Source organism: Cyprinodon tularosa, unplaced genomic scaffold (assembly GCF_016077235.1).
Source record: "Cyprinodon tularosa strain WSP-4 unplaced genomic scaffold, ASM1607723v1 ctg279, whole genome shotgun sequence".
Taxonomy (NCBI): Eukaryota; Metazoa; Chordata; class Actinopteri; order Cyprinodontiformes; family Cyprinodontidae; genus Cyprinodon; species Cyprinodon tularosa.
Genome location: NW_024038984.1, coordinates 817496 through 1365122, shown reverse-complemented (window position 1 = coordinate 1365122; position 547627 = coordinate 817496). Strand labels below are relative to the sequence as shown.

The following is a 547627-nucleotide window of genomic DNA, read 5'->3' as shown; positions in this document are numbered from 1 at the left end:
CATTTAAACCTTACAGCTTACAGTTTAGCGTACAGCATTCACACTGCATTTTCGCAGGAAATGCAACTTTTTCTAGTTTAGAATTATATTCCACTTAGTATTTTAAAACATGTAAAAATCCCAATAAGAGACACTACAGTTTATGGTTACAAGGTGAGAAAATGTGGGAAAGTTCAAATACTTTTATAAATACTATAAAAATTCCTAATAAATATAACACCATGACCGTCCCAAGCTCTAGTATCCTCTAACTTTTACATAAAATTCCTTGAAGTCAATTTTTTTTTTTTTTACAGAGTAGACTATAATAAAATGCAATATCCTTCATTGGGGTATTAATGTATTTGAAAGGCGCTGCGTGCCAGAAGCTGACTTGCTGAAGAAAAAAGGGGCTAACTGGAGCTGCCGTGCAGACATGGTCATACATGCCAATTGCAACCTTTCAAAGATTGCATTCACCCAGGTCAAGATCTGAACAAGCAATCATTTTACAGGTGCTGGTCATAAAATTAGAATATCATGAAAAAGTAGATTGATTTCAGTAATTCCATTTAAAAAGTGAAACTTGTATATTATATTCATACATTACATACAAACTCATATATTTCAGATGTTTATTTTGTTTAATTTTGATGATTACAAATGACAACAAATGAAAATCTCAAATTCATCATATCAGAAAATTAGAATATTACTGAAGACCAATAAAAACAAAGGATTTATAGAAATGTTGGCCAACTGAAAAGTATGAACATGAAAAGTATGAGCATGTACAGCACTCAGTATTTAGTTGGGCCTCCTTTGGCCTGTATTACTGCAGCAATGCGGCGTGGCATGGAGTCGATCAGTCTGTGGCACTGCTCAGGTGTTATGATAGCCCAGGTTGCTCTAATAGTGGCTTTTAGCTCTTCTGAATTGTTGGGTCTGGTGTATTGCATCTTCTTCTTCACAATACCCCATAGATTTTCTATGGGGTTAAGGTCAGGAGAGTTTGCTGGCCAATTAAGAACAGGGATACCATGGTCCTTCAACCAGGTACTGGTAGCTTTGGCACTGTGTGCAGGTGCCAAGTCCTGTTGGAAAATGAAATCTGCATCTCCAAAAAGTTGGTCAGCTGCAGGAAGCATGAAGTGCTCTAAAACTTCCTGGTATGTGGCTGCGTTGACCCTGGACCTCAGAAAACACAATGGACCAACACCAGCAGATGACATGGCACCCCAAACCATCACTGACTGTGGAAACTTTACACTGGACTTCAAGCAACGTGGATGAAGTGCCTCTCTTCTTTTCCTCCAGACTCTGGGACCTTGATTTCCAAAGGAAATGCAAAATTTACTTTCATCAGAGAACATGACTTTGGACCACTCACCAGCAGTCCAGTCCTGTTTCTCTTTAGCCCAAGTAAGACGCTTCTGACGCTGTCTGTGGTTCAAGAGTGGCTTGACACAAGGAATGCGACAGCAGAAACCCATGTCTTTCATACGTCTGTGTGTGGTGGTTCTTGAAGCACTCACTCCAGCTGCAGTCCACTCTTTGTGAATCTCCCCCACATTTTTGAATGGGTTTTGTTTCACAATCCTCTCCAGGGTGCGGTTATCTCTCTTGCTTGTACACTTTTTTCGACCACATCTTTTCCTTCCCTTCGCCTCTCTATTAATGTGCTTGGACACTGAGCTCTGTGAACAGCCAGCCTCTTTAGCGATGACCTTTTGTGTCTTGCCCTCCTTGTGCAAGGTGTCGATGGTCGTCTTTTGGACAACTGTCAAGTCAGCAGTCTTCCTCATGATTGTGTAGCCTATAGAACTAGACTGAAAGACCATTTAAAGGCTTTTGCAGGTGGTTTGAGTTAATTAGCTGATTAGAGTGTGGCACCAGGGGCCATCAATTTTGAACCTTTTCACAATATTCTAATTTTCTGATATGATGAATTTGAGATTTTCATTTGTTGTCATTTGTAATCATCAAAATTAAACAAAATAAACATCTGAAATATATGAGTTTGTATGTAATGTATGAATATAATATACAAGTTTCACTTTTTAAATGGAATTACTGAAATCAATCTACTTTTTCATGATATTCTAATTTTATGACCAGCACCTGTATATCCTGCAGCACTGAATTCATGTCCACTAAGAGGAAGTCTCCACAAATCTTCATCTCAGTCCCCAGATTTGAATCAAATTGAAAAAAGCAGCTGGAATTTGAGGGGAAAAAAAGAAAAGGATCAAAACATAAATAAAGGGATCTTAGAGTGATAAAAGGTTTGCACGTGAGGAGGAGACATAAAAACCAAAAATAAAAAAAAGAAGTGGACATTTTTTATGACAAAAACTACTTTTAAACAAGCCAGTGTATTATTTTACAGTCTGATCATCTTTTTTTAGTGAATCCAATTCACAACCCTAACACATCCCTAGTTTGGTTTCAAAATAGGGATGAGCATAGTGAAAACACTTCGTGCCCTGATTTCAGGACGGTTAAGGATCCGTGACGCAGCGAGTCGGCCTTGTTACCAAAGAACATTGAGTTATCAGAAGATATCAACTAAAGATCTGCTGAAATTTACCATGAAATAATACGACTTGGTAGGAGATAGGTTCTTCTATAGTATATTATTTTAACCTTTGTCATCAGATTTGAAATGTTTCACATCTAAGAGTTGGAGAAAAGAGAGAACAATAGACCTTGACCTTGAGCTCTGGATGATAAGATGGATGCTCACAGATCCTTCTCTGTGTTCACTGCAGCCTTAGTAAATGTGTTAAGACCAGTGTGGTACATTCATGTTTCTTTGAAACTTGTGTTAACCGGCTTAAATAAAGCAGAGAAATACTTAATTGGAAGACAGAGAGAAAGTCATCCAATAGAATAAGCTTCAGCTGTTTATCCTATTATTTAAACCATAGAAATAAAACTGATCTGAACCAAGTGAAGCAGACAGTCAAAGCTCAGGGAATTAAATTAGATTCTCAGCAGTGCAGATATGCATTTGTTTGTTCTGACTTATACAGACCATGTATATCATTCATTCAGTCATTCCTACATATGTTCCCAACTTTTCCTCAGTGCTGTATCTTTCGTTATCAGATATGGTACATTTCTAACTCTAAAAGGAGTATTTACAACTATAATGAGGACAAAGTGTTGGAGTTAACAATTAGTGTAAAATTTACCAGTTTTGCAGTGTAGCTTTTACTCTGTATGGTGTTGATTATCTGCCAGTCTATGAGAGTTCATTTTGACACTAATATGAGTAAAATAACTGACAATCTGACACTTGCCATGGAGTAAATTTTACACTAATTTGGAGTGGGACCAAATGTTATCTGAAACAGAGTTAGAACTCTGTAGGTGTTAAAATAACACTCAGGCCAGGATCAGTTTAGCTTTTGGTTGATTAATCTATAGAATAAACCGTTTGAAGCATTTCTTTCATGTCTTTAATAAGGCCCTTTATATTTGAGCCTTTTATGAATGCTGCTGTATAAATAAACAACAGTGCTTTTGTTGCTATGCAGTTTTCTGTCAACACACTGTGCTGTCTTTATCTCCATTCTAAACCTGACCAGGTAAAGAAAATGGCTAATACAATGTTTTTGTGTATAAATATTCAGCTAAAACATTAAAAAAGGTGTGAAACCATCTTTTTCATTTACATTCTCCGTTTTTTTAAGTCTAAACATAATAAAGCAACTGGTAATTGTGGGTTATTTAAAGAAAAAAATAAGATTAAAAGTTAATTGTTTTCATGATAAGGAAATGGCCACAATACTTTAAAACCACCATCACCTTTCAGTGGGAAAAATACTCAGAGCATCAATATAGTGACATATATGAAAGACTATCAATGTGTTAGATTGGCCCAGTCAAAGCTCACACCTCTGAAAACGTTAGAAATATTAGAAAACTGATTTTCAATCATAGCTTAACCAATTCTCCACAAAAAATTGGGTCAAAACTTTAGTCTATAACTCTATTTGTGCAAAATTTATTATAGAGGTATGGCTTAAAGCAGGGGTCTTCAACGTTTTCCAGGCCAAGGACCCCCAAACCGATGGTGAGATGGAGCGGGGACCCCCTAATTATATAAATTGTATGAAACTGGTCCTATAGTCACTCTATTACAGATGGAGTAATGTTTTCGAAAGTAATTTGGCCCTGGGATTATTAAAGTATTTCTGATTGTGGTTGATGGGACAGGTGTTGTGAATGAAACAGTGTCCAGCTTGAAAGAGCTCCTGTGTGTCACTGCATGTGTGCATTGATAACTGAAAGACATCTTCTGCCTCCATTTATCTGTTTACTACAGTGTGTGGAATTCATGTTAATATGGATTTAAAGACATTTAGATTAGTGGACAAAATTGCAGGGGGGAATATAAAAAGAAGTCTAATCAACCAAAACTTTCGCGACCCCCCTGCAGTGGACCCCCTAGGGACCGCAGACCCCCTGTTGAAGACCTCTGGCTTAAAGGGCTTACAGCAGCAAATGCTACAAAAAGCAGTGGTGGTGAGGTGGGGGCAAGATAAAACCATGCATGTTACCTGGAACAATGTATTACTTCTTCTTCCATTTGACAAAAAAGCTTCAAATGTCTTAATAAAAGTCATTGAAGACTGGAGTGATAGGTGGGATTTCTACATTTTTATGATAAATTTTATGTTCAACAGAAATCCTAAACAAAGAAACTAGATTATGTTGCTTAGGATTTTGAAACTCATGGTCACTGTTTAGGGCAGCACCTTTGATCCGCAGTAAGTCCCCCCCGTTCTTTGATGCGCTGTATAGTCATTTCACCCTAATGGGGTGGTGATCCAGGCTTGGGGACAAAGTCAAATAAATAAAGTCTCATTGTTTGGTGGACCAGTTATACAGCCTGCTATCTGCAGGAAAATTTTATAATATGATAGTTTAGTTTGCAGGTTAATTAATGTGATGATGTAGAACAAAATAGTAGCTTCGGGATGCTTTAGGGCAGAGGTCACGGATTATCGGACCGTGGTCCGGACCCACCTGCTGGTTAATCCAGACCCAACCTGTATAAAAACATTAATAAATTACTGCATGTTGTCCGACGGCAGTGTCTAATTTCACTCGCGCTGCTTCTACTGTTTGTGCGGTAAAGCCCTCCAGAGCATCTGGGACCAGGCTACAAGTGATACAAATTAGTCAATGAGCTGCTGGCTAATTTTAGACACAGCAGGCAAACCTATTGAAAGCTGAGTGGTGGGAAAAAAGAAGACGATGAGAAAAAGTGAAGAGAATGTGGACTGCTGGATGAACTGCAGTGAACTGGTGACAGAAATGTGAAATGGCGTGCTCAAAGATGACCCTGCACATTTTGAGTATGTTTGGTTCAACCTGCTGCTGTGTTCCACCATGAACAGAATCAAAAATAAATATGGATCCAGGCTCAAAATGAGCACCTTGATATGTGCTTCAGAATGGCTTTGTCTCCATTCAAACCCAGGTTTAAAGCCTTGCAGGGCAGCCTAAAGCCCACTGCTCTCATTAAGCCATATACTGTAAAAGAAATAAAAAAATTACAAAAGGTTGGTTCAGGTGTTTTATAGCATATGTGAATCAGGAAATTGTCTGAACGATTGTTGATCTCTATAATAAAAAACACTTAAAATAGAAAAATGTTCTTTTATATATATATATATATATATATATATATATATATATATATATATATATATATATATATATATTTGTTATTTAAATATTCAATATATAACATGGATGCATAAACACCTCATTTAATTTCAGCGTTGAATTATGTTTAAAGTAACAGATTATAATTTAAAATGTCTCTGGACCATTACTGGTTTTTGATATTCTTTAACCAGACTCCCTGATTTTTAATTGGTTACCCCTGCTTTAGGGGAATGAGTGATGAAGGACAACTGACCATAATAATATTTAACTCAAATCCTAATGACCTCCTAGAGAAGAGGGGAAAGCATTTAATGCATTAAATAGCAGTGTTTGATTTGAAGGTGTTTGTATAATAAAACATTAATCCTACCCTGTCTTTTTCAGGCTGATCCCACTAAGGTAGAAACAGTTCAAGATGTGCTGGCAAGGGCAATAGCCAAGGGGCTCCTATGCGGCATAATATCTGAACCATCAAAAACTGGTAAGAAAGGCAAAAGCAAGAAGAAACAAGCTGCTTCCATCAAGCCTTCATCTCCCTCCAGCCAGGAGGAATCTGAAGGAGAGGAGGCTGTGGATGGAAGGGAGGGTGAAAAGAGTGAGGTTGGAAGGAAGGACGTTAAGACAGAAAAGAAGAAAAAACGAAAAACCAAAAGGAATCAAAAACAGACCAAAGGCGACAGTACAGGCCTGAAGCATCAAACTAAAGGGCAGAAGAAGAAAGCAAAGAGAAAAGTTAATCAATCCCAGCAGACAAACAGCAAACCAAAGCGAATACCACGTCTTACACTGGCGATGATGTCTGCTGAAAAACCCTCCAGACACTTGTCTCCAATCACAGCTCTAGCACACAGGATCAGCGGAAAACCACTGAAGAGGCTGCAGGAGGGCTCCTCTTCAGTCCCAGAAAAACATCTCTCACATATTAACACCCCTCCCTCTTCTCCTCAGACGGCCTCTGACAGGCAAAATATCCGACCTGAGGGTGCAGAGAAGACCCTCGAGGAGGAGGAGGGGGTCCTTCATGGTAATATTAGGAAACCACAGGCAAAGCTGAAGGCAGCAGATCGCATTCTGCCACCAATTTCTTCTTCTCCGATCTTAGAAGGCAGCGTTGGCGGACGCAGGGAGTCTCTAAACACCATCCCTCCCATAGGGTCATCATCCTCAGTTGCTCTGCATGAACGATAAAACATTCTCACTCACATTCATGCTCATATAATCCCCCATTCTGTTGCTGGAGGACTGTTTCTGGCTCTTCCAGAGGTCTCCTTCTGATCTGAACATCTTCCTATGACTGATGGAACCATAAGTTATGTTCTAGAAGAACGTCATCAAACAGAATGTTCATTCATTAGTTCTTGTTCATTTCTCTCCACTGTTGCCACATGCATGCTTAGGAGGAGCGACCTCTCTAGGATCAATGACTACATGTAAGCTTTTTAGATAGACCTGGCATCATAAGATCAGCAGGACTGTAGTACATGTGGATGTGACCCTTGGCAGGTTTCTTACCGATCGGCTTATTTGTGTATGGTTTTATGTTTTTGCTCAAGTGCTTTGAGTGGATTTCAGAATTGGTATTGTATAAATTCAATGCATTTACCATTTAATTGCCTTCAGGTTGTGCGACAATAAATAATTGAACCAAATTTAATTAAGATCATCTCTTTGGACATTCTTATTCTTTCTTTGAGGTTGGGTACAACCCAATCATGCAACAGGACACATGCAACTATTTTGACAGTGGGAGGCAGTAGGAGCACCCAGGGAGGACAAACCTGATGCAGAGGAACCCAGACTAGGAGTTGAACCCAACTAAGCAGTTGCTTAGTGCCCTCAGGCAAATAGAGGGCCCCAAGAGGATACTTTTATTTCATTTATTCTCATGTATACATGTATTAGGATTTTTTTTATAATACATATTCGATATATTGTTGGTCTTGTAGACATAATTAAATAAGAAGAAACATAATAAGGTCAATTGCATGGGTTTACTTTTTTTAAGTTGAGCTTTTTCATATAGTTTTATAAATACTTACCTGGTTTATAGACTTATTATACAAGTTATAGACTATTTATTAAATTTTAAACAACTTTACCTGGTTTCAGGTAACTTTTCATTCAAGTATGTGCTTATTGTTATTATTTATTTTACTAAAATATGCTTTTTGTGCATTCTTATTTTATTTATCTCTGTTATTGTATTAGCTCTTTATCATTTTTCTTGCACCACAGATACATTTTATACATTGTTGTTGCATCTTATTGGGGGAAAAATGCTATATTACCCTTTAACTATTGATATGTACTAGGTAATTTCATTACTTTTGGCAGCACTAAGTAATATACACTTTCAGGCTTAAATACATGTCGCAGAAATCAGTTAAAAAAGAGAGAAAGCAGCTGCCAAAATAAGAAACTAGAGAAATGACAGGACTACTTTCTCTCGACTGGAAAGACGTGTCATTCTGCATGCCTCAGACCAGCTGGTAAAAAAGGCCATCTCAGTGCGGGCCAGGTACAAAAAGAAAGAGTAATTGCAGCCGTTGCTGCATCTCCTTGCTCTGATTAACTGAGCGGATCAGAAGATTCATCCTCTCCATGGCACTGAGGTGCTCATCTCCTCTGCCTTACATGCAGTTACACATAAATGCACCTTCATTGTTGATGTGCTTTTATTCACATGCTTTCATATGTGATGCAAATGAACACACCTGCACATAGGAAGCTAAGTGTTTATGAAAATATAAGCCTGAGTCTTTTACTTTAAGAATTGTATTTTTCTTTGTGTCTTCTAAGTTATATTGTGGAGGACTGAGTTTCTATTTGAATTATCTGTTTTTATCTGTTTTCTCTGCTACTTCACAGCATAGTAGCTTCATCTGGCCTGGTTCTGTTAGCTGGTGGACATGAGCCCAGCTGGAGTTGAGCCGGTTTTTCAGTGCTTGGTCTTGTTTCTGTGATAGGGCTCACCTTTTACTGCAGTGCAAAAACAATCTTGAATTAAGTACAAATTTCTTAAATTACCTGTATTAACCCTTAATTTGATTAGGTAAATAAGATGATTTGCCAATGGAATTAATATTTTTACTCTTATAAGATAGAGAATATGCACTTGAAATAAGACAATGCAATTATTTTTTATTTTAAATATAAATTGTCTTCTTCCATTGACAAAGTGTCTCACTTATTTTGTGATAAATACTGAATCAGAGTTCATCGGCTTAACTGTTTCCTTCCTGGACAGAGCCACACAAGGAGCTGGTTTAACATTAGCTTTTCTAACAGAAAGTATTCAAGGATCAGAGCTTCTAAGTTCCTTTTTTTATGTCTGCTTCTATTTCCGTGGTTCAAAGATCAGCGTAAGCAAATGGCTGCTCACATTGAATCTGGTTCTGCTGGGGCTTTCTTCCTGTTAAAAGGGAGTTTTTCCTCTCCACTGTTGCATGCTCGCTGTAAGGGATTGCTGAAGAGTCAAGGACAAAATGTAAGGGGATGTCTACTGTCACAATCCAGGAGCAAATCCTCAAAAGTCAGTAACTCAACTAATCAGCTTTGCTAAGAAGAATTGTAAATTTCCTCCTGTTAGGTAAAGTTATATTCAATTCTAATTTAATCATCTAGAAATAAACCCAAATATTTTGAACTTAATTAGGGCTTTGATGAAAAGATCCAACTTTTATTTCCATTTTTTTTTTTTATCTATAACAACGATTCATAAGGGACATAGCTTTTTCTTCTGAGTTAAAATGTCCCTCTATCGACACTGCATAAACGATATAAAAGTTAGTAGAAATTTCTTAAATGAAGTGTATTTACCCTTCATTTGAGTAGGAAAATTCAATGATTTGCCAATGGAATTAGTATTGTTCTGTTCAAATAAAAATAAAATAAGATAATTAAATAGTATGCACTTGTAATAAAACAATACAATAGTTTTTTACTTATTTTAAATGCAATTTGTCTTGTTACACTGGCAAAATATCTCACTTACCTCCTAAATTCAAGAAGAAATGCGCTTATCTTAAGAAAAAAATGACTTATTTTGAATTTTTCCAGTACAATCTTTACATGCAGCTACTGAAATATTCAACTGGGATCTTCTGCCATCGGTGGAAACTATCAAAGTTTATGAAGAAATGCATTAAATGTGTAGGTAAGATGGAAGCAAACAGACCAGATGGTGTGTTTTATACCATTTATTCTCACAATTGGTTACATTGCTTAAGTGTACAAATCAGTGAGCAGCAAAAGGAAGCTAACACATCCATCTAACGGACTGTGTGTGTCTGTGTGGGTTCAACAGAAAGGCTGCGAGTCCACTCCGGCTCGCCGCTCCCTCCGCTGTGCGACGCTCTGAGCAGCAGTGGACCCTCAGCAGTGAGTGATCACTTTACAGGGTGAAGATATGTTCCTTTATCTGCTTTGTTTCTGCAAACCAGAGCTTTTTTGGGATTTTGAGGGTCTGAAATAATGACAGCATCGAGACTTTCTCCCCTAGCTAATAAAATCAGTATATATCTTTTATAAAATACAATAAATAAAATAAAAAATAGTTTTGTTCAATACACTCAAGTCTCTCTTTTGACCAGCTGAGGACATGCAACGCTCCTCACAACTTTCCTTTTTCTCCAGATCAAAAGAATGCATAGATAAAATTGCACAGTTAAATTCAGCATCAACTTAAGTGTAAAAATGTCTAATCGCCCGCTCGCTTTCTCATTATTTGCTTTCATATTTTCCTATCTACAACAATTTATATACGTATTTTACACTTTGGCCATTTGGTATGATTCAGAAAAGGCATTTTTCTATAATAACCTGTAAGAAAATATGAGGCATTCAAAAATAAAGACAAAGCTTATAACAACAATAAATGTTACACTGAGTGGATTATCTGTACAAACATGTCTTATTCACACGTCATCATCATTCTGTGAAAAAGGGGGGGAGAGGATTAACTTTCCAATCATTCTCTGATACAAAACAAGGTCCTTGAAGTTACGTGATTTTACTTGCTACATGCTACTGGCAAGAAAAAGATGGCACCGATGCTCATGTCTCCGTTAGCTCACCACATGGAAAACGTTGACTTCTTCCAGCATGTTTTAGTAAGCTGGGTATAGGCCTGCGCGGAAGCAGTGTTTGCTGTTAGCTTTTACCTTAAAAAAAAATCTGCATGATAGGCGGATGAAGTGATCAGAGAGGATAGAGAAGAAAAACTACAATACAAAATAAAAACAAGTGTGCTTATAAAAACAAGTAAGCTAAATAACAGCAAATACAGCAATAGTCTAGTGCACTATTAAGAATTTGACTTGACTATTTTAGTTCAGTTAAGTTTTTTTTTTTTTTTTGATTCACTCTAATGGCCTTAAAGCCACAAAATGCATAAAATATATATATTTTGTTGTAATTTCAAGACTGTTGACGGGCTGCATGGTCCTCCTGCTTTTATCAAACTCTCCAATAATGAAAATTCATTTTCAAAAAACGTTTAGTTTGTTTACTGAGGGGTCAAACTCTTATGCTGCTGTGTTAAATGTGTAGTAGCGCCATGTTGTTTTCCTATAGCATTAAGTCTGGTAAGAGCAAAACAAGAAATAACCTTGGATAGTAAACAGAACAGTGCAGGAATGAAATACAAGCCATCAGAATGACTAATGCATGATTTATTTAAGCTACTTTAACTGAATTGTATCTGCAAGGTCCTGGACTTCAGGTTTTAGCAGCAGGATTTCTTACTATAGGGGGCGCTGTTTGTCTGACCCCATGGAGAACTCCATGAGCCAGACTGGAAAGCTACAACAGATGTGCTTTGATTAAAAGGAACAACATTTGGCTGTTTTTAAACAGCTGCGACTCATTAATCCGAGGTATTTTATTTTCCTAGTTTCCAATTACAAATAAATTAAATTATTCAGAGATTCACTGATTAACTGAGCTAAAACATGGAAATAAAGAACAAGACTTTAGAAATAGGCCCAATAATCCTTTCAATATAAATAAAGAGTTTAGAATTACATCACATCTAAATGAAAAATACCTCAGGCCTTCAAGGCCATGTGATTTTATTTCTGCAGATTCTCTTTTGCTGATAAAGTATTTCATTGCTCTATATATTTGCAAAGATGTTTGAAAACAGGTAAAGTCAACAGTTTCCTTGGCGATAGACTAAAAGTATTTTAGAACGATCAAGATTAATAACTGATTCTTCTACTGTACATCAGAAGGGTCAGATTTGGGAGAGCACAGAGATAGCAAAGTGGAAAAAACATTTATGCTTTTTTGAAAACAGACCTAAAGCTAGCAAAATAATGGCACTGATGGAAACATTTTTCCTAAACAAAAGCACCCAGGAGATGGATAGCAGCCCGAGAAAGTTGCTCGGTTTGAGTCCCTCCAACCTACAGGTGGGTTTCCTTAAATAGGCGAATCACTTCCTTTCTTAGACATATTTAAACCCAAACAATCATAGAGACAGAAAAACATCCCTAAGGTCTATCAGACTCCCCCCAGCATGCTGATGTCTCCTTGTCTTCAAAGCAGCCAGTCTAGCACTGCTAACCAGAGAGAGAAAACTGTCTGCTGGCCTTCCTTCCCTTTATGGCTATTATCTGTTATTTCTTCAAAGATCACAAATACAATACTAAAAAAAAAAAAAACATTAGACGGAAAAGGTAGAGATATGAAGCATGATTCAGGTGACGAGTCACCACTCGTTCCAAGCTCAAATATATCTGCGGCCCTCCGATTTTCCTACTTGTGTCTCTGAAAGCAGCAGCACTTTTTCCACATTGTTTAAAACGGTTCAGATTTAGATAATAATAAAAAAAAACTTCATGCACACTCAGCTGAACAGGCTCCACTGGATTCTCTCTAGTCTATAGCAGCTTTCTTTGTTCATCCAGGAACAAGATGGCTTTATTTTCTCACTCGTTCCCTCTCATTGTTTTGTTCTGACGTTTAGATCTACTAAGGACGACGGGAGGCAGCGTCGGAGAGGGAGAGGAGCTACTGCGGGTTAACAGATGGCGGGGAGATGTGCCCGGTGTGGGGCATCATGCTGACAGGCGTAAACACAGATACACAGAAAAGCGTGGAGAGATGGGCGATTTGGTGAGTGATGAGCTCGGCCGTGGCACACGTGCTGTGCTTAAAGGAGCGCCTCCTGCTTCTCCGGGTTGTTCCCTCTTTTCCTCACGATGGTACTGAGAAAAATGGGAGGTAATCACTTGACTGTCTCAGACGCTCCTGTTTGATCTGGAATCGTAGTTTTGAACGGCTACTAAACTGATCTCTGAAGATTTGATTCCAAACAAACCCATCCACTGGAGATTCCATCAAACCTGTAGCTACTCTACTATGGAGCCTGTGATGGTGGCGAGGCTTTGGAAGCGAAGCGATGAAGTTTCCATGGTGACTAGGAGCTGTGTTAGGGAAAGCCTGTACTGGCTTGCTGCTGTTACTGTGGCAGCTCTGTGACGGGCTTCTTCTGCTTGAGGGTGTCGATGAGCGACAGGACGCCTCGCTTCACGCTGGTCGAGACCCGACGGGACACGGAGTCTCCGGGGGGCGATGAGCCACAGGCCTTCTGGGAGGGCGGCCGGGCCACCAGACATTTCTGATACCGCAGCTGAGAGAAAGGGAGAGAGAGCAGAACATAGAGGCAGAGTGTAAATCACAGAGCTACAGCTGCTGAGTAAACGACAGCAGAGGTATGTAAGTGAAAGACTGATGAGGAGGGAGCTGGACTGGTGCAGGCTGGGATCAATAGTAATGACTAACGGTTCTGGCCACCGTCGATCTGCTTCGGAGAGTGTGTGTTTGTGTCTGTCTGTGTGTGTGGCCATATATCCAAATATCAGATCGGTGATCAATGGCCCGGCCTGCAGTGGACTCTCATATGTCAGACAGCAGACGGAGAAGTTCAGTATATACACCACAGACTACAGATGGTGTTTGGTGTGGGAAAGGCTGCAAACGTACGGACAGAATAAAAACACTGAAGAGTTTAGAAAGAGATTAGGCTTCCACTGAAGTATTAAGCTATAATTATAATAAATGAGGATGATAAATTAAATAAAAACTACTGAACATCAGACACAGTGCTTCACTTCTTCAGCATTTTACTGGTAATAGACCAGTGCAGACCAGTACATTATTCGTTGGAGCATATCATCTGAAAATGATGTAGGACATGGCCATCTACCGCTAGGTAATCAGAGAAGCAGGCAAGAGGCTCATGGTAATTCTGAGGTGCACAAAGCCATAGCTTGGGTTGAAAAATTGGATTTAAGGCCTAATAAAATTTAGAAACCCGTCTTTTATGAATAAGTGTGGGAAAAATAGTAGTTTAAAGAAGGCAAAAGTAGAACCGTTTGGAGCTTTTTACAAGCCAAGTGGGAGACAAAGCTAAAGATGATGCTCTGGTCAGACTGTTTGGGCTTTGTGCAGAAACTCATCCACCACCATTTGGGGAGACATGGTGATGGCAGCATTATGCTGGGGAGTGGTGAAACGGTAATGGTTATGGGAAGTTAAATATGTTAAATATGAGATGATTTAGAAAGAAAACTGATTTGAATCTGCAAAATATTCAGGACTGTAGCAGGGGGCCACCTTCCAGAACAACAACCTACAAGGCTTTAATCTACATCATTTTAAATGGCTCAGCCAAAGATACTACTCTGCGCCTACATTTGGGTAGCTGATCACTATAAATTAGTGCTGTCAAAATTATCGCGTTAACGCGAGGCCATTTTAATGGCGATAATTTTTTTAACGTGAGATTAACGCTATGTGGTTTTATGGTACAATTTTCCAAGTACATCCCGCTGCAGCCTGCGGGAAGGCGGGGCTATTTTCCCCCAGTCTATGCATTTCTCATAGGCTTCGAGAGCGGAGATCCTCAAGGAAAAAAGACGCTCATACACTGGGTGGCGCTAGTGCCTTTTCTTTAAGCCCCACCACCAACAAACAAGTTGAGTGTCTGGTAACTAGTAGCAACCTGAAATACGCTGAGAAAACAGATTACTGAGGTGAAATGGAATCTGCTACGGCACTCTTGCTGTCTGTGTACGCCACAGGTCGGTATCGTGTGTGTGTGTGTGTGTGTGTATGTGTGTGTGGGTGGGTGGGTGTGTGTGTGTGTGTGTGTGTGTGTGTGTGGGTGGGTGGGTGGGTGGGTGTGTGTGTGTTCTCATTTTTGTTAAGAGGCTGAAAAGTAACTTTCTAGAGCATAGACTACCTCCATCTAGTGATGTCGGTCTATTGATTTTGATGTATTGATGGAAAATTGTTCATTATTACCTTGGTTAATTAACATCTAATGTTAACTGTACTAAATTTTATAGCAGTAGGGTAAAATGCTTGTCTTTGTTCAAAAGACTGTATTAACTGTAAAGACTGTCTTTTACATCAGCCTGTTTTCAGGGCCTTTTTTTTGGCTACATATTTGTTATTTTTTGCTACATGCCTCCCCATCTTCTTGCCATATGTTTCTATGGCATAAATCAGTATCTGTGACCTGTTTTCTTTTTAAAAAAAGAACATTGGCACAAACCTAGCCTGTATGTATTTTTTGTATGTCATCGAGAGTATTTAAATGATTTTCAATCAGAAAACAAATGTGTGATTAAAATGCGATTAATCGCGAGTTAACTTAGGCATTGATGCGATTAGTCGCGATTAAAAAAATTTAATCGATTGACAGCACTACTATAAATATATTCCAAAGACTTGCAGCTGTCACTGCAGTAAAATGTGGCGCTATGGACTCAGGAGAGCCAAAATACAAATAACGCCATTTCAAGATTATGATTACTAATAAAATTTAAAGGCCACTGATTATTTTCCTTACGCTTAACAGATAAGCACTCTATGTTGATCAATCTTAAGAGAAAAACTGTTAACTGATAAAATTGAAATTTGTCTAAAAGGGTCTGAATATTTCTCCCGTGTGAATAGTTCATTTGAACATGCATTCTCAGTGCATTGACAGAAAATCCCAACCTGCGTCTGAAATGCTGAAATATTTAGAGCTAAACCCTAAACTGTCAAAACAAATATCCTAAATGGCTTTCATTCATTTTTAATATGGATCTGTGCCTCCATGGCTTAAACCAGCTGCTACTGGGGAAAAAAGTGAGTTTTAAAAATGAGACATCATCTGCTTTTTTTAATTGCTTAAAGCTACAGTGTGTAATAATTACAGGGATATAAAGTCAGAAATTTAATATATTATACATAACTATGTTATTTATCATCACCTATGAGCTCAGCCTTTTAACCATAATATTTGCGTTGCCTTAGAATTCGTTATTTATAATTACATAGGAGCGGGTCTCGCAGCCATGGAGGCAGACATCTTTGCGCTACGGCAGCGCAGAGCCAAAAAACTAGCGATTGCGAGATCGCCCATTACGCTCGAAAATAACTACGGCAAGTTGAGAGAGATTAACTGAGACGGTACTGAACAGTAGATGGCAGTATTATGCCTGAGAAGCGTTTAGTCTGCCTGAAACCAAAGAAGAAGAAGAAGCAGGTATACTGCGCCTCAGTAACAAGAAAGGTGAACAAGGCGGCAGGCGTGAGTGACTTTGCAAACTGTTCAGACGAATGGAGGATCATGCCGACTCTGTATCACAACGAAAAGCGGCGGACACCGAACCCCCGTCATCTAAGAAGCGGAAACACAACGAGAATAAACGCAAGCGTGACAAGAAACGGCAAAAAACACGGATCAACATTGGCACGGCATTTACACGATGGAAGTCACTGATGGAGGAAAACGGTTTTCAAAGTGACGCTCAAGTTGCCAGTTTTCTCTTGGACAGGTAATTAATCCTACACACACAATTGTCTAATATCACTGCAGTTTTTGGAGTACAGGATGCTCAGACCTGTCTAAAACAATAACATGCTGCGTGATGATGCTGTTACTCTACAGTATACTTATTCAGCAACGTCCCTGACGTTTCACAGGTAAAGATTCAGTAATTTTCTGTAAAATAATTTTCTGGATATATACCTCGGTTACTTCTCTCCGGCTCCTTTGGAGATCTTCAAGCCTTTCCTCCTCTGCTCTCACCCCGCTGGCACCGCTGCACGCCAACCCCGCCCTCTCTGCCCTCACCCTCTGCCCTCTTCCTCGCCTTGTAACCCCCGTGCAACAAACAAGACTTGGACTCTGTAAACGGGGAATATATATTCTTCCAGCGAACACAATCTCGCTGTTAAACTAATGACTACAATTACTTCATCTGTTTATATCACCATGCAAAGCAGCTCACCAAAACGTCACAACGATGTAGAAAAAATAACGGGTATATTTATTATCTAAAGTCTACATGAAATCTATACCCTACACAGACTAATGAAATACTATCTGTAAAATTATCTATGTAAACAAACCTCATCACTTGAGAAGGTAGGTGATGCGGACGTCGTGGAAGACATTTTGTCCCGTAACGCTCGCCGTACTGTTGGGGGGGAGAAGGGGTGGGGGGGGAGACGTTCATGTTGCTGCAGTCTGCAGTCTGACCGCTAGATGTCGCTGAAAATTACACACTGTAGCTTTAAAGTACCAGAACTCAGATGTTGGTAGATTTGGAAACTGCAATTGTATTACAGGTTTACTCGGAAGGATTTTGTGTTTTTTTGGAATGGAAATGAAAACTGAAACACAAATTAGATTAACTGCAAAGCCCTAACTATAATTTAAAACATGTTTCTGCCTTTTTTATTTGGCAAAGGAGCTGAGATAATTTTCTACAGCTGTGGAACTAGGGGAAAAGTAACTCTGAATGATATTATTTATTTAATGCGCAACCCGAAATGCTGGTTTCCACAGTCTAATTAACCCTCTGTGTCAGTATGTCTGTGACTGCTGCAGATCAGACCTGACAGGAGCTTTAGTTATTTATCTCCCCGTCTCCTCTTTGCACATACGGCCTTTGTTTTAAAGGCCTCTTTCTATAACATCATTTATTTTTCATCACCTGAACCTTTTAAAGAGGTTAAGACTCACCATACAAGCTGCCTGCACAGCTTCAGAAACGCTTCCAGCATTGGGCTCACACCAGAAAACATGGCAGTCGAAGCGATGGCTGCCAGCGTCCATGATGAAGGCAAACGTGTGTATGTCACGGCCGACGCCCATGAAAGACAGGAAACGGACGCGGCATTCCACCAGCACTTCCTCTTCATCCTAGTCAGAGATACGGATGTGGGATTAATAAGAGCATTTATCTTCATGTAAAAGTTGATTTGAAATCTGAATAAGACCTGTCAACAACACAACGCTGTTCGTCTTTTTTGCACTAAAATTACGGGAACTGAGACGCTTACAGAATATAAGTATTTAAGAAACTTATAACAAAAGTCCTTTTATTTGTCTTGAAGTCTGAGCAGGAGAGATGAAGGAGCCATCACTCAAATGTCTGACCATTTTAATATTTAAAAATTGTGCTTTGCAACAAGATAAGGACGTAAATATAGTTAATGAGTCTGACGGGGACAAAGAGCGGGATAGGTTAGTCCAGGGGCAGATGTCTAACCTTGTCTTTGCTGATGGTCACAGTGGCATCTGCCACATTAAGGGCCACAGGAGTCCAGTCCTCTCTGTTGGAAGAGCCAATAAGACTGTCGATAGCACTGTTCAGTGTATCCATGCCTGCAAAACAGAATGTTTTTAAACAAGATCACAGCTCAAACTACATTTACGGTCATATTTAAAACCATTTGTATTTGCAGCCACGTCTCTGTTTAGTGGACCCACCTATTGGTCTGGCCACAGGCATCATTCCCAGGTAGAGCACCTGAAATTTCTGAACCAGTTCAGTCTTTGGTGTAGGGAACTCTGCTGGGAGAAAGTCATCAGGAAATGAACAACAGCTCAGAGCAACAGAAAATTTTTCACCAAGTAGTCCTTTAAATCACATTATTTTGCATCCCAACAAGGGGAACTAATGCGTGCTTTTCAGTGTAAACAAAAACACAGCAGAAATGAGACTAAATAATGGTACAATTCATAATCATAGTTGCACTGCAGTTTTGTTCTGTTTTATTCTCATCAATCTTTTGTCATTCAAATCCTAGGGATTCATAATTTTAAACAGATTACAAGACAATAAAGTGATCATTCACATTACTCCTGTATCTCAGCTATAGGAGGGATTGCGAAGACCCTCCTATAAAACCCTTTTGATACATTTTATCCCAGCACCCTAATTACATACAGAAATCATAATTTTTAAGACACAGGGTGCACAATTTTTCCAAACATTTTTTTTCTCACAACTCCTAGGGGGTGGAAGGCAAAGTTAAAAATCAAGGAAGAGGCTAATTTTTATTTAGCACAAGCACATGCTAGCAGCAGGCACTATAGAGAACAAATCCCCCGGATTATCATATTTTTACATTTATTTGCTGCATTAAAGCTGTTGAAACAACGAAGAGACGGTGTGCAACTCCTGCAGAGCTGAAATAAAAATCCGTTTCTCAATTTACAAGAACACAACTATGGACTTGTGTCCTCGCCAAGTATGTTCTTGAGAAGAACACAGGAAAGTCTGGACTCAGGGAGAACTGGAGCAAGCAGCATAAATATGGGTCAATTGGAACAGAAGCGTACTCGTGATGTCACCACACGCTTGGCTCCTGTCATTAATAGTTTCTAGATAATAATAAATTCTTACTTTTTTCATTTAGTAGGGGAATAATAATGAACAAAGTCAGATAAACACAAATCAAATTAACATTTTGCCAAATGAAACAAAAAATCACCATTAGAGCCAGCGGTCCTTCTCACACTGCTATGCTGACAGAGGGCCGCTGCAGACGGGCTGCAGTTAGCCCTGGCTGCCGTTACCCTGGGACGTCTGCTGGTTGCTGCGGTCCTCTCAACTTTAGATTTTTTCTTTTTTATTACGCATTAAATCGGTAAATGGGCCATATAGTGACGTATAATGTCACTAAATGAAGTATAATATTCTCGCCTCAAATTATCTTAAAACATACTTTTATTGAACAACAGCAACAGAAAGGGAACTTTAACTTAATACTCTGAGCTCTGTGAGCGCTCCATTGAAAGGTGCCGCAGTGCATGCTGGGACAGCTGTCAATCTCAAGAACGGACAAGTCTTCTCTGATGCATACTCAGTAAATAGGGAGGGGCGAGAACAACATCCGGGGACTTTGTCAGTTCTCGGTCAGCTGTTCTTGTGAACTGAAACACTACTAGGGCTGAGGTTGATGACGTTTCACGAGTACATGAGAACGCACAAGTACAAATATCAAGAAACGGCTAAAGAGCTGACGAAACCCCATCTTTCAGTAGAAGCTCTTATTGCTATGAGCCAACAAGCTACCTTACGGGTGATATGTAGAGCTCCCCCTACAGGCTTGGTGGAACAGTTCAGTAGATCTCAGTTGCCTATAATCCGGTGTGGCTTTTATATGTACATTTTTACACACATTTGTTTTGTTTTTAACTCTGTAGGTGCGGCTTATAGTGAGAAGATACTTAAAATCTCTTTTTCCCAAAGAGATCAGGCCAGCTCTCCTACATGTCACAGAGTAGCAGCTGATTGATGAATCTTTGTTTTTTCCCACAATCTATTTTAGATGATCTCCTATTCAATCGTTTCACAGGTTTTCTAAAGGGTTTGGGTCTACACACTGAAATGCCCATGGAAGACAGATGATTTAGTGTCTGGTTAATCTTTTTCTACATTAACTAGAGTTTGATCTAAAATCTCCACTAATGATGTTCTCCAAAACGTTTCCCAGGACCTCAGAAACAAGGGTTCACAGATCCTCCACAGTTATCTTCCCAATTAATTGAGCAGGTCTAGTTATCATGCATACTTGGTAAAAAAGGACACTGCAGCTCTCCAACTATAATAAAATAGTCAAATAAAGAATACTTTAACCAAAAAGAAATGAAATCCTAGAATATTGGATCAACATAAAATGTGTTGTGGGAAAAGGACTGTTTTAGGTACAAGTACTTTGGGAACTTTCATAAAACAACCAATTATTCCTTAACATTGAAGTTTGTCTGTTAAGGAAACAAAATAAAAGATTAGACTTTTCAGATTTTTTTAGACTAAGATTACACAACTAAATAAGCGATGAACTATTTTGAAGCTCTTTACATTATTATTATTTTTTTCAATCAGGGTTTTGTCACAGAGAGAGATGAAGTGACATGAAGGCGTCCCCATCTTCATCTCTTGGAAATGTAACAGTAAAAAGCGAGGAGGACAGAACGCTGAGGCATCATACGATTGCATTTCTTTATCTGTATCTATTATGCCACTTCAATGTACTTTTCTCTTCTTTTTTCTTTCCTATCACTTTCTTTTTCTGTACACAACTTGTGCAGCCTTACCACGCATTTCTCATTTGCTAGATCCTAACCTCCTTATATCTGCAAACCAACAAGTGTTTATGTGATAGGTTCTCATTGTTTAAAGTTTTATGAGCATAGCAACAGGATGTGAGCAAGGAAAGAAGCTACAGGATGCGCTCACAGACATAAATGTGTTTACTTAGTAATACATCAGTTGATTTTAACGCCTCCTACATGACTTCTACTTCAAACTGCCCTCATACTCCTGGTAATTCTTGGCAATAGTCACCCTAAAACATCCTGCTGTTAGAGATGGTGACTCTGCAGGCATGCTGGCATAAAGGTGACAACTTTTACTATTTGATGTCTGTTGTAGTATTTATTGTCTCCTGGGTCCCACAGAGTGGATGAATATATGGATGAGGCGCACCTTGTAAAGGGAGATCCAACCCCGCCTGCATCCTTTCATGGAGTGAACCCCCTGCCAGGGCTTTGGCATTCTTTCTCTCCGTCATTATCTGGAGAAAAGAATGGATTTTTTACACCACGGCAGAAAGAAACTGGGCATAACAAGAAGATGCATTTATAATATGTGTGAAAGTGGATGAGAGAAGCAGCTGGAGGGGGATGAAACAAATCAAACCAAAGAGCTCTAGAGCAGCTTCACAGCCGAACCTGGCGTCCGGCCATGCAAGAAAACAATCACAAAAACAAACAGGTCCCACCTTAAAACTACAAAGATAACAGAGTTCCTTCAACACTTTGAAGAAGGAAACAACAGCACCATAAAACTCACACAGATCTGTGGTCTTTAATCAGTTTATCAGATCAAAGAAGCCGCTTATCCGTTTTCTGTTTACTTCTTCTTCCAGTCTGATTTAAAAAGACCCAAACCTTACAAAATATGAACTTTAACTGTTACACACATAAAGTTTAACAACATTCCATTCTTTGACATGATTCAGGCTTATCCACAATACGTGCTGCCATTTTTAAGGGCTGATATTTCAGGCTGATATTGCTTGCTCTTTCTCAATTTACTTGATAGATGTGATGAAAGTATACCAAATGTGACAAAGTTCTCAATTTAAACTGAAAGAAAAAGCTATTAACAAATCCAAATAGCGCTCGTCAGGCAAGCGGGTCAGGAAATGACCGCTTAATGCATTAATTAATCGGCAAACACACATACATATCGGCAAATACTAATACAAGAAAAATATCGACCAAAAATATCAACAGCTCATATATTGTTCTGTCTTTGGGGTTGAATAAGCTTTTGTACCGGTTCTGGTGAGTTTGTTCATGTAAGCATCTGAAAAGTTTTCAAGCAAAGCATTTCTGAGGTCACACATTGTTACTGGACAAGAAAGGCTGCCTCTCAGTATCTGCTGTGGTTCAACCTAAGGGTGTTGGGTTAGGGTAAGGACTCTATGCAAAGTTCAAGTTCATCCTGGGCCAGATTTATTTAACAACGTCTTTATGGACCTTGCCTTGTTAATTGGTGCCCTGACCATTTCTCTACTGGTCTAGAAAGCATCATTTTACATTCCAGTTTGTGATTAAAGCCTTAAGTTGTGTGGATCAACTACTGAAACTTATTCAATTAAGCTTATTTAGCATTGTTTAGCTACTTTGAACGTCACTTTAAGTTTCGTGGTCTGAATCTAACAAGTCTACAGACGGTTGGTAGCCTCTGCTCATTGTGCAGCTTAGTATCTTTCCTCATTCAGGGTGTTTTTTTTCCTGTTTGCTTCCACACTGGTATGTCACCACCACTTTGAAATTACAATTCATAGATAGGAAATCTGACAACAGCATTTGTTGCAATGCTGGCAGCCTATCATAGTTACCATGAGCCAGAACAAGCCAGAACAACATGAGCCTTGGTACTGGAATTTATCCCCCAAGGCAAATAAACAGGCCTAATATGACCCCATTAAAAACAGTCTCTACAGTGAACTGAAGTCAGGGGCCAGTTAAGAGTCCATATAGAAAAGTTAAAATTATAAAGACCTTCATTTTAAAGACTGAATCAAAGGTTTACTGGGACAAAGAAAAACATGCATTAGTGCCATATCCATAGCAGGAACAGTGAAAATAAAGTGAAATTGAGTATCAGGAGCGTTAAAGGTAGCATGCTTAAGGTGTTTGGCAACAGGGAGCGAATTGTTCATGGATTTGGCTTTGATTGTGCAGCATCCTCTGGCTAGAACAACTCACCCTGGAGCAGATCTCATGCAGGCTTGTGGCGATGGCTTTGGCCGGCGTGTCACAGCGGAACACATGACATTTCAGGATCCTGGTGTTTTTGTCCCGTGCCACATATGCAAAGTCCCTAAAAAAGAAAGAAAAAAAGCCATAAGAACTATAAGTCAGGGTTAAAAAGCAACATGTCTAGGGCACAGATGAGGAATGAAGGGATGTTTATAGAGGTTATAAATGCCATACATTCACACCCATACAAGTTGATCGATCACCACAGATCAATAAAGCAGTGGGATGCAAGAAGGAGCTAAATACAGAGGGAGCAGGTAAAAGACTTTCTGAGATCAGTGGAGTGGAAAACAATTCAACTCTGCTGAACAGAGAGGATTGAGAGTGTATACAAGAAGAAAAGGTATTAAGCCTTATAGGAGTACTCATACAGCCTATAACAAACATTTATGTATATCACGAAGAGTAAGATAGTAGTGCATACTGCTAGTGTATTGGAAGGAGATGGATACATTCTTTTTTTTATTTATTTTTTTTTTTTTTATAAAAGCTACGAGATGTGGAATACTTTTACCACACTAATGCAGTGTCACAGTGTCACAATCGACCCTTATCTGTGAACTAGAGCAGTGATTCCAAACACTTAGTGGTCCGCGAGTGCACTGCAAGGGGTATATGAAAATTTTTTATTGCTTAGGTAGTAAAATAAAATAGGGCTGGGGACTATTATATTTTCTGAAGACCCAGTTGAAAAATTAAACAAGCTTTTATCAACCAAAAAGTAAGTTTTTATCATATGTTTGGTTTCGGCTTCAGCTTTGACACACATCAAAAATGAATGGGACGATACAAGAAAACACACATTAGAGGAGTGGTGGCCTAGTGGTTGGGGCATTGGGCTTGGATCCCAGAGGTTCTGAATTCAAGCCCCACTCCCACAGACTGCCACTCTGGGTCCCCAAGCAAGACCCTTAAACCCCACACTGCTGCTCGGGAGCTGCATAGTGGCAACCCACTGCTCCCCAAAGGAATGGGTTGAATGCAAAGAGGGAATTGTATTGCCTTGTACTTGTGACAATCTAATGACAGTTAAGTTGAAATATATTGTATTATTTAACCAAGCAGAGGAGAAGACTGGATGTAGATTAAATTAAAAGTAGTTTAAATATGATTATAAAGGAGTTACTAAGAGAAGCTCCTGTTTTATAAATACATGTTTATAATTTATTTTGTATTTATTTTGACTCCTCACTAACTTCCAGGCAACATATTTATTATATTTTTGGAATGAAAAGCATAAAATGCTTAAGAATTAAATGCTTAAGTTAAATGCTTTTCACTAAGAGGGTATGGGAAGACAAAATGCCCAAAGGGATACACAAGTCAGAAGAGACTAGGAAACACTGACATAGACCCAACACAGATTTAGAAGCAAATATGTTGCTTGGGAACCGCATCGCCGCCTGTTGGGTTATAGGTGCTGTTAATCCCACCATGCTAGTGACAGTTTGAATTTCTGGATAAATTACTGATCTAGCATCATTATTCTAATCTTTTTTCAAGTTATGCTTTATTAGCTGTGTCCATACTTTGACTCGGCCATTTTCTTTTTCTTCTTCCGCATTAGTCTAGTGTTTTGCAGTCTCGGGCAGGTTTTCAGCACTGCCCTATATTTAGGTTAACTCTGACCACATTCCCATATCATGATGCCACCACCTCTATGCAGTAGTTAGTTTTGCATAAATGGCATTTCTACATGTAGGTTAAAAAGTTCTTTTTTTTTATTTTTTTTTTTAACCAGAAAACCTTTTAACTTTGTACATTTCATGGCTCATTACAGACTAAATATGAGACTAAAAGATTCCCCTCATTAAGCCATGGATCTGTGCGGCTCCACAGTTTGCCTCTTAGCTACCTTTCTGTAATTAAAGTTTTTTAATTCAGTTGGACCTTCATGTTTGTTAACACATTTTATCTACAGCACACTCCTGAGACCTTCATAGAACAGCTGTAATCAGAGTAACATTAGATGGCAAACACTACATACTACTCATCAGGAGGATTTCTGATGGTCTAACTAGTTTCACTGGATTTAATCTAGAGTAGGGGGGCTGCAACCTGCGGCTTTGGAGCAAAAAATGGCTCTTAATAGTGGAATAAAATCATATAAAGAAGTAACCAATGTAGAAGAACAGCATAGTAGATTTTTGCCTTAGAAGATTTTGCAGGCTGATTTTTTATAGAATATTTGATAGAATTTTCATAACAGAATGATTTAAAAATAATCAAAAATATGCTTTACTCTACCTTTCTTGTCATTAGCTTGGAATTTTTTTTTTGTTGTTCTTTTTTTTTTGTTCTTTTTTCAATCAACTAATATTCTATGGATGAAAATCCATGCTTCATCTTTATGAAACGCAACATGTTTATCTTTACTTTAAAAGCATGAGATGGAAATAAACAGTTGGTTGTTTGAAATAGCAAAAGACTTCCCATATCAGTTATCTACCAAAAAATTATAAGATGTGTTTAAAAAAAAAGATTCAGTTATATTTATCGTTCAAAACAACTACTCAGAAGGACTCAAGGCAAAATGGCTCATTGGCTTTAAAAGGGTAAAGACCCCTAATCAAGAGACATAATCTCTGAATACAAATGTAAGCTTTACAGTTTAGATCAAATGTTAGCAACTTCAATTTAATATTAAAGCTTTAGTAAGAGTCTTCAAATGAAGATAATTCTGGACCAATCTTAGAAAGATCCTGTGAAACGGGACACAGGCCTCAGAGCTGACAGGATCTTTAAACATCCCGACACGCCTGCAAATGTTCCTGTCTGTCTGCACGTTGAATAAAAACACTTGTAGACCGTCAAGGACGCAGGAGGTAAACCACCTCTACTACCTTTCTTTTTATTTGTGCAGGGTGATACAGGAAATAAGAAAAAAAAAAACACATTGAACATCAGACAGAAAGGACATATAGAGGAAATTAAACAATAACAATGAGCTGACATTACAAAGATTGCTGATGGAAGGAAGGAATGTGTTTACCTCTCTCTGCATCCATGGAAGCATTGGGAGAAAGGAAGACAGTAAAGAAAAGCAAACAAGCTGCAGAAAGCCAAGCTCACACACATCTGGTCAGCCACTTCTTATGCTCTGAACAATGGAAAGAAATCTCAAAGAAATAAGAGTTTAGGGAGAGTTTGAAGAATTAAAAAAAAAAAATATGTATTGGTTGAAACAGAGGGAAGCAGATCATCTAACTAGGAGGGATGTTTAAAAAATAAATGCCTTTATAATATAATATGCAAAATATGATAAATAAACATAAAATACAGAATCAAATGTAGAAAAGAATCTAATTCAACCTGCAGAGACTCACACAGACAAAACTTTCAATTAGTTATTTATACAGGTAACACAATCATATTCTTAAAAATATTTCTAAGGAAATATCTAAGGAAAACCAGCTTATTGTGAGGACTGAGACTCTCTGCAATCCCTCACACCAACCATGCATGTAGCAACAGTGGAGAGGAGATTGAAGCAGATAAAGACATAACCTTAAGACATAAATGAAATAAGTTCTTTGGTGCTCAGGCCCCAACAGAAGACTTTGATGCTGTGAATCAACATATGCTTGAATCAGTAACCTGATCAGACACTGGTGGTGGAATAAGCCAGAGGATGAGAGGGACTGAGAATGAGGGAGGAGATGGGGTGGAGGTGGGGGAAAGTTTGCTTGTGTGGAGAAGAGAGAAGCTGGGCCGGGAGCTAAATGAAGGAGATCTTGCAAGGGGATTGGCTTTGGAGAAGGTGCGGCTCCCCGAGTTAATTGGCTGGACCTGAGCAAGCAACATCGCAGGTGGTTCAGGTGAAGCTGATAAGTCCTCCAGATTGAATTTAAGCTGAAGCTTCATTCCTTTCTTAAGCTTCATTCCTGGCATTTGCTAATTGACTACTGATGCTTATAGTTTCAGAGTTCACATAAGAATGGTTTACTACAGCTAAAGGAGAACATACTGCCAATCCCAACATCTACTCAGACCAGCTTCCCTGTGTCCAAGCAAGAGAAGCAATCCCACAACATAATGCTGTGGCCACCATGTTTGTTCATGAGAACTTTGCTTTTAGATGTGCAATACACCAGGACTGGGAAACTTGCCAAAAATCTAATTATAATTTTTCTACCAAAATTATGATTTTATATGGATTTTCCTTTGCACAAACAATGAGCATGTAGATGTTGCCCTGTAGGGTTTCATTGTTTTCGTGGCTTGGAAAGCTTGCTTGTCTATAGTCCATTGTTGCAGGACTTTTCTGTTACTATCGGTAGAATATCTGCTCCCTGTGATTCACATGCATGGATCTGCACTCTAACTGCAACTCTCTCTTCCCTTCTGTGTGGCGGATGAATTAAGAGCGCCAGTAGCTGCATTTCCACTAAAAATATAAGCTAAACTATGTCAATCTTCTGCTGGTTTTGAAAATCAATCTGTCATAATTGCAGTACTTCCATTAAATAACAAATAAAATTAAAATTGTTCATGTGATAGTTGTAAAAAAAAAAAAAAAAAACATGGCAGCGACGTGGAAGGTAAGGTCCAGCTGCAGACCATAACTCCTGTGATGAGAACAAAGTGTCTCCACTGTATTTTTGTGAAATATAAGAATACCAACCCACCTCAAAGCATAAAAAAATGTAGTCCATTTAGCAAATTAATGGAAACACACCTAATTTTTTACTCCTGTTAAGTTTAATGCGAGTTAATTGAGTGCCTCTGCAATTAGAAGATTACGCTATGTAGAATGCAATTATACTTTTTAGATTCTGTGAAAAAAAACATTCTAATCAAATAAAACGTCCACTTTCCCTTTAAAGCCACCCCCTACCTTATGCTGGTAGGGGTGATAGGGATGACGCTAAAACACCTTCAAACTATTCAAGGGTGTGATTATTTTTGTAAGGCGCTGTAGTAAACAATTCTACACAGTAAAGCAGACACTCCCAGACCAGATATTTGACTTCAGGTGTTTGAAATTATCTTGAAGGCAAGGTTGCAAATATCAAACTCATGTCCAGATAAAAAGGAAGTATAGAAGACAGATGTCCAAGAAAATAGAGGAGAGGAGACACAGGGTGAGCACCTGGGAGCAATGGCTCATCTCAAGTATGGCGTGATAATCGCATCAACACCTGGTTGCTGAGGGAATCTGTATTCGAGCAGTGATAACAGGATGATTGACAGCTCATGAAGAGATAAGCACTAACAGAGGTGCTGCTTGCACAATGAAAAAAACTGCTAAAGAACACCACAGCTGTAAGTCTGAGTGTGACAGAGAGGGAGAAATGAAAAGGAAGATTCCTGCAGCAGATTAAGTTTTATTAGAGATACAGTGAGAAACCAGTTTTCACCATAATAGGAGGATTTCCAGCTCAATCATAAGTAAAACCCCCCAAAATCATCTTTTTACTGTAAATAGCTTCAGCCCCCCACATGGTGGCCAGTTTCTACATACTTAAATGTGTCACAGCATCTTGAGCTGTAGTCATCTATAACAGCTTATCATAAACTCCTGTCACATCCCACCAGTAAAGAAGTTGAACTGATGATGAACTTTTGTAAGAAAGGTGTAAAAGATATTCAGTCTAACGATACAAGGACAGAAAGTCACAGCAGATAATGATCCTGTTACTGGAGGAGACAGAGAATAGATAAATTGGAGGAAAGGTGAACTATGCTTGGACAAAACGGGGAAATCATGTGCAGCGAGTCAAAGCAGCGGCTGCCCTGCATGACCTACCCAGAAACTTTACATTACCTTTAGATATTTGTCTTTAGTGGCCTTTTGTGACAGGAGCTTTAAATCGGTCTGTTATACTGAGAAACCACAGACCACTGAATTAATTTACAGCCAGAGATTTTCTTTATTGAGAGAATTTATATATATATATATATATATATATATATATATATATATATATATATATATATATATATATATATAATAAGGGTTCAGAAAGGAAGATGTTGGTTTCTCTTTATTTGGAAATGTAAATTTTACAGTAAGAATCTGTATTCCTCGTACACAGAGAGACTAGGGCTAGCCGAACTAAGTGCTAATTTAAGAAACTTAAGAAAGTTAAAAGTTTAGACTACTACTGACAAATGTGGTGCTACAGACAGAAACTGAATAGAATTAAATTAATTAATTAGTCCTTATATTAAAAAAAAGCAACCTAACTTTTACAGCAACTCCTTTTTCAAACATTAAAATCAACTCTGCTCCAAATTTTCAAAAAACAAGCCAACATTTTAATGCTTTTCTTATAAAAAAGTACTAAAGGAAGAAGAGAATGATGATTTTTCATAAAAAATTATTTTTTTATGTATATAAAGACTTGCCTTATTTGAGTTTAATCACATTGAACATCCGAGGCTCTTCATCCATTTAAACCAAGCTAAGTGATTTCTTATCTTAACAGGCATCCATCAGATTAATGATGGAAAAATAAACCAGAAGTATCTGCTCAGTAACACCTTCTACAGAGACCCTTTCATTCTGAGGTATTGTTTTACTTTTTGCTAAAACACAAATTTCAAAAATAAAGGAATCAGATATACTCACAGAGGTTTATTCTCCTATCTCAGTGTGATCGTGTGTCGATTCCCAGCGATGCTGCAGGCTCCCACACTCCCTTTAACCTGTCTGATCCACACCCTGGTAGGACTAACCATGCCTCCCCCTCTCTGACAGCTTTCCTCTCTCCCTCTAGTCCCATCACCATGCCCCCCCGCCCCCCCTTCTGCTGCAGCTGAGCTATTCTCAGTGCTCTGACACTCCTATCTGCCAATGTGCATTACACACACCTTCATTACGATAGAGGGATTTGAAGTCTCCTTGATTCTGCTTAAGGATTTTAGATCAAATGATTATGAAGTGGTTATAAAGGAATTCTCACTCAGCCCGGTTCACATCATCCTGCAGCATCTGTTAACTAGCATTAGGGGTTTGCTTTTGTTTAAGGCAGTGAACAGCTCCCTCTTGTGGTCACCAAGCTTCATTATCTTTAATCTAATGTTCACATCAGTTAAACATGCAGTATAGTGAAATCGCAGAGAGTCTAGATTATTATATTATCTTCCCTACTGAACAACGAGCCCACGTTATATGCACCTTTTGTTAAATAATCAGGCATTATCATCATTAATGAACTCCGCTGAGTTGCAATTTTTACACATGCCCTCATTGTTACCATGAACTTTTACTTTAAATGTTAATTGCATTTAAAGTAAAAAATATTACTGAAAGATGGAGCAGAGAGTAGATTTCGGTGAACGAGTGACTAACCTGCCATTGTCCCGGCCAACGCCCCACACACGGATACTGGCAATGGGCTGGGAATGAAGCACACTGCGATCCATAGGGTCTACAAGGTTCAGCATGTTATTCTCCAGCACCAGGTACATGTCCTTCCCCTGCACACAATAAGCACACAACCACAGATGATTTAAATATGCTCATAAGAACACAAAGTTCTAATTTCCTCTGCTCAATGTGTGGAAAAAACAAAATAGCTTTATGAGAAACTTAATTTGCCCGAATATTTCAAGTGTTTCCTGATTTTAATCCTAAAAAAAATACCAAATTAACTCTTGACATACAGTAATATATTAATAATTTTACGGAAACCGCGGCAGACCAAACCAGACGAAAGTGCGCATTCAGCTCGGCAAAGAACTCATGCTCTTCCTCAACACTGAAGTCCTCAGACATTTTTCTTTCGTTGTTTCTTTCTTTGCACATGTAAACAGCACATTTCTTCTTCTACGCTTGCATTATCGGCGGAGCAGACGCTGAATGCGCACTTTCATCTGGTTTGGTCTGCCGCGGTTTCAGTAGACTCGTGAACTCGCAGGCGCGCGCTTTTAGGAAATCCTATACACTACTGTTTATGCTCTAAAAACATTCTAAATGACTTTGTTTCGAGTAAATTCTGGATGCTACCCACTCAGGACACTTGGAATACATTGGACGAGCAGTATGGAGGAATATTGACACGTTTTTTGTGGACTTTTATGGACCTTTCTGTCTCGGGCGCCATAGACCACCATTATTTGAATGTCAGCAGACAGCAAGAAGCCTCCCAGATCTCCAGATGCATTTGAGATATCAAAAAAGTACTCCAGAGTGTTGTTCAGCATGGGGGTGAGTAGAAAATGAAGGCTAATCATGTTTTGGGTGTACTATTCCTTTAAGAGAGATTGTAGCTTATCTTATATAGAGAAGACAACTTTGTTCAACAGTTGGAAAGTTTGGTTTGGGTGGGGGTGGACTTGAAAAAGTTCTTGCAAACCAAAGTTGGGTTGACGCCTAGAAAAGTATTGCATCTTTCAACCTTGGTCCCCAAGACACACTGCCCTGCATGTTTTAGATGTTTCTCTGCTTTAAAACACCTGATTCAGATCACTGCAGTTCAAAAAAGCCTGTTAATCTGCTATCAATTGATATCAACCCTACTCTAAGCAATGTCCCTCACCTCTCCCCAGATGCCTACGGTGTCCCGAATGTCATTCTTGCAGTAGGACAGTTGTCGGATGCAGTTGTTGACGGCGACACTGCTCTTCCCAGGAGCAAGGTCCTCCTCAGCCATCTCTACCCAACCCAGAGAGCGCACTGCAAAACACTGCACACAAATTGGACAAAGAGTGAGTTAACATGTTGCTTTTATTTACAGCAGTGGTTTGCAGACTTCCTCAACTCTGATAGCCATCTTAAAATAGCAGTAAAGCACAAAAGGACTCAGACTTGTATGACTTGATGTGTGTCATCAAATCAAAGAAAGAAGCCACAGAGACACATCCTTAGTTTTGACTCCTTGTTTCAATATCCAGTCTGACTAAGTTAGGTATGCCCAACAGAATTAGGTTCCCCGTAATCAGTAGTGCAACATCCTGCAAGGAAGGTGGATCTTTTCGGTTAAATAATTTCCTCCTTTTACATTGTTATGCTACAATAGTTCCTGTTTCGTTTTCTACCTACTTCTCGATCAGATACAAATTTAATCCAGATCTTACAGAGTTAAGGATTACATTGGCAGTTGCTTTATTCATGACATCAGGGATCAGTTTTATATGGTAACTTCACTTACCATTAACTCAGCCTAGCCTTACACTAGAGTAAAAACAAGTAAATATAATAAAATATATAAAATAAAATACACAAAACAATAAAATACAGGCAGCTTGTTTTGCCAGCCAAACCAACCGTACACACCAATATTTACGTCCAGACTGGATCCCTGTCTTTGACTCCATAAAAGGCAGCCAGCAACTTGGGTCCTATGAATGACGACCAGCTGACATTTAAAGATCATGTTACCTCTGTTTCTCGACCTTATCGCTTCACACTACTAAACATAACAAAGATCCGGCCATACCCAACCAAACATGCTACCCAGCTCCTGGTACAGTCTATGGTTATCTTCTGCCTTGACTAATGTAACACACTCCTTACTGCTCTCCCAGCCTGTACAGTAAAACCGTTACAAATGATCCAGGACGCGGCGGCGTGTCTCGTCTTCAATCAGCCCAAAAAGTCTCATGTCACCGCTCTGTTCATTGAGCTTCACTGGTTACCCCTGGATGCCCACATCAAATTCAAATTGGGGGAGTGGTGTCCTAGGGGTTAGGGCATAGAGCTTGGAATCCTGAGGTTCTGAATTCGAGCCCCACTCCCACAGACTGCCACTCTGGGTCTCTGAGCAAGACCCTTAAGCCCAAACTGCTCCCCGGGTGCTGCACAATGGCAGCCCACTGCTCCCCAAGGGGATGGTTTAAATGCAGAGGGTTCATGTTGTTGATCTGTACTTGTGACAGTGTAATGACAATAAAAGCTTGAAAAGTCCCTGGTGCTAGCCCACAAAGTGCTTTAAGGCTCCCGTCTACTTGAACCATCTAGCAAAGGCTTTATATCATAACTCGGTCACTCCAGTCATAAATGGATTGTCGTCTTGCAGTGCCTAACCACACTTCAGACAATCCAGAGTGTTTTCATAGGTTGTTCCAAGCTGTTGGAATGACCTACCAAGCACTAAAAGGACAGCAGCATCCCAGTCTATCTTTAGGAAACTCCTAAAGAACATCCTCTTCCAACAGCATCTTCCATCCTAACTCTTAACCATAGCTCTGTACCCGCTATAGCAGGGGTCTTCAACAATTTCCTGGCCAAGGACCCCCAAACTGATGGCGAGACGGAGCAGGGACCCCCTAATTATATATAATGTGGTCCTATAGTCACTCTATTACAGATGGAGTAATGTAACTAAAGTAATCCCTCCCTGGGATTATTAAAGTATTTCTGATTCCTGGTTGATGGGACAGGTGTTGTGAATGAAACGGTGCCCAGCTTGAAAGAGCTCCTGTGTGTCCATTGATCATGGGCGGTTCTAGACAGGGGCCAACGGGGGCCAGTGTCTCTGTAGATCATGTCCTGGTCCCTGTACTGAAGACGTAGTACTTTACAAATTATGTTTTACTAATTATTTATAAAACATTAAGGTGATAGCTTCAGTTGAGATAGCATCCCAGTTTTCATCTGGTAGATGTTTTTTTTTTTTTTTCAAAACAAATTGCTCTAATTTTTACGGCTGAATTTATCCATTTTTCTTGAGTTCTAATTCAGATTTTATAGAAAAAGGTCATTCGAACTTAAATTAAATCAAAAATATGTAAAATTCCTAAATTCTGAATGTATATTAAGACATAGAATTTCAATTAAACCTAATTGAATAGAAATGTTACTTTATGCAGCTCTTTTAATATATATCTTGCTTTTTTTTTTATTTCATGCTTTTCTGTTACACCATGAAAACATGCTGGCCCCCTGCTGGCCCCCTGGTACATTTGGTCTAGAACCGCCCCTGGCATTGATGACTGAAAGACATCTTCTGCCTTCATTTATCTGTTTACTAAATTCATGTTAATGTGGATTTAAAGACATTTCAATGAGTGGAAAAAATTGCAGGGGAGAATATAATAAATAGTTTAATCAACCAAAACTTTCGTGACCCCTATGCAGTACCTCTGTGGACCCCCTAGGGGTCACGGACCCCCTGTTGAAGACCTCTGTTCTAAAGCCTTTCTGTACATTCCTCTATCTCTTTGCTGTCACCGATGATTCTGACTAGGGATTTTCCTCTATAGAACTTATTGTCATATAGATGATAACTGTAACATTGCGTCTGCTTTGTAAGTCGTTTTCGATAAAAACATTTGCTAAATGCATAAATGCTAAATGCTACATCTAGTAGGGCATAAGTACCTGCATTAGACCGTGAACAAGTCTAAATGTGGTTTAATGAGGAATCACAGCATTTATATATTTTAGTTCAGAGGTTGGATAGCTATACACTTGCGGAAAATAAAGTTTATTAAAAGTAGACGGTTGATATAATCAAAATTAACATCTACAAATACTCATTGAATTGCGTAGAAAAAACAAAGAAACACTGACTTTCACGTCTTTCATCCAGGCAGAAGTCTGTCCAGCTAGTTTGAACCTTCATCCTCTTTAAAATAATCAGAATCTAGGACTGGTGGTTGATTATCTTTACAGGAAATAGAGATGTCCAACCCCACTAAGCATTTTTTTACATTTCAATCTTTCCGACAAAGTACAGTAGAAATCCAGTAAACTTTTTTTTTAATCGCATTTTTTGTATTGTTTAAGCAATGGAATTGTGAAGGAACAATGAAGTAAGTTTGATTTAGAATATCCCACTGGTTTTTGAACTTGGATCTGGGACACTGGATAAAAAAAACATTATTCCCAGTTTCAATATCCACCTATTGAGCCAAATGGAACGCAGGGGTTAAAAGCCAGCAGAAATATTCCAGGTTCACCGTCATCCAGTTTGTCATCCTCCCATCACTGAAGTGACTTTTTTAAATATGTTTTTAAAAACAGGTTTTTAACATGTCTCATCACAAGGAAAGGATCATTTCATTGTAATTTAACACAAAAACACACGGCAATCATTTTACACTCATGCTTGTTTTATTGGGGACACCCTGCTAGAGATGGGTTGGACCCATTAAAAGATTTAACAAGATAAAAAATTCCTCAAAACTTTATTCACTGCTCCTAAAGATGTGAACACACTCAGGCTGGGTTTGGTGCAAATTATGTTCTTTTGGTACTAAAAGGAACGGAGCGGGACAAGAAAATATTAACCATACCGTTATACCGCCGCCGCCATGCTGAGCTGTTGATACAAGACAGAATAGGTCCATGCTTATATACTAAATCCTGACCCTGTAATCTCTATGTTGGAACTGAAATCAAGAATTATCATCTCAGGGAACAATTTCCCCAATCTGTTATTGTCCAATTTTGCTCACTTGTATCTTCTGTTTCCTGCTCGTAGCTTACATGATTGGGACTTGACTTGATGGGTTTTCCTTGGTGTCCCTTTTTATACCCTGTTTGTGATAAGCTCAGACCATAGTCTCTCACTGAATACTTTGTTATTTTCAGGCTGTTATCAATGAAAAGTTTTGATCTTTGCAAATAAAAATTCCAACAGCCACAGTATATTTAATGTCACTTAAATACCCTGAATTCCCTTTTTTATGCTCATCCTCAGCCTGTCTGTATACATAAAAACCCACAGAGAGGCTTCAGTGTAATAAGCTCATGAGTTTTACTGTCAACAACCTGATGATTTTAGACTATGACCATTGTGGCTCAATGTTGTCAGTTCTCCTGTCCTCCAAAACAGGTATCCAGCTTCACTTACATTTGCCCACTCTACAATAGAGCTAATTTAAACTGCTAATTCTGTCATCAGGTTCTGCAGAGGCCTGGGAATAAACCATTAATTTGATTAATGTAAGCTAAGCCAGTCAACATTTAAAATATGCAGGAGCCAGTCCTTTTGACTGACAACAGACAGTGTTACAGTAAAATTATATATTTAGCAGAGAAAATTATCCATATAGAAATTATCAAACACGTGTCCTGTAGGACTTGGCTTTATGGCCTTCTGCTCCTCTCCTCATCTTAAATGCAGCTAGATCCTTAAATAATCCCACCCTGGATTGTATGAAAAGATAATGAGGAGTAAAAACTTGAGGAAAAATAGGTTGTGTATTGGTTTACTCAAAAGCATTCTTAGAAAGTGTGGTGAAAACCATGACTTGGGAAGATAGGATGAAAGATAATGATTGGAAATGCAGATTCTAGTGATAGGATGTGGAGCTGCTTTCTTTGACTAACAAACAGAAGCAGCTGTTAAGTCGTTTAAATACAATATAAAATCCTGCATCTAATTTAGCTCAATGCATGCGGACTGAGCTCCGCTTTAAATCTTCAGAACATCCATCTATTAATCCAGCCACTTATTGAGTTTACTTTAACCTCACAATCCAGAAACAACATAAATCAATTGGCCAATGCTTTCATCAACCTAAAGGTAAAAAAGTTTTCATCTTTAAATCCAGGATTTGGATATTTTCAGCAGAAAAATCCAAAATGTTAAACAGGAGATTCACCACTTGGGGGCAATATTGTTTAGCAAGACAACTCCAAAAAAACCTTCTACATCCAGACAGTCTGAGGTCATCATGTGACAGCACATATGCTAGGCTCATCTTCATTAACCTTTCCTCTAATTTCAGTTCCATCTGTTTATAACAGCATGTGGGAAGCTGAGGATGGACACTGCTACCTGCCCCAGAGGTAGCAGAAAGTCCCTTTAAGGATCGTCTCAGTGATCCCAGGCTGCGTTGTGAGGTTTCTGCCTCCTTTAGCCATAGCCGCGGCGCCACACCAACCTCGTTTGGTTATGACAGGACAGTCATGGGTCTGTTCACAAGGTTTCCATAACTAGTTGTTCTACAGAGGTGCTGTGGAATAAGGCCTCTGCACAGCAGAAAGGGAATTTGATGTTGCAGAGATTTTATTTTTTTCCTCTCCAAAGGGAATTAAAAAATGAATGAGCTTGCAGGTGGCTTGATGTGGAACCACCATGATGTTTGGACTGGAAAAACATAATTGAGGCAAATTATGCTATGGATAGACTGATTTTTTCAGTAAGACTTGCAAATTATAAATACCATAAATACTGGAAGAAACTGAATATTCACAGGAGCTTGATATCAAATGTATAATAAATGTAATTGCCCCTTTTTTTATATTATTAAACTGCTCCTGTCAAACTATTTACTCTGTAATTTCTGTTAAAAGGGGGGTTTAACAGTTCAATGTATGTATGTGTATTTCTAAAACTATTAAATCAACAAAAATCAAGTATAAAAATATATATATATATATATATATATATATATATATATATATATATATATATATATATATATATATATATATATATATATGATTGAGCTGTGCCCCATCTCACAGCAATACACCCAAACTTCATAACATACATATTAAAACCTTTAAACTGCAGTCAGGCTGTGCCAAGTGTTTTTCATTTTAAACATACTATTGTTGTCTTTAAATTGGCATTAAAAACAATATTTCATCTATTTTCAACCACTTTTTACTGCTTCTGCACCCCATGCAGTCTAAATGCAATACGATTGCTATAGTAGTTGAGACAAAAAAAAAAACATGAATGCAAAGCTAAAGAGAAATTCTGAATTTTCATGAAGAAAACTAATTTTGAGAGCAATGAAAATACATGAAGCCACATAAACCGCTCACCTTAGCCTCTGGGCCACTGTTTACGCTGCGTGTCTCGTTTTCCTCTGTGGTCGGACGGTTCCTGAAATAAATAAATGAAGTTTAAAAAGGCATAATAGAGAAGATGGTTAATTAACATGGTTCCTACCTTTGGATTGAATTAACTATGTTAATCTAAAACCGTGGAAGTATTTAAAACACCTGAAACTGATTTGTTGGTTGACTGAATACAGCAGAATAGTAGATCAGCAGGGAAACACAGAGATACATTTGGATTGCAACTGCAGGCTACTGATTAATATTCAAAGGATAGGTCTGATCCCTCTGTCACTGTTTACTATCTCTTCACCTCAGCTTGAGAGAAGCGTAGCGAAGCGTGGCCCCCTCAAACTCCTTCAGACTGGGGTCAGGGTTCACCGTGGCCGCCTGCAGGTCCTGATGCACAGAAATAAAAATATCTTTAAGATAAGTTTTTGGTTTGACACATGCAATAATAAAGCTGCAACAATGTTCAGTTTCCCTTTGGTATAAATTAAGTATTTTTTATTAAATTCTGAAATGAAATGAAGTAGTAAGATGAGATCATAAGGGAATTCCAACGAAACCTAAAACAATTAAAAGCATTTCTCTCCTTTATGCCTCTAAATCTGATTCTACAAACTACTGATTTTTGCTTAAGCTTTAATAACAATTTGAATCTGTTATATATCATTTCTACAAGTTAGATTTCCATATTTTTTAAAAGCAATGAACCAGCCAATTTGATACTTATAACCCATGGTTTACTCTACATGTCATTAGTCTAGGGGTTCACTGAAAGCCCAGTGTGCTGGGGGGCTAATGGATACCAACAATGTACAAAACGAATGCAAACATCTTGATTTTTCTCAGTATGTCACAGCATGCATCCACATGTGGCCAGAGGGGCCTTGCTAGATGAGGAAATGGCAGCGGTCAGCAGGACATGCTACATTGAGAGACAAACGGTAACAGGCATCACACACACAAAAATTTTCTGTGTGTAAAACACATTCACAGCTATGTAATTAGGATGGAAACAAGCATTTTTATTAAGAAAAAAAAATAGTTAAAGGTGTTACTGCATCCAAATAAGACATTTTTATCAGTGCGGTGATATTTATGATGAAGCATCAGCCACACATGCTTCTGCTCAAGCAGTGACTCCGAGTGTATTAGATCCAAACATGGGAGGGGGGGTGAAATAAATGGGGAGCTAAGGCGCTGACATTTGAGTGCATAATACTTGCCTTCCACACTTCACTATCAATTTTTCCTCCAAATTCACTCCACATCTGCTTCTACATTCAACATTAAGACACAAACACAGATAAGGTTGGATCGACCAATAGAAGTCAAAGGAGCGGGTGGAGATCAGTTTACTGCAAGGTCTTATGATGCAGCAATAAGGAGCAACCTTTGAATATGACACATCCTACTTTATAGGAAATGGTTCACTTTAAAAAATCTAAAACTTTAAAATAAAATGTAACTTTTTTTATTAACTAGTTACACACTGAAAAATTTGGATTAAACATTTATTTCACATAAAAATTCAAATATCTCAACGTAATGTGTAGTGCTGAGATTTAGCCCATTAAGATTTCTGTAGTAAAAAAAAGAAAAAAAAAAAAGAAATACAACCGTTTTCAAAGCAGGATTCTATTTAATAAGGTAAAAATTCAAACCGATGTGGCCCTATGTAAAAGGAAGGAATTGGCAACAAATTCTGGCAGATCTGTAACATGAACAAATTCTTCAAAGTTTGACAATATAAAACGGGCTAACAGATCAGAAAAAGAAACACTTAAAGCTTGGTTTATGCTTGACGTGTCAGCGAGGTCTACACAAATTACATAATTTTGGACTTCCACGCCTCTTCACATGGAAATTCTGTCCAAACAGACCACCTGGAAAACTTGTAAATACTCGGACGGATTCGCATGGACGGCGAGGGTTTGCAAATGTAAACACCTAGAGACATCTCGTGATTTAGGTTCATTAATATCGTTACCAATCAACAGAATGTGGGAAATCTCCAGGAAGGAAATGACTGTGGCTCTCCGATGGCATGAAGAGGCTTTGATAAAATAAACGGCTGTTTTCTACTATCTCCTGTAGCGTGCTGCTGTAAAGCTTGATGTTTGTGCAGCAACTTTTAAACAGAGCGTGCACGACGAGAAATGGGCTTGTGCATGCTCTCACACACGTTTAACAGTCGTTCCCTCTCTGGGGCTGGTACAGGATTGTGCATGTGCATTTTTTTTTTTTAAAAGGGGGGCGGGTCTTTCAAAAATTCGTGAGAATCCTCTACTATACCTTTAAGTATAAATAAGTCATAAATGCATTCCTGTTCAAATCTAGGCAAAAAAAAAACAAAATACACAAAAGACCATCTAATGCATAGGCCCAATTATCAAACCTATTTCTCCACTGATTTTACATAAGGCATGAAATAAAGTGTATATTATTTGTTTTATGACTCTATTAGAGACAAATTGTGAAAAACAATGAATAACTCTCATGTACATTCTAAACGTTGCTTTATAGTTCATGAAATTTAACTTTTCCATAGTTGAGCTTAGTGTACTTGCAGTTTTTTCTTTAAACGTGAATGCTACTGCCTGTAGTACTGAAAGCCTCCTCCAGGGGGCACAAGAAAAGTATATGACTTATAGATAGAACCAACTTAGAAGTGCTTTAAGGAACACAACTATCAACTTGCTCTCATGGATAAAAAAAAAAAACTGAGAGACGACAAAAAAATATTTTCTTTCTGTTTAACACTATTTTTCTTCAGAAAATCTTAAAAATAATTTTAAAAAATTAAATAAATAAAGAATTCACCTCTGATAATTAATAAAGTTTAGACATTTTTAAAGCTGAATAAACATACAATCGATATTAAAAAGTTACATTGAGTTTCTTTGGTTACAACTGTCAGAATATCTACAGATATATTTCATGCTTTTATAAAAATTGAAAGAGGAAACTGATCCAATCCATTTTCCATTAAAGCAATAATTCAAATTCAGACAGCTGTAAAAGGAATGTACTGCATAATTTTCTCCCCAAATAATAGCAAGGAGAAAGGCCCTGGGGTCGAGTTTGAGTCTCCTACCTTATCTTCATCTTCATGATGTGGAGATTGACTTTCTTGATCTGAGGTCTCCTGAAGAGAAGTGGAACGAGGCTACAGAGGGAAAGAGAGAGTTCAATCAAACTGAAGAACAGGCTAAAAATGCATCACTGTTTGATCCAGCTTTTGTGTCAGCGCCAAAGACACCAGCAGTGTGGAGGACACATGGAGAAGATTGATAAGCAAGAATCTCATTTGGCCAGATCCATCCATCAACATCAGCCCATTCACGCTGGATCAATATTTTATCTAGACATTGCTGCTCTGCATCAGTCTCCTTTCCTCTCTTCACTTTATTCCATCATTCAGCATGACTGACCGACTGATTGTTGTAGCACAGCCTTGTTCTGCAGCTGGCCTGGAGAGAGGCTTATAGATTCTCTGTCCGTCTCAATAAAGAATAGAAAAAAAGCCAACATATACATACATAAATATATATGCATGTATGTTTGTGTGCGTAGATTGCCTCCCTTACTCTGATACCCCAAAACAATGTCTAGTGTGACCAACTGCCCCCAGGAGTCACCCAAATAGTGATAGGAGTACAGTAGGGATAAATGATAAAATTGACAACAAAAACACTCTTCATTAATTCTTTATAGCCGCGCTTAGGTAATTATAGGTCTGTGACTGCATGCCACAGAGGCCCACAATGCAAACACTGCTCTTGAAAAAATATATTAATTTTAAAAAGCTTTCATCAGGTTACATAAGAGAGATTCATATAACTTAACATTGCTTAGCAACCAGAATTAATCATATTCTTTCAATTTGAAAATGAAAGAAGAATGTTAAAAAATAAAATTCTAAATTACACATTAGTTTAGTTTATCATCACTAATTCTAACTTATTGTTAAATAAGACGATAAAGCGAAATTGTTATCATGACTAGAAACCAATCTTGATAACGATAAACCTCTAAAAAATTCCACTCCTAGAGTAAATTAGGGCTGAGAGATTTTGACAATAAAGAAAATTGCGATTATTTTAAACCAATAATGGGATTTTTTTTTTTTGCATGAAAATGTTTTTAATAAAGGGTTTAGGATTTTTCATTACCTTGGAAGCTTGCTTGTCCGAAGTCCAATTTTAGCAGGACTTTACTGTTACATTTGTGCAAAAAGGCGCAAACTTCTTCTTGCGGCATGAATCTGTGAGCTAGTTGCATCTCTCTCTTCTCTTCTGTGTGGTTGCAAACCTACTCTGAACATATTACCACCAACTAAAGCGCAGACATAAGAAATTTAGCTACTGAATTTAGTTTACTTACCGTTAAATGTAATATGACCAAAATTGAGTGCATCTAGGATTTCAAAATTGCATTTTGTTAAATTGCGACTTTATTGCAAATGCAATTAATTGCATCGCCCTAAGGTGAATGTACATTTAGTTTAATCTTAGTGCAAATAAAGCTATGATGAACAAAAACCCGAAAGAGCTAAAAAACTCAACAGGTATTAGTCATGCACTCCATAAACCAAACTCATAGGAACAATCATCAAGAGGAAAGCCACTGTTTTTACCACTTTGGGTTAATTCTTCAGCTTTTTTTATCTGACCACCCTGTGATTTATAATGAAAGTTAGCTAAAAGGCATAAATCGAGCACCAATGACCTGCGTTTTAAGACTTTTTTTTTTTTTTTGCCCCCCTTTTTAAATATCAAACTAAATCAGACCCGTTGACAGAGCCTTCAGGAAGTCCTGTTTGCATTTTTATTCCACCAGAAATGTGAGGCATGTGGAAGAAGTAACTTGAGTGAAGAAAGAAGAAAACAAAATGTTTTGTTCTACATACAAAACAGTGTTTGTTATAGTTGTTATATAATAAGTAGCTCTGCCCATAACCAACCCCAGAGTAAAACACGTTGGTGGAACCATTATAAAGAGGATGGGGGGCTTTTTATCTTTAAAGTCATTTATATTCAATTTTTTATGTTAAAACAAGTGTTCTAAATTCCTGAATGAGAGGAAGCAGAACTTTGAATAATCTCATGTTTTCTTCTCACTTTACTTAAATCAATACATTTAGACAAAAGCATCAAAATATACATAACAGAAAAAAATTATAAAATGAAACATCCTTTTCTACTGAGAACCTGAGGCAAAATATGATAAATAATGTTCTCCATCTAATCTGACTGATCTTAAGCTGTTTTGTATGCATCTATAATGTTTTGGCAAGGCGCTGTGTATAAACAGCAACATTCATTCAAATCACACACTGTGACTGTTATTTATGATAAGGAAACATTTGATCAAAGACCCAACCATGGTGAAAGAAATAGGAGAATATGTCAATACTCACAAAGTAGCAGCTGTTGACAAATCCGCATGAGGGGAGGGTGGAGTCTTGAGTGGACAGAGGCTCCACCGAGCTGTCAGAGGTGGTGCTTCCTGAACGAGTCGAACCCCTAAAGAAGATCTCAGCCTGGCACGACTACATCCATGCATGCACACAGAAAAAGAAAAAACTTAAAAAAAATAAATATATCACATCACAGGGATTTGTTACCGTATTTTCACGACTATAAGGCGCACTTAAACGTCTTTTTTTTCCCTCAAAATGTGCAGTGCGCCCTATGGTGCGGTGCGCCCTATGTGTGTTGTAACTGTGACTTTTGAGACCACCTCATTGAGGAGATGATGAAAGAGTGGCTGAATGTAAGGAGACCAGGTGTTTTTTTTTTCCACTCATCACCATCGCTGTTAATCTGTAACTCCATGCGTGCCCATCTCACAGCTGATGTGAAAAACATGGGGAAACAAATTAACCTTGTGCTCGCTGTTCAACCGCTTGACATTGGTGTGAACCGGACCCAGCAGGTGCAGCAGAAGCAGCGAGTTTACATGCAAAGTAAATGGTTGACGCGCGTATAGGTGCAGCAAAAGGTCCTGCAGCGCGTTTTGAGCAGCAGGAGCGTTTAAGCATCTGCCAACGCGCTGCTGCTGCTCGAGATGGAAAAATGGAAGTTTTGCTGCTGGACGCGCCGCATCAACCAATCAGAGAAGCTGATCTGGGAGCTGACAGCGAGACAGACACAGCGCTCTGATGACATATGATATTAACGCAAATGGAAAAGGCTGGATGGATGAGGAGATGATGAAAGCGTAGCTGAGGGAGGTGTGTGTGAGGAGACCAGGTGGTTTTTTCCACGCATCACCATCGCTGCGTGCCTATCTCACTGCCGATGTGAAAAAAAGGGTGAATCAAATGGATACTGTGCTCGCCGTTATCCCGGGGGGTCTGACAAAGGAGCTTCAACCGCTCGACATCGGTGTGAAGCGGCCGTTCAAAGTAAGGCTGCGAGCGGCGTGGGAACGATGGATGACAGACGGAGACCACAGTTTCAGGATAAGTGGAAGGCAGCGCCGGGCAAGTTACGCCACCTTTAGCGGATGGATTGTAGATGGACTAACGTGTCTGCTGGCTCTGTTGTTCAAGCTTTTGCAAAAGCAGGCATTATTTCTGAGGAGCCGCCCGGCACGGAAAGTGACTGACAGCGAAGAAGGGGAAATTGGCATGTCTGATTTAGTGCAGCTGTTTTATTCAGAAACAGAGGATGATGACTTTGATGGGTTTGATTAATACTTTGTAATAAATACATGAATAAAGCACAATCATACTCAGTTTTGCTCCCGCTCTATTTTTCTACCTGAAAACTTAATTCAACAGCAGCCTCTGGCCGGGTCTCCTCCTCTTCACCGCGGTGGCTGGCAGGTGTTTTTTCATCTAAATAATCTAAATCTTGCAGCTATATTTGCTGTGATCAGTGGGAATTAAGTAGTTTTATTATGTTTTTAAGTGAGAAAGTCCATCTGAAAACTTAATAATTGCAGTCAGTTCATCCAGATTATCTATTTCTGTCGGAGGCGCTCAGACCCCCACATACCAGCGGTGCGCCGACAGGAGAAATCCTTTCATCAGCAGCCTCTAGGCTGGGTAGCCTCCGGGTTCACGCGGTGGATGGCAGGTGTTTTTCATCTAAATAATTTAAACTGCAGGCACCCATAAAAGCGAACATATTCCGTCAGCAGGTTTCAGGATTTTAAGTTAATTTAGGAGTGATCACAGCGCTGTGTCATCTGCGATGTGTCTGTCTCACGGCCAGCTCCCAGGTTTGATTAATACTTTGTAATAAATACATGAATAAAGCACAGTCATACTCAGTTTTGCCCCCGCTGTATTTTTAAATACGCAGTAGAGCTATTTAAAGGTACTAGAGGACATGCACCTGTATATAAAAAACGCGCCCTATAGTCCGGTGCGCCTTATGTGTGTGTTAAATACAGAAATGGGACACATAACTGAGACTGCGCCTTTTAGTACGGTGCGCCTTATAGTCGTGAAAATACGGTACTCTTTCTGCATTAAAACATCTTGTTGTGTTTTGGTAAAATGTAAAAATGTATTTCTCTTCTTTAGAAAAGCAGCCGGTTTGTCATTGATATCGGAGCCTTTTTGGTCCCAAATTTGGAGAACTTTTTAAAAACATCCAAAATATGGATTCATTACCAGACTATGCACATTTTGTTTTGAAAAAAAATTCTCTTAAAACTGACTGGACTTGAACATCATACCTAATTGTCAAATGTTATTAATGGCGAAAAGCATAGCAACAAAACATCTAAGTTCAGCATTGAAGCTTTGGCTTATTGTCTCTCTCTAACCTCATTTTCTGGAGTGGGCAGCGGGCTCAGGGAGCCCAGCGAGTGTTTACGTGGAGCGGGGGCTGTGGGATCAGCCAGGGCCGGGGTCTCAGTCTGTCCAGGTGGAGGTGGATGGTTGGAGGGCCGCTCCCACTGGGTGGTGCCTGTAGGGATGTGCCAGTAGTAGATACCAGCCATGTCTGTGATCTTCTTCCATCCTGGTGGCAGGTCTGGATCAGTCTGGAATGACTGTTCACTCCAGACATCTATGTGGAAATGAAAACATAAAAACAAAATGTGGGGATTCTTTAAACGTTTTGAAATTAGGAAGGAAGGAAGGAAGGAAGGAAGGAAGGAAGGAAGGAAGGAAGGAAGGAAGGAAGGAAGGAAGGAAGGAAGGAAGGAAGGAAGGAAGGAAGGAAGGAAGGAAGGAAGGAAGGAAGGAAGGAAGGAAGGAAGGAAGGAAGGAACAATACCATAATAGAAAAAAAGAAGAAAGGAGATTTAAAAACACTTAGGAAGAAAAGGAAGGAAGAAAGAGGGGAACAAAGGACACAAGAAGAATAGAAGGAAAATAGAGGAAAGAATGAAGGGAACAAGGAAGAAGGAAAGAAAGGAAATACAGGAAAGCACGAAGTTAAGAACTTCATCTTTCAGTGTTATTTAGACTTAAAAACTACTGAGATGGAATTCCAGGCTGTGTTGGAATCCAGTAAATGATTTATTGTTATACAGGAAGAGCAAACACTGTTCTGCTCTGATTGTTGCTTCCCATGACTTCTTCCTCTGTAGCAACATGCCTCTCTTACTTTTGCAAACTAAATACACACTACTGGTAAACAACCTAAAACAAGTGAAAGAAATACAAGGAATAAACACAGGAATAAGGACACTGATATGCAATGAAAGTTATTGTTGTGTATGATCTCATTGGTCTTTGAGCAAAACCAACAGCTGTCCAGGATTATGAAAACTGCTGCCTGCAGCTGTCTTTTCAACAAGCCATATCTCCATTCCCTCAAGCAGCAAAGCAACAACTTGTTGATAGAAATATTCATATTATGTCTTACTATCTTTACGGGGACTCTTCACCGAATTTCATTTATATAAAATGCCCTAACCCAGTCCTTTACCCTAACCTTAAATCATTTCATACATTAGTCATAAACCCAAAAAAGTCTCCTCTTGGGCACCAGTTGTTGGTCCCCGGGATGTAGCAAAGTCCAGGAAAACTGTCCCCAAAAGGTATCAAAGACATACCCACAGACACACGCAATGTAGAAAAGCCGTGAAAGCAACGTGCTCAGGTTTAACACAATCATCTCACATATTCTGAATGCACTAATCCTGAGTATATGTATGACTGGTTTGCCTCAACATAACAGTAATAAACAGGGATGATTATTTTCTACATCAACTGTAATTAATTGATTCATTGCTTCCATCCTTTGCTTATTTCTTCTAATATCAGATTGTCAGTCAAAAGTTCCGCCCACAGTATCCATCCATCCATGGGGAAACAGGCGGACACTGAAAAATGAACTGGCAGTAATGATGCAATAAACTTGAATGTCTCTAATAATTCTTATTTGATTTGAGTTTCTGAGTTATAATGAATCAGAGACACTTTCAGGGAGGGGCGCTGAGTTACAGATGGGATCTAAAGCTAAAGTTACTAATGAAAGGAAACAACTACATAAGCCGGCTCAATGATTTCAATGATTTGCACGATTTCTCACTTTTTCACAAATGTTTTTTAATACATAAATATATATGCATCTAATCCATCTTTAATCCATCTTTACAACAAAACCCAAAAATAAAATCCAATATGTTACCTATAGCTGGTCAATGTACAGCACATGAAGGAATGTATTGTTTTAAAAACTCTTTATTTCTTCACATATATGCTTGGTTGAAGTTTATCAAAAGCACTGAGGATGATAATGTAAACTACGGCAAAAACAGCACAGAAAGGCAGAGAGATCATTACTTTAATACTACGACAAAAGTCTGAACATGATGTCCGTTTGTTTCTCCTCTGTGAGCGACAAAAACCAACTTCCTCCACAGGCAAGTTTCCACTTTGAGTTCCTGTTGGATATTTCTCTGGAAGTCACCTTCCAAAAAGCCTTTTTATGTCACTAAGCTTTTTTCTCTGTTTTTTTACTCGTTGCAAGGTCTACAAACTGCTGTCCAGCATGCAAAACAGTCAAATCAAACCAAGGTGCGATCTGTCACCCCAACGGTGAGGAAATGCAACTATTAAATGAATGGTGCTGATGAGAGAGACAAGAGGAGAATAAGTTTTATTAAGTTCTTATAGAGATGATTTAATTCTGTTTTAGAGCCTTGCTCTAAAACAGAATTCAAACTGGTTTTCTCAAAATAAGTTTGCAACAATCAACATATTCTTAATAAGTAAAGCCTGATGAATCCGGTAGAAAAATAAACAAAACTAACAAAGCAGTTGTTTCTCATTTGAAATTTTAGATGTGTACGATCAACAAAACAAAGAACTAAAATATTCTGACTTAACTAGGAAAAATCTCTTCAGAAAGCTTTTTTTGAACCAAGGTTGCAAATTTTGAAAGGATAATAATCAGCAAGGCTGGCTGGGTTTTAACAAAGCGTTTTCCCAGATAAAAACATACAACTCCAATCACCTCATCTAGAGTTCCACAAAAACTCCGTGCAGCTCTTCTAGAAGCTGAAGCTCATTTCTGTTAACAGAAAGCAACACCTGCTCATACAGCAGTTGCCTGGAGCCATAATTTATGGGGCAGTAAGACGGCTGGAAGAAGAGCGAGCTACATAGTTACTGAAAAACATATCGTTTACACACACTCACACTGATGGCATGTTGGTGTGCAGAGAGCAGAGGTTTTATCTGAAGGCAGTTAAGAAGATGCCAAGCTGCATCCCAGATTCTAGCAGCTCATAAAGTTGATATAAGCTCTGAGGAACTGGTCAGCTGCAGTAGCGTATGGGTGTGTTTGCAGGGCAAAGAGATCTCAAGTGTTGATGATGCTGATGAAGGATGTTGCCATGACGGCGAGCCATATGTTATCAAGACGACTGAGCCGGTCCTGATTGAGATGAAAGCTGCTAACGCACCATAAACACACTAAAACACACACATTCTTGTATGCTACATAATGAGGAGCAGGTGTTGACTTTGATTGAGTTTCATACTGTTTAACATCACTTTAAATATCATTATAATATTCAGCCCCTTCTATTCCCTAACCATAAAATAATCCTAAATATTACTGGTGCAAAACCAAACCTAACCCAACTCATTTCACATTTTGGTTCCTTAATACGACCAGATATAGATTCAAATTCAAGAACTGATTTGATTCTGATTCTCAATTTGATTCTCGATTCTGTTGGATCTGATCACAAAGTGGATTATTGTATAAAAAAAAAAAAACTGTTACCTGAATGACAAGGAAAGGTAGTCATGCAATATATTGATAGTAGTATTATATTAGCACTGTTGCCTTGCAGCAAGAAGGTTCTGGGTTTGATTCCTTGCTTGGGTCTTTCTGGATGAAGTATGCATGTTCTCCCCGTGTGTATGTCGGTTTTCTCCGGGTGCTCCAGTTACCCCCCACAATCCAAAACCATGACTGTTAACTAGCATGTCTAAGTTGTCCTTAGGTGTGAGTGTGTGCATGTGTGGTTGTATGTCTCTATGTCTCTGGCGACCTTTCCAGGGTGGACCCTGCCTCTCACCCATAGACGTCCGGAGATAGACCCACGGCCCACAGTGATGGAATCAGCAGGAAAAGATAGATGGGTATATATAAAATATATAATAAAAAAATATATAAATAGAGTAATGGTAGTTAATGACAGCTGTAAGAATAGTGGAAAATATATTTTTTAATCATTGGTTATGTGAATCAATCTTTAAGATTAGTATGGTTTTAGAATTGGAAAATCTATTTTTAACACATATCTGTTCCTAAACTTAATAATAGGCAAAAGAGGAAGTGAGAAAAATGCCCTCACTCTGATACCAAAAAGCAACCCCCCTATGGCCTTTGTCTAAAACACACAAAACACTGCAGATCACCCTTAATGCAATACTTTTACTGTGAAAACATAGGGGTGACAGCACCAAGCCAAGGGGATAGATTTCTTTATAAAAGATGGAGAACCTGGTTGGAGGGGATGGATTACAGATAAACACACTGGAAGGAGAAAGTTGCAAAGGACATAAAGACCAGAGCTGATGTTTAGCTTTGAGGCCATCTTTTACATAGATGCACTGCTTTGTGAATATAACACACCAAAGCATTTTTAAAACAGCTTGAATAGGTTCACGAGGTAGCAATACTTTTCTCAAGGCACAATACATTCATAACATAAGGGGCTTCTCTATACTCTAAGTCAGTCTTTCAGAGGTCGGAGCTATGAAGCAGTTTCTGCGGGGAGATGGAGTCTTATAAGGTGAGGAAAAAATAGGTCAGAGCAAAAAAATAAAAACGGTTTTAAAGGAGAAATTCTGACTGTTTGCTGTGATTAAGTGTACTCAGGCCAGCATGAGATGAGTGGAAATAGATTACACCATGTGCACACATGCAGGAGGAAACACTCTGAGAAGAGCTAAGGCTGTTTTGAAGGTTTCATCTGGGATCAACACCAGCAGTGACAATCTCTGCAAGCACTGTGGGAACCGAGGAATGACTTAGCATGCGAGCAATGATGCAAACGGCTGGCAAACTGCACTTAGGCTGCTGATTTAAATATGCCATACGTGAGAAACAGAGTCTATGATGGCCTCAGTTAGAATGTAGCCCCACGTAATAAAAACAGTTTAGCAGAGGGGGAAGGGAGCAAACGATCTAAACACATACACATGTTCTCACTGGTAATCACTGCCATGCATCCCATCTGTCACAGTCCCCTAAAAGTAGAACAATACAGCATTCCCAGATCAGACTTCCTGTTAGAGGAGACACACACGTCTATAAAGCTGCACATGCATGCTTAAACAGACCCACTCAGACTGCGCTAGAACTCTAACCCCACGGTGAAGCCGCTGGCAGACCCCGACAAATCCACCTACCCTCATAATTGACAATCACAATGGCCAGCATATAGTCTTTCCCCAGCATCATAGTTAGAAACTGGCTCCCTCTCACACAGCCAAGAAACCTGCTGCTGTAATCAAAGCAAAAACCCCAGACAGACTGAAAAAGAGATGCAGAGAGAGAGAGAGGAGGGGACACAGCAAGAGAGGGTTGAGAAAAATAAAGGAGAAAGAGCAGAGGAGGGTATTCAGATACATCCTATACAAAATCTAAAAAAAAGAAGATAAGAAGGTGGGGAGAAGATGAGAAGTACAAGCAAGACAGACAGAGAGATGGAGACTGAAATAGAAAGAACAGAGAGGTCGTGCATGCCCTGCAGTTAAGCAAGGTTTGCTGCTGTCGTTTCCTCTAAATGGAGCATCAAACAAACCCTTTTTCCTTCTTCTCCTTAAAATGAAGAGCACATGGTAATTCATTGACAAAGTGTGAGCATGGTTAATAACAAAGCAAGCTCTCCACCTTGCATTTGTTTACCTGAAAGCAGTCATTTAGTATCATGTCCAGCAGAAAGGCAAGGAAGGGGTGAAGGAGGACTGAGAAGGAGAAAGCTGAAGAAAAGTTTGAGACTGATTCTGAAAAACATCCTCCAAAGCAAAAACAATTGTCTCAAAAAACTCATCTTCCAGCACCCGTTGATGCTAACATTGTAACCTGTACATCCAGCAAGGCTGTGGGATAGGTCTATAAAACTATATTGACAATCAATGCATCTTTTGTGCAAACAGCTTGAAAAACTTACATAATTACCTGAAAATCTTTTTCAAAGGTGTTTCATTTCAAGTTCAAATAGAAAACACATACTTATAGTTTCTCATTTGATAGTATGTACAAAAATAAACACATCACGAGAGAAAAAAAATAATTCCAGCATTTTGTTGTTTATAATAGCAGACAATGCTAAATTGCTCTTTCAGTCATGTGACCCAATGAGGCGCTGTAGGATGCCGTGACATCAGTTTAGTGATTTTAGATAGCAAGTCAATATTTATTTACCTTTGTGATTGAGTTTTTAATTCTTTAACGAGGATGAACACCAAGCAATCAGTCTTGGTGGTTTTATTAATGCTCGCTGGTGTAATCGCCACTGCTAAATGTTCTTTGATCTTATGCAGCGCCGGTGGAAGTACGTTATCTTTCAGGGCATTTTCCAGGTGGTTCTGTGTTTTAATTAGTTTAAACCTGAGTCTAACCTCTTGTCTAAAGAGGTGATCACAGGATTTCAAATTTGTTCTGTGGTGACTGGGTTCAGTTCGGTTAGCAGCATGCTGCTGCAGCCGGGTGTGAAGGCTGGCGGTTAGAGTTGGAACCCTGCGAGCGGTGCTGGCAGTTCTGGATAGCAGGCTGTGCAGCGCTGCTGTGCCTGGATTGGAAAAGCTGCTCCTCAATAATCCGATCGCAGCGAGCGGTCCAAGCACCGGATCCTTTCTGCTGGCTGGGTGGGAAACATTGCCCTTCGAATTTGGTTTTTACCAAGTTCGACTCGTGACTCCGGGCTTGTGAGGTTCGAGCTGTGGGTCTCAGCCTGCGGTAACTGACTGTTATATGTTATACCATAATGATATGGAAATCGGTCTGGAGCTGCGGCTATACTAAACTGTGCAACTAGCTAGGGTTAGTTGTTTTATGAAATAAAATATTTCACAAAAAAATAAATAATGCTTTGAATCAGCTTTATCGCCATCAGGCACTTTATTAGAGCTATGCAAGAGAGAAAACAAGTCTTTGCAACTTTGGTATATTGAATCCAACTGATGCTGTGAGAGTAGGATTGATGATAAAAGATTCTGCCGTGAAGTGATCCGAACATAGTTTGCTGTATCGGTTTGGACGCCACAGATTGTCCGGTTGATTTTTGTCTAACCTATTTACTTTCCAGATCAAAGTTTGACACAAAACCGGGTCCTTCGAAAAAATAAAACATTCCTTTTCCTGATCGAAAGCCATTCCTACAATTGGCAGGAGTGCAATAGACCATTGTAATTTTGTTTTAATGATTCTTTCAGAGCGCTTAAAGGAATAGTACACCCAAAACATGATTAGCCTTCATTTTCTACTCACCCCCATGCTGAACAACACTCTGGAGTACTTTTTTGATATCTCAAATGCATCTGGAGATCTGGGAGGCTTCTTGCTGTCTGCTGACATTCAAATAATGGAGGTGCCCAGCGCCCGAGGCAGAAAGGTCCATAAAAGTCCACAAAAAACGTGTCAATATCCCTCGATACTGCTCGTCCAATGTATTCCAAGTGTCCTGAGTGGGTAGCATCCAGAATTTACTCGAAACAAAGTCATTTAGAATGTTTTTAGAGCATAAACAGTAGTGTATAGGATTTCCTGAAAGCGAGCGCCTGCGCTTTCACGACGCTACGGAAGCCGGCAGACCAAACCAGATGAAAGTGCGCATTCAGCGTCTGCTCTGCCAATAATGCAAGCGTAGAAGAAGAAATGTGCTGTTTACCTGTGCAAAGAAAGAAACAACGAAAGAAAAATGTCTGAGGACTTCAGTGTTGAGGAAGAGCATGAGTTCTTTGCCGAGCTGAATGCGCACTTTCATCCGGTTTGGTCTGCCGCGGTTTCCGTAGCGTCGTGAACGCGCTTTCAGGAAATCCTATACACTACTGTTTATGCTCTAAAAACATTCTAAATGACTTCGTTTCGAGTAAATTCTGGATGCTACCCACTCAGGACACTTGGAATACATTGGACGAGCAGTATGGAGGAATATTGAAACGTTTTTTGTGGACTTTTATGGACCTTTCTGCCTCGGGCGCCATAGACCTCCATTATTTGAATGTCAGCAGACAGCAAGAAGCCTCCCAGATCTCCAGATGCATTTGAGATATCAAAAAAGTACTCCAGAGTGTTGTTCAGCATGGGGGTGAGTAGAAAATGAAGGCTAATCATGTTTTGGGTGTACTATTCCTTTAACTATGCGTAAAGTAGTGGTTCTATACATCCACCCGGGGGGGTTGGACTACACTGACGTCACAGCTGGGTTTTATCACATGACAGCTCTAGAGGCCCCCAGCATACTGTAAAGCTCTCTACATTTTTATTACTTGGAGCATTTTTAGCGCGATTTAGATCAGCCACATAGAGAAAAGAAATGAAAATCTACCATCACAAATAATAAAACTGCTTTAGATGCACTCCTTTCTATTTGAAATTTAAAATATGAGTCTTTATTAACCCTTAAGTTCTTTTACCCCATGCCAGGAAAAAAAGCTACAAAATCAATAGAAGAATAATTATGTTTTGTTCACCCGAAAAAATTAAATTCTAACTGGAATAAGGAATCGGAATAATCCTGATTAATCTATTACACCCCCACCATGGACTGTTCTCCCTGCTGCCCTCTGGGAAGAGGCCTCGCAGCATTCAATGCAGGTCCTGCAGGTTCTGCAACAGCTTTTCCCCCACATGTTATCACTCCTGCACTTTATTAAATGGAAATGTTAATTTCACTGCTAAGCTGTTCATTCACTGTCTGAAAGCTGTACAAAATTAAATTTCGTTTTGAATACACTATGTGTATACAATAAAATGAAAATAAAAGTTGTCCAAATCTAAGTCTAATCGATTGATTGTCAGCTGGAGAGGATAGACTCTAAAACATGCCTTTAGCTGATAGAGCAACCCACCTAGAGCAGCACTTATACCAAGATTGTAAATAAATATATATAAATATTTTGCATTTAAGCTAAAAAAAAACATTTTCATCTGTCAGTATGTTCTATCCAGAACTCCTCAAGTGTAAAAGATTCAGTTTCACCTGGTTTCATTTAAAATAAAACCTATATCTGATGATCCCAAGGCCCTTAATTTAAAAGAAACTTCTTTAAGGAACCTTTGGCTATCTGATTATTAATCGAAAAAATAATCGACAGATTAATCGATTTGCAAAATAATCGTTTGTTGGAGCTCTAATTCAAACCTAATTCCTTTTATTATAGGAAGGATCATCAACACAGAGTAAACCTGCTAACATCAACCAGGCGTTTCAGCCAACTCCTAAGCCTGAAGACTTTTTGAGCTGGAAAATGAAGATATTTTACCCTGTTTCCAAAGAACACCATTCTGAGCTCTGTTTACATCCATCAGCCAGGTGTTGATCTTTTTGTCTGGGACTAGGAACTAGAAGAGTTACAGACGACCACTAGTCTTTTTGTGTGAGAGGAAGCAGACTTTCCTCCGTTTCCTTTATCTTCATTGCTAGATCTTCAGGACAAGTATGGATGCTAACTAACACAGCTGCACAGTAATCATGCATATTTCCATAAGAAATTAATTTAAATTTAAATACATATGTATGCAATTTAAAACAAAAAGCTTACAAGGTTACATCAAAGAAGAGTGCAGTGTATTTATATTAGTACTGGAAGGATCAGTTTCTGGCACCAAAAGGTGAAGAAATCTTCCCTTTAACATTTATTATTGTTCATTTCCATAGCCCTTATGTTTAGAGAGAGCCATCACCATCAATTTGCACAACCCCAGCTCAATATGAACATATAGAATCAACTATATACTACAACAGTGAAATTGAACCTCTAAGATCAGGTTGAAGAATAGTGAAACATGCATTATGAAAAATTCAAAGAGATCTGATGCAGGCAATCAAACTTACAGAGAAATGAAACAAGCAGATGCTCAGAGCCTTCAACTTGACAGGACAGTGAGTCATCAGGGAGCTAAAAGAGGAGAAGAATTGAACTATGGCTGCAGGAGACAAATTGGCTCTGAGCAGCGAACAGTGTCAGAGGTCATGGCTGAAGACGGTGGAAATATTTCATTTGTCTGACAGGCCTAAATTAAAACTTTAGATTCTTATTTTAACATAATGCTGAGAAGTGATGATGAGAACATGAATAGATCTGCTGCTGAGGTTAACAAGAAACAGGGACACAGACAGTCAGATGACTCTTTGGGAACTCTGTGGTTCATTGAAAGGATTTATAAGCAGGCAATCTACAGTTAATCTTCTGTATCTTAACCATAATGCTGACACTTAATTAGTGAACAATAAACAGAAATAGAAAAAAAATATTGAAAAGTTAAAATACCAGCTATTTTAATATTAGAAAGCTAACATGATAAAAACTTTTATCTATTTATTCCTAATTACTAATACATTTAGAACTTAATATAGATACTTTTTCCTTAAAATGCAATGCAAATACATTAGAAATGCACCATGCATTAGGTGGATGGATAGAAACATCCAAACCTTACCTAATGGTTACCAGGTCACACTGACACCATTTTGCAGAGGTGTGAGATGTTAGAGACTGGAGCAGATGAAAGGAAGGCTCAGCAGAAAACAACAAAGTTCCTGTTTCGTGCCTTTGAGCTTTAAACTTCTGCTGCAATGGATTTGGTAACATCTTAACCTTTAAAGTATATCAGAATACACTGAGTTTTTCTAGATCCAGGCTGCACGTTAGTTGGTTAATCCTGGAAATGTTCCTAAGGTGATAAAGGTGATGACTGCCGTTATGTGCCTCTGAAAGTTCAGGTCCGAGTACATCGGGACACCAAGATTTCGGCTATAATCAGTTGATTCTAGCTTTAGTAACTGAAGCTATGAGCCAACTCTGGATCTCGGCTCCTTGTATCCATAAATTATTACCTTAGTTTTGTTACTCAGTTTTAAAAAATTATGGCACATTCACATATTGATCTGTTCTAAACATTTAGCCAACAATGCGATGGATTTATGTCACCTAGTGACGTTGTGAAATAAAGCTGTGTGTTAGGTAGGAGGTAAAGCAGTCCAGTGCGGTACCAGAAAGCCCAACCCAGTTTTCCAGACGCTCTAATAAAATGTGTGATCAACAGTATCAAATACTACATTGTCAAATAATACCAGAACTGGGGTTCTCTCAGAGTCTGAATTAATTCGGATATCATTGAACAACTTAATCCGGGCAGTCTCTGTATGGTGGTTGGCATGGAAACCTGACTGGAAGACTCGAAAGCAGCATCACTTTTAAAAGGGCCTTGCTGAAACACAACTTTTTCAATATTCTTACTGATGAAAGGGAGGTTAGAGATGGGCCTGTAGTTCTGCAAGACCAATTCGTCAAATTATTAATATAGTATTGGGCTGCAACCAGAGCCAATCCCTTATCTCTGACCTTAAGACTAAACTCTGACCAAAGACATGTTAACATTAGCAGAGACTCCCTGCAGTCTTAGCCTATACCACAGCAAACACCTGCAGGTTTAGCGTAGGTGTGCTTTTTCTGCCAGATTGACCAACACAAACAAAGGTGACTAGTGACAGATGCTGTGATGACTATCGGTATCAGTTCCAAAAAATAGCATCGGCACAACACTAGTTAAAACAGTGGATGCCATTCAACAGCAATGTGCAACCAAACTGGTGACCAGCATTAGTAGGAGGTTCCAGGCTGTGGTGGTTTGGTTTAGCTCTCATGCAAACTAATGAGGCATCCGTTTGCTCAATGATTACATTTTTAAACAAACAAAATCTCTTCTTTTATGCAAATGTCAGCCACTAAAACCGCTTAACACCATGAAACAACACCTGCTTGCCATTGGCTGAACCCAGAAAATCAACTATGCTGCTGAACCCACCAACTTATAGAGACATCGCTTTACAGAAACTGTTAACTTAAGATTTTTTTTAAAGGGACCTCCATGACATGTAGGAAAACTATAACCACAGTCATGGGTTTTGTATTAATTCAGGACAGATGGACGGAGCTGAAATGCTTACTAACCACCCATGAGGTCACAAGGTCGGTTCCCATCCCAGGAGAGATTTACTGAGAGCTGCAGCGTTTGTTATTCTGTCCCAGCATTCAGCTCTGTAAACGCACAAGTGTTTACGTGCACAGACACAAACAGAGTTACCCGAAATGGAAACATGTCATCAGTGAGAGGATGGTGAAACCACAACAGAGCACACAAACACACACAAAAAGTCCAGTCCAGGTCACTCAGCCTCACAAAGAATCAGCTGGAAAACAAAATAAGCTATAAAAATCAGCAACAAACTCTTCACAGGATAAGTTTGTGTGAGTACCTGTCTCCTCCGGGGAGTTGCTGTCCTGAGACAAGGTAGTCCAGCTCAGCTCTTCATCACTGGGGTTCAGATTCTGGATCCGGTTCAAAGCACAGTCTGTCTTTGCTCCAGTCCTCCTGTCCTTCTTGGTCTCTGGAGATGAAGAGGAGGAGGAGGAGGGGCAGGAGGTAGCAGAGAGCAGGGGAGTGTCTTCTGGGCTGCCTTGCCTTGGCGGAGAGAGCAGGGGAGGAACCCTGGAGTTCTTTCCTGATTGGAGGAACGTGATGTTGGACTGGATTTCGGTGATGATTTCAGATGCTGGGGAAACTTTGCTCTCCTTCGAAGGAGAATCATTTTTCAGGCAGAGCAAAGGTTTCTTCTCCTCATCACTCGGGTCCTCAACCAAATCATCTTCCTCTATCTTCATCTTTGAAGGGATTTCCCTTTCAGACAAAATGCTAATGTCGTCAGGCTCCTCCACCTCAATGTTCAAGTCAAAGTCTAAATCTGCAGTGTTGCTTTTCAGTTTGGTCTCCACTGTCCTGTTAATGTTAGAGTCCACATGTGGCTCTGTTTTCGGCTCCAAATCGACATCACTGGGGGAACCTGGCTGCTGCTCCACCTCAAACATGTCTTCCTCTCGGTCATTGTTGGTGAGAGACTGACTGTCATGCTCTTCCTCTGTGTTAACATTGGGATCATCAGCTATAGGTTCAGGGTTATGCTCTGGGTCTGCTGAGTCAGGGTCGGTTGTGTTTTTATTGTGGTCCTGACCAGCTTTACGCAGCTGATTGGCCCCATTCTTGGCTAGTTTGGGATTGTTGGAGGCTGCTAGCTGTGGTGGGGACGACGGTGATGTCGCAGGTGGTGTGCTCTCTCCGAGGCCCATGGCAGCCTGGATACTTGTGAGCGCGTACTTCTTGCGACATTTTGGTGGCGTGGCCGAGCCTTGCTTGATCACGTCACCGCTGACAAGCTGATTGTGTGATGAGCGGAGGCTAAGAGAAGAGGGAGGCGTGGCAGCAGGGCCATTGCGATTGGTCATGTCCACTGACATCATAGTAACTCAAGACCTGCAGTAGAAAAGATACTGAGGATTAATACATAGAAATACATATAAGACATAATGTAAAAAAAAATCCATAATAAAGCTGAAATCTTTTATGTCGAGGTATAAAAATAGTAACAGTATTGTCTTCAATAACAGCTTTAAAAACAGAGAGTCAGCCATTTTTAAATAAGTGGTATAACTGTTCTTCTGGCCTTCAAAATGCCAAGAATGGGGTCTATAGTGAAGGTATACTCAGTGTATCTACTTTTCTAAATTGCGTCAACAACAACCTGGTCTGGCCTCTATGATAATGACCTAAATCTGTCAGTAATGAAAGAAAATCTGTAAATAATATGAGACAAATTCATCGATTTGCAAATACCGGTAATTGTTGGTTTCAGCCCTAGTAACAGGTACCCCCTCCCCCACCCATTGCCATGCACAAATGAGGTTGCTAGGAAATACTTGAAGTTGCTCTCCAGACCAAATATCCCAAGTCACATTTGACTCTATGTATTTAAGTGGGTTTAGTGATTGAACAAGAAGCCTGACATCAAGACTCAATGTTTACTTCATACCTGTAGGGCTTCAGCCACAGACTGGTGCTGCTCACACTTCAGAGTACAGGAGATTCAGATCTAAGAATGAGAGAGTGAAAAAAGACAGTAAAACTATGATCACTGAGGAACGAAAGGAATCCTTAGTACTTATTGGATGGCTCAGAGACCATATTCATCAATGTGGAACCAGACCACAGCTGGTTTCTGTGGAATCCACACAGCTGTCAGGCTGTGAGGATTATTTGGTGCATCACAGATATCAAAAAAGGGAGGAAAAAAAGAAAATATATCAGTGAGAACTTTCTAGGTCAGCAACTCAAAGAGTTTAATTGAATTTATCAAAAAAAAACAAAATGCAGGTTCTAAAAGGTATACTTTACTGGATATTGTTTACTTAAAAATGAAACATTGCACTTACCCAAAAACTATGAGTTTTGAGAAATGACAGGGTGCTGCAGGTCCATGCTGGTAGTCCACAGTGTGTTCCTCATCCAATCACTAAAGCAACGGTGCACTGTGGGAACGACACATAAAACAGGATTAATAACAGCGCATGAGGCAGGGTGAGCAGAGGGGGAATAAAAGGTACACAGGACATCAGAAGGACAAATACAAGGTATTAATTATTCACAAAAACAGTCAAACAATAAAATCAGGATGAGTGTTTGCATAACTACACCTTATGAATGTAGGAGCAAAAAACGTATTTAGTACAAAGCTCATATTTTATGAAGTATTGCCATTAACATGCTGCCTGAAAATATCATAAACCTTATGCCACATGAGACCAGTAAACTCCCATTCTTCTGCTTTCAAACACCATAAACACATGAACAAGCTTAAAAACACCCATTAAGAAGTTCAGGGCAGTTTTTTATAGAGGAGCTGGGGAACATGTCGGATATAGTGGAAACTAAGGTATAAGCAAAACAAAACCTTTTATATTAAGAACTTTCAAAAAACACAAAACTATATTATACTGCAAAAGTTGAGTTGTTTTTTTTTCTTTAACCACAAATTTGTATTTAAGAGGACATACCATCTCAAGTTAAAAGATGATTTTGAACTCAAATCTGCCGGAGGTATGAAATATTTTAAGCTTTACCATAGAGGGTGAATAAAAAAAAAATTGTTGTCAGCAGTGTCATATAGTAACGCAGTAAAGTTACTTCACTACTGTACTTTTGGAGTACATTTTGTATATTTTTAAGTACTCTACTCTTTCCTTGAGTATAAACGTTTACCAAAATATAGAAAATATCATTCAAAGTGAATTTGCCTTGTTTTACTTTTTACTTATACTTTTCTTTACATTGCATAATTTTCATACATAAGTAGAAGACATTTCAAATACTTTAAGACTTTAACTCAAGTAACATTTCAGTCAGTGATTTGGACTTTTACCAAAGTCATATTTTGGAGAGGTACCTATATTTTTATACTTTTAATTGACTCTGAGATTTCAGTACTTTAAACAACACTGGTTGTAAATATTGTGACAACATGACTTCTGAATTACAGGACTTTCCTCTTTGTGCAAAGAAAGCTGTGTTGGATTGAAGCCAACCAATGCCTCCCTCACAGCTTCAAACACAAAGTTGACCACTTGAGAGGAGGTAAAAGGGTCAAGAATCTTTTCTAACAGTGAGGTTCCACTGAATGCGTAACCCTCGTGCAGCATACGCGCTTTATGCCAAGTACTTTATTCCAAAAGAAGCACCTTGAAGCGGTCGGACTCAGATCACACCAAGATTTCACTATTGCCCTATAGTAGTACACGAGTAAGCTTTAAATAGAACAATAAAGTGGTTATTTGGCCAGTACAAGCTGTGTCTCACATGCCTGCACCTTATCTAGTCGTCTTGCCTTTCTTTCTCTCGATCCAGTATGGGTAAATGATTTCATTTATTTTTCAAACCAAGGGCGGTTGTGTTCATGCTCCTTCATTTCTGCCAATCTCAGTCCAAATGTTCATGTGACAAGTCTTCCCCATCAGAAAGAATCAATTTTTCCTCTCTCTGCGACAATGGAGACTGAGATGTTTTTAAACCATTACACTCTGGAACCCGTTCCCAAATGTTCGCCGTTGATATATAAGCAAACATTTCAAAATTTTCACCCAAAATAAACAAAAAAGCACACCAAGTAAGGAGAAGATAACTGTATATTTGAACATCGAAATATGTTCCATGGTTCAAAGAAACAAGAACTGAATTTGATGAACAGAACAAATTGTGAGGCAACAGAAATCAAATAATTTCACACTCAAAGCTGTTTACAAAAGAAAATAACACACATGTTAAAAGATCTACGGGTTTCATAGCTGTAGTTTCCCATCAGTAGGTAGCACTCTGACTATACCTGCCTCTGAAGTTACCATTAAACATCTGGTTTGATTTGCAAACAACAGTGAGAGGATATAAATGTGATTGGCAGCTGTGTAATTCTGACCACCTGTACAAAGTGTAATGCCTTTTTTCAGTAGTTTACATTTGGACAGGTCAGATCATGCTGAGGTTCACAATGGTAGATGTAAGCGTTTAAGAGACTGGGGTTGCGATAAACCTTAAAGAACCACTGATATTATCAAATAAAGAAAAGAATGGTGCTCAAATAAATGCAAAAAAGCATATGTAGCATTATAGGAATTATAGGAGTCCACATGTGACTGAGACAAGCACAGAGAAAGGGGAATGTTTCCTGGATTAGAATTACAAGGCACGCTCTGTTTCTTAAATCTTGCACTAACAAGTCTGCATACCAGAGAATATATTTAAGTTTGTGAGAGTGAAAACGTCTTGTTTAAAAAAAGGAGGGAGTACATTAAAACTGCTGACTCATTTCTCCGGAAGCACTGCAAATGACAGGCTATTGAAGATTGGATACAACACCTAAAAACATATATTTATCTCTTTATAAAGAGCTGTTTTGTTTTTGTTTTTAAGAAAACTACACAGAAAACATGTCAGATTCAGTATTCACTGCATTAAAGCAAAGCTCCACATGATTTTTATTTTTTAACTCTAGGGCGGTGTTCTTTCTAAGCATGACCTCTGCTCTCCAGCCCTGAATAGACATAAAGTTACATCCTTTGCAGCCAATTTACCTTTCCATTACTCTGCACGTACACAGAGGAAAACATTTCAGTTTATTTCCTGCAGCACCTGAACAAAGAGGCCTTCACCAATGTGTCATTATGTCCCTTTACTTGAACAAATGACAAGAAAGCCATAAAAATCATTCTAATTTGGATCACGATCATTTTATGAATGCTGATTGATTTGTTAACTGACTGTTATCCTGTAAAGATAAGGACTGGGATGCATCAGGAAATAAATGGGGAGAGTTTGAGTTGGACTGGGCCTGAACAGGAAACACACACAAAAACATTTAAAGAGTCCACACACATACACATTCTACATGAAACACGTTTTAACATCTTGTTTTATTGAAGATTCAAACCAGCCTATTCTTACAATTAGTGGGGTGTTGAAAAAAAAACAGGTCAAAAGAACCGCAGAAGTCATTGATTTATTTTGCAACAATACTGTATGTCAGTTGTTCATACAGTGTGCACAAACAGAGGGTAAGAGCAGATAACAGGAAGGCTTAATTCATTTTTTTCCTGCTATGCTGGGTTTGGAGATGTTGGCAAACCTCAGCAAATCTGAATTTACACTGCCTAAGAACAGAGGTTGAAGTCTTTAATTAAAAGGGTTTACATGCTGTTTGCTAATACAAGATGCTAGAGAAGATTTAAAAAGTCAACTACACATTCTTTTTGTATTGCCTCTGGGCCAGGACTCCTTTGAAGAAGGTTTTTAATCTCAGTGGGATTTACTAACGGTAAATCACATTAAAAAAATGTCATCCGAAATAACAACAATAACAAGCTGCTTCCACCAATCACTTTAGAAAAGCTAAAAAAATAAAAAAAAAAAATAAAATGTTCTAAAAAAAATGCTGTAAATTCTTATTCCCCAGTTAAAAAAAAAAAAAAAAGATTCAATCTTAGGTTTAGAAAATAAAGATTGAAAATTGACATCAAACTTAAGAGTGGTGCTTTTTAAGTAGAAAAATTAAAGCTGCTCCCCATGACTGCTAAACCATGACACTGTGAACCATCAAAGTGAAATAAATTATAGTAAAACTGTTAGCAGTTAGATGTACTGAACACCATGTGAAGTTTGGATCCACTTAGCAATGGTTAACTTTTATTTAGGAACATGTCAGCATCATGTCTCCAACATTAGACAGACAATAAATTGAATCCAATCAGTAACCTTTAGAGGTCAGGAGAGGCCTAATGATTACATGCTGTTAAATAAAGAGTATTATAGTATATGTTAAAATCTTAATCAGTCAAATAGAAGAAAACATGTCCACTGCTTTGTAGCCAGCTCAGTCAAGATGACATTACATGATAATTGTAAAATATGAAATTTCAATATTATTGCTGAATATTGTGATTAAGATAATAATATTAAACCCACTTTGTCCCTTTAATCAATAAGATCTACATTAGGAGTGGTAAAGGTTTATGTAAAATAGACAAATATTGCATTGTCAAATTTTAAAAACACAACATTTCTTTCTTGCATATCTATGCCTAAAGGCTGATTTACACTCAGTAACCAGGTTGTCTGCGTAGGTATCGCAGTTAACGCAGATATGCTCCCGCCCCTTCCGCAGACACTCTGCTGCACCTCTCCAGAACTGTAGGTGACCGCAGATAGTGCTGCAGACAGGAGGCCTCTGATTGGTCAAATCTACATCCGCTCTACACTATGCAGATTTCCTGTTTGGTAACTAACCGGCTTGTTTTGTTTGTGTGACCGCCATGGTGGAAAACGCCATGGACCAGCTAGAAGAGCGAGGTGTGTGAGAACGCTGGGATCCTTTTTCCACCTGGATCCCCGCTCTTTTTGGCCCTCATGTCCCTCCATTGTCGCACAAACTTGACCTCACTCCCTCACCGCCTCGTCCGTATCTAGACCCTCAGCTAGTTCGGGATTGTCCCTCTTGCGTTGTGGCATAATAGTTCAAATTTGGGCATAAATCAAAAATATCTGTGTCATACCTTTGACAAACTCACTGCGACTCACTGCTGGGGGAGTATAACCAGCCCCTAAGTTCACAGCAATTGTGGGAACTTTACAGATCTCCCTCTGGAACCCCAAAGAGGACTTTGTGTAAGCAGCAGTGCTTTCTCAAATGTGTAAACACACTTTGATGTGAAAAAAGTGGAGTTTCCCTTCAGAGTTACCACTTAAACCTCACGCTGCAAACCCCAAGCGATGCAGCAGCTAAAACAACAACAAAAAACTTAAGTATTACGGCCCAAAAGCTAAGTAGAGACTACATTTAAAGGTGGCGTGTCATTAAGTGCTCCAAACGCAGATGTCTGAGCTTCAGATATGGAGCAGCGCTGAAGGACTAATAAACATAAAAACTTAAACTTCCAATCCCACAATCCATCTGGTTGGGGATGAGTCTAAGAAAGCAACGCCTTTTATGAGCCTCAGTGCACTGAAAAGGCTCCCGGCCACCTTCTGCCGTACATGGGGGGTAATTACAGAGCTCCTCAGTGGGCGGGACAGCCGTGACATTAACACAGAAACAGACACACAGTGAACGTAAGAGCAAGCCTTCCACATGGACCTACTTGTAAAGTGGGTTTTTTTGTGTGTGTGCTGGAAAACAAACCCCTTTAACGACATACCTCCATAGAAAGGCTTTAGTTATGGACAGACTGGCAGCTGGAAGCTGGAAATAAGATCTCCATTGTTACACAGGGTAGGACAATGACCTTTGACTGTTCCTGTGTGCTCGTGTCAGACTAGCTTGGCAGTCTGGATAAAACAACAGAAAGGCGGCAGCTGCTAACACCCCACCTCTTCTCTCTCAGCATGTCTCCCTGTTTATGTTTCCTGCGTCACTGAAATCATTTACCAAAGTCTGGAATGAGAGAGAGAGGAAGAGAGAACTCCACAGGCTGGGACATTTGATGAGCCTCTCGTTAGTCCCGCCTCTTTTTCTCCCTCGCAGATTTTTCATCCTAATTCATCGTAGCTGCCACTATAATCCCACCTGGCTTAGACTTTCTTTTTCTTTAATTTCCCTGCACTCCTCTCTTCTTACAACCAGCAATAGAAAACCTGCCAAACTTCATACCCCTTTGGAACGTTTCTTCTTCCAGAGACATTGAGACTGCCAGGTATTTTACTAGGATTTTAATGAAAGACAGATGCAAAGTGGATAGTATAGTTTGGGGATTTAGAAGAGCGTTGTGTGTATATGCATTTGGTCCTCTTAACTCTGATACCCCTAAAAAAAAAAATCCAACAAACAGCATTCTTAAATTTTTTTTAATTGCCCAATGGAATCCTGTGCAAGAATGCATCGGCCATTTACAGAGTTTACTTCTGTGCAATGAGTAAACTGTAAATCCACCTCTTCTGTGAACTATTAGAGAAAAGCTGCATCATTTAGACCAGGAGTCTGCAATCCGCAGCTTCAGAGCTGCAAGTGGCTCTTTGGCCCCTCTTAAATCGCTCTTAATAGTGGCTAAAAATTATAAATAAGCCAACGTTTTGAATATAGTATAATAGCAAATACCAGAAAGAAAAAAAGGATTCAGTTCAAAGAAAATTATAATAATATTTTTATAGTATAATGATATTAAAATTAGGGCTGAAAACATTAAACTCGTAAACTAATTTAGTAATCGATTAATCTTTATCTGGAGTATAGAGACTGTAAAACATACATTTGGCTGACAGAGCAACCCACTTAGAGCAGTAATTATATCGAAATTGTAAAAAAAAAAATATTAATAAATGTGAAAACATTTTTCGTCTAAGAAAAAACTCTTTTTCATCCGTCAAAATGCTCTATCCAGCACTGAGCTTTATTTTCACTTGGTTTATTAAGCAAAAAGTCTTCTTTAAGAAACCTTTGGTTATCCGATTATAATCGATTAATCACGATGAATCCAATTAATTGTTTCAGCTCTAATCCTGACACTTCCCTATGCTCACCCTGTATAGCACCTCTGCAGGAGCTACGATGGTAGAAGGCCATGTCTGAAAAAAATAAAGACAGATTTATAGGGATCCCTCAGCATCTGCAAAAAGACACACAGCAATTGTTTGGAGGAAAAATTATGTCTTTCATGAATAAACATACTTGCAGAAAGTAGCAACAGATCGAACCAGACAGAGCATCTATGGGAGCTCAACCCATTTATAAACTCCTGGTAGAGTTAATACTGCCTTGTAATGAACGAGCTACCGTTTGCTCCAAGCGTCCACTTAGTGAAACAGATACTATCACTGTGATACTGTGGCAGACAGCTTAGCGATTGGGCTGGTCACAATTTGGCAAAAGTGTTGTTGGATTAAAGATTGGATTAGACAGATTTAGATGAATGAAAGGCTGCCATAGATTTAGATCAGGAGGTCTTTAACTTAAGGCCCATTACGCGTTTATACTTAGGATTTCTGTGCATCTACTGCCTTAAAATCCTCTTTATGTCAATTTCTTCACGTTATCAATAATAATTGCAGAAAATCTAATCCCAGCACGGGTCTAGTTGTAAAGTGACAAAATGTTAAAGTTCCAGAAGAAAATATCCCTCTGCCTTTGCTTTGTTTTAGAGGAGCCGTGCTGTCTCTTCTCATTAAAAGTAAAAAGGTTTGTAAACACTCATAAAACCACCCGTTTCTCCCCACTCTCTTGAATTACAGCCATCGTCCTTTTTTCTCCCCCGTCGCTCAAGAGAAAAAGCCCATCTGTTACAAAAGGAACAGGCAAGAGAGTCACTGCGCGGCGCGCTCAGATGCCGAAACGGATAAATAAACTGATGCATAGTTAGATATGGAAAAATAAAAATAAATAACTATAGCATCCATACGGGTGTTTGGTTTAGCTTTATTGTCTTTCTTTATGATACCTAATTAACCGCAATATCTTTATGCTTAATTCTTTATCCAAGCTGCAATTCAGCTAATTCAGCTGCTCGGCACCAACTTCTGCATTAATAGGAATTGATTTCAAGTCCTTCTGTTTTAATGTAAAGCATTAAAAAGCTTAGAGACTGTAACGCAGAGCCTTTCTGTTGATTTAAAAATTAAAAGTGGGCAGTTTTCACATTTAAACAGCAGGAGGAGGTGCAAAATCATTGGTCAGGACGTTTTCTTGTTTTGTTGTGTGTATTTTTTGTAGCTGCTCAGATATACCAGGAAACCAGGATGTTTTACAACAGAGAAACATACTTACAGATGGAAGGAAAAGGCAGAGAGGGAAGCAGAATGTCTGTTTACAGCAAACAGGAGGCAATAACTGATGGAGAAAAGTACACTGAGTAACTCTGTGTTTGTCTTTGCAGCAAGATGAGAACAGTTGAAGAGACCTGCTGATGTGTTGACAACATGGATCTGATCATATCCCGGATAAAGTAGGGAAGAGCAGAAAGCTCAGCAGATGATGTGAAAGATTCGGTGCAGCATTTGCACATTGAATCATCCACTGAACTTTCAGCCTGTTTGCTCTGGGGCTGGATGAAACCTTTTCACCAGACATCTAGAGTGAACACTGCTCGCCTCCGACTGTCCTCATCTTCCTTCCTCATTACAGCATGTAGGCTGGGCAGCTTAAAGACACCATTGCTTCTTGATTTACAACTCGTTCCAACAAAGAATATTGATTCTTAAGGGAGATGAAAAGAACAATACATGTTCCAAGTCATACGCTCAAACTTTCTGGACAATATTAATTACGATTAACCAACTATTTTGAGTACTTCTTTGATCTTTTTCATAATTCCAATTACTGTTGGTCAATCATGTTATTACAGTGTGATTACATGGCAATTAAAATGTGATACCCGCCCAAACATTCCATCCATTATGAAACTCAGTTAAACACAAAAATTCAAGAAGCATTTTAAATATTACCAAAGAGGTAAAGCTTTACAAACAAGCTGCAGAGAAATACAAATGGAAGGACAGATTGGTGAAGTGGTGAAAAATGGATGGGCGTGTGAAGCAGATCACTGACAGAAGTTAAATATAACCTATTGATGAAGGGATGCGGGAATCTGATTTTGTTGTAAAATAGAGCACATTTGGAAAAACCATTAGACCGTGTTTCTGTCTACATCAGAGGGTCGGCTACAAGGGGAGCTTAAATTAGCAATTTGAAGTTTTATTCCATACCTCCTGCTACTTCCAGACAAAAACAAAAAAAACTAAGGTAGCTTTGGTTAAGAGCAATAAAACAGTGGATTTAAAAAGATCATCAAACATGCTGTTGAATGCAGTCCTTACCAGGTAAATTAAGGTAAATAAAAGTTTGTCTTTCATTGGTATGGATTATGTTTGCTTAAATAACGTTACTCACCCAGCTGTGCAAGTGCAGTTTGCCATCAATATATAGCTGTTCCTCTTGTTTACAGTGACCCAAGCCAGCTACATGGTCAGTTTATGGCCTCTATGGCAGCTCAGCAGAACTTTAGACTGCCTTCTGTTTTTCAGTCAGCTAGGTGTAGATGTAACGCCACTTAGCCACAGGTAATCCATCAGATCATCCATCCATTGATTTGGTGTGTATAGGTTCTGCCCTTTAAACATTGTGTTTTTAGAGAAAAAAATCTTCAAAACAGGTTTTTGTATTTGACCTGGCTAAAATATCATTTGGTGAGCAGACGGACACCTCAGTAGGGCTGCAACTAATGATTATTTTGCAAATCAATTAATCTGATAATCAATAATCAGATATCCAAAGGTTCTTTAAAGAAGACTTGTTTTTTCTTTTTTTATTAAATTAAAATTAAAGGGGAATATAAAACTTTTCCACTTCTGGATATAGCATATTGACAGACAAAACAGATTTCTATCTTAAATGCAAAGTGTTTAAATATTTTTTTACAATTTTGGTACAATTGCTGCTCAAGGTGGGCAACTCTGTCAGCTATCGGCATGTTTTAGAGTCTCTATACTCAAGTTAACAATTAACTGATTACTAATGCATCCATCTATCCATTTTCCGCCACGCTTATCCCTGCTGGGGTGGTGAGGGGGGCTGGTGTCGGTCGCCAGTCCATCTCAAGGCAACACAGAGACAAACAACCATTCATGCACACACTCACACCTAAGGACAGGCATCCCCAAAGTTGGTCCTCGAGGGCCGCTGTCCTGCAGGTTTTAGAGGTTTCTCTGATTTAGCACAGCTGATTCTGATGATTGCAGTTCAGCAAAAGCCTGTTAATCAACTATCAATGTAAATCAGCTGTGCTGGAGCAGGGAAACCTCTAAAGCCTGCAGGACAGCGAGCCTCTAGGACCGACTTTGGGGATGCCTGCCTAAGGAGAACAGTCATGCTTTTGGACTATGGGAGAAAGCCGAGTATCCAGAGAGAACCAACACAGGCACAGGGAGAACATGCAAACTCAACGCAGAAAGAGCTCTGGCCAGGAATCAAACCCTGAACCTTCTTATTGCAAGGCAGCAGTGCTACCCACTGCTCCGCTGTGCAGCCGTGATTACTAAAATCAGTTGACGATTATAGCCACCTTGTTAACAACTTAAAATTCTATCTCTGTTATGAGAGGAAAATAAAAAAACGGACGAAGTCAGGGAAGCTGCATCCATCATGGAGCTGCTTCACAGCTAACGGCGGAAGTTTAGGGGGGGATGTAGGGAGTTTGGTCAATAGAGGGAAATAACAGAGACAAAGCAACACTCTGCTTGAGACCCTAGCCTAAACAAACCACCCTGTGTACAGACAAACACACACAGAGGCCCTACTTCCAAAGACAAACCCATGGTTTGAGTAGCTGTTCAGCCATCTAAAGTGATGGTGCAGGAGGGGGCAGAACTAGATGGACTGTAATTGCACTCATTGAGTAAAAGTTTAGAAGTACAGAGTGCCTCAATGTGCTGTAGTCACAGAGCTAAAGATATCATTTACTGGTGTTATGGTCCACAAATCGGGGAGTCAAAGAAAAAAAAAACCACAAATGAAAAGAAAGGCGTGAGGAATTTTAAGGGTGTGCCAAAGAATCCCAGGCATGTCTGAGTGGACGAGGGGCGACTGGGGGCAAAGAAAGTACAGAAAAGCCACATGGATACACACATGCACTATTGAAATCCCTTCAAGCATTGACCCTTGTGTATATAGACGCATAAACCATAGAGCAAATAGAAAAACTGTGAGCCGAAACAATGACAAGGTAAATTAAGAACAAAGAAAGGTAAGAATGAAAGGCTTATTTCTATGACATTAATTCATCAGTCGGACAAGAACAAACAGGCTCTTTACATTCAATAATATACACCAGTCAACAACTCATGGGGCTGGATTAACAGAATAAAGACCAATTTACACACTCCAAGAAAGTCAACATATTACATTCCTGTGATATATAGGAGGGAATATTGTTTTAAAAAGCCTCACAATAATAACCCTGGATGAGGAAAACGGATGACTGTGAGCATTTTAACCCTCCAACATTCTTGTTTCCCTGTTGCTCCAAGGTGTATGATAAATGGAAGCAATGCTGAGCCCGTTTACTTAATGAAATCACCGCTCTTTCCTGAACCTACAGTTAGAAGCAGCAATTGTCAGCAACAGTACAACTGATGCTCAAGTTAATTAGTGAAATTTATCCAACAGTGAGTTAAAACTTCTCAGTTCACTGTCCAGTACAAACACCTAAAGGCAGCAACTCCAATAAGCCTCAGTGTTGTATATATGAAGTTTATAAAGTTCAAATTCATAATAAAAGAATAACGGATACCAGGTAAGAGATAATAACATGGCTTTGCCATACAAGCTGTTTCACTGCCAGCAGACGGTTAAAAAACATTTTCCCCCAAAGCGGCACTCATCTACACAACCATCACATTTAAAGGAAGCTTTTGCTTAAGAAACACCTCCTGAGGCCAAAGAGACGTCGTTAAGGCCTTCTAATTACTGTGTTTCGGTTGCACCTGAAATAAACCTGCTTTTATCTCCTTTTACTTTGACATGGTGAGAGCATGTAATTGCTTTTTCCCCCCCTAATATTAGACAAACATAGCACAAATCCCTGATGTTATCCTTTTTCCTTATTTTGCAATAAACAACACAAGTAGCCATATTAAAATGTCTACCCGAAGTAAAAAGGCAGACAGACAGGCAGACATGCACAAAAAGGGCCTGTCAGATTCAACGCGAGCCCAGAGGGAGCACAGAGACCTATCCTATATATAGCTGTGATGTGGCAGGACATCCGAGAGGGCAGGGAGATCTAGACATAAAGAGACACCGCAGTTAAATCTATGAGTGTCACTGACTTCAAAATGTTTTTATCTCAAACAACATCAAATTATGATAACTATGCCACGAAACTTAAGGAGAGGAAAAGGGAACTGTTAGTGAATGTCCTTTAACATATAATACCAAATGTTATGATTATGTAAACATAACACAATACAAATGTAATCTATCTTACAGCTGCATTGCTATTTGTTGAATCCTTGTAAAGATTTTAAGAGAACGCTGGCACTTCTTTACATGCTTAACCAATGACTCAGTTGGGTCTAAATCTAATAAAGCAAATCTGGTCAGAAACCTAAATGACTGCAATGCCTGGAATTGTTATTTAAAATTCATGTAACCTGACATCCTGTGCATTCACCGAGCAGGAATGCGCTTCATACAATTCAGTCGCCGGCCTTCAGCATGAGGGTTAATTGTTCCTCCAGAAGTCCGGGCAGGAAGCTGCAGACTTATACGGAAGGGAAGGTGTCTCAATGTTTCATCCAGGATGTGGGTCACATCATCCACTTCAGACCACAAGATTTGAATATAAACCCCAGCAGTGTGCCAAGACTTGGAAGGAATGCAAGCACAGTTGGTGTTAGCATGTTAGATTAAGTCATCTTAACCTGAGACAACATGTATATAAAAAAGGGATCTATGAAAGCATCATTTTCAAGTTGATTCACGCAAACAACTGAGCTTCATTTAAAACAACACTTCAATCCATGTGAATCACAAAGTAAGCAAATCTGCCAAAAAGAACACAACTAAAGCTTATGAAACATATCAAGAGGTTTGAGCAGAGTAAAAGTTTAAAGGAGCCATATGTTTAGATTTAGCACATTTCCTAAACGATCCTTTGCAGAAACATTAATTTTCAGAATAATAGAAAACTAACATCGCAAGTCAGGCAGCGGACAAACATTAAACCTTTAATTACCTAAAAGAAACAACAAATGTAATGTTACAGGCTTATTTCAAATCAATTAACAAATGAAAACATTTCCAATTCCTATGTATACAATGTGAGCTCTCTGTAATATTTTCCAACAGAAATTTGTTCAATTCAGAGCTGCAACATTTATAAACGCCCCCTAAAGCGTCTTAATATGTGACCTACTAGAGCTTCGTTCACAAGCATGTTTCTTTTGCTTCTGGTGTGTTTCAAATTGCTCTTATCATGTCACATCATTAAACATAAAAGCAAATCTAAAAGTGCTCCTCTTTGAGTTAGTAAGTGCTGCACTGAGTTTTTGCTCATTTTTTTTACTGTATTGAATAAGAAAAGAGCAGATGAAGATAAAGCTTCACATTTTGGGCTCCCGCTTGAAACTGTTGTTTAAGAAACCTATGCAGTATACTAGTTTGACATTACATCTTAGGGAAAAATTACATCTTACCTGCATGTTATCTGACAAACAACACAGAGAGTGAGAAAATACACTTTAATCGACACAATTTAACCCTGACAAAACTCTTTATAACCTTGAATATAGTATGTAAGTTCAAATCTGAGGTGTTTTTATAAAGGCAATTAGTCATATATAAACTTTTAAATAACAGTTAGCTGAAACTTGTGCCCTGGCTTCAAGCTGATTTGAAGTGCACCAGAAATCTGGCTGCCTTGAAAAGTTAGCAAACTGTGGCCACATAAAACGTGTTACCATGCTGACTGCACGCCGACTGTGCACATGATGGAAAATGAGATTCTGGTCTCATGGAGTGGCAGTACTGAGAGATCTGCAGATACTATCTGTGAATAATTCAATCCAAATGGCCTGTGTGAATGGGGCTGACAGGAAGCAGACTCCGACAGCAGAGTCTTGGCACATCGCGAGAATAATCACTGACACAGCAACTGCAGACAAGCCTGGCTAATGGGGTATGCTACAGTTAGCTGAAGATAAAAAGTCTCAATAGGCTTTTAGGCTGAAAACAAACAAGGCTGGCCCTGAAATGCACATAAAATGTGACATAAAAAGATAAAAATAACTATAATTCATTCCTTTTTTACTGCACCACAGTGGCGTTTTGAGCAAAACATCTTTCTATCTATGTGATCTTCCTTGTTTGATTTCTGTTGCTCAAACCTAAAGCCACAAGAGTCCAGAGTAAATTTATTGAGTTATGTGAAGGCCTCTATGATCTCCATCTAGGAGAGAAGCTATTGGTGAGGATTTTAATTTGAATTAAAAGCTTATACCGTCCCTATTTAAAGTTTGCTTGAGTCAGACTGTTTTTCCCTTACTGTCCAATATCAAATCAGAATAAACTTGCTCTATTTTAAGTCAGTTTGGATAACTTTCTGTTTTGAGAAACATTATTTATTTTTTATGTATTTTTTACAGTCAGACATTTATGCAAACTGAGACAACTGAAACAACTGTGCCTTTAAACCATCTGCAGAACCCAGATGATGTTTGCAGAGCTTTGCAAGTTTCTGTTAGTGTTAAAGGAGAATTCCGGTTTTTAACACTTTTAGCCCATTTTCTGTAGTGTCCAGGATGAAATCGAATGATCGACACCAAAATTTTGACAATTGGTCCTGTCTCTGCTTTTTGGCTCATGTAGAATCAACCCCTGGCTGCTTTAGAATGGCTAGCATAGAGCATGTCCGATAATGTCCTTAAAACAACCTTAAACGTTCTTTTTTTTAAATATGCTACTCACCGGGTCGTCAGCGCTGTTCAATGACGTTCCAAAAAAATTTTCGTAAAGAAAAAACGTTCCTGTAGTGTTTTATTTACCATTTTGTAAATCCCATTGAGTTCTGTTGGAATAGTCAATATTCCCCTGCCACCGGAAACGGGGCCTGTTTACACAGTTGTAGTCTTTTCGCTTCACTCTGTGTACTCCGACGTCGAGAATCAAGAATCCACCTTTCGTATTCCATTTTCAGAGTTTTTTAAAGTGTTTAACAGAGACGTTAGCACCTCGACGTCGGAGTACACAGAGTGAAGCGAAAAGACTACAACTGTGTAAACAGGCAATGGGATTTACAAAATGCTAAATAAAACACTACAGGAACGTTTTTTCTTTACGAAACTTTTTTTGGAACGTCATTGAACAGCGCTGACGACCCGGTGAGTAGCATATTTAAAAAAAAGATCGTTTAAGGTTGTTTTAAGGATATTATCTGACATGCACTATGGAAGCCGTTCTGAAGCAGCCAGGGGTGGATTCTAAATGAGCCAAAAAGCAGAGACAGGAGCAATTGTCAAAATTTTGGTGTCGATCATTCGATTTCATCCTGGACACTACAGAAAATGGGCTAAAAGTGTTAAAAACCGGAATTCTCCTTTAAGTTAATGCACATCATCCGAGTTAAGTAGACCTTAAACACAATTCTTCCTTGTGTGACGCTTACAAAATTATAGGCAAAATCTATATAAATCACCCAAGATATTGCAGAGCTTTAAGATGTCATCCTTGAGTACATTTATAGATGCCTGAAGGTACTTATCTGTGTGCCTTCAGGAAATATGGGAGTCAACAGCAGAATGGAAAACGGATACCAAGTAAAGATGCTGGCATTAAGCAGGTTTTATGGGTGCAGTACAGCCATAGGCCCAAAAGCCACGCAGAGAGGAAGAAGCCATTACTCCAAAAACATAGTGACATGTGGGAATCCTTTATTTTCCTTACCATCATCACCATCACTTTCCTTCCTTTAAGAAACTAGAAATATCTCTTAACACCAGAATTGTAGATGGGTAAAAGTGTAGAAGCCTTCTTTCGGCCTGCTGACCAGCAGTGGGAAGTAAGCAATGTGTAATTTAATGCTCTGTGCACACAAGGGCAATCCTATTCTCTTTACCACTTTTCTTAGAAACACTTTAAAGAGCTATAGACAGTAAACACTTTAGAAACAAAACCATTAGTTTGAAAGTTTACATTTTACTGCAACAACTATATATATATATATATATATATATATATATATATATATATATATATATATATATATACACACACACACAAACTTAAAACATCTGTTTGAAAAAATAGCAGCAATAGACCAGAGGTTCTCCTCACTAGCCAATTTTAATGTTTAAAACACAATTAAAAGATACTTCTATAATAAGAGGAAGATCATATCAAATCTATATAAACATTTAAAGATGCATTTCTCTGATAGCTCTATAGACATAAAGCAAAAGTGGGAACTGGAAATGAATATTGTTATTGAAGATGAGGAGTGGGAGGAGATTTGTAAAAAAGATTTTAAGATCACCCACAGTCCAAATTGGAAGGAATTTGACTGGAAATTAAGAATGAGATTCTTCAAAAGACCTTTCAGTATTTCAAAATACGACAGAAATGCTACAAATGTGTGTTGGAGGAATTGTACACAGATTGGGGATCACACTCACATTTTTTGGGACTGCCCAGTACTGATTCCATTCTGGGAGGGGGTTCAGACAGAAATTAAAATCAAGTTCACGTTACCACTGAACCCACTGCATTATATACTGGGTTTGACCCCAGGAGATGATATTGGGAAAAAGGAAGTCCAGTTACTACAGATTCTGCTACTAGCAGCAAGAAAAATGATAACTTTGTCTTGGCTCAAGCTTTTGCCTCCCACCCTTCAACAGTGGCAAGAAAGATTGAAGAATGTGTATATAATGGAAAAGATAACAGTAAAACTTCATGTAAAAATTGACATTTTTCTGAGTGTTTGGACCCCAGCTATTTCCCACTTTCGATGGCCAGATGCTAAGTGTTATAAAAAGCTGCTAGTCCCTTGACATGTCTCTCTCTTTTAATGAAAGGCCCCGTCCACACGAAGTCAAAACGAACACGACACGCAATTTTTTTCCAGAACATTTGTCGTAAAGACGGAGACATAACATAAATGTGATCGACCACACGAATGCATGAAAACGCTGCAAAATGTATGCCAGGCCTGTAAGTGGCGATGTGGTGCCAAAGCAAAAATAGGCGAAAACAGGCAACGAAATGTTGGGCATGCGCACTAATATTTATACATAGTTGCCCTGCGGGTCCATTTTTCAGTCAAATTGAGGTGCTGAACTATGTCGTCGATATTGCTCTGTTCTGCCTGGAGATATTCCAGAAGAAGAAGATTCTGTTGTAAGCCCGACAGCAGGGTGAGTAGCATGAGCAGCAACCATTCAACACAGTACGGCGCCATTGTTGTTGTGATACTGTGTCGCGCATGCGTGTTTAGAGGCGACGCTATGACGCATGCGTGGAAGAAAAAAAATGCGGTTAGAGCTTAAAGATGGAAACGCGAGAACGGCGTTTCAAAATCTTCCCACTCTGAAGGCTTAATAAAAAAAAGATCGTTTACAGACCCCGATACGCCGGCTTCGTATGGATAAGAGGCTGGTTTGGTGAAAAATTGGTGCGTTTAGGCCAGGGTTTGACTTCGTGTGGACGGGGCCAAAGACACTGGGTATAAACATTTCTCTTTCATGTGAGCCAATGAGGACCTCTAAATGTCAATTGCCAAAATGGACTTACATGTTTGCTGAGACCCCCCCCCCCCCGTGCATGCAAAAATATACATATGTATGTGTGTTGGATTCCTAATAATCTTAAATAAAGAATGTTAAAAAAAAAAAAAAAAAGATACTTCGAAATTTACCGATCAGAATTTTGTGGGTTACCGCTAATGTCTTCTTTTTATATTGTTATGCAATTAAAGTTTTAAACTCCTTTTGTGATCTGTTAGCCAAGGCCAGTGAGACTAAACACCTGTCTCTAGGTAGGTCCTCTGTCATTACATGCTTGCTCAGAAGGAATTGCTGCATACACAAAAAAAATAAGGTTTGCTTCCTTTTAATACAGATTTCCATGATAAACTGATCTTTACTTAAGGGTTTTATCCCTAGGAGCCAATTGATGAGAGGCATGGAGAAAATACTTTCCTCTCGTCCTATCAGAACTGTTTTCACTAATGAGTAAAACATTATAATATTAATTTTAGAGAACACATGAAATATAACAGCCGTAATCCTCACATTTGCTGAAGCTGTCCTGTACACAAAACACACCGTGGCTGCGGTTTTCCAGCTTCTTTCACCACATTTGAGTTTTCACTTTTCATGACCACATGCGTGCATTCAAAAGTCAGAATAAGAGCATGACGGGAAGGTCAGACACCCCTTATGCACCTAAACTGCTGACAATGGGAGAAAATGTGAAAGTGCAGCGATGGAGAAAAGACAACATCAAAAACAAAAACATGTAAACAGAGTGTGGGTGAGAAAGTGTGAGCATGTGAATGTAAATCTGCCTCCGTGGGAGAGCTCCCATCATGTTTAGGAGTTCATCCTCACCCGCTTGCACAGGTGATTTGCAGGCAGAATAACATGCATAGTCATGAGCCAGTCTCCATGCAGATTTGACAGCAAGAAGACAGTCGCTCTATGAAGGCTTGTCATATCACACGCACACACAATAACAAAAACCAAAGATGCAAAAAAGAAGAGAAAATGTAGTGGGGGGGGGTCTGTTAAAAAGGGCAAAACAGACAGACAGACAGACAGATGGAAAGACTGGGAGGGAATAGGGGCCCTATCACTCATTTTCACAGCCTGCAGGATGAACAGGGCCTCTGTGCTCCTTCTCTGTTCAAACACACCTCACGGTTGTCTGCTCCCTGCAACAACAATGCACATACACACATATATATACACCAGCCTGCCTGACAGTGAGCACAATAACACTATTGAGAGGCATCGATAAGGGGTTAGAAAGAAAAAGTGAAGCGAAGGATTGATAACCCATGTCCCAGTCTCCAAATCTACAGCAGCTTAGGGTTCAGCAAAAAATACTGCACAGCAGCCATCTTGTCAATTTGACAGCCTGAGATGCACCTACACTCTTGTTCTCTATCCAACAATCATGCAAAAAAATTTAAAAATTAAAAAAATCAACACAAACATTTGCCTCTGCAAATACTAGTCTGGTCAGGGTAGATCAGCGTTGTTTCACAGGAGAAAGAGGGCGGCAATAACTGATCTCCATGCTCTTTATCTGATTACTCACACACCCAGAGAGAAACAAGCATGCACCCACATGCAAACCTCCGACGACCTTTCTCAATCTGTCTCATCTATGACCTCGGCCACACACCGACTCAAAGGCTGCTGCTGCGAGGCAAGAAAATCCCTACTCCAAACAGGGCAATAGCATTCCAAGCCCTCGAACTTTCTCAGGTTTTGACGAGTCACCAACACATACTTTAATGGATTTGTAGAACAACACAACGTAGCCTACAATTGAGATACCTATATAATAATTATTACACATGAAAATCTTAAAATGAAGTCCCCCTAGTGAATCAATAAGTTTCTAACTTTTTTGAAGTTACCAGCATAAGTCTTCTAGGGTCATCGCTGGAATGTCTGTACCCTCTTTATTCATCCACAGGCCTTAACTATTCTTTTTTTGTTTTTTTTTGCAAAACATCAAACTTAGTCAGGATGAAAAGCATTAAAAGCAAATAAAAGGGTTAAAAGAACATAATCCAGGAGAATTCTGTCTCTATATCATCTTCAGCAGCCTCATACAGGATTGTCCTGTGTTTAGATCTATCAACCAGCTCTGATCAGCTTTCCAGTCCCTGCTAAACAAAGGCATTCTGCGATATATAATGCAGCCATCACTGTGTTTCACCATGGGGGTAGTGTGTTCAGGTAACATGTGGCATTAGAAAAACACCAAACATCCCACCAAAGTAACCTTTTTAAGATTGCAATAATGAAGACATGATGGTGACCCTGACTCACTGTGCAGCTCCAGTTAAGCTTGATCTGCAGCGATAGCTTTTCACCCCACATAATACTTTGCAAGGCTAATTCGTTTAGCTTTAGTCTGACCTGACTGGGTGGCCTACTTCAATATGCTGTATTATCCACAAGCCCTGATGGAAAATGTGCAAATGAGCCTTCTTGTGGCCTTCCCTTCACCAGGTTTAGATTTTCAAGGCACAAAGATAGCATACAGCTTACATCCACCTGAGCCGTGCATCTCTGCATCTCTATCAGAGTTAGCACAAACCTAGTCAATGCTTCTGGGATTAATCCTTGTGGGTTTGTATTTTTGATTCATTTTGAGTCGGTGAACTGAAGGGGATAATGTAAGATGGTTTATAATGTTATTTCATAACATAAACGGGCTTTAAACTACCCCAAACCTTTCTCTCTGACTATCTGCTTTGCTCCTTAGTTTTTAATGATCCTGTTTGTTCATTTATGTTCTCTAAGAAACCAACCAAGGTCTTCACCAAATAACTGAGTGACTTCTGCGGGAAATTGGATGCACTGTGGTTTATTTAGGGGCATCAGAGTAAAGGGAGTGAAACACTTTCTGTAACTATTTTATATTCCCAAAGCCAAACTCATTAAGTACATTAGGGTTGAAACTATATATCGGATTAATCGGTTACTGAAATAATCATCAACCAATTTAGTAATCGATTAATCGTTAACTGGAGTATAGAGACTGAAAAACATGCCTTAAGCTGACAGAGGAACCCACTTAGAGGAGTAATTACATCAAAATTGTAAAAAAAAATATAGATAAATGTTAGTGTTGTGCCAATACCATCGGTGCCCTATTTGTTGGTGCTCGCCGATACCAATAACGCCATTTTAGTGCTGGATCGGGGCCCTGCCCAATACTAATATCAGTATGGGTGCAACACTAATAAATAATTTTTATTTTAAAAGTAAAAGATAAAAGAAATGTTTTCATCTGTTAATATGCTCTATCGAGAACTCAAGTGGAAATTATTTATTTTCAACTGGTTTAATTTCCTAAAAATCCTCTATAAAGAACCTTTGGCTATCAGATTATTAATCGATTAATTGAAAAAAAAATTCGATAGATTATGCGGTGAAGATTCTCAGTCATCCAGGTCAGAGTCATTCAAAAAAAGTTTTAAAAAGTTAAAAAAAACAAACCACTGGAAGCTTTTTCAATTCAAAATGTCTGGATTAGCGTTGAGTTCCAGGCTTTATAGAGTAGCTCAGGTTCCAGCTCTCAAAATCCTACAATGCAGCGAGTTGATTCCTTCGCACTATCATTTCAACCCCCATCGCTATGCAGGGTTCCAAAACATCTCACCTGGTCACCCAGGCCAACAATGACCCCAACGACATAGCCCATTATTGGGTTTTGCAAGCCAACAACAACCTCAACGACTCCCCATTACTGAGGGGTGGACCTGTTTTCTCAGTTTTCTAAGTCATAATAATGCTTTGTTGGGCTACTCTATAAAAGCCTGGAACTCTATTTTGAATAGAAAAAGCTTTCCGGGTGGGAAGTGAATAAAAAAAACTTGGGAAAAAATTCCCAGTGAATTTTAAACAACAAATCAGTCAATTTGCAAAATAATCATTAGTTGCAGCCCTAATATACGTTATATAATAAGCTTTATGGTTTATTCAGAAAAGATAGAATCAGTCTGTTAAGAGAAATTTTAGATTAGAGGTCTGCAGCCTTTATAATCCAAAAAGTCATTTTACCCCAAGCCCAGCTAAATAAAAGTGACAGTCCCAAATATTACAAGACCTTTACATAAAACACGTCTTATTACTTTTGTTAAATATCTGCAATAGGAAACTGATGCCGTTTTAAACAACAAACAATTTACTTGTATTTTTTTTTTTTTAATAAGGACAAAACATGAAAGCTTCATAAAAAGGAAGATTTGATTTTGGATTTGGTTCTATAGGATATGATTTTATATATATATAAAAAAAAAACAGTTTTAACAGTTAATGACAGCAAACTGAGATCTAAAAACATATTTCGGATGCTTTAACATCATTCTATGGTGAAATTTAAATCAAAATGTTTTTTAAAAAAAAGCTTGTAAGACTGGTATTTGCTAAAATATAAAAAAGGATTATTTGGCATTTATAATTAGGACCTATGGTAGAGGCTCCATAGAGGCTCTAGAGCCGCAGGTTGCATTCCCAGGCTTTATATCCTCCTATATCCTAACAGCCAGGAGTTTTAATTAAATTAACAGAGGAAGGGACGCTTTGAAAACTAAGGCACTTTCATAAGAGCAGGGCTAAACAAACAGGCAGACGGGGAACAGAATGCAGTGCTTGGCCCAAAACTCAGCCCATAAATGTCCAAGTCAGTTTTTCCACACTCAGCAACTCCTGATGTCGTACTGAAAAATGCTATAAGGAGAGGAGGGGGGGACATGAAGGGGAAAGAGGGATGAAGTCAGGAAAGAGAGGGAGAAAAAGGAGGGGCCAGGAAATAGAAAGAGGGGCAGAGTATAAACCAACTTAACAGCCCAGTAGTCTTGAGCAATCAGCAATGACATCATGCAGACTGAAGCCAGGTCTGAATGAAGAGAAAAAGACAAGAGCGAAGAGGCTGATAGGACGAAAAGGGAGGCGAGACAACAGGCAGGAAGAGGATGACAGTGCTGCATTTCCACCATGGTGGTGCAGGCGGTGACACGTTCAATTTTTGTGGTTCGCACAACTTAACCAAGCCAACCAAAGCCACAGCAAAAACATATGAAGAATGCAAGAAGATCACCACAACCACAGCCTGACGCGGAGGTTAGAAGATGCTTATCTTCACTGCACATACAATATAGTTGGAAAAAATGGCTTCAAATCTCGTTTAAATGCGTTTAGGCTATGGCGTTTCCTGAACTCCTAAATGTCGCCCTGGGAGGACATGAGTGAGAGCAAATGTGATGCAAAACAATCACATCAGAGCCAGTGTAACCAGGTGAGAGACAGGAAGAGGGAGAGAAACCTCAGAGGGAGTCCAAATAAAGCAGTCACAGGAACACACTCAGACCCTCGCACACTCGCCGACAACAAATCTAACCCTGCTAAAAACGCATCACTGCTTCTACAAGCTTTGGAACAAAAACTCACAACATACGATCCCCTTCAGCCCCTCCTATCCAACAGGAAAACAACAAACAGGATGGTTTCCCCACAATATTTAAATGAAAAAACATAAACAAGCAGATAAGTGGCTCCACATTTTTTTTTTTTTTGCATCCAACCCCCACGGCGTATTATCAGAAAGACCTGGCAGAAATGAGCAGAGGAAGTGTGGAAGCGATTAAGCGAGGCAGGTCCAGTCAGCACCAAGCACCGATGCAGAGCCCTCGCCTCGCTCTCAGGGGCCGCACGGCCTATATAGAAACAGACTTCTCCTGTACTATGAGCAAGTCAAGGGAATATACTACTACTGCACGCTTTTTTTCCAACAATAAGCTATTTGTGTTGCTAACAATGCAGCAAAGCAGAAAAACATGGGAGAAAACACAGCTAATGCTGCTACTAACGATTATTTTGCAAATCGATTAATACGTTGATTATTTTTTCGATGAATCGATTAATAATCAGATAGCCAACGGTTCCTTAAAGAAGACTTTTTTATTAAATTAAACCAGGTGAAACTAAAACTTTTAAACTTGGAGTTCTGCATAGAGCATATAGACAGATGAAAATGTTTTCTTTATCTTAAATGCAAAATGTTTCCATATTTTTGTAAAATTTTGGTATTGTGGGTTGCTCTGTCAGGCATGTACAGTCTCTATACTCCAGTTAACAATTAATCGATTACTAAATTAGTTGAAGATTATTTCAATAATCAATTAATCACGATTAATCCAATTGTTTCAGCCCTAAAAACAGCTCTCAGCCATTGAGACATTGCAAATAAAATAACTCAATATGACTAAAGCTCTGCTAACCGATTCAAAGCTGAGAAGCATGCTTTTCGGAAAACATGGCCCATCTCTAGTCTGCATGGTGACACTAATAGCTGACACTAGGGCATTTATTTGACATCCAAACCCAATTCCCAAAGAACTGTAACACATTGAGCCGAGTGGCAAAACCCACAGAGCCCAACTACCCATAAATAGCTCCATCAAAACAACACTGGTGGCATTTACTGCTTTGCTGAGAAGAGTTACAATGAAGCAATGGGAAGGTCTGATTTCAGACGCTCTAAAAGATGATTATGACACCTTTACAACATGTTAGCTAGCTGTTAGTATGAACAGTTTTCACTTTACTAAATCATAAAATCGTAGTATAATATATGCTAATTGAATGAAAACAGGTTTTATTTGTCCAATAATTCTGCAATCATTGAAATTTAAGGACTGCATACATGTAGGGCCCGGCATGTTAAGTTGATTAGATACATACTGGCTTTTATACAGAACTGGATTTGAATAGTTTTCATAGAGTTTTACTTTTAGCATCTATATTTTATATTCTTAGATTTAGACAGGCTTTGTCATTTTGTATACACACAGTGTATACAAAACAAAATTTCATACATACACCCTCCGACAGTGAATGAGCAGCAGCTTAAGAGGGAAATGAACAGTTCCATTTAAAAAGTGCAGCAGTGATCAAAATGTAAACAGTATAGGAGAGACATGGTGCAAAAGGCATTGATGTGGAAGGTTCAGAGCAGCGCTAAAATTGCAGTTTCTACTCTTTCTCTACACTTTCAAATCTGAATTATTAAAGAGTCCTATCAAAACAGAGAGGAAGATAGCTACTGTTTTCCAGCTACTTTAGAAGCTCCTTTCTCCTTCTTATTGCAAAGACGCCTGAATGAAGCAAGTCTATGAGCTTTTAAACCACTTTGTAGACAAATGTTTCAATATGCTGAGGGTCTTTTAAGTGAAACATTTTCTGAACAAGAGCAAGCGGAGGCTGAGCTCTGAGCAACATCTGAAAATCATTGGTGAGGGAATCATGTTTGGTGTAATTGACTTGGCAGAGAAATATTGCTGAAAATCTAAGAGGTCGATTTTTAACATTGTGTAAATATTTCTTGTGTTTCCATTATTATATCAGGGATATTAAGCTTTTGTTTTCTTTGAAGATGACATATAAACCTTGCAATTATATCCTTCTTGGATCCATTTAAAAATCAAATTACTAAACTGTAAAATATAGAACTCAGAAAAGTATTAGCATAATAAAGCATATGTTTGAGTCACAGTGACAAAATACTCAGGATTTCAATGTTTAGAAAATACTTGCAATTAGGATTATGTTCCCACTATTGCTTCAAAAATATATATATATATATATATATATATACACAAATGTAAGTGTGTTCTTTTATGGGTTGCAGATATGTATATTATAAATAAACATATTCTCAATGGGATTCATTGTGCATTTATGGTATTTTAGCTAACAATGTGGTTGGGGATTTATACTTATTAAAAAATTATGTATGCAAATTGCATTGCTTTAATATATAAGAAAAACATTTATAAAAACACTGCAAGCTTAATGTCTTATAGCTCTACTACTGACAATGATTATAAGTACTAATAAGGCAGAACAGTTATCTAAGGTTCATTTAAAAATTAAAAACATTTCATGAAAATGTCTAAAGAAAATTCAAACGAACTAATTTTCAAAGAAGGCTTTTAACCAGTTTCAAATACTATTTGGGGGTCACATCTTCCGCTGTCTATAATTAATTAAAATAACTATTTTATTGTTTCGGATAATTTATTAACTAGTTTTACAGTAAATTATAGAGTTATTACATTAAGATGTTTTGGTTTGATTTTCAGTTTTATTGGAAACACAATAACAAGGAGTCAGGCACACTTTTGAAACAAAACTTTCTTATGAAAAGTACCAATTATAATAAAGTTACACTACCAGTCAAAGGTTTTGACACGCCATGGTCATGCAAATGGAGCCCTTTAAAAAACTATGAAGGAAAAGTACATAAAATAAAGCATCTAACAAGGAATGTTTAAATAACTGCTTTATCATGTTTTGATTGCTGCTTTTCACCCTGTTTGCATTCATAGCTCTGCTTTATCAGGGGTCACCTCAAATGTCCTCAAAACATTCTGCCAAAGGCAGAATAACAAATAAATACACAAAAACAAACCAATGGCTCAAAATAAGCGTCCTAACTTTTCCCTGGTAGCTTAGATTGTTTAGAAGATAAACAAGACATGTGTTATAGATTGGCAGCAAACAGCAGTGTTTATATTAAACGGGCTGACATCCAGTTGTGTTGCTTTAAGCTTTAATGAATGCCTTTAGGCTAGAAAGTGTTACAGAAATGGGATTTTTCCTGCATGTCGCTCAGTGCGTGTCCAGGCGTCTCTGCGTCCTGACGGACCGTGGAGCGAAGCGCAGCCGCGGACGCGCTGAGGCGCAGCGGGGATCGCCTCGCCGGTGTCCGCTGCGTTTCTCTATCGCTTCCCCGCGTTTAAACCCAAATCACCAAAAAGGTATGAAAAGCGAAGCCGTCTGTGGAGCCGCTGCAGGTCCGACAGCCTCGGAGACCTTCCCTCTCCCCCAACCTTGTGTGCAACACAACGGGCCCCGCTCCCCGGATCTCTCCGCGTCGCATAGATGAACTAAAGTTATCCTCATTCCCTTATTTCCCTTTATCTCAGCATTTGTGTTCGGACTGAAAAGAAGCGACTCCAACTTTGCAGTGTTGGCGTGAAAAACAACACTTACCTCCTGATCTCCTCCAGCGGGTTCACCTCCTCCTCGATGGGCTCTATGCCGCTGCTCCTGCTGCTGTTGCCTTTCCTTTCTCCTCCCCTCCTCGGTTTTTTTCTCCTCCTGTCTTCTTTCCTTAACTCCTCCCCTCCCAGATACACAGCTGCTGCCATAGATATCTATGGCTGCTGCTCTCAGACAGGAGGGAGTGCTACTCCGGAAGTAAATCACATATTCTTTAAAAAGGGAAAATTGGAGATTTTTTTCTGATTTCAGCAGCCTAATTAATAAAATTTAAGTAAAACATCCATGTCTGGTTACGCCTCGAGGTTGGAATGATATCAAGGGTACACCAGAGGATTTCAATGGACAATAGAATAGAATAGAAACTCCCTTTATTGTACTACAGTTGGGAAATTGTGGTGTTACAGCAGCTGAAGGTTATAGCAGGAATGGCCAGACAATGCGGACCTTAGAAAGTGTATAAAAATAACAGAATAAGTGAGTTTAAAAAAATAAATAAATAACAAAAGTAATATAAAATGTAAATATATTTTATTATATAAAATATAATAAAAAAAAACAAATAATTACTGTACTGTACAGTGTTTACAATACAACATGTGTGTGTGAATATTTGATGAAACAAGTTTTCTGGCTGTATATGCTGACAGGTTTATTTGCTGGAGGGTTTGTTTTTCTATTAATGATTAGGTGAATTTAGTTAGTTTTGAAACTGGTTTTTGGTTTGGTTGATGTTAACTAGTCTTTTTTGTGTGTCTTTGGTTGATTCATTTATTGTTGTTTGTCAAAAATTGTCTAAAATAAATTTCTATTCATTCATTTATTGATTCATTCGATATAAATGCTTTCTCACCTTCGCCTAACTTTTTTTAAATACACAAGCATTCTGATAACACGCTAATAGGTCTTATCAGGCCAAAATGTCCAGTTAATGTCAACCAATGATGATTTGGTTGAAGGTAAGGCAAGGCAAGTTTATTTATACAGTATAGCACAATTTGTTGCAAAGTCAGTTCAAAGTGCTTTACATGAACTAAATAACTAAATAGAAGGAAAATAAAAGAAGTTTAAAAGCAAATAAAAATTTCGGACCACAACCTTAAACTAATAATACCTCAGTAAACACTTCAACAGTTAAAGGCAGATCTAAACAAATGAGCTTTTAACTGTGACTCAAAACAATGTTCTTGTTTTTTTTTTCAATCTTCAGGTTTACTTGTGGTTCCTAAAATTTCTAAAAGAAGAATGAGAGACATATATTTTAGTTATCAGGCTCCTCTCCTTTGGAAGCAACTACCAGGTTTAGCTTGTGAGGCAGACACCTGGTCTACTTTTAAGGCAAGGCTAAAATGTTCCCTTTTGATAAAACGTATAGTCAGTGTGGCTCAGGTTATCCTGAGCTATCTCTGTAGATATGCTGCTATAGGCTTAGACTGTTGGAGGACCCATTTTTAACCCTTGCTACTTAAATTATCTTCTACTCTCCAAATTTTGCTTTACTTGTTAGTTTAACCTTCATGTTCTGTCTGATTTTTTTTATTGTAGTTTCATCAGGCAAGTATGAAGTACAGTATATACAGACTGCATACAATTACCTCTAAAAATCTGCACTATACATAGACACAAAACTGGTATGTTCCTATGCATGAAGTAAAATTCATCAAAACAGTTTAAACTCAAAATCAACTATTTTCCAATGGCATGACTGAAAATAGAATAGGATAGAATTGAATATGCAAGTTTTAAATTTTTAAATTGTTCCAGTACATAGAATACAACTAATAGGCTGTACAAGAAGTTTTAATGTTTTTTGTCCCAAGTTGGGCGTAACGTAATTACATTAAACTTGTCAAATATCCACAAAACATTTAACTATACAAGGAGATATTGTAAAAAGCACAAGGCACTATTGCTTTCCAGAAAAAAGGTCCAGAATCCCATACATACAGTATATCAATATAAAAGTGACATAAAAGTGATGTATGTGGATTCACACAGAAAAGAGACTGGACATTAAGATAAAACTTTTATTAGAAAAAGATACAATGGAGTACAATTTATTTTTTTCTTAATGCGAAAAATGGTCATGTATATTTTTTAGTGTTGTGCCGATTCCATTTTTTAGCCCTGATACCGATACCTTTTCTGTGCAGTATCAGCTGATACCTTTGCCATACCAATACCATCTGTTTGAAATTGATGTGTGTGTGTATATATGAAGAACTGCATACTACTTGGATGCTAAATAATTGCCATCATGGCTTTGTCAAGCTGCTGCCTACCTTTGTGAAGCAGGAAAAGGACTAATACAAAGTGAATCAAGTAGAACTTATATTGCCTACCTGGAATGCATGACAATAGTTGAATAAACTTTTGGCTCTCAGAATGGCATCAGTGCCCTATTTGTTGGTACTCTCCGATAGTGATACCACCATTTTAGTGCAGTATCTGGGCCCTGATATACGCCAAATGCAATCATACAATACATAGAAAGTAAGATATTTTATTTATTTTATTTCTTTTTTAAACACCCAAATATGACACAGCAAAAGAAGGAGAGGGAATGTATTATTCCTTAAAAACAAAGCAGAGAATGTGTTTGTAAATTCAGTGGAAAGCAGGATGTAAAAACATCAAGAACAGGATACAGTTGGTTTCCTTTTTAACATTACAACCACATCATTAACTAATTTATTACTTAGCATAGCTTATTCATTTCACACACCCTCTCTCACAACACACATGCATGTCACCTAGAAGCTAAAACACTGAATAACGATAACGTAAAAGGAGGCTAGAATTGCAAAAACAACCTTTTACATGGTATATACCTGTTAACACAGACAACTAGGTTAATATGGACCTGTGCAAACTGGGACTTTATATATGTTTTTATATCAAAAGTTATTTCATTTTCACACAACACAGACAGTAAAATGATAATCTATCATTCATTTAAATGCAAGGGAACAGATAGAAACATGTCTGGTCCTCAGTGACCATGAAATTCTAAAAAAAAAATGCAGTTTAAAATTTGGTTATTTTACTTTTGGTTAATTTTTCAATAACAATACCTGTTGATACCTAACCTGTTGATTTAATTATAACAAAACTTATTTGTGGTTTAAAAGCAATGAGAGAAAATTACCGTATTATCTTTTTTTCTCTGATAATAATTCAGAAACTGAGAATAATTTATTTCTTTGTTTACTTTTTGCCAATTTAAAAAAATGTAAAAATATAAATCATAAATAAATTCGCGTTGGCAGAAATATTTTTAATAAATTAAATCTAAGGTAACAGCTTAAACGTTTGAATTTTTTTAATAGGGTAGGCAGAAAGAGTCTGAATATATGGCGACCTCTGGTGATTAATTTGACTCACTACACCAATGGCGGCACCACCAATATTTGCAATTTATAATCGAGTGGCCATTATTCTTAGCCTGACGTAGCCCGAACTCAAACCTTGTGGGCGGGACTAAGTTCTGACTGGCACCCAGGCTACATTATTCTGGGCAAATTAACGGGCTTTTTTCTATAGAAACTAAAAAGAAAATAATTTTTTTTCTGGATCAACAAAAAAATTATCTTTGCATTTTATTCATTCTGTTTTTAGACATCTGGCTGTGTTAAAACAACAGTTTTTTTTTTATTATTTATTTAATTCAGTAATAGAGTGAGAAAAAAAGCTGAAAAGTTTTACAGTGCAAAGTTTTTGTTGCATTTTTTTTATTAATAACAGAATAAAAAAATGTGAAGTTTATTCAAAATAGAAGGACTTTTATCCCTCTACAGACTGTCATTTTAAACCAAACTGCCTAATCAGGCTTAATCCCCTTTCCACAAAATAGACATGAAAAATTGTAAAAGTGTTGAAATGATAATGAAGATGTTAGTTGATATTTTCATCATTTTAGTTCAAACTCTACAGCAGGAGTTTCAGCTGGACGATAGTTTGTGAAAGCTTTTGCTAAATGTGTCAACTGTTCACATTTAGGTTTAAAAATCCTTATACACTTAAACTAGACTTGCAATACAAAGAGCAACACATGAAAAAGTAATACTTGTCTTCAGATGCAATTGTTTTCAATAATAAAAATGATAAAAAATAATAATAACCATTTGATTACTGTTTTCTTCACCTCTGTGTTTTGGAAGGGTAATGCTGGTCAAATGCTGCTGCTAGATCAAACAAAAAATTGTCATCTGCCGCCATGACCAAGTAATAAGTGAATCTGGTATGAGCTCTTTTAATGCTTTTTGCAGACTAAAACTTTTTAAACTAACGGTTAGAAAACATATGGTAATATGATAAAGACGAAGTGCTAATATGAAATAGAAGCTGTGCATTGTTCTTGTAATTAGAGAGGTTTTCGGAGTCACGGTTATTTCAGCAAAGTATTAATGGATTTCTGCACACAATAAAACTGTTCTGGCAATCTTTCATTTTTCATGTCCAAGTAAAAATCACATTTGTTGTATTTCACCTTGGCCTGTACAGATATTTATTATCCTCTCTTCCATCCATCTTCTCCCACTTATTCTGACAGGTCGCTGGTGCCTGGACAGTTCGGCGGCCTATTGCAGGGCAAAATGACTTTACACTAAATTGAGTCATTCACACATTCATGCCCACACTCACACACAAATAGTGGCTGCCCTGTGGTCACTGACAGAAGCAAGGCTGCCATACTCAGGCGGCACCAGGCCCTCTGACCACCATAAGTAGACAATGTGGGTGAAGTGTCTTGCCCAAGGACACAATGACGCTGAAAGCCCAAGTTTAAAGCCACAACCCTTTGGTTTCAGGGGAAATTCCTACATCCAATGCCACCATTGCCCCAATTATTATCTAAACAGTATTTGTAAATTTTCCCCTACATAATTTTAAAGCAGAGCATAACATAGTAATTAATTAAGAAAATAAAACAGTGAAAGAAACAAGCAAAGTTGTTTATAGTTTTATTCAGAAAGATTTCAGCTGCCTATTTCTGAGTTTCTAAGTCTGACTGGGCAATTATATAGCCTGTTCGGTTAACACTTCAATTAGTTCTTTGCTGAAATTTGCACCTCAGTTGAATAAATAAAAATGTCAAGCATATTACAATTGAAGTTATCACAATTGTGTAATTCATTTAACAATAACATCATCTTTTTTTCGAAAAGTTACTTTTTACAAAAATAATGAGGGGCTTAAAGAAAATCAGATAGTTAAATATTTCAATGGTTCTTTAATCTTTTTCACTGAGCATTGCCCCTGTCTCCAGATTGTAACCACTCCAATCCTGGAGGTGGCGCTGTGGTACCACTCACCCAGATTTTCTGACCAATCAGCGCGCTCCTGAAGTTTGAAGAAATAGCGGTTGTCTGACTATTTGATGGACGAAGTCAAATGGTTCTAAGTCGTTAATGTCCGTTTCTAGCTGATTTTCGCTTTATATCATGGCGTCATTTAAACCGCGAATTCTAAAGACCTATGGTAAACAGAAGCGGAAGGTTTCCGCTTGGCTTTCCCCCGAGGACCGAAGGAAATTTTTCGACAGCACCCCGTCGTCCGAAGACATATCCGTGTTTCAGGCCGCAGAGCCGAGCAAGCCACGGTGCGTTCAGGGCCTCACCTCTACTGTTTACGTTTGCTTGATTAATTTTATTTTCCAAACTGATATGGTTGTTTCTCACAAAGTACAGCAGAGCAGTGCTAAAGAGTTTGCATTGACTTTACTTAGATGTATCTTAGTTTATAATATGGTTGATGTAAATGTGAACTTCAGTCCGTTCGGTTCAGATGCTTCTTATAACGTTAATGTAAGGGTGCCCAAAATACCGTTTTATTTTTTTAAGCTCTTACTCAAAAGCTTTGTTGCATTCTCTTTTCTTTCATGATTATTAGGACCCCATCTTTCTGGTCGCTTTCCCTAAAAACAAACGTGTCTTCACCCAACTGTACTTTTGATTAATTTATTAAACTTTGCCAAATTCAGCGGCCTTTTTTTTTTATGAAAGACTGAGCCACATTATGTTTATATAATGAAGATAGACTAAATTGGTTATATTTTTTTCTGCATCAGATCATTTAGAATAGCACTGATTAATCAGATGGCTTGATTCGTCTAATTTTAATATCACATGCGTTGAACTGTTGAGCAGATTCAATGAAAAAAAAATGCTTTGTATTATGTAATATGAGTTTAAAAGTAGATGAAATTATTTTTTGTCCGCCTTTTTTATGATCTTGACTCATTGAAACATTTGAACTAGGAATGAAACAGTTTATAAGATTAATTGTGATTAATCATCCTGGAGAGAAATATGCCATCAACACCCTAGTTTCTAGATGTTGGAGATCGGTCTGTTTTTCAGTGTAGTCCTGTTTCTCTGACTGTAACTGGCTGGATGTGCTCTCCTCATCCTCTGACATGGGAGTTGCCTCGGAGCTCATCTGCCTGGCTGTGTGTTTCCTGGACGGGCCTGCCTTTTACAGCTGCTTTTTGTATCTCTGCTTCTGTCTCCTTGAACCCCAGTCAGCCTCAGCAGATGGCCGCTCACACTGAGCCTGGTTCTGCTTAAAGTTTCTTCCGGTTAAAAGGGAGTTTTTCCTCTCCACTGTCGCTACAAGCATGCTTAGTGTGAGGGACTGCATCTGAGTCAATGCAATCAACTGGTTTTCCTTAGATAGGAAACTTTGAATCAATTTGACTGTATGATCTGGTGAACTGTAAAGTGCCTTGAGATGACATGTGTTGTGAATTGGCGCTATAGAAATAAACTGAATTGAATTAAATGAATCGATTATTGAAATAATCTTCAACTAATTAAGTAATTGATAACTGGAATATAGAGACTGTAAAATATGCCTTTAGCTCACAGAAAAACACACTAGAAGCTGTAATTTTATCGAAATTGTAAAAGGATATATTTTGCATTTAAGATGGAAATAAAGTTTTCGTCTGTTAACGTGCTTTATCCAGAACCCCTCAAGTGGAAAACTTTTAGTTTCACTGGGTTGAATTTCGTAAAAAATCTTCTTTAAGGAACCCGTGGCTATCCGATAATTGAATTATTAACAGATTAATCGATTTGTAAAATGATCGTTAGTTGCAGCCTTAATTTGAACAACCCTGGTTTAGACCGTAAATATGTAACCTATAGTACGTTTCATGTTTCCTAAAATGATCCCAATATCAATTTTATCCAGGTTCCTTAAAGTGTTGCCTCTGAAGGCATTTTTGAACTTAGTATTCTATATTGTTTTGCTCTTTTGTCCCTCCAAATCCATCGCACTGCACCATGTTTATTGAATGTAAAAAGAGTTGTTTCAGCTTGTTAGATCAGAAGCGTCTGGCATGGTTTGCTGACATCTGTACGTTGCTCTTAAAGTCATCACGTAATTTAGCCCAGGTCTGGTGTTCCCACAGCATGCCGGTTAGAGCCGAGGCGACTTTAACACGGGTTGCTTGCCGGGGCATTTGACCCGGTTAGACACGCATCAGTGAGCTGTTCACACTGCCACTAAAAGCCGATTGTTCCTGGGTTTAATCAGATTTTTCAGCCAGTGGGAAAGGGGTAGAGTAGAGAGCTGTGGATTTTAACATTCAGAATCATTGTGGGCAGATATGAGATCTCGTGTGGATTCAGATTGCAATTTATTATTTTAAATGATTAATCGTGTAGCCCTAATGTGTATTCTACTTATTCAATCATTTAAAGCTTTTTTTCACTGACAAACGCCAACTTCTTCAAAACTTTCTGTGTTTTGCAACATTTCAGGGAAAAGTGCACAAAAGTTGGCAGGCGAAGACCACAAGGTTCCACCAGGAAAACAACAACCATGCAGAGTCTGATTGAGAAGATCTGTGATGAGGAATATCTGAGTGATGCCGAAAACTGTGTCCCCTCTCCTCTCGGCCCTCTGCAAAGCAAGAAAAAAGGGTGTGTGAGGAAAAAATTATCAAAATCATTTTAAACTGTCTCTTTGTTATCCTTTACTGTGTCCCAGAAAACTATTCAAACCCATGAAATACACCCTATTGTTTCCCCTTACATCTGCAAATGTCATTATAACTTATTTATATGTTTTTAAAAGTATTTGTTGACATTGCTGATATGTTTCCATCTTGTTCCATAGAGGAAAGAATAGAAGTTTGGCCAGAAGAAAGCAGAGAGCGGTTCTGTGTCCTGTAGAGACCCGCAGCAACGAGGATAACTGCATGAGACAGCTCTCATCAACAAAAAAGCGTAAAGCCAGGTGTGTGCTTAAACATAGACCTCTTCTTGTTTTTCAAACATTTTGTGCAAGCATTTTTTTTAACCAATTGGAGCATCTCCACCTCATTTTCATTGACCTCTAAAAAAATAAATCTAAAATAAATCTGCTCTTTATCAGGATAAGCCGTCAAGCGTCTGCATCTGTTTCCACAAGGCGGAGAGGTAACACCAGTGAGAGTGAGGAAGAAACTGCTACAACCAAATTACAAAAAGTACAAGAAAAATCTACAGTCGAATCCAAGTAAGGGCTCAGTCAGGTGATCCCTGACTAAGGTTATAAAGCCATGCAACAAATGCTATCTTTGCTTCTGATTTTACTTTCTTTTCTTTTTTTTAGTGTTTGCCTTCGCTCCGCTGGCCGCTATGTGACCCGCCGGAGACGTGGAGCTACCACCAAACCCCCTGATGCAATAGTCGGTTTACTCAACTCCTCAGATGACTTCACTTCTGGCCCGTTTGGTTCCAGCATGTATCAGAAGCCAACCAGGAGGAAGAGAGCCCCTCCAGTCTTCAAGTTGTCAAGTGATGAAAGCTCAGTAAACCCTGGGAGGACCAACAACCTTTTCAGGGAGATCTCCCTCAATGAGTTAGCTGAACACAGCCTGGGGCCAGTTCAAAGCAGACCTATCTTCTGCTCCACGCCCTCAGCGCCCACCTTCAACCAGCAAAGATGCCCAAAACTCCGCAGGCAGGTTGTGTCTCCTCTATCTGAACTGGGCAGCTCCATCAGGACACCGAGCGCTCTGCAGAAAGACCAGGATTCACTGCCAAAGCTAGAATCTCCTCACGTGGAGCAGAAAGAATCGAGTCTGCATCAAAATGAAGAGATGTCTTTGGACTTATTTGATGAGTCAGACAGAGGAGTTGGCAGCGCCTATGACAAACCCCGCAGCGTAGACACGGAGGGTCGGAAATCATCAGATTTAAATCTGCTCTGCACAGTTCAGATTAAGAGGGTAAACAGCTCTCATATGCCTCAGCTTAGCAGTCAGACAACCTACTTATCCTGTTTGGAGTCATCTGTTTCAGAGAATAAACAAGCGATCACACCCAGAGAATGGACTTCCGCCGTTGGATTTTATCCAGAACAATCTGCTGGTCGAGGTGTCATGGCTACGGAAAAAACTGGCAATTATGCGCCTTCTGTTAGAAATCTAGCTGCGTCTGCTTCAGCGAGCCACGGTCACATGACTCCTGAATCGCCAGAACTCTTCAGCAGGGAAGCAAACATGGAGCACTCTGAATCTTTGATTTATGTGGACGACACTCAAGACAGCGACGAGAAGATAGCGGAAAGGCAGTTATCAGCTAGTAGTGCAGTGGCAACGCAGTTAACTGATGGAGAGAGCGAAACAGAAAAGCGCTTAAAAAGCAAATGTATAAAGAAATGCTTGGTTCTGGTGAAGAGTCTTCGGTTGTCTGAATTGAAGCTCCAGCAGCAAGAGGATGGTGTGATCTGTTCTGCTAACCCACATGAACAAACAGAAGGGGCGGTTCTTCTCTCAGAGTCTGAAAACCTTCCAGAAGCTAAAGCGGAGTTGCATACTTTAGAGGAGGTTGCTGCACTGGCAACGGAGCTGAAGGAGAAAGCTTTGACCTCCAGAGCTGTTATTAAAGTAAAAAAACTAACCCGGTCAGAGTTGACAGATATTCTGCTGCCAAAAGGAGACGCAAATAAATCCTCAACCACTGTGTCGGACTCATCCAACGATAACCGCAGGAAGACCTGTTCTCCCTCTGACAGCAAGTGCAGTGAAGACACTGCATCTTTGAAAGTTGCCTCAGAAAGCAGCAGCTCTGACAAAGAAGTAGAAAAAGTCACCAAGTCTTTCCCCAAGAGAGATAAGAAGTGTCTGGTTCCCAAAGAGAAGAGGCGGAGGAGCCCGTCAGCGGACAGTAGTGGGACGACAAGGAAGGCGTGCGTGAGCGGACTGAGCGTGAGCCGCTGGAAGAACAAAGGAGGTGCCAGCACGCTGGCGTCCAGGAACAAGCAGGGGAGGGCGTTCAGTGCAGCCGTGGACAACAGCATCAACGAGCTGATCTCGAAGCATCGCAACCATTCCAATGTGAGACCCACACACACTCAGAGTCAGATTATTGGGACTTTATATGACAGAGCTATTTCAGTTGATAATGAACAGGAAGAAAACTATATTTTCTTTTTTTTTTCTTTTTTTTTTTTTTTTTTTTTTTTTCTTTTTTTCATGCCTGGAAGATGTCTATTGCTACTACCACAGATGATCTCGCTCTCGAAATGAATTTGAACGATTCAGATTAGCTAGCCGAATTAATAGAAGGGGTAGAGCGTAGCCGCCTGTTGTCCGGGCTGCGTGTCACAACTCCAGTCCGGCGTGCAGATGACGTCATACGTCGTAGGCGGTTATATAAAAAATATAATTGTTATGAATGCTGGCGTACCATAAAGAATACATTTTGAACAGTTTAGTTTGTGCCTTCAAGTCGTTGCCCATAGGAAGACTAGGAAGACGTTACTTGGTTATTACAAAACCGAATATCTGCAGAACAGCTCCAAATGACACGAAAATTATATGGGTGAGTAGAGCATGATGTAATAACGTAAAATCAAGGGGCCAATGTAAAAATAAAACTGTATTCCCCTTTAAGTTAGTGTTTTTCTGTTTTGTTTTGTTTTTTTCTCAGATTGTCCTTTACAGGCCACAGTTCTATCATTAAACCTCCACTGCACATTAGTTTGTGTTGTTCTGTCATAGAATCGTTGTATGTTAGCAGCATGAGAAAGTTCAAGAGGTGTGAATACTTTAGCTATTTAGTGTAGCTGTTGGATTGGATTTTTGAAATGTTTTAGATAAGAGCAAAAAGGTTATTTAAAAAATAGTTTATTTTGGTAAAAAACAAAGTTTAATGTCTTCCTTTTATGTTTTTGTCCTTCATTTAGCCATGTCCCATTGAGTTCTTGACATCAACAGGGCATTTAGTAATCGATAAATCGTTTATAGACTCTAAAACATGCCTTTATGTGACAGAACAACCCGCTTAGAGCAGGAATTGTAAGAGAACTGTAAAACTATATATTAATATTTTGTGTTTAAGATAAAAAAAAAAAAGAAAAGAAAAACAATTTCCTCTGTCAATTTGCGCTATCCAGAACTCCACAAGTGGAAAAGTTTTAGTTTGACCTTTTGATATTTGATTATTAATTGATTAGTCGAAAAAAATAATCAATAGATCAATTGATTAACAAAATAATCGTTAGTTGCAGCCTTAATCACCAAACAAGCAGGAGTGAGACCTTTATCAACACCCCAGATGTAGCAGGATTTCATCTGTTACCCACCGTGTGTGCAGGACTATCTTGGAGCTGCGATTAATTTCTCCACTCCACTGAGGACAAGTCGGCTCAACCTATCATCCCTGCTGGCTGATCTAACACCCAGAACGCACACCTGGAGCCGGCTCAAAGCTGCCCTCTCTGTGCATCGCAAGGGCATCTGTAATAATATTGCGTTAAGTTGTGTAAAGTCTGAATCCAGATTCCACTGAGATCTTCTGACCCAGTTTCTCTTCCTGTCTCTAGTACAACTCACTCCGAGTCATTTGGATAAGTCGGTGACTTGCACTCCCAGAAGATTTGGTTTATCAGACGTCAGACAGGGCCTGCTTTCCTCTCCAGGATGTTCTCCTCTCCTCAGATGCCTGAAGTCCCAGCTGGGGAGCCCACATTCCCTGGTAAGACATGCACTAAACACAGCTACACATGACGGGCTTGAATATTTTAACCCTTTACTTTCTGCTTTTTAAGGCTGTTGGTGAAGATTTTGATCTGACAGATGCACAAAAGGTGTACGCAGAGTGTGGCCAGTCAGGTCCTTTGCCATGGGAAGAGTGCATTCTCCCCAGTCGTATGAAACGGTGTGTGAAGATCGGAGAGGGAACTTTTGGGGAGGTGTTCTCTACCACCAATGCTGCAGGAGACATGGTGGCACTTAAAGTATGTGGATTCCTATCTATGCTTACCATGATTTCTGTGTGAAAATGTTATCTACAGCCTCCCTCAGACTCTTATTTCAATGTTTCCAGATCTACATTACTATCGATAAAACGGAATAGAAAAGTATCAGCTTTTCCAGACTTTATTCTCCCTGTTTAACGTGTTGTCCTTTCGTATGCTAGCAAAACTGTCCATCTGCTTCTCAATCTGTCATTACATATTTTATTTGTATACTCCATCCTTGTTTATTAGGACTGAAATATTTGGATTAATTGTGATTAATTGATTATTTAAATAATTGTCAACTAATTTAGTAATCAGTTAATCCTTAACTGGAGTATAGAGACTCTAAAACATGCTTTAGCTGACAGAGTGACACAATTAGAGCAGTAGCCATCTACCTAACATTCAATCTCTGCAAACATCTGTTTCTCCATCCCAACATCCACCTGTGTTTAGAAAAGCCCAGGCTTTGGACGGAAAAGTATGTAGGATTGCAGCATTTACAAAACCTACTTTGTTTGTTAAATCAGACGTTTGACCTTAAATGGCTGAATAATTTTAGGCATCAAACTGCAATGAGAAGTCAACCATCTGAATATCTGCATGTACTCTGATGCATGTTGGTGTCTGAATGAGGAAGAAATGCTTCAGAGAAATGATCAATGAACCCCATCGGTGCTGTTTTCAGATTATTCCAGTAGAGGGCAGTGAGAAGGTGAATGGAGAGGACCAGAAGACCTTTGGAGAAATTCTCCATGAGATCATTATCTCCAAGTGAGTGATGTTCCAGGCACACACTGTTAGGAGGTCTGAAATACTGATTAGAATCAGAAGAATTTGAAAGTGCTGCAGTGTTGTCCTGCTGAGCAGAGGAAATGTTTTGTTTTTGTTCTTTCAAAGGGAGCTTAGCAGCCTGAAAGAGAAGCAGCAGAACCAGACTCATGGCTTTATTGGACTTAATGAGTAGGTTTATTTCTTTGGTGTTGTTTTTTTCAGTTTCAAAGTTCTCTTCTGTGTTGATCTAACTCCATGTGTGTTTTATTAACAGTCTTCACTGCGTTCAAGGCTGCTATCCACTGGATTTCCTGAGAGCATGGGATGGATTTGACCAGCTAAAAGGATCTGAGAATGACCGACCCGGTATTTATAAATACTGATATACATATACACTGAAGAAAATAAGTATTTGAACACCTTGCTACTTTGGAAGTTCTTCCATTTCGAAATCATGGAGGGGTCCGAAATTGTTACCGTAGGTGCATGTCCACTGTGAGAGACAGAGACAGATATCACAATGTATGACTTTTTTTTTTACTATTTATTTGTTTGATACAGCAGCAAATAACAGGGTTTCCGCGGGTCATTAAAAATCATTACCGTATGCATTACGTCGTGCATGCATTGATGTATTGTGCATTAATGTATTGTGTATTTAAATTGTTTTTTTTTTTTTTTTGAGTTTTTTTAGTTCCTCTTTGGTCAAAATCTGGTCAAAACCCATCAATGAGATCGCACCAAACAGGAAGTTAAATGCACAAAGGATCCGGTAGATTTCCAAATAAAACACGTCCGAGCTTAACCCATGATCATTTTGTCAACATAAGTTTCTGCCGTATGCCACGACGTAATGCATTGATCTGAAAATCAACCTCAGACGCAACACACGCAGTGGCGAGGGTTTGATCCGTCAGATGGAGTTAAATCACAAAGAATTCAATGTTGAATCGGGGCGGCAGCTAAATGCTAGGCGATGGGTAGCAGCCAAAACGTTGCAATTTCACATAATCCTGATGAGATCCGAAAAACGCAGCAAAAACTAGCAAGCGGGTGATTATGTATGTTCACTAAGTAAATATTATGTAAATAAGCCCTACACTTCTCGCTATAAATGTGATCAAAACCCATTTAAATGCAGAAACTGATTGAAATTATTGATTTTCCCACTAAAAGTTAGAGAAATCTCGGCCATGTTTATACCAAAACGTTACAGTTTCACATTATCTTGAAAAATCTTTGCAAGAAACGAACAAGCAAGTGAATATGTACATTCCCTGAGTAAATATTCTGGCAACAAACTATACATTTCTCACTAGAAATGTAATCAAAACTCATTTTAATGCAAAAACAAACTCAAGTTATTAATCTTTCCACAAAAAAAATGAGCGAATGTTGGCCATATATATATATTTTTTCCGTCTCCCAGCTGGAATCTTGAAAGTCACGTGACTAGGATGTAAAACAATAGAAAGCGTATAGTCAGAAGAAATGTAACAGTACCACAAAAAAATGACCATTAATGTACCTCCACTACGTTTTGCAGTGTGGACCAACGTAGTGGGGGTACATTTTCCCATGAGACTGGTTTGCGCAAAGCTGTATGTTCAGAAAAGAAGCTTATGTCGGAGAAAAAGCTAGAGAATGGGGGGAAAAAACAAATTTCAACAAAAGTGGTTGGAAAACGAGGAATGCGGGACCTGGCTGCAGCCTGTCGACGGGTACCTGATGGTGGCATTAAAATTATTTCTAAGAGCATTAAAAAGCATTACATTTGAGTTATTCATTCCTGTATAAACCCTGAATAACCATTTGAACACCTGCCACACCAGAACCTTGGTTTGCTGCTTCCAGAGCCACTCCTTGGTTATCCTGGCTGTGTGCTTCGGGTCATTGTCATGTCATCCTCTCCCTAATACAGTGCAGTCACTCTGTCCCATGTGCAAAAAACACCCCCAAAGCATGTTACCACCCCTATGCTTCACAGTAGGGATGGTGTTCTTGGGATGGTACGCATCATCATTCTTCTTCCTCCAAACACAGTTAGTGGAATTATGACTAAAAAGTTCTGTTTTGGCCTCATCTGACCAAATGACTTTCTCCCATGACTCCTCTGGATTATCTAAATGGTTATTGGCAAACTTAAGACGGCATTGACATGTGATGGATTAAGCAGTGGAACCTTCTGTGCCATGCATGATTTCAAACCAAACGCCTTAGTGTATTACCAACAGTACCCATGGAAACTGTGGTCCCAGCTCCTTTCAGGTCATTGACCAGCTCCTCCCATGTAGTTCTGGGCTTATTTCTCGCTTTTCATAGGATCATTGAGACCCCACAAGGTGAGATCTTGCATGGAGGCACAGTCTGAGGGAGATCGACAGTCATGTTTAGCTTCTACCATTTTCCAGATTGCTCCAACAGTTGACCTTTTCTCACCGAGCTGCTTGGTAATTTCCGCATAACTCTCTCCAGCCTTATGGAGGTCTAGACTTTTGTCTCTAGTGTCTTTGGAAAGCTGTTTGGTCTTGTCCATGTTCTCAGTTAGTGTGTTCAGTTAGAATTCTGAGATTGGTGTCAGAATTCTGGCTTTTTTCTCATATTAAACTCAAAAATCTCTTAACTTGAAAAAAATTTTCAGTGGCCCTAATCCAATTTCAGACCCCTCCATCTAAGTGGGAGAACTTGCAAATTAGCTGGGTGTTCAAATACTTCTTTTCTTCACTCTATATTGAGATTTCAGATTGTGTTGTTGATGAACTGTGAGGTTAAATTTCCACCTACTTTGTTTCATTTTAAAGGACTTTGAAACAATTTTAAGACCACTATTTGTTTTCATGTTTGTTTCATAAAGTCTCTTTTCACTCTGCCCAGATTTCTTTGAGAAAGACCAGTTATTCATAATCCTTGAGTTCGAGTTTGGAGGAACTGACTTGGAGAACAGCAATGGAACAGTAAGTCCAGAAGATCCATTCAGATATTTGAAACAAACGTTTTCATATAGGGGTCCTGTATGTCTTTGATGGCTCTCTGCTCCATCAGAGAATAATAAAATCGCTGAATTAGTGAGTCGATATGAAATTAAGAGTCATTTGAGTTGGGTGGAAGAATCAGGGGAAATCCTGAAGGACAGTAACTGCTTTGCTTCCTCAAATGTGACATGATTGCTTGACATGGTTTAAAGACATCTCTTCTTGTGCTTAGTTGGCGTCCCTGGCGGTGGCGAAGAGCGTCCTACATCAGGTCACTGCTGCTTTGGCTGTTGCAGAGCAGGAGCTGCATTTCGAACACAGGTGCAGTAGAAACAGATTTATCTCTGAAGTTGCTCCAGAGCCTGAGCTGATCTGACTTTTCCTGACCCGTGTCTATTCTTCAGCACTGACCGACTTAATAATCTTTTTTTTTTTTTTTTTTTTTTTTGTAGAAAATGAAACAAAATATAGGGGCAGCAGTTTTAAATTAAGCATGTAATGGGGGAGTTTAATGATTATTCAATGTATAGATCAAGGTGAAGTGTCCTTGCTTTTTGTCTCATTATTTCAAAACAAATTAAGCCAAAGTACCTGGTTTGATGTCTTTGTTCTCAGATCTGATATATTAATTTCTTTGTCCCTCTGATCCCCTGCCAGTGTTGATCAAAGGAAAACTGTTAATTTCAAATTTCTAAACAAATCTCTAGTATTAACTTTTATTGTTAAACTGTTGATGTCGCATAACCTCAACATGTTGAATTGATAAACCAGTTCTAAATGTGTATTGTAGGGACCTCCACTGGGGAAATGTGCTGGTGAAAACAACCAGAGAGAAGATGGGGAGCTTTTTCCTCAATGGAACCTCCCACAGCTTGGAGACCAAAGGGGTGCTGGTCCGCATCATCGACTATTCCCTCTCTAGGCTAGAAATTGGCAAGTTCTAATATTTTCAAATCCCACTGCTGTTATATTGCATACAGGTCTTGTAACGCTCACCCTGCATGGCTTAGCATAACCAATAGAAGGTGTTTTTCCCCTCTAGATGATCTGACCGTGTCCTGTGACATCTCAGACGATGAGGAGCTCTTCATGGGGCAGGGGGACTACCAGTTCGAAATCTACAGGCTGATGAGAGCAGAAAATGGGTCAGTGGCACTTCAGTCATCACTGGGTTGTGTAAATGTTGTTTTGTAGAGACTATGGAGGCTCCATGAATCCCATCAGATGTGTGTGCGTGCTCAGCAATGCGTGGAAAACTGTTCACCCATCTTCATAGGTTTTTTTGCCATGTTTTGCCACAGTTTAGGGTTTTCAGAACATCAAAAAGATTAGAATGTTGATCAAAAAGACACAAGTAAGCCAAAAAATATCTAAATATCTATGGCTCTGTGTGATTGAGGGAAAATTCAGGGAAAAAAATGAGAAAGTAATTGAGTTCTGTCATTTTGTAGAGGGTTAGAAAAGCATTTCTAAAGCTTTGGGACTCCAGTGAAACAGTGTCCACAAAATGAGAAAACACTGGAGCTGTAGTGAGCCCACCCAGGAGGGGAGGCCAATTCGACTCCAAGGGCGCAGTGACAACTCATCCAAGGATTTCTGCTGCTTTTTCTAAAGAATTAGAGGATATAAATTATGCTCTCTATGTTAATTAATTAACATAGAGAGTCAATCTTCATTTCTGCATTGAAGTTACCAGCTTGTTGTTATGCTAGTCTGTGCTGAGAGTCAACAGTTGGAGACCATTTATCTGACTGTTTGCTATTGTTCTGTTTGAGTTATATCACTTGATAAAACTTTTAACATTCCACATTTTAAAACACCTAATGAAAGAATCTATTATCAATAGGGGTATTGATTATTACATTTATTTATTTGTCAGGGACAGTACAGATTTATGAACATTTCTGTAAGTGTCAGTATTAGCTATGAGGCTAGTTTTCAACTGTCGTCCCTGGGCAAGGTGTACAATGTCAAAGACAATTACACAAAAATATGATAAAACCCAAATAGACCATTTAAACATACTTACAAGGGAAGGTCATACAGTTCAGAGACATTAGCGTAAATATGTACAGATATTTACAACGTAATACTCAATCCTGAAATTTGGCTGAGTCATTCACCAGAAGATCGGTAAGGTCTAATGAACACATTGTTGATTTGATTTTAACCAGATTTTTAACTGAGTTCTGAATGTGTTAAAAGTGGAGGATTCTCTGATGGTGAGAGGGATGCTGTTACAAATGTTGCAGCCTAGGGCAGGACACCCCTAGTTAAAGTTGATGTCTCTACTGTTCGAATGAGACGGGGCTAAAATGACCTGCATGACTGCTGGTAGCATGAGGGGACACCCGGGTCCTACAGAGGTTAGACTGGCTGTCAGCTTCAGTATAATGCTGGGACTACAAATGCATTGAGCAGATTCCAGACAGGCAGCAGAAGGCAGAGGCCCCTAACGCACCAGCAGGACTGATATCTGGTCCTTTGTGCATCCATTGCACTGCCTCCACGTTTTTCAGTATGATTCGGTGGGTTCAGCGTTGGACTGGGAATTCACAGCAGAGTGGAGCTGATCCGACTCCCAGAATCTTCAACTTTACCGCTAATCCACAGCTGTATGTCTTGTGGAGATGATCCCAGACCTGCTTATCAGAACTGTTTAGAGAATTGAAAACTGAGGCTGACATTAAGCGTCTGTGACCCCTCTGAAACTTATGGGCCATGTTTTAATGACCAGAAACCTGCAAAACAAAAGAACAGTCAAAAAGAATCTTTAAAAGCAAAAGATCACTGATTTCTATACCTACATGTATAGAGAAACATAACTATGATTGTACTTGTTCCAGGTAGTTCAGTCAAACTTGTTTGTCACCTTTAAGGCACCATTTATGACCAAAACTAGGCCATCTCTAAGGACTCAACTCTAGATGGTACCTTGATGTGCAAAAGAAACAGGAACTTTTCATCTCAGTGATAATCTGAAGAGTTGCTTTATTGATCCTGATTTACTTTTTTTCTTTCTATAGAAACGAGTGGAGCAGCTACCACCCTCACACCAACGTGCTGTGGCTGCACTACCTGTGCTCCAAACTGCTTTCCATGAAGTACAAAACTGCAAGAGGGAAGGGCATCAAGACTGTACGAGAGGAACTGAAACATTTCTCTGAAAGCGTCCTGATGTACACCTCGGCCACAGACGTCCTGCAGAACTGTCCCATTTTTCAGTAGTGTTCCGATAATAACTCTTTATTGGAAAATCTTTTCACTAATTCCTACATTGTGTTAAATAAAAATAAGCCTGATCAGTTTTTACTCTGTGCTTTTAATGTTGAATTAATTTCCTGTCGCTTAGCAACAACTTTTTGATAGTTTCATTTGGTGCCTCCTTATTTGGCATCATTGGGCCTCTGCAGGTTTAATGCATCGCCTCAGGCTCTAGACTGGTGATTATTTTCCCAGATTTAATGAAGTAGCTCATATGATGCATAGATGAATCATTGGTTAATTACTTAGTGACAGCAAATAGTCACGAGGCGAGTAACTAATATTCATAGCAAATTAATCTGGGAGGGGCTGCTGTGAGTGACACGGTCTGGCGCTGATTTATAGAAGCATGGTCCCTGAGGGCAATGGGGGCAAAGCTTAATATCTTTAAACTTCTCTTTTGTCTGGTAGGAAACTGCACTTTCAAGATTTACTTTGATTTAAATGTCCATCCATCTAATAAAAATTGATATCGAAAAGGAGAAAGCTACCATTAGCTGTTCAAAGCCCCACAATGAATAAGGTGCACATCTGTTTTAGTTAGGATGTGGAGCAGCCTGGATTCTGAACTAAAGTGTATGTGTTTATAAATTTAATAAACTATAAGAAAAAAAAGTGTGAATGTTACAACAGAAATTAGGAAAAATCTGTCAACATATTTAAAAAACTGGTTATTTTTGTATAGTAAGTTAGTAATCAATCTGGCTAGGAACAGCAGCTGCTTTTTCTTTTAAAAAGAAAAAAACAGACGGTAAAAGATGTTTTTTTTTTTTTATTCCTTTTCCATTTATGTTCATTGGAAAAAAAAAATTGTTCTCAAAATAAACATATCGTGACAAACAAAACTTTAAAAATGCACTTCATTCTTTGACTTTAAACTGTCAGGCAGAACTTTTTTTTCTTTTATATATAGAAATCTACAAATCTATTCTTATGACAAGGGAAGATATCGGCAATCTTTTCCCAACTTTTAACCTTAAAGAAATACGTACAATTGCACTGACCAATCAGTTTAAGCTGTAAAGAGGTTTGAGCCTTTGTGCTAATATTCATTTCTATCTCACTATTTTTTTTCTTTTAAAAGTACAAATACATTTTTTTTATCTGGAGTTCATCTCCATTTTTCTCCATGGTATAGTGTTTTTTTAAAGTTTTTTTTTGTCTGTGTCAAATGTAATTTTAGTAATGAAAGACTTTTCAGAGTTTACTTTGGTGCCAACAGATCTGTCGCAACTTTTCTCCTTTTCAGAGCTTTCCAAGAATGCACAGATTATGTTATGACTTTTTGTTTAATGCAACCCAAATCATAAAGAAGTATCCTCTTTAACCATCTCTAACAGCTCGAGTTTTCATTTGTTAATAAAAAACTGTGACAATTATTGTGAAAACTGGCAAGAAAGAGACGCTTACAAAAACAAAATATGTTTATTCATATTTCATTAAGGGTATCATACATTTTTGCATCAAAACAAACATAGGTTTGCAATTTTATGTGGCTCTGGATTAAATATGATAACCGCTTCCACTCTTAACAAGGTTTGTTGGTTAGAAAACAAGAAAAAAAGCTCACTTGCCCAAAGTAACTGATGAGAAAATGGTGTTTTAAAAAAAAAAAAAAAAAAAAAAAAAAAGGAAGACTGCCTTAAATGAAAACCAAATATACAAAGTTTTATCTGGCAGACTTATGATCTGAGAAGAGGTCAGGCATGTGTTGAGAAGCACTTTTTGGTTGAGCTTTGAGGCAATGTTTGATGGCCTTGCTGGTGATGAGCCCATAAATATGTCTGTGTGAACGGCTGTGCTTTAAAGGTTTTGTCTGTGTGTTGGAAGCAGTCTGTCTCTGTAAAAGAAGCAATGAATCGTTTATATGAGATGTTTTTGCAGCTTCTGTGTGTGTTAATAGTGTTTAACATATATTTGTGCTCAGAAGGAGAAGTATTTGGTGAACCACTCCTGCTTCAGCCCTTCTGTCCCCCTCTGCTCCAGGTATGGGCCTCTGAAAGACACAAAAACTTTCATTGTGTTTTTCAATAAAAAAAAAATAGAAAAGTGCAAAGAAATGCAGCATGGAACCTTATAAATGAATATTTTCCTTATTTCTAAACACTTTATTTTAAAACCTTATGTGCATATTAATGGTGGACAAAAGTTTTCATAAGACCGCACATTAAAAAAGGTTTATAATAAAGTGGTTAGAGAAGGCTAGCAGTTCATAGTGTAATTTTGCAATAACTAATGTGCAACCACTACTTAATACCCTGTGCAAAAACCTGATTTATATTTTATATATAATACCCAGTGCAACAACTACATATTTAAAAACCCATTATTATCCTGTGCAATAACCCTGTATAACAATCCTGTTAAATAAGAGACTTCAGCTGTTATATACACGTATCTATATAGATATATATGGACACACTGTATATACCCCCCATGCACCTTTTCCTCCTTTTTTTCGCACCTTCTTCTTTTTGACTATTGAACCGATGTAACAAGTACATTTCTCCACTGTGAGATCAATAAAGTCAATCAATCATAGTGATACCAATAAGGCTCAAACAGGGCAGTCATGATGGAAAACCTCTGATTGACTTAGGAAAAATGAAGGGTTTAGAGTTGTTGTCAAAATAACAGACATGCAATCATTCTGGTCTATAGAAGAGCGAAAGGTAGCTCTCCACCCTACTGTTTTACAACTGAATAAAAATAAACTGCAGATTTTAAGAATTTTATTTATTTTCGATAAAAATAATGTTTAAACCATGTATCATTTCCCTTAAGCTTAACCGTGATGCTCTACTCGCTGCAACAGGGATTCCCATAGTTGGGTCCCAGACCCTCTAGGGGCGTTAGACATCATGTTGGGGCTTAAGCTTAAGAGGTTAGAGGTTAGGACCAAAAGGGACAGGATTATATAAATACATCATAAAAATAATTAAATGTACCATTCAATTTCCAATTAAATAATGAAACTTTTTACATCATTAAACTGAATTGGCAAATTCATGATTTCTGAAAAGAAAGTCATGTAAAAATACACAACTATTTTCACTTTTGTTAATATATTTTGTGAGAAATAATGTTAAATTATTTCACACAATCTGGCAGTAGCCAGATTGATATGTGTAGAACTGATTTCTACTTTATCAATCTGGGATGACAGCCTTTCAGTCTGTCCATGAAAAGGAGGGACGTTTATAGTACAATACTTTGAGCTGATTGGGTGACGTACCAGATAGTACCCGCCTTCCACAATACGCTTTCAGTCAATCGCAGCTTCTTGAGTGCTTTTGGCTTACTGAAGGTTTCATGGATACAAGAGACCAACTGATTGATCAGATTTTCTGTTTTAAGACATCATTTCAATTTTGTATTGACAGCATACTTCCAGAGCTTCCTCGCAGGATGCGAAGATATATATAGATAGATATATCTATATATATATATATATATATATATATATATATATATATATATATATATATATATATATATATATATATATATATATATATATATATATATATGAAGGTCAATTCTAAAGGGGCGGATGTCGAAAATGAGAATAAAATATAACATAGGTAACCTGCAGTAGGGTTTTAACTTCTTCTGTCTTGTAAGTTCCCACTGCTTCAACATAAAGCTCTGAAGTAATCCTTCACTTTCAGAGACAGGTTATTTTGGGCTTGTCAAGGGCAAAAGGAGTCATTGCACATCCCTGAATCCCAAATGCTGGGATTAAAATTGATGTTCTGCTTTTTGTGATTGGATCAGCTTTGCACACAAAGCTGTTTTCATCACTTCATTTTTAACTCTGATTTGTTAAGCTCAAAGTGTTTAGTGACTGTTTGTCACTAATGTCAAAGTCTATTTATAAATTATTGATCATTAAAAGAGCTTTAAAATAAAATAATTAATTATCTAGTGACCTTATATATAAACTAATATGTTGAAGCCAACCAAATTTGAATAATATTCAGAACTTTGAAACATACATAAAATATGATCTCTGAAGTCTCTTGGCTGCTTTTAAAGCCTGCTACTGGCTGGTTGATGGGAAATTAGTATTCCTTGTAGCTGCAGCAGTTTTGAGCTGTTAGATTTGTGTGCTAACAAGAACCTGAAAGAGGTTCTGGTTCCTCAGCCAGAGATCATCCTCACAAGATTCTGTTTTTGCTTTGCATTGTTTATCAATTTTCTGGGCAAAATCATGCAAATGTTTTTGGATTTTTTGTCTCCTCCGTACATGTCTAGTGTCACCTGATTCTGAATCCAAAGGGAAAAGAATAGCAAGACATAAAGCAGATCCTACAGCCCACTACAATTGTTTATCTATGCTATTTTATTCTTATTTCTCACCATCTTGGTGTTTTAGTTTTCTTCTGCAGTGTAAAATATTTCAAGATAACAAGTCAATCCAATAAGTGGAACACAAAATAGGTACCATTTTTTTCCTATTTTGCAGGGGTTACCCTAAAGCACTTTTCTTCATCCTCTGAGAGCGTCCTAACTTTTGATTAAAGTTAAGTTACAGTTCAGGTTCTAATTCGTATAACTTCTCCTTTAAAGGAAATTCAGTTTAACAATACATCCTTGAGATTAAAGATGGGGGATGATTTCGATCTTTAGTCCCACTGCAAGAAAAAATGTCAAAGAAAATGAAAAAATAATTGGTAATGATTAGTGATAGGATTTTATCTCTTTATTTCAGTGTAATTAAAAATAAATATAATCCTTAATGATTTCTGTTTTTTATCATATTTTTGATTGATACTAATTAAATTAGGGCTGAAACAATTAATCTGATTAATCGATTATTTAAATAATTGTCCACTAATTTGGTAATCAGTTAATCATTAACTGGAGTATAGTGACTCTAAACCAGGCCCTTAGCTGACAGAGCAACCCACTTAGAGCAGTAATTACACCAAAATTGTGAAAAAATATATAAACATTTTTCATTTAAGATAAAAAAAAATGTATTTGTCTGTCAATATGCTCTATCCAGACCTCCAAAAGTGGAAAAGTTTAAGTTCTTCTTTAAGGAATCTTTGTTTTTTCTATTATTAATCGAAAAAATAATGGACAGATTAATCGATTCCCAAAATACTCTTTAGCTGCAGCCCTAAATAAAATCTTAATGTAAAATATAGACAGAATCGTTTTGCTTCTTCAAATTAGTAATATAGATCTGTTCAGAGGGAGGAAAGAGGTCAGTGTTTATTCTATAACGTAATTAAAAGTGCAACAATCTTTGCCCTGTTACAGACTACTTGGTTTTACTCATTCCTGTCACTCCTCAAGATTTTAGGTGATCAAATTTTAGAGTTCTTCAAAGACAATCTAAATTACTACAAAAATAAGTCTTCAAACTTCTCATTTTTATAAATGAAGATAAAAAAGCTATTTAACTCCCTAACTTGGCCCTCTATGAGGAGGTAACTGTCTGAGTAATCTGACATTTCAGAAAGACAACCTTAAATTTATTGGTGGTACTGTGATGATCGTGACTGCTTTGCTGCTTCAGAACCATACATTCTGCTCTGGACCAGAAAAGTTACTCAGCAGGACAAACATCCAAAGAACAAGAGGAAGTCCTGCTCTGAATGGGTTAAAAAAGGGGATGGTTCTGTCAGTCAAATATTAGACTTAAAAGTGATGAAGGCGCTGTGGCATGACCATAAATTGTGAAAAAAATTAAACAATAGTTTACTTAAAAAGAGAGGGAAGTAATTCCTCCAAAGTTATTGCCATGGTTCATGACAGGTACACAACCAGTCATTAAAGGTGTAGTGGATAATGTTCTTTTTCTGGGTGGATCATCAAAATAAGTGGTCTTCCTAATCGTCAATCATTCTGGTCATATGTTTACATAAGCCCGTTCTATGCGCTCGTCCCTATTTTCACTTAGTGGTGGAGAGTCAGACATAGTGAAAAATTTGTAAAACCTTCTTTTGGAAAGTAAGCTTGTATAGCGATGCAAACAGCCACTTTTAAACAGAGCGTGCACGAGGAGAAATGGTTTCTTGCATGCGTTTAATAGACGTAGGAACAGAGTTGTGCATGTGCATTTTCATTTTAATTGTAGAGGGCGGGTCTTTTCTAAAATTTGTGGAAATCCTCCACTATACCTTTAACTTTAGGGCGCTATTACTTTTTGCATATGGGGACAGGTTGGTGTGTATAGCCTTTTTTAATAAGCGGCTTAAAAAATGTATTTTTTTGTGCTGGTGGACTATTTTCTGTTAATATGTTTAATTGAAAAAAAGAGTTAAATAGCTAGGCTACATTCCTTATCCTCACCAGACTGTTGCAACATTAATAAACTCTGTTAGAAGCTCTAGCTGCTCCATGAAAGTTCAAATAATATTCTGTATAGAAAATGCTAACATGTGATGAGAGGAGGGATTTTCATGCAGCACTAAGCTCTCACAGATGAGCTCATTCCTGTTGTTTACCTAGTCGAGGTTTTAATTTGAAGCAGCTCGTTTTTTTACATCTGAAGGCCTGAGGTTAAGAGAGAAAACTAGAGCAGCACCTCAGGGAAACCGCAAGAACCAGGGCAGAACTTCTCAGAACCTCTCTTGTTAACCTGTCATTATACTGCTGTGGTTATTACAATGTCAAAAGCCTTCAGAAGGAAATGATGCACATTTTAAAAAGGCGTCAAATAAAATTTCAAAGAGAAACTGCAGCATGTTTAGAGGGACACTTTATAGGAGACCACATTGTTTACATCAGTAAATATGGGGTAAATAATCGAAAACAAGTTTTTGTTCAGAACATTTTTTTGTGACTTTGATCGTAGAGAAACATCAAAGCTATGTGTGTTTAAATATCATACCTGATTGACTGGGTCTGCATGTGCCAGTGTGCCTCATGGCAGGAGGGGGACACGTATCGGATACCCGTCTGAGATGAGGGGCAGACGGGCAGAGGAGCGGTCGGCGCCGGGGTGGGAGGGATGCAGGATGTCCGGGATCTGGGGGAGCGAGGGAGGGACGGGGAGGAATGTTGGCCTAGGGAGAGGGAGGTGTGCTTGTGTGGAAGAGAGGAGGTGGAGTAGTGGGGAGAGACGTGAGAATGGGAGCTGGACTGGTGGGGAAGGGTTGAGGAAGAGTGTGGATTCGTGGAGGAGGAAGACGAGGAAGAGGAATGGGAAAGGAAGATGCTCCTGTCATAGGCAGCGTTGCTGGGGATGCTGGTGGTGCGAGGAGGAGACTCCACATCCTTTCTCTGTCAGAGAAACACAATTACAAACCGCAGAGGGATTTAATGCTCCCTGCTGACGATTATAAGAAAAAACACAAATACCCCGAAGCGAGGAAGTTGCTTTGATCTGTATCCTAGCAATTATTCTGCAATGCCAGACCCCTTAAAACATGTCATATTTATCTTGTTCTCCCATTATGTAACAAAGTTGTTCATGGTTGGGAAGTTAAATCGTTCCTTTGCAAAATATCGTAAGCTCAGATTGGAAATCGATAGAGTGATCATTGCTTTCATCTTACCTCAAGTTCTTAAAGAGATTTTAATCTGTACAGATTACTCCAACTGAGCGTAGGATTCGTTCAGCTCCTCCAGGGTCACCATGGGTGTCTGGGCTTTCTCCTGAATTAATGGTTTCCAATTCTGCCACACTCCTGTCATTTTCCATATTTCTCTCCCCCTCCTAAGTTAATTTTCCATATTTCCATATTATAGAGTACGCTACACACCTCTGATCTATACGATGCTGTTTATTTGCCAATATTTTTTAACAAACCTCCAAAGCCTTCACAGAGCAGCTGCATTTAGATTAAGATTAATAGACACACAGTAACACTCTTTACTAATCAGGAACTTCTCAAATCAGTCGTTTAAGTAAAAGAAGAGGATAAAATCAAATACATGTCAAGCCATTTTTTAATCTTGATATACTATATATACCTTGATATACTATATATATATATATATATATATATTGTTTATTCTTAATGCACCTTTTTCCTCCTTGTTTGCACCTTCTTTAATTACTATGCCAATATGTGACCAGTAAATTTCTCCGCTGTGAGATCAATAAAGCTAATCTAATCTAATCTAATCTTAAAATGACCTAAAATGTGTAAAAAAATTTTCCTCTGTTTCAAATGTATTAGTTATGTTGATATTTTGCATAAAAATGCCTTTAAAATGACATACGGGTTGTGACTTTTTAATTGTGAGGCTCAGTCAGCCTCAATATTAAAATGAATCCTTAGGAGGCTAAACCTCCCCTGTAAAATGTGTCTGATTTCATGTTTACATTGCGCATTATTCAGATGTTTATTCAGCTCTCAGACGCGATCTCCCCTCCACTCTGGATCAGTAAGACGCTGCCTGTCAGCCTCTATGAGAAAACCCCTGTTGAGGTTTGAGCCTCGGTCTATTGAGGTAAGCAGCGACAAAGTGGAGCCCTGATTGGATAACACGCCAAAAGACATCACTTCCAGTGAGGCTAAATCTCCTAGAGGTCTATGGAGCAGGGGCGGGTCATGAAGCTGGCTGCTTGATGCTGATTGGCCTACATACGTAAGGATTTTTGACCGACCGTGGCCAGACAGCGAGGAGGTTTTCCTCAGGTGTCGAGAGGGAAAGCGATCATTCAGTCAGAACAGTAATCCTGTGCTGTGGTTTTTGGGGTTTATTGTTTCAGAGCGCCTCACAGCAGCTATTTACACCATTTGTAGTGATGTGTTTTACGTGTTCCAACATTTGTTAATGCAATACGTGACGTTTGGATTTAATTAACATCATTGAGACTGAACTTTTCCAGAGAGCAGCAGGTTCTTAGATAGTATGTTTTTTCCATAGTAGCTTAGTAGTTATTCCAAGTGTATAGAGTAAATATTGTTTTTCACCTCATCAATAGAAATGCTCCATGCACAGAACTGTATTGATAGATTAAAGGCGATGTTAGTAAAATGAGCTTAATGGAGTCCTCAGACTGCATCACCATATCTTTACAGTGAGCAGTAAGCTGTTAACTCCACCATCTCAACAAAAAACACAATCTGGCCTCAGTTCAGAAAACCCTCCTCTGTGAAAGGAGGCTGTTTTCCAACGACTTTAAACACACATTTCAAACCGCCCGACTCACCCTCATGGTCGGCGTGACGCTCCCGGGGCGGGACTTGCTGTCACGGAGCCTGGGGCTGCTGTTGTCCCCGGCAACGGTAGGGTGGAGCTGCAGCTGATGCCTCTCTTCCTGCGGGGAAGGAGGATGAGGAAGGACTTTGACTGGCCTAATTCACCATCAGTCTGGTTTGATTTTTTATTTTGTGTTGTGTGTGGAGGGTGTGAGGCTCTGCCTCATGCCATACAGGAATCTCACACAGCACCATGTTAGAGGACACTTAGATGAAATGTCTCTTTCTCCACAAATGACCTCACAAAATGAACGACGATTAATATGCGAGCATTTGAGGGATTATTTAAACACATTGAAGTGGGAAAAGTTAATTCTGAAACATTATTATTTTGTGTATTAATGATCTTTGGTGTCCTTCGTTACCTAATAGTTACATAGGTATTTTTGTATTTTTAGTAAATTAAAGGAAAAAAAAAGGATCTGAAACAGGAAAATAATTTTGAAAGTAAAATAAATATATAGGAGAGAATACATTTTCATACTGATGAGAAAAACTGATGTTATTTTAGACTGAAGAAAAAGTTTTGAGAGAAAACTATTTTTTCATAGAATAATTATGAGATAAATTAACATTTTTATTTTTTTCTCTCCAATATATTCATTTTACTTTTAATATTATTTTCCCCTTTCAATTGATTATTCTTGAATTTAATAAAAACACAAAAATAACTTCATAAGATTTGACACAAAAACATGCCTAACTTTAAAAAAAAACAAAAAAAACAACCCAGTTTAGTCATGAAGCAACTGATGGGCAGAACATCTTCTTAGTGAGGTCTCTTTTATTAGGTGCTTTTATGTTGACTCATTATTAACCATAATGGAGATGTCCTTATTTGAGTGTGCTAAGTACCCATTGTGTCAGATGGGCCCATTTTACTTCTGTGTGAGAGGCTGGGAAAAACATAATATAAATGGTGCATCATTCTTTTTATATAACAAAGAAAAGCTGCTGTAATGACCGCACCAGTCACATGTCTGCTGGGCTGGTGAACAGCTGTTATTGAGAGAAATAGTAATGCTTCTCTTCTCGAAACTTGGAAACAAGAATTATCTGCACAAGATTAGCTAAAAGTGCATTAACATATGCAATGATATCAACAAGTCATATCAAAACAGTCAACATGCTAATATTAGCCTAGCGAACTACGGCTGCATCTGTCGAGAAAATAGCAATATCTTCTAAGATCAGTATAAAGCTGTATGCAGTTTAAGTGATAAAGGCACCTTAGGGCAGCTTTCTGATTGGACTGTGTAAAGGTGACCAGTGAGACTCCTACTGGGTCCTACTGGTATAATCAATGATTTCTATTTATTCACTGGAGTCACCTGCCGCCATCTTGGTACTCCCCACTCTCACGTAGTCGCGCCATAAAAATGCCTGTGATGTAATGTAATTACCATAACAATGTAATCAATACATGTATATTGCATGTACATCCTCAATTTAGCACTTATGGCACATCATTAGATAGTAAATGGTACATGAACTGTACTTATATAATACTTTTTCAAGTCAGAGGACTTCACCAAGGTGCTTTACACTACATTCAGTCCTTCAGTCATTCACACACACAATGATGGTGGCAAACTACATTGTAGCAACAGTTGCCCAGTGTCTTGCCCAAGGACACAACGACACTAAAAGCCGGAGCCGAGGCTTGAACCGACAGCCTTCTGATTGCAGGGCAAACGCCTGCACCCAACACCACCGTCACCAATATAGTGTCGCCAAAATAGTGTGCGTGTGTACTATTCTTAATATCTGGCTACAGTATTATTATGCACCATTAACACACTAATTTTGTTGTGGGGGATTTGTATAACATGTTATATTACACGATTTATTGACTCATTGACTTAACACAGAATATGGAATGTGATAACTTTATCTTTAAAGTCTTCAGCCCCGTGAAAATGAGAACATCATCGTTGTTTGATGCTGTGGTAGATGTACTGTTTACATTCCGACCGGTCTAACTAGGGAGTACTAATATGGCACCAACAGCCTATCAGCAATCCAGTGAATAAATAGAGATCAGTGGTCATAATATCTGATGCAGCCTTCATAAGGTCACCGATGAGGCAACCCAATCATAATAGTAACCTAGATTATTTTACAGCACTGCTCAGTTTTTATGCATAAACATTTACTGACTTTATTTGGGTCTGCATCTGCTAATGTTTCACATCGAATGGCTCAGACTGATTGGGACTTCTAAACCACTGCACTGCAAAAACAATCTAGAAATAACTCAACATTTCTTAAATTAAGTGTATTTACCCTTATTTTCAGTAGGTAAATAAAAATTATTTGTCAATAGAATGAGTATTTTTACTCCTAAAATAAGATAATAAGATAATATACAATGGAAATAAGACAATGCAATTGTTTTTCCCCATTCTAAATGTAAATTGTCTTGTTCCATTAGCAAAGTGTCTCACTTAGCTCCTCAATGCAAGAAGAACTGCACCTTTTTTAAGAAAAAAGTGACTTATTTAGATTTTGATTTTTTTTCCAGTATGATTTTTTTTTTAACATTATGATAGAACAGAGCATACTGGGTTTGCTCCTAAAGAACACAAACTGTAGCTTTAATATAGAGTGGAAAGAATGAATAGAAATAGAAGAAGATCAGAGGGTATATTTGTTTCTGTCTTGGTTAAAGAAACACTTTCCTAATTGAAAAGCAAAGCAATCCCTGTCTACAGAAATAATAAACATGATTTGAATTTATTTTCTAAAAAGTCTTGCAGTCTGCAGAACTTCATTAACTTCATTTAGCATAAGGATAACTTTTAAATAATTCATAAGACTATTTTTTGCAGCTGTTATTGCCAATGTCTGGTGTTTTCAATATAAAAATCAAGCAAAATAATTAAGGCTATTCTCAGCTTTATGGAATAAGTTCTGATTGAATCACTTTTTGGTGATATTGTACTACCGGTATTTTCTTTCCTGCAGAAAACTTGTTCCTCTAAAAGGTTTGTACAATCTCTGAATTGTGGGAGAAATTATTTTAGACTGGAATTCTATTCATGGCTGGTCTACATTAAGATCTATTTATGTGCATATTTCTGGACTTAAACTGATACAGATAAAAAACAGGATAGTATATAAAGAAGCTGCCTTGTAACGGAGCAAAGGTGGTTGTGTTCATGTTTATCTTCTCACCACTAATCTTTTAATGAGCTGATCTCTCTCCATCAGCCTCTCCTGGAGTCTCCCAAGTGACAGATCATCACATCGAGGCTCCCTCCTCCTGCAGCGCTCCTCCCGCTCTCGCAGTCTGCAGGTAAACAATAAAGAGAAAAAAAACCTTTTCTCCCCCTCCCGAACAAAATGTTCTCATTTCAAAAAGCTCTTTTTCTCTACTCACTCATTCTCCAATGCCACTATGCGAGCCTGCAGGTGGTTCTGTGCGCTGCTGTACTCAGAAACCAAACTCTGCATCTCCCTCTTGTGCTCCCTCCTGATCTCCTCCACCTCCTCTCTTCTCTTCTCCTCCTCTCTCTCTTTCTTCTTTTCCTCATCCACCTCTTCTTCTTTCAGGTCATCCTCTTTCTTATCCTCCCAGTGTTTTTGGGACTCCTCCAGTTTCTCCATTTCCACCCTCAGTTTCTCCACCTCCTCCTTCAGACGTTGTGCTTCATCCTCCAGTTGAGCGTCTCTGTTCTTCCCCACATCTGTGATCTCCTCTTCTTTCTCTTCAACCTCTGAATTCTTCTTAACAGACCTACGAAGAAGTGTAACATCCAGAATAAGAATTAAATTTGTTTGTTGCTTTCAAAAGTCACCTAAAAAGTAAAAATATTCAACTAGTGTGGATGTTAGGTTGTAAAAAAAAAAATCCCTTTTTTTGAGAATCTGCAAAAATGAAAACTGCCTAAATTAAGCTGTCCACCTAAACTGATCAGCCGGGTCAGAGAAGCAGCCAAGAGGCCCACAGTTACCCTGAAGAAGCTGCTGAGATTCAAACCTCAGGGAGGAGAATCTGTTTATATGAACACTAGCAGTCATTCCTTCCATATAGCTTTAAGATGGAAAAGCCGTTTCCAGTTGGCCATAACTCCTGTAGGCCGTGCAGAAAAGCAGTTCCTATGAGAGGTAGAAAACTGACCGCCACCATGTTCAAACATGGTACAGTATTGGAAGCATTATGCTGTAGTGATGGGAAAGTAGGTGAATCTCAACTAAGTTCTTATTCCAGATAAATTCTGTGGAAAACCTGAGACTAAGGGGGAGATTAACCTTCCAGCAGCACGGTGTCCCTCAACATGCAGCTCAAATTAAACAGATTTTGATCAAAGCATTTTTATGTCTTCTTTTAGATTTCCTATCAGTTTCCTGAGTTACGTCATTCTAAAATGCATTAGTTTCCTTTTACTTCACAGTTAAGCACATTTCTGTGTTGTCTGCTACATTAAATCCCAATAAAACTGAATAAAAATGAAGTTTGATTTAATCTGTCAGAACGTGAATTAGTTTAAGCGGGGGATTCGTTTATGAGGGACCACAGCAGCAAAGGGGTGAAATTTATAATGGTAACGCTCATTTTAAGCTGGAAGCAACATTGTTTGTTTTGTATACACTCTGTGTACACAAAATGACAATAAAGTTTGCCTAAATCTAAGTTTTGAGACCCAAAGGTAGGAGAAAAATTATTAGAAATATATCAACGAAATACGAAAATATTGCATGAGGCCGATTGTTCTACAAAAGTCCTTTTGATCATCGTACCGTTCCTGCAGTTGCTTTTTCAGCGCCCTGTTTTCTCTCTGAAGCTCAAGCATGGCACAGCGACTCTCGTCCAGCTGTCGTTCAAAGACTTGGTACTGGTTTTGCTGCTTCAGGTCCTTCACACATTCAGAGACAAAGCAGAAAAAAAGAGGAGGTAAAATAAACTTTCAGTGTTCGCATCAGATTCAGATTTCTGTTTTTAATACAGTCAGTTCTGCTGCACTGAGCAACGTGCTGTGATGGCTCAATCCCACAGCCCTGGAGGGTTTTATTGATGTGGAAAAACAAAAAGATAATGACATCAGGTGTGAGCTGCTGTGATTTGGCTCAGTGTGCACACAGAGGGAGAATAAATCGGCAGGGCGCAGCCACTGAATCATGGATAAAGAGAGCGCGCGTGTCTGCGCACACGGTGGGGTTAATATTTGCCGCTGCGTGCGACACCTGTTGGAGAGCCATCATCTGCGTGTGTGCTTGTAGTTGGGCCTGTAGGTCCTCTATCTGCTGCATATGTCTCTGGGTCATCTGTCGGCTCCATTCGGTGTGCTGCTGGTTTAGCTCTGCCCGCTGCTTGTCTGATTTTATGCAAGAACAAAAACACAGACAGAAAAAATAAATTTTCACCAACTTTCAACCACACCCCTTCCTCCTGCTGCTGCTGCTCTGATTCTTGCTGTGTAAACTCGTTTGCTTAGCTCGTTTGTGCAAAATTTCAGCCAAGGTTACCGAGCTCCAGGTGGTGCATCGTCTGAAGCCGGTTGATCTCAGACAGAAGATCTTCCTTCGCCTGCCTCTCCAGTGCCTGCAGCGCCATGGCGTGACTGTGTCTCTCCTCTGCCAAGGACTGGCTCTGAGGCTCCTTTGACAATAACACACATATTTGTCTTTTTATCTTACAATGGCTTCATTCTTCCAGTCTGCAAGACCAACTTGCTCTATTCATCTTGCTTTCCACTGCAACACTTGCATCAAAGCCGCTAAATTATTCATCACAGAGAAAATCTATGAAGCGGTGTGCACCTACAGTAGGACGTCTTAGTGTGCATGCACACTCTGTTTGTCTGTGTGCTCCTGCAAACCTGCAGCAGCTCCCTCAGTTTCTTGTTTATCTCCTTGGTGTCTTGGACCTCCTTCCTCAGCTTGTCAATTTCAGGGTTGGCATGGCTGTCATCTCCCTGTCCCGCCGTCTTTTTCTCCGCCTGCATCTGTGACAGAGCACAAGGTGAACTATTTTAAGGCTCTCAGCCTGCTGCCTGAGAGGAATTTGTAGCAAAAATGTGACCTATTGCTCTAGAATAGACTGACATGGTTGATCCAAAGGAAACACAAATCTGCTTGCAAAAAAGGTAGAATTTTGGTAACAGTTAAAGGTATAGTGGAGGATTTTCGCGAATTTTTAAAATACCTGCCGTCTCCACTTTAGAGAACAATTGTACATGCACAACCCTGTACCCGCTCCTGAGAGGGAATGCCTATTAAATGCCTACGAGAGCGTGCACAAGCCCATTTCTCCTGGTGCACGCTCTGTTTAAAAGTTGCTGTTTGCATCGCTTATACAAGCTTACTTTCCAAAAGCTGATTTGAATTTGTTCCACTGTCAGACTCACCACCGGTAAGAGAAAATGGGGATGAGTACATAGGACGGCCTTACGTAAACATATCACTAGAATGATTGACAATTAGGAGGACCACTTATTTAGATGATCCACCCGGAAAAAGAACATCCTCCACTGTACCTTTAAGATAAGTTTAACAAAAGTGTACATATGTGCAAATCAAATTCCATGTAACTTATAGCTTAGTAATAATAATTATGGGGGAAAGTGGGCTTACCTTTGCTTGCAGGTCTGCCAGCTGATCCTGCAGCTCAGTTACCTGGGTCTGCAGCTCCTGCTCTCTGCCCTGCCACCTCTGTTCACTCTCAGCAACCGCTGCGTTCATCTCTATCCTAAACTCTGCTCTGAGACGATCTTCGCACTCTGCCCTGTGTGAGCCAATCAGAACGAGGCAGATTTATAGGTAATGGAAAAACGGGAACTTTTTTCACTTTTCCACAAGTAACAAAAACACATTTCCCTTTATTTTATTTGCGTTTTATTTGATAGGATTTTTCCAACAACTCTTAAAAAGGTTATACTCCCTACTGAAGAAGAGCCTACCCACAGCCTCATGCTGCCATCACCATGGTTTGCTTTTTGTGCTTACTCAGCATATCTTTGTCTGATATGGAGATCGATTTAAATGAAACATTCAGTTATTCCAAAAGTAAAAAAAAAAGAAAAAGAAAAAACAGATTACTTTGAGGAGAATTTCTTTCCACAGGCTTGTGACAGAAATTATCTAGATTACAAATATCAGTTTAACATTATTACTACTTAATCACCTAATCACTGCTATAATAAAACACACACAAGCAGCAATAACATTCAGTTTATGACTTTAAATATGTACATAATTATTTTTATCATCTCTAAGAAAATATCATTTTTATTTATTATCTGAACTGGATTGAATGACTTTACACCTCAGGGGCCGCTATGCTAGACTGAGGTATATTGTATGTTACACACATCCCAAATTACTATATCCCTCCAATATCATCAAATCACTACTTGACAGCTTACTTTGATCCTTTTCTACCATTTTCCTATCGTTCATAATTTTCCCCTGAAAATTGTACATTTGTCAGGAGACAACAAATTAATGTTAATTCAAATAATGGATTCTGTGGAGGACATCATCACACTCCTATGCTTTGGTGAGAGGTTTGCCAGGATCTACCTGGAATATTTGACAAAGGGGGACAGCAGCGGAGAAGAAAGGCTGTTAAACAGTTAATCAAAAAACAATGAGGAATAAGATGCTAAAGATGCAGAAGCCATCTGTGTCACAGCTCAGGGAATGTTCATTTAAAATATAATATTGATTTATTCTTCACTTATGTAGCAACAGCACTTATTGACCAGCTTATATTTATTACTGCAGCGCTTCTCTTATACTCCTACAGCACACATTTAAACCTCATTGAGGTTGTGGGTTGGGCTTTAAAGGACAGTGAGGTCTTGGAGATGGCAGGTTTACTTTTGGGTCACTACCTGATGCGGTCCTCCATGTGCCGCTGGCTCTGCTCCAGAAGGCTCCTCTCTGTGTTCATCCGGCTCTGTTCCAGGGCCTTCTCCTCCAGCCTGTGCTTGTCAGCCCTCAGGGAGGCTATCTCTCTCTGCTGCCTGTCACGTTGCCTCTCTGCCTCCTCTTGAGCTCGAGCCAGCCGACTGCGAGCCTGACCGAGCTCCTCCTCCAGCCGGGAGCACCGAGGACCGCAAGACGCTGCAGCTTCACCTGCCACTTTTTCCTTCTCGCCGTTCTGTTGGATCGCAGCCTCCAACCTGTGAATCTGTAGCACAAGCAGGAAATCTCTGTCAGGTGCTGCATGTTCTTACACTTTCACTGCTGGTTAGTGACGTCTCACCTCCGCGTTGGTATCCTTCAGCTTTGTCCTCAGCTCATCTTTTTCTCTCTCCAGGCTTTTGCGTAGCTCTTCAGCAGCTTGTCTCTCCTCCTCCAAACGAGCACAAACCTTCAAGAATATTTGGCCACCATCAAAACCACTGCTACAACAATTACAGCCACAGTTTTTCATGTTAAGACCTAAAGATATTACTCCATGTCACTGGGATTTTAATCTGCTACGCTAAAAATAAAGAAATGAGAAAAGTTCGGAGAAATCAAAACATTAAAGCAACAAACCTTTGCAAATTTTGAGGTTAAGGGCTTTAATTTCAAAATAATATAAGTACGGGCCACTAAATTGATAAGGTTAAAGAAACTACCTTTGTTTTCTAAAATGACCTAAATTATTTTCCACATTATTCTCCACAACACTTAGTTTACCAACGTGAAACAATGGAATATGATTGTGACGCAATCAGCTCATAAAAACTTTTAATCAATCTGACAGTATTGCCTCTGTAAAGTCCCTTGCAATGACACATGTTGTGAATTGGCTCTATATAAATAAACTGAACTGAACTGATTTTAAAGATCAAGTAAAATAAAGGTCAGTGAAGGTGGTGGCAGCATCATGATGTGGGGAGAAAGCTGTTGAAAGCTAATAGGATGATGGATTCAGCTTAATGCGGGATAGCTGTAGTAAAAAATGAGAGGATGCAAAAGATTTTAAAATATCAAGAAAAGGGGGGAGGGGGTGTCTTAATTTTTTTTGCATAGAAAATTGGCTGAAGATAAAACCATATCTCTAGAGTCGCGAAGCTGGTAGGGAAACACCCCAAATAACTTTTACTGCAATGAAAGTTGTTTGAACAATTATTTCAGGGTCTGAATGCAAATTTATATTTGTAAAGACGTCTGAAAATCAAAATTTGATATTTTTCTAAATTGTTTCATGATGTAAACTGTCTTTCATACCACAATCATTTATCTAACCTTCTAAATTATAGGAGGAAATTAAAGAGCCATCATGTGAGTAAAAAAAAAAGAAAGCTCTTTTGCACAAATTTTGCACACATTTTGGAATATAAATACATATACCCTCAAAATAAAAAATGTATCTGTAAATCAAAGTTTCATCTGCCTCTTCACCTTCTGAGGCAGTGCTGTTCCTCAGAGTGCAGACAGCTGCACCATAGGATGAAAGGAGACATTAGTGCTCGTAGCATTTTGCTCCTTCATCCAAAATATTAACGTACCAAACCCGATCAGGCTGGAGCTAAAAAAAAAAACAGCCTTGAATATCTAGCCGAACTGCAGACTATTTTTAAAGTTTGGATTAAACTGCATAGAAAAATCATGCCCTCATTCTCAGCATAGCACAGTGGATGTCAAGAACATAACAGTCAGGATTACTAAAAGACTCAGGTGACGTTTTATGACTTTTAACCTGATTTATTCTGAAACACTGTAGGAGGTACTGTGCCTTTCTGAAGGATTCATTTTTCCTGCTCTGTCATTCAAAGATTAAACGAACGCATCAATGTTTGAGGTTAGAAGAAGACAAGATGTTACATAATGATTAATTACTAGAAATAAGCCTTTTCCTATGTGCGTGAAAGTAGGTGCTGACCTCTTGGTTGGTTCTCCTCTCTGAGCTCAGAGCTTCCTGGACGTTGTTCAGTTCCGCTGCATGCCTCCTCATCACCTCCTCTATCGCTTTCCGCACCTGCTCCTTCAGCCGCTTCCTGTCTTCCTCAGCCTTCTCCGCCAGTCTCTTCTTCTCTTCCTCCAGCTTCTGCTGCAGGTTGACTCTCTCCACCTCAACCTGCTCGATGGTCTTGTCCAGCTGAGAACGGACACGAACCCTCTCCACGTCTAGTTCTTTACGCAGTCTGTCCACCTCTTCATCTTTCTCTCTCCTCAGCCGTTCTGTGATCTCCTCCACTTGTTTTTGGAGCGCCTCCTTTTCCTCGTCTCTTTCTCTGCGGATTTTGCTTCGCTCCTTCTCAAACTGGTCTTTTTCTTGCTGACGCTCCTTCTGCAGGCTTGTCCTCTCCTTTTCCATCTCCTTCAGCAGTTTTTCCCTTTCATCGTCTGCGTGCTTCTGGATACGACGCAGCTCCTCAGTCTGGGCTCTCACCATCTCTGAGCGCAAACTGGACAGGGCTTCAGCATGCTGTAACAGTTTTATCATATCAGCATGTGACGGATGTATTCCAACTCAATGTTAGGAGCTGCTACATAACACAGCTTGCACTTTTCACAAGTTAAGAGGCTGTTTTCTAGAGAATGTTCTATAGTTAAAAAGGTGTTCTCCCAAACTATACCAGGTAATGAAATTTAAAGTTTTAAGTTAATGTAGTATCTGTTAAATTCTGTTAAGTACCTGATAGTTTCAAGACCTTACCAGGCTTTGCCTTCAAATAAAGGGGTTACTTTCTAGGAACTTACTGATCACTTCCATTAAAATTCCCCTTAAATTGATGTGGTTACCATAAATTAAACAAATCTAGGAAGTCAGAAATTGGTGAAAATTAAACAAATTCTAGTTGTTAATTTTTTGGGAGAAAAAAAAATCTGGTATTTTTCTTTAGGTTAATTCACCTGGTACTTTATCACTGTTCCATAGGATTGTGGTCATTCTGGAAAAGTAACCGGAAAAATGTGTAAAAGGAACGAGTTAATTCGTGGAAAAAGTCTGTGAATTGACTGGAAAAAATAATCTGTAAATCTATGGGCAAGTAACTGTTATGTTTATTCCTGGAACATAAAAGTTACTTGCCAATAATCAGCAAGTTTCTTGGCAAAAAATTGGTAAGTGAAAAGCAACTGGTAAGTATCTGAAAAAAGCATAGCTTTAAGGAGGGCATCTTGTAAGTTCTGTAACGTTCCAAGAAAGTTTTGAAAAGTGCCAGGAGAGCACAGACTGCGTTATGTAGAGCCACCAAACATGCCGTTTGTTTATAAGCGTATCACCTGGCGAATCTGACGGGCGTGGTCACTGTTTCTACCACTGCTCTGCAGCTCCAGCTCTCTGTTCCGGCTCTGCAGGCGGTTCACCTGGCTTCTCAGCTCCTCCAGCTCAGCACACACACACACCTCACAGCTCCCACGGTTCAGCAGCTCCTCTAACAGACACGCAAAAAAACACACAGTTAAACAACAGTATGCTCAGAATCATGGCAAATGAATTCAATTAAAGAGGCAAGGTGAACTGTTCAGCTTCCAGGAAGATGGCGAGAATTTGGAGCACTAGGTGGAGCACCTTCTACTAAATTAAAAAGAACATCCCAAATAAATCATATTTCAGAAAAACAAAAGCATTACAGCCTAGTAGATCTGAGTTATGAGAATGTATGAATTACTTGTTGAATAATTTTTTCCTCAAAGAGTAATGGATTTCCACATACTTTGTTACTTCTGCAAGAGGTCTGTCTTTGAACAGGATAGCTTGAAAAGTTATGGACTAATTTTAATGAAATTTGTACCAAAGGTGCAGCTCAATCCAAGGAACCATCTATTACATTTTGGTGACGATCCACATCATAATTCCGATGCAGGAATTTTTTAAATGACTATCTAACATAATTTGGTGCAGTCAATATTGGCAGCTTCAGCATCGGACTCAAATAGTCCAGAAGTATTATACTGAAGACAAAAATGCAGGAAAGGTGAGCCGTGCCTTAATCGAGGTCTCGGTCTACTGATCAAACAAGAAAGCCGAGTGAATATAGATGGTTAGGGCAGAACAGGCTTCAGACAAACACTGTGCATAATTTATAAACTTATGAATTTAAGGAAATTGTTACCAAAAGTGCACCTGATGCTAAGGAACAATTCATTAAAATTTGGTGATGATCCAAATCATGTGTGTTTTAGCTATAGGTGTAAGTCAGAATTTGCAGCTTGGCAGAGGTCTGCACTCTCTGAGAGCTTTACAGGTATTACTTTGAGTTAGGAATCAGTGTAGATAGTAAAAAAAATCAGAGCAACATACAAAAATCAAATATGTTACGGAGAGGCTTTAAAAAAAAAAAAGTGAAAAAGAAAGTAACTAAGTAGTGCAATTTGGACCTTTTCATGATATATTATTTGATGCCAATACTAGAAGGAGTTATACTAACAGAGAACCTCAACATCTAGGAGGCTGTCCTTGTTATTGCAGAGTGAATGATGGATGCCTTTATTGTGTTAGCCACATTATGACAGTATCTGCAGGAAGAGTTTAGATGCAGTTACATGTTCTTTAGGTTCCTTATATTTAATACTTAACTAACTGTATAGTATCACTTTACAAGAGATCTAGTGCTTATTTAGATGGTATAAAAAAATCTCACTTTCAGCTTAAGGGATGTAGTCAATAATGGCCTTGGATGCATTAACAACCTAAAAACACCAACAATTGTAAAATTTGGTGTTTTTAGGTTGTTAATGCATCCTAATTAATTCAAACTAATTTTAAAAAGCCTATTTTTACTAATAGCTTCTTAAGTTTGCTCTGGTAGGTCTTGGCCTCCACTTGCAGGCATAAGTCAACATGTATGAGGTTTGTAGACCCTGGAAAAATGAGATCTTCAACTAGAAAAATGGTCTCCAAAGAGACATGAAGAAAACAGCAAATGGATATCAACCCCAGAAACCCTGATCTCTACTCCACAGCCCACCATTAGCTCCGCCCCTTTTAGACAAGCAAACTGAACGACTACCTGCTCTGCTCTGCAGCTCGTCTTCCTGCAGCAGCAGCCTCTCCTTAGCGACGGCCAGCTCCTCCTCCGCCCGTTTAACCACTGCCTCCGCCTCCGACACCCGCTTCCGATCGAGCTCCAACTCCTCCTCCAGATCCTGGAGGGAGAGTTCAGAAGAGCAAGTGAAGATGGGGGAAAGAAAAGTAGCAGTTTTCAGAAGACAAACAAGATAGAAAAAGAGAAATGAGTAAAGAGAGGGAGTTTGAAAGCAAACATGACAAAGATGCAGAGTGGGTATTGGAAATGAGGGATAAAATGTGGTGAGTCAGGGAAGTGTCCTTCCCAGCAGTGAAGCTTTAATGGTCTGCTGTGAGCTTATGTCAGCTCCATGCCAGCTCTCCCTGGGCTTCTTAATGCTCGTGTGGGAGGTGGTAATGGTGGTGCTACAGCACATCTATCCTGCCCAAACTACTCATTAGCAGTTGGCATAGTGATTAGCATTAGGGGGGTTGGAAGTCCTCCATTTTAAACTTTCCTTTTTCACTCAGTCTAGTTCAGGATAACTGAGGGAAAGTTCCTGTTTCTGTGTGTACCTGTATCCTCTCCTGCAGCTTCACTGTGTTCCTTTTGCTTTCAGCCAGCCTCTCCAGATGGCCTTCCACCTCCGCTTCAGCCCGCTTCACTCTCTCCCGCAGAGCGCTGTGCATCCCCTTCTTCTCCTCCTCCTCCCTCTCCTCCCACCTCTGTCGTTCCTCTCTCCATTCTGACTCAATCGTCTTTCTCATCTGCTCTTTCTCCTCATTGAGGTCATACACTTTTTGCTCCCACTGCTCCCGCTCCTCTTTGACCGCTCGCCTCTTCTCCTCCTCTGCTCGCTCCTTCTCCTCCTTCAGGGCCTGCAGCTCCTCCAAAAGGGCTTTCATTCTTTCCAAGTCATCATGTTTCTCCGTTCTCCTCTCCTCTTCCAGTTTCTCTTTCTCCTCGTCCTGTCTTTCCCTCTCCTCTTGCTTTCTCCTTTTCTCCTCGTCAGCTGCTCTTTGGAGCTCCTCACATTTAGCAGTCAGTTCCACAATCTGCTCCCCGGCTTTCTCCAGCTCTTTGCTCAACCTCAGGCTCTCCTCCTGGGTGGCGCTGATCTCAGCCTTGGCCTCCAGGAGTCCTTCCTCTGCAGCCCGGAGCTTCATCTGAAACTCTTTCCTCAGCTCTGCCTCCGTTTCACGCTCCCTCTCCTCTGCCTGGATGCGGAAGAACTCGAAGTCTGCCTGAACCTGGAGAGTCAAAGGATGAAAGAGTAAAGAGAATGTTGCACACACATTTTGGGTGCTTCTAGCAAGAATGCATCAAAGCCTGAAAAATATCTTTGTATCTTTCATGGTGGAAGCATAATCTTACCTTGAACTTTTTTAAAAAGTCCAACCTTTAATCGAATAATATCACAAAACTAATCCCAGAAGGTCTCGGTGACAACCAGTATATATTATCTATGGGTTTAAATCCACTGAGACTTTAACTGGAACTGTTTCCTTTGTTCAGGTGGGACTGAAACCCATTGTTAAGTAAGGTGGAGGATCTGTGATGATGTGGGTCTGCTTTCCTTTCTAAAGCCCTGGAAACCTTGTTTGAATGCACAGCTAAATTAATTCTTTAAAATACCAGATTTTAGCAAATAAAAATCAGCAGCTCTAGGAGTTTTAGATTCAGCTTCTGCTTAAAATTGTGTGACTGAAATAAATAAAGTATTGGCTTTGCTCCTTCTCAAACTGGTCCTTCTAGTAATTCTCAAAAATGTTTTCAGCATGAAAAACTTGCCGACAAGAAAAAGTTGAATTTAGTGTGAGGATTTTTTCACATCTCTACCATCGTTTGTAAAACCAAACTGATATTATCTCACATAGAAACATTAAAGGGGAAACAGTTCTCCATTGAGAGAACTGGAAAAAAAAAACATGATACAAAGGAGGTACAGCTTAATCTTAAATGTTTACAATGTAAGAACTATAGAAACTGTGGATCAAGCAGCATGTGAACACTTTGAAACTGCCAGGCTGTTGCCATGAAGGCCAATTAGGAGCAATGTGGTGACATTCACGCTGTATTCATTATGTGGCAGAAGATCATTATCAGGAGGCACTGCTGAGACCAGGCAGGTTGCAGCCTCATTTTTCTTCCTTCCTTGGAAATCTAAATGTTCGAAAAATAGATAGTTTGGGGGGAAATGTAACTTTATACAAAATTATCTCAATTGGAATCAAAACAACTTAATTGATAATTACAGATAATACAGTGAATCAATAACATTAAATGTTTATACTCTATGTTTAAGTAAAAGTTCAAATGACTTAACAAGAGTGGGTGGTAATGGAGTGCCTGACAAAGTCAGAAACGTGTTCTATAATGAAATTCTATTTTAAGAAATCGAACAAGTTGTGCATTTTGTATGGAGACATTTTAAGTCAATATTTTACAGAACCATCGATCGCTTTGATTACAGCTTTGAGTATCTAGAGACTTTTCCTCATTCTTCTTAAAAGCAAGTAAAACTGGATAAGCCGTGTCTATGAAAATAAGCAATTAAATCTGGGCATGGAGTCATGGAGTCCCATCCATTTTCATGACTACTTTAAGACATGTAAATCAATTTATTATCCCACATTGTGGAAATTCACTCTCTGCATTTTGACCCATCCCCTTGGGGAGCAGTGGGCTGCCATTGTGTGGAAACGGGGAGCAGTGCGGGGTTAAGGGTCTTGCTCAGGGACCCAGAATGGAGACTTTGGGGATCAAACCAGGTACTTGAAACCTTTTAACAGCACAAGCGCACTGCTCTAACCACTAGGCCAACACTCCCCCACAAGAATGTGCTTTTATCCTCTCCAGTCTTCTAAAGGCTCAAACACTTTCCCTTTATTTAAACCAATAATTTCAGTCCTAACTTTGACCAGCTTCATTTTCCCTGCTGAAGAAAAGCTTTCTCACAGCATGATGCTGCCACCACCATTTATAATGATGATGATGATGTTGCAGCCAGGGTGAGGTACATTATTAGTTTTTCATCACACATGGGATTCTGCAAGTCCAGTGGCTCACCCGAGTGTGTGTACGTACTGTACCTAAAAGCATTTTTTTGTGATTTTGAAAATAAACCATGCAGACGATTTAATGACATGTTGTCCATAAATGACTTCAGTTCTGTATCTATACCATCAACCCAGACGTCCTCCACCAGAAGCAGGTGAAACTGTAAAGCAAAGCATCTTCAGCACTGGCGACTCCTGGAGTTGTGTTCTCCCTCCACTCATCTTTTCTCTTTACACAGGTTGCAGCACCTCAGCAGAGTCATCTGGGAAGTTTCTGAAGTTTGCACCATCACTGGCCAAAAATCTGCGTAAAAAAGTGGATCACCTGGTCCACTGGTGCAATCAGAAGCACCCAGAGTTTAAAGTGCCCAAGATAGTAGAGATGTAGAGTAGTAGACTAGAAGAATAGTAGACTCCCTGTGAGGACCTCTCTCAAGGCCTTCCCCAAACTATCCTCACAGTGCCTGCTGTGGATCCACAACGGCAGTGATTCCCAAGAGTCGGATTGTGTGTTGCAAAAAAAAAACCAAGTCAACTATTTTACACCTTAATTGCAATAACACTGTTATTTTAATCTTCCTTTGCATTAATCATAACCAGTTACGTGTTTGAATAAAGTGTCTCATTGTGTTCATGCCCTTGAACACTCTTTAGTCCATAGCCCTTTGCTGTGGGACTCTATTGTTGCATGGAAAAATGCTTAATTCCTGCAGACATACATGGATCTACATGCTAGTTGCAAGTCTTTCTTCCCTTCTATATGCTGGCAAACCAAATGTAAGCCATCTAAAGGGCTGGAGCGCGGAAATGTGTTGCTTACTCTGGTTAAATACAAGTTACAAGACTAAAAAAAATAAAAAATAGACTGTCTTTGCCATTTGGAAAATACAATTGTTCAAAGTGTGATTTATTGCAAATATATTTATTTTTTCACCTCTATGTAGGACTGTTGTTCAGACAAATGCCCATCAGAGACTTTACTTCCTGGAGCAGTTAAAAAAACAAAAAAACTCTTCCACAGGAGCAGCTGGTAATCTTTCATACAGTCATTAGAAGTCTGTTCCATGTGCAGACCCATTTTAGCACAAAGTTACTCTTGTTGGACAAATCATGGGAAAGTCATTCCACCACACACTTATGAAGTTTGGAAAAAAGATGGGAGAATAAAAATGACAGCATGACACACCTGAGCTCCAACTCGCTGCTGCTCATCCAAAGACTCCTGAAGCTCAAGGAGGCGGGTCCTTAATACCGAACCCTCCCCTTCGTGGCACGTCTCCATCAGTATACGGTGCAGCTCATCGTGGTGGGCGTGGCTTAAGGTCTGCAGGGCTGCTTCCTGCTCCTCGTTCCTCATGTTCAGAGAGTAAATCACCTGGAAAGAGTCAGAAAAAAAAAAAAAACACAAGAACAATTACACAACATAGACATATTTATACTAGGTTAGTTTAACAGCAATTAAGGGCAGGGATGGTCATGTATCAAAGATGTGGAAATATGTGGAACCTGGTATCGCTGAGGCCTGAGCAGGTCTGTAAGGGTAGCTATAGCCCAGTGCTCTGTGATAGCGCTTAAAAATAAAATCTTGATTTGTTTATACCAAATCTGGTTAATTGAATTTTTTCCTTCCTGGAGAAATATTTTTTTTTAAACTTGCTTTTATTTAAATCATCCCTTCTGAGATTTGACTTGAATCCAAAGTGCAACTCAGTCCAAGCTTTAAAACAGTCTTGTCAGACGGTTGGTAGACGCAGACAATATAAACACTTTAAAACAGAGAACACAAAATGTTTTCAGTTAGAAGAGTTACATAATGAGCTTATCTGTTTTCAACGTAGATCTAGGAACAAAAGAAACAAACTAATGTCAGACTGCGTTGTTGAAAAATTTCCAATTTTCAAAAGTTTAAATTGTTTTAAACAGCTTATTTGATTTAGATATAATCAATTTATCGCACAGCCTTGGTACACATCTTTAAGAAAAGTCACCTAATTTCCTTCTCATTATTGAAATTTTGGAATGACTCCATCTGCATATCACGGAGCCGTCTTCCTTGACCATTTTAAATCTATTTCAAGACTAATGGTTGGTTGATTTTATGTTTTCTATGATGAATGGTGTTTGGTCCTGTGGCTTTATTGCTATATAAATAAAGTTGGATTAGATTGGAAAATTACAATTACATGGCAGTTTTGGAAGCATTAATTTAACTCCCAGGAGTTAAAGTCAACACTTTTAAAGTGTCAATACTGGTCCCCAAAAGATCAAGTAAAATAAAAATGTTGAAAATGACAGTTAACACTGTGACAGAGTTGTATATCACTTTTATTAGTTGCAATACAACACTTATTAGACTGCATTTATCTAACACTTGTGTTTGGTCACAAAGCTGGCATTCAGACCAACAACTCTCTGGTTGCCAGGGAAACTTTTGCATCCTACACCACAAAGTGAGGTAGGGAATCTGGTAGAGACTCTGTTAAATATTGATTTTATATTTAATACTTAATAGAGTTGCTTGGATTTAACGTTGTAGATTAACACCAACTCTTTGGTTGGACCAAATTAGACTAAACTATTGTCGAATTGGCACTGTACTTTCAACATGCAACACAAACACTGGAAATGTAATAGATTTGATTTTGCTGTGAACTGTAGCATGTTAGCCCTCAGTTCTAAGAGCCGGTGAACTCAATCTATTTTTCTAAGAACACAGAAATACAATGGTTATAACCTCCATGTCAGCATAAAGGTAGGCTGGTGGTTTGGATCCTGCTGTGAATGCAGCTTTAGGCCTTCTTGTGAGCCTTGAGCTGATTTAGTATTTTTCAAAGCCCTTGAACAGCTTACTTTTTGATCAGTCCCGCACACCTATGACGAGACTTCTCTCCCAATATTAAAGCAGTGCTACAATTATGAAGTTTTCATCAATTAGTGGTGGAGGAAATTAGAGAATTCGAGTGCTAAATTTAATAGCACCAATGATTTCTTAAAACAATTCCACTAGCGTTGAACGATTTTGCCAAAAGTCAAATTTGAGATTATCGTTAACAAAAACTGGCACTTTCATTTGCAGTAAGCACAAGCATGTAGATGTTTCACTTAAGGGTTTAGCTTTTTTCATGGCCTTGAAAGCTTGCTTTTCCAGAGTCCTTTGTTGCAAGCCTTTACAACAACAATTGTTCGGATAAGTTCTTACTTCTTCATTAATGCATGGATCTGTGTGCTAGCTGCAACTCTCTCTTCTCATCTGTGTGGCAGCAAACCCACTTTCAGTGTCTAGAGGGAGAAATTTAGTGTCTTGCTCATGACAAATGTAACATGACTAAAATTGAATGCAATTTGAAAATTTAGTTTTTCTAAATTGCGATTATATTGCAAATGCAATTAATTTCCCTGTTTTAAACTCACCAATGGCTTTTGCCTTATAAGATGCTGTGTATAAAATACTTTGCTCTTCAACACCAGATGGAAGACTCTGGAAGACGCATCAAACTCAAGGCCTGTGGACCAAATCCGGAGGCTATGACAATTTATGGGCCTCATGAGTCTAAAAAAGCATTATCATGTCATCAGACAGACACTTAGATTACATAATACCAAACAGCTAAACTAAGTCATTCCAAGTTTGAAAATGATAAAATGTGTTTATGTCAGATACTACTATTTTTCAAATAATGTATTTTAATGTCTTTACAAATATATAGGTTCATCCATTCACACTTTCTTAGCAGCTCCAAACGATTTACTGCAACAAACGCTTCCTATTACCAGTACATAGCCCACAAACATAGATTATGAGATCAATGATTTTACTGGGGATCTTTAGAAAATAATAGACAGAATATTTTTATATTTCTCTTCAGAGGAAAACCAATAATAAAATAAGACAACTCAACATGGTTTAAGCAGTTTCCTTGACAAACTGCCTGTATCCATTGCTGACCTTGCCAGCCAGTACAGTTCAAGTTTACTTTGCATGCCTACATACTTATGCTGTCTCTCTCTCTTCCCTTAATAGAGTATCCATAGTGAATGAAATATACACTATTTTTCCCTATGATTCACTTTAACCTCTACGCAATGCCACCAGTGTCATCGTGTTCTCCCGGTGACCCTTACGTCTCACTTACCCACTCATAGAGGTGTGTGTGTGGACACATGGGTGTACGCAAGAGATACATGGGCTCATATTTTATCCAGACGCCTCTCTGTCTGCAGTGCACAGCTTGTGCAGCACTGCCAGACATTCTCCTGACTGTGTGGAAGAGTGGCATGTTTCCACGCTCTCTTGCACACACACAATCCCGCTTCCTCAACAGAGTCAAAAGCAATTATAATAATGTAATTTTCCTGTTATATGATGGTTTTATCACTCAGGCGGCTGCAGAGCATGTTGACTTATCTTTCTGTTGCTTTATTTGTGTGAAACTGTAGCTAAAAAATCATGCCTGTTGACACTCAGGAATAAAAGTAGGAACCCTCTCAAGGGGCAGGACATGGTCATCCTCAATGGATTAGATAAAGATAAACGCAATAATAATTATAATAAAAAGTTTTAAAAATGAAAGTTTGACAAAAGGTTTTACTAAAAAAAAAAAAATGTTTTCTCTTAATTAATATGTTGCTTAAATGGTCTGGAGTCTTCTGGGAGGGCTCTATTTTCAAAATATTCCTAATCCTGTTGCAGGGACTCTTTCTAATTGCGCCCCAAAAGGATCAGCTAGGTTACCCACTGATGCAGCCGCAGGGGTCACAGCTCTAAAAACCACTCAACCACTTGTTTAGCAGCAAACACTGAGGATCACTGCATGTATATTACATTTTCAAAAACGCCTTTCTCGCATCGCAGTTAAGTTGCTTGAAAACCAGATTTCCCACAGTGTCTACAGACATATTGACAGCAGTCTGTTAACTACACGCATACATTTCTTTTTAAGTTGTAATCATAGATCACAGCAGTAAACACCTCTTCTTAACATATAAGGTTTTTACAATGTTAAACGTTAAAACTAGGGCTGCAACTAATGATTATTTACAAATCGATAAATTCGTCGATTTTTTTTTTGATTAATCGACTAATAATCGAATAGCCAAAGGTTTCTTAAAGAAGACTATTTACGACAGTACACCAGGTAAAACTAAAACTTTTCCACACGAGGAATTCTGGATGGAGCATATTGGCAGACAAAAACATTTATCTCAAATGAAAAATGTGTATATATGTTTTTTTTTACAATTTTAATATAATTACTGCTCTAAGTGGAACCCATTTAGAGCAGTAATTATATCAGCTAAATGCACGTTTTAGAGTCGCTTTAGTTGTCAATTATTTCAATAATCGATTTATCACGATTAATCAGATTGTTTCAGACCTAGTTAAAACCATAATTAAACATTTTCAAAAATGTCCATGTTTAACGCTCTTTATTAACTAAAAAAATATATTTTAAGATTAGATGTTAACAGTTAGAAAGCTGACTGGGCTGTAAAAGCTTTACGTGTGTAAAGCTGATCAACTAACTATTGTAAACATAGATGTTATTATTATGATTTTTAGCTTTAACTCCATAGCTTCAAACCTTCATTCCTTTTAAAGAAAATAAAGACGGTAAGACAGAAAGTTGCAGGAATTATGTGGCGTTTTATAAGTGACAAGGCATCCTGTTCTCACCATGTCTGGACAAAGGAGGAAGGGGTGAACCATTGAAGTCCTTTATCTCAACTTAAACATCTTGACCTGATTAAAATATCCCTAAAGCAGAATGTGCAATATTGTGATAGAAAATGAGATATTTTGCCACATTTCTAAAAGGTTTAGATGATACTGACACAGTGCAGGAAATGATCCTAAAAACACATATCTCTATTGCTCCTGATGGAGCATGGTGGTAAAATAATCATGGTCAGGGTTCCTGTTCTTAAGTCAGAATCATTTTTGGGCTGTTTTTGTTGCAGAGATGAAAATATGAATAACTTATAATTTAAAACTTTATTATGATTTGACCCAAAATTTGAATGTTTCTGGGGAGAAACTGGAGTTTTACTTTTCAAGCATCAATTTTAATAAACAAAGAATGGCTTACTGAGAAAATCTTCAGAATTTTATCAGGAAATCTGGAGGGATGCGCATATAAATCAGAGTGGGAAAATATTGTCGCCTCAAAGGTTGGGATGTAAGTAGACTCTTTCAAAATAAGTCAACAGTTATTTTTTGCAAGTATTAGTTTCATTTTGCACACTTCAAACCAGTTTACTCCATAATTTCTGTTTGTTTTACAGTCCAATATATTTGTTAAGTTTAATTAAATTGGATAAATACTGCATTAAAAGTACATTGGCTTTTTCATAGCCGTGTGACGTCTTTTGAGAACCACTTTAAATATTAAAATGTGAGGCTATTAGGAAATCCGCTTTCCTGTCACAGAATTTCACTCTCTTTGGTTTCCTAACCTCTATATAGTGTGCTACATTTATCTTTATTTGTTTTATTTTCCAACAATTCTTTTGTATCATGAATGATTAGCTTGGTATCATTGTGTTAATGTATTTCCCAATTTTAGACTGAGTTTCGTTGCTATTTTTAATTGCCAAAAATGATGAATTTGTAGCTGGGAGTAACATTGTGAGCAATATGTTCTCTAGGTAGATATAAATTGCTCCCTGCTTGGTATGAAGAGGCTCTGCTTTGTATATTTAGGAGGGGGGTTTTTTTTGTTTTTTTTTTGTCCAAGAACATGTCACCCAACGTATTTTTTTTTTCCTTTCATAAACATTTGTCATGCTAAAGGATCCGTGACATGCCCTGTAGGCTTTAATCCAGCCTTTAGAACATCCACAGCTGGAAAGATTTGCAACTACGTTCAATGTCTTCAGATTAGGATTATTTCTTCTTTTTAAAAGAAAACCTCCCCATACCTGCCTCATCTTTTAACATGACAAATGTTTTTTTTTTTTTTCAACAAATGTCTTGTCTTGAGTGTTTTTCTTTTCAAGGCACATACTGCGGTACAAAAGTAGCTAATTACCCAGATCTCTGGAAAGTGATTTCTTTATATCACATATTTAACAGAAATATGTGATATAAATATATTTAGTCATTTTTAGGTCACTTATTTTGTGATATTTAGGTTACTTAATTGTAATTAAATATCAGTATTTAAAATAGAATAGAAAATCTCTTTATTGTCCTACAATGGGGAAATTGTGGAGTTACAGCAGCATTACAGCAAAAGTGGTCACATAAATGTGGACCTCGAACGTGTATAAAAATAACAAAATAAGTAGCATTGTTAAAAATATACAAAATACATTACTGTACAATGTTTTTACAAATATAAATACTGTGCAGTCACCTGCAGAATAAATAATCATTATACAGCTGTGAACATTTTTAAAAGTATTGGACATGGGAAAATAGCAGCAACACCAGAGATCTGCAAAATGTCAGCAGCGTGTTATTTAAGTGACCAAGACAGAAACTGTGCAAGAATCAGAATAAATGCAATAAGTTATTGAGGTTGTTGGGAACAGTAATGTTTATAAAGTCTCACAGCTGCTGGAGGGAAGGATCTGTGATAACATATGAAAAATAGATAAACAAACTTTTCATATAAATAACATCAAAGTAATAATTAAAATTTCAAACGAGGTGTAAGTTGACAGAAGAAAAGATCAAATTTTTTAGTTGTTGTTAATAAGGCAATAGACCTTTATTTATATTGTACATTTAAATAGAATGACAATTTTCCATTAGAAGAAACAAAAAGATTGATTACAGTGGCATGAATAAAATGCAAATAATTATGGGAAAATAAAATGAATAAAAAATGGATTATATAAAAAAGATGAAAATGATCGATAAATTTAAAAAAGCGAAACATGTATGAGGAAAGTTGGACTGAAAATGTAACCAATTGTGTTTAGATAGCACAGTAAAAGCCACCTCTAAACAAATAAGATTTTACTCTCTGTTTAAAGCAATTTAGGAATTTAGCACTATTACAATTTTGTGGGAGTTAATTCCAGTTTAGTGAAGCATACAAACTAAAACCTGCTTTACCATGTTTGATATTAGTTCTGGGTATATACAGGTGCTGGTCATAAAATTAGAATATCATGAAAAAGTAGATTGATTTCAGTAATTCCATTTAAAAAGTGAAACTTGTATATTATATTCATACATTACATACAAACTCATATATTTCAGATGTTTATTTTGTTTAATTTTGATGATTACAAATGACAACAAATGAAAATCTCAAATTCATCATATCAGAAACTTAGAATATTACTGAAGACCAATACCAACAAAGGATTTATAGAAATGTTGGCCAACTGAAAAGTATGAACATGAAAAGTATGAGCATGTACAGCACTCAGTATTTAGTTGGGCCTCCTTTGGCCTGTATTACTGCAGCAATGCGGCGTGGCATGGAGTCGATCAGTCTGTGGCACTGCTCAGGTGTTATGATAGCCCAGGTTGCTCTAATAGTGGCTTTTAGCTCTTCTGAATTGTTGGGTCTGGTGTATTGCATCTTCTTCTTCACAATACCCCATAGATTTTCTATGGGGTTAAGGTCAGGAGAGTTTGCTGGCCAATTAAGAACAGGGATACCATGGTCCTTCAACCAGGTACTGGTAGCTTTGGCACTGTGTGCAGGTGCCAAGTCCTGTTGGAAAATGAAATCTGCATCTCCAAAAAGTTGGTCAGCTGCAGGAAGCATGAAGTGCTCTAAAACTTCCTGGTATGTGGCTGCGTTGACCCTGGACCTCAGAAAACACAATGGACCAACACCAGCAGATGACATGGCACCCCAAACCATCACTGACTGTGGAAACTTTACACTGGACTTCAAGCAACGTGGATGAAGTGCCTCTCTTCTTTTCCTCCAGACTCTGGGACCTTGATTTCCAAAGGAAATGCAAAATTTACTTTCATCAGAGAACATGACTTTGGACCACTCACCAGCAGTCCAGTCCTGTTTCTCTTTAGCCCAGGCAAGACGCTTCTGACGCTGTCTGTGGTTCAAGAGTGGCTTGACACAAGGAATGCGACAGCAGAAACCCATGTCTTTCATACGTCTGTGTGTGGTGGTTCTTGAAGCACTCACTCCAGCTGCAGTCCACTCTTTGTGAATCTCCCCCACATTTTTGAATGGGTTTTGTTTCACAATCCTCTCCAGGGTGCGGTTATCTCTCTTGCTTGTACACTTTTTTCGACCACATCTTTTCCTTCCCTTCGCCTCTCTATTAATGTGCTTGGACACTGAGCTCTGTGAACAGCCAGCCTCTTTAGCGATGACCTTTTGTGTCTTGCCCTCCTTGTGCAAGGTGTCGATGGTCGTCTTTTGGACAACTGTCAAGTCAGCAGTCTTCCCCATGATTGTGTAGCCTATAGAACTAGACTGAAAGACCATTTAAAGGCTTTTGCAGGTGGTTTGAGTTAATTAGCTGATTAGAGTGTGGCACCAGGGGCCATCAATTTTGAACCTTTTCACAATATTCTAATTTTCTGATATGATGAATTTGAGATTTTCATTTGTTGTCATTTGTAATCATCAAAATTAAACAAAATAAACATCTGAAATATATGAGTTTGTATGTAATGTATGAATATAATATACAAGTTTCACTTTTTAAATGGAATTACTGAAATCAATCTACTTTTTCATGATATTCTAATTTTATGACCAGCACCTGTAGAGTAGGCTTGAACTAGAAGACCTGAGAGGTATGGGTCGTTGATCCACTGACAACAAATCAGCAATGGAATTTGGAGCTAAGCAATCAAGTGATTTATAGACTAGCAGAAGTATTTTGAAGTCTATAAGCTGAGATATGGAGAGCCAGTGTAAGGCCTTTAGCACTGAGGTGACCTCTCTTGTTTTAGTGAGGCAGCAGCATTCTGGTCTAACTGAAGCTGTCTCATTATCTTGTCTTATCTGTCTCAGAAATATATACAATTAAACTAAAGAGGAACACATGAGTTAGTTTTTCAATGTCCAGCTGAGAGAAGAGTCCTTTAACCCTGGAGATGTTCTTTATGTGATAGAAGGCTGACGAAGGTTCACATCTGAGTTCCTCACTAAGGGCCAGATTTCCAGGTTGATTGCTGGTTTCTAGTTGGATTCACTAAAGCAGTGTCCTAACTTTGTAAAACTCTCCATTCTGTCCAAAAATTTTTTACTAATTTTTGTTTTGAGACAGCTGAAGAGATTTTAGAACATGTTGATTTCCTTGACTCCTTACGCTCTAATGGGTTCATTAAGATCTGAGTTGGGGGGGCATGTAAATGTGGAATTAAAGGGACCCTAAGATGGACCCTTGGGGAATGCCACATGTGATCCATGTTTTCTCTGAGGTAAAGCTCCCTACTGACGCAAAAAATTCCCTGTCCTTCAAGTAGGATTTAAACTAGTTCACTGCTATACTAGAACAGCAGACCTATTTTGGTCAAGTGCCCTGATAAAATGAAGCGATCAACAGTGTCCAATGCTGCACTGAGGTCCAGTAATACCAACACTCTGGTTCTCCCAGTCTGCATTCATACAGATGTCATTGAACAGCTTGACAAAGGCTGTCTCTGCACTGTGGTGAGAACGGAAGCCTGACTGGAATATGCTGAAGCAGTTGGTTATAGTTAGGAAGGTGTTTAACTGTTGAAACACTGTTTTTTCAATAACCTGGTTGGAGCTAGGCCTGCAGTAGCAGCTTGTCCAAGGAGCTTGTCCTCTCCACCTTTAAAAAATGGGCACATGCACAACCCTGTACCTGCTCCCGAAAGAGAATGCCTATTAAATGTGTGCGAGAGCATGCACGAGCCCTTTTCTCCTTGTGCATGCTGTTTGCATCACTCATACAAGCTTAATTTCTATGTCAGACTCACCACCGGAAAGTGAAAATGGGGACGAGCACCTAGGACGGCCTTACGTGAACATGTCACTAGAATGATTGACAATTAGGAAGACCTCCTATTTTGATGATCCACCAGGGAAAAGAACATCGTCAACTTTACATTTAAGGAAAGCTGTGAGTAAAAGATTGAGACAGCAGGAGGAATAGCTTAGCAGTGGCGCAATTTCTGTAGTTTATTTGGTGAAATTTGATTTTTAAAGATTGGTTCTGGTTGGAGACTACTTTAGTACTTGACATGATATTGGTATAAAGACTGACCTTCTGATCTGTTGATTTTTTTCAGTGAAGTTAGCAAATTCATTGCAGGCCCTGGTAGAGTGGAGTTCAGATGCTACAGTTACAGGAGTGCTATTTAAATCTCTCGACTGTGGCAAATTAGGCAGGAGCATTGGTAATGTTTTTGCTCCGGGCAAGTCAGGTAAGCAGTGGACACGACACTAACACAATAAATAAGATTAGAAAACTCAAAAGACTCTGTAAAGCTGATTTTATGCGATAATCTAGATATTTTTATGATTTGTAAAAATGTTAAACCTTTTGCATAAATGCTGATATCTGTGCCAGTTTTCACATATCAACATACATAATCTGAAGCATATTTTCTAGGTGTTATTCTGTGAACACTGAGCATGGCAGCCTGGTTAGAGAGTGGCTTTCTCCTACTGTAAATCTACTCTCCAGATTCCCGTATTGATCCTGCCAGTCGATAGTGTTATTCATATAGCCTCACAAGCCAATGCCCTTGCTTATTCACTATAACTTCACAGTCAGCAAGGCGTGGAAAACAAATCTTTCTCCAGTGTGCGGGAGAGCTGAGAAGCAGCAGCTGAAGAAGAGGTGATCTGACTAGTAGGTGCACAGAGGAGAGGTTAGTAAGAGAGACAGCAGGACAGACACACACACATCTCCACACATCCCACACAAGGTACTGAGTGTGCTGGATTACAAAGCAGTGAGCTATGTGACAGTAGACACAGGCAATCCAAAGCTAGATTTAAGGCTGCCAGTCAAAAGAGGCCTGTATACATGCACATAAGCTAGTGTTTCAAAAAGTTGCTATTGATCTTCAAGCTATGTCAACTTCTGGAGTTTTTAGTCTATTTTGTCGTGTCATGATCGCAAATTAGTTGGAGAACCTTAATGCACAAACTGCATTAGGAGGACCAAGGGACACAGCAGACGTTTCAGGGTATGCAGTGGCAGTATCATGCTGTGGGGTTGGGTTTTCTTCTGAAGAAAGCATAGAATGTTCAATCCATCAAATGACAATAGAAAGGGTATGACACTGCTGCAAACCTGTCAATGCATGACTTGTACTAAACTGACAGGTCAGATGTGGAAACAGCAAACAGGAAGAGGGTGATCTGCTAATACATTCAGAATACCTTGGTAAATACTGGTTAAAGATCACCTTAAACCAACACATCCTTTTTTTATTATTATTATTTATATATATATTTTTTTATTATTTTTTTTTTCAGGGTTAAAAAAATAAAAAAAATAAACCAACACATCCATAGTTACCCAGGGTGGTAGTGGTGTTCAATTGTTAAGAGGAATTTTCTGAGATTTAGCAAAAGACAAGAGATTTCAGATTATTTATAGGCCACTTGTATGTATATATATATATATATATATATATATATATATATATATATATATATATATATATTGCATTTATATATGCATTTATATATAAATGCAAAAGATGAAATATAGAGAGATAACAGACACTATGTACACACCCACGCAACTCATGAGGTATGGAGACTATATACATATATATCATTTATCTATATATGTATATAAACATGAACAATATGCAGATCTACTGACCAGAAGATGGTGGTCTACAGACTGATAAAATATGATTAAATAATATTCATAAAAACACAGGGTTTCGGGGTCACATAGGAACATGTTTCACCAGAAAGAGGTAGCTTTGTACATGTATTGTTATTCAGCTGGACTGTAGCAGGGAAAAAGCTATTGAAGAAGCAGGTTGTGTGTGGTGAAACTGTCTGCTCTGCCGCTCTGCTGACAAAGACATATCTGATAAAAGCTGCAGCTGTTCTTGCAAAAAAAAAAACCTGCGTGTAAGATGCATTTTATAAAATTCTAGAAAGATGAATCATTTTAACTACTTAGTGTTGGTCTATCAATTCAAGCCCCTAAGAAGCATATTGAGGTATTCGGGTGTAACACGACTAAATATTGGAATTGTACAGGGAATTATTATTTTTGTATACTCTGCATGTGGGTGTGGGTGTCTGTTAAAAGTTGAATGAACATTCAGAACAGCTGGCTTGTAATGGTCAGCTGATGCATGCTTCCCACTGCCTTGCTCCGCCATGTAAACACACTCCAACTGGTTTATCTTTAGCAGCACCCGTTCAGGCGGGACGAAAATGGAGGGATTGGGGGGCATGGAAGATATTAAACATAAGGGGTGGACAGACAATATGTTGAGCAACATTGTGTGTACTTTCATGTTCCTACACGTATAGAATATTATATATAAAAAGTTACCAAGGCTACTTCTTTACAACTTCCTCTCCACTCGACACCCTGCCCCAAAACACACAAATAAACCATGTGTCACATTGCAGGCATCCCAGGGCTCCCCTGCACCAAATATCGGATTTGATGATTCTTATATTTCAGCTGCTCTCTTGGTTTCAGGTTTGTTCACCGGGGTCATCTGAGCTTAACTGACTTGGTGCATGGCGTGCCTGAAGTTTCAGGGCAGAGAAACAAGACCACCCTGAAGTGGTAAGGGGATGAGAGGTTTGAGGACAGTGCTAGGAAAGGCCTCTAACAAGCCTGGACATAAGTGCTGACCTCCTATATGTGCCATCTTTGCCATATGCAGCACGCGCACACATCTTTGCTTGTGCGTGTTTGTCCTGCTGGACCGGGGTGCACCCATGAGGAAAAGTACACAGTCATCAGTAATTGTGATCGTTCAACAAGCAGTGGGTCATGCCCTGCCTCTGTAAGCATTATTGTGAAGCACAGAGAGGGAGAATCCTCCAAACATAACAGGGATTAGTGTTTGAGAAGCTCAGCAGATACAGATGAGCCTGCTGTTCCACTTTCAACAGCCCACTGACACATGGAGAAATATACACAACAATAAAGCTACTAGTCAGACATTTTCTGTCAATCATCCTGACTTTAGAATTAGTTTCTTATCCTCAGAACAACATATCCAAACTGTTTGTTTTCTATTTTTTTTTTTTTGCAATTTTCTGGGATTCAGAATTTGTCAAGATCTCTTACAACCAAGAAGCAACTGCGTTGAGCTGTGTGGAGTATGTTTTTCTTATTTTATTCTTCCTTATCTACAAGTTTTTCTAAGCTAGTTCTGCAATATATTTTTATTTTTTACTTTCTATGGCTGACAAAATATTTCAGGTTTATAGAAAAACTGCATAGATTGTTTACCCTAATTTCCTGATCAGGTTAAAATATCTAAGGTTGAACTTCTGTGACTCATCTGCAACACTTTAATTTATACACTCGCTGACCAGTTTCTGAGGTTCTTTTCTAAGCTCTAAGAATCAACCAATCACATGCCAGCATCTAAATGCATTGTATTTAGCATCTTGGACTTTGAATGTAACAGTTGAGGATGGGCTTACAGCAGCTGAAGAACAGCCATGTGTCAGTTCTGTTAGCTAAAAGAAGGAGTCAAATCAAAGGCTAAAATTCCCGCACACTCACCAAGGAGAATAACGGATTGCAAAAATGTCGTCTCATCCAACGGATCTGAAGTTCAGCTGCAACATTTAGATGGTGGGGTCAGAAAGTGAGGAAAACAGCCAACGGTATGAATCTATCTTGCTTTGAATCAGTCGCTCAGGCTGGTAGTTGCAGTATAATGGTGTGGAAGATACTTTCTAGGCTCACTTTTGGCCCCTAATGCCAACACATCAGGAATAATCCTCCACAATCCAACTACATATTGTTGCCTTTTGTATCTCTGCTTCTGTCTCCTTGAACCCCAGTCGGCCTCGGCAGATGGCCGCTTACACTAAGCCTGTTTCTGCTGGAGGTTTCTTCCTGTTAAAAGGGAGTTTTTCCTCTCCACTGTCACTACAAGCATGCTTGGGGTGAGGGATTGAAGAGAATCAATGAGTCGATGCAATCACCTGGTTTTCCTTAGATAGAAAACTTTGAATCAATTTCACTGTATGATCTGGTGAATTGTAAAGTGCTTTGAGATGATATGCGTTGTGAATTGGTGCTATAGAAATAAACTGAATTGAATTGAATTACTAATCCCAATCTAAGCAGTCATCCAACACCTTACCTTCAGGATCTGATGCAACTGTGCATCACAGCAGGGACCAATCTGGAGCAAGACATTTAATTCTTAAATTATGGAGACCTTAAGGTAAAATGGGAAGTACAGTATAATTCTGCGTAGGAAAGTTTGAAGTTATTGGTTGGTGTTTTTTTCCAAATCCATCAGTAGTGGACCATCCACTAATAGTAGATCAACCCAAATAAACCCAAAGAAGGAAAAGCAGTTTGTCCCTTTCTTTGTAATTTATGAAACAATTAGAAGGAAATCCATATCACCTATTGTTTTTTTTTTGTTCATTTCTATCAAATGATAACGTGTTTTCACCAGGTATTTTCTTTCCTGTGGTAACTGATGTTGGTACTTGCATCTATTAGGGATTTTTTTTTCTTTTTGTTTTTTAGATGTGAAGGCTGCAGTATAAGTCACACAGCAAGAAGCATGGCGGATATAATCTATAGAATAACTGATCATCAGTCCATGCAGATCTGCAGCCTATTGCTCTCAGTCATGATGCCAGATTACTGTCGGTCACGAAGCCAGTTACACCAACTATCAGAGTGTTATTGTTACCGCCTTTCATGTTTGGAAAGGTGTGTTTGTATTTCAGTGCAACATCTGAAGGTGTGAGTCAGATGGACATCAGGCGGCGCGCCTGTCTCTGGCTGTCAGCTGCAGATCTTACCTTGGTGAGCTGGGCGATCTTCTTGCACATCTTGCTGTGCAGCTGGTTGTCGTAGAGCTCCTGCTCGATGGTGGCCAACTCTGCCGCAGTCCCGTTCACGGTGGAGCCCGGCCCGGGGGACTGTGCAGCCTTACCGGCGCCTGAAGCCATAGTGAACCCCCCACCACCACCACCTCCCCTCCCTCTCGCTCTCTCTCCCAGGGGAACTTCTCTAGACCGGAGGATTGTCAGAAATGATCCTTCCGCCGCGCGGATGAAAAATCCCACCTAAATCGTGTCAGCTCCCTACTCGTGCATCTCATCCCTCCGCGCGCTGACTCCTCTTGGGCATCTGGAGGAATCCGATCTGCGGGGCTCTCCCGGTGCGCTCCTCTCCTCCTGCTGGCCGCCCGGTGATCGCCGAGGTCACACGCTGGAAGTCCATCGGGGACGCGCCTGCGCCAGCCGAGCCTTCCCTTTTGACAGCAGATCTATATATTTCTCCTTATTCTAATAGGAAGGATGAGGGCGCACAGTCCGACCACCTGTCTGGGGGCCAGGGAGGAGAGGGGCGGGTGTATCTGTGGAACATTACCGGAGACAGCTGCTGGAGAGGCGCACTGCTGCAGTGCTGCCCCGCCCCTGATCGCTGCTCGGAGGGAGGAGGAGGAGGGTCTCCAGGGTGTGTGATCAGTTAGATAAACCAACACAGAGGGTAGGAACAAACAATTGGAGGCAGAGGCGTAGCCAGAACATTTTAATAAGGGTGGCCAAGCAATGACCAATGTACACTGAAAGCTGATATTCAATTCAGAACACAAGTCATCTCAAGGCACTTTACAGTTCAACCAGATCATACAGTCAAATTGATTCAAAGTTGTCTAAGGAAAACCAGTTGATTGCATTGACTCATTGACTCAAATGCAATCCCTCACACTAAGCATGCTTGTAGTGACAGTGGAGAGGAAAAACTCCCTTTTAACAGGAAGAAACCTCCAGCAGAACCAGGCTCAGTGTGAGCGGCCAACTGCTAAGGCCGACTGGGGTTCAAGGAGACGGAAGCAAAGATACAAAAAGCAGCTGTAAAACGCAGCCCCGTCCAGGAAACACACAGCCAGGCAGACCAGCTCCGAGCCAACTTCCATTATTGGTGGAACGGTTCACAAAATCCATGGTTCGGTTCGGTTCACGGTTTCGTGGTCACGGTTTTCGGTTCGGTTTGGTATATGTTGATTGTTACACCGAAAAATAAAAAAATTATTAAAATTAATGAAAAATAATAATTAATGAAAAGAATCCAAAATAATTAATGAATTGTAATTATTTTTAATGATCCGCGGAAACCCTGGATCATTTCCACATGTTTTACTGCTTTGAATTTAATCATCTCGCGCATGCCCTCTACGATCTCCAAGGAACTCAGAGCGGAGCGGACGGGAGCCTCAGTGGAGGCTGTATGCTTTGATTTGTGCAGGCGGTCTGGTGCGCAGCGGGACGAAGCGGAGCGGATCGCTGACGGAGTATGTGGGATTTCAGGGTTAGCATGACATGTTGGTCATGTTGCTGTTAGCATAAACAAAACGTGTTGCACAATGCTTGCACACTGTTGCACTTTTATCCACAACTATCTTTCCGCCGTCATCGTAGGTCACTCTAAATGCAAAGTGGTCCCATACAACAGACCTATAAACTGCTGCTGGCGCGTCTTCCAACTCCTGTTCTTTCCCACTCGCCATATCCACACAATTCTCCACAACAACTGATTTTTTTCTGCTACACCCGGCTAAGCTGCTTCGCTTCTTCTTCTTGTTTACTACTGGTGGTTGGCTTTGGTCGCAGTACCGCCACCTTCTGCTCTGGAGTGTAATCGCTTCCCCTATGAGAAAAAGGAGCAGCGCATGTACAGAACGAAACACACGCGAACCGAACCGAGACAGTCGAACCGAACGGTTCGGACGGTTTTCAAGAACCGTTCCATCCCTAACTTCCATGTCAGAGGATGAAGAGAGCACATCCAGTCACGGTCAGAGAAACAGGACAACACTGGAAAACAGGCCGATCTCCAGCATCTATAAACAAGGGTGTTGATGGAAGAGGAACAGGCACCAGAACCTCAGGTTCAATCTGCTCCAAAATGAAAATAAACAATTACAACATCCATTTTTTCTAAATAAAGACAAACTATACTTTTCTACAGCCTTTGCTAACAAATAGACACATATATTTAAACATCCATGCTGTCTAAATTAAAGGTGTAGTGGACAAATTTCTTTCAGTTTTTATGTCTGGGGTTCAATGGCGTAACAACACAATAATAGGCCTGTAAGCAGGGCCAGCGATTGCTACAGGCGAGCTAGGCAATTGCCTAGGGCGACAAATGTGTTGGGGGCGCCCTCTAGCGTCGCCCTTAGGCTTACTTCCCATTAATCATAGAATTAGAAAAAAAGGCGAATTAAACCGGTTATGAAGCGTCCGTCAGTTTGACTTAACCTTACGTATATATAAATAGCAAATTATGAACAAATAAATATACCACCGTTTTTTTATTTATTTTTTCACATTTAAGAGAAAATCGGAAAAGATTCTGATCACCTTTCAAGCGCCCTCCAACCCGGAAGTCGTGACGTCAATCACTGCAGCATGTCCACCAATATTTTGGAATGAAATTGTAAGCAAACAGATATTAAAAGTAAAACAAGTAAAGTCTGGCACTTAACTTTGCTTGCGACTCGAGGATGGCTGAACAGAAAAGACTCCCCTCTCCTCCTCCAGCTGCTGACGCTGCACCACGTCTTAATCATCCACTCAGAGTACCACTGATAAGCGCGCACACAGACTTTGTAGCTTGTCCGGTCAGTTAAAAATATTAATTGTGAAATCCGTCTTGTAATCGGCAGCATACAAGCTAGTTAGCTTGAAAAGTAAATAAAGTTTCAGACGTGCTGCGTGATGATGTGTTCAGATTGGCTCAGTAAAACGACAATTAGGTTATCATGATGCGTTCAAGTGTAACATAAAGAAAACGGGAAATTTTGTTTTTGGCGAGAAACGAGTAATACAGTTGTATATTGCTTTAATTATTTTAGAATATATAATTAAACTACTGATGCCAACATTTATTAAAAATTACATTTAATTTAAAATACAATTATTTATTTGTTAAATATTTTCCTAATCACTAAAAACATGATGAAAAGTGACAGTAGACAATACATTAACCAACAATTGTGAAAATATATTCTAGTTAGTTTTATGTCATTTCGAAGTGGCCTATTACATTAGCCATGTTTATTGAAGGCTAGAAACGTTTTTGTTATGCTCACTTGTTAAGCAATAGAAGCAATACCAGTTCTGTTAAAAAAATTTTTGTTGCATCGTCTTTCCACCAAATAACAGAAAAGTATCAATAGTGGTATCGATAAAGACTCGGATCGATAAGGAGTATCGATAAAGGTATCGATATCAATAAATATTAACGATCCCCATCCCTAATGTTGACATAATTTTTTTCTCAGTATATATGCAGCAGAATTATGTGCTATATTATTAGCTTGAGAATGGGTAGAAGATACTAATATAAATAAAATATTTTGTAGTGATTATCTGCATTGAGTATTCAAAAGGGATGTACAAATAATCATCAAAATATATGAAGTTATGGCTGTTCATCATAGAATATGTGAACAAAAAACAACAACAACAACTTCAAACTTTTAATTTTGTAATGGTATTAATAAAAGCACTTTTGTTTGTAGAGGGTTAATCCTTTCTTTAATCACTAATCAATGTCAGAAATCAGGGTAAATATACCTGATATATTTTAGTTAGAGGAAAATTTTGTTTATCTCATTTCTATTTATGTTCAAATGATTTAATTGAACTGGAACAGAAAATTTAATTTAATGTTTATCAATTACTTTTTTATGTAGTCCTTGGTTGAAGAATTTCTTAAATTTATTATTTTTTATTGTTATTTGGTAATTTCTGAAATTGATTTATTTAATATTTGTTTCATGTGTGTTAAATTTGTTAATTGTCTGAAATAAATTCATTCAATGATTCAATCCAGTTTTTTAGTTATACTTTACCTAAGTGTCCTTACAGATGGTTAAAAGTGTTTTTGCACAGTCCTAACTTTGAGTGTGTAATAAATTATTTAAAATAATAAAAAATAAGAGGTACTGAAACCTATTCTGGTATTTGTCTATGCATCACTCCATGCTAAGTTATAGTTTTTTCTGAATGCTTAAACACAACCTTGATTCTTATAGCACAATTTCTAAAACTATTAATACTTATAGCAAATCCACAAACTGAGTTCACAAAACTAAAAGAACAAACACTGCTTTGCACTCAATTTGCAATTTTGTAACACACACTTTGCACAACTGTAGGCACAATTCACCACACAGCACTCTTTGTGGAACTGTAAACACAACTCAATGAAGCACTAAACAGATGCTGAAAACAGTACTGGTATTTCGCACGGCAAAAGTGAGGGGGGGGTGGATGGGGGCGCAAAACTCAATCTCGCCTAGGGCAACCAAAGGGCTAGAACCGGCCCTGCCTGTAAGCAACATTATCTGGGTGGGCCCCATATAAAGTGCAACACTCTGGATTATCCACAATTCCAAGTCATAGTGTATAAAAAATAAAATACTAATTGTTTTAATATCTTTATTGTGGTTTGAAACATTATTGTTTTTGTGTTTTCTTTTTCCACCACTAGATGGTGCCCTGTCTTTGTTTGGGCCTCCTCGCACACCTGCGGCTCGTTGGGTCATTACCAGAGGAGTATTTGAGCAGCGGTCTGTCACTACCTCGACGCCAGAGTGTTTTTGCCAGTATTGGGTACTCTAGCCGAACTGAGATTAGCTGAGTCTAACCTTTCAGCCAGCCTTGTCTTTCTGAGTCTAAGCTTGCTTTGTCTTTGTTCTCTGGCAGGAAGCCTTCCTCATCCACTGGATAAGCCTTCTACTCCCCTGGAAGGATAAACTGAGTCTTAGTTGAGCAAGGGGAAACCTCCACATGATCCGTTCATGTCCTCTTCAGGAAAACCCGGTGACAGTCCGCTCCTTTGCTCCTCTGGACCCAACGTTAGTCTGCCCGTCCGCCCTCCAATGAGTTCTTCCATCTCTGGATAAGACCCCACAAACTGGATCCAAAGATTAACCAAGAGTTCCCCAAACGTGAGTGCCTCTCCTGCAAATTACAAGCCTCGGTCTTTTTTCTTACGGTCCCTGAACTAATCATTGTGATCTCCTCTTCAGAGTTTGGTTCCGGTACACCAGTCCACTGAGGTCCAACAGTGTTACCCAGCTGTATATCTCTCAGTCTGTGTTTTTGTAAACCACAATAAACCTGTTAACTTTTTCCCTTGGCTTCTGAGTGTGCTTCTGCATGTGGGTCAGATCCGTAAAGCCCATCATGACCATTATATGAGCGTATTTTTTTTACCAGCCGTCTAATAAACTATACACAGTTATTAACATAGTAATTAAAAGTATCACTGTCTGCTTTGCTATTGGTGTCATATTTATTAAAATCCAACATGTGTTGAGGTATAAATATGGTCCAGTCAGTCATCTTAAAATCAGGTGGGTTTCATGATTAATTATTTCCACAATTGCGAAGGGGGCCTACCAGGTTTCAGTGACGGGGCCCCTAAGTGGTCGGGGGCCCATAAGCAACTGCAGTCTCTGCTTACCAATATTTACATCTTTGCTGGGGGGAACATCTTACTCATTTTCATTACTAACCTACTTAATTCATAATCATTCACCATAAAATTAATATTTACATGTACTAATATCTACATTAAATGGAATACCTTTTATTAAAGTAGTTATTTATCTCATGATTTCAGTGAAGATTCCTAGATGACTTGCAGAGACATAATTTTCTCTTTACCCCATATAAGACAAAATCTAGTTCTGAAAAGAGCATGAATTCTGTATTTATCTTTAATGTTAGTATATTGATGTGCATAATTAACCACAGGGCTTTTGTTGTCAGGTAATTGTTAACATATAGATAATTAAAATGTTAAATAAGTTAGAATATTCCACTTAAGAGTATTACTGCTGCCACCATCTGTATTATAGGGGGAAAAAATGGTAGGGGTGGCCACAGGGGTGACCAATGATTGGGTAAGGGTGGCATGCCCACCCCTGGCCCCCTATCTAGCTGATGGAGGTCATGCACCATGGTATACAGGTAAAAGCCAGTAAATTAGAATATTTTGAAAAACTTCATTTATTTCAGTAATTACACTGAAAAGGTGTAACTTGTACATTATATTTATTCATTGCACACAGACTGATGCATTCAAATGTTTATTTCATTTAATTTTGATGATTTGAAGTGGCAACAAATGAAAATCCAAAATTCCGTGTGTCACAAAATTAGAATATTACTTAAGGCTAATACAAAAAAGGGATTTTTTTTAGAAATGTTGGCCAACTGAAAAGTATGAAAATGAAAAATATGAGCAAGTTCCAATACTTAATACTTGGTTGGAGCTCCTTTTGCCTCAATTACTGCATTAATGCGGCGTGGCATGGAGTCGATGAGTTTCTGGCACTGCTCAGGTGTTATGAGAGCCCAGGTTGCTCTGATAGTGGCCTTCAACTCTTCTGCGTTTTTGGGTCTGGCATTCTGTATCACAATACCCTACAGATTTTCTATGGGGCTAAAGTCAGGGGAGTTGGCTGGCCAATTTAGAACAGAAATACCATGGTCCGTAAACCAGGCACGGGTAGATTTTGCGCTGTGTGCAGGCGCCAAGTCCTGTTGGAACCTGAAATCTCCATCTGCATAGAGCAGGTCAGCAGCAGGAAGCATGAAGTGGTCTAAAACTTGCTGGTAGACGGCTGCATTGACCCTGGATCTCAGGAAACAGAGTGGACCGACACCAGCAGATGACATGGCACCCCAAAAAGACATGTGCCTCTCCTGTCTTCCTCCAGACTCTGGGACCTCGATTTCCAAAGGAAATGCAAAATTTGCTTTCGTCAGAAAACATGACTTTGGACCACTCAGCAGCAGTCCAGCTCTTTTTTTCCTTAGCCCAGGTGAGACCCTTTTCGCGCTGTTTCTTGGTCAACAGTGGCTTGACACGAGGTATGCGGCAGTTGAAACCCATGTCTTTCAAGCGTCTCTTGGTGGTGGATCTTGAAGCACTGACTCCAGCAGCTGTCCACTCCTTGTGAATCTCCCCCACATTTTTTAATGTTTTTTTTTTTTCACAATCTTGACTAGGGCGCGGTGATCCCTATCGCTTGTACACTTTTTCTGACCATATTTTCCTTCCCTTTGCCTCTCTATTAATGTGTTTGGACACAGAGCTCTGAGAACAGCCAGCCTCTTCAGCAATAACCTTTTGTCTTTCCCTCCTTGTGCAATGTGTCGATGGTCGCCTTTTGGACAGCTGTCTAATCTGAAGTCTTCCCTATGTTTGTGTAGGCTTCAGAACTGGACTGAGAGACCATTTAAAGCCCTTTGCAGGTGTTTTGAGTTAATCAGCTGATTAGTTTGTGGCACCAGGTGTCTTCAAAATTTAACCCTTACACAATATTCAAATTTTGTGAAACACACGGAACTTTGGATTTTCATTTGTTGCCACTTCAAATCATCAAAATTAAATGAAATAAACATTTGAATGCATCCGTCTGTGTGCAATGAATTAATATAATGTACAAGTTACACCTTTTGAATGCAATTACTGAAATAAATCAAGTTTTTCAAAATATTCTAATTTACTGGCTTTTACCTGTATTTCCACAGACACCCAGAGGAGTTTTATGGTGATGCTAAATGGCCGAAATAACGTAAAAATCCATTGGATGATTTCCGATTCTTTTATAGTAGGTATTGGGTTTTCTTGCTGTGGGAGACCCAATACCATGGGGCAGCTCAGAACAATTCTGCAAACGAAACAGCAAACCAGGGGCCAAAAACTAGAAAACCAGATGGCCTAACAGGTTTTGGGTGGTTCTTATTTTTTTATCTTATTTTTCTTAATTGGTGGGATCAGATATGATTTGATAGAGATTGGCACCGGTGGTTCTAGCAGAAAAAAACAACAGCAACAGGGCAATAGTTTATTAAGAGAGCCAAAAGATCTGGAGGCTCTGAGCTTGCAGTTGGGATTCTCTCAATATTTATGAAGCTTAAGATGCAATCCCTTTATTTTCAAATCATTGTTAAGAGAATTTAAAAGGTTTCTAAAGTTTCTATGCCAATGCATATCATCATACAATACAGATTTGGTATTATGTCTTCATTTGAGGGGCCATAACAAGTTCTATGGGGGTACAGGCCCCTGTTGGCCCCTCTCTACAACCGTCCATGCAGACTGGTGTCATATTTACCAAGATGGACCAGAAGTAAACAGTGAAAGACAAAAATGGAAAGCTTTCTGCTGAAATCCACTCTTTGCTTTTGATGCAGGGAAACAAAGCAGTGGCTGATAGAATAGAATAGAATAGAAAATCCCTTTATTTCCCACAAAGGGGAAATTCTGGTGTTTACGGCAGCAAAAATATTATAGAAAAAATGGTCACACAAATGTGGATCTTAGAAAAATTGATAAGAATAAAATAATAGTGAAGAGTTACAATATAGTATTTTGTTAATTTTTGTAAGTGTTTTTACAATTTAAATACTGTGCACCTGGAGAATAAATAACCAATATAGAGCTATGGACAGTAATTTACAATAATGGATATTTAAAAAGTAGCAGCAACATCAGAGATGTGCAAAATGACAGCAGCATGTTATTTAACTGACTAAGGTAGAAACTGTACAAAATCAGCATGAATATTACAACTTATTGAGGTTATTGAGGTTATCAGTCCAATAGGGGGCCTATAATAAATTAGCCTGTTATTTTTCTTTGCTTATAGTAATTAATAAATCGTAATTCTGCATAAAATGTTTGCTTTTTTTTGGGAGCTGGCAAATTTACTGAGCCTGGTAATGTCCCATCCAATGGTGGTTGTCTTTTAAAAAATAAATATTGTGTAATGTTATCAGTGCTATACTATACACTTGTTATGCTTATTGATTTTAACAACAAAAGGTGATACTCTAATATTAATTAACATTAATTGGTGTTATATTGGAGTACAATTATACTTGCTGTTAAATGTAAGAAATTTGTTTAAAGATATCTCCACTACAGTAGTTACCAGGAAGCCTGGGTGCAGCTACATCTTACTGTAAACTGCTTGTCAGCTGGCTGAAAGGTTACTGCACTTTTGCTATTCTTACACGAATGACAGTTGGCTGTTTAAAAGATGATTAAAATTGCTTAAAAGCAATTAAGAGTGGTGCCAATAATCAATATTATTAAACTAAAGCTCCTGTTTTATTCTCAGAACAGAATAAGAAAAGTGTAGAATTTTACACAGAATGAAGTTCACTTGAAAACTGAATTTAGATTCTTTCTCTCTGCTAGATGTATATATTTGCTATTATTTTGTATTTAAAATATAATATGTACTGGAAAATATTGCAAATTTTTATTTTTTTTTTGCCTATGGAATAATATGAATTATAATAGACATTAGTGTGGTACAGGAATTTTATTTTATACAGGAAGCTTTAGAATATGCACCTGAATATTATAATATATGTAAAACCACTGAATATTAAACACAAAAAGACTAATATTTTCATTTTGTTATTGACTACAAATAGCATATTTTTTCTGGAATGCAAGAATCAAAGCAAAGTAATAAGTGACCCTTCGAAATACACATGTGCATATATCATACATGTTTATAAACAATATTTTGTAAATACTGTAGATACAGATCGCATAATAAAACATTAGTGGCTGCTTTTATTCAAGATTTTAAAGTGTTTATGGTCAGAGATTTAAGTTTATCTGTACACTGCTATTCTTACTTTTCCTCTACATCTGACATTTATTGTATAAATACACTACAGATCTTGCATGTGTGGGTAGTATTTAAGCCCTGCAAGAGATAGTAAAGGGAGCCACATGTACTTCCAATTCATTTTCCACTTCAACTAAATTGCAGGCTTCAAATTTATAGTGCCCAAAGATGTTTTGTGAAAGCCTTGAAAATCAATGATACAGAGGGAAGATTTCCCAATAAAAACATTAAAATAGCCGATTCTAAACTGATGAGAAGGTGAAAGGACATAAAGACCAGAAACTAGTCTGCAAATAGTTAAATATGATGGAGGTAACTATGGTAAGAGGTAACTTATCTTGTTTTATTCCTATATGATATTTCATAGTTTTTATATGGGAAGGGTGTAATTTTACTATGTGTGTTGTAATTCCACAATTTTTTTTTATTTTATTCTTTCTTATTATATTATATTTTGTTCTATTGTACTTCTGTAAACGGTTGCACTACAAGAAAATAATTTCCCGCAAGGGATTAATAAAGTAATTGTGATTCTGATTCTGATTGACTACATATTGTTATTCTTCAGCTCAGTTTGTCTTGCTGTAATTCCCTCCCATCCAGCAGGTGGCGGTAAAGCCCCCAAAGGCTGCAGATAAAAAGGAAACTCGCCTCCTACGGTTAAATTTAAAAACAGGCGGTAGTTTTACGACTAGGAAGTTCAGAACAAGGTAAATTAAACATAAATTGTGTTTTTTCTCTGGTATATATGTATAATACCAATCACGTTTAAGCAAGTTTATAAATTGTATTTCATTATATTATGTTCCGCTTGTCCTGAAGGGCTTGTTTTGTTGTTCGTTTTGTTTTGAACGTATCTGCTGCTGTAAAGAAATAACCTAAAGAAGCGAGGGCTGCTGTTTTTTGTGTATATTTATATTTCTTGTTTTTTTTTCGGGCAAGATGACTGCGGACACTGAGATAGAGCTAAAGGAGGCGTTTCAGCGAGCTCAAAAGGGACACAACAACAAGGCGAAGCTGGTGGCTAGCCTGAAGAGCCGCTACAACAAGGTGAAGATGAAGCTAGCTGATGATCATCACTGTTAACAGACAGCAATATCATCAAAACTGTTCTTTATGATAGTTGCTCATCTGACAGGGCTGCTGTTCAGAGGCATTATCAGTGATGAAATGAAAGAAATCACGCTAACACTGGAGGAGCTTCAAAGCTCCTCTAAAATATTATGCGAACCTCGATATATGGTTTATTTAAAATTCAGATCCTTAATCTTAGGTCCTGTTTACTAAATGTTTTTTGTGGGGGAAACCAAAATTGCTTATCTCCATGAAATCACCTTCACCAACATGAAACGTTGCAGCAGAAGGCTGTAGGTGTTTTTTTTTTATGTAGGGACAGAAAAGCTGATCAAATGAGAAGATAAATGGAGCTACATAGAAGGAATCCCTAAATAGCTCCTATAAGAGGCTGAAAAACACCCCTCAAATATTTATTTTGCTGCAAAATCATTTTTTTTGTTCTTTATTATGTATTAATACTTTTTTTTTTAATTTGATAAAGAATTTAAAGTTTTAGGGATGTCATATTTTCAAATCATTCTGGCTTAAACATGCATATAAATGTACCCTTTATCAGATCGTATGGTACTAGAAGTTAGAAATTTTCTATTTAAAAAAAAAAACCTGTCTTAAAATCTGTTTTGTTTTTTCGTTTTTTATGCACGCCAGTTAGTAATACGTCAGCTTGTACACCTAAATTCAGCCAATCATATACAGAAGTATAGATACTGCAGTTTAAGAACACTCTGTTAAAAGTTGAAGTATCAACTTGACCTCTTTACTTAAGTAAAAGTGAAAAATTATGTGCTCCAAAAACTACCTAAAGTATACAGGTATAAAGTAACCTTAAAAACAAAAAACAGCCAGATGCCACTATATGAATTGAAAGCTTAATTTTTCAACTATTTTGAAAAATTCTTTGAGATAGGGCCAAGGATGAGGGAGGTTTTGTTGGTCTCTGACTCCATCTCCCGATACGCTCTCGCCTGTGTCCGACCTTTCAGACATTTCAACATCTTTCTCTAAATCCAACATTGTAGCATGGCATAGACAATTCATGTTTGCAATTTGAAGAACACCTGCTTGAGTGTTTGCATAATATGACTCATCCAATCACACTAGTTTTAATTAGGTGTGGATGGCACTAATGATCAGCATTGGATGGCACACATGACGTGAAATTAATATTTATTAAACCGAAGCCAAGAGTATTGTGTAAAGTTTGTTTAAAAAATTAAGGAATATAAAGTACAGATACTTGTGTGAAAATGAAATAAGTAGAAGTCAGAAGTAGGAGGAAAAATAAGTAATGGAGTAAAGTATAGATACCTAAAAAGTGTACTTAAGTACAGTAACTAAGTCTTTGTACTTTGTTACTTGACACCTTTGATCATATATCAATGGTCATCTGTCAATCAAATGTTTCCGGTCATAGCATCTTGATTCATGTGTCGCAGCTAATATCTGCAATGGTTGAAATAAGAAATTAGAATAATTTCCTTTACCATTGAGTTCCGTCCCAGTGTTCGCGGGGATGGACGTCTGTGTCTTCAGCAGGCGTAGAGCTAACAGAACTGGCAGCGCTGCAAGGCAAGGGCTCAAACATGTACGACTGTAAGCCTTCTACACCAAACCAAGCTTCTGCCGCCCTGGCGTCCTCTTCCACAACATCTTCGTCAGCGCTTTCATCCTCTAAATAAAAAATGTATGACGGAGGAGACTCATTCATGACCTCCAACACAAAACCCTCCCCCTCTTGCATGTTTCTGCTGTCTATAGCGTTCCTTGACAGTGTCGTTTCTAAGTGCTAGTAGGTTCCCAATGTAATTTCCCATTGGGAACCTACTAGCACTAAGATGCTAACTGGTTAGCTAGATACTTCAGAGGAAACAGCCACAACCAAATTTGCTTGTGAAACTTCCTCCACAACAAACCCACCCTCGTGTAAACTCGGGCACCACTTGGGAGAATTCAGAGATGCAACCGTTGGAACAGCCACTTCCCTACGACTTTTAAGTGTTTTTGTAGTTGTTTTTACTCTTGTTTTCCTCTCCCCCAGCTGTTACTAACACATTGTTTGCTCTTGTAGCTGGAGGACAAGACGCTGTTCCATGAGGAGTTTGTCCATTACCTAAAGTATGTCATGATAGTGTACAAACGGGAGCCTGCTGTTGAAAATGTGATCGAGTTTGTGGCCAAGTTTGCCACAAGTTTCCAGCCTCCACCCAATGCAGAAGATGAGCAGCAACAAGAAGAAGAAGAGGAAGAAGATGAGGACGATCATCCATTCCTCAGTTTCATCTTCAACTTTCTCTTAGAGGTATATAAATATTAGCTTCCATGTCATCTCCTGTGATATTTCACAATTTATGGTGGACTTTTGAGGGCTTGATTGTGTGGGGGGCAGGAGCTGGAATATGTATGGGGTCATATGGATTTCCTTGTCATAGGACGACCCTACCTGACTGGTTTTTTTGGGGGCAGGGCCCTGGAATGAAAGAGTTCGAGTGCAATCCACTACATCTTGCACCTTGTATAATGTCCCGATTCATGGATGGATCTGCATATCCGGCAGAGACAAACATGGAATATTTATTGACAGCGACAAAGAGAAGCATGTTATATTTGAGGCATTTGATGAAATATTTGACCAGATTTTCAAACCTTCAGACAAAGACAACAGGAAAGAAATGTATAAATCCATTCAGTAAAGGTTTTTTAAGGTAGTAATGAAAAAAAATGACCTTAAAGCCGACTTTAAAGCAGAATGAAAAGTATATAAACTGGGGTGAAAATCTTAAACTTGTTTTTAAATGAACTAGTCAATACAAACTATTTTTATTCAAGCTAAACACAGTAATTATGCCAAAAAAAAAACAACCAGGTACCTTCATACAGATGACCAACCCCATGGATTACTGTTGTGTTCATCTGCTCACAGCAAGCCTGTCCAACTATTTATTTATGGGAATATGTTTAACTCTGTTCCACCCCCAAATACTTAAGATGTATGCTTGCTGCCCAGGAGTACAATTTAGCCTCATCAGATGTTTTATTTAAATTCCCATTTCTACTATACCTTCCTGATTCAAGATCCTGATAAAGTTTCGGGGGGGGGGTCTATGGCTTCTCATGCCTACGTTTGAGCATTTCTATGTTGAAACATTACCTATATAGCGCACTTACATTTTAACCTACAGGTGTTCGGATCCAAGTGCTTATGGATGCAACTTCCAGACAGGATGTGAGGATTTTAAATTGCTTTTACATTTATGGATTTAATCCTTTTTGTACAAAAGCTCCTCCACCTGGATATCTAAATAAACCTTAATAGTTGAATCGCCTGTACTGCCAAACTGATGTGATGGGTGAAACCTATAGTATTGCCCTCTTTGTCACAAGCTGTTTTTACTTTTTCTCTTCTCTCTTCAGTCTCACAAAGCCAACAATCACGCGGTGCGTTTCAGGGCGTGCCAGTTGGTCAACAAGCTGCTCGGCAGCATGGCAGAAAATGCCCAGATCGACGACGATCTTTTTGATCGCATCCACCAAGCCATGTTGGTCCGTGTCACAGACAAGTTCCCCAATGTGAGGATCCAGGCTGCTTTAGCTATGACCCGCCTTCAGCAGCCAAGAGATCCTGACTGTCCCACCATCAATGGTTTGTTCATGTATATTTTTAACTGTTTACTTTAAAATCCTGTAAATATTAGAGGTCATATTTCTGTTTTTGTAAGAAATTTTGTAGCTAAATTAATAGTATGTTTTATAGTCATCTTAAACTTATGGTTTTTTGTTAAACAATCTTTAACATTCTCCTGTTTTGTTTTGTTGTTGTTTTTTTTTTTTTTTCAGCTTATATGTTAATTCTGGAAAACGATAGTAACGCAGAGGTGCGACGCGCCGTTCTTTCCTGCATTGCAATGTCTCCGCGGACCCTGCCTAAAGTTCTCAAACGCACTCGAGACATTAAAGAGAATGTCCGCAAGCTAGCCTATCAGGTAGCCCTTAAGGCGGTCAATTACAATATGCATACATGTGAGTCTTGCTTAAATACTAAGAAATTTAGGCTTCTCTTATTTCTATGTTGCTGTTTTCCTCATTTTGACTCAAGGTTCTTGCTGACAAGGTCCACATTAAAGCTCTCACCATCGCACAGAGAGTTCTTCTCCTGCAGCAAGGTCTCCACGACACCTCAGGTAATGTTTTAACTTTCCTGGTTTTAATATTTCAGTTACAGAAGAACACCTTCACTGAACACAACATGATTATGACTCAGGAAAAGTGTTAAAACGATGCATCAGTGCATATTAATGTTACACCCAATCTTGATTAGATACAGTGTCTTTTGATCCTTTTTACATTTATTAAAAATCTATCTGGCTGATGATAAATTCTCCAATCAAAAATGTATTTGTAATTACACTACTATGACTACTTGGTGCATAAAATACTTAAAAGTAGGGCTGCGCAACAAAACAATATTGAATAAATCATTATTAGACACATGATCATTATCAACAGAAAATGTGTAATTGATCAAATTAATTAATTTGTTGTTTTTTTTAGATCAAGATTTAATGTCTGGAAAGTCAGATTTTTTTTTTAACTAATCCTAATTTTTGGTTTGTTGCATTTTATTTTTTAATACTATGAAACTTTTTTGTTTCACTGCTTGAATTTTGTTGCCCCCTCAAATTAAAGTTGCCTCCCAGAGAGGTCCATCAAAAACAGCGCTAGTTTATGAAAGCACTAAATGTCATTTTTATTTAATTTTGAAACTTAAGTGATTAAAAAAAAAAAAAAATCGATTTGTTGAAATAATTGGAGATTAGATTTTTTATGTCATATCTTGGCCTGCAACTAATGATTATTTAGCAAATCAATTAATTTGTAAATTAGAATTTTGGTATAATTACTAATTAAGGCATCTTTTAAAGTCTCTATACACCAGTTATAGAGTTAACGGTTAATCGATTACTAAATTAGTTGGCGATTATTTCAATAGTTGATTAATCACAATTAATCCGATTAAATGTGTCAGCCCTTAGTTATATCGTCCTGCCTTGTAGAGTGCTTGGGAATGTTTGAAAACATGAATGGAATTGGGTCAAACTCTGGAAGGCCTTATTACAGGCCTGGGTGGAGTACCTGCAGGTGGATCAGACCCCGTTTACATTTCTTGAGCCAGTTTGTTCTAAGCTCGGTCCGTTTCTCTCAGCTTTGCCTCTCTTGGTTGATCAGCCGTGTCTTTATGAAAAATTCACTGGCAATTTGTTTGCAGTATGAGATACAAGATAATAATAATGCGACTAAATTTTATTGAAATTGTTTGTTGTATTTAATTGGGCTGAACTTCTTGGTTATGCATGGCCCTCCTTCTCGAAGCCTAGAAAAAAGAAGAGTTGGTTGAATACCACACTGATAACCATTAGAAAAAAAAACATCCTACTTAAAAGGAAAAAAAATATTTTGTTCAATCTCTCTAAAAGAGATGGCCCTTAAAAAAAAAAAAAAAAAAAAAAAAAAAAAAAAAAAAAAAAAAAAAAAAAAAAAAAGACAAGAGCCATCCTGGACCTTGGACTGAGTGCTCTGACATATTCCTGTTAAAGAAAAATACAAGGTTCAGTTCTTTTGACTGTTTTAACCTTCACAAAATAATATATTTATTATTTCAATGTGTTCACATGCATTGAATGCATAATTTACTTATAACCAACCAGTACCTTATTTGTAAAGCCTTTTTCTACATCAATAATGGTCACCATACGTCTTAATTCAAACTTGATAAACCAAAAAACAACAACAACTGACAGAGAGAGAGAGATAAAAGAAAACACCAAATAGCATGAATAGATTTTCATTTTTCAGGAGCCACTACTAGGAACAAATTACAATCTAATCTTCTCTTTAAAGCCATTGTGACGCTGAAAGGATTTAAAATCCTTGATAAATCCCTGCAATCAATTTTGTCAGTGTTTAAATGCTTTAGGTGAAAGTTTCTGCTGAGATAAAATTTTTTCATTAAGCAGCTAACTTCTGCTCCCCCACTCTCCTTATGTACCGTTCAGTTTCCAGGTCCACTGTTGCTAATGCAAACCAAAGCAAACTTTTAACTTGTCAATTCAGAAATAAAACAGAAACCTCAACATCGCTTTGAGCTCCTTCACCTCCTTAAATCAGGACCAATTCTCAAAAATCTGGCCGATGGTCAGCCGGGGTTTTGCATCTTTTTAAAGAAGCTCCAACCTACTTGTCCTACTGGACAGTGATCCTTTTGTCACTGTTTGCATAATAACATGAGGTTATTCTGTACCTCTCCAGATGTTTTGTGGATTACCAGTAGGTATTAACTTACAATCAATGTTTTGACACTGTGTGTTTTAAAGAGTCGGTCAGAGAAGTAGTTTGCAATCGGCTGCTGCCGGCCTGGCTTCTTCGCCTGGATGGAAACATGATCGAACTGCTCCATCGTCTGGATGTGGAAAACTGTGCAGAGACAGCTATGGAAACCCTGAAGGCCATTTTTAAAAACAAGCCAATGGAGGAGCTGCTACAGAACAAGGGACAGCTTGACAACAGGTAGGCTTCTCTTTCACATGTAGCTATATGAACATCTGATAATTGACGTAAAGTGTGTCTGCATTTCCCCTCAGGAAGGTGATCCCTCTGGACTCTATAACTTGTGAAACGATGCTGTACTGGAGAGCTCTGTGTGAGTTTCTGAAGGGCAAAGGAGATGAAGGGGAGGAGGCTCTTGAACAAGTGTTACCAGATGCTGCGACCTATGCAGACTACCTCAGTGGGTAAGTGCTTTAATTATTAGTTATCAACTGGTTATTAGCTAGTTGGTTACCCAATAACTTGTTTTTTTCCCCCATAAAAATAAATGTACCAGAGAAAAAGGGTTGCTGATATTAGGCTATTTACGAAGGTGCAAGCAATGATATATTTATTTATTATTGCATTTATTGAAAAGAAAAACTCAGTGTATTTCTTTATTAAAGGGACCAGTGCATTACCATTGCTTCATAAATATACAAGTTAAAAGCTGTAGCTAATTTGCAAATCCTTGCACCAGGTTGGATTCCCAGGATTATATAATAGGAAATGTATAGGCATTAGGCAAATGGAAGCATATCTACACATGTATGGAATAGGACTGGGGCCATAGTGGGGGGGCGAAAGCATTTTAAGGCCTTTTTATTTGGGGAAACTGTAACTATGTCCTGGCAGTAGAACATGAGTAGGCGTCGATATCACCTTAAAATCTTATCACAATATTGTGATAAGAATTGATAGTGTTTCAATTGTGATGACAATTAAATTGACAATAAAAAACTCTTCATCATTCTTTGAAATCGTTCTTAAGTAACTGCTGAGCGATCAGAGCCTCACAATCACAGACGCTACTCTGGGGGAAAAAAACAGAAAATACAAATCTTACAGGTAGCATAGGCTTCTTCAGGACACCGTTACATAGTAACCATATTTAATCATATTCTTCAAATTTATCAATGGGGGGGGTAAAAGTAAAGATGAGAAGTATAAAAAGTAAAATTCTCCAATTTTTTTTATTACCACTAACTGAAATTTATTGCTTAGACAAATAATCAAAATTGATATCATGACTAGAAATTTATCACAATGATAAAGGATATGATAAATACCCACCTGTAAACATGAGACAGATATTCTATAAAAAAAAAAATCAAGCTCCTCTGGCTTCTCAACCCAGCGCACCTATTCAGAAGCAGCCAATCAGAGCCTGGGGGAATTTCTCAGCAGTGTTAATCACGCTCGTTTACACACTGCTCACACTCCTCCTCTGCACAGCATGTTCTGTTGTTACAGCCCAATATTGCTGCTGTGCTGCAGCTGTGCGTCAGTTTTAATCATATTATTGATGTTTCACTGCTACCAGTGAATCTGCCAGAGCTGTTTATCGCTTGTCATCAGCAGCGCTGCTACTAGCCTGATGTTCAAGGCAGACGCTGCTGTAGGGAGGGGCCTATAAGGCGTACCTTTTTTAATCTTACGGTTAAGATCAGTAAAATCTACAATAATTTCAGGATTTTAACTTTTGAGAAAAAAAACTCAGAATCTTGGGAATACAGTAAGAATAAAAAAAAAGGTCAACATTTTTTTCTCTCTCTCACTATGACCACAATCCTCTTCCAGGAACTGATTTTAATGTAACTATTCTTGTGTCTTTAGCTTAACTTAATATTCTCTTATCCCAATTGTAAATGCAATATATTTTGCAAATATTAAAAACAGCTGATGTCCACCAGTGGAGAAATCAATAAATCCTAATCAAATTGATCTGATCAATACCTACATATTTTTCATTTGATTCAGATTTGGGTGCAGTTCCAGTTATCAAAGTAAAACCCAGGGGATTTTTCCATGGTTTATAACTTATTTTTCCCCACTGATATTTTCTATCTACTCTGTGGTAATGTGATTCCGAAAACCAGCATTGCCATAACAACGATGTTGTAACCACAGGTATCCGAAGGCAGTTTTTTCAGAGGGAACCGTTGTGTATGTAATTGTGTGGCTAACAGAAGCTTGAGTATTGTGTCTTACTTATCTCGTTTGGGCTTTACTTGCCTTATATTAAGTGTTTTTTTTATGTTTTTGCTGCCAAACAAGCGTTATATTTCAACTTGCATAATGCAACTTATTTTGGCTTGCTTACGGCTGATGTGTGTGTAGGCAGTAAGGGTAGGGCGCTACGCTACTGCTGGAGGGGACTGACTCTTTGTCTCATTTAGTTACCTGAAGGAAGTGCCGGTGCTCACAGAGGAGCAGAGGGCCGACTTCAGCCAGCTGGAGCTCGTCATGACCAAAGAGTTCATCTCCCAGCAGCTCATCCATCTCATTGGGTGTCTTGATACCAACGAGGAGGGCGGCAGGTAAATTAGCATCAGGAAGGTGTAGATGCATCTGCAATCTGCATGGTTCCTCTATCAATCTGTTCATTCAAATTACTGTGGAAACGGTGGAATATTGAGATCAAACTGTACAAATGTATAGAAACTCAATTCTTGTATGCAGACCTATATTTTATATCCAGACTTGACCTCCGTACCAACATATGTTGGACTAACGGATCCGTGTCTCTAGGAAGCGCGTGCTGGCTGTTCTGCAGGGGATGCTGGCTCTCCCACAGACCCCCTCCTCCCTGGTGTCTCTCCTCACTGAGAAACTCCTCGCTCTCATCCCAGACGACCAAAGACGCATCCAGGCTGTAAATCACGTTTTTTATTTTTTATTTTATACAGTGATGATTCTCAATAAGCCAGGATTCTTGTCAAGAAAAGAAGGTTCCTACTTCCATAACCAAAACAAAATCTTGTTTTGACAGAAACAAGAACCCAATCCTCAGTCTAGCTTTTGCTTAATCTCCTGCCTGACTCATTTTAATGCAGTTGGCTTTCTTTAACAGGTGGCAGAGATCATTTCAGATGTGAGAGAGCCCATCATGGAGGCCAGTCAGCCGGTGGATGAGAAGAAGAGCCGTCGGCAGCAGGTCAAGGTGGGAGAGTTTCTATAGTAAAGACAACCCAAATAACATATTTGAAACAAGATAAAAATTATTTAAGTTATAAAAATCATTCAGTGATTATAAATTTACTGTTATTTGTTTAATTCTTTAATACCATCTGATGCTGTGGTTTCCATATTTACTCTACTAGATGATGACAAGAGTTAGATCAGGTTTGCTAACCAAATATTTCCTGCAGTCTTTAGATGGTTTTTCCCTGATAGCGGAGGCCCTGTCAGTCTTCTACTGTGCACTCCAGCAAATGAATGACTCCTCTCTTTCTATTTTGTTTCCTCTCTCATGGTCCCCTCTAGCTTGCAGAGGTAAAGGTTTGCATCATGGAGGCCAAACAGGCTCTAGAGGATTGCATCGCTGCCCAGGACTTCAGCCGAGCAGCAGAGCTGAAGGATTCCATCGTGGCTCTAGAGGAACAAAGAAACCAGGTCCTTGAAGAGATCTCAGAAAGCAACCAGCCGGTCGACAAAGAAGTTCACGCTGAGAAGGTGCTAGAGGGCATGAGACGATTTAGTGGTTTATCAGTAGTTAATGCAAACACCTAATCTGATGTTTTGTGATAGAATGACCCAGAGACTCTCCTGAGGTGTCTGACAATGTGTGCTGAGCTTCTGAAGCAGATGAACATGAAAACCCGAACTGGTCCAACTATCAGCGCCCTGATGTCCTCACTGGTAACCAGATTGCTCTCTTTATGCCTTCATGCATGAATGGTGTTTAGAAACTCCTCTACAGTTTGACCTGGGTTTAGAAAGCACTATGTGACAGCCTGCGGTTTAACTAAATGATTCTCTATTTTTTTTAGAAGTATGGGGGGAAAAATAACAAAATTGAAAAAAGTTGTATTTCTAGGCTTCAATTTCCAATAATTATGTTCCGAATATTGTGTCCTTCTAGCCCATCTTTCCTGTGTCCTATCGTTTCCTCCGTCCTTTTCTGTCTTTTCTTCTTTCCATACCTCCATTGTCTTCATTTATTTCTTTGCTGTTCCTTTAACATCTTACCCTGCATCCTCCTTTCTCTTACAGTGTGTCATTCTTATCTCCACACGTGCCATTTTTCCCCCAGTTTTCTCTTTCATCTTCCCTCATTCCTTATTTTGTCTCTCCTTCTGTCTCTGCCTGTTTTCTTGTACCTCCTTACGTCCTTGGTGGTATCTTGCCTGTCCTTCCAAATCCTCCCTCCCTCTCTTGTCCCTGCAAGCTACAGAGGGTCTGACTCGGATCGCTTTAGGCAGCAGAGGGGCTATAAAAAGAAATCCCTGCAGAAAATGACTATTCAAACTGTAGAAGGCTTAAATGCATGTTAAGTTTCTAAACTTATTAATGATTAGGCTTTTGGATTTGGAAGAAGGTGTACGTTAAAGCTGGAAATGCTAATTGTCTGATGGGTTGTGAACAGATCTTAAAAATAGCATCTAAGACTGTTTTAAAAATATCTCATCTTCAAGGAAGACAGAACCTGAAATACATGGATCAAAAATAGAAAGAGATTTTTTTTTTTCTCCTTTGCATTAATATCTGTCAAAACAGAAGAATTAATTCAGACACATGTACTTGATTAATACTGTATTAATTCCTTGTGGATATAGAGAGATGTGCCTTGTGTCATGTTTCCTGTCTTTGTCCTGGTTAGATCCTCCCTTCAATAGCCAGCGCTCACCCTGCTGTTCGAAACATGGCCGTGGTGTGTCTGGGAACCTGCACGCTGCACAGCAGGGAGCTGGCCAAAACCCACATGGTGCTCCTGCTACAGGTGAACCAAAGCAGCTTTATTCTTTTATGACGTTTATATATCTTAGCGTAAGTCGTTGGTTCAGTTGCAGCTTAACTTAAGAAGATTAACAAGTAATGCATATTTTTCTAGAAGTAAACCATGATCCATACAATGAAAATTCTAACATTGTTTCACTGTAAACACAACTGCTTTTATTGGTGTTTATGCTATAGGTTATAGGTTAACCCAAAGTGGTTCTTCTTTTGTGTTGTTGCATTAACATGTCACTTTATATTTTGTTTTGAAGGGGAAAAAGAAAATCTAAAATTTAAGGGGTGTGAATACTTAAAGTTAAGAGCTAGCTTACATGCCGGGTTTTTTACTGGTAAAATAATAACAGTCATATTTTCTTTTTCCTCCAGATCGCCCAGCTGGATGAGGTGAAGATCCGCATCAGTGCTCTGCGAGCAATAATTGATCTGCTGCTGCTGTTCGGTTTCCAGCTGCTCTCCGAAACGGCTTCCACTCAGACCGTCCAACCCGCCCAGTCGCCTGACAAGCTGGAGGGTGACGCGGCGACGGCTGAAGACAGGGCAGACATTCCAGAAGACACCGCTCAGAGCATACTGGTGATGCTTTCAGAGTTCCTGGACAGTGAGGTGGGGAGGTTCATTAGTTCATACATCGGAGAAAGAAAAAAAAGTTTGTCTCACTTTCTAGAGGACTTGAATCTATTTTCCTCTCATATTGTTTCCAGGTGTCTGACCTGCGGACAGAGACGGCCGAGGGTCTGGCTAAACTGATGTACACCGGCCGGATCTCCAGCGCAAAGTTGCTTTCACGCCTGGTGCTGCTGTGGTACAATCCTGTTACTGAGGATGACGTTCGCTTACGTCACTGCCTTGGGGTTTTCTTCCAGCTCTACGCCCGCGAGAGCAGGTCTCCCAGACGCCGCATTCATAGTGATGATAACATGACTGCGACGTGATTAATCAGCAGCTGATGTCTGTGTCACAGAGCCCACCAAGAAATTGTGGAGGAGAGTTTCCTGCCAACAGTTAGAACTCTGCTGAATGCCCCGGTGACTTCTCCACTCGCTGAGGTGGATGTTAGCAATGTGGTCGAGCTCCTGGTTGAGCTGACCCGTCCCAGCGCCCTCATTAAACCGTCAGACAACACAGAGGTAAACAACAACAACAACACAGATTCTATTAAAGTGCCATATGGATTTCTTCTGTTTCCTTTTTATTTAGGTTTGGTGCAGCATAGCATGTCTAAAGAGAAAATGTAGTCTATAGTTCTCTTTATGCATCCCCTCATCATGATGCATCCAACACCATGTTTGTTTTCAATCTGTCTAGGGCTGCAACTAACGATTATTTTAAAAATCGATGAATCGGACGATTATTTTTTCGATTAATCGATGAATCGGACAAAAAATATTTTTTATATTAACCTCTTTATTCCAAAATAAACATTATAGACAGAACAAACAAGCACACAAGTACAGGTTGCTCATTAACTGTACTGGTGCAATATGAAAAATAAATGTTTGTGTTAAAACTACGCAAACTTACATGAGAAATGTAGATGTACATCCACAAAATATAGGCTACTTTGTTTCATAAAGCACAAAAAAAGACATTTTTGTTTTTAAAAGCCTCTAAGGGGTTCAAACAATAGGCCCCCCCATTTCAAAAAATGAGTTTTTTTTAGACTAGAAGAGTTCTGCCTTTTAAGACAGGAAAGTACAGCAGTTAAAGTTGCTACTTGAGAAAATACTGAACCATAGAGATAAAAATAGCCTGTGATTCAAATTATAAATTGTATTTGGAATAAAAATGAGAGAACTAGGGGTGCTAAAAAACACATCCTCCAAAGACAGATATTTACATGGGAATGTGGCAGATAATTAATTGACATATTACTGATCTTGCTGGATTTTATTCTGCTTTACTTCTATAAATTGCAGGATCATCTTTACTTTATCTTTGCCAGATTTAAACTTTAAAAGTCTTGCCCTCATAATTTGCAAGTTAATTTATTTATAAAGTAAATGTAAACGCTGCTTAAGCTAGTTCAAATGAAATTTAAAGTAAAATAAGTAGCCAACCTTATCACTGTCTGTAACCTACTAACAAGATAAGGAAAGCATCAGATGAGCTACCTGAGAAACTAACGTAACGTTTCCCCACTTTAAAACCAAACAAACATGGTGGTTCCGTGCCATGTTAATTTCTTTTGAAAAAAGTTGCATGTTATCACTTTTTTCACTTTACAAAGCACAGGCTATTTTAATTATTGTGATCAATTTGCGCCGTCAATCCCGGTGCATGCGCGCTTCATTTGCAGTCTGGACGCTGAGGCTCTGACTGAGAGGGACTCCTGCGGGAAAACGCGGTTGGGGTGGGGGAGGCGCCCCACGGCAGAGTAGGAATGATACATGCTTTCACGTAAGAGTCTCCAAAAGCCACCAGTGACACCGAAAAAAGTCGCCAGATTTGTCGCTAGTCGCTTTTTTGAAAAATAGTCACTGGAGGGGTCTGAAAAGTCGCGGAGTTGGCAACACTGCTCCTGCGGCGCTGACTCGCTCTGCCGTATTTTTTTTCCTTCCTCTTTCAGTCAAGAGGCAGTGATGACGGCGCAGCGGATGACGCAATAATCGCGCGACACAACTAATCGATGATGAAATTCGTTGCCAACGCTTTTAAAAGTCGACTTTTATCGATTTTATCGATTCGTTGTTGCAGCCCTAAATCTGTCCCACGTGGTGCTTTACATGTAGGTCAAACATTTCAAATGTTCTCTGATCAGAGCCACTTCTTCCACATATTGTTTCTTTATATTGTGGTGAACTGCTTTCAAGATTTCCCTCTTAAGGCTTCTTCTAGCACTGCTTTCTTTCTGCCCCTCTTTCATCACAGCCCGATTTGTGGCATGCATGACTACGCAGCTCTCCCAAAGATCCCCCGAGCCTGCTGGCTTCTTCTCTGGTCTTTTCTGGTTAGCAGCAGCCCGTCTGCCTGCTGTGTTCTCTTCACTAATAACCTCTTAAAAAAGAGAGACCCTCACAGAACAGCTAATTTTTTACTAAAATACGCCATAAATCTAAATTGCTATTTTTAATCAATATTATAATTTTCATTTTTCTTTGCTAACCACAAGCTTGTATATGTTTTAGTTATTTCCTAACCTTGACAGACTGTTTTCCAGAGTCCATTGTTGCAGGACTTTGCTGTAACCTTTGTGGGGAAAAATTCGTACTACTATTTGCATGCATACATCTGCTACTTGGCTGCAACTCTCTAACTTTCTGTGACGGTAAACCCACTTTAAATGTATTTCCGCCTAAAGGGCTGCAGTGTGAAATTTATTTTCTTACTCCTGTTAAATGTAATGAAATGGAATTAGATTAAATTACACACAGTTGGACTCTAATATTGTTTGTCCAATAAGTTTTCTTTAGTGGTTTCAGAGTAGAGGTGGTTGGTTTCAAGTACAAGCAACACTTTCCCTCTGAGTAACTTCAAAGGATGTAACCACTGTTGCAGGGCACATCTAACACTAACTGACGGTTAGCTAAGTCTGTTTGTCTATTCTTTTCAGGAGGTGTGCGTCCATGACTACCTGGCAGTGCGTATGTGTGGGGAGATGCTCAAAGATCCTACGGCCCCTGAAGTGCGCCTCTTTGCTAAAACTCTGAGCAACCTGGAGCTCAGTAGGGGGGAGACGGTGAGGGAGGACCTGACGACACTGCTGCAGAAGCTTGTACAGGTAGACCGATTAAAAACAGAATGGTGAAAATTCAACACCTGATGGAACTACAGTAAGATGCTATGGAGTAGTGCCTCATGTTTTATGGTTTCTCTTTTGGTCCTGATAGGTAGTAAAGGATCGGGTTTGCCTCCGTGCTCTGGAGAAGATGTTGCATCAGCTAGTGGACTCTAAAGAGCAGGCGGAGGTCCCCGATACCAGTGCCCTCCAACCACTAGACGTCAATGCAGATGGTACATTTTTAAGTTTCTATTTACCTTTTTTTCTATAAATGTACATCTGAAAGATGCTAAGGTAACTTTAAAAGCCAAAGTGTCAGTAAAGAACTGAGCTGTAAATGTATGAACACAAATCATCTCTCTGCAGAGGCTGCAACAGAAGATCCATCAAAATCTGTAAAGAGACCTAAGAGAGGTAACTGGGATCCTGTGTCTGTACATTCAGTTATTTACAGCACCGGAATATTTTTAGAGCTCCTGAGAGGAGGGGGTGACTCAGCATAGGGAGGTAACCTGAGCGTTTGTTTGCATAGGTCAAAGGAAAGCCTCCAGTGCCAAAGGGGGCAGAAGGCCAAGCAGAAGGGCCGAGTCATCAGAAGAGAGGTGAGGTTCCATTTATTCTAACAAGACAGAAACATGTCCGATTTTGCTCACTTTAAGAGATGCATACCGTTTAGTTCTAACACACCTGTGTTTGGCTACAGTGATGGAGAAAACGTCCCTGAGTCTGTTCCTGTGGTACGTCCATCACGGAGGGCAAAGACTGCAGCTCTGGAGAAAACCAAACTGGACTTGAACCCTCTCATCAACCAGGAGGCCAATGTGTCATAAAAGTCCTGTCTTAAATATCACTTAAATACTTTGCTTGTTATCTCCTAGAAGGGCCATTAAATTTACCATACAGGGGGAATAATTCATTTTTCTGTCTTAGTAAATATAACTAATCTCTTAACATTTATAACCAATATCTCCATCTTCTGTTTAACCTTGCACTCAACTTGGTTATCTTTTATAATGTGTTATATATGATGCATTTTAACCCTTTTAGTATGGTTTTAATCATTAAAATAAAATTTGACAGAAAAAAAATGTGTGTGTATATATTCTGCATCAATCAATCAACTGGTAACAAATTTTGTGATTTTCTTGTTGAGTTCTGATGGTATAACGGCCATGGTGTTGTTCTTGTTGGAATAACTTAACCATGATGCTTTGCCAACTTTCACAATGCAGTCTGGTATTTGATTTCAATCTTTGTAGGTAGATAAACATGGGCTAAATATGTGTATAAAATATATTTCCTTACTGTTATGTAGGTCCAGGAACGCAGATATGACCGATACAGGAGCCATTTTGAATTAACTGACTCACTAAACTGCTTAGAAGCGCATCTGTCAATGCAACGCATCTGCCCAAAATTCCCTCTCTTGTGGTTTATCATTTAATTAAGTAAATTCAGATTTTAAAAATATAAACTCTATATATAAATCAGTAGGAGTCCACCTACTAACATGGCCAAGACCAAAGAGCTGTCCAAAGACACTAGAGACAAAATTGTAGACCTCCACAAGGCTGGAAAGGGCTATGGGGAAATAGCCAAGCAGCTTGGTGAGAAAAGCTCCACTGTTGGAGCAATCATTAGAAAATGGTAGAAGCTAAACATGACAGTCAATATCCCACAGACTGGGGCTCCATGCAAGATCTCACCTTGTGGGGTCTCAATAATCCTAAGAAAGGGGAGAAATAAGCTGAGAAATACATGGGAGGAGCTGGTCAATGACCTGAAGAGAGCTGGGACCACCATTTCCAAGGGTACTGTTGGTAATACACTAAGACATCTTGGTTTGAAATCATGCATGGCACAAAAGGATCCACTGCTTAAACCATCACATGTCGAGGCCCATAAGTCATGTGGTCAGATGAGACAAAAATACAACTTTTTGGTCATAATTCCACTAACTGTGTTTGAAGGAAGAAGAAGAATAATGTATACCATCCCTACTGTGAAGCATGGGGGTGATAGCATTATGCTTTGGGGCTGTTTTTCCGCACATGGGGCAGGGCAACTGCACTGTATTAAGCCCCAGTCACACCTTGATGATTTAGCCAGCGTATGCCTGACAAACAAAGAAATCTGGCAAAAACACTGGCACATGTTGCATAAGGTATGGGTAAGTTTTGTATAAGTTATGAGCACGCTGAAACATGCTGGCACATGTCGACATCCGGCCAGTACGTTGAGAATTTCTTGACATATACCAGAGTATGCTCAAATGTGGTTCATAAGTTACAGGTAAGTTATTTGATTGTTGACATACTTTAAGTGAAAAATTACTCATAAGTAGCAGCGTCTGACTGATCCAAAACCTATGAGGAACTTCTGCATAACTTCTGCTTAATTTATCAAGAACTTATCTCCAACGTATATCAACGTATTTGATGTGTTAAAAGACGACCACTGAACTTATTTCTCTCTCTATATATATATATATACATATATATATATATATATATATATATATATATATATATATATATATATATATATATATTCTTTAAAAGGGGTAGAAAGAGGGAGAATCTTTTCTATTATGAATATCGCAAGCAACTATAAGGTGCATACCGCCACCTACTGTGCAAATTTCAAATTGTATTTTTTTATTTTGTATTCTGAAGATAAATAAAGAGTGCTTTCCTTAATCTATAAATATACTTTATATTTCCTTCTTTTTCCAATATTCCTTTAAGAATCCATTCTTTGCCTGTCCTCCAGCCATTCTTCTCAATTTCTCCCTTTCAGGTTCATAAGTTTACAGTTCATCAGTACATGTTCTAAATTTTCTTTTTCTCCACATCCTTCACATTTATCATTATTTTCCTCCCTATTTAAAATAAATTCTCATTTAAATAGGTATGACCCACTCCTAATCTGGTTGTTGTTAATTCTTCCTTTTTCTGTCATTAATATTTCTATTTAATACTGACTTTTGTACTTTACATAACCCTCCTTCTTTCTTATCTTCATTTCACCTTTTTAGCCATTTTTCCTATTCTTTACTCTAAGGGATTTTTCTTCCCCTTTCCAAAAAGGAATTGTAATCATTATTGTTCCATCTAAAGCCCTTTTTGCTAATATATCTGCATTTTAATAGCCTTTTACACCTTCATGTGCTGGATCTCAAAATAACCAAATATCAATGCCACCCCATATAATCTAAATAGACTGTGCTGAATCTCTAATATTAAATATTTTCTATAATTTCCTTCTCCCTGAATACTTTCTAAAACTGCTGTGGAATCTGTACAAACCACCACCCTGTCTGGTCTGACCTCTAACCATTGCTTGGTATAACTGCCATCATTTCTGCTGTGAAAACAGTTGATCTGATATTCTTTTAGAAATGTATATTTTAAACTCTGATATATTAGGGAGAATCTAGAGGTTGGTCAGATGGGAGGGAGGTTAGAGAGGAAAGAAATAAAAAGACAAAAACAAACACAAGTCCGAGAATACAAGCTCAGGGAGAGCGAGCAAATGGGAAAGAGGACTGGAAAGTTACAGTCGAGTTTAAACAAGAGGGAGGATACTTACATCATAAAACTAACTAAAGCAATTGAGAAGGAAATTGGACCAATCAAGTCAGCCAGGGTAATGAACAACCGTAAGATTTTAATTTCTGCTGTTAGCAAAAAACATCAAGAACAGATTCTCAAAATGACAACTCTTGTAGGTGGAAGAATCCAAACATACATCCCTGGCGCAGCTGCAAGATTAAGAGGAGTAATTTCAGGTGTTCCACTTGACATGACAGTTGATTAAATCAAACAAGAAATAAAAGGAGGAAAAATAAGTGAAGCAACAAGGATTAAATACAAAAGAGATGGAGTTTTTAAAGACACCATGGCAATTATATTGCAGTTTGAGAATGTGATTGCAGAATCTGTGCAGATTGGCTATATAAACTTCAGGGTGAGAGAGTACATTCCCAACCCAATAAAATGTTTTGTATGTCAAAGAATGGGTCATGTAGCTAAGGAGTGCAAAGGGAAAATTAGGTGTGCAAGGTGTGGAGGTTCACATGAATATGGAAAGTGTGATAAAGATGCCAAAGTTAAATGTTGTAACTGTGGGGGAGAACATAGTGCAACATATGGTGGATGCATAGTACAGAGGGAGGCAAGACAAGCACAAAGAATAAAAATAACAGGAATTTTCATATGCTGAGGCATTAAAAAAAAGTTAGAAAAGAAAGTACAAAGAACTTGGGGAATAAAGAAGTCAAGGAGAGAGAAATCAGGAAAATAATGACTCACAAAGAAAACAGAATCAAAACGTCAATTCCACAGGTGAACACCAGGCATGCAAGCATAAATGTAATGTAGATGCAAATACAATGTTGGTGCTATTTGTCACATTATTAATGTTAGAGTGCAAATGAAAAAGAAAAGTGATAAAATCAAAACGATTGTAGAAGCAGCAGGACGGTTCCTGGACATGAAAGAGGTCCAAGTGGATCAAGTTCAGCTATAAATGATCAAGAAAAGGATTAAAAAATAAAAAAAAAATGCTCATACAAATTCTTCAATGGAATGCTCGAAGTTTCATAGTTAATGGTCAAGAATTTAAAAAATATGCACATAATATGTACATGAAGTAGAAACAGCTCCAGATATTATATGTGTTCAGGAAAGTTGGTTAAAACCATCTTTAGATTTTAAAATTCCCGGTTACAGTTCAGTCAGAAGAGATAGGAGTAACAATTGGCATATAGAGAACATCAAGTACCAGGTCAATATGAATGTGTAAGTGTAGAATTGTTTAAATTAGAAAAATAATGGTAACATTAGGATTCTTAGTTATTATAATCCATGTAAAAAGTTAGAAAGTGAGATATTTAATAAAATTTCAGGATCAATTAAAAGAAGAAAAGTTTGGTGTGGTGAATTCAATGCATATAATAGTCTATGGGGAAGCAGACAGACAATAATGGTAGATAGTGGAAGAAATGATGGATGACTGGTGTCCCTTAATAATGGTCAGGGAACTAGAATTGACATACATAAAGGAACTGTCTCATGTCTTTATTTTAACATTAGTATCCAGTTTGATCGTTAGCTCTTGTGAATGGGGTGTGACGGGAGAGTCCACAATAGAAGGTGATCATTATCCTTTTAGCACAATCATTAAAGATAATTTATTAAGACAAGACAAACTCAAACAAGATGGTGCTTTAATAAATCTAAATGACAAATTTTTTTAAAACAGTATGTGAACAAACCAGTCATTTAGTGACATTAAAAGGAAATGTAAACGAGTGCACTAAACAGGTAACGGAACATATACTAAATGCTGCAGAACTTAGAATTCCAAAAAAAAAAAGTCATCAAAGGAAAGACAAAAATTGAGCCATGGTGGAATAAGGATTGTAGCGGAGCAATTAAAGAACGAAATAAAGCATTTAAAACGCTACAGAAAAATTTTACAGTGGAAAATCTTATTCAATATAAGAAGAAAAGTGTAGTTAAAAGCCTTCAGCTGATCCAAAATGCTGCAGCCAGAGTTCTGATGAGAATTAAAAAGAGAGATCATATCTCTCCTATTCTAGCTTCTCTTCATTGGCTTCCTGTTAAATCAAGAATAGAATTTAAAATCCTCCTTCTCACATATAAAACTATAAATGGCCAAGCTCCATCTTATATCAGAGATATGATTGTTCCTTATGTTCCTAACAGAGCACTTCACTCTCAATCTGCAGGTTTACTAGTGGTTCCTAGAATTTCTGAAAGTAGAATCTTTTAGTTATCAGGCTCCTTTCCTGTGGAACCAACTACCAGTTTTAGTCCGTGAGGCAGACACCCTGTCTACTTTTAAGGGTAAGCTTAAAACTTTCCTTTTTGATAAAGCTTACAGTTAGAGTGGCTCAGGTTATCCTGAGCTATCTCTATAGTTGTGCTGCTATAGGCTTAGACTTCTGGAAGACATAGGGACCCCTATTTTTATCATTTTGCTTCATTCTATCTCTATTATTCCAATCTGCAGAATCTGTTAGTTCAATCTCTAACGTTCTGCTCTCTCTGCTTTTTCTAGTAGCTTTGCCTCATCTGTCCCTGTTTGGCTGTGACTCCATCCTGGAGAGAAATATCAGCTGTGCTGCTGCCATCAACACCCTTGTTTATAGATGCTGGAGATATGCCTGTTTTCCAGTTTAGTCCTGTTTCTCTGACTGTGACTGGCTGGATGTACTTTCTTCATCCTCTGACATGGGAGCTGGCTCGGAGCTCGTCTGCCTGGCTGTGTGTTTCCTGAACGGGGCCGCCTTTTACAGTTGCTTTTTGTATCTCTGCTTCTGTCTCCTTGAACCCCAGTCGGCCTCGGCAGATGGCCGCTCACACTGAGCCTGGTTCTGCTGGAGGTTTCTTCCTGTTAAAAGGGAGTTTTTCCTTTCCACTGTCACTACAAGCATGCTTAGTGTGAGGGATTGTATTTGAGTCAATGAATCTATGCAATCAACTGGTTTTCCTTAGATAGAAAACTTTGAATCAATTTCACTGTATGATCTGGTTGAACTGTAAAGTGCCTTCAGATGACATGTGTTGTTAACATACAGCAGCTCACACGAGACACGGTAAGGTGGCACCGCTCGGCTGTGTTTGTGGCATCATCCAGTTCCAGTTTCAGCCTATTTATGGGAGGTGGGGGGGGGGGGGGGGGGGGGGCTCTTTCTAAAAGATACAGTTGGAGGAATAATGGAAGGCAATCAGTGAAGAGTCTAGAACTTAAATGAAACCACAGAAAAAAAATAAAATAAAGAAGGAAAGAACTAAGGAAGGATGTAGGGGATAAAAAAAAGGAAGGAGGAGAGGGAGGGAGGAAGGAAGGTAAGGAAGCAGGGGCAAGTAAATGAATGAAGGAAGGAATAAGGAACTGAGGAAGAGTGTAGAGGAGAAAGGAAGGTAGTAAATAGATGAAACAAAGGAGGACAGGGAGGAAGGAAGGTAAGGGAGAAGGGGCAAGTAAATGAAGGAAGGAACTAAGGAAGGGTGTAGAGGACAAAGGAAGGTTGTATGAAGTAGATGGAACAAAGGAAGGAGGACAGGGAGGAATTAAGGAAGGAAGGAAATGAAGAAGGGGTAAGTAAATAAATAAAGGAAGAAACCAAATGTCATTTTTACTGAGGCTGAAGCTTTTCCATGTTTTGTCACCAAGAACACCTGATATCAGCCAGGCTGCCCTCTGGTGGCCATAAGGAGAGATTGCAGATTCTACAGTTTGATTGGCTCCCAGTAACCATCTACAGTGTAGATTCTACACTTTTTTCTGCAGGATGCCTCACACTTCAAGCAGAAGTATCTTATGCCTCAGCCTTAACATTTCCTGGAACTTCTACAATAAACTCAGGGAGATGTGAGAGATGATCTAATAACACAAGACATGTAACAGCAGCAGATTTCTGGGGGTTTATTTTCTGAATTCCAACTTACTGATATCTAATTTGTCAGTGGTGTCAAAAAACACATTTGAATTTATGAACATTCACACAATATTTAAAAAGGATTTTGTAAGACAAGCTAAAACAATCTAAGGCTGCACCTGTTTTATTAAAGTTTGTGTTTGTCTTTGCTGTTGAATCATTCTTTCATTTATTATAGCCACACAAGAGCTTTAAGTGCAAACATACATTATGTGTATCCAAAAACAGGCAAACCATTTAGACCTGATAGAATAATGTAATATGCACCAAGCGTCCGTCATGATCATGTTTAGAGCGTCCTTTTCTGGGCCTTAATAAAACTCCACCACTGGGTGCAATGAGCAAACATAACAAATTTGGCCCCATCTGCTGGCAGAACTATCACAAAGCCACAGGGTGACAATGAAGACAACTACATAATAGAAGATGATGGTTCTGCAACACCCCTCCTTTACAAGCAAAGTCTGTGGTTGGGTCACGTCAAAAGGTCCCACAGTGTGTTATGAGCAGGAGGGACAGCGCATTATCAGCATTTATGCATCTGAGGCGCTTCACAAGAGTTGGAAAATCTGAACTTTTGCTGCTCAATGTGCCACAAACTGAACGCCTCTGAAGTATCTGGGGAATCCAGCCAATGGTGTTCTCTGGCTTTATTGAGGAAATAAAGTAAAGCCATTTTTTCTATTTCATCAATTTCCATTTTATCATCAAAGATGATGCTGCAGACGCTTCTTTGCTGTTCAATGTGGATCGCAAACAGATCAAGACACCATGGGCGGAGGTTTGCATAGGGACCATAGGGACATGTCACTACCAAAATTTTGGACCGGCCTACTTGTCCCTACCAAAAATAAGATGTGAATACCATGTTTATAATTTACAATACAACATTGTTGCAGCAGTAGAGGACTTCTGGATGGAGAATATTGACAGACAAAAACATGTTTTATCTAAAATGGAAAATGTTTATCAATTTTTTTTTTACAATTTTGGTATAATTCCTGCTCCAAGTGGGTAGCTCTGTCAGCTAAATTTGTTCACATTATTTCAATAACTGATTAATCCAATTAATTGTTTCAGCCCTAAATAAAATGCATGAAATGGGTTAAACAGAGTAACTACAGCCTAGATGTAGAACTTGTTGAGTGAAGTTAGTATATTAAATGTTCAGAGTCAGTTCCTCTTCTAGTTTCAGTGCATATGTTAATACAATACATTTATTTGACATCCCTTGAATCTATTATTTCGCTTTTTTTCATGATACAAAGAGAACATTTAAAAGATAAGAGTGGGTTTTACCTCTATTTACCTCTGCACAATTCTATATCTTCAAAATAAAAGAAAGTATAAATCCACATATAACAGACAAATTTAGACTATATTCAGTTAAATAGGCACAGATTTACCTACTATCTTAGTCGCTGGTAATTTCAAATGCAAACCTTTTCAAAGGGGAAAAAGTCCTTTTTCCTCATTCATCAGAGCCAGTTAAGCTTCAGTAATTGATAAACAGCATCTAGCGTGTGTAGTGCTTATAAAATTTGTATAAATTTAGCAAGAAACAACCTGATTTTCACGTCAAACATAAAAAAAACGAGCATGCATATTTTTGCATAGACAAGACACTAACAGAGTTTATGGATGGGAGGCTTTTGAGCGTCATGGTGAAGAAAGGTGGCTAAATTGGTCACTGATTTTTTTTTGTTGAATGTCACAAATGTTTATTTCTGAATTTTGAGTTGTTATATTGGTTTACCTGGTGAAAATAAACAAGTGAGATTACGTTGCCTAATAATTCTGCACAGTAATATTTACCTGCAGACACAGATATCCTCATAAAATGGCCAAATCTAAAAAAATAAAAAACACTTCCAAAAACATGAAACTTTGATATTAAAGGGGAACGCCGTTTTTTTTACATTTGGCCCTTGATTTTACGTTATTACATCATGTTCTACTCACCCATATGAGTTTTGTGTCATTTGGAGCTGTTCTGAAGATATTCTGTTTATATCCAGGTAACGTCTTCCTATGGGCAACGAGTTGAAGGCACAAACTAAACTGTTCATAATTTATTCTTTATGGAACACCAGCATTCATAACATGTAGGCGAATCACTGTCCCCTAGACATCCAAAGTTATATTTTTAATATTTCTATTTTTTTTTAAACAAAGCGGCGCGTGTATGACGTCATCCGCGCGCCGGCTACCATTCATTCATCCTGTCCGCTGAACTGCTGCTAGTTTTACTCACATGCGTGGAAGATCTGGTCTAGTTCTACTACCACAGATTATCTCGCTCTCCAAATGAAATTGAACGACTCAGATTAGCTAGCCGAATATATAAGGCTACGTTCACAGGCCTTGATGCTCAATTCCAATTTTTTTACATTGGTGTACACATTTCCAAATATATGCGACTTGTATGTGATCTCCTGTGTGAACTGCAGTCATATAACGCAAGTGTCCCGCATGTGTAGTAGAGGATGCAATGACGTCACAGGCCAGCGTGCTCTGTGTTTACTGAAGTTAACATGGATAGTAGTACCGGCGCACATCTGGCGGTCTTTTCCAACCATAAAAACTCAATCTGGTTAAACATAAATACTACTCGCCCATCATCATCTGCCATGGTTTTTCTTGCCGCTTCTGCATAGCAAGACGCATAATAGTGATCGTTGTCGGGTATTAATGACGTTCAGGTGGGATGGATATGACCTGGCCGTTCACACACAGGTCGCACTTGAAAAGATCAGATTTGTATCGGATTCAGGACCACATAGCCAAGTGGGTCACGTTGGAAAAAGTCTGATCTGTGTTGTTCAGACTGCTATGAAAAGATCAGATTCAGGTCGCAAATGGGCAAAAAAATCGGATTTGGTTCACTTTCGGGCTGCAGTGTGAACGTAGCCTTAGAGGTAGAGCGTAGGCGCCTGGTGTAATGTCTATTGGTTAAATAAAGTCTGGCGCGGATGACATCATACACGCGCCGCTTTGTTTTTAAAAGATATAAATATTTAAAAAAATGAACCGCGGATGTCTGGGGGACAGTGATTCGCCTATATGTTATGAATGCTGGCGTACCATAAAGAATAAATTATGAACAGATTAGTTTGTGCCTTCAACTCGTTGCCTATAGGAAGACGTTACCTGGATATAAACTAACCGAATATCTTCAGAACAGCTCCAAATGACACAAAACTCATATGGGTGAGTAGAACATGATGTAATAACGTAAAATCAAGGGCCAAATGTAAAAAAACGGCGTTCCCCTTTAATATCAAAGTTTCATGTTTTTGGAAGTGTTTTTTGTTTTTTTAGATTTGGCCATTTTATGAGGATATCTGTGTCTGCAGGTAAATATTACTGTGCAGAATTATTAGGCAACGTAATAAAAATAAAAACAAAAAACAAATATATACCCATCTCACTTGTTTATTTTCACCAGGTAAACCAATACTACGGTACGGAGCCCCCTAGGGGACATGGGGAATTTTTTTTCTTTTGCGTTCCCTCGCAATACTTTTGCGTTCCCTCGCAATACTTTTGCGTTCCCTCGCAATACTTTTGCGTTACCTCGCAATACTTTTGCGTTCCCTCGCAAAAACTTTTGCGTTCCCTCGCAAAACCTTTTGCGTTACCTCGCAATAGGGCTTGGTCGTCGTGACCATGTTGACGGCGCACTTTACGGCTTCCTTAGACTATTGCCTGTGTTCTCCCTCTCAGCCGTGTTTTATTTCGTTTAATTTCACCGTAACTTGATTTCAACCATGGTAAACCGTTGCTGTATTGTGGGCTGTAACAGCGCATCACATGATCGCCGAGGGAAAAACCTACAAAATGGGATAACTTTCCACCGCTGTCCTGCCTGGAGGCGCAAACACGGAGACCAAGTTTCACAGATAACAAAGAGTCGTCGGCTAGCTTGGATCGCGGCTGTAAGACGACAGAACAGAACTTTCCACAGTATCCTGATGTCAATGCGAGTGTGTTCCCTGCATTTTCATTCTGGTAAGTTAAAGATGCACGGTTTTATTTTATAGCCTACAGTATTTCCTTCCTTCATCCGTGGCACCACATACAAGCATGAACGCGCGCCCAGAGACTGTTGATATAGCATTTTCATCCTCGTTGGTTGATATAGCATTTTATCCTCTTTGGTAGAACACACTGCCAGTTCCTACAAGGACAGGGACATCCCTCTCCATTTTCAAAAAAAACCCTGAGGTTGACAGCTGTCATAGCACCACTTATAAATTTTGCTGATCCTAGCGCTTACCAGCCGTCTTGTAATGTAATGTAATCATATAATACAATTTAATAATGTGTATATTGAGGATCATTGATAACATTATGGTTCTATATGTGTTCAACACTGCTGCTGTGGATAATAATTTTAAATTGTGTCACCAGGAAAACCAGCAAATGAAATGTACACCTCGCATCCGGATTGGGCACCATCACTACACTTGGGCCACACTGAGATAAAGGCCACACAGACTGCACGCTATGAGAGACAGGAAAAGAGAAAACGGCAAAGGACTGACAGTACACCTGCGATGGATGAGACAGCTATTGATGACCTTGTTCCACCCGGTAAGCCTTACAGAGCCAGCAGATTCAACACCGTATGTTGCTTTTGTGGCTTTTTCAGCTGCATGATGCACATTTAGCTAAAAGATGTCCTTATTTTATCCATAGTGGAGACACCAGCACCAGCTGAGGATGGAGCTGAGCAGACACCGCTGACAGAATGTGACTTCTGTCAGCGCCGGCGTGCTGAAATCAACCGGCTGCTGGAGGAGAACAGGACCCTGAAACGTGAGCTTGGCCAGAGACTTCAAGCTTAACACTAGCTTTGTGACCATTCATGCAGTGAAAGGAATCTCAAATCTTCATCAAAACATTATTCAAAATATTAAAAAAAAATTTAAGAATAATTTGCTGAAATAGAAATCAGCATTTGTTTGATACTTAGTGTTAGAAAAAAAATGTGTCCTAACAGGTTTTCTGAACCATCTTCTAATCTAGTCTCCCCCAGCTGCTGGTAGAAACAAGATTTTTTTACCATCATTCAGAAACTGGATAGGTGTTACATCTGTATTTTGTTGAAAATCATTTATTGAACATTGTTATTAATAAAATTTTAAGGAATAGATTAAATAGTCAAAGATCCGCAAAATATAAAAAAATAAACAATAGTGCAGTGCTGTGGCCATTCAAGTTAACTCCTAGTTTGAATCAGAGTCTTTCAAAGTGAACTATTTAGAAAAATGAGTGCAGTATTGACTGCGGGTTATTAAATCTGACCTCATAAAACACTGTAACGGGTAACTTTGAGCTTAAATCATTCAGTCAGAGGTATTATGCAGGTTTAAATGTCCTGTGCTCATTTCATTTCTTTTTCTTTTAAGTGATATAACAATATAACAGCGTGGTTGTTATACTTTACTGTTGTATAACTGTGATTTATATGATATGTATACACATGCATGAGGGGTTGAGGTTAACGTTTGCTTTCCAGCATAGAATGAAATATAATGGTGTCCTTACCTGCATAATTTATGTCTATTTTTTTTCTCCTCAGGTCTTGCACTCTCAGCGCATTAATGAGACTCCCCTGAAGCCATGGGTCATCATTGCTGACGATGGGCAGGTTTGCTGTGCACACTGTACATGCATGGCTGGAATTGCAGAGGCATGTACACATGTTGGGGCTCTGCTGTTTAAGATTGAGGCAGCAGTCCGCATCCGTGGGAAAAAGACTGTGACAGATGTGCCAGCTTATTGGAAAATACCAGCAGGTATCAACAAAGTCAGCGGTGAAGTCGCCCACAAGATGGACTTCACTTCATCCAAAGCGCAGAGGATTGCTCTGGACAGAGTCATCGATGACAACATTCCCATGCCTGGCCTACGGACACGGGCCAGCAGACGCACTGCCCAAGCCACATTGGACGACTTATCGTCAATGTTCCCTGTTCTTCAGAACCATAGGTCAGTTTGTATGTCCACAGTGAAGCCCTACTTTCACAACTATGCTGCTCCTGTCCAGCCAGCTGTGATCCCAAAACCCCTGCAAGACCGTCTGCGCGACCCAAAGTTTGAAAATGCTCCACCAGCTGTCCTTCTCCAGCACTGTGAGACAGTGAAAGACATTGCAGCTGCATATTATTGCACGTCGTTATATTACAATACAATTATAGATTATATTATTGTATATCATGACATATTGCATCGCAGCCTTTATTTATACAATTTAAGAAATGCATATTGTTAAAAGTAATTATATAAGACATTGCACTAACATTGTTTTTTAATGTGTACTATAGTACCGGTAATAATTTGCACTACTTCAAATGTTATTGATATCTGTTATTACTTAATTTGATCTACCTCCAATTTTTATGTTTGTAATTGATGTTTCATAAATACGTATTTTTTATTACTTTGGAATTTTTTTTATACATAGACATTTTTTATAAAAAGCATAGTATTTTGTATTATTACATTGTATTGTTATATTTGCATATTATTGCACGTTGTTATATTATACAATTATAGATTATATTATTGTATATCATGACATATTGCATCGCAGCCTTTATTTATACAATTTAAGAAATGCATATTGTTAAAAGTAATTATATAAGACATTGCACTAACATTGTTTTTTAATGTGTACTATAGTACCGGTAATAATTTGCACTACTTCAAATGTTATTGATATCTGTTATTACTTAATTTGATCTACCTCCAATTTTTATGTTTGTAATTGATGTTTCATAAATACGTATTTTTTATTACTTTGGAATTTTTTTTATACATAGACATTTTTTATAAAAAGCATAGTATTTTGTATTATTACATTGTATTGTTATATTTGCATATTATTGCACGTTGTTATATTATACAATTATAGATTATATTATTGTATATCATGACATATTGCATCGCAGCCTTTATTTATACAATTTAAGTAATGCATATTATTATAAATACTTGTATAAGAATTTGCACTAACAGTGTTTAACTGTTAATGTTTACTATAACTACAATTTGTATAATAATAATTTGCAATATCTCCACTTTCCATTTCTCCATTGATGTTTCATTAAGACCGACTTATTAATAGGATTGAACATTTTGTATAAATACATACTATGTTATTGTAAGTAATTGCACTGCATTTTCATCGCGTCCATTTTTTATTTGTAACCATTTACCTACAAGCATTCAAACTGCACTGCTCTGTTCTGCGCTGCACTGTGTTCTCAAGTTTCACTACTTGCAAATAAACACTGAAAAGGATCTGATCGTTTGAGACCTCTTGCTTTTGGGTATGGATGCAAAACACACCTATGGCTAAAAAACAACCCACTTGTTAAATGTTTGCTTAGAGTGTATTGTTGATACAAAGAAATTGTCAATTCCATATTGAGCATCAATCTTTTCTTTAATACAGTAATTCATAAACACCAGAATAAAGTGGTTGACTTTAAGGTGTGGAAGTCCAGTGTAGTATTTCACTTTGACGGTGTCTTCCTTCAGGAAATCTTCATCCATTTTTCTCTGGCCAAGCTCACGTTTCAGGGTCCTGTTCTCCTCCAGCAGCCGGTTGATTTCAGCACGCCGGCGGTGTCTGCTCAGCTCCATCCTCAGCTGGTGCTGGTGTCTCCACTATGGATAAAATAAGGACATCTTTTAGCTAAATGTGCATCATGCAGCTGAAAAAGCCACAAAAGCAACATACGGTGTTGAATCTGCTGGCTCTGTAAGGCTTACCGGGTGGAACAAGGTCATCAATAGCTGTCTCATCCTCGCAGGTGTACTGTCAGTCCTTTGCCGTTTTCTCTTTTCCTGTCTCTCATAGCGTGCAGTCTGTGTGGCCTTTATCTCAGTGTGGCCCAAGTGTAGTGATGGTGCCCAATCCGGATGCGAGGTGTACATTTCATTTGCTGGTTTTCCTGGTGACACAATTTAAAATTATTATCCACAGCAGCAGTGTTGAACACATATAGAACCATAATGTTATCAATTATCCTCAATATACACATTATTAAATTGTATTATATGATTACATTACATTACAAGACGGCTGGTAAGCGCTAGGATCAGCAAAATTTGTAAGTGGTGCTATGACAGCTGTCAACCTCAGGGTTTTTTTTGAAAATGGAGAGGGATGTCCCTGTCCTTGTAGGAACTGGCAGTGTGTTCTACCAAAGAGGATAAAATGCTATATCAACCAACGAGGATGAAAATGCTATATCAACAGTCTCTGGGCGCGCGTTCATGCTTGTATGTGGTGCCACGGATGAAGGAAGGAAATACTGTAGGCTATAAAATAAAACCGTGCATCTTTAACTTACCAGAATGAAAATGCAGGGAACACACTCGCATTGACATCAGGATACTGTGGAAAGTTCTGTTCTGTCGTCTTACAGCCGCGATCCAAGCTAGCCGACGACTCTTTGTTATCTGTGAAACTTGGTCTCCGTGTTTGCGCCTCCAGGCAGGACAGCGGTGGAAAGTTATCCCATTTTGTAGGTTTTTCCCTCGGCGATCATGTGATGCGCTGTTACAGCCCACAATACAGCAACGGTTTACCATGGTTGAAATCAAGTTACGGTGAAATTAAACGAAATAAAACACGGCTGAGAGGGAGAACACAGGCAATAGTCTAAGGAAGCCGTAAAGTGCGCCGTCAACATGGTCACGACGACCAAGCCCTATTGCGAGGTAACGCAAAAGGTTTTGCGAGGGAACGCAAAAGTTTTTGCGAGGGAACGCAAAAGTATTGCGAGGTAACGCAAAAGTATTGCGAGGTAACGCAAAAGTATTGCGAGGGAACGCAAAAGAAAAAAAATTCCCCATGTCCCCTAGGGGGCTCCGTAATTTAGCCACCGTTCTTCACCATGACGCTCAAAAGCCTCCCATCCATAAATTCTGTTAGTGTCTTCTTGTCTATGCAAAAATGTGCATGCTCGTTTTTTTATGTTTGTGTGTAAAAAAAAAAAAAACGGAGTTCCCCTTTAAGTAGTCTTTTGGGTTGTTTGAGAACAGAATTGTGGCCCAATAATAAAAATAATCCTCAAAAATCCAACTTTCCTAATAATTCTGCATACAGTGATATGTCAAAGTGAGGAGGCTACCCCTCCACAGCCGGAGCAGCAGTGAGCAGAGGCGGACCAGATCGCAGCTCCAGCAGCTGTCATGTGAATCAGCTGGCGAACAAGGAAGGAGATCAACAACAACAACACGACTCCGTCTCTCTACATCAAGGTACAAACTGGAACCCACTCGGGAGGGGGGCTTCCGCAGAGCAACTGGGGGAAAGTCGTTGGAAAGGGGGCTGGGTTTTTTTAACCGGTGCGTGCAGGAAGCGGGCTGCTTTTGGTGAATCTTGTGCAGAATGTTGGAAGCGGCTAGCAGCAGCTAACCCTTAGCGCTGCCAACCTCTGAAGTTGGCCAGCCATCGTGTTGTGAGCATTACCCTCATTTATTTATTTTACCAGTAAATTTGCAAGTCACCAACCAAGACACGAGTTATTAAACCGTAGAATGACTCGTTTTGACCAGGAAAAAGCCCGAAAGGAGCTAGCTAATGGCCTGTTTGGAGCCACCTCGCGAGGGGCATTTAAACCCCATTCACTACGCTATCGGTTTAGCTAGGTTAGCTTAACAGTTTATTTATATCCCCTCCTCTGACTCTGGTCAAAGCTAAACGCAATTAAACCGAATATTGTGATTTAATGCCTTAGAGGCCCGTTGGCTGTTTAATTTTAAGGGAGCTGGTTCGCTGAGACGCGAAGCTCCGCCGTTTGTTCAGCCATTACTCGGCATCATAACAGAACGTAGGCTAGTAGCTGCGGCTATCGCGTTTGCAGACAACAAAGATGAACGGAGTTACACACGCTAAAAGTATTAATAGTGCACGTCGGCACAGATTTTATTTCCCCGAAGGGCAGACGGTTTTGTTTTAGCCTGTTTCAGGACGCTTCCCATGATTTAAATAGTCAATTTAAAGTCCAAATTTTAAGGCTAACTGTTGTTTGTCTATATTACTTTAGTTTTGCTGATTTAAATGATTTAGTTTCACCTATATCTGCTTCTTACAAACTGGGATGTGATGTAAATTGCACGGAGGAAGAGGACAAGAGGGGTGATGAAATCAGAAATTGCATTAGGCAACGTGATCCTTTGTTTTCTGCTACAGTAAAGTTGGGAGTGACTGGGATGGGTGGTTGGGACAAACCCCTACATGGGGCAGCTGCAGGTTCAAACAATCAAAACATTTTTTTCAAAACTCTACCGCCATCTAGTGGAGGATGCTATCAGTAACTAGTTGGTAAAAACTAATCAGTCAACGTGTTGCAGGAGTTTTTTTGATCAAAGTCTCCTTTTTTGTTCTGGAAAGACAGGGTTTATATTATAAAGACACATTGCAATCGCCCAAGATATTATAAAAGATCAATAATAAATTTGTCAATAAATATCTTATTAGAAAAAAGCAAAGGCATGTTAATATTTAAAGATGCGCAATATAAGGATGGCAACCGGCTATGGTCTTATTTAGCCTGGTTCAACAAAAACCTTTAAGACAATCAGAGCTCAACTTTAAAGAAAGATTACAATTTTTTAGCTGTTCTGATGGATTATAAGAAAGTAAAATGTAAATAAAAAATAAAGGGATTTATATAGAAAAACAAGATTGTTTATATCAAGTCACCTAATCAAAGACAATTCAGGGTTTCCACGGGTCCTTAAAAATAGTTAAAAAGTCATAAAATTATTATTTTCTAAAATAAGGCCTTAATTGGCATTAAAATTCATTAAATGTGCAAATCGTGGCATTAAAAATGCTTTATTTAAATAAAAAAAAAGAATATGTTTATAAAAACAATTTTGTCAGATATATATATATATATATATATATATATATATATCTCTCTAACAAAAAAAATCAATATAGACAACTGCCCCCGTTTTTATTTTGTGTGATCTCCGGATTAGATTTTTTTTTTAATAGTAAAAAACAATACAGTAATTGCTTAATGGAAACAGCATTAGTAGTAATTTATTTATTATTATTGTTATTAAATATAATAGTATCATCCATCCAACCACCCATCCATCTTCTCAAATTTATGCGATCAGGGTCATTGAGGGGCTGGTGCCTATCTCAGGCAGTCTGTGGGCGAGAAGGGGTGAACACTCTTGGCCAGATCGTCAGTCTGTCACAGGGCAAAAAAAGAATAACAATATTGCATATATCTAATAGAGAATATTATAGCAATATTAATGAAGATGATATTTCTATACTGCGTTATATTAAAGCATCCTAAATATTTTATAACATCTCCATTAATGATAGCAGTAAGCAAAGTATATTATATACTTTCATTTTAAGGATGGATTAATGTTGTTACAGACGTCTATTTTTATAATGGACAACATTTCTACCTAGAATCACAAAAAAATAAAAGCATCTAGAAGTTCTTGAAGCATTTGTTGTCCCTCTCAGATTCTAGTGGTTGAGGAGGCAGGATGGCGGGAGCAGAGGTCTGTGCCCCTGCGAACCCCACCTGCAAGATCATGACCTTCAGGCCCACGATGGAAGAATTCAAAGACTTCAACCAGTACCTGGTGTACATGGAGTCTCAAGGTGCACATCGTGCAGGCTTAGCTAAGGTAGGTCGATCCTTTTTTTCATGTAATGGTTTCATTGTTATTGATGTGTGAAATTTACATTATTCTATTTAGCCAGAATTGAGAATGTAAATCAAAGGGAGATGTTTATAAGGGTTTATAATCCTTGTGGGGGTGTTTAGTACAGTGTTTTGGGATAAATTGGCACCCTTTTTTCTTTGCAGACATTCTGTTTTATTTTATGTATTAAACTTTTTTTTTTACTCTATATGTTGGTGCCACAGGTCATCCCTCCTAAAGGCTGGAAGCCCCGTCGTACCTACGATGATATCGACGATTTAATGATCGACGCTCCTATTCAGCAGATGGTTGCGGGCCAGTCGGGGCTCTTCACGCAGTACAACATCCAGAAGAAGCCTCTAAGTGTGCAGGAGTTCAGGCGCTTAGCAAACAGTGACATGTGAGCATTATAGTGTCTGTTCTGTGTTTTTATAACAAGACGCTTTTTTTTTTTCTGTGCTGACCAGTGAATATTTCAAAAATGTTTTTGCAATTTAAATGACCTACGATGAGGCTATTTCTTTTACACCATTTCTTAAAATGAGAATCAAGGAAACATTCACAAACACTAAAATGTTAGAAGAGTAAAATCTCTATGCCTGCATGTTTTGATGACGCCGATGTCAAATTTTCATTTTTCACAAAAGGAATGGCTCCGTTACAATGTACAGGTAGTAAGTTCTGTGCAATTATGTCGTTTTTTTAATCTTCTTTTTGTCCTCTAAGGTATTGTACACCTCGTTACCTTAACTACGAAGACCTTGAGAGGAAATACTGGAAGAACCTCACCTTTGTCTCCCCCATATATGGTGCAGATGTCAGTGGCAGCCTTTATGATGAGGTAGATTGACCTGTCTTTCGTTTCTCTCTGCTGTTTTTCTTGCTTTACACCCTTGTAGCCAATTGTTATTTGCTCTTCCTGCATAGCTTTGACTGTAGCTTGCAGAGTCTGTAGCTCGCTGAAACACAAAAAAACAAACACACATAGGATTAGCTTAAAGCCATGAAATAAGACAGTGGTTTTATCATAATAAAAGCAAAAATGCATTTTATTCCACTAATTTTAAGATTTTAGTCACACATCAAGTGTAAAGGTTAATTTGCCCCAGTGATCCATATGTAATTTGAGGGTTTCAGCAGCAAAGTCGTTGCTTGAATCCAGTTTAATTTCTTACCGGATTTTGGATTTACTGCTACAAAATGTTAACCTGACAACAGCCAGATGCATGTCTCGCTCCGCCTAGCTCCGCTCACATACATCTGGGAACCCGCCATAGGAATTGCCTTTACTGAAGGCTGGGCCTTATCAAAACTCCTTGCATATGATTGGATAAGCCACTTGTCTGTCATCTTTATTGACGTGCTATTTCAACCACTCACACCGAAGCTAACCCGTGACGCTGTGAGAGGAGGAGCCATTTGGTAGATCAAGCTCTTGCCAAATCCAGTCGGGAGAAGGGCGAAAACATCGTTTCCACCAACAAAAGCCTTCAAAGCCGTTCTCTGATGTTCTTTTAATGAAACAATATCAGATAGATTGGACAACACAGAAGAAATAGCAGCATCAATGCTAATGCTTGCTTCCTCAATGCGAGCCGCCATTGTTGTTGGAATCTCACGGTCGCTTCTCCACTCCAGGACACACCCGCCCTGCGTCCTGATTGGACAGACCATGAATTCGGTTGGGGAAATCACTTTCAATGAGCGGGTTCCCAGATGTATGTGAGTGGAGCTAGGAGGAGCGAGACATGCATCTGGCTGTTGTCAGGTTAACAAAATGTTTGACTGCAGACTTACTTTGACCTGCAAAAGCATTCTATCATAACTTTCTTTTTAAAAAGCATTTCACCAAAGATTGCATTGTATTTTACTGTGTTTTTATGTGAAAAGTAGGTGATCAATACAAATGTGAAGTAAATGATCATGTTTGTGTGTATTGGTGTTTCCCCCCAAACACCAGACACCATTTAGATGTTTTGTTTAGGCTAAATCTGGTTGATCTGTCAGTCTTGATTTTAGTCGGGAAAAACCTTTCAACTTTCCAGTTTTTGCCCAGTTGGCCCACTGAGCAAAAATTGGTTGAAGACATTGAAAAGACGACACGATTTACGTCCAAACGATGTCTACGTTTGGTTTAAAAATGAAAGTTGAAAAGCCATTATTTTCAGATAGTTGAAAAGGCTTTAACGTCTATTATTGGAATAAAGTTAGACAAAAGAAAAAAAAAAGCTGTCATATGTGAAAGCAATGTAAATTCTGTATATTTCCCATGCACCTTTTTCTTCCTTTGGCACCTTCTACTTCTCCTTTGACCATTTGAACTGATGTAACGAGTACATTTCTCCACTATGAGATCAATAAAGTAAATCAATCAATCATGATCAGACCGACCAAACACAGCCCAATTTTCAACAATTACTTCTGGACTAAATCAAGACTATGACGGACCGACCAGATTTAGCCTAAAATCCAATGTCTAAATTACGGTACGTCTGGTATTTGGGGGAACTTTTTTCATCTGATACCTATGAAGAAAAACCAGCTGTGTTCAGATATCTCCTAATTAGTAAATAGCCTCCTGCTGTGAGTCCTCTGTTAGATGACATTTGTGCATAGATACAATCACACCACACAGCTCATCTGTTACAAAAAATCATGGTTAGAACATGGTGATGGCAGCATATTGCCATGGGAACACTTTTCCTAATTTGAAACCAAATACAGGACAGTTTGAACGGATAAATCAAAGTTTTTTTTTTCCCTTTTTTGAATTTCCCACTCCAATCTAATGTGTAATATAATTAAGGATCTTTGGTAACACAGAAAGTCGATGGATACAAACCAGATTGTTCCATGGGTGCAGCAAGCTGCCCACTGCATCCTTAGGGTGATGGGTTAAATGATGTTAAATGATGGTGATGTTTTTTTTTTCCTGTCTTCTGTAGTTTCCCTGAAATGCGTTTAGCTTGGGTTTATAATGTGTTAAAACAGATCTAACACTGGAAGGTTTTAAGGTTTGGAAGCTTTTCTAAGGCGCTGTATGTTCTTTAACGAGAGGCAGAATGATCAGATTCTCATTCTTTGATTGCTGTTCTCTCTCTCTGGTTTCTGCCATTATAATCTCTTTTTTTTAATATAGGTGCAATGCTCTCACAGCCACTTCTTAGCATTAGATCTGAACATGGTGTACAAGACCAGTTGCGATCTGCAGCCCCGGTTCTAACCTTTGTTTCGGTTTTCTCAGGACATAGAAGAGTGGAACATCGGACACCTGAACTCCATCCTGGATGTAATCGAGGAGGACTGTGGTGTCTCCATCCAGGGGGTCAACACCCCATATCTCTACTTTGGAATGTGGAAGACCACCTTCTCCTGGCACACAGAGGATATGGATCTGTATAGCATCAACTATCTTCATTTTGGGGAGCCCAAATCCTGGTGAGTATAGAGAGGAATTGACTCCAGTGTGAGGCCATAAAGGTTTCAAGTATCAAATAAAGTTGGACGGTGTTCAGACAATATTAAATCAAGATCTGGTCTGAATTTCAAAATCTGTGAGAAAACCTCCTTAATTAATTAGTTTGCTTAACAAATCAATAATCAATTATTCTTGACTGTTAACACTTAATAATGTTTATAACTTTACATATTTACACACTTTAAGCCCTTTCATTTAATCAACATAGTTTTCAATGCAGATTGCTTGTTTAAACCTCACCATCCTGTTAGTGATTTTGCTGTCGTTATCTGTTTTTTTTTATGACCAACACTTATTTCAACTAATAATATTGTAATATTGTCCTTTGGACCTAGGTTGGTTGCTTTAATTAAAAATGCAGCACTCAGTTGTTTCCATAGTTGCAGATTATAGGCAAAATTAAACCTCACAGAATGCCTGTGTGATTATTATTCTAATTTTTCTTTAGTCTCTTGGCAATGTGGTAAACAGCTGGCGATTTAATAAAAAATCTCATTTTGACCATCTATTAGTTTTCTCTGGAATAGTAAATACAGGACTAGCAGAGATGATTTGATGACCTTGCAAAGCATTTTAAGGGAGATGTTAAAAATATTTAGTACTGAGATTCTTTTTCCTTACAGAACTAGTTCTACCCAGTAAGTTCTTCCATTTTTTTATCCTCTGAAAAAAAAAAACATGAATGTATGTAGTTGTGATCTTATCTGTGAAGAGGAAGGAAAACAAATTTTCAGAATTGCGCCCCAAAAGAAGGAAAATATCTAATGCACATTTGTATTCAGTCCCTGGATTTAAAGCTTTATCAACTCCCTTTTAGCTGCAGTTTGTGATCTTTACACGTCTCCAGACTGAAATGTTTATTTCAGGTTAGTCAGATGCTGAGATATGGTCTTTGAACTCTACTTATCAGGTAGTTCATTAGCTTTAGCCCTTTCTTCCAACTTCCATTTTTGCTGATCAATCTAAGCATCATCATGAAATGCTGTTGCTACACAGGAAGTCCTTCATGTAGTTGAGTTTTAGTCTCATCTGGTCCACCTGTTTGCTGTCCCCTTCATGTCTGACTCTCACGGCTTTCCCTCAACAGTAGCTTTAATTTCTCCACTCCTTCATGGAGGTCGGTTAGTGGACTGATTATAATCCTAATAATTCTCCACCTGAGCTGTCGCTCTCTGCAGCTCCTCCTGGGGTTCCATGTTTTTCTGAGCTACTTCTCTGATTTATACTCTTCTTGCTCGCTCTGTCGGTTTTGAAAGTATTAGAATGTTATAATGAATGTTCTAATTATCTCCTATTAGCCTGTACAGCTAGTGATGTGCACATCCAGGTGCTGATTCTACACATGGAGTCATGTCACCAAAACACTTAACAGTGACGAGCATGACTCTGTCATAAAAACATTCATAGCACCCTCATTTATTGTCCCATCTTTATAAAATGTGACTCAAATTAAAGCTTAGAAAATTTCTGATCGTGTGGTATTTTGAAAAATGTGCTCTCTCTTAAGACATAAAGCCATAAGCGATGTCGGAACTGTGAATTATTGTGTTGACGGGTATAACATACTAGCTGTAAAGATGCTATTGGTTGTTTTTAACATCTCTAGTTGTGAAATGTTTCACACTTTGTTGGTTTCTGGCATTGATTGTGAGATTTCCAAGCTACTGACTTTTAAAAGAGGTATATGATGTATTTACTTAAAGGGTTCAGAAAAGCGTTGCATTAGTACTAGTGTACACAGCATAATTGAAGATGCTGTATTACATATGCGGACCCATTTGGTGGCGCTGTGACACTGCTGCAGAATCATGTCCATGTTGTTTTTTTCTTCTCTAATTTTTAACACAATTTGCATTTCATGTCAATTAGATTTTAATTAACTAGTCAGTCAAACTGTTAAAGCAATCGTACTCATAAAAGTTTACTGGCCTTTATAAAGAACCTGTTCTGATGCTACCTCTGAAGCACCATTGACTCAATGGAAGTAAATTTGATTAAAGAAAATTATTCTTTTTCTTTTTTCTTCACTTCAGAAGTAAAATGAAAAGACTTCAAACTATAAACTATACTAGCTGGTTGTTTGGGCAAACGGGATATATAAACACTATTTCCTCTGACTTATAGTTTGAATCTATATTATGCAACATTTTTACTGCTGATCACGTAGCAACTGCCTGAGGAGCATCTATAAAATCACCAGCAGAGGCTCCACATCATCCACAGTCAAGCGTCGTTGTGGAAATTGTGGCAGATGCAAACATTATGACAACACCCCTATAATTAAGGGGTTTGCATGTTTTTTTGTTTTTGTTTTTTTTTCTGTTGCATCCCCCCTGCCATGACATAAGCTCCAAACAACACCTGCAAATCACACCCTAAACATAAACTGGGATCACATAATTATTTTGTTTTATTACTTGTTATGGATAAAGGTTAATCAGTGTGCAATGTTCAGGAATAAGTCAGGAATGGAAACTATCCCTATTCCTCTTGTCATACTGTGATCATGTTTCTGAATTTTTTTGATCACTCAGATTAAATAAGCTAATATTCCTAATCTTATTCAACCCCTTTGCCCAAACAGCCAGTTGGTATAGTTTCAGTTTACTTTTGGAGGGGGTCACTCCATAAAATAGATGATAAAGATAAAGATGATAAATGTATCTTTTATTTTTGAAGTATTTACTCTTCAGTCTGCCTGCTGTCACACTCATAGATAATAAACAAAAAACAAAAAAAAAAAGAATTTAAAAAACCGAATTTGAGCCTTTATTTGATTTTTTTTTTTTCTTTTCTGTTTTTGTTTGTTTGAGTTTTTGGTTTAAAACGAAAAAAGGAAAGAGGGTGCTTTTTGTTTTATTTTTTTTGATTATTATATGCTTTTATACCCGGGACACTTCACAATAATACCTACTTGTAGATTGGTTTGTCACATAAACTAATTAATACTAGGGCTGCAACTAAAGATTATTTTGGAAATTGATTAATCTGTCGATTATTTTTTTTCGATGAATCGGTTAATTATCGGTTAACAAAAGGTTCCTTAGAGCAGATTCTTTACCACATTAAACCAGGTGAAACTAAAACTTTTCCAATCGAGGAGTTCTGGATAGAGCATATTGACAGATGAAAACATTTTTTTTATCTTAAATGCAAAATGCTTGTATATCTTTTTTTATAGTTTAGATATAATTAGTCATCTAAGTGGGTCGCTCCTTCAGGTAAAAGCATTTTTTACAGTCTCTATACTTTCACGTCGTTGTAAGGCTTCCCTTGTGTTTTATTTGATCTAAAGTTGTCCATCCTTGCTTCTTGCTTTCATGTTCAGGACATCCTTTGCATTTGCTTTCCATGTACGTTTACACACATTCGGATGTTGCAGGTTACTATGAAGGAATTGATGTTGTTCTTCAAGGATTCCATTCGAACGCTGTGATTTTTTTTTTTATTTAAGTTTTTTTATATAACATAATTGTATAATTGTTGGTTCAGATCAGCAGAGTGACGCACCCTCTCTGTATTACAAGCTGTTTTTAAATTGTGTTATTTTCCCTGTCTTTGCTTTTTAGGTTTTACATTTATCTCTTTTTTTAAATATGTTAATCAGGTCTTGCTGATCTTTATGCATGATATTCTGATAAAGTCTGCAGCGAACATGCATGTACAGACTCAGAAACTTTGGCTTGTTTGCTGGAGTTAAAGACGAGGCGGGGAATGCAGGTGGATGCAGACAGAGTGCTGCTTTTATTTCTTTGTCAACGCGCCTTGCTCCATTTCCTTCTCTTGCCCTGGAGGTAGTTCTGCTCATTAGAGCGGGGAGCCCTGCATCCCCCACAGGGATCAGTGTCACAGTCAGATTGTGACACAGGCATAAACCGACAAACACACACTCTATAAGAGAAGCCCCATGTGCCAAGAACTCGCAAGTCTGCACACCCTTATCGTCTGGTGCACACAGTCACCGGCGTGCTCCCTTTTCATCCTGCTGCTTTATTCAACATCTCATCTTCCCTGGAGTGGGCAGCAGTTTTAAGATGCTAGTCTACTCGCCACCCCCCACTTCTCTCTCTCCCAGTTTCTGGCTTCAACCTCCACCTAAGGTAGCGTCTCCCTCTTTCTGCGCCTCTCACAGCTGTGTTAAGCTGACGGGTCATACAATGACGGAAGACTTGCCGCAGACCTGAGGGCGGATGGAGCTAGTCGGATGGAAAGCCTGTTCAGTCCCTAAGGGGTTTCTGTCACACTTCCTGAGTTTGTCACCAAGAAGTTTAGAAGGTGCTTGAAATTCAGATTGCGTCAGCCAGGTATCAACGGGAACATCTCATAATGTTTTTTTTTATTTTTTCATGAACTTGATTGCACCAGCAGTGATTGATATGACCTTTCCATTATATTTTAAAGGCTGTATTTTACTATTTAAGCTGTAACCGGTAAGAAAAAAAAAAGAAGAAAGGAAAATAGCCTTATAATGGGACCAGCAATACAACTCGACTGTTTTCTTATTCATAGTTTTATATTAACTGATTTGGGAAAAAAAGTTTTTTTCTCCAGCAGGTATTCATTTCTCCACCACTTGATGGCAACGTTGCATTTCTTACAGTCAGCACTGAGGCATAAATAAGTGCAGCCAGAATTAACCCCGTCTCCCCCTGTCTAACAGGTATGCCATCCCCCCAGAGCATGGAAAGCGACTGGAGCGCCTGGCTACAGGTAAAAATAATAATAATTTTAAATGAGCATAAATGTAGAAGCAGAAAATTTGACTGAGGGAGGATGTCCCAAGAAAAGCACAGACAGAGCCTAGGCAGTTGATGGTGATGACTGATTATTAAACAGTCTGCAGGGCACCTATGGTAAAGATGGGTGTGATAAACATTTAGTTATAGTGCATAAAAATCTTGGGCCGAACGATTTCCCAAAAAAGTAAATTGCAAGTATTTTCAACCAAAATTGCATTTTTTTTTTCTTTTTAAATTAATGAAATATGTTTTTTTCTTTTTTCATTTTGCTCTGAACTAACAACAAACACAGAGATCTTTGCATTACTTTGGGAGCTTTTTTTCCCCTTGTGCTTACAGTTATTCTTTGGAAACTAGAAAAACATGTAAATCCCCAACCTATAACTAAGTGGCAGTCCGAACCGTTTCTATAAGGAAACAAAAATTTTATAGACATCTTTTAAAGTTCATCGGAATGAACACTTAATCAAAATCTTTTTTTTCTTTTCTTTGGACATAAATGTGATATACCAGCCATTGCCCTCCAGCCTAAACATATACTAAGCTGTACTCTACTTAAACAGGTTGTTCTCCAGTCCATCTAAGAAAAACCTTAATAAACAGTTTTAACTTTGTACAGAGGAGGCTACCATCAAGCATCTGAGGCAGAAACACTCCCTGTGCTTCTAGTGTGAAACAAAAATTGAATATAAAAAAAAAAACAGTGTCTAGTGTTGAGTATGGAGGATGATCTATGATACCGAGGGCCTTTTTCTCTTCCAAATCCCCTGAGAATCTTTCACTAGGCTTTGTAAAATTCTAGGAAAGCGTATTTAGTCCTTTTGTTGATGCAGGTGAATCAGCTGGAAGTAGTTCACAGGAGTAAACAGCATCACCAATCGCCAATTCCTCCTTAAAGTGGAGAGATGAAACCAGAATGGTCAGATTTCACTGTTTGTTTCAGTGGGAGTTAAAGCTAATGCAGTAAATGTGCAGTTTCTACACATCCTGACCATTGGGACCAGTAAATGGGAACGGTGCTGTATTATATGTCCAAATTTAAACTCAGATCTGATCCTAGAACATAAATGTTAACTGGAAAGAAACGAATATGAGTCACCAAATGTTAAATAAAACATTTTCGAATGCTTTTCACTTTTAGAGTAAAGGTAACTAAATTAAGGGGCTGAAATTTCTTTTCGTGCCTTACATGTCCTCTTCTATCTAATTACCATGAAGAATGCAGCTCTAAAGGTTGAATAAGATGCTGAATTATCACGTTCACCTTAATTAAATTTTCAGCATATGCAGCGCGTTTTATTGGAGGTAGCAGTGTTGCCTTTGAGCGAGGTTCTGGGTTTGAATCTTGGCCATGGCTCTTTCTCCATTGGTTGATTGGTTACTCTAAATGCCCCTTTAGCTAAGAGTGTGCGGGCATGGTTGATGATCAGAAGATGAGGAAAATCGGACGTAGAAAATGGATGGATTAGTGGATACATTTCAAATACTATATATTAATCCGACTGCATAAGATTGATTAATTTGTTAATGGCTGACATTGAAGTTTCTCCCCATTTGACCATCTGATCTTCCTAAAAAACAAAATTCATACTTTTTTAAATAGTTTTTTATAGATTTCTTTTTGCTTTCAGACTCTCTGTGATTGTGTCTGTGTGGGTTTTCCTTTTTCAGGCTTTTTTCCCAACAGCTTCAAGGGCTGTGAGGCTTTTCTGCGTCACAAGATGACTCTTATCTCCCCCTCCATACTGAGGAAGTATGGCATCCCCTTCGATAAGGTAAACTCTTCACCCCTTCAAAAAAAAAAAAAAACACATCTAGCTATCCCTGGCTTTAAACTTAAGCGTGGTTTGTTGGATCAAAAACATAGGACTTTGACTTGATTTTCCATCTGTTTTATTTCTTTTTTTGTTATGGTTGGACTTTAAAACATCAATTCTCTGCTCTTACACAGATTACTCAGGAAGCCGGAGAGTTCATGATCACCTTCCCCTATGGTTACCATGCCGGATTCAACCACGGCTTCAACTGTGCAGAGTCTACCAACTTTGCCACAGTGCGCTGGATCGACTACGGCAAGGTGGCGACACAGGTAACATGAGCCTCCAGGGCATCCATCTGATGACGACTTCTTTGAAAGCTAAATTTAGACGATATGAAGTCGAGTTCAGGTGGCCTCAGCAACGGCTTCTTTTTTTCGTCCCTCTTTAGTGCACATGTAGCAAGGATATGGTGAAAATCTCCATGGAGCCTTTTGTGAAGCGTTTCCAGCCTGACCGTTACGCCAACTGGATGGTGGGGAAGGATTCGACGCTCATTGATCACACTGTTCCCACTCCTAGCACCACACCAGAGCTGCGGAGCTGGTTACATAGGCGCCGGAAGACCAAGTCTTCTAATAAAGGGTACTGCCCATAATCTCTGAAGATTTTTCTTCAGCCTTTAAAGGCCCCTTTGGTTTTAATTTTCTGGGATCTCTCTTCTTTCATACCAGCAGTCACTCTCGGATGCGCTCCAAACGCCTCAGGACCACAGAGGAGCCTGTTGACCTGGACAGCAGCTTAGCTTTGAGCAGCAGCAAGAGAAAACCTCCAGGTGGGCAGTCTGGGCCCAAGGCAAAGAGGTCTGCAGCTGGGACAGCCTACAAGGAGACGGAGAAAGGGAAGAAAAAGCAAACTGAAGGAAAGAAACCAAATTTGCCCCAGCTTTCTGGTAAGAAGCCTTCATAATCGTTTTCTTTTTAAGTAGTTTTTTCAAATGAGGTGTCTGGCGGTGGAGTTGGAGAACACCTTACAAACACTTATCACCTGCCACACTTATGAACCAGGCTCTGCCTTCTGTTGTATTGTGAAGAAACAAGCCAGTTAAAGAAAAATCTAAAATACTTAGAAGGCTGTCCTGATTTAAATCTAAAACAAGCCTTTGTTGGGCTGCTGTATAAAACCTCGAACTCATGCTATTCCTGACATTTTGAATTGAAAAAGCTTCCTGGATGGGAAGCAAAACATCTTCAAACTCAGAAACCAAGCTCAGTGGATTGCTTTTAATTATTGTTATTATTTTTTTTTATTTAAAGCATCAATCGAACCAAAAAGATGAACTCTTTTTAACATGCTAAATATAGCAGTCATCCAACAAGTAGTTTGAATTTTGTGTTTGAGCCTGCATGTAAAATATTGACCCTTCTTTTTCATTATTTCACACTAACAAACGGAAGACTTACAAAGGAGAACCAATCATACCTATAATATAGCTATACCTATGTGATTGAAAGCTTCTCTGTATGATCAGGAGTGTTTTTCACATTTTAAACAATTTTAATCCTAGATTTTTAACACTTCATTGTTTTGTTTTTTATCTTCCCCAGCTTGCAAACAAATGTGCGTGGTCAAGGTAAACCGCGTTGAGAGTAAAATTCTCGGGTTTTCTAAAAACAGCACATCTCAGTCAAGCCCTCCAGCCACAACAGGAGAGGAGGAGCTAAAACCTGCCTGTCAGGGCCTCTCAGGGGTCACACACAGAACCTGTGAGGAACCCAGAGACAATCCCGGGGTACACCTGGAAACCGGGGATTCGAGGTGTTCTTCTTCTGTGCAGCAACACCTCAACTCACCTTGCCACACAAACACCTCTGCAGACCCTCTAATGGACGGACCTCCCTCTGAACCTCAGGCTCAGGTAACGACGTCCTCATATTCAGAGCTAACGCCGACCACAGACAGGAGCGTACACACACGTACCAGGAGTTACACTAACAATGTAAAAGCAGAGGACATGGACATAGATGTTATTCCTAAACATATTAACTCCCACTCCAGCACAGAAGCACTTTATGAACCAGCAGAGGGAGATAGAGCCGCATCCAGTGGCTGCATCTTCCAACACAATCACAGCGTAGCAAAAGGCCCCACTGAGGAGAACCTTTTACCTCCTCTTCTGCAGAAAAATGCTGCAGATATGCCACAGCTCATCCCAGAGCTGCTCTGGAAGGCGGGCGCTTGCCCGTTGCCACCTGTGTTGACCCAGGAGATGCCCTCCCTCACCCCTGCCGACGTTGAGCTTACTCATTTCCACAAACCCGGAGCGTTCAGTCACCAGGTCGCACCCGTGCTCCAGAGGGAGACGCCGACCGGCTCACCGTCTTCGCAGGAAGCCGGACAGGAAGGTGCTCATTTACAGCTGTCAAAACCGAGCACAGTGGACCATGACAGCCGCCGGCATTTAGAGGCTCCAATTAATTACGAGGAGGATGCAGAGTGTAGTTTAGAAGCAAATGCGCCTCCTTTAGCTGCCAGCGATTTGCACAAAAGAACATCTGGTGACGTATGTGAAATGTCGATAGAATCTACTCTGGAAAGGGATCGCAGAATGCTGGGAAGGTTAATTCCTAAGCAGAGTGACGAGAGATCTCAAAGAGAGACGCAAGAAAGCATGAGATACAGTACCTGCTGTCCATCATCTGCTAACTCTGGCAGTGTTCCCCAAACATCACAGTCTTCATTATTCCCTCAAAATGAGAACCAATCAGCATTAAGACCCAACACTACGTATTCTAATAGTTCTTCTCAACACATCGAGACGAAAATCTCGTCTGATTGTATCTGGGAAAACTTCACTTCCCACAGTCCTGCTATTCTCATCCAGAATCTGCAGCCGGATCTCCCATCTGACTTCTCGCATGATCCTCTGCCTTACACCATGTGGACCGAACCTCGGTGCAAAGAGGTCACAGACCTGGAGGACACTGCTCCGGACCTTCGCACATCCGAGAACCTGGAGGAAGAGGGTGGGGTTCTGACCTGGGCCCAACTGGAGCCCACCTCGCTCCTTTCTGTCAGTGCTGCTGAACCCCTGGGACATGGTGAAGATTATGAGTTGCAAAAGGATGAAGAGAAAGGGGCTCAATCCGTGGCAAGACTGAGCGAGGCTGAGAGGGAAATACAGCGAGAGCAGGACCAGGTGTCTGATATGGAAGAAGACGAATCTGAGTGTGAAGAAGCAGAGCAGCAAAGCAGCGAGAAGGGTCAGAGCAGCAGTGATTCCTCTGAGGAAGAAGAGAACTATGAATCCTGCCTTGAACCTGGGGAAGTTTGCGCTGTAAGTGCTTTTTGGGTTTTTTTTGACACCAAATTTCACTTTCTAAAAACCAACCCTAATGGTTTGCATCATTAAAGCTCCCTTGATTCCCTCACTGTGCCAGTACCCGGCCCTGTCAGCCAAGAGGACCACTAAGAGCTGGCGTCACCCTCTCAGGAAACCCACCGCAAGAGCCGTGCCCACAGCCGTGAAACAGCAGACTGCCAGTGACGACGGTGGGCGCACTCACACACACATATCGAGTTATTTTTAAACCCACTTTTGAGCGTTAAAGACATGCAGACAGCCATAAAAGATCCTATTGTGAGCTTTGCTCATTTATTCTGATTTTTTTTTTAAAACCCCAGAGATATTTCTTGTTGCGGTTTTTGTTTTGCGTAGTGGGTGGCTCCAATCCATACTCCATAATCTTTTTATGGCCAAATTGCAGGACCCTGAACATAGCCGCCTGAAATGTGTTTTTTCTATTCTCGTTAATTGGGTTTGGAGGTCCCAGAATAAAACCAAACCCAAACTTATTTGCCTTTATGAATGATTTGTATCAAACCACAAAACCTACTTAGAAATATTTCAACCGACTATTCTTTAGTTCACAGCCCAACAAATATTGAAACCCCTTGAAACTCACTTTTTTCAGGATTTCAAACGGGATCACAAACTGTTGCTTTTTATTGGGATTTAATGCAAAAGACACAAAGGATTTCAATTGTAAGGCAAAAGGAGTTTTAAGTCTCCTAGAATTAAAACTGAAAAGTGTGTCGTGCATTCATATTAAGCAACTTTCAGTAAAGAAATCTGAATTCCCATGAGACCTTTTGCCTACAGAAGTCTCCTGAAGGTCTAAGTCAACCAAACGCCATCAGATAGACCAATTATGTCAGCCGGCTGGTCGGAGATGAAACTGTTTAGATATTAAAACAATAGTTTGATAATCCAACTTTCTGGCCTACAGGCAAAACGCTGTTCGCTGCGGAAAACTAACACTGCACCTCACCCTTGAACACATCTTCCTCACCGGTGGTGGCAGCATCATGCTGTGGGAAGGCAGGAAATCTGGTCAGAGTTGGTGTGAAGACGGATGGAGCGAAATGATCCCCCAGTCCTGGGAGAAAACCTCTTAGAGGGTCCGAAAGGCTTGAGATCGGGACAGGACATCGAACTTAAACGTACCCCTCCCATGGGACACTCGGCCCATGAGGAAAATACAAATGAGAATCTGTTTGTAAGACTTGAGAAATTAGCTACACAGATACCCTCTGGGTGAACAGACTGAGCCTAAGCTAATCGGAGAGGAATGTACAAAAAAAAATCAGATTTTAGATGTACATAGCTGCTAGAGACACTCCTAAAATAACTCTCATTTGTAGATTTAGTGAAAGTATTGACTCAGGAAGGCGGAAAACAAATGCTCGCCACACTTTTTAGATTATATTTATAAAACAGTTTTAAAAGCTTCAGTAATATTTTTGTCTTTTCCTTCAGTTATATGTCTTTTTTTGTAGGTCTGTTGCATTATATCCCAATAAAATGAATTAAAGTTTGTGGTTAAAATCTGGAAAGGTTGGAGTGGTGTGAATACTTTAGCTGATTGTAACTGATCAATTCTGTCTCATTAACTCAAATGTGTCCTTTCCCATCGTAAATCACTCTGCTCTGTGGTCCCTTCCTTCCCTCCTCATATTCAAAACCATATGAATTCCCACCGCCACCACCAAGATGATGCTTCTGACGTCAGTGCGCTCATAAACATTTAATTGTCGGGCCTGCCGCAGCGCGCTGACCTTTTTGATAGATGATCTATTTGTTTTCAGGGGTTTTCATAAGGTGGGAGTGAGGGTCCTCCTTAGCACATCCTGATGCATATTTATGTATATATATACACACACATAGTCACATTTATTACCTCCGTGATTGTGGTGAAAAGGATGAATAATTCAGCGGCTGCTGCGGGTGTTTATCTCCATGACGGTAAAACGACAGTGGCGTTGAGAGGACTCTTTGATATTTAAACAAAAGAATAACTGTTATTTCAGAGGGAACGTGAAATACCTGCTCCAGCTACTTCAGGAAATTGTTTCCTCTTCAGAGAGATTAGATTTAACTAAGCAGAGAGTTGGTAAATGAGAGCCTTCTGTAGCCACCGCCTCCCAGTCTCAGCATGCGCAACAATTTCAGGTTTAAAATAATCACAGTTGATCAAAACAAAGACTCATACCTCATCCATCGTCGCCTTGACCGGTGCTCATCATGAGTACTTACAATTAACCTAAGAAAACGCCAATAGTGCTGAGTAGAAAGCATACAGGCTGTTTTCCACGGGTGAAGTATTACATTGTAGCTCTTAAAAGATGAATTGATAACAAACAAACACATGATTAAAAGAACAATAAACAAATATATGATAGAAAAGAGTAGAAAATTCCTTCGTTGTCCAAAATGGGTATATTAGCGTGACATGGCAGCAAACCGACAGGCATTATATAGAAAAGGTCAAACCAGTATATATATAAAAAAAGAGTATTAAAAAGGCAAAATAAAGTGGAAAAAAAAATACTGAACAAGAGCAAAAAGTAGTTTTGAAAATTGCAACAATAAAGAAGAATAAATAACTAGAATATACAGCTATCGACACATTTACAGTAAGTGGATATAAGAAATGGCAGCACATTATTTAAAATGACTTATTTAAAATTATTTCTTTATTTATATATATAATAACTCTGCCCTCTGCTCGTTATGCTGTAAAGCAATTTATTAGCAGCCATTGCATATTCAGTGATTTCATTATTAATGCCTCCTTATTAAGTTTAAACCCCTGCGCTTCCTTGTTAATTCTGATTTACGCAATGAGGAGCTTTTTCCTCACATTGCCGGTATATGAATATATATTTTTAATTTAACAGGTGCAGCCGATATGTGCAGTCGTATATGAAAGACCATTAAAGATGAGGGGTTAGTTATAAAAACAGATGGCACCAACACATTGAACCTCTAAAACCTCATTTGTTTACCTTTATCATCAGTAGCAAACCTTTAAGTTCTGCTTTCTTTGTGATGGCACTGCAGCCATTACTAAAGGAGCAACTAATAAATGTTGCTGGAATCTTGTATGATCACTGGGGTTAGATGCAACTGCAGAGAAAGTCTGCATCAGAAAATAACTGCAAACGACAGTTATGAGAGAAACATTTTCCACATCAAGATAATTAACCTAATTACTAAACAATCAGTGGAATAATCAGCTTCTGTCATTAAATGTGCTTTAAAATTAGTAAAAGAAGTGAGTTTGATAGGTTGGTACTGTTACTAGGCAATGGAGAAAATAAATGATAAGGTAGTATTCAGTTATCTTTCATTGTGACTCATTTTCTGAGCCAACGTACTTGGAAGCTGTTTAACTTGGGGTTATTTTTAGGGCTCCTGCACATGAAACAATCCCAGACTTAAAATTTCTGAGTGTGCCTTTTTTTGTTGTTTTAAAATGGTAAAAGTAAAAATATTCTGTATGATATTTCTCAGATTTGTGTAAAAACAACAGATAGAGAATAGAGCCCACAGCCTTTAACATCTACAACAGTTTGGTGAAGAAACCTTTGTAACACTTAGAACATTTCATTTCCCTTCGGGATCAATAATGCGTTTTTGAAATGAATTGAATTGAATTTGAAGCTGGGCTTGCTGGACTGAGATCAGTAACCTGATGGAGAGCAGAATCCCAGACAAATAATGGCTGGATAGACAAATGGGATGATAGAAAACCTGATAAATGGGAAGGTGATGGATGGATGGGCGGCTGGTTGGATATATGGATTCATAGTTTGATGGACGGATAATGGACGAACAGGTGGATGAATGGAATTACAATTTATGGATGGATGGGAATGCTGGATGGTTTGTTGATGGAGAAGAGAAGGATGGATGGACGGATGTCTGCATCATTTAGAGATTAGGGTGGAGAATAAGGACCTGAAGTTCCAAAAGATTTCCAGATCTGGAAAAATCCTTTAATGAATTTTGTTTCCACTGCTTCTCAAGGGGCGTCCGATTCGTTTTGTTCTCTAGCCACATCAGATGATCAAGCTTTTTCAAGAGTTGTTTGCATCTGTTTGAATAAAACTTAATATTTCATAATTTCATTCTGAAAAAAAATTAATCGGATTAATCAATTATTAAAATAGTCAACTTTTAACTGGAGTATAGAGCCTCTAAAAGATGTCTTTAGCTGACAGAGGGACACATTTAGAGCCGTAATTATACAAAAATTAAAAAAATGCATAGAAATATTTTGTATTTAAGATAAAAAAAAAAAAAATTGTCTGTCAATATGCTCTATCCCAGGGGTTAGTCCATTCTTGGAATCCTCTTTTCTCATTCGCCATCTTCCTTTTTTCCCCCCTTTGGGATCCATGGTCCGAGACAAACCCACCGCTTTGTTTGCCTGGCACAACATAATTCATTTTTGTTTGACCTCCTGCACATCATATTAAAACAAACAAAAAAATAGATTTCTATACATTTTTGAAAAAGCTCCAGGTAGCAAGGGGGCGCTAAAGAGCTGCATGCGGCTCCGGAGCCACGGTTTGCCGACCCCTGCTCTATCCAGAACTCCTCAAGTAGAAAAGTTTTAGTTTCACTTGATTTAAATTCCGTAAAAAATTGGCTCTCCAATCATTATTGATCCAGATTTCTTTTCCATAAGTGAGGAGTTAAATGAAAGTCAAATTTAAATCCTTTTGTAACATTTGACCGAGACAGAACAACAATGCATTGAATCATTGGGTTTTATGATCAGCATGCTAAAACCAAGGGCTACAAATAACTTATGTTTAACCACTCAATCTTCATGTGTGAAAACATAAATGTGTAAACACAAACTTATTCATCCTTATTTTAAAAAAATAGTATCAAGTAGTTTGTTAACAACTGGCTTTAAATCCTGTAAACAATAATCCTTCTAACTGTGAGGAGATTTCACCTGTAAGACCTGATCTTAGCTTTGTTTTATGCTCGATGTTAAAAACATCTGTTCACACAGGTAGGTTTTCTCCATGAACTCTGAGCTGTGGCAGCAAGGCAGCGGGCAGTGGGTGGTAAAGGTCTCAGCTTTATCACATTATACTTCTTTTTTAGGACTCTTCAAGGCTGAAGAAATTGCCTTGGGCCGGATTTGGCCCACAGGCCTTGGGTTTGACACATAAACTGTCAAGGAATCCTGTACATTTTAAAAGCCACAGGTTTCAGAAGTGAATCACTTAATTTGGGGGTTCATTAAGTGTTTAACTACCTCATTATAGCATCACTTGTTATGATCTAGATGATTATAACACAAATTGCTCTAGATGTACCTAAAATCACTGCCGTCTTGCATTAGCAATAGTCCCCTCAAAAGAAAAGCTTTATCCATGAGGACTCATAAAATACTGACTCTACATTCAAAGTCTGCAATTAAAAACCTCTGCTGGACTTTTTTTTTTCCGAGGTCGTAAAAAAAACATTGAATATTTCAGAAATATCGAATCCACAAACTAAAACAACCTGCTGAAAAACAAAAACGTCTGCAAGCAGCTGAGGACGGCATCCTAACATTTCTCGACTCCCACATCATGAAGTTTGTCTCAGCCTTTAAACTCTATCTGGCAACTTCACTGCAATCTTTTGGGATGTGTTGTTGAAATTCATATTTGTACCATCTTAAATTAGAGCCTCCAGAAGCAAGCCTGGCAGAAGAGGAGGAGGATGAGGACGACGACGAGGAGGAGGAGGACGACGGGGAGCATGAAATAGAAGAATGGGCAAAGCCCCTCATCTACCTTTGGCAGCACAGAAAGAGCTGCTTCTCTGCAGAGAGGGACTACAATGCTCACGCTGCCACCATGCAGCCGCACTGTGCTGTTTGCACACTCTTCATGCCATATTATCAGGTAAACTCGAGATTTGTAACAATCATGGTGCAAAAATTTACATTTTAAGGCGACTTAAACGCAACATCTACCGAGGTATTGATAGACCATTTAAATTTCACTATGTTAATGTTTTAGCCACAAATTTGAATGTTTTAATGAAATTTTGCCCAAAGATTTTCATCATATTTAAGTGTTATTGGACACAGAACAAGATTTTATCACTTTTGTAACAAAATGGTATTTTCATGGCGAAATTCAATGACCCTCTGATTACACAAAAGCAGTCACTTGCCCTAAGATTGTTAAAGTGCTTCTATGAGAAATTTGTGAAATACATTTATGGAAAGCAAAAGAAAAACCCTTTTGTTAGACATTAACCTCAGAACCATAAAGCTGATATGGGAACTTAATTTTTTCACTTTTTAACTTTGCCTATTAAGTCTTAAATGAGGTTTTTCACTTTTTTTTATTTGCGTATTATGTTTTTAACAGATTTTATTTATTTTTTTAAACCTTATTAACAGTAGGTGACATATCTCAGACAGTAGGCAATGTTAGGTTACTGGTAGTATTTTATGAAGCAGTTACACTCAGCTTTAAGACAGAGGGACCTTATACCCTGGAGACCACAGGGTTACTGTAAGTCTTTTATAGCCTCTACCAACTTTTCCACCTGAATTGCTCGGTATTTATCTACAAACATCTCCTCTACTCAGAAGAAGAAAATTAATCATCCCCACAGCATGATACTGCTGTTACCGTGGGATAGAGGAGTAAAGTAAAGACTAGGTTCTCTATTACTCCAGAGTTTTGATGATTTTGTAACCTTACGAAGATTGATTTCCTCTTTAATTTTGTGCAAAGGCAGCCTTCTAGAGACAGTCCAGCTGCTCGCTCTTTGCATTTGCTCAGAAGTTATTGCTGACTGATTACTGGTCAATTGGATGCAGAATAGAGCTAACTCTGAACCCACAGGTCCCTGTAATTACCTGATTTCTCCCTCTGTGGTTTTGCTGCTTATCACAGCCAGCCACTGTAATTTCCTGTTAGCTGAAATGTCACCGAGAATGAAAGCCCTCCTTACAGGGCAGGGAGGCACATGTCACCCGGTGGCACTGTCAATATTCAAACCCTTTGGGGGATTAAAAAAATTATTCTTCTTTTTTTCCCCTGCAGGCTGAGGAGAAAGCTGAGGACCTCAAACCTCTGTCTCTGGAGCCCCCCACACCTGCCTGCAGAGGGCTGAGGAGGTCCAAGCCTCTGGTTCCAGAGATCTGCTTTTCTTTCCGAGAGCATAACTGTCCCCCGACTCCTACGAACCCCCTGCTGCAGGACGACGGCACATCCCCTCTCCTGTGCTGTCAGAGCTGTTGCCTGCAAGTTCACGCAAGTATGTTGGCCCAAGGAGAATTAGTGTAGCGGGTACAGTAAGAGTGGGAAAGCTTTCTGTGGAACCTTTATGAAATCTCCAGCAGAATACAAGTGGATCCAGCATAAAAAAATATATATATTTGGTAGAAGGTCGGCGGGTTTATAAGTCCTGACTCACTTCATCTGTGTTTCCTTTTCAGCCCACACTCTCTCTTGTTTCTCTTTGCGGTTTAGCTTATTCTATTTCTCTCGTCAGCCAGTTAAGGGGAAACCTTCCTCCTGCACCACATTCCCAACTCAGAAACCAGCCTTCATTCATTTGGGATTACACATAGACTAGACGCTGTAGGTTTAAACAAAACTCACTTGAACACGGATAGATCTGTTCTAGAGATGCACCCATCAGAAATTTAGAGCCAATTTCATACAATTCAGGTTTCTCTGTTGGAGCTGCTGTTAACTCAGCCCGCAGTGATTTCTAAAAACTTTGTTTAGATCTATAACAAGAGCTGAGGCGACATTATGGCATTTTTGTCTTGTAATATTTATGTCTCTGAAGATGAACAGTGATTTTTCTGTTTCTCTGTGTGAACTCAGCAGTATGTTTTAGAGAATTATCTAATTGGAAAACCCAAAGTCACACAGGTTGGATGGCTTCCAAACCTGATTTCCGGTTTGGAAGCCATTCAAGTGCTTTAAAGAGACCACGATTAACATCTTTACTGTCAGTGAGCACATGTGCAGTGCGCACAAGCACAGCGAAACTGGGGCACAGTTCTCCCCTCGGTGCAAACATGTCAGATAAAAATACAGAGTAAATAAATAAAGCATATCAGCTCATCAAAAGAGAAGCTCTATGTACAAATTAAGCTGAGATTTACGACACATCGAGGCTGACATGTCTGTTTATTGCACCTGGCCTGTGGCTAAAACGACACATGATGGTGTCAAATGTCTGCATTTAACAAGGTTACAGCCCTGTTGCAAAAACTGTCTGTCATTCGGTTTGTCAGTGTTTCAAGCGCCCCGAATTGCTTGCCAGAGGTCCTGGGTATGTATGCTACGACCCCCCCGAGGCAGCAGCTGCTGTAGAGGCCCTTCAGGGAGAGGAGAGGGTGGCCGATGATGCTGTACAGTCTTCCAAGTTTGTAAAAAAAAGAGAGAGAGAGAGAGAAACAGGCCCGCATCATCACACATCCGTCACCCTGCTTATCAGGGCTTTCCCACTCGCCTTGTAATTGAGGCTTAAACTAACAAAATGACAACAGAGACGTCATTTTGACATTATACAATGGTTAGCTATAAATATGAAAATATTCTCTAACTTATGTAGATCTTTACCATAATGCTAAGATTTCCAAAAGGCGCAGATTTAGAATCAAGCAGGAAATTGATAGGAAAAAAATAACACAGAGCAACTCTCCTGAAATGCTGTCAGCCTAGTTGAAGTCTGTGGGTACAAACATTCTCTGATAGTCCTGAAAAAAAGGCAGGGGAACAAAACAACCGTACTGCAAAATAATAAAAAGAAGCCAAATGTGCAAAAACATTACCCACTGCATCTTTTCTCTGTTCCAACTCTCCATATGCAGCAATGGAAAAAAAACTAGACCAAACTTGTATAAATAATGGCTTGACAGAGGTAAAGATTAGGGTGATGGCACAGAGGCCTTAAAACTTATCAAAGTAGCACAGTTTTCCATAAAATAATCAGAAGGTCATGAATAATTGTCAATTATTAAATAAATTAAATAAAAAAAGAGATTTTATGTTTTTTGTTTTACATTTTGATACCTCTTTTTTTAAAATCATTTTATTAAAGATTTCTGTATTATTTCCTTTCAGAGACAAACTCCTTTCAATCGTTCTGAGCCTGACTGTGCTTCACATCTAGCTGTCTCCCAGAGCCTCTTTTCCCTGATACTACAGCTAAACCTACCATCTATTTATCCTCCATGATCCAGACACGTTTCGCACTGCACTGCGACTGCAGAACAGCTTCGCTGCGTTTGTAATTATTTGGTTTTGTTAGCGTGTGGGAGCAAGAGATGGAGCTCATGTCATCTGACACCGACAGAAAAAGCCACAAGCTTGGTTTCGAGATAGAAGTACAAGTTGATGTAACTCCCCCCCTTCTAGAACGGTAACTTGAACTCTGGAAAGGAAGCAGAGGTGGGCTTGGATTTTATTTCAGGTTATGTGATTGGTCGTTAAGGAAAATATCACAGACGTTCACTCACACTTGGACTTCTAAAATATCCTCCATGTCTGAAGGCTTTAGAGCCGTTATTGAAACCAGCTGCCAGCTTTCAAAGAATCAAAGCAGTTTTAGAAAGACACTTTCTAAATTGTAAATGTTATCTTTTTAAAACACATATGCTTCTCTGAAATGGAAAAAATAAGCAAATAATAGTAAATTATTACTTTTAAGTGTTTAAAATGAAAATACCACTTAGGAGAAAACATACAGAGAAACCACAGTTGAGAAAGCTGTCATTGACTGTTTTTTTTCTATCATGGCCACCCAGATAACCCCCCACCCCCACCCCCCACATACAGCCACAAAGACCACTGAGATCTCAATTTCCACTTTGTCTGCAATACTGGGCTTGTCTACACAGAAACCCACCACTTCAATGCCATCAAGAATATCTGGAAACAATGTGGCTGTGGCATTTCGTCCAGTGTTTTGTAACAATAGACCTCACTGTTCCTGTCGACTGTTGTTTTATCTCCCTCCTTTGGGTATTTAGAGTATTACTCTGTTTTTTTGCATCTGATTTTTTTTTTTCCCTCCTGCAGGCTGTTACGGTGTAGCTGCGGAGGACGTCAGCGAACAGTGGTCTTGTGATCGCTGCACAGGAGGAAGCGTTACAGCTGTAAGACAGTTTGTGTCCAGATTTTACAAACAATGTTTGGTGTCAAAGTGCCAACGTGTACAACTTTAAAAACTACAATCTTACTTTGATAATCCAGAAAAATGCAACCTTTAAATTAAAAACATTTGTTCAGTAAAGAAACAAAGGAAATCCAAAGTTTGAGCATTTTTTTCATGGATGGGAATGGAAGATAGATTATGTGTTCAATTAATAATTTCTGTCTTTACTTGGAAGCCTCTGGTATGCATTCTACAAAGGTTCCTAGTAGGAAAAACAGGCCAGTAGCATCACAGATTCAGAGTTTATAAGCAAACTTCATACATTTAGGAAGACATTCCTTCCTTACAGTAATTTGACAAGTAGGTAGAGTATAAAGGCCGTTAGCGAGTAACCTCATTAGGTCACTCTTTGCATAAGTCTTTCAACAGTGAGTTTAACCGTCTTTACCCTCCTGCACATTGCATGATTAATGTGGGTTCTTCTCAATCGGTGGCTTATAGGAATAGGCTTCTGTGAAATATCGTATTTATTCTTGATGGAAACAAAGTCATGCGTTACTGATCAGAAGTTCAGAAACTCTGCCGGCTAGCAGATCCAGGTGGCAACTCCTACTTTTGACCTCCTGTTAAAGTTAATTCAAACATTGTTCTTTTTTTTTTTATCTTGCTCCAATATCCTCTAAAGAAGGAGGCTTTACTGTTTTTAAAACGAGTCATAAAGATATTGTACCCCCCCAATGACTTGTTTTAAAGCACTTTAAACACAGAAGATGCAATTTATGCCTCTATCAATCACAACCGACTCTTCTGAAGAAAATCCTTCAGGAAACAGATATGTCGTTGCACCACCTCTTAATGGCTGTATCTTTAAATACTTCTCTTTCAGATGATGTCAGGTGTTGTCATTTCCATGCACAACAAAGGTTATTAAAGTAGTATGTTTTTTCATAGTTAGCCTTATTGAGGTCTCCAAACACAGTTGATGATACACAGCGTCATGACCAAAGGCTACTCATTTGAGTCCTATCAAAATCAGATATTTTATTTGAGCACATTCCCTATTATGAGGCTATAAAAACACATTAGCACAGTTTTGGAGGTGTGCCAAAATTGCAGCTCCTCCCGACACTCTCAGCTATTAAAAAACCATTGTGGATCAAATATGCATGAATTAATTCAGTTCTGATTTGCTGCAGTCTTAGTAAAAATGTTGATCAATATAATCTTAGGTGTCTCCCTGGGTTTAAAAAGGACTTTTAAGGGCGTTATTTGATGTTAATCTTGGAAAGATTTATGCGAGGCTAATACATCTTGATTTTCTTTTTGTTAAAACACAAAAATATGAGACATAGTAGCAGCTATGTAGGGTTGGGAATTGAAAAGATTTTCACGATTCCGATTCCCTTTTCGATTCTATGAAACGATTCGATTCTTTATCGATTCTTTTTTCGATTCCAATTTGGGGGAAAAAGGAGAACAAACAGTTTGATTATCAGAATCAACTTTGTTTACTTAACTATTGCACAATCTTACAAACTCAACAAGATCAAGATGTCCACAGGAAATGTGAAACTGGAGTAACATCTGTGTTTAAATGAAAAATGAATACAAGAACAAACTTAATAACCAACAATGTCTAATAACAAATGATGGGATAAAAACCTATTTTAAATAACAAAAAATACTAATTATAAAACAGTAGTAGGGAAAATTAACAGTTCTTTTGCAGAAAGATGAGCATATCTGCTTTTTCTGGAAGGATACGGGATCTTTCAGGGCTTATGGTGTCTCCAGCCATGGAGAACACCCTCTCAGATGGGGTGGAGGAAGCCTGCACACAGAGGTAGTTTTCAGCCAGTCCAGATAGCAAGGGCAGCGTATCTTGCTTGTTCCACCACCACAGTGTGGCGCTATCCCTGCAGGGGATGGAGGGCAAGCTTTTATAGAGCTGGATTTCCTGATCTACCCTCTGGGCTAAGGAAAGACGGGGCTTTGATTCACAAAGTGACCGCAGCTCGTTGTCTTCCTCCTCGAATAGTTCTTCCAACTTGCGTAACTTGCGTAAGTTGCGTAACTTACGTAAAAAACGTGACGTAAGTCGTGCTCCCCAGAGCCGGCGCTCTAGGCTCTGGTGCTGCGGGAATCGAAAAAAGAATCATTCAGCGAGCTGCCAAACGATGCCATGGAATCGGAAAATACGGAACCGGTTCTTAACAGGAACCGGTTTTCGATTCCCATCCCTACAGCTATGTATTCTTTTTTCTTACCTAACAATGGTACCAAATGTTTGTATTAAGACCTGATAATTGTGGAGCCATTTCTGATTTATTTCACTGGTGTATTTTCAGGGGGACATTGGTAGGGTTGGGAATTGAAAAGATTTTCACGATTCCGATTCCCTTTTCGATTCTATGAAACGATTCGATTCTTTATCGATTCTTTTTTCGATTCCAATTTGGGGGAAAAAGGAGAACAAACAGTTTGATTATAAGAATCAACTTTGTTTACTTAACTATTGCACAATCTTACAAAATCAACAAGATCAAGATGTCCACAGGAAATGTGAAACTGGAGTAACATCTGTGTTTAAATGAAAAATGAATACAAGAACAAACTTAATAACAAACAATGTCTAATAACAAATGATGGGATTATAACCTATTTTAAATAACAAAAAGTACTAATTATAAAACAGTAGTAGGGAAAATTAACAGTTCTTTTGCAGAAAGATGAGCATATCTGCTTTTTCTGGAAGGATACGGGATCTTTCAGGGCTTAAGGTGTCTCCAGCCGTGGAGAACACCCTCTCAGATGGGGTGGAGGAAGCCTGCACACAGAGGTAGTTTTCAGCCAGTCCAGATAGCAAGGGCAGCACATCTTGCTTGTTCCACCACCACAGTGTGGCGCTATCCCTGCAGGGGATGGAGGGCAAGCTTTTATAGAGCTGGATTTCCTGATCTACCCTCTGGGCTAAGGAAAGACGGGGCTTTGATTCACAAAGTGACCGCAGCTCGTTGTCTTCCTCCTCGAATAGTTCTTCCAACTTGCGTAACTTGCGTAAGTTGCGTAAGCTGCGTAACGTACGTAAAAAACGTGACGTAAGTCGTGCTCCCCAGAGCCGGCGCGCTAGGCTCTGTTGCTGCGGGAATCGAAAAAAGAATCGTTCAGCGAGCTGCCAAACGATGCCATGGAATCGAAAAATACGGAACCGGTTCTTAACAGGAACCGGTTTTCGATTCCCATCCCTAGACATTGGTTAATAAACCCTCTGGCTTTAAAGCTTAAAGAAAAACTGTATGTTTCATTTTTACTTCAGTTTCATGCTATTAAAAGGATTGTTTTGTTATTTGTAATTGTGCTGCATATATATCTCTTCTTCGGGTCCTCCTAACTGAAATGTGGTCAAATTAAATGTTGATTTTTTTTTTTTGTCCTTTCTTAATTCTTATTTTGTTAAATCTTTGCCAACGCATCCAGCTAAAAATCTTCCCATACAGCTGTGCTTGAAAGTTTACATACCCTCCCAGTAAAGACAGAAAATAATCAGCTTCCACTGTATTTGCATTCCTTTTCTTCCTTGTGTGTTGCTATCAGAGCATGTGAGAAACCTTTCGGTATCTCACCTCTCTTTATTGCTTTTCTCAGGAGTGCTGTCTGTGTAACCTCCGAGGTGGAGCCCTGAAGAAAACCCAAAACAACAAGTGAGGCATGCTCTTTGTTTACATGGATTATCTCTGTGATTTCATCCCTAATCTCAGGAGCTCCACCAAATAAACCATGTGGGATTCCCAATGATTAGCATGCATTGTTGTGGTTCTTTATGAATGTTGACGTGTGTGCAGATGGGCCCACGTGATGTGTGCTGTGGCGCTTCCCGAGGCGAGGTTCGGCGACGAACCAAAGAGGAGTCCCATTGATACCAGTAGGATCCCCATGCAGCGCTTTAAACTGGTGAGAGGACACACACACACACTCACACACATAAAAACACACAGAGAGTCCTTGAGGAATGGTCTGGTCTAATTAATGAAGTATTCACAATCCTAATTAACAATGTGAGATGAACATGCCCGCAATCAAATCCAGATAATTAACTACTAGTTGAAGGGTGGGGGGGAGGTCTCTATGGGCAGGGATTTCTATGTGCTGTATCATTTCTGGCGTTTGTGTATGTTTGCTTAATGAGCAATCCCAGTGTGTCTCAGCAGACCTGACATGTTGACGCTATAGTTAGCTCCGCGCTGCTGGCAACCATGGTAGCTCTTTTGAACGCAAAGTGTTCAGAGAGAAAAATGCTCCACATGAAGAAAGAATTTAAATCTAATAAAGTTAAAAGAAACCCATAAAGATAAATGAAATTAACAAGAAAGAGATGGGTAAAAAAAAAAATAAACCTGAATCCTCCAGATATAATAAAACATATGCAGAGCCACTGGTGAAGATTCTCCGTCAACCAGGTCATAGTCATTCCAAAAAACTTTGTTACACAGTTTGAAGGCCTGGTCAGCCAGGCCAACAATACCCATAACAAACCCCCTTTCTGAGGCATAGACCAGTATCGGGTATTGGAGGCTAACAAAGAAGCCAAATGACTCCCTATTATTAAGGGGTGGACCCGTTTTTCCAGTTCAGTTTGCATTTTTCCTAAACAAAAACAGGACTTTCTTTTGGACCATTGTATAAAGCTTCGAACCCAACACTAATTCTGACATTTTGAATTGAAAAAGCTTCCTGGACGGGAAGCGAAACGTCTTCAATCTTGGAAATAACGTCCGGTGAATTGTTTTTTTCACCTTTTTGAAACATATGCAGAGCCTTTAGCCATTTTCTAAAATATGACAAAAGTGTTGATGTAGTTTATAGTCACAGGAAGTTTATTCCAAAGTCTGGGTGCCATCAGCTGGAAAGATTGATCCCTACCAGTTGAATCTCTACTGAAGGGAATTATTTATACAAAATCTTATTTATTTAACTGAGTATAAAAGATTATTTCAGAGCTTTAGTCAATTTTGAATGATTTATGATCGGTGATGAATTGAGAATGATGCTCAGAGGACATTAAGCTGTCATAAAAACTCCCAGATTTCTGAGACGTGAGTGAACAGTGGAGCCAATAAAACTGAAATGGTGCTTAGTTATAGAGGAAAAATGAAACTGACGGGAAAGATAAGGATCTTGTTTTAATTTGCGTCTGAATCAAAAAAATATATCATTACCTCACTCTTTTATTTCTGATCAATGATTGGCATTCATATGATGAGCTGTTCCAGAAGATTCTCTAAAGCTGCGAAAGGTTGAACTCAAGACAGAACCTTGAGGGAAACCCCACAAGACAAAGAGCATTCATAATGTTTATTTTTGCAGCTCATTAATTACTCATTAAATGAGATGCCGTCACATGTGATAGAGGAAGTCTAAGTGAGCTGTGGTGTCCCTAACATGAGAACGAACACAAAATGTTGACATTTTCAGCTGGTGTTCTGTCAGCATATGCTGTCAGATCGGCATACGTTCTTCTAATACGCATGTGCGCACATGGGCAACAGGGAATTATTCCAACATTGAATTTTAGCAGCAATGTACCAACCAGAAAAAAACATGTTTATTTTAACTTCTAAAAAAGAAAATCAGCTTTAGATGATACTGTTATTTCTTGGATGTGGAAACGGCCAGACATGATTAAAGTTTCCGGGATGTTGAGAGAAGAAGCCTCTATAGCTAAAACCATATTAGTTGAAATTAATTTAAAATAAATTAATTTAATAAATTTGGTTAGATATTTTTTTCATGTTTAAAATTATAGAAGGCATTGGCTGTGGTTTATATTGTGACATGGAATTTATTTAGACTAGTTAAAAAATAATTGTATGCCGATTTGACAGCATATGCCGTTCTGACAGAACACCATTCTTTAGCATGTTACGTTAGCGATTAGCAGGGTTAGGGAAGATGTTCGTGTGTACTTCCCATATAGTTAAACCCTAATCTTAATGCTAACACTTTTAAATCTTACCTTCATTTTATTTTTCTTCTTTTGTACAATAAAGGACAGAGGCTAAAAGCCCAAAATGATTCTGAGCTCTTCTTCTATTTTGGAAATAGATAACTTTAAAGTTAGCCTGACGTAGTCCTACTCAATTCTAGTCAGAATATGAGTCTGATACTGCTCCATAGAGCTGTGATTATGGGGCGTGTTTCGAACGAACCAGGAAAAAAAAATGCCTCTGCACTCAATTGGATAGACCTACAACCAATAAGAGCAACGGAGTGCGTGACGTATGTTAAGCGAGGCATAGTTGTTGTCCACAAAAATCAAAGCGTGCAGTTTCACGCCTAGAATAAGAAGATGAGCCTTGATCGCGTTTCTCTGTTCCTCTTTTAAAATTAATTTGCTGTCGATATCTTCTAGAACAGACCTAATAGCAGAATCTACACACCTCAACTCTCCAGCGGCAGCCATTGTTGTTGTCACCCAAGCGCGCTTTGGTGACGTGGTTGATTACATTACTGTTGATCATCTGTCCATCATCGTATAAAGCCCGCCCTGACAATTTGATTGGCCTGCCAGATATTGTGCGAGCATACTCACGCTACTACTGAGCAATGCCAGACCGAACTTCCCAATGTAGAGTCTGGTTTCAGCATAAAGTCAAATGTTTTTGCTGGGGTACCAGTCTGCCTCAACTTGTGTTACTATGTTGATTCAATTCAATGCAATGCTGAAATGGGGGTATGTTGGTTAATTATTGGAGTTTGACCGGTTAACAGCTAACACAGTTAGTGGTATTGTTTAATGCAGCCAGGTGGGCTTGTGAGCTACAACAGTGAATGTGCCTTATATATATTCAGGGCATTTTCTGTTTGAAGAATAATCTAAAACTGAAACAAAAACAGAAAACCAGATTTTCTAATTAGTTTTTTTCCTCTGCTCTGTGTATTCTGCTTAGTTATGTTGAGTGTTTCCACCAACAGTAATACTCTGCGAGTGTGTCGTCTCTTTTATTGAGAGTAAAAATGACAAGACGAGGGAAAAAAAATAGATCTCACGTAGTATTTTAAAATAAATAGATATATGAATTAGTGCAGCAACTAACGATTATTTTGCAAATCGATTAATAATCATATAGCCAATGGTTCCTTAAAGATTTTTTATGAAATTAAATCAGGTGAAACTAAAGTCTTTCCATTAGAAAGAGCATGCTGACAGAAGAAAACTTTTTTTTTTTAAATCTGAAACGCAAAATATTTATATATATATATATATATATATATATATATATTTTTTTTTTTTTTTTTTTTTTACAATTTTCATATAATTACTTCTTTATGTGGGTCATTCTGTCAGCTAAAGGCATGCTTTACAGTCTCTATACTCCAGTTATCGATTAATTGATTCCTGAATTAGTTGACGATTATTTCAATAATCAATATATTGCGGTTAATATCATTAATTGTTTCAGCCCTAATATGAACCCAATAAAGGCAGTACTCAGCCCTTGATTTTGCTGATCATTACCAAGGAGCTTATGTTTTTAGTCGAGTTTGTGTGTACATGTTTGTCTGTTCGTATCTATACAGAATAACCTGAAAAGTTAATAATGTATTTGAATGACAATTTTAAGAGAGGGGCTCTTCATGCCAGGGAACAATCCACCCAATTTTGGTGATGATCCAGGTCATAACCCAGATATAGGTTTTTGTTTTTTTTTTGTTTTTTTTTAATTAATTTTTTTTTTTTAAGGGATTCTTTAACGTTGTGAAATAGTGAATTATGGAGGAAACCAGCAGTTTCCCTCTAAACCAGAGAGTGGCAGCAGTGACTATTAACACCTTCAGCTTTGGGCTTAAAAAGTCAGGATCCAGTCATGCGAGTTTTAGCTATAGGTTTAGGTCACAATATGAGGCAAAGTTGTATTATTATTATAACTTTATTATCAGAATAACCCATTTACCCGTTGTATCATGTTATTGAGTTAGATGGAAAGCTTTATTGTATTGTTGTTTTGGTTAGTTATTACACCTTTAAATCCTATTTAATGATGTCTCTCTCAGCATATCATTTTTGTACATAATGCATGAAATTCAAGGACATATCTTTATAAAATGAATGTCATCCTTTTCCTTGTATTCACAACAAATTCATCACACAGACTTTGTCTTTAATTGAGATTTTATTTTTTTCCCTTCACCAATCTCACTTTTTAAATCATTTTTATTTGAATGTTTTTCCTGGTTGCCACGTGTTTTAAAGTTTGCGTTGGACTCAATGCCACTGCAGCAGCCCAATGCATTCATAATTCACCACCACGCAACACATGCATTCATAATTTACTGTGGGAATGTTCTTAACGCATGGCTCAACACGGGTACCCAGATCCACTTTGCTTGAGGCGCATGTATTGGGAAAAAATCCTTAAAAAAAGGTGATAAATTTACTGTCCTCTTTACTCTTGTTGGGTTAGGGGGAGTTTTTAACTAGTGTACTCGTTTTCCTTTTGGCTGACGCAGAAATCGCAATAAAAAAGGTTATTTTAGATGACAGACTGAATCTGGTCAAACTGTCCTCAGGGGATATGTGTTGACAGTAGGGCCACTTTGGCCTGACATTGCTGTCCATAGCAGAGCAGGTGTGGGAACAGGCTCCCTTAAAATGTTTTTTTTTTCTTACTTGCACCATCCTTTTTTGTTATTTCTGGAGTTTTAAGAAAAGGCATTTGCCTCATTATGGATTTCATCTCATCACAATCATGTTTCAGAACATTAGACACATGTTAGTGATACAAAAATGAAGTTTTTGAACGAGTGATTTTATTAAGCAAAAAAAAGCTAATTTGACAAACACTGCCAATGAGGAACAGTAGCTGCCTTTTAGATTAATTAAATACTGTAAATGCTTCTGGTAACAAATTATATGATGCATTTTTTTTATTTTTTCTGTGTGAATTTTGGCCAAGTTGCTTTAAATTGTTAAAATTGGATGTTTTTTTTGTTTGTTTTTTTACATGAAATGACTGTTTGAGGACACAACAAATTAAATGTATACCCTGAATTTAAACCTTTAAAGAACCTCACCAGTTGCCATACACCGACTTTACAAATCTCTAAGCCAGGAGCTCACTCTGGTTACATTTAAAGGCTTGAACATGAAATGATGATGATGACTTTTTTTCTCTTTATATAATTTCTGTTGTTTACACTTCTTTGTTCCAGTTGTTAGTAAACATAGGTGTTATTCATTTTCCCCATTACAATATCAGGTGACCGTATCATCTTAAGAATAAGCCTACTTCATGTTGCTAGACAGGTTCTATGTAGATATTACTAGGTTGTAAATGATGCGTGTGGCTATTCAAACTAACCCAAACAGTATGATTTATCACAGTGGGTTCATTCAGGGTTTGGCATATATTTAGAAAGCATATTTTTGTTTTTTACTCGGGTTATTTATTTTTATTTTTACACCAGCTAATTCATGTTTCACATCAATGCATTCTCTGGTGATCGAAAAAAAAATGAAAATAGCATTTACAGATTGTTCAAAAGTCTTTCTGGGGAATTACTTTAATGCATAAATTACATTACCACACCGCAAGAGGGAAGGCTGGGCAGGTAAGTGAAGTGAAAAGTGGAGCACAGATGGGTGTTTTAAGGAAATGAAGTGAGATGGGGAGGCCTGGGAAGGGGGTGAAAGAGGAGCAGCAAATGTGTTGGGTTATAATGGGAGGATGTCGCCTTTATCTTCTCCTTAAGAAGAGAATAAGAAGTGGAATCTGTGAAAGAGACCGAGGCCAGTGTCGCAGCGGGAGAAAAATCGAATTGATGGGCTGCTTGGTGCAAAAAAGCTGCAGGATGAACTACAAAAGCATTCATTTATTTATTTTTGTATGACAGCTGTGTGAGTGTGTCGTTGTCTACTGGTTGTTGCAAAAGGAAACCCCACGACAGCCAGCTCATGACACTGCTAGCTTGTTGTGAAAATCTTTAAACTCTGCTGTTTTCTATTTTGGTGCCTCTTTGTGTTTAAACAATACTGTAACTTGTGTGTGTTGAATAACTTCTTCTCGTTTCACGATATTAACTGGTAAATTTAGCCATATAATTAATTTCAAAGAACTGTAAAGCTTTATAATTATTTCAGTTGTTAGGGAAAGAAAAAAAAATAGTTTCATAACTTTTTTGGGGCCTATAAATAATTTTCTTGGTCTATTCTTTGCAAAAACAACTGCATGAATCCACCATAAAAATCCTTCCAAGACAAACAAGGTGCTCCATTCACATCTACTTAAAACCAGGAGTAAACCAAACTATTTGAAGGGCTGCAAACAGCCCCCAGACCACACTTTGGACAGCAGTCCTCTATATAGTGTTGTCATTGTTTATTTATTTGGCAGATTAAAGGCAAAATTTTTAGAGACAAATATTCAATTCAATTCAGTTTATTTATTTAGCGCCAATTCACACTACATTTCATCTCAAGGCACTTTACAGTTCACCAGATCATACAGTCAAATTGATTCAAAGTTTTCTATCTAAGGAAAACCAGTTGCTTGCATCTAATGCAATCCCTCACACTAAGCATTCTTGTAGCGACAGTGGAGAGGGAAAACTCCCTTTAAACAGGAAGAAACCTCCAGCAGAACCAGACTCAGTGTGAGCGGCCATCTGCCGAGGCCGACTGGGGTTGGACAGAAGCAGAGATACAAAAAGCAGCTGTGAAAGGCGGCCCCGTCCAGGAAAGGCACAGCAATGCAGACGAGCTCTGAGCCAGCTCCTATGTCAGAGGATGAAGAGAGCACATCAAGCCAGTCACAGTCAGAGAAACAGGACTACACTGGAAATACAAGCCGATCTCCAACATTTATAAACAAAGGTGTTGATAGCATCAGCACATCTGATTCTAATATAAAAATTTGCACAACTTCTAGACTTCTTATGAATATTTTGGGAAATTATTTTGACTTTTCATTTTACTATTACATGTATTTGGATTTTTATTTAATTATTTTGAGGCCTAATCAACATAAGTTCAAGGAAGTCTCGTTGTCATGGCAATGTCAAGCAAGCTAGTGGAAGAAGACTAGTAAATTTACATAGTCTAATGACAGAAACAAGGAGGAAATATGGCACAGAAATGCATTTCTCCACGACCTCAGAACGCACCTCAACATTTGGACACCTGTAACCAGGCAGGGTACCCTGCCTGTAGCTCAAAGTAAGAGCATGGTGCCGCCACGTACTTTCATATCTATTCTTAAATTTTAACGTAAGATTTTTTGTGTAATGGATATAGAGAACTGTTCACTAACGTTTAAATAGTCTTATAATGTAGTTATTTCCTTGTGGTTTGCGGAAAAGGATTTTGGAGCCAATAAAGTCACGTGTGACATAAATACAGTGACTCTGGTTCATGACAGCTGACCAAATCTATGTTGTTATAGTGTTATCGTGAAGTTTAAGTAATAGCTGAGATATATTCATCTGAGAACTGATGTCTGTGTGTTACAGATCCTGGTTGCGTGCACTGAAATGTATATGGCAATAAATTTCAATCTATTTATTTATTTTATTGTGTTTTAAATAGGCCTTTAGGCTCATAGGTCTTTTGTCCAAAAAAAAAAACAAAAAAACTTTCACAGCACCCCCTGTTCAAAAGTATTTCCAACTGGACCTGGTAAAGAGGAAGAAGAAGCTGAAACCTATATTATTTCAACAACAACGCAGCAGAAATCAGACTTCATAGAGAAGACCTTGTTGTTCGGGTGGAATGAATGTATTCTTTTACGGTAGTTTGATAGGCTAGAGTAGAAAAAATAACAACTTTTAATATTTATCTTGTTATATTGCTATTACAGAATTTATAAATTGATTTTGTTGTATGCATGTTTCTTTTTCTCCTTATCATGCAGCCTTAATGCTCCAGTTGCTTTTGAATCCAAAGGAGTATGAATATGAATGTCTGGATTTTTTAAAGGATGATGCTGTAGTTAGTGAAATGTTTATGCTGTACACAAAAATATGAATCTGAGCTTTTAAATCTAATGCATTTCATTAAAATAGCCTTCATCAAATGCAAACAGTATCCTGACAGCCTAAATGAAGCACGCTGCTTGAGGAAAAATAAAGAAAACATGCTTGACTCATTATTTCTTGTGGTTTCCTGGCAACCAGTGACAAATTTGGCATCATTTAGTTTTTATTTATCTGTTCATCCTCGTCCCTCTGCTCCAAATTAGAGTGTATGCTGCTTGCAAAAAATGTTTCTTTGAGCACAACTGGGACTATGGCAGCTCTTAAACAGCCTCATATATTGCACCATTTTTCTGTTGCTATTTCTGTTTGTTGATATTTTTTTGTAAAATTCATGTCTGTACTGAAGGTTTTAGTCACGACATGGAAAGTTCTCAGCCTGTGCAAACTTGCTAGGAAGTAAAAGAGCTTTCCTCTTCTGATTCTTCTTTTAACATCAAAGAAAGGAGTCAGGGACTGATGGATTGGTATCTTCTGCCTCTGTTTACAGAAATGCATCTATTGTCGCAGCCGTTGCGCTGGGAAGCGGCAGGCAGGGGCTTGCATTCAGTGCTCATGTGGCCGCTGTCCCACCTCCTTTCACGTGACCTGCGCCCATGCTGCCGGGGTAACCATGGAGCCGGACGATTGGCCATATGTGGTGTCAGTCACCTGCCATAGACACCAGTCACGGAGTTCGTCTGCTGTAAGTTAAAGGATAGAGGTTTACTACAGCCGGCGAGACTCGGGTTGTGTTCAGGTTTTAGTCGACTCTAATATGAATGATTCAGTAAAAAAGTGTCCGTGTTTAAACCACAATGTTGGATAAAGAAATGCTCTTTTCTTCTTGCTGCGTGGACAGATGATTTTACTCGTACAGTGTTTTGTTTGTTTTTTTCTATCTTGTTTTTAGGAGCCTCCTTTTTTCAGTGCATTTATTTAGTGTTGGTTTGACTCTTACAGTTAAAATAATCTTTAATAAAATACATAATGACATAAGGACATTTTTGAGGTCTGATCAGATCAGATTAAGCCTGAGAAGAACGTCAACACATCGAGTACAACCCATTGTTGTATTAATTTTGAACACAATCCAAGTCAAGTAAAAAGGACCTTTTGGTAATCTTGAAATTGATTTTTCGCCGGCATTATGCTCTTTAACACCCATCGTTAATACGGATTTTATGTTGTTACTTCCTTTTTTTTTTATATATATTTGAGCTCATTTAATTTCAAACCTTTAAATATAATGTAAAGGAAGTCAATCTATGGGTGATTTAATCTATTATTTCAGTGGTCTTAGAGGTTTGTTGTTGAATACAAGAGAACAATATTTATTTCTTAATATTTATGTCATGAAGCACCGTTTGATCCGTCAACCAAAAATGGCTGTTCACATAAACTAACTAGCAGTTCCAGAGGGCTAATTCTATCACATCCATCTCTACAATTCAGCACAGATTAAGCTTGTGTTTTTTGTTTTTTCTTTTGTTCTGGCTCTCAAAATTGTTTCACAATTAAATTGACAAAATTCTGGCTAGTCTTGAAACAGAGACCAGAGCACCGTATCATGTATTGGATTTCATTTAATTCTGATATTAGGAGGATTATTTGTCAAATTAGTAACATGGTTAATCTGGAGGGACTGTAAGAGCCAAAATTAAGGTGGACACAATCTGTCAATAGGTTTTTTAATTATACATTTTTATTTAATTACTATTTATTTACTAATAACAGGCTATTTAATCAGTTATTTATTGTGAGTACCTCACAAACATCAGAAGTTCATTTTACAAAGTATTTAATCAGGGAGGCTAAACACAAATACATGTAGAGCTGCAGCAAACGATTATTTAGAATCGATTAATCTGTCGATTATTTTTTTCGATTCATCAATTATTAAACGGACAACAAAAGGTGCCTTAAAGAAGACATTAAGCAAAATTAAACCAGGTGAAACTAAAACTTTTCAATTTAAGGAGTTTGGGATAGAGCATATTGACAGACGAAATTTTTTTTTAAATCTTAAATGCAAGATGTTTACATGTTTTTTTTTTCAACAGTTTTGGTATATTAACAGCTCTTAAGTGGGTCTAAGTGGGTGATTCTCATTTTGTTTATAAAACAATTTTAGCTATAACATGATGGAATGGGATAAAGGATAATTTTTTATTGTAGAAAAAAACTCACAGCTTCATTCTTTCTTTCCAAAAATATTGTTGTGATTGCTTTGTGTTAATCAGATGAAATGTTCCACCTTTAACCTTTACAGCCACACTCCCCCAACCAAACCCTCCTAAATCTTGATAAGCCAGTTTGCTCAGAATGTCCCCCTAATTCTCCATCAATGTTAAATGTTTTGAATGTTTTCTCCTTCTTTTTGAATATTGGAGTTCAAACAGTCTTGAAATTACTATGAAAAGAAGAGTCAGGGACACAATGCAAGGGAATATCTACTGTCGCCAGATGCTCATCCAGAAGGATCGAATCCTTGAGAGTCAACGACTCGATGCAATCAGCTGGGTTTCCTTTGATAGGAAAACTTTTCACCAGTCTCACATTTTGACCCCATTGCATTCTCTGTAAAGTGCCTGTGTGTGTTGTGAGTCGGCGCTATATAAATAAACCGAAGGAAGTGAAACACTTCTCAGGTTCTCAGGCAGCCGACATTTTTTCTAATTTATTCTTAATGTCTTGTTTAGAGTGGAAGAACTTGAATATTCTGCATGATTTGAAAACCCAGTTTTTACCCCAAAATGTTACTATATATGAAAAAATTTAAAAGCCTTCAAGGCAGCATAGATTACTACTATTTCTGTGTTGACAGCAGTGTAAAGTAACAACACTACTGACAAAATAAAATGTTTATCTAAGATTGGTGGTTTGGGATAAAGTATTATGACGCCATTTTATGAGATGACACCTTTCTGTCTCTTTTCCTAGAATCAGAGATTGTGCCAACCTGTGATCTCACTGGGACAGACCGTGATCTCCAAACACAAGAACCTGCGTTACTACAGCTCCAAAGTAACAGAGATCACCTCGCAGACTTTCTACGAGGTCATGTTTGACGACGGCTCCTTCTCTAATGATACCTACCCCGAGGATATCGTGGTGAGGGGTTCTTTGATCACTTGCTTGACTAATTGCCTTACAGCTCATGGTTTTTTAAACCCTGTAGAACAAATTTAATTAAATGTTGAAAGATGTTCTTTTGTCAGAAACCATTTTGCAAATTGTTTGCAGGGTAAATTAGTTATAACACAACTTACAATATGTGAGACCCGTTTTACAAAGCAGGTTTACTGAAAACTCTTACATTTTCTAAACGTTGAATCAGGGAAACTCTGATTTCACTTCACAAAGAAATTTTTCTCATACTGAAAAAACAACCTAGAAATAAGTAAAAAAGGGCTTAATTAAGTGTATTTTCCCTTAGTTTGAGTCGGAAAATAAGATGATATGCCAACAAAAATAGGATTTTTACTCTTAAAACAAGATCATTAGATAATATGCACTTTATTTAAGATAATGAAATTGTTTTTTTCTTATTTTAAATGTAAATTGTCTTGTTCCGTTGGCAAATTGTCTCACCTCTTCAAGAAAAAATGCACTTATGTTAAGAAAAAAAGGACTTATTTAGATTTATATACTTTGAAGTGCAAACCCTGTTGTTGTTACCGTAGTAACATTCTCCATAAAGCTAACCTGGTCAGGAGCAGGTTCTCCTCAATAAACTCAATGTCCTCTGTCTCTGCATCCCTAAAGCCAATCCCCTTGTTTTATTACCCGATTTAGTCAGGAGATTTCTGTTGTAGTTTTGTGTAAACAATTAAAAGAAAATAAGTCAGTAGGTCCATTAGAGACATTAGGTGTTAAAAACACAAAGTGTTTTTGACAAGGATCCAATAAAGAATGAGCAACATTAATTCACAGAGAATTAAACATTCATAGGATCATCAGACTGTATATATGTCCTTTCACATTTATAAAGTTATATTTATGAGCGCTGCTGTCTTACGTCACAATCACTTACATCCACAACCTTATCCGTCCTCACATTTGCAGCATTACATATTAGACACATTACGCTTCTTTAAAAAAATATCTAACAGAACTAGATATTGGTGGAAGACGTAGATGTTTTTGATAACAGAATTATAGAAAACAACTTCACTTTGAAACAGCCACTTAGTGTTTACTGTGTAATGGAATACAGAATCAAAATGAGGAGGAACCCATGAAATGATGCACAGGTCCTACCTGTTAGAAGAACACTTTAATGCTTCATCTTCACCTGCTGCCAGGTGCAGTTCTGTCCCGTTAGACTGGACCGTAATATAATAAGCTGGTCCATTACCATTCAAGCAATAAATTAGTTTTCCCTGTAATGTAATCGTGGTAACAGCTGGGTATGGAAGGCCGTTTATATGTTTATAAGGTTGTCTTAATGTACTTTTGATATCTGAAAAAAATTTTTTCCTTATCAAAATGAACTTTTCACTCAAAACGACATCCTTAATTTCTAAAAGAAATTCTAAAGATGTCTAGAAATGAATTTCAGATTTCCATATTTCCACTGGTCATTATTAGTATTATTTTCAACAGAAATTTTTTTTTCAGATATCATAAATGCATATTCAGTTAAGCTGATAAATGTCAAAATGGCCACTTAATATGTGTCAACATTTCTAAGTATTTAATTGTAATTCTCACTAGTACAAATTTTTTTTTATACTTTCTGAAAGTGTAATCTGTTATTACAATTCTTTCTAGAACTGTAATAACAGATCACATTTCTAGAAATGTGATTCTGACCAGGAATAATTCCATTTAAGTGATCTAGAAATGGAAAAACAGAGAGGAGTGCTTTTTAATAAATGTTAAAATAGCCTGCCATATAAACTGCCTTTATATAAACTTACACATTAACTCGAGGAGCAGTCTTCTCCTACTTATCTCGCTTTACTTTGTCTTTTAAACACATTATTTTTTCCATTTCTGCTTTAACATCTCCATTTCAAATGGTACTTCCTATTGTCTGTTGTCATGGTGACTCTGAGCTTCAATGATCATGGCTTTTCATACTTTGCAAGTGCACAACTCTGAGTGGACCTCCTTAGACTTACACAACTTTTAGTATAATTTTATATGCACAGTGTGTATACAAAATGATATTTCGTTTAGTACAGCTTTTCAGACAATTAATGAACATTTCCATTTCATAAAGTGCAACAGTGATCAAATGTAAACAGTGTGGGGGAAAAAAACAAGGTGCAAGAATGCATTGATATGGAACTTCAGTGCATTAATATATATGGTGCAAATATGCAGCATCAGTGTGATGCAGAGTCTGTGACATGATTTTTTTTTAGCAGACTTCAGAAATCAGAGTTAATTAAAGTAACTCAAATCGGGCACTATTAAACCAAAAACTTAATTTTCCAACCTTAGACTAGATCAGTTTAGAGTTAAAGATTTGGGTCTGATTTTGTTAGTTTTTTTTGGTGAAATGGGCCTCTGATGGGAGTCATCTGGATCAAGATGTGTTTTCTATAAAGCTAATTGTTACTGGATAAGAACAGTGTTTTCATATTTAATAACATATTTTTTAAATATCTTCACACCTTAAGTTTTTATTTTTAATCATTAAACTTTAATATTTTGTCTTGGATGAGTTGGCTTAAAAATGTTCTGTTTATATGTGTGTGGTTCAGAAAAAAAAAAGTAAAAAGCTCCTCCTTTTAAAGCTTGTCAGAGGGCCTGTGGCCATAAAAACGGTTTGGTTCTGAGGCTTCTCATAAGTTCACTGAGAGAAAAATAAACATAATAAGTACATTCAAAACTTGCCAAAGTTCCCCTTGCAGCATTTCACAAGCATAAACATAATCCACAAAAAAAAGAGACATGGAAAAAAGGGTTTTAAAGTTACAATAATCCAGATCTTTTCAGTTCTCTGACAACTCCTTCCACCTTTTATTTTGTTGCATTTTACAGTGAAAGGTTCAGAAAAATCCCTGTTTTCCAATTTTAATGTACTTGCAGAAACAGTGTGTATAAATATAGAGGGTCCTATACACATATATAGTGTATACATTCTTTATAAATATATATATAGATCATCACACATAGTTAGGAAGGTATCCGCACCTTATTTTTCTTGCTGTCTGACACCAAACTTTCCTTTTTAAGTCTGTTATTTAAAGGACAGAATACTCAGACCACTTTTTGGGGAGACTTTTTTTGTTTGAATTCAGAGGTCTACCAGCAACCATTCAGACATCCACTCAGAGCATAGGGGGGGATTGGAAATAGCCATTTAGATTGATTTGTGTATTTATGTAGAGTGGGAAGGAGTACCCAGGGAAAACCCACACATGCACATGGAAAAGTTTAAACACAAAAAAACCTCGGAGCGTCTTGCTGCAAAGCAACAGAACAACACTACACAGCTGTTTCAGCTCTGGTAAAACTTCTTGATCAGAAATATGAAATAGTTCCTCGTTTTCTTAAAACACAGCATCTCATGAAAGGTTCCTGTACAGCCTTTAAAATGAAAGTGTTTTCTCAAAACAACTTAGTTTCAGGGGTTTATTGTCTCTTGATCAACACAATAGTTATATTCATGCATTATCTCTATATTTAACTTGTGCCATTCATTGGATGTTCATTTATTTTTACCTCATTAGATGCGTTAATATCAATAATTATCAGTCTCCATTATTTCCTGATTATTTCAAAGAACTTCTTAACTTCCTCACATTTAAGCCCAAAATGAGAGAAAAGTTGCAAACTCTTTGCAACTTGATTACGAAAATAGTTGATTACGAGAATAAAAAAACATATTTTAACTCTGGTGTTTAGCCTTTGTATCTAACAACTCCCTCTTGTATTTTCAGAGTAGAGATTGTGTGAACCTTGGTCCTCCTGAAGTCGGGGAAGCTGTTCAAGTAAAATGGCCTGATGGGCTTTTTTATGGTGCTAAATACCTGGGATCCAACGTTTCCTACATGTACCAGGTAGGTTTGCACACAAGCTGCACCGAACCTTAGTCCGCTCCTGATTCTCAAAGATTGTTTAAAAAGAAGAGTTGTAGGTCAGAGGAACCGGCTGGACTTGTTGAACTCCCTCAACATCCAGTCATGGTGAGACTCCCGGGGCCCCCCCATCTTTCTCTGAGAGGTGGAGCGAGAAAAGGAGAGGGATCTCTTGGGAAGCAGATGTCGTGGCTGAGGAGAAGATAAGAGATGATGGGGTGGGAGGAAAAAAGAAAGGATGTGTAGGAAGCAGAAGGTAGTCGGAGAGACAGTGATAGAAAATAGGTCGAGGGATGGGATGGAGAGAGTGAGAAGCAGAGGATGATGAAAAGGAGGTGCCAATCTGCATTATTCAAACTCACTGAATAATTCACTTTGCTCAGGGTCTCTGGGCTTCCACTTAAAGCTTTATTTAGTCGTGCTGGGCGTTAAGCATTAGTTATGCACAAATGCTTCTGTGACGCACTCTCTCAGCTGGACATGGGTCAGATTTTTATTTTTTTCTAAGCTTGAACAAGAATTTTCCATTTACAATCTGGTTTTAAATTTGGCACAGTTTCAGCCGCGGCCTCAGCTTCCAAAGGTACATTTTATTTTAAACACAAAACATGATTTTTAAAACTGAGTCAGCAAGGATTAGAAAAGATGAAAGTTTCTATCTGTGCCACGCTGATGTCTGTCTGCTTTGCTGAGGCGAAGCGAGGAACAGATTTCAGTTCTATAGACAAAGTTTTGATTGGTACATGTAGAGCCCTACATGATCAGGGGGCCTTGTCTGGCTGTGACTCCATCCGGGAGAGAAAGATCAGCTGTGCTGCTGCCATCAACACCCTTGTTTATAGATGCTGGAGATCGGCCTGTTTTCCAGTGTAGTCCTGTTTCTCTGACAGTGACTGGCTGGATGTGCTCTCTTCATCCTCTTATATTGGAGCTGGCTCCGAGCTCGTCTGTCTGGCTGTGTGTTTCCTGGACGGGGCCGCCTTTTACAGCTGCTTTTTGTATCTCTGCTTCTGTCTCCTTGAACCCCAGTCGGCCTCGGCAGATGGCCGCTCACACTGACCCTGGTTCTGCTGGAGGTTTCTTCCTGTTAAAAGGGAGTTTTTCCTCTCCACTGTCGCTACAAGCATGCTTAGTGTGAGGGATTGCATCCGAGTCAATGAGTCAATGCAATCAACCCGTTTTCCTTAGATAGAAAACTTTGAATCAATTTGACTGTATGATCTAGTTGAACTGTAAAGTGCCTTGAAATGACATGTTGTGAATTGGCACTATAGAAATAAACTAAATTGAATTGAACTGAATTAATATCCATCCGGTTTGGATCAGCTGCTCATGCTGGGTCCCCTGGGTCAGCTGATCGGGGGTTCGTTGGTTGGTTCTTGAGAAAACTTAAAAAGCACCTGGGTGATTCTCTGAATTCGGTGCACTTTGTGTCCCCAAAGGTTTACCTCAAAGATTTTTATATAAGGTAGACAATAAAGAGAATTTAAAAAGAACAGATGGAAAGATCCATGTGTCTCTGCTTTATAACACACATCCATATCCTAAAATTTAAATTTTTAAAGATTTTATGGGCTGCAGAAGATCAGAGGTAAGTGAGATGAGCATGTCCCCTCGCACCTAAAGTACTTTTTCACTGAATGTAAAACAAATAAAATAGCTAGAAAAATCTTTTTTTTTTCTGCTAAAATTATTATTTGCATGTTTACTCAAAGCTGAATAAAAGAAATATGAGAAAAATAAACAAATTATTGACAAAATAGCACTATTTGATCATGTCCCTCAGTTTTTGTTCAACCCCGTAACGGCAAACCAATGTCCCCTTTTTTAAAATATTGGTTCAGTCCAACTTCAACCACACACAGGAAGTGACATCACTCAAGTCTTTTCCCTCTCAAACTGTGAAGGGAGGTAAGTGTAGGCTTACTATCTCACCTACATTTCATCATTTTTATCCATAAATTAGCATCGTCAACCTCAACCTTTCAACACTGTTACATGTATAAATGATATTTAATATTGTTTGGGAAAAATAAAACAATTATCTTTGAAAAATACTTGAATTTCTTGTTTTCCACATGCCATAAGCTACACCATACTGCTAGCTAATGTGGACTTATAACTACTTTTAGCTTTAATCTTCAACCCTGTAACATTCAACCCCGTAACAAAAAACATTGTTACGGGGTTGAATTATTGTTACGGGGTTGAAGTTTGTTCTGTTGTTAAGCAAGTCAGTCTCTTTTCTCTAAATGTTATTTCATACATTATTTTCAGATATCTGATGGCTAAATCAAATGCAGAGAGGCAAAGAGAATACAGGGTGAGAAGAAATGCAGATTCACAGAGAAGAGAAGAATACCTCAGGAAAGAGCGTGAGCGATGGAAAAAAGATAGAGAAGCAGGGAAAAAGAAATCAATCAGTGACCTGAGTAAGAGAGCTCAAAGACGTAAGCGGAGGGAGTGGCGGAAAGCTAAGGAGCGACAGAAAAGGAAGGCTGAGATTGAAAATGTTGTGTCTGCCTCTCTAACCCCTCCACATACTCCTGAATGTGACTTTCAAGATGAAGTCCAAGCCAGACCAGGGTCCTCACGGTGAGGGAAATATAGTTTGAAGTATAGTTGACTTTAATGATGATAGTTTTAGAAACACTACTTTTTACTCTGCTTTATACATGACTAATATGTTTGTTGTAGCAGTTCCTAAGAAATGACAATTTGTAACATGGAAGCTATGGTTTATTGCTTTTAGAACACCCCCCCCTCACACACACACACACACATATACATACATATATATATATAAACACACACATATAAATATATAAATAAACACACACATATATATTAAGCCTTGTGGTCAGTCATTGCACCATAATTGCTATGTCTCTAGTCATGTAACTACTAATATGCAGAACTAATGATTTCTTTTCCATTTATTGTATGGTTTCATTTTAGTCATTCAGCAGGCAAGAAAGTATCCAGAAAAGCAAGAGACAAACTGCGCAAGGAAATAGAAGAACTAAAAAGGAAACTCAAACATCAGAAAAAGCTCAAAGAAAAATATAAAAAAAGACTCCAGCGAGCAACTAAGAATAAAGATTCTCCAAGATCCAAAGTTTGTCAGTTGCTGAAAAACTGTACTGTGAACAGCAAGGTGAGGAAAACTTTACTGCACCATGAAGCCATAATTTGTGACATCAGGAGGAAGTACAAGAATGCCAGATATGAAAAAGGAAAAAAAAAAGTTGCAGAGGTGGTTGTTGGGAAGATAGTCAAGAAATACAGGCTGCAGAGTTGGTCTGAGAAAATACTGGGCTTTTCAAGGAAGCGTAGGACCTTGTGTGAAAATGAAGACCTGAGTACTAACTTCATGAGACAAACTTATAACAGGTACACTGATAAATCCCTGGTGAGCAAGGTGAAGACATTCTTCACAAGAGATGATGTGAGTCGGATAACGACAGGGAAAAAGCAAACCATAACAAAGAAGAAAATTAAAATGCAAAAAAGATTCCTTGTTGACACTATGAAAAACCTTCACAGGAGGTTTCTGGTAGAAAACAACATCAGTCACATTTCCTATGCCTCATTTTGCCGGCTGCGACCCTTTTGGGTTGTCCACCCCTCCCTCTCAGACCGTGACACATGCCAGTGCAGGTTACATGAAATCCTGGGCTTTCTGGCTGACAAGCTTTATCAGCTTAAGATAATTGGAACTTCAAATTTGGAGAGCCTCACAGAATTCATCTGTTGCAACATTGGGAGCAAAGCTTGCATGTATGGAGAGTGTGAAGAATGCAAGAACAGAATCGTTCCCCTCTCAAGCTCATATAATAGTGCAGAGAAGGTGACATATATGCAGTGGGCAACAGAAGACAAGACAAAATCCAGTGACAAAGAGAGCTCAGTCACAAAAATAACTGTAAAAAAAAACTATTGAGAGCAGTCAGGAGGACCTTGTAGAAAAGTTCCACACATATCTCACTAAGTTTAAGAGGCATTTCTTCAATATCAGGCAGCAGTATGCCTACTACCGTCAACTGCGCAACTGCATGGGCAATGATGAGTGCCTTATTCACATTGACTTTTCTGAAAACTTTGCTTGTAAATACAGCACTGAAATACAGTCAGTGCACTTTGGATCATCACACCAACAGGCCACTCTTCCCACAGGGGTCATCTATGTCGGTGGAACCCAAGAACCAACTTGCTTTTCCTCCATCTCACCATCAAAACACAAGAGCCCAGCTGCCATATGGGAACATTTGAAACCTGCACTGGACTATGTGCAGACTTCACACCCAGAAGTGTGTGTTGTGCACTTCTTTAGTGATGGCCCCTGTACACAGTACAGGCAAAAGGGAAACTTTTTTTCTCTTCAGTACAGAGCTTCACAAAAGAGGACTTAAAGGGACCTGGAATTTTTTTGAGTCCAGTCATGGTAAAGGAGCACCAGATGGTGTTGGTGCTGCCTTAAAGAGATCAGCAGACAACCTCATCAGCCATGGCCGAGACATCAAAGATGCACATGAGCTCTTCAAGGCCCTCTCCGAGACAGACACTTCAATCAAATTGTATTTTATTGAAGAAGAAGCTGTTGAGGAGGCGCTGCAAAGGATGACGCCCAACATTCCACCAGTCCCAGGAACCATGCGCATCCATCAGGTGGTCACTGTTGCGAGTGGAGAGATAACATCACGAGATGTCAGCTGCATGTGCTCCACTTATGGAAAGCTGAAATGTGAATGCTGGAACACAAAGCATGTCAGCCTTGTCAGGAACGTCCCAGCTACTGTGCCACAAGAGCGGGAACAAATCAATTGGGATGACCCAAGGCTAATTGGAGAGTGGTGTGTGCTCATTTATGACAAAGCATTCTATCCAGGAGTGATCCTTGCCACAGATGAAACAGATGTACAAGTTAAATGCATGCACCATGCTGGAAAAACCAAAAACAGGTACTTCAGGAGGATGTACTGTGGTATCCGTTTGATGACGTACTTGAGCTCATTCCAGCTCCTCAGCCTGTGACAGGGCGTGATTCGCGACACATGCAAATTGAGAAAGAGATCTGGAAAAGACTGATTGAAAGATGAAAGAATTGGAGGAATTTTCTTGGGTGCTACTCTTTTCTCATCAGATCTGTTGTTACAACAGATGAGATTTGTTCAACAAACATGAGTTTGCTTTTTTGACTTTGTTCATCAAATATGAGTTCAATGTATGATTTTAAAAATAGTAATGTTTCTTGTTAAGAGTGTAACTGTGTTATTACTCTCCTGATGAGTAATTTTACATTGATACTTGTCAGGATAATTTCTTTTTGTAAGACAAACTTGAAACTGATCTTACATCGCTCACAGTTTTGTCTGTCACTTCAGTGTTCCTCAGAGTTGTCAAGGCTACTTACAATGAAATGCTCGTGCCTGGTCACATCTGTCCTCTTAAGAAGTGAAAACCGGAACTGTCAGTGATGTAAGATCAGTTTCATGTTTGTTCTTCTTCTTCTTACAAAAAGAAAATGTTCTGATTATTAAATTGTAGACAAAGTTAGCACTGTTATTGTGTTGCATTGTTAAACGGATTTCAGAGAGAGATTTTGCTTACAGCATTCAGCCTATACTGTTTATCTAAATAATTTATAAAGAATATTAAATATTACATCCAAAATGTTTCTTTTCTCATTTGTTTTAATGCATTAAATTCAATTTAAATGTGATTAAATGTTTTGTGATTCTTTCAACCCTGTTACAGTGTGAGCCACCCTGTTACAATGTGTTCAACCCTGTTACTTAATACATTTTCAGACTTTTTGTGATAATAATAACAAATATGAGATAAATGCTAGCTGAACTGTCTGTAAAGTTCAGAGGACAAAAGAGAAAATATATGAAAACTTAATCTGGTGTTTATGTTAAAGTATATTTTTGTGATTAATGAAGACTGTAGGTATATAAAGAGGCCATATCATACCTGACAGTCACAAATGATTATTTATAATAAAAAAAAATCTACTTATAATTAGTTATTTTATATAAGGGACAAGTGATTACTAAGGCACTGGAAGAATTGGTTTGAATATGTTTTGGGATTGTACCGACACAGAAATTCAATTGTCCCGTTACAGGGTTGAATTTAAAACAACATATGTGACAAAAAAATTGAGAATAATCTTTGAGATTATATGCCTAAGGTGGGAAAACATATTTTCTCAGAAGTTAAAATAGTCCTAAATCAGACACCATGATCAAAAGCAGAATTTTGTGTTGCATTTTTTTCAGTAATCACAAGATCAAAAGTGCACCGAATTCAGAGAATCACCCACCTGCTTTTATAGGCTTTATTGAATCACAACTATCAGTTCTACACTTTGTCACAGTTAATGTATTTGTTTCAGGTCATATTTATATGTTTATTAATTCTAACTATAACTGAGTGCTTTATTTACTCACATCCTTGTACCCTAATTAACCTTAATTCTTCTTATTTTTCTTTATTTGGCCTTTATTCATTTGTTTCGTCCTTTTTTCCTGTTTCGTCCTTTTTATTCTTCATTTTTGTCCTTTTTATCCATCCATCCATCCATCCATCCATCCATCCATCCATCCATCCATCCATCCATCCATCCATCCATCCATCCATCCATCCATCCATCCATCCATCCATCCATCCATCCATCCAACCTGTCCTTTTCTTTTTTTACAGTATAAACACTCCTCTCTTCCACTCTCCTTCTTATTCCTTCTTTATTTCCTCCCTTATGGCCATCTGACTTTACCTGCATCCTTCCTTATATCCTTTCCTATTCATGTACACATGCTTTATGCACTGCGACTATATATCTTAAACTTTAGCTAATTGCTATTTTATTTAATCTAAGGTGGAGTTTGAAGATGGATCGCAGGTGCTGGCTAAAAGAGAAGATATCTACACTTTAGATGAGGATCTTCCTAAAAAGGTGAAGCGTAGACTTGTAAGTATTAGTAAACCGTACCATAGGTTGGACTGTTTCAAGGTGAAAAAGCCAAGTGGAACATTTCTACTCACTTGTTTCTCTTTGTTCTTGATTTGTAGTCGACGGCCTCAAGTATGCGTTTTCAGGATGCCTTCTTCACCACGCAGGGGGAGAGGAAAAGACAGAGGACACCCAACTCCCGCTTCCAGAATGACTATGTGGCCCTGCCAGGCCTCCGTACAACTGCCAAAAGCACATTGGAGCACCGCAGTCACAAAGGGAAATGAAGTCATGGAGAAAAATCAATGGCAAACGAATGCACTGAATTAGCAGTGGATGAGAGCTGTTGTCTATTTTTTATTTTGCCTCTTCCCTCTGTGTGAGTGTATGCTTTAGTCTTCAGGATCTGCTTCCTTCCATCCTAACGACACAAAGATTCCCTTTGCAACGATCGCAGGAAGTGATCTAACGGAATCTGGGTTCGGCGGACATTTTATTCCCACGATGATTGAGTGGGCGGCGTGACTGCAGGTCGGAGGGGAAGCCTGGGGGGGATTTACATAAACGGGGGGGCTTCACTGCCTCTGTCAGGGAAAAAAACACATAACATTTTCTGAAATCACTAATCCCGTCTTTGTACATTGAAAATTAAGATGATTTTTTTTTTTTTTATATCCTGTTCATGGCCATTTGTTTTTTTGTGGAAGGGTGATTTTGGATTCACTCTGCTTGTTGAGTTTTCAGTTTTGATTTTAGAAGTTTATGTTCCCTGATTGTAATATTCTACATTTCCTTTTCACTGCATGATTAACACTGTCTCCTAACTGCTTCTGCTAGACCCAGTCCAAGCAAACCGTCATGGCTTCCTCTCTGCATGCCTGTTTGTTCGTGTTTATCGCTTCCTCTGGAAAATATTCAGACAGGAATCCATGGCTTTGTGTTGGACCTGGTCTTCAACTGATGTGAAATGCTACTGTTGCTCTGTTAAATCAAACCCAGTGTTGAAATTATTTAAAATTTGTATTTATTTAGTTTTTTGTTCCTTTATTTGTTTTGTTTCTTTTGTTTTTTTTGGCTTGATAGAGGTAAAATACTACCAACTGCTGTAAAAAAAAAAAAAAAAATCAAAGAGAGAATAGCAAGTTTATTTTTTTCTTATTTAACTTAAATGTCGAATATGTCAAACTCGATCAGATGAAAATAAGTCATTTTAAAGAATCAGGGAAAAGAAGTGAATTTTTGAGATGTGAGTTTGGGGGGGAAAAAATGAACTTTCTGAAACTAAATGCAAACATTGAATTGGATGTTGAACATCATTTAGAAATGGTTAATAAAGTATTTCCTGAAAGCATTATTTATACGCTGTTGTTTCTGGATATCTTTTGTGTGATTCTGCATGATAGATCTACTGCGTTTGGGGGTTTAATCTCATAGAGAATAAAAAGTCACGGTTTGGTAAAAAGTGTACGATTAAAAACAGCTGAGGCTTAAAGTTAAACTTTTCAGCATTTAATGATATCAACCGGTCATGTCATCATTTTGACCAATTTAAAATAGACATCTTAGTAAGACAGACAGACTTAAGGAATGGTTCGTTTCTTTGAATGACTAAAATTAAAACTCAGCAGCCATCTGTAAAAATATTGGTCAAAGAGCTGAAACACTTTTAAATATCTTTTATCATTGTCTTTTTATACTTCTGCAGTTTTTAAAAAAGAGGAAATTCTAAAACTATATCTTAATGTACTCAAATATCAATGATGTAATTAAGGTTTTTGTGACGATAACATTTTTTCCATTAAGGAAATAAGTTATGACTTTTTGCCCTAATTGGCTTTTCTCTTACCGGTACTATTTTATTGCATTACATTATGACTCATCCAGGAGGTCACAAAACACCAGAACAACTAAAACACTACAGACATGACTTACTTCAGTTCAGGAGTTCAGGATTTACAACAAGCTAGAGACGAAGCTGAAAATGAACAAATGAATTTGGGTGTAATACAAAGTTAGTTAAATACCCACTAAAAGGTTAGAATAAAAAGTATTTCTAATGGTGAAAAATTAGTCTCACTGGAACAAAAATTCTAACTTATTAAACATAACTGCTTATTAGAGACACAAAAGGTAAAACAGTCTTTGAAGCTTGAAGGAAGACTTTGCCTCTGCAGCTTTGTGGAGTCGTTGGAGTTCACATTGATTGATTGACCTTATTCATTGCACAGTGGAGAAATTTACTTGTCACATCAGCTCAAATAGTTAAAAAGAGAAAAAGAAAAAGGAGCATGGGTTATATACAGTATATAGAATGCGTCCACATGTAACAGCTGAAGTCTTTTTTTTAATATATATATAGCAGGAGCACGTCTGACATAGGAATCAGTCTTAGCTCTCCACCACAGCCTGGATCTGTGTTCTAATATAGATTTAACGAGGCCGAAAGAACTGCTGGACCACAGAGGCACTGTAAGGCAGGAATGCTCATTAAACTTCCCAACATAAAGCCAAATGCTTCCTAGTAAACCCTAAAATAACAAGAAAGGAAGTGAAAATGATCAGGATATAATTAACTTTTCTGAGACATTTTATGATTATGAATGACAGCTTTATATCAGACAATCCAGCAAATAAAAAACGTTGCATGATTCATAATGTATTGCGTTATAATTGATTGGGAATAATGTACAATTATGAAGAGAATAAGAAATTATCCTTATCCTCTGCTCTGAGCTGTTTTTTTTAACAGCAGGTTCTCTAACTGACTTAAACAGAGTACTATCTTGCATGATCCTTCATAAGAAGTTCCTCCATTTCATTTACATTAAACATGATGCTTTCAGATCACCTCAAGTCATACACTATTTACAGCCTTAGCATAAAAAGTGATTATACTTTAAAAAGGTTTGCCTCATTCTAGCAAAAATGAAAGGAAAAAACATTATATCCTGCAACCTTAGTTAAGTTTTTAGCTTTTAAATCATTCAGTTTGCCTCAGAAATTGAGAGTTTTGAGATGGGAATCCCTCAGCACTGCATGAGTTAGATGTGAAAAGGAAAAATCAAACAGAGATGGAACAATGAAAACATAACTAGTCCATCCCAGGAGGAAATCTCTCTGCTGTATTGGGATGGAGGCATTTTAAACTTAGAAATAATGGCAGAAAAAAATCCGACTACATGTTTGTGATAGGAAAGTATTACCTCTCATCTTTATGCAACTCTTTAAGCTGAATATATTTATTTTCTAAAGCGATTAATCTCATTACCTTAAAAACCAACAACAGAAATTGCATTTCCCCAAGCTCAGCAGTGGGATTATAACTTTCACTGCCTTTGAATGCATAAGGAAATTTGGTTAGAAAATCCTCTTTTTGTGTCTTTATCTTAAAACAATGATTTCTATTTGGGTCATGGGTGGGCAATTCCAGTTCCTGAGAGCAGGTATCCTGCAACTTTTAGATGTGCCTCTGGTTCAACACACCTAAGGCAAGTAAAGAGATGATTGAGAGAACTCTGGAGGAACTGACAGCATATTGAGGAGGTAACTCAGCCATTTGATTCAGGTGTGTTGGACCAAGGATGGATCTGAAAGTTGCAGGATACCGGACCTCAGGAACTGGAATTGCCCACCCCTGATTTAGGTGCATCTCAATGAGAGCATATGTGATTAACGGATGAGAAAAAGACGAATGATACAGAGGGAATCCCTCAGTATGTCCATTCTCAGATCAGAGTACGACCACATCTCCTACCATATGTATGCTGAAAGCAAAATGTTACATCTCTGTGTCAAAAACGTAACAAATAATGTAAATAAAAAAAAAAAAAGGAATACATTTTAACCATGCTGATCTAGACTTGATAGAAGACCAGGTTTTTAGTTCTGTGTAAGGTAGACAGAGGTCGCCCCACTCTGATGTCATCAGAACACTCTTGCCATATGTAATATCATTATGGCCGGTATGATAAGTTTCTTTTCAACCTGTTCGCTCGGCGCCGGAGACAAACTTGAAAACAAAAACGGGATAAAAGTTTCTCCATCTCAAAACCTACTGACTTCTAGACCATTCTTTGACCTATATCACATTTGGACAAGCTGAAGAATATAATCTATTAAATCGACTGTTTATTGAACGCAACATTACCTGGAGAATGTCTTTAAAACCATCTTTGTCAGAAATAAGTATCGCCATATAGACATAGTGTTCTCTATGCCGACCATAGCTTCTCCGTTTTGATTTTATTCATAATTATGCACCAGTGTGCATCGGTCTATTGGATGAAATCCAGAAACATAGAGAGAAAATAATGTGATAAAAGGGGAAAATGTTCAGAAGGTATGAATTATTTGGCTCTAATCAATGGACCAAGATCAACAAAACCTGATTGGACAATCCAAGATCCAAACTTGCTGCTGTTTGAGTGTTGATAAATGCTATAAGCAAAACCTTGAAGATTATCTTGTTTTGAAAAATCCACAATAAGTTCTTATTTATTAGAGAAAAGCCTAAAATAGACCTAATCCCACATCCTGTTTGGGTCTCCTTTGGTATATGCCATACTATATAGATATGCATTTTTATACAGGATTGTGGGGGATATTTTAAGGACACTATAACAGATGGAGCTCTGGATTTTATACTTTTCCACTAGTACCAAAGACTTCCTTTGTGACATGTTATGAACAAGGTCATTGGTTGAAGGAAAAGGTCAGAAATTCTTCTTGTCAGCGGATGTTGGATACTGACATCTGAGACTTCACTGTGAATTTTTCATGACTTTGTTTTTGCTTGCTATGTTTTTCAGTGGAAATGAACAGCAAATACTGTTTGAAGTTCACCCAGAAACCTGCTGCTAACTGATTTAGCTCAAACAAGAGGAACCAGAGATCATAGAAACAACAAGAATGACTCCCTGATCATATTCTAAGGGTCCTGTCTGTACCTCTTCAGCTTTAGGTTGGTTGGAAAGTCTTCACATTATGAGGTTTTTTCTTCAGTATGTAAAGTAGATTGATACTTGGAGCTCAGGTTGGGATTTGCAATAGACCTGCTTTCAACCACACAGGTCATCCAGAATTATCCATCCATCACAAGGGGTGCTGGTGCCTATCACCAGCTGTCAATGGTTGTTTGTCAACACACACTCACACCTAAGGAGAATTTAGAGAACAGTCATGTTTTTGGACTGTGGGAGGAAGCCGTAGTACCTGGAGAGAACCCACACATGCTCAGGGAGAACATGCAAACTCCATGCGGAAAGACCCCAGGCCTGGAATTGAACCTAGAACCTTCTTGCAGCAAGGCAGCAGTGCTACCCACTGCTCCACTGGGCAGCCCCATCCAGGATTAAATGCATTTTTAACCAGATATTTTAAGGCACATATTTCTCTTTAGCGTATGATGTCGGATCAGACTTCTGCTTTTAGGGTCAGTTACAGTAAAGAGTGTTATATTTGCTGAATAGAGGAGAGAGAGAAATTCTTTAAAGCAAGGGAGTTGAAAGTGTGGCTTGAGGGCCATTTCTGGCCCCCAGGATGATTTTTTTAAGCCTTTAACAACAATTCAAGATTGGTCTGAATATTTTTTAGCAATTAGTCTGAGAAAAATGTGAGTCATTTTTACCAAATCAACTTAAATTAAAATCTGTCAACAGATATGTGAAATTGCAACCTAAAGCATATTTATTTTTATTATTTATGGACTGCAAATATCCAGTGACTTTCCCTAAAAACCAGACCCAGAAGTCTCGGTTGAATTAAATTAAATACAGCGAGAGTGGACCATATCATGTTCTTGTTGATAAAAATACACCAAGAAAAATCCAGACCGATATAGTCAATCTAAAAACATTTGTAAGGCATTTTGTTTTACCAATGAAACCTTTTTATGTTATTTTTATGTCTACAATAACTAAAATTTTCTACAAAAACTGGACTCATTTGCTTGTTTAACTGAAACTATATGCATTTGCATTAATATATAATATATAATACCAGGTCAGCATAAGCAATAAACAAATTTATTTTATACATTTAGTTGCCCATGGCAAAAAGTTTAGATACTTCTCATTTAAAATTTTAAAACGTAAGGTTAAAACAAAATTATGATGACGAGGTTTGCAGCCAAACATTAAGGCAGAATTCAGCCATAGTCTTCATGGTGGTTTGAAAAATTAAAATGTTCAAGGGTCATTATGCTGTTCCTCTTAATCATCCATTTCCCTTTTCTTTTTTTTTTTATTTAAACAACATAACATATCAGGAACCTGCATAGCATACCCCCAAATTGTTTTGTTGAAATTGACACCTTTTGCCCTGATTAACATTTACCCAAAAACATATTTTCGAAATTTCTAGATAAATAAAATGTAAAAAAAAAAAAAAAAAAAAAAAACACCAGCGGCAATTATTTCACTTGAGTTTATTTGTAACAAATGAAACCTGTGTCGATATTGAACAGAAATCCATACAGACCGGGTTTTTGTGTTTTCCACACGCTCCGAGATCCCAACATAGGAAAATAAAAAAAAGCACTTGTTGACTCAGAGCTCGAAACAAAATGAAGAATGTTTGACATGTACAGACCAATTGGTGGCAACTGACCCAAGCAAACACATCGTACTTTCATTTTTATACAGTTTATAAACTCCAGTTTTATCCATCTACATTACACATTTGAAGGAAAGAGGGAGGAAGGGGTATTTAGAGCATATTTTTATTTTGTTTTGTGAAACTTCTTGTTTGTGGGACAATAAAATCCACAAAGTGGCGTATTGCACAATACAGCTGTGCCGTAAAAGTGTGATTTCAGGTGCAACTTTGATATCACTCTGTATTCTCATAAATTTCTCTCCTTATCTTTATTCTATTTCTCTGTTTATCTATGCATTTCAGTTACTCTCAGTGTTTTGTGTTATTTACATATACACAACCATGTGAGCGTTACACAATCCACCCGAAAGAGTTCAAGTAAGTCCCGCCCCCTTTTTTTTTGTGAGGTGGGTGGGAGGGAGGGGCATTAGAGATCCTACTAGTAGTGCATAGTACAAAGAGAGAAAGTGCTAGTCTTTCCATAAGCTGCGTGACCAACAGGGGGTACCATGCATATGAAATAATAATAACTGGGCGACAGGGTCACTGCTGGACAACGTAAAACTGTCGACCGTCTCTCGTGTGGTCGAGCGTCGATATAAAAAAACATGACTACATCTGTTCTGAGTTGGTAGCACCTGAACTTCTCATTGCCTTTGTCATTATTAGATATAGAGACACAAATGGAGACACTGACATGGACCAAAGGGTACAGATGAGGATACTGACCGGCTTCAGGGGGATCTTTTCATGTGGGTTACATGGGTGGACTGGGATGGCATCCAAATGACCTTAAAACTGACCAAGATTTCTGCTGTCGTTCAGCTTCTTGTAAATAACTGCATAGCTGGGCAAGTCTGACTTGCCTTCCGTGTGAAGAGTTGTACCAAGCACCTTGCAAAAGTATTCATATCCCTTAACCCTTTAATACCGAGTGTATCATATCTGATACATGAGTTTTTGAAGACCTCTACATCATCAGCGATATATTTGCTCTTGAAAAACGTATGCTATCAAACACATGTGGTAATTAAATGGACGGAAATATGTATCACAAATGATACAAATAGCTCATCTAATTCAAATTATTCAAATGATTTGTTAGAATTTTTAATGAAAACTAGTTTAAAAACAACTAGTTCATAATTTAGCCTTTACAGGGTTAAAGATTTTTACCTTTTGTCAGTGTATACGAGAAGCATAAACTTTAATCTGTGACATCTGAGACAAAATAGCATTTAAGTGTGAAGTGGAAGGGAAATTATACATACCGGTATTTAAATTTTTTTTTTGAGAGATCTGAAAAGTGCAGGCATAGAGCATCTATTTTCAGCCCCCATTACTCTGATGCTCCTAGACTCATTGCATTGCTACTAATTACCATCAGAAGTAACTCAGCTAGTAAATAAAGGCCGTCTGGGTGTCATTTAATCTCAGTGTACATCCAGCCATTCTGTGAAGGCCTCAGAGGTTAGTTGGCGAACATTAGTGAGAACAGAGCATCATGGGAACCAAGGAACATAGCAGACAGGTCAGGTTGAGAGGTTATAAAACAAAGTGGCCGCTTTATACTAATCAGTTGATTCCATCACTGAACAAACAAAGAGGCAAGGCAACGGTTAAACAGAGAAGCGGCCCAGTTGCTCTGCAGAGATCAATAACACAGGAGGGAGAATCTATTGATGGAAAAACAATTAATTGTCCAGGAATGTGGCCTTTATAGGAGTGGTGAGACAAAGGCTTTAGCTCAAAGGAAGCCCAAAGGGAACCAGCATGAACATTGGAGACTTCTTGAAAACACTAAATAATGCAGATTACTGACACTAAACACCTTTCTAAAAACGACATCCGTACTGCAGTGCATGGTGGTGGTAGCATCATGCTGGGGGAATCCTTTTCTTCAGTAGAGACACTGGATGTTACTTTGCAGAGTAGCAGACAAAACTTTAAAGAAAAAAATGAGATAGAGAAGCGGAAAGCCGATGCACAGCATGCTTTTCAGATTCCCCCCCCCCCCAAAAATCACCTTTAAAGTCATATATTTTTTTTAAACTTAAAGATTGTTCATTAGGTTGTGGGTCTTCTACAACAAAAGCCCTCTGAAGTTCATCAAGAATCAAGGATGACATTTCAAAAACCAATATGGGGAGAATACTTTTGCAAAGAGCTGTACAAAAAAACAAAACAAAAGACTTCATCTTCATCCAGATAAAAAAATCATCTGTAACTGAGTCCTAAGTGAAATACCACCTAAAAAGAAAAAAAAAAAAACTAATGCTGAAACAGCTGCTGGATTTAAACCATCCAACCCACATGGAACCTTCGGTTTGACATTTCACAGCCCAAAAAAACAACAACAACAAAAAAAAATCAAAAAACAGAATGTACAAAAAGAAGAAACACTTTTATATACAGGAACCTAAGAAAAACCATGAACACTTACACTCAGATCACACACACACCCCAGCATACAGAAAATATACACACACACTCATACACAAAAGAAATCATTTAAAGTAACTTTATCAAAATAGGCGTGTAATATAAGGCACTAGAAATCTAAAATCAAAGTACTGAATAGATGCTGAAATGTGACTGTGATCCTTTGTTCTGCTGTGACCTCTGGATTGTGGCGCTCTGCCTGGACACACTGGACTGAATCGAGTGTAAAACACTTTCCTGCGTCTGGAGTAAACCTCAGACCTTCATCATGGCATATAACTGCAGTTAAGTGACTTGACACAAAAATATATAATACATCTACTTATTGCACACTGAATCAGACAAGAGAGAAAAGTCTAATGTGAGCATTCCAGTGAGAAAGTTGTCCCCTTCCCCAAAACCCCCACCCTCTGCATCCCTTTCCTGCTGCCCCAAATCTCTGTGAAAGCTTATTTGAATCCATAAATAGTTCATCTCTTTCCATCATATCTTTCCCTCTGTACACACGTCCTGTACGTTTTGTGTTTTATGTGGGTTTAGATGAGCAAATGCACAACTTGTTGGGGCTTTCTCCGCCCCTCGTGTCCCCCCTTTGCTCTGCGGGGCGAGATAGTCACGTGCTGAGATATCAAGCCACCACACGCGTGAGTGTTTTCATAGAAGGTAGGAGGTGGAGGGTATGTGACGGTGGCGTTTGTCGTCAAGCGGTGAACTTCCTCCGCATTAGATTTGATTGTACGCTTAAAGAAAGGAAATAGAAACATGGCTACGGCTTACAAACCTTGCTTTTTTTTCTGTAGTCAGTGGGGACAAAACTGATAAAAGTAAAAAAAAAAAAAAAAAAACAGAATGTGACATTTTGCTTTTTTAAAAAAACTAAATAGTCATATATCTTTCTAAAAAACTAAATTAATGTTTTGCTTTGCAGTTTAAACCTCTCTTCCCTTATTTGAAATGGTGAAGCGTAATAAGGTTGAACTGGTGGTGCTTATTACTGTAGAAATGTCCTCTTTTCGTTCACAGGAAACAAAAGTCCGTTTCCAAGCGAATTCGGAACCGAAACAAAGAGAGACCAAAAAAAACAAAACAAAAAACACTCCTTGGTGCTCCTTTTTAAAGTTAAGTGTTCTTTGTCTTTCTAATACTGTGCTCTGCGTTTTCAGTTCTTTCTGTCCGTACCTAAAGGGCCTACGACTCCTCCGGCGGATAGTCGCGTAGACTTTGACGTGCCGCTTCACCTGGGAGTAAGTATAAGTCCAACTCTTTCCCGCAGCTTGGTCCTGTTTGGTGATGCTACAACTGGTGATGGACGAGGTGAGAGTTCCACACCAAAAAAACAACACAAAGCAACCCGGGTGCTCACAGAAGCACTGAAACCGCCCAAATACTGATTATAATAATAATAAAAAAATCTATATTTGATCAAGTATTTTTTTTTTGGAGAAGTGGTTGAAGCTGCTTCTTCAGACTGACCCACAGGGGTGTTTGTGTCGGGGCTGGGTGGGGGAGGTAGGGGGAGGCGAAACGAGTCATCCGCCATCCTCCCCCTGGGGGTCGAGCAGGATCGCTATGGCTCAGTAAGAAGTGCTGTTTCTGGGTAAGGGGATAAGCCGATGTTCTGTCCCCCCCCTCCCCATTTATAATCTGTAGGTGGTGGCAAAATCTTCACGCACACGTTCCAGCCAAGTGCACGTATTCAGGTTGTGTGTGATACTACAAAAAAGGGAGCAGTCGGCTGAACGGGGTGCGACAAGACAGCAACTGGGTTTATGTTGCATAGTGATCAAAGCTTCCCAGGTACTCCAGACTGGCTCGGTAGCAGAACTGGTACTGGTCCTGGTGGTAGGCAGAAAAAAAGAAAAAAAACATGGATAAAGAGAGAAGATGTTGCAAAATGTAACATTGGTTTGTTTATATTTGAAATGAGATATAAGGAAATCAGCCTGACCTCTGTCTGAACGGTGGCAGGTCTCTGAGTGCGCAGCATCTTGACCGTCTGGAAGATGTCCACCACCCCTTCATACCTCATCCGCTCAAGGACGATGCTAAGGGTGATGAACACACCGGTTCTTCCCACTCCAGCACTGTCAAGGGATAGAGGAAACATTTTAGAAGTTTGCTTTTAATTAGCCAGTTAGTGAGCTTTAACAGACATGAGCTTTTGTGTCTCCTGGTGGAAATAAATCTGTTTTTAAATAATTGATGTTACCCACTGCACAGTGCGACAGTGGGTATTACTGCTCCCTTACAGCAAGAAGGTCTTCCTGCATGGAGTTTGCATGTTCTCCGCTGCAAAAACGACCTAGAATTTATTTTAGAATTTTCCAAAATTAAGTGTATCTAACTTTAGCAGGTAAATAAGATGATCTGGAATGAGTATTTTTACTTTATAATTAGATAATATGCCCTTGAAATAAGAAAATGCAATTGTTTTTTCTTATGTTAAATGAAAATTGTTTGTCTCACTCACTTCCTAAATTCAAGAAAAAAGCACTAATTTTAAGAAAAAATTACTTATTTAGATTCAAATTTTTTGCAGTGTCCCTGTGCATGCGTGGGTTCTCTCCGGGTACTTTGCCTTCCTCCCACAGTCCAAAAACATGACTGTTAGGTTAATTGGCTTCTCTAAATTCTCCTTAGTGTGAGTGCGTACATGAATGATCGTTTGTCCCATTTGTCTCTGTGTTGCTGCACCCCTCGCGACCCCAGCAGAACAGAAAATGGATGGATTGATGTGACAAGTAAAGTAACCCTTTATCCTTCTACATTTCCTGTTTTTAATCGGATATGAATAGCAACATTATTTTAATGACTAATGTTCAATTCTTTTCTTTCAAGATGGTTTCATTGCTTTTTTCACACATTTCTAATCGTTAAAATTGTTTCTAATGTTTATGACGAGGGACTTTATTGTCCTTGGGTCACTTAGGTACTAAATTGGGGATATGCTTGAATGTAATATCAAGGTGTAGGATAGAAAAGGCGATTTCTTTTTTTTTTAAGTGCTTAACAGTATGTCAAATACTGAAACAGAGATTGTAGTAGATTGTAGATCTCGATGTCTACAGTCCTAAGATTAGTTATTAGAGTAACCTTTCTTAAAATTGCTCCAAAGATTATTTAAAGTCCTATACCTAGAGGATTCTACCAGGCCCCCAGCATCATAGGCCCACCACTCTATTTAACACTGCATATCAAGTGCTCCTTACAATCATTGTTTATTTGACGCCAGACACAGCTGAGATGTTTACTGCTTGGATGGTCAAATTTAGTCAAGCTCCTAAGTGTCTAGTGTAAACAAGTGGTCAGCCTTGTGTGTAAAAGATTGAGCTTTTGTACATATGGATAACAGTGTTGGGGAATTTTCCTTCAAAATAAATTATATTTAATATTCCAAGTTACCTTTATTAGAAAGTAATGTGTTTCTTTAGAATATTTACTGATTAATAGTTGCTGATTATTTATAGGTAACCTTTGCCAAAATAAACATTTAGGATGAGGATTACAAAATGAAGGTGTGCAATAATTTATCACAAATAGCCGAGTCACAAAAATGTTATTATATACGATAAGTAAACAAACCTTTACACACCTTGACACAAGATCTTTTTCTATTCCTTTTATTTGCTCCTGAGTAGAGTGGCCACACTAGGTCTAATATAAAAAGTCATATTTCCATGAAATAAACATGACAATGGTTTACACTCTTTTAATATCAACATTAATTTTAATCAGTGCAAGTTAAGCCATTTAGAAAACCTTGAACTGATTGTCGTAGCTTTCTTCTACTAATGTTTTAAAACCGTTTTTTTCTTCTGATATATTAACAAGGCTGTTTCCGAATGTCCGCCCTAACCCCTAAATCCCTCAATCACTATATGGAGCATGAACAATATAGCAAACTCAGTTAACTGACTGTTCAAAGAGATGATCACTACTTTTCACTCTCCTTTGGTCAGGTGACTCCCAGCTCGCCCCAGAACAAATCCCATGATGCTTTGTGGAGACCTCTCGCAAAGCCTTCTGGGATATATCTGCTTGCCTAGTGACCACAGTTGCACACTTCTTCAAAGTGCTTTGTGGGACATTTTTAGTCCATGACTTTTTCATCCAACAGACATTCATATAGTATGGTGGAACCCATGTATAGTGCCCTATGTAGGGCTCTTTATTTAAGCCAGCTTGTTTTTTTTTAACTGTCAGCTGTAACATGTTCCTAGAAAACTATAAAAGTGCGGAAAGCCCGAGTTCCTATAAATCAACACTAAAAACACATTTGTTTAGGATTGCCTTCGACTCTTCTAGTTAAACAGTTCAACTGAAACATCATTAGTTCAACTTTTTTATTTTCTTTAGTCCAACTGTTTTTAATATTGTTTTTTGTTTCTGCATTTTTAATTTTTTTTATTTTTATCCTACTTGCTTTGATTGTGTTTTATTTTCCTATATTTTAATCATGTAAAGCACTTTGCATTGTCTTTGTACTGAATTGTGCTATATAAATAAATTTGCATTGCCTTGCCTTACCAGCCAAAGAAACTGTAATAATATTAGCAAATTTATGTCGTAATGCATTATATTACCCTGTTCCTGCCTAATTGTGATATATTATGGCAATGCATTACCCCCAACATGGCTACATAATTATGGATGTTTGTGAAACTTCCTGACGTCTATGGATTAGCACTTAGCTGTCCTATTCAAAAACAAATTTAGGGTTCCCAAACAGTTTAACATTAATGATTTCAGAAATACATATTTCCTCTTCTAGATGTATTTAAACGTTAGGCAGCTTTTCAGTACAACTGCAATAAAAGGTGATGTAAAAAAATGCTTTTACAGATCCATATAAGGGATTGGATCAGATGTACACTCAAAAGATGTATTATATACATAACTATACATATCTAATAATTAATGAGTTTTAGTGTAAGACTATGCTTTTTAGGGTAAGCATAGTCTGCTGATTCTTATGGGTAGTCATAAAAATAACTGGATTATTTTCCTTTATAGTTTTAGATCGTCGCAATCCCAAATGTTTTAAAAGCCAATTAAATAATTTTGAACATAAACAAACCACGGTCTTACCTGCAGTGCACTGTAATCGGACCATCTTGACCAAACTGTTCTTTAGTTTTGTGCACCTGACCAATAAAATCGATGAATCCTTCACCCGATTTTGGCACTCCTTGCTCTGGCCAATCTGTGAATTGGAACTGACGAACTGTCCTTGATTGACCATCCTGTATAAAGAAAGGAAATGGGTTGTAGTTCTTGACTTTCTGCATATATCAGAACGGTTAACCAACATAGAAGCAAATGGGAGACTCACTCTGGCGTCGGTCACTTTAAACTCTCGGAGGATGTACTGAGGCATGTTATATTCAGCCATTGGATCAACCACAAAGTACTGGTACCTGGCTGATCGCTCTGCTGGCCAGTACTGATGACATTTCTCCTGTAGAGTACATAAAGCCTTCTCTTTACATCAAGTTTAGGGATTCTAGAACAGAGTTCTGCAATCTGCGGCTCCGGAGTCGCATGTGGCTCTCTGGACCATCTATGATGGCTCTTAGTAGTGGCTAAAAGAACTAACTATAATAACAAATACCAGTCTAAGAAGCTTTTGTGGTTTTTATAAAGAACATTTAAATCAAATTTTCACAACAGAATGACATTAAAGCACAATAATGTATTGTCATTTAAAAAAAAATGACATTAAATAATACCCTATGGGAGATAAGCCAGGTATCAGCTTTATGAATTGTTAATTTAGTTTTTCTTAATTTAAATACTCAAAACATATATAAGCTGTTGGTTGTTTAAAATGGCATTAGATTTCCTATAGTGGATATTTAAAGAAATAAAATGTTTTACTAGCAAAGAATATTTTGCAGCTCTAAATGATATTTACTTAGCTGGGCTCAGGGAAAAATGGCTGTTTGGATGTGAAAGTATGCCGACCCTTTCTGTAGAAACATAGCAACTTTTTATCATTAGCATCATATGACAAACAACGGTTTATTGTGTTGTGCAAAAGTATTTATTTCCCTTCAACTTCTTCAAAACGGGGATGTCAAACTGCAGTCTTGGAAGATCATTGTCCATTAACCCGAAGATGCGTCTCTGCCTCTTCAGACCTGAATCAAATAATGTTGTGAACTCTACAGAACTTGACAAAATTTTAATGAGTAAATGAAATCTGTTTAATTCAGTTTTGTTAGTCAAGATTGCTGGCTTTTGAGAACTTGAATTTGAGACCCCTGCATTACATAAACATGCTTTAGTACGTTTAATTATTATTTATGTTATCGACCAGAGAGCCCAATGAACATGATTTGACAAAGGACAATCTGAATTGGTGGCTTGCATTAGTACAGAATTTGACCCCTTTAGTCAATAAGCCACATTTTGCTGCAATTAGAGCTCCATATCTGATGGGATATGCCTCTACTTGACTCATGTACCCCTTTGGGCATTTTTTTCGTACCATTAGCACCCCTCTCAGTCAAAAGTATTGATGACTGTTCAAAAGTGGAAAGTACAATAACTGATTATAAAACAAAAACTATTTTACTAAATCTTTTAACTTGAGCATTTAATTTTTAGGCATTTTATTCGATGCATCTAAAATAAAAAAATAACATAAATATGTTGCCTGGGAGTTATTAAGAAATGGAAATAAATACAAAATAAAATCATAATATAAACCTGTATTTATAAAACTGCAGCTCCTCTGAGTAACTTCCTTATAATGATGTTTAAACTTGATGAATTGGGAACAAAAGGAAGAACAAAAATTATATTCCGGCTGACTTAATTAGTTTTACTTTGTTTTCATCAAGAAACCTGAGCTGCTTTGATGAGCTCCATAGCTCAGTGTGATAAACAGCTGATCCCGGGCTGTTCTCTACAGCCAGTCTGTTCCTCTGCCTTGTTTCAATGTGTCAAAGCTGAAGGTGAACTCAAACATATAAGGAAAACTTACTTGATAAAAGCTTATTTAATATTTCAATTATGTCCTCACAAAGCAAAACATATCCCAGCCCTGTTTTATTTTACTACCTAAGAAGTAAAATATGTTCTTGTACCCGTTGCAAATCACTCACAGTCCACTAGGGGCACACGTACCCCCGGTTGGGAATCTTGGCTCTACTGTACCAGCTGCACATCTAGAGACATTTTATTCTCATTGATCTGAGCAACATAACTCCAGCATGTGCTAGCAGGAACTTACAAAGTCTAGCCAGAGACAACTGGTGTATATGTTTGATCTAAACCTTTCCATCACATCTCTTACTGAATATATAGGACTATTATCCTGCAGGGAGACACACATCTTAGACTGAAGAAATGTTTTAGCCATGATTGTTCTGTATTTTTTGCCATCCATCTCCCCTTCACCTCTGATCATCATTGATGTCTCTACTGAACCGTGAGCATCCTGACAATATGATGCTTCCAGCATCAGGTTTCACAGTTGGGTTTGGGTGGTCAAGTGTTGAGACAGTTTGCTGCAATTTTGCATGTGGACCAAAAATGTGAGTTTAACCTTTACCAATCAGAACACCTTCTTACTTTGTTGCAAAACTACCAAGATAAGAAAATAAGGGACAGATTGGCAGAGCTAATAATGGTTGCTCAGTACACAGAATTGGGTTAACATAAAAAAAAGGCATTACAAGGCATTACACAAAAGAGCTTGTCTGTGCTTTGGCCTTACCCGTCCCATTTCTCTCAGCTTTGTCAGCATAACAACAATGGTAGAGTTGTGTTCCCACAGCATTCTCCAGTAGTCCTCTGTGGTCTCTGCCAGCGGGCCCTGGGTTGCTATATAGGCCCGCTGTTGCCTGCAGACAGAAGCACATGATTGGTACGTAGAAATACCAAGCAGATAAAGCAACGACGCACTCCAGCTAATGCTGGGCTCCCACCTGTAGCCGTCGATGAAGCTGGCGTTGATGTAGTCGGACCCTTCCACCCCTCTGATTGGCTGCAGACACACGCGCGTCGTCTCATAGGGCATGATATTCACCAGTCGGTTCTTGAACTTGTTGCACGGCAGATTGGCACTTACGAACCGGGATGTGTGGGCCTTGGCACTGGCCAAGCGCTGGAAGCAAGAAAAAAAAAAGTAATGTGCATTTTAAAAAAGAAAAACCATTTCAAATGGTTTGAGATGTTTGTGAGATCATAACCCACTTCCCACTCCAGACAGATATGGATCAACAGAAGGAAAAAGAAAACGGAAAAACAAATTTAGATAAATTCAAGGAGCATGTTGAAATGCGTTCAACAGACGGTCTGGACTTCCTCTGGCGAGTTGGACAAGTGAAATAGGATGATCAGCTAAAGCAGGCAGGCCTCAGGATATTTAGCCAGACATCTTAAATTGAATAAACAAAGTGGGGGCGACTCAGAGGGATCGGGGCAGCGGTTCGGGGAACGGAAGGGGGCGAATGTAACGAGACGAAACAGAGCAGAAGAAAAATCAAGAGTTGGGGTGCAGGAAACCACAAGGCCCCACAGTGTCTCAGCTCACATATGTGAACCACACATAATCCTGCACCAGAAGACGAAAAAAAGACCCCCCCTTTAAAAGAGTGATATAAAGAAATAAAAAACATGATTGTATGTAAGTACAAGTGTAGACAGTGGGATGACTCCCCTCAGCCTCGACCATTGGATGACATGATCTTTAAATGAGAGACAGAGCAACATAAAAATGGGTCGAGGCAGAGACCGCAGACTCTGGCAGAACAATGGAGTCTGGCAACCGAGCGGCTGTGAAAGAACCAGCACTACCTTGTTTTCTTACAGACGAGCTAAGATGGAAAATCCCCCCCCACCCGACCACAGGTCCACCAGTCATCCGGCGATGAACTATGAACTGACTTTCCAGCATCAACAGCAGTAACTCTTCACGCCGTCTGTTTTATCAGCAAGCAAACACGTCTTTACCCTTCCATTCGACACATGCCAATACCAGCTTTGAACTCGTCTAGAGAGGGGGAAACAAAAACACGGCGTCTTAAACGTGGAGCCAGGGAACTGCGCTTGTTGATTTTCTCACAGACATGCTTCAGCTTTTCTTTTCTTTTTTTATGTGACGCCATCCTCTGTGAGAAATCCCCCACGCTTTTTAGTGTTTCTCTAGTGGTGGGAGCTTCAGATGGTGACCCACGACGTCCCGTGGGTGTTCTACCGAGATGAAAGAGCAGAGGAGACGATGCTTTATGGTTTACAATCGAAGGAGAACCCACTGATATTTAAAGGGGAATGCAGGGCCATAGGATGGAGGAGAAAGCATGGAGTCGCTCTGATTTAACTGTAAAGTCTGAACAGACATAAACCATTTCCTGGGAAAATTGAAGCCTCCTGCTTTTGCTATATATATACCTGAGGAAGCCAGACTAGTCAGGCCTGCAGAGATCTTATCAGCGAAAAAGTGGATATCAGAGGAAAAACAGTTAAAAGAGGAAAACAGCTTCAGGTCTGATGTCTGCTGCTGGTCTGCTCCGTTTAGAAACCAGCTCAATAAATCTGTAAAAGTAGGACTTCTGTTTTAAGATGTGATAACCAACTTTAAAAGCGAATTCTCTCTGAAAGCACCAGCAGATCTATGAAGGCTGATATCATAAAGCTGCAACCTCTCAGGCTCCATTGTATAAAGCGCCCTTTAAGGACTGAAACTATAACTAGTAAAACATAAAGCACAAGTGAGTGAAGTACTGAGGCTGCTATTATAGGTAGTAATATAACAATGGTAAGGAGCTTAGAGGTTAACAGCCATTCTAACAAGATCTCCCTACATTAGAGGGTTTTATGTTCTGCCGCTTTCCTCAGGCTCAATTCAATCAAAGCGGGTAATAATTAGTAATATTTATTTTAGTTTAACTAACTTTTCATTATTTGTATTTTTTTTACTGCTGCTTTTTTTGTTTATTTATGGATATAATTTAACTTCCTTTATGCAGTACAGGGTTCTCAAAATGGTTTCCCTTTACAGAGCTGGAAAAACCTACAGGAAACTTCTATGTAACATGAATACAGGAGAAATGCTAAGTTTTTTTTTTTTATATGTAATCTATATTCATCTTTATTATACCAATAGTCATTCCTGTTTACGTTGTTTAAAGTTAGGACAGCGAAGAGTCACATAGGGCTCTGGCACTACCTGCTTTAGAGGTGTAAATGAATAATGATTGGGTCTAAAACTGTGGTTTAAAATAAAGAATTGGGAATATTGATTTGGAACCAAGAAAAAAAAAACTTTTAGAAGATTTATTTTTATTTATCATCAATTCACGTTGCTGGTATTTTTAATTGCAGTACTTCTTTTTGGCACAAGGGGCACTAAAGTCACTCACTTTAATTAGTGAATTAGTAATTGAATTTAATTAAATTCAATATCGTCTTTGACTTTAGGAGACTTTCAGTCCAGCCGTCTTCCTGCAGAAAACTGCACGATGCAAAGCTTTAATAATGTGGCACAGCTTTCTAATGTTTAAAGTGCATTCACGCTCTGGAATAATGTGTTTGGCTTCAATGCTTGGACAGCTGAACTAACATGAAATGCCCAGGCTTTTAACAACAATATCAGAGGCTAAAAATGTCAAGAGATGATGGAAGATATTGTGATGACAGACAAGAAAGACGAGGATGAGGAAAATGCAGGAATGCAATATTATTGTTCATTAACAATAATATTGCATTCCTAATAGCATGCTGGCCTAAGTCCATTCCGTTCCTCAGTCGGGCAGACATGTTTCCTCACCTTGAACTCCACCTCCATGCCGGTGACGTTCTCCCCAGGCTCAATCTGGGTCAGCCTCTGGATGTAGGAGTACAGGTTCCTGGCAGGGACCTCAGTGTTCCCGCACGTTACCGCCTCCAGCAGAGCATCGTGGATGAAGATGTACTGATCTTCTGTCTGGACCATGTAGTTCCTCTGGGAGCGCATCAGCGTGACGTGGCCGTAAATGTCGATGGTTTTCTCGTGCTTGATGCGCTCCGTCATGCCGTCGATGACTATGAAGCACCCGGTTCGACCCACACCAGCGCTGAGGTCATAATGAATAAATAAATGAGCTGACAGATGGCGATGTGATTGTCTCACCCTAGGTTTAATATCAGCAGTGTAAGTACTAAATCTGGGCCTGGACAGCTCCAACGTTTGGTGCTTAAATGAGGCAAAACAGCCAATTGGTGATAGTTCCAACATGTAAACACGTTAAAAATGGAAATCAGCAATGAGTCAGCTTTATAAATATATCACCCCTATCGATATATAATCCAGAAACTTAATACATTTAGCTGCCAACCCAAACACTTCACATTTCTGCTGTGCTGGTAGCTAAATGGTGAGACGACCTGACCGAGCAGGTTTCTGCCAGCGGATAGAAAGCCCTTTATGTGATTACATTAATATTACTCTGTGTGTGCGTGTATGTTCAGGTGGAATGAGATTGGGTCTGTGGAGGCTGGTTGATGTGTTAAGGCACATCATGATGGAGTCTTGCCGAGATAATTAAATTTGACTGATAATCCTGCTGGATACTCCATCTGACTGTGACAGAAGATTAGGAAGAGCTTCTCTCCTGCCAGCCTCCTGCCCTCATCCCCCTGCCTCTTTATCTTCCCTCCAAGTACCCGTCTGAAACTTGCACACCAGCACAGACACTTTTTCACTCTCACATTTCTGCTTTTTTTTTTTTCACACTCCATTTTCTCCCCATCTCTGTGATTCTTTAATTCATCATTTTCATTCATTGCGTCCTGGATTTCACCTCACCTTGCTCTCCTATTCTGCACCAGTCTCCCCCCTCTGACTCCCACTCCTCCTGATACCACTTTCCTTCAATCATTGTCTCCGATCCCTCTCCCTTTCTTCCTCCACGTCCATATCCACTAATTCCTCCCCCTGAGAGCTTCTGCTCCATATTTTCTCCACTCAGCTCTAACTTTTCTTTTTCCTCACTTCTCTCTCTCTCTCTTGCTGGTAAAAGCAAATAGGTGTTTCTTTCCAGCTCTGGAACTCGACGCTGCGCAGTGACAGTAATGACACGTTTTTAGAATCTTCCTCCATCCAGCAAATGAGCTTCCCGCTGCTTAGACAGCAACTCATTTCAATGTAAACTTATGAACCCAATTTTTTTTCCAGCAGCAAGAATGGGCAGTATTCAACACTGGAAAGTAATCATGGAAAAATATTTGAGCTGGTGAATTCTGTGAAGTAAGGAATGCAGGAGTCTCAGTCATGGTGGTTTGGGGTTTGCATATTGGCAGGTAATTCCAGGCACTTAAACTCTGGCTGTTTTTCATAAACTAAAACCTCGAAATTACCCCAAAAAGAAGCAGGAAACAAATCTGATCCTGAAATCAGGTTTGTAATTACTGAATAGATAGAACCAAAACTAGCTAGGTATTATAGAAATGTTGACACACCTGCAGTGCACAATCATTGGTCCAGCATCTGGAGGGTTGCAGGCCTTAACCCGCCGGAGAAAGGCCAGGAACGGGGTGGGATGTTCAGGGACACCGTGGTCAGGCCAGGCTGTAAACTGGAAGTGACGAACTTCACGCTTCTCATTAGAGCCGCTCTGCAGAAGCAGAAAGGGGAGATTAGCCACTACACAGCAAAAGCAATCAAACATTTCTAAATTTAGCCTTCATTTAAGCAGGTAAATAAGATTATTTGCCAATGAAATGAGTTGAATTCTTACTCTTAAAATAAGATAATTAGATAATATGCATTTGAAATAAGAGCCTGCAAATGTTTTTTTTTTTATTTTCAATGTAAATTCTCTTGTTACATTGGCAAAGTGCCTCACTTACCTCCTCAATTCAAGAGAAAGTTCACTTATTTTTAATAAAAATTGACTTGAGATTTCCATATTTTGTAGTGTAATGAAGCTACTGTCATTGTTTTCCTTTCAATTTAAAAAAGCTCTCCCCTCCAAAAGAAAATAGTATTGAGAACCTGTTAGAAGAATAGATTAGCTCAGTTTGGAGTTAGGCCTTTTGTTCGCATTGAAAAGCGATCTAAACTGCCTCATGCAGTTATCCATCATTGCAGAGTGCGCCATTTTAATATTCAGTCTAAATATTTTGTGATATATAATTTCCATCTGAATCACAAATACCTGAAATGAGTTTCTGATTGTAAAAAATGCTTTTAAGAAATACACTGTATGACATTGGCCGATTGCAGCGTGTCAAAAAAAAAAAAAAGACAACCAAGAAAGATTGGGAAAAAAAGGAGCTAACAGCTTATTCCTTTGGTTTAGTTTCCTCTCTTTGATTCGTTGATTAGTCCGTTTGGATTTCGGATCGCCCAAGGGTTTATTTTTTTGTGAGTGAACCAAGATTCAGGCAGACCAGAAATACTACTTTGGTCCGTACTACACGTTAGACCAGCTTTCATCAGCTTTCTTTCGATCTACAGGAAACCAGTTTTCAGAGGAAACAAAGGTGCTTTGGTGTAAAAGCACCTTTCATTTATACAGTCCCTACAGAGTTAATTTTCACCAGCTTCTATGGTTTTCTTTGATGTGATTGTATCTGATAATTCATGCTTTTGATAGCTGCTTTGTTTATCTTCCTAACGTATTGGTATTTTTCAAATCTTTGTCTTTTTGTTTTTCTTGTGGGGCACTTTGAATTATTCGTTGTATTATGGAGCTAAACAAATAAACCTGGCCTGCCTTCCTTCACTGGTTTAGTCATTACTTTTCTTCAGTGCTTCCTTGTCCAGTAGTAAAAACAATCTGTTTAACATGTGCAGTAGTAATCCCCACTGCAGTGTATATACAGGCAACCAGTTTTTATTAACTCCTTGTTAGCCCTCCCTTAAGCTTCCACGTTGAGCCATCTCCGATTCCTTTCCATTAGTATGTTTTCATTAGTTTTTCATCATGTTTTCACTCTCTTACCTGCAGTAGAATCCTCATGCTACCAACCTCTTCCTCTTATTTTTACTGATATAAAATTATTATAAGTACAGCGATTGTGAGTTACCTGAACAATTTGATTTACCTCTCCTCTCCTCTCCTCTCCTCTCCTCTCCTCTCCTCTCCTCTCCTCTCCTCTCCTCTCCTCTCCTCTCCTCTCCTCTCCTCTCCTCTCCTCTCCTCTCCTCTCCTCTCCTCTCCTCTCCTCTCCTCTCCTCTCCTCTCCTCTCCTCTCCTCTCCTAGCTTTATTAGGACCAATAGTTGATCTTTCTGTCTGCAGTTACCAAAAAGTTGTCTGCTCCACTCGGCCAACTGGTTCGGCTGTTTCCAAAATAAGGGTTGGCATCTCCACCCTGCAGTTTTCTTTCCATGTTTTTTAGTGAGATTAAAATCTGGAATCATTTGAGAAGGGTGTTTTTTTTCTTCTTCTGCCATTTTAAAGCTTTTAGCTGTGTATCTTGGAATGTTATCCTGTCGGAGAACCATTGAACTGTGACTCAGACTGGATTTTCCCACACTAGATGGAATGTTTTGCTCCAAAAGCCATGGAAGTATTGAGACTTTACTCCATTCTGTAGAGACTCTGAGGTATTGATAAAGATAGGGCGAACCCTCCTCAAAAAGTCAATCTACATCATGTTTTAATGGAGGCATGTTGTTCTTCTCCTATAAAGATTTACATTGTTTTTCCATTTGCAGATACGGCTGATGACACTGATCATAAAAGCTCAAAATGTATCTAATTTTTTAGTAGAAACTTTGGGAATGATGCAACAGAGATGCAATTTGACGCTAGAGTTCAGCTTAAAAGGATTGACCAGTCTTTTTTTCCACAACATTAGTCTCATCATGGGAGGTTGGCATTCTAATAAATGAAATATACAATTTTTTTTAATAACTGTATTATTGCTATTGTATTTAAAAGTAGAAGGAACAAATCATGATGTGCTTTTTATGAGATACCGTAGGTAGAAAACTCATCTTGCAATCTAAAAGTTGTGAGTTCCATTACATCTTCCTCCTATTCCCTTGAGAGGGTTCTTAGCCCCAAGGGCAACTAATATGTATGAATCTGAGTGCCACTGTGTGCTCAGTGTAAAGTGATTTGAGTTGTGAGTAAGACTTGACAAGCAGTACATTTTACAAGTAATAACAAACACTTTGATTTGTATTCTGATTTTTACAGGCCTAAAGAAGATAAAAGCAAACAGATAAAAATTGTGTTTTTCAGTTTGATTGATCTGGGCCAATGATTAACCTGCTGGACACTTGGAAAAAATGACAACCTCCAATCAGTGCGTGCACTATAGTCATGCTATAAGGTCTGATTAACCCTAAAAGGCCTTTCAGACAAGATGCAGTTTGCTATGCACTTGCTGCTCGGCAATGAACGCTGTTGCACTGGCTGTTCGTTGCTGCGCTGGCGGAACAAATATGGACGCTGTGCCCTGGAGCTCCCTTGTGCTTGCCCCTTGCATTCATTCAATCCTGTCTGACAGACCGATAACCCTTGATTGCAGATGCTGTAACTGACCGAAGAAGACTTATCAATAAACTTATCAACAGTGATACAGTGGTACAGTAGGAAGCTATTGAAGAAAGCTGTATGTTGAGTGAATTGCTGAGACGTATTTGTGGTTTAATCAGACAGCAGGAGAGAACAAGATTTTCAGCAGATAACAGGAAGGCTAAATCAAATTTTATGAAGTTGTGGTTCTGTTGTGGAATAAGCAACATTAACAAATGCTGAGAACCTTCAAGAAATGTAAATAGATAATCTCTGTCTATTCTAAAGAATACGAAGTTATTGATGGTTTAGCAAAGATAACCATGCAAACAGTTCTAATTGTTAATATTAGAAGCTAAATAGTCTAAAAATCCCAATTCTACCACGATTGCTTAAATATCTCATATACACAAAAGCTAACATTGTGTGTGCTCCAATTATTAATGACAAAAAGATTGTCTTTAAGTGTTCATTTGTTGTATCTTCTTAAAAACTACCAATTAGACAGCAGACATTTGCCAAAAAAATACATATAAATGGGAAGATCTCTGCTCAACAAAGCACCATTTGGACAATTTCACTGCGAACAACCCTCAGCACTGTTAAAAAATGCTACCTTGTAAAGAGCGAAGGTCCTCATAGAGTAGGTGGCCAGCTCCACCGTGTCCAGCAGAGTGACCTGTATGAGGCCATAGGTCTCTGTGCCACGTGTTGGCCAGTACTGATCGCATTTCACCTACAAGAGAAAAAGACGAGAAGTTGTGAGATGCAGGGTTTTTTTTTTTTTTTTTTGCATGTGCACAGTTCTGTGAAGCAAGATTAGAAAAAAAAACATTGAAGAGGGGAACATATGCAAAAGGAGGTGAAGAAAGGAGAGAGAAGCGATGAAGTAGATCAGTTTAAGATTTTAATAGTTCAGATCAAAATACTGAAATAAATGCATACAGAATCAAACCAGTGATGGGAAAGTGGTTTTAGTGAGTGTGTGCAGTGAGAAGTGACAGCAAGAGGAATCAATCCACGACCACCAAAGCACCTGGAATTTCTCGGTCTAGGGCGATCATTTTTGTAGTTCTATAGCTCAGCTACAGAGACTTAAGAGAAAGGAAGAAAAGAAAATCCCAGAGGGGATAAAAGAGGTTGGTAGGGGTGGGCCTTGGCAGAACCAGGCCAAACCAAACGTTATGTGCTGATCCCTCCGCTCTTCACATCAAAGACGGCAGGGAGCTCAGCACTCAGTTTGCCCTGCATTCCACTGCTCCAGACTGGGGATTATGCATTTTGGCCTGGGATGTTCAGGCTGTAATTACAGCTTTCCAACTGTTGTTTTCCCACCAGACCTTGAGAAGCTGCAGGGACAGAAATGATTGTCCACATAGGGGGGCTGAGCTCATTGCCAGTGAATAAAGGGGGCAGAAAAAAGCCAAAAAAAAGGGAGCAAAAATGGTGTGAAGACTGTATTAACTGTAGAGTTATGGGCCCCAACAGGATGAATGGGAACTGATTTGTGCTTGGAGGACGGATACTGGCAAGAGTCCCAATGTGGGACCATCTGTGATAGTCTTTGCTCTAAATGGGCAAACACACGACGCCGTAACATTGAAAGGTGTAAAATAAGATCAATTTTTTTTAAATGAGCTGCTCACTACTCAAACACAACCAGTCTTACAGCCACAGGAAGAACAGCAAGACCCAATTTGTCCACATTGACAGATTCCCCTCGCAGGAATTTAACACGGATCGAATGAAGCCTGATTAAGCTCAAACATTAAATGTTGATCAAGATTTTATGCAAAGTCTGATGAACTACTGTACTCTTTTAATGGTGGTAGACAGAAAATAAAAAAAGTGTTGTGATCATGCAAACTGTACCGATGTGCATTGTCTCTGACCTGAAGCGGTTAAAAATAACCCCATTTCAGACCATGTTAGGTGGCTTTTGGTAAACGAGTCTGCATTATCACTCAATACAGCTGAGAAAATAAACCAAACAGAGGGAATAAAGGGGGGAAAGGGATAAGGGTGCATTAAAAAAGGGGAGGATTAGAAAAGGAGTGAAAGAGAGATCTTGCCTTAGAGAAGAAATAAGAGGGCATCTGAGGGTCAGAGAGACACAACAGAGACGGTTGGAAAAGGTTGAAAAGGAAAGAGAGTTTTAACACAAAGCACAAGTTAGTAGGAGAAGAAGCACAGGCGGGGAGGAAGGACCGGTTTCTGAAAAGGACCCCGGACATAATAGTTAGCACTTAATCATGATTCATACCTCCAGCCATTCTTGTTCATTTTATTCTTACATGACATTCTCATTATGCTTGATTTTCACTCAGGCGCACATTCAGTTAACAGCGAAATGCCTCAGAATCAAACGACTTTCTAATTCATTACCGACCTCAGTTTAGCTGTGTCTGTAATCCCCTTTCAGCCCTTGCTCATCAACATACTGCTCTGCTCTATTCTGTTCTGATCCACTTCATGTGGCCTTGTGCTGCTCGCTGCTTCGAGTCAAAAAAAAGGATTTTAAGCTAATGATTATGGGCAGTGCCCTGGAAACGTATTCTTACCCCTACAATATTTTTCATGTGACAAATGCAAGTTTTTAATGTGTTTTTATTGGGATTTTATGTGACTCAACAACACAAATAGATCAGAGTGGAATGAAAATGGACAAATAATTAAAATTTTACAGTAAATTAAGTTCTTAAAAGTGGGAATGTGTTTGTATTGAATTTCCCTCCAACAGTATTACTTGTCATCCCCTTTTCTGTTGAATTTCATCTGTCAGTCCTTTGGTGTACGACTTTACCAACTTTACAGATTTATTAAATCCACTATGCAAAGTAGCTAAAGCTTAGTTAGAATGGATTAAAAGCATCTATTAGAATAAATTTTCAAGTTTTGCCAAATATTTTCAATAGGATTTCGTTTACTGTGACTAGGACATTCCAAAATAACAATTAAGCGTTGGTCTTATCCTGCTAAAAGGAGAAACTCCTGACAAGTCTTGACTCTTTTGCACTGAAAGGTTTTTATTTAGGATTGTTCTGTATCTCAGCTCTGTCCATATTCACATCCACTCTACGCTTAGCTTTTTCAGTCCCCCTGAAATAGATATCGTCCCGACAAATGTTGCAGTCATTACCGTGTTTGAACATTGGAAGGAGGTATTTAGGTCGATGCTGAGTATAAATGTTTTGTCAAACATCAATCTCAACAAAGAACTTAACAGTCATGGCTTTCGTTTTGAGAGAATGGCTTTCATCTTAGCGCAAGACTAGTTATTGTGCTGTCAATATTCTTCTTTATAGGGTATCAAAGGAAGGAAGGCTATAAAGACGAAGATCCATCTTTCTATATTAGGAAAAGAAATCAAAAACCTTGTGTCATTTTTCGCTTCACAGTAATGCAATGCTGTGTGTTGATCTTTTAACAAGTACTGCAAATAATGAAAAAATGACATGACAGTGTGCCTCTATATACAATTATAAAAAAGTAATTCATTATAAATAAACGTTGTAAATTAATAAATTAGCTAGTGTCCAATCAAGCTAGAGTGGGTTTCTGATTATTGTTCTGGTGTCAGGTACTTTACACAATTTATTCTTGTGACAGTTTTCCTTCCAACATACTCACTAGCCTACCGTAGCTGAACATAAATGGCTTCTCATGGCACCATTAATCACCCTAGATCCAATCCAATTTTTATTTCCCCTTATTTAACTGGCTTCAAGCATTTAACTCTCTCTCCTACAGTGTGCAAGGTTCCTTGGCTTTTTTGTTCTTCAGTCGCAGTCAACCTGGTATGTTGAATAGTTATTACTCTACCCTGTTCTTGCTGCTTTACTCTACATTTATTTCTCCATGTTATCTTACCCTTGACTTCTCCTCCAGCTTGGTCATCATGACAATGTTGGCTGTGTGCTGCTCCCAGACCATCCTCCAGAAATCCCCAAAGGTCTCCGGAAGAGGGCCTTGCGTGGCTATGTAGGCATTCTGACGACGGTAGCCATCAATGTAGTTGGCATTCATATAGTCACTGCCAGGGACACCTGGGTAATAAGAGGAAGACTAAAGTTAAAAGTATGTTGAACTAAAGTGTCATGAAAGAAGGTAAAGATCCAAAGGTCACAAGTCGGGAGAAATAATATTTTATAGAAAATTGGCAAATATTTTCATTATCAAAATGAAAATATTGGATTATATTAAGCTAATAAAGTTCCAAATTTCATATCAGTCTGTCTGTCTGAATGATCTCATTTAATTTGTTTGACTAAGGTCCTGTAAATGATGAACAGTAGCAATGAGGGCTGCATTGTTGCCTTGTATCCAGAAGGTCTGGGATTTGAGCCCAGGATCTCTCTGCATGGAGTTTGGATATCTTGCAGCACATGCATAGATTCTCTCCTTCCACTGTTCGAAAAGTTGACTAGTAAGTTAACTGTTGTCTCTCATTGATGTTTGAGAGTCTCTGCCATACCCTGCAATGGTGACCTGCTTAGTGTGTAGCCCACCTTTCCCTCATAGTGGCAGAATATGGCTAGATGGAAGCAGCAATGATAAAGAGATGGGTGTTGTCAGCCTATACTCTGGTATACTTTTGTGGTTAATCAGTGATTAGCTGGGGTGCTGATGTTTATACCAGAAAGGATGACTCGAAGCACAGACCATACTGTCAAAATGTTGCAGCTAAAACAACTTGATTTATCTTTCACTTAAATGTTGTTCACATCTGTGGGCCTAACAGCAATGGAACCAGGTATGGTCTTCTGCTGTTGTAGCCCACTGACATGTTTTCCTCTTAGATATGATGCTCTGGAGATGTAGCAGTGCTGTAGAGGTTAACCCGTGTATGCTGCTTTCTATGCGCGTCTGCGTGCTGTGGTCAAAGTTCAGCCTATTTGAACTTTGACTGTGGCTTGCAAGGGACCTTTCCTTAGCACAGCGCTTTTGGGCCTTTGTTTGGCACATGCTATTGAAAATAATGGATTTCAATGTTCAGTGGTGCACACGCTGCATCCTGACTGAAAGCCCCTTCAGTCCTTGATGCACCTGTCATGGGTTCAAGTCCCGGCCTGTCTCTACATGTCTTCTCTCCTCTCTGCAATCATTAATTTCAAATATAACAAAAGTAAAAAAAGTTTTCTGCATACCTTGGTCCAGAGTAAGTTTGCCCACCAAACTCAGCCTCGTTCTTCTCAGACATTAAGGTCCCATTTAATTAGTGATTTCTAAGATAAACACTGCATAACACTGCATATTTGTGCCATGTGTTCTGAACTTCCAAATCAATGCATTTTCTTTGCACGTTTTTTCTTTTTTTTCCCACGTTTGCATTTCATCACTGCTGCACTTATTAATTTAACAGATGTACCTGATGGATGGATGGTTGGTTAGTATATATTTATAAAAAGAAATAAATAAAAGGGATTAATAGTGGTCCCCTTCATACTGCTAAGTTCTTGCATTGTGAAAAAATTCAAACTGGATGTAACATTACATCCCTTTCAGATGCCTAACATGTTAAAAAAAGGATTCAAATCACAGCAGTTCTCAATGAATTAGTTCATCTCACTGCGAACATCAGTTTTATTCAGCTGTATGGAGAAAAAAAAAATATTTAAAGGGATTACCTAAGTCTACTGCTTTGACAGACGGTTTATGTCAAAGTAATAAAGGTTGAGAATCATATAAGGTCCTGGAAGAAAGATTAATGATTTCACAGGGCCCAGTGTCCTCTGGTGCTGGATTGTTCCGTCATCTTGTTTTATTATACAAGCTAAGACGATCATGGGCTTAATCTGAGTATAGTGCGGATGTTTCGCCTACAATGGCAGAACGACTGTAAGGCCGTCTCTGTGTAAGACTCGGCTGACGCTGCCTGTCCTGCAGGGGATTGTGTGCGAGTGTGTGTGCGATGTGGGAGAAGGTCTGTGTGTGTTTGATTTGGGATCAGGCCCGCTCATCTAGGGCCTAATACCATAATCCCAAAAATCACTGAGTCACAGCTCAAACATGCACGCATACGCAGAAAACACAGACTCAAAGACATGCGTTCAGAACGCACGCTGCACACTGAGCCGTGACCCGAATCCTTTAGAGTCTTCTGATGACAGTTTACAGTTAAAAAACTAAAAAAGACCCCCCCCCCCCAAAAAAAAAGTCCAAGTGAAAACCGCAGAATCCCTACAGAAAGAAACCAGCGAAGCTGATTTTCTGAGGCAGATTACTTTATCAGAACGACCCGTGCAGTTGTAAAACCCCAATCCAACATCTCACACGGTTCAGACGCACAAACCCGTTTAAATAGAAGACTCTTTTTTCTTACATCTTAGTTCCAATGGGATGGTGACAGACAGTAATACGAGCTTCAAACATATGTTTATCAGCCTCAGTCTTTAAAGGACAGACGGCTTTAATGCTTTGATGCGCTTTAACTTAATGCAAGGGACTAAAACAGAGGCACTCTGCAGATAAATGCACACAGAGTTACACTTTCTCTGTGGCTGAACTGGCTTGGCAGAGCTTCTGCTTTTATGTGTGAGGGAGACTGGGAGCAAAAAGTGCATATCTGTGCTTTCCCATATTCTGTTTTTTTCTTTTAAATTTACAGCACAGAGAATGTGTGTGCGTGCATGCATTGATAAATGTGTGGCACTGTGGCTTTGGATGTGCTCAAGAGTATATGTTTTCAAAGCTGAAAGGAAGACAGACAAGCCAGGGCTCCAGGACAAATGGGGGTGGTAGGGCTTTTCACACATGCTCTGCCCAGATAAGGCACATCTATTTGGGCTTGGCCTCCCACTGCCTCCTTCTCTGTGCATTGGAGCTGCTGGTTTTACTGCCTCAGGTCTTTCCCAGCTGAGGTGGGTGAGCGTGCTTTAAAATGCACAATCAGAACAGAACTACGACTATTTTCTCTTTTTTAATTCCACCTCTCATTATAAATCATTCAACTGGTCAGAATGCACAGAAACTGGTACATGTTGAACGTATTCCTGAGAATTTTCAAGAGCAGATTTTCATAACCAAATCCTCTGAGTCTGAAATTATTATTGCATCTTAAAAAATATATAACATAATAGGAGAAAATGTGGGATATTTTATTGAAATATGTATTTTTAGTTGACTTTTTTGATATAAAACAAATAAAGTATCAGAAAATTGAGAAACAAAAACATATTCAGACATTCAGACATCATATAAGTGTGGTAAGGATTCTCCATCCACACACAGTGGGAGTATTTCATATATCATAGCGCACATGTCTTAGCCAGTTTGTCTCTTTTAATAATATATTAATAAATAATAGTGTTTGGGAGAAGGTTAGAGGTACCATAAAAAAAATCTAAGGACTTCATTGATTGCTCCAACACAGTGAATTCAAAACTCTAAAATCTAATTGGTAAAAGCAGCGTCTCTGAACGCTACCAGCTCCTGCTGAAGCAACATTCAGCAGGAGTGACGTGTTTGGAATAAAATCGATTGAAGCAGCATTAATCTAGGCTTCAACAAAGGAGAGGTCGATATCAGCTGATTCTAAAGGAATCCAAAATCTCCCAAACATAGTAAAGCAGTTTTTTGGCCCTAGTTACTTTATGAGCAGGTGTAGAGAACAGTGATCCTTACCCTGTCTGTGACAATAATCATTTTAGACACAGGGATAATGCAGCCTGGGATTTGATGGCAATCCAGATTGGATGTTAGAGCCAGAACCATGTAAGATTGATAGTTTATAGCGGTTCACTGAGTGTGTGCAGCTGCTCCAGTACCAGCCCCTGGCACCGGCACAGGTGGTTTGCTAGGACACTGGTGTGTGGGATGGAGGAAGTAGCAATGACAGCATGGTGACAGATCTAGATCTAAATACATGGGGGACTTTTTATGCATTACTTTTTTTTTTGTTTTTTTAATGTTTGTTATCTATTTTATTTTTGTAGTTTTTTGTTTTTTTATTGTAAAGAAGGTGGTGTTTTGTGTTTGATGATGAAACCTAGACTCTTGTCTCTCTACTGTCTGTACTGAACGAAATTTCATTTTGTATACACTGTGTGTACAAAATGGCAATAAAGTTTGTGTAAGTCTAAGACTCTTGCATGTGAAAACAGACATGCATGTTAATAGTCATCAGGTAATGTAAGTAATTCAGAGCAGCTCATTCTGCCTTTAATTTCTCTAATCATTCTTTTTATTTAAATACATGTTAACATTCTGCCATGCTTATAACAGTGGTGTTGCAATGAGTTTTCAGATTTTAGCTTGGCTGCTGTTAAAAACAGATTGATGCAGAGCTATGCATTAGCTAGGTGTACAACTCCGTTAAGGTAAAATCAAAAAACTCTCAGAACAAAAAAAAAAAAGTAAATGGTACATTTAACAACTGTGGAGTTAAATGCATGTAACACAATACCTTACTTTTGTATTTTCACAATTAAACTGAATAGCTTGTTTTACTGATAAATAAATTGAAATATATGACCTGGAGTATGTCTATGACTCCATTGAACCCATTTCAAGTGACTTTGAGGACAACATGTGTTGCAAATTGGCACTGATTCATTAAAAATGAATTTAAATTCATTTTCTAATCCAACTTTCTTTTTTTTTCATCAAACTGCATCTAAATCTATTACCCTGCAAAAATCCTTTAAAAGAATATCAGGCCCCACTGAAGGTTTTCTTACCATCAATGCTGGAGAGTATGACCCTGGAGTGATCGTATGCAATGACATTAGCATAGCGGTTCTTTGGTTTGTTGACCTCCAAGTTGGAGTTTTCCCATGTGAATTGCTGAGCTGGGTCTACGGACTGAAACACACAAAAGGGAGAAGAAAGATAACGTTAGAAGTGTGTGATATTCTCTGAGGTGGATAGGTAACACATTTATGTCATGGCAAGAAAGTATAACACTGTTCTCAAAGTTTTGATTGGAAAAAGGAATGTGTGAAACCCCCTTCAATTACCTTATAGATGCATTGAAGTAGCAGCAACAGATGTAGATTTTATTAAAATACTAGAAAATCTTCAAGCTGTACTTACCGTAAGTGGTCAAAGTATGCTTACTAAGGATAAAAGCCTTTTTTGACTAGTTATGGTGGAATTACATCAAAGAAAGACAAATATCTGACCTAATTAGCTTTAACTAAACTCAGTTCTCTATACCCGAAACTAAAAGTATTTTTTAGAAGAAAGGTAGATGCTAATAGTTTAACTTTGTTAAGTAAACGTATCTCTGTTGTTTGTTATTGACTATGCTTGGCTTCTTACTATGCATTGCTTTCTGCCAGAGAAAAACACTACTTTATCAGAGGTGTCAAGTAACAAAATAGGAATACTTTGTTACCTTACTAAAGTACACATTTTGTCTATCTATAATTTACTGGAGTAATTACTTTTTAGACAACTTTTTACTTCTACTTCTTAAATTTTTTGCACTTATCTCTACTTTCTCCTTACATTTTAAAAATAGACTTGTTAGTTTTGTTTCATTAAAGCTCATTTTCGTCATGGCCTGTTGGGTTGAAAAAAAAAAAAAAGACATCCAAATAACTTGATTCAAACAGACTAATTTCTTTGGGGTTGGACTTGGTACTGCACAGTTGTTCGCCACATAACAAAATACATAGTTTTGATGTAAAGAGAAATTTGACACTGTTGTCATCCAGAAATGCGGAAAAGCATGTTTCTGGGCGTGCTTCGGTGGTGCAGTGCTTAGCGCACAGACCCATGTACGGAGGCCTTAGTGCAGTAAAGCGTTTCTTTTTTTCTGCAAGTAGTTTTGAAAACTGTACTTTTACACTTTTACTTGAGTAAAAACTTAAGTTGATGCTGATAAATACTGATATATACTTTTACTTTAGTAATAAACATAAATTCTTTTGACACCTCTGTACTTTACTCATCCCTTTTTTTTTAACCTGATCCCTTCTGGCAAAGATTCCCAGCGGTTCTTCTGTCTTTATCTCACTTTATTCACACAGTTCTCTTCATCAACACCAAACCATCAGCAAATCCTTCTTTATCAGATCCATGAATCTTCCTAATCTTTTCTTTGTATCTTTTTCAACCCTGGCAGCTTATAGACCCTCCTTTGTGAAATATATCAATTATCCCACCTCTACAAAGTTTTTAGCCCGTTTAAATGAGAGTTTAATTAACTTTGAATCCTATCTATCGCTTTTTGTCCCTATTGTTGGGACATTTCAACATTGCCACCCCTCTTTGCTTTTTGTATTAGTATTATTTTAAACCATAAATCACCGAAAGCCTCACAACCACCTCATCTTTTGCCTCAATATTAGTATTTGCCACTTGCCACGAGTCAGTCTGCACTCTTGTCTTCACCTCTTTAGCACAGACAATTGACCCCAAGTACTCAAACTCATCTACTTTACCTTGCTGTTCCACCTGTCTTCTTCTCTCACACACATTTATCAAATCTTTGTTTACCTACATAGCAAACTTCGACTCGTTCTAGCCAACTCCCACCTGCTTTTAACTTTGACTGTAATTTACAATGTTGTCTGGAGACATTATAATGCATTAGGGTTCCTGCCAAACTCAATCAGTCAGCTTTCCATCATCACGGTGTACAACAAGAGGTTTAAGGCTGAACTCTTGGTTTAATTACTTCCCTGAACTAGCTGTGAAAGCGCCATTACATTACTGGTGCTTAGGGAGACCTTATCTCTATGTAGGACCACTAGGATGCTTATGAGGGACAATGAGAAGCCAGACGTGCTGTGCGACTTACTTCTATACACTGCAAAAAATGTTAATCTTAATAAGTACATTTTTCTTAAAATAAGTGCATTTTTTCTTGAATTGAGGAGGTAAGTGAGACACTTTGCCAATGGAACAAGACAATTTACATTTAAAATAAGAAAAAACTATTGCATTTTCTTATTTCAAGTGAATTTGATCTAATTATCTTATTTTAAGAGTAAAAATACTCATTCCATTGGCAAATCCTCTTACTTACTCAAATTAAGGGTAAATACACTTAATTTAAGAAATCTTTACTTATTTCTAGATTGTTTTTGCAGTGTAGCATCACCTATCACTGTCCTCATTAAGTTATAAACCATTTCACAGTGTTTGTTTCGGCGTCTTCTTTACTGCAAACATAGTTTCCATCATATTTTGTGCTGAAATTCTTTACTGTTTTGTTTTAAGAACATCATAAGTAGCTTGGTCATGACATGGGGTAGCCCTGGTAATAACCTGCAATGGCTACAATACTAAGGTTATTGGAAATTAACATTACTTTTGATGATCTGGACCATTAAATAAAGACTCTTGAAGGGGGGGACAGATATATTTGACCATACTGTTTTTTCAATTTGCACATTTCATCCATCCATCCCTTTTTTTAACACGCTTAATCCCAAGTGGGGTCACGAGGGGTGCTGGTGTCTATCTCCAGCTGTCAATGGGCGAGAGGTGGGGTACACCCTGGACAGGTCGCCAGTCCATCGCAGCGCAACACAGAGACAAACAGGACAAACAACCATTTGTGCACACAATTTAGAGAGGCCAATTAACCTAGCATTCATGTTTTGGACTGTGGGAGGAAGCCGGAGTACCCAGAGAGAACCCATGCATGCTCAGGGAGAACATTCAAACTCCATGCAGAAAAACCCAGACCAGGAATTGAACCCAGAACCTAGTTGCTGCAGGGCAGCAGTGCAACCCACTGCACCACAGATCAGCCCCCAAAATACTAAAATTGCACATTTTAAAACAATTTTCAACTAGCAAAAAATGTCAGGATGTGTTGAGGTGGAAGCCAGGTACTAACCCTGTCGAATCTAGCTACAAATTAAAGATGAGCTCAATATTACCGTCTCTAGGCAGGAACATGGATACTTATGATATCCTTTTTGAAGAGAGAGACTTTCCACTTTCAACAGAGACACTCACTACCGGGGAAAGATGATAAAAGCACAATAAATTCCCACTGGTAGAGAGAGGATGGTTTTGTCAGACCATTAAGCTCCTGGAGGGTAATTACAGTGTAACTGTTGCTGTTAGCTGGGAGAGGCAGACATGAGGTCATTACGGGTCTGTCAATGGAGAGGCACAAAGAGTGGAGAGCCAAGGCAATTTAGCAATTTTGAATATTTTACGACACATAATTATGGTTTTTGTGGAGGAAAAATAGACAGGAGTGGTGCTGGCTGAGTGCATGTATGTGGATTCACAAGTTCAAGACTGCTTTTCGCGCGGTGCCAACATCAAGTGTGTCTGATTATCACACCGCAATCATTTCTGGCCTCCCTGCCGTTCCTCGGCAGCTCTTCCACCCGTCCCTCTTGCCGGTCCGCCGAGGGTTCAGCACCGAACAAAGCACACAGTCATGCAGAGAGAATGTGAGGCCCAGCAGAGCAGTGTGAGTGCCAACCACAGTCAAACACACAGCTTCTCCATCACCGTCTCCGTTTTTCCTTCTGTTAAACACCCTTAGTTGGGTTATTTCTTTCTACTTACGTTTTATACATCTGTCACACACAATCTGTCTCTTTCTTGTGGTAGCCAATTAGGGCCTTTTGCCTCCTTCTTCACCCGGAGGCCCTTTGGTGGACAGAAAATATTTCTTTTGTGGCAAAACTAAACACTATTACTGCTTTAACAGCTCTCTGTGGAGCTCATTGTAATGCAAACTCTCACTGGTGTCACAGCCAGCTTGTTTAGAAATTATTCTGCTGATCTGTCCAATTTTGCCATCGCTGCTTCAAATTAACTCTGCCAAAGTTGGAGAAATCTAATCAAGAAATTTCAGAGAACATTTTCAGTTCTTTGTAGCTGCTTCTTGATTTTGTTTTTTCTCTTTCCACACCAGAGCATTGAAATGGGAGCTTGATAACCATCTTGACTTCAGGCAAACTATGTTTGAGATTTCAAATTTCATACTCATGTATAGAACAACACAACAGTAAAAGGGAGGAAAGTTGACTTTATCTTGTATCGTTCCAAGTCAGCTAATCAAAAGGCGAGGTTACTGAAATTGAAAAATGACATGCTTCTGATAAACATGAGTGACTTCAACAAAAAAAACCAGATGAGTTTCCCCGAGTTAGAGATAATCAGCATTCCTACCTCATACTCTTGAGAGAACTTGAGATTGTCATTTGCCTTGAGGCGCTCGATGTGATCTGCCAGCTCCGAGATGGGGACAGGCGGGTGACTTGCCATGCCTGCCGAGCACAGAGAGAAGCTCTTTTGTTACCGACACTGTACAACTAAACTCTTTTACAAGAAAAAAATTAAAAGCGGTGGATCCTGAAGTAATGATGTTCAGTACTCAGCCCAAGAAGCAAATGGAGGTTAATTCTTTTGTTAGGTGAGTTTTTCTCTCTCCAGATATTTGGAGAGAAAATAAAAATGTTACTGATGTTACTGCAATAAAATGGGCACTGGGAGCATATGAGCACTGCTGGTGAGGATATAAGAACAGCAAACAGAACCAGCCGTTAAAAATTCATTAAACAGGTGTTATTCAATGAATGTTGTCAATTAGAGCTGCTTCATCCTGTATGGGTTGGAAGGTTAATTGGAATGAGAGAGAGAGGGACAGAGAGACTAACTGACTTGACAAGCGGCGATAACCGCGGTACACCGATACACGGTAAGCTGAGAAGGGAAAAAACATCACAATTAACCTCATCACAACATCAAATACCAACAAAATATCATGTTTAGTCCACATGTACAGTGCTGGTGAGAACTTTACACATCATCAACATTTTTTGGGGCTGCTTTTCAAATCATCTTTCAATTTATCTTATTTTAGGATAACAATATACAGCACTGTAACAAACAACTTCATTGGTCTACATTTTCTCTTTAATCTCATATCATCTTAATGATCAAACACAAGGTCAAAGGTAAAAGTACTTTTGTAGCAATGAGGAAGGTTCTGCAGTTGTCAAAAATATTGCTACTCCTAAAAGTATCTATACTCAAATGCTGAATCCAGATACGAAACAAATCTGGGATGGTATCAATAGTAAAGATTGGTATTCTTTGCATATTTAAGCAATTGTATTTCAATGGATTATATGCAAATTCGTTGATAATACCTTAGACTACCTTAAAATATTGTCAAATTGTGTTAAACATGTAAGGATTAAGCAATAATAAGCTGCGTATTGGACGGTTTTAATTCCTAACGCGTAGAATGTATGAAATACACAGGTTTGAATTGTTTAATTCTCTTATATGCCATGGTCTCACAGAGACATTTGATCACGAAAGTTTGATTTACTTAAATCAGGGGTGCTCAAGTCCATTCCTCAAGAGCTACTATCCTGCAACTTTTTGATGCAACCATTTTTAACACACCTGAATCAAATGAGTGGCTCGTTACCATGCCTCTGTTGGGCTAAATGAGGTTAGATTCAGGTGTGCTAGAGAAGAGATGCATCTAAAAGTTCCAGGATGGTAGCTCTTGAGGACTGGACTTGGGCACCCCTGACTTAAATCAATTATGTTTAAGATAGGGAACTATTTTTGCTGGCCTTGATTTATTTTATGCTAACCAAGAAAAATGATTATCAACAGATGTTATTAACATCGGCTAAAATATCCATATACAGTATGTCGTTTAACTATTCATATTTTATTATGGAAGCCAATTTATTCCATTTTTAATTCTTCTTTCTCGGCTTCAATCCTATTAAACATCCTTATGTTTCAGCATCATCTGTTTTTGTTACCTCTCCTCCTCTTCCCATTTAATACATTTTTTTTTTTTGACAAATAAAAAAAAATGAAATTCACCTCAAAATACATGCTACCACCATGCCTCGTATTTACCTTGTAAGTAAGCGGATCTGATAGGGCTGGTTAGTGTGTTGCTATGGCGATGAGATTTTGCTGAGGTTTTGACAGTGGTGTCCTTTGTCGCACAAACTTGCCCCCCCATCCTCGCTGCCTCGGCCGTATCTAGACCCACAGCTATTTAGTGATTATACCTCTTGCATTGTAGCGTGGAATAACATAGCGCAGACCACTCTTCAATATTGGGCATAAGGGTTATCCATTTCGCACTTATTTGTACACTTATATAACTAGCATCTATGTTTCTGTATTATAGGGAAAAAGGTGAGGCATTTATTTTGCTAAAAATATTTTTTATGCCTACAATGTGTCATTTTTAAATTCCTATTAAATTGAAAATTGTTTTGATTAAATATTTTAAAAAAGAATTCAGAAACTCCAAAGCTTATACTTAAAAGCTTGGCTGTGCAAGGAAATGTGAGTTCTACCATTTCTGATAAGAATAATGGTCGAACATTTAATCAAAATTATACCACATAATAATAAACATAAATTTGTTGATTATCAAACATAGTTTTTTTATATCAATTTGTTCATTATCAAAAGTGTGTGCTTTTTTCGCAAAGCAGATGTATATTTATATAAGTGGGGTGAATTGAGCTTGTATGTAAAATATTAAATCTGTACAGAATGGAGAAAATCCACAGCAAATTTCAACTTGTGCACCCAACTTAAAATCAAGAAGTCATTTGAACACAGTCTCCATGATCAGAGTATGTAAAGTTCCCAACAGCAGTACATTTGTCTCCCACCTACCTGGAGTCTGGAAGTTGATCCTCCGCAGCTCAACAGGATCTGTGGGATGGTGGGAGGACATGGCTTTGCTGCAGGGAAAACTGCCCTTCCTTCCTTCAGCCTCGGCTCTTTTCCTAGAAAAGCAAACAAAATGTGACTCAATATCATGTGGCTAAAACATCTGGCTTTAAATTAAGTTTTGAGAAAAATATGGATCTGTGCACCAATGCCTTAATGAATTATTTTCCCAGGGTCTCAATACACTGCACAGGAATATTGTTAGCTTGGGATTTCTCATTTCAGTTTATAACTCCTGCAGAACTGACCAGGGTTGTTTGAACAGGTTTTATATGAAGATTTAGAGGCAGTAAACATAATCCTAAAACCTTCAGCTATAATTTCATGAAGACATAAAATTTTATGACCGTAATTGAAATATTGACTAACTAATGTTGCATGATGTTTCCAGCTATGCTGCGGCTCCATCACAAGGCCAGAAATAAGACCCCAAAGCCAAATAGCCAATGAGTGGCCAGATAGACACACAGACAGACCATCGCTGGGCTCCAAATGAGGCTATCACATTGAACAAATTAAATCTCTAATTCCTTGAGGGTTTCTCTTTTCCCAGAGGCTTTATTTCCTGCAAATTGCCAGAATTAGTTTTTAATATGCAAAACTCTGTTTCACTGCAGTAGAAAGGGCTTTTTCCATGGGCAGCCCTTCCTGTTTTCTTTTCAAGGCAGTTTAAAATATATAGAGAGGATTTTTCTCAAACCCTCTCATCTGCCCGGCTAAAAATTTTTGGATTAGAAAAGCTAAAAAACGATTTGCCTACTACCTGTCCAACATTGTGGACATGCAGTATTGCAATATTAGAAAAACACTGTATCAGGTAACAGACATATTTTCTAGGAACTGCTAATAGCATGACAAGCTAACTGTTAGCCACTAATGACACTAAAGTTAGCATCTTCCCACAGTTGCAAAGTGGTAATTGGTTGACATGAGCTCATTACCTAATTTAGTTTATTTATTTATTTTTTTTGATTGGTTGGTTTGAGCTGTTAAAGAGAGGAATATTAACATCGGCGAGACAGGAAGTGATTCAAGAGTTTACATCTACAAATTCACTCTGAAAATCATTTCAAGTATTTCATTTTATTTTACTTGCACTAAGACAACATATATGAATCTTTTTATGTTATCAAAATTTATTTAAAGACAGTTTACAGCTTTACACACAGTGGATGAAGGTGTTGTCATGATCTTGGCGCTGATGGGTGGCTTAATTGCTTATTCCATTCACCTGCCTAACTCTGCCCGGTTGATTATTATGGCTCATTTGATCCAAATGCTTCTGCTCTATTTGGTAGATAACATAACTTCCATCCAGCTATCAGGGCCAGATTATCTTGTTCTCGTTATTGGGGGCCAGTGGAGAGAGCAGTTTTCAGTGTACCATAGCGTTTCTGATTTCCTGATCCCAACCTGGTCTGCCTCTCATCCACTCAGCGTGCCTGTTTCTGTCTGATCTCAGTGGAGAGAGGGTTTTTTAGCGTACTTTAGTGTTTCTGTGATCCTAATCCTGACCTGTTCTGCCTCTCAGCCACTGAGACCTGCCTTTTCCTGTCTAAGCGTTCTGCCTGAGCTGTCTCTGGACTTCTGTTCTGATCAGTATCCCTGACTGGGATTCAGACTTCTTAACCTCTGAGCCTTCCTGTTCTGATCTGTTGCCCTGTTGTGGCTTGGACTCCTGCTTGTCTTCTAGGAAGCCCTCCGGCTGGATCCTACCTCGTTCTCTAGGATGGACTATACTGTTGAACCAGGTCAGTGACTCACATGGAAGTCATCCTCCGTCAGATTATCATGATCGCTAACCCGTGTTTCTCCCCAACAGAGCTTCAGTGAAAACAGTGGTTTACAGTGTTTTCTGCTATACCTTTACAATGCACTGACTAAATTGCTATTCTTAAACAAAATTATTATTTCAATGAGTAAAATAACATCAGCATAGCCTGACACTACTTGAGTTTAATATTTGTGGCATTTCTTGTAGAGTTTTCTTTTAAAGGGGAATGCCCCTGTAGGCTATTGGAAATGGAAATAAGTAGCACTTGTTTACCTGTCAGGTTTGCTGGATTCAAAAAGAGGAGGTTGGAGGGCGTTGTGGGTGCAGATAAAAGGACAGACAAGAAGGAATATCATTAGTGTCCGATCAAAGAGCATTAGAGAAAGTAGCAATGCTGAACTCATCATTTTCTTTTTTTAACACACTAATCAGTTTCTCGCTGCAGTGTTACTTATTATGCAAAATATAACTTCCTATGGAGACAAAGAGCAATGGCACTTTTAAAAAAGAAAACTTCATTGCAATACACTGGATACCCTTCATGACAAACCACTCTGAAGCTGTAACATCTAATAAAATACTAGGAAACATGGCTTCAAGTGCAACTTCACACCAAATGAGACATTAAAAGTCAGAAATATCCAAGAGGAACCCTCCAGGGTTTACCAACATCAGATTGTTGCCATCAAGGTCAATAATTCTGTAATGCCACATCTGTCAAAGCAATTATTTATGTGCATTAACAAACCTCTAGCTAGAGGAGTGATGATTATCATCATTAACACTAAAGGCTCATAATGTTATCTTGCCCTATCTGTTATGTAAGCAAATGCTGTGATGTAATTTTGCAGTAACAGGGACAAACAATAAGACAATCTGAATGAAAACCTATGAGATAAACTAGTTTAGATTATTTTTCTTTTATTCTTTTAAGATGACGATTATGAATATACATCATGTTTTCTTCTGTCGCCAAAATTTTACCTTTTAAACAAAAGAATGGCGATGACAATGCAGACAATAAAGATGACAGCAAGGACGGGGCCTACAACCCACAGCAGACCCTCCTCCTCGTCAACCATCGGCTGGGGATCCACGTCCGATGCCGTCACCGGATCAGAATAGGGACTGGTTGAGAACATCGTCTGCAGAGATTTGTAAGTTTAGGCGTGACGGCACATTTTTTCTCTAAAAATGACTGCTGCTTGAGAGAGGGAGACTTGACCTACATTTTCTGAGAGGTCTAGGAGGGAAAGGACAAAGAAGACATACTCCTGTCCACCCTTCAGAGGACGGTTGCGGAAGTCGCCGTAGGTTCGACTGTCACCTAAAGTGAACTCTAAGGGGAGGGTCTTAAAGTGAGCTGTTATATACGCCCTCGGCTCTGATTGGCTGGCCTGTCTGCGGATTCGAAGGGAACGGCTGACACTGGTCCTGTTGATCTCTCTGAGGAGCTGAAATGGAGGAGAGCAGAAGATGATACGATAAATAATCAGAGAAAGAAGAAAGGAGAGTGGTGGAGAATAAAGAAGATGTTAAAAATACCAAACGGCTTGGATTGAAAAGAGCTGTTCAAGAATTGCATGCATTATATGGGTGTAATTGTCTTTTCAGTACCTTACTAAAGTATTCAGATTAAGCTTTTTCATATTTCTTTTAACTCTGTACATTATTCTTCATTGCAATTATCAATATGTTATCAGTTTCAATTGATTCCGATATTATTAAAAAACCTACATACATCCATCAGACAAATAAATAAAACCAATAAAAACACATATAACATTGGGGGTCGGTAGAAGTAAATAATTCAAATAACTCAATTCTGTTCTACGGCTCTGTCCTCAAAAACACACATATCAGCTTTCTTTATATGCTGCACTCCAAAAAAAAAAAAAAAAAAGCTCAGGTTTTTATTACTCTCTTTGCTGACGTATTGAAAAAAAATAATAATTTGATCTCTTTTTAAACTGGTGAATAATTTCTCGTTAAAACATCAACGCCATCATTGGGAAAACACAATTTTTCCCTCTATTCTAAAGATGATGGAAGATAATCAATAGTCCCCAAGTCTTTTCTAAAAAAAATGGCAGAACATTTGGGGTGTATTCCTATTCAGCTTCCTTAGTCAATACCGTAATTACATTTTGCTGCAACAACATCAGCTGGTGGTTTGGATATAAATCTTAGCAGCTCTGTTAGAATTAGTATGAGCCTCTATATTGCTTCCCTGATAAATCTCCTTGCCTTTTTATTTATTTTATATTTTTTGTCTTGATAGAGGGGTCTGCAACCTGCGGCTCTTTGGACTCTCTACAATAGCTCTTAATATGATAACGAGTCAAATAATGGTTTTGAATATAGTATACTAACAAATAGCATTCTTACAAGCTTAAACAGTTTTTTAAAAGAACACCTAAGTTGTTTAATTTCTTACTAGAGAATCACATTAAAGAACCAGGAATATGCTTTGAGATCTTTATTTCTTGTCATTAGCTTCCAACCCGTTTATTGTTTTAATAAAATCAATGCTTCTTCTTTATGAAAATGTCATGTTTTGTTCTTATATCAAAAATCAAAAACCAAATTAACTGCTGTTTAAAATGGGAACAGATTTAGTAACGTGGATATTTAAAAACTAAAAAAATTTATTTTATTTAAAAGTCTTGTAAAATTTGCTGCTTTTACTTGGCCGCCCTCGGAGTAAAATGGCTCTTTGCAGTAGAAAGGATGCAGGCCCCTTACATGGTAGGTTTGCAGCTCTGTTGAACTCAATTCTCCCTGCTTTTCAGAGAACTTTCTCCCTTAACCTGCCTGCTGTGTTCCTCATGATGCTGTTTTTTCACTAATGTTCTTAAACAAGCCTCTGAGTTTTTCACTGAACGACTGCACCTATACTGAGATATAATCAAACACATAAATGTATTTTATGATTTTTTAAAACTACATTTAAAGCATGTATCCTCTTTATTGCACTTTAAACCATTGTACCTGTTCATTCAGCTAATATCCCAAACAACGTGAACAAAAAGGTGGAAGAGTTCATGGAGTATGAATACTTTCAAAAGGCCCAGTAATTACGGTCTCCAAAAGTGCAGCTGGCATATTTTTTTTATCCTTAACAACAGTTCTGTAAAGAAAGGAAGTTCTGATAATTTAGCCAACATTAAAAAAACCATCAGTGAAGAAACAATAGGCTGCTGAAAGTGTTATTCCCCCGGCATATTTGTCTTCATCAACTGAGGTGCTGTCACATTAATCCGCTAGTACATTGGGCAGTGCAGCATAAAGAGGCTTTAGAACTAATCTAACACACATGAATGTGCTTTCAGAATAGTATAATGAGGTGATAAGGTCTTTAGAACTATCCGGAAGGGGAATTAGATGGGAAATGGTATGTGAAGTCATTGTTTGGATTGAACGAGGTACGGATAACCTTTTCTACTTTCACTCGGCTGTGCAGGCATTCACTTTACACTAAGCTTCCATGTTGTACAGATGTCCCTTTTATCTTATAATCATCACTGCTGTCACTAAACAGCTTCTTCCTCTTTCTTAAAAAAAGATATGCATCATAATAAACATTGAACCCCTCTCCTCTTATGTGTTGGTAGCCTTACCTCATCCAGATTCATCTGATCAGGATCTTCCCAGGGATTCAGAAACTTTCCTCCTCTCTGTTTCTTCAACGGCACCACCACCACATAGTAACCCCTGAAACACACCAGAATTTAATTGATTTGCAACCATTAAAGTGACAATCAAAGTATGCACTCAGCCTCCCTTACCCAACTTCAGCAACACATCAAATACACAGACAACTTACTTTAAAAATAGGAGTAAACAAATCGAAATTGATAGAGACACCAAGACATCAGAAAGTGGGTCACATATTAAACCTGACCGAACCCAATCAGGGATTATCTTGCAAGCAATAAAAACCTCTCAGTCTTCTTTTTTTATATCTGCAATTGCACCACAGCCAGAAGGTTATGGTTGGAAAAAGACTAACAGTTGGCTAAACACAGCATCAGTGAGGCGTTAAGCAGTAAATTCACATAAGGTACAGAGACATAAGAAGCTTTTTAGAATTTTACAATTAACTACCACATTGAGGAGGACCAGATGGCAGAAAGCTGACTTTATCAAAGCAAAGTTGCTGTTTCATCCACTTATAGAGGTCAAAAAGAATGTTGGATTTTAAAATGGTGGCGGTCTCTAACTATTAACGTTTGCTATAAAAAATAAGTGACAAATATGTATATTTTTTAAATAAATTGAAATGGGTAAAAAAAACTCTATGACTGGTACATTTATTTAATTATATAATGCTGGCTGAATGATCCATTTTCTACTTGATTGTAATTTTCTTTTTTCCAAATAGTAGCAGTGAGATATCAAGGGAGTAAAGTCAAAACACTTTTCAAGAGACCGACTACATGACCATTGCAAAGAGGGAAACTGTTAGCAGCCAAGTGAGTCATTCACTGCTTTGGATAGGCTTTCATTTGCTATCTATATTTGTTTTTATGGTTAGAAAACACAGACAAAAGCATCAGCCCTGAGCTCTAATTTGTGGGCGTTTTCAGACATGCTTCGCTGCCAAATGTTTGAAATCTTTCCTTATGGGGCAAAAGACCAAACAAAAACAACAGGAATGAGAAGAATCATGTCTCAGAACATATAGAACATTATAAAATTTACCTGACAAGAAAAAAATTCAAACAATTCCAAAACCACTAAAGTTTTTCTTTTTTTGTTGTTTTGCATTCCATGACTCATCACTACCTGACTTTTGCTGTCGTCTGCACAGTTGGCAGCTGCACGGTCACCATTCCATCTGCATTGGTCTTTCCCACAATAAGGGGTTTGCTTTTCAAGATGTCTGGTGCAGTTGTGGCAGTGACGTGGTGCTGCAGGCCACCAGCACTGTTGGCCCGGTTCGTCAGCAGAAAAGAGTACTGGGTGTCCGGATCCAAGCCAGTTATAAGCTTCTGAGTCTGTCTGCCATCTACTTCCACAGAGCGGCCTTTTCCATACAGGATCTGAGAACATAATTCACAACATGCATTATTTAATAGACTCAAAATTAGTTATTTCCAAACAGCTGCAGTATCTACACAGAATCTCCAAAACCTCAAGTCATTGTGGTAAGTTAGCTTTTGGCTGTTCAAAAGCACAATGCTTTAATTATGGATAGGGGCGTGGATGCTAATTTAAAAATAAGTAGAATTGTAACAAATCTCCTGCATTAAAAGGATCCACAAGGCATCCAGTGTAGTGCTTTACCATTCCTTTCATTTTTTTCTTGAATTTCTCATGTTATTTTCTATGGTTTACGTAACACACATTTAAAGAGTCCAATAATCAGAACACAAAATATTTAGTTAAACTATTGCTAATGCACTAACTCAGTGGTTCCCAAAGTGTGGGGCGCGCCCCCTAGGGGGGGCGCAATGCCATTGCAGGGGGGGCGCGGGAAGCGGTATGGATGAATGAAGAAAAAAAAAAAAAAAAAAACAGCGCTTGCTTGACTGAGCATAATGGACAGTTGTGACACTGCAACCCAGATTTGAGAAGATCTACAGCAAAAAGCAGGCTCACTACAGCCACTGAAAAGATGTGAGGATTAAAGTACAAAGAAAAAACTCTCAGGGAGCTGTTCAATTTTTTTTACTCCATTTTGCACAGAGGCTTTTTTAACGTATAGATTATAGCAAAGTTAAATATTGTTACAAATAAAAAAAAAAAAAGAAATATGTTTAAAATAACACAGACAACAAAGAATCCTCTTCTAATCTACATTATAGAACTATGAAAAAATACAGTTACACAAAAGTGTTCCACTGTAAAGATGGTGTAGTTGGTTTTGTTGCAACCTGAAGTGTGAAATAAACTTCAGTGGAGTTTGAAAACAAAATATGTGCATAGGTTTATTATATCTGGTTGAACGATGTGTGTGCCCAGTTTCTTCTTTTTTTTTTTTTTGGGGGGGGGGTCGGGGGGGGGGGTTTGATGGGGTTGGTTGGGGGGGCGATGGGGGGGCGTGGAAATTTTATTGTAATCCAAAGGGGGGCCCAGAAGAAAATCTTTGGGAACCACTGCACTAACTAATGCTGGAGGCACATTTACACCCCTTGATGATATATATATTTAAATTAATATGTATAAAATATCTTTTAGGGCCATATTTTTATAGCAGGCAACCTTTAAATTTAGATGACTACCTAGTTTATATAGCCAAATCGATGTCTTCATTGCTACAAACCCACAATAAATGGATAACATCATTGTGAATAGTAGGAATATGTGGGTTTGTATGAACCACAAACAATTTTTAGATGGTTGAATCTAGAGTACCTCAATGTTCAACATTCACTTCCCTTATTTTTATTTTTTTTATCTGCATGCAAGTAAATCTCCTAAATTTACCTAAACTAAAGCTTAAAGATGATATATAATATGGTTTATTTACATACCAAACCTATGATTAACTTCAGAAGAAGTGCTTGCTTTAATGATCAACATTTCTTAGTGGTTATTGTTCCCTAAAATAGGATTTACATCAGATGTCAGTGTGATGTTTCCATGTCTGGCACATGGGACACACAACTGAAGGAGGACATATTGTTTAATACAACGTAAGCAAAAAAAAAAAAATATATATATGGTATGGTTATGGTTGTAATATGATTGCTGATGTTGGGGAGACCAGAATTTATTAAAGCAATCGTTCTTATTTAGGCCCCTATCCTATTTCCCTTATGTGCGGAATTTTGCATTACTTTGTCTCATTGGTCCTCTCAATAGATGTCACTAAAAAAGATTTAATGCTTCTCCAGGTGAGATGCAGAGGGGATTGTAAATGCAATAAAAAACAAGCCATTAGGCAGCTATCTTTGTGTTAATGGCTATCTCATAATTGATACAATAAAAAAAATACATTTCATTATATATTTTTTAATTAATAGATGAATAATTTCATATTATCAGGCATTGCATACATAATCAGTTTGTGTGGCCTCATGTGCTATGTGATGGGGACTGTCCCTTTATATATATATATGTATATATATATATATATATATATATATATATATATATATATATATATATATATATATATATATATATATATATATATATATATATATATATATATATATACATATGACAAGGTTAAAAAAAACACAATTATATGAGGGAAGTTTCGTAACTTGCCTCCTTTCTCAGCTTTGTGTTCCATTTAATGTTTCTTATTGTCTCTAGCTTGGTATTCACATTTCTATTTATTTCTATTAGTTTTCTCATTTGTTTTTGAGTTTTGCCTTAGCCGTTTCCACCCCAGTAATTAGTTTCTCCTTTGTCTCATCTTAATACTCACTGTTGAGTATTAATATCCTCCTGATTCAGTCAATCATTGTGAGATCCTACAGTTCTCTTACCTTCCTTTTGCAAGATCCTCAGTGATTTATTTAGTTTCCAGTATTAACATTTTATTGTTAACTCTGGGTCCTCCTTTATTTATAACACAACACAGTGAAAATGTCTTACAGTAAATGGCAAGGAAGGGTTCTTGTCCCGGATCTCCCAAGAGAGCAGAACAGAGTTCTTCATGGCTGCTTTCACTCTGAAGTTGGTGGCAAAAACTGTAGCAAAGGACAGAGAAAAGCAGAAAAAAGAGAAAGTGTTTTCTAGAGTGTAATTTATTCCTGTAAAAAAAACATAATTGGTCTTACCTGTGTTTAATTATTTAGAAGACTCAGGCTAGCTATTTGATCTGAGCAACAAACAACATAACTGGACAGGAACTTTGCCCCAGACCCAAGACTCTTACCTTGATTTTGGAATAGGCTGTTGGGTCTAAGACTACATGGACAAGACAATGAAAAAGGACACTTAAAATGTAGTCACTAAATGTTGAGTGTCTGTGGCCGTGTGCTTGGGTGAATTTGCCAACAATTGAATGTGGTGTTTGGATCTGGCCCCTGGAAAAGAGTAATGATTTTGGGTTCTGAGGGAGTGAGCGTAGCCCTACCTTGGTCAAGCCGCTGCGTCCTGAACTGGACACTGGGGCTGTACGGCCCAGGACCGACAGCTGTGAATGCACCCACCCTGACATCATACACGGTATCGGCACTCAGACCCTCCAGTAAAACACTTGACCCTGGAGCGGGCACCACCACCTCCGTAGCGTTCCCCCGACTGTTTATGTCCTTGTACAGCACCGAGTACTTCGTAATTTTTCCGTTTTGCTCTATTAGTGGGACTGATTTCCATGTTAGCATGAGAGAGGTGGCAGAAGCCTCCTCTAGAATGATATTTTCTGGGTATCCAGTTGGGGCATCTTCTGGAGTGGTCACCTCCTTCATGGTCTCCTCTCCATAGCCCATTTTGTTTCTGGCAGAGAGTCTGAAAACATAGTTAGCTCCTTTATGAATATCCAGAGCAGTGTAACGTGTTTCTGTCGTGGGAAACTCCACCACAGTAAAGGGAAGGATGTCGACCCGGCCAAAGGTGAGTCGGTACCCTAGCAAAGGGGTTGGTGGGTTCGGAGGGGGGTACCACTGCAGAAGAGCAGTACCTAATTCAGTTGCACTGACCAGCAGTTTCGGTTTCTCAGGAACTACATAAAGGGAAGACAGGAAGGGCAGGAGGGAGAGGATGATGAAAAGATGATTAGAGGGTAATTACAAAGCACATTATTCATTATCTGAAGCAAAACTCTTCAACACACATAATGTGCCACTAAATGACTAATTTCTTTATGCCAAAGCTAGGTGATACATTATCAGGTATGACCAATTTGGGGAATTAATAGCCTCTAATGATAATTAGTGAAACTAAACATGACTGCGAATAAATGAGCCTTTTTTATCAGAGTCTGTTTGCGAAGACACACTTACAAGGCAGTGCGGTGCAGGCAGTAACAGCTTTGCTACGAGCACCGTCACCCTTTGCAGTGTAAGCTCCCACTGACACAGAGTAGGCTGTGTCTGCTTTTAGGTCTCCAAGCACGATCTCCTAAAAAACAACCAACGGTTCTGTCAGCTACAAGAGTAAAACAACTTTGGCAGTGCTAAAGGTGCTCTACTTTACTTTAAGCCTTAAGATCTAAGCGTTTAGAAGAAGACAAATAAAAAAAAAATATTATTTTTTTGTCCCCTTGCTACATATACAATATTTTTACTTTACTACATATACAATACTTTTACCCCTTGCTACATATACTACATATACAATAATTCTGCTGCTTGTATTTACTTTAGCAAATTTTATATTTGCATATTTTATTTATTAAAATTAAACTAAACTATATAATTTCATCCTTATACAGGATGTATTTTTCAAGGCAAGATAATATATACTAAAAATGTGTCAAAATAGTGAAAAGCTCTTATTAAATCACTCATAATACTTTGTTGTTCATGTTAATAAATTAAATGCCTGACAAGAGGTTTACTCACATATTCCCCTGATTTGCCATATTCCCACTGAACAATGAAGCAGCGTAGAGGGGAAGAAAATACACAGCTTAGAACAATCTTTCTGGGTCAGAATAAAACACAACAAACTGTATCTCTGACATTTAGAGAAATGTTTCGGCAATAATTTACACTACAGTATGTATTGTTGAGTCTAGAGCTGCAATTCATAATTACTACCTGAGTTAAATTATTTTCCTTTTTAAATTTCTCATAAACTACCTGTGACACGTTAATATTTAAGTAATTCGTTATTTTGGCCAGTTTTACCTGTGAGTCATCGATGAGGATGTCTTTGATGAGGGGTTGACCTTGTGGTTCGCCATAGTTTGTGTGAACATAGTGGACTTGGTAGCCACGGATCTGTCCGTGCTGAAGTTCTGGCGCTGGAGCTCGCCATTTCACCCTAATGGCCGAGGCATTCACTGTCTCTGCTTCCACCTCTTGTGGAGGACCACTTGGAACTACAAATGCATTTTGGAATAGAGGTCAAGGGTCACAGTTGATAGGCACTTAAAAGTAAAAGCTGTCAATTTACTCCTGTTAAAAATAAGGGGGCAGATAAAAAAAAAAAACACCCAAAAGTGGGAAAAAACCCTCACAACCCTTCAAAAAGTCTTAAAGTGCTTTGATGCCTGGTAAAAAGCCAAGATAGGTAAAAATGAGGGTGCTCGCAAAAAATCATGGAGGAAAAAAGCAGTGAAGTACAGGAGGCAAATGTAGAGAGAGGTAGGAATGGCAGAAAGCGAAGTATTTGTTGCTAGGGGGCAGATCAAACGTGGTAGTCATTCAAAGAGAAAACATAGTTATCAAAAAAAGTGCTGCCAAGAACTGCACTTCTACCCAGAAAGAAAAAAAGGACAGAAAAAATAGAAACCTCCAGTCGCCTTCTGTTAACTGACTGACTCCAGTAAAAGCACTCTTAAAAATGGTGGACTTTATAAAAAAAAGTGCTTTTATGACACAAAGAGAAATAAAAACAACACGAAGTGATAGTTAAAGAAAAAAAAAGGAATGCTCTAGAGAGCTAAATATACAAGCCATCAAACAAACAAAGTATACATGAATTACTATAATTTGAAAAAAACCCAAAACAAATTAAGGCGATTTTGCCAGCAAGTAATTCTCTGTTAGAAATAATAGTAGGGGCTAAGGGAAGTTGCTTTGTTTATGAAATTTATCATTAAAAAAGGAAATCTAAAGAATTGTTGGCTTCCAGGAGATGGGAAAAAGTACAGGTAGGATAAAAGATGCCAGTTAAGGAAAAAAGGGGCAGTTAGAAAGAGAATTTATGGAAGCGATTTCTGCTTTTTGGGTTATTGGGGCAAGTTATACAGTGAATTGAAAGCAAAGATTGCTAAAATTGGGAGATTTAAAAGTATTCTGAAATGCAATATTTACTAATGCTGCAGTTCACAGGAAAACAAAACACCATGACCGACTGTTGTTAGTTTAGGGTGATCATTATGAAGTATTAGTCCGTGATCATTGTTAGTTGGGCGGAGAATCATAAGGCGGGGATGGGATTATATTTGTATTTTCTGGGGAACATACCATCCTCCTCGGTGCGGATAAGCAGCTGTAAACTTTCTGGTCCTTCCCCAACCTCCGTGAGAGCCCGAACGGTTATGCCATACTCAGTCCATTTGTCAAGGTTTTCCAGGAGATACGGTGAACTTCCCGGAGGAATCCCTTCAACTCTTTGGGATGTTTTGTTGCCCTCCATCGTAGAGTACTGGATGGAGTATCCAGTTATGATGCCGTTCTGAAACTCCAGGGGTGGTGGAGCCCAACTTACCAGAATGCTGGTAGAACTGGGACTGGTGCACGTGATGTCCTGGGGAGGTGCTGAGGGAACTGGTAGGCCAGTATCGAGGAAGGTTGTGGTTGAGTAAATGTCATTGGATCGTGTGTGCAAGTTGTTGTGTGTCGAGTGAAGTCGGGTGTTTGCCATGAAAGAATGATGATGAAATTGAGCAGATGAAAAACAAGAGAACAAAAAAAAGACAAAGAAACATAAAATGAAAACAAAACACTGGAGAACTAAAGCTCTTGTTTGTGAAAAAAAATGACTGTGACTACAAAGCAAACATAACTGAACAAAGATATCCAATGAAGGGTGTCAGATCTGCAGAAATGTTTGATTAATGAAAACAAGTGGGTGACTTGAAAGAAATGTAACACAAAGACACTGACTAGAGGTTTCATACATAAAACAGAAAACTGCTACAACTTACTTGTTGTTATCAGCCTAGTGAAGGCTCAGTGATCCATGCTGGAATCCTCATGACTATCTGAGAATCTCTCCTCCCTTACCTTTAGTTGACTGATTCTAACAGACCTCAGATTGATACCCACCAAATAAATCTTTAATGCCAACTCTTAAAGTCTTATTTCAAGTGATTGTCTTGTAGGAGGTTATGTTTAGATGCCAATATTGCTTCACAGATTTAAGCATCAATCATGAAGTCAGTTAGAAATCTGGATTCCTCATGGCCCCATTTTGACAAGGCAACAAAGAACTCATGATTGTTTGGCTTTCTCTTAGAGGTAAACAGTCAAACAAAAGTATCAACACTCTTTGAACTCTTTTGAACACATTTTGTCACATTACAAATCCAAGCTTTAAAGTATATTATTGGCATTTCATGTAATAGGCCAACACAAGGTAGCGCATAATGATAAAGTGAAAGGGAAATTCTGCTATGTTTATTGAACCACCTGTTTCAAAACCCATAACTCATTGAATAATTTGCCTTATGGTGTTTCCATAGTACTTGTTTACATGTTAAAGAAGATCAGCAGTGTTGGAGCTGCATCATATGTAGAAAATAAGGAAGATTAATGCTGAAGCAATGGCATTGCAGACCATTGATTAAAGCATATTCATATAGGAAATACTGTTCCCCTGTGCTTTTGAGAAGAGTGCTTTAAAATTTTCACTCAAGTGCTGCTTCAAAGGCCAAAAAAGAAAAGAAAACACACTAGAGATAAGAGGAACACCTGCTTGGAAGCTGCTTAGTATCAGTTTAAATAAATTGAACATTTATAGATGAGGATTTCTGAAAAAAAATACAAAAGACATTTAGTGTCTTTTGTATTTTGGCTCGGAGCTCGTCTGCCTGGCTGTGTGTTTCCTGGACGGGGCCGCATTTTACAGCTGCTTTTTCTATCTCTGCTTCTGTCTCCTTGAACCCCAGTCAGCCTCGGCAGATGGCCGCTCACACTGAGCCTGGTTCTGCTGGAGATCTCTCCCTGTTAAAAGGGAGTTTTTTCCTCTCCACTGTCGCTACAAGCATGCTTAGTGTGAGGGATTGAAGAGAGTCAGTGAGTCAATGCAATCAGCTGGTTTTCCTTAGGCCCCGTCCACACGAAGTCAAAACGAACACGAAACGCTGATATTTTCCAAAACGTTTGCCGTAAAGACGGAGACGTAAAATAAATGTGAGCGTCCACACGAATGCATGAAAACGCTGCAAAATGTATGCCAGGCCTGTAAGTGGCGCTGTGGTGCCAAAGCAAAAATAAGCGACGAAATGTAGGGCATGCGCACTAATATTTATACATGGTTGCCCTGCGGGTCTATTTTCGTGGTTAAGTCAAATTCAGGTGCTGAACTATGTGGTCGATATTGCTCTGTTCTTCCTGGAGATATTCCAGAAGAAGAAGATTCTGTTGTAAGCCCGACCAGCCCGACAGCAGGGTGAGTAGCATTAGCAGCAACGGCGCCATTGTTGTTGTGATGTGTCGCGCTTGCGTGTTTAGAGGCGACGCTATGACGCATGCGTGTAAAAAAAAAAAATGCGGTTAGGGTGTAAAGATGGAAACGCGAAAACGGCGTTTCAGAATCTTCCCACTCTGAAGGGTGAATAAAAAAATGATCGTTTACAGACCCCCGAAACGCCGGCTTCGTGTGGATGAGAGGCTGGTTTGGTGAAAAATTTGTGCGTTTAGGCCAGGGTTCGTCTTCGTGTGGACGGGGCCTTAGATAGAAAACTTTGATTCAATTTGACTGTATGATCTGGTTGAACTGTAAAGTCCCTTGAGATGACATGTGTTGTGAATTGGCGCTATAGACATAAACTGAATTAAATTGAATTGATAGTGGTGTGTTTTTTATTGGAAAATGCATATAGCCAGCTTTGTGTTTAAGTTATTAGATAATTGTCTACTTAAGTCAAAGTTTTCACACTTCTAATCAAGAGTGGGCTAGTAAAAGTACAGGAATAAATATAATTGGAACTGAGTTTAAAGGTTTTTGACCAAGAAAAAAAGGCCAAAGGTTCAGTTTATGAATGTGCAAAATACATAAAGAGATACCACAAAGACTTGCAGCTGAAAATGCAGTGAAACATGTAAACTCCCTCAGGGAACATAAAATCTCTCTAAAATACAGTGGAGTTTTTGGATTTAATGTGACAGAAAAAGTCCAAACAGTTTTAATACTTTTTTTAAGGCTGTGTTGAGTTTTTTTAAAGGACTCTTTTGCATTGTCAAAACTAAAATAGGTTTTCCTCTTCCTCTCAAATCCAATCTCTCAAACATAGCCACAAGCTTTCACATCCTGCAGCAGCTGCAGATGGACCTACGTGTCTGTGGAGTGTCAATGGACACTTCATTGGTGTACGCTCCGATCCCATTTTTGCTCTTAGCGGCCAGCTGGAAGGTGTAGGTGGAGAAGGGTTTGAGGTTCTTCAGCAGGTAGGAGGTGGATGGTTCAAAGCTCACTTTCCTCTGAAGAGGCAAATACACATAAGAGGAAACTCTTAACATACAGGTCAGGTCATCTTCCTTCTGCTCTGTATTCCATCCACTCAAACAGCCACTGTTTTGTTTGCCATCATCCATCAGACCACTGAGTAAACATCTTTTCTGCAAGCAATCCGTCCTTTTTCTCCGTTCCTACCTCCTCTGTGTCGTCGGCCCTTCGATAGACCAGTTCGTATCCTGTGATTTGGCTGTCTGGGCCACCCTGGGTTGAGGGGGCCACCCAGGACAACAGGATACTGGTCTCAGACTTGGCCTCTCCCTTGAAATCTAATGGCTGGGATGGAACTAAAAAAAAAAAATAGCAACAATAAATAATGGAAAAATGTGACTACTCTGTAATGTCTTTTCTTGGATTTTAAAGGCTCTAATTTTCAAAGTATTTCTAACTCTAAATCTTTTTATTATTTATCAAAATTTACCTCCAGTCTTGGCTATAATCTGCAGATCCTGGGACAAAGGTCCGTCTCCCACAGAGGTAAAAGCCAGCACCCGGATGTAATAAGTCTTGTTGGGAGTCAGATCCTGGATCGTGATGAAATTGGTGCCTCGGACCATCTGCTTCTCCCACTGCATATATAAATGTAACATATGCATGCTTATTTTTCACGCAGCTCATCAAGTACAAGAAACCCAAAATGGAAGGAAACCAGGCAGACAGACCCACACACCTGGTTGACTGGCAGCGTGTTGTCTGAGGTGTAGTAAACCCTGTAACCAACCACTTGACCGTTTGGTTCCTCTGGCTCGTCCCAATGAATCATTGCTGTTGTAGCGCTCAGCATCCGACCTATGACCTGCAGGAAGACAGCTTCATCTGAGCAACTGATTTTATTTAATATTTTGGTGCAACGAACCAAAGCAAACAGTTTGCACATCCTATTTCTGAATGCTCTGAAAGGGGCCACGATGAAAGAGACCTATATTATCCTTAAACCTCCTTAAAATCATCAAAGTGGTTTATTCTAAGGGTCTTTAACATGTTTGCATTTCAAATATTATCATAGAAACCAAATATTTCTGAGGACAAAACCTGTAAATGTTTTCCAGGTAGAGTAAATGTAAGCAGAAAGGCAGTTTGAAAATCACTTAAAAACAGGGTTTACTTTGAGTGCGAAAACATCTTAACTCCCCCGTAACTCCCTTTGAAAACAAAATAAACTCAATTGTAACTACCCAATCAAAGTGATGTGATTGTTTAAAAGTTTCTGAAACATTGTTAGACCGGAGGGAGTATGGATTCAGAGCTATTAAAGGCTCTAAGGGACTGCGGGGCCTTTTCCACTGGACTGGTGATTGAACTATCTTGGCAATGGAGCTAACAAAGATCTGGATTCTTGTGTTTTGATCGTTGAAAGCTCCTGCATCACCTTTTTGTTGGGGCAAGCGAGAGCCTCCGTAGCACCAAGTACATTAGGGCTGGGAGGGGTGGAGTTTACTACAACGTGCACATGAGGAGAACCACTCTGCAAGTGCATGCAACGACACTGCCAGATGCAGAATTGTTATTATCAAGTGACAATTTTTGATGCTGTATAATTGTAAATGTTTGTTCAGTAAGGATTAGCATCTGTGCTGCTACAACTTCGTCCATCTTCGTTGCGTTGTTTGTTTTGCGATCATCTTCTTCGTCTTCTCCTTTTATTTCCGGCATACTTCCATCTCAAATCATTTTCTGATGCACACGTTGATGCAGTGACGTGACTGGTTCCTTGTATCTAAAACTAACCCGCTTCCTGCAAAGCATTGCTTTAAGCTCCGGCTTAAGCTCAAAGTCAATCCATCTCCTTTGCAGTCGAAAAGGCCCGTGAAAGGGCTGTGGAAACTTTATTTTCAGTGTTGTAGTTTTATTCTACCTTTTATTTTTTTCATTTTTACACAATAAAAACTTTCAAATCATCAAACTGCTTTCAGTGTTAGAAAAGTTATAATATAGCTTTGATTAATCCCATTTTTTGATTAGCTGAATTCTGTTTTAATATCCAAACTGAGGCCTGGTAATGCCAGATCTAATAATCACTTACTGTATTCAGAACCAGTATGAGAATGTTTAATAGGCTAAAAGATCTTAAGAACGACAGAAACACTGCTGTGATCTAAAAAAAATAAATACCAGATAAAAAAAAAAAGGTTATACCCATCAGTCAGTCTACATAGAGTTACAAGGCTATTTCTAATGTTTCTGGACTTCAGTGCAACAAAGTGAAAACCATTATTCACAAATCCCAGAGTAGCCAGCCTGTCAACATAACTCCGGGAACAGATTCAAGACGTAAACAGGAGGGGCAAAAGAACCCAGACCAACTTCCAAGGCACTGCTGGCATCACTTGTATGAGTTAAAGATAGAGGTTATGGTTTATCTCTAAGAAAGAGACAGGACAGAAATGCCATTCATTAGGGCGTCCCAAGGTGAAGATCCCTGCTGAGCAATAAGAACAAAAAAAGACATGTCTCATATTTGTCAAAAAACAAAACAAAGTTGATTCTCAAAACGTCTGCTTCGATTCTTTGGGATCTTGTCCTTTCGGTAGAAATTTTTCTTGGGAGTATATAAATAAATAAAATTAACTTTATTGATCTCAGAATGGAGAAATTAACTCTCGGCATTTAACCCATCCACTTTGTGGGGCAAAGCCTCAGGGTTTCAAGCCCTTTGCCCTAACCACTAGGCCACCACTACCCCCACAGCCTTACGTCTGTGCTAAAACTCAATTCATGTCAAACAACTCAAACAAACAATAAAACATGGTGGTAGAAGTGTGACAGTCTGAGACTGCTTTATGCCATCTCTATGCCATATATTTGCTTTGCCCAGCCACTGAACCAGGTTAATCCCATCAGCCCAGTTAATTTAACTGTGTTTACTCCACATCTCCCACCTCTGCTGCTTCCAGACCAGGATAGGTTACTTTCTTCTACAAAATCCTGAGAATACCTGGCCATTATTTTAAGCTGGGGTTACCTGGGTAACGCAGAAACACATCGATCTGCTGCACACCAGGATGTGTTTGTGTAGCTCAAAGTTAAATAAATGTATTTATCTAATGTAAAACTCATTGCAGATGAACAAAAATGCATAAAACAGAAATTATTCTCTTTTAAGAAACATTAAAGGTATAGAGGAGAATGTTCTTTTTCCAAGTGGATCACCTAAATAAGTGGTCCTCCTAATTGTTAATCATTCTGGTGATATGTAAGGCCGTCCTACGTGCTCGTCCCAATTTTCACTTACCGGAGGTGAGTCTGACATAGTGGAAAAATTGCAAATCTTCTTTTGAAAAGTAAGCTTGTATAAACAATGCAAACAGCAACTTTTAAACAGAGCATGCACGAGGAGAAATGGGCTTGTGTATGCTCTAGCACACGTTTAATAGCGGGTGCAGGGTTGTGCACCTGCTTCCGAGAGGGCTTTTTTTTTTTTAGAGTGGAGGGGGCGTGTCTCTTCAAAATTTCACAAAAAACTTTCACTATGCCCTAATATGCCAAAAGAGACATCATTGCATGTTAGCTATTATGCAGTTACCGCCTTTGCTTTAAAAATGAAGGGTATCCCTTTAAGGTTTCCTCCTACCTGTCGAGGAGGCGATGAGGGGGCCTGCTCCGCTGTGCGAGCCTCCACTGCCTCACTGGACGGCCCCTGGCCGATGGTGTTGACAGCTGCCACCCGGAAGTCGTAGTGGGAGTATGGACTGAGGCCTCCAACACTGTAGCGTGTTGTGGCAATGCCATCTATCTCTTTGTAAGGATCTTCTGAACCTTTGGCGCGATGCTGGAGAAGGTAGAAGACATTGAAAGGAGAAAGAGGAGTTAAGCAATTAATCTGCCCATGTTTAATAATGTGTAGAAATTATATTGTTTGATTACTAATTGAATTTACTCTCAGTCAACATATCTTTAAGTGAGATGTGAAATGCCAAGTGTGGCTGACTGTCATACTTTTTGTAAACAGTCTTCAGTTGGAGCTATTTCTTATTCCTACATTTAATTTCACTGCTGCTTCTGGGAAGAGAGCAGCCCCATGACAGCGGATCCCATTTCAGTAAATTGAGAATTTAAAAGTTTATCACCAGCTAGAGGCTCTTTTGTTTTATAGCCCTGCTTAATGATCTGTTAATAACGGTTTATGTTCATATAAAAACCAATTGGTTTAGACATCTGAAGTTCTGGGACTCTGGAATGTGTGCAAAGGCTGTTTTGTGGAAGTGCTTCATCGTAAATTACTGACACTTCTGTGACGGATGCATTAAGACATCACTTTGTTTATGCAGCAGTAGCAAAATTCTTCAGATAAAAATGAAAACAAAAAAAACTTTCATTTTAATCTCATGGGTTACTGAGAAAATGTTTCTATTTAAATTTCACTTTTTGCTTGAGTATTTGCTGCACACCTGTATGACATAGTATGAGACTGGTTCTGGGTTTCCCGAATCCCAGGTGAGAGTAATACTCGTTGCAGTTCTCTCTGTCACCACAGGGACACCAGGAGCCTTCGGCAGGGCTGAAAAGATTGCAAGACAATAGAATCTTATCCATAAGCCTTCCATTCAAAACTTGCAGAAAACATTTAAATGCAAACAGTCAATACTGAGAAACATGCAGCATCACCATAGTTACATGACTGTAATCTTTGCAAAGTAATTAAAAAACATAAAAGAGCACTGTGAAAAAAAAAAATAATCTGACCACTGGGCTAAAGGCATGGTTCAGAAGCTTATCTCATGCTGTATAAATCATTTTGAAAAACGCACATTGTTTAATTGCCTCCAAATTAGAAACTGCAAATCCTGCAATATGCTCTACATTGTTAATTATTTAGATAATCTACTTTCTTGCAGAGCTCTAACGTGGTCGCTAAAATAAAATTCTTTATTTCCTTGTTATTACTTTACAGCCCCACAGAAGCACTTAAAATGTGCAGATAAAAGGTTTTGCACTTTCAAACAATTAAAGCTTTGTAAACAGAATCAGAGTTTCATAATTACTTCTCGCTCCTGCCTTATGTGCAGAACTCACCTTTTACAATAATTTGTGCCATAGCCTCAATCACCCCAAGCGTGGACATGGCCACACAGGTGTAGTTGTTGGACTGGCGTACGTCAGTGAGCTCCAGGACGTTGCGACCAATGGGCATGTCGTCCTCGGGCGTCAGGTCTTCTGCTCCAAGCATCCACTTCACGTAGGGCATGGGAGAGCCAACTGCCACGCAGGTGATGTTGACGTTCCCCCCTGGCATGATTTCACTGTCAGCCGGGGGAATAGAGAAGCGAGGGGGGACGCGACGCACTGAAGCGCATAGCGACGAAGGCAAAAGGAGGGAAATGATTAGAATTTAAGAACTTCATGGTCTAAATGAAGTTTTTACAGGCTTTAGATTAAACTGCAAGCAGACAGATAGGATATTATCAGTTGGGCTCATGTAATATAAAAAATGTTTTATTAATGCCACCAAAACTGCACACTGTTAAATGTTTTATGAACTGCAACAAAAAAGTATTACAAAAAGTCACAGCAAATACACATGCACACAGATGAAAAAAAGAAACTTCTTATAGTTCTTAAAAATAACACACTTGAACCTCCAGTAGAGCCTTTAAAAACAGTCAGAACACACATTCGCTAATGGATGTTTTGTGAAAGTAAAGAAAGATTTGGGGGAGCCACAATAAAGCCACGCATTCATTAGTGTACCAACCTTCTCGCAGCTCTGCAGAGGGAAGCAGGACAAAGCACAGCAGGGGAGGTAGGAAAGAAGGGAAAACAGGAAATATCAGACCAGACGGCAAGAGAAAACAAGTTAAGTATAGAAGACAAGAGAACAAGGAAGAAAGAAAAAAAGAGTTCATAGACAGAGCCATATATTGGATGGTTGATGTTGGTGAAAAGCCTTCCAGTTTAAGGCAGCCTCCTCTGCCAGCTGTCTCCACAGACCGCCTGTCAAACACTCGCTGAGCACTGCTGCAAGATTTTACCGGCCTTGCAAGCACTGTTAGGCACACATCACTGACTCTGTGCTGTTTCTCTGCTCTTTGTTTTATACGTACAATCTGACATAGCTTCATGTGTGCACAGCAAATGTCTGCATGTGCTTTTATGGTGTGCCCAGGAGCAACGCTAGGTTTGAGAATGCATGCTGCACTGTGTCAGCACCCACTCTATTGTTGTTGTTTTTATTTCCTCTAGCCAAGGTGGATGGACAAAAGAGTCGAAAGCCCCAAGAATTAAATTGTCTCCAAGATTCAAACATTTGGCGGGTGCAAGTGTGAGCATGTCGAGGGAGCAGGGAGGCTGACAGCGCCTGAGGAAGTGAGACGGCTGTCAGATTTGGAGAGGACACACAAGTCCTCGGTGGACAATGATTCAGATTTTCTTTAGAGGTCTAAAGGCTAAGAAGAAGGGGCAAAGGAGTTTAATGGCAAGAGGAGAAAAACAAGCCTCGCTACTGCTTTGCACGTACTCCTGTCTACAAGTAAAACCAATTTAAATTCTGCAGATAACAGCATCAGGGCATATTCATACGCAGCGCTTAGCTAAAGTATTAATACCTGTTGAGCCTTTTTTTGGTATTTTTGGCTGAAACTCAGTAGGAGCAAGTAGAAATGCTTTGTGATCTTTTTGCACTTTGTGTAGTCTTGCCTGGAAAGAAACTGAGGCCTGAAACTCCATGCACCACTTTGCATACAAAGGTTGTTATCTATCAAAATCAAATTTGGCATAGAAATGTGTTCCCTCACAACTGTGACCCATAAGTACGTAAAATTTTGTTTGACAGCGGAAAACACGAGGATGAGAATTTGAAACTCTCAGATGAGATAGATTGATGTCATCAAAAATGTCCAATATTGCAGCGTAGTTCGTGCTCAAACTGTTAAACCATAACGATACAGGAGGACAGATCAAATAAATAAAAAAAGGCCTACTGTATTAACAACTCAAATCCCTTATCAAAGCATCGGCGGTATTTATATTTGTAAATCCCGATGAGCAACAGGGTAAGCCGTATCTAAGTTCAACACATAAATGTAACAAGGTGTGAGGTATTCACATTGATTGATGCAAACATCCTATTACCGCTGTGACACTATGTGATGGATGCTGCTCTGCTGGGAACATCTAAGGTGAGAGAACAGGAATGGAATGTGATTTGTCCTGTGTTATCAGCTGATCAGACTACCTAGAGCATTGCAGTCCAGTATTGGAGAGGCCAACTTGCTGGACCCACAACATCCCTCTTCATCATGAGGTCAATACTACTCCAAAGTAGAAGGGTAGCATGGTACTAAAGAATTAAAGTGAAAAATGGCGTTCCATGTTATTTATTTTTAAAAATCTAGTTAGAAACAGATTATTTGATATGTGTGAAGAAGCTTTAATTTATCAGACATAAAGGTACAGATTTAGTCTTTTATTATTAATTATTTTATTGATTAATACCAGCTATTGATGAATCAATTAATAGTTGCAATTAGTCCATTAACAGCTGTTATTAATTAAGAGCTTTTTTATATAGAACCATGCCTTTGGCTATAGGCCCCCTCTTAGAATTGATCTAATTTAATCTTTGATAAATGGCTGTTTGTTTGAGTTAGCTTTCCAGCTTTGGGGCAAACCTTGGCCTAACTCTTAAACCAGGTTTTTCCTCAGGATCAATGTACAGCAAAATCAGGGGCAGGCAGTACTTATGGTACCTAGGCCTCATTTCTGAAATCTTATTGGTTGAAGAAAACCTTGCTCACTAATATTGTTAAGGTTAGATCAGCAAGCACTGCTGATTCCAAAAGCCTTGGGCAGATTTCCTTTATGTTGCAACACACAGCGGTAAGTGTTGTTTTTGTGCGGGAGATGTAGGAATGAGGACAGTCAGAAGGGCCTTGCCGGGGCATTACAAACATGGCAACTCTGGAGGACTCAACTATCGATATCGCAATTTTGGCTAAAATAGGAACAATTTCTTGCCTAAAGAAGGAGCAAAGAGAAGCACTTTGTGCATTTGTAGATGGGAAAGATGTCTGTGCTTTTCTTACAATAGAATTTGGAAAAAGTTTGTTTTATCAGCTTACGAAACGTCATGATTCGCTGCTACGATTGGCTGAAAGCGTATTACGGAAGGCGGGTAATACCTGGCATGTCACCCAATCAGCTCAAAGTATTGTACTAAACGTCCCTCCTTTTCACGGACAGACTGAACGGCAGCCATCCCAGATTGATAACATAGAACTCAACCCAGTTCTACACATATCAATCTGGCTACTGCCAAGTTACCTTTTTCCTACGTTTTATAAAATATTCGTGGTGAAATAAAGAGGGCAAAGGCTTTGTCTTACCTCTGACATACAGGTTAGCAGGGGTGGAATAGCGTGTCCCATCACTGTTGGTGGCAACACACTCATACTTCCCCTGGTCCCCTTCCTCACTCATCTCTATCTGTAGGGCACCTGGATGGAACAAGCATCAGATAGAGAGGGTAGAAGGCAGAGAGACGGGAAGAAGTCACAAACAGAGGAGAAAAAAGCAGTTAAACAGCAATGAAAGACATGGACATCACAAAAAAAAAAAAAAAATGAATTTCAAAATTATGTTTTATTTTTTTTTTAACCTCCGAGAAAAAGAAATATTTGGGATGATTTCCGCAAAACACACTGGCCTTTTCAGGTGGTGCTAAGAAGGGAGTGATATCTGTCATTCTGATGTTTTTATTACTTTCAGCAAAGAATCTCCTTTAAAAACAAGCATCACCTTGCTGATAAACAAATGAGAACAAGCCAAACAAAAGGTGACACAAAAAGCCTACAAAAATACAAAATGTTGTCTTCATGCAACACAGAAACACATAAACAGAGTTGCATTATAGGATTTGAAAAAAAAGTCATCAATATATTATTGTAAAAAGCTGAAAATTGAAATTCGGTTATATTGCGGAGCAAGACAGTTTTCAAGGATAACATCTGCAAAGACATTGCTTTGGCAATCAGAAATCCCAAAACGGATCCACCAGAGGGATCAGGAGTGTGATTGATGTCAGTTTAAAAAACACACCCAGTAAGTAAGGAGGCAAAGACATTACTCGAGCTCCATCAAGGCCAACAGATTTCAAAAGAAAAAAAAAAAAAAAAAACGACATACGCAAAGCCTTGGGAAGGGACCGATGCTTTCTCGCTCCCTGAAAATAGAAAAACCGTCAAAAAAAGTCAACCAGAGGTTCTTTTTAAAGATGGTGTGGAGAGGCAAAAAAAAAGCGCCCAGAAAAAACTTTATCAAAAAGTGGTCGTTTGGGGCTTTTTGTTTTCGTAATGGAGGAGAAGATAGGAGGTGATGAAAAAAAGCCATGAAGACGTGTGTGTGTGTGTTTGAGTGTGCGTTTATGTGGGATTGTGAGCAGACTAATGTGGGTCTGAGTTCGCCATCTGGACTCTTCAGGCAAAGTGAATAACAGCTGGGAGGGAAAACAAAACTGGGACGTTTTATTGGGCAAAATAGAGACAAGGTAGAAGGACATGTCGGGTCAACTTTGGGTCAATCCTTTTGAAAAAAAACCCCAAGAAAATTGAGAAAAATCAAACGTACATACACTATATTGCCAAAAGTATTTGCTCACCCATCCAAATTATTGGAATCAGGTGTTCCAATCACTTCCATGGCCACAGGTGTATAAATTCAAGCACCTAGGCATGCAGACTGTTTTTACAAACATTTGTGAAAGAATGGGTCGCTCTCAGGAGCTCAGTGAATTCCAGCGTGGAACTGTGATAGGATGCCACCTGTGCAACAAATCCAGTCGTGAAATTTCCTCGCTCCTAAATATTCCACAGTCAACTGTCAGCTGTATTATAAGAAAATGGAAGTGTTTGGGAACGACAGCAACTCAGCCACGAAGTGGTAGGCCACGTAAACTGACGGAGCGGGGTCAGCGGATGCTGACGCGCATAGTGCGAAGAGGTCGCCAACTTTCTGCAGAGTCAATCACTACAGACCTCCAAACTTCATGTGGCCTTCAGATTAGCTCAAGAACAGTGCGCAGAGAGCTTCATGGAATGGGTTTCCATGGTCGAGCAGCTGCATCCAAGCCATACATCACCAAGTGCAATGCAAAGCGTCGGATGCGGTGGTGTAAAGCACGCCGCCACTGGACTCTAGAGCAGTGGAGACGCGTTCTCTGGAGTGACGAATCGCGCTTCTCCATCTGGCAATCTGATGGACGGGTCTGGGTTTGGCGGTTGCCAGGAGAACGGTACTTGTCTGACTGCATTGTGCCAAGTGTAAAGTTTGTTGGAGGGGGGATTATGGTGTGGGGTTGTTTTTCAGGAGCTGGGCTTGGCCCCTTAGTTCCAGTGAAAGGAACTCTGAATGCTTCAGCATACCAAGACATTTTGGACAATTCCATGCTCCCAACTTTGTGGGAACAGTTTGGAGCTGGCCCCTTCCTCTTCCAACATGACTGTGCACCAGTGCACAAAGCAAGGTCCATAAAGACATGGATGACAGAGTCTGGTGTGGATGAACTTGACTGGCCTGCACAGAGTCCTGACCTCAACCCGATAGAACACCTTTGGGATGAATTAGAGCGGAGACTGAGAGCCAGGCCTTCTCGTCCAACATCAGTGTGCGACCTCACAAATGCGCTTCTGGAAGAATGGTCAAAAATTCCCATAAACACACTCCTAAACCTTGTGGACAGCCTTCCCAGAAGAGTTGAAGCTGTTCTAGCTGCAAAGGGTGGACCGACGTCATATTGAACCCTATGGATTAGGAACGGGATGTCACTTAAGCTCATATGTGAGTCAAGGCAGGTGAGCAAATACTTTTGGCAATATAGTGTAGATGGAAGGACCCCATCTACAAACTCACACTAAGCAACGAGAAACAGATCCACCTTCCAAACACTCCATGCTGTATGGGAAACGCATTAGATAAAGGAGATTTAAAGTTTTAACCACTTTCCATCCATGTTTAAAGTACTGATGTCCAGGAAAAGAAAGAATGTAAGGTTGCTTCAAACCCCGCCTTCCTGCTTTGTGTCACTGATCAAAAGTCGAGTAGTTTTGGGCTCAGACCTACATTTTTAGAGGCACATAACAAAGTCGGCCTTCTATCACCTAATGAATATCTCCAGGATGAAAGGACTAAGGTCTCAGCAGGATCCTGAAAACTATTTCATGTGTTTATTATTAGCACAATGGAATATTGCAACAGTTTGCAGCAGTTAATCAAAAATGCTGCTGCCCACGTCCTCATTAGAATTAAAAAAGTAGAACAGATCATCCAAGCTCTAAAGAAATAATTCTGTTAGTCTATAAATCGCTGAATGGCTTAGCATCAAAATACAATACTCAGACCAATCAGGTCTTGTTGTTCAAGGCTACTCTACACACCCAGAACCCAAACACGAAGAAGCAGCTTTTAGGCCTTATGCTTCACTTATCTGAACAAGCACTCAAAGTGATAAAATCCTAAATATATTTGAACCAAAGGGCACGTGGCCTTCTCTATGATTAAACTGTTAACTAAAACAAGTTTTGCAGTCAAACAGCTATGGACTTTTCCCTGTATACTTTAAACGTTAAGTGAATGTCAGCATTTTAAATCGCTTTGTTACTAAAATGTTCTATACAAATAAACTCACTTTACTCAAAGATTATCTTAGTTAAAATCAGCTCTTGTAAAAAAAAAAAAAAAGCTGCATAGAAAGCAGCTGAAACTGTTGCTGACAATTGCATGATGGGAAATGCGAAATGCGAAATGCTAAAATCATTAAGTAACACATCAATCTATGATGAGTTCTCAGTGTAGAACAAGTGTCCTTGGAACTGTCAAAATATGTGAACGAGCAGAACTTTCAAGCTCCATCAAAACCTACAGTAAAAGCGCAACCATGAGTTTACCTCTAAAGTTAACTGCTTTTTTATGAAAACATCCTCCATTTCTAACGTAATGTATAGCGTCCGATATACATATGCTTAGAAACAAATTCTGAAAATCTGTCACTTTTTCGGCAACCCAAAGGTGCGGCAGGGTTGCGTAGTAAACGCTGTGCAGGTGACGTACAGAATGGATTCAAAATGATGGATACAAAGAGAAACATAATGAAAGAGATGAATGTCTCTGTTACAGAGTGAACGCTGAGGCTGAGGTGGGACAATATGAGAAGAGGATGACAGATGAGAAAAGTGTAGGTGACAGTTAAAGCATTAATGATGTTATTATTGCTCAACTCCAATTTCTCCTCTTGCAGATCTGAAGCGGTTTGGTGAGTTCTTTTTTCTTTTTTTTCCCCGAATGGGTCAAAGTATATGAAGCCCACATGCATGAACCCACCAAGCACTGCTATTCAGACCTGCAAGACAAGTAGGAAGCAGGCGTTGCAAAGGAATTAGGCCACTGTGTCATGTTGGTCCTTCCAGCAGTCTTACCTCGTATGGGCGTGCCACCTGAGTGGGCAATGAATGCACGAGATTAGAGAGGGAGAAGAAGAAGAAAATGTTAGTACCACAAAAAGGGAGAAAGGGACAAGGGAGGAGGGGACTTTGGGGGTGGGGGTGGGCAACTTGTTAAAGGAGAAAAATCAAATTAGAGAGGAAGATTTAAAATACTGGTCCTTAGACAGTGAGAGAAAGTGGAGGCATAAAAGAATAAGACAGAATAAATAAAGACAGAATAAGCCTGAGAAGAGAAAAGCAGATTTCAGATAGAGTGAGAGACAGTGGCAGTGCTACAAGGGGATTGGTTATTGACTGACTTCATTGATTTGCAGCAGAGCAAATGTGGCTTTAGGCATAGGAAGGATTCTCTACAAAGCTGGCTCTGAGATTTAAACTGCTCTTGTCAAATATACTTGTTAAAATGATGTTCGTAACTAAAAGCCACAGAATATGTAAATATATACAGCCTATGCATTTAACAGAAACCATATTTAAAAAATCCACTTTCCAATAATGGAGTCTTCCAACATTTTCTTTTTATTTGTTGTAGATTCAAACGATCACCATGATAAAAAAAATCCTTCTATTTGAACTTTAAATTATTTATGTAAAAATGCATTACTGACGATGTATTTGTCTCATAGTTTTCCACACAATTAATAGAAAAAGCTTTGCTAACCTAACTGATTGAATTAAATCAACAGAGATTTGGTTTGTAATCTATTCTCATTACCATACTCGACTCATGCAACCTTTTATATAACAAACGTATTTGCTAAAGCCCATTGAAGGTATAAACGGATGACATTTAGTTTGAAACGGTTAATCTTTACTCAGTTAAAACAACTGAGGAGCAACACGATGACATTTATGAAATGCCACTGTTTTACAACCACATAGAAATTCTGCTGTAAAGTTTTGTTTTTTTTCAGGTTTGAACTCTTATTGCCAGAGGCCATTTCTCCTCTGGTTAGACAAAGAATAGTGTGGAGCTGTCAGTTAGCTGGGTGGAACAGTCTGGAAAAAGGGATAATCCCCATAAACATTTCATTTTGCTGTAAAATTTGTCCTGAAAATGTGTGAAGATTGATGGCCTCTCCTTTGTCTAAAAGAGCAGTTTAAACTTAATAATTTAATCAAAAATCATTGAATTACTAATCTCTAACTAACCTAAACTATTACATAAACTTGATATAGTTTCTACTGATTATATATATATATATATATATATATATATATATATATATATATATATATATATATATATATATATATATATATATATATATATATATATATATATATATATATATATATATATATCTTACCCAAACCAAAAATAAAAGCTTACCACTGAATACAATTTTCTTAAATATCTGCCATAGGAATTATTTTCCACTAAACAGAAATATAATTTCTCAGTGCAGCTTTCTGACTGTACAAAAAATAACTCCTAATAACCAAATTCATTATTAGCTGTAATATTAGCTTTATTGTGCTAATAATAGAGTGATAAGTCATAATTTTAAGTCAAATTAACAGGATGGAACAATGTATCATGTTATTTTCCTCCTTACCAGGCTGGTTTCTTTAGTTACTGACATAAATGGCCTGGTAAATCAAGATTAATTAAGAAAATTTAAGGCCTACTTGAGTGTATCATCTAGAAAGACTAGATCTAAAGGCTAAAAAAACAACAAAACGTCACTTAAAAACGACAAAAATGCATTGAAAAGTAAACACTATTGAAAAGTGGATTTTTCTTTTATGATACAAATTAAGTATATCTATTCCAAGACAAAACTAACTTCACTAAACTGAAATCTGATGTCCTGGTTGTCTGTGCATTTAACACTATGGAGTAAAATGTCTGGTAGTCTGAAAACCTGGCCACCATTGATCGATTTTTTTTTTTTTTTCTGGCTCCACCACTGGCATACCTATCAGCTGTCTGGCTTATTGACATGTAACTCTATACAACAGAGCGGAAAGATTAAGTGGGTGAGTGGATAAAAGAGTGAGTGACTGAGTGAGGAAAAGAATAATTAAATTAGTGAACAAGTGGAAAAGTAAATAGGTGAGTGTGAGGAGAAAGTTGTAGTTATTTGGGTGTGGAAAAGCTGCAGGTGCAAAGGTGAAGGGAGGGGCTACATCTAAGCAGAAAGAAATCAGTGTCTGTATGTCTGTAAATGAGTTTCAGTTCATATATATAAAACATTTGAACTGTGCCTTCTGAACTTAACAGCACAGGGATGCTACTGTAAACGTGTGTATGCACCACTGAGCTTCTTGTTTGGAATAGTGTGTAACCGTTAGTAAAATGCATGCCATGCATTTTAATAACACTGCAGTAAGTGTAATTAAGGTGAGCAGCAGCAGCGACAGTAGCAACATTAGTGAGCAGTAAATAGAAAAGTGGACAGTGAGGGTGTGGGCCTCGGAACAGAAGCACTTACCAAAGGACTCTGTGGTTAAAAAGATACAAAGAGAAAAGAACAGCATAGACAGGGCATTATAATCGGACCACTGGTTACAAAGATGTTTTGACTTAGATGAAACACCTAGAAAAAGTATCGGAACTCCAAAGAACTTCACTACATACAACTTTATAGTAACAGGAATAATGAAAGTCAACTATTTAGCAGCTGTTTATTATGATTACATGTAAAAAAAATATATCAATTAACATTTTTAACAGTATGCAGTGCTGTAAAAAAATATTTACACCCCTTGAACTTTTTTCATTTTGTCATACTAAAGCCATCTAATATCATCTTATAAAAAAATTGATTCTTTTTTATAAAATGATCAGTTATTGTAAGTTGCAAAGAAAAAATCTTGCAAACTGTGGTAAGTATTTGAATATGCTCTCAGTTCATCACTATTCTATTGAACCACCTTGCACTGCAATTGCAACTTCAACTTTATTTGGTCATGTAGCTTTACATGTGTAGTGCATGGATATTTCACCTATTCATTTTTGCAAAGAACATGAAATAGATTGGTTTAAGTAAACCCCTTAGGATTCTGTTTTTCAGTCTTTCCAGACACTCTGTCTAGAGTTGGACCGGATTTGTGCTTTTATTGAAACCGTTCCTTTGAGGCTCTGGTTTGGGTTCTTACCCGTCTAGCAACTGAACCTTAAATCAAATCAGCTTCCCAATTGTTAAAGGGAAAAGCCTCCTGAAAGCTTAACGCTGCCATCACCCTGCTTTACAGTAGGTCTCGTGTCTTAGATGGCCCTTGGAAGGCCATTTGTTCATTTGTATTTTCTAAATAACCTCTTAGAAATGTACAGGACAACAACCTGTTGCTCCAGAATACTAAGTGACTTATTTAACCTTTTAAAATAGATTTTCTAAAAAAAACTACAAAGAAATTATTTTTTAACAATTTTTCACTTTCTTTTCTTTTTCTCTAATAATCACATTTGATCTTTAGGATATTAATATCTCACAAAAGAAGAGAATGTATCCATTCTTGTTTTCAAAATGTGTTTTTCTTTATTTTCGAACCTAACGATAAAAATAAAACAGTGTTTTTTAAAAGTTGGTGGCATTTAAAAAGTAAAAAAAAGTAGATAATCATAAAAAAAAATCCTTCATATTTTGTAACATTCCTTGTTCTAATGAGATTTATTAAGCTGTACAAAGGAAAAAAAAAAAGTCTTTTACTTATGTAAAGGTTTCAAACCCGAAATAAAAACTGGATAGAAAATATTGGCATTGATATTTAAATGGATGTTATTTGAAGGTGGAAATTTAAGGACCCTCTTGAAAACATGATGGTTTGATCCCAAGGGGCTAATTCATTCAGGTTACTAAATATGTTTTATTGCAAAAGAGGACTTTGATTCTATTAAGCATGTAAGAAGTGAGAAAAAAATTATTCCTCCAGGATTTCATATTCTAGTAGACCTTAATTTTGTGAAATAAAATTACACAATATGACTTCAGGCGACTGAATTATGACTAAAACTACATTAAAATGTGCTGCCAAAACTAAAACTGATTCAATTTCACACAATTGGACATTGTTACCTAAGTAGGTGACCTTTGATGACACTTTTTCTAAGGCTTATAAACACAGCACTCTTTTTATACACCCCCAGTTTTAATATACTCTAAAAAATTACAAGCATTTGTACTTTTTTTCTTTAGTAATTTGCAACCTTGAATCAATCAAATTCTAAGTAAAATATATAAAATTTTGTGATGTAATATGACAAAATGAGATAAGCTTCAAGGGGTTGGAACACATTTGCACGGTCTTGTAAATAAGCTAAATGATTAATAATGATTATAATATTTGAACAGGGACGGAAACAAAGAGGTTGTTTTCTATAATGAAGCCAGAAATTCGGCCCTCCAATTACAAGAAAATAAGTTTTGGGTAAAGAGCTGGCCCCTGGAGGCAAAAGGGAGAACTGAGGAGGAACAGGCTTTGGGATTTTACACACTACTGTGGCTATCGAACACAACAGATGGAGAAGGTTTAACTTGCTTGACTGCAGTCATTTTCTATGAAAAAGTTGGATGAATTTAGTGCATATTTCCTTAAATTGCACGAGGAAAGCTTTAGAAAGTAAATTTCCATTTAATTAGAAACAATCTTTGCAAAACATGAAGACAAAAAAACAAAAGATTGAGTCTTTAGTCACAGCAGTGGGCTACTTCAAAAGAGGCTATTCCTTTATGTACAAACCACCATCACTTGGTTTTGCTATAAACATTTGACAGCAGGAACATTTGTTGGTAAAAAAAATACATAAAATAAAGCTGATACTTTTCATGGACATTTCGGGGGTATGATTTGTGAGGAGCAATTTTTCCGTGATGGGGATTTGTACAGGAAGTCCTCAGATAGTTTGGAGAAAAGTCTGGATTTCACTTTAAAAGGGTTTGAACTGATTCCAGGGGGAGATGACCATACACAGCCAGCTCATTATACAGCAGCGGCAGAGAAAGGCAGCTGAAAAAAAACAGCCAGAGGAGCAGCAGCAGGACGAGTAGGGTGGAAGCGTTGTAAGAAATTGGTTAAATATCAGTAAGTGCATAAAGGAACCATATCAAGAATTAAAAAACACAATTTTAGAGGAAAAACAGATTAGGGATGGGAGGGAAGAAAAAATAACGTTGGGTAAGAAGAACCGCCACGTTGAAATAAAAGCAGGGATTCAAGGGCAGGAGGAAAAAATAAGGGGATAAATTCAGGGGTTACCTGAGCGGAGCTGCTTTATTCGACCGTTATTATTGGACGTGTTGACCGGAAGGAAATCCTTGAACCAGGTAATTTCTGGGTCAGGGTTGCCGCTTGCTGCACAGAGCATGGTGGCAGTCCGTGAACGCTCCACCACTTTTAGCTGGGGTCCCATATCAATGGTGGGAAACCCTGGGGGCAGTTGGTCCTCTGCAACACATTAAATACACAAGTTATACAGTATATAGAACCTTAAAGAACAGCAGACAATTCTTCACCCAAACTTTAGTGGCAAATTTAGAGTTTCTGGTAAGTACCCGCATAAAACCTAGAACGGTTTTATAGAATTACAAGATAAGATCAAAGGAGTTTTCATAAGTTCCTAGAGCTTGTTTCATCACCAAAAAAAAATTGCCCAGCCCAAAAAATATAATAGGATAAATAAAGTACTTTTAAAATAAAATGCAAGTGAGTTGTATGTTTGAAAGTATCTGTTATATCAAAGAAAGGTTTTGATGATTTTACTTAAGTATATCTGGGAAAGTTTAAGGGAAATAACCTTTAAAGCTTGTGAAAGTTCTGATACATTCCATTAAATCTCCAAGAAACTTAAGAGTTCAAGAAAAAATCTGAAAAGTACCTGACTGGTTTTAGGAAATTATCAAAGTAAGCACCTGGTAACCTCTTATACCTGCTGATAGGTTTTGCCACAGCTTTAAAAAAAAGAACAACACCACACAAACACTACCGTATAATCTTTATTTTCCACTTTTTCTTTATTTGGACTTTAAGAGAAAACATATGGATTGTAGTTCTGGTTCTCTTTGAATAAACATGTAAATGAGGGAGATTATGTATTGATGGAACAATCGCTTCTCTAATCACAACAAATAACATCTGCGAAAAACCATTTCTGAATAAAAAAAAACAGATTAAATACACTGGCAATAAATTCTACTGTACCCAGGTCCTGACAACTACTAACTGCTTGATTTCTGCTCTTACATCAGATGAGCACGGTTACAGTTAAACACATATCAATGCATCCCAACCTGTATCCTGTAACGATCCTTCCTGGCAGGAATTTAAAATAGTGAGTGGGATATGTTTATGAGGCACTTTGGGTCCCTTAGTACAAGCTAAGCATCATTTAAAACCCTCACAATGATGCTATCTAATATTGCTGACAACGTCCATCACTGTATGACCCCATTAAATCACCTTTAAAAAAGATATCTAAGCACAAAACTTGAATCATAGACTGATCCCATCCAGATGAGCATGATCTTTTTTGTTTTTTATGTTTTACCAAAATGGGACTTTAGTTAAAAATAATTGCTAATATGTTGTTAAATAACAAGAATTTTAACATTAAATAGTTTTTTTTTCTGTCAGATTTTCTGCCCACTCAGGAGCAAGTACATCCTGTTTCTACTTCTTTTTACACGCTAGCAGAACATCCTGATCTATGAGGATTAGAAATAACTACTTACATTTGAGTGCAGTGACCCGTTCTCTTCTGTCATGCAAAGCGATGGCTCTAGATTCACTAGACACACGAGTCACTGAGCCAATGGGGCAGATAGTGTTCAAAAGATACAACTTAATGATATTTAATAACTCTATAAACTGAAACTCATTAATGCCTAATGGTCCATACTTTACAACCCATCTTATGCTTCTTTGACATTCATTTTAGCTTCTTGATAATAAAACTTGTTTAGTTTTTCAGAAAAATGGCTTCTGTTCAAACAAAGTAGAATGGCATTAATCTTAAATGTATGTTTGATTAATACTTAAAAAAACAACAACAACAAATTAACCCAAAATGACAAGCATAACTATCAGGTTTTAACATAAAAAAATCCTGTCAGTCCGTGAATCTGTTGAGTGTACTTGTGCAAAGGAAGCAAGGGTTTTCTGGAACATATTTTTACTTTTTTATGCGGAAAGATCAGTGGCTTTTTGGTCCATTTTTTTCCCTCTGGGTCCTTTCATGATGGACTTGTGCCAACATTGGCTACATTCACACTGCAGGCCTTGAAGCTCAGTTCCGATTTTTTATGTGAAATCCGATTTTTTGCGTTGCCGTTCACATTTCCAAATATATGCAGCTTGTATGTGATCTCCTATGTGAACTGCAGTCATACAATGCAAGTGTCCGTCATGCGCAGTAGAAAACACAATGACATCACAGGCCAGAGTGCTCCGTGTTTATGGAAGTAAACATGGATGGTAGTGCAGGAACGCATCTAGCGATCTTTCCAAACCATAAAAACACAATCTTTTCAAGATGGTTAAACATAAATACTGCTCTTCCCAACATCATCTGCCATGGTTGTTGTTTTTCTTGCCACTTCTTCATAGCAAGACACAGAATAGTGACCTTTATCGGGTATTAATGGCGTTCAGGTCGGATGAATGTGACCTGGCCGTTCAGACACAGGTTGCATTTGAAAAGATCAGATTCGTATCAGATTCAGGACCACATAGCCAAGTGGCCTGGGTCGGATTGGAAAAAATCGGATCTGTGTTGTTCAGACAGCCATGAAAAGTTCAGGTCCAGGTCCTATATGGGCCAAAAAAATCGTATTTGGATCACTTCAGGCTGCAGTGTGAACGTAGCCATTGAAAAAAGACTTTAGAAAGCAGCAAAAGAAGCACTTCAAAGCTGTGGTGTCTTATTCAGGCATTCTGGACCAAAGTGGACACAGAACTTAGCAAGCAGGATGGTGAGTTTGAGAATTTATTAAAGGTTTTGGCAGCTGCTTTATATTGACAACTAACTGAAGGCTTAAATAATGGTGAAAACCGTAAGAAATATACAAAAGAACTAAATTAGAAAACATAAATTAAAGGAACGGAAGTCAAATGGCAAAAATAACATGAACCAAACCAAAACCATAATCTGTCCTGCAGGTCCTGACATGTAGGAGTTCAGTTACTGCCTCTCTAGGAAATGTTTCTAGGTGGGTGTCAAAGGGAGGATTTTTTTTTTGGTTTCAATAAGCTACACTGGTTAAATGTAAAGCATTTCTGAATTGTACGGTTCTGAAGGGGTGTCAGAGCAAATGGTTTTGGCAGAGACTATGCAGAAAAAAACTGCACATAATGCATAGCATTGCTTAGATTACCAAAACTCTTTTGTAATGCTGTTACTTCATAGCTGAGCAAAATAAATGTCTGTTAACGTTTTCTGTTGATCTATGTCACTATTTTCACATTTCAGTACTAAAAATGAACAAAGCTGTGGTATTTAATGAAAACCATTTTTCCTCCGGTTGTTCATACTTCTGGGTTAGTCAGTCAATCTTACAAATGTGGCCAAATCTTCAAAAACGTTGATCAGTGAATCTGCGCAAGTCATATTAGCACAGTTTCAGGAAGACGTTTTACCTCAGGTTAAGCTTGCTGTTGTGCAAATTATATGAAAATCAATAAACTACATGATATTTGAAACTTCAAGAGACTCAGCAAAAGCGACAACTTGACACCCCACAGGATACTAGTAAGAAAAAAAAAAAAGAGTTGGTTTTATATTCCACTTATGCCTGAATTGTTGCATCAGGTTAGAGACAAGAAGCGGGACCGAACAGATCCAACAGAATGAGTAACATTTTACTCTACCTGAAAAAAAAAAGAAAGAAAAAAAAAGATAAAGCTTCAGGCGACTGCTGCGCGAATGAAAATCAAGTGAAAATCAATTCTCTATTCTGCTGGAAATCAGCAGCAAATGAGCTGCACTTTTTTTCTGTCGACCATCTGTTGAAGTTCACCTCTCGCAAAAAAAAAATCAAAAAGGCACATCCAATAAAGATGGGCCCACTGGGACTCGCAGACCCTGTTGGGAGGGTGAATCAAATGTGAATTCATAGAGATCAGTGGCAATTAAATCTGCAAAGCCACTGCCTGTCGATACAGAAAATCAAAGGCGGTGGGCTAGTTTTACTCACCTGAAGAGGGAGATTTAAATGGGGGGAAGGGAAGCGTAGAGTCTAAGGAGTATGAGGATCAAAGACAGAGGAGCTTGCTCAGAAATAAAAGAGGCTGTATTCAAACTTAGAGTAAAATAGGAACAAAAAAATACCAAATCATGACTGAGTCTCCCCTTTGAAAATAAAATATTAGCGCTCTGAGGAACACATAGTAAAGGCTGACACAGAAAGGAGAGTAAGATGAGCTAAGAATTACTGTTCCTGTGTGTGCAGAAGCTGTGTTTGATCTGAAAGACAGTTTATCCTCTTTTTTTTTCATTTACCCCAGAATCCCTGGTGAGCGTATCCCTCTCCACCACACACAACCTCATTAACAGGAAATCCTAGCACAAAATCTCACAGAGGAGATGCTAATTTTGGCAGTGGCTCATCGAACCATGGCCGATGGCTTGTGAGACGCCGGCATCGACGGGCGCGTGTGTGGCCTTTTAACAGCTCCGGTTACAATCAATCACAACAGGCTGACAAATGGAAACATGGATATAATAAACTAAAAGAACAAGATGAGAAGGTGTTTGTGTGAGCGAGTAAGTCTGAAGGAGAGAAGTTGAACGGGGAAGGCTTGGTAGGGAGGCGTAGAGCGTTAAAAAAAAGAGAGAAAAAGGACAGAAGAAGATTTGAATAGATTAGGACAATGAAAGAGTGACAGAAAGAAAAACAGGAGAGAGGAAGAACAAAACAGAAAGAGGGGGGAGCCAGCATAAGGGATTTAAACAGCATAACAATCCTGATTCTCTCTGCTTTTATTATGCAAACAGTTACTTCAAAGCAAGGCCCCTTGTAGGCAGGAATAATGCATTCTATTTCATCTACCTGGGGTGGGACAGCAAACTGAAGAATAAAGGTGTGCACAGTTGCTCCCTCTGCCGCTTCTCTTCAGCCAGGCACACACGCTCTAAAAGAGCTGTCAGAATAAATCTGCTTGAAGAAAGGCATGAGGTCCCACAAATGCACACACAATCAGTCGATTTATGCGTCCACCTGTTAACTTTTAATGTCCTGGTTCAACTTTGGCTGCTCACCCTCATCAGTTTTGGATTAAAACTTCAGATCTCTGCCACCAAGCTCTGTTTTGACTACAGAGCCAAGATGCACCTTATTCTCAGAATCACTCTAAAAGCAAGTCTTCAATCAAAGATAAGGAACAATATGCATCTAGCTTGAAAGAGTTCAGTCTAGGCAGACTAGAAGAAGTTTGGCCTCTCATCCTCTCATCCACAGTACAGTACATTAATGTCAGTGCTCCTCACCACTAGTTGGAACTGAAGAACTGTTTTGGATGAGAGGCAAAACATCCAGTGGCCAAAACTGAACTTTCCAAGTTTGACCATGACCTGGATGACTGGGAATCTTCACAGATAAATATGCGTCCACCATAAGTTCACCTGGTGTGCTAAGCCAAAAAGAGTCTAGTAATAAGTGTTAATCTGGGCCGTCTGCTGATCCCCTGGCAGCACAGAGCGGGACAGAAAGAGACTGAACAAACTGGTGACAAAAGTCGTTTCTGTCCCAGACTGTGTTCTGGACTAAGTGGAGGAAGTGGCTAAAAGGAGGCTGCTGTTCAAGCTTACATCCATCATGGACAACACCCTCACCCTCACCTTCCCCCCTGAGCAGCTCCTATAGTGAAATATTTTAACACCCTGTTTGTAAAAAGGAGTGTTTACCATAGGTCATTTATCCCTGCTGCCACCAGACTATACAATGCGGCACTACAACAGCAATAACTTGTGCAGTGTCTGATTTGTAATAACTTTTTAATACCCTGTGCAATAACCCTGTATAATAACCCTGCTAAATAAGAGACTTCAGCTGTCATATATATATATATATATATATATATATATAAAAACTGTTTTCTCACCCCTCGTGGGGTGGTATGTGTCATCCTCAAGCTCGGGTCCTCTACCAGAGGCCTGGGAGTTTGAGGGTTCTGCGCAGTATCTATATATATATATATATATATATATATATATATATATATAGTAACACTGTATATATATATGTATATACCCCATGCACCCTTGCCTCCTTTTGGCACCTTCTTTTTCTTTTTGACTATTGAGCCAATAGTAAGTACATTTCTCCAATGTGAGATCAATAAAGTCAATCAATCAATCAATCAATCAATCAATCAATCAATCAATCAATCAATCAATCAATCAATAAACTGCCTTCATTTTGATAAGCTGGTTTTTATTCTGAAGGAAGCAGCTGACGCTACATTGGCATCCTAGTGCGTCACAGTCTGCTTGATTTATTTTTTTTCCTTTTGTTGGGAATAAAACATGACAACTAGCAAAACCTGAGAAGCCTTATGGCAAACCAGCTGTCAGTGTAACCAGTGTTGCTACAAGAGAGGATCTCTCACCGTTTTTTACATTATTATCATTAAAAAACAACAAGACAACAACAAAAAATCGGTGGTAAGTAATGTCTATACCATATTCGAGACAAATATCCACTTCTCAAAATAAGAAAAAGTGTATTAATATTGCCCTATAAGGGCAGGATCTAGCTACCTACTGCACATCCGCCCTTTGATCAAGTGAGGGAAAGAAACTGTCAGGCTCGCCCTCACAGCTGCACTGCCGACGGGGGAACGGAGCAAAGTCAGTGGAGCATCAGCCCTCCGCTTTGAGAAAATGTTTCTGCCTCTTCTACTTTTCTCTCTGAAGGATCATTATGCAAGTAAATGCATCTACCATCCCAACACAGATGTTGGCTCATGCACCAAAAAAGTTGGGATCCTATTAGGTGGGAGACCAATCAAAGATGCACTTTTACAGTTGACTGCTGACTCATAAAGTAATGGACATTTAAGTATTAAATTACTCTGAGCCCCATTATTATTGAAGTCATCGCCAATCAGAGCCATTTATTTGGAGCCAGAATTTCAATTAGTCTGGTGCTAATCATCAGTAATTAAGACAGCTGACCTTTACACTAGATCCCTCCTGTCAGGCAGTCAGTCACTGGAGCTGTCTTTAGAGAGCCAGTGGGGGACTTCAGGACACATAACGGACACAAGTGGAGGGTGTGTTTGAGCGAATGCCCTGTGTGAATCTGCATCGGTGCACACATGTGTGTTTTAGTGTGTGTAGTTTGCAACTGACATTTCGACTGACAGTCTATCAGGGACTATTAGCCGCTCCCAGGTGGCCTCTTATTCATCCACAGCACAATGACTCCTCAGAGGAACAGAAAGAGGCTAATCACTACATAAAGACAGAGTGTCTCAGATGGAGGACATGTTTCTGTGTGCGTGCTTGAATGGTTAAGATCTTGATAAAGGAAGAGATGGAGGATGAGTGAGCTAAACCTTAAAGGAAGAGACAGGAAACTCGCCTATAAAAGGGGAGCGTACACAGATGTTGAGCACAGAGAGTGAGCATTCCCGCCTGCAATTGGGTTTTAAATAGACACACAGGCGCTCGCACGTTCACACACCTAGAGAGACAACTGTATGAGACAGGGAAAATTCTGGATGGATGAAGCTGAACAGCACAGAAGATGCAAAGTGTTCGGATGTGAATAATTTAGAGGATGCAGGGCAGCGGACCTAAGAGCTGAGAGAGACAGAGAGAGCAAAGGAGAGAGAGAAATAGTGAGGAAAAAATGTAGATGAAAGAGAAACAAAGGGAAGGGTAAGAAGGAATAGACTTGTGGAAAGCAGGACTGTAAGATGAAAGGAGTTATACCTCTCAGAGAGAAGGAGGGAGCTACAGAAAGTAGGAGAAGGAAGAACAACAGGCTCCGTGTCCTTTTCCCCATGAGCGTCTCTCCGGCAGAGACAGGTGATGTGATTATCCACACTTGAGCAACTTCTCCCACTAAGACACTCCTGAGCTTCGAACTACCGGTGCATAATGTTCTCCTAATGGACTCCACCAACACAAACATCACCATCTGCATTGATGGGCTCACACTAACAATAAATCATCCGATGCAGTAGATCCAGCATAACAGCTGCACATACTGTACATATACATGCAGACAGACAGACACATAAGAATATGATAAACTTACACTGGTAATACAAATAACACAAAACTTAAAAAGTAATAATAAATAATTATAATAACTATACTAAATCAGAATTTAGGAAAATAAAATATTGATTTTGAAATTTTGTTTAAAAACAATTCTGAAAAACAGATTGTGCAGAAGTCTGACTAACCATTTCCTGAACTTTATAGAAAACACCTTATTTCAGTGATTAACTCAAAGTGTTGCTCAACAATGTTTTAATTCAGGAGCTCGATCAGACTTGTTTACTATATATATATATATATATATATATATATATATATATATATATATATACTCTTTAAATAAATATTCAAAATCAATATTTTATTTTACTCTATGGTCATTTGATCATTTGGTATATTCTTATTAATTAAAAAATATTATTAAATGTATTATTAAATTACAAGTGTGAATTTATTTTTAGTATGCAAATTTAAAACAAAATGGAAGATTTGCATTCATAGTCCGAAATAAACTCAGAATTAACTAATGCTTTTACAGGCATAATTTTGTCCAAGCATAAATCCTGTTTTTTGGTTTGCCTGGAAAAAAAGGAGAAGCAGGGGAGGCAGTCATAGCTAAGAGATATGGAGATGGGGCCACTGATAGAGGACCTCATAGAGGCTCCAACAGTTTTGGGAATAAATGAGAGGAGAGGTACAACAATCCTGCACATAAAGGAAGTACAAAAAGTACAATAGTTCATATGAAAGCTAGATTAATGTACTAGAACAGCCAAGGTAAAGTCCAAACAAACATTAAAAGACCCCACAGCTTTGGTTGCAGGGATAGCAGGCTTTAAAAGGTCTTACTTAGGTGTGTCAATAAAATAATATTGACTAAGCAATGGTTGTCTGGATTTGGAAAAAAACACTAAAGGTTGATCTAGCTTTGATGTTATGTCCCTTAAACAGATCTGAATGAAATTCAGTATTGTGCCCTCATACCATCCTCATGGAGTTTCTAACAGTTTGTGCAGACACATGCACATTTGTGGCCTGCTGGATGTCCGTATGCAGGTCTCTAACAGTCTTCTGGTTCCTCCTTGCAAAAAGGCGGAGGTAGCGTTCCTGCTGCTGGGTGGTTGGCATCCTACAGCCTCCTTCACTTCTCCTAGTGTACTGGTCTTTCTCCGGGTAGCGCCTATAGCCTCTGGACACTTCGCTGACAGTCACAGCAAATCTTCTTGCCACAGCTCATATTCACGTGCCATCCTGGATGAGCAGCACTTCCTGAGCCAACTGTGTGGGTTGTAGAGTAGAGAAGTGGTCTGAGGTCCCCACCCACAGAACCGCTCCTTTATTGAGTGTCTTGCTAATTGCCAATAATTTCCACCTGTTGTCTATTGTATTTGCACATCAGCATGTGAAATTCATTGTGTTTCAGTTTTGCTTCCTAAGTGGACAGTTAGATTTTACAGAAGTTAGATTTATTTGAAGTTATTTTGTATTGTTTACATACCCCTTTTATTGTTTTGAACAGTATATTTATTATTCCTTCAAAACATTGTGAAAAAAGTTACATATCTTACATTAAAGACACTTTATGTTCCTGTTAAGACATTCATTATAATTTTACCAGCATGAAAGAAGAGAACGGAGATGTTTAACTGACAATAACATCTGGGCAGGCAAAGAGGAGGCTTAATAGTGACCAGATTTGAGGGGCTGCTGGAGTACAATGACAAATGCTTCCAAACTGACCTCTTAAGACACTGAGTCGAGTGGTAGCAGTAAGCTCTCCTGCTGAGTTGGAGGCATGACATTCATAAATCGCCTCATCTCTGGGGGTCCTCAGTGGCTGGATCCTCAGGACAGAACCCGACCCATCGTCAAACTCTATCACCTGGTAATGTAAAAAAAAGAATAAATTCAACGTTCTGCAAGTTTAATGGAATTAAATATTTAGCTTATTCAAATGAATTGTTTGAGAATAAAGCAGCTGGTAATTTTATTCCTACAATCTGATTAAATATTTCAGTGACACAGCCGCCACACTTAGCTTTTCTCTTTAATGTTTTCAAACTATTTTTTACTGAAACAACTTAAAAAACCTTTTTCCCATCATCCTTATAAAGAAAAGTACATCAAAAAAATTCTGGGAACCTGTAATCATCCACTGTTCTGGGTAACTTTATGGGGCAGAAATACATGGAAATGACTTTCGCCCATTTAATTTTGTTCTTCTTGGATATGCAATAATTTGGGATGCTTTAAAAAAAAAAAAATTATATGCTGCATTATAACTGCTCTTGCATAAGCTTAATACACATGTAATTGATCTGGATTCAAAATTCTGGGACATTTTCTACTGACGGAAATCCAATAATGATAAATCCCATAACAAGTCCTGCCCAGCAGGGCAGCAGTGACGACTCAAATTTCATAAAGGTCTGGATTAAAAATAAAAGAGCTGCTCTATTTTTTATTTTTATTTTTTTATTATTTTTTTATTTTCACAGATCAAAATAAAAACTCAGAATACACCAATAGAATAAAATAAAAAAATGTGATGGAGTGTGACAGAAACCCTTTAGGGCTTATACCAAGGCCACACCCGTAAACCAACAAAATATCAGGCAGCTCACATTATGAAAGTCCTTTCAGAGAAAACAAAATAGACATATACAGTAACATTATTTTTACATTTTAGCATTCAGATTTCAGGGGGTCAAATTTTTGTAAAATCATACATCACTGTCTTTTTTGGATAACAGTATTTTTTTCAAAGACTTTCTACCATTTATTTCTGAAGATTCCAAATATTTTCCATATTCATTCCATAATTTTGCACCACGATGCCGAAAAGAAAATTGCACTTGAGTTTTAATACTTAACGGTAAATGAAAAGACAAAGCTTGTCTAGTATTATAAGAATGCACTTGGCAGTTCTTAACAAAATATTTCTTAAAAGTATCAGGAGACTTACCTTGTTTTATCATAAAAATAAAGGTACATGTTTGATAAATATTAATTTCAAAAATATTCAACAGCTGTAATTTGGAAAAAAGAGGAGCACTAGCTGCATCAACTTTAGAGAATGTTGCTAAGCGAACAAAAGCTTTTTGCAAAAGTAGTATTTTTTTAAGATAACTAGGAAATGTACTTGCCCAAACAATATTACAGTATGACAGGTATGGATAGATTAATGAATAATATAGAGTTAACATCACTTTATTGTGAACAAAATTTCTAATCCTTCTCAAAATACCTAGAGATTTAGTGACTTTTTGCAGACTGTACCAATTTGTTCTCTCCAAAGGAGTTTGTCGTCAAGTGATTTGGTCACAAACAAGAAACAAGAGAGGCTAACCTAAACCTGCAACTTACAGTCGAGAGCATCCTGGGCACAGTGTGAAGGGTGGTGGGGGGATGGGGGGGGGCTGAGCGTATAAGAATCTCACAGACTGTAGCCCAAGGCATCATCTGACTTATAGGAGAGTTGAAGAACATGGCATTTCTCACACCTGTGCAACCTTTGAAGTAGAAAAGCAAGAAAACTGATTGCATCTTTTGAGCTTCAAAGCACACCGTTTGTGACTAAAACAGATCTCTCAGCTCCCAGTGCTAAGCTAAATATCAGCTGTCAATATTACAATGTATTAAATATTGGAATTTTTCATGATAAATAATCACTATCATATTCAACCTATCATTCAGAATTATATTCTATTTACTAAAATAGGTCTTGATAGACTTAATTATGAATCTCCATCATAAGGTTTGATAAAATACAAAGTTTAAAGTATTTTGCTCTTGATGACATCACAAGGGGCATATGATCCATAAGCATTAAGGAACACTGTGGGGGACTGATTTTGACAGATTCTGAGCAGTTAAATTGGCATATAATCACGAGCGATTTAACCCTTCATGTTTAGGCTAGAGTCTGACTTTCAAGTCTCATGGATGCTGTCATGGATGGTAAAACTAAAGAGAAGAGCAAAGATGGCAATTCTGATTATCAAAACATGAATAGTAATATTCATTCCTTATTTATTCCTCTCAGTTTTTCCACCTGGTAGTTTTTTTGTTGCATCTTTGAGTGCGGGAAACATTCAGATAAGTTTTCAAAAACCAACTTCTGACCGCAGAGAAATGGGTTTGTTTCTGCATCTGTTGTGAGCAGTGATGGTGAGAGAGGAATGGACTTCTCTACGGCACAGACAGACTGGGAATGGGTACCAAATTCAGTACTTTTGTAAGTAATGAATTCTGTCAGTGCAATAGATACCTGTTTCACGTGAAACCAAACAGTCATTTGTTTTAGTACCTAAACTGATCATTGATACAGAGGGAATGAAGGAGTGGGTAACTTTAACACTGCATAGAACAGGCAAAAGTGTGATACAACAGAACCCACTGGTACAGTGAATAAAGGAAGGATGGCTAAGCAAAGAGCTTCAGAATATGGCTCCAATTTTCAAAATGCGATGCAAATTACACTTCCTGCGATTTTCGCGGCCTATTCTGCAAGGCCAGCGGCGGGTGCATTACTAATCTGAGGAAGCACCTGGTTAAGCTCACAATTTTTGTCATGGCGGATGATTGCACAATTTTTTAAAGCCTTGGATCTACGGCTACAGCTTCTGCATTCAGCACCATTAGCATGCCTGCATCTTTTAGAACTTTGTTCTCTGTAGCAGGCAACCTGGGTGAGGGGGCTGCATAACCATCTTCTCTGATCAAGGTGCATAACTATAGCGTTAAAGATGATGTTAGCCTCACCGATTCTAATGTAGCAGGAACCGTTATCAAATGTAAACGGTATCTTTCCCAAGAAGTGGGATTGTGATGCATTTGTGTCCTCGATATAAATTATTTAATCAAGTGCCATCTAATGCAACATGTCTGGAAAATCATCTCTATGCAATCACCATTTCATATGAATGTTTAAAAAAAACTTTTCTTTAAATTATCACTTATGTTTTAAGTGAAAAGATAAAACTTTGTGCTCTGATCTTTTTATAAAAAGTTCTTCCATTTGTTTGATCCTGTTCCTGCTAATTTTTCCTGAAATCCATGGAGTTCTCCAAACAACTCATTGACAACAAATCATCAAAGGAGGAATTTATTAAAACACATAAAAAGGAGAATAAAACAACAGAAAGGAACTGGGAAATAGAAATAAAAGAAAAGCTGTGACTGTTTTCCTGATGTGCTGTAACTTGAGGGATATGTGTGTGTGTAGTTGTATATGTTACTTATTTAGAACCTTTTTTGGTATATTTGCTGACCTTCTGAGGACCAACAGGCATTACAGGGACCAAAAAGCTGGTCCTAATGTGGCAGATCCGAATGTTTTCATGGTTAAGGATGAGGTTATTTATTTTTAGGATGAGGTTATGGTTATGGTTAGGTTTGTATTGAATGCAAGCTAATTTAGGGTCTCAACTCTAAAGTGTAGGTTAAGTTTAGGGTTAGGTATGTGTTGGTAATGTTTAGGGTTAGGGAAAGGGTCACGGTTAGGCCATATGAATTACTGGGAAATTAATAGAAGAAGAAGAATAGGAGAACAATTCTACTTTATTTTCATTACAATTGTCACAGGTACAAAGCAATGAAATGAAACCTCTGCATTTAACCCTGTATTTAGTGTGACACAACGTGTGTGTGTGAAAGCTTGTTTCTCAGAGGGCAGATTTAAAAAAGAATAGAAAAACAACTAAAAGAAACTACCATGACACATTTATAGACTTTTGTCACCGACTATATCTAAAGGGAGTTTGGCTGATCGTACAAATAATTCTGGTGACCAGCTTTATTAAGATAACTTTAGTTATTAGGGTTTTCAAAGATTTAGCGTTAAGTACTGTATCACAAAGCAATAGCAAAACATATGGATCCTCACAGACTATCAGCTGGTATGAAAGAAGACGCTCTTTCACTAGAGTGAGTTAGAGGAGATGGATATGTCTCCCATGCCCAGCCATTAATCCATTAATTATGAAGCTACAGCCCGGAAATGGTCAGTTCAACCTGTAATAAAGTCTCCAGTAAACAACAGTCCAATCAATGAGCTTCTGTTTTGACCTCTGTCATCAGATGCTAACCTGTATATTTAACAGCGATAGAAGACGTCACAGTAGCGTGTCTTACCTCAAATCTCTGGTTGCTGACTTTTTTGCCTTTCTTATTCCAAACAATCTTGGGCTGTGGATCTCCTGTTGCCTGGCATACGAAGGAAGCCACTCCCCCCTGCACTCCAGTTTGGTGCTCTGGAGTTCTTGTGAATCTAGGTGGAGCTGTGAGGGAAAGATAATACAAGAATAAGTATGGAAATATCTGTAAAATGAAATATGTAAAACATGCAAACATGGTGTGTAATTAATGATATACATAAATACATTACATGTATAATGTAGTTCTTATTTCTGGAGAGCCGAAGTGTCAAGTAACTAAGTACAAATACTTCCTTACCTTACTTAAGTAGAAGCTATCTATACTTTATTTTATTATGTTTAATTTGTACTTGTACTTCTTACAGATTAAGAATAGACTCCTTAGTTTTGTTTCATGTAAGCTACTTTTTATCATGGCCTTTTGATATATAAAAAAATATAAAAACCATAAAAATAATGAGTTTCATTCAGACAATTAATTTCTTTGAGGTTGGACTTGGTACTGCACCAACTTGGTGTTCACTACATGCCAAAATACATAGTTTTTCAAGAGGGTGCAAAGTTAAATTTGAGACTGTTGAAAATTAAGTATAAGAAGGTTAAAGGAATAGTACACCCAAAACATGATTAGCCTTCATTTTCTACTCACCCCCATGCTGAACAACACTCTGGAGTACTTTTTTGATATCTCAAATGCATCTGGAGATCTGGGAGGCTTCTTGCTGTCTGCTGACATTCAAATAATGGAGGTCCATGGCGCCCGAGACAGAAAGGTCCATAAAAGTCCACAAAAACGTGTCAATATTCCTCCATACTGCTCGTCCAATGTAATCCAAGTGTCCTGAGTGGGTAGCATCCAGAATTTACTCGAAACGAAGTCATTTAGAATGTTTTTAGAGCATAAACAGTAGTGTATAGGATTTCCTAATAGCGCCCCCATGCGCGCTCACGACGCTACGGAAGCCGGCAGACCAAACCGGAAGAAAGTGCGCATTCAGCGTCTGGTCTGCCGATAATGCAAGCGTAGAAGAAGAAATGTGCTGTTTACCTGTGCAAAGAAAGAAACAACGAAAGAAAAATGTCTGAGGACTTCAGTGTTGAGGAAGAGCATGAGTTCTTTGCCGAGCTGAATGCGCTGGTTTGGTCTGCCGGCTTCCGTAGAATCGCGAGGCGCGCATGGGGGCGCTATTAGGAAATCCTATACACTACTGTTTATGCTCTAAAAACATTCTAAATGACTTCGTTTCGAGTAAATTCTGGATGCTACCCACTCAGGACACTTGGATTACATTGGACGAGCAGTATGGAGGAATATTGACACGTTTTTGTGGACTTTTATGGACCTTTCTGTCTCGGGCGCCATGGACCTCCATTATTTGAATGTCAGCAGACAGCAAGAAGCCTCCCAGATCTCCAGATGCATTTGAGATATCAAAAAAGTACTCCAGAGTGTTGTTCAGCATGGAGGTGAGTAGAAAATGAAGGCTAATCATGTTTTGGGTGTACTATTCCTTTAACATCCAGAATTGTGGACAAATTTTTCTTTCCTAGGTTCCTGCATTACTTTTAGTTTACTTTAAGTAGTATTAAAAATGGTACTTTTAGACTTTTACTTGAGTTAAAAGCTTAAGTTGATACACTATCTTCTACAAGAGAGTTTTTAAACAGCAGGATTTATATTTCTACTTGAGCAATAAAAAATTATACTTTTGACACCTCTGCTGGAAAGGCTTATAGAGAAGTTAAGCTTATCTAATCATACCCCTTCTCCTTCCTATTCGCTGCAAAAAAAAACAACAATTTTCCGAATTTCTATGAATATACACATTAACATGTGCCTGCACACACCTTCATTTATACAATTGTTACTCATTGTACACACGACTTGACAATTGCAAAAAATATGTATACACATCTGTAATACCTTCACAATAAACCTGCTAATGATGGAGCAAAAATATATAAACCGAGTAAGGACCAAAGTTTTAACATAATAGTTCATAAAAAAAAAAAAAAAAAAAAACTGAATTCATCTAAAAATCCTTATGGAACACGGAACAGATTTGTGTCACACTGTCAGTCAGATAGGTGAAAAAAAAGCCCATATTTTTATATTACAACAAGGAAAAATTCAGCAGTTTGAAATATATTTCAGTTGTAATACCAGTGCTACCGCCACTCACTACACTTAGGAAGAGTTCAGGACCAATTGTCTTAGCTACCTCCAGTTTAATGCAACTGTTTTGCAGTTAGCTAAAATATATCACTTGTAATTTATGATAATTATGTACTTATAGATATGTTTTTTTTTTAAGCTTGGGTGTCTCCATGCTTTTTGATGCTATCCTTTAATTCAGACAAAGATTAACCTGAAACTTTAGTGGCTAAGTGTTAAAGATTGATTTTTCCTGCATTCACTGGATTATTTCTCAACAGTTACCAGCAGATGGGGAATGAGGGCAGCTGTGGATGAAGAATGGAGATTTAAAACAAACATTGAAAACACTGCATATGTCTTCTTTTCACTTGTGCATAACAGGCCAAGGGGAAAGAAACCCCCAAACCCAATGATTTGGATATGAACCACCAAAGAAGCAAAATATGATCAGTAATATTGAATTATTTCAGGAACGCATTTTAAAACACAACTGAAAAATACCAAAAAAAAAAAAAAAAAGAAAGAAAGAAAAGAAATAACACAACCAGTCCTCAGTGGTTTAAAAGAGAAACATCATGATTTTTTTTTCATTCCTGTTTTCACAAATAAGTCAAGACGTATCCTTTGTTTTAGGGAAAGTTTGGATCTATAACATTTTTATGACATAATGATCAATATATATTATTGTAATTAATGTATGAAAACATTTTGCTTTTCAGGTTTTAGCACAAGAAATTACATATATAAACTATGATATCTGGAAAACATTATACTGTAATATTGTTGTTGGACAGCAATTACAGATTACAATTAATCCCAACTTTTCATTACATTTAAAAACTTTTCTATTATCATATCTCCTTCGCTCAGCTTTAGCATTTCAGTCACTATATATTGCCTGGTTCAAATGGCAAGACAATTCTGGGGATTTTTGACCTGATCTTCCCCTTCCGACATTCTTAAGGATGCTCTGATTATCGTGATGCTCCAAGGATAATCTTATGAGATAATCCTGCTGTGTGTGCAGTCTGCTCAGAAGGGTGTTGGAACTGCTCTGACCTCAAATCAGGGATATTCAACATGTTGGCTGGTCCCCAGAGGACAAACAAGGACGCAGCCTGTTGAATATAGCCAATCAGAAAGCAAGGTGATGAAAACACAGCAACAATAAAACAAAAACACACACCGATATCAGTGTAGCAAGGAGAGCCAGTCCTTTATCCAATACCTTCTCTTTCTTTAATTTTCTTTCTCTGTTAAAATTGATTGAGATGCAGTGATCCTATACCTGGATCGGATAACAGTGATTTGATATCCAATCTAGTCCAATCTTTTTTTTTCTGCTTATTTGTTAATAAATTATGAAAAGTACATTTATATCTGTGTTAATTTGTTACCTTTTTTTGACTATGTTTTTATGTTTTTAGTTTATTCATTTAACATTGGTTCATTCTTGGTGAAATCTTTTTGTGTGTGGTGTGTTGTGCTCACCAAGCTTGTAAACCTTACACTGTAGGGACAAACCCGATTTATCAGGGATTTTAGATTTAAAAAGCTGACATACAATTTTAAAATCTTTCTGCATGAAGCAGGTATAATTTGTTTGTATCACCGGAAATCCATTCAACTGGCCAATAGGGCTGAATGAGTTCGCCAAAAATAAAAATTGGAAATTTTTTTCTAACTCTATTTTTGCATTTGTGGTTTTATTTTGGTATTCATTTGCACACAAGCATATTAGATGTTTCACTTCAGACTTTTATTGTTATCATAACATTGAAATCTTGCATGTAGAGTCCAATGTGATTTCAGTTTTACTGTTGTGTGGCAACGTAATTACTACTGTGGGTTAGCTACAAATCAATTTCCCCTTTTGTGTGGTGGCAATTCCACTTTAAACTTTAAGCATATAACTGCAGCCTAAAGCCCAGGAGTAAGAAAGTCAGTGTTTTAATCTTGTTTTATGTAATGAAACCAAATTTGAGAACCTCTGCAATTTAAAAATGACAATTATACTGCTAATACAGTGAATTGCCAAGCTAAATGTATTATTGGAGAGGAGATCATGAATGCAGGAAGCCAAAATTACAACAGAGTATTAAATTACTGCTTCAAAGCAAATCTTAACACTTAAAGCATCATGCACACTAAAGTGCAGGTCTAAACTTGACATGTGTATATGATTTTGTTATCATATCTGAACATATACCATGATACTGTGACCCAAACAGTGACAAATATATGCTGATCCTTTTATCAACTGAAACTTTGGGTATAATTTAAAACAAACATTTTTGCTGACAAATCTCTCTTTGGGAGGCTGCACAGTGACGCAATGGGTAGCACTGCTATCTTGCAGCAAGAATGTTCCGGGTTCAATTCCCGGTCCGGGGTCTTTCTGCATGGAGTTTGCATGTTCTCTTCTCCCTGTGCATGTGCGGGTTCTCTCTTCCTCCCACAGTCCAAAAACATCACTGTTAGGATAATTGGCTTTTCTAAATTCTCCTTGTGTGAGTGGTTGTTTGTCCTGTCAGGGGGTGTACCCCCAGCCTCTCACCCATTGGCAGCTGGAGATAGGCATCAGCACCCGTCGCGACCCCAGCAGAGATACGTGTGACGGAAGATGGATGGATCTCTCATTAGAATCAATAACCAATATTTCCATTCTATTATTTTCTAGCTCTGAAATCAGTATTATAATCACGCGCCGCACAATGGCGGCCCACTGCTCCCCAAGGGGATGGGTTAAATGCAGTAATTTCCCACTAGGATTATTAGAGTACATAAAACAAAAAAATAAAAAATGGTAGGGCTGAAACAATTAATTGGATTAATGGTGATTAATCAATTACTGAAATAATCATCAACTAACTTAGTAATTCATTAATCGTTAAATTGAATGTAGAAGCTTTTAAATATGGTTTAGCGGACAGAACAACCCACTCAGAGCAGTAATTATATCAAAATTATAAAAAAAAAAATATATAAATGTTTTGCATTTAAGATAAAAAACCTTTATCGTCTTTTACTGTAATGTGCTCAATATGCAGAACTCCTCAAGTGGAAAAGTTTAACCTGGTTTCATTTTGTAAAAAAAAAATAATCGACCGATTTATCGATTTGCAAAATAATCATTATTTGCAGCCCTAAATAATGGGATATCATGATTCTATGTGTCATAGCTAAATGCTTAAGAAGCACTTTATAATCTCTAAGCAACCCAGTTTATTTTAAGTCTGTGTTACACTACTTGGAATACACCTACAACCCATCTCCCAGTTTAGACACGCATGTGGGTGGCTTTGTGTCTGTGTGTGTGTCTTCTTCCGTGTATGTGTGTGGACGCTCCCATCATGTTTTCCCTCTGTCCCTGTATCACCAAAGAAGCTTAATATTTCTGTGCCATAAAGGATTTATGAAGACTTACTTCTGACATGACCACTAAAGCCTCGCGTTCTGGGGACGGCAACAATATCATAACCCCAGCCTCCGCTGGATTGTGACATCACAACATCAAAAAGATTCGTCCCGTCAGTCACGGCGCGTCACCACCAGCTCTAATGGCATTCCAGCCAAACCAGAAAATCCCTACTTAAGGGCTTACCGCCAAGCGCCCTGACAAAGGGAGAGAAATTGCTTTTTGCTGTTTAAAAGGCGGGAGGGGGGGAAGGAGAAAAGCTAAGCTGTTCAGAGAGGGGGAGGAAAAAAAAACAGGAAAATAGTAAGGGGAAATTAAGAGAAAAGCCAAAAGCAATCGAGAAGAACAGATGAGAATGGAGAGAGGAAAACGAGCAGGAAAGGAGGAGACGCAGAAGGGGAACCAGATGTGACGCCAAACAATAAGAGAAAAGCAACCAATTAACTGTAAACCTAAGTGCTTCACAGCCAAGTACCACCTCGCATGCAGCTTTATGAGCTTTTACGAAACGCTCACCACCTGGATACAAGCGAGTAATTGCACAAGACAAATAATTTCACATTCAAATTAATGAACAACTGTGAATTCCAGAGAAGAAAGAAATGCATAAGGAAAAGGAAACTTGGAAGAATGAATCTAGAGAAATGTTCAAGAGAAAATAAATGTAGGGAGGGAACAAAATGCTCTGGCAGGTTAAGCTGCACTCACTGATATTTTTTTTTCCACATACAGTTAAATGCCAAAAAATTTACTTAGAAAACTTGTGATACCAAAAGTCAATTCCTTTCTATATTCAGAAGTGGATCTTTTGTGATGATACTTTTGTAATTAACCTGGATGTAACAAGATCTGGCAATAAAACACGGCAATATTTTTTATCAAAGGGAGGTCAATTTTGGTCAAAAGCCACACACTATGGTGAGGGCTTTCAGTGTGAAACTCTTTGCCTATAATAGTCTAATTTTGCAATGTAGCACAATATAATAAAATAAAAATAGTAGTAAGCAACATTTGGTTGTGTTATCACCAAAAATACGGTTATTATCTAAAAAAGGATTACCTCTCAGGCTAAAGGCCTCCAGTCACACTACTACTGCTGAAGTCATGACTTTCCCATTTATTTATGTGAAAGCACGATAAGTATTTCATCCATCCATCCATCTTCTAACCGGGACCTAAGTGGGGCTGCTAGGGGTGCTGGAGCCTATCTGCAGCTGTCAATGAGCGAGAGGCGGGGTCACCCTGGACAGGTCGCCAGTTATCACAGGGCAACACAGAGACAAACAGGACAAACAACCATTCACTCACACCTAAGGAGAATTTAGAGAAGCCAATTAACCTAACAGTCATGTTTTTGGACTGTGGGAGGAAGCCGGAGTACCCGGAGAGAACCCACGCTTGCTTAGGGAGAACATGCAAACTCCATGCAGAAAGACCCCGGACCGGGAATCTAACCCTGAACATTCTTGCTGCAAGGCAGCAGTGCTACCCATTGTGCAGCCTCCCAATCAGAGATTTGTCAGCAAAAATATTTGTTTTAAATCATACCAGAAAGTTTCACTTGATAAAAGGATCAGCATATATTTGTCAGTGCTAACCACTGCTCCACTAGGCAGCCCACTATAAGTATTTGATAAAAAAAAAAGGGAAAACAAAAGACAGAAAAAACGTATTAGATATGAAAGGTTTGTATTTGCAATTTATTTTTTGAGAATACCCCAATTGGCTAACCAGACTGACTAATAATTAGCTGCTAACAACATTTCTGGTATACGTGTAATTAAGGAAAGCGTAATTCCATTTTCTTTCTTTTTTTTATGTGTGGGCTACCTTTGTTATTGTGTGTTACAAAATCTAAAACACTTTGACTGATCAAACGAAAACACTGAAGAGATATCCTTCAAAGCAAAGACTGAGATTTGTGGAATCTTTTTTCTGATGCGATAATACATGCTTATTTGACATTGGACCATCTGATGATTTAAAAAGCATGAAAAATAAAACATGTCACTAATTAAACTTGGATTTGTTCAAGAGGGATTACTGATTTTATGTACAGCTTTTAATTCAGTTCAGTTTATTCTTATAATGGATATTGTAATTTTTAGTTTTTACCTCATGTACAATATTGCTCATTCTTGTGAACTCAACTGCATAATACCACATCTTGTGTGCCATGACAAATTTTTTTCACTAACTTACCTCAACCTTAATAATTTTTCATTTTTACTGTGGAAGAAATTGTGTCTTTGCTTATGTGTATTTTCACGCTGTTGTATGTAATCCATGCCTATTTCTCTTATACTCTTGAAAGTTGCCAAGGGAACATAATTATTGTAATTCCGTATTTTTGACACTGCATTGGCTACCTTTCTGACTGATCATGCATAAAATATAAGTCTGCAGATTAAAAGATAATAATGTAATATCTTCCATTTGGGGCCATAACGTGTGCAGTTTGCCATTTCATGCACACACTAACTTCTCGCGCATGCCATTACAGTGAGAGTGGGTGCGTGCTGCAGGAGAGAGGGAATGTGCGAGTGAAACACGGGAAGGCTGAGGGGAAAGGAAAAGAATGAGGAGTGGGGGAATCTCTCTCTTAATCCTCTTACTAATCTCTCCCCCACAAAACAAATGAAAAGTGTAAAGCCAGCAGAGCCATGCTAACAGGCTTGCTAGGTCTTCCAATTGCTTTTTTCCCCCTATCTCTCAGTTTTTTCTTTATCTATCCAGCTTCTTCATACTACGTCTCCTGTTTCACTCTCCAAGGTTCCTTAAGTCTAACACTTATCTGTATTCCTCACTCTTAATTCTCTGAATAACTCCTTCCTCCTGCTTTGCAGCTGCTCCCCTCTCAACCCCTTTCCTCCTCCCCCTCCATGTTTCTCGTTCCCCCATCTCCTCCTTCCATCTCTGGGGTGTTACATAAGTCATCTGTTCACATTGACTGAGTTTATAAAACGTGTATCTGCAGGTTGGGGTTAGAAAAAGAGATCAACCAGTTGCACCACAGTGCACCTATCTTGGTTCCTCTTTTTTTTAATGTCTCCCTTTATTTCCATTTATCTCCTTGTGCATTTTCTCTTTTACATGCCCCCAATCCTTTGCTCTGATTCTATATCCTCCTTCTGCCTCTTTTTTTCTTTCATTATTGTGTCAGCATGCTCTAACTATTTGGTATTTTGCTTGTGATCATTGCAGGCTTTACTTTTGGATATTGTAGTGCTTGACAGGATTAAGCACTGGACCAACAGACATGTAGGCCAACGGAGAACAGGCTGAAGAAAAATGAAATGAAAAAAAGGAAACCTTCTCTAATATTTACGGTTTCATTTTTTGTGAAATGTAAACTAATCAGCAGAATTAAAGACATTACATGTAACTGATGTTTTCAAGTATCTGCTGATTTGAACTAAATGCAAGATCCAAAAGAGAAACTTGGATGAAATTGAGCATTATCAGCATTTTTCTGCTCAACAGATGGCAAGGATTACACATCCAGCTCTCCTTCTTTGGAGATGGCTTAAAAATGAGCCAAACATTTTCAGAGGGTAACTCTGAAAGCAAAGGAACAATGCATCCGAGCCGAAATGAAATGTACTGATGGACGCTATCTTCAGAGAGAGTCTGAAAACAAAGAGTAAAACTAACGGAAGCTAATAAATGGAAGGGGGACCACGGGGACAAACTGCTGCTGCCAGATGGTTTCCTTAACGAAAGGGACACTTGAGAGAAGTCAAGTTTGTAAGAACAGATGCTTGCAGAAACCCTTAGGGAGAAATATTTTTGTGCATAATGTGTCAAGATTCTTTGCATCTTCGAAGGCCTTTTGATTTTTTTGAGAAATAAAATAACTGGAAAAAATAAGTCGGGCTTGAAACACAATGAAAACAAAGTGGTTACAACACAGTGAATTGTAACAATGCTTTGTAAATTGCATCAATAAAGTATCTTTGAGATTAATTTATTTTACTTGAATCACACATCAGGAAACAGTAGTAGCAACCATTTAGAAAGGACAACATTATTACTAAAATGAGGCATAATAGCTAAAAATATTATTTAGATAAAAACCAAAACAGCCAAGAGAAGCACAGATAAACTAGTTTATTGATTCAATTTAATGGAAAAAAGGGGGTAGTCACAATTTTAAACATTTTCACAACAGCAGAAACCTACACTTCTTGAAAAAAAAGTTTATTTTTCCAATATCTATGCCGTTGTAATGGTAGTTAAGAAACTATGAACATATGTGGCTATAGTAGGGTAGATTTATTGTTGGTAAATCCTTATGAACAAACTTTCTACATTAAAACATGTTAAAAAAAAAATTCAACATCAATTTGAATACATAACTACAATAAAATGTGTGATAAAATGAGCTTAAAAGTCATTATTTAAAAAGAGTACTTAATCAGATTTTTTTTTTAATAAATTCAATGGTTTGGACTATTTGAGAGTATACAAGAGGAGTTTAAAAAGTCTTAATCAGATAGGAAAAACTATATATTCTGAAGCCATAGCTGTAGCATCTAATGACTCGTACTAAGGAAACTTTAATTGGCTCTGAGTGTTAAGTAAATGATTCCCAAACATGAACTGAATTAGGTCCTTCAGATGAGCTCAGGAATGAGGCCAATAGGGAACTAAACCATGAGTCGTTAGTCTGAAGAATGGGTGGGCGGCTGGCCAGGACCATAACTTAAAACACATTAACTTCAAACCGACAAATTAAGAGCAAATGATCCGCTACTCGCTTTCAGGCTGGTAATGAAAATGGATTCCTGGACCCAGCAAACTTGTGCGCCTATCATCCATTTGCAGAAAACATAGATTTTAAAACGAAAACATTTGGCAAAATGGGCCAATCTGACATAGAGAGTTAAATTATGCAGAAATAAATAGGTGGAATTTGATAAAGCTATTACTCAGGTTTTTTAATATCAGTAATTCAATTTTATTTGTCTGAGTTCAAATTGATTAGTTTAGTCATTTTCATTGTGTATATTACATCCTAGCACCTTTGAAATATCACCTTATGGTTGCATATATATTATTAATAAATAAAACAATCCCATCTGTTCTGTGACATTATAGTATCATAAAAATTATTACTGTGACATTAACAGTGATGTCACAGAAGAGGATAGAATGAGCTTTTATTGCCTATAGTTATGCATGTCCAATTAGGGCTGCTCTTAATCACCCACAGCAGCCGGAGGGTCTGGCTAGTGCTGACTTAATCAGGGTTAATTCGCTAGAAACACAACGGGAGGAATTAATCAAACAGGATCCTCTTTTTTGCACAGGTCATTAGAAACACATGGGCAACCCACTGGCTATACAACTTTACTGGGTCAGATCTGGCTTCCCATGAAGGGGAACAGAGGGTTTCTCAGTGCTGGTCCCAGTGCATTAGTTCCATACCAGCGCTCAGCAACGTTTGAGCTAAGCTAATGCTATCCAGGCCTCTTCACAGATGATTGCACCTGTTTAGCTAATGCTAAGCTAAGGTAATCACATTCTTCTTCTCACAGATGGGTGCACAGCTATGCTATAGCTGCTGATAGCATCTGTTCTGTGCAGCCTGGATGCAGAAACAGAGAAACGAAGGTGTCGAAATACCAAGCATTCATGTCCATCGACTTAATCTGGCCTGCGCCTACAGTTTGAAACACATCATAGCTGGAAAGAACAGGAAGGGTATCCTGACTGATAAATATTTTAGGTTGGGTGTGAAAAAATGATGGGATCTGATACATATGTGAGTGTTTTAGATGTGACCCAGTTCTGTCACCTTTAGTGGAAACATACTGTTGCATGATTGATAACAATCTTTTTGACTTTCAAAGCATTTATACTATACATCAACCTATACGGCCTCATGCATGCTCAGAGTGGGTTCCCAAAAAAGTTTTCTTATGTCCTGCAATGCTGTGTCATATTTTTATTTAGCATCATCTCCATCAACATCTGCATCTGATCCCTTGAAGGCTTTTACACCTGGAATTTCATTTGAATGTTTTCCCGGTAAGTTAAAAGAATGGAAAGAGAAAAAAGGAGAATGAAAAAATGTTTTTCATTTCATGAAGATATTACTAATGCCATTTCTCCAAAGTTTGTGTCCTGTCATTCTTCTTTCCTATCTGTCTTCTTTCATTATTCCATTTAATATTTATTTCATTTTTCCTCTCATATTAACATTTCTCCTTTGGAAGCCATATTTCAGTCTCGGAGGTTAAAGTACTTTTTACATCACTTATACTTTAAAGATCAGCAGACCAAATTGTCTACTAGATTGTTAGTATTTTCACTTTGGTAGTGTTGGCATGAATTTGATGTAAACACATGACACATCTCAATTTTATTATCTGAATATAAATCTCTTTCTGTAATCTGAACAGACATTGCAGAATGCTGTTTACCTCCTGTGAAACGTATGGAAATTAAGAGAAAATGGACAGGGCAATCTCAGCCCTGAAAGCGCTAAAAAAAAAAAGAAAAGTAGATCCAATAAGACAACATATGGACTCAAAATGTCACCACTTCAAATCTCAGATGGAAATTGATTTCCTTTGAGCACTGATAAGAAAGAAATCCTTAAAATGTTGCTGTGGTCGCTGAATTAAGAAGACATTTTTACTTTTGTTCTTAAATTGTTTTACATTAGAATCTTTAATTAGAAATTGGAATTGATTAAAATTCACATCTCCAAATTTGATTGTTGCAATTTTTTTCTCAAACTCCCTTTTTCAACAGCTATAACATATCACTGAATATCTTCCTAAGAGTTATTGCAACATTTTTTCCCCTTTGGGATTAATAAAGTATTTTTAAATTGAATTGAATTAATTTTTTCCCTGGTTTGTGCATTTCAAGAGTTTGCTCCTGCTGTGGGACTGATTTGCAAAGCTAGACAAACTAAAATGTATTCTCTATAATGTTTCTACTACATAATATCTCTGTAGTCAAACAAAGCATATCTTTCCCTTTAGATAAATGAAGAAGGAAATATTTTTACTCCAAAACTGTGTGATAATCTTCACTAACTCCTGTAGCACTGGAAGCATCTAGTCTTATAATAACGGATACAAAGCCAAAGCTATCGTTATGAGCCGAGTTATTGTGACATTTTGTGCTGTGGTTCAGGCTTTATCGCTGATTTATCTCCGACTTAAGCAATATCAAACAATCATACAGGGGAAATGCAATCTACCAAAAAATAAAACAAAAAACAACCTGATTCTTTTTCATGCCCTAACAGATTCCCAGGTCAGAAACCTCTAATCTCTTACTTACTTAAGCCCATCCCCGTGAATCCTCAATTTACCCCATCCATCAGCATCAAGAGACCATAGACCTTACATAATTCTGGATGCTTATCTTGGTCTAATCTCATCTGAACTGAGCATTACCCGTGCTTTCCTGCATGAACATATAAAAACAGACATGCATAAATGATTTCACAGAGGCACATAACACTAAGCACAAAATAATGTCCTGTTTAGTAACTCAGCACATTAGAAGTGGTTGGTATCAACCAAAAAAAAAAAAAGCCCATCAAGCTAAACTGTCTATGTTGAAATCTTGGTTGATTTTTTAAAAGAGTTTCAAGTAGGAACCTACAATGACACGGTTCTTAAGAGGTTATCTTTGCCACAAAGGGGATGGGGAGATGGATGGAGTTAGATCCAAAGCATTGGGGTGTAAATTTTTCCTCTGGAACAATAAGATGTACTAAAGCTCGATTTAGTCTCCTTTCAAGTTTCAGAAAAAGATATCAACAAGCTCAAATATAATACTCAGACTTCCTCAATTTTTGTGTCTTCTTATGATCCCAAGCAGAGAAATCAGAGAGCTCTCTCTATGAACTAAATCTGGTCTCATCCCAGCTTCAGTTCAGGCTCCGACAGAGCAACGGACAACCTCTCTACAAGCACTCCTTTCAAGTTGTAGCTCTAATATTCTCAGAGTTTCTCAACTGTTGTGTCTCTTCGTGATCTGAGACAGAGAAATCAGAGAGCTCTCTCCGACCACTGATAGTCATAAGGCTCAGTGGCGCCTGTATACAGCAGCTTTGCTTCTGTCAGTAAGCTCCAGGGCAGCAGATGCTACAATTTGGCTCGCCATGATGGTGTGTGAGTGTGTAAATTCAGGTTTTGAAAGGTATCTCCTTTAAATCACGTGTGCTGTCATGTTAATGTCTCATGGTGTTGTCATAACTTGATGATTTAGACAGCGTATGCTGACATACACAAATTTTGGCAAATAATGCTGGCATACGTTGGATAAGCTATGGGTAATTTTGTATAAGTTCTAATCATGCTGGAGTACACTGAAACACATCAACATTATGTGTTCATTGACACACGTTAATTATAAGTTACTTATAAGTTGTGGTGTCTAACTTATCCAAAACCTATGAATAAATTGTGCATAACTTAAGAGTAACTTATCAAGAACTTATCTCCAAGACATATCAATGTATGCACGTATGTTTGACGTGTCCCAGGTGACCACTGAACGTTTTCCTAACTTACAACTACTGTATAATGGTGTATTGGCAGCATTTTGGTTTAAAAGGGGGTTCACAGGAGGAAACCGTCAGTTCTCCTCATGACTTCAGATGTTCCACAAGAGATAGAGGATCCGGCAAGGCTGAGATGGGAATACATACAAGCTGTCACCAAACATCAGCATGAGCCCATCAATTAAAATCTGTTCCAGTTGTGTGCTAATAGAGCCAGAAGAAGAAGAGGTCAACAGCGACGAGGGGACTGGGTCAGACCATGGATTGGGAGGCGACAGCGGTTTGGCATACATGATCAACTGATAGAGGAACTCCTTAGAAAAATCTTCTCTTGTGCTTTTTATGCAGGCCAGGCACCTTTGGGCGCATTGCTGCCCCCCCTCAGGACACAGGCTTGTGACATATCATGGGTATTACGCTGCTGTACGTTATGCTTAACTTACGCTGTCTTTGGACATTAGTTCTGGACTCATTATGAAGGGTTAGTGTTAGGGTTCAATGTTTTGCCCAGCTGGTTTGAGCTGGATGTATTTTGATAAAAAGGAATTGGCAAAACTTTTAGTGTCCACATGTGCTGCTAAAATAAAAAATATTTTATAGAAGTATCAGAATAAAGGGATGTGAATACGAAGGCATGCTACACTTTTTAGGACAGTATTTTTAATGCCATGTTTCATTTTGCTTCCATTTCACTGTTATGTTCTGCTTAGTGTTGGTTTATCAGATGAATTGAGCCAAAAAACAATAAAGAGTTTGTGGTTGTGGAGAGATCAAATGTCAAAAAATTCGACCAGTACTTTATTTAAAGTACCTTTACAGGGTACTGTATGAGTCCAAGCCATATGAGTTTCCAGTCAAACTGAATGGGCAGCAAAAGTTGGCAAAATGACGGAACATTGACAAGGCAATCAGTCACAAGTGAGCAGCTTCTATGTTTCAAATTACGCCTTATAGGTTATATTGAAGAAAAAAAAGTCATTTTATTTCAGCTTCTGAGTTCTTTCTTTTTTCTTTTTTAGAAAACAATAATGATGTGATTCAAGCTGAAGTTAAGCAGTATGATATTACTGAGACCTTCCTTAAGCTGAAACCACTATTTACTGCATTCACAATACGCAGTCTGCTTACTACAGCACAGAGTTGCAATTTAGCCTTGTGTCCTCCTCTGTAAGTATCTTATTTTATGTTGCACCTCACATAAAAAGGGGCTTGTTTTTCACCTGGAATTACTGTTACACCCAGGCTGCACGCTTGGCAGGGCTTGCTGATTTTAGGGCAAATAGGGTCAGTGGGAAACCACCATCTTCTTACAATTGGCCTTCCTCATCCCCATTCAACAGAAGGATGTGACACAGAGGCTGTTCCTTGCACTGGGTGTTGCACGGTGTACATGGAGCAGTGGCCTAGTTTGCAACCGGATCTAGGCATCACTCTTAATCCCCTAGATATATGACATAAGCACACACAAGCAGATAGCCTAGTTGAGAACTAAAAAAGAGGAGGTGGTACAAAGGTAGTAGAAATAAACGAGGAAATAAAGAAAAATAAGCAAAGCTGGGAACAGAGCTCTGCTTTCTTTTGTTATGGCATTATTTGTATCAGTATGCACCTAACTAGACCTTAAATCACACAGTCATTATTGTGCAAAATGTATTTCTGCAGCATGTGTTGTCCTTTCTTAAACTGCAGCTTCTGTTCTTGCATAACTTGTAATTAGAGTTAACCAATCAATCAGCCAGAGATTGGAATCGACCAATTTCCCCCCAACTGGCTATAATCATTGAGCAGCAGCTCAAATACAGAAAGAAAAAAAAAGAACCTCTTTTATACGGATTACTACAGCGAATGCTCCTGTTGTAGTGTTTCCTGCCGTGTCATTTTGGATAACATAATAAAAAAGGTGTTAAGAACTAAACCAGAACTAAGTATGAAGCAATGATGAGGATTTTGTTAAATCTTGAGTAATGTAACATCTTTGAATTATCTATGCTACTTCTGGTGAACTCTTCTTCCAAATAGTGCCTGTGCATCAGGATAAAGTGCTGAACACTAGTGATGTGCTGCAGAAAATGTCATAATATTTATTTAATCCTTGGCATAATTCAGATAACAAAACATCTGGGCATAAAATGTTTTTACATCACGGGTGCCCCCAGTTTGGGAATTTTTTATTCAACATTATAAGAAATGAAGTCAAGTCATCAGTGTCTCCCTCAGTTTTAAACATCCTATTAGCTGAGTTGAGTCTTAATGAAGAGTAAATAATTAAAGGTGCTGTACCTGATTCATGAGTAAGGAGACAGTTCAGTTTGAACGGTAAGCCCATCCCTAAACTTCTCTCCTTCAGACACTTTCCTCTGAATCCACATGCAGGTGATAAAGCACATATCTCGTAATAAAAGTGATGAAAGATACCCATCTAGGAGGACTACAGCCAGTTTCGAATACAGATTCAATCCGAGGCGGTTCCATAAAGCTCTCCACCTCTAGTAGGATAGACCAAGATTTAGAAAAGCTTTGTTCCTTCTTGGGTCATTCTTGTCGTTAAGTCTTTCTTCTCTTCCTCCATTTCGACCCTTTTAGGCTGTTTTGCTTTATATGAAGTGACAGCCAGTGAGATATCGCAACTTCCCCTTCATTGGCCGCAATGCTTCTCTGTTTAGAAGAGGTGCGCTTGGAGGAAACATTCTTAGAAGAGGTTTTTAGTGGCTGATTGGAAACTGGTAGAATTAACCCCAATGGCAGATAAAACTATCACCCTAAAGTTAGAAGACTACACCAAATATCCTAAATATGAGTCACTAATTTAACAAAATGACCTCTTCTGCCATACAATATACCACGTAAAAAGCATTTTTCCTAAAGAGATTAAAATTAAATCAGATATATTACATTGTAAATACAGAGTTACAGAGTACTGTTTCAAATGTGGTTATGCCTATTTTGTTGTAATGGAGCACACTGTTAATTTTCAGTTTTAAAGGTATTAATTATCAGTTTATGTTATTCAATTCTTATAATGTATTTTCAGTATTTAAAATATGGCGCGAGTTGGTAATTTATTAAATGACACTATTTACCCATTCAAGATGCAGGTAGGTTGGTTTTGTTAGGTGGTAAATAAGATGTGTTTGGTATATAGCTACAACATTTTAACAACAAACCAACAAAATTTTACCTTCATTTTTTATTTTTGGTTTTATGTGATTTCATCCTTAACAAAAAAAAAATAAAAAATTACACAGTCATAATAATAATAATCTGCAATTTGAATACCAAAGAAAACCATAAATTGGCATTGACAAGAAAAAGCCTGATTTAAATCACTTTACCTATAACATTTTGAATTTGTTAATTTCATTGAGCTTTATTGTTACCATGACGATGAGGATAACTAAGAACAATTTTATAATTGCAATTAACATTTCATAACATGCCATCTTAAGTAGAGAAACTAAGACATCAGCAGTCTGACAGCTTCTGTTCAATTCGCAATGTTTAAATCTCTGATTCCCCTGTCATGATATTAAAAGGGACGTTGAATGCTGCACACATGGAGAGATAAAAGGAAAAGAGAGCAGTTTTCCTCCCCTTTCTCCCTCTAAAGCCCTGCGTCTTTTCTATCTTAGTAGATGACATTAATAGGAAGAGAAAAAGGCAGAAAGTTAGTAAGAAATAAAACAGCGAGGTCAAGGGTGGGATTGAAGAAACCGTAGAGAAAAAAAAAGATGGAGTATGAATCCTTTCCACCTTTCTGGATCTGAGATGCCCTCCTAGACCTCAAAGAGGAAGTCTAGAAAACGTTATCGTTTGACAAATGACCAGGCTTTTGCCGCCTGACCCTGGCACTTCCACGTAGGACAGGAGGTTGAAAGCAAAACAAGAAAGGTCGGAAAGTATGCTTTCACTAGGGCTTCGTGAGGCTTTAAAACATTCCAGCACAGAAATTGCTGCCTGAAGCCTATACTTGTGTGTCAGTTTGGGTGCTTTTAGAGGGTGGTGATGATATGTGATCAGCATTGCACAACCGCAAGCTTGGAGCCACGCTGCACTTTCCTTTGGGCAAACACATCATCCTGTACATGCTAGATATTCAATCAGCTCATTTTACGCTTACTGAAGGAGCTATTATGAATTCAAATTTTCCAAAACGTATGCTCTAAAGGGCTTAAACTGTCTGCTTTCTCTTTGTAGAAACATTGTTTGATCCTTCATCCAGTCCTTTTGTCTGGCCCCCCCTTTCTCCTTAAATCTGTCAATAAAGATATAAATACTGAGACAAAATCATGCCAAAACCCATGACCAATGTGTTAATGCGCACGCAAACTTTCTCGAGAAAAGCTCTGGATAAGGACCAAATGGCACGGATGAGACGCAAACATGGTATTAACAGAATCACACAAGCAGTAGAAAATTATCTGATTTGCCATATGTGACGTGTCTGTCCATGCCAAGCAATACAGTGATGGACAAAAACAACTGGCCTCGAATCAGAGCTGCGGCCTAACTCACACTCAGACTGGCACAACAGCTCAGTGACATCTGAAGTGGAGAGCTCTGAAAAATATGGCATCAAAGTCTGAATATATGCAAAGAAATTAGGGTATTCGGAATAAAAGTTTTAATATGTAGGAAATTAAAAGGCTTAATATTCTATGCATGAAAGCCATTGGTGAGATGATGAAGTTGACAAAGGAAACCTGTATTATTATTATACTGGGATTTTCTTAATAGTTACAGGTAGCATTTCATTTTCCAACATTTTCTATTTACTCAATCAATCAAAGTTTATTTATATAGCACTTTACAACACCAGGAAGACCAAAGTACGTCAAGGAAACAAAAAAATAAGGTAAACATTTACTGGATGATTGATTTATTTAACTTTACTTTAGATGACTATTTTGTTACGTCAACTTGAGATTAACTGTAAAACTACCTAGTTATTAGAGATTTTGTTAACGTTACAATCTCTAATTTGTTTTAATAAACCATTTAATAGGAAGGCATAACCAATAAATTTGTATTCTCATTTTCACCTCACCTCCCACTGGTATTTTGTCTAACCCTTAGTATTAAGCAATGTTGTGTTCATGTGTCTGAGGGCAGTCACTATATTTAAAATAATTAATTATTAAGATTCAGACAATATAGCATTTTTTGTTTTGAACATTTACATGTTTAACATGGCTATTATTAGCCAAAGAACACTCTCTGTTTCTCTTCTCCGGAAAGTTCACATGTAAAGCATTTTTCTTTTGCTTTTAAAGTAGCCTTAATGAACCACATATATATCTAGACACGTTGAAGTATCTGTTTTCCTTTTAAATAGCATCAGAAATCTCTGAAATAAATTTTCTCTGATTAATTTTCAAATACCTTATTGATGTCAGCAATTACCCATCTGAGTGATATTTCACCAATAATAACTTCCAAGTAAAAAGTTGTCATTTATAACCTGTACCCTTTATGTATGCTCTATTTAATGATTACTTTAACCCAGTTTTTCATCATCTTCTCCACAAAAGTCATGTTTAAATTATTTAATCTCAAAGCAAGTTGGACTTATAATACTAACTGTAATTTGGAACTTGCCATATGGCTACTGTACTGTTGTGTTGTCATGCAGAGGAGTGAGAAAAGGAGGAAACATCCATGTAACAGCACTCACAGTCAGCATCAGCGAGCAAGAGGAAGCTGAGGAGAAACAGGCCTGGACTGACAGGGAGCATCGTGGGATAGGTCGACACATGCATGCTGCATTCACCGTGAGCTCAGAGCCTCACTGAACAACAGGATGATAGAAACAAGCCTTTATAACCTAAGGAGAAAAAAGAGAGAGAAACAAGAAAAACATTAGAGAAAATTCAAATGAAGAAACCATCAGTTATATATTTATGCATATGTGTGTCTTTAGCGATATACAAGGTGTAAATATAAGATATATATAATAACATCCACATCACACTCAGACTAACAGAGAGTGTGTGAGTCCCCTCCAGGCCTCACACTTCCTGTCTGCAGCTGTCTTTCCTCTCCCCGCTTCATTAGGACCATACACTCATCGCCGGAGGTGTATTTCATATGCGTGAGGGTGTTTGTGTGAAAGCTCAAATAAAGTAGCTGATGAATTCGAAGTCATGGCAAACATGTTATGGCGAAACATTATGTTGCCTCTAAAATAGAGTTTTCAACTAGGAATTAAGGAGTGGCTTCAATGTTCTTTCTTTTTTTTGGGGTGGGGATGCAGGCTGCACTTCCATGTCAGATTTTTCCCATATGTCCATCAGAACAGCGTGAGTTAGGTTTGTTGAAAGGACTGGATGACTCTAAGATGGAGGGGTGGAAGGACGGACCCAGAGATTGATGGATGATGGGGAGATTAAAGTGGGAAGAGAATGGCTACGGTTATCTGCTGAGTGTTGGATCAACATTTACATCACCGCCTTTATTCTTTCATCCTTTATTTGCTTCCTTCCTTGGACTGCCTTTTTTATGGAGCTATTCTTCCTCAGCTTCTTATACTCTCTTTTTCAAACAATTCCCACAGTTGCTTTTTATATTTGTACAATACTTCAGTCAACTTGATGTTGTATTAAAGTGCTTTAGAAATGAATGCGGAATGGTAAGGTGTAATGTTTCAATCTCATTTTTGACTTTCTCCATTTGTGTGCCCTTGCATATCTTTGTCGATTAAGCACTAAGAAAATAAAGTATATACTCCTTACAAATGTCTTCCCTTTAATTTACCCATTTGTTTTGGTCACTCCGAAATGTTTCAGATCATTAAACAAATTTGAATTTCAGACAAAGATAAAAAACAAAATGCAGTTTTCAAGTCATGATCTAATTTGCGGCCAAAAGAAAAAAGCAATCAGAACCAACATGGTCCCCCACCCTAGGAATAATAAATATGCCTGACCTAAATGATGGGAATAAATTCTCGATGTTCTGCCAGAGAGCAGATTTCATGGTTTGATAAATAACAGCAAGCCGTCCAGGTGCTGAAGTAGCAGGGCAGCCCCAGATCATTGCAATAAAACCAGCATGTTTAACATGATAATCTTTTTATGCTATCACAGTTTAATACCAGATGTGACAAGAAGCTTTTAGGGTGGAAAAAAAACGTATTTTGGAGAAGGGGTGGGTGGGGATGTGTTGGGAGTGAATACCTGCAGTGAGATGAATACTGATTTAAGAGGTCAACAAAGCACTCAGCTGGCATTGTGTATGATATAATGTGATCTCAATTGATAGGTGCCGACTCTGACGCAAGCTCTGAGCCTCATATAATAGAATTGTTGACGTCAACATTTATCTGTGGAACAGCAGAACTGACCAGCTGGGATCAAGATTAGCCTGGGGCAGTAATGTTTCATCTTTAAGGAGGGAATGAGGTCTGACCCAGACTTCACCCCTCACCTCCCTTATGACCTATCAATCTGATCCACAAGTCCAATTCACCTCTCTGTATACAATCATTGCAATTCTGTCAGTCTTCATCCGTTCTATATGCCCTTCATTCACTGCATGGTCAATGCTTCCTTCTCTTAGGAAAGCCACAAACGCTTTAGTCTGTGTGATGCAATGAGCGCAAAGGGGGTCCTTGTAGTTTTTTTACATCGACAACAGTGCAGGGATTTTAAACTCAATTTTGGTGAACTTAGCATTGATTTGTTGTAAGATCAAGCCTCACTATGTGGCGGCTTTTAGGTCCAAAGTCATAGTTAGAAGATTTTTTTTTTGCATTTGTGTCGACAATTTTTAAAAATATTTTACTAAAACAAAGGTAGATGGAGAGCCATTTCCTATTTAATCGATCAATGTCGATTCATTACAGACTTCTATACTGTAAGGACAATGCAGATGAAACTCAATAGATAACACCATAATATTCCTCAGAGAACACACAGATGTATGCATTACTTAAACACTCTTCCATTACGCAAACCTACCAAGGTACGCTGTTCTAGTACTTTATATAGAATAAATGTTCAACTCAATTCAATTCATTTTATTTACATGTGCCAATTCCCACCTGATACCACAATAACATCAAATAAGCAAAATTAGGCCCTAATTAAAAAAACTATTTTTTTTTTGTTGGGGAGTCACTCTTTTTTAAGGACATTCCTCCATTTTTGTCCATTTAGATAAGCATAAATTGCTTTAAATTCAGATTTTATTCTCTTACTCACTGATGCCATTTTAGCCCATCCTTTTTGTGCTGTTGGATCATGAATTCTGACCTGAACTGAGGCAAGCCAGCCCCGCAGGTCTACTTCATGTTGTCTGACAGTTGAGAATTTTATAATCCTTAATCTGTTGCACTCAACTTTTCCAAAGATTTTGTCAGTTCCATTTAGCTCCCAATTAAAAGAAAGGGTATACATTTTCATATTCTTTAAAAACTATAAATTATTAAAAACACATTTTATATAAGTTATGTTTGTGTTTTATATTAGCATTTTTTATGATCTGAAAATTTTAAGTATGTAGTAAAGGACAAAAAACGGGAAAAAATTGTGAAGGCAAAAGTTTATCCCATACTGAAAATACAAGTTTTTTTGTATGAAGTTTCTTAAATCATATCACCCAAATAGAACAGGCAGATTGCTGCCGCTGTCCAGAAAAGGGAACCATGGAAAATGCAGTTTGCTCTTTCCATACTCACATCTTATGAACGGCTGAACTGTGCAGCACCCATGTAATAGAGTACGCCTATATGTTTGCATGATCTCCAAAACTGAACAGATTCAGCATCCGCAGTCTTAATCCGCCCCGCTCCTGAACAAGCCATCTGATTAAAAAAAGAGGAAGGGGTAGGGGCCCCAGAGCTCTTAGTCTGCCTCCAATGAAGGCAGAAAACAAATCAACCCACACTGGATTTACGCTTGGTTTAGTCCAAAACAATTGCTTTGGGATAACTTAGATCTCTCCCTGCACAAATTAAGTACCCTGCACTGATTTACACTGCTGCAGTAGGGAGGGGAACTATGCCTTACTGTATAAATTGATTTTTACTTTCATCCAAAACAATTTGAATAATAAATGAGTAATTAAAAAAATGTATGACCTATGATCATATTGTTTCATAGTAATTTATAATACAAGAAATGCACCAATCAGGTGACCCATCATGATTTTCTTTGATCAAATCTGACCAAAACCAGGCAGGAATAATAAAACAAACTAGATATCTCATTCTGTTAGCAAATGCATGAAGACAGAAATGAGGCACTGATCTAATCACTAAACATCTTACCAAGCAGCACTCATACATTTCTGTTTAAGTAAATGAAAAAAAGGTGTGTAAGAGAAATTTGCTTTAACTTGCCTTTATCAGAGTGACTCAAGCCTACGTCTATCACCTTTTTTTCACTTTTTTTTCAAACAAATGAGCTTTCAGTGTTATAGTTCAGCAAGTGAAAAGAAAAATAAAAGGTCTTATTGCTGCATTTCCAGCATACTTTATTTATAAACATGTTAAACTAAACAAAAAATGTTATAAAGTTGCATAAAATAAAATACCTACATTTGATTTTTAATTGTTTCATATTCCCTCCATAATAAGTTTTCTACAGATAATTTGCTGCTTTGGTCTTGAACAAATGGTCAGTGAAACTGTCAGATTAGCATGCCCCATCAGACTAGCATACCCACTGTCAATATGCATGCGCAAGTTGTCAGATTTACATACGTCTGACACTTCAAGTGGAAAGAAGTCGACTAGGCTACTTTATTTATGTGTGATATGATAAACAAAAAGTTGCAGTTGAATGTAAAAACACAAGCCTACCAGAAAAGCATACTGGAAGTCAAGTAGGCCAGTTTATTTACACTCACCGGCCACTTTATTAGGTACCCATTGCTAGTAACGGGTTGGAACCCCTTTTGCCTTCAGAACTGCCTCAATTCTTCGTGGCATAGATTCAGCAAGGTGCTGGAAGCATTCCTCAGGGAGTTTGGTCCATATTGACATGATGGCATCACACAGTTGCAACAGATTTGTCGGCTGCACATCCATGATGCGAATCTCCCGTTCCACCACATCCCAAAGATGCTCTATTGGATTGAGATCTGGTGACTGTGGAGGCCATTTGAGTGCAGTGAACTCATTTTCATGTTCAAGAAACCAGTCTGAGATGATTCCAGCTTTATGCCATGGTGCATTATTCTGCTGAAAGTAGCCATCAGAAGTTGGGTGCATTGTGGTCATAAAGGGATGGACATGGTGCAACAATACTCAGGTAGGCTGTGGCGTTGCAACGATGCTCAACTGGTACCAAGGGGCCCAAAGAGTGCCAAGAAAATATTCCCCACACCATGACACCACCACCACCAGCCTGAAACATTGATACAAGGCAGGATGGATCCATGCTTTCATGTTGTAGACGCCAAATTCTGACCCTACCATCCGAATGTCGCAGCAGAAATCGAGACTCATCAGACCAGGCAACGTTTTTCCAATCTTCTATTGTCCAATTTCGATGAGCTTGTGCAAATTGTAGCCTCAGTTTCCTGTTCTTAGCTGAAAGGAGTGGCACCCGGTGTGGTCTTCTGCTGCTGTAGCCCATCTGCCTCAAAGTTCGACGTACTGTGCATTCAGAGATGCTCTTCTGCCCACCTTGGTTGTAACGGGTGGTTATTTGAATCACTGTTGCCCTTCTATCAGCTCGAACCAGTCTGGCCATTCTCCTCTGACCTCTGGCATCAACAAGGCATTTCCGCCCACAGAACTGCCGCTCACTGGATGTTTTTTCTTTTTCGGACCATTCTCTGTAAACCCTAGAGATGGTTGTGCGTGAAAATCCCAGTAGATCAGCAGTTTCTGAAATACTCAGACCAGCCCTTCTGGCACCAACAATCATGCCACGTTCAAAGTCACTCAAATCACCTTTCTTCCCCATACTGATGCTCGGTTTGAACTGCAGGAGATTGTCTTGACCATGTCTACATACCTCAATGCACTGAGTTGCCGCCATGTGATTGGCTGCTTAGAAATTAAGTGTTAATGAGCAGTTGGACAGGTGTACCTAATAAAGTGGCCGGTGAGTGTATGCTTGATGAAATAAAACAAAAAGTTTTAGTCCAAGGTAAACAGAATGTAAAGCTAAACTGTTTTAAACACAGGCAGCCTTGCTTTCTTTGTTCGCTACTTCACACCCTGACCTACAAGCTAACCTGTCAGATTGTCATACAACGGTTAAGTGTATGCTAAACTTGCCAGGCTGGTCTGTAAATGTTACAGCAGTTGTTTAAATGTTCCTCTCTGCATGTGCACGCATGCATGCTGTATTACTTTGCTGATTTGAAAGAACACAGGCATAAAAACTCATGAAATCTGTAGTTTGGCAGACTGTTTTTAGTTTTTAAAGTTATCTGGTGTGTTCAGCTAAATATAGACCCGAAGAAAAGACAACTGGCAGCACAAATTTAAAACGATGCTCAGTTTTGAAATGAAATGACAAAACGATCTCCCAAAATTCAACATTGCCTTCGCAGAACATGTAGTGGAAAAACCTTAAAGCTCTGAGAAAACAGCAGAAGAGAGTTCCACAAAGAAACAAATGCAGGTGTTCCTTTTTAAAGATTTAATTTTACGGGTGTCAAACTGACAAAATACATTCTCCTCAGCTCAGCCAGACCATGAAGCTGCCACATCCCACAAATGGCTATTTTCTATAGAAACAAAACTAGTTGAACCTAAAATCTGCTGATCTTAGTCTCACTAAGTGGTAATACATTACACAAAAAAACCCAAAACAAAACAACAACAAAAAAACTTAGGTGCTGACCCACAAGAAGGTTCCTAACAAGTTCATTACCTAATAGGAATGATCTCTAATGCAGAAAAAACCAGGAAGCATATTGTATAATGTTATCTTCTTCATGGTTTTTCTTAGGGTAACACTGGTACTCTATACTCACATATAATCACATTCTTCAAAATATTTTTTAATACCCCAAAGGAAAAATATGAAAGAAAAAAAATAGTAAAATTAATACTAATAATGATCCTAGATTCTAATATAGCATCAAGAAAAAAAATAAATCTAAATTCTTATTATGACTAGAAATTTACAATAATGATAAATTGTAAAATAAATGCCCACCTCTACTACTGGCTAATACTTTTTTTTCTTACAGCAAAAAAGTTGGCCCATGGCTTCCAGGCCTCGGCTCAGTCTAAGGCGTGAGAGTTAACCAATCCTAAAGAGTTGCTCAGATATGATTTAGAAAAAGTAGGTAGATGGACAGAGGCCTGAAGTAAGTCCTCTCTCCCCTCCTACATGACAACCATCACCTTTGGTATTAGGATAGTGACCATCAGTGTGAGGGAAAGACCCTCAATGCAAGCGGCCGATCGACCTTCTCTGTAGGGTTTACCGTACTAACATTCATAGGTGGGTAGAGGAGTTCTAACAATGCAGTAGGAGGAGCTTAAAGTAAAGCTGCTGCTCATTTGATTCGAAGAGAGTCAATTGAAATTATCCTGAAATTTGACCATGTGTTTACCTCCATTAGAGGGTTTCCAGCAACGTCTAACCAGGTGGAAATCCGTACATGAGGGACTATATATCCCTTCTGAATTCTGAACACGTAAAGATGGGAAATAAACATACTTGCATGTATGTTAAACTACTTCTGCGCATGGTTTATCTACCACCGCACAACAAAATCACACAAGCGTAGAGAAACTGCCGCTTTAAGAGGAGAAATCACTATGCGCACGCGCCACCTCCACCATTGCGCAGTCGAGATCGTACTCGGGATCTCACCACGTGCATGATTTTCTATCCAGCAGCCACGCTCAAGGGCAGCTGCGCTTTCAAAAGCGTCTTTGCCATCTGACTTATTTAATCTTTCCACAAAGGAAAATATGTTTTGACAGGTTGGGTGGAGACAGACCTCTTCTAAAAGCCTCCTCCTGATTGGGGCTTGCAGACATGATCACAAAGGATGTAGTGTCAAGAAGGAGTGATTTTCTCCTCTCGAAGAGGCAGTTTCTTTTTGTGCGGTAGTAGATAAACCATGGGCAGAAGTAGTGTAACATACCTGTGAGTATGGTTATTTTGCTCGAGGGTGTTTCGAAATAAATGCGACGCCATACTTCTGGGTTTTCATGAAAAACTGGAAGCATTTCCACCTGATGGATGGATAGATGGACAAACACTTTTTAATTTATTCTCTTTTACCCGTGTTTACATTTTGTCCTCATTTAGTTATGCTTTTACTTACCCCGCTTTATCAGAACAGCATCACCTAAACCCCTTTCAAATGCCTAATGGCGTAATAGGAAACTGATACCACTTTGGAGTTTGTGTGCTTATACGTGAGTGAGTTTGTGAGTCCGCTAATCAGTCTAGCTGATTCGGTGTCACTGGAAAAGCCTGCATTATTTAGTATCTCACTTCACAGCATGTCACGTTAATTAAAAGGCTAAGATAACTTGATGGGGGTGTCAAAGGGATGGTGGTGATGGAGGCCAGATAAAAAGACACAGGAGGAAACGAGAGGAGAACAGATAAAAAAAAAAGCACAAAAAGATGATAACTAAAGCTTGGCGTACAGAATCCGACCCAAACAGATGCAGAGGAACTGCAGCCAGGAAGTCAACAGACTGTAATCTGGGTCTCTGTTGTTGTAGGTATTATTGAGGGACTGAACAGAAAGCCTTTCCCTGTGTGGGAGATTCTGCTGTTGCTGTGGATCACAGTCAGTACTAAGCCATTCACCTACATTAGGTCCTATCACTCAATTATACACCGTCTGTCTGCCTGGGCCTGCTGATATCTGTTACACTTATCTCTTGGATAGATTCTGACAGAACAACAGCTGTCTCTGAAGCTGAGGCTGAGGTTGTTTGTGCAGGATGGTCAGCAGAACACAGGGGTAAAAGTGCAAGGGTTAAGGAACGTCATTGCGTCATTTCATTTTACAGATAATGAAAGTTATATTTTAATGGAAACGAATCATGCATTAGCTTTGATTTTTGAACATCGAAGTTCTGAACCCATTCCTTTATGTAAAACCTTGGAGTAAATGAAAAGTCAATTGACTGAGAGATGGGACACCAAAGTTAACAGATGAGGAGGCAAAAGTGAGGAAAGGCAATTTAGAAAAGAGCCTCTGATCCAAAAATGGAATGGAAATAAAAAGACAGCGTGGGCGGATGATGAGAGAGAAGAGGGCAGACTACAAAGCGACGACATAGTACAGCTGGAAGGGATGTTAAGGAAGATAGAGACAAAGACAAAGGACAGATCCTAAAAAGCGTAGCTCAAGGCTAACCATGTGCCGTGGAAATGAACAGTGGGAAACCTAATTTGATTCCATATTCCAAAAGCTGAGCCACCAAATGCAATTAGACATGCTAATTAACTTATTCTGTTTGCCCTGTTGAAACGGTGGCAGACTGACAGATGCGTTACCAAAGAAGCCAATTTGTGATTGTTGCATCATATAGCTGGACAGAGAACAAGAAAAGCAAAGTGGGACAAACAAGCCCTTATTAAGGATTGGTGCTAACACCAAGTCATCTTACAGTGCCTTGAAAATGTTTTTACAAACCTTAGACAGCTTCAAACCTTTGTCAAGATACCCTAAATAAAATCTAGTTTAAAAAAGTTATCCCATCGGTAAATGGAATTCACCTAATTTAATCGTAATAGTACTGTCCTGCAAAGGCCTCATTGGACATTAGTTAATGAAGACTAAAGAGCACAAATGATATGTTAGAGAGAAAGGTTTAGGCAGTGTTAGGGTTATAAAAGCTCTGAACAATCTAAAAATGTTTGGCCTATCACTAAGAGTATGGCACAAAAGGAAGCCTACCCTACTAAAAGACGTCAAATGAAGCACATGGTAACTCTTGGTAACAGCTAACTTACTATTTGAGCAAGAGGTCCTAAACAAAGAGTGGCAAAACAAATGTCAATGTTGTAAGAAAGCCATTAGAGATCAGTTTTAAAGTTTGATAAAACATGATAGTGGCTGCATTATGCTGAGGGAGTGCTTTTCTTCAGCAGGACAAGACAAGAAGCTGCGGGAGTTCATTCGGGCTTATTTCAAACAACCTGTTTCACTGTGATATGACTCAGTTGTGGGATGGGAGTCATTATGTGAATAAAATTGACATCTATTCAAATTCTTTAGTAAACACACCAAGTTATACAATTTTAATACTTACTAAATTGTCCCCCAAAAAAGCTTAAGTCCTTTATACCTTCATTTTTACTTATTCCCAAAAAACCTTTGTAAATATTTTTGAGTACAGACCATCCTTTGGTTCTTCGACAACCATTTAAACTAATATTATTATTTTACAAAGCAGCAAAGTTTTGCTGCCCTTTCAAAAAAAGGAATACTAAAAAAATAAGAACAAACCCTTCCCTCACACTGCAACAAGAGAACATCACTGAAGGAAGCTTGAAGGGAGAGCTGTTTGATGTGTTTAACTAGCGAGCATGCATGCGCACATCAACTCATCCACAAGCTGATTACCAGTTATCTGTCATCTTCCCCCACGGTACACAAACAGACACAGACAGACACCACAAGTAAGCCCTCAGCCTGTTTCCAAGAGAAATGTTGGTGTTTAAAGGCCACAAGTCTCAGCGGCAACGTCTGTGGGGATGACACTGTGACAGATTTTAATTGCCTTTCTTCTTGAAGTGACTCACTCAGCCACCCAAGAGAAACTACTGTATGTGTCTACATACAAAAGGCTCTCCTTTATGCAAAGTGCTGTGTTTGTTTATTTGTGTGTGGGAGGTAAAAGACAGGGGGCGGAGATAATATCATCAATTTACATCAATACTTAAATCTGAGCAAATGAGAGATAACCAGAAGTCATGTTTCTAGCAATAACTGCATGGATTCAGTGTTCCATTGATAAACTCAAAGAGATCAAGTTGGATGCTACATGATATATACGGCCTGAAAGGTCAAAAATACCTGAAAAATAAGAGTTTTTCTGCAGTAGAAGTAACATCTCTGAAAATAAGACTTTTGTCAAAAAAATTCAAATATGGCAATACCAAAACAGGATAAACTTTAACTTAAATTGAGAAGTCAGCGGAATTTTCTGCAAAAATATAACAGTTCAATTTAAATCTAAGTTTCTTTCTTCTTTAAATAGGGAGGATCAATCTTACCCCTCCAAAAAAATCAGCAAATTCAGTGGTGTCTTTCAGACCTCTAGGAGAAGCATGAAATCAATAAGAAGGACGATGAAAGGGAAAACATCAAGATGAGACTTCAGCTTTGTCGTTTAAACAAACTTATCAATCTCCCCTTTTGTCAAACTCTCTCTTCATCCTTATGTTTCCTCTGAGCCTCTTTCCACAGTGTATTCTCTTTGAGTTTAAATCCTTCTATTTTATACTTATAACTTCTCAAAAACATTATATTCCAATATTCATCTTCTACTCCAGACCTTTCACCATAAATCCGTATGTTCTCAGGCTTTTTGGTGCTTTTGCTTGCATGAGCTGGACTAATCAAAAAGGGAATGCTAATCCAATCAAGTATTACACAGTAGTGATTCTTATATAAATGACACCCTAAGTGAACTTCTTCTCTGATGATGAGACCTGCTGTCAAAAAACAACTCACAAAGTGTGGTTATGCAATTTATCAGAACCATAAATACGCTGTAGTATGTCTATCTCAGGCTTTATAAATGCAGTCCAGACTCCTTCAATGTCAATAGCCGCACATTGTGTATGGCCATATTTCCTTTGAATGATTACTTTGAGCTCAGTTATGAGCGCTGGTGTTCATTCCCTATTGACTGGCCTTGCAGAAAAATAACAGAAGACTGACTCAGAGGGGCCAAGTGGCGGTGGAAATTATTTTCTTTAGTCTTGATGTCTTTTCACATTGGGTGTGTGCTGCACTGCCCATACCATACCACTGCTCCCATTTAAAACAGAGGGATTTGATGCAGTGTAGAAAAGCAAATTATTATTAAATTAATAATAATTAGCTCAGCCAAGGTTTCCTTTTATTTCAATTCGTACAGAAAAACGAGTAAAGCTTAATCTATAAAGTCTTTTACCTACTGTCGACTTCCAAGAGTTTTATAATGCATCTGGTAGATTGGTTGATAAATAAGTTGAAAGTGTTTCGTATTTAGATGTTACGCAAACCACTCTCTATCTGTTGCTGTGCTCTTCCAGTCAGATTTATATTTAAGTTTAAGGCTAAATTGTTTTTTTTTGTTTTTTTTTTTGTGTGCTCAAGTGCAGAATTGTGAGTTTCTGCGCAAATTTCTAAAACAAAAATCTAAATCTAAGATACATATTGGTAGGCATTAAAGACAATAGTAAACATTTTAATAGAGAAAGACTATTCAAGGTTGATGCATTTATTTGCATTTCAGTTGTACCTATTTATTTCCCCATTATAATGTTAGCACAAGCAGACCTGGTAATACATCACCCCTGCGTAACAGTAAGCCTCTGGATTGTTGCCTTTAGACAGGTAATTTCATCACATTAATATAAAAAAGAATGCAGAAACACATGTACTAAAACCCTATTAACATCACTGAACAAGCTACATTTTTTATGGACTCTACTTGATAACAGAGTTCAAGTTTGGGACTGCTTATATTGAGTCCTAAGATTTTAGACAGTTCCTTCACTCTGCATCATGCATCACTGGGAATGAAAGCATTAAGACAGCTGTGACTAACATGCCCATGCTTAAGCTCTGTTGCGATCAACTCTGGCATGCAGCCGTACATGATACTGAAAGAACCAGAGAGGGAGAGGGCTAGACAGAGATAAGTGAGGCTGAGTGGATTGTGAAAGGTGTGTCCCTGCATGTGTGTGTGCCGGGAAAGAAAAAGGGGGTTGAGGTGGTTTGGGGTGACAACATGTAATTACCTATTTGCACTGCTTTTAGAGGAAATCTCATCGAAGGCTAATTGAGAGGTGCATTAGTGAGAGGGGTCGTAAAGCTGGCAGCAGGACTGCTTCAGGAGACGGATGTTCGGTGGAAGTGAGAGAAATATGAGAGATGAGCTTCGGCTGAGGGGCGAGAAGGTTAAGGAGAGGGATTTGAATTGCGGCGCACAGAGGGAAGGGCTAACTAATGGAGGCAGAGGAGAGAAAGTGAGGGAATGTGGCTACTTTAGTGAAGCCAATCTGCATCTGTTACTGTGTCGGCAAGTTTTACGGTAAAGCTATTTTTAGCTGCAGCTATACACTTATACATACCCAGACAGGAGTCAATATAGGTTTATATTTCCTTAAATTGTCCAAAATTAAAAGAGGTTAATGAAAAGCAAAAATGAACTGTTGGCTAGATATTCAAAACAACATGTAAGGTGTTTAGAGAATTAATTAATAAACTAAACTGACCAGGCTCAGTGGACTGGTTTCAAAAGTAAGAGTGTTTGTTCAATAAAATGCTGGAGATAGAGTGTGGCTATTGCTTCGTTATGTCATTTGAAAGTAGTTGGAAAGAGGAAATTATTTTTAATAAACTTAATTTTGGTTAAAAAACAAAAACAAGCAGGTAGCTGGTTTCATTTGGGTAAAAGCTGTTTGTCACAATGTTACATTACCAGTTGACTTGGGTCCATTCACCTATCAGTTTTGTTCAATTAAATTCAGTTCAGTTTATTTATGTAGCATCAATTCAAAACAAATGTCATCTCAAAGCACTTTAGAGAGACAAATCTACCAGATCATACAGTGAGGTTGGTTCAAAATTTTCTAATTAAGGTAAACCAGCTGATTGCATCGACTCATTGGCTCTTCAGCCATTCCTCACACCGAGCATGCATGTAATGACAGTGGGAGGGAAACTCCCTTTTAACAGGAGGAAACCTCCAGCCGAACCAGGCTCAGTGTAAGAAGCCATCTGAAGAGGCCGACTGGAGTTCAAGAAGACAGAAGCGGACAAAAAAAAGGAAGCAGAAATGCAAAAAGTCCAGGAAACACACTGCCAGGCAGACAAACTCCGAGCCACCTCCCATGTTCCTGTAATTTTGTCCTTTCCGACCACACCTATTGCTTGCTGTAAATAAAACTGCTTTGTGCCAACACACCAAACCACTCTTTTTGTATCTTTTTGAGATATGTTTAGAAGGCATTGCATTGGCAATACTAAAAGTTAAGATAAAATGACCCTCTCTCTCTATATATATATATATATATATATATATATATATAGGATTATGTGAGCATAAATGAGGCAACTCCTTCAAGCTATTTAAATTTTCACATCCCCAGAAGTTCTGGGCGAGGAGGAGGAGTAGCAACAATCTTCCAGTCTGACTTACTGATTACTCCCAAAACAATTAATACCTACAACTCTTTTGAACATTTAACCCTTAATTTCCCTGATCCAAATTTCAAGGCAAGAAAACCTCTTCTTTTTGTAACTTTGTATCGTCCACCTGGTCCTTACTCTGAATTTTTAGATGAGTTTTCAGAGTTCCTTTCTGATTTGGTATTAAATACTGACAGGGTCATCATAGTGGGAGATTTTAACATCCATGCTGACATTGAAGGCGATAGCTTAAGAGCAGCCTTTAATGCTATCTTAGACACTATTGGCTTTGTTCAAAATGTGAATAGTCCCACGCATTCTCATCTTCATACTTTGGATCTTGTGCTGAATTACGGCATAGAATGTGAAGAAATAACAGTATTTCCTCACAACCCTGTCCTCTCTGACCACTTTCTAATAACCTTCAGGATTACTTTAACAGAGTTCTCCTCCCCCAAAAGAAGGTTCAATTTTAGTAGATCTTTATCAGATAGTGCAGTTATAAATTTTAAAGAATCTGCTTCACTTTCTCTCTGCTCTGTGTCACTGAGCAGTGCTGCAGAGTGCAAAAGCTTAGCTTATTCCCCTTCACAGGTTGATGATTTTGTTGATGGGGTTGCTAGTTCTCTGCGTATTGCCTTAGACAACGCAGCTCCTTTGAAAATGAAAACCATTAAAAATAGAAAGCTTGCTCCTTGGTTTAATGCAGAGCTGCGTACTTTGAAGCAAAATGCTAGGAAACTGGAGAGAAAATATCGCTCCACAGGCCTGCGAGAGTCCTTCCTAGTCTGGAAAAATGGTTTACTGCTGTATAAGAGGACCCTTTGTAAAGCAAGAGCAGCATACTTCTCCTCATTAATAGAGGAGAATAAGAATAATCCTAGATTTCTTTTTAATACAGTTGCCAAACTCACCCAGAGCCATAGCTCTGTTGAACCGTCCATTCCACCTGCTCTTAGCAGCAATGATTTTATGGGATTCTTTATAAATAAGATTGATCTTATTAAAAATAAGATCATAAGCACTCCTCTATCCGCGATTGTACCTGAGGTAGTCATGGAATCTGAACCGGGTTTAGACTGCTTTGATCCAGTTGAACTCTCTGAATTAGCAAAATTATTGTCTTCATCTAAGCCTTCAACTTGTATGTTAGATCCAGTTCCAACCAGGTTATTTAAGGAGGTATTCCCTTTGATCTCCTCCTCCATTTTAGATGTGATTAATCTATCTCTGTTACAGGGATATGTACCTAAAGCTTTTAAGATTGCTGTAATTAAACCTCTGCTTAAGAAACCGTCTCTTGACCCAGATGACTTGGTCAATTATAGACCTATATCCAATCTTCCTTTCTTATCCAAAATTCTTGAGAAAGTAGTCGCCAAACAAGTCTGCGATCACTTCCACCATAATGAACTTTTTGAAGAGTTTCAGTCTGGCTTTAGAGCTCATCATAGCACTGAAACAGCTCTGGTGAAAGTCACTAATGATATTCTCATGGCCTCAGATAATGGACTTGTATCTGTGCTCGTCCTGTTGGATCTTAGTGCTGCATTTGATACAGTTGACCATAATATTCTTTTAGAAAGACTTGAATATTTTGTTGGAATTAAAGGAACAGCACTAGACTGGTTTAAATCTTATCTATCTGATCGAATTCAGTTTGTTCATGTTAATGATAGATCTTCAACACGCTCAAAGGTTACCTGTGGAGTACCACAGGGATCAGTGCTAGGACCAATTCTCTTTACTTTATACATGCTCCCAATTGGTAGAATTATTAGACAGCATGGGATTAATTTCCACTGTTATGCTGATGATACCCAGCTATATCTGTCTATAAATCCAGATGAAGCTAACCCATTACATAGATTACAGGCATGTCTTGAAGACATAAAAACCTGGATGACTCTTAACTTTCTGCTTCTGAATGCAGACAAAACAGAAGTTATAGTCTTTGGACCAGAGTCTCTGAAAAAGAAACTGATTAGCCAGTCACTTCATTTGGATGGGATTAAACTGATTTCAGATAATAAAGTAAAAAATCTTGGTGTTATTTTTGATCAGGACCTGTCATTTAAATCCCATATCAAAGAGGTTTCTAGAATTTCCTTCTTTCATCTGAGGAACATTGCAAAAATTAGAAATATCCTGTCCAGGGGTGATGCTGAGAAACTAGTCCATGCATTTGTTACTTCAAGGCTGGACTATTGTAATTCTTTACTATCAGGAAGTCCACAAACTGTAGTTAAAAGCCTTCAGCTGATCCAAAATGCTGCAGCCAGAGTTCTAATGAAAATGAAAAAGAGAGATCATATCTCTCCTATCCTGGCTTCTCTTCATTGGCTTCCTGTTAAATCAAGAATAGAATTTAAAATCCTCCTTCTCACATATAAAGCCTTAAATGGCCAAGCTCCATCTTATATCAGAGATCTGATTGTTCCTTATGTTCCTAACAGAGCACTTCGCTCTCAATCTGCAGGTTTACTAGTGGTTCCTAGAATTTCTAAAAGTAGAATGGGAGGCAGATCTTTTAGTTATCAGGCTCCTCTCCTGTGGAACCAACTACCAGTTTTAGTCCGTGAGGCAGACACCCTGTCTACTTTTAAGGCTAGGCTTAAAACTTTCATTTTTGATAAAGCTTATAGTTAGGGTGGCTCAGGTTATCCTGAGCTATCTCTATAGTTATGCTGCTATAGGCTTAGACTTTTGGAGGACATAGGGACCGCCATTTCATCATTCTGCTTCATTCTCTCTCTGTTCTCCTATTCTGCAGAATCTGTTAGTTCAATCTCTAACCTTCTGCTCTCTCTGCTTTTCCTCAGAGTAGCTTTGCCTCGTCTGTTCCTGTTTGGCTGTGACGTCATCCTGGAAAAAAACATCAGCTGTGCTGCTTCTATCAACACCCTTGTTAATAGATGTTGGAGATCGGCCTGTTTTCCAGTGTGGTCCTGTTTCTCTGACCGTGACTGAGTGGATGTGCTCTCTTCGTCCTCTGGCATGGGAGCTGCCTTGGAGCTCGTCTGCCTGGCTGTGTGTTTCCTGGACGGGGCCGCCTTTTACAGCTGCTTTTTGTATCTCTGCTTCTGTCTCCTTGAACCCCAGTCGGCCTCGGCAGATGGCCGCTCACACTGAGCCTGGTTCTGCTGGAGGTTTCTTCCTGTTAAAAGGGAGTTTTTCCTCTCCACTGTCGCTACAAGCATGCTTAGTGTGGGGGATTGTATTTGAGTCAATGAGTCAATGCAATCAACTGGTTTTCCTTAGATAGAAAACTTTGTATCAATTTGACTGTATGATCTGGTTGAACTGTAAAGTGCCTTGAGATGACATGTGTTGTGAATTTGGCGCTATATAAATAAACTGAATTGAATTGAATATATATATATATATATATATATATATATATATATACACATATATATATATATATATATATATATATATATATATATATATATATATATTTTTATATATTTCCACAACACTTTGTGCTATTTCAGTTCAACTGGTTATGTTGTGGCCAAAAGACTTTCCTAAAATCCAGGAAAAGGAACCCTGGTTAAAACAGAAGCAAATACATCATAACCAAATACCACATTGTCTTTTAATAGGCTTTTAAGAGCATCTAGATATTCATTTTCAATTGTTAGTTTTGAACACAACTCTCTCTGTTGGATAGGGTTTTTAACACATGGTCAACATGAAACCTGAATGATATGAATTGGAAAATCCATCTGTGTGTTTTGCTTCAAAAACCATTTTTAAAATTAGACTGTGGAAAAGAATTAGGAAACGAGGGATGATACTGAGCATGCTCCTCTGCAAAAATAAAAATCCTACTGTGAACTTGCTTCTGAGGGAACTGACTAGTTTGTTAGGATTGAAACTTTACTCTCCAAGGTAATGAGCAACAGGAAGAAGTTAATACAGAGCATACTACTTTAGTGCATATCCCGAGTGGGAGGATTGTAAAGGACAAGTTTTAATGATGAAGGTAGGGGCAAGAAAAGAAAAAATCCAGAAATAACAAACCAGGGGACACAGGAACCAGAACAGATGGCAACACAAAACAGTAACTGCGGAGTATATATGCCAAACAGAGCAATGAATGGAGTCATCAATTGATTGGGAGCAGGTGTGGACAGAAGGATCTAGAAGGGAGCAAGGGGAAAGTAGAGAACCACTATGTGGCAACAAAGAGTAGCCAAAAAAATACAACAGGGCTTAAATATAAGTAGAAAAGATCTAAGATGACACTAAATGGAAATGACACTAATGACTTATCAAACACAGAATGACATAAATCAAAGTGAAATCTTGAACAGATCAAAAAATTCTACCAATTCGAAACTTACAATATCAATGATAGTGATATAATGTTGAAACGTATAATGCTATCTAATTATGATTTTATGTATTATTCTTTAGCTTTTTCTTGCTATATCTGTTAAAAAAAATGTATGATTGCTATAATAGAACACAATGCTGGTAGCTATGTCATACACTCTACATTTTATGCCAGTTCATAAGCTTTTTGGACAAGGACTTTACCTTGTTTATTTATCTACCTTATGCTACAGGTGAACAAACATATTGTCCCTTTACTATGTCATTAGAAAAAGCCAAAATATTGTTGAACTGGTTTTTAAATTCATACATGAACAGTACCTAACCAAGTCACATTTTGTGTTTGGTGTGTAGCAAAAAACAAAATTGGCCAAGTCATTAGAAAGAACAAACAACTGTTAAAGTCAAAGAACAAAATTTAACCTGCTGGTTTTTGGCAGCAAAAAGCTCAGATTGCCATGAGATGAAAGAGACAATTACCTACCAATAAAATGATGCCCATCCTGACCGAAGTTCCCGCTTATCTAAAAAATGGTTTATCTTTTATATTCATTAAGTAAAAAAAACTGCTCGTTTTTTACAATCTAAGATTGGTTGGTTCTTTGGAAACCCAGCACTTCCATTTACCGGTGGATTACCCTGTGGGCTATATGAGGCCAATAGTGTGGCCTTTCAGTCTGATAGTAAACAGCATAAACTCCAGCTTGAGGACATAGATGAGGAACCAAATCAAATAAAATAATAGAATTTGTGGTTTTAAGAAAACTGTCCTCCTGAAGATGGCCTCTTCATCTCCTTAAAATTACCAGGAGCAGAAGACCAACCCAATATGTAGCCACTGCTTGTCTCCCCATGGTATCTTGTCATCTTATTTTTGAAAACTGTAAACAAACCACTTTATTGAGTTTGCTACTATTCCTGGACAATTGTGTTCAGTAAAAAAAGCTACACTCAGCTCCAGGCATGCAATGAAGCCACTATGCACATAAAGATATGTCAATAAGTGGGTTTGCCATAAGGAATCCTGGGTTTAGATAACGAGGTTAGCAAAACGCTTGTGCCAGGTGGCTAATTTTCGTGTTTATCCTAAGTCATGTCTTGCCAAGGAAGAAACAAAGCAAACAAAGTTAACTTTCGCCATAGTCCTCTAATTGTTTTGGAGATGTTTTAAAAGAGAAAAATGTGGTTTGTCCAGCTCAATGAAATTTGAATGTCTGTCACATCAAACAGATACACTAACTTTAGCACTATTGCATGCATTTGAGGCCATCCACATAGCACTACACAGAGCTAGTAGGAATGGGACACAGGTAACGGATAGGTGCCTTTTATGTCCTTGCTAAAAACATTCGCACAAACCAGGGGTGGATTTAGGAAATTTGGGGCCCTAGGCAGAACAGGCCAGGGGTGGGGGCTGAATTGAGAAGAAAACACATAAAACAGACCCATTATACAGATACAGCAATTTTTATAGAAGAGACATAGATTATTTGTTCAACCTTTATTCCCTCTCTTCTTATCCCTTTTTTTGCTGGTTTCCTCTATTTTTTCTTTTGTCCCTTTTTCTTTTTATATGTGCTCAGCTGATTTTTCATGCTGGCTTAAAAGGAATCACAGATTTTCCAATCACTAGGCCCATTCTAACTTATCTGATTGCTCCTTCCTGTGTTTCCAAAAGGGCTACGGTATTAAATAACCCAGCTCTTCTTTTCACTGTAGACAAGCCATCATCTGCTTATCTGTTCTAGATTTTTCAATTGTATGAAATAATAGCTGCATGAATCATGACAGCAGACAAGACAGAGCAGAGCAGGGGGGGGTGGGGGGGGGGGTGGTAGGGGTACGAATCTACTTGCTCTGGAGAGCAGAGTTTGGTGCTTTTATATGTTGTGGCCAAAGTCTCCAGTAGCAGAAAAAAGTTGCTAGGTTTGGCAAAAGTACTAGAGGGGCCTGAAAAGTTGCTAAATATAGCAACAAAAGCGCTAAGTTGGCAACACTGCTCTTCACACTGTTTGTTTTCAAATGGTTTGCTGCTGTCTGTTTGGACCTTTCTGAACATGTGCAGCAAATGGACTGATCCAATGTGTCGGAGACTGAAAGGGTGTGGGGTTGAGACACACTTAATATTGTAAGCGTTCTGATGGCCTTTTAGTGAATTTTTATAAATCATAATTAATGTGCACAAATAAGGAATAGTTGTATTAACCATACATACAAAGTTTTATGGGGGCCCCAGAAACTTGGGGCCCTAGGTAAATGCCTAGTTTTGCCTAATGAAAAAACTGCCCCTGACAAAAAACATTATTTTTGACATGGCAAGCAGCTGCTATCTTTTTTATCTCAAACCTTTAATGCCTTTGTTTGACATTACATTTAAATTTGTCTTTATACTTATTGTTAAAATTACAATTATTTACAATGATCATTACATTCATCGGTGTTTAAAGATTCCAACTATGCCAATTTGATGTCTATTTGTATTTGTAATCTATCTTCTTTACTCTGAAACCCTCAAATTAAATCAACTCAAACCAATTGCTTTTAGCAGTAACCTAACTACCAAATAGAGTCCAACTGAGTGTAATTTAAGCATGAAAGCGGAGTACCAAATATACAACTATAGAAAGACTTCAGAAGTTCCATTTGCCATGAGTCAGGCAGCAAATATGTGAAAGGAGCTTCTAAGGGCATATGAAACTGAAATTGAACTTTTTAGCCTTCATGAATCTCTGCACATCACCATGAATGCACCATCCCCATTTTGAGGGTAAGGGTGACATGTCGATAGCAGACTTTTGTTGAAGGGATGTTCCTCCGCAGCAGGCAGAAGGAATCCTGTCAACGTTGATGGGAAAATGGGCAGAGCAATTTTGAAGCAAACCTCTTTGAGTCTATCAAAGAGGAAAGTGGGGGCAGGGAGACTCACCACCCATCACAAAAACAACCCTAAACATCCGGCTGCAGCTACAGTGGTGTGGAATCAATATAGTAGAATGGACATGGTAACGTAGTGTTGTTTTATCACAAATTTAATTCAAATTATTAGGATTGTTCTTTTTTTTAATCTCTGAATGTAAAATGTAATGAGTACATATAGTAGTCTAAGTCAATATCTTGTAAATAATGTTTATTTGGTCAAGTGGTACCAGACAAGCCACTATGTAGCCCCCACCTGATTCAAAAAACCAGAAAAAGACAAACTCACAACAACTTTTCTATCGCTCTCTGTGCCAAGATCATTTCAGTCAACAAATTGCTGTTTGGAAACTACATGAATAAAACGTGCATTACTTTGCATGGCAAACAGAAGTGGGACTATAATAAGGTACAAAATATCACATATGTATTAGGAATAAATTACATCACACTACTTGTGATCCTCAAATTCCTCCAGAGGCAATGTACAGCAGAGAGGCTTTGGTGTTGGGGATAAAGTGGCACACTGGAGGCAGTCAGCCCCGTAATGTGTTTTATTACATGGATGGGTGGATGGAGGTGAGCATAGACTTATGGATGGATGAGTCCGCAGTTTGGCTATCGTGTGACTATAGAAACATGCATTCTTTGGTATGAAAGCAGAGCTGAATACACATCAGGATGAACATATCTGTTGACACATCCACAAACACCCACACATTTCTACCGATCTTTCTGGCGAGGTGACCTCCCCAGGCAGGTGAAGAGCAGCAGTAATAATTTACAGCTCCTGAGCAGCTCTAATGTCAAATAAAATATGGATTTCCTCTGGGCCAGGAAAGAGGCCAGCCCTTCAATAACTGTGCCTTTTATTCACATACAGCTCCAGCTATAACCCGTCTCTCAGAGGCACTTCTTTTATATACTATCTCAAACTGGGCGTTCAGTGGAAGCCTTAAACATACGGCGTCTTCCTTTACCTTTCAGCTTTTAGAAAGTGCACTAACTGCAGAGCCCTGAGGCAAACATGTAACAGTTGCAGGAAAAAGCTACTCAGATACTGAATAGTCCACAACAACAGCTAGAGCCTGCAGCTTTCCTTTATCTCAGAGGAGGCACATGAGCAGGAGGTGGCGGCTAAACCGCTCAGTAGTTCATGAACCCTGTTTTGTCCATTGACTGAATTCCACAGTCAACCACAAGTCAAGAGATGGCTTTCCTCATTGTAAAACTAAAAATCGCCTCTTCTATTCTTTGAACCAAAGAGAGAAAGCTGCAAAGATAAAGAGAAGAAAAAAAACAAAACAATAGGTGCTTCAATCCAGTTGATTTTATAGAGTGTATACAAGTGCTTCACATATCAACTCAATCTATTTAGATACAAAGCTAGAGCAATGTCTGAAGAAAGGTAGTTATCTAAACGTGCTTTAAATAAGCGAAGCTACACTGACTGGAAGATGTAAAGCTTTTGACAAGTTAAATGCATCATAAAAAAGAAAACCCCTTGAAGGTCATAGGATTTCTAGGGGCAACAGGGCGTAGGAATACAGTTTTGATCAATCTTCTCCAATGTCCTCTTACACTGGCTGAACATGAAGGATGGGGTTACAGAACCTCTCTCCTCTCATTGATTTTGGGTGGCATAGTGGTAGTGTGAGTACATGGGTAAGACTCAAAATAACATGCAGGGAAAAACCAAGATGAAATCACTGTGCATGGATTTTTGGCAGTTTTCTTTCTTGTGCTTGTTGGCAATCTTAAAAGTTACGGCCAAATATACAATCAGCCACAACTATTTGTTAAAGATTGTTTTTTTTCACTTTTTTTTTTTATTATTTTGATTTATGTGTGTTTTAGATAAACACACAAACTGAAATGTATGTTAAAGTTAAACTGATGATGCTCGTTTGGCCGTACTAAGCAAAATTGTTGCACTGGTCTCATTCCAACCATCAGTGTTTGTATGTAGCAAGTTGTAAAAATAGACCAACTGTCAGGATTTTCTTACTCTTATATGTGATATGGTCAAGAAAACATATATATATATATATATATACATATATATATATATATATATATATATATATATATATATATATATATATATATATATATATATATATATATATATATATATATATATATATATATAGCTTAATGCTACCTCCACTGGAAAAGAAAAAAAAAAGAAAAGCATTAATTCTTTAAAAATTTCTCTCTAACATTTTTTTTGTTAGAATATAGCTTCATTTATGGTAAATCAACTGTGCTCTGTCTTCTGATTCCTGTATTTGTGACTGTTTTGCCAGTACAAAGAAAATGCGTCTCATATATCTGGAGCTCATCTTGATTTTTGTTCACCACACCTGAGACAGATTTTTTGTGAGTGGAGGTTTTTGCGCTAAAACACTGTGGGCCGGATTTATCAAGATCCAATTTTGCGTGCAGTAATTTGCGCTCGCAAACTGGAATTTTGCACGAGGGGCTGAACCATGGTTTGCGGGTGATTTAACAAGAGTGATTGCGTAACTGTTGGCAGGTGCAAAACTGTTGGAGACGCCCTATTTAAATGATGGTTTTGCGCGTTTTGTGGTTTGCGGCAAAGTAGTTTGTAGTTTGTGCAAACTAGTGCATTAAGAAATTTTAATCTTACAGTGACACCCCCACCCCCTCCAAAAAAATAAATAAATATATATAAATATATAAACTTTGGCAACTTTTATTCCCTAAGGTGGTATGTGGCTGAATTTCTACTTCACTGCAGTAAAAAAAAACAACAACAAAAAAAAAAAACAGGTGTTTTGTATTGGCCTGTAGAAAAATGCACATGGCTCATACCCGCAGCATTTGGCAGGTTGCTCCACAGGAGCAGGGGCAGAACCCCGACCCCGTCGGACAGCACTTCGGAAAAAACGAGATTGGGAGATCCCAGCTCTCGCTGCAACCGTACGCTGGAATGACCCAGATGCAAAAAAGTGCAATGTTGCAAGGAATTTTGTGATATCTGGTATTGCGTGGGTCCTCCTTGGCTGGCTCCAAATCCATTCGGAGTTCCCCCAACAGCTCCAAAATGGCAATGCTGGATAAACGATATGTTTTGATGATCGTTTCCTCCTTCATTGCAAAAATATTCACACGGATTGAAAAAATGCATTCTCTGCGTCTCCTTGCTTCATTTCCATGTCTCCTTCTTGCGACAATAACCGCTGCCATGTGTGCGCAATTACGCATACAGACCATTTGCACCTTCTTTTGAAACGTGTTAAATATAGAGTCAGATACCGTTAGCAAAATTGCTTTCAGGTTTAATAAATCACTTTGCGAGTGCTAAATTAATATATTTACATGTTCTCCTCCCACAAGACGCACTTTTGCGTGTAAACGCCCCATATTGCATATTCATTGCAGAAAAAGTACTAAATGGATAAGAGGCGCTATTTAGCACGTTTTAAAGACCAAATCCTTTTAGCACGCTGTTGATAGATCAGTTTGTACATTTTTTACCGTGCGCAGTGAAATAGCTCACGTTTTAATACACGCAAACCTTTGATAGATCTGGCCCTGTATGTTTTTATCGCTAATTAATAAGCTCAGAGATTAACAAAAGCAAGTGAAGGCCTGCATTACTATAGGCTGTCTTATCTGGTTTTATCTTTTCAGAACCTTTAGGAAGGGTTTTCCATGCAGCTTTGGTAGGGAGGCCACTTTTAGAAAAGTTAATCGCAGTTTATATGCTTGTAAAAGTTTGTAAAAAGCCATTTTAAAACATAGTGCAACATTTCATAGACTTATGCTATGTTCACCCTGGAGGCCTTAATGCTTAATTCCGATTTTTTGTGTGAAATCCAAGTTTTTTGCATTGCAGTTCACATTTCCAAATATATGTGACCTGTACAGTATGTGATCTCCTGTGAGAACTACCTACCTTCATACAACGCATGACCTGCATAAGCAGTAGAGCAGGGGTCTTTAACGTTTTCCAGGCCAAGGACCCTCAAAATGATGGCGAGATGGAGCGGGGGCTCCCCACTTATATATATATTGTATAAAATTGTGCTATATCAAACTGGTCCTACAGTCACTCTATTACAGATGGAGTATTGTAACAAAAGTAATTACGCCCTGGGATTATCAAAGTATTTCTGATTCTGATTCCTCGTTGATGGGACAGGTGTTGTGAATGAAACGGTGTCCAGCTTGTGTGTCGCTAAATGTGTGCATTGCTCACTGAAAGACATCTTCTGCCTCCATTTATCTGTTTACTTCAGCGTGTTGAATTAATGTTAATGTTGATTTAAAGATATTTCAATTAGCGGAAAAAGTTGCTGGGGGGAATAAAAAAAAAAAGAAAAAAGAAGTCTAATCAACCAAAACTTTTGCGACTCAAATGCAGTACCTCTGTGGACCCCCTAGGGTTCGTAGACCCCCTTTTGAAGACCTCCGCAGTAGAGGACACAATGATGTCAGAAACAAGCGTGCTCTGTGTTTACAGAAGTAAACTTGGATGGTAGTAAACATAGCCTAAGAGATCTCAAATACTTTTGTTTCACATTGTTTAATTGCTATAGGGCATAGTATGTCACTTTTTGAGAACTTTTAGCTTTATTTTGAAATGTTAGTTGGCTTCTTTTTTGTGATGTTCATCATATCTGGCAATGGCGGAATAGCTATGGCAGTGAAATGAAAAATGTAAAAAATACTAAGCAGAGAAACAAATGTTCTCCCTGCCTATGGTTTTACAGAACAGGATTCATAATGGTAGTCAATTAAGAATTATCTTTATAAATGTTAAAGAATAGGGGGATATTTAAAAACTACATTTCCTGAGAGTGGTGCCATATACAAAGCACCATGTTTACATTTAGTGGTTACTTAAAATGGAGCAGAAGTTGGAGCCTTGAGTAGAGGGTAGCCTTACAAATGGAGTGAAAGTATGAGGAGAGAGAAGAAAGGGAGAGGAGGATCTTCCCTTCCAAAGTTAAAAGGAGGTATAAAAGACAGAGAGAAACCCTATCTCCTTTGGCTCAATAATTAAGACTGGGTACAATAAATATATAATGTGGGCTTTTTCCGCCATGTACTTCTCTTCTTCTTGGAGATGGGACCTCAGGGAGACAGGACCAGGAAGAGCAACTAAGTACACTGGTCATTAAAAATAGATGCAAGGAACACCGGCACTGACAGGCCCTGTCAACCAACCACCAAGCATGTTGTGATGGAAGTTGCCATGGTTACAAGGCTCCCAAATGGTCCTTGGTTGTCAGTCTGAATCAAGTCATACATCTGAATGGTTCTGCATTTTCAAAACCCTGCTGCCACTGGGGCCATCAAAAAACCAACAATGAGGAAGGAAGATCAAACCTGCAGTGGGTGTTGGTTTTAAAGAAAAGACGGTCAAAGGATAAAGAGATTGACGTTATAGAGAATCATTCCAGTCTGCTGTATCTAGTTTGTTTTTTTTACAATGGGATAGGTTTCTCAGCAAGAAATTGCTTGAGCACGACACAGCATTTTTAAAAAGATTGGATCTTTTACAGGTTCTTATGGCTGTGAGTCATATATTTCAGCGTTAACTTATTCAGAGTTCTCTCATCTAAACTTTTTTTAAAAAGACGTGGTTAGAGGAGAGACAGTTCGGAGAGGACATAAAACTAAGTCAAAAAGTACAGCTTCCCTGGGATAAGCAATGTTGCAATGTTTTAATATCAAGTAAATTGATACGTCACCTGAGCACATGATACCCATGTATTGATTGCTCTTAACTTTTTTAGAAATCTCCTCTTTTATTTAAAATTGCGGTTTCTGAATTGCCAATATTGCTACAATTTCTGAGTAGAAGAAAGCACATACAGTATAGTAGAAAGTTCCTTTCACATAACCTTCCTTTTTAAATGTAAAGCCGTATATTTGAATTGTGTTAGGATGAAAGGAGTGTTTAAAAAACAAAATATTAAAAAAAGCGACTCTTGAATGGAAGCTTTAGAGGAGCAGATCTTTGATTTTTGCTTTTTGACAATGCAATGGTTAGATTTTACTGCATTACCAATGACTGATAAAACTACTGTAGTTATGGTAATAGCAGCTGGCCCACTATGATTGTATGGTTGCTTTAGGACAAGTAAGTAGCCAGAGGCATGTCTAAATACTTGTTGAAAAGAATAAAAACCTCCCCAAACCGCTCCAAAAATGATGCTGTAATTATTACAAGTTGTGTTTTAAGATTAAGGAAAAAAAATGTTATTTGAGCAAATTCTTCCGAAAACTTTCTCTTTTCCTACCTTATTGGCAACACTAAATCTTATCATGTTAAAAAGAACTAAAAAAACTAAAAACTCGTAAACTTTTTTCCATTCTTACCACATCAGCAGGCAATACTTTTTTTTTTTTTTTTTTTTTTTAAATGTGCTTGAAAATTGCAGTATGAAAGGAAAGTAAAACACTCTGAACTATTATTTCAATGACTTAGGCATAAATCATTGAAAACATGAGCCATTTTCTTATTTCATTTGTCTTCCACTGAGAGTAGAAAATTGTAGTAATCGATACAGAGACTTGGGTGAATACTAAGAAAAAAAAATTACATGAGGAGAAGACTTTTTTTATGCTAACACAGATATACACATGCATGAACAGCAATGCAAACCAAGAAACACACATAGGCTCCCAGTCACGTTAATATTGACTGAATAGAAAATGAATAAGGCATCAATATCTATGCTGGTTGAATGAAGCATTTGATAATGATAGACTGCCATAAAGACGCTGCTGACTGTCAATGATAATGTTGTTCACCATGGCATCGCAACAAAGAAGGAAGATTTAGAATACAGGTTTCAGAACAGAAGACTGACAAAAATCAGCCCTACAACACTTTAGAAACCTAATAAGCACTTGCCTCTCTATTTCACTGGAAAGTCAAACAGTAGCTTTACTGCTTTGATGTCTGCCTGGAGATGTTTTACTAAAGAAATCACTTATTATTTTCATTGATACTGCTTTGAATAGGTATCCAAACAGTTAAAAAGTAATAATCTGAGTTTGAGAGGCAGAGCCACTGACTTTTATTCAAATAAAGAAAAAGTAGAGACGATTTTGAATCATACTTGCATTGGTGACAAACAGTGGTGTCAAAAGTACACACATTTGTTACTTAAGTAGGAATATAGATACTGCAGTTTAAAAACACTCTGGTAAAAGTTGAAGTATAAACTTGACCTCTTCACTCAAGTAAAAGTGAAAATGTATGTGCTCCAAAAACTTAAATTATGAAAGTATAAAGTAACTTAAAAAAACAGGCAGATGCCACTTTATGAATAGAAAGCTCAATTTTTAGACTATTTCTAAATATTCTTTGAGATAGGGCCAAGGATGAGAGAGGTCTTGGTCTCCGTCTCCATCCCCCGATACGCTCTAGCTTGTGTCCGACCTTTCAGACATTTTAACATCTTTTTCTGAATCCAACATTGTAGCATGGAATAGACAATTTACGTTAGCAGTTTGAAGAACACCTGCTTGCTTCTAATGATTTCCTTTGGCTAACCAATGAGTGTTTGCACTATATGACTCATCCAATGGCACTAGTTTTCACTAGATGTGGATGGTGCCAATGATCTGCATTGGATGGCGCACATGACATGAAATAAATATTTAGAAACATTAAACCGAAGCCATGAGTAACATTTGGTTTAAAAATGTAAGGAATAGAAAGTACAGATACTTGTGTGAAAATGTAATCAGTAGCAGTCAGAAGTAGGAAGAAAAATAAGTAATGGAGTAAAGTATAGATACCTGAAAAGTGTACTTAAGTACAGTAACAAAGTATTTGTATTTAGTCACTTGACACCTCTGGTGACAAAGAGTTTTTAAAAGTATAATTTTGAGTCATAGATGGTCAAAAATGATTGCAAAATGTCAGTCTGCCAAAGTATGAACCAACAGGTGTAGCGCATCTTAGTCCTGACAGCTTGCCTGCCAGGTAAAATCTGTTGTAAGTATAACATCAGAGTCCCTTGTCAGCATTAGCTATGAAGTGATACTGGTGCACTGGGTTCATCAATACAATGTGACTGTTCCAGTGGATATTTCCTGCATGTCATTCTAACTGAACAGTGAAGGAAAGAACAAATACAAACCCTTATTCTCATAGTAACTGGTCTAAAGATAAATTTTCTACTTAGATAAAAACAAAAACTGCATATGTTAGCTTTGTGGACTCATATTTTACCATTTAATGTAGCCACTTTCATAATTAGCTATGATCATATTTGCATATCATAGGCGTTCAATGAAACGCTGGATCAGTTGAGCCCTTTGCCAGCTTGTATTTGTTTCATAGTTAAAGACAAACCAGTTCATACCAATCTAAAAACACCTTTCCTTTGCTTGTAATATAGAGAAAATCATTAAAGCCATGATCTAGAAAGGTGAGGAGTGTTACTCATCACTCACGTGGAGGTAACTCTGATTTGAATCTAAAGCTAGGAAGCTATAATTCACCAGCTGTAAGAAGCCTATTCGAGCAGATAGCATGACTATAGGAGGAAAAAAAGCTAAATTCTTAACCACATCTAATAGCAATTTATTTCATTTAACTCATCTCTAAACAACAGAAAGACAAAAGCGCTGGCTTAAAAAGGTGGATAAATTGTTTCTGACAATGTCAGAAAACAAGTTATTGTGATGCCATGAATAAAAACTGAATTTATATCAGTAATGTCCAACATTTGTTTTTCTTTCACTTATTTATAATGTCCTGCACTTCTTTATGAACTTTAGCACACCTGCCATTTAAAATCATACAGCCAATACATACATACATACGCACAGTTTGGGCTCAATCAATTGAAAACCCATCCAAGTGGCCAAATCTATGAATGACATGCAGAACCTGCTTGATGACAATTACACACATATTATGATGATGAATGTGATTTATTACACCATGAAGCTACTACCACTGAACAAAGAGTTGATATTTTGGTAATATTTCCTTTTACAGTACATCAGTAACCATGTAATAACATGGTAATAGCAAGCTACACTACGTTACTAGGTAACAAGAAAAACTTTATGGAAAATTTTTGAAATTGCTGTGCTTAAAAGTTTAGGCCGACAAGGGAAAGTCAAACATCTTATATTTCAAACAGTTATTATCAGGTTACTCAGATATTTCATCAACAGCAATAAATTCAAGTGTTATTATCTAGTGAAATGCAGTTTATTACTTGGCAACAGAAAACCAAACCTAGAAGACAGCAAGCCAATCTTTTAGTAATAGTTTCTCTTAGTTATATGTAACTTGAATTCAGTTTTATAATGCTTTATTTACCTGATCATAAATTACAGTTCACTTTGTAATGTGTTTGGTGGTAAGTGGTGGCCAGTGATAGAAACCATTATGTTGTAACCTAATGGTAATTACCCACCATACGTGTCCTTTGTCACTGAGTAACATGCAATTGAAAAAAAAATACATGCAGGTAATTACTTTGAAACTATATACCTTAACTTTTGGTTAGTTACTAAATAAAGTTTTTCTTGTTACCAAGTAATTTAGTGTGATTTGCTATGATATTACCATGTTATTACATGGTCATTGATGTACTCTAAAAGAAAGCGTTACCGATATTTTTCCATAAAGTAACACTAAAATTAACCTCTTCCCTGCAAAAAAATAAAATCTAATTAAGTCAGTTTCTTCTTAAATATGTGCATTTTTTTCTTGAAATGGGGAGGTATGTGAGAGACTTTGCCAATGGAACAAGACAATTTACATTTAGAATAAAAAAACAAACCATTGCATAGTCTTATTTCAATTGCATATCATCTAATAATCTTATTTTAAGAGATTGAATTTGCAAATCATCTTATTTACCCACTCAAATTAAGGGTAAATTACCGGTAACTTGATTTAAGAAGTTGTTTTTACTTATTTCTAGATTGTTTTGCAGTATTTTGATGCAAGAATCAACATTGTTCCATTGCTTTATCAGTTGGTTAAATAATTTACTTTGTGGAAAAGTTTCATGTGTGGTAATAAAGTGATAGCACTGAAACTAAAAGTGTTCTTTGTCAGAATGATACATCCTGGTCTAAAACTACATAATGGCAAATATAACCAGGTCTAACATCTATAGGAGCCAGACTAAGTGTTTTTTTCTTCTTGAGGGTTGGAAATTTTCTGGATTAAAAGCATACTCTTATGCAGTGTTCAAACAGTGTCTTATTTTCATATTAAATTTTGGTATTAATAATAAAAGGAAAGGCTGAATATTGCAGCTCAGTGTGACAATAAAGGTCCAGGAATTTTCTTAAGAACACTCGTTCTGTCAAGTTGTTCATATAGAAAGTACTTAATGCATTAAAAGCATGTGGTGTCAGTTCATCTAGGTGTTTCTCTGAATACGTAGGTTTTTTTTCTCAACGAGAAAAGCTTTCACCTTCAAAGTGTTTTGTTCCTAACAATCATCTGCTCTCCTTTTCAACCTCCTCGAAAAGACAGATGGAAGAGAAAAAAGGTTTCTTTCATATAATACAAACATGGACTCGATAAAAACAAAAGAAAAATACCCAAAACAAAAGAAAACACTGCTCATGCAATCATAAAATAGTATAATGATCTAATCTGTCACTTCCTTAAAGTCTGATGGGCCAATGCATCAGCACAGCAAAAGTAATTTGTCACGGAGCAGCGGCAGGTTATGGCAGCACGCTGATGGATCGGGGCTGTGTACAGAAACGATGGGTGAGTTGCCCTTGTCGAAGTTATGAAAAGGCAAAGAATAGGTAGGTGGGGGAAGAACAGGAGCGGGAGGGGATGTGGATGCAACGAGACCTAAATGTGTTCTGAACAGACTTGTTTGTCACGGTTTGTCATCAGGGAAGAACCAGCCTGTAAACAGCAGTGTGTGTGTGTGTAGACAGTGGCAGCTGTGTGCATGAGAGAAAGTCAGATCATGCGTGGCTCCATATTTGACAGTGCATAATGAGTGTGCATGTGCATTTAATTACCAGAGTGACCACTCACTTGCAAATTCAATTTGACATGAGATCAAACAACACACCCTACGACGGCTTGAAAAAGTTTTAAGACCCTTCAAAGTTTTAATCAGTTTTAACTACAGCTAAAAAAAAAGATCTCTGTGTTTCTGGATTTCATGTAAATAACCAACATGAAGCAGTGAATAACAGTGTAGCTCAAAGGATAAATATCATGATGTGGATGAAAATTTATACTGCAAGCCTTACCCCTAAAGAGGTTCTGTTAAGGCACTAAGGTTTGGTAAGAATACATTCTGCAAAAAATAAAATTCAAGGAAACCATCTGATAAACTAGGGACACAGTAAGGATAAAGCTGTTTGAGTGTAGGTTGAAAAACTATAATCTAAGCCTTTAGATATCTAAAGCACTGCCTTGAGCACTTTCTGATCCACAATGCTGGAATACAAAGAGTATGGTGCAGCTGTAAACCTTAAAAGGCATGGCTGGTAACCTGAATTGGCAACCCCAAAAAGAAGAACCTTACATAGAGATAAAGTATCTTTGGAGGACTTCCATAGCTCTATCATTCAGCTGGTAGAGCTCACAAGAAAACTGTTAATCATGTGTTGCAGTTTGCCAGATTGGACTAAAAACCATGGAGAAGAGTGCGCTGTGGTCAGACGTGCCAATATGTAAAATTCTTTGAAAACAGAAAAACAACAAAATCTGTCTGAATACACCATCCTGATAATGAACTATGCATGATAATATATTATTATTTTCTTTAATAGAGGCAGGAAAGCTGTAGTTATTTTGCAAGAAAGATAGACAAAGATTTGAGTATGCAGACAGCATTAAAGACAACCCCAGAAGCCTTACAACTGTAACTACAGTTAAAAAGTGGTTTTGGAATATATTGTCCAAGGTGTATTTTCTACTGCTTTAAGATTATACCCTAATCCCAATAAAACTTGTTTTTTTCAAACATGAGAAAATGCATATATATACACACACACGCAGGCAAAGCATCACAACTAACTTATCGTTTTGTGCATTCCTGCAGTTTTCCCAATGGGAAAAATACAGTTAGCACAAGCAGCTGCATAATGGGATTTAAGAGAGCTGTTCTCACATAGCACATCCCTCTGCACTCCAATAAATGCACTTTTACAATCCCTTTCCCTTTATATCAGGCACATCTGACGCACACACGCACACAAAATACAGCCCTCTTCCCCGGGCCAAGCCAGCAGGGCAACAGTGTGTATCCTCAGAGACACGCTGTGCCAAATCAATGGCAGCCAGCAGCCATCCACAATGAGCCCCACCATTTCACTGGCTGCCACCCAGCGCAGCCTAGAGCCAGCTAAATCATCTGTGAGGCTGCGTACAATGAGCAAAGCGTCACAACAGGAGGAAATATCACAGGGCTGCAGAACGATGCACGTGTGCTGGCCGTTCAATTTGTTAAGGGAGGGCGTAATGTATGCTGCTTGTGTAGGTTCTGGTTGCTGGTGGATGACTTGTCACAAGCGGCCTTGCTTGTCGCTGTTTTTGATGAAGCGATAGCATGTTTGAGATGATCACATTTCATTGGCTGGCTGTTTGCTGAATTCAAATCAGATAGATGCAGTTTTACAATCCTCATACTGATGACTGTTCTCATTCAATGCATCTAGGAAAATGCATATGGAGGCTCCACCCTCCACACACACAAACAGAGCTGTCTGTCTCGGCTCCCATTTTCACACACTAAATCAGGGATGGCATTGAAGGGTGGTTTCTAATCAGTAAATCAGTACATCAGCCAAGAAGTGTCAGGCTATGTTCTGAACTGCCATTTCTTTCTTTTAATTCTGTGTACATATTACAAATGTGCCCCATTATATGTGCTTGCCTTGGAAAACAAATTCCGACACAGAAATGTGTACAAAAAACCCTCTATGCACCTAGATGGGAACCCAATCTGCGACTCAGGCAAGGGACAAAGCTCTGCAGTAGAAAGGAAGATCAATCTGTGACCCGACTTATTTCTGAACCTGGCTCAGTTGTCTGTGGCGCATTCTGTATGGAACGACTCTTAGTTCAGTACCGTATGACACTCCACATTTAAAAAACAAAATTTTTTTATTTTTTATAATTGTCCTCATAGTCCCAAAAACAAACTTGGATTCTCACATCTGTGATTTTAAGTCATGCAACCTCTAATGAGCAATGTTTTTGCCATTTGTATCCTTGTTTTTTTTTAAATCATAGAATTTTTTCTGTTTGTGTGTATTATACTGCAATAATTGTCATCAAATGTCTTTTTTTTTATCGATTTTCTATGTCCTTGCAGATTTGGTAGCTGTCAGTATAAAAAAAAACTGTGATGAGGAGTTAGACTTTGACAAAATTTCTGTTGATGTTTAAAAAAAAAATTATAATTATCAGTGACTTTAATATGTAGCTACTCAACTTGAACTCACATACTTGTTTTATTCATGTTTGATAAAGCATTAGGCAGAGGCTTGGTGTTAGCCAATCTCTGATCCTAAATGACTGCTGTGGTTATCAGGCACATATTCTATGGAATGAAAAATTACCAAGAGGTTTTTCCTTTTCAAGAAGTGGTTGTAACAAAAATTTGTACATCAAGATAATTGATAAATGATTAAACAATGACTAATTTATCAATTATTATCAACCAATCAGTAAAGTATGGCAAATCTCTGCTCAAATGGACTGAAACATACATTTATTCTACATGTATTCCTAATTTTATTCTTTATTCTTAATTTTGAAAAACTAGAAATTCAGTTCATTTATCCATTTTCTGCCACTGCCTGGGTCACTATCTCCAGTAGTCTACTGGCAAAAGGAGAAGTACCATACCTTTTTACACAATTTCAACTAAACTGTTTTACACAAGCCCACTTTAACAGTTTAAATGATATCAGAAGCCTTTTACATTTAGTGTCCTTTAAAAAAAAAATCTCGAGTTTCTATTAACTGCATAAAGCTAGGAAAGTCTTCTGATTAAAAATACAAGCAGGAGGGTTTTAAAGCTCCTGTATAACTTCACATCTAGTTTTCTTGCATTTGTTTAAAAAACAATCATAGCCTACTCACTTTCTATTCATATTCTTCATCTTATGCTTAGGAAATTTAGCAACAGAAGAGAGTCATCTATGCGGATACAATGGTCACCTGATGGGTTGTACCAGTGGGGGATATCTCTACCATTACTAAGCCATATCAACACTTTAGGGGCCGGTTAGCTAGTTAGTTACCCATGGTAAAGCTGGAACTAACTTTGTATGTCAAAACTGCTTAAAAAGCTTGCTCTGCAAAACTTCATGTCAGTTAAATAAAAAACATCCTTCCCCTATAAAAGCTAAAGTCTTAAGGGTGTTTAAGAAACAACATAAAGAGTTAAAGTGGGTGGAAAGGAATTCATATTAAAGCTCTATAAAATGTAATCATTCTGTTTTTTTCTTAGTAGACCAGGCCATTCATCTTAAGGCAAGTGCATTCTTTTGGGTTCGTTATAGACTCGGGTTTCTTCTTTCATCCAGTGCGTTTATGATTTATATGAATAAAATGTACTTAGTGCTCCGGAAATTGCCTTATTATTTTAAGTATTGAGATCAACATCTTGGGAAGCGGTTAGCAAAAAATAAATAAATAAATAGAAACCTTGAAGGAAAAAGTTCAATTGGAAAGCACTCCAGTAACAGCTTATTGATGTTCAGACCGAGACAGAAGAGGAGCTCTATGTGTAACTTTAGAAGACAACCTTGTTATTTTCAATAAAGCTATTACAGGAGCTTTTTGTTGAGAGGGACCAAGGGAAGCCTGCAGTTTCTGAGGTGTCTCTTTGCTTTGGCCAGGAGATTCAGAGGATGCACGGGGAAAAATGATGCTAGTCTCTTCACCAGGGGATGTATTAAATGACGGCTCTAATTTAATATTGAGACATTGAGAAACCTGCTAAGGCACTTCCTGTGTCTGAGGGCCGTTCAGGAATGGAGCTGGTGCTTGCTGAGTGGGTTGTTTGGGATACATTAGCGAGGATTTCATGGTACATATTTACAAGTTGAGCGATATGCACGGTGTGATTATGTGAAGCTGCTCTATTGGTGTTGTTTTATTTTTATCTAATGCACTGGCATGTCCTAATCGTAAATGGTTCTGATTTATAGCATCTTAAGGGAGATAGCTGCACATTAACATCAATAGATAAACTATACCATTCATAAAAGCAAACTTCAGTTCAACCATATATTCTTGCTGAACTTTCTCACCTCTTTTTCTTCACAGACTTATTGGTCATGAATACATTTGTAGACAAGTTTAAAGAAGACTGAAATGAAACGATATTTTGTGCCCAGATGCATGTTAAATAGCAGCGGCTCCACTTCCAGAAGGACAGCATCAAACACAAACTCAAAGCTACAAATGGTTTTGATCAATGCATATTTATGTTAAAATGGTCCAATCACATATAAGACGTAATTACTGTGTTGAAGAATTTCCCAAGATGTGCAAAGTTGGTAGAGAAATATCCACAAAGATCTACAGCTGTAGTCACATATGGATTCAAATAATAACTTTCATGCCACACCTTACAGTTATTAGTGAAAATGCAAAATTCTATCTTTTTGCCTTCTGTGCTTGCCTAGCACAGTAAATCCTGATAAAGCAGATTTAATGCTGCAACTTCAAAAAGATAATAAAGCTTGGGGGTTATGAATACTTTACCAAAGAATTCAGACATCAAATCCACCAGAATCAGCATGACACTAAAGGTCAGGTTTGTAATACTTGCTGCCCACGGCCTCCTGTCATTTGAGGACAGAGTTAGGGTTGTAATTCTGAATGTCTATTGCATGCAAAGTGATTATTTCTCTACATGCATATATAAACATTTAAAGATTTCCACAAACAGCTGCACACGCTTCCATCTTGTAGTGATAGATCATCTAAAGTCTTTACTAAGACTTTGACAAGCGGTAAACCCTCACAGAATCAACATTACCAGGGTTGGCTGAGACAGCACCAACAACACACAAACACACACATCACGCATCATTTAATCCCAGGTGCCTTGGGGAGCCTATGGAAATAGGTAGGCTGAACGTAATTCCTAAACATGAGTAACAAGAAGTGGGATTTATGTTGGACTTTCAGTCCCCCATAGAAGAGGAGAAGTGCAAACGGACATCATCAAGATAGAGGGGAAGCAACAGGACAACAGAAAAGGCCCAAATGAACTTCCTTGTCCCCTAAATTAATTTGCAGTGACATAGAGTGTTACGATTGTCATTAATTAAAGGTTGGACAGAGGTGATCCTGGTTACCCAGAGTGATATTTATCAGAATAATTTACTGTGCGTGACTGACAGGAGATTTTTTTTCAGGTTTCCATTTTCTTTTGTAGACTTAGGCTCCGAAATCAGGGGTGAGACCTGTCATTCCCTGCTTAAGCTTTCATTGTTCTCCAAATTGTCTGCCGAGGGACTGGCTGAAGGAATGCAATATTTTTTATTTTTTTTACTGCATGAGCATGAAAGACTTGTTCATTGATCTTAGTACCTGGTGGGTGGTCGTTTCCGAAACAGACAGAGAAAAATAAACCAAGGAAAAGATCTGCTGCATCATTTTGGTAAATTGTGATTAAAATCCAGTGAGTCCTTGTCTGTTAAACATTCATAATGATCTTTGAGAGCTCCACCGCTTGGGAACTTGCTGTGTTACAACCAGTGGGCATTTGTTAGTCTGAATATGTAGTACGGTACAAATATTCTCTGGAGATTTATACAACAACAATTTATGGGAAAAAAAGCAGGCAGGCTTGCCTAATTGCTTCACGTTTTCAGGGTTTATGTTGTCGCCTGAGGTTGTTGCTTTCCACATTGCAGTAGCAGGCGAGAGAAAGCAGAGGGCAAATAGAATGACATGAGAAATGAGCAGCCACAACCACAAACATCAATGTAATTTCTTTGATAGACCAACATAAATTGTGAAGTGGAAGAAAAATGATTCACGGTATTTCTAGACTTTCATTTTGCGTGCATTTTCAGCCTCCTACATACTTGCACAGAAATGACAAAAATAAAAACTATTTTGTGAAAGTCTCTGATTAGGGAACATCTGTGAAAACAAAATTAGTATAATGTGAGATGAAACGTGTTAGAATTTGTTTCTGTGAGATAATACCACACAGAAGCAGCCATTCATGGCCCTTCCCAATCATAAGCCAGCCAAATGGCAGCCCACTTCCCTGCAACTCCCAGCAAAATCCCCTCCAACTTCCAGCCATTGGAGTGAACCCCTCCTTCTCCTGGGTATGCATATTTTTTTACTCTGACTCCACACCTTTCACTGAATTACAGGGTCTGACCAAGAGATGTTGCTTCTCTTTAGATCTTATTGTCCACAAATCACGACAGAAAGAATATTGCAGTAGAAAGATTGATGTTTAAAAACAAATTGTAGGGGATCAGCTAAGGACCAGTTAAGGGCCAATCAAGGGAAGTGAGAAATTTTGAATGGCTACTACTGTAGCTAAATTTATAGGCCTGAATGTAAATTGCTCTGATTGGTGGACCAACTACTTCTCAACTGATAAACACAGAGATTCGAGCATCAATCCCCTTGGATGCTTTTATTCAACAAGACAAGACAAGAAAGGTGGTATCATTGTTCACAGTGCCGTTACTAGTGGTACACCTCATAACTGTCTCTATAAAAACAATCAAACTGGCACACTTAAGAAAAATGTTTTAATAAGTTTTGGGTGAAAAGAATGTGTAATAATAATAATAAGTAAAATATGACTGGGGACATAAAAGTTTAATAACAAACAAAAAATTGGTTTTTCAGACTGCAAATGCTTTGAAAAAAGGTACATATTTCATTTTGTACAACATATTAAACTGAGCTTTCTATGTAAAAATATTGGATTTGGGCCAATCAGACTGCTGTAAAAAGGTCTCATATAAGTCACATACAAATATCCAATTTTGTTCACATTTACCTGCTGTGTAAACACAGCTTATTATAACATAAAGGTACATTTCTTCTAACCATCCCTTGAAGTGGGAATTACAGAACAAAATGTTATGTGTCGCTTTATCAAAATGCAACATTTGCTACAGGGATATAACTAATGTTGCCGTATATCTACAGCATATTCAGCATTCATAGTGTAGGTAGTGAAACTGAGAATTAGTAATACATTAGTAATAATACGGATTATTAAATTAAGTCCAAATAGCACTGTTAAAATTAAAGTAGATTTTTTTAAAGCCATTTTATCACACTTACTGGGGGGTACCATTAATGCAGACTGTGCTGTAATACCTATAAAACCTGCTCAGGTATGTTAACATTCATGCACTTCAAATGAGAACAATATGAATTTATCAACCATTAAGCATTCCTACCATTCACTACTTCAAAGTTTCAAACTTTCACAGAAAACTCTCTCATCTGTCCGCACTGAATGACAAGTGCTGTCTGGGAAAATATGACTGTGATGACAGCATGGTGTTAAGGATGTTACTGAAAGCAAAGACGGAAGGAAGGAACAAAGATTTGGAGGACTGCCAGCTTTACAAAGTACACTTTAATATCCCGCTGCTTCTGAAGCTGGAGCGAACCCTGGCTGACTGCTGTATCTGTGGATCTTTGAGCTGACGAACAAGGAAACTCTTTGAGGGAGATTTCAGATTTCAGCTGGGTTTTACCTCTGTATCTCTGTGATAGTGATTAAAGGAAGGCATAATGAAACGTAATACAAACACATGTCACTCAGCCACCATTTGTAAGGAGAGTGGGGAGGTAACGATGAGAATAAAGAGAAATGAAAACCAATAAATGATTAAACAAAAACGTAGCTGTGGAATAGAAAGAAACAGAAAAGGCCGTATGGCTACAAACCTCAGCTAATTCTCTGGCAGAGACAGATAGAAAAAAAGAAGTGATGTGGAAGTCCTGCAGTCTCACTGCTAAGCTCCCTCTGCAGATTAAACTGTATGGTAGAGAAGAGGGATGAAGAAGACGGAGAGAAAGAGAAAATCTGAAAAAGTCAGAGAAGAAGCTGTAGAGGGAAAATAGGGCTTTGTGGTCTGGCGCTAGTTTGCTATGTAAAGCCATCATGCATGCAGTTGGGATAGGAGATGAGGGAGTTGGAGCGGAGCGTCGATGAGAAAGCAATAACATGAGTGGAGCGCATTGGAAAAGAAGACTGAGATGATAAAATGTTAAACTGAGAGGAGAAGAAAGGGAGGGAAACGCTTAGGCTGTGACTTCGGAAGATTGGCTTCGATTGTTTCTGGGAGTTTTGTGTGTATTAGTGTGGCTGGAAAATGAAATTGTTGTGGTTGAACTTGGCTCTGCCACGAAGCGGAGCTGGGGTCGAGGGGGGTGCTGTGAAGGGGATTCTCTGGACCACAAACCCCGTATGTCACTCTCTGTCCTCTTCCCTCTATTCTCGTTAGCTCCTTATAGCACAAACACATCCTGATCCTGCAGCGCTATTAGAAATTAAATATTGGAAACTTACTATTAAAGTTATAATATTCATCAAAAGGTTATCATTAAAAGTGGTTAAAATATTTTATTCAAAGATTAAATAAAAAAATATATAATACAAATGCAGAATGTACAATTACTAATAAAGGATGAATAAACAACTCACCATTTATTAATCATTTGTAAAAAATTCGTTCTTAGAACAATAGGAGGTGTGGGATTCGCCATGTTCTGCATCAAGAACTGAGATACTCCTATGGCTCTCATGCTATGCCATGTGGTGTGCTTGAGCAATTAAATCATTAAGTGAATTTAAAATTTGCATCGAAGAAAGGATCCACTTACATCCTTAAAATTTAGCGCTATTTGACTGGCATAGGTGTTTAGGTACTCATTAGCAGATATATGTAGAAAGTAGGCCATGCAGGAGGCTTTGCTTTTAGTTTTAAGCATCCAACATCCTGTGGTGAGTGAGGGATCTACACTGGGCAAAGTAAATGAGTTCATAACTGGTTCATTGCCATGGTATTTCTGTTGAATGATTTTTTTGTTGGCAGTGGAGCACATGTGCTGCGAGAGTTGAGGCTCTCATGCAACTGAATTTTTCAACTTTTCAAAACCAGCCTGGTGATAAAATTATGATTGGATGCTACAATATAGTATGTACAGTATAGATATAGATGTCCAGTATGGATTTTTTCTGTTGCTACACCACTTAAAAAAGATGAGAAACACTGCTAGTTCCATGAGAACGATAAATAACATATTTCAAAAATATGATTACATATATTCGGTGTGCTATTAAGCAGTACAATTGCGAATTTTTATGAAACTGGTTTTCTGAAATATCAAATTAGATGATCAGTGTTTGTTTTTGAGGTTCTAACAATATGCCTTAGTAATAATGATATAACAACAAGAATGCATATTCATTATGCAGTTCACATGATTAGAGTAGATCCTCAAATTGCTACAAAAGCAAAGAAATAGTAACATAAAAGCCTGGGTAAATGCATTAGCCCTATTGACTGGTGGGTGAGAAGGGGTATGTTTTATTCAGTTCTTGCAGTAATGGAGATTCAGTGGAGTGAGTATGGAAAGGGTGCCACATGCTCATGTTTTGATACTCTAATCAGGAGCCAAACAGAAGAGCTCTGGATATATTAGAGTTTCAGAAGATTAATGGTTGCACTCCCAAAGAGAGGATATTACAGTAGTAGAGTCTGGAGGACATAAAGGCATGGCAGCAGTAGATTATTGTCAAAAAGAAGGGCAGGTTTTACATGATTTCCATTTTCACATGTATCATTACTGTAAAAGTCAATTTCAGATGAAATTTTAGGTTAACTTATCCCTAGTGGTTATTGCATAGATAAAATGTTCTGCTATACATTTACTATAAGTGGGCGGCACAGTGCTGCAGTGGATAGCAACGCTGCATGCCGGGTTTCCTTCCTGGCATGGGGTCTTTCTGCAGGGAGTTTGCATATTCTCCCTGTGCATGCCAGGGTTCTCTCCGGCTACTCTTGCTTCCTTCAACAATCCAAAAAACCATGACTGTTAAGCCATGCATACACTGTGTGATTTGTTGCCCTTTTCGAGCCGACTTTCCTGTCGTGCAAGAATTTTCCGATCGTGCCGACTTTCAGCCTGATCCTGCGTTGTGTAGTGTACAGGGGGTAACTAGGGGTGATCAGCCTCTCACGACGACCTCTCGATCAGGAATAGTGAAGTTGGCAGAAAAATGAAACATGTTTGATTTTCAGTCGACCGTCGCGGGCAAATAGCTCAGTGAGCAAACAAGGATTCTTCTTCTTCTTCTTCCTCTCAGATAAAAATACAAAAGCTTGACGGGGCTGTGAGCGAAATGGAGTTCTTTCTATAAAAGTGACAAACCGTCGTAGCCACGTTTGCTCAACTAGGTCTTTGTCCAAATACATCATCGCCTTTTCTTCTTAGGGCTTTCAGCACAAAATTGTACAAATTGCTGAGGCAGCGTGTTTCTCTTTACTGAGCTTCATATTCCTCTTCTACTAATTTTGCTTCCGGATAGAGGAGTCTGAGTAGCACCATCTCACTGGGGAGCTGAGTCCGACATGGTTTTTAGACATAAAGTGTGAGCAGGTAGATTGCATCAGAGCGTCGGGCCGCACAGTGTGAGAACATACATCGTGAGCTTTGAACTCACACTGTACGACAAAACCCTACAGTGTGAGCTGTAGCTTCATGCAATGATTGCAATAAAATCCCAGAGTGTATGCAAGGCTTTAGGTTAATTGGCTTCTCTAAATTCTTCTTACAGTAGATGTGAGTATATGATTGAATGGTGGTTTGTTCTGTTTGTCTCTGTGTTGCCCTGCATTAGGCACCAGCACCCCTCACGACCCCTGCCTGAATAAGCATGATGGAAAAAGGATAGATTTACTCCATTGCTTTGTTTAGCATCTCCTTAAAAGGAATACACTGTAGACTATGTGATGGAATCTTTTAGTGGTTTTAAGAGTAACTTTTTTAAAGCGTTGGCATTGCTTGTTACGGGTAACTGGCTCATGCCTGATGGAAATCTGACGCCAGTTTGAATCTGGAATAAGAATCAGAAACTCTTTAAAGCTCCCTTAGCAACACAATATATATTTACCTCTCCCTTCTAAACTGTGTTTTCTCAATAGACGGCTTGTTTAAAAAAGATACAACAAAACTATTTTGTTTAGGGGAAAAGAAAGCCAGAGTAAAACCAAAAAGGAAGGAAAAAAAAGAGAGGACACAACCAGAGAAAACAAACCTGGCAGAGTTGAGGACACTAAATGAGTAAAGTCCGAATATCAAATTCTAATATCTTTCTGCTGTATGTGGTCATTTCCATAGATGAAGAGGGGCTTGTGTTAAAGGCAAATGTATGAAAAAGAAACAAAATCTATTGAGAGGTGAGGAAAAAAAACAAAAGCAGAAATAGGCTCAAAGAGAGGAGTAATATAACCTGATAGATTACGTAGGGAGAAAGCAAATGAGAAATAAATCAATCAATAAATGTTGGTTTAGGCTGGGATGGTCAAGAAGTACATTGAAAGTGAGATCAGGGAGCAATCTAGACATCAGAACCAGAAAAAGGATGCCAAGTCTCTGGGAATCAGCAGGAGGAAGATGAAGATGGAGGCAGTCCCCTCCAACTGCCAGAGGAATCAATAGCATTTATGTGTCTTAGCTTTTCTTCCTTTTCCTTCACTGCTCTCTGCACCCTTCCATCATCTCTGCTTGCGGCGACACAGCTGGGAGCGGGCGGACTGCAGTCGAGGCATGAGCCTTTTACCCTTACTGTAGTTGCTCATTTTCCCTACGAAGCTTCCTTGCAAAAAAAGGCTCTTTATCTACTTTTTGACTCATGGGAATATGCCCAACAATTTATCTCTGCTCACATACCCACTCGGGCAAAAACTAAGGTCTGTTACCTTTCTTGGACGGGTTTCTTGTTATTGGCAAGATGTGCTGACCTGACAGCAGCAGCCTGGCCCTGTTGGAATGCTCCAGCCTGCCTGGTTTGGGCTGAGCTGCTTTGTGGGAACCAAAGGCTCTGTTGCTATAATTACCCATCCAACTCAAAACATCCCTGACCTTAATGCCACCTCTTTCCGATTCACCACCTGACCCAGCCCTCCGAGCAATGATTTGGACTGTTTCAGACATACATGGTCCCACTCCTGGTTCTGTGTGTTTGCACTGACAAACAGACATGCTTTCACTCACAGCTGGCTCTGCAGACACTGGCATCCATCATATCTCGTGAAACCTAATCTCTCTGAGAGGTGGAACATCTGCAGTGGCACACAAGTGCATGTGCATACAGAGGCACATAAGCCCGCTCCACAGAGATACTGTGAAATATCGGTCAAGGGAGGACTTGCTGATCCTCATACATGGCATGTGGGGAGGCACCTCTGACCTGAGTACAGTAGATGCAGTCATAAAACAACTTAAGGTCAAAATCCCTAATGTGCCAAGAAGACCTACAGACAGCAGCAAAGGCATTCTTCTATTCAACAGAAAAATGCTTTTTTTTAAATTTTGTTACCAAAACACATGTAGTTCTCCAGTTGATTTTTTGAAATAGACAACTTTATTTATATTTCAGACAAATTAAATCAGAAAACTGTTATTAAGATGGCATGGGTTGATAAGACTTTTATTTTAATGTAAGACAATAAGTCTTACATAATTGTAAAGTTGTGTTAACAATATTTGTGTTCAGTAGGTAAATAAAGAATTTTGTGGAGCTGGTTTAAAAACACTTGGCCAGAAATCCGATAAATAAGCTTTCATCCCCTAGAAAATGTTCAGCCCATGACATTTTTCAAGAAAAAGAAGAAAACAGAGATGGAGAAAACCATTTTTAAGCACTTTACTGTGAGTGGCTAAATGCTAGCCGCTGTGAAGGGACAGTGAAGCTGGGATTTATTTTCATCTGGACCCCATCTGATAAAACATTTAAAAATTTTTTTTTGTTTTTGTTTTTTTGTTCAAGTTAATTCTTTAAGGTATAATGGAGAACTTCGGCTGATTTTTAAAAAGATCCATCCTCTCCACTAAAAAAAAAAAAAAAAAAATGCATATGTACAACCCTGTACCCGCTCCCGAGAGGGACCGCCTATTATAGGCATGCAAGAGCCCATTTCTCCTCGTGCACGCTCTGTTTAAAAGTTGCTGTTTGCATCACTCATACAAGCTTACTTTCCACAAGAAGATTTGCAATTTTTCCACTATGTCAGACTCACCACAGGTAAGTGAAAATGGGGAAGAGCACTTAGGACGGGCTTATGTAAAAATATCACCGGAATGATTGACAATTAGGAGAACAAATTATTTGGAAGATCCACCTGGAAAAACAACATCTTCCACTATACCTTTAAGTCTCAAATGCTCTTGTTCAAACCCTCCTCTCTGGTTATAACACATTTATGTTACAGATTATCCTTAACCTTAATTTAATCCTCGAAAAATTTCCTATTTTTAACAGAATAATTAATTCAGCATTTAAAGAAAACAACTGCTTTCAAACGTTTGACTGATTCAAAGAAGGACTTCTACTCTAAAGAAAGTAAAATGTTTTTATGTATTTTTTTCAAACTTTCATTTAAATGAGTCAGTATTATCTAGCTACAACAAACATGAAAAATTCTTTGAACAACGACAAATTGGATCGTGAGCGCTAATACTGTACACCAAGCTTATCCATTAATAGTAAAAGATATACACTGCAGCTACAGCTGTGGTCCGTGCTCTCTGTCTGTAAATACTCACTCCATACTTTCATTAAGTAAAACAGACAAACTTAAAAGATAAGTGGTCCCCCCACCTCAGTTTAATGTAATATACTTTTAGAAACAGAGATGCAAACTGTAGATTACAATAACAGTCAGACTTTCGTCAAAAATGTATTATCTACCCAACTGATCGACACTCATCCCCTTATTTTCATCCTTCATTACTTCTATGCATATCTTCATACCAGACTCCAGGATAATACTTCAAAACAAAGTCCATTTATAAATCTTCTCAGTCTGAGTCTCCCTGTCTGCGTGTATATTAAAAACACTTAGACTGGTCACATCTAAACAGGATCTATCAAAACTGAATGGAGGTCATACTGAACACACTTTAAGAGTGACAAAGAATGTCTCTGTTAGCAAGCCTATCACAAAGAGTGTGTCTGTTGTGCTATTTTGGCATAAAGTTCACTTCAAAATAAGGCAGGCACAATAATGTATCAACTGTTCAAACTTGGAGTAGAATATTATGAAATTTTTACAGATTCTTTGAAAACACTGATTTGTTAAACCTTCACTGTATTTCTGGAAACAAAAAGAATGTATTCCATTGTTTTCTAAAATATTTCTATAATCCATAGTTTCACCAATTAAACTATTTGAAATTGCTTGATATATCCATAAAATTTATCTAAATTGTTTGCTTTGATATTAATAATAGGCTGTATGCCTTGACGCATATATAGGAATAGTCTTTTAAATCCTTCAACTATTGGGTGCATCTTTTCTAAAGGTTTGTCTTGTTCTTATGAAACCAATACTGTGAGTTATTTTATCCGTTAAACCATAACTTTGCTACACTCCATTTAGAGACCTAAATTGATAATCGGGTATTTCTTAAGCATCCTTCATTTTTTAAACTTTACAAACACCTTCGACAGAGCAGGTTACAGCCAAATCTACTGTGAAATTAAGTCCTTGCTGGAGCAGACATGTGGAATGTGAGACCTGCTTCATTATCATGTTTTTTTTTTTCTCCAATTCATGTGTCTCATTCTCTTAGACTCAAACCTATCTGCTATAAGAGGGCATGTGTGATTGATCTATACACCAGCAGAGGTCTGTAACGGACGCTACATAGACAGCGTTTGAACAAGACTGCTGACTGCTGTCAAACCCACAGTTATCAGCATGTTACAGCACATTACGGCCACTGAGTTACAGCAGTGGCATAAAGAGACAGGAACTGCAGCAGAACAGAAAGAAATCATTGAATAATGCAGAAAAGAACAGTGATTATAGAGTCCTCTGGATATCCAGTAACAGCTATAATCAAAATCCTCTTTAAACAACAAATATATGTTTAAATAGATTAGAGTCCCCCACATATCAATGCACAGTGAAGCACGAAGCCCCTGGCTGCTCAATCTGTGAAAGCACCATTTAACGGTTTAAGGGATATGCCAGGAGCAGGGGTCCAGTCATGAGAAAATACCTCTGTGCAGGTCTTGAGCGGGGATCGGCAATCCCAGAGGAAAGGAAGCTGTTTAGAGCATCCTTAATCTCTCATCAACATTAAAATCATCTCTATAGAGCTGCCTTGAAGCTATAAGAAGTGCTATACTAATCTCTTACCGTGTTTGATAGAAATATAATGACATTTTTTTGGGTAATACTTTTCTATACACCAATATATCACGATGAACATCAACATTAACAGACATGGTATTCTTAATCTAAGGCTATGATTTAATAAAATGGGAGAAGAACATGTTAAATGAAAGATTAAATTAAATGTGGATCAGGCTAAAACTGAGATCTGAATAAACTCACAACTACCACACGGAGTGTATAAGAGATTCCCTATGAAATCCCACAGCGGCTACTTGAAACACTCATTAAACAACTAATCAGCAACAGAGCAAATGTTAGGTGTCACTCAATCACTCCTACCAGGACAGAGTCAATACTGTAAGTGCAAATTGCCTATTTTCCAGGGGATGTATTGTCAGAAGAAGTTAAGGCTGCTGTGCATGCAAAACACTAACAGATGCTGCAGACAAAATCTCAAGACGCTCACTCACCATATCAATATCCTGCACGGAAACCGTCGCTGGAAACAAAGAAAATGAAATAAAGCTCTCAGTGTGGCAGCTCCAAGCTTGCTCTGTCCTCCGTCTGCCTGCAAAACATCCACCGTGGCTACAGCCCAAATAATCCACCGTGCGTCTGTTTCGATCTCTCACTATCCCTGCCTCCCTTTCTCTCCCAATCAACTGCTCTCTCTGCCTCTCTCTCTCTCTCGCTCTCTCTCGCTCCAGTAATTTCCAGCCTGGTATGTGTGTAAGTGTACATGTGTGTGCGCGTTTGTGTGAGTGTCTCTGACTCTGTAAGGTAGCTGCTGAGTCCTCCAGAGTGTTGGATAAAGGCAAGCTGGTGCAGATTTAAAGATGCAGACGGTAAAAAAAATGCCTGAGAAGTGATCCTGGGGGCAGTCCAGGCTGTGCCATCCCCTTTCTAGGGCTTTAATATGCATGGATAGGAGGCTGAAGTGTTCTCATTTTTATTAAGTTTCATTTTTCATAATCCTGCAGTGGTCAAATAAATCCATTCGTAAATAGAAATGAAACCACATATTTGACCTCCTGCCCTGTGATGGACTGGCAACCTGTCCAGGGTGTACCCCGTCTCTCGCCCATAGACAGTTGGAGATAGGCACCGGCACCCCTCGCGACCCCAGTAGGGATAAAGCGTGATGGAAAATAGATTGAAGGATGGATATCTGAGCATATCACAGTATTTCAATTTAAACTTCTTTAAATTTCTCAATTATCTTGTATATTAAACTAAGTTTGCAGTTAAATCTCTGCTGAATTTTGGCAACAGGCTATCTGGTATAACGCTGAGAGGGTTTGAAGATTAGAAGATGCTGTAATCACAGACGCAATTTATCTGCGGAGACAAGATGATCTTATCTTCAGTGAGCAGCAGCTCCTTGATAAGCCCATGATATTGCCTGAATATTTATTGCTATTAAGGCCAGCACTTTTCTGTTTCTTGGGGAGAGGATTTAATAAAAAAAAAAAAAAAAAAGGTAAACTGTCATGGTTCAGATTTGAGAGTGGCATTTTCAACAAATGCATAATTTCTTTGAGATAAAGTGCAAAACCTTTTTTAAGAATCGTTTTGGGTATATAACAGTTACCAGAGTTAACAGGGTTCAGTTAAGTAGGGAATTAAAAAATCCTAAAAGAATCACTTGCCTCAGTTTCAGGTTTGTAAGAATGGGTGGGTTTTAAGTAGTTACATTCACTCAGTAACATTTAGTTACTTTTTAACAAAATGTACTCAGTTTATCATTAGCCTAAGTATTGCTACCTTTGAGCAGAGTCCTTATCATTTAACCCAACATGAGAAACTACAAAAGAAAGAACATATTTAACCTTAAATGCACCAGAAAGACAGTTAAAGATTCACTAATGTCTGTTTTCTCTTCTGACTTGGACAGCGTTTATTGTCCTTTTGTATACAGATTGCATACAAAACGGAATTTCGTTTTTATTCACTTTTATACACAATCTTTTTTTTTTTTATGTTTCCTAATTCATTTCAGTTTCAAGGCAACAACATAGACAATTCAAATAATTCATACGGATATATTGGTTAAAAGTGTTCTATCCCAGGTAACAGCTGATTTTGAGTCATTGACTTTCCATTGTGTCATTTCAAGTGCATATTGTCTCATTATCTTATTTTAAGAGTGAAAATACTCGTTAATCTGCTCAAATGGACTTATTTCAAGATTGTTTTTGCAGTGTATACATAGTTTAATATTTTGTGTTTTAAAAAAATGATAAGTTTTTTTTTTTATTGGTATTAACTACTTTAATTTAGTCTAGAAAATAAAACAGAGATTTCCAAATAAATTAACATTATGGTCTGTCTGATTACATTATTTTAACCAGTAAAACATTCATGTATCTTTGATGTTTTTAAGTACTTTTACTCGAGTAGAAATATGTAGAAATGGTAAAGCTTTTACTTAACTATTTTTTGGTAGTCTACCCACATGTAATAATAGGCATAGAAATACTGTTTTTTGATTTCAACAGATATAACTTGTCATTATAAAACTAAAATTACACAGCATTTTAAAGTTTACAATGAAACTGTGACTTTAACTGATACAAGCACTTGGTCCTCCTCCCCCAACACAATGACTCTCTGGATGCGGATATTGCTGATTTCTGCAAAGTGAAATGAGCTGTCGGAGATTATGTCACAGCAAACCAGATTTTGTTAAAACCTTGATTTTTTTTAGCTAAAATTTTCTGTTCAAATGATTTCTAAAATTTCCCATGCTGAAATACCCATGCTTGCAACGAGACACAATAATGTTATTAGTAATTTTACACTGTTAGGCCAAGGAAGTACATATTTCGCATGACTAACGTTGTGCTTTAGCACCAATCATATTTTCCTTACAGCCATTATAGTTTAATGGAAACAGAGGAGAAGAAGCAAAATAGAAAGTAATACAGAGTGAAAAAAAAAACAAAACAGAAAAAGGACTCAGGGAGAACCAGAAAGCCACATTGAGCATTTGATAAATAAGCTGCTACATGGTATGTAAAGTCTATATTGATTGAACAGCAGTTGAGTTTTTAAAAATCATGTAGTGTGAGGAAGCCTGTCCCCTAGGCCTTATTAACGAGGCCTTATTCACCACTAATAAGTCCACCTCAGACACTTGTGGACCCCACTTTAGATAAAAAAAAAAATAGTTTTTGTTATCCTCTACAAAGGAGATATAAGGCGTACTGTAGGCCAGTATGATATTCTCACAGTATGACAACCAAAGTATTTTTTATGTATTTTCTTTTTCAGTTTCTCTCTGAAAATCAATAAGCATATTTCTTTTCAGAAAAGCCACATTATCACACCATTAGAACACTAATCCGAGGTGAAAAAAAAGAATGTGTGAATCTGCTTTATGCCAGTTGACTGGCAATTAGCATCAACCTGTTTAAACAGTTGATTGTTAGATTCTTTGTGTTGCTTAATGTCTTTCATGCAGACATAAAAAAATCTGGTACATGTCTACGGTTTTAGGTGTACCACACAAAAAGTCAGGCAGATTTCTGTAAATCAGACTTTTCATAAAAACCTCTTACTTCCTTTGTATGATCTGACGCCACCTGAAGATGTGGCCAAAACACATTATATGCTTCAATGTTCAATTTAGCCTTCTGAGAGAGGTACATAAAGTAACATTTGTGTGTTGGTAGCTTTAATAGCGCCAGTCTGACCAGCTGCAGTCACATTCATTTATCAACCGACACTGTAGCAGTCAGCTATACATAAAATGCTTAATAAATAAATAATTACAGCTAAAATAGACAGTAAGTGAGCATGACTGTCCATGAAGAATATAGGCTGCAGTTTCTTTGGTTTAGCTGTTAATGCAGTTTAAGTTTAATATTCACTGTTTTCATTGAGAACTGATTGTTGTGTGTGACAGTGAAGTATCTTCTGCTGAAGTACAGGAGCAGGTACATTTACAGAAACTTTTATCTTTCAACAGCTGAACATTGTTCTGCAAATCCTTATACATTACAGTCATAAATATAGTGAAGAGTTAAAAACAGAAATTTTAATAAACCTACAGTATGGCTGGGGATAGAAATGGGAGACAACTAAAGAAATCAGACACTTTGATGAAGAAACAGTAGGCACAACTCCAGGATAATATACAGCATGAGAAGCGCAAAGGAAACTCAATAAAGTATAGAGTGAGGAAAGTGATAAGCAAATCGGACCATGTGCTAAACTGAATTTTAAAAAGATAATAAGATTCAGGCTTGCAGCAAAACACCTTCAGCACTGAAAATATCTTTCATTTTCCAAGTCCACAAAAATAACCGTTTTTTTTAATTTTTTTTATCTGCTTTGTTATAATAATTTAAGTTCACCCAGACTGAGTGGAGACCGTCTGTGATCAGTGAGATGCAACAAGCTCTTGGTCGAATTCAGGTAGAGACTTTAAAATGGCTCCTCTACCCAATAACAATATAACCCTGATTGTTTGGCTAAAGGCTTTGTGTATTGAAGGTAAACCTCTGTACAAGTCTTAAGTTGAAATGCTCAGATTTTAACTTTCTGGGCTTTTTTTTATTTTTCGCTTTAACCCCAACATAGGGATGATGCAGCTACTTCCATGTTTTACAATGATGTATATTGAGTGAAGTTATTTTTCTGCTACACTGGTGTTTAAATGAAGGGATAAAAGTTAAATCTCTGTCTTATATCCCTCTTGCTCCACATAGGTAATAGGTACAATACGGCTTGAGATAAATGCAAATAGGACTTATTATAGCTTTCTTTTGAACACTTTGCCACACAAATTGAGGACTGATCGATTTAAGGCGAGGACTTTGTTTTTTTACGAATGGTGAGGTTTAGGGCTAAGGTGTGAATTGGGTTTAGTTTAGTTATGTAAAATTATTTGTAAAATTTTCTGATGTAGGCATAAAATGTGGCCAGTTTTAATATTAAATAAAGTTTATCATGAGAGATGGAGGTTATAATAATCCCCTTAATAGCTGCAAGGCAAGAAACTCAGCAGGTCTTCTCGGCACATACACTCACCGGCCACTTTTTTAGGTACACCTGTCCAACTGCTCGTTAACACTTAATTTCTAAGCAGCCAATCATATGGCGGCAACTCAGTGCATTTAGACATGGTCAAGACAATCTACTGCAGTTCAAACCGAGCATCAGTATGGGGAAGAAAGGTGATTTGAGTGACTTTGAACGTGGCATGATTGTTGGTGCCAGAAGGGCCGGTCTGAGTATTTCAGAAACTGCTGATCTACTGGGATTTTCACGCACAACCATCTCTAGGGTTTACAGAGAATGGTCCGAAAAAGAAAAAACATCCAGTGAGCGGCAGTTCTGTAGGCGGAAATGCCTTGTTGATGCCAGAGGTCAGATGAGAATGGCCAGACTGGTTCGAGCTGATAGAAGGGCAACAGTGACTCAAATAACCACCCGTTACAACCAAGGTGGGCAGAAGAGCATCTCTGAACGCAAAGTACGTCGAACTTTGAGGCAGATGGGCTACAGCAGCAGAAGACCACACCAGGTGCCACTCCTTTCAGCTAAGAACAGGAAACTGAGGCTACAATTTGCACCAGCTCATCGAAATTGGACAATAGCAGATTGGAAAAACGTTGCCTGGTCTGATGAGTCTCGATTTCTGCTGCGACATTCGGATAGTAGGGTCAGAATTTGGTGTCTACAACATGAAAGCATGGATCCATCCTGCCTTGTATCAACGGTTCAGGCTGGTGGTGGTGGTGTCATGGTGTGAGGAATATTTTCTTGGCTTTCTTTGGGCCCCTTGGCATCGTTGCAACGCCACAGCCTACCTGAGTATTGTTGCTGACCATGTCCATCCCTTTATGACCACAATGTACCCAACTTCTGATGGCTACTTTCAGCAGGATAATGCGCCATGTCATAAAGCTGGAATCATCTCAGGCTGGTTTCTTGAACATGACAATGAGTTCACTGTACTCAAATGGCCTCCACAGTCACCAGATCTCAATCCAATAGAGCATCTTTGGGATGTGGTGGAACGGGAGATTCGCATCATGGATGTGCCCAACAAATCTGCGGCAACTGTGTGATGCCATCATGTCAATATGGACCAAACTCCCTGAGGAATGCTTCCAGCACCTTGTTGAATCTATGCCACGAAGAATTGAGGCAGTTCTGAAGGCAAAAGGCGTTCCAACCCGTTACTAGCATGGGGTACCTAATAAAGTGGCCGGTGAGTGTACATTAAAGTGAATACTGGATACAAATTGGGGAACTTTGAGTACATTTTGACCTGCAGCTGTTAAAAAAAACAGCTTACACAACTGATGAGTTTGGTGAGTTTAATGCCTCTGTGGAACATAAATGTCCTACAGTAATCCCCTGACCAAAAAAAAATAAAAAATCTTGAAATGTCAGAAAAAATAATAGGTAAACAGTTTCAGTGCTCAACTAAAAGGTTTTCACAAATCTGCTTAAGAGTTTCACACTTTTTCTATGACAATATTTTTGAATAGAAAATCATAGAAATGCAGCATAAACATCAACATGTTTGACATGTTTACCTTGTAGTTCATGCGTCTGAATCCTCTGCTGTCCTTTACTTCTCTTTTCATTTTACTTTCTGTCTCTCTGTCTGGTTTCCGGATTATTTACTGACCTAGATCCAAATAACCATCTATCGTACTACAAAATATTTCTGGGTCATTTGTATTCTTTGTTAGATCCTCTCTTGTGTCCGACTGAAGGAGCATGTATACACATTTCTGCTTAATTCAAGTCTGATTACGTGTTTACTTGCCCAAAGAAACTAATGTGGCTCACAGACCTTATAATAGCTTTTTAGGGGTAGGCTGAGCGATTTTTTTCACAGTACAACTGAGATAAGCACCAAATTATATCCAAAACCTCTTTTGGAAGTGTTTCAATTCAAAAAGGTCTGGTCTACGTTGTAGATATGAAGTAAGACCTGTTCCTGTAGCAAGTTGGACTCCAGCAGGTCTGCTCACTGTCAATGGTTCTGTTCATAACCTTTATGGAAAATATTTCTAGGCATAGGCAAGTGCTCGAGGTGGTTTGGTTTGGGGACCAGCGGATTTCCTCTCTGTTTTTTGCAGGCAAAATCCGAAGTTCAGCTGTGTGCAGTAGAAGAATTTAAAGTAGCCTGGATGAAGATCAGCCCCTCTAAGTCTGAGTCCTTGGTTCTTGACCGGAAAAAGGTGGCTTTCCCTCTTCAACTTAGGCCAACAGACATCTCTGTGCAGCCGCAGCCTTAAAGTGGACGTCTCACTGGTCTATTTTTGTGAAAAGAGAGCTGAACCAAAAGACAAAGCTCTTGGTTTTAATGGTCTGTTAGTGTTCCTACTCTCACCATTGGTCATGAAATCTCGGTTCTTACTGAAAGAAGATCTCGGATATATGCAACCGAAATGAGTTTCATCCACAGAGTGGATAGGCTCTTCCTTAAAGAAAGGATGAGAAGAACGATCATCCAGGAGAGGCTTTGAGTAGAGAAGAATCAGCTGAGGTGACGGGAACATCTTTCCAGGATCAACCCTGAATGCCAACCTCTGGAGGTGTTCCACACCAAGAGGAGGTCCAGGCCTGAAACTCCTTTGGCTTCCCCCAGTAAACCTTTAAGAGGTGTCTGGATGTCTGGGAATCTCTTCTGAGACTCTGCTGAGCGATCCAGTCCCACAGAAGCTTAAGATGAAGACTATGAATGTTTGACTTAAACAGCAGGCTTTCAAAGTGATAACTGGCTTAAAACATGTGTAGCAATAGCTTGAGGTGAATTTTAATGTCAAATGAGATTGTTGTAGCCTAAATAACTGCAAACAGACTCATAGAGGCTGAGTTGAATGGTATTTCAACAGCTGTATGAAAGTAGTGCAATTAAACCATGATGGTTTGAACAACACTGGTTATGTTGAGAGAGCTGAGAGACTTGTACAGCCGCTGCATAGCTCACTCCAATGAAGAAGGCTATTTTAGGAGGAATGCAGCGAGGCCTGTGCACATAATAGTAACAATCTAATGACAACCGAAGCAGAAATGGCAAATTTGGTCATATTTATGAAATAGTCTTTGTGTTCATAATTTTCACAATTTTCATCACAGCTTCATTAGAGAATGGGCTCACAACTCTCTGCTCTTTTTATTAGTTAAAATGCAGTAGCAAAAGCAAACCTTCTCCAAGTAAATCATTGCCAAGGTGACGTCCAGGGCAAAGACCTTGAAAGGTGACTCATGGCTAGAATAATATATAGTTTTGTTTATTGTTTTTATTAAAACCCATCTGCATCACTTCAAAACTGCCCCAAATGAAGCAGTCAGACTTTTAGCTAAAAGCAAGTACAAAAAAACAAAGAGCACATATTGTATTTGTGGTTCTTTATTCTCCCTATTGGCATTCTATTGAACAAATTTTTTTTATTTTAAAGTTTGAAGTTTAGTTCAGTTCAATTCAGTTTATTTATATAGCGCCAATTCACAACACATGTCATCTCAAGGCACTTTACAGTTCAACCAGATCTTACAATCAAATTGATTCAAAGTTTTCTATCTAAGGAAAACCAACTGATTGCATCGACTCATTCATCCCTCACACTAAGCATGCTTGTAGCGATAGTGGAGAGGAAAAACTCCCTTTTAACAGGAAGAAACCTCCAGCACAACCAGGCTAAGTGCTTAATCTGTCCATAGCGGCTGGTTTTAGCTGAGATTGAAAGTCTCTTAAACTGATTATTTTACAATACTCCATTTCATATCAGCTTTACCAGTTTTTGTGTTTCTTTATTTCTTTATTTAATTGATCAATTCACTTAATTTGTATAGCTCTTAGATAAACTTATGCTGTTTTATGCAATAAAGATGATAAATAAGTTGACATTAACAAAAAAGTGCTTTTAAAGTTCCCCATGGGCCATGGGTGTCAATTTGTTGAATCTCTCATATATTGCACTAAGATAACATTTCTGTTGACTTCCTCCTAATTTGCATATGTCAGAAATCTACATCTTCATTTTACCAAGAAGAAAAAGAAAAAACAATTTCAACAACTTGTTTTAACAAAAGTGAACCAGTACATTATGTTGTGGAAAATTAAGCTTCTCTGTATTTCCTCTTCTACCTCATTCTCACAAGATTTCTGAAATAATGTAATCATAAAAAAAATGCTGTTTTTATTGCCTGTACTCTTGCTTGGTGAATGTCAGGAGGACAAGTAATTGCTATTTTAGTTGGCTGTTAACCTCTCTGGGCCTTTTGGCTCAAAGGACAAAACAACAAAGAAACATAGCAGCATGGAAGCAAGTTTTCCTGAAACTACATGACGAGAAAAGCCCTGTTATGATGTAATTCCTTAATATAGTTTATTTATTATATTTTTGTTTCATTTATCATGGCATTAATATAAATGACATGAAATTTAAATGTATTTAGTTGGCTGCCTTCTACTGCATTTTTTTTTTTCAGACCTTTGCAGACTGCTTGAGAAGAAAATTCCTTTACCAATTAAAGAAACCCAATAATGTAATGATGCAAGGTTGCAAACTGAAATAGTAAAATCCATGCAACCACATGGGTCAACAATACATTCAGATTTGTGACTTTTACCCCCATCTATTGTACAAGTATCAAATGTGTTGAAGTATATTGTGTAAGGATGTTAACAGACATGCAATTGGTCAAGAACTCTGCATTTAAAGGTGCTTTTGTTTATAAACTTCCAAAGTGGGATAAGTAGAGTAAAATTAGATGCTATAGCGGGGAAAAAATTAATGAATAGGTGCAAGGCAGAATTTCTCAGTGAGAAGGCTCTGGTTTCATGGCTGTGAAGGTTAAAGTTCTGTCTGTAGCGAGCTACAGAGGAGTGGCCCATTAAAGCCGTGACATTTCAATAATTACCTTTAATCTCAGCATCACAGATAATCAAAGAGCCACCCACTAATACACACACTCACATAGACACCAACGTGTTAATCCTTGAACATTAATGATTTATAACATGCACATACACAACACAAGCACATACACAGTTTGTGCACATGTGATAAGGTTTTAAGAACTAAGTAAAAATGTTTTCCTAACCATTGTAATGAATATTTGAAGCTGTAACAAAAGAAAAAAACATTAAATTTCATTGGTGCTTGTGCGGAAGTTGGCTTCAGGTCCTCTGTGGATTCAGACTCTGTTTTTCTTCTGCTTTGTCATGCAATCCCAAACCGAGCTGATGCTGAGACCAGAGCTCCGTGAGAGAGAGAGACGATCCCTTGCTGTACTTTTCTTTCTTAGTGCTGATGATAACTTTTTTTTTATGACTGTGACTTTATGTTTGAGTCATCATCAGACCCCGCAGAACAAGCAGCAGATCATATGCCTCCCTAATGGTCTTGCCAGACATAGGGGAATCTAAACATTAATGAAGAGGAAAACTATTTTCCTCTGAGCTGCAGTGGAAGTTTTAAAGTCATAGTTTAGGATTTTCTAAGTGACGTTCTTATGTAGGGTTAAGAGCAGTGATATTAACTGTAGTACTGTGTTGGTATCTTCATTTAGTACATATCCAAATTAGTTGATACTTGCGACTAAAGCTAAGAGCTGGCAGGTAAGGACTAGAGTACATTTCTTTGACATAAAACTTCAATTTCCAAAACATCAGAGCTTTTTCATAACGTTTTGTTGTCGCTGAAGACCCACAACGCAGGCAGGAGGCAAGCAGAGCATTTCAAGACTGAGAACAGAAATAGTTCACTGTTTAGCTTTCTTTAAAAAAAAAAAGCACTTTGTTGGCATAAATGGATTTATTTTCGACTGCAGCAGACGCACAGATGTGTTTCATGCTCAAAATGCTTCATTATCCCTTCCTTCCTTTAGGCGCTGTTCTGGCACTTGTCAGTTCTCCAGTCATTTGTTTTCCACAGTTGGCTGCTAACCATTAGCGACTTGGCTGCTTGTTAGCGGGATGGCAACTTCCCTGGTTGCACCTGGACAATTACAAGCATAATTTCATAGACGGAGACCCTAATGCAGCTAACAAGGCCTGCATGAACAGTCAGAGGAATGTCATGGGAAAGGCTGTTGACTAGAAGTCTAACGAAGGACAACTTCTTTGCTCCTATTCAGGTCTTGCTCTCTCTCAAACCAGATTTCATTCTTGTATACGTTTTGCTTTAAACTTAAAATGTGAACCTTATACTTATTAGCTATAAGAAGTGATAGTTAAGACCTTTTATCTTTTGAATTGGCCACTTCAAAGCGCTAAAACCCTCAGTTGTGGTTAACCTTACCAACTCATTTCAGCCGAAGTTTAAAGTATAATGCATTGGCAATCTCTCCCGCAAAATGCATCATTTTGTTGATATTTTCCACAAATTGTGCAAGCATTTATATTATTGAAATTTTGTGGTGCCAAATAAAAGGAAGGGGTTAATGTCCAGGCCACACTTCTCAAGCTTTGTTTATAAAGCAATACAAAATTATTGTATCATTTTGCTTTTGTTTCACAAATACCTATTACCTTGTGTTTGTTTATCTAATTAAATACCAATAAAATTTGTCTGTTGAAGATTGAGAAAATGTCAAAAATATCATGGGCTATGGCAGCTACTGCAAGGCGTTGCATTTGAGCATATGTAATATTTTTATATTCATTATAACAGAAAAAGTATGTCGTGCACGAGAGACCAATCTGCTGCCTGGCAAGAAGGTGCAACTCTGCACCCAGGTGTAACAGAGAGCAAAACAAAGAAAAAAAAACTGCTTAAAAAAAAAGAAGCAGTAACAAGTGAGATAGCAGCTGAGCGGTCTTCAAGAAGGTCTTTTATTGAACGCTAAGAACGGAGAGTAGATGATGAACACCCAGCGTGCTCTTTTCACTCCAAGTATATTGCATTTTGGAATATCGAGCAAGCTGTTATGAGGAAGTGTACAGCCCATCCTTCTGGGTGAACACACACACACAAACACACACCAAAGCTCACATTTTTATTGTAGCATTGAAGTATTGGCAAAAAATAAAAAATAAAATGATATTTACAGAGCTAGACATCCTCTCTCACAAACACAGCTACACATGTGTGCAGAGGCTCGTTTACTTTTTTCCTCACTACTGAAAGAGCGGAAATGATATTCTGTGCAAACAGTGAGAACAACAATAAAATGGGGGGTTGTGTGGTGACAACAAAACCAAAGACACAATAAAGGAACAAGAAGCAGTGAACAAAAAAAAAAAAAAGCAAAATAATATCAGAGTGAGGCATCCTTTTTATCTGGCACTGCAATGTTGTCTTTGATGATGGAGTCAGTGTGTGAAACACAACAGAAGACATATTTTCTGATGTTTGGAGCCAGTGGGTTCTTTTCAAATGGCAAAAAGACAGACCATTAATCATGGATGCTGATTTTAAAATGAGTGCCAAAGAACACAACATACAAGCTTGTGTAAAATCATTTACTTTGTAAAGCTACAGACTCTCAATCTCAGAGCAGCTCCACCTAAGGTCTCTAAGCATCTGTAGATAGTACAGCAAAGATGCAGATATGTGCGGTTACAGCAAAAAACACAAACTATAATTGGACAGCTTATCTGTGTTTACATAAATAGTGCAATGACTATAAAATTATACAGAGGGCTGTCAGGTACAGGCTGTAAACAGTCAGTTAGCAAGCGTGCGCCAGTCCTTATGCCTGCGTGTACACACACAATGTACACCAGTACATGTGTGCACACGAGTCATGGAGAAGTGGCTGTCATTCTGATTGGTTCCTGCAGCCGAGGGCAAACCCACAATAGCCAATTATCTGTCATTATACACCGCCGCAGCTCTTGCGGTCTGGAAGCCTTATCTGAGCCTGTGTGTGTATGTGTGCGTGCATTAAAGCGGGAGAGATTGGCAAATTGCTAGTTATGTATTTAAGCATGCAAAAAGACGAGAGGGGACATGTGGAGGAGGAGGAGGCCAAGTCGAAATATTCAGAGGGAATATAAAAGGAGGCAAAGAAGAGATAGATTATTATTTTTGACAGCCGTGGAGGAGATGGGATCACAGGGAGCCACAGACCTCCGCAGAGCTGCATGCCGATGACAGATGTTTGGTGACCAGGACGTGCCTGATGCGGTGCGGCAAATAGTGTTGAAGGGCCGCAGATTGAAGAACTCTGTCAGTTTATTGATATTCCATCATGTATGAGGAGCATGTGACTATGCTGTGCGAGCATTAAGGAGGGAGTCTGAGCATTATCCTGCATTACATGTCAAAGATCTTACAGTGCAAGAGCCAAGTATGCGGTTTTAAAATGCCACCAACTAGTCACAGAGTCTTGTTTGATTTAAAAACTTTTATTTTTTTATTGTACATTGGATTAAAATTCCTCATATGTCTCCTAGGTTTAAAAACTGCTGATAAAGCAACCAGTTCTGGTTTGCAGTGAATATTATCTCAGAGGTCAAATTAGGAAAGAAAAAAAAATGAAAAGAATTTAATTTAATCTTTAAATCCAACCACTCGTTGAGCCCAAACTACTTAGGGATGCCCTCATTTAGATGTCCATTGTAAACTGTTATATCTCAGTAGTAGGGAATTCAAATATTCTATTCATGCTTTGATTTAGCATTCCTGTACAACAATGCATCCCTTTTGCTTTCCCTTTTGAAAGATGTGTTTCATTTTGAATTACTGTACATTTTGCACCGTGTACTGTATGTTTATGGGATGAAGGCTGCAAAATATAAGATACACCACTATGTCTGAAAAGAGAAGGCTACGTTTGCCATTCACTATTTGATTTTGTTTTCTTTTTATAATTAACAAACACTTAAACATTTACACAGAATGAAAATTAAGGAATGCTTTTAATGTTGCTGTTGTACTTTGGTTAGTTCTGTAGTAGTTGTTCGTGTGTATCTATCTTTTTGAGCAGCTTTTGTGCAGCTTGGAAAAGCGAATTATCGACTTGCACTTCCTTCACTATTAGATGCATTAGTGGGCAATGCTTAAGCTTTCTATATTATATACAAAAAAAAAATTCGCAGTCATAAATTGGTGCTAGAAGTCCTGCATACTGGGAGCCTCTTTACAGTCTTATGCTTTTCTTTTCCCTGAAACTCTTCAACTACAGTCTTGCACCTTCCACAGCCCAAACACTTACATAGAAGTATTGGACATATATTACAGCAACTGGTCAGTTCACATACTTTACGTAACCAGCAGAGGATTTGTAAGAAAAGGTCCAATTAACATTGATTATATTGACTCAAAAAAAAAAAAAAAGTCTACACAACTTGTAGTCTTTCCTGCATTTTTTTCCTTTTCTGAAGACAACATTATCATTGGTAAGAGCCAGTTTGAGATATTTGTGGAAATCTGATTTATAGCAGATAATGGTAATGTTGTCCCTGACAGGTGGAAACAAAGGACTTTTTCTTTACTTCCTCATGCAGTGTAAATGTATGTGTTTGCCACATGCTACATTACAATATGGAAGATATAGTCCTTCAGGCATTATAGATGGTAATGTGAGCCTGGTCATAGCAGCAAGCTTTAACAGATCTGGTATAATGAGAAGAGCGCGGTGAGGGCCATCAATTTAGTTAGAAACACCTTCCGTTCTGCTCCTCAGAATGATCAAAATTGGTGCTAAAAAAGAAAAGCCGGCCACTTTTTGTATGGATGATGGTGTTTGGAACTTTTAAACAGGCGTTTTTATATGCGTTTTTAGGATCCTTCATAAAACAATACATATAGCAAACTTTCAAACTGCATATGTATTCTAAACCAGGAGGTCAGAAAACAGATGAATGTGTACAGCTCCTTCATGAAATCTCTATGACCTTCAGCTCATGATGTTCCAGGTCAATAATGATCAGTAAAGCTCCTTTGCTGCTGTATTAAACGGTCTTCCTATTCAGACTTGAACAATGTTCAATCATGACATGAAAGTCATCATACCATCTGTCCCAAAATAAATCCATATTACTGTACACACAAAGCACGTGTGTGTGTGAGTGCGCACCAGTCTTGGCATCAGAGTGAGGACCATTTCCTGATTTCACCATCAATTCTATGACCGTTTCTACCAAAATGAGGACATTTCGCTGGCCCTTACTTCTTTTTTTGCGAACAGTTTGGTGCAGGATAGGGTGCATTGAGTCTAGGTTAAGGGTAGGGTTAGGTATGCACTGGTAATGATGAGGTATAGGGCCACTGTCAGGGTTAGGTATAGAGAAGGTTGAAAATGATGAAAAATCAATAAAAGTCACGAGAGTCCACACATGGACTTCAGTACACATAGCAAGACCTGAATAGGTGGGAGTGTGTGTTTGCACGTCCGCAAGAGAGTCTGTGAAGTATGACACTGATCTGTCTCTGCCTGTTTTACAGCTATGCCTCCATAATCCCCATGGTAATCCAATGCCTGTGTGTGCATCTGTGTGTGTCTTTCTGTAAGTGTGTCTAGATTTATGTTTGTGCTTGTGACGGACGGTTTTTAAAATTACAGCTCTCTTTGCCTTGTCCCCCACACATGTTGTGCCCTACTGTACCACAGAGTGCAGCTACAGCCCTCCATCTGTGCTCTCCTCTCCATTGTACCACTCATTTCGCAGCCTACATCTCCATTACCTTTTCCATCCAGAGAAAACACACGGTGACAACTGGGTAGCTGTGGGTAATATTGCTTCTAAATGATCTGTTGAAATGGGTGCAGTGATGTTGGGAGAAAAGGGCCAACACTGGTGAGGAGTTGGTGATTATTGCTGCATATGTCTTTCTGTCCCTGAAGGTATTTCTGGCTCCAGAACAGCATGTTTTTTGACCTGCGGTTGCTGGCTGGGCATTCATTCCGGCGTCAAATGATTCTGCAGTAGTCAGGGGTATTTATCAGTTCCGGCACAGCTGTAAACATAACACCTGAAAGGACATGAGTTTTTTTTTTCCAGAGTCTGCTGAAATTGGGGATAAACCAAAGCATCCTATAAAAGCACCCTTTGATCAAATAGATAGAAACCTCATCGTCATTGATATGCTTAGTCTTTGCTCTCATGATTTGCTCTTGAGGACCTTTTTTTTGTGCTTTTTTTTTTGATAGAACCTGACCAGAGGGTGCTGACAGACATCACAAAAATCACAAAAACATCATTAACTCGAGCAATAAGCTTGATTGTTGTGGAGAATTCACTTTTCCTTTTAGTTAAATATAACAGAAAAAACACAGCATCTAGCATTAACAGCACTGTTATAAAAGGTTAGAACAAGGTTCAATGAGAAAAAAATGAAATATTTTTTCTACTGACAATCCTGTTGGTCAGAAATTGTGGTCCTCCACATTGCGTACAATGATTAAAATCAATCCCCTCACTTGTAATTGTCTGCAGGGTCCTCCCTGGGAGAGATAATTCACATGTCAGCAGCGAGACAATGAGGGTCACCACATTGCTTCTGGCTATGGGAAAAGATTCAGTTGCCTTGTTTTACCAGATGTGCCTGAGGTTAAACAACAGCCTGAGATTGTATTTTGTAAAATGCTGGCTTTCTTTTCCGTGTTTCTTTGCTACAATCAGTTCAGGTATGGTAAATGGTTACCCCTTCCTCTGTTTTATTGAGCTTAAAGGGGTCATAGAATGCAAAACTGAGTTCACATTGTCATAGATGAATAACCATAGTTCAGTGGGTGAAATGCATGTACAGAGAAGTTCAAACCCCACTGACACCTCCTTTCTCTGCAAACCTCACAATTCCAAACTTTCAACATAAAACGGGCAAATCCAAACAAAGCCCCAAGTTGGCGTAAACTCGGGGGTGTTGCGTTATTTGGTTGGGGGGCTGACTAGACGGGACCGGGCATTCGAACTGAGCCGTGAGCTCCTGGGCTGGTCCGGGAATCCCGGAGGAGCTCACAGCTCGGTTCGAATGCCCGTGTGTTTTAACTACGTGCTGCGCTGTAGTCAACCAAAATCCCTGACAATTTTGAAATTCCCCCCAGACATTTTTTTAGGTATGAAAAGTAGGACATGTCTGGGAAAAGGGGACGTCTGGTCACCCTACCATATCAACAATTTCGATGTTTCAGTGAGTGAGTGCTTGTTGTTGTTGTCTATGATGCATTTTTGCTCAGCAGCTTCGCTCGTTGTAAACCAACCAATCAGCGCACAGTTCATGTACATATTAATGGGCATATCATGAAAGGAAGAAAACCTGTTGTTTCACTCTAGGGCTTTTAACAAGGCTGACATTAGGGCACATAGAACAGCAAATATGCCATTTTTAGCCAAATCTATGTTACACACCCTATTCAGAGACCTTAAGGACCTGCACCAAACACCCTATAATCTTTTTATGACACCTTTAATGTTTCTTTATAATTAAAATCAAATCCTTCCCTTTGTTTAAATGCTTCTATGCAGAAGCAAATTAATCATGGGACACCTTGAGCACAGAAGTAACCACTACAGTAAATGTACAACAAAAATCCAGGTCAAGGTGTTTTCAGATAATTTTACTCGCATCATTAGAAGTGGGGGCTACGATTCTTTATGAGGGAGAACTGAGAGCTAACTGTCTTTCACTGACAACCAGCAAATGTTTACCTGGATGTTGAATCAGGACTGTCCGGATCTCATATTGAATTGTGTGCTACGATATGCCAGGACATCACTTTAAGAGCAGAAACAAATTACACTTGGGCTTAGAGTCAACCACCACTAACTCACACTTTTTAAAGTTTTACCTGTTTTATTGATAGCACAAATTTGTACCATTTAAACCTCAACTTTACAAAAAAATATATATAAATATTTACAAAACAACTTACATCTTTTCTCCATATTCATATTTACACTAACCAAAGTCAAATGTATTGTTTTAGAACCTACAGGTACATGCTGCTTATAGCAGATCCTAAATATGCGTGCTTTATAAAGGACCCACATTCGTATCTATTTCTGTGTATTTTAATCTGAAGACAGGAATAAGTGTTGGAGCAGCAGGGTTGTTTGTTGGCTGTGACACCATCCTGGAGAGAAATATCAGCCGTGCTGCTGCCATCAACACCTTTGTTTATAGGTGTTTGAGATTGGCCTGTTTTTCAGTGTAGTCCTGTTTCTCTGACTGTGAGTGTCTGGATGTGCTCTTTTCATCCTCTCCCAAGGGAACAGGCTCAGAGCTCGTCTGCCTGGCTGTGTGTTTCCTGGAGGGGGACATGTTTTAAAGTTCCCTTTTGTATCTCTTCTGTCTCCCTGAACCCCAGTGGGCCTCGGCAGATGGCCGCTCACACTGGGCCTGGTTCTGCTGGAGGTTTCTCATGTTAAAGGGGAGATTTTCCTCTCCACTCGCTACAAGCATGCTTAGTGTGAGAGATTGCCTTCAAGTCAATGAGTCATTGCAATCAACTGGTTTTCCTTAGATAGAAAACTTGGAATTAATGTAACTATGATCTGTGAACTGTAAAGTGTATTGAGATGACATGTGCTGTGAATTGGCGCTAGGGTAGGGTAGAACAAATACATGACATGGAGATGACTTGTTAACTCCACATTTCCCATCTCTGGTCTGAGAAACTCTAGTAGCACCCAATTTTCATCTATTCGACAGAATTCTGTTTACTTCTAGAAAACAGCAAATGGTAACAAAATAACATTTAATATGAGCATTGAGAATATAGATAGGAAAAGCCTTCATCACCAAATACACAAAAAATAGCATTAAAGTATGTTTTTTGTTCAACATTAAACTGAAAGTCTAGACTAGTTAATATTTCTGTTTTGCAGCCAGGACTGCATTTGACCATGTTTAGTTCAAAATCCAACAAATCAAACATGAACCGGACCATTCTATTTAACACAAATGTGTCAAAAACACAAATAATATTTTCACAACCAATATTTCAGAGCTGAACAGAACCAAGCTAAAGCTGGTGGTAGTACGTGGACAATGGTCAATTAAATGCTGAGTGCAACCTGCCTTCTTCAGTTTAAATAGATACCGGTAATAAATATTATTCCTTATATTCAAACCCTGTTCCCTCTATTCTGTCTCATCCTTTCAAGCCTAATAATGGACATCACCTTATTTCATGAGCTGTATATATTGTTACAGCCCTAGTCGTACCTTGACAAAATTTCAATTAACATCCTTACTAATAAAGGTATGGAGTATGGAGATATGCAAGTGCTATGTAAAGTAGGTTCCTAACTTAAAAAACTAAGCCACAGACCCTTTCTGTATTACAGCTATGCTTACTCTTGCAATTCTTAGAATAACAAAAGAACTGTTCAGTAGTTGAAATCCTTTTAATAATTTCATTTTTGTCTTTTTTTTCGTTTTCTTTTCTGTGAATCAGTCGAATGATTTTGGATTGCTCTTGTCAGGGATAAGAATTATTTAAACTTGATTGCAGGTTAGGTTGAATGTCGTGTTTCCATAACTTAGAAATGTCCTGTTCTTTTAAAATTTTCTTTTTTATTGACACCAAATTGGTTAATGTACAGAGACATTTCCAACAAAGGACTACTTTATACCTGGACTTAACAGATTTTACTTATGTTGCAACACAAGTTTTAATGTAAGTAAAATAATTATTATAAAAGTTGTGCCTAAGTATGCACACAGGATCACCGATGGGGGGGGGGGGGGGGCACATGTAGTCAAACCATTGACATTGTGCTTTCATGATCTTGGGTTTTCAGCCCAAAAGGACACCAGGGCACTTAATGGAACGACTTAGCCATTCCCGCGTTTAAGAACCGCTCTTGATAGCGAGCAGAGAGAGGAGTAAGAGGTTGACGAGTGAAGCCCTCAGCAACGTTAATCCCATTAGTGCTGTACTGGATGGTAAGCTCTCCACTAATGACTGATGGGTGTGTATGTGTGTCTCATGTGTGCAAGTACGTGAGTATTGCTGAGTCGTGCTTGGGCCATCCTAATTATCAGACGTGACTCACGTGAGGGTAATTACAGCATATGAAACAGTGGGAACAAGGCTAAAGCTGACCTAGAAATCTGCAGCGCTAACGAAGCGATAGCACTCAGAGAGAGCAAGCAGGCACACATTCTATTTCTCACAACTGAGACACAGGCACTGAGCACGAGTCAGGAAGATAGGAAAGAGGACAAACGTTTACTTAGGAATGTGTAAGTGAGAGCAGAGAGATTCGGGAAAAGCTGTCAAGAGAAGCTCGACCCTGTCCCTGTAGGAACTTATCTGGCAGTGTTCTGTTCTTTGTCATATCTGGCCTTGGCTCTACATTACTTTGGTCTGCTCCCACAGCCACGGATTAAGTTCGGCTACCCGGGACTAAATTCTCTATTGAGGAATCATCTAAGTGTAATCCCTGTGTGAAGCCATCCCTGTATGGCATAGCATATTATTTCTCTCAAAATGACTGTTATACACAGCAGACTGCACACTGTAGAGATCCATGCTGACATGCACAAGAATTTCTTTGCTTTGTATTGGCAGCTGAGTGTGAGGATTGCTTTGAATTTGTTACATAAAAAAGTTCACCTCAGGTAACTCATGAGGGGACACTAACTAAATTAGTTGTGCCATGTCCCTCATCTAGCATTTGCCTAACTTTTGGTCACATATCTGTGAAGATTCGCAGTTATCCAGGTCATGGGCAAGCTTGAAAAGTTCAGTTTAGGCAACTGGACGTGAAGTTTATAAGAAGACATTTTCTCTCTCATCTAAAAGGGCTCTTCAGTTCTAACTGGTGGTGGGGAGCCCTGAGATTAATGTACAGAAACATTAGGTGTAAAAAAAAAAAGAATTAGGGGGAACAAAAGGTGGCTCTGATCACTCCTATTGGTTGAGCAATGGAGATTACATGGGGGGTAAATGGTCGTTAGGGGTTCTGATGGGTTGTTATCTTCCTCGTCAGATTGGTTTTGGTCATATGCCTGACTGAACTACAGTATGATCAGGTGAAGCCAGGTGAGAGGTGAATCTTCTTGGTATTGTTCCTAAAAGTGCTGTGTAAGTAGGTAACAGCTTATGCCTAAGACTACCATTCTCTGTTGTGTGTTAGATTTTCCAGATTACCAAAGATGGCTTCCTTAACCCCTCTCTCAAACCATCTTTCTTCCTCGGCCAGATGATGGACGTTGTTGTCCTCAAACAAGAGTCCTTCATGTCCAGTTGCCTTAATAGATTTTTGGTGACATTTTTTCTTGAATAATCCAGCATTTTTTTGTTTGTTTTATTTTGTTTGTTTGCCTTGTTATTTTTTTTTATGAATTTTTAATTCCTTTTTCTTTTGTGACATTTTTACTTTAAAGAAATCAAAGCTTAAAGCTGCAGTCTGTTACATTGAGAAGAGAGCAGACTTCGACTGAAAATTTGAAGAGAAACAGGTTTCACGCCACTCCCCCACATTCTCTGCTTCACTCATGCCCCACCTCCAAGCTCCACCCCTCTCACAGCATCTGCGCGGCTAGTTCTTTCTTTTTTTCTTTTTTCTCTTCCATTGACATCTTCTTTTTTGAAGTCTTTGCCGTGTAAGCAGTTGTCGGCAGGGGCAGTAAGGGCAGTTTCTCTTTCGCTGGTGGCTGTCGCTCCGCGATGACTTCCACGCGCGTCCTCCTGACTGCGGCAGCCGGGCGCTGCGGCAGGTTCAGCGGTGAGAGGGAGGGGGCGGGATTCAGCGTGTGTGAGCTGTGATTGACACTCCATCAGACGCTCCTCTGGCTGTGATTGGTTGTTTTGTCTCATCCCGAAATATTCTTTCCAGATTGCAATACAGGCAGTAGGCGGGACCAATTGAAGCAGTTTTTTTCACAGGTTACATATCACATGTACTGCTGTCTGGGCATAGGGACAGTTTTAGCCAATATGACAAAAAAGTGATTTTTTAAAACCTACAGACTTCAGCTTTAACAAAAGTTCCCTAAATATCGTTTGAGATTTCTTCTGTTTTTGATATGTTGTAAATTTGAGTGCCTGCTATCAGTCTGACAAGCTTTAAACATCACTGTGAAACTGGTGAGCCCTCTGGCTCAGGTTTCACTGCAGGATGGCCACCAAATGGAATGAAAGCGCTCAACAAGGAGGTCCAGTGCAAATGACGTGGTGTATATTTATTTACAGTGCTCTAACCAAAAAGTGCAGTAACAAAAAGACTTTCCAAAACATAAACAAAATCAACACGATGGTTGTTCAAAATAATAACTAACCATAAATCTAAGCACAGAGAGCAATACCTCTTTTGAACACGACAGTCTCAGGCACCAACCTTTCTCCTAGCCTCCAACCCACAAACTGAGGAAAAAGTAGGGTTTTTATACAAACAGACATAATTGGCAAATTGCATGCCTACTGGACTAAATCACTGACTGATTGGATGAGACCACTATGCAAGAAAAAAAAAGGTACAGCTGAAACAATGCACTACTTCATTTTCACTGTTAAATTACATGCCTAAGCAATCTACATTAACCACATTACTGTATGCATACATTCAATGAAACACATTTCTCATTACATCAACATTACACCTAAAAATAGCATTTTAAATGCATCAAACACTCAGTTTCACCCCGTCAGGTAATCAAAGCCTCTGATTGGCTGAATGAGACATAAATTATTCCCCTACCCACAGTTCGTGTTTCCCAGGGGAGGAGAAGTTGTCGGACCAGGAAGTGTGTGTGCGTTTGTGTTTGTGTGCGCAATGTGTGGAAACTGGAGCGGTATGGGATTATGGAGCGATATCGGCGGGTACCTCACCGAACGCTGCGATGGCTGGTCACTCAGATAAGTACTGAAAGTTTTTGGAGTGTTGGCGTGACAAAGAGCTCTCACATGCGGTTGCCGGCTCCGCGAGTGAAAGTCTCAGATTTGCGTGTGTGCGCTTGTGTATGGAGGTGTGTGCAGGTGTGTGTGACGTTAGCCAGCTACCTTGTAGCTTGCTGTTCTGTGGCATTTGTGAAAAGGGAGGGCTGCCTTTTCACATTTCCCCCTTCCTCTGGAGGCTCGCCACTTGGGTGGCGAGACAGATAATCCGCCACTGCATTCTGCGTGCCCGCCCGATAGCGGACCTGGAAACTGTATGGCTGCAAGGCCAAAAACCAACGGGTGATGCGGGTATTGGTGTCTTTCATCTGCCCGAGCCACTTCAAGGCCCGGTGGTCAGTCTCTAAAACAAACTGTCGACCCAAGAGATAGTAACGAAAGGACTCCAGGGCCCATTTCACAGCAAGGCACTCCAATTCAACAGCAGAGTACCTTGTCTCTCTTGGAAAAAGTTTGCGGCTTATGTAAGCCACAGGTCGCTGCTGATCTCCTTCACCTTGAAGGAGCACGGCCCCCAGACCAACACCGGAGGCGTCTGTCTGGACGGTCATCGGCTGCTTGAAGTCTGGACTCTGCAGTACTGGCCCGCTGCAGAGGGCCTCCTTCAGGTCGTTGAAGGCCGTTTCATGCTGGTCCTCCCACCTGACTCGGACTGAGCCAGACTTCCTGGTGAGATTGGTGAGAGGGGCTGCTCTGGTGGCAAAGTTGGGGACGAATCTCCGGTACCACCCTGCGAGCCCCAAGAAAGAGCGGACCCCCTTCTTGGTCTCTGGCCGCGGGCAGTCCCGGATTGCCTGGAGCTTGTCTTGTTGAGGCTTGATGACTCCGCGTCCAACAATGTGCCCCAGGTAGCGCACCTCTTGCTGAACAAAGGCACACTTGTTGGGCTGGATGGTCAACCCTGCTTGGTGAATGCGGCGCAACACCTCGGCCAGGTGCTGCACATGCTCCGCCCAACTGCTGCTGTAGATGATGATGTCATCAAGATAAGCACCCGCGAAGGCGCCGGTGCCGTCCAGCACCCGGTCCATCAGGCGCTGGAACGTTGCAGGCGCCCCCTGCAGGACGAAGGGCATCACCGTGAATTGAAAGAGGCCCTGGGGTGTCCTGAAGGCGGTGTAGGGTCTTGCTTCTTTTGCCAGGGGAACCTGCCAGTACCCCTTGCTAAGGTCCAGCGTGGTAATGTACTGGGCGCCTCCCAGACGCTCTATGAGGTCTTCAAGTCGGGGCATGGGGTAGGCGTCGAAGTGTGACTGAGCGTTCACCTGGCGGAAGTCAATGCAGAAGCGCATTGTGCCGTCCTTCTTCGGCACAAGGACCACTGGGCTGCTCCAGGCACTCTCCGAATGCTCAATCACCCCCAGTCTCTGCATGACCTAAAGCTCCTCCCGGAGAGCAGGTAACAGGCGCTCTGGAACTCTGTACATCCGTTGTCTGGCGGGTGTAGAGTCTTTCAGACGGATGGGGTGCTCTGCCACTGGTGTGTACCCCGGCTGGTCACTGAGCAGGCCTTCAGGAACAATGGCCTGTATCTCTTGCTGCTGCTGACGGGTTAGATGGGACAAGTCCAATGTCCCAGCTGGCTGTTCGGTCGGGAAGAATTGCTCAGGGGTGTCCTCCTCTTCCTTCACGGCCTGCACCAACAGCTGTGGACTAGGTGGTGCCTCCCTTTCATTCCACTCTTTCAGGAGGTTGACGTGGAACGCTTGCCGCTTCTTCCTCCTCTCTGGCATCTCCAGCTCATAGGTGGTAGGCCCCAACTGTCTGCTGATGCTGTAAGGACCCTGCCACCTCGCCAGCAACTTATTCTCTTCAGTGGGCAGGAGAAGGAGGACTTTCTGGCCAGGCTGGAAGGTTCTCTGTCGTGCACTCCGGTCGTACCAGGTGGTCTGGGTCACCTGGGCACTCTGGAGGTTGTCTCGAACGAGGCTGGCCATCTCCTCCATCCTGTCCCTCATGGCAATGACGTAGGAGATCACGTTGGAGGTGGTGGCCTTGGGCGACTCCCAGGCATCCTTCAGCAGGTCAAGGGGTACGCGCACATGTCTGCCGTACAGGAGTTCGAACGGCGAGAACCCCGTGGATGCTTGAGGTACCTCACGGTAGGCAAACATCAGGTACGGCAGCCAGCGGTCCCAATCTTTGCCGTTGGCAGACACAAATTTCCTCAGCATGCCTTTCAGTGTCTGATTGTACCTCTCAACAAGTCCATCTGTCTGGGGGTGGTAGGGAGTGGTCCTGATCGCACTAATACCCAACAACCCATAAACCTGCTTTAAGGTGTTTGAAAGGAAAGCTGTTCCCTGATCAGTCAGTATTTCCTGGGGAATTCCCACCCTTGAGAATAACTGTAATAGTGCAGGGGCAATGGCTCTAGCCGTAACCTTGCGTAAGGGGAACACTTCAGGATAACGTGTGGCGTAATCACAGATTACCAAAATGTACTGGTGGCCTGATTGTGTGCGCTCTAAAGGTCCTACAATGTCCATACCTATTCGGGTGAATGGGACATCTATCACTGGCAACGGCTGAAGTGGATATGGCCTGACTTTGTGTTTGCTGTAAAGCTGGCATGTGGGGCATGTTTTGCAGTGTTTTTGCACATCAGTATACAACCCTGGCCAGAAGAATCTGGCTGAAATCCTCTGCAAAGTTTTCACACTTCCCAAATGTGCCGACCAAGGAATGTCATGACCCAAACACAAAATCTTCTGTCTTAGACAGGTCGGTATTACCAGCTGCTCTGCACTGCCACCTTCAGGCTGATGATACAGCAAGCCATCACGCACAAAGTAAAATTCACCCAGCAATGTCTTTTCCTGGCCTGTGCCCACACCATCCACTTCAACAACTTGGTCAAACAGCTCCTTCAGTGAAACATCTTGGTTTTGCAATTCTTTCAGATCATCAGGAACTTGCCACATCTCCTTCCCTGCATCAGGAACTGCCGCTAGCTCTTCACCAGACATGACTTTGACTGTGCCAACTAGTTTGTCATGCCTACGCTGTCGGCGTGTCTTCCTGTCTCTCATTTTTACAGGGGAACCAAAATCTTCTCCACTGTATGGCATTTCTCGTAACAACTCCTGCGCCTTTTTAGCCTGTGCCCTGGTTGCAACGCAACTCAGTGGGAGAGAAGCCTGCACCAGGTCTGGCAGAATCACCACATCCTGACCTAAGACCACAGGATAATTCAAGCCTTTAACAACCCCGGCTTCTAACCTGAACATCTGATCTTGCACTTTAACAGACACAAGTGCTATGGGGTATTCATGGACATCACCATTCACACACACTACTCGCAGTTTCTCGCCAGTCAAAGCTTCAGGCTGCTGAACCAGGTGAGGTTGCACCAAAGTGTGGGTGCTGCCTGTGTCCAGGAGAGCCCTTGCCGGTTTATCATTCACAATCACACCCATTACTGGCACACTGTCAGCATACACAGCATCAGTCATAGGTCTAGGCACAGAAACCATACTGCAAGTAGCACCCCTAACCTTCTTCAGAGGACAAACTCTAGCCCAGTGACCTGGCTTACCACAATAATGACATACAGCCTGTGTGTTAGCAGGTGTATTGTGTGTTGTGGATGTGTCAGTAGGTCTAGGCTGAGAGGGGTGTTGAGGCGTGTAATGTCTAGTGCTTGGGCCCCTACTCTGTGTACCACTCCCTGGACCAGGACCAACTCCACTCCCATATCCCACAGACTTACCCTTCGACGGTTGAGATGCTCTGTTGGGGCCTTGGAATCTGAAGTCCTTCGGTCCGCGGCGGGCTGACAGGTAACCATCCACGAGCTCTGCGGCCTTCAGGCCTGTGCTGGGGTTGTGCTCTTTGACCCACACTCTTACCTCCGGGGAGAGTGAGCGCAAGAATTGTTCCAGAATGAGCACTTCACCGATTTCTTCCACAGTGTGCTCCGCTGGGCGAATCCATTTTTGGTACAAGTCCTTCAGCCGGTTGTAGAATTCTTTCGGCGTCTCACCAGATTGAATGTTCGGCTCCCTGAACCGTGTTCGGTAGCTTTCGGCGTTTATCTCATATTTGGCTAAGATGGCATTCTTCACCTTGAAGTAGTCCACGGCTTCATAAGGATCCATGGCGACGTATGCAGCCCGAGCTTTGCCAGACAGGTACGGTACAAGGAATGTAGCCCACTGGGCTAAGGGCCACCTGTAGGCTGTGGCTAGACGTTCAAAGGTGGTCATGTATTGCTCCACATCATCGCTGTCCTCAAGCTTCGGCACTGCTGCTCTGGTCCACGTTGCTGCCGCTGGTGCTGCTGGATCAGGAAACAGGATCGATGGGCCTGCCGCTGGCATCCATGGGGCTGGTGGTGGTGCTGGATACCCTGCTGCCGGTGCTGCTTGGAGGGTTGCTGCCACTGGATGTGCCGGTGCTGCTGCTACTGTCATGAGGGCTGCTGCCGCTGGATGCGCCGCCGCTGCTGGGAGGGTCGCTGCCGCTGGATGCGCCGCCGCTGCTGGGAGGGTCGCTGCCGCTGGATGCGCCGCCGCTGCTGGGAGGGTCGCTGCCGCTGGATGCGCCGCCGCTGCTGGGAGGGTCGCTGCCGCTGGATGAGCCGCCGCTGCTGGGAGGGTCGCTGGCTTTGCTCCATCTGGCTGCTGCTGCTGCTGCCCTTCCCTGGAACTCCTGCGATGGTCCTCCAGCTCATCACGGACGTTACCCAGTTGAACTTGAATGTTGCGCCACCGCTGCTCTTGTTTCTCCCTCTCTTTCTCCTGCGTCCGCATGGACTGTTGCAGTAGGCTGTACAGGTCTGAAAGGTTGAGTGCTTCTTGCAGCCTGTCGTCGTCATCAGGTTGTGTCTGTTGCTCTCCTCCTATGGCTCCTTCGACCTCTTCCTCACCTGGACCCAGGGGGTTGGTCTTCTTCAACTTCCTGTAAGCCATCTCACTCTGCTTGCACTTCTTTCTTGTTGACTTTCGTGTCGGCGCCACGACCCCACTTCTTACACCAAATGTGAAACTGGTGAGCCCTCTGGCTCAGGTTTCACTGCAGGATGGCCACCAAATGGAATGAAAGTGCTCAACAAGGAGGTCCAGTGCAAATGACGTGGTGTATATTTATTTACAGTGCTCTAACCAAAAAGTGCAGTAACAAAAAGACTTTCCAAAACATAAACAAAATCAACACGATGGTTGTTCAAAATAATAACTAACCATAAATCTAAGCACAGAGAGCAATACCTCTTTTGAACACGACAGTCTCAGGCACCAACCTTTCTCCTAGCCTCCAACCCACAAACTGAGGAAAAAGTAGGGTTTTTATACAAACAGACATAATTGGCAAATTGCATGCCTACTGGACTAAATCACTGACTGATTGGATGAGACCACTATGCAAGAAAAAAAAAGGTACAGCTGAAACAATGCACTACTTCATTTTCACTGTTAAATTACATGCCTAAGCAATCTACATTAACCACATTACTCTATGCATACATTCAATGAAACACATTTCTCATTACATCAACATTACACCTAAAAATAGCATTTTAAATGCATCAAACACTCAGTTTCACCCCGTCAGGTAATCAAAGCCTCTGATTGGCTGAATGAGACATAAATTATTCCCCTACCCACAGTTCGTGTTTCCCAGGGGAGGAGAAGTTGTCGGACCAGGAAGTGTGTGTGCGTTTGTGTTTGTGCGCGCAATGTGTGGAAACTGGAGCGGTATGGGATTATGGAGCGATATCGGCGGGTACCTCACCGAACGCTGCGATGGCTGGTCACTCAGATAAGTACTGAAAGTTTTTGGAGTGTTGGCGTGACAAAGAGCTCTCACATGCGGTTGCCGGCTCCGCGAGTGAAAGTCTCAGATTTGCGTGTGTGCGCTTGTGTATGGAGGTGTGTGCAGGTGTGTGTGACGTTAGCCAGCTACCTTGTAGCGTGCTGTTCTGTGGCATTTGTGAAAAGGGAGGGCTGCCTTTTCACAATCACTATGGACAAATTTTACCTACCTAATTTATTGAAGAAGAGTTTTATTTTGGGAAGAATTTGTAATTTGTAATTTTTAAGTTCAAGATGCCACAGCATCAGATTTAAGTCTGAATGTTGAATGGCCCAGTCAGAAGCACTTTTCATTTTGCCTTTTGGGGGTAGAATTTTTGCTTTTGATTACAGTATCATCCAGCTATGAAACCCAAGGGAAAAAAAATGGAAATCTTTAAATCATTTACCCAAATAGTTTTTTTGAAAGATCCTTGCAGCAATGGCAAATTAGTCATGGCTACAAGTCCTTTGGTATATATGTAAAATGGGCTGGATTCGAAACAGAGTTGCCCGCATTGAGGACTAACGCCTTCATATATGGGTTATGTGCGCTAATCACTGCGCCACCAAAGCACGCCCAAAAGAGCTCAATTTCAATCTTTTCGTCCTTCTGTAGGTTCAAGCATTTACAAGTTGAATTAATTTCTTTAAAGCTTTCCACTTTACCATTTTTTTATTCTAGAACATATGTTTAACGATGAAGTAGCTCATTCTTAACCACCTGCAAATGGCTCCAGTTTAAACATAAGATTTCTTGCCTGGTACATGGAACAAGTACATGTCAATGTTCAATGTGTGTACAACACCTGAGAGCATCTATACTAAGGTCACCAACAGTCTGTTAATATCCAATAATTAGCTCTGTAGATTTGGCACAACAAAGACCTGAAAAAAATTTTAAAAGGAGTGGTTGTTGATTTTTTCTTATAAAGATTTAAAGTCAATGATCACAGAGGACAATTGAGGGTTCTCAATATATTCCATGACATCTGAGGACTATAAAAAGAGTCTTGAAATAAGTCAGGGAAGCCCAAATGCTGATTCTAGATAACCTGATGACATTCTGCATGGATTCGACTAGATTACTGTCATCTGGATGCCCGCAGTACTTGTTGAAATACTGTGTTGCAAGGTGGATCATCTAAGGTACGGATCAGACTTGTTTGTCAAGCACATCTCAGATATCCTTTATTTGATTTAGTCATGGGGAATCCAAATGATGGCAGGATCCAAGGTTTCAAAGCACACCAATTAGTAAACCATTACACCTAGACTGCTTTTTTTTATCTGCTTGTGTATTTTTTACCATAGAGCAACATGTTACCATGTGTTCATGGTAACACACAAGGCATTGTCATGTATATCTAATGTTAAAGAGAACATAATTGATCAGAATAGGCCCCCATTCTTCTGCTGTGGCTGAAGGGAGTCAGTCAGTATGAGCACCCTGACAGGTCTGCAGACAAGGAGCCATATACGCAGAAAACTGCAATTTAGTCTGACACCTTTAAGTTAGAAGCAGCATTATGTTCTTCTATAATCTGAGCTACTGAAGCTATTATCTATGTGCAAGGGCTGGAGTTTAGGAGATGCTCTAAGCCAGGCCTCCAGGTAGCATAGCTTGGGTTTGTTAAACTCCCCTTGTCCATACTATTACCCATTTTTCACATTGTATGATCTAAATTGACAAAGTGACACATTGATTACTGGCTGCCTAATAGCTCCTACCTACTTACAGATACCATGAATAAGAGATCACTAGAGTTATAGGCTGTAATGTTAAGCCTGAGTGATGTATACATAAAATAAGCACTCAAACCTGTGTCTAAGTACGTATTGGTGTCTGTCCTGTTTGTGCTCACTGAATCCACAGCGGGGAAAACACCAAGTGCTCAAAGTGTCAGATTAGTAGTCACCTTCACTGACTCATTGTTAAATAGTCACACAAATAGTTTTACTTCATTACTCTTTCTTTCTTGACAAACTAAAAAAATATATCAGTTTAACTAGATACAGAATTGTGACTGACTCATCCCTACCAACTTGTGTACACAAAGGAAAGGAGTGGGATGAGGGAGAGTTAGATCAGGCAGCTGAATTGGTACAGCATAAAAATGAAAGACCGGAAAGCACCTGTGATACTGTTTAGGCATTTTGGTCCAAGTGGAATTTAATCCATATTTGATGAGTGGGAAGCTGCAGAGCTGTCTCGTATATGAGGCTCTATTCCCAAGGCTTTGGTAAGAGTCTAAACACAAAGGAGAAAGGCATCATTCAAGGTTCACTGCTTTGCTTTCATTGTGAGGTGGAATCAAGAGGATGATGCAGGTGACCCATGTGTGGGCATGCTTTCACTCCTACCTTGGTCTGTTCAGGTACATCATTGCCAGATTTATTAACATTCCTGAACCTTTTCATGAGCTGAAAAGCTGCAGTGACAAAAGAAAGTGCTTGGGGTTGTGTTAGAACAAGGACAGTTTATTTACTTGAAATAAGTTTGTAAAAGCACCTAAAGTGTAATCTGTGCTATGAAGTATATGTTTGTGCTTTTCTTTAAAGTAGATGTACACTATTTTAATGTGCCTCTTTTGGTGGCTAGTTTTTTTTAGGAAGTCCTGATGCTAATTTAAAGTTGACTTTGCTGTAGATTAAGAAAATAAGAATAAAAAACATAAATGATTATGTTTGAAATATGATCTATAGTTAATCCAATGTAAACTCTGTCAGGATGGTAATTTAGATTATCGGCCTAATTAGGCTGGTGATCTCAAGTATTAACCCGAGAGCATATGGACCATCTCTGAGGATTTGGAGGATTCAACACTATACCATGTCATGCTGATATGATTCTTTTTTTAGTCCCTATAAAGTGGATAGTTCTGTTAGCCATGACATTCACAATTAAAAACTAACAAAAAATGCTGTTTGGCATCTGGTATCATCTAGCCAGGTAAAATATCTAAAGGTGTTAGCATTTACTAGGAGAAGACAGTTAAGCTTAGTAATCATAAATATGTTAGAAATTTTATTGCTTTGGCATCATTAGATTAGATTAGATTAGATTCAACTTTATTGTCATTACACAGGTACAGGTACGAAGGCAACGAAATGCAGTTTATGTCTAACCAGAAGCGCAATAGCAGCAAGAGCAGGATAAATAATGGTTCCATAAATACAGGACATGGGTTTCTACTGAATAAGTATAGAGATGAATAGCATTATAAACAGAATCTAACTAATAGATGAATATAATACATAGATAACTAGTGTTATGAACTAAATTTATAGCCGGATATGTACCAAATATAATATACAGGTGGATATTACTATAAAAAGGGTTTTTACAGTTATGTACAATAGCATATATACAGATGGGTCTTTAATATGAATAAATAAAGTTTGGACAGAAGCTATCTAAATTAAAGTGCCGTGGAAGGTAATTGCATATTACAGTTAAAGTACGTTATTGCAAATGTATATGTAAACATTATAGAATGTTTACTTTTTTTAAGGTTTTTGCCTATCTATTTCAATGTAGAGATGTGCTATGCTTAAATCTGTTACTGAACGCTGAAATTTGCAGCAATAGATACATGTTTTATAAGCCCATCAGCTGTTATATATGTTCCTTGCGTAACATCCTATATATATATATATATATATAGATACTAGCCTGACGTAGTCCGACTCAATTCTAGTCAGAATATGAGTCTGATACTGCTCCATAGAGCTGTGATTATGGGGCGTGTTTTGAACGAACCAGGAAAAAAAATGCCTCTGCACTCAATTGGATAGACCTACAACCAATAAGAGCAACGGAGTGCGTGACGTATCTTAAGCGAGGCATAGTTGTTGTCCACAAAAATCAAAGCGTGCAGTTTCACGCCTAGAATAAGAAGATGAGACTTGATCGCGTTTCTCTGTTCCTCTTTTAAAATTAATTTGCTGTCGATATCTTCTAGAATAGACCTAATAGCAGAATCTACTCACCCAAACTCTCCAGCGGCAGCCATTATTGTTGTCACCCAAGCGCGCATTGGTCACGTGGTTGATAACGTTACTCTTGATCATCTGTCCATCATCGTATAAAGCCCGCCCTGACAATTTGATTGGATCGCCTGACAGTGGGCTTTAATACTCGCGCTACTATGGAGCAGAGCCAGACCGAACTTCCCCGAACTCAAACCTTGTGGGCGGGACTAAGTTCGGAATGGCACCCAGGCTATATATATACAGGTGCTGGTCATAAAATTAGAATATCATGAAAAAGTAGATTGATTTCAGTAATTCCATTTAAAAAGTGAAACTTGTATATTATATTCATACATTACATACAAACTCATATATTTCAGATGTTTATTTTGTTTAATTTTGATGATTACAAATGACAACAAATGAAAATCTCAAATTCATCATATCAGAAAATTAGAATATTACTGAAGACCAATAAAAACAAAGGATTTATAGAAATGTTGGCCAACTGAAAAGTATGAACATGAAAAGTATGAGCATGTACAGCACTCAGTATTTAGTTGGGCCTCCTTTGGCCTGTATTACTGCAGCAATGCGGCGTGGCATGGAGTCGATCAGTCTGTGGCACTGCTCAGGTGTTATGATAGCCCAGGTTGCTCTAATAGTGGCTTTTAGCTCTTCTGAATTGTTGGGTCTGGTGTATTGCATCTTCTTCTTCACAATACCGCATAGATTTTCTATGGGGTTAAGGTCAGGAGAGTTTGCTGGCCAATTAAGAACAGGGATACCATGGTCCTTCAACCAGGTACTGGTAGCTTTGGCACTGTGTGCAGGTGCCAAGTCCTGTTGGAAAATGAAATCTGCATCTCCAAAAAGTTGGTCAGCTGCAGGAAGCATGAAGTGCTCTAAAACTTCCTGGTATGTGGCTGCGTTGACCCTGGACCTCAGAAAACACAATGGACCAACACCAGCAGATGACATGGCACCCCAAACCATCACTGACTGTGGAAACTTTACACTGGACTTCAAGCAACGTGGATGAAGTGCCTCTCTTCTTTTCCTCCAGACTCTGGGACCTTGATTTCCAAAGGAAATGCAAAATTTACTTTCATCAGAGAACATGACTTTGGACCACTCACCAGCAGTCCAGTCCTGTTTCTCTTTAGCCCAGGCAAGACGCTTCTGACGCTGTCTGTGGTTCAAGAGTGGCTTGACACAAGGAATGCGACAGCAGAAACCCATGTCTTTCATACGTCTGTGTGTGGTGGTTCTTGAAGCACTCACTCCAGCTGCAGTCCACTCTTTGTGAATCTCCCCCACATTTTTGAATGGGTTTTGTTTCACAATCCTCTCCAGGGTGCGGTTATCTCTCTTGCTTGTACACTTTTTTCGACCACATCTTTTCCTTCCCTTCGCCTCTCTATTAATGTGCTTGGACACTGAGCTCTGTGAACAGCCAGCCTCTTTAGCGATGACCTTTTGTGTCTTGCCCTCCTTGTGCAAGGTGTCGATGGTCGTCTTTTGGACAACTGTCAAGTCAGCAGTCTTCCCCATGATTGTGTAGCCTATAGAACTAGACTGAAAGACCATTTAAAGGCTTTTGCAGGTGGTTTGAGTTAATTAGCTGATTAGAGTGTGGCACCAGGGGCCATCAATTTTGAACCTTTTCACAATATTCTAATTTTCTGATATGATGAATTTGAGATTTTCATTTGTTGTCATTTGTAATCATCAAAATTAAACAAAATAAACATCTGAAATATATGAGTTTGTATGTAATGTATGAATATAATATACAAGTTTCACTTTTTAAATGGAATTACTGAAATCAATCTACTTTTTCATGATATTCTAATTTTATGACCAGCACCTGTATATATATATATATATATATATATATATATATATATATATATGTATATATATGTGTGTGTGTGTGTGTGTTTGTGTGTGTTGGTTCACTGTTAATGAACAAGGTACTTCGATTTATCTGGGACAATTTTGTTTTTTGACTAAATTATTTTTATTGACTAAATTAGAAATTTCAGTTATGTGTTATTTGATTGGGAATTTAGCATTTTCATTAATGGGAGGGTATTCAAACTTTCAAGCACAACTGTATTTTATTTGCACATATCCATTGGAAAAGTGCTTTGAACACATGAACGTCACCTCCCAAGGAGGAGGTAAGATTAAAAGAAAAAGGAGTTGGCTCAATCAGCAAAGAAGCAACTAAGAAAGAAGAAAAATTTTGGTTAAAACCCTGTTACAATTTCTATTTTTCCTTGAATGTCTTGCTCTGATCAGATTTATTTATTCTAGTCTTTCAAATAATAAACTGTTCTCTCTTTTATATATATATATATATATATATATATATATATATATATATATATATATATATATATATATATATATATATATATATATATATATATATATATATATATATAAACAGTTCTCTAATATGTCATTTGAATATTTTTTTGCTGATTAAGTTAAATTTCAACAAGAGACACGGGGATGTTATACATTTTCTGCCAAGCTTCTGGGGACAGAATAAAGCCAACTTCCCAGGTACATGCTACTTTGTGGGGACATGTCCTCTCAAGTACAGGTACTTGTGAGGACAAGTCAATGAGTCTCCATGAGCAAAAGCTCTTTTATTGGGTTGGGGGTTAAGTTTAAGTCTAAGGTCTGAATAGAGTTTAGGTAAGCTTTAGGGTTTAAGGTTTATATGTTGGCAATGGCTAGGGAAAGGCTCTGGGTTAAGCAATCAAAAACTAATGGAAAGTCCCTGTAAGCATAGAGGTACATATTGTGTGTGTGTGTCCAAACCGGTTTACCTTCAGTCCACACATTCGCCATCACACTTTCTACACCTTAGTGGCAGAGTTTTTACCTTTGTCTCACTGCCTGAGTGCATTTTCAGTTATCTTCATCAATTTACCAATTACACAGGTGAGTGGCACTCAACAACTGGATTCCCTCTGCAGATAAACACATATCACATCCATTCTCTAACAAATGTACAGACACACACAGAAACGAGCGTCACAGGCCAGAGGCATCAGGCACTTCATTTCCTATTCCGCCCCCTCTGCACCCTCGGATTCCTCTCCGGTCTCCCCAACACTCAACCCTCAGTCACTATAGCAACCTCACAAAGAGCTACTAGCAGTCAAGCCGATCATGTCACTGCAACATCAGTCAGAGGACGGAGACGCACGCCTCCAAACCTCCTAACTGCATACAACAGCTCCCTCAATGTCTTTGCACACAGACCAGAGAGACAAAAGATAAGCATACCTTTGCTCATGTTTCATCCTTGACACTGAAGTTTGAAAGTGGTAGCTATAAGAGAAAAGAAACAGATCTGTTTGGACAATTCAATACTCATCAGAAAATATACACCATCTGGTGCTTTCTCTGTCCTTCCTGCAAAAATAGTTTGTTAAAAACATGCAGTGATGGGAATGAAAGGAAAATAGATGGGCGGCCTATATAGGTCCTATCTATTCAGAAGGGGCCGCTTCAGTGAGCTTCTATTAGGTATGTTACTCTGCTGCCACCTGTAGATAAAACATGGTACTCCACAAACATAAAGTCTAAGGACAGATCAATTCTACAAAAGATTAAAAAGAATGAGCTGTGCATCAGAAAGACTAAGATTTGATATTTAACTTGCTTTTTGATTCCGATATAATCCCCTGTGCCTTCTGAGTACAGTAAAGAGGACTCCCTCTGAAGCAATCGGCATGCCTCAAAATCCTCCTCATTCAAAAATACTTTCAAAGAGTTTAATCAAATCTAAGTCTTTCTTGTTTTTGTTCTTCAGTTGCTTTTGTAGCAAATATGAGCAAAACTCAAACTCTAATTCCAGCCAGCATCAAGGCAAAGTTGCTCTGATGCTGGCAAAGAGGAAAGTTGCATTTAGAAAAACACACACCAGCCTCATGCACCCTTTGCATTTTTTAGCAGAGTGAAAAAGGATGAGCGAATGCTTTATTTTTAGCATGGTGACGCTATGCAAACTTGAACACTAACACGAGAGGAAGGCTCAGCGATGCGTTGAAGAGGCACATATTCAATAATGTATCAGAGGCAGCAGTTTTTAACGACAGCTGGGGATTGCCGCTCCGTCTTGTCTTGTCTCTTTGCATGTCTTTTCTTGCTGTCCACTGCGGACGGCAGCAGATTTGCCTCTCCTGGGGACTGGGGATGTTTGGTTAAACTTTAATCCTGTCCACAGCGTCCTCATTCACTCTCTGTTCCTGAGAATAAAGTCCTCCTCCGTGTTTCTACCCCGTTCGTTGGCGTCTCAGATCAAACATGTCCACAAGATTTTTTGTACTCCTGGACCAGACACAATTTAAAATGTCTTATTTTTGGTGCATTTGGTTCACACTTTCAAACTGCACTAAAGAGCCAGGAATTAATTGACTTAAAAACAGAATATGTTACTCACTTTTCTGTACTCTTAGCCGGGAAAACATTAAATAAGAGAATTTAACTTGGGGCCATATTTCCAGATAAACAACATCACAACATTGGACTTGTATACTAATTTTTAGATTTCACCACTATCTGGCCACCAGCAAATCATTTTTTAAATATACATACATCCCATATAAAACAGTTAAATTAAACTCATATTATTTATATTTGATGTGCAGCTTCAATACTAATCATAGGCCCAAAACTGACTCAATCCTGTATGCTAGCTGTTCAGTCAAATTTTCAATTGTTTTGTTAAATACAAACACTTGAGGGTAGACGGAGGGGTCAAGTTAAATGATCTGCCTTACATGCAAACACAGGATTATGAGATTTGTTTGCAGTAACAATATTTGTGAAACAGGCCTCTAGCATGCAGACAAGTAGCAGAATAAAAAGCAGGTGGCATTGGATTATGGTTGTTAACAAACAAATCAAGGCATAATATTTTAAATAGTGAACAGATCTGGATTTTAGGAAAAAAATGCATTAGTTTATATTTAATAATCAGAAAGTTCACCTTAGGCTCATCTTGAAAAGTACTAATCTGCTATTTTAAGATCTAAAGGCCACCTGTTAACATCTGATCACTGTACTTCAAGAAAGTTCATGAAATAAATGTCATGAAAGCTGTACAAAACGGAATTTAATTTTGTATACAGTCTGTGTATACAAAATCAGAATAAAAGTTGTCTAAGTCTGAGCAGTCAATTGCAGGGTATTGCTGATTTCAAACAACTGTTGGGGAGTTGCAAACAGATAGTCTGTCTAACCAGCTATCATTACTTTGTTAGATTATGATGCTCTCTAAAGAGCAACTCTATATAAAACTACCCAAGCAGGTAACAGGTGTTTATTCTAACACTTATTTTCAGTGTATTTTGAACAATAATAGGTTGTATAGACAAGATTATTATCAATAAGGATGGTAAATGTGTAGGATTATAATTGTATTGTTAGGACTGATTGATGGTTTTCAGCTTTAAGCAAAAGAAATTGAATAATTTAATCCGTTACAGTCTAAATCCACTTTTTTTGTAAAAGAATACAACTAAATATATAACAAAAGTGCATTCCCTTTGTGTAATAACGGGGAACATAAAAAATATGCATTTGAGTGTGAAAGCTGATAAATATTGCATGCACATTTCTATTTTAGGGACACCATGATCAGTGCTTACCTTGCTTCAACACAAAGGTTCACTGCTGCTTCATCCTTGAGGAATAAAAGAGCATGAGATCTCCCCAGAATTCTCCTGCAAGACACAAAGACAGGTAGAGAAGGAAGGAAAAGGAGGGAGGTGGAGGAGAGAAAGGAAGAGAAACAAAAAAGTGGGAAAGGGATTAGAAACAGGCTGCCAGTCTTTCAGAACTCAGAGCTTTAAAAGCCAAGCTTGACTTTCAAAAAGTTCCCTATGTTTCTTGGTGTGTTTTTATGTGTGTGTGCTCGGGCCCTTTCATTTTTACAGCATTCAGACATAGGCTTTCTTTCCACAGCAGAGCCAAAGTTCAACGACTGCAGTTGAGTTGTTCCAAAAGCAGTCTGGGTCAAATGGACAGCCCAGACTCAACTCCTACGGTGGAAGCTTTTAAGGCTTTTAAGGCCTTCCACGGCAGCAGTGTACAAATCTCAGAGACAGCGAGGGGGAACAGGGGGTCGAATAACAAGGGGGAGGGGGGGAAACAAGGTAAAGTGGGAAAAGCATGCCACACTTTAGTACAGGCAGTGCACACTCTGATGGACCAAAGAGGAGGAATCTATTAGGACATGCGTGGGTGTTACCGCACAGAGGCCAGTAAAAAGTCTAAAGAAAAACACTGATATATACACAAAAAATCCTAATATCAAACTTCAGCATATTTTTTTTTTTGCATTGACAAGGGATTATTTAGGATTCCTGGTAAAGCAGAGAGCAATCAATTGTAGGAAAACAAAAATAAATCACTTCAGATGTATAATGGGTCTCAGAGGATTGGAAACAGGTCCACAGTTATTCTGCTCATGACATATTTCCCCTCTTGAACCTCGGCAGAAAATCTACAAATTTGCAACAAATTAAAACATGGGAACATAAATTATTTTATTAAATTCACAGAAGCAGGTGTTTCTTAAAGCCATGACACATTCTGTCTGTGACACATCCATAATTTTACCCCATAGAATGACACCTTCTCCCTTTCACCCTGATTTGGCAGAATCTGCCTCAGGCAAATAAGGGAAAAAAAACATGCCATGCTTAGCAGTTGCCACCAGTCGGTGCTGCTACACCACTTCTGCATTTGTGCTGCTGACCGACTTTACAAACCGGGCCAGAGTAGATGATGGCAGCATATTAAAATGCAGGGATCTGGAGACATGATGAGTGATTTAACGGTGAATGATAACTAGGCTGTGTGTCATTGCTGTTGGCTTCCTTGACCCACAAATGCCGTTGTAGCAGCAGGAGAAGTAGGAGCATCTTACGTAACATAATCGAAAAGTCGTTTGATGAGTCCATGTCTGTGCCTGGCTCTCAGGATCTGAGAGAGATGTGAGAGATTTCTCTGCTGCCCCAGCCTGTGCCTACTATGTGCACTGTGGCAAATGCTTGTTGTGCACAATGTGTGAAAACTAGTTCACACTTTATTTTCAGTTGATGACACATTCGTCCCTGGATTGTTTCTCCACTTGCATCATGTTTCTTCTCTAATAATACAAGTTCTGTAAAAATCTGCTTTGGATAAAACTATGATGTCATTTAGTCATGCCTTTATATCTATCGAACGTTTTGTCTGAATCCTGGCCCAGGGTCTTTCTGCATGGAGTTTGCATGTTCTCCCACAGTCCAGAAACATGACTTTTAGGTTAATTGGCTTCTCTAAATTCTCCTTAGGTGTGAGTGTGTGTGTGAATAGTTGTATGTCCTGTGTGTCTCTGTGTTGCCCTGCGATGGACTGGCGACCTGTCCAGGGTGTACACCGCCTCTCGCCCATTGACTGCTAGAAATACGCACCAGCACCCCTCACGACCCCACTTGGGATTAAGCGTGTTAGAAGATGGAAAATGGATGCTTAAAAATGTACTTAAAAACTGGTGTGCACCTGTATTCAGTACTACCATTTAGTTACAGCTGCTTCTCTTTTGGGTATTTATCTAGGAGAATTAAGAAATATTCTATTTGTATAGCAACTTTTAGGGTTAAAATGCAAACTATCTCCTTTAGTTTAAAACCAAGATTTTAAAATACATAGCAATCTAGGCTCTGCTTGAAAACTAAATCTAAATAGAGTAGAATAGAATCCATTATTTTTCCACAATGGTGAAATTGTGGTGTTACAGCAGCAAAATATTATAGCAAAAGTGGTCACACAAATGTGGACCTTAAAAAGACTGTATACAAGTAACAGCATAAGGACAGATTTAAGAAAACAAATAAAATACTATTCACCACAGAGTTTTTACAATATAATACTGTGCATCTGGAGAATAAATAATCAATATACAGCTGTGGACATTTTTACAGTAATGTATATTTGAAAATAGCAGCAAACACCAGAGATGTGCAAAAATAAGAGCAGCATGTTATTTAAGGGACTAAGACAGAAACTGTGCAAAAATCAGCATGAATCTAACAACTTATCAAGGTAGTTGGGAACAGTGATGGTTATAGAGTCTTACAGCTGCTGGGAGGAAGGATCTGGGATTACTCATGGTAACGAATGCCATAATTAAAAGATTTGTCTCAGTCTGGGCTTTGATTTGGTAGTTTTACCTCTTGGATATGCTTTATCCTAATTACTTTCATTTTATTTCTTGTTGTATACTTATGGCCTATGTCCTTCTGGAAGGGGAACCTCCACAGCAGACTGAAGATATTTAACGCCCTTAAGAGGTTTCCTTCCAGGATTGCCCTCGACTTAACTGAATCAATCTTTAAACTACCTTTAATCAGCTTCCCTGATTCTCCTGAAAAGATAGAAGGTATATGTTGTTGATGAGAACATACCTTCTTTTTCCCCAGTGTCCTTTTTGCTTTTCAGTTGGATAAGTATGCCATATACACTGATCAGTGTATTCAGTTAAAAATCCTACCAGAAATCACAGAAATATGGGTGCACTGGGATAGAATCTTAAACCTTTTACGGGGTAAGAATACTATCCAATACTGGTGACATGTCTTGCTCACATGTGCTTCACCAGGAGAAATCAAAGCCTCAGCAGCTTTGTGTGAAACTGAACTGTCTGGGAATCTCAAGCAGATTGAGGTGATAGAAGCTCTTGTATGTTTATCCGGGAAAGTGTGCGAGCAGAAATGTTGAGGATACCTCCCTGATTTCTGTGTGATAAAATGACACTCAATATGAAGTCCTTTTTTTACTGCTTTGAAACTCTGAAAAAAACTCCCACGGGAACCCTTCAGAGCAGCCTTTGAAGGCTTTTTATGTTAAATGACTGAACTGGCTTTTCTGTGAGAGTCAATTAGAAGGAAATGAATATCCGTGTGTTGTGTCTGGACATCCGCTCGCAGGTTTTAGCTGGTGGCGGATGTGATTCAGGACAAAGCTGCAGATTATTTAGGTCAGCGAAGTGCTTTCTTGTACCATTTTCACACCATGAGGCAAACTATTTCTGCACTGAATTACAAGGCGATGGCCCAGATAATTTGTGATGTCTAACCCCTAACCACAGCAGCCCAGTGGAACAAGGCTTACTTTGGTTTGGCTTCACTCAGCATGTGTGAAACACTCTTCTTAGGTCTTCTGTCAACTGAACTCAACATCAAGGCAAGTGGGTTAGCAGGGCACCAGAGTGGGCACCAGACGTCCATTTCTAAGCCCAGATAAAGGGAAGTAGCACAGTAGGTCCGCCTATAACACTGACACGAAGGCCCACAACTGTCATCACCTTACAGAACTTTCCTCAGGATGAGCTGCCTCTTCCTAAATGTGAAAACCTCATAATTTACTATTTTCACCTGCATGTAATTTACCATAGAAAAAATACTTTAGCTGCCAAATTAAATCTGTAAATATGTTTACTCATTGAGAATGTATTTTCAGCCTCTGATTGAAAATATTCCTGAATGTTGGGGGAGTCAGTTTGCAGGTCAAGCTAACAGCAGGGGGATAACAACAGAACAACACTGTTCTGCATAAACAACTTGTACTTGTTTACAACTTGGGGGAGTTATGCATGCCTAATGCATAAACAGCAACGCAAAGTTATAGGGATGATTAAGCATTTTAGGATGATACATGATACATTCACCAAATGCCTGCATAATTAAACTGAACACTCAGATGTGAACCTTTGCTCCCTTTTTATAAGTGTAAGGGTCCCAACTGGAATGAGAAGTATTTAACTGCAGTTTCTCCCGCTACAAATCTATATTTTAAAAGTGATTGAGGAAAAAAAGCAGCAAAGTCAGAATCAAAGTCAGTTCTAACTTCGATCCAATAGTCTTAATAAATTAAGGGTAAAGACGGTCAAATGTACTGTAGATATGGAATCCAAAGGAAAGTCTGATTATTTTTTATATATCAGCCTATGGACTTCAGTAGACACCATCCTTAGAAAAAAAAAGCAGTTAGAAAAAAGATACTTAGCACAATATTAACATTGTTGAGATGTTTTTAGATTAAAAGGATTGTTGTTCACTGTCTCACTGATCCAGGTGACCAGTTATATGTACTTTTAAGTGCTTGTGGCATCAATTAATTTACCCTTATTTGATATATATATATGCATGTAAGAATAAAACTGATAGAACACCGTTGAAATAACAGTTATGCTGCTGAAAGAAGCAGCTGTTAGAAAAATACCGTTAAAATACAAACAGTAGTGAAGAATCTGATGTTTCCACAAATATATTTCAGTCACAATTGTTGAGATACGACACATCGTCAAAAGAACATCAGCTGTCATCAAACTGCAGAGCTGAAGTTTAGGGCACAGCTCTATATGTGTTGGAAGGGTTTCGCTCGCAGAGCCGCCACCATCATAGCTGACAGTGCCATGCAGCAGCAAAAAAAAAAAAAAACCACGCACAGGTGAGCAGCACCAGATATTTTAGGACTTGAAGACACTATGTGATTTGTAATTTATTTCTACCTTTGCATCTCTACTGATGCATTTAGATTTCAAACTAATGTGTTTTTATTTATTTAACTCAAAAGTAAAGTGGGTAAAGTAAAGTATTTTAAAGTAGTTATCTTTAAAGCATATCTTCACCCTCAAGCAAACATATCAACATACAGTAGTAGCCATTCAAAATTCATGGGTCCTTGGCTGATCCCCTACAATTCCTTTTTAAACATCAATATTTGTACTAAAATATTATTTCTGTCATGATTTGTGCACATTATAATATAAAGAGAAGCATTATCTCCTGTTCAAACCCTATAACAGTGAAAGGGTGGAGTCAGAAAAAAAAATGCAAGAGGAGGTCACTGCCGTGGCTGAAAGTTGGAGGGGGTTGTGCTGGGAGTTAGAAGGAAGTGGGCAGCAATTCGGGTGGTGCTTGACTGGAAAAGGTCATTTTGGATGGCCGCTACTGTAGTATGTTCATACTATATAATAGCATGAATAAGCTTAAAACTATTTAAGACATCTGTATAATACAGATGAGAGCAAATTGTTTCTGGTAGGGTTTCTATTGTTTTCTGTGAATAAAATACAAATGATTGAAAATTGGAACTGATATCTTTTTTTGATGATAATTATTTCAGAATTCTCATTATTAACAAAAGGTATTGAGATCTATTGTCAAGTCTTTTCTGCGAAGAGGAGGTATTCTTCCATGCTGAGCCTCAGTCCCTCCGGCGACAACCTTTTACTTTGGTGTGGTTTTAAATTAGATGCACTAAAACCCATAGAAATAACATCAACCTTTAAGTTTCTTCTCTGTCTTTGAAACATCAGGCCCTATGACATAACTTCTCAAGCACATTCAAATGTTTCTTACAGAAAAATCCTGAGATTATGTTAGGTTGGACCAGCCTAGCTGTCTCTCGTTCGTTTCACAGTTCTGCTCTTATCGTCTTCACTCCAGAAAAGTTGTGCAGACTCCCGCAACCAAGCACTAATGCACGGTTTGACCATATTAACATTGTTTATGTGCGATCTGCCATCTCCCTGAACTGTTTTTAATTGATGTCTATACAATTAATACCAGACTTCCATTTTATCATCACTTTCGGTCGACTTTGGAGTGTCTAGGTTTAAGAAATACGCCAATTTTGGGTCACAATTGTCTTTTATTATATCTTTAACAATGGAGTATAAAATAATCCCCAGTTTTTTTTTCAATATTCTTAATAGAGCATGGTGCAGAGTTTTTGCAATCGATTGCTACCTCTAGTGACAAGTTCGAAAGAGACCAGTATAGAGCATGCTCATGGGAGAAAAGGAAAAGCATCACGGTTTGCCGTTGCGACTGCAAAGGTCTTCTCAGGTAGGAAAGTGATAAATGTTTTTGTTTTTTTATTGAGCATCTTACATTTTAATAAAAACAAGGCCTTTCTTAAGACTCCAATTAGTCAGTTTTTGTTGCACTAGATTAAAGTTTTATTTTCTTATTATTGTGTGCAGTTTGTGATGGGGTTACAAGGTCACTTATGGCTGGTCTTTTGTTCGCTTGTGTTCTCTTGCTAATCTGCCAATGGAGGCAGAGACTCAACACAGTAACCAAGTAAATAAAAAACTTGCACAGTGTCACACCCATGAGCACGGTCATAAAATACCACCTGAATGACTATCTATTGAACTGACAACTGGAGCCTAGAGAGACAGCCGAGAGAGTTTTACACATTGGGTCATTCTAAGGGCACATATAGGAAAGAAAAAAAAAGAGATTTAAGTCTTTACAAAGGGTTAAAAGGGTTATGTTCTTTAGTGTTCATCTTAAACTTTGTGAAATTGAAGGCATGCAGATGACTGTATTATACTGGCAAGGGGAAACTATGATAAAAAAAGGTTCAGCTCATACATGTACAATTTGATCTCAGGACTGATCAACCAGTTATCCAAAAATTAGAAGACTAGGGCACAACTGACCTACCAACATGCTCTAAAATGTTCAGGCCCAATAATAAGAGTGAAGAGTCTGATTGTAAATCTAGAGGAGTTGCAGAGATCCACAGACCACGTGAGGAAATCATTTGACAACTTTTAGTCGTGAACTTTCCAAATCTGTGTTGCATGCAACCACAGCAAGAAAGCCACAGATTAAAGAGAAGGAAATCTTGTTTATATTACAGGCCAAACAGCAGACTTGCGGAAGATGTGCTCTGATCCAAATGGACCAGATGAGAATTCTGTGTCTGTACACCACTAACTATTAAATGTGTTGGTGGAAGCACCTTGTTTAGGGATGTTTTTCCTTTGGCAAGGAGCGATAAACTACTTAGTGTAAATGGTAAAATAGATGGAGCTTAATAAAGGGTCATTCAGTTGGAAAAACAGTCTGAGACTGGAAAAGAATTGAGACTGGGGCAGAGGGTGACCTTTCAGCGGGACAACCCCAAACATACAGCATACATAGGAATAGTTTAAATAATACATTATGAGCATACCTGTATGTTAGAATGTCAAGAACCTCTGTAGAACCAATGATGTTTGGCAAGACATGAAAATCAATTTTCAATATTATATTTTGAAAGACATGAAAATCAATTTTCAATATTATATTTTGAAATTTCTGCTTCTACTGTAGGTGGGCAAAATGGATGTTTAAACCTGTTATTATTTCAGAAACATACACTGGTTTAAGTACAAGCTGGTAAAACTAACATCTAGAAGAATTTGCAACAGCTCTATGTTTAGGTTGTCTCAACTATTTTATGCATTTCAAGACTGACAAGAATTATATCAGGGTTATATTAAGGCCAGCCATCGGTGGCATAACTATAAAAAAAGTTATCTGTGGGTACTCTGTAATGCAATGCTGCACATCAATTAAGACTTGATCAAATGCAGCTATGACTGAGCTTAATGATGGTTTGACTTTCTGTGTGAAGAGGGCAAAAGAGTTCCATTTTTTTCTATTGATGAGTGTCATTAGTTTGTGTTTTAATTAGAGAGGGCTGCCATTTAATCCAGAGCAGTTCTAACTAGTGTCTACCTTGACTTATTCCTGCTAGTATTTACTCAGTGTACTACCAGGTTGTGGTTTTTAGAGAGCAAGCCAGCATGGATTTAATCAGCAGCTATGTTTGAAGACTACTAGGTTCCAATTTACCAACTTTACCAGCGCATCTCATTTAGGAAAACTGAGATTCTGCAAAACGTCTGCCTGTGGGAGGTCTTGTTGATGCATTATAACCAGCTCCAGTTGTTTTTACACACAAGAGCCCATAAAGATGTTACTTTTGCAACCATACGATGGAGACAACTTGGGACCAACCTTTTACATAATAAGCACAGGTATATTACATTTTAAATACCTGTGTAACTAGCAGAGAGCTAGTTAGGGGAGTGTTAGCCAAGTGGTTAGAGCAGTGCGCTTGTTCTCTGAGAAGGTTGCAAGTACCCAGTTCCATCCCGACAGCCTGCACTCTGGGTCCCTGAGCAAGACCCTTAATCCCACACTGCTCCCTGGGCCCCCCACAGTGGTAGCCTACTGCTCCCCAAGGATATGGGTTAAATGCAGAGATAAGTTTATGGTGGGAGTGGCGGCCGAGCAGGGCATAGGGCTTGCAATCCTGAGGTTGTGAGTTTGAAACCCACTACCACAGACTGCAACTCTGGGTCCCTGAACAAAGACCCTTAACGCCAGACTGCTCCCTGGGCGCTGCACAATGTCAGCCCACTGCTCCCCAAGGGGATGGGTTAAATTCAGAGTTAATTTAGTTACACCCTACCTGTGACAGTGTAATGACAATAGAAATGTAGAGAAAAAAAAAAGAAAAATATTTTATGTACAAACAGCCATTCAAAATTAGGTTGGGTATTGGACAAATCATTATAGAAGCATTTTTCCATATATGACCATATGTTGATGTTACAGTAAAAAGACATTACAGGCCAGCTATTCTGGTAATGTTTACGGTGTTCTTTCAGAGGACTTTGGCTTCATTCTGTGCATGCTTGGCTTCTACACTTTGTGTAGACAAAATGACAATAAAAGCCAATCTCAGCCAATTTAGTGGCAGTATTCCTGATCTACAGTATTGGCTGTGATTGTTTTTTTCATCCGAATTTATATGCAAGGAGTTTGTAGCACTGTATCCTTGCAGCAACGAGATTCCTGGTTCAATTCCCGACCTGGGGTCTTTCTGCATGGAGTTTGCATGTTCTTCCCATGCATGCGTGGGTTCTCTCCAGGTACTTCAGGTTCCTCCCACACTCCAAAAACATGACTGCTAGATTAACTAGCTTCTCTAAATTGTCCTTAGGTTTGGGCATGCATGGTTGTATGTCGTTGTGTTGCCCAGCAACCTGTCCAAGGTGTAGCCCACCTCTCTCATAGACTGCCAGAGATAGGCACCAGCCCCCCCACGACCCTGACGGAATAAGCAAGAGAAAATGGATGGATAGATGATTCAATGATTCAATGAAAAATACCAATCTTTTATTGACTGGCGCTTTGAATCATTGACAAACAGTTAATCACATTGTGGACTAAGAGATGGAGCTGACTGTTTTATATAGAAAGAATGTTATTTTAGATATCTGAAATGTTAATTATGACTAAGAAGAAATCAAGTTGACACATCTGGATAATATTTTCAGTCAAGCTAATAAATATCAAAACAGCCTGCCATAAGAACACACCTGGCGGAGCAGAGTTCATGAAAGTTGCATGCACCAGACAAGTTCTGAACAGTGTAAAATTTAAATGCTACACACCAGTCTCACAGTGAGATTACCGTTTCAAAGATGCATCTCGGATCATTAGAAAACATTACTTTTTACATAGCCACTGATAGCATCATAATTGGGATTTTTAGGTTTAAAGTGAGCGTGTGGATAATCTTGTAGCCTTCAGCAAATACAATTAGATTGAAAATTTGAGTCAAAGGGAAGCGTGTTAGCATAAATACCAATTAGAGACAGAGCCAAAACAAACCCTGCAACCAGCTGAATCATCTTGACTGAAAGTTCATTTAAGAGAGCTTTTGAGATGACCGAACCACTTCCTCCAAAGATGATAATGTTTAAGCTTTACTTCCCCAAATCAAAATTCTTCCTTTACAGTCTGTGGTAATGCATTTCTTCCTACCCGCTATTTGCTCAGGAATAAATAGCAGATTTAAAAAGCGGCTGATCTGATTATGACTCAAACAGAGACCTGCCCATCCTGAATAGATCCACAGCTAATTAGACCCTTTCTAAAAGGTCAGTTAACTAACAGCAGCAGGTGGAAAGGGGCAGCAATATAGTAATTATAATCCTCTCAAGATTAATAGTTCATCTAATGGAGCTGAAATGGAACCTAATAAATGACACAAAAAAGGGAGAATTAAATTTATTTGCAGGCTGTCATTTACCCCCCACAACACACACACACGCACACACACACACAAATAAACCTGAGACCAATGACATTTATAAAAGATGCACTTAGATTTAATACAGGAATTGAGGGTTTTGCAAATAGCTGGTGAAGACAGTGAATTGTGATGCCAGATGATGTGTCACTCCTGTATTAAAAGCTTGCTGTGCTGCCCCTTGAAAAATTTATTAATACAGGCTAAGTGCAATTCCATGTTTCAGCAGTCATAAGAGCAAAATCACTTCATCTTCACACATCTGTGAGGTGGAAGGGCCAATGAGAGACAAAAAAAAAAAATCTGAAATCTCACATCTGTAAGAGGGAGGCTTTCTGGCTTTTATCCTACATTGCAAAACCTCAGAATAATAAAAGATCCTTCATTAAAATTATTCCCTTATTGCAGTATTAAAATATTACATCTTAATCAAAATTTTTTTAGAACATGTATTTATTCGCTTGTTCGAATGTTAAGTCTTGTGATAAAATTACTTATGGCAATGTCAATAGATTTCTTTCAATATATTACTTGGAAATTAATAGGAATTATAATGTAATAACGTAAGGCTTACTTTTAAAGCTATATATGAATACACAATTTCATGGAGGCCAGATTATTTTACACTTTCCAAATGGAAAAGACAAAACTTAACACTAAATAATAAAAAAATAAAGTATGGACAGGAAATTTCAATAAAACACACAATCTGCCCTTACATATCTACAGTCATGAGTAGGTACAGAACAACAGAAAAAAATATACAATAATTTTTTTTTACAAGTATAAAAATAACATATTAATCTAGCAATTTTAACATGCCAGAATATGATAAGGGAAGTCCGCTATACAAAGTGCTATCCAGTTATTGTCAATATGTGACTTAGGCTGTGTCTGAATGTCCACCTTAATCACTATATAGGGCACTATATACAGGATTTATAAGTATAAATAACATGGCAAAATCCTTCGTCATCTCTACCTTCAACAGGCTCCAGCCATGTCCTGAATTCCTTGTTTTCCAGACACTTTTGTTGAAATTTACATTTTCTTTCTCCTCCTTGAGCTCCATTTCTGAACATTCGGCTTTACGATCAACTTGAAGCAGTTCCGCGCAAATATATTGTGATATGATATATCTAACAAAATAGATAGATAGATAAAATAGTAGTGGACTCGAAATTTCCTACAATGCACCATGAAAAGTAGTGATCTTCCATACTGTATCCCAGAATGCTGTATCCCACTGAACTTTGTTTCAAAGTTTGAAGATGTTTCGCTTCCCATCCAGGAAGCTTTTTCAATTAAAAAAAAAACTTCCTGGATGGGAAACGTCTTCTAACTTGGAAACAAAGCTAGTTGGATTGTTTTAAAACTTTTTGGAATAATCCACTTCACCCTCACCCTATATATTGACTGAGGGATCTAGGGGTAGGGGCGGACGTTCGGACTCAGCCAGTGTACTCTTCCATCATGAGCCCCGAGGTTTCAGACTACCATCAAGTAAGACAGTCCAAGAATATCCCTGTAGAGAGTCAGTTATTAAAGTTACTAATGTTTCTGACTGCATTTACTTAACATATATAGCTCAAAATCTTTAATAAGCATTGAGATTGAACTGGATAATTCTTAACATAACAGAGATTCTTTAACATAGTTTTAAATTGAATGTATGCCACCTTTGGAAAACCAAGGAAAAGATAATATGGATTCCACATTTAATGAAAGATCACTATATTAATGAAAGATAACTATTTAAATGCAAGGTAAAGTTTATTTATTCACGTAAATGACATTTACTACCCAAAGTACTTTATTCACCTCTCTGAAAGGAACTCCAGCTAAGTAGTATGAAGAACAGATATAAGAAAAGGGTTTACATGACTGCCCATAAAATGCCATAAAATGACAAACTATAAACCATAAAAAGCTTTCCTGCCTTAGTAAAACAAGATCTGCTTAACACTACAGCTGCAAGAAAAGACTCCAGAAATGACACCTCCGTCGTCTGCTTGGGGCGGGCCTGTAGACTTGAAAATATGGTGACAATCATGAAGTATCACTTCATAGGTATAACAAATTACTCAGTGATGTCCTACTTTTAAAGACATATTGGACTATGGTGTGCTGGGGGCCAGGGGAGCGACTGACTTAGGAGGTGAAGCAAATGGGGAAAAAAATGCCTACAATACAGAGGTAAGGTAGAAGAAAAAGAAAATGATGTGAGCGTATGAGGAGGATAGAGAGGGAGAGAGCAAAAGGAGAACTTCTAAAGAGTAGAAACTTTAGCTTTATTCCAAAAAATGATCACTTATCATCTTTGAGGTGGCAAATTAAACAGAACATTTAATCCCTCTGCATAAATCACATGAAATTCTCTAAGTTCTAACATCCCCATGCTTACACTGCGAAGACAAAGCCTGCAGGTTTTCTCATTAGGAACCTGCAGTTTCGAATAAGGAACAACTGACATTTTTCTTCCAGAGGTAACCGAGACAAAGCTTTAATATAGGCTGAATAAATAAAGAAAGGTGGCAGGATGTCACCATTGTAGAAGCAGAAGAGAGACCAAGATGACCTGACACCTGGTTATTTCTTGCTTTTGACGAGGTCGCAAATGTTAGGCTGATATTGGAGTCCCACGAGCGGCGAATGGGAAAGCTGGGGTAGGGCTGGAATGGCTGCATGACAACTACAACAGGGGTCCTAATGAAGTCCCACAGTCCCCCAGCAAAAGTGACCCATTTCTTTTTCCTCATTTCTCTCTTTCTTTCCCCTCTAACTAACAATGGATGCCGTAAATTCTTAATGGGGGGAATATGCATAAATGTAATTAAAATGAGTAAAAGCAATAGTATATATGCTGAAATCCACCCTTTTCCTGACCGAACCACTAGTCTTCAGGCTGGATCAGAACCTTGCACTTGCAGAGTCTGATGGGGTCAGTCTTCATTCCAGGGAGAAAATGTCACAAGGAAAATGGAAAATTACAATAACACAGATGATCTTTCACTTTAAAGGACAAGATTGGATTAAAAAGGTGTTTTTCACTCTGCATGCATATTTTTGCCCAGTTTAATCCTGGTTCAGAATGTCCTTGCTGCCTTTTTACTGAGTGTTTCTGAGTTTATTTTAAAGGTTTTAAGGTTTATAGAATTCATGAAGTAAATATGCAAGCAAAACAAGTCAACTCGTGAGGTGTTTACATGAAAAAGCTAATTAAATAGTACGTCTGCTATGAAAGTATTGAGAAAGAGTTCATCATTGATTCTAACTTATTTCACCAAGTGAAAATAACATTTGCAATTATCACATATAGAATGATAAATTTTTTCTTTTATTTCGATCAAGCCCAAAATTCATGAAATCTCAAAATCCAATGCGTCATAAAAATTTGAATATTCAGAATCTCTAAAGTCTATTTTTTCAGTAGGGCACACAATGTCTGTAAGAGCGCTGACAGTCACTTAAACCTTAAAAAATAAGTATTAAGCCACAAAAAGATATAGAAGCTACTAGCCTTGCATATGGCACGTTCCCTTTGAGTGTTTGTTATCCACTTTCTCCTGTAGGTCATAACTCTGCTTTGTCGATTAAACAAACCCAGGTAAGTTACTCTTATATACTGTAGTGGATAGTTCTTCGAAGGAAACTTTAAGGCAGTCACTTCTTTAGGCCTCCGACTTGCCATGGGAAATTTTACAAAACATCAGCTGTTTTGGCTGTCAGAAATAAAAAGAAACTTTGAGGCATTAAAAAAAAAGGAGAACCTTTAAGCAATTTTTGAACAGTCCATTGAAGAATCTGGAGGAGCTTCACAAGACGCTGACTGTAATCAGTGCATCAAGAGTCAATATGACCCAAGAAATCCTGTAGGGTTTTACCTGTGCTAAGGAGGAAAATAAAATTTGCTAAGTAGTTAAATTTACTTTCTTAAGACAGATATAATATCTGAACTGTTGGCCAAAGGTAATGTTTGTTAACAAGAAGACATACTGTAACCACAAGCTCTTTCTTTTATAAAAGCTTAGATATGTACACCAAAAGAAACAGTTAAGTGTGCATAGAAAGCCACAATAAGCTTTTGTTGAAATAGAGTCACAAATGTTGTAAAGACATTAAAGATATATATATTTTTTCTAGATATCAAACTTTCTTTCTTTAAGTGTATCTTGTTTTATTAACCTTTACTGCTTCTGTTAAGTTACTGTGCTGTTTATATGAACATACCTGCAACCTCTCTATATATGTTGGATTATGTCTATTGCGGAGAATTAAGGCAGTCAGTTAATAAAATCTAGAATAATTTACTGAAAAAACAGAGCAAATGAAAAAAAAAATCAAATTTCCCTTTAGGATCAATAAAGTCTGCTTAATTGAATTCAATCAATAAGTAAGAATTTGCATACTGATGAAGCCTGTCATAGTAAAAAACCTTATATATTTCAGCAGGTGTTCCCTGTTTTTCAGTAGACCAATGTTTCTGTATTAAATATGTTTTTTTTTTCCATCTTGTAACATTCTAATCTTATATCTTTTACTTTCATTAGCTGTAAGCGGGGAATCATAATTATCAAAAACTAGGTGCTTGAAACATCAGTCTGTGTAATTAATCTACATAATGTATTTCGTTTAGTGAATCTTAATGAATTGAGTGAATTAAATAAATGAACTTTTTAATGATATTCTATACTATTGAATATTTACATACACGGCCTAAAACAACATCATTTTTTCTATTTGATAAATGCCAGGATAATGAGAACTCTCCGAAGGAAATTTTATAGGACTGTATTTAAAGCCACAGGTTTACTAACACAAAGATCAGAGTGTATCTAAACGACCCGGAGATGGTCAGATAATTATGATGTTGTTGTTTAGGGATTTTATATAAATTTCATTTCAAATCTTTAATCCAACTCTAATTTTTATGATAAAAACAAGCTATTCTAACATGTAAAAGACAGCTATTGAATTTTCTATTAACTGAATGCACCTTTAGCAACATTGAATATGTAATGAAAAACATTACAGATTATTCTCTGATTAATCACAATAAGTCACTACCAAAATGGTAATTACATTTTGATACATACAAGAGATTAGGTTCACTTTTCAACCAGCATGCTTAAAGCTATTATTCACCCCAAGCCTAAAAGACAAATACCTCTGTATGTTGATACATTGGTTTCTAAAGGTTTTTCTACAATTTCACACTTTACTGGTAAGCTGTGAGATTTTTTTATCCCGCGCTGATTAAATTCTCTTTTTTCACATCAAGAAGGACGAGCAGATTACTCCTGTCACAACTCCTGTAGATGCACAACTGTGCATTTGTGCATGCGCACACGTGTGTTTGTTTCTGCTTGGGCATCTGCTGTCATCCTGCTGGTGAAAAACGAGGTGCATATAAGTCATCCAGTGAGAGGTAGTCACTAATAGGATAGAGGCTGCTCCCTCTCCGATGCCAGAGAATTGACAGACACACAACTTGTGCGCACATAGGCTGTTTAAGACAGACACACATAAAACATACACACCTGCACACACCCAGAGGAGTGAGCTATGGCCTTATTACGCATCTCGCTTCCTTGCAGCTTGAGTTATCCCATAAAAGCACAACATTGTATGTTGTATCCTGTTTCTTCCATCCGTCCGTCTGTTAAAATGTTGCTTTTTTGTGTTTATGGTTTTGTGTAATTTGAACTGCTAATTAACTAAGATACATCCGTTAAACTACACCTATATCAAGTCAAATACCAAAGATGTCTCCAGCTAGAATAAATTTTGACAACATTTCCCAATTTTATTAAATTAACTACAAAAACTACACGAAGACCATTCACCAACTAAGCTCTTCCTCCTGCTGTCACAGTGTTTTACCTACAGCTTTCATTAAGACAGCTCTGTCTGTCATCTTATTTAACTCAAATAATAAAAAGATGTTTTCCTCCAGGTCTTAAAACAGCAATTATCAAACAAGAGTTGAAACACAGTAGCTTGGACAAGCTGCTAGTGCAGACCTATCTCAAACCTCCCCTTAATCATTAAGATTATTGAAAAAGTTGTGCTTCAGAAATTAAACACCTTCTTTATAATGACCAGCCCCTTTAACATCTTCCAGTCAGGCTTCAGTGCTCACTACAATGCAGAGACTGCTCTTTTCTTGTAGAGGATGTGAAGTCACGTGGCGGCTGTCATTTGACAGCGCCATGTTGGACGGCATAAAAACACCTGCGTGCACCATAAAATACAGCGAGAAATTTAGGACATCCTCTGCACCGGTTTTGGCTTCGCCCCCTGGATTATCCTGCCTTCCTTTTTCTGCTCGGATTTGATCTCCGTCTTCTGGGACTTGGCCATCTGGGACTTTCTGGGTGCCGCGGGCAGCGCCTTGTTTGACATACGACCGGCTGGAATCAACCTCGTTATCTGGGCATGGACTAAACTATAAAACTAGGTTAGTGACTCACATGTTCATAATTATCCTCCGTCAGATTAACGTGGTCACTAACCTGTGTTTTCCTTCTGCAGAGGTTCCTGCCTCAGACGTACTTGCTGTTATTGCCGATAAACCATTTTTAAGTAAACGCTTTTGAATTATCCGACTGTCTGTCTGCCTTGAGTACTGGGGCCCCTGCTCTGAAGCCTGAAAGTGAACAATCAATGGCTGGCATTAAGATTTGATGCATTTAGTAAACACTATACCATATTTTCCTTCAGGTAGACGATTGTTTTATCGCCCTGAGATGTATAACCCAGACATAGGGAGCAGTCTAGGTGCAAGGAGTTCAACCTAGTACGACTCTAATAGACCACATGGCCAAATCGACAGTAAGGCAGATGCAGAGACTGACACAAGCAGTGACAAGGACAATGATCATCGTCAGAAGTTAATCTACTGTAGTACAAATTTATACATTCCTGTTAAAACTTTTTCCAACCGTGCTTATGTTGTGTTGAGGATCAAATGTCGATGTAAGCAGAGGCGACAAACGCATGATGTCACATCCCTGTGACAAAGTGTTTATGAAAAAAGTCGACGCCAGTTCCACAGTCTCTCGCTTGTGGCTTTTGGGCCTTGAAAGGGGAGACACACACTGGTTTTTAGCTGAGGCTACGTTATAGCCACCACAACCCCTCCGGAGGAGAGTCTTTGTTGGTTGGCTGAATCAGACTGCACCCTACCTACGATTTACAAGGAGCTGAATCTAGTGTCTTATTTTCCTGCATTTCAAACAAGACTTAACGCAGTGTTTGGTGAACCTACTGAGGCAGATGAATAACTCTCCAGTTCTGGAACGGAACAGCCTGGCCCAACTGCTGTACGCTGAGGAGCAGTAATAAGCCGATGATTCATACCACACTGGTTCTGAGCCTGTGCATTGAACTGTGAAATCACCAGACCCAGACCCATTGGTTCGGCTACTGTTTGGAGTTGTGCTGCCGCTGTCTGAGTCGCCGCTACAAGTTCTCCACTGCCTTAAGGGGACCCCTCTTCCAAGCTACTGTGAGTGACAAAAGTAAGCCCTGCAGAGTTTCATTCTGTTGTTTGCATCAGAATACCTCAAATCTCTTCAAGAGCTACCTGTTGAATGAACGGACTGTGCACCGGAACCAGGACGTATCAGAACCCTATTGATAATGCTCAATAGGGTTGTCAAAAGTATCGATACTCAAAAAAGTATTGATACTGAAACGTTGTATCCGGATACAATACTCGTTTTTAAAAGTATCAATACAGTGCTACCACCAGTGGCACCTAAGCAGTCATTCATCTAAAGTGCAGAAAAGAGGACAATGCACTTTCAGAACACTGTGTCATTGAATAATTCTGTGCACTTTACAGTTTCAGACTTTTTTTTGTAATAGGTGCAGCTGCTGAGAATTATTTTTGTTTCTTAACTGGTTTGGCTAGTGTCATTGCTGTGTGTGCAAAGCATAGTCAAGGAAGGAACACTTAATTTTAATTTTATAAGTTTTTTATCAAGCTTGCTTAATATTGTGCACAGCATACAACCTCAAAATATTGTTCTTATTGTTTATTGTATTTATTTATTGTGTTTTATTTATTAATGAAAATATTTCTGTAGAATTTTGGAGTCTTTGTTTTTATCCTTGTATATCGAAAATGGTATCGAGTATCAAATATTTTCCTTAGTGTCGGTATCGAGTTGAAAAGTTTAGTATCGTGACAACCCTAATGCTCAATGAGCCTGACTTAATGATCCCTGCTGTGTTTGACTGTCTGCTTAAAGGCAGGAAAGAGGATTCTGTGGTAGAAGATATTTCCAATGGTTGTTGTATTTTTGAACCATGTGCATGTGTCAGTGCCCCTTCCTTTGCAAGAGTTCTCTCCACTGGAAACAAAGAGAACTCTTGTATAATGTATGACGTCATCCGCGTGCCAGACTGGAGTTGTGACAGGCAGCCCGGGCAACAAGCAGCTATGCTCTACCCCTTATATTGATTTGGCTAGCTAGTCCGAATCATTCAACTCCATTTCGAGAGCGAGATCATCTGTGGTAGTAGGACAGAAAGAAGGAAGGGTGGCCGGCGCACATGGGTGACGTCATACACACTCCCCTTTTTTTTTTTAAAAGATATAAATATTAAAAAATAACCGCTGATGTCTGGGGCACAGTGATTGGCCTACATGTTATGAATGCTGGCGTACCATAAATGATAAATTATGAACAGTTTAGCTTGTGCCTTCAAGTCGTTGCCCATAGGAAGTCGTTACTTGGATATAACCTAAACAAATATCTTCAGAACAGCTCCAAATGACACAAAACTCATATGGGTGAGTAGAACATGATGTAATAACGTAAAATCAAGGGCCTTTTGTAAAAAAAAATGGCGTTCCCCTTTAAGCTTTAAACTTGAAAATACCTTTAGAGAATTTTAAACACTCTTAAAACCCCCTTTTTTTGCCTTTTTTTTTTTGATTTTTTTTAACCTGTGCTTACTTTCATTAGTGTTTAGTGTATGTATTAGATACAATAATACGGTGTGTGGTTATTAGCTAATAAAGGTACCCAGACAAAGGTTGGTCTTTTGTGATTATTTTACGCAGTGAACAATTTATCACTCAGGTTAAGTTAAAAAAAGTAACAGAAACCATTTCTTTGATTCTTGATTAATAACCCTGCTGATAGCCATAGTCTATATTACTAAATTTCTAAAGCCAACTGGATCCTAACAGCCGATCCAAGAGTCCATTCCAGGAGTCCATCTTTATATAAAAGACTAAGAACCTTTGTAAACAAGCAAATCATTACAATAATTTAACAAATAATTATGAATTGTTTTTTTTACCCTTGATTTGAATGACCTATTAATAGCTACAATTCCCAGCTCTAGTTATTTAATATATTCCAAAAATTTCTTGTAAACTTGCACAACAATTGCATCCTAACCACTCATAAGCATATTAACTGTTTTTAGTTCTGGCCCAAGTTGGCACATCATATGCAAAATAGCATGTTACACTGGAATCCCAACTACAGTATATCTGTAGTTGAATTACAATAGAAGTGTAAAGGTAGGTTGAATTTAACCATTATTTTATATTGGATTAAAACATTTATAACCATTAAAAATATTATTGTTCAGGCTAAAAGTTAAAACCATAACAAATTCCTGGTAAACATGCATTTCACTCTCTTTTCATCACATTTCTTTTCTGCTCCTCCATTTCTCCTTTTTTCCACACCTCATTATATTCCTTCCTCTATGGTGTGACACAACATTCTCTCCTCACCTCCGCAAGCACCCAACTCCCCCCAAACATTAAAATAACATCTCCCCACCTCTTTCCTCCTTACTGCACCTACCTGATTTACTCAGATCTCTTCTGCCCCCCCCACCCTTCTTCCTACTTTCTCTTCCAATCCACCTTAACCTAACCCTTCGTCTCCTTTCTCTCCATATCCCTCTAAACTTTCATCATACCGTGCTACCGCTTGATCTATTAATCTCTGTTCTCACGTAGTCTTCCCTTTCCCCTTGGCTCCTTTTCTTCAATCCTCCCTCACTCTTTCTCACCCTATTTTCTCCACCTCTCTCAACACTTAGCACCTGCTGGTGACGTCGTCTAGACTGGCAAGAAAACGAGGATGGTGAAAGGGAAGAGGCGGATGGAAGACAACACAAATAAGTGAGTGTAAAAACAGGAGGGGGGTAAAAAGACATACACTGTGATAAAGAGAGATCCTTCAGACAAAAGATGAAAAAGAAAAGTGAGCAAAGAGCTGCAGTTATGAGAGGGTTCATGATATCAAACAGAGCTGACAATTTCGAGATGAAAAAGACCTTCATTTTGGTTCTTCTAGAGTTGTCACTTTACTGTGTTTTTCTCAGGTCTAAACTGCTGGCCTTACTCCAGAGAAAACAGCAATAATCATTTTCTAAGTATCCCCACTTCACATTTGAAAAAAACACCTCAGTCCACCCATCTGTTTTCATTTTTTCACAAGAACTGACACACCTACCTCTTTCACAAACTGAATCAAAGCCAGCAGCCATGATCTGAGGGGACTCTCTCAAGTTCTTGCAAATGTAAACCAAATTAGCACCACTGGTGCTGTCATATTGCAAATACTGACAGTGGTAGAGGAGAAAAGAAAGTAGAAGATTGGAGAAATGAAACAAATACTTCAGCTGTGCGATGAGGAAGCTGAGGATAAGCAGATGCTAGATTACGTCTTTATGTGGCACTTGCACACACAGGTCTGCTTGAAGCCACATGTCTGTGTGCGTGTTTGACAGGAGGAGGTGTCCTGTCTGTCTGTAGCAGGATGTGATAATTAACCTTTCTCCTGCTGAGCAGTGCTTTTACAGCAAAGGGTGTAAGCAGGTTTTATAAAGAACACGTCATATTACACATTTTAAGGTTGTTTTGAGCTGCTCTACAGTGAAAAGCAATTGTTGGATCAGTTCACACAGACACCATTCTTCCCGTTCGTATCTATTTTGTTATCTATTGTACCTTGAAAAAGTCATTTCATCTTTTAAACTGTTTTATTATATATTATTATATATAATTATATCATATTATATAATATTTTTTCTCAACAACCATGGCAGAGCTAGAGGTGAAATGAAACCTGGGAGCTTGGTTTGGTTAGGCATTTCTTCCAGTTGTACAATGGTCTCAAAGTAGAACAGTAATTTCAACATATATACTTGATTTGTGTATAAAACATTTTTTTCAACAATTGTTTTATACACAGTCTGCCTGCAGAAGAAGAAGAAGCACCCCTGGTGAGTTTTGTGCTTCCAAACACAATAACCTCGTGGTGCAGCATGTTGCTGGTTGAGAGGCATAGACCACCCTTCTCTTATTCAATTCCATTCAGTTTATTTATATAGCACCAATTTACAGTCATCTCATGGCACTTTACAATTGAACCAGATCATACAGTCCAATTTGATTCAAAGTTTTCTGTCTAAGAAAAACAAGTTGATTGCATCAACTCATTGACTCGAAGGCAATTCCTCACACTAAGAATGCTTGTAGCGACAGTGGAGAGGAATAACTCCCTTTTAACATGGAGAAACCTCCAGCAGAACTAGACTCTGTGTGAGCGGCCATCTGCCGACAGAAGCAGACATTCAGAAAGAAGCAAAGATACAAAAGGCAACTGTAAATCAGCTCCGCAGGTGGCACCGCCCAGGAAAAACACAGCCTGGCAGACGAGCTCCGAGGCAGTTCCCATGTCAGAGGATGAGGAGAGCACAGTCATAGTCACAGTTAGAACAACCGACTACTCTGAAAAACAGTCCGATCTCGAACATCAATAAACAAAGGTGTTGATGGCAGCAGCACAGCTAAAATTTCTCTACAGGATGGTGTCACAGCCAAACAGAAATAGACCAGATGAAGCTACTATGAGAAAAAGCAGAGAGAGCATAATGTTAGAGATTGAACTAAAAAAATTTGCAGAGTAGAATTGAGATTTAATTAAGCAGAATGATGAAAAATGGGTCCCTATGTCCTCCAGTAGCCTAAGCCTATAGCAGCAGGGTAAGCAAACTCTTAAAAGGGTAGGCTTAAAACTGTTGCTTCTTCGAAGCTTGTAAGCCTTCAGAACAGATTTTCTGTAGAGCCTTAGATTGCCTCCAGGTCAAGAGTCCCGATAAAGAGAAAAAAATCACTGAATAGAATCCCTGAACCCACCCAGCACTACGTTGCAGAACCAAATGGACCATGAGCACCAAGTCTCATTTAGCAAATACCTACAGATAAGAAACCTGAAAAGTTGCTTGACTCGAAGCCCATGCAACACCTATGAAGACAGTCTGCTCTTTTCCCTTAAGCTGAAAACCGTGGCGAGTGTTATCCCTTAATTTCCCCCTTCTGCAGCAACCTGCTAAGAGCTCGGCCACTTTCAGAAGCCTTGCCTGGTTGCCTCTCAGAGAGAATCTTAGTGCAGCCTAACCTCCCCCTTTTCGGGTTGCAACCCCGCCACCAGGGAGAACCGCCTGCCCACTGCTTACTCCTCTCCTTTTCCCAAGGACCAGTGAGACCTCTCTGAGCTAAAACATCACACCAAGACTCGAAGAACTGTGATGGCCACAGCTTTACTTCATCCATTTCATGAATAAGAATGAAAATGAAAAGATAATGTGAAGATGGATTTATGCATGTTTTTTTAGTTAAGTCCTTGAGTTTTTAAGGTAGCTTGAGTTCAGAATGGATTAACCAATAAAAGTTTGACTAGAAAATTCTAACCCATGAAGGTAAAATACATCAATTTCTGAGAAATGAATTACTTTTATTTACTGCAAAATGTGCAAGTTTAAGATATGAAGAAACCACTGGGTGCTATATAGGAAAGTTTTGGAGGTTTTAAAATAGTAAGCTTTGTTTACAAACTCATTTGTTTTGACCGTTAAACACAGCAAATCTGCATTTGCATTTTTGGGCATTTTAAGGCTGTGCCACTTATTTTATTTTATCTGTTGGACAATTAGCTGCATTCTTTAAGTAAGCACATGACACTGTATTCACTCTTCTAAAGACTCTTACTATTTCACATAAATTAGATAAATTTTCTCTCCCTTTACTTGTGCCTTTATGCCAAGTCATTGCCCCAGTTTCAGTTCCTCGGTCAATTCAAGGGTTTCCAGACTTAACAACTAATGGCCTCTGTTGACAAGCACTAGTAAGGGAGGTATTGGAAAATGAGACAAATGTTTTCAAATTAACATATTTTATTAATGCACAGGTGGCTTTCAGCGTTATTCTAAATAAACTCTAAATCCAGTTTTCTCCTCAAAGTACTTTGAAACAGGAAAACAATTCAAATGGGTATACGGTATTCTGTTTATTTCATAATTTCCACAATTTTGACATAATTGAAAGCTTAGGCTCCTTCAGGATCCATAAATAGCTCAAAATGGCCCAGGGTAAACTAATTTGTGGTGTTGCCATGGCTTATAACATGCTTTGAAGCGAATTGCTTAGATCAAATCAATTCTACTAAAGCTGCTAAGCTGTTCACGGTCATCCTGCTGGAGGGTAAAATTTATCTCCAGTCATATGTTTTGCACAGCCTAAAATGACTGTTCTAAATCTAGCTCCCTGCATGTCTCCATCATATCTGACCACCTTCCCTGTCACTGTGGAAGAAAAACATTCCCACAGAGAGATGCTGCCACCATAATTCAATTGTCTCACCTGTGGACAGCTTATTCTTCTACATGATGCCATGTCCAATACAGAAAAATAAACAGTGTATACAATTTTTTTTTTCAGTATGTGCAATAAGTGGGCATGTTGTTGTCTATAAATAACGCTGCACAAAATGTGAAGATGTGAAAACTGTTCGGTAGAATTGCATAAACATTTCAACCAGACTGCTGCATTAATTTGTTCAGGACTATGTATATTTTTTTTCTTTATTAATATAATTTGACTATTGTTATTTTTAATGGTCCAAATGAGCACAAAGTATCTCTCTATCCTTTGGCTTTGTACCAATTCCTCTTGTGGCAACAATGGCTCCAGAGATTTTTGCATTTTACTTTGCACTTGACTTTCAAAAGTATTAAAGACACCAAATCTGCTTAGTTTAGTTTCCACTTGACTTGCAAGTGGAAAACCACTTTGCATGTGAACAATGTTTATATTTGTGTACCCTCCACCCATGAAATTTTGCACATGCAATAAAAGGCACCTTCTTTAAAAATCTAGTCTACATGTACAAACAAGTGTGCACCTGATTTAAGACATGCATATTTTCTGAAGACAGTGGTTTGACTGTCTTTTTTTTATTATATCAGATATTTATTCTTGCTGCTCTTCCACTCTACCCTGTCCAATCAGAAAAAATGCACTGAACTATGTGGTTGTAACATGAAAACATTTTAATATCTAAGAGGCATGAATAATTTTGAAAGGCAAGGGATATGATTTAGCTTAAAATTCCAGGTTCAACAAGCTGCCACAACAGAAGTGTTCTGCTTTATAATCTATAATTCAAGCCTCTGTCAACATATTATGAGATATCAAATGCATCTTCTCATCTTTGCCTTTGACCTGCAATGGTGAGTGAATAGAGCAGTGAGATGACAGGTCGAGATGACTGACAGCTGCAGTTTCATCAATGGACATGCACTTCAAATGCATAGATTGTTTACAAAAAAAAGCACCAGGAAAGCAGCCGGATAATAATGCATTTAATTCCTTCAAAACTTAACTTTTACAAATTGCTAAATTCTTTGGCAAAGATTCCCAATAGTAAAACTGTATTTATTATTTAGCAGAATGTCACATTAGGAGAGTCATGATATCGATGACTTATTTGGCATACTGAAACGCAGGATTTGTCTTAGTATTTTATTTCTTACTGGGTATAGCTTCTGTCAATTTTAATGTATAAATTCTGCTAATAATGTGTGGCAGTATGGCATAGCCGATGACACCATTGCGTTGAAACAAGCATGTTCTAGATTAGAATTGTGAAAACCCTGGGGCCTTTCTTTATGCAGTCTGCATGTCATGTTCTTACCTGGGTTATCTCCAGGCATTGCTCAGGAATATTACTTCCCAGTACTCTGTTTTTCCTCTTACTGGCAAAAAATAAGGATGTTAGGTTATTTGATCTCTAAATAATCCTTCAATGCGGGCATACACTGCATGAGTTTTTGTTCTTTTCGAGCAAATTCTCCAGTAGCGGAAGAATTTTTTGGATCGGGCCAAGTTTTGGCCTTGAGTGTCTTCCAATGTTTAGTACACTGGGGGTATCTCACGATAACCTCCCGATCAGGAATTGTAAGATTTAGGAGAAAATCAAATGTTGAAATTCAGTCGGCCCTCTTGAGGTGTTCAGGAGCAAATTCTGCTATTGAAGCAGCTATAAGTGTCTACGAGCCAATTTACCTGAACCTTGCACACTGCACATTTGCAAAGTAGGGAATATTTCTTCTTCTTCCAGATTGATGCATCCGATCAGCGCTATTTCTCGGCACTGCATCCGATATTTGGTTTTTGCACATACAGTGTGAGCAGTTAGATCGCATCAAAGCATCAGGCTTTACAGTGTAAGAACATACATTGTGAGTTGTGATCTTTTAAACCCTGCGGTTTCATTGTACAGTTAGAGCTGTAGCTGAGTACAATGATGGAAAATACAATTCAGTGTTTGTGTGCATGTTTGTTTGCAATTTCTTCATGGGAACATGGAGAACACAAGACAACCTGTCTAAGGTGTACCCAACTTTTAGAGGATGCTGGAGATGAGCATCACCCCCCCCCTGCTACCCTGCAGGAACAAGCAGGTACAGATGGATGTATACCTTGTCTGAAGCTCATCTTCTGATTTCTTTTCCTGGTTATCTGGCCCGCAAAGAAGACATGTGCAGCTATAAGTTGTAATTTAATTTTTTCAAAAGCCCCATGATGCTTTATACACTGCACTCAATATTTTGTTTAGACTTTATTGGTCCAGCTATGTAAAGATAGCAAAAGCTCCAACTGGTACTTGTATAGAGCTTTAGGTCTAAGGACATTTAGTAACTCACCAATTAACACACGCATTAACATGCCAAAGATGCTTTGTAAGCTACACTGTACCCACAGCTGCTATGGGGCAGACAGACAAAGGTGTGGCTGTGATACAATCGGCACCCCCAGGCCCTCAGGTTATGAACATTAGACCAAGCGGTTAAAGTGTCTTGCCCAAAGACACAATGACCAAAACAAACAGACTGGAGCTTGAACTGGCAACTGACCATCCAAGGACAAACCAGCTGAACCAATACATCATATGGTTAAGACAATACATTAACACAAATTGTCACCAGCAGATGCAGACCGTCCGCAGAGACATCATTACCAAACAAGTCTAAATATCTTTATTTTTAAATGGCTTAATGTTGTAAGGAAAGCAGCACTCACTTTCCTGTGAGCAATATCCCAAACTGTGTTCCTTTTTAGCTAATCATTAAATCATGCAATGTTTTCTAGATTCTTAAGTTAAGTTTCTTGAAGAAATTAATTATTTTATAGCTGCAATTGATAATATAATTATAAAAATTATGTTTCCTTTAAGTATTGCTGTTATTTAGCTTGCGACACCCAGAGAACAGAGAGTTTTAAAGGCATAGAAGAAATATGAAAAACTAAAAATAAATGGAAAAAATTAAGATTATTCTCAAACCTTATCTAGCTAACTTTTATGCATTTTGTATTTTCACAGTACTATGAAGAAAAGAGTGCAGAGGACAGATAATAAAAACATTTAAAACATTTTTCACCATAAAAACCTGCATTTGTTGTGTTAGTTGCTAAACAGAAAATTATTGCAACACAATATAAGAAAAATATGTGCAAATTGTTCCCAGCTGTTGGGCTCAATGGGTGGGATTCTACCTCCATGTATTTAGTGCAAACTACTTTGTGAATCTGGTGCAGTGCTGACATAAACAATGTGATCAAAAGAGAGTTGCAAATAGCAGAGAAGATTGCATTGTTTTGTGAAATTCCCTCTGAGACTGCCGCATCAGGAACTGCATTGGTGAATGAATTAAGTGGAACAGAATTCCAACACTGATGCCGACCATGTAATGCTGATGAAATGTAATGTTTCATTCTACGGCAATTTAAAGCTAATGTGTTTTTAAACATAACAGGAACATTGCATTGATCTACATAAAAGAGTAAACTTAAAACCTGTTTTTACTTTTATATATGGATAAGGATCAGGTACGAATAACCTGTTTTAATTGAATTATTAAGTATCTAGGCAGCAGCTGCATCCTCTTTCGTCTACATTTTTTTAGACCAGGAGGATGCAGGCTTTAATCCCCTCAAAGGCCTTTGGTTCCTTCACATTTTACTATAAAATTAAACTGTGATATTGTGTATTTGACTCTTACATGATAATAAAATATCTTAATCTAAGCGCTTTTAATGTATATTACGATGGTACGGAAAAAAATATATTTAGACTTGTGAAAACTTGTAAAATTTTACAGAGAAAGGATCTCTCATCAGATAGATTTTTGCATGAGTTAAGCTAACCATGTAACAACAAGCTGAGAACAAATACAACCAAGGTTTTGTTGCTGGCAATGTGGACCAAACTCCTGCTCCACTTGTTAAGAGTACAATACACAGAAGTCCAATAATGGGACACCACTCTGGTTCAGAGCTGGGGAGTGTTCCTCCCAATCACACCCCTACAAGTGTCACTGTTCTTTTCCAAGTTGCCGTCAGAGTCCCTAAAGTTGTTTTGACATGACTGGTTTTACTGATTCCTTACACTAATGTTAATATGATCTGATTCTGTATGTTTGTGCACACAAACTTGGCCTTATAAAGATGGTTCTGATTCTTTGGTTTAAAAATATATTTTTTTATAAATATATGTCTAAGGCATTATTTTGACAATTTCCTAAACATTTGTTTGAATCCTGCTTTGCGTCTGAAACTATTTTTTTTTTTGAGCTTTTTAAATTAAAACAAGGTTACTGCATCTGATTTTTGCTTCGCCTAAGCCTAGGATGTGATGTAATTAAGGATAAATTACGTCAGACAGCAGTGGTTCGCTTAGGGACTGAAATTTATTTTTTTTTTTTTTTATGGGAGAATTAAAACAAACAGGCTTCTCCATTATAAAAGTTAATAAAAGTAGCTAATATGTAACAATTGGATCAAAGCAAATATGCATCACATCTCCATTCTGGCAATAACAATTTGACATTAGCTTTGTGTCCCTCACTCACAGGACCTAACAGTTATCAAAAAATAAATAAAAAATGAGTAAAAACCCTAGGCTAAGATGCTGATTTGACATTCTTTTTGTGTCAATGGGTTACAAGACATGAGAGTAAATATTTTTCAGTCATCAAGACCCTTTAGTTTTCACATTGTTTGATGGTCCTTATAAGAACAACCATATGTGGGAAGAAGTAGTCACACAGTATCTCTAAGCCAGCAGCTCAAACCCCTATAGCTAAGCTCAGGGCTGATGGCCTCCTTCACAGAACATTCCCTCAGTCTAAGGTGAAGAAACTGAAAAGAAAATTTCCATCCCATACGACAGCACAGTCGCAAAAATTTTCAGTGCTCTGCTCCCCATGTCTGCCAATGGTAGCTGTAAGGGTCAGTGGGACAACTTTCAAATAATATATCTGGGCGGAAGAACAGCTCTGGAGCGGTGCAAGGCAGACTATGCTGTTGTATCCCAGTATCATGACTACATGGACATATATGCTTTAAGATAAAACATTGCTGTAGTAATTATGTGTTTTAATTTAATGCACAAATTTAAAAATGTTAATTCTTCAACTGACGTGCATTTTCTCAGAGGGATGTATGAACGATGCTGACGAAACAAACTTGGGTACATTTGTCTTAAAAAAACATGAAAACAAACAGAGAGAGAGAAAACAAAAGCCTTAAGTGAAGGCCAATAAAGCAGATGGGCCAGCAGTAGAGCAGCATATGACTTTGCACCGTGAGCATCTCCAGTAGCAGTATCCTGGCCAAACCTTGGCTACTAATGAGGCTCTAGACACAGTCTGTTGTGAATTTATTTGTTGAGGACTTATTATTTCATAACCTTTGAATGATAAGTTAATGAGTTAAAAATATAAGTTAACGTTAATGTTGATAACACAGTTCATGTTTGAAACCGTGGTTAAATTTGGGACTGCATTTATTTGTAGTTGTATTGAAGTGGACTCTATTACCCAGGATGCTCTAGGAGCAAAAAGAAAAAAAAAAAGAGTGTTGTTGAGCCGAGCTGACTGGCGCACGTTGTATGTTACTTTTTTCCTTCACCGTTCTTCACTAAAGTTAAACCAAATGAAACTGACCGTCTCGCTTCGTCATTTTTGGTTGTAAGTCACAACATTTTTTGGTGCCGAAACCCGGGAATATTAAGGAGATAATGGCTGACGAAGCTAGAAGCACCGAAGAGCAACCGAACGCTGAGGAACTACTGGTTGAAAGAGCGAAACGGAAGCGGCGGACAATACGGAGTTCCACAACGAAGGTGCTGAACCAGATTGACGGTGAAGTATCAAAGGAAGACCCGGACATTAACCGTGTGCGAGAGATGTTAGCCGTGTTGTCGGCGAAAGAGGACAGTTTGCGCGAGCTGGACCGCATAGCGGAGGAATACACGCCGCTGGACGCCATGGATGCGGAGATTGAACTCGCAGAGGAATACAGAGACCGTATCATCGAGATGAAGGCGCGGGCTCACCAAGTAATCCGTGCACAGGAGACTGTGAGTAAAGAGGACCCCCGACCTGCTCGGCTAAGTGACGTTAGCGCAAGCACCGCTGGCTCTCAGCGCAGCAACCCGACCGTACGACTGCCGAAACTTATGATTGAGAAATTCAACGGAGACGTAAGTTTATGGCAGGAGTTTTGGAGTCAGTATGAGACTGCTATTCACAACAATGAGGCTCTCTGCAGTAAAGAAAAGTTTACCTACCTGAAAACTTACCTCACTGGAACGGCTGCAAAGGCAGTAGCAGGGCTCACACTGACAGACAGTAACTATAATGCTGCAGTTGATATACTTCAAAGCAGATTCGGAAGGAAGGATCTTATTGTAAATGCCCACATGTCAAAGCTTTTGAATCTCACTCCTGTAAAGAAGTCATCCGATGTCAGTGCGCTGAGGCAGTTATATGATGACTGTGAAATTCAAATCAGAAGCCTAGAGTCACTGGGAGTAGTATCAGACACGTATGGAGGCATGTTATGTCCAATAATCCTCCAAATGCTGCCAGAGGACATGGCTCTTGAATACAGCCGACAGAGAGGAGAACAGGATGAGTGGAAGGTGCCAGATGTGCTAAAGTTTCTGCAGAGAGAGGTAAACAGCCGAGAGAGAGCTTTACAAATGACCAGATCATACAACCAGAGAGAGAATCAGTCTGCTCACAAAACATGCAGCAAATCATATTCAACCTGTGATGTGAAACTAAGGAAACCAAGCATGACATCTGCAGCTACACTACACGCTGCCAATGAGAAGACACAAAACTGCCTGTTCTGTGAGCGTGCTGAACACAAATCTGAAAGCTGCCCAGACCACCAGGTGGCAGCACGTAAAGAAAGGCTGAAGAAACTTGGCAGGTGTTTTATCTGTTTGGGACCCAAACACATTGCAAGGTTCTGCAGGTTAAAGGGCATGTCATGTGCCACATGTGGAGGCAGGCATCATGTGGCCATCTGTGAGAAAAATGAGGCTTCCCCGCCTGTTGTTTCTGCCAACATGGACACTGTCATTTCCTCTGTAATTCCCCAAACAAAAAGGGGCAAAACTGAAACTGAGAACACTGTGCTGCTACAAACCGCCAAGGCATGGGTGGTAGGTCCCACAAGCAGGAAGATTGTTCGCTGCTTGCTGGATGGAGGCAGCCAGGGAAGCTTTGTGCATGAAAATGTGGTGAGGGCGCTGCAGCTACCTATTACCAGACAAGGGACGCTTACCCTCCACACATTTGGCTCCTCTGCTCCCACAACGGTGAAGCGTAACATAGTGAAGCTCAGCTTGGAAAATGTTTGGGATGGACAGCAAAGAATTGAAATAGAAGCAGTTGTGACCCCCAATGTGTGTACAGCATTGATGAAAGTTCCTGGTGAACACATTCAGAACGAAATGAGAAGAAAAGGGCTTCAACTCGCAGACTTCGCTGGTGGAGGTGATGAAACTGAACTTTCTGTGCTAATTGGCTCAGATTACTACTGGCAGATCGTATCAGGCCGAGTAGAAAGACTGACAGAGAGCCTGGTGGCGCTTGAGAGCACCTTTGGATGGGCAGTACAGGGCCCAGTGGCCATGTCCAGCATAACAGAGACAACATGCATGCATATTCAGCTCAGCAAGGATGCACAGATGGACAAACAGCTGCATGCATTTTGGGAGCTTGAGTCCCTGGGTATCACAAGCGAGAAATCTGAGAATCCAGATGATGTGGAAGCATTGCAGCGGTTTGAAGAAACCTCCATCTTTAAGGATGGGCGTTATCAAGTGGAGTTGCCATGGCGACAGACTCATCCTCCACTTCAAGACAATTACCGCATTGCAAAAAGGCGTCTTGAGAGTTTGAAAAGGAAACTACAAAGGGATGTTACGCTCTACAGCAGATACAATGATGTGGTGGAGGACTACTTAACACAAGGAATGGCTGAAGATGTCCCTAAGGAGTGTACACCACCACCAAGCAGTCGGATTTACTACTTACCCCACCATTCTGTACTGAGGGAGGATAAGGTGACAACGAAATTGCGAGTTGTCTTTGATGCTTCATCCCACGAAGATGGCAGTCCCTCACTAAATGACTGTCTCTTAACAGGTCCCAATTTGAATCCAGATCTGATGAGTGTTTTGATCAAGTTTAGACTGCATGAAATTGCATACATGGCAGACATTAAGAAGGCATTTTTACAGATTTCACTCTCAGAAGTAGACAGGGACTCTGTAAGATTTCTGTGGTTCACAGGCCCACCAACGGAGGATAATCTGCGTGTCCTCAGGATGACAAGAGTGGTGTTTGGAGCTTCATCCAGCCCATTTTTACTGGCTGCCACCATTAGGAAGCACCTGAGACAATATGAGGGTAAACACCCAGAAGTGATAGACATTGTCCGTTCCTCACTTTATGTGGATGACTTTATCTCAAGTGCAAAGGAGGTGGCAGAAGCTCAGGCAGTGACAACAACAGTCAAAAATATTATGTCTGCGGCAGGCATGGAGCTGTGTAAATGGATGACGAACTCTCCTGAGCTTAGAGAAAAATGGCAGGAGATCTCGTTGGATTGCACTGCACAGCCAGAAACACACGGGTCGGTCCTGAAGGTTCTAGGCCTGGTGTGGAGACCTGCCACTGATGATTTTGTGTTCGACCTCAGAGGGCTGCTTGACATTCTGAAGGTGAGAGAAAACACTAAAAGAAGTGTTCTGCAGTCTTCCGCTCGCATTTTTGACCCTCTTGGATTCTTGACCCCTTTCACAATCAGGATAAAATGTTTATTCCAAGAGATGTGGGAGAGGGGACTCAGATGGGATGAGGAGCTGCCGCCCGATTTGACTAAGAAGTGGCAACAGTGGTGTTCGGAGCTCCCCCAACTGCACCAGCTGTCAATCCCACGTTGGTATAGAACACACACACAACAGCCAAATGGTCAGGATCTAAAGCTGCATGTGTTTTGTGATGCAAGTGAAAGGGCTTACAGTGCAGTTGCTTATCTTCAGGGAGAAACGAGTGACGGAAAAGTGACCACAAGCCTCGTTGCATCCAAGTCCAGAGTGGCTCCACTGAAAAGAATGACGTTGCCACGGCTGGAGCTGATGGGAGCTGTAATAGCAGCCAGGCTGGGGAGCACCCTCAAGGAAACACTGCGGCTTGACAAGGCCCAGGTGAGACTATGGACAGACTCAATGATAGTGCTACACTGGATTCGCAGTTCTGCTCACAAGTGGAAACAGTTTGTAGCAAATCGAGTGACAGAAATTCAGACTCTAACAGATCCACAGTCATGGTCTCACTGTAAGGGAAAAACAAATCCAGCTGACCTTCCCACTAGAGGTCTAACAGTACAGGACTTGAAGCAGAGCACACTGTGGTGGAATGGTCCTTGTGCTTTGATATCACCTGATCAGTTAGAGAGCAGTCAGGAAGACATTCAGGAAGATGAGGTAAAGTCTGAGCTGAGATCCAAATATCAGCTTGTTGTACAGCTTGTTAATCAAGACACAAACTTCTTAAAACCTCCTTTGTGTCTAGAGAAGTACAGTAGACTGAAAACCGTGCTCCGAGTGACGGCTTGGATGAAAAGGTTTATCGCTAACGCCCGCTCAACTACAAAAATGAGTGGTGAACTGACAGCAGAAGAGCTGCATGAAGCAGGAAAATATTGGATAAAGGTTATTCAGAACCAGAGTTTCAGCTCCGAAATTCAATCGCTCAAAACAGGAAAATGCACACATGCAGACTCCAGAATCCGACAGCTGAAACCCTTTCTGGACCAAGATGAGCTGCTCAGTGTAGGAGGAAGGCTCCAGCATTCCGACTTCTCTTACAGAGAAAAACACCCATGGATTTTGCCCAGCAATCACAGATATACCGAAATGCTGGTACATTATCAACATGAGAAGGTAATGCATGCAGGGGTGCGAGACACTTTAGTGCAAACGAGAGAACAGTTTTGGATTTTGAGAGCACGGCAAGTAGTTAAGAAGGTGGTGTCAAGATGTGTATTTTGCAAAAGGTTCAAAGCAAAGGCTGGGCAACAGACAACAGCACCGCTGCCCAAGGACAGAATAACTGAGTCACCACCATTTGAGATCACAGGTGTGGACTTCGCAGGGCCACTCTATGTGAAGACACAGAACTCCATGACCAAGGCGTACATAGCGCTGTTCACTTGCGCTGTAACCAGAGCTGTGCATTTAGAACTGGTCTCAGACCTATCAACAGAGAACTTTCTGCTGGCACTGAAAAGGTTTGTCTCAAGAAGAGGATTATGCAAGGTGATCTATTCAGATAATGCCAAAACATTCAAGAGAGCTGATCAGGATCTGAAGGAACTCTGGAAAGGCATCAAAGATCCACAGCTACAAGAATTTTTCTCAGAGAAGGGCATCACCTGGCGGTTCATCGCTGAAAGAGCAGCCTGGTGGGGGGGATTCTGGGAAAGGCTTGTAAGGTCAGTCAAAGTAATTCTTAGGAAGGTGCTTGGCAGAGCTAAACTTGGCTTTGAAGAAGTGTGCACCATTCTAGCTGAAGCTGAAGCCATAATAAACTCGAGGCCACTCACTTACGTGCACAATGACGTGGATGAACCACAGCCGCTGACACCTTCTCACTTCTTGGTGGGTCAGAGACTGACTTGTTTACCCCCAAAGCCATTTCCAGCTGAAACAATCCATCCAACAGCAAATAAGGAGGAGATGACACGGAGGTGGCGCTACAGGCAGAGACTTATGACCAACTTCTGGAACAGATGGCGAAAAGAATATTTACTGGACTTGAAGTCAGCCCATCGCTGCGACTCCCAGCAGCCCTCTCTGCTGAAGGTGGGAGACGTTGTGCTAATCGGAGAGGATAATCTACCAAGACAGAGCTGGAAAATGGGGCGAATTCAAGAACTCTTCCCAGGACGTGATGGTCTTGTCAGGTCATGTGCTGTTCGAACATGTTCAGGCGCCCTTCTGCGGAGACCAGTTCAGTTGCTGTATTCTTTGGAAATTTAGATAAACTGTAGTTTATCGGGGGGGAGGATGTTGTGAATTTATTTGTTGAGGACTTATTATTTCATAACCTTTGAATGATAAGTTAATGAGTTAAAAATATAAGTTAACGTTAATGTTGATAACACAGTTCATGTTTGAAACCGTGGTTAAATTTGGGACTGCATTTATTTGTAGTTGTATTGAAGTGGACTCTATTACCCAGGATGCTCTAGGAGCAAAAAGAAAAAAAAAAAGAGTGTTGTTGAGCCGAGCTGACTGGCGCACGTTGTATGTTACTTTTTTCCTTCACCGTTCTTCACTAAAGTTAAACCAAATGAAACTGACCGTCTCGCTTCGTCATTTTTGGTTGTAAGTCACAACACAGTCCTTAGTGAGCCCACTCCAAACACTGAACCAGAAAAGCATGCACATCCCCATATACACACACTATGTCCCACTATCATTAAATGGACTTTCATTTCCCACTCATTTGTATGGCCTAACCCAGACCCTGACCCTAAACCTGACCATTAATAACACCTAACCCCTTAACATAAAGTAAGTCCTAAACCTAACTCTAAACCCAGAAGGAGAACTTATTTTCACAAGGATCAGTCACTGGTCCAAACAAGTTCCCACAATGTAGCATATTCCTTAAAAATCGTCCCCACGAGGTAACAAATAAATGCTCACACAGTTACAAGCACACACACAAACAAAAACATGTGAGGAAATGGACAGAATGCTTGGGTGTAAGTAGGTATTCTTAGGTGCATATATAAAAACTTGGTTTTACAAAGCTTTGGGCAACAACTGTTTGCCAGAAAAACTAAACCATGGTGCAACAGTAAGGTTTCTGTGTTTTGGTGAAAATCTTTGTAATTCCTTTAATGTGCAGATGTCCTTCTCTTTGTCGCAAAGGATGTGGGAAAATATTAATCTGACATCACCGGACCTTTTTATGCATGTTTATTAACATGTAGAAGAAAACGCACGCTACTCCGAAACTCTTTTTTAAATAACTCTTTCAAATGCTAGACTAAAATATATGAATTTAGTAGTGTATGCAAGGGTTCATGGAACAGAAAAAGAAACAAGACTTTGTTTCAATACTGTGAGTGATAAGTCTCTACTTTCCTTCTAATTAGATGAAAACTTTGTTCTTTTGCAAAAAAAAAAAAAAAAAAAAAAAATATATATATATATATATATATATATATATATATATATATATATATATATATATCAAAGGTCAGCTAGAATATTTAAGGATTGGTTTCTAAGTAATTGAAAACATTTTTGTGAATGAACTGTAGGATTCTCTTTCTGTGGCTACTCCTGCTGTCTAGTGGCAGTACTTTTCAAAGCAGTGACTCCTGCTGTTTAGAAAGCAAACTGCAGTAGCTGTGCCAAAGCATTAAGAGAATTTAGGATGCCTTTTGTCATTATGTAAGCATAGTGAAATTTTTGAGAGACACTAGCTCAGAATTCACATATAGTAAAGTAAAAACACATATAAACTAGAAAAGCTACCTGAGAGCTCAGACCTCTGCCAAGCAGCATATTTTGCCCCTTATTGTGACCTGGATTTGAGCACCCCTGGTCTAGATCATTCCCAATTTTTTTATGAATTGCTCCTTGGCATGAGATGCACCTTTGGTAGCAATCATTTCATTAGTTTGTATACCAGGCAAAGCATGTGTCTGCAGCCTCAGCTGTTTTTTCTGCTCTAACCTTTTTATTTACTCTGCTTTTTCGTTTGATCAGCAGATCGAGACTTCAAAACACAGGCATGGCTCATCATGCCTGTGTTTTTTGTCTTCAGTATAATACTTCTGAACTTTTTTGAGTCTGATGTTAAAGCTGCCAATAGTCACTGCTGCCACCCGATGGTTTGAGGGGGGGACTGCTTGTTCCGCCAAATCCTGTTAAAGAATCATTTAAAACATTCCTGCATCTGGATTATGATGTGGGTCATCACAAAAATTTAACGGATTGTTCCTTGGGCTGAAGTGTACCTTTGGTAAAAATGTCATTATAATACGTTCATAACTTTTCAAGTTATCATGTGCAGAGACAGACAGACAAATACACACACACAAACTATACTACTCCCTTTGGTGGAGGTAATAAAATACAAAAAAGGACATCCTTAGATGGGACCCACATAAAACCAAACATAAAACCACCATAAAAGTTCAAACTAAAAGATTTCAGTCCTTCAGAGCTTGATTCACCATCATTACATGGATCAACTTATATACATGAACAATTGAATTCTGATTGGCCTCAAGATTTTTTGGCATTACTCCAATTCTCTCCGTAGTTAAGCTGATGTTTTGTCATTATATTCATCACGATACCAATGTTATGAACTGCATTTTGTGGATAGCAGTGCATTTACATTTTAAAATGTATATGAAGTAATAAAGAGTCCTCATTTGAAGGTTAAACAGCTGAAATTATGACAAAATGTTCTTATGAAAGAAAGTTTTGATGTAAATGATTTCATAAATATTCCCCTTCAGGCTCAGAGAGTCATTACTGAGCTTCATTCACATTTTTTGTATTCCAAAGAAACATTTTTCCTTTAAACTGAACCCTACAGTAGTACATCATACACCATGAGAGAAGAACCAAGTTGTATAGGAAGACATTTTTTCCTCATGGATGATAAATATACAGCTCAATTTCAGAGTAAAACTGCATCACATCAAAGAATCACAAAGCTGAGATGCCAGACCCTACACCTAAAATCATGGGTAAAAAATACACATGCCAGCAAAGTGAATACTTCTTTGTAATATATTTATTACCTTTTTGGAAAGTTTGTCATTTCTAAAGCATAGAGTTTACCAAAACCATAGTGGTTGCTCACCCAGATGGAGAGGAGAGATATGATATGATTGTGGTTGGATCTGCAACATTAATCTCAGTATTCCTAAACTGGAAGGTCATTAAAGTGAGAGACTAAATATTCCTGTGTTTTACTCAATATAGACAAGAACAAAGACTATAACCAACAAAATTCCCTAATAACTTGCTTTTTACTTTCTTAGTGTTCTACTGAATCCACTTGTATGGTAAAACTAGCTGTTGTTTTTATACAGACATTATTGAAAACAGTCCTCTATTTTTCTGGAACAGGTGCTTTTCCATTATCCATCAAATGGCTTCAATTATAATTAGGAAAATTAATTTGTTCAATGGAAACATTGCAATTTCGAAATGAAGACTCATGCTTTTTGATAAAAAATGCTTTGATTGGTTGGATAATGGATCGCATCAAAATGATTATTCTTTTTTGTTGCATCTCATGAGTTACGTTATCTGCATATGTACCTTACTGCCTTGTAAGAAGATAATGAAGAAGACTGGAAGTAGTTGGAGAATGATGGTGCAGCATATTCTGATTCATGAGACTGAGGACTTTTTGCATTTAGTCTGCGGTGATGACCACCTGGATATATGTCACGTGTTTAAATCCACCGCTGCCATGTTGTTTTCAAGAGTTATTGCTTGAACAAACATCTACATGTTTGTTTATATATGTTATAATAGTTGAATTGGCTTGATTATTTAATTTTGCTTTTCCCCACTACACAGCCCAAAATGGTGTAGATAACAAACAGTATTTTTAGAGATGTAATCATTTTCATTAATTAATTATTTAATTTTCTAATTAATATCAAACACCATATGTTTGATAAAAACTCCCATTTGTATCTAATATTATTTAAAGCTATATACTGTAGTTATAGCGACAGTTAGTTGCCTAGTAACTAATTACTTTGATTGAGTATTAACTTTGATAGTAACCGATTTATTACCTCAGTTACTTTTAGGGTTAAGTAATAACAACCAGTGGCTCTTTTAAGTAATGTGCCAAACACTTTTGCTGTAATGATGTCATAAACTAACATCTTTTGACATGCTTTTTATACTTGGGTCCTATTTTATAGCCTGTTGTAGCCTTTTAATATGCATGTGTAGCTAAGAATTCTAATTTCATTTTCTGCTTATTGTTATTATCAATCTAAATCATGGTTATATCTATATAGATAAATTGTAGTCTACAGATATCTTGACTTGTTGTCCCATCACTCTCACTAAAATATGTTTTCAAATATTTATTACATGATTATTTAAGGATTGAAAGCTGTTTTGTGTTACAAATCACATAAAGAGAAGTTGTCCAAATCCATAGATTTTAAGATCATAAACAGTAACTGCATAGTGCCAGCTTTTGAGTGTTAGAAAGGGGGGGAAATACTGATTGTTAAACAACAACAAGATTAACCATCTCCACCAGTTGTGTTTTTTTTTATGCTGTTTATCAGAATCTCAATATTTTTCAGAATAACATTATTTGTTTTAGAGGTGGATTTCCTTGTTAGCACAAATCTTTTACATACATGACAGCTATGATTTGGATTATCGATAATTCAGCAGGAATATTCCCACAACAGCATATTTCTCTTACATAAAAAAGTCTTACATTTATACCAAGTCTCTGATTTGGTATAAATGTATTGATCAAATTTTAACGAACACACAGATTAAAGTTGAGTTAAAAGAAAATGTGTCTTACAGGACTGTTTCTGATGCAACAGTGCTAATGAGTAATTAATTTTACTGAGCACCAGGCTGCACAAACATTAGAGAGAATAGCCAGATTAGATATTTGTAATTCATTGAAGCTAATAATACTTCAAAAGTGAGAATATCTTACAAAACATTTGTTACCCTCAGCAGGGAGGAGCAGTGCAAAGTTAAACAAAGCAGTTTTAAATCTTTGAAAATCTTCCAGACATATCTGTAAAAAATAACACAACAAGGAAACTTTGAATGGTGAAATATAAATTTTGAATAAGGCAGGGTAAAATATGTGGAGCATCAGAAATATAATAGATTATACACGAAGCTGCACTAAAGCCTTTCACTTTGAATGGGAATGCCTTTAAGTGTAAGTGTTAAGTATTTAAATCATGATACAGAGCAACAGAACATACTCTCATATTTAACCATTTATAACACTGCAGCATAAACTGAAACAGGGAACAAAACAGAGCTATACATCCATCTTCTGTCATGCAAAAGTGCCTATTGTATCTCCAGCTGTCTATGTGCGAGAGGCGGGGTACACCCTAGACAGGTCAATGCAATACAGAAAAACATCCTTTCACGCACACACCTAAGGAGAATTTAGACAAGCCGATTAACCTAACCGTCATGTTTTTTGGACTGTGAGAGGAAGCCGGAGTACCCAGAGTGAACCCACGGATGCTCAGAAAGACCTTGGGTCGGGAATCGAACCAAAGACCTTCTTGATGCAAGGCAGCTGTGCTACCCACTACGCCACCAAGTAGCCCAAAGCTATACATGCAAATTCAACACGAAGTCTATACACACGGTCATTTATCTAATAGTCTCATCTGAACTGTGCAACAAAAAGCTGTCATGTATACAAGCTCTACTTTGAATAATGACAAACGTACATCTAGCTATTATCAGATTCAAAAGCGAATCCTCTTCTGATGTCTTTCTGGATCCGTCTCAAAAACATCTCCAAAAACAGTGAAATTCCAGTTGCCTCTAATTTGATTGTTTTATGTTTGGGTAAGAATGCTTACAGACATGTTCTGATAATATATTTTCTTGGAAAATATGTTTTGTAAATTGAGCTCATAATTAGAGCCTTACATATATTCAATTATTGTTTACCTTTAATGGTTATGTAATGCTGATAAATAATCATCAGCATACTTAAGACATGTTCTTTGTAAAATTTTATCACAAACTACAAGTAACATTTAGCAATCCACCTTGAAATGCTTAAAAGGGGCCTATTCAGGTACTATGAAAATGAAAAAAAAAGCAGAAAAAAAATCATATGTTCCTCTTCAAATAAATGCGCCAAGAGATCGTCTTGATATATTTTCCTTTTTAAGTCTTTTTTAAAAAGGCAAATATTATATGCATTACATTTCCATATAAAAGCTTTTGTAAGGTCATAGTAAATTACAGAGTTTGCAATATAGTTTTATTAGAACAGCCAACATAGGACATTGGGTTGAAGAGCTGAATCAGGCCTGTTGCTACATAACTGACAGAAATGAGATTTTTATTTTAACAAATAAAAATGTTTACTGCTGGTCATCTTTAAGGGCAGAGCGCACTGGCATCTGAACACCAGGCTATGTACTTGCACCTCTGTTGTTAGGACGGTAGATCACTGAAACTACAAAAATAAAGCAGTTTTTGACTCAAAGCCCTAAATGAAAATGAACAACTCTGTGTATATATAGTGAACAAGGGTTGGGTCGAGCTTTATTACTCACAGGTCCAGGCGGTGATTTAAATGGGGACAACTGTAGAAAAAACTGGTTGGAACACAGTTCTGGCCCAATTTTTCCACTCATTGCAGGACTCTAGTATGGATCAAAACTGCTCACTGGGACAGCTCAAAATAAAAAAAATAATAGTAAGGTTGCCTGTTAAGTTCTCCTCAAGGGGGCGTAATGCATATTAGGATATCTGGTCAAAAGCTGTCAGTCAGAACAAGAAAAATTCTTTATTAATTTTCTCTGTATGACATTTCCCTGAGTCACTTTTATGAAGGAGTGTCTTACCAATTGTGTTTTCTACATTAGCTGGATGGGGTTTGAAAAAGAGAATGATCTTACTGTTGGTGTCAGGCCTCATTCCTGCTCCTTCTTTAATAGATACCATCTTTTGCACCTGAAGGCAATGTTGTTGTGAAATTGCTGTTTGGTCCCAGAGCCAATGGCTGTGTTCTCGTTTTTGTGACAGGGTGAACGGAGAAACCTAAATCTGACGGTAAACTGCTGGCTGGTTGTGACATCTTCCACTCTTACGCTTATTTTACCAAGACTCCCAGTTCTATTATTGTCTCCAAAGGGGGTGTAAAGTAGTAAAACCTTTTGATAAAATTTAATTTGGTCTGGACTCCATATGCTGTGTGTCCTGTAAGATGTTTTCCACAAACAGACTGTAACACTAACACATAAGAACAGCTTACTATTTCTCTCTTATCCCTCTTTTTCTTCAAAAAAAAAATAAAAAATCCTCACTCATCGTTGGAATAAGAATTGGTTTTAATGGTCAGGTTTTCTTTACACAAGAAATCTTCGTTTGGTTTTCCATTATTCTCAATTAATCATAGACTCTTTAAAGTAAATATGAACTGAATTGTATATATATATATATATATATATATATATATATATATATATATATATATATATATATATATATATATAGTTTTTTTTGCAACAATGAGTGTCAAGGGGTTATTATCACCACTTTTGCATTTTATTAACTGAAACCTCAAATGGTATTCAGATGTGAAATGCAACAAGCGCAGAAAATTGAGAGGAAGATTAGTGTGAGGGTGAATACAAAGATCGATTAAGCAAGAATTTACATCACCAGTAGTTCAGATTCAATAAAAAAAATGTAGCAACCACATAAATGTAAAGAAAGCAGTGCAGCCAAGAGAAAAGCTACAAAATGAAGAGAATGGATTGTTTGGAATAAATTAACTTTACCTAAACTACTTGCACAGACCGCAGTATTTAACATAATCAATTTTTATCATAATGATGAAGTCATATTTCCTGAACTTTACCACTGCTCTACAAAGATATGTTTTTATTTCATTAAAGTTATTTCTTTCAAACATTTTATGATCAACTCACCATAGAATCCTTCTCCATCAGCACTGCCCTAAAGCACAGTTAAACAAACTTAACCAGTGCGACTGGCTCATCTAGAGAGGATTGAATTCACCTGCCCAGTCATTCCTCCTGTGTGTTAGCCCAGCAGATGGGCTATAAGGAGACCAGGTGATCATCTCTCACAGAAATTTGACTGATTGAACAGAAATCTCATCCATTGCTTGTGATAATAAATATGCTCACCTTTACGTTTCAACCGTCCCTAGAGGATCTACTTTGCTCATAAATATATGTCTTCAGCATTTTTCTCGTTCTCCTTGCACTTTCTCCAGTGCATGCAGATGCTGCAGCAGAACTGCAGCAAAACTACAATTAGTGTGGAGATTATAAATGCAGGATCCTAGAACCTTAAAAAGATGAGTCTCCAGGTAAGCGACTTCTTAAAGATAAAAAGAAAATTGTTGAAAAAAAAAAACTTAATCTATTGGTGCCTAAAGAATATATAACAGAATTAAATAAAACAGGAACAAAATGGTTCAACTTTACATTTCGGGAATGCTTTGGTTCCTTTTTTTTTATTCTTTTTTTTTAACACTGTTGATGCACAAGTGAATTGTGATGAATAAGAAAATAATAAATATGACTCATTTCCTTTCCTAGTTGAATTCAGAAAGTTAATTTATTATGACTTTAAAGAGCTTTATGTTCCTGAAAGATTATATATACGTTATTCTGACATGGCCACAGAGAGAAGAGAGAGAAAACGGAGCTAAGATCAAAAGATCAGAAATCAAAGACGTCTAATAGAACTAAATGCAGGGTGTCCACATCCCTCATGCTGTACATTTGAATCTTTATAGGTTACGTCCCACAAAAAGTCAACTTTTAGTCTAATAAAAAATACACTTTTCTGCCTGCAAAATGATGCAGACTACTGGTGGCTTGACAGTTGTGTGGCAAACAGTCACTGACACCATAAAACCCTCCCACAAGACAGAAAACTTGGTTTGAGGTCTGAGGTACACAGGCTGCCTTAAGGTTGAGTAATGCTTGGAAACAACAGGCACAGAAAAGGAGCCAGCTGACACACTGTCTACAGCTTTTATATTTTTCCTCCAACAATCTGTTAATAGAGGTTGCATTTATGAGCTAAATCACAGAATGTCTTTATTAGCAAACTCTTGCTAGTAGGAGCTGTTGCTCACTCACCATGTTTTTCTGCCCAGATCTGTCTGCATATGTATACATTTTCTTAGGTTTACTGTTCATACTGACACCATGTGGAGAGGTGAAACCCCAAAATGACATAATTTGGATCTCCAAGCCTCTTGGATACATAAAGCATAGACTGAATTTACAAGGTGCTGTCTATGGCTGGGGTCAGAGCTCCAATAGCCATTGCATGCATTGTCAGAACAAGGAATAATTCACATTCGCTGTGTAAAGCCATTCCTTTATTGAAGGAAAGAAATCTGAGATGTTAACTATTAAGGCTATGGAGCAACACGATAGATGTTTTGGGAAGTTCCCCTTCTCAGATTAAAGTTAATGTGGTTTGTCATAAAAAAATCCAAGGTGCCAGAGTCTGTAAAAATATTTTCATGAGTAATAGAATCAATATTGATTATATAGCGCTGAACTATTTTAGAAGCTGAATTCAAACTTTATGGAGATGCTGGGACCTGCCCCCACTGTCAAAAGAAACACACCCCAGTTGAATAATCACGGTATGACTGCATTTAGCCATGCCTGATGAAGAATCTATATTGCGGAAAAAGAGAATAGGAGATAGTGGACGAAACAACACCTAGAAGGTGGCCATAATAGCATCCTGAACTGCATCCTGAACTGTAATGTAACTCATGAAAGTAAACAAAGCCAAGCTGCTCTTGCTTGTAGCTACGGAATAGGGCTGGATGATAATACCTCAAATAAATATCATAATAAATTGGTCAGTTTGAACTTGATAACGATGAATGCAAGATAAAGCTTCAACTCCTCTATCAGAAATAAAGGCATGTATAGGAAATGCAACTGATCAATTTATAATTTATTTATTGAATAAATCACATTGCATATTACAGTAATTTTAATTAAATATCAAGTCTTGTACCCATTCAGGTTAAAACATTGAACAAAGGGTCATTGAATAGAAGAATAATGTTACCTCTTCTGCAAACATTTTTTTTGCAGAAGTAATGGAGCCTTTTGCACATCTTTGGGCTCAACAGCATGGTTGTGGTGTAGGTGGTGGATGTTGAATGTGTTACTTTGGGTAGTCCTGAAAGTTTTCAGACAAACTTTGCATTTCGTGTTCTTTTGCTTAACATCGATGCCGTAATTGTGGTGCCACAGATCTGCGTGTGTAGTGAGAACAATGCGCATCGTTTAAACTCGCAATCCCTCATTAAAAAAACGGTCTGCGGTGCACTCATCTCTGACAAAATGCTCTCTACTTCTTCTCTGCGCTCCCAGCTTCCTCTCTGCTCTTGCTCAGCTCCACAGGATTAACTGATGTAATTTCTTTATATGGAGCTAGATCGGTCTCAATTCTCAGAAATACAAATATGTGATTCATACATGCACAGGACAAGACCAGCACATGCACGGAATGATTCACGCAAGCACACAAGATCCACACATGCACAGAACAAGATTCACCAAAGTATTTCTGGTTCATAAACTATTATACATTAAATTACAAAGTACCAGTGGTCTTTAAACTTCACTGCATTTGTGTGTGGATTTTTGAGACTGCCCTGAAACAATCAGAGCATCCAGAGAATCGATGCGTCAAAGCGAGATGACCAGCGTTTGACGCAGCATACACATTTTGGTGTTAGGGTTTTTGATTCCAAAAATGTGTTCGGTGTGAACGCAACATTTAACACTTTAGATTCTCAAACTGACTAAATCAAAACTGCACAGCATTGATACAGCTGAACTTTTACGTGCATTTACTGTACAGCATACAGATATGTTTTAGAGTCTCAATATTTGTTATTTAAAATCTTTTGGAACTTGATGAGGCATTAAGTGAATTTATTGATGTGAATGAATATAAAAATATTGTTGCTCAGATCTCAGTGGCAAACAGAGATGAGAATTGCTGATGATGATAGAATGGGCAGATTTATGAGAGGAGAGATATCTTCCCCCGGAAGTGGACTGGAGATAAAGGAAAAGGGGAGCTGATTAAAGAAGCAGGTAGATCGGGGTAGTGAAGGGGCCGGAGATGGGTTGCAGCTTGGTTTTATGACAGATAGAAATACAAAGAGGTCCTTCAAAAGGAAAGTCTTGAATGCAATTGGCAAATTAGGAGGCTTCCAGAGCAGGAGAAGGCTGGATCGAGACTATGCGGCTGCCGGAATGAGCAGGTAAGGCTAGGCAGATTCTTACATATTGAAAATATGCCTAAGATCTGTTTCCATAGTACTTATTAACATTTAACTTTGCTGAGAAGCTGAATTGTAGGTTTTCAGTAGCTGTAACTCATCATCTAAATGAACAGAAATTAGCACTTGAAAACTATCCTTCTTTGTGGAATAACTCTTTTTAAAAAAAGGATTTCCCTTCACTTACTGTGTTTTTTGAATAGACTTCAATGATATTCCTTTTTTTTAGAACACTGTTTATGTTTTTATAATTATACTTTTTTTATAAACCTTAATCACAGTTTAACCTGTTTCATTTTTTTTTTTTTTTTTTTTACCATTTTACCAAACAGGCTTCACAGATAAAGTTAGAAAAAATGTACATCTACTGTCTAAAATAATTTGGAAGTAAAATAAAAGACTTTGAACTAGTAACAAAAAAGCACAACATGTACACCCCAGTTTGCCCAGGCTCACACTGTTACGCTGCAGTCAGATATTACAAAGGAACCCTGTGTGCCCAAACACAAGGTCAGAGCCAGTTTATAGCAGTGTGGTGCATTTAATTTTCTTTTGAAACTGTTGTAAGTCTACTGGCATTATTACAGAGCATCCCAGCCTGAAAGCAATAAGCATGAGATATAGAACCGCTAAAAACTGCACTCCATAAATATTACTACTGTCGTTGCTTTCTGAAAAAGTTTTGTTGCTCTAGTTTTTCCCTGGTGGACCTTATTATGAATAACAGACTCTGACGGTTTTAAGACCCCAAGGAAAGGGATGGATGTATAATACAAGACTCTCAAACATTGTTCAGATTTACAGCAAAAATTCATGATCTATCATTTTGATTTAAAAATATTAAATGGAACACAGTGACAAATATTGCAAACATGTTGCAAGTGTCTCAGTAAAAAGTGTAATACTTCTGATTCAGTTTGGGACACATTTGATGCAGCGTTAGAGCTCCCCGCCACTCATTCTCTTTGCTATCCTTACAGCGTTATTGTTGTTGCAGCGAGCGGAATAAGTTCTGAGGCCCCACATCCTCTACTGATGCATTCGCACATTGTACTGACTGTTGACGGCATGTGGTTTTTGTGGGTGAAATGTAAGGGTAGGAGGAACAGAAGGAAAACATAAAAAATATGGATCTTACCTTAAGAAGTTCTTGAGTACGTCAAACTGAACAAAGAAAGAAGAGAAAAGAAGGGGCAAAATAAGGGGAGACAAGGAGGGAGAGAGGAAAACATATTGTTATAAGACCACTGGTTTAGGCTTAACAGCAGAAACAAGCTATTAAAGAAGTTAACAATATATAATAACTGTCAAAACACACTGGATTCAATTTGACAATGATCTGAGACAAAACATTAGATCATGTTGGGTTTCCATAGCAGTTACACTATCTTAGAGGGAATTTGGCTACCAAGACTTCTTGCTGTTTTTGATTATGTTGGTTGCAAAATTGTTTTTCCTTGGCATTTTAAAAGAAGAACATTGAGCGTTTCAATGTCTGGAACTAAAGAACAGAATTGATTTCTATACAATATAATTGTCTGAGAATTTCTGAAAACTACTTAGGTGGATTCTAAATCTGCTTAATCTAGCCTATGATCTTTTTGAAAAAATTGGATCCCCTTCTGTTCTATTATATAGTATTTTCTATATTTCATCAATTTATAAATGTATACAATAATACAATATACTGTAAAAATAGTTAACATAAAATCTGATAATCAACAAATACATGGGAATATTTCCTTTTATTTCCTGTAATTGTGTTTTAGAAATAGAAGAGACTAAACTTAATGAGATACTATTGGTAAAGGTCATGTAGTCATAGTTTACCGTGGCTGTTTAAAACTCTTTTCTTTTAGTGAATGTCTGCCAGATAATTTTAAGTAGGTAATTCTTAGAGACTGACTAATATTCTATAGCTGTACAATGCAGTGGCAAATAGCACTAACCCCTCCCCCACCTGTTTCTGTGACGTGTTGGTCACACCTTGCTGAAAAAAAGCAATAAGTGATAATGATACTAAGCATTTCAAATCGGAAACAACACACAAAGCACATACTGTGGTGCAGTTGGGTGAATGTAGCCTAGTCTCTAGGGAGACTGTTTTCTGCAGCCTAGGCATTTAAGTGTTGGTATCAAAATACACTAAGGAAGCAAATCAGCTCCAAAGGCACACAGAGGTTGCTGCTTTTCTGAACTGATGAAAACACTTCTCAGAGCCATCACTGAGCTACTTCCATCTTTTAAAGTCGTAGGGAAGCGGCTGTTCCAACGGTGGCAGTTCCGAATTCTCCCGAGTGGTGCCCAACTTTACACGAGGGAATAAAGTAAATGTGATTGGTCGATTATCAAGGGGGCTGGGTTGTTGTGGCGGAATGTTCGCAACCAAAATGTTCGCCGGGACGAAGTTGTTGTGGAAGAGGACGCAAGGGCAGCAGAAGCTTGGTTTGGTGTAGAAGGCTTACAGCCGTCCATGTTGGAGCCCTTGCCTCACAACGCTGCCATTTCTGTTAGCACAGATATTAAGACAGGATTTTTTTTTTAATATAAATTTTCAAACTTTTGGGACAATATGGTCGGATAAAGAGTTCATTTATATACATGTTTAAGCCAGAATTATTTGAAATTTAAATATGACTTCCCTACGACTTTAATGCCTGAGCTTTGTGTCATGTCTGGCCAGTTGAAGTTACTTGAAGTTACTGGTCTACCTTTGCCCACCCACTTGTGGAACAGTGCTGCTTTATAAGTTAAATAGAGTCATCAAGAAAAGCAATTGTACCTTTCTAAATCATGACTCTTGATGTCTTAATGGGAAAGCCTGGTTTAAGAAGACATACCACTTTCATTCTAAATTGACTGCAGCAGATCCAACGAAAAAATATAGTTTTACCAATTGTTATGGAAGATTCTGTACTTATAATAGCTGAAGACTTCACATGAAAAATATACAATTTTACAATTATGTAATAATTGTATAATACAATTGTATTTTACAATTAATACAAAATTACAGCATAAGTAGCCTTAATTTTAGCCCCTAAAACAAGATAATTATATATATTTCACTTGATTTATTTTAGGTGCAAAAAAGAAATCCCTTGGCACATCATTTTATTTTCCTAGACAAAGTGTAAATACACATTTCAAGGACATAGAGTACTAATTATAGTTCACTCTATGCAGTGTTGTAACTAAATCCATCAGCCCATGAAAATTAAGCTTTAAACGGTCTTTGTGCTCCCTCCTCTGTTTTTGTATATTTAATGACTTTGTTTAGCAGCAACGTTTCTCAAAGCCGTTCCAGTTCCATGCAGCCTTCTCAGTCCAGGCATTTTACTCGAGCATCAGAACCTTGTGAATCAACCTGAAACTGGGCCTGTAAGTCGAGTTCATCCTTTAAGGAGAACAATATTTAATCAAGGATTTTGTATCTCTCCCATATATTCTGTCTTCTTTTAGTTTTCAAGGCAGCTTCAGCTCCGTCTACGATGAAGATTGCTCCAAGGCTGGCTACAATACAGTTTAGCTGGGAAAAAAACACCTAATGAATGTGTATAAAAATTTTCATTGGCTGATCGCAACATCAGAAATATATTACCCAGTGCTAATTATTTTACGGCTGCTGAATATTCAGAAGGAATCAGAAGAGGTCTAGTGATGGTAGACAAGAATGTCTGAATTTCTAATTACTTTCCTATTGCAAAATCACAGCATACAATATATAGCATTTTAATACAGCATGAAGCACAAAACACAGTCAGAGTAAGGCAGTGATAATTAAACCAACAAAGAGCACCGTTTGTTAAATCTAGTTGAACTTTGGATCTTTTCACAAAGAAGGTTTTCCTAATGGTATTTCATCCTCACTACATGCTCCTCTGCGATTTCTGTCATATTGTCCACCTTTAAAAAAATTTTGTGAATATTGTGAACATGTTTACGCTTTAAATTATTATGTCCATAATATCTCATATTGGCACATCTCTACTACGTTGTAGAGGAAAAACCTAGGAGGACAAGAGAGCAGCAAAGTGGGAACAAGTATCTGGAGAGGAGAGTCTGAGAGGGTTGCTGTGTTTAGCTGCGCCATCTCACCTTCCTTAAAGTGAAAATGAGAAAGTATTTTTATCTTGTCTACGTAAAAAAAAAAAGGTGCCTAGAAGTTTGTGAGTCTGAGTGTGATAAAACATGTTTAGTTGTGTGTGCATGTAACAAAACGAGATGTGTGCGTGCTTTTGTGTCAGCATCTCTAATTAGCTGAGACAAGCAGGTGTAAAACAGTAATTAATGGTACAACTGACTGACTTCATTATCTCTATGTGAGCTTCTCATGCTGCCTGAACAAACACAAGCATACTAACAGGGGGAGTATTCAAGGAAACATTACAACATATTTTTTTTATGGTGTGAGTGCGCTATTTGTGTGTTTAACGGTGAAACTGCAAAGTGTAGATAAATGGACATAATCTCTGCACAGGTCACTGCTTGGCTACTTGAAAACTCTCATTTAGCTTTCAAATGGACTCATTACTAATGAATTGCAAGCTGCTTTAGACCAAGCTGAGCACACAGTAATGGTTTGGCCATCTTCCACAATTCAGCCCTAATATGCTCGTACACGCACTCTCACGTTGACAGAGATTGAGAGCGAGTGTCCAAAAGCCCCAATTACCTTCACGTCCAATGTAAGAGAACAAGCTAGAGAGCTAATTACATATAACTCACATGCAAGATGGAAAACGATCAAGCACCCACACTCTTAGGCAGGGTAATTTGTTGCCAGAAATAAAGGATTCTTGTGTTTTTGACTTCAGTTGTTAATGTTTACAACAATGCGTTCAAGAAAATACGCCCGTGTCATTGCATTATTACCATAAGTCATTATTACACCCCCCTGAGCCCAATAAGCTTTATTAAATCATCAATAAGACTGTATAATTTAATGGTCCCGGTTTTAGCCAGATTGATTTACACTTCAGTGCTCTGCCAGGCCTGAACGAGATCAAATGAAACTCGATGCCTCCAAATGCAGCATGTTGTCATCGGGTAATTGGAATAAATATGCTTTTTTAACTATCGTTCAAGCACATTCAGCTCATAGTGGTTTGCCAGGATGAAAATATTGCTGCTGCTCTTTCCTGCTCTGGTGGGTGACTGAGTGAGTGAGATGGCAGTGATCGGGCAGAGTAATTTGACCTAATGAATATGTCGACAGCCTGTTTCTTTCTCTCCCCATTAAACACTGCTGGATTAGATTTACTGTGCTTACTCTAACAACTTAAAGACTCCATCAGTACGCCACTTTCCACTCTCGTAAGCACACACACACAAATACACGCACACACAAACTGGCCTAGCTCAGTAGATCAATGGCCTCTTGGTCAATGTCTCCTTTGGGAGGCTTATCCATCAGCTCCTCACTAATGAAACAATCTGATCACTGTGTCTGTGTGTGTGTGTTTCATGACAGTGTGTGTATGTGTGCATGCTTTTCTGAGTGTCAGATGGGAGTAAAGGCACATGAATGTGGTGTCATGTTGTTTACTTGTAGGTTAATTACAGCTTGCATCACTTAAACACTTTAAGCTTCTTGTACATTGTAAGTACATTTTGCAAGCTCTCAATCAGTGTTCAACAAGAGAATAATTTGGTACCAAGAAAACAATTGCTGTCATTGTGAAATATTCTCTTTTGTGGATCTTATGTTTGGTAGACCTGTGCAAGATCGAAGCAGTAGTGCGAAGGTGATTTGTGGTAAAATCAGTGGATCAAAGCCACCAATATTACAGCCGAAACATTTAACACAATAAGCAACACAACCAATTTACTAAATGTTAGCATGACCTGAGAGCACATAATGGAAGCTGACTGTGCCTGAAGCTTTTTTCTTTCCTCACTGGAGACAATATTTCATCCTTCAAGATGCATTCTATTCATACTCGGAAGTCAATCATTCCAAGATTCTGATCTGAGAATCTGAAATGACAGAAAGACCCTTTTGTGCTTTCCAGAGCAAAAAAAGGCCAGGTTTAAAAGCCTTAAATGGCCAAGCTCCATCTTATATCAGAGATCTGATTGTTCCTTAGGTTACTAACAGAGCATTTCACTCTCAATCTGCAGGTTTACTAATGGTTCCAAGAATTTCTAAAAGTAGAATGGGAGGCAGATCTTTTAGTTATAAGCCTCCTCTGCTGTGGAACAAACAACCAAACAACCAGACACAGAGTCTGGTTCTGCTGGAGGTTTCTTCCTGTTAAAAGGGAGTGTTTTTCCACACTGTCGCTGCAAGCATGTTTGGTATGAGGGAGTTCATTCGAGTCAATAAGGTGATGCAATAAGTTGGTTTTCCTTAAATAGAAAGACTTTTAGCCTTTTAGTCTGTGATTCTCTATAGTTATGCAGCTATAGGCTTAGACTTCTGGAGGACATAGGGAACTCTTTTCATCCTTCCGCTTCATTCTATCTCTATTCACCCACTCTGCACAATTTGTTGGTTAAATCTCTAACGTTATGCTCTCTCTGCTTTTTCTCATCATAGTAGTTTCATCTGGGCTGTTGCTGTTTGGCTCTGACCCCATCCTGGAGCGAAATATCAGCTTTGCAGCAACCATCAAAATCTTTGTTCAGAGATGTTTGAGCTCTTCCTGTTTTTCAGTGTAGTCCTGTTTCTCTGACTGTGACAACTGTATGTGCTCTCTTTCATCCTATGACGTCGGAGTTGGCTCGGAGCTCATCTGCCTGGCTGCATGTTTCCTGGAAAGGGTCTCCTGTGGAGCTGGTTTACAGTTGCCTTTTGTATCTCTGCTTCTTTTTCTATGTCTGCTTCTGTCTCCTTGAACCCCATTCGGCCTCGGCAGATGGCCTCTCACACTGAGTCTGGTTCTGCTGCAGGTTTCTTACTGTTAAAAGGGAGTTTTCCTCCACACTGTCGCTGCAAGCATGTTTGGTGTGAGGGAGTTCATTTCGAGTCAATAAGGTGATGCAATAAGTTGGTTTTCCTTAAATAGAAAGACTTTTAGCCATTCTGACTGTATGATATGGTTGAACTGTCTCTATAAATTGCCTTTACATGATGTGTTGTAAATTGGTGCAGTAAAAATGAACGGAATTGCAGTAAAATTGAATTGAATTAAAAGCTTAAGAAAAGGTCAGATTAGACTAGACCATTTCTTCATACTGTACCGTTTGTTTTTACTGCCATCATCATCAGTGTTTTTGTGCGCATGAATGGGTGAAACGACTGAATGTAGTGTAGAGCACTTTGGTCGAGTCTCCTGTAAAGATTGTTACAATATATACAGTTCAGGCCATTTACCATTCATTTATTTTCATGCTGATGACAACAATAAACCTCTTCAAAAGGTGGAAAAAACACAACCCAGATAAACAAAATAATGAGTCAGTTTATGACAAAAGATAAAATGAAGCAACATTTGTTGTTACGGAATAGTCTGTGTGTTGATTATTATTATTTTTTTCCCCAAGGGATCACTGCAGGGACACAGATATCTTCACTAATATTACATCCAGGCTAATAAAATGATTTTAAGCTACATGAGCAGACATATTTTAAAGTATTCAAGCCAAATATAACAAAAACAGAGTTGGTTGCAATGCGTTGTCCATCCATTGCAAGCATTTCAGGATGTTGGACTCGGTCCTTGAGGTAATAATTTTCTGAGGCTCTCAAAACTGATTGTAAAAGTGGTTTGGAAATTGCATTTTACAAAATAATTTCAATGAAAATAAACATCGATAGATCTGATGCAACACAAAAGAAAAGGGCAAAAAGGTCTGTGTTTGTGTCTCCATGTATAGATTTTTGCAGGTTAAAGTCTTTTTGTAAAATTCACCATCACTACAGTCAGAATACTTTATGGTAGGTTGCTATAACAAACTCTTCTCACCACATTTTACTGCCTTTCATAAAGTTTTTAAATATTTTTGACACAGAGGTAGATAAAAATTTTGTTTGCTCACTTGATATTTGTATGAAACTTTTTGCAAAGTCTCCAATTGACAGTTGCAAAGCAGTCATGCAACTAAAGTTGTGCAGTTCTATTTAAGTGCTACAAATACTTGTATGCATATAATTTAGATTTTTCTCCAAGAGGACCTTTTTTGTGTTACTGTAGAGCATATAGAAGCCAATTCATTTCCAGGTTCCTAAAGAAAAAGTAACCCATTTTGCTTTTGAGTTATCTACAGACTTACATAATTAAGTGGTAACTTCAGTTTGTTTCGCGACCTTTTCAGAAACAAAGCGGAGAGCTTGTGCTAATTTGTCTGGAAACGCAGCCTTATTTTTCAAGCGCGGTCAGCTGCATTTTAAGGGAGACTTCTTTTTAAATTAGGAAACCGTTCCCCGCTTTACATGATTCACGATTCAGGTTGAAAGAAATATGAAGGTCACTTCAGCTTTTTTTTTGTTAATTGTTATATCCTTCAGGAGTAAGGGACTCATAAATTTTCTAAAGGTTCAGTGTTCTGCAGGCATGACAATGGTAATGGAAAGAAATGCAGAAGGTTTAATGACCTAAAGTGAATGGTAGCGCAACAATTCAGCTCCAGTCAGAACTTTATTTATACTTCCTATTGGCAATAATGCCATTTTAGGCTTTAATGGTTCAACTGAATCTATAATCTTTCAAGGTTTCCTGAGAATATTACTCACAGCTTAAATTAATCAAAAATAGATACAGGAGTTTGAGTCTAACCGGCAGAACCTGAGGCCTAGATCATACAACATTACAATAAGTAATTTGAAAACAAAAAAAGCTGTAAAAACAAAGTTTGGTACTGAGAATACAAATAGTTTTTAAATCTAGTTTTCTTCTTCCTCCATTTTGACAAACCAGTCATTTACTATTCTCTATTCTGTATAATTTCATTATACACCCCTGGCATTCCCTTTTTTTCTTCTAGAATTGATATATGAAGTACAATAAAAAAAAATGAAATAAATATCAGAGCATAGTCAGAAGATCCTTCTCCTCATTTTGACAATATGAGCGATGCAGGTTTTCCGGCATACGTTGGGTGTTGGAACCATGTGTTTGCAGTTTGGCCCTCATTGTATCACAGACTGTATGTATGGCCATGTGACATTACACAACATGCAGCTTCATGTACGTCGTCGGGGATGTTTAGGGGCTCGGGGAAAATACAGCCTCTGGAGCTGTCCATTAAGTGTTCAGTGCTCTGGTGCAGTTGATGAATGAATTCATCATCTCTCCTTCCAGGTGCCTGTAAAGCGTATACAAGATGATGATTTCAGTCAGACTTATCACTTCCTATATTAATGTGATGCAAGAAACTTTGGCATCAGCTTTCAGCTTTATTGTAGCGTATTACGGTGGCCCTGAGGTGCAAAACACAACACAAAAAGAGAAAACACAGACAAAAAAAGAGAAAACACAACACAAAAAGAGAAAACACAACGGCAACTCAGAAAACACAGACAAAAAGAGAAAACACAACGGCAAATCAGAAAACACAACACAAAAAGAGAAAACACAACGGCAACTCAGAAAACACAGACAAAAAGAGAAAACACAACGGCAAATCAGAAAACACAACACAAAAAGAGAAAACACAACGGCAACTCAGAAAACACAGACAAAAAGAGAAAACACAACACAAAAAGAGAAAACACAACACGAAAAGAGAAAACACAACGGCAAATCAGAAAACACAACACAAAAAGAGAAAACACAACACAAAAAGAGAAAACACAACACAAAAAGAGAAAACACAACGGCAAATCAGAAAACACAGCACAAAAAGAGAAAACACAACACAAAAAGAGAAAACACAACGGCAAATCAGAAAACACAGCACAAAAAGAGAAAACACAACACAAAAAGAGAAAACACAACACAAAAAGAGAAAACACAACACAAAAAGAGAAAACACAACGGCAAATCAGAAAACACAGCACAAAAAGAGAAAACACAACACAAAAAGAGAAAACAACACAAAAAGAGAAAACACAACGGCAAATCAGAAAACACAGCACAAAAAGAGAAAACACAACACAAAAAGAGAAAACACAACGGCAAATCAGAAAACACAACACAAAAAGAGAAAACACAACACAAAAAGAGAAAACACAACACAAAAAGAGAAAACTTTAATCAGTTTCTAGCAAGTCGGCTGAGGTCAAAACACCCTGCTAGAAATTGATTAGAGGCTAAATGTGGTTGAAGAAAGGTGATTTTTGCCTAAAAAGGACTTGTTCTATTTAAAATAAGATGCTTCTGAATGAAATCAAGTCATATTTGGGCAGATATCCCCTTTGAAAGAGAGTATTTGCGCTTTAATACATTTTTTGCAAGTCAAAATGGCTATTTTGTGTTGTAATGGTCCTTTAAAAGAGTTCCAAGCTGTTTTGTGAGCTCAGGTCTTTAAATCATGCATCTCCTGAAGGAAATCTAGTCATATTTAGGTAGAAATAACCTTTGAGCGCAATCAGATTCTTGCAGACATTCACTTTTTCGCACAACACCGGCATCAAAGTATTGATGATAATTTGGAAAAATGGAAACAAACCCCGTCTTTCCGGTTCAAAGGATGGACCAGTTCTTTTGTCCAATCAGAGATGATTCCTGTCGCCCGAGGGTACCTAGTATTTCCGTTTTGGTTAATGTCGCTGTGTTTTCTCTTTTTGTGTTGTGTTTTCTCTTTTTGTGTTGTGTTTTCTGATTTGCCGTTGTGTTTTCTCTTTTTGTGTTGTGTTTTGCACCTCAGGGCCACCGTAGCCTATTCATTAATAAATTAAAAAGTCTACTTAACCAGATAAAATGATGTCTTTGTGTTATATCTGCTCCCCAGTCCTCTTCACTCCCAGTGATTGGGATGCATTGCTGTGTTAAAAGACAATGATTTGTAACTTGTGCATTTTCGCAGTTAGCAATCCTTTGCCACGTGATTTGGCGTCCTTTCATGACACCAACATGTTTAACTTTTCCTGTTGGGTTGAGCTTGCTTCGTACTACGAGTCTTTGATGCATGTCTAAATTTACATTTTTCAGACAAATGACAATTTGCAAATGGTAAGTTCCCTTTAAGCTTTTTCATAGCCAACAAGCCGATGGCATAATTTTGCATGGCTGTAGGACTATTCTTCTAGGTAGAATTGGTAGATCTTATTTAAAGTTGCTGTTCTGATACAGACCCAGACTTTAAACATTGTCCCTGTTGAGGTTGGGACAATGTATGACTGGTCAGGACCATTTTAGCCTGCACTAATCTTTAAAAAAACTGTTTTGATCAACTCTAATTGATATCAGTAGCTGCCCTTCAGGTTAGACAAGATCACTGCAGGATTATTTATTCCAGCAAAACACGATATATTTAATGAGCATTACTTAGGTATCTGTTTAATGTTTGTGACATTTCAGAAATCTCACAGTAAACTTTCACTTGTGCATGGAATTCTTTATTTTTCCAGCATTTGAAGTTGAACACTATTGCATCATAATAATGTTTCAACTGGACCATTAAAAGCACATACATCCATTATGTGATCCATTATCAGTCTGTTTTTCCTTTTTTTTTTTATTTAAGCTCTTTTGGTATACGTTTTTCTAAATATCCTTGTCCATTTCCCCATCAAAGAAAAAGATGCTGGCATGCTAAATAAAATATGACAGAACAATAATATCAAGCCGACTAACGAAACAATAGTTTTCCAAGACTGAAATATGGGGGACCGTTGTATCCAAGTGTTTGGAAACTCAGCTGCAAAAAGATGTTTACTATCAAATGAAAAGGAGTTTCTTCCTTACTACAAGTCTCTGAATACTGCTGGCTTCTGTCTTACTGTCAATGCTTTGGTTCTCCCTTTTCTCTCTCTCTCTCTCTCACACACACACACACACACACACACACACATACTTAGAACGAAGAGCATATGGCTATTTCGCCCCTCTTTGAAGGGTTGCTTTGAAGCTATGGCATCCGTATCGATCGGTGCTCAGATGAGCTCGCTTCACCAGAGCCCTGCGATTATCTGTCGCTTTATTTCAAACAGAGTGCAGGAGAGGGAGGCTTACGCACCCATCACTCACTCACTCTCTCATAGTCAGTTATGCACTTATACATGAGCTACAGACACACTCACACACTCACACCCATACATATAAACATACGCACAAATACACACCAAAGATGCACGAAATTGAGGATAATGAGATGAGCTTACACACCGAATCCCAATACTTAAGGCAAGCTGCGCTTCAGAACTGACAAGTGAGTGGTGAATTTTAAGAAAGTGAGAACACAGTGAGAAAAGAGACTCTAAAGTCTGGTGATGAAACTTGGGAGAAAACATTTCCCCCAACAGCTCAATAATGATTTAGAAAAAAAAAAAGTTTTTTCACATGCATTAAAAAGTCAGTTTGTCAAAATGAACTGAAAACGTGAAGGGAAAGACAAAGGTTGACCCTAAAACGTAGGCTTATAAGAGGCTGCAAAAAAACATAAAGCAAACAACACACAAATTAGCTTTTTGTGGTTCTCCAATAAAATAATCAAATAAATTAATATTTTTACATTCCCATCTTCAATTAAGAAAATTCCACAAATTTCACATGCAATTCCCGTCTTTTACATGTGGTTTCTGTTTCCCACACAAAGATATAATGTATTTTACACATGGTTCTCATCTTCGGCAATGGGACACATTTCAGCATATGATCATGCATTTTGTCTATGTATTCCATGTTCCAATTAACTTTTTATTATAATCCGAACTAGTAATCGCATATTTCTCTCATGTGGTTAATCCATGTGAATATCATTGGATTGTGCCTAATGTAATATTTTTATATATGTTAAAACAATCAAAGTTTTTGTTTTATAGTGTAATGTTTTACAATTGTAAGATTTCATATAAAAATCTTATGACGTTGATTATACATTTTTTAAAACTTAAATAAATGGAATGAGTTATAAACATAAATACTGACACCAGCTTTCAATACAAACCGGTTATTTAGATTTATCATTTTTTTTATTCAAAATGATACACAGGATTTGCCTCATCCTAAAATTAAATAGCATGTGAAACATGAGACCTGAAATGTATTATTGGAATTGTGAATCACATTTAGAGTAAAAGTGGATGTATACAATTCTATTCAATTTACATTCAGCTTACATAGGCCCAATTCACAACACATGCCATCTTAAGGCACTTCACAGATCATACAGTCAGACTGGTTTAAAGTTTTCTAGCTAAAGAAAACCAGCTGATTGCATCAACTTATTGACTCAACAGCAATCACTAACACCAAGCATGCATGTAGTGACAGTGGAGAGGAAAACTCCCTTTAAACAGGAAGAAGCCTCCAGCAGAACCAGGCTCTGCAGAACCCCAGTCAGCCTCGGCAGACTGCGGTTCAAGGAGACAAAAGAAGATATACAAAACAAGCATAGAAGCACTGATCTGTGAATACTTTCTATTTTACAGAATATAACTGTGAACTAACTCCACAGGTGGCTCTGTCTGGGAAAGAAACAACAAAGCAGACGAGCTGTGAGCCAGTTTTCATATAAAAAAGATGAAAGAGAGCACATCCAGTTAGTAATGGAAAAAGCGTAACCCATAGCTGTATTTAGGAGAGAAACAGGACAAAACACTGCAAAACAGGCCTAACGCTATACACTATAACTGAATGTGCTGATATATTTGTTTACATGTGAATTTGGAATGTTTTATGTTAAAAGTACATGTGATTTGCATGTTTTCAAATTTGACACACGTTTTCACATCTGATTCCCATGTGAAGCACATGCATATCACATTTGAAAAACGTGTGGTTTTTTAACATGACTTGCTCCAAATCCAAATGTATACATGCAACTTCACATTTACATGTTGTACACATGTAAATCTTAATTTCATATGAGTTATTGTGATTCCTTTTTTTTTTTACATGTGATTTTCACACAAAAAATGCATGGGATTTTTTTCCTGTAAGGATTGCATGTATGAGTACCACTCTATTATCTTTTCCAACTGGGCTTGTCTTTTTTTGAACAATAATATTATTGTAAACAATTCCTCCTTAGAAACAGTATTTTTCTAACAACTGCAGCTTACCTTCTGTGCTATAATAAGTGTATGCAAAGCATGGAGAAAGCACTTTTTTGTGATCTGGTAAAATATAAATGAATATCAAACTAAACTGAATTGTTGAAAAAAGGATTAAAAAAAAAGTTTTAGTTTTCAGCCCCAGTTAGGATTTTGCAAAATTCAAACAAGGTTAGAATATTCCTGAAATATTATGTTCTCAGATTTAAAACAGCCTGGCTGGCAGACTAAAAGATATTTGGACAGACGACCAAAGAATCAGAAAAAAATACCTCATATTGCCTCTGTTGTCCCTGGAACGAGGATATAAAACTAAAATTAAACGCCTAAACTTCTAAAATTACATATATCATTTGGCTGCACTTCTTACTTTCACTTCATTGGCTCAAACCCCCTAAACAAATTTCCTATGAATAGTTTATGTCGGCAAACACTTTGCACTGCTTTATCAAAAAACAGGGAACATTCAAATACATGGACTCCCTATATATGTTTTTAAAGAGGTATAGTGCAAGGACAAACTACATCTATACAGTGTTAGGGCTGGATTCACAATCAACACTTCAAATATTATAAAATATCTTAAGTGTTAAAGAAAAATGCCATGTGGTCTAGAAATCTTTAGCTTAATTTAATTGACAGTTGTTTACACCTTAACAAAAGTCATATCTAAGGGCATCAACAATGTTACAAAACAAAGATGTAAAAAAAAAAAGGCTATAAGAAAGTAAATTGTTAAACAAATATAAAGAACAAAATAAGGTTAAAGAGAAACAAAACACTAAAAAACAAAACTCAATAAAAATGATAGCCTTCTTGCACTGTTTTGGCTGGGTGTAGTACTTATATTCATAAAGGAATTTCAGCCTCCTACCCATTGGAGTATGAAAGACAGTGAGCCAGAGTGACATGAAATGTTAATGGGCTGCCCAGAGCAGCAAAACTTCATAAAGATCTTGATTTAAAAACTATAGTGGCTTTCAGAAGGAACCAGCAATGTCACATCCCACAGAGCTGAAAACACATACCCATGCACATAATTCCATACTCGCACATGACATACAACTTGTGTTTTGATTAAGACTTGAGGTTATGCTGCTTGAGTTGGTATTCAGAGTAAACAGTCCTGAAAAGTGTAGCTCACACAGGGTTAGATATCACTACTGGAGGCAGTCCATTACCAGGAAATACTTAAATATAGTCCTGTCTGCATCTTTCCTATTTTCTATAACACAAGGTAATAAGACTTTTAAGATGCAACCTGTGATATAACATTTAGAATCAATGCAGATATAGATCAGGGCATTTTAGAAGTTAACACCTTATGTAGTGTCCAACAACCGACACAAACCAAATTCCGCAAACAAATATTTCATCATATTTTCTTCTGAGGGTTTAAGACATCCGGTTCAGGACACATTTTTTATTTCACTTGCAGGATCAATGAAAATGTACTTCAAAATTAAGCTTGTTCTGAGCAACACTTGATTCAGCATTATCTCTTCAGTAAAACCGTTAAACCTTTCCCCTGGTCTCTCTGAATTGGTTTCTCTGCATGTGGGTCCGAGCTCTTGATAAAATCATGACAAAGCTAGATTCCTTTTATAGCACTCTTCTTACACAAGGTGATACAGAGTGCTTTACAGTAATGTAAAATAAACCACTTCACCTGCCTATTCACAATAAAAAAAAACAATTAAAAACATTGTTTTTTAACCAAGCGTTTTAGACTATATCTATATGTATTTTACAATGTGCTGTTTTGTATTTTCTGCCTCACATTGTACAGCACTTTGTGACACTTTTCTGACAAAGATGGTATAGAAATAAACCTTAATTACCTACTAAAATAGTAAAAAAAAAAACAAAAACAGAAAAACAAAAATAAAAAGAAGAAATCTACTGAATAAAATATAGATAATTAAAAATTTTAGAATCCTCAGAAACTGTAACTCAGAGCACTGAGTGGTCAGTTTATATCTCAAACATGCACATTTTGCGACAAAACAAAATTACTCTTTTCTAAGGAATTAGTTTTCTTTTTTCTTTTTTTCCCTTTTTTTTGTTTCTGCTCTACTGACTTTCTCCTACTTTTGTTGTAGAGCATCACATTTGGTCACTAAAACCAGGAGCTATAAAGTTTTACCTGATAGATCAGCAAACATTAGCACATAAATGTAGAAGAAAAAAAAGCACAATTGTTATATTTATATCCACACAAAAGATGCTTCAAAATTAGGGGATTTGTTAAGGGAAATTTTTTAAAGCAGCACTATTTAACTTTTTGACCCTAGAATTTGCTTAATTTTATAAATATTAAATGATTTTTCAGGGTAATATACTTCGCACACACCTTACGGGTTGGATCCATCACTGAACATAACCTAGAGTGCCGTTTTAGAGAAGTCTGAGCTCCCCTTAAAATCCAGAGGTAACCTTATGTGCAACTATTCTGTTCATCCATGAATCAAAGTTTGTTATGAGTAAAGGAAATAAAGGAAAACTATGTCAGAGGAGGCCAAAAAGAAAAAAGTCTGAAGTCCCACAGTGGAGATCTTGCAAAAGAATTTTCTGAGAGTTTGAAGATAGATCAGGATGCCAGATCTGCATCATCCTTATTAGACTATTAAATTATCCTTTTGACTTGTATAGAAAATATAAATACATTATATATTTTTCAATAGATAACAAATTACTAAGAGAAAAATCAAATAAAAACCTAACTACAAATGTGAGAGGAAATAGATACACATATAATGAATGAATGGATTTATTTTTGGGCATTTCAATAAAACACACTTCAAGACATACTCTGTCAAACAGGACTTTAAAAAAAAATAAAACAAAGCGAATCATCTTACGAGGCCAAAAAAAGGACTGGGTAGAAGTTAAGACTAAAATCCCAACCCCTCGCCATTTTTTTTTATTATTATTGGCCAGTCAATCACATCTAATAATTTTTCATAAACCAAAAAATAAATAACTCTGTTGCACATCACACAATTTAAAACACTGCTGCCTGTAAGCAGTGAAGGTTTCCATGTGACCTCCTTGGCCAATCCACTGCGTAGGATCAGACCCAAATTTTTGTTCCCCCTAATTCTCATACCCCCTATTCATGAGAGGAAAAATTTCTTCTAAAAAAATCTTCACGTCTAGTTGCCTAGACTGAACTCTTTCATGAACTCTTTCAAGATCTGTCACAGGATATTTCAGTAAAAGGTAAGCACACCTGCTGGACTGCTTGCTAGTTTAGAAAGTAAAATAAAATTGTTAATAAAATAAAGATTATTCTAGCAGATAAAACATGTATACCAGAGATAATAGAGAATACTGTGCATGTCTTTGTTTTAAAATGTGTGTATGTATGGGTGTGTTTACGTGTGTGCAGAGGCTGTCTGCAGAGGCTCAGAGAGGGATGTCAGCTTAGGTACGTTTATTTGCTGAGGTTGGAGGTTTATGTGCATAAGTGTGCCTGTGAGGACCTGAAAGAAATGAAAATGTGAGTGTGTGTAAACAACAATGAGACAGGAGAGGCCGAACGTTCATGCATGTGTGCTGTATATTTGTGTATTTTAACACTCGTTAGATTGGTCTCCAACCTTTGCAATCAGCGGTAATCCTGACTCAGCATCAATAATGACCCCATTAGTCACAAACCCCTACTGATACACACAACACACACTACACTTACACACACACAGTCATGTTGCCTGATGGACACTTCCTCCAATTAGCTTGTATGTGCATCTCTACAGTGCTTTACATTAAAACTGCATGCACATCATGTCACCTATGGACACTTAATGCAGCTCTCTTCTGACAATTACTCCATACTTCTCAAGCATTTTCAAATAGTATCCAAGGTTCATGAAAATATCAAAATTAGATGTGTCCTCGCAGCAGAGCTGTTAGTTGGATTTTATTTTTAAAATGTGTCACTCACTAATTCAATCTTTTACGATTAGTCCCAAAAGTAAGGTGCCCCACCGTACAAAAGAAAAAAAATGATGTAGCGATTTAAGGAATAATCGTTAGGAAAAACAAAGCATGTAAAAGAACACAAATCAATATTCCACTGATCATCTATTATTCTAGATTTAAGACCCGATTTATCAAAACAAATTAACGATGAATGTGGGCAGAGTCCATAGGAAATACACTCCAGCACCATAACAAGTCTGAGTTTAGGAGATAAATAAGATTAAAATAATGAGTATTTGTTGTCATCAATGATTGATAGAGTTGTTAAATAGAATAACATTGTTAAAATGCAGATGAAATATTACGGCATACATCTATATAAATAAACTGAATTGAATCGAAATGAAATTAAATTAAAACGCTGGTTTACTTTGAATATGCAGCTTAAATTTACAAAACCTGATGGGGTCTTAATTGTGTAAATACTGAAACATTAAGTATTGCATCTATGAGTTACAAATAAATCATATGACCTTGAGCTATTATTAACAGAACATTTGAAGTTCCCTAGTCGAAAAGTTTATGCGTTGTTTATTGTGTCTTTGAAGAAGAAGTTCTTAGTATGATTATAGATCCATTGCCCTGGCAAGCACATTGTTTAAACTGATTGAAAACATTTGATCAAAAAGACTTAAGATTGTATAAAAACAAAACACAAATGTGGTTTTAAAAGTGAGTTTTTTATTGATTTACTGTACATACATATTCCTTGGAGAAAATTGTTAGTAAATATAAGAGAGAACATTTATTTTTATGCATTTGTCACGTTTATCAAAGCTTATGATTGTTATATTGGTTGCATGCCTGCAGCAGTTACTCGGGGTCTGTGGTGATATAGTGGCCAGTTTAGCATCTTGTTCCCAAAAAGACTTAAAAGTTGCATTTTCTGTCTTTGCATTTAGCTAATCGAATTTTGAACTTATTGAGTAAAGTGAAATATTTTGGTCACATCTAAGAAGTGTTTTTTGTGATGATGATGATGTTAAGCAAAATTGCTGCAAGTTGTTCATGCAAGCTAATATTTTGGAGCATATTTTAAACAGATTCACAGTGTTAAACAGACTTTTTCAAGTCTGTTGCACTTACTTTGAAATGGCTCACCTGTGGTGTAACAACAGCAAAGCTGTAATGGAGAAACTCCAATTAGCCTCTTTAGATTTCAAAGAGAACTTTATATCAAATGTGTGTTATGAGCAACATCTCGACTTTCTATACTTTATTGTGGAAATAATTGTGAGTTTATGCGAAACCTCATAGGAACACCATCTAAACTTCAAGGTTATTGCTGTTCTTCTTCTCAGCCCTTGTTATTTATCTTAATTTTTCCATCCATTTTTTGTTGTTATTTTATATAGTCTAAAATAAATATATATAGCTGGAGGAGGTGTCTGCGCAGAGGGAAATCTGGGAGCCTCTGCTGAGACTCCTGCCCCTGCAACCAGGTCCCGGATAAAGCAGAAGAAGTCTAATAATGAAAAAGCGAACATACTGCAAACATTTTTCTCTTTCAATAAAGGTTGTTTTTTGTTTGCTTGTTTGTTTTTTAACCCAACAACTAAGCAAAGGTTTGTTAATGTCCCTGCTAGATAAGAAATTTGCGTTGAAGATGCAACACATTTGAAATGTACATGTGTGACATCTAAAATCGAAGCCAAATGCATTCATATCCATCGCAGGCCTAAAGTGTGTTTTGTTGTGATATAAAAATCATATTTTTTATAACTGCGTTATTACAATTGAGTTTTACTAAATCCATCCATCCATCCATCCATCCATCCATCCATCCATCCATCCATCCATCCATCCATCCATCCATCCATCCATCCATCCATCCATCCATCCATCCATCCATCTACCCAGGTCAATAAAACGACATATGGCGAGAGACACTTGATCAGTATCAATAGAGATAGGTCCAAATAAATGTTCTACTGTGAAACTTCACTGAACTCTGATCCCAAACCAGACCACATTCTGGAGGACATAGGCAGGACAAAAGGATTTAGCCACCTGTGTCCCTTTTGCCCTGAGCCTTATTTCAGATGCGTAAAACAAAAAGAAGGATAAATAATTATAGATATCAACTGATATGAAAGGTTTACATCAGGATATAGCTTCTATCTATCTATCAATCTATCAATCAATCTATCTATCTATCTATCTATCTATCTATCTATCTATCTATAAATAAAAAATGTAGATTTTTTCAGTAAGAGGTAACATAAGCAATTTTAAGTTAAACTTTTTTTTTTAATAATCATGAATATAAATGATTGTCCTTTTCCATACAGCAGGCCTCTTAAAGTTCACCTCTCATTAAACATGCACAAATTTGCCCTTTGCTTTCATCATATCTTTCAATGAATATTTTTATAACATTGATTAATTGAAGCAAGTTCTCATTTGACTTTCAAACTGAGGAAAGACATCTACAGAAACATAAAGGAAAGACAAAAAATAACAAACAAAAAAACCTTCATATTATACCAACAAGGACATGTAGAATAACATTTAAACAGAGAACCATGTCAGAGTTAAATTCAAGGCTTTACTTCATGTTGTCCTTGTGGGAACTTATATTGTTTTGAGATAACATTTGCAATGACTGTGTTGGATTCTGCTTAATCTACTTTGACAGGGATGCCATTTTAAAGTATCCAGCATTAATAACAGAGTTCCAGTGTTTCGTTACAAGCACATATTCACAGTAAAAGTATTTCCTAAAAAGGAGGTCTACCTCACTTCCAATGCAAAGGAGATCAGACTAGCTTTATAATTAGGTGTGTCACATCTATTTTCATCAACATTAATAATAATAACAATTTTATAAAATCAATAAATGACATCTTGCTTATTACTTTATAGGGGTTTAAGTACGTATTCAGATCAAATGAGATAATTATAAAGGATACTAGGTTTAAGACTTGGGAGCAGTGTAAAAATTAAATGATGCAGTATTACGTCTCTATTAGAATTGTATGTGCTTTTATTTGGATTTATTTTGATTATTGCCCTTATTAAAGCTGAGACACTGGCATGTAACTATTTATGAAGCTGTTATAGGTGCCCCTCCTACCTCAAAATCCATAGCCAGCTGAAGAGTTGGGAGGTCGTACAGTTTTTGCTCTCTGGAGTTTTTTTTTTTTTTTTTGCAGTACACATAAATAAAATAAAAAAAGAGCATTTTCATATGCAGCTTATCTTGTCTGGAACCAGCTGCAGATAATCATGTAGCTACTTACCTGGTAAAAGTAGATGTTTAACGAAATAAATATTGGATGACTCAGGCACAGTTACATCTGTCTGAATGTTTGGTTGTTTTGGGGATTTGAAATTGCTATTTTTTTATTTAATCCAGTCTAGTTGAATGTGTTGTGTTGATTGAAACGTGTTTGCTCTGCTGCTGTCTTGGCCAGAACACTCTTAGAAAAATTAGGCATAATTGTTTTTGCAATGATTTTGCTAGCTTAAAGGATTACTCACCACTAAATTAACTTCATTTTTGCTAATAAGCAGTATAAATAGACTACAAGTTCCAGCCATTTTTTTGTTCAATTTACTGCATATTTGTTGAAATCCTTTTTTTGTGTGATTCATAACCTCCTCTGGTAAAAAAAAAAAAAAAAAAAAAAAGCTATAGGCTTAGCTGGGGATGTGACCTCACAAAGGGAAAACTGTCATCAGCAGCCCTTCCCTGAGCGGTGCACTCTGCTGACTTTATAATTCTAACAGTGGATGTTTGCGTAGGGACTGATTAAATAAATCAGTTCTTAGAAAATCAATATAAATCGTGATTCTCCTTATTATAAGAAGTTTATTTTAAAAAGTAAAAGCATTAAAAATAAAATAAATATATATATAAAAAAAATCCTAAATCAATTTGTGAAAAAAAAATAAATCATGAAGAGAAATAAAAAGATAACACATTAAAGTTGAACAAAAATGAGCTTCTTACTGTCACTGTATGTGCTCTCTTTCATCCCTTTCACATGAAAACTGGCTCAGAGCTCATCTGCTTAACACTGTCTTTCCCAGACAGAGTCCCCTGTGGTGCTCGTTTAACATTACCTTTTCTAACATAGAAAGTAATTTATAGACCAGTGTTTCTATCTTCCTCTTCTATGTCTACCTCTATCTCCTTGAACCCCAGTCAGCCTCGGCTGCTCACACGGATCCTGGTCCTGCTGGAGATTTTTTCCTGTTAAAGGGGAGTTTTTCCTCTCCACTGTCGCTGCATGCAGGCTTTGTGTGAAGGAGTGCTGTCGAGTCAATGAGTCAATGCAATATTTTTGTTTCCTCAAAAATTGATTGAATTGTCTCTGTAAAGTGCCTTGATGATGACATGTGTTGTGAATTGGGCCTATATAATTAACCTGAATTGAATAAAAAAAATAATAAAAATAATACATTTTGTGTTAAACGGTCACAAAATAGGAAAGCTATGAACACCACATGTGAGAGGAGGGAATAACCTCACAAAATCTCTAAGGCAGCGGCTCAGAGTGGTATATCTGACTTCTTCCACAAAACTTTCATCTCTTTACCCCCATTTCCTCTGTCTGATGAAGACGGCAGAGAAAAGTGCTTTGCCATATATCACTAACTTGTTGCAAAACTATCATTATTGAGATTACGCTGCTTGTCATGTCTGTGTCGCTGTAATGTTGCTGTCAATCACAGCAGAGACCGTGCCCAGCCCTCCACCTCCCACTCATTCTACAGTCCTCTGGGTTACGCCTTCCTGATAAGATTTTTCAAACATTATATGTGGGCTGAAGAGCTCTTTTGTGTCATGAGTTGTACTTTGATAGTGAGATGATAACACATGAGAGGTAAAATAAGTGTTTCCCAAGTACTAGTGTTGTCTCAAATAGCATTCAGTCGAAATGTTAATCTGGTCATTATCATAAACCAATGGGCAACATGAACATGTTAGGAACTATCAGCAGATCAAACTCCAGAAGTAATGCTAGCTAATAAAAAGAAACATTTAATATCAGAATATGATCAAGCAACGAGTCATCTGTCTAAGTTAAGACTGAAGTCTTTGTTTTTTCCAACTACACTGCATCTCCAGTCCAATTCTGAGACTCATGTCACCAGCTAAAGCTTTTCCTACTTTTTTACAGTAGTGTAATTTTATGTGCTACCTTTAAATTCCCCAAGGGGCAATTTCTAAGTTTGGTTTTGCAAATAAAACTCCTTGTTTGAAACATGCAGGAGGACTAAATGTTCTTTCACACTCCTAATCAGCATCAGCTTTTATATAAAAAAAGTATATATATATATATATATATATATATATATATATATATATATATATATATATATATATATATATATATATATATATATATATATATATATATATATACTTTTTTATATTTATATATATATATATATTTATATTTCTTTTTTTTATGTATTCATTTTTATTGAAATTATCAATCTCTCCTGGCTGCAATGTGTACAGTCTAAACAACCCATATTATATTGAGCGCATCATTTAAAAACAAGAAACAGAAACTAAACCTCCTGATAGCACTTAAATGATAAAATATAACTCCATACCCTTACTGTAAGGCTTAAAAAACCAGATCAAGCTAATGTAAGGAAAAAAGGTCAGTTTTCAAACGAAGTTGAAATTGAAGTAAAATACTTTGGCAAAATGAAGCAATCACTATGATCGCCACAGAACAGTAGCAACACCAAAGGCAGCATGATAAATGCCATGGTAACCCAAGGATGACTTAAATCTAATCCGTAAAGGAATAAGAGTTTAGGAGGCACACAGGATTTTTTTTTTTTTTTTTACATTGTTCTGCTTTTTCGTGCTCATGGCCCTGATATAACATCTCTGAGTAATAGATATTCCAACTCAGTGACATGTCAAACTTTTGCTACCGAATATGTAAAAGACATTAATCATCTGCTAAAACTGCAGTGCAAACTACATTTGGTGAAACTGTGCATGCATAAAACAAAATACCTAAAGTCCTGGAGGATTTTAAAGTGACCTCAAAATGTGAACTGCATGTAAAGCCCCAGGACTCGTAGCACTTCAGTTGATAAAAGACTTCCTCAGAGAATGCACCTGTGTTGGCTCTATTTGTGCCCCTTGGATAAAAAAAAGGAAGGAAAAAAAGAAAAATAAAACCCACCAGGTTTTCCTTGTTTCTCAGTAAGAGACTGAAAAGTCCTAAAGCATGACAGAAGGAGAACGGCTTTTGTGCCCTGTGACGAGAGAGGAATCTGGGAACCATAAAGCTGAGATTACGCTGGAGCATCAGTCCTGGCATGAGGGAGCTGTGACGTCAACATAGTAGAGCTGCCATTTACGTCGGCACACTCTGCAGTTTATTTGCTGCTACACAGCAGTAATGCCACTAACAGAAGGGGTGTACAAAAAGTACATTATAACACATGGAAATACACAGTGCATTGCAAAAGTACTCACAACCCTTCAATTTTTTTGTACAAATCGCAAAAATATGTACATAAACAATTTGAAATTTTATGTGACAGATCCACAAAAAAGAGAGATTTTGTGGTAAAGTGTAAAGCATGCATAGCTTTTAAAGGGTTTTGAGATGCGTCGTGCCATATTTTGTAAAACCGCATTTGTATTTTAAATATGGATACAAGTCTTTTGCTGTTTGCCTCTATAAGCTTTAGTTTTAGTCAGTATTGATGGAGAACATCTGTAAACAACATTGTTTTGAGTCTTGCCACAGATTTGCTATTGAATTTAGACCTGGACTTTGACTAGGCCATTTTAAGACATGGACCTGTTTTAAACCACTTTATTCAGGCTCTGGCTGAATATGTGAAGTTTTGACAAGGGCTGGGCAATTAATTACATTTGCAATCATTCAAATTGAACAAAAAAATATTTTCAAATTGCAGCTGCGCTCAATGTTGGTCACTTTACATTTAACAAGACAAAGAGACTCATTTTTTTTCTTTCTCTAGGTGGTGGTAATATGTTTAAAATGGGTTTTCTGTCACAAAATAGGAAAGAGAAAATGTCCAGCTAGCACAGAGACCCATGCATGCAAGTACATTAAGCCCTTTTCCAGACAAAGGTCCTGCAATGAAATCCAGACAAGCAAGCTTTTAAGGTCCTGAAAAAACTAAAACCCTGTAGTGACACATTTACACGATTGTGGTTAGAGCAATGGAAAATTGAAATATAATTGCAGTTGCAAAATTAGTATAAATATGATTTTTGGCTAAATCTTTTCAGCCCTACTTTTTCCCACCTTTCACTGCCTTTCCACGCATCTATTCATAAGCTGAATTGTGGGTTTATTTAGGCTGATGAGAAGCATTAGTTATCCACCAAACATTTTGTTTTACATGTAGGCCAGAAGTTAAATGTTGGCCACAGTTTAGGGGGAATTAATGCAATAAAGTCCTGTTTTTTTTTTTTTTTTTTACACTTCCCCATTTGGAAAGCCTCTTAAATAATCAACAACTTTTCTTAAAGTCTTATAATTTTTTTATTCTATTAGATCTTGATTCAAAGTGGCCTTTCGCATCCTCTCATAGATCTGAAGTAAATATGTGAATGGTCTTATACTGTAGGATCAGCATTAATATGAATTGCCTACCCAGCAAAAGACGTCTGATATAAAAAGATCAAACTGAGAAGCAGCATTGCTGACGTTGTAAAGGTCAATGGTCATATGTCAAAGGTAAGGATCCTGTCAACAAGACTTGATCTCTTAGAAAAATTTCAGCTCTGTAAGACTCCCGGCTGCATGTACATTTTCAGCTATTGTGTGTGTAAGGACACAGGCATAAAAGAACACATGGGCTTCAGCTTATTTTCCTTAAAGCTAGGGCTGTCTCAATGTGTGTGTGTGTGTGTGACCCTGTGCCCTAAATCCTGACAGGAAGAGCCAGCGGGCTAAGAGGAGAGTTCTGGACCCTAGGGTGTCAATCACATATTCAGATTGACAGACGAGTTAGCTGGTGCTGCTCTCACATTCACCCACACACTATCCCTCTCAGGACGGTGTTCTGTCACTCTCTCAAGCTGACTGTCTCTCACTCTCCCTTCCTGCCTCTGTCTCCTTCGCTGCTTCCTCCTTGTCTCTACCCTCCATCCATCCATTCCTCTATTTTGGCTGATTTCTTCTGCATGTCCATGTTTGTACAATCACATGCCGTTTTCGGTTTGTCAACCCGTCCACCCCGCCCACCCCATTCACTGCTTCTATCTTTCAGCTTCTCTCTGCTGTTTTCCCTCTGACAGATGGGTGCCTAAATCCACTTCTGTTTCGGTTTCGCTCTACTTTTTTTTTTGCTTCTTTGCTTTCTTTGGAGCGTAGTGGCGGCTGATCGAGCGTGCACATTCACCGCAAATGTGTGTCATCCAACATCTGTTTGTGAAATGACTTTAAGGCCTTTTGTAAGGCTGATTATTTTTCCATGGCGAGCACTAAATTAACAAGTATCAAACCAATAGGGACTTTTAGAAAGTGAGTAAAACTGTGTCAACTAATAATTAGGTCAGCGATATTTAAGAAATCCCCTACCAGCTAGTCGCCAGTTCAGATACATGGTGGTTAACCTAAGAATATTTAATGTATGTGTAAAGCTATCTCTTCAAAACATTCTCATTTCGAACAGCACCAAAACTACTTTAATCCAACTATTCTGATGTCTGGAAAATCTGGCATCCCACCATTTCCCAAAGAATTTAGTATTTCTGAGGAATCCCAAGAGCACCCAGCTATTTTAACTAGAGTTTTTTTCTGAACAGGAAGCCATGTCAGTATTTAACATTATTACAGACAACTTTTCAGCGTAACTATCAAAAACCAACAGCAAGGAAATTGTACATTGAGAATTTGGCATCCTGTAAACGATGTGCATTTTTTAAATACCTACTTAAATGAGAATCATAAAAATAACACTTTTTATTTATGGCCATCTTTTAAAACATGTTTTTCCCTCCCCTTTTTTGGCTCTAGGGCTTTTATTTACACTGTTGCTGGACAGGAGTGGGTTGAAAAGAACAGGTAGGAAAATATGGAGCAAAAGCCTTCAATGCAGAATTCAAACTCACAACAATTGTATCAAAAACCAAAGCCTTAAAATATGGGTTGTGCGCTCTACCCCAGAGTAATACATTTTTTTTTTTAATTGCAGATATATTACTTTTATATCACGCCTAAACCAAATGCTTCAGCTTTAAATGTATGCATTATTTTGCCAAGGAATAGAATAATATAGATTGAACTTTGTGTTTCTAAGCTGCCAAACTTTGAAATAGTTAGCAATACCCAAATCCAACTCAATTCTATGGTATATTCCTGCATAATCTTTTCTTTTCATCCTATCATCCCTTAGTTTAATTTCACTCCCTTCTCTTCCTTCTTCATATTCTCATGTACATCCTTTTTTTGTCCCAATATGCCCCCTCTCCGCCTCCCCCTGTTATCGCTTTTTCTTTTTGTCTCCTACACCTGACAGAGACCGGATCAAGAGGTAAATCTCCTAAAGCACGCTCATCCACAGCTTATTGAGCCCCAAGTTAGCGAGAGTGCGAAGAAAGACGGCAGGGAGACACTCAATGTCAGTTTGTCAAGAGGAAGAACAAAGATACAAGATAACACAAAGACAAACAAACCAAAGAAAAAAGATGGCCAAAGACACAAAAGTAGTGGGATGGGTTACGATGGGTTGGCGGTACAGACACAGATGGAGGTGATGTAAGAGGAGACAATGAAAGAAACAGATAAAGACGTAATTTGTCACATCACACACAAAGTCACCACTTATTCGCACACACTTGCACCCTCATTTTCGTTTCAGGATGAGTAGCGTGATTAAAATTCCCCTTGGGCTGGAAGACATCCTTCTTCCATTGGCAGAAAGGAACATGTTGAGTTAGGCTCTTTTAACTCATGGAGCCCACCATTCACTACTTGATGCCTCAGTTAAAGACTGTGCAGAAGAAGTGTGAAAGAATGGCGAACTGTATTTAATAAGCTTTGTTTAAGTTTATGCACACATTTCTGTCTCTTTCCATGAATTTGGAATCTTCATTTTGTTTTTTTGTTTTTTGCCTTTCTGTATCCGTGTTCTTGCAATTTTACTTCCGTGTGTGGGAGAGCGTTGGTGCGTCTGTGTGAGAGTGTATGACAGCAGGGATGGCCAGAGTGTCCATACCCGGTGGTTTATGGCTGCTGAGGTCTGATTACATTGGTGTGACTGGAGGGGTGAGCAGACTGGTGCTTCTATCTGTCTTCTGTGTAGCTGACTACACAGGCGCACACACACACACACACACACACACACACACACACACACACACACACACACACACACACACACACACACACACACACACACAGAATAGAAACGACTCACCCAGAGACACTTGGCCTGCCTCCCGGAGATCTCACAGAGATACAGCTACATTATGGATTCGTACAAGAATACACATCTGATTCATGCACACATTCTGTGTCTTTTAATGAATTTGATTATGAATCAAGTGCTAGAGCCTGAGGGAAAAAAAACCAAATAACATGCCTTTAATCTATCCCCTACGATACACTCATACAAAAATATAAATATATTTTTGTCAGATACTTTAATCCGTTCATTTTGATTAAGTAATTAGAAATATTTTAACACGTAAAAAAAAAATACATTACTCAAATTAATCAGGTTTTTGTTGCACATACTAAATCCGGAACCTCTGAATCTGCCATTTCTTGTACACCCGTCAATCTAACGCACAAGCAGCATTACAAGCGTTGATCCACTGGTGCATTCAAGCTTAAGGCCTATCTTAGTGCAACTCATATTGCCGCAGCACGGTCTTTTGCAATACTGTCAGTGTGGACAATGCGGCACACATTTTTCGGCTAGCCCCCATCAGACCAGATGATCAGCTTCGGAGGAAACATAAATCCATGTCTGAGAAAGTAAACAACTTCCTGGTCAAATGGGTTTCAATATGAATTGTCTGTCTTAATAACTGGCTTAAGGGAAAAAGTGTAGCCATCTTGGTATATTTTTAACTGTTACTTGTTATACAGTAGATCTGTGAAGATTCAAAGTCATCCAGATCAATGGCGTAACGACACAACAATAGGCCCGTAAGCAACATTATCTGGGTGGGCCCCATATGAAGTACAACACGCACCATTACATCTGCAAAGAGACGTCTTAGTCCACAGTTGTGTAGGCGGCCAACCAGATGTCAGTGATGGGGCCTATAAGAGGTCGGGGGCCCCTAAGCAACTGCAGTCTCTTGGCTACCGATAGTTACGCGATTGATCCAGGTCATTGTCAGGCTTGGAAATTTCCGTTTAGGCAACTGGACAACATAAAGTTTCCCAGAGGACGTTTTGTCTCTCATCCAAGAGGCTTCTTCAGTTCTAGCTGTAGGTGGGGAACACCACCTTGAACCCCAGTCTGCCTCGGCAGATGGCTGTTCACACTTAACCTGCTTCTGCTGGAGGTTCCTTCCTGTTAAAAGGGACTTTTCCTCTCCACTGTAACTACATGCATGCTTGGGGTGAGGGATTGCCTTCCAGTCAATGAGTCTATACAATCAGCTGGTTTTCCTTAGATGGAAAACTTGGAATTAAATTCACTGTATGATCTGGTTAATTTGTCTCTCTAAAGTGCGTTGAGATTACATGTGTTGTGAATTGGCACTATATAAATAAACTGAATTGAAATTAAATTGAACTGAATTTAATGGTTTGTTAACTCCCTCGTCAGTGTGGTTTCAGTCAAATGCCTATCTGAAGTGTGAGTAACGTGAGGGCAGTCAGAGGTGAATGTTGTGGGTATTGTTCCTAAAAGTGCTTCGTAAATAGGTCCCCAGTTATGTCTCAGGTCACCTCCTCTGTTGAGTGAAGGTTTTTCCAGGTTAAAAAAGATGGCTTCCTTAACGAAGTAGAGAGAAACATCAAATTAACCCAGAAAGATGTTAAAGATGACAGCCTTGCCTTCCTGGACTGAGAGGTTCACACCATGGAAGACAAACAACTCAACATAGAAGTCTACTGAAAAGCCACACACACCGACCAGTACCTCCATTTCGACTAACATTATCCATTGGAACACAAATTAGGCATCATCAGAACCCTCCAGACACGAGCAGAAACCACTCGCAACACCAACGGAGTGAAGATGAGACAACAGGAACATATCAGGACAGCCCTCAGATGAGCTTTTTAAAAAAAACAACACAAAGAGGCCTGCTGTAAAGAAAGAAAACAGAAGAGGGAACATTGTCATTCCCTATGTTGCCAGAGTCTTTAAAAAACACAGAAGGATTTTCAACTAGAACATTACAAAAATAAGACACCCAGAAACAAGGGCAGCAATGTGGTCTACATCTTTCAGTGTAGGGAGGTGTGCACAGACTTTACATTGGAGAGACCAAGCAACCCCTATACAGGCACATAGCTCAACTCCTCAGGACAGGACTCAGCTGTTTGCTTACACCTGAAGGCTAAAGGACACTCGTTTAAGGACATAAATCTTCATATTCTGGCCAAGGAAGACAGTTGGTTTGAGAGAGGCGTTAAGGAAGCCATATTTATTAACCTGGAAAAACCTTAACTCAATAGAGGTGGTGTTCTCTACACTGCATGAAAAGTGGGATTTTCGTCAATATACGGCACTGTAGATTGTCGTGGAACTTCAGGTTAGCGGCAGTTTACGGCAATTTGCAGGCTTCGTCAAAAACTCCCGTAAATTGTCAGAAATTGACGTGGAATTTCTTAGGCAGTGTTCCCCCCATGCCTCCCCCCCATGGAATTCTAGGGGAGGCTTTAACATGTAAATGAACATGCTGTGAGCTATACAAATGCAAACCAGGGTTGCAGGGGGGGTTTTACCCCAAGTGACATCTTTCTGAGGAAGAAAATCTCTGATACAAAGAGATCAGGCTTAGTATAGCCTCTCAAATTTTAGCTTGAATTGATTTATTTAATTAAAGTATAGAGACCAAAACAGATCTTTAGCCGACAGAGCAATACATTTAGAGCAGTAATTATTTTTAAAAAAATTTGCATTTAAGATAAAAAATAAAATGTTGTCTGTCAATATGCTCAATTCACAATTACTTAAGTGGAAAAGTTTCAAGAAATGAGTCTGAGATGATTCACTTTATAACATGGCGCATTATCCTGTTGGAAGTAGCCATCAGAAGATTGGTACACTGTGGTCATAAGGTCCGGCCAGGTCAAGATCCGCAATTGCAATTGCACCAAACAGGAAAAAGAACATCGACAAATTCCGGTTCGTCAAATTAAAATATAGCAGCAACAGATCGGTGACTAGACATTATAGCACAATTCTTATATATATATATAAAAAAAAAAAAAAACTAACACCTTTTATTTAAATGATTGGATCCAAACTATTGGTTATTCACCAACGAGGAAGCAGATTTCTCATCTCCATCAAAATATTTATTTTATACCGAGGGACTTAAACTTTAATGAAATCCATTCAAAAGAAACTTCTTATTACAGGAATGAAAAGAGATGCTGAGTTTGGAAGTAGAGAACAAGTTCATTCAAAAAAAGCAGTTTTGAATTATCCTTATCCCCGTTACAAAAATCTACAAAAATATAAATATATATTTGGGCAGAAACTGAACATATGCTGGATGATGGTGGGATTTTTTTAATATGTCATATTAAATTAAGCGCTGACAGGGTTCATACAGGAATGAGTGACTCTAATTTAATGCTATTTAAATGCTATTAGAAATGATTTTAATACCATCAACAAGAATCATGTACACAAGTTATTAGTGTACATGAAATATGAAGGAGCTGCAAGCAGAGTTCCATGACTCCTGTATGTATGTAAACACACACACACACACATATACGTATATATATATCCTCTAGCTTTTTCTCCGCCTGGAGCGATATAATATATCTGACGAAATTGTTTTTATAAGCATTTTTTATTAAAGAATTATAAATACTTCGATAAACATATTTAAATAATTTTAGTGCCAATTAAGGCCTTGATTTAAAAAAAAAAAAAAAGAATGATTTTTTAATTATTTTTATTGATCTGCGGAAACTCTGGTTCATCTCGCGCATGCTCTGTACGATCTCCAAGAAACTTAGAGCAGCGGGGTCTGGATCCACAGTGGAGGATGCTGCTTTGCTATGTGCAGGCGGTCTGGAGCGTCTGGATTTCGGGGTAAAACTCCTCTTGGATGCGGTGGCGACTCTGCATCGAACAAGACGAACTCAAAGAAGAGATGCTAGCGGTGAATATATGTTCGATTACTGCCTGCTAAGCTAAAAGCAGCCTAGCCTAAGCTACCGGCTAATAGCAGCCTAGCTATTAGCCTATCTAGCCTAGCCTTGCAAGAACAAGCTTTATTAAAGTGTATTTTTTGTGATTACAGGAAGCAGTATGCCGTCTTAACAACTCGGAGACTAATTGCAGGCGCTATGAACCGGAGCAAGGGTAAGATTTAAAGAATATGCTTTCATTCTGCGGTAAAAGGCAATGGATACGGATAGATACCGATCATAGCTTTTACATTTTGTTTTCACAGACTACTGTCGCCTCACAATGAGGCGGTGACCTCCTATTTGCTCGGAGCCATAATCAGCAAGTCCAGATTTGCACGATGTTGATAAAGACGACATTGTGTGTAAGTGACTTGTTTTAATGTTTTCTCCTTCCTTGTTACTGTGACTTGAGTTTGATTTTTTATTCATACCACTCTCATTTAATTGTTTTCCAGCTGCCTGTAAGACGTATTTTCAGACGGTACGCAGGAGCTTCAGATATAGGCTGCCAGCCAACATGCTGCGTGCAGAGGCTATCTGCTCGGAGTCGGGCCAGAAGAAAGAGGGTAAGACTTAATTTGGTGACTATTTTTCAGGTGCATTGATAGATGTGCTGTGTCCATACGCAGTGCGCTGATTCATTGTTTTTTTTTTTCAGCTGCTGAAAGCGAGGCAGAGTGTGCTGGCAGATGAGGAAGTGGAACTCTGGAAGTCCGCCTTCCTCGGCGGTGTCTCTGGATGGATTGTACGGTCGCCGCCATTTCGTAGGCCGGATCTCACTGAACTCTGTGTTAAGCTCCAGTCCCGGTTAGAAGCGATGCCGAAGTACAGAGCCACGCACAGTAGGCGTCTGCACATCGGACCTGCCTCGGAGGGAATGCTGCCAGTTACCTTCATGCAGTGCTAAACAGGTGGATGTGTATGGTCACCATCCGAACAGCCACTCTCAGGCCTTCTGAAGCCATCAGATTTTTTTCCTGGATTGCCCTTTTGCAAGAGCACACTGATAGTGCTTTATCAGCGCACAAGAAAATCAATGTTATAAAATAAAATAAAACAAACATAAACTGTAAATCATTAGACTTATAAAAAAACATTTTTGTATAATTTTGAATCCATGTATATTTCCTTTATCAACAACAAATACAAATGACAATTGTTTTTTTTCTAATAATTCCCATAAGTTATTTTTGCTTGCCATACTAAATTATATATATTTTGTATACAAAATTTGTATACAATTTTTATATTGTATATATGATGTATACTATATATATATATATATTTTTTTTTATACCATTTTATAACAGCCCTGCTATCCAACATGCATGCATTTTGTGGAGGCACCTGTCTTATTTTTTTCTCGCTAAATTCAAGTACACAGTGAAGCAGAAATCTAAACTGGGGTCAATGAGCACATTCTCAGATATGGTGTCTGCCTGTAGCACTTAGATGTGAGAAGCTAAAGGAGATCTCACAGCTCGTGGATATTTGCGCTCATTTGAAGCATCCAGATCCAGATTGTGAAAGATTTAGTTAAATGTATCATATCTAAACAGCATAATAACTCTGAAGTTGCAATATGGACAGTCACTGAAGAAGTGAGAAGTACAAACGTGGGAAAATTAGATACAATTTAAGTCAGATTTATTCATATTTTAGTGACATTTAATAACATTTTTTATTTATGGATATCAATAATGAATGAATGATACTATTAGATAATTTATGTTAGTAGAAATGCTAAACAACCATGTAATTAGAACAAATTACAAGCTTAAAGGAAGTTATACTGTATCAAAAGCTTCTGCACACATTTCACTGTGAAAAATGTTTTAATCTAAACATTTCTGATTTTCTCTGCCAAAGCCAAGACCCTCCTCTGGCCGACACAGGACTCTTACATATAGCACTGTCAGAACCCTTGAGTGGAGTGTTTCTCTATTTCTTCTGGAGCACTGCAGGTGGGCGTGGCTGGCTGTCCGAGCACCTGAGACCAATCAACCCATCCACCTGAGAGGGATTTAAGGAGCTGCAGCCATCTCTTCCACGCCTGATGGTCCCCATATTCTGGTACCAATCTAGCCCTCGTGAAATTCCCCTCGAGAAAGTTTAATCTGATTCCTGTTGAAAGCTTCCTGATAGCTCACCTCTTGTGTCTCTGGATTCCCAGGTTTTAATCGAAGCGCTCCTGGACGGATCCCTTCTGCGTCTAACTCAGCGTGCTGATCCTATCTGCAGCTTAGTTTCTGTCAGCCTGCCCGCTCTCCACCGCTCCAGTGAAAACTCTCTGACGATCGCCTCAGTCTGACTGCCCGCTCTTCACCACCTCTGTGACAGCTCCGTGATCAACGTCTCCTCCCTCAGCGCACCTCCAGCCACCTGCACAGCCTGTGGCAGTGTATTCTAAGAGACTCTCAGTTATTCTCCATTCTGTGTTGGCTGAATAAACAATAAACTCTTCTCCCTTCAGTTGTGTCCGAGCCAGATTCTGCATGTGGGTCCGTAAGGTTCAGCCAGACATGACAGAACCATCAGGCCAGTCAGACCCAGCAGAATCACCTCCTGGCTCCGCAGCGGACCCAGCCGGTATTTTGGTAAAACATGAAAACATGTTGCAGTCCCTTTTCGAGCAGCAGCACCTCTCAGGACAACGCTTGGACCAATTAACAAGGTTAATGCACGAAGTTAATCAGAAACTGTCATGTCCCGTTCCAGCAGCAGGTCCGCCCCCTCACGCAGCCGGCGCAGCAAGTGATCTCCCCCTGCCGCCTCCCGCACAGTCACGTTTCCGGGACGCCTCCTCACCAACTCCAGAGCCCTATTCAGGTGAGATCGGGAAATGTGGGGGTTTTCTGCTCCAGTGTTCACTAGTGTTTAGTCGTTCACCTCAATCATTCCCCGATGACTCCTCCCGTATTTCCTATGTTGCCGGACTTCTTCAAGGAAGGGCTTTAAGATGGGTTGAGGCAAAATTCAGTCAACAGACCCTTTTTCGGAGATCCTATGAGGAGTTTATTGCTGAGTTCAAGCAAACATTTGGTTATGCTGATTCTGAGGCTGATGTCACCAGAAAGCTCTGGAGTATCAAACAGGGGAGACAATCAGTGGCAGATTTTGCCATAGATTTTCGGACCTTAGCTGCAGCCTCTGGTTGGAACCAGCCAGCTCTTAAGGGAGCTTTCCGGCAGGCCCTCAATGAACATTTAAAGGATGAGCTTGCTTATCAGGATGAACCTGAGGAGTTGGAGGAATTCATCTCTTTAGCAGTCCGTATTGATAACCGGATAAGAGAGCGGTCCCGTGAGAAAAGATTTAGGGGGGGGTACCCTCTCCCCAGCCAGCCTTTGCCAGGTTCACCTCAAATCCATCCACCACTACAATGTCCCCTGAGGAGCCCATGCAGATTGGGCGTGCCCGTCTGTCAGCTGAAGAAAGACAGCGTCGTATGGACTCACGGGCGTGCCTATATTGTGGCCAGGTTGGTCATTACATTGCCCTTTGTCCAGAGAGGCCAAAAGGGGGAGCCCACCAGTAGTTACGGGAATACTGGTGGGTGGGCTCAACCAAACTGCTTCCCGTTTCATCCTTCCAAGCTCTCTGCTTCTTAATCAAGAATCATTTCAGGTACCGGTGTTAATTGATTCAGGATGTGAACAAAACCTAATTGACTGTAACCTGGTTAAACAGTTAAAAATTAACACTTTGCCTTTACCTTCTCCAGTTCACGTCTCGGCTTTGGACGGTAAGCCTTTATCCTTTGTAACTCACACTACAGAACCTATTGAGTTGGTTGTGTCTGGCAACCATCATGAGAAGCTAAACTTTTTTGTGTTCCCTTCTCCCCAGTCCCCAGTGGTCCTTGGCCATCCTTGGCTCTCATTACATAATCCACATCTGAACTGGAGAGAGGGTAGAGTTGAGTCCTGGAGCCTCCATTGTCTCTCAAGCTGCCTCCGTTCTGCCCATGTGAGTTCCCAACCCGCTGACATGAGGTGTGAGGTAACTGTTGACCTATCTAACGTTCCTTCTGAATATCATGATTTAGAACTGGTCTTCAGTAAGTCCAGAGCACTCTCTCTCCCTCCCCACTGCCCTTACGACTGCTCTATTGAGTTATTTCCTGGAGCCACCTTACCCTCTAGTCGTTTGTACAACCTCTCTAAGTCTGAGAGGGAAAGCATGGAGAAGTACATCAATGAATCACTTGCTGCAGGAATTATTCGACATTCTACGTCCCCTTTGGGAGCTGGGTTTTTTTTCGTTTCTAAGAAGGATGGGTCTCTCCGGCCCTGTATTGATTACAGAGGACTCAATCAAATTACAATTAAGAACAAATATCCTCTCCCTCTTCTAACCTCAGCTTTCGAGCCAGTCCAGGGTTCCAAGATCTTCACCAAACTAGACCTCCGTAACGCCTACCATCTGGTTAGAATACGTGAAGGTGATGAATGGAAGACAGCCTTTAAGACTCCTTTGGGTCATTTTGAATATCTAGTTATGCCTTTTGGTCTTACCAATGCCCCAGCAGTTTTCCAATCACTGGTCAATGATGTTCTTAGGGACTTCATCAATGACTTTGTCTTCGTCTACATTGACGACATTCTGATATTTTCTAAGACATCAGAGGAGCATAAAGCTCATGTCCGTCTGGTTTTGCAACGTTTGATGGAGAACAGACTTTTTGTCAAGGCAGAGAAGTGTGTGTTTCATGTTCCCTCAATTTCCTTCCTGGGGTTTATACTAGAGAGCGGGCAGGTGAAGGCTGACCCTCACAAGGTTCAAGCGGTTTGGGATTGGCCGGTCCCCACTACAAGGAAACATCTTCAACGTTTTCTGGGGTTTTCAAACTTTTACCGGCGGTTCATTAAGAACTACAGTCAGACAGCTGCTCCCCTAACTAGCTTGACTTCCACCAAGAGGCTGTTTATATGGACACCCGAGGCAGATCAGGCCTTTCAGGAACTTAAGTGTAAGTTTGCTAATGCTCCTGTGCTTGTCCAACCAGACCCATCCAAGCAATTCATTTTGGAAGTTGATGCCTCTGACTCTGGTGTCGGTGCGGTGCTGTCTCAGATCTCAACTAAGGATGACAAATTACATCCCTGTGCCTTCTTCTCTCGTCGGCTCTCCCCTCCGGAGAGAAACTATGATGTTGGGGACAGAGAACTTTTAGCTATTAAGTTGGCCCTAGAGGAGTGGCGCCACTGGCTTGAGGGAACCGATTTACCTATTCTAATTTGGACAGACCACAAAAACTTGTCCTATCTCCGAGAAGCTAAACGCCTGAACCCTAGACAGTCCCGTTGGTCACTATTTTTCACCCGTTTCAACTTCATTATCTCCTACCGGCCTGGCTCCAAAAATACTAAGCCAGATGCCCTCTCCCGACAGTTCTCCTCTGACCAGGAACCCACTGAAGGTACCTTGGTACCACCATCCTGTATTATTGGCACTGTTAACTGGGACATACTAGACCTAGTCCGGACAGCCCAGCGCCAGGAACCCGATCCAGGCAGCGGTCCTCCCAATCGCACTTATGTTCCCACATCTGTCCGCTCCCGTGTTATTCACTGGGCACACACAGCCAAGTTCTCCTGTCATCCAGGAGTTGGCAGGACCATTGGTCTTCTGAGACGTGCATTTTGGTGGCCGTCTTTGAACCGGGATGTTAGGGATTATGTTCTTGCTTGCCATATCTGTGCCCGGAACAAATCATCCAATCAACACCCTAGTGGGCTTCTTCAACCCCTGCCTATACCTGAGCGGCCGTGGTCTCACATAGCTCTAGATTTTGTTACTGGGTTGCCCGTCTCCAGTGGATTCACCACCATTCTAGCTATCATTGACAGATTCTCAAAAGCCTGTCACCTTGTTCCATTAAAGAAACTCCCGTCTTCACTTCAAACAGCTCAGCTTCTCATTAAACATGTGTTCAGATTACATGGCATCCCTAAGGAGATTCTCTCAGATAGGGGACCCCAGTTTACTTCAAGCGTTTGGAGAGAGTTTTGCACGGCTTTAGGAGCTAAGGTTTCACTCAGCTCTGGTTTCCACCCACAGACTAATGGTCAGACTGAACTTTTAAATCAGGAAGTGGAGGCTGCCCTTCGTTGTCTTTGTTCATCTAATCCGACTGTTTGGAGTTCCCATTTGCCTTGGATTGAGTACTCCCACAACAGTCATGTATCTTCTGCTACAGGTTTTTCTCCTTTTGAGGTGTCGCTGGGTTACCAGCCCCCCCTTTTTCCATCAGAAGAAGGGCAGACATCCATTACTTCAGTTCAACATCATCTTCGACGCTGCAAGCGTATTTGGGAACAGACTCGGAGAGCCCTGCATCGAACCGCTGAACAGAATCGGCGCTATGCTGACCGGAAACGAGCTCCTGCCCCTGCCTACCGCCCTGGAGACAAGGTATGGCTTTCCACCAGAGACATTCAAATGAAATCAGCTAACAAGAAGCTTTCTCCAAGATTTATTGGCCCCTATGAAGTGGAATCTGTTTTGGGTCCTTCTTCTGTTCGTCTAGAGTTACCAGCGAGTCTTAAGATCCACCCTGTTTTTCATGTGTCCTTGATTAAGCCAGTCAGATCTAGCCCCCTGTGCCCGCCTCCTAAGCCACCTCCTTCCCCTCGGGACATTGGTGGGCACCCGGCGTACACTGTAAGGCGGGTGCTGGATGTCCGTCGGCGAGGCAGGGGTTTCCAGTATCTGGTGGACTGGGAGGGTTACGGCCCAGAGGATCGTTCCTGGGTTTCTCGTTCCCTTATCCTGGACCCTGACCTCATTAGGGACTTTGAGGATTCTCGTCCTGGCTCTAGTGGACCGCCAAGGGGCGGTCATTGAGGGGGGGGTGATGTCAGAACCCTTGAGTGGAGTGTTTCTCTATTTCTTCTGGAGCACTGCAGGTGGGCGTGGCTGGCTGTCCGAGCACCTGAGACCAATCAACCCATCCACCTGAGAGGGATTTAAGGAGCTGCAGCCATCTCTTCCACGCCTGATGGTCCCCATATTCTGGTACCAATCTAGCCCTCGTGAAATTCCCCTCGAGAAAGTTTAATCTGATTCCTGTTGAAAGCTTCCTGATAGCTCACCTCTTGTGTCTCTGGATTCCCAGGTTTTAATCGAAGCGCTCCTGGACGGATCCCTTCTGCGTCTAACTCAGCGTGCTGATCCTATCTGCAGCTTAGTTTCTGTCAGCCTGCCCGCTCTCCACCGCTCCAGTGAAAACTCTCTGACGATCGCCTCAGTCTGACTGCCCGCTCTTCACCACCTCTGTGACAGCTCCGTGATCAACGTCTCCTCCCTCAGCGCACCTCCAGCCACCTGCACAGCCTGTGGCAGTGTATTCTAAGAGACTCTCAGTTATTCTCCATTCTGTGTTGGCTGAATAAACAATAAACTCTTCTCCCTTCAGTTGTGTCCGAGCCAGATTCTGCATGTGGGTCCGTAAGGTTCAGCCAGACATGACAAGCACGTCCCATGAACAAATTTTTATATTTTTTTTAGGGGTCCAAATCACTTAAAATAAAAGTAAGCTCATGGAAATCACTGCTTTAATATCTTACTATTTTAACAAACAATGTAACTTACTATTATCATAGGTTTAAAACAATCATAATATTGGTGTGTGGCCTCAGCGTGCACATTGGATGTTGCCAATAGTGGTCCTCAGCGTTGTCTGGTAGCTTGTATTTATGCCCAGGCACATGATAATTAGAGGCAACATTGGTCTGCACTGAAAAACACATACACTGGATTAACCTACAATTTGTATATTAGTGATTTACATATAAGTGTTGTGATTGGCTCAATGTTAATAAAGATGCTGTTAATAAAGGTACTGAACACAGGAAAAAGTTAAGCACCTAAATTAACATTTTCTCATTGAGACATAGGTGGGGCCTGGTTTTCCTGGAGGTTTTTCCCTGTTGAAATTAGTTTTTCCACTCCACCGTCCACACATGCATGCTCAGTTTGTGGAATTACTTTGAAGTCAGCAACACAATGCAAGCAAAAACTGGAACTACATGCTTTTCCAAAAGCAATGGCACGGTGCTATGAGGTGTGTTTTCTTTGAGAAAAATTTTAAAGAATAACTGAGAAGGATAGTGACTTAAACTAAATTAATTTAAATATTTTTGTGTCATTCAAAATCACAATCAATATATTGAAGTCTGAAGTTACAAAGTAATATAATCAGAAATATTTGAATACTATGAATATTTTTGCACTAGCAATGCAAAACACCCATAAACAATTCTAGGCTTCCTTGGTTTTATCACACCCAGAAACTCTTCAACATCTCTTTTGAACATATATATTCTTCACACAAGCTTTATAGCAGCAGCCAAGCAATCACCATCGCCACACAGCCTCATGCAATTCTATGCGAACGCTGAATGTGTGATGATGTGGAGAATAAGGATACAGTCCCGCGGTCTGCTGAAGGCTTGAGGTGGATGACACGGCAGGAGACTTGGCACCCTTTTTCTGCCTCCACTGCTTCTGGCACATGTTCTGGATGTGTTTCAAACTCAGACGTTGGCTTGCATGCTGCCGGTGTGTTGAGCCTGCCTCTGCCCTTGTCCTTTTCAAATCTTGATTTGAATTTTGTTTTACTCAGTATGTTGATGGGTGTAAGACAAGTTATTCTTATTTTGATATTATAACCACCATGATTATGTAAACATTCTCCCCTTCATAGAGTCAAGTTAACATCACGTATATTATAACAACCACACAGTTACGAAATATTTAAAAAATGATTTGTGGCAATGTAGAATACTTTGGAAATCAAGAAATTTCCAATGAATACCCAATATATTGTACATTAACTAGAAACATTAAATTTTTACTTTGAAAGTACAATCCTTGAAGAATAATGAAATGCATGTAAGGTAAAACAAAAATAGTGTAATTGTTCTGTTGCTCACAAAGGAGGAATATCCTTGAAAATGGTACAAAATCAACTAAAAGATTGCTGTACTTTGATTTATAACCATCTTCTTAAGTCTGAATCCTACAAACTTGAAAGATACATTTTTTTATTCAGATAAAACAGTGTGTTTTCTGTTAACTGTTACACTGATGCTCTATGAAGTTAATACATAAACCCTTGGCTCTTTTAAAATCCCAAGTATAGTAGCTTGATACCACGAAGACTGAAGGATGGTTTTTGGAAAGACATTACTGAAGGTGTCCCACTTATTTCTTAGTTTTCCATTTCCAAATCCTGTATGGTCACCTAAATCTAAGTGCACCACAGAAGAGGATTTTTTTTCTTATAATTTTCGAATGAAAATACATTTCTCAACCTTCATCTTTTTTGTCCCTGTTTTCTTGATAATGTTAGAAAAAACGGATTTTTTTAATGCTTATGATGAATTTTTGTGCTTCAGGAACGCTCCTCTAGTTAGCATTGTGGCCTTACACCTACAGTAGAACATTGCTTTAAATTTGAGGTAGGCATCTACAGAATGAGTGGAGAATCTTGGCAAAGCAATAATTGTTGCTTTTTTGAACTAAAATGGTGATTCATGGGCACTTAAAAGAGTTTAGCATGAGTTTTTGTAAGAGTCTGCTCACGTTGGAGAAAAATTGAAATGATACCAATGTTGTTCAAGCACATGGGAAGGGAAGAATAGCATTGTAGCAACTGCACAGACCCAACATTTAAGGGCAAAATCTCTTCTAAGAAAAGAAAGTTATGTAAGATTTCTGTCACAGCATCTTATCTTTTTAGCTAAAAGACGACCAACTGCTGGTCCCTTTTTATTCACCACAGATCTGAGCTCCCATTATTTGTTGAAAGCGGCTCCAAAATTTACTCACATCTTATTCTGTTACCGATCACACTCCCATTTGGTATTTTCTTTTTGTCAAAAAATGTATTTTCTTACTCTTGTGTCTGGAGTCAGTGATGATGTTTTAGGTGCCTTTGTGGCGAGAGATCCACCTTCAAAAAACACTGGTTCGTGTTCTCTTGTTAATGCATAACTGGTTGAGGCTCAACAAAGTAACCAGGTAGATGAGCGCATGGAGCACATCACACCCACCCACATTCCTGCAGAATGCTCCCCAAATCACTCTCTTATGAGCTGACTAATGGGGCATTTTGAAGCAACTGCAGAGCATAAAGGAAATCTAATTTTACACATTGGCAATTCTAAGGGCATATATGGGGAAAAAAAAAATGTTTTAATACTGTGTAATACTCGTTTAAGTTGAAAAAAAAATTAGAGGCTTGACATAGACATGAGATACAGAATTCTAATCTCAGAATTAACCAAATAAACAATCTTTATCTCACGTAATTAGTGGTAAAATTAAGCTACTAAATATGAACAATTTAAGCAAGTTACCATAACATATACAACTGATCGGTTAGTTTCCCTCATCACATCTAGTATGGGTTCTATGCAAAGTTCCACAACAGTACCTGTTAACTAGTTGTTAATAGTTGAGTTGGACTCATTTGAAAAGACTTAAGACTTAACGCGGACTTGGCTCTTTAAGATTTAAGGTTTGACTTTCACTCAGAAATAATAACTTTCCTGGAATGAATGTCCTTTTTTCCCCCTCGCAATCTGTAAAGTCCAACCACAGCTGATAAATTTGTCTTTTTATCTGACTGGTAACACTAGATTTCAAAATGTGGTGCTAAAGGCTGGGTTGTTTTTCTCATGTTTCTGTGTGAATGTTGAGTGACATGTGCATGATGTCCCCAGTTTTATGTTCACTAGGTCAGACTCCATTCCCCTGGGCCAGAGAATGTATCCTGAATGTGTGTATGTTGTTTTTTTCTCTCGTTTAAACACCTCTCAGTGCATTTAGATTATCTGTTTAACCAGTAAATGTAAAAGACCACATTTCATTGCTTTTTTATTATGTTCAATGTTGTTTTTTTGTGCTGGTATCAAGTACAACCTTGTCAATGATTTGAATTTGGAGGGAAGTTATTTCGTTTCAGAGTAAAGGGTTTTATTACATGCAGGAAAAAATCTTTTACAAATTAAACTGGATAAAAAAGGAAGGTTTTGCTCCACCTGAACGCGTACATATCGGCATGTTGCTGTTGTAATCCATTCAACAGTACGTTCAGTTCTTTACTATAAAGAGTCTGACCTTTACTTAGAATGAGGCAGTGTTTTATGGTACTCTTGCTTAATGATAACCATGGTGGATTTATGTAATACACAGAGGGATAAAGCAGAGTTAGCATGCTTTATCTTGAGCCTCAAAGCATGCATTATAAGGAACCCGCCAAGAGGGAAGTGACAGGGAGAGGAACGGAGGGAGGAGAAGGAGGGGATGGTGTAAATGGGGTAGGGGCTGCACACGAGAGCGAGAGGCTTGATGTCGGTACATTATTGAGAAGCGGCTAAACCCTCTGTGCTCGGGGAAATCTGAGAAGGTAAGAACAAAGATGGAACCAGCGAATAGGTGAGAGATGGGGAGGACACAAGGAATAAGAGGTGGTGAAAGATAAAAAATAACCAAAGGTGAAGAAGATGGACAATGATGTATAGGTGCACCGTCGGGCAGTCCGCTGCAGTGCTCCCAGGTGTGCACTGTGTGAGGAATTAGGGGGAACAATGTGAAGTGACGAGGGAGCCTCAGAGGCCTGACCCTGTTTTTTCTAGTTTTTTTTGTTTTTTTACTTCTACTGTATCAGGAGAAAATACCATGTACTAATCATATCACCATTCTTCTGTTGAGAGAGTAATAGTAGTAATAGAGTAATAGAGGAGAGATAATGACCAACGAAACCTGTGTGGGTTTATGCATGTGTGGACCTGAGTTAAAGTGAATCCAAAAAGTAGATGAAAAACCAAGGCTTTGGCTTTTTAATCAGCCCCATCAGCACTGCATGGGGACTCTGAGAAGCTTTCATGTGTAGCTCTCTCACACACAAGCCCGCACAGACACATAAACACACAGACAAATAGAGATGCACACGTTCGCAAAGCATCCCCTCTTGCCTTGTGTTCTAAATTTACACCTAACAGGAGAACAGGAAAATGGGGGAGGAGATGAAGTGAGCGAAGATGGAGAGAGCAGGAAAAAGTGGAGGAGGACTAGATGGTGGAGGAGAAGTGCACATAAGTGGTGGAAGAAGTTTAGACACATATTAGGATATCACAGATCTAAAAAAAATAACAAATGAAAAGAAGAGGAGCCAACTTGAATTTAGAATGCATGCAATAGATACTGCGATAAGGAATGGCTGGAAAGAGTTAGACAGACCAGAAGACAGAGAGGAAGGATAGAAGGACAGCGGTATATTAGTCAAGGTGTCCAGTCTATGTATTGCCTGCTGTGCAATACCACCCCTCTGATTTACTCTGCCGAGTGACTGATGAGAAGGAGCAGGATAAGGGAGGGCCACAGAGATGAAGAGGAGGAGGAGGGAGGTCTCGCTATGAGCGTTTAGGCCAAATTAACGGCGCCTCATAAATTAGACTAACAGCCGAACCAGCCGCGCTGGGAGGGGTGGGGATATGACTGAGCGTGTGTACGAGAGTGTCCGTGTGTACACAAGGGAGAAGGCGCACGTTACTGAGAGTGATGGCACGTCAAGGGGGAACAATTTGAACCAGTGCAAACAGATCACTGTCTGATGAAGCCTTGATATCCAGCCGCTCACTCATACCAACACAATCTCCTCTGGATGACTGCACACGGCAAAGTGCTCTCTCATGCACTCATGAACTGAAACAACACACCTGCATTTCTTTCTCTGAAACAGGATTAATGTAAGTGGATCTGCACGGCTTATATGATTACACCTCCAGTATGTCTGGAAACAGCTGTATGTACAGCGCCTTGCAGAAGTATTCATAATCCTTATACTTTTTGCTAAATTTCAATTAATAATGGACAACCACATTTTTTGTATTTCTTTTTCTTCTGTCAATATACAACATTGAATTGTACAGTGCATGCTCTAATATTTTGTAAGAAAAAAACTAAAAAGGGTGGCATGTATTTGTACTCTTTAACCCAGTGGTCCTCAAGCACTCCCATTCTTCATGCTATAGATGTCTCCCTGCTGCAACACATCTGATTGGAATGATTTCATGATCTCAGCAGCAATTAAGAGCTTCAGAAGCCTGCTCATTCAAAGAACTCAGGTGTGTGGCAGCAAGGAGACACCTAAAACATGCAGGACAAGGGCACTCGAGGAGCAGGATAGAGAACCACTGCTTTAGGCAGTATTATTCAGAACCCTGAGAAGAACAAGAACTGTAAATCTTTTGTATTATATCTCTATTTGCACATCTAGGGACTGAAATTATTTTCAACTGTTCAATGCGAAATATCTCAGATTGCATGGAGTGTCTCTGGGCTTTAGTTTTGAAATCTTGCCACAGAATCCCAATTTGATTTGAGCTCTGCACTTTGGCTGGGTTTTTCCAATACATGACTACACTTTGATCTAAACTACTCTGGCTGTCAGGTTTGATGAATTGTTTGCTGGACTAAATTGGAGACACACAATCGAGTGCTGTATGATGAAAAGTAGAATGATTTAATAATGAACGCAATAGCAGAGCCAAGGTAAAGCAAAGGTCACAGAGTTCATGCATTAAAGTGAAAGAGAAGATAATGGTAATGGAAGAATCAAGCAGTGACAAAAAGAAAACTAAGGTGCTAACATGAAGGGAGAAAGAAATGACAGGCAGGTGTAAGCAATCAGGTGAGAATGATCAACAGCTGACACCAATATAGGGAGCCAGGGGCATACATTATACAACATTTTTAATTATTGCACTCAGCTTCAGCTCAAAGCGTATGACCGCATAGTTTTAAAGTTTGCAGCTCACAATATTTAACCTTACACTGTACAGCGCGACGCTCTGATGCGATGTGACTGCTCACACTGTATGACAAATAGGGATAGGGATAGAGATAGGGCGCTGGTCAGACTCGTCTACCTGGATGTAAAGTCAGAGAAAAGGAGAATTACCTTGTCTGCAAATGCATAATACACAAGGGTAAGGTAAATAGTCTTGTACGCTCACGATCAACTCACGAGGGCCGACCATATGATCCCCAATTGGTTGGTAGTCATGAGAGGCTAAACGACCCTCGATACCTCCTGTATACTGCAGTAACAGCCATTCAAAACGGCCCTTCCCAGTCAAACACCAGCTGAATGGCAGCCCAATTCCCTGCAACTCCCACCAGAATCCCATCCATCTTCCAGCCACTGGAGTGACCCCCTTATTCTCCTGGGCGTGCATATATTTTTTACTCCACCCTTTCCCTGAATTACAGGGAGATGGTGCTTCTCTTTAGATCTTCATATCCACAAATGACAAAAAGAATATTTTAGTACAAGAATTTATGTTTAAAAAGGAATTGTAGGGGACCAGCCAAGGGCTCATCTAGGAAAGTGGGTTAATTTTGAATGGCTACTACTGTATGTGACACTCCATGATGAGGCTGAAGCTCGACCAGATTCAAAAATTTCTCGCACAACAGAAAAGGCCCAAAAAAGAGGCCCAAACAGGACAAAAAAAAAGACAGTGTGTGGGGAGTTTATGAACATAAGATCCGAGAGGAAAAGAGCGAATAAATCTAACAGAATAAATTCAAAAATATACATAAAGTGCATAAATGAAGAATCTGATCAATAAACAAGTGAACTAAAATGTGAGCAACTAGGTAACATAACTAAAAAGGGAAGAAACCCAGTCATATGGAAAACCCCAAAACTTAAACACTATATATATATATACATATATATATATATATATATATATATATATATATATATATATATATATATATATATATATATATATATATATATATATATATATATATATATATATATATATATAATCTTTGAGACCTCTTGTTTGCACCTCTTGTTTTGTTGTTTGGAATTGCGGTTCACTTCCATGGCTAAAAATTGGTGTACAAAAACTTGACCGGCCTGCAAAACGTCCTTACCTTCCTTTGACTTATATAACACCTTTAGGAGGAACTAAAGAAGAGCAATGAAATCTGGATATCTCATCCTACTATGGATCTCTCCTCAAAACTTAACCCTTTAAAGCCTGATCCAAGAATAAAACAAAACAGAAAATTACTTTTTTTTTGGTTTGAATTCCTTTTTTGCCCTTTTAACAAAATATGTAAAAAGAAACAACAGAAATACATTTTTGATATTAATAATTTATTACTATGTGATAAGTCAAGATAATTTTTTTTGGGTAGTCTTCTACTGACTGTTATCAGGTATATCTGATTGTGTACAATAGGATTTTGAGCAAGGTATTTACGATTTAGTTATGCAAAAGGTGTCAGATGCAAAACATTTCAGAAAGCGCATGTATCAAATATGATACATTTGGCATTATAGGGTTAAAGGTACATAGTCAAGTAATATGCCAATACCAAAAAGGTGAAAATCCAGCAGATTCAGATAGAATACGGCTATATACCTCCAGTGTACTTTCTGATTGTGCTTTGATGATCGTTTTTTGCCCCAAATACAACCCCAGCACAGAGCGCAATGAGCTGATATAAACAGACATTGGGCCATCTGCCAGCAGTATCGCTGAACTACCAGAAAGCCAGAAGGTTGTCACTGACCTAGCAAAAGTCATGACCGTGTTGTAATACCTTGTTGAACACCATGTCGGTGGAAAGGGCTTCAAAGTATTTCTAACACCAGTAGCCCTATTAACACAAACATGTATTCATGTGCATCACCTTTGTAGCAACATCAGAAGGCTTACTGAGATTTGGTGTACTTCAAGTAAACAAATTCATTGTTATGAATCTTTGATTTTACTATTATTATTATTATTATTATTATTATTATTATTATTTAAGCTTTAATTTCTAAGGTTTGACAAATTCCAGTTTGTCTAAACACAACCACTTATTTCAACCCCTAACCCTTTCTATGAAAATGAGTTATCAGAAACCTTGATGTGCTATCTGAAAACACCAAGAGCATTCCCTCCAGAGTATTTCTTGCATCCTGCCTTCCCTTCTGCTGCTGCTTGTATTTCCAGACTGTTCCTACATATAATCTCCAGGCTTCTCCCAGCTCATTCTGGCTTATCCTGGTTCAAGAGTGAGCCAAAATAAATCAAGTTTAGTTTGAAGACTGTGGACTACTGTGAAAACATGGCAGTATGTGCAATATGCCAACTGCATGGAAGTCTGGTATATTTTGCTGAAATACTGGGCTTGTTCTCAGGCATTGATTGTTAAAGTGTGTCCCCTAGATGTGTGCGAGGGGATGGAATATTAATAAAGGATGTGAAAGAGGCACAAAATGAGCCTGGTTCTTTGAATGTTTTGAGTGATATTTAGTCAAAAATGAATCTCATGCCAAATTGATATCGAGATTTCCAGGAAGACAAAAGTGTTGTCTTACAACAAGATAATCACTCAGAAAGATAAAAGAGTAAACATCTGTATGGCGCCCCCATAAGAGGACCTGGGCATAGGACCCAACTGGAGTTAAAATGGTGTTACAAAAATATACCGACTCTGCATCTCTATGTTTAACATTAGCAAATGTTTAAAAAATAAAAAACAAACATTGCAAAACAGGCTGTATATCAAACCCCAGAATAAATGCTGGGTGAAATTTGGTATTAAATGCAGTGAGAGCTTTTAAAGGTTAAAAAAAAAAAATATATAAAAGCTGTAATAATTTTGATATTCAGCCAAAGCAGAGAAATGGTGGCATCAGAATGTGTATGGCACATTCTGACCATTGCTGTCCTGTTCTGTAGCACAGATGCATGTTTTAATTTCTTCTTTCTTTTAGCTTTTCTAACCAACTTGTAGAAAGGGTGCTTTCTGAGTTTTGTGTTTATATAACTAAGTAATCTGAGAATAAAAGTTTGCTTTAATCTTACATATATTGTTAGTTAAATAACTTAGTAATAGTTACAACTTGTTACATCTTAGTGAAAATGCCAAAAGTGACTAAAACATTGAGTTAAAATTAATTTCCCTGAATTAACTGGCAGATGCTTAAGATATTTTTTACTTCTAGATTATATTGTGTGAAAATCACAATTGCAGTTTTAAAACGAAAATTGCAAAAATTATTATGATATTTATAAAAAGGGTGAAAATAGCTGTTGTCAAGTGCTCTGAAAAAATTAACTCCAGAATCCACAGCAAGAGTTCAGCACAAAATGACTGTTCTGACTGAATGATAACTTTTCCCTTTCAACTCCTGAGGAAAACCTCCTTCCTGTCTGGCCACTCTCAGTCAAAAATCCTTGAGTATGTGGGCCAATCAGCATCAAACAGTCAACTTTGCAACCCTCCCCTGCTCCATAGACCCTCTAAGAGGTTTAGCCTCACTGCAAATGGCATACTTTGTTATGTTATCCAATCAGGGTTCTACTTTCTCACTGCTTACCTCAATAGACCGAGGCTCAAACCTCAACAGGGATTCTCATTGAGGCTGCCCAAAACAAAAAGGAAAAAAAATTAAAGAGACAAAAAAATTTAGACATTTAAATAAAAGAATAAAAACAAACAAGGATAAACGTTGGGCAAGACATATACGACTGGATGGAGCTAATGAAAAATAAAGATATTAACAGGGAAGATGAAGTTACCATATTTCTCTGTGACCTATCCTGCCTAAGGTAGCATAAAGCTAGCTTTCTCCATTTGGTGTAATTACACTACTGTATGTTGCTTGTTTCATAGAGACCATAAAAGTAGATCCTAAAAACATAACCTGATCTTGGTACAAAATTGTAGGTTTACGTGGGTTTATTACCTTTCAAAGCCACTGAGATTTTTGTCACAGTAAATGCCAGCTTGTGTCATGATCTGCCCTGATGGCTCAACTTAATTGTTAATTTCACTCACCTGACTAACTCTTCCCGGTTGCGTCGGGTCCATTATATTCGGATAACCCCGAGGGATCGATGCCAGATCATTATTTGTTTTCCGTTTGTCTGTTTGTCATTTTAGTTTATGCCCTGGTTCATGTCCTGGTTCCTGGCGGCCAGTGGGTTGAGAGGTTTTTTTGTTTGTCTCATCTTCTGATCCTGTTCTGGCCCTTCTCCGCATAGGCCTCAAGGTTTTGGTTCGGAACGCGGGGAGGGTCGGTTTTATTCCCGTAAGCCTGGCTCATAGAAGGAGTCCAGTTTAAAGTCCTGCAGAAATCCTCGAACAACGTCTTGTCTCTGTTGTCTCAACCACTGAGCGTGCCCGTCTGCATCTGAACCCTGACTTTCGACTCTGAGTCTGCCTGAATGCTCTGTGAATTCCTGGAAACCTGTTTCTGTCTGTTCCTGTGTGGATCTGAACTCCTCATTGAGCTGAGGACTCCTGGATTTCAGAACTGTCCGATTCTGACCTTGGTCGGTCACCTGTCAGCTCTGTGGTTGCTGCTCTGATAGGGGACACTCTGGACGGCTCTGCACTAGATCCCATTCGGCAGTCCATCGGATGGATCCTGCCTTACACGCAGAGAATTGACTGAACTGTTAAACCAGAGAGTGTCAGTGAATGGGCGGTGCCCTGTCCCCCTTTCCTCGCAGTTGCTGCAGGTCCACAGAGCCACAGCAGCCCGTTTCTGTTCCGTTATGTTCTGTTTTGTTTAAATAAACATTTCCAACTTTCCTACTGACTGTCTCACCTTGAATACTGGGTCCTTCTGTCCCGTTTTATGACAGCTTGTAGAGACTTCACATCGGATGACATGGTTACATATGCAATGTTGAGGCTTTTATACACACAGTCTCAATACATGTTTGAGGCAATGATGTGCTCAGGTTCATTGTTCGTTTGAGTGAAATACCCCCCATTTCACCGCTAGATGGCAGTAACTGTTACCTATCATCCCTATAAATAAACAGAGCTGAAAAATTAAAATAGTACTACACCTCCATCAAGTTCAAAATATTATTCAGAAAATTTTCCATTTTTAATAATAATATTAATTACCATTAGAACTTTGAACAATGGCATCAATGTAGTACAGAGACACCATCTTCACTTGACATGATCTCTGAGTTGCCAACATAATCGATATTCCTATTTAATCAAAAGGGTTTTAAGGTAGTGTGAAACAAAGACAAAACAAACTTTGGCCTCCCACCTCATCGTTGCCCTGTACTGTACAGCTGTATGAAGAAAATGCTATTACAATCCTTTTGCTGAGAAAACAGTGTCAAAAATACAGTTAGTAAGCTATGAGCACCATGTCTGTTAAGTGTCTGAAGGCAGCATTGCTGCCGGAGGCAAAAGCTCAATTAATTAACCAGTTGATCTCAGCCTGTTATACTTGTAATACTCTATAAAATAGAGAGGTAATAAACTTTTATTAATTTGTTTACTTTTAAACCATATTATAAAAATCCCGAAGAAAATTCCCATAATTTTTTTCGGGAGCAAAGCCAACAGTTAAGAAATCAAACATATCCAATGGACAGCACACTGATGGAGCAGAAATGCATGTGCTTCATGTGATAGCAAGGCATGGTTGTTGAATGCACTAAGGAATTGATAATTACATAACTATCAATTATCAATCGGAGAGTGCCGAGAAAAAAACCCAAAAAACCTGCCAGTATTTCCCAAAAATATTGCTATATCAGCATACCTTCACTTCAAACTTAGACTACTCTTTGGACTATTTGCCACCACCTGCTCTGCAGGAGCTGACTGATCTGGCATGATGGAAAGACTCCAATTCTATATTGAGGTAAATTATTCCAAGTATCTTTTTCTTGATTGGATTTTATAATAATTTAAGTAAATTTTCTTTTCCTTTTAAGGTTTTCTTTTAACATAGAGTTACAGATTTTGTAAGCACAGCTAAATAAGATGTCATCCTTCAACCCTGTGATGATTTGAACTTTTAGAAAACAACTTTTTGCCCATTTTAAGGTACTCTGAAGCACATGAAGAAGTTTCGTTGGAGGCATTTACAGCACAGGAACATTCTGCTCACATTCGGCTCACTGCAAATTTTATTACCCTTTGGATAATGTATGTTTTCTGGTACAATTGCAGCAACTCATAACATAAATCTTCCCTCCCGTACGTTATTTATGTCAGCACCTTTACATTATAAAGAAATGTTAACTCTGTCAGAAGTGCAAGCACTTGCCGATCGCTGTGTGATTACAGCACTGCTTGACTGAGTGAGATAATAATACAGCCTCACACACATAGACACACACATCTACACGCTGTCCCATCCACACACCAATCTTAGAGGCAGAGAGTTGATGCTCAGAGTGATTAAAGTGGCATGCCTCTGACTGTGTCACCTGGGTTCTGCTGTATCTTAAATCAGGACAGTGGGGCTCAGATTGGGTATTGACTGGCCTGCAGAAGTCTCCATCCATCATGCTGAGAAACGATAGCTCGGAGGCCGCCCCTGATGTAGCCATATACCACCGATGTCGCTCAGTAGCTGGCCGAGGTGACGCAGGGTTCGGCCGGAGGCGCGAAGAGCAGGCAGAGAGGTGCAGCTCAGAGGCAGATGCAGGCAGACAGTCGGCATGTCTGCTGTCAAAATATGGATAAACACTCCAAACGCGAGCCAACGCGAAGCCGAGTGCACCTGTGACAAACACTGGCTGACAAACACATATGCTCAGACATGAAGCACTTATCATAAGAGATAAGGTTTCCCTCTCCGTTTCTGTCCTGTGGTCTGTCACTCTCAGCTCCACACACAAAGAACAGCCATACACAGCAACACAGACTTTGCTTCATCTTGAGGGTCTGCACAGCATCTTTTGACTATGTGCCTAATGATAATAAATGAGCCATCATGGGCGGGAAGAGAGGCACTAAGTCATTTCTTTCATCGACAGGAGGAAGACTGGGAGCCCCAAGGTCACCCTACTGTCAGCATCACTCTCCCAAATGACTCCTTGCTCTCTCTTTCTCTCACACACTCGTGTGTTCTCGCACACAAAAGTGGCATGAGACTAGGAGCCTCATATCGCCCTAAAATTTGCCAACCGAGAAAGCCATGTCGACTGTTTCAAAGTTTTACCAGATCAGGCTCCATGGATGTGTTTTGGAACCACCACACTTGAGCATTTTTAAGTCTCTATGAAGCGATCATCATTCCAATCCAAACCTTTGTGGGTTATTGGTTGTCTTTACTTGTTTGGCAGTAAAACAACTGAAGGTAGGGATTAAGAAACACCACACAATACTTTAAACACTATACAAATGTGTAAATGGAGCAGACGTGATTTCCTGTGTACTAGTAATGAACAAGTAGTGTCCTGCAAAAGTGTTTACGTCAATAAAATTAATTTACATTTTATCAATTACAACCACAAACAATGTATGTAATTTGATAGACCAACACAAATTAGTGTAGTGTTGTAAGGTGAAACTAAAAGATGGGCATGTTGTTGTTGCTATTTTTTCCCCCCAGCTTTTTTGTTGTCATTACACTGTCACAAGTACAGAGCAAAGAAGCTAACTCTCTGCATTTAACCCATCCCCTTGGGGAGCAGTGTGGAGTTTAAAGGTCTTTGCTCAGGGACCCAGAGTGGCAGTGTGTGGCAGTGGGACTTGATCTCAGAACCTCAGGATTCCGAGCTGTATGCCCTAACCACTATGCCGCCACGCACCCAACACTCCCAATTTTTCAAATGGATAAAATTCTAAGAAATGTTAGATGGATTAAGAATGATCCCTGTCACTGTGACAATTATTTCCTAAGGAAAATACTTTGGAAATAGTTTCATATAGAAGTAAACTATATAGTAAAAAGATTAATTTGGAGCTTTCAGTATAGATCCTGGTGTTCTGTAAGGGTCTTTTGGGTTTGATAGAGAATAATAGTGCTCTGCTCTGCTCTGCTTAGAGAAAAGCCCATTTTTACTTTTTGCCTTTCAGCTGTTAAAAAAAATAACACTACAAAGTCCCCTAGACCATCTATTGCCCTAGTGAAAGGTGGTGGTAGCAGCATCATGTTGTGGTCGGAGTGGGTGGCAAGGACGACGACAGCAGCACCACAGCAGCACCACAGAAAGAGAAACCAGTAGAGTCTGAAGTGGAGGTATCCTTTTAAAGCAGGATGATAGCCTTTAACTTGCAGCCTGGTGGAACTAAGCGTGCAGGATTTACATCTGCTTTGACAACAGTATCTGCCTTTTTTGAGGAACAGGAACATATGGAGATTTTTTAGTTATTTATTTAAGATAGTCATAAAAAAAAAAAAAAAACATAATGGAGCTGAAACCAAACAGTTGCAGAATGCATGCTTTGAAACAGGTATGGAGACAGAAAGTTTTTCCTGTTGTTTTAAAGCAGATTGAATAATAATTAAAAAAAAACTAAGGGGATCTCTGGAGGGGGCTCAAGGCTGCACTTAGCATTGGGTAGAGAAGGGCTGCCTCTCCACTGAAACTTAATGTGCACTGCATGTCAGCTGGCTTAAAGAAAGTTCCTTCATTCTTCCAAAAAATGGTTATTTTGGATGTTTTGGAAATGCTCTTTTCATGGTGTGGAATCTAAAGGATGTCCACCACTATTTGTATTAAAGTAACTACAGTAGGGCTGCAACTAACAATAATTTTGCAAATTGATTAATCTGTCGATTATTTTTCCTATTAACTGATTAATAATCAGATAGCCAAATATTCCTTGAAGAAGACTTTTACTAAATTAAACCAGGTGAAACAAAACTTTTCAACTTGAGGAATTCTGAATAGAGCATATTGACATTTTTTTTTTTTTTTTTTACCTTAAATGCATAATGGTTATTTATTTATTTATTTACTGCTCTATAGGTTGCTCTGTCGGCTAAAGGCATGTTTTAGTTTCTCTATATAGTTAACAATTAATCAATTACTGAATTAGTTGACAATTATTTCAATAATCGATACGAATAATCTAATTCATTGTTTCTGCCCTAAACTACATTTACAAACAATGTCAGGCAATACAAATATTTTTTGGTATTAAAACCTGTTTATATTAAGGAATTGTATCATGTCTTTTGAAAACTAAAAGGAAAGGTAGAAACTCAGATCAACTCAACCTTTTAAATTTAACAATCTAAAAATAAGCAGGAATAGAATATGCTAATCTAGATCTGATTTTAGCTGCATTTTAATAATGTCAGGTGTTATTTTTCACATGTGTTAGCAAGCTGCTCTTACCTGGAAGACAAGCCCAAAGGAAATCTTCCATGCACACATTTAACTAACTGCCAGAAAGAGCTTCTTTTTAAAGTGCAAAGCTAGCCAGAAATAAGATGGGGACATGAGGAGTGTCAACTTTTCCTAGAAGCCAAAGTACAATTTCACATTTTTACCTATATCAGAGGTTGTATCTGTGGTTAACTCAGGGGTTGCAAACATTATATAATAACAGTGCAGATTAGGAGGTGCTGTTCCATGTCAAGCATCCCTACCTGTGCTTGGCCGAGGTGCGCCCTAAAAGCAATGAGCTTTAACCGTTAGGATGATGGCAGCAGATCAGGAAAGAGTCAGGACTGGGTTGCATAACAGTATCTTTGTGACCTTCCTGACCCTCCTTACTTCTATCCCTCTCCCTAATGAGCTGGAGCATATTGTCGTTTCTCCTAGACTCAGATCAGAATTCAAATCCACACAATAGCCAAGTGAATTTATCAGCCAACGGACACAAGCTAAAGGAGTCCAAAGCAGCCAATCTTTTCTTTTAATACCATGCTAAAAATATAAGTTTGTGGGAGAGATGAGGCATCAGAGGAGAAGACAGTGAAACGAACAGGAAGGTAGCACCTTTTTTTTTAACTATGGGAATTCTCCTCTCTGTAACACACACGCGTGCACCCAGCCTGGGCGTACGCACGCCTATATACGTTGCAAGTTAAGACTTGAGCTGCAGAAAGCTAATTTGCACCACATTGAAATGCATCTCAATTAAAGAGAAACACATTGAGGTGCCAGGGGAGGAGAGAGGAGAGAGATGTGAGAGAACAAGGGGTGTGAAGCAGAAAGTGTGTGAGCGTATGAGAGTATCAGACGGATGAGTGTGTGTGTGCAGAAGGAGCTTTAGCTCAACTGTATCTGGCAGAAGAAGAGGGGAAAAGAGAGTTTGTCTTTTTAAACACACTCTTGGAAAAACATTTCATTTTAAGATGAATCAGGTTTTGGAAAAGGGTGTAAGGAGTTTTGAGGTGCGGCGAAAATTCCAACTAACTTCAACCTTGTTATCACCACCTCTTCTGTTCAGTGCCAGCACACCGGGGCTGTCCCTGCTAAAACTGTGTTTGTGTTTGTGTTGAGCTATTTTTAAACCCGAGGCCATGTAGCGTTTGACAGAATGGGAGGATAGCTGCAAGAAACAATAAGGTTTTTGACTAATTGTGTCAGCAGCCAGGACTTTAACTCTGTGGTTTAGAGATCCTATATACGTCTTATCTGCTTGCGTTCTACGAGAGAGTACATAGAAATTATCAAGTGAGCATCTTTGAGGTTTAAAAAAAAGAAAAAAAACAACTGGGGAAAAACAACAAATTACAGAAAAACAATCTGTCACATTAAGAAAAAAAATTTGATTTGTTTCAAATGCCATGTCCATTTTGCATGGACTGTCAAGTTCAGATGCCTGCCAACCCACCATCTTAACAAAGACACTTAATAGAATAACAGCTATTCGCTCAAGTAAGAGACACTCAACTTGTCTACATCTCGCAAAAGCTCTTTAAGCAGGTGTTTGTGTCTGTTCAAGATACAAAGCTGACAGAATGAGGAGCACTCAGGAAAAGAAAGGGCTTTTAATCTTATTCTGATGTAAGACGTAGCAGCATCCTATCCCTGACTGCAGCAGTGGAACACCATTATCACAATGAAGTCATGCACCTGCCAGAAGAAAAAAAAACAACAACTCCATAAAGGACTTCTATGCTTGAGATTCACATCTGAAGGTTACAGACATTAGGAAGAGAAATGTCACTTTTTAATTATGCTGTCTTGTTTATATATATTCGCTTCCTTACACATCTGTACAGTTTTTCCATTTTCTTGTAAAATTTGATCAATCTTAATTAGATTTTATGCAACATGAGGGGCTGTTGCATTGCAGCAAGAATGTTCCGGGTTCGATTCCCGGCCTGGGGTCTTTCTACATAGAGTTTGTATTGTTCTCCCTGTGCATGCGTGGGTTCTCTCCGGGTACTCCTCTGGGTAACAGTCTAAAAACCTGACTGTTAGGTTAATTCTCCTTAGGTGTGAGTGTGTGTGAATTGTTGTTTGTCCTGTTTGCCTCTGTGTTGCCCTGCGATAGACTGGCAACCTGTCCAGGGTGTACCCCGCCCCTCACCCGTAGACAGTTGGAGATAGGCACACGCACCCCTCTCAACCCCGGCATGGAAAAGCGTGATGGAAAATGGATGGATGGGTGGAGTAACACAAGTAAATATAAAAGTTTTCAAGTTATGGTCTCAAATATTGGGGGGAAAATACATCCAAAATCAACCAGGATATATATAAATTAGGTACATCCACTTGTTAACCCCATTTCTCTCGTTCCGTTTTACAAACCACACAAAGTCCAGATAACTGCCAAATCTGTTAAATCCAAACATTACTTAAATACTGGCCTTTAACGGTCTTTCACTCTTGAAACATAACTTGATATCTCAAGCTTTTGAAACATCTCCAAACCACAGAGAAACCCCTTATCCTCAAATTAATCTCATATTCACAAAAAAACCATCACCTTCTAGGGGTGGCCAGCCTTTCAAAATTGCTCCAATAGTGCAACTTCAATGAAAATATAATGTTGATGGACTTTTAGTAAGTCAAACATAGTGGTGGTAGTTAGATTATTTTGGAAAGGCTTTTCTGTTTTTCTCATGGATCTGCTCGCTTTCAAAAAAATCCTTATGGGGACCTTAAAGGAGAAGTTCGGTTTTTAACACTTTAAGCCAATTTTCTGTAGTGTCCAGGATGAAATCGAATGATCGACACCAAAATTTTGACAATTGGTCCTGTCTCTGCTTTTTGGCTCATTTAGAATCACCCCCTGGCTGCTTTAGAATGGCTAGCATAGAGCATGTCCGATAATGTCCTTAAAACAACCTTAAACGTTCTTTTTTTTAAATATGCTACTCACCGGGTCGTCAGCGCTGTTCAATGACGTTCCAAAAAAAGTTTCGTGAAGAAAAAACGTTCCTGTAGTGTTTTATTTAGCATTTTGTAAATCCCATTGAGTTCTGTAGGAATAGTCAATATTCCGCTGCCACCGGAAACGGAAATGGGGCCTGTTTACACAGTTGTAGTCTTTTCGCTGCACTCTGTGTACTCCGACGTCGAGAATCAAGAATCCACCTTTCGTATTCCATTTTCAGAGTTTTTTAAAGTGTTTAACAGAGACGTTAGCACCTCGACGTCGGAGTACACAGAGTGAAGCGAAAAGACTACAACTGTGTAAACAGGCCCCATTTCCGTTTCCGGTGGCAGCGGAATATTGACTATTCCAACAGAACTCAATGGGATTTACAAAATGCTAAATAAAACACTACAGGAACGTTTTTTCTTCACGAAACTTTTTTTGGAACGTCATTGAACAGCGCTGACGACCCGGTGAGTAGCATATTTAAAAAAAAGAACGTTTAAGGTTGTTTTAAGGACATTATCGGACATGCTCTATGGAAGCCATTCTGAAGCAGCCAGAGGTGGATTCTAAATGAGCCAAAAAGCAGAGACAGGACCAATTGTCAAAATTTTGGTGTCGATCATTCGATTTCATCCTGGACACTACAGAAAATTGGCTTAAAGTGTTAAAAACCGAACTTCTCCTTTAAGCTTGACATCACTTGTAATGCAACAGGAAAGGGTTCAAAAGCATAATGGCCAGTCCACCTCTTAACAGCTAAAGAAACGTTTTGAAAAGGCCTAGTCAAAGTCTTAAACCTGATTAAGATGCTGTGAAATGACCTAGCAGGATGTTTATATTCGATAACCGCACCATTTGATTCAATAAAACAATTCTAAGTATAAATTATAAATAAAAGTGGGCCAGAATTGCCCCACATGAATGTAAACAAGATTGCGGACATCACATGTACTTATTAGCAGTCATGACCACCAAATAAGGAACAAACAACAATCAAGTTAATAGAGAAATGTCTTTTTTTACGAGGCCAGAATTCTTTGAAAACTTTTCCCCCATAATACCAGTAAGCAGCAGCTGACAGTTAAATTATATTGGATTTATGAAGATTTCAATGAGGAAAAGGAGCAAAAACAGGGAAAGAATTGGAAAGGGGACTCCATTTCTGTCCAATGTAGGCTTCTATAAGAAATATTCCCAACAGTAAAAGTGAGCTTATACTAAACGCATGATTTTTATCATTTAATCCAATAAAATGCAGGTATTTTTCACAACAGTTGACATTTGCCTAAGATGTCCTTTTTATTTGGAAAGTCATAGATTGTCCCAGACTCTAAAGAGGTTTAAATAGATACCCTTAATTTACCTTTCTCTAATTTCTTCCTACATATTACATCTCCAGAGAAATAAAAAAGTGCCTCTGCTGTTTTAGTACTCTTGCTTTGCTTAGCTAGAGTGTTATCTATGTCCGGTGTCAGACAGAGGAAAAAATTTGCAGCTGCAGCGCTCAGACCCAATTGTTAAAGAGCTCCAGCATTTTCAGCAGATTTTTTTTCCCCTATAGATTTACCTTTATGGGTATGAAACCATTGTAGACAGCACGGTGCAATCGCCTTTGTTATAGTATAATTTAAACAACAGTTTTTTGTTTTTGTTTATCACATTAATGTAACATCGCTGACACATGGAAATCAACTTATGTGGCAAATTTAACAGTGTACGAAATAAATAGCAAGACATATTTTAAGGTGAGAAGTGATGAATTATAGGATCAGAACAATAAATCTAGGACAAAAATGGCATTTGATCAGGTCAGATGAAATGTTAGCAATACATTTTGAATCTCAATTTTTAGAAACGTTAATAACAGTTCTAAATCCAAAAAATAAAGGTTCCAAAAATTATTAATCTTATTTTTTCCACAACCAAATCAAAGGCTTCAGATTTATCAAACTTTTAAAATATCTGTTCAAGATAGAATAGCATTCTAGAATAGAATTGCATCCTAACTAAATAAGCATCGGCACCAACAGCCAAGCCAATCGAGGCATCATCAAAACACTAAGAAATAGGGCTGGGTATTTTCGTCAAAGTCCTGAATCGATTCGATTTTGATTAATAAAGTTCTAAATTGATTAATTTCGATTAAATCTGTTTTTACAATAATGAAAGTGGTTCACATGTGTTTCAAAATACTCATGTATTTAATTTTTTTCTGTCATATTAAACACAAAGCGCAAACCCTTTAAACCAGATAGTTTAAACTTGAGATGTGAACAAAACTGTCTCATAAGTGCAAACTTGTTTGTGAAAAGTGAAAAAGTGAAGCCTCACTCTCTCAGACATGCATGAGCTGCATTATATCCACTGCACAAACCATATTTGCAGCGTTGTCTTCACAACTACAGGGTGTTTGCTGGTCAGCCTCCATTTGTTAATGTCTTCAATCAACCTATTGGCTATATTTGCAGCTGTCTGGCTTGAAGTAATCTTGAGTGCATCTTTCCTGCATTTGAATGTGAACGTCATGTACTAATCAATCTCATTCCCAAGACATCGATTTTGCAAAAATGTAAAGGAATAGATTCATAATCGATTAAATCGATTTTTTTACCCAGCCCTACTAACAAACTATTTGTCTGTCTGTCAATTTCTCATTGATACCAACCATGGTGGGGGACTGTATTGGTGAGACTTCCTTATTAATCATCCATTCATTTTTGTTTCTATTTAAACCCTTTCTTATTACAACGAGGTAAACTTCTTTTAACTGATAGAAAATAGAGAAGGTCTTCTTGGGCAGTATGTTTTGGGACGGCCTCTGCTTTGAACCTCTGAGGAATTTTACTGTAAGAGGTCTATAGATTGGAACTTATGGATTTTTACATATAATTTACAGTTGAGAGATGAGTTTATTTTGAACTGATCATCTTTTCTGCCCAAATGCTCTGAAATTGTGCCCCTAAAGTACTAAGTGTAAAAGTTTATTTCTTCAGTCGGCCAGATGATTAAACCTAATCAGCTTGGGTAGTGTGTCTAGATAAACAGTATTAAAGCTGTTGTTAATGGGGCTTATAAATACTATGTCAACAATTTCATCTGCACTGCCATGACACAACATCAGCTCATCGTTGAAGATACATCTCATGTTTACACATGACAAGAAAACCCAATGGGGGCTACTAAAGCTAAATGATTGCTTTATGGCATGATTGCACGTCCACATCCACACGACAAGGCTCAAATTTTCTGCTGAAACATCTGCACTGATTCCCTGACTGAGACTCATCAAAACAGAGTGCAGGAGGTAAATCAAGGGGAAAAGAGGCCGGACACCTTCTAAATGTTTTTTTTCTTTCATTCATTATGATGCCTGCTTGAAATATATCATCTCTTCACATATTTTCATTTGATTTTTTCCACACTGCAAGAAGCTAAACAGAAGGACAGGGCAGAAGAAGCTCAGCTGCTGTCCGACATCTTTCAGACACCGGAGCAAAATATTGCCAAGATTTTGTCACTGCTTTAGCTGTCTCATTACCCGGCGTGGGCTTGCATCAGGAACTGAATAAAAATACACTCATTTTACAGTATAAACATACATATTTAAATCAAACACAGTCAAACTGCTTGATGCTCATCAATTTTAGTTTCAAACAGGGTTGCCTTAAAAAAGAATAATGAGTGGCTTGTGTTTCAAAAAGTATGTCCTAAGTACATCTAAATTGGATCATGGTTGTTTTCCCACCTGATAGTCTGGTTTATTCGGATTCATTGGGGACACAAATTGCATCATTGTTACTATTCTCATCTGGTGCGGCTTGCATTCACAAGACATTTTTTTCAAACTGAAACAAACCTTTGGATCCACCTGTTTATACCCTCGCCTGTAGTGGCGCTGGAAGAACCCCTATAAAAATGGTTGGTCAACAACACAAAAATGTTACAATGGCAGTGTTATTGCTAAGCTGTTTTTGGCAAGTTTGGCAGATAAGTATTTTTCAACAATAAGCTCAGCATGAATGAAAAAAAAGGCGGACGGCCGCAAAGATGGCCTCAAGGTAGGTGAGATAGTTCCAAATGAGGCGGCCACATGCGAAAAGCATTCAGCTTAATTGTACTATTGCAAGACTGCACAAATGTCCAGCAATGTACTTTTTAAGACATGAATAACCTCATTTGTATTATTACTACTGAAACAATGAATCAGATTATTCGTGGTTAATCAATTATTGAAATAATCTTCATAATCGAGTATAGTGACTCTAAAACATGCCTTTAGGTGAGAGAGCACTCCACTTAGAGAAGTAATTTTATTAAAATTTTAAAAGATATATATATTATATATATATATATATATATATATATATATATATATATATATATATATATATATATATATATATATATATATATATATATATATCTGTGTTGATCGACAAACAGCAGAAGAAGGCAGTAGTGATAGATGTGGCAATCCCAAGCGACAGCAACATCAAGAAGAAAGAACACGAGAAGCTTGAGAAATACCAAGGACTGAAGGAGGAGCTAGAATAGATGTGGAAAGTAAGAGCAGCAGTGGTGCCAGTGGTAATTGGAGCACTGGGGGCTGTGACCCCCAAACTGGGAGAGTGGCTACAGCAGATTCCAGGTAAAACATCAGAGGTCTCTGTCCAGAAGAGCGCAGTCCTAGGAACAGCTAAGATACTGCGCAGAAGAACCCTCAAACTCCCAGGCCTCTGGTAGAGGACCCGAGCTTGAGGATGACACATACTACCCCACGAGGGGTGAGAAAACAGTTTATATATATATATATATATATATATATATATATATATATATATATATATATATATATATATATATATATATATATATATATATATATATATATATATATATATATATGTGTGTGTGTGTAGGTGGGTGTGTGTGTCTGTGAAACAGGGTAAGTATGTGGTTGCTGATTTCCAAATGTGTTGTATTGGAGCAAAAGGTTGAGAATTACCAACATAGAAATGAACCAGGACAGGATAATCAAAATTCTAACTGAAATCAACATCTTGTTTAATTCTGTTAGTATGAAATATTTTCCAATCAACCAACCATATGAGTATAAAAATGTAATGTTTCATGAATGCAGGTAAGTTTTTCACCAACATTTATATCTTTTGTTGTTAGAGATTACATCAGGATGTCATGAGTTCAAAAATTCTGCATGTTGGCTTGAATAGATCTTCATCAGCACAGACAGAGCGTCTCCTTAGTGTTCCTTGGAATAAAGTAATGATGTCATTGCCTCATTCCTGTGACATTTAAATACTGCTTACATAAATGCAGGAGCAGTGGACCCTATGTAAGGCTAGAAAAGGTTTTTAAAAATTCCAACCTCTCTTTGCCTGAGAATAAATTGTATGTACCACAGATGCATATAAGTAACAAAGTGATACTGTATCTAACTGCCATTATTATATGGTAAACAACCTGTGCTTTAATAGCACATTATCAATTGCAAAGAGCTTAATACTGCTTTAAATTACTAACCCTTTCATACACTGACTAGCAGCACAATAAGTGTATTCTAAGTATCAGGTAGAGTATCACATTGTATGAAGGCCATAGTGGATTTTCATATTGTCTGGGGATCATAAGTGCCATTGTCTAAGAACTTTCTGAAGTATATGACAAGATGCCCCTCCCCCTTGTCTTGCTGGTTGGGAGATGTTACATGCCTTGTCCAGGATTGCACCGTATTATATCATAACCTTAAATTTTGATGATTTCCAAGCTCCATATTTTAAGCACATTCTAGAAATCAGAATAAGGTAGAAAAAAATCGTAGTCACAATTATATCCTTATTCTAAGATTTGCAAATAATACTACTACTATTAGCATCTAGTAGCACAGCATGTAGGTCATTGGTGTAGAGAACTGTAGGCAGTGGACAGCAACAGGTTGGGGAGGGGCAGTTTTACACCAACTTATGCTCCATGCAGCCGAAACATAAGTTTCGGCTGCATGGAGCATCTGCAAACCACAGTGGCATCCCACTAAAAGCTTAGAACAACTATGAAGGATAATTTTAGCAGTTTTAAGACCATTTTTTGATGGTATGATAACAATAATCTTTTCTTTGTTTAAATTTCAATTCTACAAAAATCTTTGTGTTCCTGCAGACTGTGACTTAAAAACAACTCACCAGAGCACGGCCTTCTTTCAGAACTTTGAGTTAGCATAATCCCTCTCTGTTCTTTTCCTCTTTTTGCTCGCTCATTCCTATACGTCCACACACGAGTGAGCAAAGTTGTCTCACACACCCACACTGATACACACACATTTGGAGTGACAGCACCATTCTGTAATTAAGCAATAAAACGCATCAGCAAACTGCTCAGAAGACCTCCACAGGGCACTTTATCTGGTCCTCACTGGCCTCTTGATTTACCCTTGATGATACCGCTTATGAACCATTTAAGCAGCCCTCAGTTGTGCCCGGCCCCCCCTGATCCAGAAGTCACCACATTAAGTAGCCACTCTATTTGCTCAAATGGTGGCATCTCACCAGATAATCGGCTGCGGACAGCAAGTGTGGCTATGTGGGAGGTGAGATGCTAACGGATGGTGTGTGGGAGAGTAATGTTTTATATTGGAGGAAGTGTGAGATCTCCATTAGAGACAAGTTTAATTGATAAACATGATAATAAAAAGCAGCAAATGGCCCGTTGGATGCTTTCTTTCAGCATAGCCAGGAGTGTGTCAGCACACACAATGGGTAATGGCACTGACACAAAGAGTATATAAAAAAAAAGAGCCTATAAAACATCATTAGATAATATGATCATTGTAGAGACATAAAAGAATAATAAAACCCTTCCAATTAAGAAGAGAGAGAAAGCAGCGCTATCCTGAGGGATTCCTCAAATGTTTCTTCTCACAGTCCTCTTTCCTCTCACCTAATCTCCCCCTTTTCTCCCACAATCCGGAGGGTATTATTTGATCCTCATCGCGCTCCGTGATGGGAATGCTGACAACTGAACTGTCACAAGTGGCCACGTTTAATTTACATGAATAATAAGCGGCAACTAAGTGTGTGTGTTTGTGTGTGTGTGTGTGTGTGTGTGTGTGTGTGGGGGGGGGGGGGGGTCTCGTCTTAAAAAAGGGGGTTTGAAAGGAGGAGAGGAAATATTGCTCTGACGCTTCAACATTTGTACATTAAACAACAACAGTAAATAGTTTATATGTGATCAATAAAAAAGAAAAAAGACGCACTGGGATCATTTGGCGTACACATGTTATTACCTGGTTAAAAATGTACAAATCTGTGCTTTAAAGATGTATAATAAAAACAACTTTAATGCAACAAAGTGTTCTCACCACAACATCCAGATCAGCGCTCGATGTACGGAGAATCCCGAGGAGTTTCCCTGCTCTTTCTGCGCCCCAAGTTGATCACAGCGGTCCGATGCGCTCCCACAGTCCCGACTGTGCGAGCTATGAAGGGAGACAAGCAAATTCAGGTCAGCCCGATTATTATTGTTCTAAAGAAAACATCAATCTTAACACGTGTTTTAAGGTAAATAATTGGAGGTTATACCTCTTTAAAGGAGCTGGGACAGCCGCCGGAGAGTTAAAGGAGAACCGGTGGATGGAGCGGGCAAAGCAGCGGCTGTCAGATTTGACTCCAAACTAGTGCTGACGATGCGCACAGAGATAAGCGGCGGAGGAGAGAGAGATGGAGAGACGGAGAGGAAGGGAGAGAGAGGGAGAGAGAGAGGGGGGAGCTACGCTGAAGCAGAGGGGCAGCAGAGGGAGGCGATCCGCTGATTTTAACAATTCACCCCCTTCAAAGTTATACAAGTGGGTCAGCATGTGGACATCAGTCTGAACCCAGCAAATACCTGACTAGAGTATTCATCTTGCTCTGAATAGTCAAAAGCGTAAATGCAGCTTCCATTTAACTTTAAATGGGGATGAAAACAAAGCATTAAAAAGGCAGGTGGTAGAAAAGAGCAGAATGAACTGACAAAATGTATCTGTAATGCTTTCATACTTTCATAAAAGAAAATACTGTCTTTTGGACTTGTTCAAAATGTGTCTTTTTGCAAACAAAAAAATCAACTCAAATCACAACTCTTATTTCATTGATCCAGCTCTTTTGTATTTTGTCATTTTATCCAAGGGTGATTAAATTAGTCTCTGCTAAAGGATGCGTTTTATTATCTGTAAGCAAAAAAATAATAATAAAAAAATCAGAAAAGTTTATAAGAATAAAGAATGGATTTATTTGTATTTTGTCTCATCAGTGATCTCTATTAATAATAAACGTCCTGCCTTCATGATGCTTCCACTACCATGCTTTACCATTGGTATAACCTTGCATATGCTCACTGAGCCTTGCTCCTCTGGAGGCTTACTCCTGTTAAAAAGGAGTTTTCTCTCTCCATTGTCACTGCATGCATGGACCAAATTTGGATTTCAGAAGTGGGGGGGGTTGTTCAAGTATTTTTAAATTTAACTAATGTCAGCGTCTTTGACCATCTAATCGCACATCCGACCAGAGCTGCTTAAGTCATTTTGAACAGTGGTTGCTGTGAAATTTTTATTGTTTTTTTTTTTTTTGGACAA

At 38.6% G+C, this 547627-nt stretch overlaps 6 protein-coding genes and 1 long non-coding RNA gene across 37 annotated transcripts; 4 read left to right on the top strand and 3 right to left on the bottom strand.

Moving 5' to 3' along the window:
- Positions 1 to 10766: 10766 nt before the first annotated feature.
- apbb2b (amyloid beta (A4) precursor protein-binding, family B, member 2b) lies at positions 10767 to 86455 on the bottom strand. Of its 6 annotated transcripts, none has more exons than XM_038290293.1 (19): positions 86309 to 86455; positions 59923 to 60018; positions 59523 to 59582; positions 57915 to 58966; positions 45780 to 46024; positions 43417 to 43548; positions 41092 to 41163; positions 39221 to 39271; positions 38302 to 38387; positions 37974 to 38034; positions 31786 to 31932; positions 30597 to 30724; positions 26292 to 26297; positions 23246 to 23360; positions 21453 to 21540; positions 18446 to 18529; positions 18225 to 18340; positions 17696 to 17875; positions 10767 to 13300 (listed from the first exon to the last, which is right to left on the bottom strand). In XM_038290293.1, exons 4-19 carry the CDS (start codon positions 58951 to 58953, stop codon positions 13130 to 13132), a joined length of 2721 nt encoding a protein of 906 aa, XP_038146221.1. In that variant the 5' UTR covers positions 58954 to 58966; positions 59523 to 59582; positions 59923 to 60018; positions 86309 to 86455; the 3' UTR covers positions 10767 to 13129. The 6 variants fall into 6 exon arrangements, with proteins under 6 accessions (XP_038146221.1, XP_038146222.1, XP_038146223.1 ...); XM_038290294.1 differs by having other exon boundaries at positions 18446 to 18526; XM_038290295.1 differs by lacking the exon at positions 26292 to 26297.
- Positions 86456 to 91644: 5189 nt separating this feature from the next.
- Positions 91645 to 105611, top strand: haspin (histone H3 associated protein kinase). Its single transcript, XM_038290318.1, has 17 exons — positions 91645 to 91919; positions 94087 to 94248; positions 94445 to 94564; positions 94703 to 94825; positions 94922 to 95995; positions 96035 to 96650; positions 97912 to 98056; positions 98141 to 98292; positions 98366 to 98554; positions 99246 to 99331; positions 99458 to 99520; positions 99606 to 99697; positions 102206 to 102285; positions 102536 to 102624; positions 103094 to 103236; positions 103346 to 103448; positions 105330 to 105611. Exons 1-17 carry the CDS (start codon positions 91762 to 91764, stop codon positions 105529 to 105531), a joined length of 3597 nt encoding a protein of 1198 aa, XP_038146246.1. The 5' UTR covers positions 91645 to 91761; the 3' UTR covers positions 105532 to 105611.
- A 1365-nt stretch (positions 105612 to 106976) lies between these two features.
- Positions 106977 to 147225, bottom strand: fam184b (family with sequence similarity 184 member B). Of its 2 annotated transcripts, XM_038290316.1 has the most exons (18): positions 146604 to 147224; positions 131879 to 132067; positions 128209 to 128883; positions 127637 to 127772; positions 125907 to 126058; positions 124561 to 125106; positions 122950 to 123057; positions 122576 to 122874; positions 121314 to 121464; positions 120560 to 120685; positions 120207 to 120339; positions 119925 to 120055; positions 119481 to 119596; positions 118120 to 118476; positions 117915 to 118029; positions 114689 to 114796; positions 112415 to 112806; positions 106977 to 107563 (listed from the first exon to the last, which is right to left on the bottom strand). In XM_038290316.1, exons 1-18 carry the CDS (start codon positions 146751 to 146753, stop codon positions 107491 to 107493), a joined length of 3957 nt encoding a protein of 1318 aa, XP_038146244.1. In that variant the 5' UTR covers positions 146754 to 147224; the 3' UTR covers positions 106977 to 107490. The 2 variants fall into 2 exon arrangements, with proteins under 2 accessions (XP_038146244.1, XP_038146245.1); XM_038290317.1 differs by lacking the exon at positions 114689 to 114796 and having other exon boundaries at positions 146604 to 147225.
- Positions 147226 to 157098: 9873 nt separating this feature from the next.
- Positions 157099 to 173680, top strand: ncapg (non-SMC condensin I complex, subunit G). Of its 2 annotated transcripts, XM_038290327.1 has the most exons (22): positions 157099 to 157197; positions 157430 to 157537; positions 159633 to 159863; positions 160976 to 161204; positions 161399 to 161544; positions 161658 to 161742; positions 163933 to 164125; positions 164200 to 164349; positions 166324 to 166464; positions 166676 to 166799; positions 166998 to 167087; positions 167411 to 167599; positions 167675 to 167785; positions 168747 to 168866; positions 169250 to 169486; positions 169585 to 169766; positions 169845 to 170010; positions 172434 to 172601; positions 172711 to 172834; positions 172968 to 173015; positions 173134 to 173203; positions 173305 to 173431. In XM_038290327.1, the coding sequence occupies exons 2-22, from the start codon at positions 157430 to 157432 to the stop codon at positions 173429 to 173431; spliced, it is 3039 nt and encodes a 1012-aa protein (XP_038146255.1). In that variant the 5' UTR covers positions 157099 to 157197. The 2 variants fall into 2 exon arrangements, with proteins under 2 accessions (XP_038146255.1, XP_038146256.1); XM_038290328.1 differs by lacking the exon at positions 157099 to 157197 and having other exon boundaries at positions 173305 to 173680.
- Positions 173681 to 189197: 15517 nt separating this feature from the next.
- On the top strand, positions 189198 to 242369 carry kdm4c (lysine (K)-specific demethylase 4C). 6 transcript variants are annotated; one of them, XM_038290289.1, is made up of 22 exons: positions 189198 to 189354; positions 191597 to 191763; positions 192006 to 192181; positions 192508 to 192622; positions 195026 to 195219; positions 199920 to 199969; positions 201670 to 201773; positions 201950 to 202087; positions 202207 to 202400; positions 202493 to 202707; positions 203363 to 205092; positions 205196 to 205307; positions 210793 to 211013; positions 212172 to 212385; positions 215169 to 215245; positions 218890 to 218945; positions 219087 to 219195; positions 227762 to 227956; positions 230194 to 230364; positions 234150 to 234269; positions 241171 to 241263; positions 241365 to 242369. In XM_038290289.1, the coding sequence occupies exons 2-22, from the start codon at positions 191620 to 191622 to the stop codon at positions 241530 to 241532; spliced, it is 4596 nt and encodes a 1531-aa protein (XP_038146217.1). In that variant the 5' UTR covers positions 189198 to 189354; positions 191597 to 191619; the 3' UTR covers positions 241533 to 242369. The 6 variants fall into 6 exon arrangements, with proteins under 6 accessions (XP_038146217.1, XP_038146218.1, XP_038146215.1 ...); XM_038290290.1 differs by having other exon boundaries at positions 202490 to 202707; positions 241171 to 241248; XM_038290287.1 differs by having other exon boundaries at positions 202490 to 202707.
- Positions 242370 to 251710: 9341 nt separating this feature from the next.
- Positions 251711 to 546734, bottom strand: LOC119786788 (receptor-type tyrosine-protein phosphatase delta-like). 19 transcript variants are annotated; one of them, XM_038290336.1, is made up of 47 exons: positions 546597 to 546734; positions 546377 to 546493; positions 481652 to 481677; positions 434424 to 434498; positions 432055 to 432099; positions 348957 to 349106; positions 329154 to 329299; positions 324759 to 324900; positions 315050 to 315238; positions 312286 to 312294; positions 309821 to 309838; positions 305738 to 305848; positions 303109 to 303120; positions 302430 to 302699; positions 301805 to 301914; positions 300988 to 301185; positions 298087 to 298212; positions 297838 to 297985; positions 297555 to 297703; positions 297238 to 297382; positions 294447 to 294505; positions 294203 to 294383; positions 292919 to 293112; positions 292631 to 292657; positions 292070 to 292187; positions 291202 to 291789; positions 290718 to 290812; positions 287952 to 288208; positions 286784 to 286877; positions 284393 to 284617; positions 284148 to 284308; positions 283437 to 283448; positions 281333 to 281445; positions 279326 to 279367; positions 278834 to 278931; positions 274420 to 274543; positions 269612 to 269787; positions 267814 to 267837; positions 266358 to 266477; positions 262729 to 262883; positions 261059 to 261344; positions 258216 to 258394; positions 258005 to 258131; positions 255614 to 255739; positions 255370 to 255524; positions 252230 to 252365; positions 251711 to 252117 (listed from the first exon to the last, which is right to left on the bottom strand). In XM_038290336.1, the coding sequence occupies exons 6-47, from the start codon at positions 349039 to 349041 to the stop codon at positions 252049 to 252051; spliced, it is 5799 nt and encodes a 1932-aa protein (XP_038146264.1). In that variant the 5' UTR covers positions 349042 to 349106; positions 432055 to 432099; positions 434424 to 434498; positions 481652 to 481677; positions 546377 to 546493; positions 546597 to 546734; the 3' UTR covers positions 251711 to 252048. The 19 variants fall into 19 exon arrangements, with proteins under 19 accessions (XP_038146264.1, XP_038146257.1, XP_038146260.1 ...); XM_038290329.1 differs by having other exon boundaries at positions 294203 to 294505; XM_038290332.1 differs by lacking the exon at positions 267814 to 267837 and having other exon boundaries at positions 294203 to 294505.
- On the top strand, positions 513209 to 513621 carry LOC119786791. The gene is made up of 3 exons (XR_005281234.1): positions 513209 to 513266; positions 513360 to 513470; positions 513563 to 513621. It is a non-coding gene; the product is annotated as an uncharacterized LOC119786791 (long non-coding RNA).
- Positions 546735 to 547627: the final 893 nt, after the last annotated feature.

Bases quoted from the DNA above. Each gene is read 5' to 3' on its own strand.
- kdm4c (XM_038290287.1), top strand. From the start codon at position 191,620: ATGGCGGGAGCAGAGGTCTGTGCCCCTGCGAACCCCACCTGCAAGATC. The intron at 202,088-202,206 runs GTAACATGAGCC...GTCCCTCTTTAG, and splicing joins ACGGCAAGGTGGCGACACAG to TGCACATGTAGCAAGGATAT. The intron at 202,708-203,362 runs GTAAGAAGCCTT...TATCTTCCCCAG, and splicing joins AAATTTGCCCCAGCTTTCTG to CTTGCAAACAAATGTGCGTG.
- haspin (XM_038290318.1), top strand. From the start codon at position 91,762: ATGGCGTCATTTAAACCGCGAATTCTAAAGACCTATGGTAAACAGAAG. The intron at 95,996-96,034 runs TCGGTTGTCTGA...GCAAGAGGATGG, and splicing joins TTGGTTCTGGTGAAGAGTCT to TGTGATCTGTTCTGCTAACC. The intron at 98,057-98,140 runs GTAATAATATTG...TCCTGTCTCTAG, and splicing joins TGTGCATCGCAAGGGCATCT to TACAACTCACTCCGAGTCAT.
- apbb2b (XM_038290293.1), bottom strand. From the start codon at position 58,953: ATGATGTCAGTGGACATGACCAATCGCAATGGCCCTGCTGCCACGCCT. The intron at 31,933-37,973 runs GTGAGCGGTTTA...ATTTGTGTGCAG, and splicing joins ACAGTGGCCCAGAGGCTAAG to TGTTTTGCAGTGCGCTCTCT. The intron at 13,301-17,695 runs GTGAGTCTTAAC...CCTTTCTCTCAG, and splicing joins CTGTGCAGGCAGCTTGTATG to CTGCGGTATCAGAAATGTCT.
- ncapg (XM_038290328.1), top strand. From the start codon at position 157,430: ATGACTGCGGACACTGAGATAGAGCTAAAGGAGGCGTTTCAGCGAGCT. The intron at 168,867-169,249 runs GTGAACCAAAGC...TTTTTCCTCCAG, and splicing joins ACATGGTGCTCCTGCTACAG to ATCGCCCAGCTGGATGAGGT. The intron at 172,835-172,967 runs GTACATTTTTAA...ATCTCTCTGCAG, and splicing joins ACTAGACGTCAATGCAGATG to AGGCTGCAACAGAAGATCCA.
- fam184b (XM_038290316.1), bottom strand. From the start codon at position 146,753: ATGGCTTCAGGCGCCGGTAAGGCTGCACAGTCCCCCGGGCCGGGCTCC. The intron at 122,875-122,949 runs GTGAGACGTCAC...CTTGTGCTACAG, and splicing joins TGAAGGATACCAACGCGGAG to ATTCACAGGTTGGAGGCTGC. The intron at 107,564-112,414 runs GTATGATATTTA...TGTGTCTTTCAG, and splicing joins ATGCAGACCCAGTCAATCAG to AGGCCCATACCTGGAGCAGA.
- LOC119786788 (XM_038290329.1), bottom strand. From the start codon at position 349,041: ATGCATGTGTCGACCTATCCCACGATGCTCCCTGTCAGTCCAGGCCTG. The intron at 269,788-274,419 runs GTAAGAAAACCT...CTTATTACCCAG, and splicing joins CATACTCTCCAGCATTGATG to GTGTCCCTGGCAGTGACTAT. The intron at 252,118-252,229 runs GTCAGGCTGATT...GCCTACCACCAG, and splicing joins CTGCCACCGTTCAGACAGAG to GACCAGTACCAGTTCTGCTA.